General features: G+C 40.1%; 1 protein-coding gene across 8 annotated transcripts; it reads left to right on the top strand.

Moving 5' to 3' along the window:
- Positions 1-186,513: 186,513 nt before the first annotated feature.
- KLF12 (KLF transcription factor 12) lies at positions 186,514-434,781 on the top strand. 8 transcript variants are annotated; one of them, XM_074859508.1, is made up of 9 exons: positions 186,827-186,964; positions 188,043-188,156; positions 257,300-257,363; positions 285,050-285,139; positions 338,416-338,959; positions 354,600-354,735; positions 369,417-369,476; positions 408,852-409,009; positions 425,444-434,781. In XM_074859508.1, the coding sequence occupies exons 3-9, from the start codon at positions 257,343-257,345 to the stop codon at positions 425,623-425,625; spliced, it is 1,191 nt and encodes a 396-aa protein (XP_074715609.1). In that variant the 5' UTR covers positions 186,827-186,964; positions 188,043-188,156; positions 257,300-257,342; the 3' UTR covers positions 425,626-434,781. The 8 variants fall into 8 exon arrangements, with proteins under 8 accessions (XP_074715606.1, XP_074715611.1, XP_074715612.1 ...); XM_074859505.1 differs by lacking the exons at positions 186,827-186,964; positions 188,043-188,156 and adding an exon at positions 186,514-186,756; XM_074859513.1 differs by lacking the exons at positions 186,827-186,964; positions 188,043-188,156; positions 285,050-285,139 and adding exons at positions 186,559-186,756; positions 316,850-316,915.
- Positions 434,782-576,716: the final 141,935 nt, after the last annotated feature.

Genomic DNA, 576,716 nt, shown 5'->3' on the forward strand with positions numbered 1-576,716 from the left:
TTTACCTTTAACCTGGTTCCCACTCAATATCCACTTGAGGGTCTCACAACAATTATTACATACTGATAACATTTAACAAAAAGCTGTGCTCTCTATTTTGTTCAAACCAAGATGTTTACACTGACTCTGCTGATCATGTTTACAATATTGTGATATCTCACACACTCATGTAGAGGAAGCTGCAAAATACAACAACAGTCTTACAGCTGTAAGGAACATGGGTTTCCTTTTTACATTCCCCAACACTGAGATGGACAATTCCTGACAGGCCAAGGAAGCTCTGCCTCACCAAGTTTTGTGAGAGTTCTTCAATAATTTCCAGGGACTCCCACCTTTTATAAACTAAATTTGAACCTCATGTCCCAGCCTATTCTGTTCCAGTATTGAAAAATACCATTGCTTTATTTCTTGTCTTTCCTCTCCTTCCCTGCCTCTTGGTTATTGTGTTAATAGTCACCAATATCTGTCCTACATAATTACTAGAAGGCACCTCATCTGGTCAAAGCTTCTCTTCCCTAAGGCACCTATGTAAAGAAATATACACTCCTGTACACCTTGAATATTAAAAGGAAGGTGGCTAATGACTGTGTAGTTCTTGTGCATAACTCCTGAAGAAGTAACTGGGAACTCAGTGCAGAGACTGTGGGTCTTTAGTTCCTTTAGTTTCTCTTCATAGGTGATATTTTTGTTTTAGTTGCCCTTCTTTAAACATGCCTATCTTTTCAGTACCTAAATGTAGTGGGAAGTGCAGGTACAAGGAAACTGTAAGTGCTGATTAAGTGACTGATAGGTCTGAGAAGCAGGAAAGACACAGAGAAAAATTATCTACAACCTTCATTTCCCCATGATCCTTGCTTTAGACAATGGTCAGAAATGTGTGTTTTCCTAGATGCTGAGAGCTATAGTCTGTGTTGCTCTAGATTAAAGCATGGCTCTGCTATCTTATGGAGGAAGTAAAGACTTTTGTCTAAGACAGTAGAAAGCAGTTTAGTTAATATTTTCTTAAAAAGCTCAAGACACACAAATATAAGGATCATGTGGCTAAATGATTCATGGGTATTACGACACTGCAGTTAATAACTTTTGATTTATATGTGTAGGCATGATCTGATAATGAAAACTTCTGTTTTCAGAATTGGAGACTGTTTTGTTTTATTAAGATGTAGTAACAACCCAATATAACTCCAATATTTCAAAGCTCACAATGTAACCTCTAAGAGATAATACAGGCAAGGTGTTGTTAATGTCTTGTAATGAATTACATCATATTACTTCTGAAAACCTTGACATAAACAGGATATACTCCTTGCCTAACCCTTTTTCTGACCTATCTGAAAAGACTTTGCTGTCAGGAAAAAAATCAAACTGCTTCAGTTTCACATACTTCAGTATATATACCTCATGTTCAGCACATGAAGAATAAGAAGTCGAATTCAGGAACAACTTAGTGACATATACATTTGAAGAGGTACAGAACTTGTTTTGTGAAGCCTAGAAAAAAGAATAATCATGCTACCTCTAAGTATACATGACTATATCCAGGATTTACAAAAGTGCCTGGTGGTTTGGAAAAAGTTCACTTATTAAGAGGCAGACCAGGCATACTTTTAAAAGACTTGATTTTCAATAAAATGTTGAGCAACCATCCTTTAAACAAGTCTTATTAGGGAATTTGAAGTTAGGTGGCCAAGAACTATTTTTTTATTTCTTTTAGACAACAGAGGAGATTAATTACACCTTTTAAAAGTAGTAATTTAATCCAGTGATGGTATGATTTGGATGAGACTTACACGCGGCTCAGCAAAACCATTTTGGCTACTGAATGCAGACTGCAACTCCCAGACGCTTCATTGGACCAAAACTTATTTCTTGTTCACTCCTCAATTGTTCTGAGAAGGAAGGCATATGTAGTAGATCACGTGCACTCACATAGTTGGTCATAAAGCCACCTTCTCACAGAATCATGGAATGGTTGATGTGGAAGGTCATCTGGAGGTCATCTGGTCCAATCTCCCCTGCTCTTCTGTTCCATATAAATACTGTGGAGTTCACGAATGGTAAACCTAAAGCTACCAGGCAGGCCCTGTCAGGCATATTTTGATGTGACACTGTGCACGGTCGTTCACCTATATGTGCACATTTGATCCTGTCAGGCGGCAGACAAAGGAAACATAGCACAGCCTCTGGTATGCTAGTAGAAGAGAAGAAAGTCTGGTTGCTACTTCATTCAGTTGGTAAGGGTGTGAACTTGTGTTTAGTCCATTACATTTAAGGGCTGAAGTAAGACTGCAGTGCCTTGTGCTTATTCACTGCTTAAGACAGCTTTGAGCTCTGTGCCAGAGTGAGGAATATGCACTCAGAACGGTCAAAAAAGTCGACAATTAAGGCATCAGTTTATCGAAGTAGAATTCATGATTTTCTTGCTTTCCCTTACAACAAGGTAAAAGTCCCCTCCTCTAGCTCAATCCAGCCAAGACTCTGTTCCACTTACTCTCCAGTCCTTCACATACGTTGTTTGAGACACCAAGAAACTTCCTTGGCATCCATCTGTTTAACACATCTGTCTCACTTTGTCTGGCTAAATTCCTTGAGGCACTCTTGTGGTGCTCTACAGAGAAAAGAAAGAAGTTTTTTACGTTAGACAATACGCCACAAATAAGTGAAATTGAGGGGAAAAAAAGTAAAAGGATCCTTATGAGATGTGAAATCATTGGAATTTTAATCTTCAAATAAAAGGAGTCTTTTTTAGTGTTTTCTTTTACTCTCAGTGCAAGCACTAGTAATAATGAAAAATTCCATAACCCTTCCATCTCTTTAAATCAGATGGTCATTTTCAGAGCTATGGAATTGAGATAACTCTTTTTCTATAACATATGGAATTATTCTCCTCTATGTATTCCCAGTTTTTTTCATTTTTAAGTCATTCAGATAATGGCATTTCTACTACTTCTCCCAAGGAATTTTTCTTGGAGTATTTCAAATCTGCAGGTTATTCATATATCATTTTACTTTTTAAATTTTTCAATATTTATGTCTGATTGTACCAACCTGAATTATTTCTCTGAATTATTTCTTTTGCTGTACATTTTTTCATTTACACCAATAATATACCAGGAGTAAATATGTCAAAAGCCAAACCCAAAACCAGCTGTCTGTGTATTTAAAGTATATGCAATTACAATTGGATAAACTCTGCCATGAACAAGCAGGATGGGGTTAACAGCAAGCAGCTAGTTCCCCAGCTGTGGCTCAGTTACTGACTCACAACAGCTGGAATAAAAGGTTGCAGACCAGGCGAAGTGGGGTGAGTGCTAGAGAGGTTAGGACTTACCTCGAGGAGACTCTTTAGCTGCAGTTTAGTAGAGAAGTGCTTTGGGAATAGTCTGAGAAAAGCCTTAGGTGTTCTGGCTGGAAAAAAGCTGAAGAATATCAGGTTTTTTAAGGCTTCTGTTGTGAGTCACTGAAAGTTACCTGATGTGGGCAGTAGACTAGGAAGCTAGGGTCTTTGCGGGCTGAATGTCCTTCCTTTGGAGGAGGCTTGGGGATATTGAACTATCTGGGTACTGCCTATGTTCTTCTGGGGCTTCCCATAAAAGAAAATAGTGCTTAGAACGGAAAGTACCACACAGAGTAAAGATTTTAAGTAACTCTAGTAAACTACTTAGGGTACCATACCACTAGAGAGTAGCAAATGAAGGTTCTGTATTTAAGGAAAGTGATCTGGGTGTCTGGTTTATGAATCTGACCTAAATAGGGAGGAATAAGGGACATCTAAGCAAACAGAACAATGCTAAGCATCTGTTCACCAAAGGTGAACATGGCAAATTGAGCTGACTTGGAAAAAAAGAATGAATTTTTATAGACAGAAGAAATGCAGAGCATCTACATGACTTCAGCAAAGCAGTTGATATGGAGATTGATGAAACAATTGAAAGGTGTATAAAGCGTGCTTCAAGGAGAAAACAAAATAGCCTGTACTGACAGGAAATTAGTGTTCTGTGAGGTTCATCTTATTTACCACTGTCATTTAATAGTCTTGGCACGCAAAAGTATGCTGATGTTACAAGGGTAGGAGACAACACTAACATGAAAGAAGAACAGGGTATTGTACAAGAAGAGTTAGACTGGAGTACCAGAAATGGGATATTTTTCTATATGTTCTAAGTGCAAGGCTATAGCTGAGGGAATCTGCACTGCTGAGGGAATTGGACGAGAAACCAGTGGGAGCTTATCACCAGGAAACTGGAGTAGGGAGAGGATTGATGGTATAATGTCTGGGTGTTGTCAACAGGGTGGCTGAGATACACTTGTGGAAAAGGTATACAGTTCTGGTGGGATCTTCCTAGTAAAAGGCACGGAAATACTTCTGCTGTATAAAAGATGTCAATTAGACTTAATCTTGAATACCATCTACTGTTCTGATTGTCCAAATTCAAGAGAAATTAAACCAGTAAAGGGATTACTAGGATGACTGTGGAAATGGAATGCAATCTTATGAGAGGAGACTAAAGAAGATGTGTTTAGTCTAGCAAAGCAAGACTGATTTGAGAAGGGATGTGATTGCTCTCTATAAATACATCGGGGGGGTTAAAGAACTAAGATGAAGTATGGTGCTGGCACAAGAGCAAACGGATATAAAGTAGCCTTTAATAAACTCAGATTGGAATTAAACAGGAGTTTAAACCATCAGAGAAAATAGCTTCTGCAACTGAACTTCTATAGGGGTATTGGGAGTTAAATTTAATTGATTTTAAAATGAAACTAGTTCATTTCAAGAAGAGATCATACCACATAATGCTTATGATTGATCAGGACTACGTTTCCTTGATAACCAAGAAAATGCCTTGCAGTATCACAAGTTCCCTAAGATTCCCTGGTGTTTGACTGCATTCCCACATTGTGGTTTTGCCATACCAATAACTCTGAGGGGGAAGAAAGGACCAGGGAGAAATAGTGATCACCAGCACAGGCTTCTGTTTTTACCAGACTCCAAACCTGAGTGTCACTAAGTAGTAGCAGATTCTGGTTTTTAGGGGGAATCTTGAAACAGTTGGTTTGCCAACTGAACTTTGCCAGCACCTGCCAGAACTCTAATTTTAATGATTGGCATACCTATAGCAATGGTATTTCCTGATGCTGATCAGTTAGTTATCTTCAATCACACTCAGTTCAGGCCAAGTTAAAGCAAACACTGATAAAAGTGATATAAAAACCTTGTAAAATCTCAAAAAGGTGACACAGTCACAGTTTCTGTATATGTGCCTTATAGTAGAAATATCAAATACTTGGCTCCAAATTTTTCCTGCCCTCCACAGTGAGAACTACCCAGCTGACACAGCTGTGGAAGTTCTGGGTTGAAGTTCCAGCTCTCTGAGAAACTGTGGTTTTAGTTTTCACTTGTGGAACATCAAATTTCTTTCATGCAGCTGACCAATGTTTGGGACAGGGGTGATGAGTTCAAATTCAAAATATTTTTTCCTATAACACTCTTTTCAGTGACTTTTCTTAGGGACTTCAACCAAAGGAGATTTTTACTTTCATGTCACTGAAAATGTCATGTTCATGGTCTGTACCCCTTTGGTTCTGAAAATATCAAATGCCCTTTAGAATAGCTAAGCGCAGTTATCCACCTACATGGTAAACCCTAACTGCTTGGGAGATTGACAATTTAAAAGTGAAATGTTAACCTACAGTGTGATACCATGCTGTTTACTACCACAGCGGATTACATTCATGCTTCAGCCACATCACACACAGAACCCTGCTTTTCACATAAATGGTTCATTGCCAACCATTGCTTATATGAGCAACTAAATGAGATTATTATATGCAGGTCACTGCTGGTTTTGATCAAGATGGTACAGTGGTGACCAAGCCCTTTGAGCTAATAGTGGATTTGGGGTGAGATGACCCCAAACCCTGCCTCTGAGAGTTTTCATGAAAATCAAAGAAAAAAAAACCAAAACCTTTCATATTTTTTTTGTTATGAATAGATGTTGAATACAACAGTCTTGTCATATAGATATGAATAAATATTTAAGATACTTATTTAAAGAAAACTTCCTAATAACTCTCAGACTCTATAGACATAGAGCAGACATTTCTGATTTCACTGTAAAAAAGGTAAACCATCTTTAGATTGTGTACTGGTTTCATGCTACTTTCTCTAACTCTTAGAATCTAACTTAACTATTCAAAACTAAAGAACTGTAGTTCTAACAATCAGTTACAACTGCTACTGTAAATAGCAATTTACAAAAAGCAGTATTTCCAGGGCACAGAAAACTAGAAAATTAAGGAGGGAGTTTGATTTGTGCTATCTGTAGTCTAACTTATGCTCTGAAGAGCCCAGCTGGAGATAGGCATAGATCCATCCATGCACCTATCTGTCCATCAGCTACTTTCAAACTGCTTTGCTCCAGAGAAGCCCACTTTGCATCTGTTTTACTTTCAAATTTAACTTCTTTGACTGTTGATGAAGCACCAGAATGCACTGATTTACAGTTCTTATAAGACTTTTGAAATAAGCACAGCTACAGTTTGTAAATCAAGAAAGCACTTGGCCATCTTCTCCATTGTGGTACATGTGAATTTCTTGTACACTGCCTGATGAATGGAATTCACAATACACCTTACTGTTGACAGAAGAGTGTGATTTCTCATGATTTCCATGCTGTTTGTATCACTTACCAATGGCCAGGACTGTACATATTACAGTGTAGCTGTAGACAAAGGAGAAAATTGCTGCTCCCACATATTTTGTGGAAAACAAGGGTTCAAACTGCAGCATAGCATAGCCTTATCTTACCAGGAAAAGATATTTCTGGTATTGAAAGCAGGGGAACTGAGGCAGGCTCCTCCTGATGGGCTGTCCTGCTCCAATTGCCTTGGGGGCTCAGAACAAGGTCTTGTAAAACTATACTACATATATGATATCCTGAAGTCTTCAGCATAGTATATACTAAGATAAGTGGCATTAAGTTACCAGGCAAGCAGTCTCCTTATAGTGTCTGGGGTTAGCATGATAACTGTACAATTCATATTTGCCTTTGTGGTTTATCTTCCTGGTAAATCACATACTTAGGTTTTTTTCTTAGCTATTTCTTCCTCTTCATAACACACTTCCTTCTTTGGGATCATTAACAATGTAGATTGATGCAGACAGCCTGCACTGCAAATTGAAAAGGCTGATTAAGTTATCATGAGATGCTTCTGTTAAGCAAGGATTATCCTCTTGAGCTATTCTAGAGCACTTTGTAATAACATAGTTTTAAATAGACATGGGCCCAAGTGATAAAAATCAGATGAGGATCCAAAGCTTTTCTTCCTGAAGTTTGTAGAATTCAGATCCTGGTTTTCTTCAGGGTCACATTAAGGCAACCAGGGACACTCATCACACCAGGATACGAGGGCCTCACTCTGAGTCTTTTTATACAACTGTGCCCTTGTCTGAAAAGGATCCCTTCTCTGCTACCAGGGAGAGAAATGTAGTCATATGGTGATGAGAGGAAGAAAAGACCTCAGGAAGAAATATTGAGTCCACTTCCCATCAGTGGTGCCTGAAACAATTTCCACCATTTCATTTGGGAAGATAAATATTATTTTTAAACCATACATGAATTTTTATTGTTATATATTCCACATGACTTTTTGTGTATTTGTTCTGTTTTATTTGGGACACTATTTAGGCTGTTCTCTTTCATTAATTCTAACCCCTCCCAACCTGAACTTCTCAGTCTAAAAACCTATAAAGGTACTTAAAAATAAAAACATGTTGTCATAACAAAAATTCTTATAAGAAAAATGTATTACTTCCATGAATAAAATTGCTGTGAAAGGAACAAATTATAGAGTATTAACCGAATAAAGAGACATGCTAAACAGCATTGTTAATTAGTTTGCTTAGTCATGCTTGTGTATCTTTGGTAATAGTTAATCACATTACATTACTGTAAAACCGAAGCAGTATTTATAATGTCATTATAGATTTTTATTTCAGAAGGGAGCTTCATGTCTTCCAATTGCCTAATGCAAAATAATTTCTAATTAATAATTCCTTTGGAGTAATTATAATTAGCAATATGAATGTGAGGAAACTAATGAATTAGGAAGAAAACTTACATTTTGTGTTTGGATCTGTATGCTAGAATGATTTACAGTTTTTTCTGCTTACTCTGGTAATGGCTATAATTTAATTATGACAACTTCAAGAAATGCTCCCTTTCCACCTCACTGATTCTATTTTTCCTGCAGCTGTCATTGCATTTACTCTCAGAGATTGAGTTAAAAAATAGCTGCAAGAGGTTATGAGAGAAAGGGAGTTAGTTGTTTCACCTTCTGCAATGAAACCTATACTGAAGAGCTGACTTCCGTGGTCTGGTCTCTGCAAGATACACTGTGAGCTGCTCATAATGAATGTCACCTCTCTACCCCTTCTCCCTACTATGTTTTGATGTGGTGACTTGTACAGTCCAGTAATTCATTCATTGAACTGTGTTTCCCAAAAAGACCTGAAGGACAGACAGAGGAGCTCATCATCCACTTCAAGGGTCTGTTTCTTAGCTCTGGCATACAGAGGACAAGCTCTTTTTCAAAGCTGCTATCCTGGGAAAACTTTGCCTCCCTCTGCCATTATTTTCCATGCCCTCACGTGTGTCTGAAAAATTCCTTCACTGGAATAGGATACTATGACCATGAAGACTTTACACCTTTCTTTTAAGACATGCAAACTTTTGCTTTGACGCTTATTGAAATTGTTGTTGTAGGATGATGGTCATATCTAAGCAACATCTTGGCTACAAACTGAATGTGTCTTAATTTAGGTATGTTCACACATACAAATAATTTAGTCAGTCCTGGAGATCTATTTCAGGGAATGCACAGACACTGCCCAAAACTAGTATTCTCCAAACAGAAACAGAAAGAATAGTCAGGATGTGAATCCTGAGCAGATCACCTGAACATGCTTTGTTTGAACCTGAACAGCAGACAGGCTGCTAGCTGCTACTATGCTGCTTTCGGAACCAGTGCTTGAACATAATAAAATTTCACATTACCTCAATGCATGTTCTGCTAAACACTGAAACTATTTTTTTGCAAAGTGTCTCTGATTTTTTAATAATGTGTGTGTATGTGATATCCTTTACTTTGAAAAGTCTCCAGCTTACTGTGGAGATGGAAAAGCTAATGAAAGTGGATATTGGCACTATAATATCCCCTGTCATCTGGAAAGACCAAATACTGAGTAAGATGTAAGGTTTGGATGCCAGTTTTGCTGTGCTTGGTCCTAGAGTTAGTATGCAATTGCTGAAAGGCAAAAATAGTTGATGATGTCATTCAGGTGATGTGACCTGCATTAGGAGTATAAAAAGCATGCAAAACCATTATGGTCTCTAATGCCAAATATGAAATACACTACAAAGGCTCAGCAAACCAGTAACTCCATCCTTTTAAAGAACTTAATTACTCCTATGTGACAATGACCACTCTCAGCTACCATGTCAGCTGGTCTTAACAGACTTTTTTAATCTTAGCCAAGATGCTGTCTGAGTTGTGCTCAGTGCAGGATGGCAGAAGATGCAAGACAGAGCAAGGGGAAGCCAAGGGCACTCAGTGTGATTATGTTTGTCATCTTGCTCCTGGGGCTGCAAGATGATTTGGCCCTTAAGGCTGCCTCAGAATTGCTCTGTGTCACACCTAGATGCCCATGTCTGCAAGGAATCTTTCATCACACTGCTAGATCATCTTAAAAGGGCCAGAGCAGTTACCAGGATCTCTGAATTTAAAGTGAATTTAAAGATCATTAGCATTTTTATAGCATATTTAAGAATGCCTAATGCATTTTACTTTCTGACCGCTGACATATCCTATGTTGGCGTTGATGGACTTCAGAAAATTTGTCTTGTGGTTTGCTTCCTTGTTTTTAAAACAGTGTTTCCTTTCAGCATGGCTATTCTCATTTTTAAATGTATTATTTCTGTTGAGACATCAGTTTTGATTAAAGCTGGCTTCCTAGCTGAAGGCTCTGAAAAATCAGTCTGGACTTCCATCAAGGCTGTGATCAGATGTTGTTGTGTCCTACTAGCTACCTTACACTGTGTCTTTTTATATTTATCAGAAGCTTCTAAATCCCAGAGAACATGCTTTTCATATATATATTCTCAATAAATGCAAAAATAACATAAGCCTAAAGTGTATTCAGTTTGGTCATCTTATTATGTTTCCAAACCAGTATTAGAATATAGAACAGTGGTAATACTGAATTGACAGAGTATTATTATGTCTTTTCTCCCCCATGAGCCTCACCTATCTACCCTGACTCTGACACTAGATAGAGAATTAAAGCCTTTTTTAGTCCCTGAGGATTCCACATTCATCCCCTTTTTTAAATCAGAGTAATGTCTGCTACTTTTTTGTCAGTGTGGGAGGTTTCTTCTTCAGTCATTACAGTAGAATTGGTGGACCTTTACCTGGGAACATCTGCGAGGCAGTACTGGGCCTAACTGGAAGGTCTGGGGAGCAGAAGCTGTAGGGTGCCCTGTTTAGAGGAGGATATGGGTATGTTACACCCAGGTCCAGCCAGCTCCAACAGCAACCAGAGTGAGCTCCTTGTCATGATTCAAAGATGTAGGCAGGCAGAGGAGCCCCTGGCGCTCTGCCTCATACGTGTTTAAGAAAGAGTGGCAGCTGCCAGCGGCAGGAGACATATGAGGAGATATGTGAATAAATGTATTTTTGAAATGGAAGAAGAAATAGAAGGAATGTGTGGAAGGGGACATGTGATAGCACAGCTCGAGATGCACTCTTGGAAGAAGATGACTCATGCCAGGGCAGGGACATCCCTCTCAGTGAAGCTGTGGGCTATCTATGACACCCCTCAGAGACTGCAGCCCATGGAGGAAGCCCAGAGCAAAAGAAACTAATTAAGAAGCAAGAAGCAGCAGATGGAAAACCTTACTCACACAACCCCAACTTCCTGCACCTCCCATTACCTCACCAAAGGAATTGGGAGGGATGAGTGTATTGCACATTAAAAACAAGTTAAGTTGAGGCTAGGAAGTGGGAAGAAGAGGTATTTGACTGAAACAGAGACTGTTTTGCTTTTGACAGAAGTGAGACTTTTCACCAGTCTTACTGGGAAGGAAAAAAAAAGGTTCCCTTCTCTTAGCGGTATTATTTTCATTTATTCCCAAAGCCTTTGTCCATCCTGTAATAAGGATACTGTAAGAGCAAAAACTGTATGCATTCTTACCAAGGAATCCCATCGGAGATATTGACAAAGGTGACACCCTTTGGTCAGGTAATCTAGTTTATGGAAGAGAAGAGGGCCACAAGGCACAAAAATCTTGTGAATTTTGGGAAAAGTCTTATTTCATTAGAAAAATCTTGTGTGTTTTTTTTTTTTTTTTCTGCTCTGTGAAAACCAGATAAGTCATTTCAATGGAAAATTAGATTTACACAATTTATTCATTTCCAAGTGGGAAATAGTGAATCAGTCTTGCTTGAAAGTCTCACTCCAGACCATTTATGTAGAATATTAATTAGAGACCTTCCCCAAAGGAGCTCTTAGAAATAAAGATGTGGTGGTAAGGAAAGAGAATTAAGTAGTCTATGATAGATTCCTTCCCTCACCTCCAGATGGAAGCATGTAAGGTATAGAGGGCTGAGAAAATCACTTTCATAGACGGGCCGATTCTGCATTTACACTCAGACCAAGATGAGAGTTTGGATAAAAGGCTAAGATATTATTATATCTCAGTACATACAGTATTTGATACCAGTTTGGACTGAATAAAATAAGTCTTTCATAAGTGAGTGGAATCACTCCAGATACTGCTTGGTCTTTATACTGTTCTGCATGGTTTAGGTGGGACACCCTGAAGATAATGTTCTGAAACAAAGGAGATCAAAAGAGAAATTAATGTACCACATATTAGACATGCAAGAATAGTTTTTCACTACAGTGACTTAATTTCTATTACTTCTCTCAGAACTCTGAGTTTAAGGCACAGTAGTCACAGAAAACACATTTAATTTGTAGTCCAGATTCTCATGAGGACTTGCAGAAAGACTATGCTTTCAGGAAAGTGTCCAGATCTTAAAAATTAGATCCAGTAGCATATGTTAAGCTGCACAGGAGCACCTCAGAGCTGAGTGTTTTCCACTTCAAATTTACCTGTGTGGGAGCTTTTGAAAATGTAGTCATTATTTAAGGGAATGAACAGGGCAATCCGGTTGTTACGTTTCTGAGAACCTGGCTTTTCTGCTATAACTTTTCCAGGTCTCAAACTCCAAGTGTTTTGGTAGTGGTATAGTCTGAAAATGAAATGAAATGTCTGAGTAGACATTTCTTCAGACTGTTTCCAATATACTATACCTCACATACATTATAATGCAGTGTGCCATATCCCATAATGTTTCACAGTAATTCAATAACTGCAAAATTAACTTCATTGACTAAAGTACTTAAAGACCCTCTGGTCTCATCTGATGTACATATTTTCAGAACCTAAAAATACTGTCACAAGTGAAGCTTACATTGTAATTTGAGGTCTTCTTATTGAAATCTGTTATAAATAAATCCCTTATTGAAATTGTTTTTTCTTCTTCCAGAAGATTTGGTGATAGTTCCAGGTATTTTTAGAAGTGAAGAGTATTCAAATATATTTTAGTCTCCTGTTACAAAGCACAAGTGCTCCTCACATGATTATGCACCTTCTGCAATTTCAACTTTCTTCTCCTTGGCAGATTCAACATATTTCCATGAAATAGAAATTTATAAATAGCTATTAAAAAAACTCCCCTCCCCACCCTCCCCACCCTCCCCCATCCCAATTTCTTCTGTGTTTTTCTCTCTTATTTCTTCTTGAAAAGGGCAGTTTAAAGTGAGATTTCAAGAGACCCCTGAGAGCTGATTTGTGCTGACCAGACAGAATTTTAGATACTTAGATAAGAAAGGGAACTTCATAGTGTCATACAAATAATAATCAAAAAAAGTAGCTGTTATTCAGTTCTGTGCTTTCCTAATGTCCTCAAGAGATTATATAAAAATATCAGTGAAGTAGAATGCATTTTAAAATTATGTGTAGCTAACCAAGGGAGCTTACTGTTGTTGAATGTTATTAATGTAAAAAAACCTTAGTATGATTTCTAAAAGGCATTAGCTATTTATTTGACTAAACAGGCTACTCAGATTCACTCTGAGAAGAACGAACTGCACAGCTGGTATAATAGCACTGAGTGGACAGGTTTAGTTAGTTCATTGGGCTTTGAGGGGTGTCTTTTTTTGCATAGGGGGTTTTGGGGTTGTCTTTTTTTGCATGGGAACATTGTTAATACTTTATAAAGAAGTTAGGACTGAAATTTGTATTTCTTTGTCTTAGTAAACAAATAAGACAGTTGAAAACAAATAATGGTAGCAATAAGAGTTGGAAGAGTATGAGATTAACTTCTATCTAACAAAAAGAAAGGCACTCTTTATGGGCAGTAACTAGCATATGTCCTCTCTCCACTGTGATGAAAGGTTTTAATGTGATTATAGTTTTTTTGAACAGACACAGTGCACTGGGTGCAGGCACCCATGCGCTGGCAGCAGGGGCTGCAGGGGCGGCCTCTGTGAGGAGAGGCCAGGGCTGCCCCAGGCCGGACACAGCCAGTTCCAGCCGGCTCCAACCCACCGCAGGGCATGGCTGAGCCCCTCAGACAAGGTGGGGGCACCTCAGGTTAAAACATATTTAAGAAAGGGCAAAAAAAATTCCACACAGGCAGAGCAAGGAAGAAAGTGTGGTTAGAGGAGAAGGAGGGGAGGAGCTGCTCTGTGGTGGAGAAGAGATTCCCCAGCGGCCCATGGAGAAGACCACACTGGGGTAGTTATTTCCCTGCAGCCCATGGAGAGGTCCATGTCGAATCAGATATCCACACTGCAGCCCATGAAGGACCTCACGCTAGAGCGGATGGATATGACCTGAGGGAACTGCAGCACATGGAGAGTCCATGCTGGAGAAGGTTTAGGCTGAAGGACTGCCACCCATGGAGAGGACCCACACTGGAGCAGGAGATAAGTGTGCGGGGAAAGGAGTGGCAAAGAGGAGCTATTATAGGCTGACCACAGCCCCCATTCCCCATCCCCCTGTGCTGCTCGGAGGGAGACAGAGGAGTCTGGAGTGAAGAAGTGAAGTTGATCGTGGGAAAGCAGGGAGGAAAGGTGTTGTATTAATTTGTCTTTGTTTCTCACTACCCACATCTATTCTAATTGGCAATAAATGAAATTAATTTTCCCCAAGTTGAGTCTGTTTTGTCCATGACAGTAACTGGTAAGTGATCTCCTGGTCTTTACCTTGACCCATGAGCTTTCCCATCCAATTTTCTACCCCTGTCCTGCTGAGGAGGGGCATCCTCCTGTCCCTCTGTCCTGCTAAGGAGCAGCTGGGTGGGCATCTGGCAGCCAGCCAAGGTCAACCTACTCATGCATGCAATAAATTGCTTAGGGGACCAGTTGCTCTAGTGGAATTTTAAAGAGTTTACATTCTACAGTCCAGGCTTGCAAGATGTCAGTATTTGGTTTGATGTTCTACCTGAACTCCTTAAGAAATGCTCATATTTTTGCTGAGAAGGGATACACAGTAGCTTGGATTGGCTTTCCCACTGCTGTAGAAGCTTATTGTTTTAGAATATGAGGCCAAGTTCAGAGTCAGTGTAGGGAGATGATGATGTCAACTTGGCCTATTAAAATTCTCTTTAAAAGGTTTTGGCATATCTTTAAAATAGTAATAAGCCTGATGATCTAATACAACAGCTTCCAATAAAAGTGCTGGAAGACTGTCTTAGGGAAATAAGAAAATGTACTTCAGCATTTGCAGTATTTTCTGTTCTTCTGTATATATATTTCCTATGAAGTGGTGAGTAATATTAATATAAGTCAATTAGCCAAATGGTCTGTCTTTCATATTTTAAAAATTTATTTCCCATCAGGGATACAATTTGCTTATCCTCATTATTTCTTATCCTGTACATTTGATTTCTACAGAATTTTAATTTTCTATTACCTCTATTACCTTAGGCAGTGAGCTTAAGTCTGCATTGGAGGAAACTTGCACAGGAGCAATTTTGCTTTTAGCAAGACCTGAAAAATTAACCTTCCACTCAAAAAATGTAGGGAAAAATATGAGTTCTGTATTCACAGTCTTCATGAAAGAAAATTATTGAGCTGTTCCTCCAGTTACAGCCTATACATGGAGCTATAGAAAGGAAGAGAATACAGTAAAGAACATGATGACATCCCAACATTTAATCCAGTTCAGGGACTGTAGCCAAATCTCTCATGTGTTTGACTTCTGTGGGACTTATGCTTAAATTAAGAATATTCTTAATTGCTTATATTAACATTTTCTTTAGTCAAGGCCTAGGGAACAGGGCAGAAAAATAAGGCAGTGTCAGGGTGAGCAATTGTCTTTCTAGCTTCTGTGTTTACCACAGGAAAGGTGGATTATCAATCTAAAAGCTAATTGGAGAGTGAAGGGCCAAAATGAGTCAATAAAGAGGGGCAGACAAAGCTATAGGAAGAGACTTTATAGGAAAGCAAGGTAGATGACAACAAAGACTGACGTGACAAAGGGAAATGGCTTCTGTTCACAGATCAGCTAGTCTTGCTGGAGGACCTCTTGGTAGCTCACAAAGACCTATCATTTGCATGGTGCTTTTTAAATTAATTCAGTGGCAAACTAGTACTGCACAATGAACTAGCTGTAGTCAGGCATTTTGCTATGGGCACAACCTGTTTCTTTCAGCATGTTAATTTACCAGACACTATCTGTGAAACTCATTCTGGTATTAAAGGAAAAACAGGATTAACAGGTGGAGCCATGTATTTATTGTTGTATAACTAATTTTAAGATGTCTCTTCACTTCAGCAGATGTTTTATATTATTTAGAAATGTCACATATTAATATAATTTCTTAAATATTCTTTTGTATCAGAAATAGCGTGGCCAGCAGGGACAGGGAAGTGATCTTACCCCTGTACTCGGCACTGGTGAGGATGCACCTCGATTCCTGTGTTCAGTTTTGGGCCCTTCACTACAAAAAGGACATTGAATCACTTGAACATGTCCAAAGAAGGGCAACGAAGCTGGTGAAGGGTCTGGAGCACATGTCGTATGAGGAGTGGCTGAGGGAACTGGGGTTGTTTAGTCTGGAGAAGAGGAGGCTGAGGGGAGACCTCATCACCCTCTACAAGTACCTGAAAGGAGGTTGCAGAGACCTGGGGATGAGCCTCTTTAACCAAGTAATGAGCGATAGGACAAGAGGTAATGGCCTCAAATTGTGCCAGGGAAGGTTTAGGCTGGATATTAGGAAGCATTTCTTTACAGAACGGGTTATTAGGCATTGGAATGGGCTACCCAGGGAGGTGGTGGAGTCCCCATCCCTGAAGGTGTTCAAGAGTCGGGTTGACATAGCGCTGAGGGATATGCTGTAGTTGGGAACTGTCAGTGTTAGGTTAATGGTTGGACTGGATGATGTACAAGGTCTTTTCCAACCTTGATGATTCTGTGATTCTGTGAAATAGCAAGTGTTTGTAAGCAATTAACAAACATGAGACGTCCTTTTTTGAAATATCAAAAAGCTTGCTTAAATAAGTACTTTACATTGTGTTTCTTGAAGCTTGCCAAATGGAGATGGTTAGAACAAGAAACAAAAAACCCAGAGTCCTTTAGCCCCAATATTTGCTCTTAACTGCACAAGCTACAAAAAATGTATGCAGAGTGCTCTCACTAGGTCTCAGCTATGGGGATACAGGATACAAACCTCCTTGGTAGAAGAGGGAACTAAAACTACAGTGACATTTGGATCACTAACTTCTGTATTTATATTTGGACTAGATGTCCACACAGCCATTATAGTGAGTGGATATCAAGGACTTGATGGAGTAGCCTACACCTGGGCACTATTTGGGTATGATCTGAGATTCTATGGGTACATCCTGTGTCTTCCAGCTGTCCCCTCAGAAGGGCAAGACTGTCCATAGGTCCTGTGTCATATCTGCTAGGCTCTAGGTGTTAGTTTCATTACAGCATCTTAAATGGCATTATGTTACCTGTGTGTACGAAATCAAACTGAGGCGCTAGTCAATACAGTTAGTTAAGTCTAAAGGTGTCCTAAAGATGTCTACTTTAGGACAACATGAATAACTTTTTACTCCACTAACTACAATTTGTTCTTAGCAATTTTTAAATACAAACACTTGCAGTGTAGCTATCTAAAGTCAGAGGAGCTGAGTCCCAACCCGGGTGCCTCATGTTTGAATGGGTGGTCTCAGCATCTCTGGCTAGCTCTTGAAGACAAACTTTTACTACTCTATCATATGTCAAGGCTGACTAGTAGTGCCCTCAAACTAGATTGTCAGGATTCAGCTGTCATGTAGGATGGGAAAGAACAATGTTTTATTTGCAGAGCCTCATGGAGTGGGCTATAGCTGTCCATGCTCAACAGTGACTGAAGTTCTTTCGGAACATCCAGGAAGAAATTTAAGTTCTTGGAGAGATTATTACCAAAAACTTGGGTGCTGTCAAATTTAATGTGTCACCAGCCTGAAGAAAACCACGATCTTTTAAGCAGTCACACTTACATGCCAAAACCATATTTACATCATGCTTCAGGTGACCATTTTCTCTTGTGAATCTGGAACTTACATACACAAGCTTTGCTGTCACTGGTGCAGAATGGTAAGAAAGCATCACTGTTCAGGAGGCTGTTCAGGATGGATAGGCAGGACAGGCAAGGAGGAATTGCGCTGTATGTAGGGGAGATATTTGACTTTACAGCCCTTACAGTTAAGGATGATGTGGTTGGGAGCCTGTAGGTGAGAATTAGGGGGATGGAAAACAAAGATGATGTCATTGTGGATGTCTACTCTCAATTATTCAGCCAGGATGATAACTCTGATGAGTTATTCTATAGGTAATTAGGAGAAATCTCTGGATTGATAGCCCTTGTCCTTATAGGAGATTTCAATTTCCCACACATCAACTGGAAATACCATACTGACGCTGCTGGGAAAAGTAAGGCTGGGAAATTCCTGAAGTTTATTGAAGATAATTTCTTTTCACAAGTACTTAGTGAGCCAACTAGGAAAGGTGCCCTCCTAGATTTGCTATTTGTGAATAAAGATGGACTTGTGAGAGATGTGATGGTCGGAGGCTATCTTGGCCACAGTGATCATAAAGAGGTTGAATTTAAAATTTTTAGTGTAATGAGAAAAAACGTCAGCATAATTGATACCCTAAATATCAAGAAGGCAAACTTTAAGCTACAGAGGGAGCTACTTAGCAGTGTCGCTTAGGAATCTACTTTTGAGGACTTAGGGGTCCATGAGAGCTGGGCAGTTTTAAAGAACTACCTTTTAAAAGCACAGGAACAAGCAATCCCATTGTGTTGAAAGTCAAGCAAGCAGGGCAGACCAGCTTGGATGAACAGGGAACTGCTTTTGGAATTCAGGCAAAAAAAGAAATTCTACGATCTCTAAAAGCAAGGTCAAGCTTTGCAGGAAGATTACAGAGCTGTGGTTCACATATGGAGGGAGAAATCACAAAAGGCCAAAGCTCAACTAGAGTTGAAACTGACCAGTGTTCTGCCAGACAACAAAAAAAGGCTGTTTGTAGTATGCTAATAGCAAGAGGAGGTCTGAGGAAAGTATCAGACAGATACTTGATGGTCACCTGACAAATGGGGATGAAGAAGGCAGAGGCATTTAATGTTTTTGTTTTGCCTCAGTCTTCAATATTAATGATAGATCTTGGGCTTACTGGTCCTGTGAGTCAGAAGACCATGGCTGCAGGAGCAGTGATTTTCCATTTGTGGACACTGAAATTGTAAGGGAGTAGTTGTATCTGTTGAATGTTCATAAGCCCATGGGGCCTGATGGAATTCATCCCAGAGTACTGAAGGAGTTAGCAGATGTCACAGCAGCACCCCTCTTGATCATCTACTAAAGGTCTTGGGAGTCTGGGGAGGTCCCTGCTGACTGGCCAACCTCATTGCAGTTTATCAAAAGGCCATGAGGAAAGACCCAGGAAATGACAGAACTCCTAGTCTAACCTCAGTTTCTGTAAAAGTTATGGGGAAGATCACACTGGGTGATATTGAAAGGCATTTCAAAGACAATGGAGTCATCAGGCACAGTCTACATCGGTTCATGAAGTCCAGGTAAGTCCTGCCAAACTAATTTGATATCTTTCTATGATAAGGTCACCTGCCTAGTGGATGATGGGAAAGCAGGGGATGTAGGTGTTCTGGATTTTAGTAAGTTTTTTTATAATGTCCCTCACAGTAGCCTTCTGGACAAGTTGTCCAACTGTGAGATAAGCAGGTACACAGTGCTCTGGGTGAAGAACTGGCTGAACGGCAGGGCTCAAAGTGTAGTTAATGGGGCTGCATCTGGCTGGTGGCCAGTCACCAGCAGAGTTCCTCAGGGCTCAATTCTAGGACCAATTCTGCTCAGTATTTTTATCAATGACCTGGATGGAGGAGTTGAATACACCTTTAGTAAGTTTGCAGAAGATAATAAACTGGGAGGTGCTGTTGACTCTCTTGAGGGACAAGAGACCTTGTAGAGGGATCAGGATTGTTTCAGACTAGATATTGGGAAATGTTTCTTTAGCCAGAGAGTGGTCAAACACTGGAACAAGCTTCCTAGAGAGGTGGTGGATGCCTCATGCCTATCGGTGTTTAAGAGGCATTTGAATAATGCTCTTAATAATATCAATATTATCAATATTGTGAATTACCACACAGCCAGGACAGGTGATCCGAAACAGCCAAGGGGATATTCGACCCCGTGCTGATGTCATGCTCAGTGCATAACTAGAAGAGCCAGCTGGAAGTGGAGGGGGGTGATCGCAGTTTGGAGTGGGGTTGAGCACATGGTACCGAGTGGTGAGAAATTGCATTGTGCCTCACTCATTTTATATATTCATTTTGTTTGTATTGTTGTTATCATTTATTTTTTCTTCTCTTCTCGTGGTGTTCTATTAAACTGTCCTTATCTCAACCCATGGGGTTTTACTTTTATTTTTCTCCTGATTCTCCTCCCCATCCCATCACAGGGAGGAGTGAGCGAGTGTCCGTGTGGTGCTTTGTTGCCTTTGTTGGCTGGGCCAAAATCTCTTATTTTTAGAGAGTCTACAGTCTAGAGATTTGATCATAAAGAATGTTTTTTATCACCTTTATTTGTGTGAACGATTCTGTATTTTTATTCTGGATTGACATCAATGTGAGAAGAACATGTAGTCCACATGTTTTGTTTTGATTTTTTTCTCTGGAAGTAAGTAAAAATATTTTAGAAGTATGTCATTAGCATTTACATAATTTTGCAAAGAAGAAAATGGACTAGGGAGAAGATAAGCCACTTGTTCAAGGTTATAGAGAATGCAAGAGGAAACTATGGAGTTAGACCCAGACTTCCTGATTCTCTTTCTCCCTGCTACGAGAAACCCTGTAGATATATGTGTGGTTTCCTGTTTTCCTCATGGTCCCCTGTTGGAGTTTGTCTCTGATAATGGCAGACTGCTAACTTTCAAGGTTTGTGAATAATATTTGAACACAGGAAATGTCACAGAAAGAGAATATACATGTCTTCCCAACCAGCTTGCCCTGCCTAGGTTTATCTTAACCCTACCTTTCTTTCTAACCAGCATTCCCATGCTGCCCAGTATTTTGAAACCATTTCAGCATAAATTTTGGCATAGTGTTGCAGAATCTTTGACACTATTATGTGTGTTAATAGGGAGGATTGCTGTTGTTTACCTTCTGTATCCAATGCATTCCCAGGCCAATTTTTTTCTCCACAAACAGGATACTATTTATTTGCTTGCATGAAATTTTTGATGGGTTTAATTTTGTGATAAAACCATGTGGAAGACATACCCTTCTTCTAATGAATTGAACAACAGAGAAAGAAAAATTCAGTTATGAGACACTGCTGAAGATGTTAGGGATGAAAGAAAGCAATAGAAAGAATGTTCTATATGTGGAGTCTGCCCATGTGCACATTGTATACAGCCTAGCTAACTGTACATCTGCATTGGATTAATTCCCACCATGCTTCCAAAAAGATAATTGGTAGATTCTATAGGTTAAATTAAACAAGCAACCATTTGGTCCTCTGTATAATGACCTGCAGAATAATCCTACTAGTATGAATCTGTTCATCATTTCCTTACAGCTTTATTTTAGGGGAAAAATGTCAGTGTCACCATTTTTGTAAGCACAAATATATGTAATAAACTCTGTTCATATGTAGAAAAAAAAAAAAATCAAACAGAGATACTGGAACCTGTGTTCAGCCTTGAACCTCTGTCCTAGATGTGCAAAAACCCACAGAGATCACTGTCATCCACAGTAAATGACTTATTCTCTTTTTCTGTTTGTGAATTCTGTAAGCAGCAGAGAGTGCCTTCATCTCATTCATTCACTGCATTATTTTTAACAGCATGGTTTAGTGATTTATGCTTAGCTAGTAATCTTGGGGGGTGGGAGGGAGATGTTCACTGCCAATATTTGGAATCTGAGTTGAGGTATTTGAACCAAGCTGTTTAGTTTTGACTGTAAGTGCTCTGTGTTTCTCTTCTTTGTTCTTTTTCTACATTCAGAAATTCCCTTCTCTGATATATTACCCAAACTTACTGTTCAATTGGATATTCCTGCCATGAAATAAATTTTCTAGAAAATCCAGAGAAATGGTGATGACAGGAGAACAAAGGCAACTACAGTGAATTTTGGTCCCCACAATGTATGTCTAGCCAAGTGCATTATTTTTGTTTAATATTCTTATTTCAGAAGGCATAACATGAAATATGAAAATGAAGACTTCCTGAACACACTTAGAAACACCTGGAAGGAGCTGTACATGCACAGGGAACAACGATGAATGATTATTTGGGCCCCTGTTCTCATTATGTCATAGCAACCACTGATTTTAATTGGAGCAAGGTTTGACTGTGAATTTTAGTTTGGCAGCATAAGTCCTTCCATAGGAGTCCAAACTTAGTCATTCAGCCATGTTAGAACACTCTCATGCTCTCCCTGCCTCTCTGCAGCTGCCACTGAAGTGTAAAGAAGAATTTTGAATGCAGAAACAGTTTTGTGGTCAGCTTTTGGTGTTTGAATGTCTTTTGACGTTAAGGAAATCTTTGGCATATAATTAAAACTTCACCATTTTCAGTAGGATATTGTGTTTGTGATTTGTACACACTTGTTGATTTCTATTGCTATTCTTTCTTTTGCTTTACTCATGTTTAGCGTTACCCTCCATTCTTATTGCAGCTGCATCTAGGCCTGGCCATTTAAGCATAGATGTATGCAGCAGTTGAGTCAAAAGCCCTTGTGTTCACTGAAGCCTCCCCAAACTTCCACAGTCTAAATGATTAGTATGATAATGCCAATCCTTAATACCCAGCTATAAGGAGTTCTGCAGAGGAGTACTATGAATGTGTATTAGATACCACATCGAAGCACAAGTTGCTTGTTTTCCTCTCACCCTTGTCCCTAATTCCTGGGGTGGTTTTTTTTCCCCATCTTTCTCAAGGCAGGTTGCAGAGATTACTGAAGAAGGTCTCATATCAGACCTTATCCTTGTATACCTTAATGGCTCATCAGACTGTTCTGGGGAAAAAAAGTTCTGTCAAGTGAAAACCTACAGCACCCTCATGTTGTCACCCTTTTTAATCAGCTGGGTGGTCTAGAGGAGCTTCAGAGAAACAAGATCACAAGTCATTATTTTTCCAGAACATTCACCAGCACAATATGAAGTCTAATGAAAAATATATGCTATAAATGTCAAAATAACTGAACAAAAGACACTTGAGGGGGTTTAAAGCATTTTTTTCACATACCAATTTGCAGCTTTAAAAAATTTACGATACCTTTTTCAGCCAATTAATGAGTTTCTACTGTAAGTAGCCATGTACTAAATAGAGGAGGTCAATATGATGTAATGTTGTGCTGTCACTCATAAACTAGTTGAAGGACAATCTAACTGTTCATGACATCAGTGGAACTTTGGAGGAGTGATATCCTTGAATTAACTCACTTTTACCCATATTATTCTATGGTGTGATAGGACTGCTGTGGTGTTTTCTTCAAAAGGTTTACAGAATTTGTATCATCAGAGGCATTTTGATTGTAGTAGATGGCTGTTGTGCTGTTAGTTAGAGACTGAACAGAAACTGCATTTCTCCAAGATGTTTCACTTTTCCTTTTAAACAGTATGTAAATACACAGTCTGTAGGAAGTTGAGATACTTTCCCCCAAAAGCTTAGAATAAATTTAATGCTAACAAGTTACTGTACTGACAACTATTGGTAGACATGACCTAAGATATCTTGTGTACATCCTTTCAAAAGCAGGCATTATATATTCTGACTATGTTTGAATACTGTTTCTCATTTGACATGAAAAATACTTTAGAGCCACATACCACTTTTGAGCTGCAGATCAAGTGGCTTGTGAACTAGAAAGCTGGAAGAAGTGGTCTTGCTGTATTTATGCTCACTACCATTGGCAAGAATTATGCCAACCACATTATGTGATACTCTGCAAACACACCTTTTCCCAAGCTGTCAGCCAACTGCAACTGGTTTACTCCAAACCCCGGTGTGCTGTTGCTACCAAGAGCATAACATTCATTAAAAAGGCTCCTGTCGCTGCACTTTTACTATTACGCAGTAACGCTGTAAAAGGCACGTATTTATTTGCAAGAATTTCCTGTAAGTACGTAGGTAGTAAAATGGACTGCATTCATTTGAAGTAATTTTCTCCAGGTTGGAGAAAACTGATAGCAAACACTAAAATGATTTTCATACTGCATTAACATACAAGCATATGGATGGGGGCATATATCATTCTTGAAATGCTGATCCTTTGTGCCTATCTTACTACATTAGAAAAAAAATATGTATATGCAGCTACGTCACAAAGGCAAGCTGTAACTTTTGCCCATTTGACTGGACAAGTATTCTGGAATGATGATACACCTATTACATATTAACTATATTGCGATATCTCTCCTTAGCCTGACAGTGCTCAAGAACAATTTGCTTTGAGCCTTATAAAACACAAAACAATAAAAATCATAAAAGCTGAAGTCCTGAAGAGCCTCCAAGGTAAACTTATATAGGTTTTAATGGAATATAAGAACAAGTGAAATGGAGGCAGTGAATGGTATGTAATGTAGTTTACATAAATGTGACAGTTACATAGAAAAACCTTGCACTACATTGGCAGTTTTGGTGTATAAATATGTACGTAATATAGAGATACATGCTTTATTGTAAAATGAAAATATGTAATAAAAAAGATTTATGTGAAAACGTGAGATTCTTCATATTAAACTATGTTGGTTTCTATGTTCAAGGTGTCAGAGCAACTGGAGGATATCTGTGTTTTGCCTTTTAACATGTTGGAGCACAGCCATTTGGGCTTCTATGTGGAAAGCTATGGAAGTTATAGGCAGGCCTTCTGATATAAAAGAAGGTGGCAGAGGATTACAAAGCATTGTTTTGCTATTAAAGGCACCTTCAGGAGTTTGTTACAGGCAGCATAAAAGTTCTATACCAGATATCAGTGATAACTCCATTGATGCCTGAGTTCACCACTCAAGGGAAAGTAAGCCTTGCTGTCTGTCTGTCTTTCCTTCTCTCTCTCTCTCTCTTTTAAAATAATTGTGTATATACGAACAGAGGTAAACAAGGTTTACCTTAAGCAAGGCTGAGATTATAGCTGATAGCTAATGCAACTAATCATCCACATGGTTGCCAACATCAGACATAATCCAGTGCTGTTTTCTCTCCTCTGTCATAGAACAGGGTTCATATCACCAGGCTTTCACTACCAAGGAATTAATTGTTCTCATCTAAGCCTGTCATCCAGACTCTCTGTATGATCAATGGTGAAAAACGGTTACATCGAGGGCAATCCAGCTTTCCCATACTGCTATTCTAGGATAAGGTGAAACACCCTTTGAAGGCACCAGTCTATCTCTGGTGCCTGTACAGAGAGAATTTGTATGGCTCTGTATTCAAGGTAGATTTAAAACAGTTAAAGATAAGAGATACAAAACCACACTCTTAGTCATTCTACTACCAGATCACACAAACAAGTGTTTATGGAGGCTGTTTTTATTACAACATTTTCATCACATGTTCTGAAAGGTGAGTTTGTATTTTTTAAGTTTAAGCAAAACCATCTAATATGAATCAACCAATCCCACTCTTAGAACAATACAGAGGCCTTTAATTTAATTTATAAAACTAGTGTACTACCTCTTATGATTGAAGCTGTTAGAAGTGAAGTATTTAATTACATCTTCAACTGGAATGGAGAAGAGCATAACCTAAAATGTTGGAAGAGTAGAAAGTTAACAACTGGAGGAAGACATACTCTGTATTGTGCTATCAGTATGTTTTTCTCAATACATCCATCTGCAAGGCATAACAAGGCAGTGATGTGTGCTGTGGTGGATTTTGAGTGCACATATTCTCTTATGCCTTTATTATAGATGTTATGCCACTTCATGGTTCTTTACTGCATTGTCAGGCCTTTATGTCTAATAAAGCCTAATACTAATTAAAGGTGAGTGGGCAGCCTACTAACCGGGCCTCCCAGCTGAGCAGGGCTCTCAGCCTGCCTTGTCCCACTAACCCACTGCTCTCAGGAAGTTTGGAGGACACAACTCTTATACATGGGATCCCAGGGACCCCATGTCAGTAGTTTGAAAAAAATCACTGCTTCTTCAGACAGTTGGTTCTTGCTTTGACTTACCTTCTGGAGGGAAAAAAAGGCTTTCACTGACTACAGAGATAGCCTGGTGATCCTAAACTATACTTACCTATTGTGAGTGCTCTCCTTTATGTGTCCTCTTGTGGTGCAAGGAACACGCTTATCCAGAGGAAGCTGTGGGTAGAATCTAATTCTGAGTAAGCGCAGATGTGTGCCGCAAGAAGAGGCAAACTGAAATAATTAAGGCTTAAAACCAGCATCTTATGGCCACTGCTGTGAAGTAATTCCATTTCTGGCACAGTCTAATGCTTTAATCTGTGTTGGTCTTCAGAGTAATGTATACAGCATGGACTAGGGAGCATAAATGCCAAAAATATCATGAGTGTGACATAGGTCAATTTTAAATTAATAACCAGCTATTTTTATATCGGAGTATCAATGCACGAGAGATCAGAGTGAAACCTAAAGGAATGCAGGAAAAAGATAAATATTTTTGTCTCACTTGAACTGAGTACTTATGAATATATGTTAAAAACCTTTCTATTTTAAACATCTCCTTGTACTGGTCAATGATGCAACCTTTTCAGACATAACCAATGAAAAGTAGAAGTGTGTGAAGAGTGGAATGGCTTTTTCATTATTCATCCCAAGCTATTTGCACATCTGCAGAGTAACTGAAATGAGGGAGTACACAAAGACTGTCATTTGGCCCTTTAGCGCCTACACTACATTATCCCACAGGAGTCCTTCACTCTGTGAAAGAAAAGTAAAGGAAAACAGAAAGGATCAGAGGAAGAACTCACTGAGGTCTTGCTGAAGACCAGGATCAATAAATCTTTAGTACAAACAAGTAGAAACTTCAAAGCCCAAAGGAGCATTGCTTTACTTTATGTTCATGCACAGCCTTTCGCTAGTATGATTCAGTCAATATGCCAATTACTAATGTAAACTTGGGTGGCCTTCATATAACACTAGCTGTTGCTGTTCCATGATTGTTCCACCCGGTCTGTCCTGCATTGGTATCTCATGCCTTTTTCATAGAGCAGACCATCCTCCACTCTTTCTGGTGTATATGCCATTGGTCTGTTCCAAGGGGCTGCCCATATGTTTCTGATACCATAAAAACTTCTGAAACGAGGCAGCAGAAATGCAAGATGGGCAGTGTTGCAGATTGAAGCTGGTCCTTAGCTGGCATACTTAGGCATTGTTTCACCTAAACCAGCTGGCAGTTATTACTTCTGCTCCCTACCTAGTGCTCTGCCACAGTGGGAAGCTTTTTTCTTTGATTTTTGAGTATTTCACTATATTCTGCCAGTGGAGGGTTTGGATTTCCTTGAAAAGTTGTATCTCTTCTAATTAACAGCTTGTAACTGATCACATTTCAAGATTCCTGTTTCCCTCTGATTTCTTTTTTTTTTTGTTTGTCTGAAAACCAACAAAGAGGTAACTGAGTCCAGAGGAATAGGATACAGAGCTAGGACCATGCTATCTCCTGCAATTGCAGCTAGTAGAGAGTAAAATCAAGCTGCTTGAAGAGGTTAAGTCCTTTCCTTTCATGACTTAAATACAATTTCTAAAAGAGAAATGAAAACTCCTGGCTCTTGCTTAACACTTCCAGCATTCAGATTCTGCTTCTCTTTACTAGCCCATGCAGTGGAAGCACGTGTTGACCTGGGTATTCTCAGCGGCTGCCATTCATTACCATAACCTTCTGACAGTAGACACAGGATACTTGTGGTCTTCAAACTCTGGGTTTCTTAACAGGCCAGCAACTTCAGGGAGAACTGGAATGTGAAAGCATCAGTAACATGTCTGAGAAGTTTGGTACTGCAGAGCAATGGAGGTGTTGTGAACAGAATGATAAGTACAAACAAGTGCAGGGGGAGGATGCAGGGCACGGATTCTGCCTTCCTCAGTTTGACTGGAACACGGGTTAAACTCCCAGCTCCAGGAGACATGGGAGTACATCTGGATCTGGTTCTTCAAAAAAACCCCCCATTTTGTTCCTTGTGGCTGCTGGGGAATGCTTTGAAAATGGCACTTAAGTTTGATCAGTGTTAACCATAGTCCACAAAAATCATAGTTCTGATAGCTAAAATTATCTCTGTTCATTTTAACTCTGCTTAATGTTCATCTAAGGAAACTCAGGACTGCCACCTCAGGCTGCAGTCTGGTCTGTTACTCCCACATCATTAAAGCTTCACTAAAGTTGTAGTGTTTAACAGATGCTGCTTTCTTAATTTCTGGCCAGGTTTCTGAAGAGAGTTTCCTTTCCTTAGAAACTCCCACACAGAGTCAAGGAAAGCATATTGAGAGGTAGAAACATTTCTTCTTCCAAAAGAAAAAAAAATAAATCCTACAGTCAGCATCGCAGAAAGCTGTTACATGTAATGCATGCTCACTTCCCTGTCACCTCAAGGATGGAAAAAGCCATGGTTTGCTTAGTGCCCCATATATATTAATCTAAATCTGGGTTTTTTTCATGCCATATGTTGAGACTTTTTGCTGTGATAAGGTTTGTGAAACTTTGAATTGTACCCTGAACCATAAACACTGCACTTTGAGCTTTCAAAAATGAAGTGGCAATACCTATGAGTATTTTGTATCCATTTAATGAGGACCAAAAGCCTCACTTGTCAGCAGCACTTTATGAGTAGCACATTGACCTCAGTCTTTCTTGGTGGACCATTCAGTTTAATAGCACTTCTCAAGCTGACCTAGTTTGAAGATGAGCCCCTGGGGGTGGGACCCATTGGATTTAATTTTAGAAGTCTAGAAGTTCGGTGTCAAAGTCTGAACTAGTCACCCTAAGCTTCCTAGCAGAGAAATAGGTACCTCCAGAGGGTGATTCATCTGGCCTATTTTAGGATTAAATGAATCACTACCTAGAGGTACCTGTTTTTCTCTTTTTTATTATAAAGGGAGCCTGCAATGACAAGCTTTAGACCTAAGTGTCAGACTTCTAAATGCTTAAAATAGGAATTTAAACCCTGTGTTGGATATCATCATGATCAGTGGAATATAGAAGCTTAAAGAGAATGGAAGTAATAAAGTAGAAGTAAATGGATAATCTCTTTTTTATTATTAACAAATAATGGAAACACTTTATGTTTAAAAACTATTTAAGGTAAATTTAATCCCTTTTTAAAAAAGATTGATTTTCAGTGGCTTTGTCTTGTTAATGAGAGTTACCACTCTCTGCTCCAATAGGGCCATTAACAAGTCACGTTTTTGCCAATTATTGTTTGCACAAAGGTGATTAAGTTTCTTAAAAATTTTAAAAAGTTTCTGATGCCTACCTAAATATATCCAGCCATAAATTTCTGCTCAGGGAATTAAAGTACTGATTTGACATTCTACAAAACTGAGGTGGTAGAAACTTCCAGATATGAGTAATCAATACATTTCTGGGGAGCTGATGTTAGAGACATGAAAAGGTTTTACTGATCAAAGGTGGTTTTAGATCCTTTGCTCTCTGCTGGATGTTTCTATCTCCTGCTCTAAATGCTAATAAACTGTTCATGACATCAAGCTTCATGGTGTAAAATTTTCTTGGGGGTAGAACAGAGAGATATGACCAATTCTTTGCAACTTTTTCAGATTGATTTTTTGGCTGCACTAACCTGGCAAAATCAACAACATGAAGCTTTGAATGTCCAACTCCATCCTATAAAGGTTCGAATGTCTCCTCACTTCCTGGTTTTATCAAATTGCTGTCAGGGATCAAATACTGAAAAGTAAGATGGTGTATTGGTCAGCTTTCAGCAATATTTAGATTCTGAGCTAAAACTCAGTGAAATCAATGGAAGAAGATCCAGCAACAGCAATGGGCTATCTACTATAACTTCCTTATCTCCATTCTGTAAAGCAAGAACTAGAGTTTTATAAAGACTACCAGGACTTGTTTTTATTTATTTTGATCATTTGGTACATTGCTTCCAAACAAGGTGTGGTGTGGTTCCAAGATGAGTAGTGCAGTTGACATGCTGGAGGGGAAGAGATCCCATCCAAGGGCTCTTTGGCAGGCTTGAGAGGTAGGCCTGTGCAAACCTTATGAAGTTCAACAAAGCCAAGTGCACAGTCCTGCACCTGGGTCAGGACAATCCTAAGGACAAATACAGGCTGGACAGAGAATGGATTGAGAGAAGCCCTGCAGAGAAGGACTTGGGTGTGTTGGTTGACAAGAAGCTCAACATGACATGTCAATGTGCACTTGCAGCCCAGAAAGCTGCAAACCATATCCTGATCTGCATCAAAAGAAGTGTGATGAACAGGTCGAGGGATGTGATTGTCCCTCTCTACTGCACTCTCGTGAGACTCCACATGGAGTACTCTGTCCAGCTTTGGGGCCCCCAAAAATAAGAAGAATATGGACCTGCTCAAGCAAGTCCAGAGGAGGACTGTGAAGATGATCAGGGGACTGGAGCACTTCCTTTATGAGAACAGGCTAAGAGAGTTGAGGTTGTTCAGCCTAAAGAAGAGAAGGCTCTGGGGAGACCTTATAGCAGCCTTCCAGTACTTAAAGGGGGCCTATAGGAAAGCCGGAGAGGGACTTTTTACAAGGGCATGTAGTGACAGGATAAGGTGTAATGGTATTAAACTGAAAGAGGGCATATTTAGATTAGATATAAAGAAGAAATTCTGTACTGTGAGGGTAGTGAGACACTGGAACAGGTTACCCAGAGGAGTTGTGGATGTCCCCTCCCTGAAAGTGTTCAAGGCCAGGCTGTGTGGGGCTTTGAGCAACCTGATCTAGGGGAAGGTGTCCCTGCCCATGGCAGCGGGGTTGGAACTAGATGATCTTTAAATTCCCTTCCAACCCAAACCATTCCATGATTCCATGATTCTATGATATACAAAGTAGATTAGCTGAGCATCTTTTAACCCCCCATTTCTCCAGTTAAAATAATTTGAGGATCCTCATTTGTTTTCTATACTTTTAATACCCTGTTAGTGACTGATGAGAAAGAGGTAAAGCTAACAGCAGCCTACTGCCCACAGACTAATGATCCACACATGGCGTTTTAAGAAATTGTCCTTTGTACAAACGTGGTTTCTAAAGTTTATGCTCAGATAGTAAGGATTTATACTTTTGCTGAAGGATGCCAGCTTTTTTCTGCTATTCCTTCTCACCCCATGACTCCATTCAGCGAGGATCATTAAGAAAGATAGCAGACTACTAGCAAGAATTTTTTTACAGTATTTTTGTATGCACTCTTATTCTTCTTTCAGTGCCTTACACTACATTATCAAACTACCTTTCAGTGCCTTTTACAATAAAATAGTAAAGAAGGAATAAAGAAGTAAAATATATATATAATGCCTTCTTCCATATGCATAGTCATTTTCTAGCCCTTTAGGAGAGAATTAAATTATCAATAAAGGGAATTGATGAATGTTTGTGCAGCATTCTGAAGAGTCAAAACACCCTTCCAAGATATAGGTATTATTAACAAAAGTTGTGAATGTTTGCAATATTATGATGATCCTCTGGGTTAAATAAAATGCAGAAAATGACATGACCTGATAGACAAAAATCTAGACCTAAATATGAAAACATTGGAAGGTCCTCAGGTAGGGCAGGTATTTTACTATTCACAGTGTTGCAAGCTCAGCACACATACTGCTTTATTTTTTCACAAGAGTTAAACTAAACTATAGTTGATTCCAGTTATAAACAGTTAAGCTCTTCCTCTAGTCCCAGAGTGATATATGATTGTCTATGATGGACAAACACGAATAATTTGATTTTTTCCTCCCCTCATTCCCTAGAGAAATGTTTGCCATTGGGCTGGTTGATTACCTCTTATGTTTTTTTGCACTTACATGGCTCTGTATCTTGGTAACAGTGCCTCACATTGTTCCTGTTGAAACTCAGCTTACAGGGAGTTACAAACACACCAGCTTGACAAAATCATTAAGTAACCACACTTTCAAGCTCTCAGAAAAGCAGAAATATAACTTAGTCATAGAATAAACCCATGCCAGTGGATTAGATTTCTACAGGACATGTAAGCCTGAAGGATGGTCTTGTTATACCTTCTCTGTGCCTCAACCCTGCACTGGGGGCATCTGTATACGAATCTTCAGAATTCACCCTGGCCAGCATGAAATAATTGATTGTCTCTTTTTTTTTTTTTTACAAGCTGAATATGATTTTAAATTTTAAATTTAAATTTAGATTTTAAATTTTTCAATTTACTTGTGGATGGAAATAATTTTAAAATTGGGGGGGGGGGGGGGGGGGAGCATTCTTGTAGTGGGAATTCAGAGATAACTGTATTCCTAGAAGGGTAGTTTATTATGTCACATAATCTGGGAAAAATAATTCAGTGGAAATTAAAGTATTACGTATTCATCCACTACTCCCTTCCTTGACCAAAGATTCCCACAAAACTTAATAGATGATACCATTCTAGTGATTGTATTTTGTTGGATAATTTTTATCATCAAATTCCGATAATATTTCAAGAGAAAAAAAATGTGAAAAAACCACAACTCTCCATTGCATTTATAGAAAGTGAATGGTCATTCCTACACACCTTTACTGCACGTTTCTAGTACCCCACTAGTTTTAGCTGTCTAATACAGAGCTGGATGAATCATTCCATAAGGGCTTCCTGGTCAGTCCCAAATATGATGTAAAAAGGAGGGAGGAGCAGTCTTCCAAGACAAGCCACAGGGATGACAGGCTCGATGAAGTGACTTCCCAAGGGACATAGCCATTCTCTGATGCATCTTATGGCTTTTCCAAGTGTTTTGCTAGCTCACTGGTACATTGACAGTACCTGAAATGTATTTGCACCTCTCTCCCACACAAAGCACCATCAGTGCCTACCAGCAGTCAGGTGGCTACCAATATATATTTCTTTGTGCTAGGTACAGTGTAAGTGAATCCTTAACAAAGCTTCCTAAAGCAGCCACGCTTCCCTCTGTCTAGCTCTGGCTACCCATACAGTGTCTGCTTCCTCACCCCTACTTGGAGAGTGACGATGGTGGTAGGGTGATTGTGGGGGTGTGGAAGAGGATGGCAATTTTCATAAGCAGCCTTTTAGCTCTGATTACTGTGGGGTGGTCTTTCAGATAGATAGCGGAAGTAAAGGCCCGGTTGCATCATCTAACTCTGTCAGAGACTTTTATGCGATAGCTGTGGTGGCAGAGGATGTAAGTCGCTATTTTTGTCTTAGAATTGATCCAGCTGCAGTAGCTGCATTGTGACACAACGACTCCGCCTCCAGATGCCCCGCCCCTCCTCTCCTCATTTAGCACTGAAGGGTTAGTTACAGTTGTCAGCTATATCTTCCTCCTTTCCTCTTTCCTCTGCCACCTCCCTTTAACTCTGTAGGCAGCTCAGCCGAGCTTCATCCTCCATAGTGTCACCTGCCGCACGCCGATAGTGACAGAAGCAGATACCACTGCAGGCGGTGACATCCCTCTGTGTCAGGCAGAATCTCCTAATCAGTGCACACAGCCCTGTGCAGCACAGCCATCTAATTGTTTACCTTCCAATTTTTCCTGCCCTAGGGAGACAGTGCTTCAAAGAACAGCCCATCAGTTGAAACCCTTAAGACCTGGAAACTTGCCATACGCATCCAACCTGACTGCTGGTCCAGGGGCTGAGGCACAGTTGCTGAGAGAAGCAGGTTCTACATGTCTGAGCTCTTAATCTCTCTTCCTTTTGTTTGCTAGTTTGTAGATATTCTTTGACATTGCCCTCCTAAAATGCAATGCTTAAGCCAGAACACTGATGTTAAGAATAGCAGCAACAATACTTAGCAATAATTCTTTGCATTTCTAGAGTGTTTTCCACCTATGGAGTTCAAATGCCTTCAGAAAAACTGGTATTGTTGGTATCCTCATTGTACAGGTCAGATAGATGGCTGCAATACAGACTAGATAATAGCTTCTCATCTTCCTTCTGTTCATTTAAGATATTTTAAAAGCTAGAAAGCAAAGAAGGGAGAGCACGTGGGAGAGAGAGGAGGGAAGGAAGGAAGGAAGGAAGGAAGGAAGGAAGGAAGGAAGGAAGGAAGGAAGGAAGGAAGGAAGGAAGGAAGGAAGGAAGGAAGGAAGGAAGGAAGGAAGGAAGGAAGGAAGGAAGGAAGGAAGGAAGGAAGGAAGGAAGGAAGGAAGGAAGGAAGGAAGGAAGGAAGGAAGGAAGGAAGGAAGGAAGGAAGGAAGGAAAAGAGGGAGGGAAAGGGATGGGAAGAGAGAAAACAAGAAAGGAGGGAAAGAAGGAAAGATGGATGAAGCTCAGCCTTGTCATTAGTGCTTCAGTCCCAGGCAAAAGAAATGGAATGATATCGAGCCCAGTAAATCAAGTTTTAAATGAAAGTAATGCAATTGATGTTGATCCACATAGATTGATGATAAGGAATTGTTGTCAAACTAACCTGATACACACTTTTTTATGAAGTTAGAACTTTGGCTGATAAAGTTAATTATATTTGCATTGGCTTCTGTGAGGCATTTGATGTGATGGTGTACAACCTTTTCATTAAAAATTAAAACAACATAAAATCAGCACAGTGGATGTTAAATGGAGCAAATGTTAGGTTATTGATCATTCAAAATATGTGAGTGAGAAGTCATCACTAAACAAGTGTCATACACAAGGTCCTGAGTGGATCTGTTCTCTGGCTTTACAGTGCTTTTTATCAGTACAGCAATTTTATCAGTGTTCTGGAATGAACATTAACCCCTACTGATTACACCTGTAGCTAATCTGAAGATTAATAGAGCATCTAATAATGAAAGAGATGGATAGGTGAGATTGGGCTGTCTTAAGTTACTGGCAAATTAGGTGCAAGTTAAAACATTCTATTTTTAATAGAAGTGATTGTGATGACATACATCTTACATGTTATGTAGAAAGACAGAAGGTAGACCACAATTATCAGATTGCACAGGACAGTATGTAGCTGCTGTGTGGGGAGATGGAGGTGAAGATTAACTTCAGTATTTGGGCATGGACTGACCAGTGGCCTGAAGGAATAAATGTGGGGAAAGATACTCAAATAAGAATACAGTCCAAGGCTCAGCAGTGGTTCATAGAAAATCTGAAGATTATCTGCAGTTATTTCACAAGCATATTTAAAAACTTAAACACGCGCATTCCCAAAAACAGAAGGAAGTGAGAAAATCAACAAAATGAGGAAGTGAAGAAGAAGCTGGTAACAAATGTACATTCAAAGCTTAATTCTAGTTTTTGTAAATATGAACTCATAGAAGTCCTGAAGGTTTTTTTTCCCCAGAAATCTTTGTTAATCACTTGGTTGAAAGGGGTTGAGACACCAGTTCATATCTCTTTGGTTCTTTTATCACTATCGTTGGAATACTGAGGCCAGTTCATTTGTAAACTCTTCAGAAAGACTTTTGAGAAATCAAGAAAGACCCAGGAGAATAACATAAGGGTTGAAACATGCCTTATAATGAAAGACTTGAGAGCCTTAGTCAACTTAACTTACTGAAGGAGACTAAGTCATGATTTGATCAGTCTATATGTTACCAATTGAAATTTTGATCAACCAGGGCTGTCAATGTAACTGCCTAAAATCCAGTAATGGGACATTTAGCTAATATAAATTCAAACTAGACAAGAGATAAAATTAGTTAATGGTGCAGGGGAAACAATACCTGGAAAACATTACCAGGGGTTATGGGTAAATCTTCCAACTATGGAGATTCTTCAATCAGTATATGATAGTTTTCTAAAACACATACTCTCTAGTTCATCTTTGACTGATAGATCTGAAACGGGAGATAGTTTGATGGAAATCCTATGAACTGAATATTAAAAGAATACCTTGTGTGATGACATTTAAAACCCATGAAAACTGACTAGGCCTCTGTTGAGCAAGTGACTTCTCAACCAGAGTCAACATAAGTGAACGTGGATGTCTCCAAGAGACATATCCAAGCCCACAAGACAGGCAGAGCTGGAACCTTGGCACCCAGAACTGCAGTGTCTTATCTTTTGTCCACTATATCTCAGCCATACTGTTACCGTCAGTTTTTCCTTACCTAAGGACCTAAAGCAGCCCAGTTTCAAATATCATTGCCAACTACTGAAGTGGGAACTGAGATGGGTATTGAAGTAACAAAAGACAACTCCCATTTATGCCGTATTTCTTATTTTCTAATAAATGCGTCTCTTTATTACACCTAGATTTCAAATACCTGTCTCTGAGCCTTCTTAAGACTCTACAAAACCATGTATAAAAATAATAACCTCATAAAGCAAACACAAGATGAGGAAGTAGTAAAGAATTACAAAAATGAACGTTATAAAAAGTTAAACTAATCCCCTGAGCAGGAGAGGACTTCATTTTTCAAAAGTATGTCTGACTATGCTAAAGAATTTGCAATTTTAAATCCCTTCATGGTAGTCACTTTGCCAACTGACAATAAAGCTGCAGTTTAAAACTTCATTCATCTTCTGCAAAAGGCAGCAGAGAGCTTTCAGTGTGTTTTTAACCCATCTTTTTTCTTGTAGTACCAACTACTCCATGGGGGGAGGGGGAAGTGCCATTAAAACTTTCAGTTATTAGGATGTGGCAAATAAACCTTTTTTCCTCCTTCCTACCCCATCACATTTTGTCTTTTCCCCTGGTCTCTGAGGGCATACCTGCATATTTGTTAATCTCTTGTTGCTTGAGTTATAGTAATGCACCTAGATGTCTTCTAGACCCAATATGGCTCTCCCTAGCTGTGTCCCAACTTGAGCAGAGGGATCCCTGTCTGTCCATGTAATAGGTGTATCTTAGTTTAGTTTGTTTATGCCTTATCTTTTTAGATGCTAAAGTCTCTGAAGAAAGGGCTTGTCTTGCTTTTGCATATGAGCAAAAAACTCCTTGTACCTCACATCATATATCCTATCAGAAACTTGAAAATGTCCTGCAATCACCTGAATGTTACAGTACGGAGGTATTTAAAAAGGAGGTAAAAAAAAGAAAACAGTACTAGACCAGGGAAATATTGAAGGGCAAATATTCAAGATAGGAAAAAAGATCTTTGACTGGGTGCCATTAAGGTTGAGGAGCCTATATGTTCCTTCCTGTGGTGTCCTACATGTGATTCAGGTGTAGGACTGTCACACTTGAGTGAAATGAGTCATTTAAGGATTAAGAAGTCTATTTATCTATATTCTATGGTTGTCGTTATCACAGCTTCTGAGAGCCTTACAGGCTGTAATGTATTTATCCTCAGAATAGGTCTGTGAGTTAGGCAGGTTTCCTGACACTCTGTTTTTTTTCACAGACAAATTCAATCTCTCATAGAGTTAAAAAAAATAGTTTGAAGATAAAGGGGAGCTCATTTGACCTTTCAGTAATTAAGTTTTAGGTACTTTCTCCTTGTTACTCTACTCTCCATCATTTTCAACAGCCCCTTGATCTGAAGCACAAGGAAGAGGCCGTCTTGCCTGGGGCAGGAAAAATCCTGCTTCACTGAGCTGAATATTAGGATTGCACAAAAAAAACCCCAAAGGTGATTCATCACAGTTCAAGATGTCTGATTTTCTTAAGCCTCCTGGAGGTAGTGTGCAGGCAAAGCAGCATTACTAGATCCTTAATGACAAGTGTCTCTAAGGTATGATTTTTAATTTTGCTGGAAAAGAAGCAAGAGAAACAAAACCAGTCTTTTCCTAATGTGATTTTTATCTGATGTTACTCAAGCCTGTTTTCCTCCATGTATCACTGGTTTCCCCTTGTGTACACAGTGAGGACATGTAAAGTAACAGTTGGTTGGAAAACTACAGAAAAAAAAAGTCCTTAAAGTTTCTATCTGATATTAGAAGACTGTCACATAGTGATGCATTTTAGTAAGAGTGAGAAAAAGCCATGAACACCTGTTAAATGTTTAAATGATTAAATGTTAAATTATTAAATGAACACCAGTACCATGATTAAGTTCTTGGAAACCAAATTACCCAAATTCCTAAGTGCCTTGGTTTTTCAGAGTATAAGTGACGAGTCATTTCTGTATAGCAGTGTCTTTGGAGAGATCTCACTCAGTAGCCACTAAGATATGCTAAATCATTAGTTTATTGTGCAAATGCAGGCAACGATGGGGACTATGTTTCCTTTGGGTGTTGGTTACTTAGACAAGTAACGGCAATGTGTGAATTCTTATAGATGGCAAAAAAGATGAAAAGACAATTTGTATTATTTTGGTTATCAAGCCATGAAGGAGATATGCCTGTGCCTGTTGTTTGACAGGAAGACGTGATAGTTCTTTAGTTAAAAGAGACTTTTACATTTCTGTATGTTAGTGCATTTGCTCCTTTAAAGGTAATTCAATAAAGTAATTTTGATCTATTTTCCATGCATAAGGAAAAAAACCTGAGGGTTTACAGATTTTCTTCTTCAGCATGATCTTTTACCGCTGCCTTCTTACTGTTAAACTTTATTAGTAGATTGAAGACTCTGGGGTCTCATCTATACAGCTTATACAGACACATCTGAACTTCCATTTGTGCTAATTGCAAAAGCAGGAATGTGAGGACAGTTATGGCAGACAGCACCTACTGTGCTTTGTTATGAATTCCCATGACTGTATTCATGGATCAGTGAGCCCTCCAGAGACACAGAGATAAGCAAGTGGGATGATCTGGGCCAGACTATCAAAATAGTTTTCATCCAGAGGTGATCTTAAAGGTGGTGCGACACTATGTGAATGTGACATTATTTGGGTTAGCATCTTCACAATGTACATTGTTTGCCATTATAAACATCTATGTCCAGTGCAGTCCCAAAAGCCTAGAATCTGAAAAATGAAAATGGACATAATGGGATGGCATGGATTGTTTTCAGTCAGATTGTTGAAAACCCTTGTATGTATATTCAATTTACTAACAATTTCATTGAAATATGAAATAGGTGTTCAGAAGGAAATACATGATTCATACATTGCTGTTCTGGGGTTTTTTTGTTCTTTCCGAAGAGAAAATAACACATTGCTATCTCAATAGTTGTCTAAAGTCAAAAGGAAGCTGAAAATACTTATTAGGAAATAAAAGAAGGCAGAAATATATCTTCTTTTTTCACCTCTAATAAATGACCTCCGTGCTACGTGTACTTGTTAGACCTAGTTAGACAAAGTACACTTCCTGGCATAGGATATGATAGGAACCTCCAAACAGCTATGCTAAACTTCTGGGACCCATTAGATTACAGCTAAAATTTTACCAAGGAGGGGTGGATTTGCTTTTCAACTCACAGAAGTTCTGTTCTTTGTCAACTTCCATATCCAAATAAAATAAAAAATAATTTTGATTTGGAAAATCAAAATAAAGCTGCAAAGTTTTGCTTGGTTTCCAATCAAAACAGCAAATCCCTGCATTTTGCTTGAAATCTTAGGTTGGATTGACACAGAAGCTTATGAACTAGAGTTGTATCTCAAGCTTGCAAGTAGCCACAGGAGAGAAATGAATGGTGTCTGATAAGGATTTTCATTAAAACTGTTTACTATACTTCTAGTCACATCATGTGCTAGAAAACTGGTGAAAACATCTGAACACACAGCAATAGTGGACAAGTATCCAAATTTCCATACATGCAGTACTTGCCAGAAAATCAAGAGTCTCCTAAATAAAGCATATGTGTATGTTTTACTGCAATCTTATAAAGCTGTCCTATGTTGTTCTTAATAGGTAGAAACATTCTGGAGAATAACTAAGATCCTTGCTTGAGTGTTAATAATTTAATATCAGAAGACTATGGTTGTGATTTCTGAGGCTAAAAAAGCCTTTTGTTTTTTAACAGGCAAGTTGGCCACTGCAGGGAAATACTGCTTTTTCCTAGAACAGCCTCTGTGAAAGGCCCTAAATGACCCAATAACATGTTTTATCTTTGCTTTAGTATTCATATAGCTTCATCATAATCTTATCTGAACAGCTGATTGATTGTTACAACTCTCTCAGAGCTGGGAAAATAGTATCTTTTCAGATATATACATGAAAATGAGACACAGATGCACTAGAGATCCAAAAAAGAACTTCACTGCCACAGTCCCACGTACTACACTGTCCATAATATTGGTACCTGGGAGTGACAAATGCCTAGCTTTACACTGGGGGGGCCTGGGGAGAACTACAGCCATCAGATGGATTAACCAAGTCATTCATCACACATCCACCAGCTGTGAGGACATACAGACACTAAAGCTGGACCCTAGGAAATATGCTGAGGAGAAAGGTGTATGTTGTGTTTTAAGCCCAGCCAGCAACTAAGAACCAAGCAGCCGCTTGCTCACTCCTTCTCCCTCCCAGTGGGATGGGGAGGAGAATCTAAAAAAACATAAAACCTGTGTGTTGAGATAAGAACAGTTTAATGACTAAAAGAAAATATAATAATAATATATTATTATTATTATTATAGTAATGAAAATTAATATAGTAAAAAGAGAGAGAGATAAAACCCAAGAAAGACAAGTGATGCACAATGCTCACCAACTGCTGACCGATGCTCGAGCAGCGATCCACCCCTCCTGGCCAACTCCCCCCACTTTATATTCTGAGCGTGACGTCTTATGGTACGGAATATCCCTTTGGCTAGTTTGGGTCAGCTGTCCTGGCCATGCTCCCTCCCAGCTTCTTGTGCAGCTTCTTGCTGGCAGAGCATGGGAAACTGAAAAATCTTTGACTTAGGATAAGTGCTACTTAAGAAAAACTAAAACATCAGTGTGTTATCAACATTATTCTCACAGTAAATCCAAACCACAGCACTGTACCAGCTACTAGGAAGAAAACTATCCCAGCTGAAACCAGGACAGTGTACTATAAAACCTGTAACTACCCAGGAGTGTAAATTATACTTACACCTGTGGGGACATCACTTGTGTTTTTTAAATTAGTGTAGTCCTTCTCTAATTCAAAATATTCAGATGTTGAAATCTGAGTTTGGTTCATCTCCCTGTGTGAATGTCCCACTTACCAGGCTTCAGACTGTGCAGAGAAGAACTTAAGATATAATAGGATAGTGATGGCAATGATTAGGGAGTAATATTAACTAAGAGTTTGGAAAAATCAGCCTGCCATGGTGAAGTTCCAAGCCTTCTTCAAAGAGTACTTATTTTATCCAAAGATTACCTCATTAGAGTAGGGAGCAAAATCCAATTCTGTGCACATTCGTCTGAAAACTTAGGCATTTCTGTGCATAGGATGAAAGAGAAATACAAGCACTGATTTGATAGAAGTTTGCAGAACTGCAGTTCTGAACAAGAACACAGAAATCTTCATCCTAATGATGCTCTTAAGATCATGGAAATCTAGATCAAAATAGGAAAAAGCTGTGCCTCCAAAGACTGGGGCTAGCACAATAATGATGGCCATATATTACAGTTTTTCAGCTTAATCCTGCATGTGCCTACACACATATTTGGCCCTACACATCATCTTAGTTACATGTCATCTTACTTCAACATCACTCCAGTCTTGTTGAATTGACAATTTTGGAATACATTTAGGAACAAAGCTATTAATATGTGTAAGTATTAACAGGATTGGGTTGAGAACTCTCCAAGCCCAAATAACATTTTAAACTGGACAGATGGGTATGATACGCTTTTGGCAGGCTTTCTCATTTCCCCCTCAAACAGGTCACAACTGCTTATAAAACAGGGTTTTACTGCAACATTCACTTATATGTTTTATTTTTCCTATGCTTAGAGTTTATAATTCATTTGCTCCATTTTCTGTCGGTATTTTCTTCCCTCTATTTATCCCCGATTTGTTTATATATGTACATATATTCCTTTACATACATAAATATAAATGTTCACTCCCAAATACTTAATGTTTTCCCATGAACAGTTTATGCTCTTTTTCTCGTATTGAACTATTTTGATAAAACTTAGGAAGATATTAAATTTTAGCTGATCTGGTTGCATTCTGTCATGGAGACTGCATTCTGTCATATTACACTATGTTGAATATTGTGACCAAAGAATCATGACAGCAGGTAAAGTCAGAATGGCTAATATTTACTACATACTTACATTACAAATCTGGGAAGGAATATTAGACAGAGGAGATAAAAACACGTCAGAGATACATTTGTTCTTGTTCTAACTTTTTTTTAATTTCATATAGAGGAGGATCATGGCATGGGGCCTTTTCTTGATTATAATTGCCTGGTTCTGATTATGGATCTGGGGTGATCCTACATAACTCAGGGGGCTGCTACTTCACACTATACCAGTGTGAGAACTGGTCCAGTAGTGAAGATTTGTGCCGATGCAGTTAGGAATTATTTGGATCTCATCTTCTCTCCTTCAGCTCACCTGAATAAATCCTACAGAATTTACAGGATATTATCATGATTTTGTTGAACCACCCAGCTGTAAGTCATTATTCTTTTTGCAGACAACTCTGCTGATTTTCTACAGAAAATAATGGTTTCACCATTCTGACTTCAGTAGTACTCTTCTACAAATGGATGGAGATACCAGCCACAATTTTGTCTCCAGTGATCAGCAGTAGCAGAACAACTTAAGGCCTTTAAGGAAGGATTTTAAAAATGTTTTCCTAGAGAGGATTGAGTACAGAATTGTGAGCCAAGTATCTTTATTGCTGCCCTCAGTCTCAACTAAAGTCAGTAAAAGGCCTCCCATTAATCTCACTGGGAAATGGATCAGGCCCTACATGCCTTCTTGTGCTCTTGGAAAAGCTGTTTTCTGCACAGTGATACCTGCCTTTAAGATGAGATGAAACAGAGGGAAGGGATGTCAAGGTATTTCCCCCCACTTTGGAATGTGCAGTAAGCCAAGCCCCTGCAAGTTTTGCTTCAATGCAAATGCTTTTCTGTAGACCTAATGCATTGATGAAAACACCCAGGCAAGCAACCTTACTTAATGCCATTAATGTTGCATGTTAGCTTTTAAAAAATTATCGGGAAAAGCTCCTACCATCTGCATCTGGTTCTGCATTAAAGTAAAGAAAATGAGACTGACCCATGGAAGCAGTTGTAGGTTTTGACAGTGTTGTTTTCTATTAAAAAAAACCAGTTTCACATCCCTTCCATACTTTAAGGCACCAGATGGCTTAGCTTCTTGCCTCTGTTCTTAAAGACATATCTATATATTCAAAATACCTATGTATACTTAGAAAGATCCATTTTCTCCAATACATGAGTATTCATTTAAATTGATGCAGAAATCTACTTCTGTTTGTCCGTGTAGCAGAATAACACCTCTGTAAAAGGCATCAAGGAAGTCTTGGTTGCTCCAAGTGCCTGTTTAATAGATTAAAAAATTAACTTTCCTTGCAGCTTGCATCAAATTGGGGATGATTAGTAGTTTTTCTGAAATGAATCTAGTAGATACAGTACAGTGAAGTATAAATAGCACAGAAAATAGCAATAGCAGCATAAGTGGAATTAGCTAACATGTTTGCTTCTCTTCAGAGAAATCTGTATTATAGACATGTGCTGGTGACCCCATTTCTTTTGTATTGGTGACCCCAGACAAACAACAGGCTGCAGCGGGAAAACTTGCATTGCCATATTCTACCTCTTCTGAGGAGAAAGCATCTGTTTTCAAGACTGTCTTTATTACACAGCAAAAGCAGAACAACCGATGAAGCACTAACCCTGCAGTACTGCTATGCAAATAACCAATTTCTCAATTTTCTGGCAGTTCTGAATTTGGTTTAGGTTGACCTATAAAGTAATTTGTCATACAGAGTATTCAGCTAGCTAAAAGCAAAACGAAAAACAATTCCAGCACTGAGTGATGCAGTTCTTCAAAACAGTTGGTATTTCTTTCATAGCTTAAATAAATTTTAACATGAAATTTGAATTTTTAAAAGAAGTTTATTTTGAAAAATTTTAAAGCAGAATGTTTTGGGGTTTTTTCAGGCTTTTTAAGATTTTGAAACAATTGGTTTATACCATGTTTGTCCATCAAAAAATAATGAGATTTTACTGGAAAATAAAATTATCATCTTATACTGCCCACAGGGTCATCAAACAGTTTTAGAGGACCATATCTTCATCAGAACTGATCATGTAAGTGTCCCTCTCAAAACAGCTGTGATTACATGGTTTGCAATGTATCCAGTGTCCCTTTCAATACCCCATTTGCTCAGCATCCCTGTAGTAACTACAGGAATTGCTAACATCAGAATAGACTGGGTCCCCAATGCAGGCTGCCTTTATACATCTGGGATCTTCTTATCTGTCTGAATAAATGAATGGAAAGAAGGAAGCAGCATCGAGTGATCTTCCAGCTTTGCATGATTCACTAAGAGAACTACATATTCCCACTGCAAATGGCTCAAAGGCTGTATATGGGGAATTGTACTATTTCCAGCTTTGTAGTGTTAAACACAGAAAAGTAGCTTTATGGTTCAGCTTATCTGGTAATCCTTTCTTAAGTATGGGAATATATATGAATCTAAAATGAAAGCCTATGCTCTTTTAACTTCCCATTTTTCTGTGTACACATTCGTCTTTAGCCAAAGAAACACCAAGAGTGGGATACATCTCACCTGATCTTACAAGAGTAAAAAATACGAACCTAATTCAAAGCTAGTCTCTGTAGGCTTCCTTTATAATTAATAGAAAGACATAGGTACCTTCACAGAAGGATTCATTTCAGATGAATTGTTCTGATGCCTACATTAGGACGAGATGAATAGCCTTCTGAAGGTGCCTATCTTTTTCCATTGATTTAAAAGGGACCCTAGTGTGACTTAGATGCCTGAGGTAAGTGAGATTAATCCTACCTTGCACCTAAAGGGACAATATGGTTTGGTTTCTATAAATACATAGTATTTAGTACATAGACTTCAACAAGACTAAGGAAATTTCCATTACAGATCAATAATTTCCTATACTACATATTTTCTGAAGAACACACTTAAAAACATTTGCTTAAGGTATTCCTTAGTAGCTATTATATATGAGAAAATAAGAGAACAGGATCTTCCTCTTTCCTGCCCTGTACTCAACAGGATGCTTTTGAATATCTGCATTTACATTTCGCTTGACTGACTGAGCCAATTACTAGTATGCAGAAGAGCAGTGCTGAACTTCAAGGAGGGTAGGAATATCTAAAAGGAATGTCCCTAACTTGTATAAAAGGAAAAATGATGCCTTTGTTAATACATTTCTGTAGTCGGACTAGGATGCCAGGGTGAATGAATAAACGCCACTTTTGAAAGGCGGTGCATGTATCCTGCCCTGGGAAGTGTCTAACAATGGGCGCAATCATATTTTCCATGATGTCATGTCATTAGTTTTCACTTTAATTGTCACACCAGTCACTTGACAAAGATTTATTTGATGTCTAATACTACAAGCCAAGCTCTGGAAATACTTGTGAATTAGAAAGAATTGTACCTTTCTAGAGACAAGGACTGCTGTATCTCTATGCCAAGGTTTAATGATTTACTGCGTACTGCTACTTCTAAGAGATGGTAAAGTAGCTAAATGTGTATTTCTGAGTGGGAATGGCAAACAAAGAATGAACTCCTGAGCTGTCTTTTTTCAGAGACAGTGGGAGAGAGGAAACAATGTATACATACTGCCAGAAAACCTAAAATAAATACAAACTGATAATTATACTGTACACATATTGACATTTTTTTGTAGTCACGATGTTTGTACTAGCAAAATTTAAATACAGTGGTGGTGATGCAGACAAGCTCTTCCTCATTGTTGCAGCCTCTCCCAGCAGTTGGGGTCAGCAGTAAGGACATGAAGCGTATGAAGTATGGTTGGCCACAGCAAGACCCAGATGCTAAGCTGGGGATGGTATCTTTTCAGTAGCTGCATCTGGCTCGTTGGCAGGCTCTACAGGCTGATCTTCTGGCAGGCCTGGATTTGCCTCTGGGTCTGTCATCTGTCATGTTGTTACACTGTTGATGGGCTGTCTCTGCTGCCTTGCCCTCCCAGACTGCATTTTGCCTTTCAACCACTCTTGCTGCTGAGGATTATGCTGCTGTTCCAGCATTTAAGGACAAGGGGATGGCAGTACATTGCTAAGACGTGTAGTTCAGAGTGCAAGATCAGGACAACATTCTCAGAGTCAGAAATATGCTTGGCACACGCTCATTAATGCATGTTTTAAAAATCAGTCCTGCAGATTTGGAATTCACTTGCAGACTATTTGTTATGCTTTGCTGCTAGTTAGTAATTCAGGGCTCCGATGACTCATGCACCTTTGTTTTTAATTATGACACTTCCATTTCAGCATATACCTGATGATGACATATACAATTGTTGATTAGCAAAGCACAAGCCTTAATGAGCATGGGGTAGTTTAGTGAGCTGGCTGTAAAGTAAATATTAAATGTATCAGAGATTTCTCCATTCTCTGTTGCATGGTGCATAATAGCTTGAAGAAAACAGTTAAAATAAAATATTAATGGGCTAGCAGAACTGGGAAAACAGCTCACTGTTAACATGCCCGGTAGTGAGAGAAAATTACAGGTTTCATTGTGTATGCTGCACCATCTGCCTACACAGAGAGCCTAAGCCGTAGGCTCTCCCAAGGGAAATAGCTGTGGATAAGTTATTCAATTAGAACAGCATTATTGGCCAGCTACCTTGGAGAATTGGGTTGATGATGTTGTGATTATCCTGCTCTACATTCCTTCATGTCCCAGACAGGCTGCATAGCTTTGTAACTTCCTTAAGTGTTCACTCAGCTGTACAGTAGGTGAGCAATTGAAATAGAGAATATCAGGGATGCCTGAAAGAAAATCAATTTTGAATGAGCTTTCTCTGCTCAACCACAGCCTACATATTCTGAGTCATATTGTATTTTTGTGGACTTCAGTGTAGTAAGTAAGTGACAGAACCGGCAGTGGGAGGAAAGAGAATTTCATTGTGTGCATTTAACCTGTGGCTGGGCACCAGAATTCATATGGTAGGTTACAAAACAGTACAATGCTCCTTCAAGTGTGACATTCTTATTAGCAGCACAGAAGCTTTCAAAGACTACAGCAAGACATGTTTTGAGAAACTGATTTGGCTCTCTGTCACCAAAGTTCCAAAATGTTTTTTTCTCTTCTTTGAAACTTTTTTCTTTTGCAAAACAGAATAAATCAGGGTCTAATCCCAATCTTGCAAACCCATTTTTTGCTGACGTCCTGCGGAAGTTAATGACATCTAAGAAGCACCAGGATATTCTCAAAACAGAACTCAGTCTCACTATGTTACCTGCATAGGAACACAGTGAAACCTGCTGCTTCTGTTGCTTTTTTTAAAAAAAAAGAAACAATAAACAATGCTGCACCTTAAATTTTTGATTTAATATTTAAAAATAAAATTTTAAATCACCACCCTTTTTCATCACCTAGTCTTGCTTTAGTTGTCCCTGATCTACTTCACTTTCATCAACAATGGGATTTTAAGACAGCAGGGACTTGCTGTATCATTTATTTTGATGTCTTGAATCACACAGGCTGTAGAATTTTTGATATCATTAAATGAATTGGTGCCCCTTTTATCTAAGTAGCAAAGGTTTATGGGTTTCCCATCAACATTCAAAAAATATTTTGTTTCCACACTCAAAATTAGTTATATTTCCTTCCTGGTATGTCATGCACTGATCTAGTCTGGAAAATCTAACAGGGAACGTTACAAGGGGAATTCTTGGGAAAGGCATATCTTTTAACTGTGTTTTAATCAGAGCTGAGTTCTCCTGAAAAGGTGACTTATGCCTGCTCTGAGTTCACATCACTATCAGTAAAGTTTTCCTCCTTCTTCAAAGCTGAATGTCTTGTTAAACAAAGATGTACATCATCCACAAGGTCCACAGGAGGGAGGCATTTGCGAGGTGACAAATGAGGTCATTGGCTTTGCAGCTGAAGAATCCTCAGATGAGTTCAGAAAGGTCCAATCTCTGAAAACAGCGGTGATGTTGCATGACTGATAACACCAGGTTGGTTCATTTCCTTGCCATTTATTTTTTCATTGTATATTATGGGTGCAGGTGGGCAGCAGGGAGACAGCTTGCCTATTCACCTTGTCCTTGGTGTGATGCCTTGCTCAGGGAGAGAGGAAACATAGTCAGCCATCCCAAATTCCCAGAGCAAGGCAGGCCCCAAAGGAAGGAGAGGGAGGACTCTGAGGCTGTGGGAGCCCTTGTGCTTCAGGAAAATTTGGGTCACAATAGTGACTTCTTGTAAAGTGCCTTGAAGGGACAGGATAAAAAACAATGTCTAGGAATGAAGTAATACTGTTTATTAATGTCTGCTTGCATCAACTGTTTAATCCTTTTCTGAGAATCCTCTTCATGCTGCATCTTACGTGACTTATCTCCCAGATCCCATCCTCCCTTTTGTCTGAATAGCTGATACCTCCAGAGGGCATCTGCTGACCAGGGTGACTTGCACCACTACATCTATGTGACTTTTAGACAGTGGGGCAGCGGCTTTAAACCTTATGATTGCAGGGCACCAACACAGAAAGCATGAATATTGATGAAGTGCTGCTGTGTCACATGTGCTCATGCTGCTAATGATAAATATGATAATAATGGGAGTCCCTACCACCAGCAAAGAAATCCAGTTTCCCCTATGCACAGCCTCACTGAATGCCTCTGGAAAGCACAGAATTCATCTGTCAGCTCCTTGTAGGTCCATAAAATATATTGACTTTTTAACTTATTCCACTCCATGGAACCACATTTTTTGCATGCAGACTGTGACACAGAGATTAATATGGGACTCCTGGGATATGCAAACCACTGACTGAAGGAAGTACCATATTCCTTTTATACTACCAGTGGAGAAAATAGTGCCAGCTGAACCCATCTGCTCACTTACTGATGAATGTGAGGCTGCTAACTGGGTCTTCACTCAAAGCTTTCATGTCCATTTTTTTGGTATTGCTACTTGGTACTCTAGTTTGAAACTGTCAGATATCTGTAACTGTATAGTATATTAGCCTAGTTGTGAGACTGTATTATAATCTTTAAAGTAATGATATTTTGTATCAATTTTGAGATTCTTTTTTTGGAAGAAAGATTCCAAAAAATGTGTATTTTCTTAAAAAATTTTTATCAGGTAGGTACATTTCCTCCTTATTCTTGTGCCACATTGTTGACAACTAACAGAACAAGAATTATACCTGTTGCATAACTTCAGCAAAGTGCTGGTTGGGTGTTAGGAGTTTTGCCCTGGGGGTTTGTCATGGGAGTTTTGTCTCTTAGCTCAGCGAGGCTGTGTTTTGTCTGTAGTGTCTTCATTCCTGGTGAGGTTTATTCCCTTTCTCCTGTTTCCTTAAATTAAACAACATTTTTAAATATTTATTGAAATAAATATAGGGTAATACTACATAGACAGATAAAGCTACTATGCTTTTAAGTAATAGCAGTGAGAGAACCAGGTACTGTGCCTTTGTATCTACATCAGCAAGAAGTTCAGCAATGAGATGCTAAGAAGTGAAACAGTTACAGCAGTGGCATTCGACTTGTCTTTGCCCTCACTCCAAGAAGCCCACAATTACACATACTTCATAAGCCATCAACTTTTACTTGTGGTTTGTGATTAGCATTGCTGCAGGTAGAGATGATATATTTTAAAAGGAGAGATTGTGTTGCTCTGACCAGAGGCTGTGGCTTGAGCACAAGGGCCTCTGCAGACCATTCCTGTTTGCATAGTGCATGTTAGTTTGATAATACATCATTCAGACACAGCTGGAGCTTCCTGGACAAGTTATCCATGAATGGGTTACAGGTGTTTCTGCAGGTTGCCTGTGAAACCCAGATGAGTGGACACACAAGTACTGGGTTCTACCTGCTCTGCCTGCTCTTCCTGCTTTGCCACTTGCTCCTGAGGCCATACTTGCCTCCCAGTCACAAGCAATCAGCCACCTAAGTGACACAAAACACAACCTGGCCTTCAGAGGTGGAGATTGTACCTTTAAAGCTGATGGAAATTTTTCAGCTGACTTGACTGGGGACAGGATCAAACCTTCTGGGAGTGTCACCTGACCATTCTGCCTCCTGTGGATGGCCTCCAAGAAGTTTGGGACCTTCCCCTGCTCAAAAATGGGAAAGATGAGTTGGGTCAGCAAGACACCTCATTGAAAACTGGGGGGTTTAATTTCAGTTTGCTCAATATTTGTTTAAGTTTCAGGTACTGAGTGTGAGATTGATTATTTTTACTGTCTACAGAAGAGCTTGGAGACTTAGGAACAGATTGTGATGATGCTTGAACTATGAATCTTGAGTCCAATGAAGTAAAGAAAGGGAAAAATGCTTGGTTATAAAGATGTCTAATTGTTCTGTTTTGCTCTGGCTTCCCTCATCCAGGCATGAAAAACTCTGAACCTCTCCATTAGCCTGGCTACATGGACTTCCTGACCCTAGGAGGACTTATGGAAAAAAAAAAAACATATTCCTAGTAATAAAGACACCCTGTGTAGCAGTGACAAACAGCTGGTTGTATTGATGCCAGAATGTTTCCATGGCAGAGTCAGGCAAACCAGGCTAATCTGCTTGCATGGTCCTGATCTCACCAGTGCTGGAGTGAGCTGTGTCAAAAAGCTGTGTCAAGCTGCCTGCCTCTGTGGAAAAGGTAAGGCTGGAAAGCCCCGAATGGATCTGTGGCTGAGCTCCTCTTCTCAAGCAACTCTGATTATAAATGAGGGTGAAGGTAGGTAAGGCTCAGGCTGCCACTTGTTGCGCTCCTACATTTGATCAAACTGACAAGAAGATCAACCAAGCTCCTGAAACTTAAATTCTTAAGTCTTATTTGAACACATATGCCAATTTTTTTTTCATCAGATTGTTTGCTGTGGTCATTTCCAGAGTAGGATAATTCTTTTTTAAAATTCCAAACTAAACTTGAGAGATTTTGGGGTGTTTTTGTAGATTCACTTCCTGAAAGATTGCTTTACACCTGAGGTTCAGGTAAAAAAACCCCTATATCAGTTAGTTTTAAAGGAGCACTCTTTGACAAAGGACATATTATTACTTTAGGCCACTGCAACCACTTATTGATGTTACAGTCAAAAAGACATCTCCAAAGTTACTGAAACAATCCTTTATACACTATGGGAGGAAGCTAGATGTCCCTGATGGACAATATCTTCATCAGTATGTCATCTGGGATATGTATTTATTATTCTAACAGGAGCAGGAAAAGGGGTATAGAGTGCAAAGCAAACGGCACCTCTCCAAAGTATCTCTTCTTATTTAATTGTTTTAAAATCCTATTTTAAAATGTTCTCTTCATCTAAGTGTTGTGCTTGGAGAGATTTCAGGGCTGTCTAATGTTAGCAGAGAACAAGGAGATTTTTTTGTACACATCTGCCTTTGAGAATTTTAGTATAATAGATATTTGTGTTTCATTTTTGTACATACTTTCCCCTCAGGGAGAGTTCTGTATCTGGAAGCACATGTTAATTTAACCCTTGAGTAGAGCTGCAACAAAAGTGGTTTGCCCCAGTGGGAAACTGGTGGTGATGGTGAAGAAACAAGCTGACAAAGATTGAGAGTATGTTGTTGTTTCTGTCATCCACTTACCTACTTATTTGTGTTGTGACCATCAGTGCATATACATATTTACAGGCAGGAGCAGGTCTTAACATATAAGTAAAAAAACCCCTTGCTATTGTGCAAGTGAGATAAGCAGGATATTGGAGAGACTGGTGTCAACATTGCCACGGAAATGTGAATTTATCTTGTCACAAATGTCAGAAGTGTTCAGTTTTTTAAAGTTTCTCCATTTTTAAATAGACTCTAAGAGTGCCACAAAAGGAAGAAAAAGAGAGAATGTCAGAAGACTGCTGAGAAATTAAGTTGGTTTTCCAGGAAAAGTATTGAAGAGGTTAGTTTAAAAGGAGGAAAAGAAAAAAAAAAGCAACAGAACACATAAACTTTCTTAATTTTTAATGCAGGATTACTCAGTATGGAAAAGAAAGGATAAGATTTGGCTGATGAAAAAAGTATTCTCTCAACACTTCTTATTAGCTAAATGTCTTTCTATTAGTTGTTACAAACACAGCTAATTGTGCTAGCAATAGGAACCTACAGTTAAAGAATTGCTGTAACATTTTTGGTGTGAGTGATAGTTTACAAAGCAATAAAAAGGAAGATATCTGCCAGCCTTGAGCCCAGTTCGCAGTTCTTGCTGATGTCCATCTGACTCCACAGAAGCCAGGAACTGTCCCAGGTGATGCTCCCTCAGGATTAAGGACGGACTAATCTCTGAAAAAGATGCCTGTTCTTGGACAAGATATTGAAAGAAAGACTATTTAGAAAGCTGTAAAACATTCCTGTAACTCAAGCATCATTTGTGGCATTGAAGACCATGTCATTTGTGCTGTAGAGCTGTATAGATTACGGTGGGGAAGTCGTTAAAATGCATCCAGCTACCTGCTGGAAAGGGGAATGTACGCATGACTTGTGGAAAACAGACTCTACAACTCTGAGAGAGCTATAAAGCAGGTATGTTTACTTCGTCGCCAGCATGCAAGGGGATTTCTCCACAAAGCTTGCACATATTACCAAAAACTTATAGAGTGTGAATATACATATTCATTGGATTACATAACACAAACATACATATGCATGAGTAAGGCTGGGTTAGTTCTAGAGGCTGGTGTCAGCAGTTTATGTTATCTTTGCACCTGCACATTGCCTCCTGGTGGTCGTCTTCGGGGGTCTTTGAAGACTATGAGCCTTCCTCACCTGTACTTTTCCCCGGAGCATGCGCAGATTCTCTTGGCCAATTTCTTGAACAACAAAACAGTTTACTCATTCTGTCTTATCTAAGAGAACCAATGGAACTTCTACCATCTGTATATGGCTATCTTTACTCATTACCAAGACCCAACTAGTTAGAGCACATCTGTTTCCCAAGGACAAAAACATGATATTTTGCTGAACACTGCAGTTCTTGGTAGATTTTCACAGTAAACTGCTTTGTTTTGATGAACACAGTAGTCCTTGGTAAAATTCCACAGAACAGTCTGGGCAAGCAGGATTCTTAGCAATATGCAAAAATACTATAAGTAATACTATAAGTTGCTATAAGTAAGTAAATAACTTGTTAAGCAGTTTGCTATAAGTAAATAAGTAAAAAAGTCTCAAAACAAGTAATCATTTCTCTGTATCACACAGCACATGTACTGTCGTTTGAAATCCTGGGTTCACTGAGCCTTTGTTTTGGATAAATGCCCCCCTACCCCAGTCTCCCACATTCCTTACAGTCAGAAAGGGACAATTTGAAGATGCAGCAAATACAGGATGTTCAATGTCCAACTTTGCTCTGACTTCTACCTCAGACAGACATGACCCAAATGGGTGTGCTGTGCAATAACACCATTCGATCCAAAATTTGATAATGTGGTAAGCATAACGAGATCTGGCATGCACAACTATCTTAAAACCTCAAGATAGTGTTTCCAAAACACAATCTGCACACAGCAGGAGGTCATTTCTTTGCACACATTTCCAAGCCCATTTAAGCTGATGCTTAATTCCAAACCCATTCTCCCTTTCTTAACGTGGTCAAGTTACCAGCACTTGATGACTCTACATCCTTGATATTTTATCGGCATCTTTCTGTGCAAAGCTTTTCTACTAGAGGGTTCACATTCCTAAGCAACTCTCCATGTTCTTTTCCTAGGTGATGACACAAGCCAGTGTTTAGAGAATCACCTACTCCTTAGGCTTCTGAAATAACTTTGAATACTCAGAAAATAACCTTTCTAGAGGGAAATGATGGACTACCAAAACCAACCATCACCAGCTCTGAGTTCTAAGCTTTTTCTTAATGAGCAATTCTATGAGCTACCAATGTAAACAAAACATTTTGCAATGAAAATGAGACTCTTAGAGCAGAAAGCAGGTCTGTATCTCTATATGATAAAAATATTTCACACTTGGGCAGAAGGACTGAACGACAACGAATGAACTGCAGTTGTTTTTCACACCATAGGTCATTTGTTCTACTTGTAAGTGAGAAATAGTTATTGTCTGTATCTGACAAATGAGATTGTTCCCGTTCTGCGTCACCTCGAAAGTTTATTCTTACTATTCCAAGAATTTAGTGTCAGTATGAAGATATAACATATCTATTTTAAATATTCAAGTAATATTTTCTTTCATTACACCAAGACAAACAAGGAAAAGAGGTGATACTCATCATCTGGATCTGAGTGTGTAGCAGTGACAAGAAATATATTTTCATTCCACACTAGTGAATTTATCTAAGCTAATTTAGGAGATTACAGGACCTGCAATGGCTAGGATGCAATTTTCTGTCATACAAGCTTTGTCATTTTCTTCATAAAATCTGCTGTAGCAGTTTTTGTGGTGGTCACTTAGAATAAAAACTGCATGGGGGGATAGAAAAATATATCTGATTATTGGTTCTTAAAGCTGGCAAGCAGAAGTCAAGTTTGCACTTAGTTTGTGGATTTATTGAGAGCAAAAGCTCACCTATGGAGCACAACCTGTGATTAATTACATATAGATAAAACACTTTCCAGAATATTTAGATGTTATTTCGGTGCTATTTGAAACCACATCTGTTTTTCAATTTTAGTGCTTACCACCTCACCTTAATGCCTAAAGCAGAACTGTTCAAATCATCTTCCAAAGGACAGAACTAAAAGGCTAGACTTATCAACATGAGTGGGAAAAGTCCCACAGACTTTGATAGAACCAGCATGTCATCCCTACAGAGCCCCTCACCAATCTTGGGCTTGGCTGATTTCTGGTCCTTTCTAACCAAAAGTGTCCTGTTGCTACATGTAGGGCTTCTGCACATGACTAAGAGCCACATGTACACTCAGAGAGAGAAAAAATTAAACTCATTTGGGGAAATTAGTTCAACTGGTGCCTACACATTTTGGATTTCTAAGGTCTAAGCAAGCATACAGGCTTCCCAATGAAACACACACACAGATCATGATATTAATAAATATAGAGTCTTGGATTTACACATTTTAACAAAAAGGGGCTCTTAATTTAAAAGCTCTGCCTGAGGCAGTACCGGCAGACAATGAAAGACTGCTGTCAGAGGGGTGGTAGATGGCTTCTTCTGCTGGGAAGAAAAAGGAAGATTACAGAGAGCCTTTACCTTGGGAATCCCACCCAGAGCAAGATCATGAAGAGATATCAGCTCTTCCTAGCTCTCTCCATGTACTGGGAGTTGTCAGGATAACCAGGGGACTGCATTATCATGCTGTGACTATGCCTGGAGGGAGAATTGCATGATGATGCATTCCCATCCCATGTCTGTCACAGGTATTGGGATCCCTGAGCTGTCACAGGAGTGTCCAGTTGATGAGGAAACATTTTAAGGCCAATGGCATCCTGGCTTGTATCAGAAATAGCGTGGCCAGCAGGGACAGGGAGGTGCCTGATCTTGCCCCTGTACTCGGCACTGGTGAGGCCACACCTCGATTACTGTGTTCAGTTTTGGGCCCCTCACTACAAAAAGGACATTGAAATACTTGAGCGTGTCCAGAGAAGGGCAACGAAGCTGGTGAAGGGTCTGAAGCACATGTCGTACGAGGAGCGGCTGAGGGAACTGGGGTTGTTTAGTCTGGAGAAGAGGAGGCTGAGGGGAGACCTCATCGCCCTCTACAACTACCTGAAAGGAGGTTGCAGAGAGCTGGGGATGAGTCTCTTTAACCAAGTAATAAGCGACAGGACAAGAGGTAATGGCCTCAAGTTGTGCCAGGGAAGGTTTAGACTAGATATTAGGAAGCATTTCTTTACAGAATGGGTAGTTAGGCGTTGGAATGGGCTGCCCAGGGAGGTGGTGGAGTCCCCATCCCTGGAGGTGTTTAAGAGTCGTGTTGACATAGCACCTAGGGATATGGTGTAGTTGGGAACTGTCAGTGCTAGGTTAACGGTTGGACTGGATGATCTTCAAGGCCCTTTCCAACCTAGATGATTCTGTGATTCTGTAACTGACTGATGATCAAGCCTATGTACTCTTAATTATTGCTAACAGGTCCTGCCCAACTCCCTTTAGGCATGGCTGGGCAAATCTTAACCCCTTCTGATTCAGATCTTCAGACCTTCTGCTTCAGCCAGCATGGCTGTGAGTCATGGGACTGCCTGGACACAAGCTGGGAGCTCTGCATTACAACCCTCATGGTGTAAGAACTTTTGGTCTGAGCAGATGGCCAAAATTTGAGGTCTTGTAACTTGTTTCCATAAAAGAAAGAGAATGATGATAGAGTTAAGATTTCCTTGATGAAACTATAAATCTATAAAGGATATAAAGAGTCTTGTTTCCTTGACCAAAGTAGAATCAAACAAGAAATTATTTCTTCACTCCGAATTCCAAATTTATTTCAGACAGACACCCAAGCAAAAACTGTTCTTTCTTGCTCTTTGCTCTGTAATTTGTCTGTCAAGCTACCATTACATCTGATGATTTCTTTTTGCCTTCTTGGTGTTTTTCTGTAGTATTACCTGTGCAAAGCTCTTCTGTCAATGTCTTTCACACTCCTTAGCAATTTTAGTGTTGTATGTACCAGTGCTGGCAGCAGAAGACCCAGTTGTTTAAGCCTCATGGGTTCATAAGGAATTTCTTTCAACTATTCTTAAAGTATGATGACAGTTATATGCTCCTGTTTAAATAAGACTCAATCCATCCTATAGCAATATATTTGCATAAGGTTAATGGCTCGCATATACTTATTGTGGCAGGTGTCTCACCAACTGAGAAAGAACCAATAGAGCATAAGTCTGCTTATACTTCTGTTTCCTCTACTCACTCTATTTTTTTAAATAATAATAACATTTAAAATAACAATGAAGCACCGTTGGCCTCAGCCAGCTCTTCTGTTCTATACTATGCTGTTTTAAAGAATTTAATCCAGGACTTCCCTATGATCCTGTTTTCCATGCTAAAAACAGTGGGATTGATCAGCTTTGCTATTCAGAGGTAATGTATATCAAACTATTAAAAGATGGTTTCTTAACATTAACATTTCTTAACATTAACACTCTTAACAAGATTAATATCTTACAGCTCCCCACAACCCATAACAATAGTCTATCACCCACATGCCCATCATTGTGCATTTCCACTTCAGTACACCAACTAGCTTGGCCAAAACACAGCTGGCAAAGCAAAAGGCTTTGCTGGTAAAGGTGGCTTGTACATAATTCCAGTACTGTCCTGGTTTCGGCTAGGATAGAGTTAATTTTCTTCCTAGTAGCTGGTACAGTGCTGTAGTTTGGATTTAGTGTGAGAATAATGTTGATACACTGATGCTTTAGTTGTTGCTAAGTAGTGCTTATCCTAAATCAAGGTCTTTTCAGTTTCCCATGCTCTGCCAGCAAGCAAGGGTACAGGAATCTGAGAGGGAGCATGTCCAGGACAGCTGACCTGAACTAGCCAAACGGATATTCCATACCATAGAACGTCACGCTCAGTATATAAAATGGGGGAAGTTGACTGGGGGGGGGAATCACTGCTCAGGCATTGGTCTGGGGGTGGTGAGCAATTGCATTGTGCATCAATTGTCTTTCTTGGGTTTTATTTCTCTCTCTCTTTCCTACTATATTCCTTTTTATTACTATTATTATTATTATATTATTATTGTTGTTATTTTATTTTATTTTCGTTATTAAACTGTTCTGCCAACCCACAAGTTTTGTGGGTTTTTTAGATTCTCCTCCCTATACCACTGGGGGGCGGGGGCAGGAGTGAGTGAGTGGCTGGCTGTGTGGTGATTAGTTGCTGGCTGGGGTTAAGCCACAAGAGGTACGTACTATTGGACACAGTTTAAAAAATTGCTGCACCATCATGGTTAAGTTTCTCACTCTGACGATTTTGTTCATCTGTGCTGGCACGGCCATAACCTTTGGCCCTCATCATTCAAAGCAGAAACTTTCTAACAGAGTTTGAGATAATATTAAAATAAACTTTCTTGAGAGTGTTCCAGTAAATGGGTAACAACCATCTTGGAAGTTTCAAGTTTATATAGACAAATGAACAAAGGGCATAGCACACTTAGTTATATGTTTCAGTCAGACCAGGAGCATGGCGAATATGGAGAAATGAATTGATTTACAGAGAGGAAGAGAGTTCTGGAACCAGAAGGGCTCAAAACTTCATAAAGACTAGAGGTCTAGGCTTTACTGAGAAGCACTCTGAACACAAGAATAAAAGATTTTGAAAGATCTGATACTCCTTTTGCTGTGGTTGAAGGTAGATGCTTTGTGGGCTGCAACTGAAATCATCACAACTTTCTTTGAATGAAAATGTTCTCCTGTTGTGTCTTAGCTAGGTTCCTTGACTTCATTTCAAAGCAATCACAGAGCTGGCCCTACATTAATGTGACAATACGAAAATTAAAAGTAAGTACTAGAATATTCCTATACTTGACTACATATTGTGTTTTCAGCTTAGACTATTATGCAGCAGCAAGAAATTGTGGCAGTCCTGTCCAATTGCCTCATTCCAGAAAATTGTTACAATAATATTTCCATTATCTCCAGAGATTTCACTGTCATAATGTAACCAGAATCTGTCACAGAGCCTTACTTGCTAAATATCATCAAGCTCTGCTCCAAGGATCCCGTTACCCTAATTGAAAACTATGAAAACTGCATGCTGATCTTGATTACACCATCACAGATTTGTAGCCATTTCATAGACCATCCTGAGGATCAGACTCTCTAGCTTTTTCATCTACAGGGCAACAACAGTGGTTCTACTTACTTTTTTTTTTTTTTTTTAATCTATTGGTGCAACTGCAACTACTGCAACTACACTGATAGCCGTGAGCTGTGTATAGTGCAATAGCCACTTATAATGAGAAGCTTAAAAAGGCAAGAATAATTCTCTGGACTTGAATCAGCTTGCACCCTAGTAACAACTATTGACTTTGTCCACTTTTCTGAAACATGACATAAATTCAGCAAAATCATTTGCTTTGTTTGAATTTGTCTTCTGTTCTTCAATTAATTCTTGCTATTGAGAGTCATGATTACTACAGCTACACATTCCACCTCTGCAGGACTCCAAACAAACAGAAATATCCCAGTATTAGAAAAATACACATCCATAAACTTATATTGTCTCTCTTACACTACTACTGTTCTTTAGATGAGATTAAAAAAATGCAGAATCTCATAATACTGTAGTCAGGCAAGAAGTGAAGGATTCCATAAAACCAGATGCTGGTTTAGTTCCACTGGTGACAATTTGATATACTAAAGGAGGCTAAATGGATAAAAGAGCAAGTTCTTATTGAAGTCATATTGATACAAGTACTATCTCATAGTCAGAGATCCCTATGGCACGTAACATATAGGGGCTGCCCGGATAATGAATGAAAATTAAGTATTCCCATCATCCCACTATGAACAGGGTAGGGTTCATTTAACCAAAGAGATATCTGCAATGTAGATACCTACATCTGAACTCCCATTACAAACCCTGTGAAGAGACCTGTTCAAGGGCACAATTCATCTCAATCTGAAACAGAGACATGAAATAGATGAGATTAACTGAGTTCTAAAAGTGCTTATTTATTTCCATTGAAGTGGGCTACTGGGATAATGAGCTCAGATGTAGATACTCAAAATTAGAGGACAGGTTTCTCATCCCTGGGACTGAGGCTTTGACATCCCTAACGTCAATCCAATGGGACACAGAAAAGAAGTAGTAAAATGTAAGTTGCAGTAAGGCAGATTTAGATGAGACATTATAATACCTGTCAGTAGGCATTTTTCAGTAATTTGTTTGGAGAGGAAATGAAACTGCCAGCAGAGGAAGATTTTAAGAACATACTACTTGTTGCAAATACAACTGATCCTTTTTTGGGGCAATAGTATAGCTCTCAGGGTCTCAAGATGAGCTCCCAAGTCCTTTCCAGACTTCTTGGTGATTATAACTAGAATGAGGAGGAGAAATACAATTAAATTCTCTAAATAACACTGCAAACCAGCAGAGTTCAAGGCACTTTTGTGTAGATTGCTACCTGTTGGTAGGTAACATGGAAACATTGGTCATATGCATATTGCCATGTATGCTCCCCCCATTATGGTCTACATGTCCCATTGCTCAATGAATTTCAGCACTAGATTCCTTTGCACTCTTCCAGAAGACTCTTTCTTAGCTGACTTTCATTTTCATAATGGCTCTCTGCCTTATATTTAACAACAATTGTAAGCACTTTGGTAATTTTATGCTCAATGCCCTTCTGTAATCTCTCACAAGCCTGAATAAACCAGAGAAAATAAGCATTTTCAAATGCATCTAAGAGGTGCTCTTGTCTTCCCAAAGTTTATTCATGATGTTTATGCAAGTTTTACTAAATGTGTAAAGTAGTTCACAATGCAACACATATGTTTAAACTGGTAAATCAGTAACAAATGGAACAAATAGAGGGAACTACATTCTTTTCCACTGAAAATGTGACAAAGCAAATGTGTACCTGTTAGTGAGGCAAGAAAACAACCTGAAGAATTACAAATGCTTCATCATCTCACTGATTTCTGCCCTTTTACGATTTTTTCCAAGTCCTTGTCAGAGGATCAAAGAAGTCAGAGCAGCCTCTTGCTGAGCTCATGCAGCTATTATATGTGTGAAGTGCTGACCAAACAACCCTCAGGTGCATAGCTATGGTTGGGGAAATTCTGATTATTGTTCTGAGGACTTGCCATGGGGAAGTTAACCATGGATTTTTAATGTGTACCAGATGGGACCATGGCTCTTACTTTTTGCAGAGAAGTATTTAGAAGCCCTCTGAGAATAAGTATGATAGCCTGCAGATTAGTGTTAACATGAATTTCATGCTAATTAAAACTATTTACCACTGCCAGGGAGACCACGAATGGAAATGCAATGAGTTTTTAGAACCATGCCCAACAGTTTTTTTAAATGTTCTACAAAATCTGAATTTAACCTTGTCAATTTTTCTTATTTAATATATTGCTTATGTAAAGACCAGAATAGTGGTTCAGGAACTGTGTAGAGGATGAGGGATTAATCTCAGCTGCCCTTAGATTCTGTCTACAAGTGAGATGCTCACTTTCAATCCTCTCATCTCACTCTACAGTCAATGGAGAGAAACAGGCACACGAATCATAATGATCTGTTTGATGCTTCTCTGAAGTACTCTGAGGTGAATTGGTCTCTATATGTGCCCATTTCTCTCCATTGTCCATGAGGAGAGCCCAGACAGCTAGGCAGACATAAATGTCTAAATCTGGAGAAAAGTCTCACCCCATAGTCCTCTCTTTGCTGTTACAGGTGGAGCTGAAAGAATGAATTTAACTGCCAGTCCCTCCTCTGGCTTCTTTGCTGAGTGTGTTCATCGGTTTTATGACAGTGGTGTTTGGCAAATAGGCTCTAGAAATAGTATGAAAGTTATTAATTTTCTTAAGGCAGGGCACTACCAACAAGCAATAATCATTCCTGGTCAAGAGTTATGGAGGTAGGCACCAAACCAACACAGCACTTAAGCACATGCTTAACTTTAAATATGCAATTAGCAGTACTGACAAGTTAAGCATTTGCTTAAGTGCTCTGCTGGATCTAAGCCCTCTTTTTTTAACCAACATCTACCTTCCTTTTGCCAATAGAGCTCTGATGGGAATGAATTACTCAAGTGGGATGTTCTGCAAAGGAAAAGCATGTCTTCTGTGACTGAAAAAAGGCTACCCTTTGGATTTTAATGAGAAACCTTATTTTTAAAATAATAGGAGATAAAAAGATCAGGGAAAATTTCCCTTTCAGCTCTGTTCTGTAAAGCCATGAGTCAGTATTTTCATTAAAACAAGTGGTGTTTCTTTTGTTCCTTTCCCTTAACTTGTAAAATCTAAAGTAGTTTTACAAGGAAAATCTAAAATTCTATTTGGCGCGCAGAATGCTAGAGAAAAGCGCTAAATTGGCAATGAAGGGAAATATTTGTACTTGTCAACTCTACTGATTGAATAATAGAATTTAGAGTAAGAAGTCATGAAAATTGTTCTGATAAAGAAATCACCTGCCTAAAGGAAAACTGATTTCTGATGGACACAACTCACCCAAACTTTTTTTGAAATATATTTCATTTTTCTTGCTAGATTTTTAGTAATGTTCCTTTTACTTCTTTTATTTTTAGAGTTATACACATTGCATTTGATCTAAGGTTGCAACACACAGTGTTCAAATTGATGTTTTTACATGCACAAATTCAGGAAATCCATATTTAATGTTCCTACATTAACTGAAACTCATATTGGAAATATGTCTCCAAACTCCAAACTCAGTTGTTAAATTATTTACCTCAATCTGTTGAAAGTTAAAAGATCAGTCGGTTGTTTAAGACACTCTTGACTTAATCTAAAATGCCAGTGATATCAAAGCTCTCTTATTGCAATTGCAAAATTTATGCAAGGCCCAGATGTGAAAGGATCCAGGCAATAACTGGAATGGTCTTATCTCACCCAAAAATCTACCTGCACTTGCAATCGCTTCTATACCTCATAAAACATCAAAAAATTTGGTGGAAATTAAAGAGCTTTGCAGCATGCCTAAAGGTTAACTCAGGCAATTCTAAACAGGGAAAGATATCAAAGTGGCTGCACGCAATTTCCAAAATTAAAGGGATGTTGTGGAAAATGGTCTATGAGTAGCCATTTTTCTTTTTGTAATGTAGAGAGTTCAGTTTTAGCACAATTGCCAAGTACAGCTGTGTCACAGCATAAGTTAACATCCTCATGCATGTAAAAAAAGTAGTTACTGCTCATATGAGAACTTTAAGGGAATTTCCTGACTTGTATAACAAAAAAACCCTCATCTACCACAGTGCAAAGTCAGTGTTTCATAGACAGGAAAAGTATGTAGTGTTGGAATTACTAGCAGAACACACATTAAGGAATTCAGTGCCTGCCCCCATAACTACAGGCAGCTGCATCTTTAGCAAAACAACTTTCTGCATGGGTCTGGAGTGACTCAGTGTCATGTGTAGGGTTTGACTGCCCCATCTCTGGAAGCGTTCAAGGCCAGGTTGGACAGGGCTTTGAGCAATCTGATCTAGTGGAGGCTGTCCCTGCCCGTGTCAAGGGAAGTAGATGATCTTTAAGGTCCCTTACAACCCAAACCATTCTATGATTCTATAATTCTATGATTCCCATGGCTCTACAGAGGTCTGGCAATGTTGCAGGGAGTCTAGACTTCTACTTGGGTTCAGGATACCTAAGGATTCAATTCTTAGAGGTAAATGCATTGGATTCATCTTTACAGAGGGCACTGTCCAACACCTCCTCCTCCTCCTTAAATTTCTCTCTCTCTCTAGCATTCATCCATTTCAATGAGATTTAGTAAAAATACATTGCAACTAGCCCATACAGTCTCCCTCTGTTGACCCACTTCTGCTAGGGCAGCTACTATGGCTTTTGTTGACTCTTTCCTCCTAAGGAATTTGTGAAATAAGACCCAGATGTTAAGTTCAAGTACTTTTCTTTCTTCTCTTTATAGAATACGACTCTGGTTCTAAGGGCTCTTCATCTGTGATCAACTCCATAGTACTGCCTCACTTGTAACTTCTTCTCATTCAAATTCATGTTGTTCTCAGGATGTGCCCAAGTCATATTAAAATGCCATCTTTATTTCACTGGCTCAAAATGTATCGACATAATTTAGAAGACATCCAATCCTTCTCAAAGAAATTGGGAAGAATCAGGGACTATTTGTTTTCTCTGTTTCCTACTGCTCTCAAACACCATTTAAATGTCAACTTGCATATGTAATAAAATAAGTAAATTTCTTTTAAATAAAAATCATTCATTCACCTTAATACTTTGTCACTGAATGATGCATTATTTTCAAGTTCAAAAAGAAGTAGCTGTCAGAATCCACGGTTAAATATATTGCAGGTTTAAAATATGCATTTAAAAGGTGTTATTTATGGACCACATTTTGAAAAACTGTTATGTAGTTTTTTTTAATTACCTCCCTTTTGGGGAAACTACTGTTTGGACCCTATCGAGTATTATAGCATCCACTCCTTTAAGAGGAATTTGGTTGCCCAGACCCAACACCTACTCTGACTGGGGGGGAGGGTATTCAAAGAGGAAGGCTTTAAAGTGTCCTGGAAGTAGGACTTCTGGTATGATAAGAGAAGGCCTTAAAAGGTAGAGATTTTCCCACAGCACTGACACAACAACAGTACTTATTCCCTACAAGGCACTGGATTTTGGAACAGGATAGAGAGGGAATAAATTGAGTACTTAAAGCATTTTACAGATACTTTTGGAAAAAATATAATATAGTTATTAATGTTTGAATGTACTATATTTTTGCCAAAAGTTATATTCATTATTACTTGAAACTTGCAGATTATTTCACTGTTTTGCTGATGAAAATTTGGATAAAAGCTATAATTATCTGATGCTGAAGGAAAAAAGTTCCCATCCACCACTTTAAATGGTGTGGTTGGTTTGGTGAAATTTATTATTCACATTTCCAAGGCACTTCAATAAATCGCTGTTGTGTAAATTTGTATCACACATCTGCCTCAGAATCTCCTTCCGTTTGTTTATAACTCTGGCTGAAGTCTTTTGATCTGTGTTCCTAACCTAGCTATGATTCCTTGTATTTAAATACAGTTCTTGGGCCTCTCTTGGAACTTAACTATTAACTTCCAATTTAGAGAATTATTCATCGAAATTCAGAAATTCCACTGTCAGAGTTATTATTCCTACTATTAAAAGGAACTATAGATATATTATATATGCTAGGAGGAACAAGCAGCATAGAGTAGTGTTGGTAACTGCTGTAATGTATTCTTAATCTTGTCCCCTATCTTATAGAAAAGAGACTTTTCTCACTTCATACAAGACCTAGTAAAAATGATGGACCTTATACAGTCTTAGCCTTCCCCATTGAAAAGGTTCTGTAAATTTCAATTCCACAGCACTGAACCAAGATCTCAGGAAAGGGACCTGGCTGCTCAGGATCCCTGTGGTTCTTGAATGATGGGAGCATACTGTATCCCCGAAAACCTCTACGAAGAACAGCCAAAACAATTATCAGGTCCATGTGCTTATCCTGTAACAACTTTTTGTAGCCATCTCAAAGGGCAGTGCTGGAGAATCCCCTGACAAAAGATCAAGTTAAGGGGCTACAGATTACAACAAATATTTATTATAACATCTTTTACTGTTCAAATTGTTATTATTAATACAATCAGGAATGAGCTATACACCCTGTTGTTGATGCCAGTGGTTGCTGCTGGCCCTGGCAGATGTGGCAGGTTCTTGGTGTCCTGAGTTCATCAGTTCTTGTGGATTCAACAGGACCATCAGTCTCTGGAGCTTCAGTTTTCAGGAGACTTTCACATTCTACCTCTCAGCACATGGGTTTTAGTACCCTTCGGCCTGCTGTTTTCTGGGAACTCTTTCTCCATCCACACCAGTAATTACCTATACAGCCCATTCACACAAACTCACACCAAAGGGACTTTTGCCACTAGCTCACCTGGTAAGTGAAGGTAGCAATGTGAGTTGAATCTTACAGTACAAGAAATGAGAAATGAATAAGAAATGAACATATTTTTTTCCTGTTTGCTCTTAGGTTAAAAAAAATCTCATTGCAAAATCCTTTTGTCTTTGTCATCTGGCCTATAGCATTTGCTATCCTTATTTTTCTTGTTAAACATACACTTAAAATCTATGTATTGTTTGTGGTTTGATTCTGCAAAGCTTACTTGCAGATGTCAGAGGGGATACTTGCCTATGTGATAACTGTTCATCTGAGCAGAATTTACGGGACTGGGCACTATGTTTCGAAATGCATTCTGTGACATATATGGATACACAAAATAGGCACATTAATATACAATTATGTTGTAATTGTGCAACCTTAACACTGTGTTAATATAGGTTTCTTACATTTAGTGTGTGATATGTTTGAGAAAACATATGGTACATAATCCTCTCCAAATGGTTTAGAAATGAAAAGGTGTCCTCTATGAGCCTCTGCCACTGGGGAAGGGAATGTTTTCTCATTTCTCTGGATGCTGGAACCCCATGATGAGCAGATTTGCATAACAATTAACCTCTAAAAATAATTTATAACCTCCCGGATGGGAAATCAGCTTCAGGGTGGTTAAAAGGGGAGACATTCTTTATTGATGTGATTGTCTGTATAAAGGAGGCATCCAAGCAGTGTAGGCAGTCCCTCAGAATGGGACGTAATACTTCCTGTGAACTATAGAGAGTGCAAGGTGGTGGTGTTTTGCTTCCATTTTCTCTGCAGAAACATTAGTACCTAAAAAAAAAAAAAAAAAGGGGGGGGGGGAGGAAGAAGAAAAGAGAGGGAGAAAGAAGCTTCCTTTATTATCAGAAACTCTCTTCTAGCCTAATAAAGTGTATAAAAGTTTAAACGTTCCATTGTTTTTGTGCTCATGCAAAAGTGCAAGAATCCCCTTATGCCCTTCTGCCATGCTGATGCAGGAGATGTTCTGTTTTCACTTACTGTCTCCCTGGCTCTGGGGTGTGGACAAGGAAAAGGCAAGGGCAGGGAAAATCCATGAATAGAAGAATTTGTAATTTAGATGTGCTTGTGGTTTCACACAAGCAGGGCTTGTCCCAGGATAACATATTGCATCTGAAGCTAAAAACTCTCTCACAGAAGGAAACTAGTTTATTCAGTGAAATTTGTTCTGTCTTGCACTCTGCTGTAGGGTTTCCCTCACACCTTTCTCTTTGCTACTCAGAAGGCAAGATCCAATGTGCATCAAAGTCAACTGCCTTTCAGCTTTATTGGAGTATGTGCTCACTTATTTGCTTTGACAGATGTTGATAGAGTTCATGCTACTTTGCACACTAATGAAACTATTCTGTACAAAGATACTCCCACTGCTGTTTCTCTCTGGTGTAACCATCTACCTCCATTATCCAGCTTGGTGTGAGAAGACATAGCTCTGTTTTCAGTGTCTTGATGCTTGTCTCCTATCAAACAACTTCCCAGAGCATCTTCCAAGTAGAAACAGCAAATGGAGCTTCTTCTGAGGTACAAATGCATATTGCAAACCAACAAATATTGGAGTTCTCTTCTGTTTTCTGAATATTGTGAAATTTTTGGCACTGGCAGTAGAGAGGTTAAGTAATAATAATAAATGATGATAATAATAAAAACCACTGGCAAATCAGCTGCCCATGATTTTTGTCCTCAATATTAGGAAATACTGGAAAGCTCTCAAGAAATCCTGCTATGAGATTTCATTCCCCAGTTTTGCAATCCCAAGTGGTTCAGATAAGCTTTGACCAATCAGCCAACGCATGGATTACTTAGCTAGGTTAAACCATTCATGATGTTGAGGTTTATCCATTGAGCAGGATGTGAGTAATGGGAAGGGGTTCATTTAGCGTTCTGACTGCTCAGCCAGACTGCATGCTGCTCTCAGGAAAGGGCTTACTGAAGTCTCCAAGTGCTTATTGTTTCTCAGAACCATTTTGTAATATTTTGAGAACATTTTCAGTTTGGTATTTATGCCCTTACCAAGTTGTGCTAGTTTTTATATATTGTCTATATACATATTATGTATACATACATATGTATAAATTGTGCCCTCTTTTTGGAAGTGTGGCCATTCTTAGTGGCAGTCAATGGTTTTGGTAGTAGCTCAAAACATAGAATCATAGAATCATAGAATGGTTTGGGTTGGAAGGGACCTTAAAGATCATCTAGTCTAGCCCTCCTGCCATGGAAAGGGGCATCTTTCACTAGATCAGGTTGCTCAAAGCCCCATCCAACCTGACCTTGAACACTTCCAATGGTGGGGTATTCATAACTTCTCCAGGCAACCTGTTCCACTCTTATAAAAAAAATTCCTCCTTATGTCCAAACTCACTCTACTCTCTTGCAGTTTAAAACTGTTGCCCCTGGTACTGTCACTACAGGCTTTGGTAAAAAGTCTCCTTCCGTCTTTCTTACAAGTCCCTTTTATATATTGAAAGGTCACAATAAGGTCACCCTGGAGCCTTCTCTTCTCCAGGCTGAACAACCCCAATTCCCTGGGGCTGTTCACTGGATTTGAACATCTGAAATCCAGTGCCATGATCTATAAAAGTATCTTTATTACTCTTCTTATTTGGGAGACATTTGACAAAATCAGTTAATTTTTCAGCTAGAGAAAATTAGTTCTGAGTAAAATGAAAACCAAATAAGTTATTCATTACGTCCTTGTCTTGGTCTTATAATACAAGTATGTTCACCCATCTCTGTATTTCAACTGCTGAACAAGAAAACACACAGGTATTTTCCAGCCCGTGTTTCATTTTAATCTTGTGAGTCAACCTTGTAAATTAGACTAAGTCATATTTTATCTAGGTGAATAACATCACAGTCCCAGGACTGCACCTTCCTGTCATGGGACAAGAAAAGCCCTATTCACCCCATTCTATTTCACCACTCTATTTCCTGCTGATTTGTCAGATTTCTTTAAATTCTTACTGGACTTTTGTTTTGGGTGAGGAAGAAATAAATCTCTGACTGTTTTCTCACTGTTTCCATCATCAATGTAATTCTATCTGCATTGTTACAAAGATTTATCACAAAAGATAGTGCACTAACACACAGCCTGTATCAGGACACCTTTCTTCTATTAAGGAGACTGAAAGAAACCTTTTTTGGCCATCAGTTCCACCTTTACCTTCTCATTATCTACTGCGACACTTAAACTGAACTACACTAAGTTCATTTGTTTTGCTGTTTGGGAAAGATTTGTCTGGGTGGCAAAGGCCTGGAGAAAGGCTCCCTAGCAGAACTACACAGAGAAAGAAAATCACCACAGAATCACGTGGATGGATTTTGTATCTCCCCCTGCTTACACACACTGGGTGGTACTGGGTTTCAAAAGTAGCTCCCCCAAATCCTATGCCAGAGTAATCTAATTGCTCAGGTTTTATGAGGGAGATGGGACTTATTATTTTCAGTGAATATATGGCAATATATATAATCTTGAAGCATTCTGAAATATCCTTAGAGACAGTGACAAATAACTTCCTATCTCTGAGAAAACTGTCAAAAGGTGGCAGCCTGAGAACAAGATAGTGGAAGGCCAGGCTTCTTCCTGACTAGATAGCTAGATTTCCTACCAAATGACCTTCTACCTAGCAATTCTAAGCATAAACCTCCCATTCATAGTCACAGACTGTAGTACTGGCTTTGAATAATCCAGACTTCAGAAGCGTTCATAAGTAGAATTTGTCTTTCGATTGAGTCATTTTTGTCAGAAGTGCCTTTTTGGCTTATGTTGTTTTAAACTTGGAAAAGGCAGAGAGAAATACATACTTGATATTAATCAGACCAGTGTCAAACAGTTACTTCTGTTTTCCTATCAGGCATTTATTATGTTGTTCTCTATTTCATTGGCTCAATCTTTTTTGCTACTGGTTGAATCCTTATTGATACTGGCTGTGAAGTCTCGACTCCATTGCAGTGATCAGGAGTTCTGCCATTGCTTCTACTGGTGCCAAGGTATTATCCACTGAGTGTCAGGGCAAGGATGTTCTTCTTACTTATCTTCACAGTGACACAGCTGAATGTCTTCTTATTTCATCAAAGCTCCTCAACACCTGTGTGGCACCTACAGTATTAGATTTCTGTTTTCCTTCTACAAAATATGAAATACTATTTCTAATTGCACAGATATTGTATTGAAATGAGTGAACTGAAATTTTGAATGGATAATGATACAGATGAGAGGAAGGGAAGTCTGACTGGGAGACAAGAACAGGAGATGGCAGAGTACCCTGTTCATTCCCTTTTTTTCAGCTTCTAAACACTTTCTTAGTACTGTAGATAACTGTAGACAATGAAAATAATTAAATCTCATACTCAAGGCTTAACCATTTGTCAGCAAATATCAGAAAGTATCTCCTCTCGCTGTCACTGCACAATTTGGGGGGGTTGCTCTGTCTGCAGCATGGGAGCTTGGACCTGGATGAAGGCAAGAATATTGGACCAGAGCTCTGCTAAAACACTCCTAGGCACCTGGCAAGTGTCTTTGTCAATGTGGCCTAAGACTCATCATTGGTTCTGGATAAGGAAGGAAACTTGTACCAGCCTTGATGGTGTTTGTAGCCTAATCATGGTTAGCCACAAAGTTTATCCAGGTATACTTCAGCTCATCAGTTCTTTACATTTCAGAGGCCTAGGATGTTAGTGGTGAGCTGGTCTCTATACATGGTACGTACTGAAGTTCCTCAGAAGACTGAACTATGATGTAAAACTCCAATGGGTTTGCTTCATGAAATCTGTGTGAGCCTTGATACATTTCAGTATGAAAGAGATTGTCATAATCAATCTAGTCATCTCCATTAGCCTTCCTTTCTATGTCATATCTGAGATAAGTGTTATGCTTTCCTCTCATTCTTTTCACCAATTTTTCTGAAGCAACAACCACTATATTTTAAAAATATAACCTCTGCCCCACATTCTGAAAGTCTGTTTAAAACGTGAAACTGCATTTCATTTGGAAGGGATTGAATAATGCCAGGTGTAATTTGAAACATTCTTAAGTTCAGACTGATCACAAAAGGGCACTCTCCAGTCCTTTTAATCTTTTTCTCCTAATGTGTCTAATTAATTTAAAAGATTAATTTCTTCCTTTACATGGCTTCAGTCATTTAAGAAAAATGTTGTTTCTAAAATCCTATATTCCATTTATTCTGCTCTTTCCCCACTTCCCCAGTGCCCGTTAGGTCTTACTGGACTCTCAGTGCAAGAAAGGAATGAGACAAAAATGATTAATTAAAAGAAAGAAAGATAATGACAATTAATTCAAGGCTGGTAATACAATAACACTTCTTATTTCAATACCTATTAAAATCTAGTTTAGGATATCAGTACTATAATTTTTAATCACAGCATTCTTGGGTTGCAGATTATTTCAAATTTGGCATGCAGACTGCTGCTTTGCTTAATCCAGGAAGAAGTGTGGAATAAATAAAAAGAAACAAGATGAGAACAAACTGGAGAGTTTTCTTGTGGGAAGGAAGCACTTCTTTAGAGAATGTCTTATAAAACGTAACAGAAAAAAAGAGTTGTGCCATTCTGATGGCTTCTTAGCATTGAAAAATTGGCTGTACTGTCTGCTTGAAACATTGTATGGATTTATGTTTGATGCACATAAACAACACTTTAAACATTTATCAGACCATCCTGGCCACAGGATTAGATTTGTCTGCCAAAGCAAATAATATGAGAAAAGAGTGACCAGGAAGTTTCGTTTATACTCTTACTAACTGGAATATAAATTTAGATTCTCAGGAACCATGATTTCAGCATCCATTCAGTGCAGAACAACTGTGAGATCAATCATTTGTCCTACAAAGAGGGTAACAGTTCTTTACCTTGTGACACAGTAAAACACAGACCTGATCTGAATTTGAGCTCTAATTTTTAGGTCAGCAGAGGCTGTGAGCAGTGCAGACAAGATTAATACCTCTCTGTATACTAAGTGCCATTGTAATAGCACTATCAAAGGAAATATCAAATTCTAAGCCAGCTATACAGTGTTGCATTATACACACAGAGGCCTAGAAAGTGTTATAATGAGGTTTGCATCTTGGTTACTATTGCTGGACTGATTGTGATTGTTAATAGCTATCTGAAATTGATTTTAAGAAGAACATTTCTAGGCTTCTCCTCCAGAGTGTTGTTACAGAGGTTTCAGGTCAGCCACCCTGGAAGGGAAACCATAAACTTTGCTCAAGCGCTCAAAATGAATTGTTTGTGTTAACTCAGCTAATAAACAACTGAAGTGAGAGTCTTTAAACCAGTCTTCCTTTGAGCACGTACAGAAGGAAGAATAACGACACACACTTGCAGAAATGTAACTCAGGAGACTTGAAATCATGTACATTTAGTGCTGATGATCTCGTTTGGATCACTGGGCAGCTGTTATGCTAGCTGGATACTGTCAGTTCAGGGCCTCTTGAAGTGACGGGCAGATTGTCACTAAAAACAGATTCAAAAGCCTGAGCACTCTGTAGGAAATCCTCCCCAGGCAGAGGTGACTGGAAGAGCATTTTGGAAAGCATTAAGTGGCTGCTGTGTATGAGCGCAACTTTCTCTGCAGAGGAAGGGTGAGGATGCTCAGGTGAAAGCAGACACCTGTGCGTGAGGCAGACTTGTCACCTCAGTCCTTGCTCAGGGGTCTTTGTCGCAGCTGGTGAGTCCATAGCCAGAGAAAGCAGGGTGCTCTGATCTCTGTCTTGCTATGAGATGGGTGCCAGGGCTGACACATCTCTGCTGGCATACACAGAAACACAGTGCGTGGCTTTCCAACCATACTGCTCTGAGATCATTGTCAGACCTCCTCCAGCCTCCCACAGAGCTGGATGTGTGCAGCTGCACTAGAAAGCCTTTGACAGCTGCTGGGGAGAGCTGGTGCCCTACCCTTCATCCTTTCCTGGAGCCCCTAGAAAAACAGCAAGAATTGGCCCTGGATAGCACTGGCTGCCTTGTCTGCTGAATCGAACTGGAGAGTAGAAAATGAGAATTTGGTTAAACTGTGAGCTTGTAAGTAGCGATACCTCATTTCTCCATCACATGCTTGCATGGAGGTTTCAACGGTAAGCATGTATAACACCAGCTCATGCAGCAGTACTGTTATCATACACAGCTGAAGTACTGAGCCAAAGGAAAAATGACATGATGTTACTCAATCTTTATAGGAAGATTTGCACATGCAAAGCAGCTAGGTGGCAGCTGTTGAGATGGACTTGGGAAAATGTGCCCTAGCTTGAATTTGGATCCTGGGCTTAATACTCTGCAGCTATGTAGTAGACCTCCCAGACTCCTCTTTTCCCAAATAATCATCCAAATGTCTACTCAAACTCCTCCTTACTTGTTGTTTCGTGGAAGGGAACAGCTATCTGCTATTGAAAAGAAGAAATCCCAGTTCTTCAGTGGTTTTTGCAGGGGACTGGAAATCTTTGAGAGGTTTTCAGGGCTTTACTCCTCATACCCTTTCACACAGGGAGGAGCAAGAGCAAGTTAATTCTTCTGAGCTCAGCCCGTCAGATATTGAAAAGAAAGCTAGCAAGCACATGGCTGCAGCTGGACCAGAGTTTTCTGAAAGCAAAACTCAGCCAACCCTATCTCAAATCAGGGACTGCTCCAGCAAAAGCTGTCCTGCCAGTGCTGCTGGCATGAAATAAACAGTGCTGTGTTTAATGTCAGGGATATGTCAAAGAATGTCACACATTTTACTGCTGAAAACATTATATTTTTGGAAGCTTCATAAAATCATAAAGATTAAGGAGAATGCTTTACACTTCACAAAGCTCTGCTCTGTTGGAACATCTAGACTGCTAAGTGGGATTTGTCTTACTAACTTCCTTTTTATGTGGGAGAGTACACAAATCATGGTGTGTGCTTCACCTGATGCAGAGGTTTTTCATGTATTGTTTCACGGAACAGTATGAAAATGAAAATCTTCTAGCATAAAAGGTACTGTCCTTAGTATTCAGGGTTTTCCTATTCCTCTACTTCTTGAAGATAAAATGCTACTGGGGATAAAGAGGAAGCTGGATATTCATGAAAGTGCAGAAGAAAGTCTTCTGTCACCTCACTTATCTGAAAGACCATGTTTCCCACTATTGGTGATGTAAGGTGTCTCTGATTGCCTTAGATCCTAAAGCAGCTGTAGTTACCTTATGCAAAGGTAGGATAAAATTTCAAACAGGTAAGGAGTCCAACTGCATGAAAATTGACAGTCTTCACTAAATTTTTATCAGGCAAAAAACTCTGACTTCAAAATCAGTAAGTCCATTTACACTATGAATAATTTTGATCTCTTATGGTGTAATGAGTAGCAAGCCCTGCTTCACTGTGGGAAAATTACCACAGTTTTGTTTCAGGTGCAAGTTCCTATTGTGACCGCAATAAAATCAGATTTTAAGTACTATGGCTTCAGAAGGAATGGAGTCTGTACTGAGCATGGACAGTATACAAGTCTGAACTGCTAGCACGATGGTGGAAGGCTTTCACGAATTTGGGACCACAGAATCACTGTATAAGTAAAGCAGCCCTGAAGATAGTAGAAGGGGATTTTAAGCTGACTTTAACTAATTTTCTTTTGGAACCTGCATCTGGAAAGAATACTTTTTTAATGTTTCATTGATTTATTATATCACAAAATGTTAAAAGATCTGATATAACAATTCAATTCGAAATTGTTGCAGCAGCCCTGTAATAAGTCTGTAGGCTTAAAACAGTGACATAGCAGTAGCTAGATTCTGCATGTACCATTTAATTGCATGAAGCATCCTTATTTCTCAGCCTCTTTTGAAAGATTTTGACCTGCCCATATTATACTGTCTTCCAGAGCACAGTTTAAAATTTAATGCATTAATAAATGCCATCAATAAAAATATCCGGATAATTCACATTAGGTGCCATGAATAATTATAAAATCAATCATCAAAATGATCCTCCCTAAAATTATGCATTTTTCCTTTTCACTGCATCATTAATTTGAGGCCTAATCCTGTATACTTTGGCCTTCCAACACTCTTGCTGATGTCAAGCAGATGTCAAGCAGTGCCTCATCAGATTCAGATGTTCTGCCCTGATGGTTTGAATTCCATCTTCCTAATTTTTCAGTTCCTCAGATTTCCTTTCTGTTTCTTAGGAGGGTCTGAGGAAACCTAGTTTACCTCATCTAACACACAAAAAAATCTTGCAGACTTTTTAACTACAGAAAACTCACTGTTGCTGATTCTGGACAATGCCTCTTCATGAGCAGCTCTGGGATGACAGGTAGCAGATGTGTCTTTTTTCACCACTATTGCCTTCTGCTATTAGTAAAGGTACATGATGAAATGATGACCTCCTGTGCAGAAGCAAATTCTCTGGAATAGGTGAATATTTTTCAGACCCTTCCTCACCACATTGCTGCAGACACATGAGTCTTTGTTCAAGCATCTTCACATTTAGCAAGGATCAACACAGCACGTCATGTGGAAATTCTGAATTTCCAATAACCTCCTCATTTAAAATGACTAGCTTTTGGCCTTTTCCTCAGGGGGGAGGGAGGGGAATAGATGGAGAAACTCTTTCATTTTATGCAGTGCACGTTCCCTCCCTGATGGAGTGGAAAGTTGGTACCATCCCAGGTTTTTCTTGGCAGTTTCAGTAAACAGACCTATAGGCTCCATTGACCACTAGATTAAAGGATCTTCTATAGTTCCTGCTCACTGATTAACTATGTTCCCTGCCCCTAAGTTGCTCTCTGTGTAGCATCAAACCATTCATCAAACCACTTTAAAGCTGAAAGAAGATGTACTGACAAGTCAAACAATGACATGCCATATAAGTTCATTATTTAGGTAGATGGGCATTTTATTTTTTTTTTTATCAACAAGAACTTCCTAAGAATTGTTCTCAATTATGGTATAGGTGGATCAGAGGGCTCTAATCCTCCATCACAATTTAGTGCCTATGATTCTCTCACCCATCCTGCCTCTCAAGCACTATCAGCAGTGTTACCCTTCCTTACAAATAGCTCACATGTTTTGTTCACCACTCCACAGGGAAACACCAGCAGCTTTTTGGGCTTGCTTTATATTTCCCATGACTTCATCTAACTCGAGAGCTGTACTGAAGTCTTCACACATGAGCATCCATGCCAGAAAACCAGAAGAGTCTCTCGAAGAAATGCAGAAGAAAAGCATGCAACTCCCTGCACTGTTATACTGAATACCTGTGTGACTTTACGTGACATTTACATTATCATAGAAATCCTCATTCGTATTGATAAAAATTATTCTGGCCAACAATGATGAATTAAAATGTAAGCATATACAATAACTGTGTTGCTTTTTATACAGAAAGAATCCAACAAAAAATCCATTCTTCATTTGCTTGTGGGTGGGACTCATAAATAACATGAGTTTAGTCATTGATTTAAGAGAGAAGCATTTCTCCTTATTAATATAAAAATGTCATTTTCCTGGTTTGATATATGATGGCTGGCATATTCCAGAAAGAAAGATTGAAGCCATATTTCTTAAGTGGTTTTCTACCTGTGATTTCAATGATCGAACTGAGTTTGAATCCCCATTTCTGGCACATATGCTACATTTTTTGACTTCTCAGAGTGGTTCTGCATCTGTATGTCTCAAGAATAAGACTGTTTGTAATAAAATTCATATCTTCCAGAATGCAAGAAATACACATTTTTTACTTATATTGATATCATCATAAAAATAGTTCCTATTCACCCTTGTTCTGTGTTACAGAAGCATCAAGTCTTCAATACTGAGGCTGATTTTACCAGCTTACTAAGCCACATTAAGAGTTTTGCTCTTGCTTGTTCAGCCTGACTTGTAGTTGGTCAGATTCACTGCTTTTACCTGCCCTTCCATCTGTCTGTACATTAATAAATGTTAATCATGACAGTCTTGTGCTCTGTATCCTCCATGACTAAATGGAGAAATGTACCTGGCAGAGCTGTCAGACTGCCACACTCACACATATATTCTGTGAAAAATTACACCATAAAATACCCTTCAATTTTTTTTAATCCTTCCAGGACACCCCACAGGTAGCCAGAAATCTTCATGATTGTGGCCAGTGTAAGATCTTTTATGGATATATTCCTTATTTTAGTTATCTTCTCTAATTTTCTTCAGCTGCTTCTCTTGTAATTACAATAAAACGAACACCAGTATGTTATTCTTCTTTATTTCTCTTTAGTAATACCTGGATTTATTTTATTAAATAGTTCTCTTGACACCTTAAAAAGATACTCTGCAAAATCCGAGGTCCCACTACTCATATACACATTAACACAATATATTGTCCAGAAGTTATGTTTTATGCGTGACCTTTTTATAACAGAAGCATGTTTTCTCTTACATTCGGAGGGTAAAAACCCTTTGTCGTAACTTACCATTTTTTTAAAAAAAATTAATTTAAAATCATTCTGTGCTGAAGATGGTCCCTTTTCCTGTGTTTCCTATCCATATTATTATCTGCATTCTCCCACTAATGCTCAATCATAAAAGAATGAGTTTCAAAGAGGCACTAGGCAACACCCCTGGTAGAAACTCCTCTGCCAAGACAACATCAGGCTCATGTTTTTATCACTACAACTCAATACCCTCAATTCTGAGGCGAACTACTAAGACTGATAAACTCCTACGTTGTATGACAGGTAGGAATTTCCACACTACAGAATATTTCTGTTTCTCCCCACCTGCAAATAACAAAAATTAGTCTCCTTGTACCTAAGGTTTTTGATAGGTGAAGAATTGTCATCTTTCCATTTTGGCCCTTTTCTCACTCACAGGTAATGAAGGATATTATGAAAGGCTTATGACTCCTGGCTTTCTCTATTGGCAGCACTTTCTTGTCAGTTGTCATTGATGTCAGAGTGTGATCCCACAGTATTGTCCCAGTGGGCGACAGGCCAGTACCAGCTGAAAGGAGTCCCGGTTGTAGGTCTGGGAAACATCAGATCCAGGCTGTCTTTGAAGCACAGAAGACGCCAGTTCTCTGAATCAAGTTGAGAATAAGGTTACATCTTCACCGGTCTGAAGGTACATATTGACAAAACGGTAATGAATGTACACCAGCTGCCTCACTGCAAAATCCCAGGGGAAACAGAGGCTTCTATCTTCCATTACAGCGTAATGAGCTAGGGGAAGGCTCATAGCATTGACCTCAGCTAGACCTGCCATGTGAAAGGCTTCTGGGCCTTGCTTGTGCCAGTGTTTTGCATGACAGTAACCAGATTGTTAGCTGCTGCATTAAAAGCCTCTGGAAGTAGGAAAAACACTCTAAAAATCTGCAAGAAGATACTCTCTGTCCCTGCAAAAGTCAGGTTTCTGCAGAACATTGTAACACTGCACGTGGCTGCATTTCTTTTATAACGCATTCACAGTCCTTTCTTCTTTTAGTAAGACTGGTCTTTCCTCCCTCTGGACTCTGGTTGGGTATCCATACAACTGACATACATAGGATTAGTCTTTATCCTATGCATGCTATCTGTATCATAGCTACTTCCACTGATCTGAAGGGACTTGTCGGGGGTGGGGGAGAAATAGCATGGTAGGGAAATTCTATACATATTTAACTCATGGAAAGATAGCTTCATGTGTTGCGCTTCCAGACTTCATAAAAACAGAGGAAAGAGCAACCTAAGCAATTAGTAGTTCCGGTAGGATTATTTATCTTCATCTTCTGCTTTTGTTGTGGATATCCTTTTTGTGTGTATGCATAAGTATGAGAATCCATATACATACGAGTTTGTGCCAATCTGATATTTTAGACTAATTTTGAGGGAAACAGGACGTGTTTCTAAAGGAGACCCCACAACTACTCTCCTTAGGAAGCTGAAACAGTTTCCTTCTTTCAGTGTGCTATAGTGTGCACTGCTACATAACCATGCTTGGAATTCACTACTGCCTGTTCCTGAAGGTATTTCTATCATTTAGAGATGCCTTTAGTTCAAAAGTTATTCAGGGATAGTTCTTGAACCTCAAATTCACATGGGACAAGTTCTTAGCAGACTCTCTTCTCATGTAATTCATATAATTCATATAGCATGGGAGATACAATAGCCAGCTGTGCGCTTCTGCATTTTCAAGTAGGTGCTTAACCCTGTGAAAAATCTCATCCTGCTCTTTTTCCTACTTTGCCAATTTTTTTTCTGACATTCCTTAAGAACTATTTTTCCAAAACAAAGAAAGAAAAAAATGGGTAAACAATAAGCTCTCCCTGTGTTATAATCCACCACACCCAGCTCCTCTTCTTGAAAAACAAGAACTTGAAGAGACTGTTTCATTCTTTATTAACATGAAACAAACCCACCAAATAAATATTTTAAGGCATTTCAGCTAATTTCACTGGCAAACTCCAAATTCTGAACATATTTTTACCAAGCTTTCCTCCTGAGATGACAGCCTGAACTCATTTTCTCTCCCTCCTTCCTTCAACTCCCCATGTTACCTCCCCTGGAGAGGCTGAATGCCGCTGATTGTGCAAATTCAAGCCCATCAGCACTTGTCATCTCTCATGGAATTTACCCTTTGACATTTAGCTTCCACTTCCCACTTGGAGGCAGAAGTTTTATCTTTGCAAAGCACAGAAGTTGTTTCCTTGGAAAAAGAAAGAAACATGTTCTCCTGTGGGGAAAAAAGACTCACTTCACCATGGAGACCTTAGGGACAAAATCCCTACATTTTATTTAATTCATGTATTTTTTTGATGGTTAATATTTTTTTTTTTAATTTTCTGATAAACTGAATGACCAATGTCAGTATTTTGTCCAGTTTTCCTTGTCCCAGAATCCAAACTTTCAAGCCTTAAATAGTCACCTTGTCCTTTAACCCCAAATTACAGCCAGTCACCTTTACAAAAAATCATTCCTTGTTTAGTATGCATTGTGACAATATTATCTCACAACAGTAGCTTCTCTCCTGCCTTTAATAACAGCCAGTCCTGTCCATATATACTTTAAAAAATGTACTAAGAGAAAAAGATAGAAAGTTGCAAGGACTTTTCATTCTTGTTTTATCTGACATGAGGAACGCTCAGGTAGGGGCAAGCCTGTCCTCATTTACACCTGTTAAGCCTCATTGAAATCAGTAGGGTTGAGATAATGTAGCTGATTACAGAGAGTGGCTCATAACCTCTCTCCTGTTAACTCACAACACTATCTCCCACAGGTGGAACAAGATGAGATCTGCTGTCTGCAGTGCTCCATTTATAGGAATAGTAGCATACCCATTACTTTTCTGCAGATCATAATGTTGGCTGCTTGGCCTGACAAGGAACATATATTTAAAGATACCAAAATTATCTGAAATCTTCTTCATCTTTTGAAATGTGATTGTTTAGTGATATTGTCTACTAATGGAGATGGATAAATGAATTTTGGACCTCATTTGCATTTTTTATTTTACTCAGCAAACAGCAGGATACAATTATACTATAAATCTGTCTTAACAGGTTAGCTTTTTGTATTGGATGAAATTATTTTGCCTTCTAATCTATGGTTTCTTTATATGGCTTATTATTTGTTGGGGTTAATGCTTAAAGGGTATATTTGGGTCATATTGTTAATATTATACATTTATCCATTAACTTGTAAGCGCACTTCTGTTAGTGTGTGCTCATAGCCAGGCACTTCCTGAATTGTTACACAATCTGGATAAAATTTTGTTTCAGGTTCTGATACAAGAAGTCAGTTATCTCCTCCATGTCCAGACAAGAATGCTGAATTCTCAGCATCTCACTTTCTCGTCACTATGTTGGAGAGCAGAAGTATGAAATGGAAAGCAGACCGTTGATGTGAGATCATTTGTTCTAATGTCAGTCTGGGTAAAGGATGGCAGCATTTGGTTCATGTTGTGCCACTGGAGTCTTAAAACCATAACTGTTGCTGACTCTAGAGGCTAGTGGAGACGCTCAAAGTATGCCCAGCTTTGGGATGCCTTCATCATCCCTCTTACATTAGCATTGCTAAGGATTGCTTAGCACACTGAATTCAAATAATGGGGTATACCTGATGCTTAGACCTTTGTCGCCTGGTTTTCTAATAAAATAAGGCTTATGCATTCCATGAAGAGAGAGCCCAGAGGTTCCTGTATTCCTGAATCACAGGTTCCTGACTCCAGAACCTGTGAGACACCTCTGAGGTGAGCTCAGTCCTCATTCCCTCAGCCTCAGCTGGGTCTCATGCACACTGGAGAAGGCATCTGTGAGGCCCAAAGGCAAACCAGACCTCATTAATTCTACTGTCACTAAACTACCTTTGATTTGGTGCATGCCCCATGGACTGGACAAACAAACCTTTCCAGAGCTTAGTTATCTCTTCAGTCTTTGCCATGTTACCTGTGGTTGTCTGGCACAACTACGCATCGTCGCAGGGGAGTTCAGTGGAGGCAAGTTGTAGCAATGCCATATTCTCCTCTAGGTTTTTTTTTCCCCATTTTTTTTTTTTTCCAGAGTTTAATTCAGTCACACTGATTATCCAAATTGCTTTGCAGTTTTTCTTGGAAAATCAAAACCATAATTGCCATGCTGTGCGCACCTTTTTGATCACTGTGCTCTTGAGCACAATTTGAAAGATAGATTACAGAGAGACTAAGCATTTTTTATGCTTACAACTCAAAGTGGCACTAATAAATAACCATAAAATAGTAATCTCGCATCTATAATTTTTCATGGCAGATCCTTATGAAATCATTATGTAATTAATTTATCAGCCATGTGAATTTCCAGGTAGGGAAACCAGATGATGAAATACAAGACCAGCTGAAATTGTAACCAACCATATCTTTTAGAGATACATGCATAAATTTTTTTACTCCTATAGTTTCCCTGCTGTTCTACCATGAGTTCTCCAAATATGAAAGCGGGTCTAAAAATCATGAAGTTGAACTTCAAGCACTGCAGAAGCTCTGTGGCAGAGTACATTAGCAAGCAGGGAGACATATAATGAAGAATTTTTCATTTAAAAGCTACTAATATTCATTAGAACTTTATTTTTCTTCATTTGCTGTGTTTCTATCCAACTTGCACAAAACTTTGTATCAGTACTATCAGGCATCAAAATCAGGATTTACTGAATTTAATTTTAGCCATACAAATCCCAGCCACCCAGACAAAGCATGCTGTCCAGATTTTACCCTATAATAAATGGAAAAAAATGTAAATCAATAGCATTCTGGTGCCATCTCTCTCTTCCCACTGACTGTTGAAGGAACATGGGCATTTGCATTACAGCACCCATAATGCATACACCACTGGGCATAATAACTGGGCATAAAGGAGAGAGGACACACAGTGACATGCTTGGGTCTTTTTAAAATATGCATTTAAGTATAGCTAGTTAGATACATATCAAATATCTTAAGTTTGGCCCAGGTATTACCTGGATCAGTTTTTTTCTTTTTTTTTTGTCTGCCTAAAATGAGAAGTACCATCAGTCTTGAAAGAGAATTATTTTGGTATGTTTTCTGTAGAATACACATTTATTTAGAGGTTTAAATTTCACTGGGGAAGAATATACAAGGTAACAAAATATTGTGCATGATTAAAATCTCATGCCATCTTTTAATAACATTTCCCTCTCCTTTTTTTTTTTTTTTTTTTTTTTTTTTTGGTCTTAGGCACCTTTGAAAGTTCTGTAGTTTCCAGTAGAATTACTTTGATAAAAATAATTTGAACAATTATTTTGCTTCTTAATCTGACCCTAAACTATCTAAACAGATAAAGAAAAATATGCTCAGCTATGGAGAGGCTTGGACTTAACTTGACCCTTGCAGAACAGCAAGGCAAAAGATATGAAGAAATAGAAACAACTTTCATTGGCAAGAGCACAGTCCTCATGTTTCCCCACAGGATAAGCTCACACTGTAATACCAATGCTTGTTTATGGACTACTGTCTTTACATAGTTGTGCAGGCAACTTCCCCCACTCATTTGTAACTGTGTAATAATGCAATGCCATATGTAATGTCATCAATAGTCAAGTAAAATTACTTACTATTGAGCTGGCTTTATCATAACATAGCAAGAGGTGAAGCCTCTTCAACTCAGTCCTCTGGAGGCAGACAGAAAGTGCTATGTGATCTGTTAAGGGACCATAAATCAGTTTGGAAACCTCAAGAGCTGGACGAGGAATTGTTCATCTTCTGTTTCAGTCATTTCTAAACACTGACTTGTGACAGACTAAAACAAGGTATTTTTATGGCCATTTATGGCCATTTGCCATTATGTTCACTCATGAAACTTACTGAAATCAACTAAGGGCAGGGCCTTTAGATATGTCCTGGCTTGAAATCTGTGTCAGCTGGAAATGGTATATTCACCACCCCTTTGAGGATCCAGTGGGCCTTGTCATTCTCAGCTTTAGGAATTACCCTGCCAGGATCCCCAGTGCTTTACCTGGCTCTTCCATCTCTTTTCCCAGATGTTATAGCCATCATTGTAATTTGTGTCACTTTTCGCCCAGCATTACACTAACCTGTTCTTATGTCAGTGGTAATATTTCTCCATTATTCATATGACATTGAGGTTAGAATTTTTCTCCTTCTGCTCTTTCACTCTTTTGTAACATGCAGTTCACCTTCTAGTGCCATCTTTGCTTATACCTTGCTATTGATGCATGACCTAGCTGGCTACAAGAGTCATTTTTCTGCTGATACTTTAATTCAAATCTACCCATGGGTGGTGGATAATTTTAATTGCTACCAGCAGGAAGCTGGGCGTATTCCGACCCAGACACCTCTGTCAAGAAATGAGTGGTCATTTGTGACATACTGGAAAATAAAAGTAGCCGAGGGCATTATCTGACTTGAACTGAGCTGACAGATTTTTACAGTGTTATGTCTGGAGTCCAACAACCTGTGTTTAGAAAAATACATAGAATATTATGGGTCAGAAGGGAAAAGGCAAGGAAAGTCACTATATAGAATAGAATGTACCACGTAACCTCCAAATCTCAGGCGCAAAGGGGACATAAACCTGCACTGTGCCTATGTTTTAGAGATGTATGGCATTTTTAACCCTGAGTAACACCTTTCTTGTGTTTACATGTTACTACATAAACATTTGTAGGCTTGTAATAAGTGACTTGGGCTGTGAACTTCATTGTCTTTCACAATAACACTTAGCTTTCTTAAAATGCCTATTTCCAACATAAATGAGCATGTTCTATTAGTCTTTTGCAGTACTATAATCAATGGACCATTCAAATTTAGAGGCTAATTAGGATGAATAAAGATGATGGAATCTAGCCATAACTAAGCCTTTATACACATTTCTCATCGGTGTATACATGCAAGTTAATAATAGCAAGTGCTTTCACTTCTAAAGAGCTCTTCACTGAATCTCAGGAGTCTAAAAGTGGGGGGGAAACTCATCAGTGGAGGATCTGGCAATTTGCCTAAGGTCAGGCAGTAAAGTGGTGTCAATGGAAGGATATTAGATAAACCTCACAGTTTGACATGGTTTGACATAGGAGCAAGTCAAACTCTCACACGCAGTAAACTTGTTTGAAAGACTTACTGTAAAACATACACACCACTATGTTACTGTTATTACAGGGAAGTGTTAAAGAAAGATGAGACCTACAGAAGACCTATTCCACATAGACCATTGTGCTGTGAATAGGCTTATCATCTTACAGGTGCAGCATATGCAGAAATAAGCACTGGGCTAAGCCTTGAGGTGTTATTAAAAAGCCAGTCTGGCCAGGTATAAACTATGTAAATGAACCCAGGATAGCTCTATGCACTTGTTGGTAAATTAGCGTCACAACAATGACTGATGTAGTGGTACTAGTTCAGTAAAACAGTACAACCACATTAATACAGTGCTGTATCTAAGGCAATTAGGTCTGCTTCTCATCACAGCTTTTTAGCTTGGGTCTACCTCTAGTCTGAATAAGTGCTACATGGGCCCCAGTGCTAAGTATTTGACTCTTCCACATTTCCCCAGCAAAGGCACAGTTTTTCTTGGACCATCAAGACAGGCTTAGCAGCTGAGTTTTGTCAATATGTTGTACAAGCCAGCTACCCTGCCTCTGAAGCATCATACTTGAATATATGGGTGTTATTATATCCTGAACCTGGCTCTCCTGACAATTTTGGATGCTGACAGTTTCATAAAATCTTCCTTCCAACCAGTGGTGGTGTAAAACAATAATAAAAACAAATCCAAACCCAGATGGTATTGCAGCCTAGAGTAATATTGCAGCAGGACCATATTTTCTATACTTAATAAAAACATCCTTTCAATAGACTTTTGTACATCTTAAATGGATAACGTCCAGAAGTATACAGAGTGTGATATGTGTCAAAATCCTCACTGGATGATATTTCTTCTTGTCAAAATGGCAAGAACATCAATGCAGAGAGATCTTTAGAGCCAAGTGGGGCACTGTTTGCTCAGCTACAAACCCACTTTCATCTCTCATAAGCACTCAATGCAAAATATTCTATTGACATATCAAAGTTTATATGGGTTGCCAAAGGAAAATAAGGATAGGAAGCTAGGGTGTTTGTCAAAGATAGGTAGTATGAGATCAAGATACACTGCCAGTAGCTGACATGGCAAAAGATTGTAGGTCAGCACTAATAATATGCAATTTAGCTCTAAGAAGCCACTTGTCATATAGCTGCAGCCAGAACATTGTCTCTTAACCGCTCATTCTTTGCAACAGGCCCTCTTTAGCCATGGTGATTTGAGCGGATGCTCATGAATCAGGTCTGTTAACTGAACTACTGACAAAACCTCTAACCTCTAACCAGTAAATCATCCAGTTAGCTGAAACAGAATCAGGTTGCTGTTAACAGGGTTTCATTTTCCATTTTGTTATTTACTAGTACAGCTGGAGGGGATTTTTCATGCCATTAAGTTGCAATCTTTGCTAAAGTTAGCTGAGTTGTTTTGGCAAAGAAGACCGTTGCCATTGCTTGCCTTGTTAGACCCCTACATGGACATACAACCCTCTCCCTGCTTAGCTGACCTAATATAACAATGCTGTATCTAGTCCCCCAGGGAACTATTTGTCAGCAGCTATTCCCACATACTCATACTGTGAACTCCTAAATACAATTGAGGAGGGTTTTTATGCTGCCTGCTCAATTACTAATTTCTTTTTTGTTCTCAGCATGTCCCATCATTCATGAAGTAGGCATGTATTTGTAGAAACTTTCTAAAAAGATATGAATGGATTACTTAATTTTTTTTCCTGGCATCTTCCCAGTGCTCTGCCTTGTTTTAATCAAAATGGGTGGAACACATATTGCACTTTCTCGCACGGCACTAAATCACTTTAATAAACTCACTACAGAATTCAGTCAAATGTTGCAAAACTTAGTACTGACAATCTGTCAACACTCTAAGGCATTTTGCTCAACAGGATGTGTTACTCTGCCCATTCAGTTTCATTTCTGAATTCCTGAAGAAAAAAAAAAAAATCCCCTTGTTGTTCTCCTGAGAATACTCACATATGTCAGTCTAATTAAAAAAAAAGTTGTAGCATTATCAAGTGTATGTTGTCCACGTTTTCTCAAGGATCAGTACAGTTGCAAACCCGTTCTGCTCATTTACAGTACCACTTTTTTCTTAGAACAAAAGTCTACCATTTAGCCAAGACAGAAGAAGTTATCTTCTGAAATAAAAACGTGTCAAACAGGAAAGGTATTTTAGGGAAGGGCAGCTCTTTCCCTCAAATGCTAAATATAAAACCTTGTTGTCAGCTAAAAGGTCCTTGACTGAAGCTGTGTCGATGCAATAGCACAAATTAGTGTGAACACATACACAATGACTGTGGTGAGTTCCCTCTGTCATGTTGACATCATCTTTACATTCGTTTTCAATGATGGTTTATTGTAACAAATTCATTGCCATCCATATTTTTAAAACACTTAAAGCTTTTCTCATGGGTGCTCACTGCAAGATTAGTGTCCTCTTTTGTTTTAACTACAGTTCAATAAACCGGGAAGAGCACTGCTGGGATCTGGATGTGAGCCTCGGGGAGCAACAGTTATATAGTGGTAGTCTCTCATCTTGCTGTACACAATTGATCAGCACAACTCCAATCATGTCTGCTGAGTCACATGCAGAAAGTGATGATCTGAGTAGGATCATGATCATCTGAGTAAGACAAAATCTGAGAAATTACAATCTTTCCACAAATATTAGGTGAGCAGAAAAAGATGTCAAATTTGCCACATAAACTGCGAAGTGTGAAACATTCATTCAGCTTAAATTAATATGTATATACCATATATAAACTATTGCTGTCATTCAAGCTGCACATGGATCCTGGCACCTAGGCAGACTCCCAACAGAAGTGAATGGGACTGTACATGGAGATACAGGATAAGATTTTTTTGTTTGATATTTTCTAGCATCCTCAATATCAGCATGGTGACTAGCAAGATATTAGAAGAATAAATCACTTGAAGAAAACCTTGTTTTAAATTATCATAGCAGTCTTAAAATGTTAGTCTGTTCACATGCCTGCTCTTTCAGAAGTCTACTAAAATGGCTATTACTGCTTATTTCTCCAAACCAGGAACATACCCTTAGTCATGATCTCCTCTAAGAACAAGCAAATTACTTCAAATAATTTTTTCCTGGGGGGCTACTCAGTGCAAACACCCTAGAGACTGGTTTCTTGTTAATGTAGACCTGCACAGTTCAGCAGCTCTTATAAATTATAGGATCTAATTATGCTTATTAAAACTACTTGAGAACTCAATAAGGGGGCACCAACCAGACCTCTGTGGTTACACCTGTTGTTGCAAAAGGCCAAGGTCCATTTTATGTCCATTCACATCTACAGCCCTGTTCGTGGAAAATCACCTGTCTATGTAAGAGATATACGTCTGAAGGAGGCCACTGGCCTGTCTAGTGAAATGGCTGTGGAAAATGCAGTGTTTGCAGAAAACAAAACAAGGTCCATTTATTTCTCTTTTAGAGTCAGTGGGAGTCTTCAATCTAAATTCTCCAGCAGTGTGGAAAATGTGACTTGCATAGAGACAGTTGCCATATGGTTACTTCTACATTTACCTGCTGTTGCAGTATGCTGTGGCTGCCCTCTCAGCTGTGCCTTTAAGCATCTTTGCCATGGATGTAAGGGCAAGGGCTGAGGCTACCCTAGGTATCACATTCACATGTGGCTACAGCACACAGCTGGTACTGCTCAGACCACGGCTGTATCTTCAACATTCATTGTTATGTTTGTGGGCCTTTCTCTTTAGGCTTTCCCCTGTGTCAGGTCCCCATGTTTCCTGCTCATAATGCTGTGGTGGCAGGATGGATGCCATCCTCCAGCCCAGGGTGTGGTACTGCTGGCTGGCTCCCCCTCAACTCAAACCCTCTGCCTGTGCCTGACCCCCAAGTTGCAGGATGCTCAAGGAAACACAGTCTCTCTCAGAACCCCTCTCTTCCCAGCTGGCACCAGCAGTCCCACCTGGCAGCTTTAGAGACTAGCACAAACCTGACAAATTCTCCTTTCCATGTTCCCTGGATGTTAAAGGAATTAGCCAGCATATCATTCTTGGGTATTCAGACCTTCCTGTCCAATTTTTTCAGTGGCACATGGTTGAAAGCAAATGCACAAACTCCTTGCAGGTTGAGCTGGGTCTTGCTGCTTCTTAAACACATAGACACTACACACGCCCATATCCACAGTTTCCTAGAGGCCTTCCTCCCATTGCACTGCAGTGCTCTTTTGGGTCTCCAGCTCCCAAGGTCTTTCTCCTGAGGCTTAGGACTTCTCTTCAAAATTGCAAAACTTCTTAGGTCAGCTATTTAGTCTAACTTTACTTCACCCTGAATGTAAATCCAAGCTTCAGATTTCCCTGTGAAAGCATACCCACCTAATTCTTTCTCTGCCTCAGAGCTGACTCTGTGTCTTTCCAGGTTTATATTTCACCTAACTCACATATGGCTTCATTTTGCTGTGTCTGGGAATTTGCCACTCCCAAGTCACCACACCCCGCAGAAAAGCTTTTCAAGAAAACTTTTTGTAGGCTTGAGCTTGCCTGATGTGGGTTTTTTTTCAGTCATTAAGGTTTTACAATTGATTTTTAACCCATTCTTGTTAAAGAATAGTGAATTTGTAACCATTAAGAAAGTTCATTATATTTTTTTGCATTGATATGTAGTATCAGCTGAATCCCTAGATTTTACACAGACAGATTTGCCAAATCATCACAAAAGTACGACTGTGGGAATCATGTCAGGTAGTTGGGTCTTTCTTCAGAACCAGTTTCTAATTTTTTGTGGTATTAAGATCTAAGAAAACTCAGAGTAAGGAAAGCGCCCTTCTTAATTTGGATGGGGCACGTGAGGCATTTGGTTAGAAACTACCCACTACTTTCATAAGCAAGTTTAAAAGACAGCTTAAGCAATGAATCAACGTTTTGGGCGCTCACATAATTTTCTGCCTCATTATCAGTGTCTGTTCTCTGCTAAAGACAACACTGTTCAGAGGTTTTCACTTATGTGTAACAAATTACATTATATTAAACAAAATGATGATTTATGCAATGACAGAAACTTTAAAAAATAATCACAAGAGCTGTTCATTTAAGTTAAATTTGCTGATGTTTTGGGGTTGTTTTGTTTTGTTTTCCAATATCACATAGCATGGCTCAGATACAAGATCCTGAGCTCCATTTCGGATCTGCCTTTCAGGCTCTGTTAAGACATAAAGGGAACTAATTACAGTAGAGGACATTGCAGAGACTAGAAAAAGGATCAATACATGTATTCCCCTAAGAGTGTTCAGCCATTAAACCAAAACAGGAATTTCCCAAGAGCTAATAAAGGCTTTCTGTTTTTACCCAGGAATTCTAATTTTGCTGTGTTTCCTCCCTGCTCACCAGCACAAAGCTTTTTCATCATCATATTCAGAACGCTTAATATTAATGGCACAATTTGGCTTCCCTTTGGTTATATTCAAGGTATTGCTTCTATGTTTGGCAGACCTTGGCTTTTTTTTTTAACAGAAAGGGTCTTATATTTTAGTGGTCTAAAGTGCAAACACAACTTATTAATCATAGTAAGAAGCACAGATTACTCCATAGCTAAAACTACTTTTAAGTCCAAATACCTAAATACAGAGCTTGACTTCTGAGTAGCCTCACTGTTGCTAGCAAAGGCTACCAACTAATTTCTCCAATTAAATTTGGAGTTCCTGGTGACTTGCCATGCTTTGGAAATATGTAGACCTCAGGCAAAGAGTTAGTTACAAAATCAGCAATTCTAGAGCAATGATTCTTTAACAGATTTCGCTGGTTTTATATATCAAAAAGGCCATGGTCCGAGTCAGGGAATTGAACATAACCATGGTTCCTCTCCAGTTTCTTGGATGCTTAGTCTGGATGTCTCTATAATGGTATACATGCCAAATAAAGCCCCCTAAAATATTTAATTCAAATCCAGACATTTCTGCTATGGCTGCCAGCTCAGTTGTGTTAACGTTAGGTTTAGCCATGATTAGAAACTGATTTATGCATTCTAATGCCTTCTTTTTACAACAGCATCATGAACCAAGTGACTTGGGAGGAGTTTTCAGAAGGGAAATTGCACTGGGAATATCAGTTATTACTGAAAATGTAATGAGGAAGTCTAGCAAGAATGCACACTCTCAGCTCTGAGGCTACAACAGGCTCATTAAAAGTAAAAAATAACTTAGTATTTAATGATGTTTTGAAACTGTTACATTTAATCTTTAGTAGAAACATGGTCATGGAAATAGTAATGTATTTCTGTCAGGCAGTCTACTGAACACCGCCTGCATACTGCTGTTTCCCTAGTTTGGGTAGGAAACCTTTTACAATATTGCTCTATTTTTGATGAGTCGTGTTCATGGAAAATTTATGTCTCCAGCATTCTGTATCACTGGCACACTCATTATTCCACTTTTTTGTTTATCCCAATGTTATTTATTCTATCAAATTAAATTATGATTAAGGCAATACATTTTGAAAGAAATATTCCTCTTTGTATACTACTGTTTTATTTCTACATAGCTCTGTAGGGACCTAGTGGAAATTTGCTTCATATCCAGGAAGTGTAAGTCTGAGGTTTGGGCCGAATGCTGATGGTTGCTTGCAGTCAACTGAGATGAAGAGAGGTTATCTGGGTATTTGGACTGGAAAGCTATGGGTGACCAAACACAGCACCATGCATATCATTTAGCGGTGTCTAAGATGAGATGGACTTTTGGTTTTGAAAAGACCTCATTAAATCAGTGAAGGTCATGTGAAGAAGGCTGAATCTGTTGGGTTTGCACCGTCAAAGGTGCTGCAGTAGCTCTAGGGTCCTGCCAGCTGCTTCAGGAGGCTGCTCCCCTCCCTCTGAACCAGGCATTCCCACTTCTGTGGAGACTAGGACCTGAGACCGCTGATCCTGATCCCAAGGGTAGAGACCTGGTTGAGATGCACACGTGCCTGCAGACACAGTTAGTATGTGATAAGATCATGGGAATGATGAGTGTCTCAACTCAATGTTTCAGTATTAAGTGCATACTAGTATTCCCTGTTATTTAATTCTCATTAAAGTGAGATGGGAGTGAGCTAACAATGCCTGATTTTGCAACATACCTAGATTTTTTTCTTCAAGACCAATTTTTGTTAAAAACCCCCCTATGAACATGATACAAAATTCTAGTTTCTTTTATACCAAGAATACAAAGCCATAAGGGTGAAATGCAAAGACTTATCATGGACTGGAAATTTTACAAAAGAGTAAACAAAGAATAGGAAAAAACAAACTGAAGTTATTGAAAAACTCCACCAAAACCAGACTGTCTGTGAGAAATTTTAAAATAAATAATTCTAAACACTTTTAAATTGTATGTTTATGAAACACACATTCAACTGAAGTGTCAAGTCTTAGTTTAATATCTAAACAATAATGTTAAATAATATTAAATTTCAAACTAGGGCAATTTATTGTAACCAGAAAGATCTCAAGAAAGGGGCTGAAAGTGAAAAATTAAGTGTTGGTTTCTCTGGTGAAAACATGAAACATTTTATTTTAAAATTTAAACAGAATTGAGAGGGTAGATCCCCTAAGAATTTAGTAGGCTTTGAATTAGGCTTAAGGGGCAGCAAAGATTTTTTTTATTTATTTTATTTTTTAACAAAAACTAGAGTAAGAAAAAGAATGGGAAGGAGTAAAGTCATGAATCAGTAACATGTTCTCATCTTGAATGCTGTATTTGTTTCTGGTCTACATCTAGAAATATACAGTAGAAACTCAGGGGCTCACAGATGGGTGATGAGTGTGACCACAGACACATGCTATGGGAAAAGATCACAGAATCATCTAGGTTGGAAAAGACCTTGAAGATCATCCAGTCCAACCATTAACCTAACACTGACATTTCCCAACTACACCATATCCCTAAGCGCTATGTTGACCCTACTCTTGAACACCTCCAGGGATGGGGACTCCACCACCTCCCTGGACGGCACATTCGAATGCCTAACAACCCATTCTGTGAAGAAAAGATACCACTTTTAAGAAAAACTCCAAAGATGGGGACCATTACTTCAGAGGAAAGACAAATAGTCAGGGAAAAGACAACATTAGAGAAGGTGACACGTATAAATGACACAGAGACTAGGTTACGGTATTCAGCAGAGCACAATACAATACTCCTGCAAGACTATACAAGGATAAAGGGAATGCCAATAAAGCCAAAAGATAGCAGCATTTAGTGGACATACTCTAAGCTAAATATTGTTTTCCCAGCTGTGAGGAACCAATTAGCACAACATGTATTTGAATCTGAAGCACAGAGTGTGCTCTTACAAATAATTAAAACATGCTGAGCTCTAAGTTCAAAATTTTAGGTATGATATCAGTCCCTCACACATCAAGGTACATGCAGATATCCAAGTGGCAAGAGAAAGCAATTTAGCCTCCGGATAGATAGACAAATAGCTTCTTGTCGACTGTTGTTTGAAAATCGGCTCATAAAATCCAGTACTGGTAGGTGGGAGAGTGCACCCCGAGCTTGCTGGGTTACTGGTCCAATCTGGTATTGGAGTTTCTACAACTCTATCCCACAAGGGTATAACAACTGCTGGAGCAGCTGCACTGCAGTCAGGGGCTTGGGCAGCCTCCACCATTTGAAAACTGCTAAAAATGTGATCAAAAGCTAAATTCAAAGTACAGGGAATTAGGTCCCCTTAATCCAGTTGTTCTATAGGCCATAATGAATCATGTAAAACATGAAAGAAATTTTTGGAATGAACACAAATGCCAAGATATCCTTACATGAAATGTGAACAACTTGTTAATCCTAAGATCCTATCCAAAAGTGAAACCCTAGTGCATTTGTTCAATTAAAAATAAATATTGCAGTACCATTGGCAAATCCTTGCTTCATTCTTTGTATGTAGTGGCTTAAATGTTCTTGGTCTACATTTTACGCAGGGTAGTCAATAATGTATTCTGTCTATGGAGCAACTTCTTCCCACAAAATGATCAGCAAATTATTAACAAATAATGTGACTATTCATGCATACATGAACAGTTGTAAGTATTTAACATTGTCCACTACCCTAATGAATCATTTCAATGGACCCAGTTCTTATCTACTGTAAATTGTTACAGTCGCACAAAAAACCATGATGTAAATATGTAAGGAGACGTGAATAAAACAATTTTGTATGCAGAGATAGGGAAATGCACTTTATATTGCAGAAATATATGTGCCCAGGAAAACATAAGCAGTATCAAGCATGCAGAGAAACATACAGTTGTTTAATTCGTGAACTGTTGAGGCTTTAATAACAAACAGTATATTTTTGTCATAATTCAAGTTTTATTGCAATTCTTTTGAACTCAGACAGCTGTAATTTCCTTTTGTCTATCAGCCAAAAGGAGTTTTACCTCAGTTTGGTATTTTGTAAGGAGTAAAAGAAAGAATGACTCAGATAATTGTATTTGAAGCTGCTGGGTAAGGCTATTTTCACTCCCTAGAGTTAATGTTTTTTATGCCAAGCTTGAAGTTTTGAACTACAAAATAAAAAGTGTGCTAAATACTGATTTTATTAGCCCTTTAAGCATTTCAATTTGAAATAATGGGAGGAAAGATCATAATGCTTTCATACATGCAATAAATCAGTTCTAGAAAGGGAGATGCAACACAATGCAATTATTTAATATTAGTAGTTCTCTTGGTCTTCTTGGAACTTGTCTCTATGGGAATAGTTTGTGTTGCTGCCATCCTATGTATTGTCAGATTGCAAAAGTTCATATCTCCCCATCAACACAGTTTTAGAAAAGTCAGCAGACTGCAGAGGCAGAGCCAAAGAACTGAGAGTCTCCTTCAGTGATGTTTATGTCAGAAACATATTCCCACCTTATGATAAACGTTCTATATTCCATGAAAAAGAACAGCCTATTCATCTGCACACTCCCATAGGAGCAGCACAAAGAAGGGGTAACATAAAAGGTGAGAGCTCCCTAAATCTTTTTAAAACCCAACAGATTTTTCCCTGGCATCTGAAGATGAACAAGGCTCCCGGCCAGTTCTTACCTAACTGAGCTAGTTTGTCTATGCCTATTATGTACTGAAGATTAGGAAGAGCCCTTTCAGTCCACGGAGTTATTAGAAGATATAATAGGCTGCCAAAGGAAGTAGTTGCAGCAACAAGCATCAGAGCCTGGAACTGATGAGCATCTAGGGACTCTTACAATGCTGGGTATGTCTCCTGAAAGGGAAGGGATGAACCAGATGGATGGCTCCCACCTTCCAAAAATCCCATACCTCTCAGCTAGCATAGCATCTTTCCTAAACCACTCTCCTCTCTACTTGCTCCCATAAGCTCTTTTAAACCCTGACAGTCTCACCAATAGGGCTAATTATCCCAGTGAAGCAAAACACCTGCACACTGTGTCAATTCAGTGTGTCTTTACAGTGAGGAAAACTAAAATCTTCAGCTGGAGATGGCTAGGCAGAAAATGTATACACTGTGCAATAGGTAAGTTTATGCCTGTGTGTTTGTTCACATACGTGCATGCATGGATACCCACCCACAATTTATTTCTACCAAAGGTCAATTCTAATCCTTCTGTTCACTGTATTTGTATTGACTGTGTCTCTGCTAATGTGATTCTTGTGAAGCACCTGTCACTGCATTTTTTTGGGGTAGTTTTCGTGACAGGGTGGCTTCAAAATGAAATTCTAGCAGTGCTGCGACTACTCAGCCACCCACAGTCTTCACAGGTGTTGAGGTAACTGTGGCTCCTTTGGCCCACCTCAAGCAGCCTTTTTGTTCTTACTTATTAAGGAGTGGCACATCTCTTCTCAAAAGGTCTACTTAGCACTTATCTTCCCTGCAGTGTTAGCTCAAGTTATCTACATGCAGATAAATTCCTTGAAACAAATCAGCCAAGTTGTAAAACACCACTTGAAGAGCACAGAACAACACAGTGCTGTGGGAACACTACTTCATGCTGGCATAACTTCACCTTGAACTCATAGTCCCTGACCAGATGGACAAGTTCAGACTAGACTGCAAACAAGATATCTAGGAGGAGAGTGGGGAAGATCTCAGGGAAATGTAAGAATTGTGCAAGGGCCACCGCTCCAGGAATATGGTTGCGTTTAGCATTTATCAAACACAGCAGCAAGCTTTAAGAATACATCTAATTAAATGGGGGTTTTTCCCCCACTGTTGAAATAAGAGGTTTTTAAGGGAGTTCAGGTGTAGAATGAAGGGGTCATATTCTTTCACACACCTCTAACCTTCCTAGTCCTTGGGGAATGGCAGTTTCTTGTATTCTGCCTTTGACCCAGTGTCCCAGACCTGAAAGATTTTAGCCCAATTTGCCTCCTACCATTAGTCTGTTTTCCTTGTGCTTTAAAAGTAGTTGATAGGGATTTTCCTACAAACTCTTGCTGCTAAAACTGCTGTAGTAATAATATTAATAAGATGTAAGACAGCCAAATAATGCAGCAGAGACTCATGAAGCTTTACTCTAAAAATATTGGAATAAAATATGTGTATTATACATCAAATTGATTTTTCATAGAAAAGCTTAGTGAATCAATCCCCTACTCATAAATAAGATGGGATAAAAGAGCTGGAACTGCTCCTAGAAAATCCAGAATTTTTCTTGAGCATGTAATTGATGATGCTTCCTATAATGCATCTGTTGGGTAGATTCAGCTGTAACTGTTAAAAAATGCACCCAAAGAAGACCATGCAGGAGTCATTCATTTGTGATGGTCTGGTTATGTCTATCCTTGGGCATGCTTGATAGATCCCAAGAGTGCTTCTGCCTCCCAGATTGATCTGGAGGTCACAACTCCAGAAAAGTTTAATGCATTATATACTTTCTTGGTGACATCAGACAGTTGAAGGGAAACATCAAAAAGAAGATGTCATGGAGAGGAAAGAGACTAATAATCAAATTCCACAGCTTAGAGCCAGGGACAGAAGGGGCTTAATTAACCATGTAAGTAACTGAATGAATAAATGCACACATGATTTTAATGTTCATTTTCACTTGTTACTCAATATAGACATTGCTAATTTTAAACAATAATTTGTTTTAAGAAAGTTACATGAAGTTGTATTTACTACAGATTGCAGCTGTAGAAGAACCTACCTGGACACACTTCACAATTGTAATTTCTGCACAGTGGACTGGAAGCCCAAAGCCCAGGATGAAGTAGAAAAATCAGCTATTTAACTCCAGGGCATTAAAGACTTTGGCTATATGAGATCTCACAACAATTAAAGAAAGACTAAAAAGTCTAACTAATCATGCAACAGTGACAGTGGGTTTAGGTGAATCTTCTCAGCAGCAGAAATTATTTTAAAAGGCCTCTGAATCAAGTCATTGATCTGATTCTAAAGGAATGCTTCAAGCTGGTGTATCCTTCTATAAAGAAACAAAAGGGACAAATGCAAAGGTGGATAAAGGGGGGTAAAGCAAATTATATTTTTCCTTAGTTCAAGTGGGATTGAAATTTTATCTTGTAATTCACTGGCTCACCATTCTATACTTCACAGCTTTATTTTATAATTTTTTTATGTATGTGTCCAATGTAGGAGATGGCATGTTTCTATCAGTTATAATTCCCACTTTTTGGGAGATGACATGAGCTCATCTGAAACACTGACTTCTTTGAGCTTAAGTACCTTCCATGAGTTTCAGGCCCCTAGTTTTAATTATTTTTTAGTTCTTTAATTCTTTAAGTTCATATTTGATATTTGCTCATTCTCATAAGCTTACAAAGTCTGTACTGAGGAAAACACTTCTGAGAAAATGTGGCCATAGCTACAGTAAGGAAGAAAAACATCCAGACCAGTAGAAATAAAATTTTTCATTATTTAAAAACACTAGTGTAGAAAAGCTTCCATGGGGTCTGATACCGGTATGTCTTCTAATACTTATCAGGGAAAGTATATATGATTGTGCTGAGAGCAGGTAAACTGCCAATAAAGGGTTTTAATATTTAACCATTGTTAGCAAGTATTGGGAAAATTTAATAGATTTCTGTAGTGTAAAAAAACTCTGTTTATACACTAAACATGTTAATCACTGCAAGTACAAGAGAGATTGTTTCATCCATGAAAACTTGCTCTGTGTTTAGCAGTTACACTGCTACACTGCTTTCGCAGGAGAGTACTGCTCACCACACTCCACCCACTCCCCCATTCTTTCCCCTTGCATCCCGCCTATGTTACAGGTGGCTCAGAGATCAATGCAGATACGCCCTAGGTTTGCAAAGGTTTTTTTCCAACATATAGCTAAGGGAGAGGCTGGCAAAGCTGTCAATAACAGTACCTTCTGAAAGAGAAGATTTCATGCAATTCGAAGAACTCACAGGTGCCTAGATGTATTTGCGCAATTCCTTTTGACTTCTTTCATTTGCTTTTCTAAACCAGTTTTACTAGTATTGATTGCACTCCAGCATGATAGTATGAAAGACTGTCTGCCAGTAGACTCACAATTTAAGAGGCTAAATGAAAGGTGTACTTATTCTAGCATTTTACATTCTTAGGCCTCCATTTTTGTCCATTTTTATTGGGAAGTATTAAAGTAGTAGCTCCATAAGTCCCTCCGTGAGAAACGCTCTAAAAATTTAAACTGATAACTAGAGACCAGCTAGAGATATCAGGCAGCTAAAACTGTGACAGTAAAGTTGTTCTGATAACTAGTGCAAATAAACCAGACAGGAGAACTTTTGTGCCACCCTAGCCTGGCCTGGCTGACCAAAGCTTTAAAGCTCTGAATCTTCAAATTTCTTGAAAGCATAGTGTGATACTCTCCCTTTGGCCCTTATGGAAAGCACCCCAATATCTTACAGCCCGTTAGGGAGACTCTGATATCAGCTGTAGTTACTAGAAGAGACTTCCACCTCCCTGTATTGTTGTGGTGCCAGATCTACACATTCCCATAGAGCTCAGACATCTCTGTTACCCTCTGGGTATAGCAGAAGATATACTGGGAGGTAGAGCTCTTATTAAAGTCTCCCAGGACTTTGGTGTATAGATACATGACATCCAAGAGAAGGAATGCTTTGATAGTATGTCTTTCAGGGCTTATGGCCTTAAGTCAGCTTTAAACCAGACTAAGGTAAAATGCAAATACAAGCCTTTATTAATTTCATTCAAAATAGCACAGTTACAAATGTCTATAATGTCTACAAATGTCTATTCACATGCAGGTGAATAAATGAAAGAAAAACCATGCTTTACTCATTCATGATAAGGTTATTTCTGAAAAATCTCTGTTGCTCTTCATTATTCAGCTGACTTGCTCTCTCTCTTCTGAAATGCTAATAGCCTGGATTTTAAGCTTTGCCCATCCTTTTTGTCTTTTGTTGAGTGAAGCAGCCTGTTGCTGCTAGGAAACAGCACTCCGCAAAAAAGGACCCTCAGATACATTCAGCTCTTAGATGACCCCTCTCTCCTGATTCTCCCTAGATACTATAGCCCACATGCCAATCCTGATGAAGTCTTCCAGAAGAATTGATTCCATCTTTTCTCTGGAAACTCTTATTTTAAAATCTTATTGTTAACTGTAGGAGTTTCAATAAGGCCAAATGCCGGGTGCTGCACTTCAGCCACAACCCCCAGCAGCGCTACAGGCTTGGGGAGGAGTGGCTGGAGAGCTGCCAGTCAGAGAGGGACCTGGGGGTGTTGATTGACAGCCGGCTGAACATGAGCCAGCAGTGTGCCCAGGTGGCCAAGAAGGCCAATGGCATCCTGGCTTGCATCAGAAATAGCGTGGCCAGCAGGGACAGGGAAGTGATCTTACCCCTGTCCTCGGCACTGGTGAGGCTGCACCTCGATTCCTGTGTTCAGTTTTGGGCCCCTCACTACAAAAAGGACATTGAATTACTTGAGCCTGTCCAGAGAACGGCAACGAAGCTGGTGAAGGGTCTGGAGCACATGTCGTATGAGGAGTGGCTGAGGGAACTGGGGTTGTTTAGTCTGGAGGAGGCTGAGGGGAGACCTCATCGCCCTCTACAACTACCTCTTTAATGAAGTAATAAGCAATAGGACAAGAGGGAATGGCCTCAAGTTGCACCAGGGAAGGTTTAGACTGGATATTAGGAAGCATTTCTTTCCAGAACGGGTTATTAGGCATTGGAATGGGCTGCCCAGGGCAGTGGTGGAGTCCCCATCCCTGGAGGTGTTTAAGAGCCGGGTTGACATAGCGCTTGGGGATATGGTGTAGTTGACAATGGTCAGTGTTGGTTAATGGTTGGACTAGGTGATCTTCAAGGTCTTTTCCAACCTAGATGATTCTGTGATTCTGTGATTTTTTTATTTCCTCCTTAACTGGCTACTCTCTCAATTCAGATAAATGTTTTTTCCCTTCTTTGTGCATGAAAATGTTTCTTTGTTCGATTAAAAGGCATCTCTTGCTCTTAATTACAACTCTTCCTACAAGAGAGAAAACTCTTCCACCCTCTCCCTTCTTGGTATTTATTTGGCACATTTCAGTGAGGATTCTGCCTTTCACTGCACCCAGATCTATATCAATCTGTATATTAAAAATATACATAAAATCAACATGTAAAGTAGGAGCACAGAAATTTGGGGTGAAAGGGGTCTCTGGAGGTCTAGTCCAATACTGCCTTCAATGTTGCATCAGGTTAGCCATAGATAACTCTGCTTGGTATACTGAGAGCTCTTGACTTTTATCAGACTTTTATCAGACAACTTTAAGTAAATACTTTAACAACAATTTGAGAGAAACTGACCCACAACAGTTTCCTCTTAGGCTTACCATAGTTTGAAGTTTTAGACTCAATTTCACGAACACCGAACTCCAAAATCTGTGATGGAAATAAATGGGCTGTGTACAATCACAGAGTATTTGGAAGCTGTTTTTTTTTTTTTCCAGTGGGACTTTTTTTTAATCTAGAAGCATCTGATGCATTACAGTGTTATTGATAAAATTACATTCTAGCCTTGTTGTAGGCATGGGTAGGCATAAATTGAAAAGAGATGGAGAAGACCCCTGCATTTCCTATTGTCTGACTTTCAGCAGACTGTGGGAGCAATCTCCAGGAAAACAAACAACCACAAAATCAGTCTTTGAAATGGGTGTAAATAGAATTATTTTCCTTGAAAAACATTGGAATGTTTATTGCTCAGCAGCAGCAGATTAAGTTCTAGATGCCGAAGTCTAGTAAAACTTCTTTTGTTTATACCTGGAAAGATTCAGTTTGTTTGAAGGATATTACCAGATTACTTTATATTTCTGAGTTTAACATGAGTCACGGGAAGACTTTAGGTATATTTTATATATATATATTATAGCTATGCAATTTAAAGCCGTTAGTTTCATTAGGATTATTTCTCAGATTGTGTTTGCTTCTCCCTTGGAGGCTGCAAAATATTAGAAAAAGCAATGTATACCAAAACCACTTCACTTTTTCCTAAGGGTTGGGAGGGCACAGAGAAGCTGCTGTAACTACAGGATGAATTAGGATAGCTAATTGCCTGCAATTGCTGGTTGATGTTACCTTCACAGCAGGAACAACTGTTGGCACCTCCAATGAGATCTTGGTCTCCATTCCTAAAGAAGAATTGAGCTACTACAGTCTCCAAGGATTGCAAAAATGAGTTATGATAAAGACACTTTCAAAAGACGTCAGTGAATAAGTACAGAGCCTTAGAAAACACTGGCAAGACACAATGATTTCTGAATTTAGCCTAGAATTTTATTTACATTTCCCTTGTCTTTTTGAAATAAATCCTCTTCTATTAGAAGTATGAAGTGATAAAAAATTTACCATGTTCCAAATCTAAAAGCTCTTACATTAATCAATGGCTTCTGGTAGGACAACCACTGACATATGATAGGTAAGATAAGTTTCTGGAATGCATCTTCAATGCAACAATAATTTAATGTGCTCCATAACGAATTGTTTATATATGGGTGATGGAAATGGTATTCTTTGGTATCTCATCACTAGCATACCTCTTAAGCTACATTGATACTTTATATTTACTGTGAATAAACTTATAAGCTCATGGCAAATGAAAGTGAAGTCCATGTATTACTATTATTTATTCATTAGTCTTCTATGGATTTAATACCCAGAGACGGTAGATACTTTACACAGCAAGACAAATGCCTGTCAGAAGACTTTAGCATCTAAATAAGTAGCAAACAGAGAAAGGCAGTAATATTATATTCCTGGTTTCTACTTCCTACCATGCATAATAGGTTTGTATATTTTATTACAAACCTAAAGCATAATAGGTTGGTACATGACACCAGGGTGCTAAAATGAAAATACAGCTTAATTATATATAAGGTTTCAAACAATTTGTTAAGGTGGAGTAGCACAGGCTGACACAGCAGTCACAGTAGCTTTGCAGTAGTGCTATACTGTCAACAAGGGCTAACAATTTATCCCAGTGTCTCTATGCTTTTCTGTGCATTTCTGAGGGTTCTCCCATCAGTCTCTTTATAATTCCTATCATGTTTCTATCATATACTGTCTACAGATAAGCATATGGGATCTTCAGAACATATCTCTTGCAGTCCCTCATGAAATTTAAATCCAGGTTTTCTCACATAATAATTAAGTCTTTTTAAGCAAAGGTTTTAAAGTATGATATAATGTATAAAACGTGACAAACTTGGGGTTTTTTTCTGCTTAGGACAGCGCTTGATTCTTAACTTAGTTTTAAAATGTTGGTTTTGCTTTTGCTTTAACTGCTGTTTTCTTCCTGCAGTGAGGCTACAACAATAGAGGTACCAGCTTCAAAGTGTTGGCATGCACGTAAGGAGTGGCTTGAGTTAGTACTGCCAGTAGAGGAGGGAGTCACAGAAACCTGTGCCCTGTGCTATGTCTTTTTAAGCAAGGTAATTTGTTCCTTGTAGCTCCATAATGAATTTCATCTCATTTACTTTTTCAGGAGACAGATGTTTGGCTATGAAACTTGCCTACCTACGTCCAGCAGTTACAGGTACACAGCAGAATTACACTTTTAAACCTTAAACCTGATAAATGTATGCACTTTGTAAAGAACTTCAGGAGTGGAAAATGAGCCTTAGCTAAATTATCTGGAGAGGGAGGGTGAATTACTCATTCTCTGCTTCAAGTTACTGCTGGAAGAATCCATTTCCTTTGAGAAAAGTGGCAACTGAATTTTTTCTGCATAGGAGAGATTTCTAAAGTGAATATTTAGCACTTAATGCAGAAATATTTCCAGTCCTTTAAATGCTCTGTTAAGAGGTCTTTAGATAAACTTCCTGAACAATTTTAGTAAGAGTTCAGCAATCCACTTCCATAACAATTATTCCAAAAAGCTGCAGAGTATAAAATGTGATTTCTTTTCTGTGAGAAGAAAATTCAATGGTATGAAATACCTTACAGAGGATGCACTAATATAATCTTACAAAATGTTATACAAAAAAATACAGCAAAATTATGATTTGCCATTATATCTTACAGGCCTTCTGTTTCCAGAACAGCTATATTTTAGAATGTTAGCTTCAAACACAGTGGAAAGCCTGCAGAATGGGAAAGTGATTTGCTTAGGCTGAAGGAATGAAAACATTTCTAGATCAGTTGGTAACATCTGCCACTAATAGAGAATTAGGGAGCTAATTTCCTCAAGGACAGATTACTTCCTAATTGTCCATTTTAAAGGTTCTTCTTTATGGTTGGCATTTATGCTGTGGCAGTTCCTACAGATCGAACTAGTAGCGCATGCTGAGCAGATGCACAAGAAATAGCTAGTGGCAAAAATAACAAATAGTCAAAATAACAGGGTACTGGATGACAAGGGAAAATGTTCAGATCTATGGTATAACTTCCATCACAATTATTTTTGCTGTAAAGTATGAATGGAGCTAGCTAAATGACTGTTAGTAAACACTAGCATTCTCTATACCTTTTCATTAACTGCTCTATTACAGCCTCAGTCACATGAGTTTTCAACAGCTTCCAGCTTTCCTCAGTGCCTCAAATAATGAGTGAATTGATTTTGGAATAAAAGATCGCTTTCTCCTTTTTAAGTCAAAATTTCCAAGAAAGAGGGGAAATATGTGTTCTCCATCAGATAAAGAGTATTTCATGCTTAAATCTCGTATCAGAATTTCTTTTCTCCTACTACACCTTCTTTACCAAAATCTATCAGAAGGCAAATTTTGAGTCACTCTATATGGAAATAAATGCTTCTCTTCTTTCACTGTTATTTATAATCTTGTTCTGAACCAGGAGCAAATGATGGAACAAACATAATAAACTAGGTCAGCTAATTATATAATCACACGAATAACTATAAAAAGTAACAAACAAGAAGCATAAGGGTAAAGGGTTATGTACACATTGGTGCATTAGGCCATAAAAGGTATTTTCCACTATGCCAGCCAGCAATACTGCAAGTGTCTCTTCAGACTGATCATATTAAACTGCAGCTAATATGTAAAATGAGAGAGGAATAGAATAACTTCTCTACATAGCCTACAACTGGAGAGTGTAAGAACTACAAATAGAAAGTTGAACCCCAAAAATGTTGTGAAAGTGTGTTAATAAAAAGGAATGATCAAAAGAGAAAGTGTGTTGCTTATTTTTCTGCAGAGGGATATTTAAGAACAAAGGGTGAACGCTATGAAACAACGGAACAGTTCATTGTTGCTGTTACTAAATTTCCTGAGTAATTTTTACTTTGTCTCATGAAACATTGTTGTATCTCTGGACTTTTTCTTTGCAGTGGCTGTGCTATTCTGAATGCCCGTTCTTGTTCTTTTTCTTGGGCCCTTCTCCTTTGCTTGCGAGAGTTTTATTATAAAGAGAGATGCACAGGCAATTTTCATGTAGGGAAATACTGACATTCCCAGAAGGAGCGGTGAGTATGTGCCACAGAAACATCATTTTCTCAGCAGACCATACATCATACCCTTGCTCATTTATGACGATGTGTTATGATGCCCAGTGTGTCAGGCTGACTTGCAATGGGTTTGTCACTCCTGCACAGCTCTATTTGAGTATTCAGGTTTTCATTTAGTATCTTTGTTAAACCTAACTTTAAGCCTGTGTTTTACTTTGCCTGTATTAAGAAAAAGGCTTCAGTGTGTGTCAGTATTGTGCTTTTTTTTCCTTTTTTTGAATTAGGGTTGACTCAGACTTCCTGCAAATGGCACAGGTTCTCATTTCAGTTACCTAAAGGCATAGCAAAACATGTTGTTCCAGATTCTTTTTCATACATCACACTAACTTTAAATAATCACTATTATACTTTGATCCAGAGCCTGTCAAGCTTCTTATGGGGGTGCAGAAAGGAAAGCAAGCAAACCTCTTTCACATCCTTCAAAGTCTACATAAAGACAGGGGAATGCAAGATCTGATCCTGTCTCCCATCTGTGCTTCTGTCAATATTTTAGTAAATGTTTCAGTGAAAGTATTTTATAACTGTCCTGGGAATATTAATGTTATTTACTTCTGAGCACTGAGCATGGCATAAAAGTAGTATTTTAAGACTTTTGGTTCAATACACTGTATTTTACTGAGATGACTTCAAAGCGCTGGGGCATAGTGCTCATCTTCTGTTGAGCTCATAATAAAAATATTCCTTTGACTAGCTCATTTCTTCAGGTTTTGAAGGCCAGGGATTGACTGTCTAGTTTCTAGACTGAGTTTCTAGTGTATGTTCTTCCTTCCCCAAGTTTGGTGTTATCCACCAAATCAGAAGCGTCCCCGCCAAAATTTCTTTGTGCCTCTTCTAATGCCAACATTTTCTTTCCAGTTCTCACCTTCATTAGTTCCACACATTTTTTCAGTCTTCAGAACTGATGAGCAATGGGTGTGACTTGAAACTTTAGCTGAGCTGGAAAGGTTGATCAACAGATCTGTTCCCTTTCTTCTCCCAGGTATCCTGATAATTGTTGTATACATTTTGTTCAGTTTTTCTTTTTTCTTTCTGATCTTCTGACTCAATTGCTCATAATATACTATTCAGAGATCTTCACAGTGCATATTAGGTGCTTTTCAGAAGCTCCTGAACAGCCTACTTGATTGCTCATTCTTTGTGATCTCTCCTCTACTTTTGGGGTTTTTGTTTTGTTTTGTTTTTAAAAAAGGCATAAACTCCTTCTGAGAATTTGCTTTCTGATACTAGGTTTTCATTGTCCAAGCTCAGTTGTCAGGCTGGCGTGTAAAAGCTTTCCAACAGTTCTTTTCTTCCTTTCTTCAGATTGCTTAATTTCAATTACATAATCCTCCCTAACTGCATATAGGTGTAATACATTAGAATATTGCTGTAGAATCTGACTTTTCATTCATTTCAGTTTGTTTGCTGCTTAAAATCAGGGTGCTCAAAATTCTTTTAATGTACTTATTCTGTATGCAAAATGGCATGTGGTGAACAAATCACAGTCATTGTATCACAAGTTTCAGGAAGGACTATGCAAAATCACTTTTTTCCCCTGATATCTCAAAGGATTTGATTTCCACTCAGAATATTTAACCTTCATAAGCCATGTCTGCATGTTTTACATAATGATTATAATTCTGTAATGTTATTTTTTTGTAGACATTATACACACCACATGTTCTAATAAAAACCACTGGCTGTAGCTGAATATCTGCACCACTTAATTTTTCTTCTCTTGTAGGAACAATGCTTGTACTGTTTTACTACATTTTTTATGTGTGTTATGATTTAATGTCTTTGACATGAAATATGTATTGCTGTTATTTTCCATTAGAAGTTTTTTGTCCCCCATTTCTTTTTCCATTGGCTATTTCTTCAAGCCTCTTACCCTTTACTATTCAGGGTTAAATACAGGCAAAAAAAAAAAATTCAATAAGTTGAAACTGGAAGTGTAGACTATTCTTTTTTGGGGGCAAATATTTTTCCCCATACCTATCATAAGTCTATTGGTTTAGAGGGACTAAAAACTAGGTAGCTACAAAAGCCTGTTGCCAGGTGAGAACTTTCCTCCTTGTGAGAACAGAAACATTTTTTGATGACTCAGGATAACCTAGAGAGGCGTTGTGCCCTCCCTGACCCAAAGAGGTGGCCCAAGGAAATGGAGTGGTGTAGATTTCCTCATCAACAGCCAACCGCTTTCTCACTGCGGGCTGATCTCACACCACCAAGTCCCTCTTCATAGCAACCTTCTGCTGCTGTAGTTGTGTCTGGGTGCTGATGGCATGTTTAGGCTGAACACACTTTCAGTCAGTCAACACTGCAAAATGAGAAGGTGATGGGACCAGTTTCTAGCCCTTAGGAGTAGTGGCACAACCAGATCTCTCCACAGTGTCTAGTACAGCAGGTTTGTCTTGGGGTGAGCTGGTCTGCAGCACCACCTGGGAGTGGGCTCACAATGAGGATCAGGGTTCAGTGCTTGAGCTCCAGCTCCTCTGTTCACCAGCACAAATATTTCTACCTGAAATGGAGACAAAATGGGGACTGTGTTATACACACTGGAGCCAGAGAGCCTGGGAGGTATCATCTCCTTTTTCTCATATGTAAAGTCGATGCTGTAATAGTATTTGTCCAACTCATCAGGAGGTGACAGACAGACGGCAGGGATAATTTTTATTTTTCAGTGAAAAATTGGAGGTTCAACATTTTAAGTCACACCCCAGAAATGCACAGATTTCACAGAACTTGTCATGATTTGATGCAAAGATAACATTTCCTGGCAACAGGTCTGCTTGATATGAAATTTAACTGTCCAAATTTTCACCGAGACTTTACTGAAATTTTTCAGATAGTGTTTGTTTTTAGATCTACAACTCTATTCAAGGTGAATTAAGATCTTCTGAAGAAAATACCGCATGAGTTGTTTTTTTAAAATATTACTTGGGTTTACCTAAAAGGAGCTAACATCTTTATAAAGTAATTCTCTGTGACTTGATGCTATTTAAGCATTTGAAGTTAAATTTGGGAGCTTACTGCAGTTCAGTTGCTCAGCCCTTGGCAGGTCAGTGGAGGAAAAGCTCTGTTTCATCCAGCTTAACTTCTTACTTATTTAGAGGTGAAAAAGAGACTGGATTTTCTCAGTATAGCATCTGTGACACCAGGCAAAAAATTGGGGCTGGGAAATGAAACTCTTTACATCAGTAAAAAAAGCGTAAAGAAAAAGTGCGTCCATTTTCTAACAGGAAGGGTGCTGTATCCCAAACAGTTCCACAGTATTTTTTAAAAAAACAAACACTGGTTTGGAGAAGACATAAATTAGTTAATTGCCAGTTTCTGGAATAGGTAGATTAACTGGCTGCAGCTCCTACAGAGAAGTCAATAGAAGTGTACCTGCTTCACAGGTCCAAACTCTTAAGTCAGTTTTTGCAGGCTAAAATTTTAGATGATACAACCCTATGGTTCATTTTTTGTGTAACATAAGATGGCTTTTGCAGGAGAGGAATAATGTTGGGGGAGAGAAGAGAGAAAGAAAAGTGTCACAAATCCCTTTGGACATCAGCAAACAGAGGTTAGGACAGGAAAAAGACAGAAGCATTGATCATGCAAGTCTTCGGCTGTACAGCTGAAGAACAAACCAGAGACTGATGAGCATGTGAAACCAGCTCAGGAAGCTCTGCAATTAACTCCAATGTGTTTCTAGATGTTTATGGTACTGCCCTGCCATATATTTGTCAAAGGATACTTAACTCCAAAATATCTTGGGTAACATATAATTCTATATTGTCTTCTATTTCCATGAAGCTAAAAACCACCAACCTTTTGTTTGTGCAAATTATTTCTGAAAGCCAGAATCACATGGCAAGACTTATAAAAATATCCCGTGACTTACTTAATGGAAGCACAGCCAAATCCAAATCATTTCTTTGGCCTACAGTTCAGAAAATGAGTGTATCCTGTGTACACCCAGGACTCACCATAACAACCATGTCCACCTTTGGAACTAGAGAAAAAAAAGGCAACTTAACAATGCAGTTGCTCATTTTTAGTCAGAAAATATTTGGTTAGGGGAGGGGTTGTTTTCTTGGATTTGGTTTTTTGGTGGTTGTTGTTTTTTGTTTTTTGTTTTTTTTCCTGTAGGCCTTTCTTTTTTCATTTAACTCTTGCAAATCATACTGCACTCTCTTTTATTTCAAGCCTCATTTCACAACTTTATGCACAAGGTCAAAGAGTGTAAGTCTAATAAGTATAGTAGTGGTTTGCCCTGTGGATATGCAATATGTGCACTTGTGTTCTTGTCTTCCACCCTTCAGCTTGCTTTCCAAATGGCACCCAAGAGATTAATATCCATTTGAGTTAATGCTTAAGTTAAAATTCTAGTTCTGGCTTCCGTACAATAGAATTGTGTGTGATACCATGGAAGCTGATAGTCCAAGCATTAAAGCTTTTTATTAGCTTTCACACATGGATTGTTTTCTATACAGGGTTCTTAAAAGATTGGTTTTATTTTCTTACTTGATTTTGATAAAATAGCGTAAAATATTTCATAGTTCAGAACAAATCAGCAAATGGCTTTCAATGATTATATTCTGTACAGTAATTACATGCAAAGCACAGTACACTTAAAACTTAAAGAATTTCATGATAAAAAAAAAAATGCCAAAGTTAAGATGAGAAAAAAATCCTTTCTTTGCTCACTTTAAACATTACATGATTATATACTAGTGTGTTGATTATCTATCTGGTACTCCACAGATATGCTTTGAAGGACTCTGGGTAATGGGTTAAATGCCTGGGGGGGCACTGTCTCTACTTAATGTCATGCAGAAGATGATAGGACAAGAAGAGGAAAGGACATAGTGATGTTAAGCCATCTCATCCTTTTATGATCCTGGGCTACCTATGGAACCAAACATATTTTTGCAGCCCTTGGCTGAAGTCTCCATTGCTGGAGGATCTATGGGAAGCCTTAAGGTTACAGAGAATTTCACCAGTGGCATACGCTACAGCCCCAGTCTCACGTAGCCTTCAAATGCCCACTCCTACATCAAATCAACACAGTTATTCTTTATATATAAACAAAAAAATATATTTATAATAACTAGGTTTGGTGGTTACAAAACAGCAATGCTTATTACCTCACTTCCAGAATAGAAATAGGAGAGCTTTGCAAAAAAAAGGGAAGAGACAATTTTTTTTTTCTGAAACAGTGTATGAAATATGATTGAGAAAGGATCCAAATTTTAATAAAATAAAGAAAAATTTGGGGTTGGATCAGCTCCTCCAATACTATAAATGAAAGGTTTCCCCTCAGGTGAAGGAGGTACCTAGAGACATTCACCCCTCTAAGTAGGCCAGAAGAAAGAACAGGCATATGAATCTGAGCTTAGTTTAGGGAGAGGGAGAAAAGTTCTGAAGGGAAATGAAGGCAGAAGTAGACAAGTAGAAATAGAAACCTGATTTCTAGAGACTTGGCACTAAACGTAAAAGATTTTTTGCATACATATATTTAACTGCTAGACATATGAATCCTAAAAAAAGTAACTATGTAAGGTATCATAGAGGAGTCCTTACTTTTATCCATATTAAAAGCATAGCATAGATATGAATTATTTTTATGAACTTTGGGGGGACAGAGTGGGGAATGGGTTTTGTTTGCAACATTCAGTGGTAGAAGTTGGCTTGTAAAACCAGTTCATGTAAAACCTCTACAGTGAGCCAGGTATTAGCTTATGGCAAGAATAACTTCTTCCTTTCCCTTCCTGAGAGCCAAAGAATCTCATTGTGCCCATCCTGAGTGCTTTGGGGTATGGTTAGCAAGGCAGTTTTCAGTGAAGCATTTGTTCACTTTTAGGTGCTGATTCATGGAAACCTCTATGATCACAGTAAAGAATTGGTTTCAAGAAATTTCCCACTTTATAAAAATGCTGGAAAAAAAGGTCAAAATTCTCAAAATGGTATGTATTAATAGCTGCAAAAAAGTTCTTTTCAATTCAAGACAAATTTTTGCTTTCAAGCGTAAAATAATTTAGAGGAATAAATATATTAAAGCTCAGACTGGAACAAAAATGTCAAATTATTGAATCAAAATTTTTCAGATTACTAGATTTTTATTTGAAAATTGAAATTTTCATTACTTTAATTTTCACTCCAATTCAAGACTGGATCTGCTTTTCTATCTAACTGAATTTAAAAAAACCTCATTTGTTCTCTAGCTATATTATTTAAATCACCTTTTTTAAATGTCTCTTTGTAATTAGGGACCACAGAAATCAATTATTTTTCTGGCATTGCTTCTTTTTTCAAAGTAGCTTTTAGTTCTGATATTCAGTATGAACTCTATCTCTACTGGGTCATGGGATATTTTAGCTTTTACCTAAAAGCATATACTGTATGTCCTTGCTCTTACTAACAAAGTTTCACTGTACTTTGTAAATGAACATTATAATTGCTGAAGACAACTCCACAATCCACAACTAATAGAACTTTACAAACAGTATACAGGCCATGCTGCACACTATATCTGCATGGTAACGTTCAAATGAAAACTCCCACCCTTTCCTCCTACACAAGTATTATATTGTGCAGTGGAGCCATGACTCCAATTATTGTAAGAGGAAACCAAGGTATTCACCTCTCAAAAAAGACTGATTTGTTAATAACTCTTATTGTTTTATTTTTATCTCATTTTTCAGTAGAACCAGATATGTGGATCAAAAGGCTTACAGCTCCCTGCTTTTCTTAATGCCCTGAAACTAATGTCCTGCTTGCCTTTATCAATTAACTGCACATTGTACAATACTTCTCTTTTTTAAAATAATTAAGAAAAAAAAGAGGCCCAAATTGAACATGCTAACATGCCTCCTATTGAGTCTATCTTCAAGCAGCTTGCATACTTAATTTCATTCAAGTTCTCAGAGTATTTTAGAATGGAATGGTTCATTTGAAATATGTGTTTATCAATGGGTCTTGAACATCCAAGATGTACTAGGTGAGAGAAGAGAGTGCTTACCTCGTTGAATAAGGCTGCACTAATGAAGATGAGTTATTCAAACTGTTCATTTTCACTCAGATATGTATTCCTGATATTATTACTGTTATGTATTTATTATTGCATTATCAGTTATTAAGAGGAGAACAGAACGGACCGTATTTCTATTTCCCTGCCACTGGTCCTAAGTGTGCTCCTAATCCCACAGCAACCTGAAGCAGATGATGTTTTCTCTGTAGAGACTCCCCTGCTTTTTTTTTGAGGGTGGGAGTTTTGGTTTTGTTTTCTCTCCCTAGTGAGCTAACGCTGGTTTACAGCCAGTGTATGGAGGAGTCGGTGACTTTTAATTGCCATGAAATATGACAAAAGTGGTGCTGTACCCCATATCAATGTGTAGTAGAAATCTCATCATCATCTAATGTTAAAACTTTCTGAGGATAAAGTAAATGAAAGCAGTTGTCTGGATTTCACTAGTTTACTATTAGCGGCATTTTGGTTATTTTCATTGCAATAGTTACAGGAGGTCCCCTCACTGAAAGCCCAGTGATACTAACTGCTCTAAAACCTTAGAGTGAGGGACCAAGTAGTTCTAAATACACTATAATCTCCAAAGATAAGACAAACAAACAAATATGGGTTTAGCCCCTATAGATTGGTGATTTGGGCATCCTGTTGAGAAGTCCCGTTAACTGCCCTCATTCTCTTCATGAAACTATTTCTCTCCTCTAGGAAACCATCTCGATGGTTAAATGTTACACTAGACTTACAGATAATGCACCATCTACATTGTTTTTTCATGGATCATTCTGTAAGTAACTTATCAAAAGTCAGAGAAGACTCAGTAAAAAAGCCAAGATTTAACCTCAGCCTCCTAAATGCCACTTCACTGTCTACCAAATAAAGTCTTCCATGTCTACAAGAAAAATAGCTAATACATTAGGTTTTAATTCTACCATATGTTTATTTAAACTGCAGAGATAGCTGTGCCATGTGATATGAATCTCAGTGTAGGCACAAAGAGCATTAAAAATATCTAGATCAATTTTTATGTACAGAATTTGCCATGGATCCATGAAAGGCTGACCTGGGAGCAGCTACAATGAAGTGCATAATTAATTAGGACAAACGTTAAAATTTACCTGTACTTCAAGAGAACCAATTATAAGTATACTATACATGCAGTAACAATAACTGAATCTTCCTTTTCAGACTTTAACTAAAGAGGTCTCTGTGTTGTAAACCCACTCTAGTTCGGCACTTTAGCAGCATGAATCCATTTTTGAAGGTGAGGATAACACAGTATGGTCCAAATGTATCTCATTTTTGCTGACATAACAATACCTCTTTCCTTCACTGGATAAGAAAGTAAGTAGAATTGTGATGTGAAAGGCGAGATGGACTCATGGATCCACAGTAGACAGTTCTTCAGTAACATGTTCACAGAAAATGTGAAGAGTCCCTGCAAACAGGCAATCAGAAAACAACTGTAAGGTAGCAGTGCTTAAACTCAAGATATCTGAATCTTGGTCTAAGCTTCCTTAACACTAATATAATGAGTAATAGTGTGAAGAGAAGATACAATTCTGAAAATGAAAAATTGTTTTCCTTTTGTTGCTTAGCAAGAGAATTTTTCATAATTCTCAGCTTTTTTAATGGAGGTAGATGTATTGGGTTTGCATGGCAAGGTTTTGGCAGCAGGAGGGATGCAGAGGGGATACAGGGGTGGCTCCTGTGAGAAACTCCTAGAAGCTTCCCCCATGTCTGATAGAGCCAATGCCAGCCGGCTCCAACACAGACCCACCGCTGGCCAAGGCCGAGTCCATCAGTGACAGTGGTAGCACCTCTGTGATAACATATTTAAGAAGGGGGAAAAAAGCTGCAATTAATATGTTTGGTTCCATAGGTAGCCCAGGATCATAAAGGGATGAGATAGCTTAACGTCACTACAACCTTTCCTCTTCGTGTCCTGTCATCTTCTGCATGACATTCTGGAGAGAGGAGTGAGAATATGTGAGAGCAACAACCCTGCAGACACCAAGGTCAGTGAAGAAGGAGGAGGAGGAGGTGCTCCAGGCACCAGAGCAGAGATTCCCCTGCAGCCTGTGGTGCAGCCCATGGTGAGGCAGGTTGTGCCCCTGCAGCCCACGGAGGTTAACGGGGGAGCAGATCTCCACCTGCAGCCCGTGGAGGAGCCCACACCAGAGCAGGTGGATGCATCCTGTGAGAAGCCTGTGCTGGAGCAGGCTCCTGGCAGGCCCTGTGGCCCCGTGGAGAGAGGAGCCCATGCTGGAGCAGGTTTGCTGGCAGGACTTGTGACCCCGAGGGGGACCTATGCTGGAGCAGTCTGCTCCTGAAGGACTGCACCTCGTGGGAGGGACCCACACTGGAGCAGTTCATGAAGAGCTGCAGCCTGTGGGAAGGACTGGTGTTGGAGAAGTCCATGCAGGACTGTCTCCCATGGGAGGGACCCCTTCCTGGGGCAGGAGAAAAGTGTGAGGATTCCTCCTGCTGAGGAGGAAGGAGCAGCAGAGACAGCATGTGAGGGACTGACTGCAACCCCTGTTCCTCCTCCCCCTGTGCTGCTTGGAGGGACGAGGTAGAGAATTCAGGAGTAAAGTTAAGCCCAGGAAGAAGGGAGGGATGGGGGGGAAGGTGTTTTAAGATTTAGTTTTTACTTTCTCGGTACCCTACTCTGATTTTGATTGGCAAAAAATTAAATTAATTTTCCCTGAGTTGAGTCTGTTTTGCCCATGATGCTAACTGGTGATCTCCCTGTCCTTATCTCGACCCGTGAGCTTTTCGTTACATTTCCTCTTCCCTGGCCAGCTGAGGAGCGGAGTGATAGAGCGGCTTTGGTGGGCACCTGGTGTCCAGACAGGTCAACCCACCACAGCAAAGTATATGCCCAGTTCAAGAGACTCCTCCTCACACTCTGGATGAAAACCTGTTACAAGTTTCCAGTTCACCTTCCTTCATATGCCATTCCCAAGAATGGGACACCTTGGACACTTGTGTGTATGAGATAACTCAGAATGAGATTAATTTCATGTAACTTTCGATATCTACAACATAGAAAGCTCGATATAAACTAGTTACTTTACGATCCTGTAGAGTCAACAGTGAAATAAACACTAGAGTATGATTCTTCTAATGAAAATGTCTAGTTTTAAATAGCACGCCCAAAAGGGCTTGCATCTCTTCAGTGACTCTAGGGGGTCACCAGTGACGAGCTCAGATGCAGACATTTACTTCTGCGCAATTGAATTTCACCCCTGCATGGGTTCAAGGAGAAAATCTAACCTTACTCTATCCAGTTAAAAATTAAAATGGAAATGCAGTAATGGAAAGTATTATTAATAGATGAAACAATTATCAGAATCTTCCTTTATTTCATTAGTTAGGTTCCTAATCTAAAAGCTACCTCAGAGCTGGCATATTCTGAAAAACTCTTCAGAAACACGTTTCTTCATCCTGTTACTGAAAACAGCAACTCCACAGTCTGGAGCTAAGGTTCTGAGTACTTTTTCCTCTTCCAGTTAAACTGCAACCTCCCCCTCACAGATTAAGAGTGTCTCTTCTGTTAATAATTTAAAATGCCTGGCCTCTCTCCCCAGTTTAATGTTACTCATCATCTATAAAATGTGTATAGCAATATTCACCCTCGTCTTATTGTGAATACTAAGAAGAAAATCTTAATCTGTAGATGTGCTGAGAATTAGCACATCTACATTCTCAAAAAAGTACTTGAATGTATCTGAATGAAACAGTGAGGAGAGTTAGTGGATCCAGTGGTAAAAGCCATCATTTATTAGACTCTTTCAGAGACAGGATTTAGTAATCTGGAGCAGGCTGTCTTTAAGGCATAGACATCTTATTTTGAATCTATCTAACTAAATGCATCATTCCATTTTCCTTCACCTAAAACCATTATTATTTGTCTTTCTTAATCTCTAATATGCTGTGTAGCTGTCAAATTTCTTCTATCTTCACGTTATACCAGCCAAACACTCTCCTTCAATCTCTCTCCCCTTTGCCACCAGCCCTTCCAGCTGGAATTCCTTGTTGTTCACTCTTCTTTTGATATTCTGCAAAGGTCAAAATCATCGTCTGACTTCACAAAGTCAACACAGATTAGTATAAAAAACTCAGGTAACTTTCACAACCAGTTACTTTCCACACCATTATCCATTTTTATTTCTTTAAAATGAAAACACCCCTAGGATGTCACGATGCCTCTCCAGAAGAATACTGTAAGAGTCTACAGTGTGCAACCCACTCTCTCCCAGACCGATGAGGGGCAGCATGTTCCCTGTCATTCATTAGCCTCCTCTGCTCAGTGCACTAACTCTACCTGTGAAATGTGCTACCATGCACTCACTGCACACCAGAGAGAGCAGGACACCATGCTCAGATGCCATGCACACAGTACTATGAAATCCTTTAGTCAGCTTTCCTTTCTGCAGCTTTAAATGGGTTAGTATCATTAGTAAGCTTTGTCATAAGTATGTCTTGTCATTTCTGCCTTTTCTCAGATATTTATGGATGGATATTTATACAGAACGTGAAAGAGATCCTTCCTTGTGACCTCCCACACTAAGAAACTGGAAGAACTAAAAACTGGCAATGTATTTCAACTTTCTAAGCTTCTAACCTTTTAACCATTAATCTATCAGATAACCATCATCATCCTCTATCTTTTTAAAATGCCTTTGGTGAGGGCATTCAACAAAAGCCTTTTTGGGAATCCCAGTATATCCACCCAAGTTCCCATATGTTTGTGATTCCTTTAGAAAAGTGATAGGTTTCCAATGTCTGACCACATTTTCCACCTCTGCTCTTTATGAAAGCCTCCACCAGCCTGCCCAGCACAGACACCAGATGTTGTTCTCTGCTGTTCCACAGATCTTTCCCAGACTTATTCTCTTATATTTGTGCGTTCCTCTGGTAGTTTTGAACAAATAATGCTTAGATATTTCATCCTTGAATTCTTTTAGAGATCTAAGGTGAATATGGTAATGTCTTGGTTATCTGTGAACTGCTGTTCATTCACTGTGTTTGAAATTTCTTCTACAGCCGTTTCAATATGACACAGATTCTTGAACCATCTCAGATAAGGATGGTTTCCTTTGTGCGAAACAAATTTTTTCAGCTCCTCCATGGCAAACACGAATGTCAAGAGTTCACTCATTTTTTTGGTCTTCTCCAGGATAAGTGGTCTATAAGCACACCCTTTACACTTTGGCCATCTATAAGCCTTGCAGCCAACAGCTTCTTGAAAGCTTCAGGTACATAATGTGTTTTCAAACTATTTATTTATTAAATTGCATTTATTTATTAATTCTCAAGCAAGACATTCCTCAAAATCTTTTTTTTAATCTGACTGCATTTTTATATTTAATTTGCCATATTTTATGTTCTTCTATAGTTCCTTATTTGGAGAAGACATCATTCAGTCTTTGAATGATGAATGATTCATTCTTTGCATGAGAATATATCATTCCTGGAATGATATACAGTTATTTTTAATAGTCTTTTTACTTTTTAAATCACTCCTTACTCACAATGGCTTGGATTTTATTGGATTTTATTTTTTCTTCATTGCTTTAACAGGATCTTTTTAAAGCTATTTTGTGCCTTTCCTCTGAGATTCCGAGATTATATTTTTAAACAAAATGTATCTGTACATACATATCCTTTTGCTGCCCCTTTTTTTAAGCAAGATTCCCTTTTCATTTTTTCATTTGCTAGTTTTGGAAATTAAAATACTATGATGGTGTCTGAGGGGTTTTGCTTTAGTTTCTTCTGGTTTTGTTTACTTTTGTTGTTCCTGCAGTGATGTGCCTTATAATCACTGATACAAAGTAGCTCTTGGACAACACTGCTTTGAACCAGGACCTGCATGCAGATCAGGACGACCAGTTGTGCATTCACTCACTAGCTGCCATTTGTTGTAGTCATTAACATTATGGCTAAAGATTTAGTCTCAGCATCACACTCCAAAGAATGATTTATCCAGATCATACAGAGGTAATTAGCATCTTCCATTATCACTGTGTTCCTCTCCTGAGAGACCCTTTGATCTCCTAAAATATGTCACAGGCAGGGTTGAGAGGTACAAGGATCAGCAAAACAGTTCCAAGTGCAAGACATTTCCCAGTTTCACCTTGGAGCTTCAATCCATGCAGATTCTGTGCTATTTACTGAAAGTTAGAAGTTTCCATAAATTATGCAGTCTTTCAGATAGTTGACTATGATGAGCTTCCTCTATTAATTCCTCATTCATCTTGCCATATATATGATTTTTTGCTAATTCAACATTCTCGTATTTACCCTAGTGAAATTAAGTCCATTCAAAAATCATACAGCAACATGGCATAAAATCTTTAACAAATTCTTCTTTTACAAGGGTATCTGAGAACTCTTGGATCATTAATGGATCCAGTTTCCCACATTGCATGATAATTACAGAGACCAAAGATACTCCAATTAAATCAATATGAGGCTGTCACCATTTTTGTAAAAACAAATTTCCCACCTTCTACATGCCATCTTGAGATCAGCTACTGTGTTAACAACTAACATCAACATGACTTTGCTCATGACAAAAATGTGGCAGACAGAGAATTTGCTTAGCACAGGGAAACAGGAGTGAGCTGTCTCTATTTTCAGGGACAGCTATTTGATTCATCCAAGGACAGGCCACATAAAGCACCCAGCTTTTCCAAAATATTGCATGCAGATATCCATGTAGATTTAATCAAAGCTTGATGCTCAGTGTCAAAGCAGTAAAGAATGAGCAATGCAATAAGAATTGTGGAAGAGTCTTCCCATTTTACATATCAATCTAAGTCTACTAGAAAACATTTTCTAAGAGACACTTTTCTGCAAAAAGATTAATTTTAATGGCAGGAAAATCTATTCTAGTTACCAGAATAACAGGCTGTTAGAAATAGCATAATAATAATAATAATAATAATAATAATAATAATAATAATAATAACAATAACCAAACCAAAACTCAACCAATGTAAAACACATATAGAAGATTTTATGAAACCAATTTATGAAAATATATGGCCACCATTTGGTGAATGATGTGCAAAATATTCATATAGGACTCTTCAAAATGAATTGTTTTGAGACCATTACTGTTGCACATAGCTTTAACTGAACTATTTTATTAACTTTCTTTTCTACAATGCTTCTTAGAAGCAACATAAATAGGTCTCCTGCATCATGATGTGCTTTGCAATTACACGTATACATAGTAAATATACAAAGCTATACTGCTTTTCCTGCCTTGTAACTCACAGCTTTTTGTATTTTATGGATCCACTTTTGTTGCATTTATTTATTGTAAAATTAGATTTGTTAAAGGTCATTATATTTAAAATAATAATACTTCTCAATATGTTCACTTAAATCCTCCTTAAGTATAGAAATGAATGAGAGACATCTGGTTGCAACTGAGACAGGAAATGTCTGCTGATGTGGGATCACACTTATTTCAAAGAAGTCTAAGGGTGATCTTGGGAACTACAGATGAGTATATTTAATAGAGTATCAGACAAAACGATAAAAAGGTGCAATAAACAATGCAATAGTAGGAAAACAGATAAATATGGTATATTGGGGAATACTCCTCTTGACTGTTTTCTTTCCCCATACATCTCTGGCCTAAGTAGATGGGTAACATGCTGTTCCAACAGCAGCAGAGCTAGGAAAGCCTGGTTTCCTAACATATATGTGTCCTGCATCTCCATATTCTCCTCTACCCATGTCCTAACCTCCTCCCTCACACCCCATATCTTAGCTGCTACCTGCGATGTAAATCACCAGAGCTCTGCAGCTGAAGCCACAGGGTATGTCCCTACTGACTGGCCACTCCGCAGGTGAAATATAGAGCAGTCCACTGCTGAGTTTGGGCTGAAGCACTTTCCTGGAGCTCCTTCACAGAAGTCTTTCTGAACAGCATCAGGTGGCCCTGCCACTAGAAGAAGCAGGACCTTCTTCCTTACTACTGCCCTCTTCACATGTGCCCATGTAAGCACTGATGTATTTTTGTCCATTTTTTGTCCTTTTTTTTTTTTTTTTTTAAGTTGGCTTGGTTTCCCAGTCTAGTTCACTGCTAGTTCTAATGCAGGGAGGGAATGAAGAGGCTTCAGCAATCAAGGACAACAAGAAATGTTTCTATAAGTATGTGAGCAGCAAAAGAAAGACCAGAGAGAGCCTCCATCCCCTGCTAGATGCAGGAGGAAACATGGTAACAAGTGACGAGGAAAAGGCTGAGATGCTTAATGCCTTCTTTGCCTCAGTCTTTAATAGCAAGACTAGTTGTATTGAGAGAATCCAGCCTCCTCAGCCAGAAGATAGAGACTGAGAGAACGACCCCCCCGCAATTCAGGAGGAGATAGTCAGTGACCTACTGCATCACATAGACACACACAAGTCTATGGCACCGCATGGGATACACCTGAGGGTGCTGAAGGAGCTGGCTGGAGTGCTCACCAAGCTGCTTTCCATCATTTACCAGCAGTCCTGGCTGACCAGGGAGGTCCTGACAGATTGGAAATTGGCCAGTGTGACGCACATATATAAGAAGGGTCAGAAGGATCATCCGGGAAATTACAGGCCTGTCAGCTTGACGTCAGTGCCTGGGAAGCTGATGGAGCAGCTCATCCTGAGTACCATCATACAACACATGCGGGACAACCAGATGATCAGGCCCAGTCAGCATGGGTTTATGAAAGGCAGGTCCTGCTTGACAAACCTGATCTCCTTCTATGACAGGGTGACCCGCTTATTGGATGAGGGAAAGGCTGTGGATGTTGTTTACCTTGACTTCAGTAAGGCCTTTGACACCGTTTCCCACAGAATTCTCCTGGTGAAACTGGCTGCTCGTGGGTTGGATGGGCGCACGCTTTGCTGGGTAAAGAACTGGCTGGATGGCCGGGCGCAAAGAGTTGTGGTGAATGGAGTTAAATCCGGTTGGCAGCCGGTCACGAGTGGTGTCCCCTAGGGCTCGGTTTTGGGGCCACTCCTGTTTAACATCTTTATTGATGATCTAGACGAGGGGATTGAGTGCACCCTCAGTAAGTTTGCAGATGACACCAAGTTGGGTGGGAGTGTTGATCTGCTCGAGGGTAGGGAGGCTCTGCAGAGACACCTGGACAGGCTGGAGCGATGGGCTAAGGCCAACTGTATGAGCTTCAATAAGGCCAAATGCCGGGTGCTGCACTTCAGCCACAACAACCCCCAGCAGCACTACAGGCTTGGGGAGGAGTGGCTGGAGAGCTGCCAGTCAGAGAGGGACCTGGGGGTGTTGATTGACAGCCGGCTGAACATGAGCCAACAGTGTGCCCAGGTGGCCAAGAAGGCCAATGGTATCCTGGCTTCTATCAGAAATAGCGTGGCCAGCAGGGACAGGGAAGTGATCTTACCCCTGTACTCAGCACTGGTGAGGCCACACCTCGATTCCTGTGTTCAGTTTTGGGCCCCTCACTACAAAAAGGACATTGAAATACTTGAGCGTGTCCAGAGAATGGCAACGAAGCTGGTGAAGGGTCTGGAGCACATGTCGTATGAGGAGTGGCTGAGGGAACTGGGGTTGTTTAGTCTGGAGAAGAAGAGGCTGAGGGGAGACCTCATCGCCCTCTACAACTACCTGAAAGGAGGTTGCAGAGAGCTGGGGATGAGTCTCTTTAACCAAGTAATAAGCGACAGGACAAGAGGGAATGGCCTCAAGTTGCACCAGGGAAGGTTTAGACTAGATATCAGGAAGTATTTCTTTACAGAATGGGTAGTTAGGCGTTGGAATGGGCTGCCCAGGGAGGTGGTGGAGTCCCCATCCCTGGAGGTGTTCAAGAGTCGGGTCAACATAGCGCTGAGGGATATGGTGTAGTTGGGAACTGTCAGTGTTAGGTTAATGGTTGGACTGGATGATCTTCAAGGTCTTTTCCAACCTAGACGATACTGTGATTCTGTGAATGCTTTCAGTGATATTGTCAGCTAAGATCAGCTTAACATGAAAATGCCTGTCAAAGTAGAGGCTCAGTTTGACCAAAAGTCAACCACCAGTACTTGTGAAATGCATAACCTTTCTGAGATCACTACCCCTGTGTCAAATTTGGTAGTACTTGATCAATTTAAACATTTAAAAGTTATCAAGAAGATACTAACAGATGGATGAATTAGCAGTTACAGCACATAAGCCCACTTTAGGAAAGTAAGCTATAAATTATATACATATATATGCACACAAACATGAAGACACATCTATCTGTATGTCTATACATACACTTAATGATAGGCTAGAAGGCTGTGTCTAGAAGGTGGGTATGCTTCATGGCACACCATGTATTCGTGGTGCCCAGACTCCAGACTGTCCTAAGTAGGAGTTTGGCTGGAGCTCCCTCCTGGGAATCCACATCTACCTGGGTCACATCTGGGAGAAGGGACACAGAACCAGGGCATGCACTGGGCCAGTGACTGAATGGGAACCTTCTGATTCCTTGGCATAGATATAACCTGAAGATTTCTTCATACTTAACAAAGAGATTTTTGAAATAATTTTGAACAGCTGACTAAAAATATCAGCACAGTACCAATAATGCTGGGGAACTACTAGGGATATATACATTCCAGGTGCAGCTGTCTCTTGAACAGTACATGAAACTCTAAATCCCTTCCTCAGTAAGAATACAGCAGAATGTGAAAAGTATAGATAAAGCTAACACAAATGATTGGAGGCAGGAGAAAGCTTACATATCAAGTAGGACTGATAAAGATTAGGACTCTTCAGCTTCAAAAAGAGCCATCTGAAGGTGATGCACAGTAAAGGGCCTCATTTACTGGAAAATGTTTTGCTGGCTGTGGTGTATGGGGACATGTCAGACTGAATTCCCATGTTCCCCAGTGTACTAAAACACTCTTGCAGTCACCTCCAATAGCAGAACACTCAATGCAAATACCAAGCAGCTGTTTTCTTCCAGCCTTATGTTCTACATAACGAGGCAACAATCTCAAACCAAAGAAAAGGGCGCCCTTTCTCATAAAACATATAGTTACATTGTGGAATTTGTTCCCTCAAGAAGGTTGGGTGCTAAAGCTATGACAGATTCCAAAGAGCATCAGACTTATTCATGCTTCCACCAGTGACAATTAGATATAATGGATTTGACACATAGCCTGCCTCAGGATATCTCTAAAACACTGATGAGACAGCACACTCAAGATGGTTCACTCTCATTCATTTTAAAAATTATTTCCCTAAACCTCTGAATACTGGGTGACATGTATCTAAGGTCTGACTTTGGTATGACCACTGTTATTTTCCTACAGTTTTGTTGAGGAGTAGGAAAGAGAGAGGTTTGTCTCTGTTGCACACTGTTGAATGGTGTGTCATGAAGGAGACGACAGATATAAATGGTCTACATTATCGCTCTCCAGTGCTGGCTACATAAGAGAAATGCACTGCCACTTTGCCCCTAGGAAAGAGTAAGAACCCCACTGTGGTTTTCAGAATTACTCAATTACCGGATTTGAGACTCCAGTTCCTTTATCTCTCTGCTTCCATAAGGAATAATATACACAAAGGGCTTTAATGGCCCATGCTAGACATCCTTTCTGCTGTCTCAGATAGGATCACCATTTTCAGAGAGCCTGGACAAGACCTAAGCTTTCCCCTTTTTCCCTGTAGCCCTTGTAGCATTGGGACTCAGCTGCACTGTATAGAGCAGTGGAAAGAGGTTTCCCTTTTGCATACATGGCAGGGTAGGCAGATGATTCAAAATTTAATCATACATATAAATATGTACATATATATGTATGTATAAATATATATATACACTTTATGCAGAAGATCTGTATTAAAATAATGTTAAGGTTTTAAAGAAAAGCTGTTAAAAGTTAGAAAACTCCATCATTAAGTCTGCACATTTACATTGTTCAATCCTTCACAGGAATTAAAGATAGGTTCATGGCTTTTTCCACAGGATCTTGCCCCATTAAAGCAGATGGTTGCTTTAAAATTAATAAGTAGTTATTTGTTCAATACTTACAGTTCAGTCTCTTGACCTGAGCTTTATTTATGCCACACTACACAGCACTGCCCTGAAAATTTACTAACTTCCTGGGTAGAAGCAGTTGAAAATCTTCCAGTAAAAAAATACCCTTTTGTCAAAACAAAAACTTTCTATGGCAGAGTTTCAGCATAAAGAAATTTCATTCTGAAAAAAAGAGAGGAAGACAAAAGGAGAGTAGGAAAGAAGGGAGGAAATGAAAAGAAAGAAAGGGAAGGAAAGGGAAAGGAAGGAAAGGGAAGGAAAGGGAAGGAAAGGGAAGGAAGGAAACCCTGTTTTAAAAGCATTTTGATTACATTGTGATTTTTTTATATTTTCAAAATGGAACATATTGTCTTTTGTCATTAAAGACAAAATGCACTCTTGTGTATGTATACTTATAAATTGAATCCACCTCTAAAGATTTTACTTTTATGACAAAAAAACACTTAAGCTTAAATTTGTTTCCAAAAATTTGTTTCACCAAAAGATCAAATTTATTTTTTTTCCTAAACTGCAGTGAGGTGAAGCTAACTTCCAATTTTTACTTTTTTCCCATGAACCAGTAATTCCCATAGAACTTTATTTCTTGGTTTTATGATGCTCACTGCCATAAATCCTGAGTGTTTCACACTATTAATTAATTTCCACAGCACTTCTATAGGAGACAGGGATTTTTTGAAGCCTATTTTATAAAGGGTCAAGTAAATGAAGGTGAGAAGGGATTCAGATACAACCTGAGTGTGTAGGATGAAAGAGAAGCTTGTAAATGTGAAGACTATTTAAAGTTACCTCCTAATAATCAACATGAACATTTTCCTAACTGTATCCACTTTTCACATACTGGCTTCAAAAAAAGCCAATGAAGCCAGCACCAGCTGGAAAAAGAACTTATTATTCCCTCCACTCCCTCCATGGACTATGCCATCATTAAGAGAAGAAATAGTACAGAGAAATATGAGGTAGTATTTCTGCGTTAGGTCACAGCAGAACAGTGATGGTCGTCCTGCAAAATCAGAATGATAACACTTTGGTATTTGTATTCATTAAATCCAGTTTGAAGAACAAACGGAAATATAAACTTGAACAAGCTCTGTGATTGGCCTTATTTTGCTATGAAATAAATCCTTAACTTTTCATGCGGTTTTCTCCAATGTTTGGCAGAGGATTGTGAATTGATTTTGAAGAGAAGTGACATTACTGTTACGTCTGCTGAAAAGCTTCATCAAACCTAGAGCTTTCCCCTTCCATACTCTGCAGTGCTACACCCTTTTAAGCTGCACAGCTAGTTTGTTTAAGTAGCTTTTTAACAGCACTTTTGCAACAGAAATATGTAAATATTCACATAACACTGAGTTTCATTTGAATGCTGTAGTTAAAGTGGTATGCAAAATGGGTGTTCAGTCCCATCAATTTGACATAAACAATGACAATACCACAAGGATAAACATGTTAACGTGGAAGTCATGGCACTAGTGAACCAGGAGCAAACTGCGTGCAAATGGATTTATTATGAAACAGTATCACTGATTGCTTCATAGATTACCCTGTGTAGCTGTGTTTTACTTTGGATAAGCACTTCTGTCTGGAAAAGCGATTAGGGATTGCTGGATTTGAAACTGTTAATCTATCAACAGGAGACACATCCACTTATAGTACCATGCATTCAAAACTGAAGTCTATGGGATCAGGCATAGAAGCTGAGGGCAAAATACGGTCCTGCTTGCAACCAGTGGAGAAAGAGAAGACTTGTTAGATGTTGTAGCAGAAGTTAGAAAACAGCTTCCTTGCCTGGAAAACATGCTTTGCAGTGGTGACCTGTTACAGGAACACTGCAGTAAATGAAGCAGACAAAACTGCAGATGTATTAAAACATCTTTTCCAGCTACAAAAGAAAGTTCCACAGTGAATCTGGTAAAAGTTTTCACAGGATGGTGGCAGATGTTTAATCACCGAGAGCCGCGAAGGCGCTGGGAAGCCATCTCATCGCTATGATTAGTCACTCTGAATCAGTTTTGACTGACAGGCACAAGGAGGATGGAAACCAATGAAGCAAGAAGTTTACTTGGTTTGCTGAAGAAATCAGGAGGAAAAAAAAATTGTTTCCTGTCATTTCACATAGATTACCTTTCAGCCACCGGGAGATCATCCAAATCTTTCCAGTCAAACAGTCTTTATGTAACCTGGATCATCACCAAACCAAAAGCAGAAAGCAATTACAGACTGAGAGATGTGAAAGCCAAATCAAAGGAAATGTAATATACAATGCTCGGACTATACAGTGTCGCTGCCTCCTTGCTCTTGCTGAAGTTGTCGATATAAAACATTCCCTCTGCGGCATCTGTGGCCGAAGACAAATTTTACCAGATGATGTTGTCTGACTAGAGGCCTGTTATCAAGTTACGTACGATTCCTGGTATAGCACAAATTACTTGTTTTGATACACTGCTATCGTGGAGAAAAACAAAGATATGCCAGGAACAATTTTGAGCTGATTCCTCACATACCCACTGACTTTATATTTTTTATGAGTCTCTGAAGTGTTAGAAATGCTGACCTTCATCCTCCCACCAGGAATAAAATCAGGAACGTATGAGCATGGGTTTCTCAAGGCCAGTTTATTTAGCTAAAGGACACAAAAAACCCTGTTTCTGTGGTGACTGTAATCCTTTGCAGTGTTGTTCTCTCCCTGGTTCTTGGAATTTGCATTCAAACACAAGAATAGCATAATGGTAAAAAGGTGAGTAACATACAATATCTATATTGTAATAGTAAGGTGACATAAGGAAGGATATGGTCATTCAAACACGTTAGAAAGAAAGTTTTCTAGGTAATACTACTGAAAAAAATAAATAGCAGGAGCAATAAAAATAATAGTTTTTTATCATTATGGATGAATGCCATTACTAGCCCAAAGCTCGTCTACATTTTTCATTAAGTCCTTTAAGGCATTAAAAAAATCCAAGATTTTCAAGCAGATACAGATGATTTAATTTCAGTACAACAGAAATTATTGATTCCACTGGTTTTCCACTCTTAATGAGGGAGCTTGCTTTACAACTTCCTCAAACTCAATGAACTTTGTAAGAGTCTGAAAGATTTCTATTAATAGCTAAGATGTCTTCGGGTACACGGTTACGATATTCATATCTGCACACAAAGCTTATGGGGAAAATTCACTCAGTGTATGTGCTTGGGTATATATAAATTGTGGGCACACTGATCAGCCAAGTGAGTTGTGAGATACAGCAGAACTCAATTACAAGCAATTGACTCCCATCCCTGCAATTTCCCTGGCCTCCTGAACATACCTCACAATCTAGTATGAAAATGGCCTGGAATTCAGCAGGTCTCGGGAGCAGTGCCAGAAACCACAGGACATCCATGCATATGGAAATGTGTAGCCACCAATGCAGCACAGAGCAGTATAGATGCCTGGCATAAATCATAGGTAACATCTAACAGTGCAGGCACAACAGTGGGAGCAGGCAAAGCAGAGATACAGCGGTACGGATACATTGATGTAATTATTATTCCAGAGGGGATTCTGAATGTAAGCAAGCCATTAGATGTGATGACAGCTTCTTTGTTTTTTCTTACAGAATTTCACCATAATACACAGGCTAAATTTCATTGGAAACGGCAGGATATTTTTTCTGACAATCCCAGGCATTAAATCATCATTCTCTGTGTGCGTGTGTGTGGTTTCTTCTACATCATTTTTGTGGGTACTAAAAGAAAGATATGGATAAATTCTGAGTTAAAATGTAGGAACATATTTCTTCATCATCTTCATCAGATTTTTTTTTTTACAGCAGAACAAACTGTAAGTTATGTTTGATTTTTGTGGAAATTCCTATGCATGTTTATTATAGTATGATTTAGTAAAGGTCCTTTCTTTCTTGTTTAAAACACTCACTTTCAGTTTTGTATTCAAGTTTTAGGGTCTTTTCAACAATTTTCTACAGCTATCCTGAATATTATTAGCCTTCCAAGATTATTATCTACGGGGATCCTTAGATATTAAACAAACACTGTGAAAGTAACATAATGACTATGTACACACTTAAAATTTAAGAAGTTCTTCCAGATAACAAATTAACTCTTAAGTGAAATTTTCCTAATTGTTTTCCCTTATTCTCTAATGTGCTAATATAGTATCAATATTTAATGGGTGAAGCAAGTACATCTTAATAACGTTTCTGAATTTCAGGAACGGAAAACTGTAGTAAGTAGAAAATGGAATAAACTGCATTAAATGAATTATGATGAAACTACAGTGATTCACCTATCCACTACCCAAATCCTCCCTAAAATCCATATTTAAAAATTAAAGACTCTGGTGTTTAACTTACCCATATTGGGGGGTGTGTGTGTGTGTGTGTGTGCGGTGTGTGTGTGCAGTTTTTCACTCAGAAATTCTATAAAGTTACTTCAATAGGTTCATCCTGCCTGTGGCATGGAAGACTTCCTCTTCTGTGTTCAGACCAATCTTTCTTCTTCTGTAGCTTTTTTCCCACTCTTTATTCTTCTTGACAATGTGGTAAACTTCAACGCTGAACTTCATTCTTCCAAGCCTGCCTATGTGGATAAATCATAATACGGGGTATCTGTATCCTTGTGAACCTTTTCCAACTTCATAACATTCTTCTCCTCTTCTTCTTTGTAGCAGTACTTTTCCAGTGCAAATTCCTCCATGTTTTACATTTTAATATCTGTATTTACTCCTATAATCAGTTACCTTCTGGTCTTTAAACTTGGTTGTAACTATATTTGATTGATCTTTATTTTCAACTTAAAAAACATCTTAATCTCTCATTTCCTCTTTTTTTTTTTTTAAATAGAATTGCAACTTTATTATGATTATTTTTTATGTTTCTGTCTCAGTAAAAATGCAACCTTGCATTGTACAAATATAGAATACAGAACAATATTTCCTTATCTTCAGTATCCTCCACTGAACATATCCAGGACTCTTATGCAAGACTACTTAAATTTGCACATACTTCTTTTAGTGGAAAAAACCCTCCTTTTTTAATTTCTTAAAGCAGTCCTCATTTTTAATCCCCCCCCCCGACTGCAACTTTAGCCTTGTTTCTCTCACTTAAAAAGTCTGTTCCGTTCCCCACGTGGACATTTAGCATCACTTGAGTACTCAACTAACCTCCAGCTCCTGGACCAGAAGGGGCAGGGGTCTCCTCTAGGTCCTCTCTATCTTATATATGCCACTCCCACATGGATGGCTCAGATAATCTAAACAATCTCAGTTAGCTCTAGTCACCTATGTTTAGGGAACAGGGCATAAGCCCCTATAGTGAAACTTGGGAGAGCAGTTCAGATGCTGTGGTACTGGAGGTTCAGTTCAGTCTCCTGGCCTGGTGTCTACTGTAATTTGAGATGTCTTATGTTACTCTGCCTAGCCTCCAACTGCCATTCAAAAGAGTGGTCATTTCTAGGAGATCCCATGTCACACCTGCTGTCTTCATGAGAATGTCTCAGGCACCCTAGTGCACCTCAACACTCACCAGTGTTTGGGCCAGGTGAAACAAGCTCTACACATCACCTTTAGGCTTCACTCACTGTACTGAACAGAATTCACCTTCCTCAGTTAGAGCTATAGATACCTTGGGATCAATTCAGTCTCTTAAACAAAGGCATCTAGTGCCTTTTGAGATGTCCTGGAGTATCTGAGGCATTCTTGCAAGGCTGGCAGGTATGGCACAGCACCTATGGAAGAAGACTCACATGCTTCTGGAAAAGACATTGGAGCCAGACAGGTCATCTCAAATGGCTGTGAATGCCTATGCTTAGGTGACTGAACGAAAGAACAGTTCACATGAAGACATACCATCCTGGGATCTGTTATCTGAATCTCATGTCTAGAATGGGATTCATTAATTTCTTAACTTCACATAGAGTATCATATCAGAGCTAATCACCTACATTTATTTCTCCTAAAAAGAAAACAGTGCTTTTGGACAGCTATTTTCTCATCCTTATGAGAGAAGATAAATTAGGTGAATCATGTCATAGAATTATTTTCATCTTGCCACTGGCTCTGAGGAGAGCCCAGATGACAAGCTCAGAAGTTGAGTTAAAAAGTAGTCCACAGAAGAAAAATCCATGGAGGCCCATTAAGTATTGAGACACGACTTCTTGTTAGGAGTTCCCTGCTCTGAAATACGCTGGACATTAGTAAAGTATTATTTTAAGATTTCTACCATGCGTTTGCCATCTCTTTTACTTTCCCTGAAACATCTGGTACTGATCACTGCTGGAGATGAGATATCAGACAATTCAGGTTTCTGGTCTAACCCAGAACATTTGTATGGTCTTACATTAATTCTTATCTCTGTAAATCTTCTCATTTCCATCCCTGAAACACTGTCATCCCTAATCCTTCTGGAAGCCTGCTTAGTTCCTATGACTTCTGCCTTCAATATTGCATCTCTTTCCTGTTGCAAGCAATAGCTTTCTAAAGAACAAGAAAAGAAACAGTCCCTCTTTCAAAAAGGCAACATATATGGGTTATAAAGAGTAAGTATATTGGGTAGGCATAGTTCTTGAGAATACTTTAAGACAAATACACACGTCCATGGTTTGTTTTACAATACTGCAAAAAGTGGTTATGAACCGGAAAAGGCTACCAACATCAATTCCAGCAATACTTGTATATAGGGTTTTTTTCTTGGTTAAGGAGATGGTTTTATGAAAATAACACACAGCACACAACGCAAGCATCTGCACTTGGATTAAGAACTTCAGCAACCTGATCTCTGCACTGATGGAACCAGTTAATTTCAGCAAACCTCTAAAGTAATCCAAGGTATCCTAGTAACCACGTAATTACTTAAGCATTTAAAATACCACAATGATGAGTGCTGTGGTAGGTTAAATGGTTAAGGTGACCTTTGTTGTAGACCCTTCACACACTGACATCTAGAAAAATATTGCCCTAATTTTCAGGCATGCTGAGATACCTTATTATGAACTGAAAACCATGAGAACTGTCAATTCTCAGCAGCTCTAAAAACCACCCCCAGGTGAGACAACTTGGGAATCTAATATTTAGCATTAACACTGCTATGTCAGAGTACATATTATTTGAATGTGGATTGTGTTTAGAATCCCTGATATCTTTTGCCCTGCTACTGATTTAAAACCCAGAGAACCGGACAAGAGACATTCTAGCACATGGCTAACAATCAACAGCTGCTAAACTGTGATTATCCTATAATCACAGAAAAAATTTGCTATGGTTCAGGCAAACACCAGTTCTTCCAGTCTGAACTCAAAGAGAGTGGCAATTTACAAACAGGTGATAGACTTCAATCACCTGTAAAGAGAATGTTATGGCTGGTCATTTGGCAAAGAGCATTAATTCCTATAAGAAAAAGGATAATTGGTAATTGTAATGAGTGAATGAATGAACACACTGCATGAACCGTAAAAGGACCCAAACTACCAGCAGATGTATGGAGTTACTCCATGATGTAGGTAGGTAGGCAACTCACAGAAGGAAATTTAGCATACACTGGAGGATGTTGATCAAATCCTCCAAAGAATGCCCAAGAGTGGTAACAAAATTAAGTCAAAACGGCATACATGAATCTTATTGTTTTGTCTGAGTCCATACATCCCTTGTGCTTTCTAATTAAGGGCAAATAGGTTCTCAATGTTTTTAAAAATTATTGTATGTACTTAACTTTTCCCTGGAGAGGTAAATTATGCCCACCAGATTAAAGTTCACAGAAAGGATGTGATTAAATGCTTGAGGCACTATAAAGTGTCAGTACCGGTGCTAATGCCAAGGAAAGATAGATCATAAGTATCCACTTTAATGAAGGAATTGCATTAAGTTTGAATCCAGCAAATGCACCAGAAGGGACAATGTAAAAAGTCAGTGCTAGAGCTTATTCAGACTCAGGAAGCAGAAAAGCACACACAAGTTGAGATTAAAGTAACCCTTTTAAAAATCCATGGTAATTGCATAATTAAAAAATAAACACTTTGGGGTCACATTAAACTTTTTGATTGACCTTGAGTTGTCAATCTAATTACAGGCACTTCTAACAAAAGGAAGTGCAATATCCTCAAGAGCTTGCATTCATGTGACACAGGTTTAGGTACCTAGACAGACACGTTCAAAATGTGTTTTAGCTGCACTTCCTCTATAGCTGGTGGAGCAGTCCAGCAAAAATCTGACCAGCCAAGAAAAGATGAGTAGAATGATCCTGACTGAGACTGTACACATCATTTACAAAATTCATAAAAATAACGACACCCTTATACTGCATACCCTAAGAGCTTTAGAGATATGGATGTTAACACCTTTTATGCCTGATTCAGAGCAGTCAGCTGAACCTCCTGGGAAATATCCTGACTGGTCTACTCGATGGCATTCTGGCTTAGACTTTCTAGTTCTCTCTGTTGAATGTTTCGCTCTGCATAAATTAAGCATCTATAGGCATGTTAGTGCTCAAAAGGGCTATGACTGTCCTCAGATCAAGGGAGGCCTTTGGTTTGTTTTACAAACGTTAGAGCACATTTTAGCTCCATGGTTATAAAAACTTATATGGTTCAATTTTTAATTATCTAAGCAATGAGATGCACCTCTTTCTCAATTCTGTGAATGGCAGGTATCTCATTTTTTTGCTCTGGCTTGAAAAGACAAAATGTGTAGAAATTGTACTCTTTTCATATGTTTGCCATTTTTAACATGAATTCACAAATATTTGAGGACATCCCATCGTTGTCCTTCCTTTGAAGGATAAACAAGCAAGTCCTCAGCAGGGCTATTTTATAAGGGTCGTCACAAGTCTTTGGTTTAAAAAGAAGCCCTTCACACTAAAGTGGTATGGTATGGTATGGTATGGTATGGTATGGTATGGTATGGTATGGTATGGTATGGTATGGTATGGTATGGTATGGTATGGTATGGTATGGTATGGTATGGGCGACATACAGGCTGTATGCACAAATGTAAGTGCAATGGGGACTCTCAGAAACTTTCAGCATCATTCAGTCCAGCTACTCCAAATCAAATATTGAGACCACGAAACAAAGGATTTGAGAAAACAGTGAATGAATCCACTGTGCTATTTGCAGCATCAGGTTTAAAAGCTGCTCACCTCTAGATCTCTAAGCTCTGTATCTATTGTGTCAGACAGGAATACAATAGACTATGCAGTAAAGGGAGTGGTTATACAGACACAGTATGTGCTTCACACTTACTAGGCCTGTTCATGACATTCTTCCCATCTGAACAAAATAGTATAGAAAATATTTATGTGGCAGTAAGTAATTTTTGTGGATTTTTCCCATTCCACATAGCCCAGAATACTCTGAACCAGCTCCAGGAAAACAGGGGCTTGCCAAAACATTAGTTCAAGCAGGTGGTTTCAATTCATAGGACCTTTACCTTCTCTATGCTTCAGAGGTTCTTGGAACAACAAAAAACCTCACATGCCTATGTTGGCAAGTGTAAGATTTGAAAGGCAGATGTTATTCTCACATCCACCCATTGGAATCCTTTTGCCAGATTAGCTAGTATCAGAACTATTACTTAGCTTTTGAACTGGCCTCATGGGAAGGCTGCTATAATAGGGCAGCCACAAGACATGTGCTGCCACTTATCTTTGTGCCTCTTACTGGGAAAGAAAGAAAAAAAAAAAGGGGGGGGTGGGGAAGAAAGGAGTCTGAAGAATGGTAATTTCTTATCTGCTAATTTGTTTCTCCACATGCCCTAATATGCAAACCCAAACACTAGCTAAAACTCCTCCTGTCAGCAGATGGACACAGGGAAAATATAAAGCCCCTGGGGTGTCAGATTTGAAATGCAGAGGGATGATCTGTCTGGCTAAGTTCAGATTCAGATTTCTAGAACAATAAAGGGGGAAATGCCATTTCAGAACGTGCAGTAAAAAATTTTTAAGAAGATAAATGCCTCAGAGAGAGAAAACAACAGTTAACCAGTTGAAAAGATACTACAATTTTACAGGTAATTACTAATTCTAAAAGCAGCACCAGCTAAAGTGATTACTTAGGTAAACAGTGGACAACTGATAAATATTTTTCTTCTGTTTTCTGTCCCTCTGCAAACATTTTCATTACAAGGTTTGTCTTTGCCCCTGCTGATGTTCTACCTCCAGCCTGGGCTGATATAGGGCTAACAGTGGAGGATTGCTATCCCTTGATAATTTCTTATTCAGATGGATGCATATGACATGCCCAGCCCACCCAAGCAGGACCGGTAACAAAACAGCTGACCACCCTGTAATACGATTAAAGCTTATCACAAAGTCACATGGCAATGAAAGATGACTGGACATCTATGAAAGGATCAAGCCTGATCAAAGCAGTATCTCCTCTCATTGATTTGAAGGAGACAGTATGTGCTGGAAGAGGAAAAACTAGAGCAACATTTAAGAGGGTGTAAATATGATGTGGTTTGGCCACTTCATACTTACATGCAGCATGTCTGTACTTCTGCCCTCAAAATCTATGTTAAGCAGCTACTACCCAGGCAGGAATCCTTAGGAACCTCTCAACAATGATCTCAAACAGCTGACACACTGAGTTAGGAACTACTGAGAGCCAGGGAGTAAGAAATACTGACAACATAAGTCTACCTTACATCCATCCCTATGTAGAACTCAGATTAGTCAGGACTATAGAAAAGTTCCTCTGTGTTTTGAAGACACAGTATCCTGATTATTTCTTGAAGAAACATAACAGAACTCAGGCTTTTGTTGTTGTTGTTGTTGTTAAAATGCAACCAGAAGTGGTGCCAAAGCCCACATTTAACATAAGGTGTGGTGTTCACACCTCAATTGGAAGGTTCAGGTTCAAGTCCTCCCAGCAAATGGTTCAGCTCACTTCTCCCACCTGGCAAGTAAGGGTCCTAATAATCAGCCAGATAACTAACTAGGATGGATGGACTTTCTGTCCCTCTGTACAGTAAAGCAGGGGAGAACACTGATACATCATGACATTGTAATCCAGGGGCTACAGTGATCAGCAGGAAACTGGCATTTGTAGGCTTCGGTCCTTGCTTCTAGCAGAACTCTAATATTAAAGAGTGAAAGGTAGTCACTGTCCATTTAATTTTTCAGGCTGAGAAGAGTGTTACATTCCTCATTTCTGGGGGTGAGAGTGCCCTGAACATTTGGTGCTGTATCTGGTGTGCATGCACGTGTGCATGTGTATTTGGCACAGAAGCACTATTGCCTCCTCTTCAGCTGTGTTTCAGGGGAAAGCATTCATTGCATTTTTGTGAGGCCCAATCCATGCTCTAAAAATATCTAACAGATTGAGTCCCTCAAGTGTTTGTAGATGGAGCATAGCCTGCTTTCCCAACCCTCCCCTTACTTTAGAAAAAAGAAAGGTATTGAGTTCTTTAATTTGGCTGTAAGTGTCTCAAGAACTTCACAGTCCTACAGGAAGGCATCTAATCAAGCTAGGCAGCAGATGAACAGCTGGCTTTTGGATCACCAGTTCAGGCTTAGGCAATGCAATTCCACTTAAGTCCTGCTGTAGATGCTTTAACCCTTTTACTGGCTTCAGCCCCGTGATGGTATCTATGGCAGCTGTGACTTCAAGCTGATGTTGATGTGAAAAGGTGAAAAGGTTGGAGGATGTTCAAGTGGCTGGCTTAAACATTTCACCAGGAAAAGTGCATTCTTTCTTGGCACAAGAGCATAAGGTTGAGTTACTTCTTTCTCAGTCTTAAAACTTAAAGAATCTCTAAAGCCTGCCAAGCTTCTCATAAAATATTAAAAAGAATAAAAAGATGACCTGACTTTCTGTCACATAAAAAGGTCCTCTGAAGGTAAAGGAAGTCTTTTCATTTTCAGGGGGAAAAAAAAGATGGAAGAATAAGAGAAATTCTGGAGCTTAACTGTCAGAATGTTTCTCTGAGGGAATAGATATAAAGAAGTGTCATAAAGAAAAGAAGTGGTAGGGGATCTTTGCAACTAGGAATGGGTCTTCTCCCACCCTTCTATTCAAATGAATGTTAAGCTCAATAGTGAATAAACTCTGAGAGTTGGGTCCAATGCGTATCAGATTTTCTTTCTCTGCATTGCCTTAGAAAAGCGTGATTGCTTGTTCTTTTTCCCAAACTTCTTCCAGTGTTTGTATATTTGTTTGGTTTTGCTGTTACTCTCCAACGTATTACACTGGTTTTCCTTTATTCTCCTTCACTTCCAGTCCTTTCCTGAATGAAAGCACTCTGAATGCTTTCATCCCTCTGTTCTCTAATGGTTTTGATCAACCTCTAACTTCACAGAACAGCAAGTTTTCAGCCATTCACACTTCTCAGTTTCTTAAATGGCACCCAGGTTCCCTTCCCCACCCTTTTTTCCCATTTAACAAGTGTCTGCTTCCTATACCAATAAAGATTCTGGAAAAGAAAGGTCTTGTTTTATTTCATTCATACTTAAGCTTAAACAGCGCTGAATTTCTAGAAAAGATTGAGGCTGTATATAAAACTTCTTTGTGGGCAGAAAAAAGGAAACTTAAAAATAGAGGTATTTTCTCAGAAAATGTTTGCAGACTTGAGTCTTCAGAGGTGAGTTTTCACAGAAAAAGAGCTTCAGGCAAGCTGAATGGATGGACTGGCTGCCACTGCAAAAGATGGGGGTCTTCCTTAGGTTCTGTGTGATAACTGACAGTGCTGTACGGCTGTCTCAAACAATCCTGGTCACAAGTGTTTAGTCAAGTAAATTAAGCCTGCAGGGATAGGATTCAGCACCTGAATTTAAGATCCTAAGCACAGACAACTTGGTGTGAGCCAGGTGTCCAAGGCACTATCATGGTAGTTACAGTCTTGTCAGTGCAGCCACTGGAGTACGCAGACTTATTCAGCTGACAAAATGGAAACATCCATGTTAGGATGCAAACTCTTTTGAGTCTATTGGGTTAACTTCAGTTGCGTAAATAGGCATCTTGTGCCATTTGAGTTGTTCTGGCTAATCCTGCCTGGCCTCCAGTTGTCTGTCCAGAAGTCACATTGCGCTGTATCCAAAGGTCCCCTTTCAGTGTATGAAAGCACAAGGTTCAAATGGCTCCTGTGGCGGAACCTGAATCCTACCCCCACTGTCTGGAACGGAAAGTTAAGATAGCTAACTCACATTCTCACAGCTAAATTTCTGTGCTTGAAGCCAAAGCTGAACTTCACTCTAGGGGACTGCCTTTGAAATGCAGTGTACAGAGAAAAGAACTAACCCCCTTTTAGAGTGGAAACATTAAAGACACTCTCAAATACCTTGGGAACCACAGAGTATAGATAATTCATTTTTGTACTTATTTCTCAGTCTTAAAACCCCATTTTGAAATGTTGGGGATAAGCAGTAGATCTCTGGTAAGGCTTCTAGATTCTTTTTCACTTCTGTTTCTCTTATGACCCCACCAGAATCCTGGCTGGCCCTTCTCTGAATTTCTCTGAAACTTCTTCTCCAGACAGTGCTCCCCTCTCCCCACCACACCCACACTTATTCCTATTATTCCTTACGGTAATATCCCCTTTTTACAAAGTGTCACAGAAAAAAAAATACAGGCCTGACACATCATTTGCTTGACAAAAAGAGGTGCTTTTAACAAGTACACTACCTTCTCACAGAGGAAGAATATCCCAGCTTCATGAATACTGACTGAATGCTTACTCAGTGTTTTTTTCAAATATGACTAGCTCTTAGGTGGATACTCCAAGCTACACTTCAGATAATGTTGTCGACAAAGAAAGTAGTAAGAACAACTGCATTTATTCAAACATCAAGGATCATTTTGTTTACGGGTGACTTACTAAAGCAGCATGCCTCACTAAACACCGACTCCACCTCCGCAACTTGGTTTACCTACAGCAGTTGTTTAAGCTGTTGGAGAGAATACAGTAAAAGAGAGAAATGGCAGTGCAGAACTGAAAGTCTTTTAAAATTCCCAGTGCTCTTCTTCAATCTTTGCCTTTCGTCCTCTTTCAATCATTTTGTACGATAGCGACCTTGCTAAGTACAATAGGGACACATTGCTAAGTACAACCAGAAAGCCAGTTGAGAGTAGTTTTTTGAACAGAAATGACCCCTAAAACAATTTGTTTAGGAAATCAGACGGTGAGGATTAGCTGGTATCACCCTCTGTAAATGCTTGGGATCACGTATTTAAATAAACAGCGATCTCTTAAGAGAATTAGTATTTTGGGATCCTTCATGTATTATGTAATGTAAATGACATGATACACTAAGTCACAAGATACAATAAAAGCACACAGGAAAGCAATGCCACTCTTCTGAGTGCCAGGACTTCACTTTAATTCATGACTGCATGTACATAACATGATTCTTTCAAACGGTTCATAGTCCACCCTTCGACTAAACTGCTTATTGCTTTGACGGTAGCACAATTCCTAAATAAATTAATTTATGCCGTTTAGCTTGTCTTATTTTTGCTGACTTTTAGCTTTTAAAAAAAGTGCTGTTTAATCTCCTATTGTCTTTTTCTCTCCAATTTCATGTTAAATAGCTTAACAAATCAAAACCTGTCCCCAGATGATCTCACAGGAGTGGAGAATCCAGTTTGTAAGTACAGTTCAGCCCAGGTATTTTTCTGCTCCCTTCTGCTTTATTTTTGGTCTGTCATGACAACTCTTAAAGGGAAAAAAACCCTACCACAACAACCCAGCAAATATTATATAACTGCATAGAGCTGGCAATTTAGCTCTTCCCAGCAGAAAATTGTTTCTAAATACACTGGAGTTTCTAAATACACAGTCTGGAGCTGAAAAACCTCAGTATGGAAACCCAGCTCCAGGACTTCGAGAGCGAGCGAGCGAGCACAGCAGCTCCCGGAGCAGATGTCCCCACATACAGTGAGTCACCAGCAAGGGCTCAACCTGTGCCCATCAGTACCCAAGCACAGCCTCCCACGGTTTTCAGCTGAAAGCAACTCTGCTATCCGTCCCTCGCTCAGCTCAGCGTGCGGGGCACTCCGCTAACCTGAGCGTGCCGGGGAAGAGGGTCGAGATGGCGCAGAAACCCCTGGAAATGGGGGTTTTGTGTCAGACCTCCAGTCGCATTAGCGAAGCGGCGTTTAGCAGCGTTCAGTTGGGTAAAGGGCAGCAATGTTTTCATCGCTTTAACCTCGAGGGGGTACAGAAATGGAAACTCGGGGAGCAGAGAGCGGCCTGCTGCCTGGGCCCCGCTGCAGTGCCCGGGGCTGGGCCACGGCCTGCGGGGGGAACACGACGACGCCTGAGCCTTCCCCCATTTCAGAGCTCAGGAAACAGCTCGCTGATGCTGGGGCTTCAGGTTTGCCCAGGCAAACCGGAGAGCGGCCCTCAGCACGTTCCATTTCACCGGCGGGGCGTGAGGACTGCGCCCAGGGCTCCCCCTCCCCGCGGGGCTAGGCAGGCCGGGCAGGGCGGCAGCCGCCCCGCAGGCCCCGCCGTTGCCAGGCAACCCGCGGGCGGGCCGCCTCAGGGCCAACGGCTACCCGGGGTCCCCGGGCGGGCCTGAGGGAGGAGGCGGGGAGGAGGAAGAGGAGGAGGGAGGAGGATGGGGGGTCGTTGATATGCGCGGCGCCGCGCCGCCGCGCCGGGGGTGCGAGGGCGGACAAAGGCGGGTTTCATCCGGCCGCGAGGCCGCGCACACAAGTCGCTCTTGTGCTGGGGTGCAGATGTTCGGAGGGGCGAGGCGAGGGGTCGCGCCACCGGCCAGCGGCCGGGGGAGGAAGGCGGGGAAGCGGCCGTCTGCTGGGGGGGGGGGGGGGGGGCGGGGACGACGGGACACGGACACCGCAGCGCTGCAGTCCCAGCGCTTTTCGCCGAAGCCCCGCGTCCCCGGCCCGGCGAGCCCCGGGCGTGAGGGGCGGGCGGCCGTCCCCCACCACCTCGGCCCTCCCGCTGAACGAGGGGCCGGCACGGCGAGAGCCAGCGGCCCCGGAGGCCGCGGCTTGGCGTCCCGAGCCTTGCCCTGCCCCGCCGCCCCGGCCCCGCGGGCGGGAAGGCCGCTTTCCCCCGGCAGGGAGGAGCGAGCTCCGGTGGCTCTGCGCTGGCCACGGGCCCGTGGTGGCACGAACGCCCGCGGAACCCGGGGTGCCCCCTCGCCCGGAGGCGTCACCGGGGATGTAGGGGAGCGCCCGCCTCCTGGGGTTGAGGGACGATTAAAAAAAAAAAAAAAAGAGTATTAGCTATACTTAATTTAGAAGCAAGATGAGGTGGTTTAGTGATATTTTTGTATTTTCATTCCAGTGGCCAGAAGCCAAAATTCTCCTAGTGAACACCTCTCACTGAATGGGAAAAGCTGCCTTGTTTAATTAATGTTAGTCTATTTCCCCATGAAGAAAAGGAAAAATATTCCTATTATTTTAGCTCTGGAGGAGCCTCAGATCTTTAGAGTCATGGCAGACATACTCAGCCCAACCCTCTTTTCTTCCTCCCCTCCTCCCTTCATTACCACCACACAGAGGCGCACACATATACACAAAAGGAAAAGGGAGAGCAGGAAAAACTGAGCAATTACCTGAGAAACTGGATACAGTGCTATAGGGCACCGTGGGTACACCTATACTGTGAGGAATTCAAATTGCAGAAGTAACCTCTGCAGTAACCTCTCTCTGAACCACGCCTCGTTTAGTACACTAATCCACCCAACACTGGAATATATTTGTCCAGAGCGCGCACAGAACAGTTTTGGTAGCATTTGTAACACGGTGGAATCCCATCTTCAGAAAATAACACGGTTGTGCATAAAGACGTTAAAATCTCACTAATGTAGATTATATATAATTCTCTCCAAATGCGCAAAAATAGCAATAGCTACAAAACAGATAGTAGGCCAACCCTTTTTTCAGATGTCTGCTTTCCTGTTTCTTGTTCCTACACTGTTTTAAAAATAATAGTTTGCAGTAAGGAAAATACACAAATCTTTCTTACACTGATCACTGATGTAAACATATAAACATTCCCACCGATGTTTGGAAGCACAGCCTAAGTGTTTGTACTAATTGTAATCGTGAAAGCATTACAATGAATAATATATAGTCATTTAGATGTTTTAGGGTATTACTTTTTCGTTCACTACTAGGGTACGAGTTCTGTCTTTTAAAAACACTCAGTTTGGCCAGTAGCCTTGCTTTGTTGCAGATTTGTTGTGTGACTGAGAGCCTGTTTATAAAAGGATTGTTTTTCATGTTTGGGAAAAAGTCTGCAAGTTTTAAAAAGACATTACACTTCTTTTTTGACCGTCGTTCCGTTTACACCTTTCTGTGGACAGATCCTGTGACTGTAATCTATTACTCTGATCGTTTGTCTCAGTTTTTACAGGGAAGCTAGATGTGTGTTTAGAAAATGTCCTAGCAATGTATTAACATGGAGATGTGGTTCCAAGTAGTAGGAACACAGTGATCACAAGCAATCACTGTGTTTAACAGTATTGAGACCCGGACCATGTCTTAATTTCACAGTCCCTGCTTAAGTGTTAGGAATTTTCAGACTGAATCATTTAATAGACTACCAGGTCTGAAGATGAAGTCAGAATTTGTAAGGGAGCAGCACAGCACTTTTATTTAACACTTAATTATGAAGCTGTGCACAGAGAAGCTTTTGAGATTGTTGCCATTAGAAACTGAGCCGTAGTCGCTCGGGTTATGGTCAGGCTGCCATCTCCACCCCCACCTTCCTCCCCTGCCCTCCTCCTGCTCTGCTGACTGACCTTGCCACGCTTGACTGAGCTGAACCTTGAGGTGCTGCAGTGTTTTACATTGTTGGGCAGTAATGTTTGAGGTGCGAGCATGCAAGGGGTGGTGCCATCCTCAGGGACAAGAGTATTTTCCTTTGCTGAAAACCTGCCAGCTGTCATTTATAATCACTGAGTATCATGTAACAAATATAAAAGCTACATGACAGTGAGAATGTCTCTTCCTACTGATCTAGGCTGGAACACAGCAAAGTTTCCATTTACTTCTAGCTATTGTGAAAAGAAAGCTCTATTGACCTATTTTGACACTCAGCCAGAGAGGTGACTACATCAGTCAGAAGCTGACAATTTTTGTTTCCAAACTCACTCACCAGAATTTTAATATTATGCTTTGTTTGAACTGAAAGGCTGTCATTTCAGTGCTTTTACTAACCATTGATCTCAGCATGTATTTTACATAGTATTTTGGAGATACTATTAGCCATCATTATAATATTCTCTGTGTAAAATTATTGTGTGTGTAAGCCTGAAGAAAATTGCGGGTGAATTTTCACGTTATGTAGTGGCACTGAACGATCTTTTGTGCAAAGATATCACAGGTTTGCTCCTTTGTATCCTCTTCTTCCCAGGGAGACTCTGATGCCTCACTGCACAAGGCATTTGAAGTTCTGCAGTTGATTTTTGCAAGACCGGGAGCAGGCCTTGAGGTCTCCTAATTTTACCTGTCACTGAGCATCTCCCAAGTTGGGAGCCAAGACCTTGCAGGACACAGTGGGATCAGAGCCTGAATTAATTCTCCTGGGAGTAATTGATCCTCAGAATGTTTTCCACAGGCACAGCTTCCAAAGGTACCGAGTGCTGATACGTGGCAGCACAATAGTGGCTTTGCAGACCAGCGAAGGAGTGGTCACCCTAAGCAACAAATCATAGGAAGATATTTTTTTAGAGAACAATGCATCAGCAGGACATTACGGCCTTTAATCTGGATTGTCGATAAGTCGAACTGGATCATTGCTGGCACACTGAGGGACTGTCTTGAGTTTTCTGTGCATCACTTCTGCCAGACAGGATTCCTTCAGGTGGACCTAGCAGCATTTTTGGTATTGTTATGGAAAGAGAAATTTGAGCCAGGTTGTCGACAATACTGACAGCAGGGGATTTTTTTCCCAAAAGATATAAACATCAATTAGGCACTGAAGCACCACTCGCTATCAGTCATTCGAAAATCTCCCTCTGCATGATGCTGCCTGGCCTCAGGGCTAGAGCAACAGCGGGGCACTGCCTTGTGCTTTGGTGAGTCTGTGGTCCCTTGGCCCAGAAACCTCTGCTGAGATTCTCTTGTCAGGGAGGGAGCTCTTTAAGCCTTCCATTCATTACACTTTTTGAGAACTGTAGCGCATTCAGTTTGAGTATGTAACTAAATCTTGGATTAGAGGACAGGCCTAAACTTCTGTGCATGGAGTCTTTTTTGAACATAAGTGAATGTCTTGACTGGGATGGGCAGCAGAACCTATAGTTTCTACCTTCAGTACCTAGAAAAGCACTATTTGTGGCTGATGCAAATGTATGTTAAGCAAAGTATGAAAAATATAATTTATTTTTAAGTTGAATCAGTTACTGAGCAGTGTGAGATGACAGTAATTATTTTTAACATTACTTGAAAACCTGTATTTTAAAGAAAATGTAGGAGTTCAAATATGTCTGACATTTGTGAAAGTCAGAAGAAATGCTGCTGATTGATTGACAAAACCATCAGTTTTACAAAATAATCTTCAAGCACAGTATCTAAAAAATGCTGTGATTATCTGAAATCTAAGCAGAGGAATATAAAGTTAAAGACTGAAAAGAACATTCATGGAGATGTGGTGAACATACCCACTGATGTAACTTCTGGTGAGATAAAAGCTGTTAAAAAGAATAAGAAAATACTTACAATTTCAGATATCCCTTTTTCTGTAGCAAACTCACAATCTGTAGATTGCCTTTCACTTTCATGGTCAGAACTGGTATTTTTTTCAAAAGCACATCTTTCCACTACAGACACTATGTTTACAATAAATGTCTTCCACACATTAACTGTAGCTGTTTTCAGTGTGATTTTAAGCAAGTAAAACTTTTCTAGTGCTTTGATGTTTCAGCAGACTGTGAAGGCCCATGGTTATATCCCTCCCTTTATCTGAAGAAACTGGTAGCAGAGACGCTAAAGAGTGCAAGCAAGGCACGCTAAATTTATGCCCATCTTTTTCATAAGCTTTGTCTTTGGCTGTTTAACATACAGTGACCAGTATATTGGCGATATCTCAGATATATTATGGAAATCAACAGTATTATCAGAGTTGTGGTTCACAGATCTAGAAACTCCTGGAACCCAATCTGTTAATTTTTTCAAAGAGATGGCAAAGGAATTCTTATCACTTCAGATTACCCTGCAGTACTTTTAAGTGTAACCCTTTAACATGACTGACAGTTAAGCTTTCTGAGCTACTAGGATGTCACTGCTTGTTTAATTCATGCAATAATCATTAACATACCTTGTTTCAAGAGCAAAAACTTGTCCAGTGGAGAGAAAATCAAATGTGTGTTTTCCTGGAAGTCCTATCTTTAGGACACTTGGACTGCTGGCAGTTGGCACCTTCTTCCCTTTGTCATGAAACCAGGCCTTCTCAGAGAATCAGACTCCCAGTTCATCTTAACAGCTTTGTCTGGCTCTTCACAGAGGCACCTGAACATGTCGCTGTCTTCAGTCTCATATTCAATCTGTATTTGAAGAACCAGAGAGCAAAAGGAAGATTTGCCTCCTCTTGTCAAAGAAGATGCAAAATTGCTTGTTCAATGTTAGCGTGTTGGGGTGCTTATTTAGACGTTTAATGCAGAACTTCTCTTCTTTAGGTGACATATTCTCCAAACAGATTTCTTGCTTTAAACCGTGTTAAAAGCCTTTCTGGAGCAGTTTACCTATGTATCGTGACACAAGTGGAAGTAAGGAAAGATCATGACCATACTTCTCCCTGTGAGCCAGAAAGGCTGGACAACTACAAAAAGAGAGCTCCATCATCACTGTTTTGTAGCATATATCAGCGTGTGCCCACTCAATATTCATGACAGCGTTCTTTTTCCAGAGCTCTGGCTAGAGTGATTAAATGCCCATTGCAGTTTTGTCTCTCAAATGCAACTAAACCTTCAGAAATCTGATTATGACAGTAGCCGGGAAGTTGACAGGAAAGTAATGGAGCTTGCAAAGGTTAATTTGGATGAAAAAAACTTGTCATGAATCCATGGTACAGAGCAATATTTTCTAATCTGTGAGACTCGCATATAGTGGGCATGTGGTGAGAGGAAGGAAACTAAGAAAGGATGTCTTTCAAGCTGACAGATTTGATCATGAGAAACCTTCAGCTCCAAGTTTGGGTTTTGTTTAAAGTAAATATCTTCCTGGCAAGGCAGGCTTCACAAATGAGGAACTCATTTTCTGACACTAATGAATCTGCATCTCTAAGGCATACACACTGCTTATAGTCTCCTTTATAATATTCAAGACTAGAGGAAGCCTTCTGAAATGAGTGCAATTATTAGGATTTCACTGGAATACATGAGGACATAACTTGGCCAGCTTAATTACCCGTACCTGCATCAGTTAATGTGTGGACTGTATTTTCTGTCCTTGAAGTAAAGAATCACTGTAATAGCCTCATACCTTTTGTTACAGATGTTCTGAAAGTGCCTGTGAGATGCTGGAAAATTTCTCCATACAGTCCTAAGTTTCATGTTATAGGAGCCTGTCTTTGATTCTATAAGGATGCACTGAAAGCCTGCGATAAATTATTAACCGTCAGTGAGCCAGGTTTTGGATAGCTTCATTTATGTCAAGTACATCTTTATCCAGAGGTGGCATCATTGAAATAAATGAGGCTTGCTCTACTGTAAGGAGACACAGAGCTTTGAGTAAAACTATGAGAAGCAGTTCCAAGGTGTGTGATATTTGGAGAGAGATACTATAGAAAGCATGGGATATATTCATGACACAAGATGAGCCAATCAGGAGTCAAGATGGTTGGTTTTGTTGTGTGGGGTTTTTTTTTTACTAGGAAGAAGTATTGAATATTAGCTATTACATAATCAGCTACATGCGTAAAACCATATAAAATAATTTTTTAAAAAAATCTCAAAACTGAGATTTAGCTGAAGTGAAAGCTGCAGCTTCTGTAAACAATGGCAAGGTGACATGTGGGCCAGTTACCTACAACTGTGAGAGCTAGCCAGGCTCTTCCTAGATATCAGTCATATATCCTCCAGACAGGAATACAAAGGTATCATCACTCCTCTTTATAGCAGTCAAGATCTGTGAATGGTCTTTCCCAAGATCCTCTACTTTTGGGAGGGAGGGGGGTCATTTGGCTGAATGAACATGGACATGCCCCTCTGACACCCTTCGTGCCAAGACAGTTTCTGAAACACCAAGACGAGAAATTAAACTGGGGTTCAGCAGATTAAGTGACATACTATTATATAAACACCCGCAACAAGTGAAAAAAATGTGATTCAATTAGTTTTTGTAATCTAAGTTAGCTGCCAGATTGTACTTGACAATCTACACTCATTCCTAATGTCAGCCTGATCTTAATGTTGTGTTTTTATCATGAGTTCTTGTTGACAATGTAAACCACCTGCACAGTAAAACCCTGTTATTATCCACAATCACAAAGGGTGATTTTACACTACATACAGTAGATTGAATGTCATTTGGTACTAGTATGGGTTTTTGTGAAAGAGCTTCATATTTTACAGTTGCTTGTAGTAACTGTCATATACTGGATCATGAAATTTTGCAAAAGTGTATTTCAGAAATAATATTACTGTGGATTCCAGTGGAGAAGGCACTTGCTAGCTTTTGTGATAATCAAGCATGAGAATTTCTGTTACTGTGATGGATATAGCAATGTACCTCAAAATGTACTTCCCTTTACATGCAAACGTTTCTTTGTTTTAAAGGGCTTACTTCCATGCACATATACATGTGCCCTGTATTGTCTGGAGAGGTTATGAATTGTAGCATCAGTATCCTGACTTCCAAAATATCTGAACAATCAGAACTTTAAATTGAAATAGTGAGGACTGTGGGCAGCTAGCACCGTCAAAAAGCCAAGTCCTGAATAATCAAGCAAAAGGATGTGAAAAGGCCTGAATTCAGCCAGGCTGCCTGAAGGTGAGAACAAGACCAGCAGGTTTATAGGAATGTCCAGGAGTAGTTGTCCTCGATAGCAACAAATAGACGGAGTGAGAAGCACTTATCACCCTTGATAAACTGAGGGTAGATTTCATGGGGTTAGTGAAATAATCTTAGGAGGAAGCAGCTGGCTTGCTTATTGAAGCAAACAGCAAGCAGAAGTAAAGGCCAAGGAGCTGGGCAGGTAATTGGAGATTGACCGGGTGTTGTAAGAGTTAAAGAGAGCCCACATAAGCAACTACAAACAATGGAGTGGAGAGACTAAAACAGGGAGATAGATAACAAGAAACACCGGCTTTGCCAAGTTTTTTCATGCCTTATGTAACAAGGGGGTGTCTGAGGCAGAAGAAAAAACAAATACACATAGATTTGCAGCAGAAAGGAAAAAAACAATATCAAGAGACACACATCTGACAAAATTTTGACTGACCCCCGAGAGAGAAAAAAAATCTGTTGTATTTAGGCCTGTGGCACTCACCTGAAAGAAAAATCCTGTCTGAAATGTTAATATTATTGTTTAATATTCTTCAGAATTTAAATAATTTCAAAAGAAATTTTAAAACATGGGAATTTGTTTCTCCTGCCATAAAAGATAGTGCAATATAGCCATACATAGATTGTCTTATAATGTTGTACCTGTAGGTATAAATCTTACGGAGCTTCAGAAGAGAAACTTAGATCCGTATCCATTATTGCTAGCAAAAGCTTTTTTTTCCCATTAGATTTTAAATCTCTCTGCAATGATCTGTGTATAGACTTAAATTCCTGAATCATCTTGAATGCTTCAATTATGTTGCTATAGTAGTGTGTGTGATACCAACCAGCGTTATCCTTGGGGGCCTTGAATGGCCCCCGGCTCAGTACACTCTCCCCTTAGTAGAGGTACCCACCCCTCATGGGATTTTTCCAGCAAGCCTCTCTGTAGCTGCATCTTAGAGATTCTCAAATGCTTACTGCTCTATAGTGAGCATTTTATTAGTTATCGTTTTCCAGCTGTAGGGATCTTTTCTCGCTGATGAAAGGTAGCCCATCTCCACAGCTGTTATTTCAGCTGCCTTACCTAGAAGTGAGGAGCACCAAGCTGCAGATAAGACCTGTTTTCATACCTTGAGATTAGACACTGGCCCGACATGTATAACCACACACTTAAATTTAGATGTCATAATGTGTAGCAGAGTCCCACCAGTGCTAATTTCACTGTTACTCTATAGCCTCTGTTTTCCATCTCAGTTGATGCCTGCCAGCATCACTCAATGGTGAAATGCTGATAATGCTGACAGCTTCTCACTGAAGTGCTCTGGCACCTGATACTATGCTAATGGCCTATCATTTCCCCCCAGAACCACAAAAGCTTAGACATCTGCTCCCAGACCTGCTGAACTCTGCACCTCCCCAACAGTAAGGATCTGGGGATGGACCTGCACAGGCAATGCTGTAGTAGATATCCCTACAAATAACTTGATCAAGAAGAGAAGGTAGATGGATCCTTCTTTAGGCCTCAAAATCACAGACCCTGGTGATCATAGATGACTCTGACCACCCCAGTATCTGCTGGAAGGGAAATATGGCACAAACAGTCCATGAGATTTCTAAACTGTATTGAAAACTCTTTCTTGATGCAGATGATCAGTGAACCAACAAGGAGATGTTGGACCTGCTACTCAAAAACCAAGAAAGAACTGATTGAAGATCTGAAGGCTGAGGGCACTCTTGGCTGCAGCACCTGTGAGACTGGAGTTTAAGATCCTGGGAAAGGTGAGCAACATAAATAGCAGAATTTCAGCCCTGGACTTCAGAAGAGCAGATTTAGGTCTGTTCAGGGAGGCTTTTATGGGAAATTGTGCTGCAGGGCAAAAGGCCCCTGGAGAGCTGGCTGATCTTCAAGGACAGCCTCCTCAGAACATAGGAACAGCGCACAATGTTCAGAAAGTTGAGCAAGCATGGCAGAAGGCCAGTATGGATGAACATGGAGCTCCTGCCTGAGCTCAAACACAAGAAGTACACAGAAGGTGGAAGCAGGGACAGACTAGTTGGGAGGAATGAACAGGAGCTGTTCAAGCATGTAGGAATACACTCAGGAAAGCCAAAGGGCAACTCGAGTTGAAACTAGCAAGGGAGGCAAAGGGCAACGAGAAAGGTTTCTATAAGTACACCAGTAGCAGAGAGAAGACTAATGAGAATGTGGGCTCATTGCTCAGCCAGAACAGGGAAGCTTGTGACAAGGGACATGGCAAAGGCTGAGGTACTCAATGCATTTTTTTCCTCAGTTTTCATTGGTAAGGTCTGCCCTCTGCCTCGCAGGTCCTTCAGCCTCCTAGCAGTCTGCAGGTGTGAAAGCAATACCCACAGTAGGGGAAGACAGATTCGGGGAGCACTTAACCCACTTAGACATTCACATGGGACCGGATGGGATGCACCTGAGAGTGCTGGAGGAGCTGGCTACTGTCATTGCGATGCTGCTAACACTTTTGAAAGGTCATGGCAGTTTCAATGCAGGGACATTCCTGATGACTACAAAAAGGCAAACACTGCACCCATCCTCAGAAAGGACAAGAAGGAGCATCTAGGTAACTACAGACTGGTTAGCCTCACCTTGGTCCCTGAGACAGTTATGGAGCAAATCCTCCTGGAAGTTGCTTCTAAACATATGAAGGACAGGAAGGTGATTGCGAGCAGCTAGCATGGGTTTATCAAGGGCAAACCATGCCTGACCAACCTCATTTCTATTCAGATGTGCATAAGGGGAGGGAAGTGTGTATTGCATACCTTGACTTTAGCGAGCCTTTGACACAATCTCCCACAGTCTTCTTATCACCAAACTGGTGAGATATGGGCTAGATAAATGGTTAAGGTGAGTGGAAAATTGGCTGCACTGTTGGACTCAACAGGTTGTGATCAGTGACGCAAAGAACTTGTAAGGTGGCCAGAAACTAGTGGTGTCTCTTAGGGGTAAATACCAGGACCAGCAGTGTTTAATCTCTTCATTGATGACCTGACTGGTGGGACAGACTGCATTCTCAACAAGTTTGCAGACTTGCAACACCAAAACGGGGTGGGTGAGCAATCAACACACTGGAGGGCAAGGCTGCTGCTATTCAGAGGGGCTTTGACAGGCTGGAGAAATGGGCTGTCAGGAATGTTGTGAAGTTCAACAAAGGCAATTATGAAGTCTTGCATCCGGGATGGAATAAACTCATGCAACAATGCAAGCTGAGGGTTGGCTGTCTGGGAAACAGCTTTTTGGAAATGGACGCGATCCTGGAGGACAAGAAGTTGAACATGAGCCAGCAATGTGACATTGTGGCCAACAACATCCTGGGCTGTATTAGCAAGACTGCAGTCAGCAGGTCTGGGGAGGTGATCCTCCTTCCCTATTTGACACTTATGAGACTGCATCTGGAATACTGTATCCAGTTTGGGTAGATAAAGGGTAGATGATATATTTACAACAGCAAAATCAAATGACATCTAGAAGTCAGCACAGATGGTTACACAGGGTCAAAAACCATAGTACTGTAGAAACAGATCCCAGATAGTGGTAAAGGGAGTTAGCACCCTGTCATGTAAATCTAACATTGTCCTGCAATTTTTAGGGTTGTGTCCATTGCTGGAATTGTTCCAGCAAACACCTGTGACAAATTACAGATCCTATTTTTATCTGGGTAGCTGGAGGCCCAGAATCCAGTTTTAGCCTCTGAAAATGATTGATATTGAGCCAAAGAACAGAGATAGCCAACCTGTATATGGCAAATATGCTTATTAATAATGGAACATGAAACTGAACTAAAATAATAACCATAACGATATGCCTGGTCAGTCAAGAAATGCAGAATTTTTCGTGCCATCAGCAATGTTTCAGCCAAAGTATGTAAGAGCAAAACAAAAAGGTGAAATGTGTCACAAAATTGGGACATTCCTTACGTGAGTATAACCCATCTGAAAAGAAATATCAACCATAAAATACTGGGAAAGGCTCAAAACTTGTAACTGTACACAGTGTAGATGATGCATGCTAATTCAATCCTCTGAACTGGCATTTCTAGCGAGGCTGTTCCAAAATGTTATTAAGGGCACTGCAGCATATTGCAGAATATGTTGGCAATGCCAAAAACAGAGGGAAATCAGGAACACAGCAAAAATGTAAGACAGCTGCCAAACATGGATTTTCTTTAAAAGTGGGAAGCAAAGACACTGGGCCTTTTTAAGAGTGATTTAAAAATGTTGGAGTGTTTTTTTGCGTGTCTGTTCACAAGAGCTGAGAAGGCTAAACGTAGTGGTTGAAATGGGTTTAATGTATTCATGTTCTATACATAATTACACTTGGGGGAACACATTTGACAGGAAACCAACAGTAATATATCAGTGCCTGTCTAGGAGCATCTCAAGTTGTTACCATGCAGCAACTCATGAGCCCTTGGATTTCTACAGTCATTGTCAACAGAATTTATATTTCTATACTCCAAAAGCGTAAGTCCCTGCCACCTGAAATTTAAAAAAAAGTCCCATAAACTGCAACATGTCAAAGGTAACTCAGAAAAGTGGTAAGTCAAATCCTAATTTCACTTTTACTGTTGCAACATGATAGTTTTCAGAAAGGTTGTCAATGAATGCAAATACTGTGAAGTGAAAAATGTGGGAACTGTATTTTATAAGGTTCTTATGCATGATCCAGTTGGATCACTGGTCACAGAAACTGTACAGAGGATTGTGGCAAGTGCTGAAGAGTTAAAATTCAGATGCTGAATGAAGCAAAACTCTGTCAGAGTATTTGGTGCTGAGTAACCACTGAATCACACATGGTATCAGCAATAAAATGAACTAAAAAATTCCCATTGGGAGAAATGGACGAGCCAGCAGAAAGTCCCACTGGAATTAAAGGTCTATGAGTGTGGACGACAACTAGGAAAGATTTAAGTAGCTCTTCATTGACAAGTAGTGCCTGGAAGAAAGTAGAGTCAGAAATTAACTTTTATTCTGACAGTAGTTGGCTCAGAATCATTTAATGTTTTTAATACTTTTCAGTTAACATCAGTAGAGGAGTCTGACCATGAAAGTACTGTAGAAATTTGAGGAAAATATTACTCCGTATAAAAATGAAAAATATGAGTGATATGTTTTTAAACTGAGAATAAAATCGAAAAATGAAAGTGTAAGCACTTGTGACTGATTTAAGGGCTTTCATTCAGCTTTGCTTAGCAAACAGTTCAGGTGCTTTAAGATGTTACTGCTTCCCAGCTGTTTGTTATGGTCTCTTTGTAACAGGTTATCACCCTTTACCAGAATTGACAGGAGGAAATGTATGCCCATTCACAATCTACTTTAGTACAGGAATTGTATCGTATTCAAGCCCACCTTCGTTGGTGATTTAAGGCTGGCTGTCAGCCCTTGCATTAGCAGAGCAGAGGCACAAGCACACGTTCCCTTGTGCCAGCCCCACACTGGTGATGGTCATGGAGGCACAAGAAAACTTTTCAACCACTGCAGCAAGATTTGCTGGATTTTTTCTGTCAAAGTCTTAAGCCCCCCAAGACAGTCTTGCACTTTTAGAGGTTGGATTTTTTATTTCTTTTATGTGGGAAGAGAAGTTGAGGTGCTGAGTTACAGGGCTGAGGGGCCAAGTGAAGGGGTAACTGTTAAATGAGCAACACGTAATTAAGATCTAGGAGTTAATACAGAGAATATGTTGGAAAGAAAGAGACAAAAATATTGGAGTAGGTCTTCCAAGGACTTTGGCAGATCTCAGTGGGTTTCAAAACATAGATGAGAAACCCACATTGCCTTCCTTCTGCCACTCTCCTGTGCCCTCCTGCCCAAATTCCTAGGAGAACACCCTTCATCATGAAATCGAAACTGCTTTGGAGCTGGACAGTTACTGCTCTGCAGGAGGAAAGCAAGTGAAACAGCAGGTAGCATGGGTGCAACTTCCTGGACAGGGCAGGAAGCACAGTGGAAAAAAGGGTGGAATCTTTCACTTCTGCATAGGTCCAAAACGTGTAAAATGGGAACGTTTTCCACTACACATCTGTAGAGAAAAGTTAGAAATATTTTTCTGAACTACAAAAAAAGTAGCTTTTTTTGACTATTTTTCTCCATATTGGGAAACATTGTTTTTGGAGATCACCATCTGAGTTGTTTTTAACATATGTTTCACATGAAAATACACCTTTCTGAGAGTCCAGAGGTTGGTAAGGTATACATAGATAAAATTTTGATGTGAGAAAACAGCAGGTTGACAAGTGACTCCTGGCAACTTTAAAAAGAGTTAGAACTTCTGGAATGAAGCAAAAAGAAACAAAACTGTAAATTTCATATGGTGGAAATAGCAGACCTCGTTCAGAAGCTAACCCAACAATATGTACAAGGAAAGTACAGCTGAGGCCATCACCTACCTGCCATAGGTAGCTGGAAGGTACTTTCTTTTTTATTTTCATGTTTCTCGTAACTGTATTGTCAAAACTAGAGATCGCTGCCTCAGAGAGGCTAACAAATGCAGAATGGTGATGAGAGAAAATGGAGAGGAACTCTTTGGCTTTAGTAATTAGGTGTAGAAAGTTTTTGTCTTTATTAGTGAGAATGTTATTTATGAGGTGTGGATGGAAGCTAACCATAAACCACTTCTTGCCATTGCCAAAAGTACTTCACAAACACCCTTTCTACACCTGGGAGAACAGATACTTCTTTTTCTCAGCTATACGTATATGATTTCTGATTGAATTCACATCTGGGGAAAAATGCATTAGTTGGTACATTCACAATAGCAGGGCTCTGCAACTGACAATTTAATCTGGCCCAAAAAGTATTTTTAACATTTCTGAAATGCATTTACACATTACCAGATATTTAGTCCTGTGAGCTGCTACTGCATCCATGAGACATAGGAGAGGTTTCCAGAACAGGTATCCCTCCCTCATTCAAAAGGTCAGACATCCCTGGCATGGAGGTTTGGCAAAAGTGCAACAGAGCAAAGTCTTAAGACAGACTATGTGTTTGTTGACCTGATAAAGAAAAAATATCAAACTGTCTGATCTCGGATACAGTTTGGATTACTGATGAGGATGAGATACCAAGGAAAGTACAAATACTACTCTTGTATTATGATATCTAAAATAAAAATATAAAATAATAATGAAATAATAATAGTGTATTCCCAGCTATTGCTATTGATTTATGGGTGATCATCACAATACTAGATGAGATTTTCTCTAAAAATGCTAAAATAATGTTTCCAAGATGTTGCACAAAAACTATTTCAAAAGCTACTAAAAGGGAAATTAGGTATTGGAAATAAAAGAAATGAAAAGGAAGTATTTTTAGGTTTGTTGCATATGCCAAAAATACAGGCCAAGTCAAATGAAAGAGCTCGTATTGACATACAAGCCAGTTGTTGGACCCCTGAAGCAAGGTAGGCATAGGTTTATTTATTCTGGCTGAAGAAGACTAATATTTGTCCTAGCTTGCTGTTTTCATTTTCTTATGATAGCTTTACTAGAACATACTGCAACTAAGTAGGCAATTAGGCATAACAAATTTTTTTTCTAGTGTAGAAAGAACAAAACACAAGCCACAAAAATTAGTAGATAACTGAAAGAATTTCACGGGGAGTGGAGTTGTGTAACTGCCAATCCCTGTTATCTCAAATCTAAAGTGTTGTTGGAAAACAATATCAAAATAATAAAGCACTGTAAAATAACCTGCAGAACCAGACTGATCTGTATTTAGATTAAATTACAGAAGAGCAATGATTAAATTTAGGTTGTCATCCATTGACATTTTACTTGACAGGATGCTGAAAACTACTAAAACCCAATGTCTGCTGAATAAAGAAAGGAGTACAGCAGGATAAAAAGCCTGATATGATCTCATGACCCAAGAGCTGCCATCACTTCATAAACTGATGCTATGCATCAGGGAATAATGGTCTCAGAAGACAATGTCATGCTTGTATGAGAACATCACTGTTCATATATACTGTGAAAGGATTGCTGACCCCTTTTCACAAATGGTAGTAAGAGATACAGATTAGCAATCTTGCCAGAAAATGCCATCATGCTGAGGACATCTTTCCTGAGGTCTCTGGCATAAACCGAAACAAATGTTAATTGCTGAGCCTTATAAGGCTGCCATCCAGGCCCCAAAGGGCCTTACTGGCCTTGATCAGCCTTGCCTGGGGCCTCCCCACACACCCTGCTCATGGCCCAGGGGTCCTATTTCAGCTCAGCCCCAGGCACCCAGTCCTGCTCTGAGAAACACTGGAGGTGTGCCTCTGCCCAGATTGTGGCTTGGGGATCCTGGATTGACCTCGCACCTGGCCAGTGGCCTCACGTATGCCTGATGGTCACTGGACTGTCATCTCAACCTGACACTGCTGACTAACAACAAAGAAACCCTTCATGTGTTGGGCTTGTTTCTCTGCTGGAGACTTGGTGTACATGACAAATATATTTGAGCATTTTATGTTTCAAGGCCTCATTCTCATTTCAGTCTCTGAATGGTCTGACTTCAAAAGTTCCTACAAATTAATCCATTTCAGCATCCAGCTGAGATGCTCTAACTCTGCTTCTGTGAGAAGCGTCCAAATTCCAATATAACAGCCTGCTCATAAGGCTTTTCCCTTTTGCAGTTGAAAGAACCATGTCCTTCTCACTAGTCAGCTACTTCATGCATGAAAATCATCAGTCGTCATAAGGAATGGGAGCCTTTTCTCAAAGACCCCCAAACTGATGAAATTTCTATCCTATTACTTTTAATTCTGACCATATCTCTGCTACTTCAGTGGAACAGAAAACCTTGCCCTTTTGAAACCAGTGAAAACAGCCCTTTTGAGCCTTCAGAATGTCATACCTTTATTTGTGAGATCGAAGAGCCCATTATTACTGAATTCCTGTTCTCCAGGTAGGTACTTAAGTAATTTTTCACCTGTCTTCAATGTCTCAAGTAGTTTATTCCATGAGTTCCATGAGGAAGAGTTTCCATATTAATTATCCTTGAGGACCTTGTCTGAAATGTCTTTGATTTTTCAAAATCCTAATCAAATTGTAGTCACCAGAGCTGAGCTTATTATTCCAGCAGGAGGACACACAGCAGTATGTAACCTTCCTACACTTTCTGAGTATAAATGCTCGGGTAAGCATTGCATTACCATGGGAGAGCCTGTTCACCTGATTTATTTCTCACAAGTTCCTTCAGATTCATTTCTTCCCCCATTATTTGTAGATAAATGAGTTTTCCTATCACCATGTTGAAATACAAGTAGTTTTATTAAACCACTTACCAACCTGTACAGAGTTCTCCATGATACTGACTGGTCACTTTCCTAATATTTCAGTCTTCTACAGACTTTAGGGGCAATATCTTTGTCTTTTCTTTAGGGATCTGTGATAATTTCAACAGTATAGGGCCCAAAACTATCTAGGAATATACCTCTTCAGTGAAGAATACTCTCTTACAGTTACTGTTTTGGTCCCATGAAGTAACCATGTTTCATATAGATTTTGAGTTGGTTTTGGTTCTCAGTCAATGTTATGTCTTCCAGTTAATTGCAATCTTGAAATATCTTCAAATATATTACTATACCAAAAAATCTGCCTCAAAATGCAATAATTAAAGCTTCAGTCAGCAAAGGTGAATCTATATGCCTACAAATAATCCCAGTTTTACCAGTGGCAAGTTTAATGGCAATATTTTGCAGAGTCATGCAAGATTCCTGGAGTTGACTTTCAGTTCTTGTCTCTTGCTCTTTCGGGGGGGGGTGGGGTGGGAAGAAAAGTGCATATACGTTGCTCCCAAGGTAAAAATATTTCCCATTATTCAGGAATGTTTATTATAAACAGCTAAATGTAGCACTGTTGGTCATCTGCCGCTGCACTGATGTAATGCAGTCCATCTCACATGGTGCAAGAAAAGGGAAGAACTGGAAAGCACAGAAGAACAATTTCTAGGACCTACCTCACTTCAGCTCCTTAAAACCTCTTTGTTAAAATGCATTGTGCAGCATTAGGAAAACAAAGACAAATTTTGGTGAAAGAACGTGAGATTTTTTTGTGCCTGTTGAATATCAGGCATGAACTTTGCCTATTCTAGAACAGCCAGCCACTGATGCAGAAGAAAAATCTTCAAATGAGAGAATGGTTAATCTCAACATGAGGGACCCCATGATAGTGTTTTGATTTGAGAACTTATATTGCAAGGCACATCCAAGAAATATTTAGTGGCTTAACTGACCCTGAGGAAACTGAGAAATGAGTCACTGAAACTAGAACACCTGTTATTTATGCACTCAATTTGTATCCCAGCTTCAGGTAGAATAAAAGGGCTCAATTCCAGTTGCAAATGCAAAGTATTTAAACATCTACTTACACATGCATTAGGTAGATCATAAGCAGTAATCAAATCTATTTATTTCTTTTTCAAAATATTTGGATGCATTTAAAATTATAATTAATTGTTCTCCTACAGTACTGTCACACTGCACTACTTACAAACGAGTCTAAACCAAAAAGTATTAACACTATAATGTTAACATTAATAAGCAGATCCCTGGAAAAAAGATGATAGATTTTTTTAAAGTAATTAAAGTGAGAGAATCTATGGACACCATTTTAAAAGCCTATAGAATTTATTAAAAAACACACGTCCATAGAGTTTGAAACTAGTTCGCAGAATATAATAGAAAATTTTCACTTTGGCAAAGTTTGCTGTTCGGAGTAGAGACTATATACCTTTCTTTGTGTTGGCATTGCATCTATCATGCTGTGGAATGTTAAAATAAAATTTAAAAATGGCGCAACTGCAGCCTCAAGTAGTCAAAAGGGCTGTTTTCACTGATTTCAAAAGGGTAAAGTTTTCTGTTCTGTTTTTCTAATTCTATAGAAGTGTTATACTCAAATGCTAAATGAGTTTTCCAGAAGGCCTATTTCAATATCATTAAAGCATATCCAAAATTATACTGGCACAATTATTACAGAAATAAGTATGGGTAGGAAACAGTTAAAAAAATGGGCAAGCCAACTCAGAAAAGCTTAAGCCACTGAGTCCTTCTTATGAATAATCTAAGTTTCAGATACCTTTTATTTGTACACCCATTTTGCTTTAACAAAAAAGGATACATTTAAACTACAGAGCTGGGCTGTATTCCATTTCCCCTCTACTGTTTTAAATAAGACATCCAAATTCTCTCCATTTGTCACGGAGCATTAAGGGCATATTTTAATCATGGATTATATAGTATCAGTTGGTAATATGCCATGTTGTGATGGACCACAAAACATCATATAACCTGGAGCAAATTTCAGATGTATGGAAGAAATTCTAGTTGAACAAAAAACCATGAAAATCTAGGGGAAGCTAGACCTCTTTGACTACAATTAAAGCATGCCACAAATTTGTTCCACCAACAGGTTTTCCTGTGTTCAGTGATTGACAAGGTTTGTTCAACTTCTACAGCACTGTGCATACTAAAGTTTGTGCATGAAATTATTACCACATATGGATTATAGAGACACTCTGCAAACTGAGAATACAAAAGCGATTAAGCAAATGAGGCAAAACCCAAGGATCTAGTTTACATCCCTTTATGTTTATATTTATATTCCTCTCCTTATCAGGAGACAGTACTTTTTTTGACCTCCAAATCAGTATTTGATTGAATTAATGTAGCATTAGTCCCTTCAATAAGTCTCAGAGAAGTCTCCCATCATCAGAAGGTGCACCTTCTTCCACTGCCCTGCCACCAGCAGCAGCACACAGTGTCCCTAGCTTTTCTCCAACTTGATGACAATGATCAGTTTCTGCTGGGTATTCAGTTCCTTTGCCTTTTCTGAGGATGCAGAAGAGTCCTAGGGATCCCTGTGGATTTGTAATGAAGACTTTCATCCTCAGGGTTTTCACTAAAACTACTGACTTATTTCGAATCAGCAATTAAATGAGTATCCTTTTTTTGGTCAGACTGACTCAGGCCAGACTTTAAATCAGTAGTTGCTGCATGAAAGGTGAAATGTTCTTACCAGCTCACCGGCAGTAAGTTTTCAAAGCATCCTGGATATTTCTAAGTCACTTACTCATGGTACTGTCTGTAATGATACAGGAGATGATACAGGAGATGTAGCAACCATCTGTTTCTCTGTGCAAGCTTAATGTATACCTAATACCCTCACAAAGTATGTCTGATGACTTGTATACATCAATGTTGCAGTAGTTGGGGGGGGGGGGGGGAAATAACTATAGACCAGTTTCATGGCCAGATTAATTTTTACAGCAGCCTTGAATTTTTACTGCACTTTGATGATGGAGGACCATAATAATCTGTCACAAGTATTGTCAGATGTCAGTATTGCTGTATGCAGAGTGCTGGATTGAATTTGGTGCAGTGACTATTATTGTTGCCATGAAACAAGCTTAATGCTTCATTATTAAGAAGCAAGGAAAGAGCAGCATGTGCCTGACCTTTGAATAGCATAGGTGCTTTCAAAAGACACATTCATTTTCAGATTTTCTTTAAGTTGTTCCCTTCATCCAGAGTTCCTATTGCTACTACTGGCTATTTTTAGATTTTTTTTTTTTTGCCAAAAGGATAAATACAGCATAGGGTCCACGTGTAAATTGGTGATCAACTGAAGTAAAAAAAAAAATCACCTTCCTGTGTTACATTTATTATACCTTCACTGAATTTGGGCATAAAGGCTGATATCTATCCAGAAATACAGTGATTTGAGGACAATTGATCTAGAGAAATGCTGAAGAATGATACAATCAAAATCAGTGTGTAGCAGTGCTGCTGAAGATTTGGCCCAATATTTCTGTAGTTGACACATTCAGCATGTAATTAGCCCCAGATATTTGGCCTATTTCTTCCTGCTTTTTATTATATACGTGGGCTACACCTTGGTCTTAGGCGTAGTACAACAGATAACTAGTTCTGAGGGGAATTATAATCATTATAATCATTGTGTCTATCAGCTTTTTTTTTTCCTCATTCTTCCTGTCATTTTAGTCAGTGGAAGTAGTCCCAGGTCCTATATTTCCCTAACTCAGAAAAACAGCAATAACAGAAACCATCTCAGTCCATTTCTATACCTTGAAAGTTTTATTAGTAGCATGCAGCCACCAGCTTTGATGCAAACAGTGTGCATGCTGCCTATGCTCACGACATGCATCTTCACAAAAAGTCTAAGATGTTATGGATAAGTATCACCATTCACTTCCTCGCAGTGGCCTGTCTGAGATATTTTTGTAATGCACTGTGAAATACCAGTGGTGCACTAAGAGAATTATGAGCAATCAGAGCCAAGTTTGCACAGGTACTTTTATTTTATCTGATAGAATCCAATTTTTCTTGGGTTTTTTTTAGACATTTTAGATATTTCCCTGCACCTCCTCACTCCTTCCAGAATCTCACATATAGCTTCTCAGCAGAACAGCAGAATTCTTTTAAGACACAGCAGCTGAGTGGGATATACCAGGAGAAGTTCAGTAACTGCAGCAGCTGTTCAAATAGTGATCAGAATAGGGCAATTTAAGAAAAGCAGATGATATACATAATGCATAAAAATCACCAGGTCTTGTAGGTATTTATTACACAGAAAGACTACCATGCTAGGTGTGACTGAGCAATGAATAACTAAATTTGTGGAATGAACATTGCAAAAAAGGTGTTATTTATGATAGGGATATGCCCTGACTTCTATTTTTGAGCATATAAATACTTTTTGAGTACTGTTAAGGAGTTTTATGAGCATTAATGGATTAGTGAGGTTGTGTCACTAACATGAACACTGAGTGCTCAGAGGAAGTAAGTAAAGCCACTATCTTTAGAGAGACAGGACTTTTAAAAAAATGTTGGGTTTTTGGTTGGGTTGGGGTTTTTTTTTGGCAGATTAACACACAAGCAGTTATTCCTGAGGGGCAAAACTACAGCCTCATAAATCCCTATTCTGGATATCAGGACTACTGCTAGGAAAGATCTGTTTTGCTATACAAGCAAGTATAGGATGTTTTTCTTATGATAAAAGACAAGAAGAGTGATGGAGTGCATCACGACAAAGTTGGCTCTCAGTAAAGAAAATATTACCTTTTTTTTTCTTTTGTGTGTTAAATATGGCATAATATATGTGTGAAGCAAAGAGGGAAACCTGATTATTGAGGTAAAGAGTGAGGTTAAACACTTTATTTTGAACAGCTGTCAAGATGCTATATAGCTGAAAGCTTCTTTATGGTTTGTCACAATATAGCAGTATGTCTTGTACATACTTCTCCCTCTATTTGACTTGCATAGGGATTTGAAATCACTTCTCAAATGCATGTTCTGAATTCCATAGCAGTTTGCTGGCTTGCTGTCTGATATTTCTGATTTTTGAACATAAATGCATAAATCATTACCCTTTAAAACCTCTTCTAAAATTTATTGGATTATAATTAACAAGGATCAATTTAATAAAAGCAGTAACACTTTTTAAAATACATTAAATCTAACCAAAATTATTATGACATTTAAGAGCAAAGTGCAAGGTGCTTACTGTTCCAACATTAATCATGTGCCAGTATGGATGAGATTCATTTCACCTCACTATAGCCATCTAAAAATAAGTCATCGCACCTCATCTATTCGCCTAATTTCCTATTAAATCGATGGATAGAGACAGGAATCCCCAGGGGGCACACCAGCCCATTCCCAGACAGGTGAGATAAACAGACACCTATTTCTTACCAGTAAATATAGATGGAGCTAGATGATGTGAGATAGGAGCTTCATTTATTTGTCCACAGATAAGGATCTTGTGCTGTTTGAGATCACTTATGGTATCCAAGATATCCATGTGGAGGTGATGTGACCCACAGAAGACCCTTCCACAGCGGCAGCTGGAGGCTAGAGAGGTAGACAGAACTGTGGATACACTGTAGTTCCTAAAAAGGCACTAAATATGTGACTGTTGCCTCTAAATTATGTCCAATGACTATAAAAGAAGCTCAGGCACATATAAGTACCAACACTTATCTCAAAGTATGTATCACTGCCACGCTGTCTAAAAATGGTAGGTTTACAGAAGGAAAGAAAACTCAAAACTGAATGAAATTTTCCCTGTAAAGATACTCAGAAAAATAAGCAGACCGGCATCAAGAGAGATGGTGCAGAGCCTCTCTTCATCCCATCTGCCTGTTCTGGGAAACGTAATGTTGAGTTGAAGATCTATAACCTCCAGCTGGAATTATTCCTAGGGAATGAGTGCAAGGATGGTGCAGTGAAGACTGAAAGAACGTATTATAAGCAGTGGTCATCACTATTGGTGTAGGTTGATGAAGGCAGATTAGTGAAGTAGCTTGAAATCATCCTGGCTTGCATGATGCCAGCAATGGCATCAAAAGAGAGTGCCACAAAGTAGTTTTGGAAGAACAGCATCCTGCTGCTTCAGTTGGCTTCCATTCCTAGTCCAGGAAAGGGTCAAAGACTGTCTTCCTAAACACAAAAATGGGATTGTTAGAGGACAAAAGGGACATTCATGCTTAGAGTAACAGAAAGTCTACAAGTAAAGAACTATTGTGGCTTCCTAGCTTCCCAGGCCAAAGCAAAGTGAGCAGTGTGAACCACCCACATTGCCTTTACCACGTCCCTCTGCCTCGATCCAAGTACCACAGGAGAGTAAATTGTCCTTGACTTGAGCAACAGGACTTGGAAACCAAACCTCTGCTTTCTGCAATCTTTAATTTACATGTTTATCTTACAAGTTTACCCTTAATGTAGGCTGACTTGGCACTGGATTGGTTGCAACAATAACTTTGAAATTTTTTATATTCTTTTATATTTATTCTCAGGTATGAGTTGCATCAAAGGTTTTTATACTTACGCCCCCTGCCTCCCACCACCCTTGCCCTGCTCTCCAAGTACAATTTTTCTAGCCACGGCTGAGTTTCCTTCCTTCTGGCCAGTGACAGCTACCCGTGATGTTTGGGACCACTCCATTGATACAGAAAATGGCATTCAGTCACAAGAGTGGTCCTGGACTTTCTCCTATCTTCCTCATGTATTCTGGTAGAATGGGTCATATGTCTGTCACTCAGTGTTTCTAGCAATCTCTGTGGTAACCCACCTTTACAAGACCTCTGATCATCCAAATGAACATCTCCATTTACTTGCTTATTCTGAAGTTTCACTTGCATGGCCTCGGTTAGGAGGTTGAGGACTGCTACCAGAGAACATCCTCAAGTTCATCCTGAATGTTCTGTCTCCCAGCTGTGCATGTTTGTTTGCAAAGGTGGCAACTGTGCTCACAAGGGTGGGCGAGCAGGAAGGAAAGCCCATTTCTAGATCATTTGAAAGCTTTTCCAGGAGTTCCAGGGACTGACACCATAGGCAGCAGGACTTAAACTTGTGACAAGGGCAATCACTGTAGCACATACCCAGAGGACTGTGGATTGTTGCTGAAGAGCCATTTTTGGCAACAGATGCAAGGCAACGTTTAATGAAGCGTTGACCATGCATACATGTTGACCCACCTTACAAGTGGACTTCCTTGTCTCTTTGAGAACCCAATATGATAACCTCTCTAGCACTCCTACAACATGAGCAGGAAGAATAGGGGGCTTCCACAACCTCCATGATTTTGTGCTACTCATCAAAAATAAATTACTTGTGAAGAATTATTTTCTTCCCATAGGCAATACTACTGAGGATTTTGCAAGTCTTTCCTTTGAGGTATTCCCAAAGGTTGTATTTCAGTGCAATGCCCATCCCAGCAATGGGCAGAAGTAACATTGGGGGTTCTGGTTTTCAGATAAGAGTAAAGCCAGGCTTCTAAATAACCAGATTATAACCTCAAAGACTTTTTTTTTTTCAGGAAAAAATAATATTCACTCAGTTGCCCTCTCATCTTCCAGCTCAAATTTCATTTTTACCCTCTAATATATTCTTCATATTTAAGTTCTCCATGTCTGTCTTCCTTTTAGTTTCAGTACCTTAATAGGCGTATATGCATTAAATGTGTTTTTTTTTTTTTTTTTTTTTGCTTTATCCTTACCAGAGCTGTAAGTGGGAAGAATTATTTCTGTCCATGTCCAAACCTCAAATATTGTTTATTAAACACGTGCTGTGTCCCAGTCTGGAGATAGCTGCACTTCCTGAGAGGTCAAGTGACAACTGTATGTTTAATTTAAGTACTTGGGATGAGAAATGCTGTATATATGTTGTAGTGTCAAAAAATGTTAGTTTATACTTGCTGCCTTTTTTTTTTTTTTTTTTTTTTGCATTGTGGACTCATATATCAATATTAGAAGTTGTAAAACAGTTCAGCATACATACGAAGAAAAATACGTTGCCAGTATTACCTCCCTCTCTGGTATTTGATTGTTGAAACAAAGAGGTCTAGTGGAATGTTTGGCTCTTAAAATTATGCAGCTATGTCCCATAGAAGCTTAGCAGTTATGGCAGGGCAGTAATTGTATTTTGCCTGGGAGTTTTTTAAATTATCTGGGCACCAAAAAAATAATGAAAATTTTTAAGTGGTGGATTCAGTTGAGGCTATGCAGATATGAGCAGTCTCTCTTCGTTAGTGTTTATATCATGGCAGTGCCGAGGGACATCAGCAGCGAGCAGGGCCTGATTGTGCTTGGCACTGAACAAACAAGGTAGAGTTTGCCCCAAAGAGGTTATAACCTAAAAACACAAGTACTGAGAGGCGAGGAGTGTGGCCCCACCTCACATGGGAGGTCGGGAGCTGAGGCAAGAGCCCCCTTCTCCCAAAGCTGAATACCTGTAAACGAGATTGCTTCTCTTCTGAAGCTCTTGTCTTCATGTCACGGGTGCCTTTCTAGCCAGCTTGGGTTTGTTTTTTTTTTTTTCTTCTTCAAAACCTTTAATGTTCTGCCTGCGAGGTATACAATATTGATTTAAAAAACAAAACCAGAAAAAAAGCAAGAAGGGTCTGCTTAGAGCCGTCAAGGTTAAACTTTGAAATGATTAGTCACTTTCCATTGCAGTCAGTGCAAACTACCAGCATTTCTTAAACATTTCTTTTAGCAGTCACTTACTTGAATAATTAACTCCTGTGACCCTGCCTTGTCATTTACTGGTTAACATGGTCAAATGCTATCATTAACTTTCAGCATTAGATGTGCTTTCTCATACTTTCCACAGGCTGATGCAAATGCCCGGGATTGAAGCTCACATTTCTAAATGTAGAAGCGCACAAACTCTTCAGCGGCCTCCTCCTGTGCAGGCAGTTGGCTCTGGTGCCGCGGTCTCCATGTTTCCCTTGTCTTCTTGGGTCCCTTGTTTCTGGGCAGCCACAGAGGAAATGTGTCAGGGAGAGAGCAGAGGTTTACCTTGCAGCGGCCCTTCTTTATCAGCAAAGCCAGGAAGCTGCACAAATCCCTGGCACGCATCCACCTTCGGCTTTCTGAGAAGCAGATAGCGTGTCCCAGCTTGTGCTTCATTTAAAGAGGCAGACCATTTGGGATGAACAGTTAAGGCTATGGAGCACTGGGGCATCGTATTTGCCAGGATTTTTTCTCTCCCATCCAGGGAAAAATGCAACCAAAGTGATGGTGGGGACTTTGCAGCTGATTGTGGCTAACAAGTGATAAGAGCTCCTCAGGATATTCCTGAGAACTCATGAGTTCTTCCCTACTGGACCAAATTTTGCAGGTCTTAACCTGATAGGAAATTTTGTCCTGGAGACAAATACAGGGTTTGATCTGAGTGTAAAGTTTTCATTTTGCACTCCTACTAGGAGTAGGGTGGGAAATTGCAACACAGCAAGCTCCCTCTATCCTCTTGACACACAGGGAACGGCAAAATGTCATCAATCTCAAAGAAAGATTTATGTTCTTGTCCTTTTAAATCCCTACCTTGCATTACACCATTATCACAATATATAAGGTAATGGCAGGAATTGAACAAGTCATGGGAGACCTTCACTTAGACTTAATCCAAACTTTAAAAGCTGCCTACTCTGCATAGCCACAGCACGGCATGTTTTTAAGCTATAGGAAATATGCTGTGTTCAGCAACATCACTTAATTGCTGGATAATCTACCCCATGGTCCTCAGTGTCAGTGCTGTGGGCGACAGGCAGGGTCAAAAACCAAAACTCTGATCATTAATGTTGTCTGTCACTAACAAAGATAATTCTTTGATTATGGAGGCTATTATGGAGCTTGATTCAGGGGCAAAAGAAAAGTACTTTTAAACTCATCATAGTGGAAAATCTTTAAACTCCTTTTTGGTACATTTAAGAATCCCTGTGCTCCCTCTGGGAACAATATCTAAACCAAAATCTAACAAGAAGGAAACAGGTTTACTCTGATTCCAGAAGTGCTGTAATTAATGTATCTGGTTTTCATGGTGATAAATGGGGTCTATCAAAGGGTAATAATTAATTCTTAATAATGTGAACTTCTCAAGATCATTTTGCCCTTAGGTTTTTGAAGAGTTCTCCATAACCAAAACTGATACTGTAAATAAACAAATCTTGTTTTGCTACACATGTGGTAAAGGTATTGTATTAGTGAGCTCGGTTCCCCTCAAGAAGCAGACATTTCATTTTTGATGCTCTGGCTACTGCCCTCCTACCCTTTGTTTGCACTTACTTATCTGTCGTGCAGATGGCCATGTTGACTCATACTGCCACTGCAAAGCTACCCAGCCTCTTCATAGCCAGGAGTGATCCACAGTCTGGGTTTGATGCCGGCAGCTATTGTGTGGGTGAAACACACCCATTCCTCTGCTTTAATAGTCTCACCTCTAAAATTAGGGTCTACTTTATTACTGGAAGGGCCTACAAAAAGGACACGAAATGTTAAAATGAGGGGGCTTTTTTAAAAAGTGATTGTAACACCAGGGAGAGAAAGAAAAATTTTTTTTTCTAAAACCCTAATCTCTGTTCTGCATCTGTCTACTCATTTACCCTCTGGCAACACTGTCGGCTCCCCCTTTCCCAACAGTTCTCTCTCTCATGGAAAAACTGGGCAGGAAGAGGTCATTGAAAACATTCTTGGGGATTGAGGCTACCAGGGCTTGCTGCTGCACAATTACGCAAGCAGATCCTTTTGAAAACAACTTTTAAGAAGGAAATAGGGAGCTTATAGTGAACAAGTGAGAACAGTACTTATTGTAACTGTGTGCCTAGTACTGACTTTCCGGCCTTGTAAATTGGGCTCTTCTAAGGTGTAACTGAAAGACATGAAACTGAAGAGATGAAAAAAAATCAGATAGCTATTTTTATGTTCATCATTTTAGCCTTCGTTGTGTAATTTAAGCTCTTAGTAGAGAAAGCTTGGAGTTTTCTAAAATATGCATTTAATAGTAAAGAAAACAGCTATATAAGAATAGGTGTCAAACCCCAAACTTCCACTTGTCGTTACACAAGTCATTTCCTTCTGAACACTTCGGGCTTTTTTGGTTTAGTTTTTGTTTTTAACATGGGTTTCTTTCAAGGGTTTTGAAATGGTGAACTTAAAGCTGAGCTAGGTAAACACAGTTATGGATCCTGAGTAATCTTTCATTGCCAATCAAAGTAATGACTTTCTTTCGCTTGCCCTTTTTCTTTCTCTCTCTCACTTTGATTTATACCCTGGAGTTTTGCTCAGTGATTTTTCAGAAGCTTCAGAAAAGTTAAAATAAACATGTTTAGTGCTGAACAGATTCATCTTCTCTTTGTATTTTCCCTCCAGTTCTTTGCCATGTTCACAAAGCTGCCGTGCAGAATCTCTGCCTCTGGATGACAGCCCCTGCCATCCTCTGAAACCACAGCTGTCCCACACAGAGATGTCCTTTTGGGAAAGTTTATCCTGTGGAGGGGAGGCAGTAATGTGCCCTTAAAATTGTCTGCCTTCTGGGTTAGGAAACGTGTCTTATCTAGGTCACTGGTCAAGTTATCACATCTGTACGCGCAGCCATCAAGGCTTGGCTGAAAGTCTGCTGGGGATAGTGGGAAGCTGTGCAGGGACAGGGTCCAGATGCAAGGTCAGGGGCTTAGTTTGGGAAATACCTCTGCTATTAACTCTGCACGTCACAGATATACTTCAGGGGAAAATTATATGAAATTGATAGCTCCTGGCTCTAGCATGTATTTATTAAATTCTCCTCTCCTCTCCTCTCCTTTTTTCAAACTCTGTTTTTTGGTTTCATGTTTTACCTGTTCAACACAAGTTCACCATGCTGGCTGAAAATAATATTACATGTGCTGGATTTTTCACACTGTTCAAATATGTGTATAGGAACACTGAAATTTTTCTTTTAATAAGAACTATATCATTTTTGCCACTGATGGCTACAATTGCAACCTACCTTACTGTAATAACAGATTTAAGTCAGAGGGGCCACTTAATACAAATGAGGGCAGAATATTACGATAAAAGTTTAAAATTATCACATTTCTTTTTAAATGCTCTTATCTTTGTTAAGTTATATTATGAAAATTCAGGGCTAACATTTAATAGACAGAGGATGCAAGCTGCAAGAGTGGAGCCATTATTATACTGGGTTTATCCAGTTCCCTGTAAAATAATTTTAGTTTATTTTACACCACTGCCACTCTGGAAAGCAGGACTTGGGTTAAAAAACAAACAAACCAAAACTCCTCAGCTACTCACAGTTGTTCAGATGTCCCTAACCAATGCTGCTTTCACTATAATGACTTTAGATATTAGTACTGGGGAAATCTCAATAATTGGGTAGCTGCCACACACTGACTTCTGTGGATGCCTCTATCCTCCTTTTGCTTTGTCTGCTTTATGGTTCCTTCACATTGTTGCTCTTTATCATTAACAGACCAGTGGCATATTGCACTCCCAGCTGGTACTGTGCTTTCCTGTCTATATGCCTTCATGTAAAAAAACCCACTGAATCGATGCCTTGCCAACGTGTCTAAGGATTGAAAAAATAACTTTTAAAATGCTGACATGTGTTTGTTTTCTCAAAACAAACCTTGTGCCTGTAATGTAAGAAGCTCTAATTGCCCAGGGAATTTCTTCCTCTGACTGTGTGAAAGTTGACAATAAAAAGAAATCTTACAGGGAAGTCTTTTTTTTCCTTTCTCTTCATCAAATTGTTTCACTATGAATCAAGGTTATAACTAGAATTACAAAGCAGCAAAAGGAGCTGGGGCTTTCATTCAGGCCCTGTTACACCCTGAGTCCTCAGGGCTGGCCCACCTCTCGGTTTCCCAGGACATTCCTGCAGCTGCAGAGGTGGTGACGGCTCTGCCTCCGGCTGGGAGGAATCCCCGGGCCCAGGGATGACAAGGGTAGGACCCTGGGACACCAAGGATAGGACCAGGGAAGTTGCTGCTGTAGGACAAGGCTGATGGGGTTAGAGGTGCCCAGAAGGCTTGGAGGAAGATGCCTCCTTCCTTTTCCATGAGTCCAAAGCAGATGCTGGGGCTTGATGCCAAGCAGGTATCACTGCAATAGGAGGGGAGGGGGTGGAAAGGGTATGTAAAAAAGCCTTCATCTAATCCTCCTGTATCAACTAACCCTGCAATGGAATGAAATATTTTCATAGAACCATAGAATCATTTAGGTTGGAAAAGACCGTTAGGATCATCAACTCCAACCATTAATGAGCACTGCCAAGTCCACCACTAAACCATGTCCCTAAGCACCACATCCACACGTCTTTTAAATACCTCCAGGGATGGTGACTCAACCACTTCCCTGGGCAGCCTGTTCCAATCCTTGATAACCCTTTCAGTGAAGAAATTTTTCATAATATCCAGTCTAAACCTCCCCTGCCACTTCCTCTTGTCCTATAACCTGTTACTTGGGAGAAGAGACCAAGACACACCTCTCTACAACCTCCTTTCAGGTAGTTGTAGAGAGCGATAAGGTCTACCCCTCAGCCTCCTTTTCTCCAGACTGAACTTGTCAATTTGTCTTAATCTAAACAAAAATCCGTGGGTCTTAGAATGATTTGACTTTCTGGATTGCATCAGAGGAAAGATAGAGACTAAGTGTGTATTGGCATTACATGTGCCAATATGTAACTACTGAAATATATACTGACGCTTGAAAACTGGGCACCAGGGTCCTCTCCCAGCAGCGTGGCTGTGCAGAGGGGGCTGTGCTGCAGTACCAACCTGACCATAGGCCAGCTCTGGGGGCCACTGGGAGCCAAAGGGCTTGGCAGCAGCGATACAGGCGGTGCTGCCACCCCCAGATCACCCCAGCCACTGTACCAAAGGCAACATGGAATATGTCCTACAGGCTTTGGGGAGCTGGTCCCCTGGCATGTATACAGCATCCCTCCCTTCTGCAGGGCATTGCATCTGTACCAGTGCTGGCTGGGCAGCTCAGGGTGCCGCAGAGAGCTGCCAGGTAGAGCAGGGACTCAGTCTCAGCTGCTGGGTGATGGTGTCTCAGGCCAAAAAGTTACTGATATTTTATGTAAAACTCATGTGACTTCTTGTGATTTCATCTGAACCCTTGACATGCAAGGTCTGAGGTGGAAACTTCTGTTATTGCTGGTACTTTTCCCATAGAGCCTGACATAAATCAAGAACTGAAAATGAGGTGGAATACCCAAGGCTTCTAACTCGCTTTGCAAAAACAGGGTGTAATGTGCTGAAGAGGGAGTGTCAGACTTTGGCTTTCTTAAATTTCCTGGCTATTGTTGATTTATATCAGATCCTTAAAGCTATTTAAACACAGTGTTTTGTTGGTATTTCCTTAGTATAAATGAGTGAAAAGGGATGACATATTTCATGGAAGCTTATGTATGTATTATTCTCAGAAAGACCCAAAGGGTTCTTTTGGCATCAGCATATCCATTAGGCAATTGTTGTTAAGATGCATAATATGTATCAGGTAGACTTTGTGACTCCTAGAGGTTTGTCATGCTGTCTTCCTTTAAACAGATACCTATAGTATTGTGTGTATGGCATATATAAAAAATTATATGTATTTATACTATATACCAAACCATGTTCCATAAAACTCTCTGGTCTCTCTTATAAAACACTTACTTAGGATATATGCCATCTGTGGAAAAATTCTGTACCAAATTAGATTTTACAAGTTTTCGTGCACACTCATTTAGATAATTTATCTATCTTACTTCACTATCAGGATCTTTTAAGAAAGAAAAGATCTTTCAAAGCTACCAAAAGGAAGCATAAACCATATGATTACTGTCAGTGCTTACTTTTAATTAAAACTGCCCTGAAGTAAAACAACAATAAAAAGTATATGAAAATAAGTACCTTCAAAGTCATTATGCTAGTTCTTGTATTTGTTTGTTCTTACTAGAGGCCAGTGACAATTCTGGGAGCAATTCACAAGGACATCCCTTTTTATCAGTTCACAGTTGGGCTAAACTAATGGTCCTTCCACTTTTTTTTTCAAAGTTGTCATAAAAGCACAGAGATCTGCAGGTGAGAGCTGAGTTCAAAGCTCTTCCTTGGTGGCTGGAGACAGCAGAAGCCGGACAGCAGCCTGGGGCCATGGGGAGTCCCCTCTGCCACCCCCAGTGATGGTGATGCTCCTCACACCACACCGCTTTGGCCAGGGGTCAGCCAGGAGCTCAGTCCAACAGCAGGATCTTAAAACTGGGGAGGGCAAACCACAGCAAGTGGCTTGGATTGACAGAAAATAGACAACAGCAAGGCCTTCTTTGACCTCTGTCTCGCCCACTTGCAAAACCAGTCTTTTCCAGAAAATTCCCTGGGAATTTCCCCAGGAAAGCGCCACGTTGGCATCATCCTTTGAAGTCCTTGTCAGCAGATTCTCCCTCTGAAGAGCGCCAGCTTTCAGCTCAGCTTCTCACTTGTGTAGCTTAAAAATGTTCCCATCAAATTACAGGTGGCATTTACAGGGATGGCAATGCTCTGATGCTGTGCCTCCAAGGGTTGCAATGAAGACTATAAATTGTGGGAGCAATTCTGATTTAAAGAGTACAGCAACCAGATTCTAAACCCAGATCATGCCTTTACTCACCGGTAGCATTGTCAAATCACTAAGCCCGTGTTACGCTGTGTTTCTTATACCCAAGCCATGTGCAGTGGTAAGTCAAAAAAAAAAAAAGTCCAGAAACAGTAATGCACCATGACAGTATTTCAGGCATCTTTGTTCTTATACATATTTTATTTTTTTCTCTTTCATAATACTAAAAATGAAATTTACCTCACCAATTAATTCTATTTTTTTTTTCTGAACATGCAGCTAAATTACTGGAATAATTATAATAGCAATTTCTCACAGTCTAAAAGAAGTAAAATCCAAGCCATTACAGACTACATCCAGTAGGTACAAAGAAGATGCTGTTTTGACTTGAAGGTACAACAAAAATATTGTTTCCCACTGAAAGATAATGGCAAAGGTTAAACAATACCAGCTGGGGAAAAAAAAAAAAAAAATTACTTAAATTATAGAGAAATACTGTTCTCTTATTTTAAAATGCATATGCACACACACAGGATGGGGGAGCTACGGTGTACCCCTTCTCTAAACTGAACAGTAGGAATCTCCAATCATATGTCATAGCCTAAATCTCAAATAAAAGTTGCATGGGTTAAATTGGTAAGTTATTACAAGTTAAATAACCAGAGGAGAATATTAGTCAAAAGCTTGCTCCCACCAAAGATTTGATATATTGTTTCTGAGAAAAAAAGAGACTGCTTGGTTCTGAAACGGGCCCTGGAGACATTCAGATATTATTTAATAGGAAGAGAGTTTATCCTGGAACAGACCACGGTGCGTGAGAGTGACTGAGCAGGATGAAAGACTCCAACAGCAGAAGCACAAGGTGGTATCTATCACTCCAACCTTTTCATTTCCCAGCCAGACATATGGCTGAATCTTGTAATTTAAATGCAGATTATCTGTCCCAGCAGGAGTGCCTGAACATCCTGGAACCAGTGTCACGTTTCAGTAGGGGTGTCAATGACTGTTTCGGTTGCATCATCTCAAAATAGTTTGTTCTCTGCCAAATTTAAATATTTTACACGTTCTTAAAGGATGGGTCTTCCTTCTACAGATGCTTGTTACTCTTTTAAGGGGAAAAGCATTCATTTCTGTTTTTCTGTTCTACCTGAAAGCTAGTTTGTCTCCTGTTTACACAGGAGGAATGAATCTCCCCATTTACAGTACCAGCGTGGCTGAACTTCAGAGTGTTTGACACCTCGGCCTGGGAGGGAGCTGCAGTGTACAATACAATGCACAGTGGAAAGCTGTATGCCAAGGGCCTTTTGATGCAGACACGTCATTTAGTCATGCAAATAAATATAGGGGTTTCTTTAAAAGTCAAAGTCAGTAGGTATATGATATAGGTATATAGGTATTAGCACATGCAATTTTTAGCCAGATTTTTTTGAGGAGCAGGCATTAGAGGCAACACATACACCTTTCAAAATTATACTGGCACTTGGACAAAATCCATGTGCCTAAATCCCAGGGATCCAGACCGCCTACTCTCCAGCACTGTCTAACCCACTAGACATTTACTCTCCAGAAACACCCTGGTCTGCTGTCAAATCCTCAAAGAAGAGTTTTGAGCCGGCTGAGATGCAGCCCAGTGTCAGGAAATGCCCCATGTCTCTTATTTAGGATCTGTTGTGCTCCAGACTGACCAGACGAGATGCCCGACCTCTTCTGAAATTCCCAGAGGGGCCTTAACCTATTGCACTCAGCTTTCAGGGTCTTCAGTGTTATCCATCTCACCTTGGAAATGGGACAGTTTTTGAATTGTCGGCATTTTAGGCTGCAGCTCCTAAATACCAAAAGAATGCTTAAATCACAGTGCTGGGGATATTTGTAGAGGGAGTAAGCTCTATTGTTGCTCAAGTTAAGCCACTGTGCAGGTGATACAGGAAAGGTCGCATGGACAGAAGGAGAGCAGGGAAGAGAAAGCCAGTCTACCTCAGCAGCTGTAACAGAGGGGTGGAAGAGGGAAATGAGATGGACAGCGTGTTGGTGGGACAGTGGTTGCTCTCAGGGGAGGTACAGATGCTACAGGTGGCACAAAAGGCTGTGTCCCATACTAAATTGTTAGTGTGGTCTTCTGGCATTATATTGGCAATGGTCACCTGGCGTAAGACCACATCAGGTTTAGAACTGATGTGAAAAATACAGTTGTTGACATGGCAAGGACAAGGAAGTCCCAGCTGCTAGGACTTATTTCCCAAGTGAAGGAGAAATGCCATTAAAAGGCTACTTTTTAAACTGGAAGTTGGCAGAAAATTACAATGCAGGACCCAGGAGAAGTGACTGGCTAACACAGCAGAGTGACAGAACAGGATTCAACCCAAGCACTGTAGAGGAAGCCACACTACACACGTGATCATAATAATATTTTTATTATGAAATGGTGGACAGAAGAGATAGAAACACACTCTGAGCATACCTTGATGGAATACCATTACCTGGTATGTCCAACCATTGAAACTTCTGGTTTAGCTCACGGGCAATGAAGTAATTAATTTAGATAGAACTGAATCAAACGGGACATATCACAGCATAAGAAATATTCAAGCTACAGTAAATATATGTGCAGGGCAAAAGATACATCCCTTGGGAAGGTAGTCACTACATTTATTATCTAGATTATTATGTGTGCTGCCATGGAGGGCAATTGCATGTGTAAAGAATTTACATCCCTAAGAGGCATAAAGAAATGACCCACTGATCAACCCATCAAAACTTATCTCAAGCAGTTATTGTGATGTTTGTTTAAAGGTTCTTCTTCCATGACATGCTAGAAGAACTAATTCAGAAATAGCGTGGCCAGCAGGGACAGGGAAGTGATCTTACCCCTGTACTCAGCACTGGTGAGGCCGCACCTCGATTCCTGTGTTCAGTTTTGGGCCCCTCACTACAAAAAGGACATTGAATTACTCGAGCGTGTCCAGAGAAGGGCAACGAAGCTGGTGAAGGGTCTGGAGCACATGTCGTACGAGGAGCGGCTGAGGGAACTGGGGTTGTTTAGTCTGGAGAAGAGGAGGCTGAGGGGAGACCTCATCGCCCTCCACAACTACCTAGAAGGAGGTTGCAGAGAGCTGGGGATGAGTCTCTTTAACCAAGTAATAAGCGACAGGACAAGAGGGAATGGCCTCAAGTTGCTCCAGGGAAGGTTTAGACTAGATATTAGGAAGCATTTCTTTCCAGAACGGGTTGTTAGGCGTTGGAATGGGCTGCCCAGGGAGGTGGTGGAGTCCTCATCCCTGGAGGTGTTTAAGAGTCGGGTCGACATAGCGCTTAGGGATATGGTGTAGTTGGGATCTGTCAGTGTTAGGTTAACGATTGGTCTGGATGATCTTCAAGGTCTTTTCCAACCTAGATGATTCCGTGATTCTGCAATTCTGTAAATCCTTCCTAAAAACTTGCATGCAAACTGATTAGTGAGCAAAACTGGAGACAAAGGCGAGAAAGGACAATGTAGGCTTTTTTGTTGGCATTACTGTTCTTCCCACTGATTCTCCAAATGTCTCTTTAGCAAAATGTATTCAATAGGTTAGGAATCAAGGAGCGTTTCCACATTTTCTGATGCTCATTAGCAATTGGTAGGAGAGAGACCAGATCAATGTTTGACAGCCTTCTTTCACAAGCATAATCTTAAAATATATGTGTTTCAGAGAGAGATTTTGATGTGCTTATTCTCCAAACCCCTGGCTTTTAGGTTTCTCTTTGCATATTTTGGTTTAAAGTCCCAACCAAGAAAATCATCACTTTATATGCTTTGTAGGCTGTGATCCTTTGAAAATCTGATTTAATGAATTCTCTCTTTTGCCTCTCACCTAGATAAACAGCCTTTTTTTAAAAAAAAAGAGAACAAACTAAATGCCATCAACAACACTAACAAATGTCCTGTCTCTGAGCACAATTAGTAAGAAAATAGCCTTAGTGGTGTTTAGCCTGCAGACACCCTGTGGAACTCCACAACCATAGATTCTAATTAAGGGATTGACTTTTCAAGAAAGATTAAAATAATGAAATGCATTTAGCTTTGCTAAACGACGACAGGGAGGGAATAGGAGAACCCTCAGCAACAGTAAGAAGATTGTAAACACCAACAATGGACAAGAGCTGTTTAAAGGAAGAGAAAGAACACTTTCTTAGGCACCAAGAATAATAAGGAATAATGGATGTGTAAAACAGAATGAAAAGTTCAATGTTGATTATTGTTATTCTTATTATAGTACAGGTTTTGAATGAACACAGGGATGTTACTTGTCAAGGATGGATTTATTCATGACCAAGGGAAATGGAAGGGCTCTGATTACCTTATCAGCACTGCCAAACATAACATCTACTTTCATGTGAGAGGCTGTACCACTCATGTATGTCTCCCTCATGATGAAAAAGTTTGCATCAGGTCTGCTTTCTAGGTGGCTTTTGTAGAAATGTTCGCCAGAAATAACATTTAAAGAACCACAAACCCACTTTATCCTTCAAAGGACCAGTGGTAGAGCCACCAGCTTCACACTGCAGAGAGAGAGGAGGAGCACTCAGGAAGGCAGTGGGGGCTATACAGCACGTTGTGCTCATGGTATTGACACTGCATCCAGGGGCAGAAGGTGTTCTGTTGCTAGCATGAACTTGAGCGGGTCCTTGACTCCACCATTGGGATTCCTTTGTCAAGTGTCTAACCAGCTTGGTGGAGAAGACCAAAATAAAGCTGACGTCTTTATAGTCTGCTACTGTTATTCAACCCTACTGTAGGGATTTCTCCTACTTGCTTCAGAGAAAGACACTTGGGGTTAGAATAACTCCAAAGCCTCTAAGAAAACATAGCTTTTAACTCATATTCAAAAAGCCAAACTCAACACGGTTAAGTATTTCTAGGTTATCAAGATTCAGGCTCAGGCAGAAGTTGCAGTAAGTGCTAATGCTAAAAACTCTCATTAAAAACACTATAGTGTAACCCATCATGTTTTCTGGGTCTTGATAGTGGAAGTGTATGCTATGATTGCTGAGAGAAGTAGAGTCTTTGAATTAACCTGGATTCTGTGTGTCCATCAAAAAGCTCTTGTAGAAAAGCACAACCGCTTCCACTGAAGCCTCAGGATCCAGAGATGGATATGGGGCTGATACACAGTTCTGGGTGTCCAGAATTGGAGGTGAATCCAGAAAGGCTCTGAAATAGCCTTCTTCCTTGGTCACCCAGGGACAGTTTCTGTTGGTTCCTCAGAATGTTTCTTTTCAAACAGAAAAATAATCACTTTTTCTCCTCCCTACTAACGTTAAATGCCCTGCTCTTCCTCCAGCATGTGGGCTCTCCAGGTGAGCACTTTCTCTCCGTTCCACAACGTGGACAGAGCTGAGGACATGTACTATTATATGTCATTCTAATGTGATGATGTTTTTATCAACATTTCCCAGCAGTTATTCAAATAGAAAGATAACTGGGGATTTTTTTTTTTTTGTTCCACTATAGAGTATGCACATGAGTGTGGCATTACTGTGCCTACCATGCAATTGTGATGGCATGTGATGGCAATGTTTTCAAATAGTCTCTCCCACAACAAAAGGTCAGCAAGTAACCACTCAGACAGACAAAATGACAGACTTCCTTTCTACCTGACATGCAATCTTCCCAGAAAATGAAGACAGAAATTACTGAGTACATTTGTAAAACACAGAATGAGAGGTGTGTGTACAAAACCAATTAAGGAAAGAATTGCTTTTTGCTGCTTTTTTCCTGGTGCACTCTTTTGGAAATTTACCTCCATATACTAATTAACCTCTGGGTGACTTTATGTAAATTAGATGGCATTCTTTGCAGTATTGCTGTGGTAGTGTAAGTAATTTAAAGTGATATAAAGTGCTTTAAAGGTAGCAAACAAAGTTTCTTTTTAATGTATTTCACTATAAAGATCTTGGAATGATCAGGCTGTCTTGGAATGAGAGACAGATGAGGAGAAGGAGGAGAAAAGGTGAAGAGTGACGTGAAAGATACACAGAGTTCATGGGCCACATCCCCAGCTTAAACACGCTCAGGACCACTAACTCAATGTAGATATTCAAATGAACATCGTCTCACAACCTGGTCTCAAACATTGAAAACAGATATTAAGGATGTTAACTGGAGTCCTAGAGCCCTCGGCAATCTTGGAGAAGTAATTCAGTAGATCAGAGAGTATCACTTAGGAAGCCAGGTGATTGGCTTCCCTTATGATGGCTTGCTGTGCAATTAGTTTTCCTGTGTGTCTGAGACATCAGGGACAAAGTCTTATGAGGAAATTTAACTAAGGAAACATGGCCAGATTTATAAAGATCTGTTGATGCACCTAAAAGACTTCAGAGCAGAATTAGTCTAGGTGACCTGGTGTTACCCACAAACACGCAAAGCACTTGGGACAGCAAAGACATGAGGAGCGACCAAAGCAGTGTCAAAAGAGCTGGAGTCCATGCTGAAGCCAAGTGTGTGTGCTCCTGATGCCTACTGAAGTGTTTGACACGACAAAGATGTCTGGTAATGCCAGTAAAATTCAGAAACCTATTTTAAGATGAGATGAGTCAGACCCTAAAGGTGAGTATCTTTCTCCATTAAAGAGAGTGCAAGGGTAGTTGGTCCTGATGTAAATGCCCACAGTCCACATTTAGATAGAAATATCCCAGTCCCTCAGGCAAGCACAACTAATATAAGGAGTGGTGCTGGAAGATGAGAGAGGTAGGAGATATATCACCTAGGTGCCTGCTGTGTAGTAGTAGTATTATTAATAACATACATATTAAAGCATTATACTTTAAAATGTGCTTATTACATATTGCATTACCTGTCATATATATACATTATTGTCAGGGTACTGATACATCGTTTAAGAAAGAACAAAAAAGTGAGCTGATTCAGGCCCTGGAAACAATGGCTAAGGTCAGCTCGAGAGAATACCAGGCTGTGACTCCCAGCCCCATAAAACCACTGCTTTGCAGTCCACGCTTAGGCTCCTTAGGTGCTGAGACAGAGAAAATTCTACTATGTAACTGGTTTCAGTCATTCTTCTTGGTTAGTTCTGAGACTCCCTGCTCAGTACCCTGGCTGTGGTGAATCCCAGGCACCTGATTCTCCCTGTGACATACAGAACAGGTATTTCACACTGCACAGTATGAATTCAGTACTGGGAGCCTACAAGCAATGTGTGGCGAAACTCGGTATTGTCATGTTGTCTGTGGATGTAAAGCCAAGTGTCTAGAAGTTAAGCACAGTAGCAGCTAGCCTGCAGCCTTGCAAATTTTGCCGGATTTAGCCTGTTGTCTGCAGAACACTCAAACACTTGGAACGATGCCAAACAGCTACCTGGTTCACTGTCTCCATTGAACGGTGAATAGTCAGGCGGAGAGATTTACTTCAAGGCAGTCTGGGGGGAAAAAAGGAAAATTTCAGGGAAATATTAAGGGAAAATTATATCATCAATTATATCATAATGGCATTAAGCAACTTTGCATGCTGCTATGAGACAGGGGAATGAGTTTGCACTATGATGGAGGGGCAGGCACAGTGATAGCCATGATGAAGAATTTCCTCCTCACAGCATCCTGACCATCAAAATCTCCCCAGTTACTCTACTGGGAGAGCAAGCTGCTTAACATCTCCCCTCCACCCACCCTTTTCCCAATAAACCTGTTCCTGGGCGAAGTGGGGGTATGTAAAATTCTGAACGACGTCGAGGAAATTTCTAAGATGCTGTTTCTCTTTGCTACTTCCTTTTTGCCAAAAAGAGACGCTCAGTCTGCAGGACCTTCAGCACAGCAGTGCCAGGGCTGCTGGCAGGGCATTCTCCGTGAGACCCCTTCACTCCGCAGTGCGCTTTCAGACCTCCACCCACCGCAGCCGGCATTTATTCGTGTCTCCGTTGCAGAGGCAGGTTCTCCTACTGGCTCCAGCATGTAAAAAAGAGGAGTGGAGGTCCCTAATGCTGGGACTGTGAGATGGTGATACCTTGAAATCAGCCCCAGGTTTTCCAGGTTCAGCGTAACTTTGCATTGCTCCAAGAGACATACCCAAGACACAGTGGCAAAGGAGGGGTGCTCCTAATAACACTTTAAAAATTAAAAGAAAGCTTGTTCAGAGAAAAAAACCATGACAAACTAAGGAAAAGGACAGAGCTGCTTTTTCTCTCTACCCCACGACTGGCCTCATGCTCCAGTGTGTTTCCATGGAGCTGTTGCTGTCACTGCATGGCTCACACTGGAGTGTCACATTGGATGGGAGCCAGCTCAACAAGAAAAATAAAGTGAGTTTTTAAGAGGTAATGTGGTAAATGTTCTTCTCAGTCTGGCTACCAATATGTGCTGTCTAGCCTGAGGCGCACAGCACATATGGGTGAAGCTACTGAAGTTTGGTACTTTTAACTTCTTGAGTCACTTTTTACAAAACCAAAGGAGACACATTAGACTAATTGAGAGGAAAAAAAAAAAGATAGGTAAGGAAAGGCAAGGCCGAGCGATCTGATCTCAACAGACTGCCACCGCCCATTTCTCAATTCTTATTCTGGGGCTTACAGGCTTTTCCACATACCAGGGGATTTTCCCTGCTGCTTAGGCACCGGCAGAGTGGGCAGAGTGGGCTGCTGTTTGCAGCAGCAGACGGCCCGGTAGCAAAGCACCCTGGCCATGCTGATGGTGCCCAGGCACGTGACGGTGCTCAGGGCAGTGGCAGACGCTGGCATTTGGGCCACCTGCCTGGGGCAGCTGTAATGGTAGCCCTGCCCTCCCGCCCTCCCAGCAGCTGCTGGAGTAGACAGCCTGGCTTCAGCTTCTCCTTCCTTCCTGGAAATTCAGTTTTACCTCCTCTGCTGAGCTCCAATGAGCTCTGGTGGTAGCTGCTCCACAGAGAATTTGGTTGGCCCATTTGTGAGGGGAGCTGTGCTAGAAAGGCCAACTTTTAAAGCAAAATATAGGTGATGTCTGCTCTTCAGAAATCTGCTCCTCTCTCACTTACGGTCTTTCAAGACACTTTGTCATTTTTCAGTGTGCCCCTGGGCTTCTGGGAGAGCATCACAACCTCCTCCTCTTTTTCCCATCTGTCAGCTCAGTAGTGACAATAGGGCAGACTGGAGTTTCTTTCAGCTCATTCGATTTCTATGGTTAGCATTTGCCAAGTGCTCAACCATTTGTAAAAATCATGTCATCAGTTGTCATTAGAAAGAGAATTGATAACTGGTATTTACTGAGCTTTGCAGTCACTCAAATGAATTCATTCTTAGTTTAAAAAACAAAAACCCCACAAACAAGCCCAGACATTAAGTAAGCAATTGTTACAATACCATGCTTGGGTTTTTCAGCTGTTAGATTGATACCCAGTGGCACAACTATGGTTAATAATCTGTGACATTCCTCATTTAAAAAAACCTGTAACTCATTAAAAAAAAAATAATTTACTCATCTGAAATGTGGTATGTACAACTCAGTCCAGATGAAGCCTCTTAATGCTTGTGAGCCATCAACCTTTGATCCAGAAAGCATACGATCCAGAAATCGCCACAACCATGATGCCCAGGTGCAAACCCAGGCATTTCAAGCCAACCTAATGAAATAACAGAAGTGTTGAACCATTTTCAATGTGTCCTATTTCCAATCTGATTCTGAATCTTTTCCATTCTTGAGGCCGGGTAAATATCTCTCGAATCCGAGAGGTTCTGGTACCAGAAAAGCCAAGTTGCATGGTCTTGAAATCAAAAGTTATCAACATGAATGCCTTAGTAACACAGGAAAGAGTCTGTAAGACAAGGGTGGAAGATGGGAAAGGAGGAATGCTCTCTGAGTAAAGAAAAAGCATCCATGCACTTATTTGTTTGGAGATTTATTCTGTTGTAATTTATTTAACACCTCCATGGAGAACAAAGAACTTTGCTGAATTAAGAACAACTGGGGAAAACCCAGAATTTCTTGAAAATATTTGTTATACCTAAAACCTGTCAAGAAAAGCATGAAAGACTGCTACGATAATATCTGCAAAGAAGATGTCGTAGATGTTTTTGGCTGCCTACTAGGTATGAAATCAGATCTATGCCCAGCTGAATGTGTTCCTTTGCTAACCTGCCTGCAGAACACTTCAGTCCCATGCACAAAACCCAGCCATTTCTGAAACATTTCTTCTGGCTTGGAAACTGCTCCTCCAGGTCTTTCATGTGCAGAACTTCTTTTGTAGCCTATGAAACCCATGCACATGGAACAAATTAGATATCACCAATTTTACAGTGGAGTGCAAAATAACCAGGAGCCACAGAAAACACAACACAGTGGGATTTACAGGGAAAATCTGAAAAGATTGCCCCACACCATGTCTCTGTCTTACCAGAAGAGATGTAGTAGCTTTAATGGTCATATGAGAATACAATACGCCTCTCTTCATAAAGCACTGTTTAAGAGAGCCTTTTTTTTGGTCTCCTAAACAACCAAACAACACAGTATTCACTATGTGGGGCTGAGATAATGGAATTGAACATGGAGCTTAAAATGATGTAAGAAATTTTCTCAGGGTGATGTTTAGGTCCATAAATTCAGCTACAAACTACAGAGTTTTTAAATGAAAATCCAGAGCAACCCGTTCTGTTCCTGGGCGTCGAATTAACATGGTGTCCAGAGCCAGGAAGTGCTTGTCTCCATTTCTTTTCTTACAAAAACATTAAACAAACCTTGGAGAGATGCAAAAACCAAAACCGCCTTCTTTCCCAGAACATGTTCCTTGATGATCTCCTACTCCCTATTAACTTTTGCCAGTGTTGGATTATACTAAATAAGGAACTGTCCGTCCTGTTCTTCTGCCTCTTAAATAAGAGCATAACCCTTCAAGGGCTCTTGCTAAAAGAAGGCAAGTTTAAAATTAAAAAAAGTAGTGCATGATCTCAATCCAAGGTTATAGAAAGGGCACAGAGCTTTCGGATCAAGGGAGTAAAGCATTAATACTGTGTGGCCCCACTTTCCTAGAATATGTGTCTTGGCAACATTGCTAGTCTAAATCTGGCAAATTGAATATTTTGATCTCTGTCCCTGGAGAAAAATTTGCACCTATTATATCAGATTATAATTTTCCTCTTTTGTGCAGTGGAACTGAACTATCCTCCATTATCACAGAATCATAGAATATCAGGTTGGAAGGGACCTCAAGGATCAAACTTTCTTGGCAAAACAAAATTATATATTTTATTGTATCAGAGAGGCTGCATTGTGTACGCTAACACTGCCATTTATGCACCAAGCTAGGTTGTTTTTGTTGGGTTTTTTTTAAGGAGTGGGCTGAAGGGAAGATTTCCTGATTGTCTAAGAATGAACAAATGGTTTATACAAAGTACAGAAAATATACAAATGTGGTGTACAAAAGCTCCGATGTTCGTACCCAAGGAATATTACTGCTGATGTTTGAGCGAGTCACATGAAATATGATAGCTCTACTTGTTAGTTGTACTTCCATGGTTTAGATTGACCATTTAGGTCAATGGCCACCTAGAAGTTGACTATAACCCCTAGCATGTGATGGCAGAGTGCTGTGCATGTTGAAATGCTTCATAAGTAGATTCAAGGAAAGAGAAGCTGACGTCCTCGCCCAGAAAAGTCTGCAACCTCATGCTTGATGGCACTGTCGGATAAAAGGGCAAGGCTGGTGTATTCATGCTGAGCTTCACACCACTTCCAGCGGGAAGGCTGAAGGAAGCACTTGGCAGATGATCACAGGGTGGATTGCAAGGCAGCAGCCACACCCAGAAGGCTGTATCTGCTGATGTGGTCAATTCCTTGTCACAGAAAACCCGTTTATTTGCCTGTATCCAAAAAGGAAGGCTTGTGAAAGGAATTAGTAACACAATCCCTCAACTGCAGGTATTTGAATTGATTATCTGTCAACCCAAAGGTTTCCCTAAGTTCAGCAAATGAACACAATCTGTCTTCTAAAATATATCATGTAATTTGTTAAAGCTTTAGTCTAACCATGCATCCCAAATAAAAATGCATTTAGTTTTTGGTTTGGGTAGTAAGGTTGATTTTTTTTTTTAGGTTTATTCGAGTTAGAAAATTGAATACAAGCTGAAATGGAATAAACAATAGATAACTTAAGAGTGATTTTTTTATAACTGGTGTTAATTTAAATGACAAAATCTCCATGTTCAGCACATTACTGATTTATTTCAGATGTATCTTTATGTGTTTCAGGCTTGCATTGTTAAAATATGCTATTGATTTTCTGTTTTCTTTTGTTCTGAGGTTTCAGTGTGCTCTCTGCTGGTGATGCCATTCCCCATTTTGAAAAATGATTGATTCATTATAATTAAAAAAAAAAACAACCAAGACTTAAAACATGCTTAAGTTAAAGGTAGAAGTCACTAAATTGCTTTTAGGAGTATTATTTATTTACACTTTTGCTGGATTAGGATCTAAGACAAAATGCAAATAGGACAATGGATATTGGGGAAGAATAGTGAAGAAAATTCTGTATCAGTGGAAGACAAATATAGGAGTGGTGAGAGGCTGAGGAACAATATGGGGAGATTTTATAGGCCCTTCCTTTGGGTAAGTTTTAGGAAGCTCCATTAGGGTAAGAACAGCTACAGGAAGACTGGAAAGAGCCGTCCGGGATTGTAAGTGATGGGACTCGATAAAAGTGAATTAGTAGTACTGCTTTGTAGGCAGCATGGCAGAAGTGGAGAAGCATTACAGAAAAGAGTCTAAAATACACACGTAAACACGCTTGTCAAGACTACGAAAAAGTAAGTAACCAAAAATGTTCCATGGGCCAATTTGTTCTCCTGGCTTCCAAAAGTATGTTTTTCTGGTTTTAGATTTGTATATGGCAATACACTGTTACGGTTCCTATTTCAAAATTTAAGGCTCCTGTTTCTGACAAAATGGCATGCTGAAAAGTCCCATTGATTAATAGGAAATGTGATTAAAGCTCCTTCTTTCAACAATGAAGAAAAAAGAGAACTTTCTAAATCTTTAGAAATACTAGATGTTTTCAAAGTATTTCTGTGTTAAAATGTAAGCCAGAACATTTTTACATAGACAATGTATGCTCAGCTTTGTTAAGCTGGATGAGAATGGAAACAGAGGGGTCAGGTATATGGAGTGAGCCAAGACGGTGATTTAGTAGGACAGGTTTTCCATAAAAGCATGTGATTGAGAACTACATTTCTCTATAAATCTGTGATATATATCAAATACTAATGTGTAATATACCTACTTCTGTATCAATCTATTGATATATAATCATGTAATACATTTCTCCTGCGACTGTAGCTACATATTTTTTGCTTTAGATACTGCCCTGCAAATTCATGCATATGGGTAATAGTTCTTAGTAGCAGGCAATAGACCATGTAAACAGCCAACATAGCACATAATGAAGCTCATGGAGAACAAATTTTATCACCAAATGTCAGTCAGCCAAACCCTCTTCTAGATTATTTCCTTAGATATATTAGATAAATGAATATTTCTAAGTATGACAAAATAAATATTGATGGTTTTAAATATTTTATCTGAAATTCAATGGTAATGAGCTTTGCCTGCTTCTCAGGGCACAGCAATGCATGTAACATGATGTTTCTCTGTTATGCACCTTATCGCACTGTCTACATGCAATCTTCTTCCCTCTATCACGATTCATTTTTTATGTGCCAAGTATTCATTAATCCTTTAACCTCAGTAGGTAGAAACCAGTTTTTCTCTGCAGAACATTCAGCACTGGGAAATCGTTGCTCCCTGTTCCAAGTGGTTAAGAAGGATGAATGTTAATACTCGTGGTTTTTATTGATAAATCTGAATATAAGCTATGCATCTATCCAGGGAATGTTTCCAGTGGTGTTCTATAGTAGCCTGCTTCCTACGGGATTGCATATTTTATCTTTTAAAACAAGTGTTACAACAGTAACTTTTGACTTGGGTAAAATCTTCTGAAATCTAATGAATCACATATGTAACTTACAGTGAGTTGTTGGAACTGGCTCTGTATCTAAAGTAATAATATAGGGAAACATGTTGCCTGGGTCATTAGACTGTATTGTAACTCTAGGCTCACTTTTCTCCAAAGGAAATGATTACAGTAGAGGCAAAATTATAATAGCAAATCACGCCTAATCCCGTTTATAGCTTGCGGAGACATACATTTATATAGACTGTGAGGTAGACTTCTGTTTATATCCATTTTAACATTTCTTATTTGCTATTCTGCCTTTTATTTTGTTTAACCTCGTGGAAATAGAGGTAAGATGCAGGGACAAGTAGTGAGGGGTTTATGTTACTTAAACCGTTTATGCCAAAAGGCAGCAGAGGAGCAGTTCTTGGAGAACACATGAGGCGATGCATAGACGTATTTCAGGCAGTTGGCGTGAAAGCCTCTAAGGGAACAGACATTGGTTCTGGTTCTTCTGGCTTCCTTGGTAAATACTGCGTAGAGCAGCAAACATTAGTTTGTATTTAATGAAAGTAATAACGTTTTAGCAGTAATTATTTACCTGAGCTCAGCCTGGCTTTCTGTGTAAATACACAAGCTATACAGGCTTTTACAAACACTCAAGACAATGGCCCAACCTACTAGTCAAGGGATCCCTCTTTTTGAGTTTTATTTACCAAATTATTGTTATGAGTAGGAATCTCTGGAGCTGTTGAGCTGAGCTTGAATTTGAGGAGGACAAGGGGCGGGGACTCATAAAGAACTTGCCATTTTCTGCCTGCTCTGAGCATGGCTTTTGCCAGGGGCCAGCACAGCACCCTGAATATTCACAAGGCTATCAAGCTTCCTGAACTGAATCCCTCCCAAACATTGCCCAGAAACCGTCTCAGCAGCCAGGGCTGGTCAAAGCTCACCTGCACTCTGGTCACACCATGCAACAGAACCATAGCGGAGGAGACAGAAAACAACCACATCAGCTTTACATTAACAAAAGACTCTCCAAGGCAAGGGAATCCCTGGGTAACCTGTCAGGCCGGATTAATAGATTTGACACTGGTCAGGCATGGGCCAGAATCTTTCCACGAAAATATTTCACTGTGTAAACATGTAAGAACCCTTTTGAAAAGAAAAAGAGATTTGCTTCTTGAAGCTTAACACTGACTCGCAGGATTTATATCTGTTTCCTGAGGTTTTTAAAGTTCTTCTTTAAAAAAAAAAAATCCATGCAGTAAAAAGAGTTTATGTTTTAGACAAACTTTAAGATACCGGAATCTCTTTCTCTGTACATTGCTATATTAAAGCCTTTACAACCCAGTATCTGCAGCCCTTACGTGTGAAAAATCTTCCCATAAAGGAAGTTCTCAGTTTGCAGAGGCGCGACTCAGACTTACGCGCTGACCTCCATGCAATGCAAAAAAAACCCACCTCACATACTTCTCACAAGCTGCAGTGTGTCTACGCGAAGCAAAAAAAAAACCCCAAACAGGCAGAGGAGAGAGGTTTGCAGAGCTCAGCCCCTGCCCGCCCGCCAGGTAACTGCGAGGGCCCGGCGGGCCCAGCCGATGCAGCCGGAGGCCGCCCCCGCTGCCCGCCCGCCGGCACCGCGGCCCCGGGACGGCGCCGCCTGCTCCGCGCCTCCACCCGCCGGGCCCGCAGCGGCCCGGTGCCCTGACCCGCCGTGCGTCCCCCCCCTCCCCCCCCCGGCTCCCCTCAGCGTCCCTATCGCCCCCCGTGTGTCGTGTCCCCCCCCGCGACGCCCCTCAGTGTCGCGACCGCCATGTCCCACCCCGGCGCCCCCTCAGCGCCGCCACCGCCCTGTCTCGAGTCCCCTCCCCGGGGCTCCCCTCAGCGGCCCCATTGCCCCGTTCCCTCCCCCCGGTCTCCCCCACCGCCCCGCGCCCCGCTGCGGCCCCTCGGGGCCCCCCTTAACCTGCGTCCCCCCGCCCCCGCCCGCCTCGCCCCGGGCCTCCCCCTGGCGCCCCCGCTGCCGGCCCCGCCCTGCCCCTCCCCGCGGCGCCCCCGGAGGCCCCGGCGCCCCGCTGGCCTCCCCCTGCGGCCGGGCGGGGCCAGGGCCGGGGCCGGGGCCGGGGCGGGGGGCGGCGCGGCCGGGCGTTCCCGTCCCCACCCCCCCGGGGCGGGGCGGGCGGCGCACCGGGGCGGCGGAGGGGCGGGGGCGCGGCCCCTCCCCTCCCCCCGCCCGGCTGCCGGTGGGGGCGGGGACGCGCCGCATGCCAGCGACGCCACCGGCGCCCGCCGCGGCCGGAGCAGGGGCCGGGAGCTGGGGAGGGGGAACTCCGGTCCGGACCGGGCCCTTTGTTTGAGCGGCCGGTGGGGCGTCGCGGCGGCGGCCCCACCGTGAGGCGAGGTGAGGCGGCGCCGGGAGCCTCCACCCCCGGCCCACCCTGCCCCGGGCTCATCATGTGACACGGGTAAGTCGGCGGCGAGCGAGCGCCGCGGTTCCCCGGGTGCCCCCATTCATTTCCCGGGGACGGCGGCGAGCCCGGCCGCCTCCGCCCGCGCCGTGCGCGCCCGTGACACGGCCCAGGGAGAGCGGGGCGGGCGGGCGGACAGAGAGAGAGCGGCGACCCTGTGTCAGGGGAAGGAAACTGTTCCTCCTGCTCTGCCGCTTCTGCTCAGGTCTGTGCCGATTCCCTTTCTTACCAGAATAAACGGCGAGCGTGTATATTTTTTGCTGCTGCTGTCCCAGTCAGCTTTTTTTTTTTTTTTAAGAAACCACCCGCTCCTGTACCGAAGTTAAATAATTTTAAAGAAAAGCGGGGACAGGGCGCCCCCCCCGCCTCCTTCCCCCAGCGCCGCCGGGGCGAGTCGGGGGTTAACGGCGGTGCCCTCCCCCCCGCCCCCCCCCCCGCCCCCCCCCCCCGGCGTTCCTCCCGGTGCCCCGGCGGCAGCGTTGCCGGCGGGGGGGGATGTGCTGGGGGCCGCCCTCGCCGCCGGCCCGAACTTTCTCCTCAACTTTCCCGCTGAGGCTTGAGGGGGGGAGGGAGGGAAGGGGGGGGGGGCGGTGAAAAAAGCGGGGGAAAAAATAAAAAGCGATATGCGAGGAGTGATTAGCAGCGAGCTGGGGAGCGCCCGGCCCTTTGTGCTGCCGTCCCCGGGCGGGGGTGCGAGCGGCCGGCGTGCCCCTGCGCCTTTGGGGGTGGGGGAGGAAAATTAATATATAAAAATAAATATTAAAAAAATAGATATGAAATACCGGAGCATAACGGTCTGCGGGGGGAAAAAATCGGAGCGTAACTCGCTGTGGGGGAAAAATAAAAATCATAGTATGACGGTATATTACCTTCTACAAAAATAATTATCTTCTATAAAATAAACACTTGCTCTTCCAGAAGTCGGCCGGCGTTGCTTGGGGAGCAAACCGCTGGTATTTACGTTAAAAGCGTGTGCCTTAGCATCGGCGTCACCCTGTGAAGCCCACCGAAAGGTTTCCGCTGCTGGTGCAGCCGGGTAAATGCGCTGGGATGAAATTTGGGCTCCTGTCCGCCTCCCCCAAAATCCTGCACCAGCCTGACGGAGTGGTGCGGGATTTGGGGGAGGCGGATAGGAGCAAACCAGATGGGCTATTTTATATTTCCTACATCCCCCCCTCCATGGTTTGCAGGGATGTGATGCTCTGCTCCAGATAGCGGGTTTTTTTCGGATGTTGGCGTGGCGTTCGCTGCTGCGTGAAAATAAGACGTTTTGCGCGCTTTAGGGAGCAGGTACGAGCCGTTGGTAGGAGGCACCGAAGAGAAGTTCACTTGCGTCGGGGTTTATATCGAGCTTGTAAAATCCTGCTAGCTTTTGGCAGTCCCCTTCCCCCGAATAAGTAAGTAAACCAATTTATTTTTTTAATTATCCATCATGAAGTAAATCATATTCTTCTCCCCCCATTTTATTTCTTTATTTTTTTGCTTTTCCCTTTTTATCTTGCCACGGCAGGTAGATAGATATTCGCGGCAACTTTGCAGGGCTGCTTTATATAGCGCTGGCATATGGGCTCCATTTTCTGCTTTCTGGTTGGTCTACAACTCTGAAATGTACAGGAACAGCAAAGTGGTCTTAGCGTGGGATTAGTAACTGCGCTGAATAGGTCACAGATGGGGCGATAGGAGCATTTTATTAATGACGTAAGGCTGCATAAACCGAGTCTGCTTATTTTTTTTTTTAATGTTATTCGTGCTGGGGGAGGGGGAGTATCTTTCTAATGGGACGTAATCAACTTGAAACCGCTGTCTGCAAGCCGGCGTGTCACCTATCATCACAAACCGACCACGCATAGCAAAGGAAACATGGCATGCGGATTTTTTTTTAATTTTTTTATTCTTTTTTTTTTTTTTTTTTCCCCGTGCTGCCTGAGGCTTTGGCAGCCGGTTGGAGCTGCGGCCGCTACGCTGCTGCCGGCAGGTGCCCGGGCTGGAGCCTGGTGGGATGACATCACCCCCTCGGCGGCCAGGGACCAGCACCCATGCGCACCCCTCCCCGGCCTGGCACCCCCACCCCCTCGCCCCCCCTGCATCCAGAACAACAGTGGTGACATTTTCCTTCCTTTTTTTTTCTGTTATTTTTTTCACCTCCTTTCTTTTCCTGTGTCTGATACCTAGAACTGGGGGGGGGGGCGGGAGCGGGAGTGTCAGTCTGGTGAGCACCTTTCTTTAGGCAAGCCTTTTCATTAGGATACTGACAGCTTTACAAGGTGGCTTGGGCTTCCCCCCCCCCCCCCCCCCCCCCCAGTTCATGGAGTAGTCAATAGCATTTAAAGAGGACTGTGAAAAATCATATTTTCTCATCTATCCCCCAGCTGTGGGGGAAAAAGAGGTTTTTTTGAGGAGGAGATATGCCGTGGGGCATTTGATGAGTGTTTGCACACAGGGCTGGGAAGGAGTTTAGGATGTGGGAGATACTGTTTGGTCTCCGCTTCTGATAGCGAGGCAATATCAGACCTGTAAAAAAGGGGGGGATGGGAAATGAGGTATTTTTGGTTATTTTTTTTGCCCCCCAGCAATACTTAGTGGTAACATTTCCAGGCCTTCCTGCCCTCTGTTGTAGAAAAACCTTTGTGGGAAAGGCCCCCTGAGAATCGAAGACGACTGTGTGTAACAACTTTTAAAAATAAACTTCTAAGATTCCAGGACAGGATAATCGCTGAGTCCTCTGCCAGCTGTTTCTGTTGGGATAAGCCGGACCTGAATGTATGGAAGCAGAGTTTTACTTCAGACGAGAGGAGGCTGAAATGCGGTGGGGCTGAACCAGCTTTTCTTCTTTCCCCAGGAGATGGTAGAGTGGGGTCAGCAAAGGGCTTGGGCTGCAAAGCCCCTTGGTAGCGACTGCCTTCCTCTTCACCCAGACCAAGCTGGTGTGTGACAGTACCTGCCATAATTAAATAGAAATATAGACCATATTTTTGATAAAAATGGGCGATGCCTCTCCTGGGTGCTTGGGGAGCTCCCTGCCAGGTGGTCTGCATAATTCTGTGCAGGTTTCAGTGCTAGAAGGGCATCCTGTTGTTTAGGTTTTGTGTAGTTTTTATAAAATAAAGGGAAGGCATGTGCCTTTTCTCATTGCTGGGTGGATGATGCCTGCTTACGCTAGGCTTCCCAAAGTTGTAGTGCTGTAGCCTCTGTGCTTCGGGCTGCTGGATCACCAGCCACTGGCACCGCTTTCCAGGATGCCCAACCTCCTTGCACATTCCTTCAGAGAGTGTCATTTGCATGGTGTAACAGGTCTCATCAGTACAAGGTTGGTTTTGACCAAGTTTGAATCAAGTAAAATATGAGACTCCGAATGAGGCGTTTGTATGTTAATAAAGCTGGGGAAATACTTATTTTTACTGAAGTGTTTTGCTTGTGGCTTTTGAAGTATTGTATCTTGATTTATTTTGTTGGAGGATGATTGTGGTTTGCCTTTCCTTGACGTGAATACAAAATGAAACAAGAAATTCATTTCTTGAAATGGAAATTTCATTTTTAGAAAAGCTGAAATGGATGCAGCACCAAGACTTTGACCTTCTCAGCTCCTGACTAGTGGTTGTTTACTACAGCTGCAGCTGTGTGTCTTTGAAAGAGGAGGAGCTGCAAACACAAGCATGCTCACTTTCCCCAGCTAAGAGGAAAACATGTACTAAGCATGCTGTTTCAAAGTGAGATGTAAAGGAAAGTATTGAGCAGTCAGGTTGTGGTTTTTCCTTTTGTGCAAGGTGTGCTGTATCTGTAAGACAAATTTTGAGTCTTGGAAATGCAAATGTGAAAGCATGAAATGACTGATTCCTATTCAGTGAAAAATAAATTATTTTTTAAAATTAAATGCATGCTTATGCTAGAAAAGAGAAATGCTTTTGCACTGTAGTACTAAGGACACTTTCAACAGTGTTCGTCAGTGGAAAAAGCTCCATGTAACCTTACTCTGCGTTCAACAACTGTACTTTAGTCAGTCCTCTTGCTTCAACTGAATGATTTTTTTTTGAAGTCAATACTAAATTGAAAAAAAAAAAGAGCAACAAGAGTTATATTTGAGGATTTAGTGTCAAAATGATTGTTTCTGTTTGTAGCTAGCTATAGTGCTATGTTGAGAAGCTTGACTGGAGTGTTGAATAGACCTAATGTATGTGGCACTGTTGCAAAAGTGGGTAAAATTGGACCAGTGTGAGGATAGTTGTGCAGTCTCTTTTGGTTTTTATGTATATATATATATACACACACACACACACACCCTCCCCCATGCTAGTGGTGCTGTATTTGCATTTGGAAGTTCTTTTCTCTGCAGAAGGTCTGCTTAGACTGCCCTAAAATCTGTGAACTTTCTCATACTTCTGCAAAGTTTGGTGTAGCTGGTAGGTTTGAAGTTTACTCTGAGTCTGTGCTCTTGTGTTTGCTCCCAAGCAGTAACTGTAATACAAAAATGGTATTTTAAAGAAGTTTTATTTACCTTTTGGCAGCAGAGAATTCTTAAAATAATACTGAGACAGAGGGAAGAGGAAAAATGAACGTGGCTTTGCCAGAAAGTCAGTATATCTATGCTGTATGTAACACTGAGCTAGTGTGGATTTTCTTGAGTTCAGTGTAAAGTCTCATGGTATTAATCAGAAGGCATGATCTAGACTTTGGTCTAAACCAAAATAAAATTATAATATACAAATATTTTTCGCATTTGTCTGCTGCAGAATGATGTGTTTTTATTTGGAGAAGACAACTTTAAATTATGGTGTGCCTTGGTCCTGTAACTATTTCTGTCATTTCCTGCATTTTTGGGAAGGGATGGTGGCATGAACCATCCCAGTGTTTCTCAAGTGAAATATATGGTAAAACTTGGGAGTGAATATATGAAGTCCTGTGAAATATATTCAGGGACTGTATGCTTCGTACTGACGATGTTTCTTCATGCATTCCACATCTGTGCACATCAGCTCCTGCGTCAGGAGCCCCTTAAGTTACAGGTACAAGGGTAGGACTTGTTGATTATCCCTTTCTTCTTTTTTAAAAATTTTTTTAAAGTTCAGTAAAATCACAAGGATGCAAAAGCAAAGGTATATCAGAACTAAAACTGTGTGTTAGGGTCAAGGGAGATCCCATGATTAAAGACTATTAAAAGTATATGCTCAGTGCTACCGAATAAAGTTTGCTAAGACCGTTGCACACTGGCATTTCCTACCCTCTGACTGCAATCCTCGCAAGGTCTGTAGTTTTTTTTTTTAATTTTCTGGTTTGTTTATTTGTTCATAGATTTTTTTTTTTTTTTTTTTTTTTCCCTTTGAAACAAATGCCCTCATGTTCAGTGGTGTTTATCCTTTTGTGGGTCGCTGGTAGTGCTGGCGTTGGCAGGCTCTGGGGTTGCAGCGCAGACCAGCACCGCTTGAGTTAAGGAATGTCTGGTTAAGGGTAGCAAGCTTTTGTCCTCTCTGTGAACCAGCCTTCAGGACAGCAGTGAAGCACGCTCTTTGCTAATGGCTGGCATGGTATTTGCTACATAACAGAGTAATGATGGGACTCAAAAATCCCAAGCTTTGTTCCTGGCTGTGGGGTGAGTGTGTTCTCGTCGTTTGACCGTAGAACAATCAAATGCATGACCTTGGCCATCAGTGCTGCAAAGGGGATAATTAATCAGATGATGTATCCTGTCGGGAGACCTGAGTTCTGGTCTCGGTTTTGTCAGATGTCAACCTAGGACAGCCACTTCGTTACCCTCTCTGTAAGGTGGTAAGCAGTGACCCTAATTCCTAATTAGTGCGGGGCGTTGGTAAGTGGTCAGAGCTGCGAAGATCACAAGGTTATACATGTTAATGCTGATCCTCTCACTGACTACCTAAATAGTTTATTCTTCTCTGCCTTGGCCAAGATGGTGTTGCATCTCTTTTCTGAAGCCTTGCAGGTCCCTCATGGCAGCGCAGGAAGCGTAGTGGTGCTGGCTGGCCAGGTTGGTGCAGGTGATGTGCAGAGTGCTCAGGTCAGCTGAGGCAGAATGTTCAGGTCCATTATTGGAGTCAGAGATGCTACCAGAGAGCTCTGGTACCCTTCCTGAGCCTGGGCGAACTGTAATTCTTGGATATTTTGTTCAAGTCTTGACAGACTGGCGTTGACATGGGTAAAGGCAACTATCTAACCCCAGAAGTTTTTGTTTCTTTTTTGTGGATCCCTGAGGGAGAATCTTTCCAAACAAAATATTCTGAATTATTTTTTAGCTTTTTTCCTGCTACTAAAATTGTTGGAAGTGACTGGTGTGTTCTCAAAACCTTTCAAATCAAACTTTGCAGAAGCAGTCACTGAGCATTTCAGTTGAAATGATTGCAGTTTGTTAAATGGAGTAATGCAATATTAGAAATTTTTAACATGAATTTCAAAGAATAACTGTGACTGTTGGTGTTTCCCAAGGATGTTACTCCTTTTTTTTCCATGGGACCAGTGTTTTCAGATGGTCTGTTAAAAATTGAGGACACCTTTTATAGCAGATGTGATAACACGTTGTCATCTGAGGTAGCCACTGAGATATTAGGATTAATTTCCTAGGAAAAAAAAGAAAGATAATGTCTGAGTATTATGTAGTAACATCTGACATGAATCTGAGCAGGACTTGACTGAGAAACAGAATAATACAGAAATATTTTTTTTGTCTTTATTTTGAGTGTGCAATGCTGGCATAAAGCAGGTTTGAGTTGGTCTTCAAGTATGAGTTGGCAGTGCTCTAGAAGAGCATGTGAAGAGCTGTGATTGATGACACTATAAAATCTTTTTAAGTGTTGGACAGTAGTTGGAGCTCTTCCAGTTCCTTTTCCAGAGAATCTTTCAGTTGCAAGAAAATGTGGGTTAAGTGGGAAATGAGAAGATTTCTCTTAAAAAAAAAAAAACAAAAAAACACCCAAAGGTGGGGAAAAACATTCCGGTTTCTGTAAATCTGTAAGAGTTACAAGGCGACTTAATTTTTCACTGATTCCATCTATCCAAGGAAATCTTTTGTATAGACAGTGACCTACAGAATTTTGAAAGGAAAAAATGAGCAAAGTCGGTTATTTTTCCCCTTTTGAAAGGGAGAGCATGCAAACTCAGCCTAGTTAGCAGGCAGATTTGGAGGCTGCTATTTCGGAAAGCATTGCCATTTTCACTTTTACTTTCCAGTTCTATATTCAGCTAAATCAACATTTTGCTAAAATGTCTTTGACATTTGTCTAAAGAGTATATATCAATAACTATGGACCTTCTATTTTGAGAAGGTGAGAGATTTGTAATTTTTGGTTGTGATTCTATTGGGATAAAGTTTACAGTAGTCATGTGGAACAATTAAATATAAACAGCACAAATGGAAAAATATAATGAGGTTTAGTACACTTTTTTTCTTCTTTGTATCCCAGCCAGTATCCAAGATGGATTTATTTTGTGCTTGCTGGAGATGTGCTCTCTTTCAGATTTCACGTGTTGCTGGATTTAGGAAGACAATATTTCTTTTTCATTGAGATGCTAAAGCAGCATGTGGGCTAGGTGGGGATGGGAGGCTTGAGTCTATGCATAGCAATCACAGACACTTGCCTAAGTCAATACTGGCAGATAGCTTGAATAAAATACGTTCCTTTCCCAAAAAGAGGAGCCTAGCTCATTCTCGCCTCAGAGATGTGTACTAAAATCACGACACAGAATCATTCTCATGGTCAAAAGACTGTCAGAAAAACTCTCCATTGGCTGACGGTAGAGGCAGTCTCAGATGTTTAGCTTGCACATAGATGTGTGCACTGTCCTTGTTTAAAGATAGGTGAGAGGAGACCTGCTCTGCTGAAATCCTGGGAGAAGCATTCCTGGCCCTGCAGGATTTGGTGGTGGTGAGGAAGGAATAGCACTTTTTGTGGGCTCTTCTCGTGGCTTTCGTTATTTGGTGTTTAGCTTACCCCTTGTGTTGTGAGAGCAGGCGCCCCTAGCCAGAGTGTGGTTTCCTACAGCAGGGGTAACACCGGGAGCTTAGCGGTTTGGTACACAAGTCCTCTTGTGAGCATAGTCTGAAGTCCATCAGCAGAAATGAAAAATACTTGCACCTTCAGATCCCTCCCAAATATTATTGAAGTCACATGTATGTGTGGCTTTCATTGACACGTCTTTTTCTTTGCTTTAAAAATTAAAGTAAAAGGAGGAAGTTTCTTGTGATGAATTCTGGCTGCAGTGGATGTTGCGCTTTCCCATTCATCAGTTCTCATCCCTGTGTTTGGCTATTGTGCTGCCTTCTGCCTCTTGCTGGCAGCGCTGCCCTGCCCCTCTTTGAGTGAGGAGTGCTGTTCTCTGGCATCCTCTTCCTCTTGCTGTAACCTTTCTGCTGGTGACCTGAATGGAACAGCATCTTGTCATTAAAAAGCTTCTTTAATTGGTATTTCCAGCCGTACTTTCCAGATCCTGGATTATTTTAAAGCTATCCTAATTTTATGAAAAGTGTAGCAACTTTTAACTACTCTTCCCCTCCTCTCCATCCCTGCTTTTTCTTAAAAACATTTGTACTGTTGTGCTTTCAACTCATCTGACTGAAGAAGCCAGTGGCCGTTAATGCTGTTTATAGCATATATATATGCTTAAAATTGCTACTTGCTCCATGTAAGGGATATTTTCTCAGTTGTTCAGCGCCGAACTGGCAAGCCCGCTCAGTGGGGCTGCCTTTCTGAGAATGCAGATTTCGGTGGTGGCTTCTGCGTGGCCAGAGAGCAGGGCAGGTGGGGTGAGAGTGCTCCCCTGCGTTTGGCCGTGGGTGTTGGAGTGTCCTTCAGCAGACCCAGGGAGCCAGGGTCAGTCCTGCATCCAGGCTGGCTCCTTGGATATCATAAATAGAAACGTGAGGGGTAGCACAAGAAGTCTTCGTATTGGTTAAATATTAGAAATAAAAAAATAGTCAGTGGAAATATTCTCCTCGTCTTACACAATGTTAAAACTAATTCAGCAAACCTGAAAGTTTTTATCTGTCAAAGAATCTGTAAAAGTAATTTTTATAGGAGGGAGCAGAAAAGAGACACATGCTATGGCAATCATTTGATATGATCTAAAACAGTAATTCCAGTCAGTGTTCGTCAGACATTATAGTGTTTCAGTTTAAAAGTTGAACGACTAGACTGCAGCTTTTATGAAGCTTGAGGATTGGCAACCATGTCAAGTACGGGAATTGTGTCCTAAAAGCATCTTGACAGCCCTGCAAGTGCCGTAGAAGAAGCGAAGCCACATTTAACCAACATGTAAGTTGCAAAGACTCTTAAGGATTTCTGCCTGGATGAACAAGTTTGAATTTAGCCACAGATGCCGAATTCAATTTGTTCTCCCAGTTTGTAATATGAACCCTGTTTTTGGAAACCTGTCTAGTGCTCCATGTCTAGTAGGAAGCTTCCAGCTTGAAACGGAGCTCTTAGTTCAGTGGTTTAGGAGTACTTCTAGGCTGTTTTGCTTTAAAACTTATCATCCTTGCTCTTGGTGCCTGATGTAGGCTTTCCTAGCTCTCTGTACAGCAATCTTCTGATTAAACCTGAAGTCCCATGTTGAGAGGGAGATTTAATTCCCTGTGTTGCAGGCTAAAGAACATGTTAGGTACCCCCCATAGAGTAGCGTGTAAAATACAGTTTAAGATTACAATGACTTAGTGAAAAGGCTTTGAAAAGTGTGTGTTTGAGGTCTTAATTGAAGAGTGAAGCTGCATTTCAAGTTCAGTGCCATCCCGAAGGATGGCTTCAGATGATGGCTGGTTCTGTTCAAAGTCTTTATCTGGTGGTGGACATGTTGGCATTTAAGCAGATAGCAGAAGGAACGTACTGTAAAGTCAGATGAAGTTATACTCACTGAGGGCAGGACTTAGTGAAGAGGGAAGAATACAAGATCTCAACATGGGATCAAATTGTAGATTTATTGATTTGAAGATCAGTAAAGATCATTATGATAATCTAATTCAATTTAAATAATGCCATCAGTAGAGTATCACCGTGGCCTGCATGAAGCATGTATGGTCTCTTGGAGCTGGAACATTTTATGAATACACAGTTGTAATGTAAAAAGACTTAATGCGATGGGAAATCAACTGTCATCTTTGGTAAGCTGTTCCAGTGGTTATAATTACTCTAATCTCTATGCATTATTTGTACCCTGAATTTATCCATATATTTGGCTTCCAGCCACTTAACCTTGTTATGCCTCTCTGTCTCTTAAGTGAGTGGTCAACCAGTCTCCTGTCAATTCCCTCTCTGTCTTCATTTTCAGATTTTGCATAATTGAACAGTGTTTTAATTTGCAGCTGTTGGAAGAGGGTGAATTGATTTAAATCATTTGGACTTTAAAGTAGCAGGCAGGAAAACTTGATTTAAACAATCAGTTTAAATCTTATTTGGATTCTGCAGTTCTTACTGATTTTTCTGTTCCCAGTGACGTCTGTTGGGTAAGTGACGTTTAGCACGCTGATGCAAGCAGACAAAGTGGTCTTTATGCAGAGTATGCATACCTATATATTTAAAAAGTTTGTGGAATTAATGTTCGTTTACTGAGTTTTAATTTTTGCATGCTTAATATTACAATATGACTGATGTGTTTCTTATTTACTAGATGGTTTAATTTTACTATTTGTCAGCTATATTTAGATGGAAATTGGAACTTATAAACTGCAGAAAACATCAATGAAATTATTTTTATTAATATTTTGATTTATTTTTGATGTGCTAGGTTACTTCAGAAACCCTATTAAAAAGGATTTGTGTTTAAAACTAGCTTTTATATTAAATAAAGGAAAAATATTACTTGGTTTTCAAGAGAAGCTCATAGCTTCTGTTTAAAATATCCTTGAGAGTTTTGGAGCTAGTAGGTATCACTCTTCAGCATACTGTTTATATTAAAAGACTGGAAAAGAAAAACACATATACCTAGTTTCTTTTGCTCCTGGTAGATTTTTCAGCGTCTGAATGAGCTAGTTATTGGTCTGTGGTGGTTGAATAAGTTGTGAGAAAGAAGATATTCTATTATGCACCTGCTTATTGATTAGTTTACTATATTTCAGTTTTGTTTAATCTGTGATTTTTATCAAGTTAGTAGTTTCTTTGAAACTTCAACAGCAGATGAATACTGCCTGAGCATTGATGAAAGAAGGAATGTAAATTGGTTTCATAATTTCAAATATAATTTTGTTGAACAATTTAAGTAAGAGTCAGAATTTCTCATTAGAACATACAATAATGTCACAGGAAACAAAGCCATTTCTTTACCAGACAGGTTTTGGAGCTCTGTTGGTTGGTCTGCTTCTTCTAGGTGTATTAAACATTGCCAAAAGATAGTATTAGCCATATATTCTCATTTTGTAAAGCTGCCTATGAAAATAACTTTTTCAAGTATCTCACTTATTCTCACCTGATGACACTAACACCCCATTTCTCAGGTGCCTTTTTGCACATGTCTATTCAGTATATTATATCTAAGATATGGAATAAGATGCTTGTTGGCTAGAGGTACAAGCTGAGCAGAATTGCTCAGTGTTTGGTGTGCTTACCTTGTACTGCGTTTCTCAGACCTTTCTGTCTCTTGCTCATTCTGTTTTTTTCTTCCTATGTTTTTCCAGCATCATTTCAAATTTAATAATGCTGTTACTTGGATACTCCATTCCCCCCGCCTCGCCCCACCCCATAACTGCTGTTCATTAATCATACCAGTTTTAAGAGTGAGTAAGAATACCAGGTGATTTTGCTGAGCTCTGCTCCAGCTGGGGAAGTTGTGCTCTTTCACAGTGATCTTATCATTGAAGTCCTACTGGTTCTTGAATAAACTGGAGCTCTTCCCTGTAATTATTTCATCCTTTTTGGAGACTTTCTTCCATGCTTACATATATACTGCTCTATTTCCTCAGTGTTCTTAAGGAGATATAATTATCTAAATAAAGCTTAATTTCTACATATTCTGACTTTAAAACTGTGATAGCAGGTAACCTTATTTTATAAGGAAACAAAACTAAAGATGGGCCTTTCTTTTTTCTCTTTCTCCCTAATTTCTTGAAATAGCAACTAAAGGCCAAAGCAAAACAATTTTTTTTTGCCAGCTTTTATAGTTCAGTATAACTCCATTTCTACTTGTATTTCTCATGGAGCCAGGCAAAATGATGTAGGATGCAGAGTTATCAAAAAATAGTACAATAGGAAATGTAATTCCCTTCCTCCTACTCAAAGAGGGCAAAGGAAGTTTGTTGGCTGTGTCACTTTCTTTTTGCAAGTTGACGTAACTAGTGCAGATCCTGTGAGAAGGATCAGGTTTGGGAACAAGGACTATTGTGTGGTGTAGCCCTGTGGAGCAAGTCAGAAAACTGAAAAGTAGTGGCCAGAGGAAAGGTTTTATTAAATGCCTCAAGCTGCCCAAGGCAAAAGTGAACCAGGTAAAGAGTGCTAGAAATACATCCAGGCACATGGGAGACTCTGCCAGAAGAATATCTCCGTATGCTCTTAAGAGAAGTCCAAATGGGTGTTTACCTATCTGTATTTTAAAAGAGGAAGGTGAAATAAATACATTGTAAAGTTAATTTTACACACATCTCATACACCACCACAGCAAAACTAATTGGTCTGTGGGGAAACATCACCTTTCTAAAATCCATTTGACCTCCGGTCCCTTGTTACAGTCCCAGCATGTGCTCCAGTTCCTTCTCCTGACAAACTTTTCTCCAGTGCGGTGTCATGGTTTAGGCTTCCAGTGGGGTGCTTCTAGTAGGCTTGTGCTTTCTTCCATGTGGCTTACTACTCTTTGTGATTTTTATGTTCTTTATGAACCACCAGTTTATTAAGAAATAGCCCCTTACAGTCCAGCAGTGGTGTGTGAGGCTCGTGAACAGCTCTCCACAGAGCTTTTGAACTTTGTCTTCTGAGCTCTTTGCATGGCAGAGAAGAAATGTGAGTCTAAAGTGTTCGCAGTCATTAGCTTAAAATCCTTTCTCTGCAAAGGCTAGTAATGATTTCATGTTTTACTAAAGTGGAATTTTTAGATGTTGTATGTTGTTCTTCACCGGTAATGTTGCTTTTGTTTTCTCCACACAAGAGAAATGTTATTTTTACTTTCAAGTTGTTCTTTTTTTAAAAATGCAGAATTAGTTTCCATTACACACAATTCTAAACATAAAAAACAGCCATCCCTTAATGTATATTTTCATGGTATAGATGTCATAGCATGTCATAGGTCCCTGGAGCCCTGAATTTCTGCTGAAGATTTATTGCAGCGGTTCCTGAAAATGCTGCAGTGGAGCAGTAACCCCTTGGTTTCTGGGTTGGTGCACCAGACAGTTAGAGCCGCACATGGCATCTTGGTGATGGTGTTACCTTTGGGAAAACGTGTGGTACTTCACAAGTTGCCACATGGAAAGCGACTCCATTTCTTCTGTTTAGGTCAGGCTATCAGGTGCCTTTTCACAGAATCATCTAGGTTGGAAAACACCTTGAAGATCATCCAGTCCAACCACTAACCTAACACTGACAGTTCCCAACTACACCATATCGCTAAGTGCTATGTCGACCTGGCTCTTAAACACCTCCAGGGATGGGCCCTTCACCACCCCCCTGGGCAGTCCATTCTGACGCCTAACAACCCGTTCTGATCTTCCATAACTGGGATATCTGAGGTTTGAGGTGACCATGACTTCACTTGCAGGCTAGCAGGAGGGTCCCTTGGGCCTTTTCCTCTCCTTGCACTCCATGCGAGGGCAAACTTTGGTACGTGTCCTCATGTTTCTTCTGGCTCCAGGATCTTGGGAGAGTATTTGTGCTCTTTCCCATCTGTTTCCCAGTTGTGCTGTTGGACTCTGCGTGAGTTGCCCTTCTCTGCGATGAAGGCACGTTGCAGGGGAGAGAAGCTACTAAATTAAGGGGTGAGGGGAAGGACACGAATGGTCCAAGAAAACTGAATGTGTTTATTTCATTAGTAAATGGTGCCAAAAGGAGAGCCTGTTGTTGCTCAGTGGTGACTTAAGATCTTTTGAAAACTATTTGCTGCTGAATATACTTTCCATGCAACATGAATTTCTCTTATTGCAGCACTAGTTATTATCCACTAAAGATCTTGTCCATTACTAGTATCTCAGTCAGCAGCTCTGGAATGACATTTCTTATACTGCAGACAACTTTGAGACTTTTGTAAGACAAACTGTTTTTCACTGCTTGCTGCAGAAGTTTATGTAGCTAATGCGATGCCTGGTATGTTATGTAAAGTAATTCTGTTCTAATGGGTTCATTTTTGTTGTTTGAACAATCCTCTGTTGTAATGTCAAGAGAGTCTCCTGGCTGCTGCTTTTAAGCTTGTTGAGAAGCTGCAGGTTTATTTTTTGTGTTGTTCTTGAATGTGGATCTTTGTAGGTTGCAGATTTGTGCTGAGTGCAGTAAATTTTGTTACAGCCAAAGTCCATGTATTCAGCTCAATGCCTGTTACTTCAGGAGGAGGTTGAGGTGCTTTCTTGAAGGGCTGATGTTTCTGTTATTACTCTGAGCCACCAAAGAGCATCTTACCCAGTGTTGAGTTTCTGTGAGCAAACAAAATGCAACATCCTGAGGAACACTGGATATGTGGTTTTTGTATTAAACAGTTGTCGAGGACATCTTGTAGGTAGATGAGAGCAGATGTGAGAGTGCGATGTGTGTTTTTTCTAGCCTGGATTCTTCTGATGAAACTTCAGAGTCTTTGTTTTTCAGCAAGGATGTTTGGACACATAGTGTTCTTAAAGTGTATCGTTTAAAAGCACATTACTTGTCTTTTTGGAAACAGAAGTCTTGCAGAACTTCTAACAGACAGGAAAATGGATTTCTTTGATGCTTTGATCTGTCTTCAGTGTGCAAGAGCACAAAAATACTGTTGTAGGCATTTTGTTTTAAAGTGTTAAGTCTTCACATTAATCTAAGTGGAATTCATAGATTTGTTATTTCTACTTAATGTCAGGCTTTACTTTTTCCTCCTTTCTTCTTCAGATAGAGATATTATGTCATTACTGCTTTGCTGATAATCTTGCTTTTTCCAAAGACCCCATCAACAAAATTACTTCAAGTCTATTTTGTGCTCCTCGCCATTTATTTTATGTCTGCAGGATGCAGTAAGCTAGTCATGCCTTAAATTGGTTTAAATATCTGTCAGATAAGAAAAATAATAGGAAAAAAATGAAATAAGCAGCATTCTATTTCATAACATGCTACTGCATCCCTAGATTTGGTCTCTGTCTTCATTAACATTTGAACTTTACCATGAATCACAGAATCATCTAGGTTGGAAAAGACCTTGAAGATCATCCAGTCCAACCACTAACCTCACACTGACAGTTCCCAACTACACCATATCGCTAAGTGCTATGTCGACCCGACTCTTAAACACCTCCAGGGATGGGGACTCCACCACTGCCCTGGGCAGCCCATTCCAACGCTTAACAACCCGTTCTGGAAAGAAATGCTTCCTAATGTCCAGTCTAAACCTTCCCTAGAGCAACTTGAGGCCATTCCCTCTTGTCCTATCACTTGTTACTTGGTTAAAGAGACTCATCCCCAGTTCTCTGCAACCTCCTTTCAGGAAGTTGTGGAGAGCGATGAGGTCTCCCCTCAGCCTCCTCTTCTCCAGACTAAACAACCCCAGTTCCCTCAGCCGCTCCTCGTACGACATGTGCTCCAGACCCTTCACCAGCTTCGTTGCCGTTCTCTGGACAGGCTCAAGTATTTCAATGTCCTTTTTGTAGTGAGGGGCCCAAAACTGAACACAGGAATCGAGGTGCAGCCTCACCAGTGCTGAGTACAGGGGTAAGATCACTTACGGATTTAACTCCATTCACCACCACTCTTTGGGCCCGGCCATCCAGCCAGTTTTTTACCCAGCAAAGCGTGTGCCCATCCAAGCTGCGAGCAGCCAGTTTTGGCAGGAGGATGCTGTGGGAAACTGTGTCAAAGGCCTTACTAAAGTCAAGGTAGACAATATCCACAGCGTTTCCCTCATCCAAGAAGCATGAGATGTACTATGAGTTACATAGTACATTTTTAGAGAGGGTGGTAAGATATGTTCAGACATCCATAGGTGGTGTACTGGCTGATAGTTTGGAAGTCATTTAAGAAGTGCCTTAATTTTTGCATGTGCAAAGTTAATGTAATTCTGTTTACCCTGGACACTTCTAGATCTACCACTGGGAAAAATATGTAGAAGAGCTGAGTAATACAAAGGTAAATACATGTGCTTCAGATGGCGAAGTCCACAGGGATTTCTGTAGATGCTTGCTACGTATGTTGCTTCAGTTGCTTCTGCGGGCTGATTTTTTTTTCAGAAGATGTAAGGAAAAGTGTAACTTACTCTAGGTCTGACAAAGGAAGGAACCTCTGTGAGCCCTATAGCTGTGAAAAGTATATTGAAGGAGGCTGTTTGCAAGAGGTATTACCCACTTGGTTTCCTTGGAAACGTGGAACATGATTTACAAATATTGACTTGAGAAAGCTGCAGCTTAGAGGAAATCCTAAACTGTTGGTTCAGGCTTTTAAATTAATATCTCTGAGAAGTTTAGGCCATATTGAAAGTTACTGCATGTCCATGAAATGATATTTACAATGATTATGGGTTTCTATGTTTCTTGGTGTAATAGCGAATTCTGGATGCTGGAGGACTGGAGGGAATCTGTGAGAGTTTTGCAGGATAGGGAGTGCTGAACTCTGGGATCCCTGGCTTCAGTTTCACCTGTGTTAAATAACCCGATTCCTGCTGGAGTTAAATTAATGCTCTTAAAAATCAAGTTCTTAGTGCTTCACAACTGAAAGACTGCAACCTGGAGTGTTTTCTTCTTGGTGGAGTTAGACACTGTAAATCATCATTCATGTCTTGTAAATGCTTCTGAACTCCATGGAGGGTGGTTTGAATGCTCTTCGTTACGTTTATGCAAGAGATTGTGTGATAAGCCTAAGTAAATTACATTTACTGGATAACTTATTTTTATTGTGTAGGAATTTTCATATACACTTATTTTTAAAGGCTGCTGATCATAATTTGGTCTTGATGGGCTTGTTAAGGTTTTCAAAACAAAAGCTTCTTTATCCCTGGAGCATGGTGTTAGATTATCCTGAAGTTGGTGTTATATTTATTCTGCGAGGGTGGAAAGGGACATCCACATGGGAGGAAAAGCATACACCAGAGTGTTGCATCCGTGTTACAGGTGCCAAGTTGTATACAGAGCGGATAGAGATTGCTTCTGTGTGCTCATTAGCAAGGAACAGGTCTTGGCTCAATCTAACTGAGGTGCTGCTGGCTGTGGTTTTATTTGTGCTTCTCTTAGTGCCAGTGCTGGCTTATGTGGGCCCTGTTGCCACCCATCTCCTGTGGTGCCTGTCCCTCCATCGCTCATACTGCTTTCACTCTCAGTGGACTGTATTGGATCAAGAAACCACCCTAACTTCTTGGGTTTTACTGATTTATTCTTAACTCAGTTTATTTTCCCAGTTCATCCCCCAAAATAGCTATGGCTGTGTAGGAGTAGACCCGGTGGTTGGAGACCACCAGTCCTGCTGGCAGGAAAGCACCTCTAGCCATTCCCAAAGTTAGGAGTGTGAAAGCCTTATGTCCCCAGTGTGTTTAATCCAGAGGAACACCTCCAGAGTAGAGATGAGATCTTGGATTTTCCTGGGGAAGAGCACATCCCATGTGTGTTTGCTGGTTGTAGTGCTAGTTGTTTCATGGCCGTGAAGGTGGCAAGGCATAGTTTTTAAGGAGGTATGATGTATTATGATGAACAAATGACATACTTGGAAAGAACATGGGAATGCAAGCCTGTGCTTGTTTTAGACCTGGATAAGACTTTGTGTGTCTCAAACCGTTGGATTTTTTCCCCCAAAATGTATTATGTGTTTTTTACAAAATATTATTATTACTCCTTACAAACTGTGCCTTGCTAGTTGATTATAAAGGTGTTTATAGTGAGTGGCACTTATGTTGAGTGGCCTAAGGTAGCCTTATGTGGCTACGTTAATTAAGGCAGCATGAATCTAGGTCTGCCTACATCTAGGGCTGCAGGAGAGTTTTACACTGGAAGTAGGAGGTGGGATGCCGGCAGGCAGCTGCACACGTACTTGTAGGGATCAGGTTCTAAATGTCTGGAGGCATTTATAGTGTAGGAAGGGAAGGACCATTGAATCCTGTAGGTCAGCGTGTCACAGGTAAGACAGCTATATCTATGGACTGTATGTTTTGTGGGGCTTAACGTTGAGAGCAAATAGGAGGCCACAAAAGCCTTCCGTGCATGGGCCAAGCAACACTGCTTTTCTCATCAAGCCAGTTTAACTGAGGAGAAGGGCTTTGTTTAAAGCTTCTGTAAATAATGCTTAACATCCTGAAGGTTATGAGGATGTTTCTCTGCTGTGGGTGCTAAGGAAGGATTCAGCTGTATTGTTTTTCAGTGGCTGGTTCTAGCAGATGACGGCAGCTTACTCTTGCCTTGCTCCATGCAGTGGCTATGGTTTACAATGACAGAGGCTGTGAGATGGCAGGAGGAGGGAATTGAGTATCTATGGAGAGAAAGTGCATATGTAGAAAAGACATAATGGAAAATAGCAGTGATGCAGGATCCCTTGGAGACTCCTGCTGTTGGCAACTTGTGTACAGAAGCGTTAGCTGAAGGGGAGGTCGGTAGATCAGGAAAAAATTCTTGGTGTTCACAGAAGGAAGACTGAGAAAGGGAAGTTCTTGATGAGTCTTAAGGTAGGGTGTTTTTTTTGTTTATTTGTTTTAAAGTCTGCAGATAATCAAAGCACAAGGTAGAGTTTTTGGATGGCTGAGGACAGAACAACAGGTATACAGAGTCATTCATTGAGGATCATGGCCGTGCATCAAAAAAAATTAGTGTGGTGGTTTAGGATGCCAAACATAGATACTAACAGAAAAGGAAGATAATTATGTCAAATGAACTGTGGTTCCTTGTATAACCAAATAAGCTATATGGATTACTGCAAAGTCAGTCAAGATGGAAACAAGGATTTGCAGCATAAGAGTCCTGCTAAAATTATGATTGTTTTTATGTGAAGCCATTGTGCCAATACAAACTGAATTTCACACTGCAGGATTGATTGTAAGATAAATGCCTCCAGATGAAAGCTGGAAAGAGGTCTCTGCTCTTTACTTAAACTTAGAAAGAAGAAGGGATAACTGCAGTGAAGGTGTACAGAGAATTCTCAGAATACAGAAATAAAAGATGGAAATGTATGAGATGGCAGGGTAATATTGCTTTTATTTGAAGGGAGAGGATTATTCTGGGTTTTTTCATTTCGTAATATGATGAGTGTCTTCTGAATATTTCTCACTTTAAGTCATTAGAATAGTAGCCGTATAAATAAGGTATGCAGCCTCCTAAGGCAGCAGTTGGGAAAAAATACACCTTTAGACTTATTGCTCTTTTCCAATTTCTTCTGATTTTCTAGGGTGTCACCAGTAAATTGGTGGTTGCAAAAACTCAGTCCTATAGAAACATCAGGGCAACTTTAAATGTTCAGTGTTTTTCTGGCAGAATGTTGATACTATTTTCAGCTTTAGACTACTCGTTGTTTCTTGCTAGTATAGGTAGATCTTAGAAATAGTTACCTGATATTTATTCAGCTGTTGCTGTAATAATACCGGAGGCTCAGAGCATCTTTTAACTTTGTGGTGGCTCCAGTAGAGCATCAGTATAAGTCCTCAGATACTCTTGAGAGATAAGTTGACTCTTACCCTAGGTTGTATTGACTTCCGGGAGTAAGATGATGAAAGAAGTGAGAGATCACATTAGTCACAGATAAAGAGAAATAACAATTCAAGTAGAAAGTAAATATCTCTTTCTTACTTACCTTCATCCTGTAATGTGTGTGAATCTCTGACTATCAGCTGGTTTTCTGAATGGGCATGAGAGCTACAAGGTGTTAAAGCTTTCTGGACAGAGCACTTGAATTCTCTGTAGCCTGATATGATGAAAGAAAGAAAGAGATATTTCTGTTAGAGGAGAGATGGAGCCTTCTGTTTTCAGCTCCATGACAAGACGTTTTTCACGTTGATGCTGAAATCACCATTGGAAGTGTTCAAGGCTAGGTTGGATGGGGCTTTGAGCAACCTGATTTAGTGGAAGCTGTCCCTCCATGGCAGGGGGTTGGGCTAGGTGATCTTTGAAGGTCCCTTCCAACCTAACCCTATTCTGTGATTCTAAATGAGAAAAGTTAGTATGGAGGTAAGTCGGAGATGTCATTTTCAAATCAGAAGCAGCTCTTTCATGTCTTCCAGTGTGTGTTTGTCACAAAGCTGTCATTGAGACGGGACTGCCTGGGGAGGTTATAGACAGTGGATAAATGGCTTTCTCTAAGAAGAGGAAAGGGCAAGGAAGAGAACTGATTGTGGAATTGGCAAGGCCCATGGAGTCCTCCTCACTGACTGAAAGGAACTAATTATTCTGGACCTGTGTGTCTGATTTACTTTGTATTTGAATTTGCACCCTGTATGACTTGCAAATAAATTCACTGAACAGCAATAGAATAGACTGGGCATGTGCAAATGGTGAAGTTACTGAGAGAATAGGAAATACTGGGGTTAAGAGGAAAAGATTCATGTTACAAGTGGAGCATTGTGGAAGAAGCACCGTTTTAATGTACTCTAAAAGAAACTAAAAATCTGAGATACTGGCAGGCATCCTCTTCAGTTAGCAAACTGCAGAAACATGTCTGTGCAAAATGAGAAATGTGTTTGCTTGGCCAGCTTTTCTGAACTGAAACATTAAAGGTGTTGTGAAATACTGCAGAATGTACAAATGAGCATGTTGTCAAGAAAAATCACTTTGTGACACCTGAAGGTTGCAGATAGAATGCAGCTGGGGTGGCTATATAAAAACAAGAGTGAAGCTGGTTAAGAGCAGTTGGTCCCATTTCCAAGAAAGATGACTTTCATATATACATAAGAACTTACACCATTCTCCAGGCTTGCAAGAGGGAGTTTATAAACTGCGGTGCACCTCATTTAGTCATAGTGACAGTCCCAAACTTATTAATGTTGAGGTTTTGGGGACAGGATTTAGGAATGGGGACAAGACTTAAGAATCTGGTCTTAATTGCATCATTACAAGTATTTCTCTGTGTGATGGCGTGAGGTGGAGGTGGGAATGGAGAGGAGGGAGGAGGAGCATCTGCTTCTTGCTGAGCTAAAGTTGTTTGTTTTTTTTCTGAACTGAATCAGTCATTGAACTTAAGGGGGGAAGAGTTAGGGAAAGAGAAAGTCCTTTGAAAGAGGTGAGGGAGCAGGAAAGGGGAGCTGCAGGAACCGGTGGAGGACCAAAGGAGTGGCTTTTGGTGTGGGGCTAATGGGAGGTAGTGGGCCATGGCATCTGGAAACTTCCTAGTGAATGTGAGAAATGGTTGTGTTCCCACTTGCCAACAGGCTACTCAGGAGAGTAACAAATACTAACAGAGAAGACCCAAAGACAGCAAGACCCAGGTGTGCTCACATAATAGCAGGGAATGAGGGAATAAGGTTGTGCTGCTCAGAAGAGTTAAACTATTGCAAGTGCTGCGGTGGCAGTGCCAGGGTACTGCCTGCCGTCTGTGCATGGGGAATACTGAAAATATGCACTGGTGAGTTTGGTAATTCACAGGTGAAGAGCCTGTCCCTCTGCAGGAGTACGCCCATGTTGCTTGGGTGTAAGAGCAGTTCTTTGCCCGGAGCTGTGCACCCGTGCAGCTTCTGGCCCTTTTCTCCTGGCTCCATCTCACTTTCCACTCAGTAGCAGAAGTAGCTCCATCCTTGCAGAGGTCTGGAGAGGACCAAAGAACCAGAGGTTCTTTGGCACTGGAGTGGAGGTGCTGTACAAATAGACAAAAAATTGTGGCATGGGGGAAAAAGTGCATTAATCTTGGATTTACTGAAAGTTTAAACAGTGAAGCTCTCACTGCTTATGCAGTAGATAAAGGAGTATCTATTAAAGGAAATAAACCACTTTATGTCAAAATCCCAAACAGCCACTGAGGGATTTTTTTGAAACACTGTGCTTTAAAAAAGTCAGGTCTGCTAATTTGCGAGCAGCAGGGACATTGCATAGTGGAGTTTCACTCCGGATACAAGTGGATATCCACTTCTGTCACTAGAAGCTTTTTGCATGGGGAGTGTGTTATTTCAGTCAGTGTGTCCTGAATGTCACAGTAGCTTAGCTGAAGTTATTCCTTCATAGTTTCATCATACTGTTTGGATTTATAATAGTGAAAAATCCTGTAGTTTATAAACACTCTGGGGGCTGCCTTTGTGAACTTCTGTTCTTAGATACTTAAAGCTAACTTTTCTTTGGGGTTTTAAAGACTTGATGCTTAGTTAAGTGTACTATAGATTGCTGTACACATACAAATTGCTGATTTTCATGGTTTTTCATTCTGTCTGGGCTTCAAGTTATAAAAAATTGAGAATTTTTTTTTTCCTTTGATGTACTTGAAAATTTGAGCTGAGATTGCTTCCTCATCAGTAATAAAAGCACAGCAGGTAAACAGAGGCCTCCATTCACATGTGTAACTGCATTGTCTTAAAAAATGTAGATAATAACAAAGGAATGAAATACAGACTCTGGTGTGTTGTCTGATTTCATGTCACTGTGTAAGAGAATAGGTAACTTCCATAGGTAACTTTAATTCTTCCAGAAAAACTGGGAAAATACAGGAACTCAGCGTTGTTCATCTTGCCTGAGTATAATATGTAGAAGAAACTATTGATTCAACCTTACACTTTTATTCTTTGTAACACTTAGAAGTTCCTTCTGTCTTGTTGTCAGCTCTTCCCTCTTAATTAGTCTCTGTATAATTTCTTTCTCCTTTTTTTTGTGGCATTGTTACACTGTCCTTTCTTGTTTGGGATTTGAAATCCAACCAGGTAACTGGGCAACAGCCTTCTCCAAATTCACTTAACAGTGACTGACTTCTCCTCTAGTCCCCTCTTTCCCATCTCCAGTACAAATTAACAATGCAGTAGTGTGCAGAGGGAGATAAACACTGGGGAGTGTAGACTGGGGCTTTCCGTTTACATCCCTGGTACGGGTTGTCTCTAGGAATCTGAGAAATGGTCTTAGCATTCATTCTTCTCTTATTCAAATATTGATGATAATACTTGAGAGAGAAGAGTGTTCTCATAAAAGTACTAAAACTGGAGGTTAGGTTGTATTTGCTTGAAACAGTCTGGGTGCGGTCTAGAGGTGCAGAGTTGTTTCAGCTCATTTACTGAAATAGTAGAGTTAGCTTGAAAATTTACCCACAGGATATCTGAAGTTGGGTACCAAAGATGTGTGTCTGCTTTTGAAACAGTTCAGCTACTGGTATTAGTTTTCATATAAAGACATTGAAAAATGGTGTGCATATATTTGTAAAGTAACATGGGATAGTTACAAGAAGCATTCTTTATAGATGGCTATCCTTAAAAGTTCTTGCATTAGTGACTAGAGACAATTATTACCTTTCCACATCTGGGAGTGAACTGAGAGTCAACAAAAGAAATTATTAGCTTTGCGTCCTCTGCCTTTTTGCTCACAGGCTTAAAGCTTGGTTTAATGTCAATGCCAAGGAGATGGTAGTTATCCTTTTTCAAAAAGTGCTCCCTTTATTATCATCTATACAGACTGTGGGTGGTATGAGATGTACCTCACATCTTGTCACTTTAAAGTGTTATGAATGTTACCTGGATAGTGGTTTCAAACAGATGAAAATGCAATTCAGGTTTTAATAGTTGCAAATAGTAGCATAGCAATGACAAGGAACTGAAATCTCAGAGAGGCTAACTTTGAAGTATGTGATTTCTGTCACTGATTCTACTAGAATGAAGTGAGGAAGAACAATTTTGATCTTTCTCTCCAGATACCAAACACATGAACGCTTAACGTATTTGTGCTTAGTGCATCATTACTTTGTTAAACTGAAATTAGAAAAGTGAAGTTTTACAACCATTTTTTTCTGTCTTTATCTGAATTGTATCAGAGTTGCAGGGCATCTAAATGGATTATTGCTGTTCAGTAAGTCTTTCAGAAAGTGTATGAATATTATGATCAACCTGTTTGCTGAGATCTTTCATACAGTTTTTTTATAATTAAATCGGTACCCAAAGCACACTTCAATTTTGCTAACAGTAGTGTCTGATCAGAAGGCCATGGAGAATAACACAGGGTACATGGGTGGTCCCTTCGAAGAGAAGCTCATCTCCTCATTTGAGTCTATCCAAAGACTCAGTGACTGTAAATTGTTTAATCTGCTTGGAGAGCATAAAAGCTATTCAATTATGTTAATCAGCAGTTCTGCATCATCACAGAGTTGAGCTGTGCTGTTCTTGTTCTGTTGGAGAATATTGTCCATAAATGGATCATAAATGTTTAATTTTCAAGTAATTTTTGTTTTATTTGTACAAGTCCTGATCATTGGTCAGGATTCTCTATGACAGGTGGTCCACAAACAAACTCCTAAGAGTCTTACTCTTAAGACAGCTGGATATAGATGGACACAAGCAAACTAACGGGGGACCACATGGGAGAGCAACAAGGGGGATATCACAAATAAACCCCCCCCCCCCCCCCCCCCAAAAAAAAAAAAAAAACCCAAACCCAAAACCCCGAACAAACCAACCCAGACAAGTCAAAACAAGTGGAAAAACAACCCAGGTCTCAGCACATCAGCATTGTGGAAAAGAAAGTTTGAAGGTGGACAAATCCTTCTTGTAAGTGACTACAAAATGCACTATATCACACGTGTGTGCATATATGGATATATAACAGAAAAATCTAAATTTATTACACTTTTATATATATATAAAAATAGTATTTTCTGTGTGTTTCACCAGTTCGTCATTTGATTGTCTCTTTGCTGTACAAGAACTGCCTTACTCCTGGGTGTTTATGTCATTTCAGTACAACTGGTGGTTTCACAGTAAAATGGAGCCCATAGCAGTGATGGTTCACTGCTCTTGCTGGCTCTTTGCTCTTCTTGACCTATTCTTGTTTCTCTTTTCTACTCAGAAAGCAGCTCCTTGCAGCAAATCTACCTGAGATGCATTAAGATAACTTTTCCCTTACCTTTTAAAACCTTTTATGGTTTGTTTTTTTTTTTTTCTTCCCCTTCACGTCTTGTCATTGTTCATTATGACCATTAATTTTACTCCTATTTCACCTTACTGATTGGTATTCAGCCCAAAGGGTACATGCATACAAATCTGTCGTTTTTGCTCAAACTCTTTATTTTTCAAGGAGATAACTTTTTCCCTTACTGTGTGATGAGTATCTTCTGGTCTCTGTGTCTCTGTACTGTGCGTGTCTTTGTAGAGTTTGAGTTCTTCTGGGTAAGGACTTAACGATAGGTGCTTGAAAGAAACCACCCCAGCCACCTGCTAACCAAACCATCAGGAAAAGTTGAAAAAGATTTAAGATTGCCAGAGTCTCTGTGAGGAGGGGAGAGATGAGGGACACAGGAGGCACTGAGGACTTTGTTCCCCAGGACCACTGAAAGTGGGAGAGCACATCAGCTATGCTGGTGGCTGCGGCTGTGCTTTCAGTACACTTCTTATGCTGGTGCTGTAGCCTGCTCTCTAGATGGGGGGATGCTTGGAGGCAGGACTGGTCCAGCTGGGTTTGCAGCCCTGTGGGCAGGAGGGGAGGCTCTTGGTCCACTCTGTCAGGTGGAGCAGAGGGCTCCCACCACAGCACTGTGGGAAACGCGATGCTGTCTGGTTGGCAACTGAAATAAAAAAAGAAAAGAAAGAAAGAAAAAAAAGGGGGTAAAAAGTGTTAACAGTTTAATGGCAGCTTCGAGGTTTTTGCAGAACTCTGAGAAGTTTATGATGCTGTTGATAATAGCATGCAAATCCTCATGCTTAACAAAGCTTTAGTAGGCTATTGAGTGACATTAGCTACTGACATGGTGCTTAACTCTTACGCCATAACACGTATAGCTGAACAAGAAATGTAAAAAGTAGGCTTCTTCAAGTCACATTTTTGGCTGAAAATGCCATCAAAGAGGTTAAATGCTTACCTTTTTCTTAAAAATTTTATTTTTTTTAATTTTTGGTGTCTGCGTTACTGCATGTGTAAGGATATCTTTGGGCAAGACTGACTTTCCCAGGACAGGTTCCACGGCCGAGGCGTTTTCTGTGATGTGCTGTAGTGGTTTGGTCCGTGTGGTTCCATGGTGCTGGTGCTTTGTGTGCTGGAGCTCCTGGCATCCTGCGAAGCAGCCTCTGCGTGGCTGTGCTTCAAAGACTGCTCCTTCCCCTCTGATTCACGCAGCAGCTGGGGCACTGAAATTAAATCCTGCTACATTGGAAGTTAAAAAGAATGTCAGTTGTAGACTGTTTTTAGAGAAAACATTTCAGACAAAGAATTTCCTCAAGGAGCCCTGAACAGGATTTGGTACTTCCGTGCATCTTTGGGGGAAGGAGCGGGTGGGAGAGGGGAGGCAGTATCAGGCATGCAAGGGCCAGCATGTATTTCAGGGATCACTTATATTTTCACTGATGGTAATTGATAGTTTTGTTTTTCAGATGCATGATTTGAAAACGGGGCAAACAAATGCCTAAAATTGATCAGATAGCTTCAGAAGTAAAACTTGTTCTGGGGTAGGTAGCTGCTCTGCTGCATCTCTGATTTTCACCTCCATTTTTCTGTGCTGTTTAGTTGTCTTATGCATGTATGTGACTTCAGTGGGAATTAGAAACTTGGAGTTCAAAGTCGAACTTTTCCAGAACATGACCTCCACCACCCTCAGTCATGAGCAGCCTCTGGCAGATAGGTATCTTACTTGGCAATTACTTCTGCTCAGCAGTAACAAATGTAGCAATGTAATAAAGAGCTTTTAATGTTCACTTTGAACAAGTTGATAAAATGTGATGGAAAGAAGCCAGAGGAGGTGAATTGAGCACAGTTTGTTAAAGGTACTGCAGCAAATCACAGTACTTTTGAATGTTGCCCATCAGTCTCATTCTCCCCTCTTCTACTCAAAAGTACCCCTGCTGCACTGCAGAAAAATGGAAATACTTTGTGAGTCGGATGGTATGTATTTCTCCTTAACCTTCCTCTATGCAGTCTTCACCAGTCTCCATCATCATGTTACGTTGAGTTTTTGGCAGCATTCTCAGAAGGCTTCATGTCATCAGTGGGGATCACTCAGAGCCAAGTCTGCTGGTTGCTCCTGTGCAGACTGTGGGAAGGTGTGCTGGTGGTGCCAGATGTCCCTCACCATGCTCTGTGCTAGTAAACATCCAAAAAAATGTTGACTGGCAAGCGTGCTTCACCGGGAAACTATTGAACCTCTTTGGTTTTTACTTAATTTTGACTTGAAGAACGGGCCTTAGATGTAAATATTAAAGATCCTCCCACTAGCAGTCCTTGACCTGTGTCTGCATCCTCCTCTTTGTCCCCCAAGGAATTAAAGTCCTAAATATTTTGTGCAAATGATGTTTTCTCTAGGTTGTTCTCTTCCAAGTGCTAAGTAGCTCTGTCACCTTGCAGACTGCAAGGGTGAAAGTGGTTTCCCTTATGTTCAGTCACTGCAGTTAAGCATCTGGTTTAGACTAGTTGCCTAGATGTCCTCTATCAGCAGTGGTAGAGAGATCTCTACAGGGTGTTTCCTCCCACCAGTCACAGAAATGGATCTTAAAAGAGGATAAATTGCTGTCTGGAGGTGGTTGTCTTTTTCCTTGTCTACAGAGGGAGCCTTGGACTGTTAGCTTTAGTTAAAAGTGTTTAGATAGCTAGCATTAGGTGAGCTGAAATCCACCCTTAGTTTATAGCACAAGTTGAGTAGTTGAGGTAGTTTTTTTTTTCTGCATTATCCTCCTCTTGGTTGAGGAGGATAATGCAGAAAACGTTCAATAAAAAAAACCCCAAGAGAGTGCTAGAGTTGTGGTGGTTGATGTATCCCCACAACAAGGCCTCAGTAAAGGATGAAGGTTTCTTGAAAACTCGATTTGCATAATATGCAAGGTATGGTTATCAAATCAGTCAGGCACTGAGGTAGTAGCCTGTGAACATGCATGTGTAAATCTTCTCTTTAGTCACCCTTTTCTTTCCTTTTGCTGTGAATTCTTCCTGTCCTTCTGTTCAATGATTTAGTGGAGTTATTAAACGAAATACTTTTTTTTTTCTCTGAATGTCTTTCCCACTCCTTCTGGTCCATCTCTTTCTAAATCAGGTTTATTCCCTCATGTTTTCCCTTCATTCGAGCAAGTGTATTCAGCCTTGACTGGGCATGAAATGGTAGTCTTCCTTTCCTCCCTCTGAAAAGTTTATCTGGCAAGTTAATGAATTTTCTTTATTCTCAAGAGCAGCTCATAAAAGATAGATTTTTTTTTTTTTCTCCCATGTGCAGTGAATGTGAGGTGATTGCCAGAGCATTGTTCTTCTAAATAGCTTATTTTTATCTGTGGATGGACCCTCTCCCCTAGCTATTTTTAGAGCACTGATTAAGTGATAGTTTAATTTGTGTTCAGGCTTTCCTGAAGTATGGAGTAAGGTGATCCAGTACTAACTGGTTGGTGGGTTGGTATTCTGGGCAGACCACCAGCAAACTCATTCACTGAAGCTGAGATGGAAAAAGTAACTGAGTTTTTCTCGGAGACTGCAGGAAAGCCCTAGTCCATCCCTTCCTCTGTGCAGTGTCTCCAGTTTTCAGCTGGGCTGTTTCAGGTGCAAGGAGAAGATGGATCACTGTGCTGAAGTGATTGGATTGGTATATATGGTTCACGTGCAACTTCTGTGAGGTAACCGCATTGTGTGTCCAGAAGCAGAGCTGTGCTGGCACAGGGGTTTTGGGTGATCTGAGCACACAGCTGTAGGAGGAGGCAAGCCAACAGGCTCTGCCGGGGCTGGCATTGCTGGACACCCTCACACAGAGCGCTGTGTCCAGCACTGGAGAAATGAGCCCTCTGAAGATCCATTGTCATCTGCCCCGGCTCCTCCAAGGCATGAAGTACATGTTTTGTGCTTCTCAAAGCATGTGGAGATCTTGGTATGTAGGGTTGGCAAGGTTGGCCAGCCTGACTTGCTGCCTCCCTGAGGAACTCCCTTCCCTCTCCTGAGTGCTTTCTCTCATTGCAGCTGCGTTGCTTCCCAGCTGCTGCTTCTGTGTCTCTCTTCCCTGCTGTGAAAGGCTTGTAAACCTTGCAGCTGACCTCTCTTCTTTGCTAGGAGGTTGATGCATCTCCAGCAGAGTCTCTGTGTCACCTTCGAAGAAGTGTTACTTGCTTTCCCCAGCTAGTTGCAAGTGGGCCACTGAATGCAGAGCAATGTCAAACTGGGATTGTATCACTGGCATCATTTGCACCAGTGAGCCACTTCAGTGTGCTTTGGTATGAAATGACTCCTTAGCAGGCAGTTCCCAGCACCTTTCTGGTACTTAATTGCTGGTATCCCCCTGTGTGTGATCCTTTGATAGTTTCTAGGTGGTGTACAAAGTTTGCTTCGCCTTAGTCTTGCAGTGATCCAACACTGCTCTGACTGCCCATGTGGCTGGAGACACCCGAGCAGTTCTGTTGTGGTCCGGGCTGTGGACATCCTGACTCTGGGTAGCACTTATCTGCAGATAACCTACCAAATGAATTTCCACCTATACTGTTGGGCTGTCAGCTTGGGGTTAGTTTCTTTTGCAGCATAAAACTCTCGGAAGTATTTACAGAAAAGGTACAACCTGTGAAAGTGTTCACAGAAGTCAGTTAGCAGCTGTGCAGAAGACTGCTCTCACAGGGTCGCCCTAAAGCACTAGAGTAAATAATGGTTGTTTTGTTTAAAGCAGAAGTATCTCCTTAGGAACCCCTTCTTGCGAAGGTTTACCTGTAAGCACAAGTTGAGGTGGTTGCTCTGTTCAGTTGGGTATGTCTTGGGTTGGGTATGTGCAGGCCAGATGCTTTAAAATACTAAAGAAGGATTTCTTCTCACAAGTTCTTCTGGATATGTCTGAGGGCTCCATCTGCTTTTCATTCATGCATTGGGCTATCTCCAATTTGCAGTTCTGTACTCAAGGATCTTCCTATTGCTTTTCTGGTGATCTGTCTGCTGAGTTTTCCTTGTCATGTGGTGACCTATCTGCTTGATTTGGTTTATTTTTGTTGGAGATCTGCAAGTGGTTTCTCTGGGGTAGAAAAGGCTCCTTTGTTTTGTGTCTCACCAGTCAACAGCAAGAGGCTTGGAAGATGGTCCAAATCGCAGCTGGTCAGGCCCTGATGTGGCCAGCTTCCATATATGTGGCACCCCACTAGTCTTCTGCAGACAGATGGCTTTCACTACAGTTTCAGCTCAGTCTGGTAGACCCGGACCCTTATCCATGTCTTACAATGGTCACTAGCTCTGTCATGGTTGTTACATGTAGTCCTTCAGCATGAGATGGAGTCTCAGAAACAATTTTTGCTAGTGTGGGTGCTGGGACCTCTGAGCCGCTTATGGTCAAATTGTTACTGGATCAATATGCTCAGTCTGTATAGCAAAACGAGGAAGAAAGTGCCACCTGCAGTTGTCTTGAGTCCCGCTTGTTTTCTAAGATGAGAATAGTTTAAGGGTCCTTTTTGGTAGGAAGGAGTATGAAGGCCTGTGCAGCCATGGGATGGGTGACTAGGACACCCTGCCATGACGCTGTGATGATGACTTTCAGGCATGAACATCATAGCAGCTCTTCAGATGAGTTCCATGTCCAGTTCTTTCCTACTTCCTGGCTTCTCTCGATGGATCTAGGGCTTGCTTGGCCTCTTGGTTTTTTCAGTGGTACATTCCTCAGTCCTTCACCTTGACAAGCTCCTGCTTTCTCTTATAGCCCTTTCCCAAATGCCTTGATTCCCTCAAAAAAGGAGGCTTTTGAAGTCTAAAGGATGGAAAACTTGGAAGACCGTGTTACCAAATAAGGGATGCAGGCAGGAAAGCTCCTACCCAGATGAGTTACACTTCCTTTCAGTGGCATCAGGAAATCTTCAGAGAGTAAACACCTAAAGATCAGACAGGAGATGGGAATTAGTGATGGGATTGGACTCCGGGCCAGTCCAAGTCCAATAAATATGTTCAGCTTCCTCTCCATAGTACAATTGCTGTCTCCATGTGACCTGTGTTGGATTTTGGTCTGCCACCTGTATGTAACAAATAATTCTATCTTAAAAAGGAACAAAGCACAAATCACAAAAAAAAAGTATTTGGAGCTGATGCGTTTTTCTTTTTCTTTCTTTCTCTATCACCATACCTCCTTTTAGTGTCATTCTCCCCTTTTCACAGAATCACAGAATCATTCAGGTTGGAAAAGACCCTTGGGATCACCATCAGCCCTACTCTACAAAGTTCTCCCCTACACCATATCCCCCAACATCTCATCTAAACGACCCTTAAACACATCCAGGGATGGTGACTCCACCACCTCCCTGGGCAGCCTATTCCACTGTCTGACCACTCTTTCTGTGAAAATTTTTTTCCTAATGTCCAGTCTAAACCTCCCCTGTTGCAGTTTAAAGCCATTCCCTCTTGTTCTATCACTAATTACCTGTGAGAAGAGACCAGCACCAACCTCTCTACAATGTCCTTTCAGGTAGCTGTAGAGAGTGATGAGGTCTCCCCTCAGCCTTCTCCTCCTCAAACTAAACAGTCCCAGCTCCTTTAATCGCTCCTCGTAGGATTTGTTCTCCAGGCCCTTCACCAGCTTCGTTGCCCTCCTCTGCACTTGCTCCAGTACCTTGATATCTCTCTTGTATTGAGGTGCCCAAAACTGGACACAGTACTCCAGGTGTGGCCTCACCAGTGCAGAGTACAGGGGGACTATCACCTCCCTGCTGCTGCTGGTCACACTATTTCTAACACAAGCCAGGATGCCGTTGGCTTTCTTGGCCACCTGGGCACAGTGCTGGCTCATGTTCAGCTGCTTGTCAGTTAGAATCCCCAGATCCTTTTCTTCCAGACAGCTCTCCAGCCACACTTGCCCAAGGAAGTGTTTTCTTCACAAGGCTCTTCCTTTGCAACTTCAGACTATTGATGGAAGAAAAGCTGGCTGTGCTTCTGCATTGTGACAGCCCACAGACACTCAGTACCGTCTGCTGAGGGAGTGTGCTGGGAGCACGCTACCCCTGAGATGCTGCTAGTAGATGTCTGTCTGATGGGAAGCAGGTTGGTCCTCTTATGACCTTTCAAAAGTGATCTCTTGTGTATGGCCTCCATACTAAGCATTTATGTGCTCTTGTACCAACAGTTTTAGGAGGGCTGTCATAAATAAGCAGACTTGTCTATTCAGACTACCGATGTCTTTATTTCTGGACATAAATCGTGAGTTAAAATTTCCGAAAGCCTCTTAGTCATTTTGACTTTGAATGAGAAATAGACTCCAAAACCTAGCAGCTTTAGCAGTGGCTCTGAAGCATCTGAAGTGGAGAGATGATTTGGAAAATGACCGGTGTAGTATTTACATGGTTAATTTACATTTCTCACATAAATTCAGTTCAAACTTTTGTGCCTTGTGAAACATCCTCTTGTATTGGCACTGATGACTGCTGCCAGAACAGTGATGTTTTCTGTCTGCATCATGGCCACACCTGGACCCTGGTTGAAATCTTACATGGGTGACTCGTGTTCTTCATAGTCTGATCCTGAAAAGGCATGGAGTGGTCATGGGCCAAAAAAGCGTGTTGACCGTGCCACCTGATCTGTAAACGCAGTTCTAAGTTTCTCTTTCCTCCGGCTTGGCCTGCACAAGTGAGGTACTGCAGTCCCCCAAAACGTAGCTCCACAAGCTTGGGTGGTTGGGGTAGAGATGCAGCTATGGCAGTGTTGCTCTTCAGGCTTTGTCCGGAGGCAGGGCTGTGAAGTGTTAATGCATCACAGGCACTTGCACTCTGTGCTGATTTGTACATTGAGATGTAGTGCATCGATTGTAAAATATCCCCCAGTGATTTATGGTCTTGTTGGAGCAAAGCTTACTGAGACAGATGTTCTTATGAAGAACTTGCTGGTATGCATTTAAGTTTAAGAAAGTTTATTTAACTTAAGTCATCTTCTTGAGTATTTTGCACTGTTTAGCGGGCTGAGTGTCTTATCTCCTCCAAGTCCTGGGTGCATCACAGGTGTTTTGGGCACTTCCAGTCTTTCAGGCTTTTCTTAGCTGTCCTGTTGGATTTTGGTGTGCCCCATAGCTCTTTACATCTTTCTTGCTAGTCTTCTTTTCCAGAGTCTCCCTGCATTATGGCATAATAGAAGCAGTGTGAAATTTAGGCTTGCTTATCAGTTTAGGGTTGTCCCCATGTTTTCTGGACAGGGACACTTTCACTCTGAAGTGATGTGCAGCAGCACTGGGAAAGTTTCTGTAGCTCGTTGCGTCACTATTGCTTGCTTGTGTTTGGAAGGTTATCTCTGCAGTCATAACACTTAGGTTTTCTTTTTTTTCACAGGGAAGATTAGGTTCTGCAGAATCAGATGACACTCATAAATGTTTCCTACTTGCCAGGCATGGGCAGATGTGCGGATTTTTCAGGTTTTGTGTTCAAAAGAGAATTTTTTTCTCTTTCTTCCTCTGTAGTCAAAATGAAAGTGAGCATTTAGACTTAAGGGGGGAAGAAATAATAAACCCACCCTTTTCTACCTGGAAGCAGACTGCTGCTTCTGCCAACTGGCCTCTTCGAGAGAGCCAACAAAGTCATCAAGCCCATCTTATTTTCATCCACTGACACAGCAAGCCAGGGAGGGAACATGGGTTTTATTTTTCCTTCCTGTGCTCCCCCAGCAGCAGAAATTTTTTTCTTGCTGATTGATGGCATCATCATTTCCACCCTGTTGAGGTTTTGGTAAATGGAGTGATCTGAAGGGACTGGAAGCATCTCAGGCAGAGGTGTTGAAGAGACTTCTCCACATTTGTCATCTAATCTCAGCCTCAAATGGCTCAGTGTCAAGATGCTGTGAGGCCGTTGTTGAACTGACTGGGTCACCATGGATAGGTGAAATGGTGACCGCTGGGAGCTGCAGGCAGGATCCTTGATTTAAACAACAAAATGGAAAGTTTTTGATCAAGTAAAGGGCAGAAGTGCCAAGGCTGCTATTAGCTGACTCAGTCCTTCAAGAAATGATCAGAGAAGTGGTACTACCAGAAGTAGGACACACATAATTTATAATTTATCAGTATATAGGAAAACACATTTAATGTCCTACTGTGCAATAAATGTATCCACTACAGGATCACCAAAGAGCGATAAGATGCACTGCTTGTTTTTTAATTCACCTCTTTTCACCTAGTTCAAAAAGAGTCGCTTTTGTTCTTCATTGTTCATTTAATCAAGAACTTTATCTTGCATGCTTATTTCTGCAGGGTTAGAAAAATGAATGACGCATAGGATCCTGCCTTGAGGATTACATATTTGCCACCACAGCATATTTAAAGGTGTACCATGAACTTCATATTGCGAGTTATTAGTGAAAACTTATTTTTGAAATGCGAAAAAACTATTAACTGTATGCAGCCTGAAGGAGCATGGTGGCAGTCTATCAGCTGGCTTAGGGAAGAGGCAGGCAGTTCTGGAGGTAGGCAGAGAAATGCTATCTCACTGCAACATGTGGTTAATGTAACTAGACAGAGTTGTGGCATGACTGTATTCAGGGGTCACAACAGTGAAGGATGCCGTGATTCAACCTGATATAGCAGGGGAGCCTTGGCAGGAAGCTGCCGTGTTTATAAGAAGCGGAGTAACCACAACTGCCGGCAGCCCTGAAAGATTCCACGGTGGCTTTCGTTATGAATAGCAGGCATGACTGCTGAAAACTCAGGTTAATAAAAGTTTAAACACCAGCGGGAGACACTGTGTGAAGGAGTCATGAGTTCTGTCTCCCAATAATAATAACAATTTCTGGTTCCTGCATCTGTCGCGATTGTTGTAAGACAAAAGGATCAGAGATCAAATATTTCCAAAGTGCCAGTTAGATTTTTTTTTTTTTTTAATATTGATGTTGGGGAGAGGTGGGGAAAGAGGAAGGCTACCATCATTCTGGGTTGTTTCAGTAGAAATGGAGAGGATGGGCTCCTTGCAGTCTGCTGCTCACTTCGTTGGGTTAAAAGACCTCTACTATCAGTGGTTTTGTTCTGTTGCAGAAATCATGTGGTTTTGTTTTTGTTGTAAAACACTTTCTGAAAATGATAGGCTGCATTAGCCCAACTGTTGAAATAACGTCTCGTCTTTAATCATTTGAATGCCACACAGATACATCTCACTTGCAGCCTGACCTGGAATTTAGATCAAAACTGGTAAAGAAACTCCCAAGTTTTGCAGTTAATTTTTATTTTGTACAAGGGATGCATTTTTCCATCTAAGCGAAGGGTTCAGTCAAGGTTGAATCTATCTGTGATGCATGTTTTCCAGTGTAGGTAGATTATATTTATGCATAAAGCATCAGGAGTGAAGTTCCCAGTCTTTGGCTATGATAACAAATGAGGCATATGAGCCAGGATTTTTGGCTGACGTGTTATTGTGAAACAGTGTCAGTCAGTTTTGCCTTCTCAACATCATTTATGTGAAAATGGTTTAAATTGCCAAAGATAAATTAAGAATTTTCATCCAAGCTTTTCCACTGCAAATCTGTTTCTCTACTGTGGTGGAGGCATGGATTTTGCTTTTAACCTGCTATATTATTCCACGTAAGAGATGGTATTAATCAATTTCGAAAATAAGTTTTGTTTTCTTTGTTGGCTTTTCATTCTGCAGCCAATTAATCTCTTTACTCTTTCTAGTCTTGGGTATCTTTTTCTGGTGCGTTACTGTGAATGCTTAGAAGGATGCTGAACCTTTGTGGTACCAGGCTCAGTCCTGCTTGTTCCTTCTTCCATGTAAGCATCGACGTTTATGAGATCTCTGCCATTTTGTAGCTCTGAGCTGGGCTTGCCTTGATCCTTGTAGAGCCAGGTACCTGGTTGCCAAAGCTCAGCGCCCTGCACTGCTTCTGCTTTGCCTGTGGCATCGCTCCTTGCTCTTCTCACCCTTTCTGGGGAGTCAGAAAAAGGGCAGCCTGTCCCTGCTGCCCTTTGCTAACCTGCCACAGGCTCAGCTGATGAATTGTGTAAGTGCTGTGCGTGAAATCAGTGCAGAAAGGAAAGCACGGGGGCGGGGGGAGCGCAGGGTAAGTTGCTGCATGTTTATATTTTGATTCTTACTTGGTGCTTCATGGCATCCTGCTTTGGAGGGAAATTTGATGAAACTTAGCAGAGAGTTAATTCTGAACTCGACTGATGTTACCTGCTTCTTCAGAGGTTAGGAAAGTGCAGACTTGAGCTTGTTTTGGTCACTGCTGGGGTGAGTTACAAGCATGGCGTGTGGGTTGGGCGGATGATGAACTCTCCAGCTGGGGAAGGAGGAACAAAGAGCTCGAATCTGGCTGGTCTGCATCTCATTTTGTAGCTGAGTGACTAGATTAGCTTCTTTTTATATCATACCTTGCTCTTGCGCAGCATTTACACATAATGAGCAGTTACTGGTGGTCTAGATACATGTTGACTTGGTGAAACATAGCGGCCACTTTCATAAAGTGTCTTGGTGGGTTATGGAGGTGATGATGGCAGTTCCCTGTCTTGTGATGTCTTTGTAGAGAATGTAGAATTCCCTTACATATGTTATTTGCGTGGCTTTGTTTGACATATTGTGTAATAAATCTCCTGGGATCAGCATGTTTAAGAATCCCTTTCTCTTCCTATTTGATACCTCTGCTGTTGTGATGAGAGAAATTACTCCAGATAGAGTCCTTGCTACACTAAAATACAGTTATTAGCAATACAGGTTCCATGGGGCAACACAGGTTCCATGGGGAGCTTTGGACTTCGGACTTTCTGAATTTGCCCAGGCCTCTGTTCACTGCAGAGCACAGCACAAACACTGCGTGCCTAGCCGTTTTATGAACAGAGGGGATCACTGAGCATTGTAATTTTTGTGCAGCTGGATTGTTTTTTGTCTTTTGGGGAGTTCATTGAACAGTTTCTAGCTGTAGTCTTGTGTTTGTAAATTTAACAGACAGGGGAAGTGCTTAAAACTGTGGGTTTTTTTTGTTGTTTTTTTTTTTTCTCCCCTCCTCTGTGATACAGATCTGAAGCTGCTGGGTTGGAAAACTCCAATAGTGCAGAGCAATGCAAATATGTAGGGGGCTGTGATACCATTAAATCTATTACAATAAATTAGTCTTGTAATGTCTGTACGGAAGTTCAGAGTACCGTTTTGCATTGACACCCACGCCTCCTGAAAGCCACAAGAGTCTTTCAGGTTTCTCAATTATGTGCTTCCCAGCCTTAAAGATGAGCTTTAAGACAGCAATAGCACATGTAAAATCTAACCGCTTGAAGACATCTCGAGTTGGATGCTTAACTTCTGAGAAGTGTAGCCTGCTCTGAAAACCCTGGCTGACACTGCAGGTTTTGTTTTCTTTTTTATGTTTTTTTTGTCTGTAGACTCTAGCACCTGACAGAGTTGAGCTCAGAGGATTCGCAGTCGCCTGAGAGCCCTGTGAGTATGGTAGGGGTATATTGGGAATCAGACCCCCTTTCTCCTCCATGCCTATGTCTGTCCAGCCCCCAGCACCCGGGGGTTGGTGGAGCACCTTGTCTAGGTGAAGAGGCCTGGGTTTGCTTTCTTGTTGTTGTGGCACAAGTCAAGTAACATGCAGTTGTGTACAAAGACCTGGTGGTGTTTGTTTGGATTGGGAGAGATGAGAAATCAGCAGGCCCAGAGAATGGTTCCATTTGAGAGATGAGTGGATGTGGGAAATAGGTGATGGGGAGAGACGGGCATGCCATGTGGCACAAGGGTCTCACGCCCTGTCGCATCTCTAGACGTCCTCCAGTGGGAAGGAAGAGGTTTGCAGTGCACATGTGCTGCTGGTCCAACCAGAGCAGGTGACAACTGCCTGTAAGGACATGAGCCAATGGCTTTTAGAAGTAGCAGACACCCATGAGAGGCTTTTCTTTCCTCCTAAGCAAAATTTGTCAGGTTCTTTGATAAATTTGTCTTTTTGACTGCTCTCCATCTACCTATCCTGAGCTTTCCATTTTCTTATTTAGCTTCAAAAGGCATTCAAGGGCTGTTTGGGTTTGGGCTCAGAGTTCTAGAACTTAAAAACAGGCTCATAAACCAGAACAGGACTTGATTTTTGAAAGGCCAAAGTGATTTCTCCCACCTGCCCTAAAGTTTGAGGGCAGAAATATGCTGTGTATCAAGAGCCTGTATATGGACAGGAAAGGTACAATTCATTTACCAAATCAAAGAGCAGATGGTGGGAAGAGAGACAGAAATACCAATAAGGAAAGCTCTGGGATGTGAGCGTAGTGATGTGAGAAAGTTGACCAGCGGAGATCATTGTGAAGTGTAAGTTTTGGGAAAAATAAAAATCTTTGAGGGCATTTTTGTGGTGATGGTGACAGTCATGATGGAGGAGGAATTCAGTTCTGGACATGATTACCTTTTTGCGTCTTTCTATGCTTCAAAATTTGGCAGAAAGCTGTAATCTTTGCCTTTTCCAAACCAAACAGTGCTTTCCAGGCACAACCCAAGTGTGGAAAACCTGATGCTGAGTGGTAGGAGCTTCCTTCTGGAAGTGACCGTGAGAGAGTTAGCATGGCAATGCTTGTGTGACCCTACGGTTAAGACTGTCTGATTTAACACCCTGTCGTGAATCATATTTCTCACTTTCCTTTTTCAGTGTCTTCTGTTCTGAAGACAGTGAGATTAAAGTTAGTATTACTTGGTGACCATAAATGTCTCCTCTCTAAGCATTTGGATCTGTGGTAGGATAGCCAATGAAGAGTTGTGTTATTTTTAAATTACCTACGTTGCCTGAAAGACAAAGTGAAGCCTAAGTGACCCCCTCAGGTGGTGGTGGTGGTTGTTATCAAATACATTGCAGTTGTGTCTTCCTGTTTGGGGCTGTTTGAACATGGCAGGGTTGCAGCAAGAGACTTTTCTGACTTTTTTATTGGTTTGCAGATCCCGAAGAGTGGGAATTTTGGACTATTTTGGGAATGGCAAGGACACAGGAGGGAGGCAGAGCATTCCTTGAGCAGTAGCATGTGGAAAACAATTTGGAAGCTCTGAGCTGTGTTTCCAGATACTCAGGTTGTGATTGTCTTAAAATACTAATGAAAAAATAACAGAACTGCTTTTATGGTGGGAGACTGTTGAAAGGAGCATGTTCAGGAGACTGTAGCTTACAACCTTTAGAAATGCCTGGAAAAGCTGCATGTCCCCAAATACATTCCTTTTTCCTAGCCTTTCAGAAACCTGAAGATGCCCATAGTGTGTGTTAATTTTTATACAGCAAGACATCTTGGGTAAGGTGAGCTGTATTTCCTCTTTTCTCCTCCTTTTTGACTTTTCTTAGTTTCTTGCTACAAACCATTTCCATAATGATGCTCAGACTCCTGTAGATCACGCTGCTCAATCCCTCTTCCCCGAGGTCATTCTCAAATCATCCATGTTCTCACGACTAAGGATAAACAAATGTGCAGATGCATGTGGGGGACAAAGAAGAATGAAATATCTCCAAATCCCCCAAACACTGTGGTGCACATGTGTTTTTTCCCAGGAAAGATTTGAGAGAGACTAAGCTTAAGATGACATATGTTAGTTATGTTTCTTTACATCCTTTTGGAAGATGCTCAGATACTATATAGCAAAGGACCTGAATTAATTCCATTTGTTTAAATATCCTTGTACCTTTTACATTTTGGTTTCTTTATGGTTGGCAGATTTGAGATTGTTTTATAACTGCATGATCTTTTTTCCTGCCTGGGGCAAACAATTTAAATATACTAATAATTCACTTAACCCTTTCTGAGATTCACATCTTTTTTCTTACCTAGGAACACACAAGAAAAAAAAAAAAGGCACCAGAATGTTTTGAGAGGGGCTTTCCTCTCAGTGGATTGGTCTCTGCAGTTGTGAAACTCTTTGCAGAATAATCACCTAAAATTTCTGTGACAGAGATTTGACTTCTTAATGACAAAGCATTTCCTGAAATTACTTGTTACCTAGTCTTTGTCAAGACAGTGCCATTTGTGTTGATTTCAAAGCAGCTCAGTTTTCAGCTGGAAGAAGTCTGAAGCTGTATTTTTGATTCAGCACAAGAAGCTGGAAGGCTAGCAATGCATTCTTCCTTCTGTGGTATTCTTCTTTCTATAGGAAGTTACTGAACCACTCAACTCTTCTGCAACTCACGGTGTGCTTTAGTCATTTGAATTGTTAATGCTCTGGAAATGATTGTTTTGGAAATTAATTAAATTTGGAGATTGTTGCATGAAGGTGGTCTCATGCAGACTTTATATTTTTTATATATAGATAAAAATATATAATACATATTTATATAATATGTATTTTATATAAACAATATATATTTAATGCCTCATATTTTAAAAAATATTTTAGCAATGAAGGGTACTATGCAGAAGAGAAGGATTTTTAATTTTTAAAACTAAATACAATCTTACGAGAGCAGCTTAAAACTTGCTCTTGAAATATTTTATGTCTCAGCTTTCAGGCTTCAACATACATTAGTTGTGGTTCTTTTTATTCTCGGCCGTTATTGAGGGACATGATACATACTTCAGGGCATGAGGTGATGAATAAGAGCTGGTTAGGTAAGAGCAAGTCTGAAGTCTTGTTTTTAAAGCTTCTCATGGGTTATATAATTTTGGTCAGAACATTCCAAATATTCTGTTCTGTTCTGCCTGTTGGACAAAATAAAATGAGTTAAATCAAAGAGCATCTTCAGACCATCAAGTTTCTGTAGTTAAACTCACAAAATAATAGCAATTAAGTATTTTAAGAGGTAGGTTCTATGTATTGCTCTGTATAAGTTCCAGATACATAGTGGAGGAAGTGAATGGAAAATAAAGAAAATGCTTTAAAGGTACATGAAGAATAAAAGGAATATAAGATGTTGTCCTTTTAAGTAAGATGATTTAATAAGTCTGTAGGAAACCAGTGTGTATCAGTGCTCTAGCCATAATGCAAATACTATTATTTAAGTATTAATCTTGCAAGTGGGAAAAGTATTTTGCAGTGTAATCTGGTACTCTTCATGGTTGTGTTTGATGCTTGTGCAAGGGCGACCTACCTGCAACGACCTGACCCGAACTTTTCCTTCTGGCACTCGTCCTTTCGCCAAACACACTTGGAAGGCTGCTGTGAGATTTGTGCTCAGCTCTAGAAGGCTGTCTTCCCTGCCTTTGACAGTAAGGGGAGCCTTGGGTGATAGCTTCAGATGTGCTGCTGCCCAGAGGTACCACTGATCAGATGCCTGCATTTTTGATCAGAGGATGTCTGTGACATCTAGCAATGTCTTCCTTGCATGTTCCCAGGACATCTGCTGTTACTTCTGAGGGGCAAAGCTGCCAAATTCTTCAGCTTCAGTAGTTCAACCTTTGAGCTCCTTCCCCATAACTTTGTAATTATATGTAAACATACTTAAATGTTCTGCCTGTGTGGAAAATAGGGAAAGGTGGTTCAAAGGAGCAGCAGGAGTCAAGGAGAGTAAAGGGAACCATAAAATATCCAACAAATACTGATTTGGTAATATTAGCAAAACATATGTCTTATGTCATACAGCATGAGAAAAGGGATTCAAAGCAGTTGCAGAGTCTTGAAACTACCAGGTTTAGACTTGTCTCACCTAACTATGTGCTGGAGGCTGTCTACGTGAGCAGGTGATCTGGAGCAGCAGAAGCAGATGGAAATGATGAGAGCAGTTGTTACTGCAGACCCTTATGACCCCGTTGGGGGTTGGAGTGCATTTGGTGTGCAGCTGGAGAGGGGCTTCTGGGTTTAGCTTCCTCCAGAAGGAACCTGGTTTGCATGCACCACGTCTCCCCTGGGAACCAGGGTAGGCTGATAGCCCAAGCCAGCATGCTGGTACAGAGGTGACCTCCGTGTTGCAAGGTCTCTCCAGAGAGGGACACATCTGCAGTTCAACTCTTACGTCTCTCATCATTTTACTATATTTGAAACTTAGGGTCACCAAAATCGTAATTAGGGTAGTTTGACATTTAGAGCTTATGTGGAGTAAAGCTCAACTTAACTGCTTGAAAAGTAATAGAAGATTGCTCCTTTTGCTACAGAGTTGTGGTCCTGTGTTATAACTCTCTGTTCTCAGTTACTGCTTCAACAAAAGATTTGTTGCACGCTAAATTTTCTGAAGTTTAGAGCAGATGCAAATTCACAGAAAAATGCTTCTTTTCCTTCTCAGAAAGGGAAGAGGTCTCATTTCATTTATTTACTCTGCTTGGTTTGTGGAGTGATTGTTTCTTTATTTGGCATCCTCGTTTGGCCTGGATATTCCTCAAGGCACAACGATGAGTCATTCATCTCTTCACAGGGCAAGACACTTCCTTTTTTTTAATGAATAATATTGTGGCAGAACTTGCGATTTGTGGTGGTTTTTTTTTTTTTTTTTTCCTTGGGAATTGCTGCTGCATAGAAAATAAACCAAATAGGACATAGCTACGTAAAAGACTAATCGCCTCTCACCGTGTACTGGAGGATGTCACTGTGGGAGTCGCAGTGCAACATGCCATGTGGATGCTGTCCATTTAGGATGTAAGTATATAGAGGCCTACTCTCTTGGAGGCTTTGTCCCTTTCACACCTCAAGGGTCACTTAATTTCTTTTTAAATTCTCCTGTAGCCTACAAGCAGGATGTGTTGCCTTCTAGTGAATCCCAAATAGATAATTAGGGTTTTAGATGTGTTTTATAATTTGTGTAACTGTTGATTGTGTCACTCTGTTAATCTCCTTTCTTTTACCACTCTGATAAATGAACTGTAGAATAGTATAATTGTGGGCTTGCACCATAATTTGTGTGTTTCTTGTGCCTCTGGACCAAAGGGCCAGGGAAAGACAATAACAACAGTCATGAAGGGCTTAAAATAATTTGACTTAAGTCAAATCCCAAACAGTTAATGCTCAAAGGATACTAAAATAGGAATATATTCTAGGTTTTTAAATGCATAAGCTTGCAACATGGCTAGATACCTTAAAATTCAGTTGCAAATTACTATTTTTGTGTGCTATGTGCAGTTTTTTTTAGTGTGAAAGAGATTGATTACTAAAGTGGATTAATGCCTTTTACATCTGCAAGTCTTAGTTCAGATCAAAAGTGAAATAAGCCATACGTGTTCAGAGTGGACATGTGTGCACATCATAAATACTGCTGCACAGGCTGACCTGATTTGAGAATTAAGAGCTCCTTTTTTTTGTAAGAGGGATTCAGTGCTAAAATATTAGTATTGCATAAGCACCATAGATTTAGCCTCAATTTTTTTAATTATTATTCAGATTAATCCCCAAGTCATTCTCATTAGAAAATTTTTAGTCAAACTTTTATTTTAAATTTTAAATGTGTGTTACAATTTTAAAGTTTTATAGCTGCGGGATTTGAAGAACCGGAGTTGTCTGGCATTTTTCCAGCTGGTCCAGCTGTCTTTGGGGGAACTGAGTAGGTTGGCAAAGTGTGGTGTGGGCTCCTTTGTTAAATCCGTCACTGAGAGAGCGGGAGAAATGAGCAGTAGCAGTGGTGAAGGCTTTATTGTGTGAGTACTTTCTGCCTTTTCATCTCGACCTCCCAAAATTCTCTCCTCTTCCAGGGTTTTCCTTTTTTGTGCCAGGTTTCCTGAGGGCGTTCAAGCGTGATAAGCCTGGGGTTGTTACTTTGCTGCTTTCTTGGGAGCCAGCGTGAGCTCCTGTTGCATCTTCCTCGGGTGTCGATGCTGCTCTGAGATGGCCTTCCACAAAAATGCGTGACATAGGCTTTGTCCTGAGGGTCTCCAGCTACTGGAGGGGCCTCTGAGCATCCTCTGGAAAGGCAAGAGCAGCTGCTGCCTCATCTTTTGGTCATAATGCAGGAAGGATAGGATTTCTGAGACTTGATAAAATCACTGGTGACTGTGGGACAGGGGCTCCCAGGTGCTTAATTGACATGGCTTACTTTGAGGTATGGATGAACAAATACAGAGATTAAAGCGAGCAGTGAGCTGCGTGTGTGGACACTTCAGCAAACACAGGCAAAAAAAATCCATTTTTCACAAATGAAAGAGGAGAAAAAAAATCAATAGGGAAAGGACTGTTATTTTCAATTTAAGCCAGTGGACTTGGGGTTCGATCTCGGAGTTCATGCTTTCCTGTTCTCATTCACGTGTTGCACGACTCTGTTATTGGAGAACTGCAGACTGTGTCATATAGAGATCATTAAATATAAATGGCTGAAAGAATGCAAAATGCTCCCCATCCTTATTTATTTATTTTCTTGTCTGTTTGCAGATATTTCTCCCTCTATAGCTAACTCCTGTGGATGCTAGTTCCCTGTACAGGAGTGTTGGAGTGCATCGAGCTTTCACTGTGAAGTCCACCAGCCTTTTCCTCATGCATGTTTTGACAATATTTAAAGCACACAAATCAGACTGTAGTTATTGATCTGTGTTTGTTTCTTTTCAACAGACTGTGATTCCATCTGGCTACCTGATGGTGAGAGTGCACCACAAAGACATGACCAATATTTTAAGTAGAAATACAGAATTTGACTTTGCAGTACTATCTCTATGAGGTCTGGTAAATACAATGTGAGGGGATGCAGGTGGGATGCAGAGGACCCTCTCATCTCCTCTCTGTGCAGCCTGCTGTAATGGCAGGACAGAATGCCAGTTTCTTATGTTTAAACCAAAACCAAACCAGTATTTTTAGCCAATTCTTATTGCTAGATTCCACATTGCCAAACACGTCTGTAATAGCATTAACTGTATGAGAGCTGTGCTACCTTGCAAATCTATTCATGTGGAGACTTAGCCTTGTAGGTAGTAGGCAAAACAATGTACCGATGAAAAGACTTTCCTTATTAAAGCTAAAGCTCTGCAAAACTAGAAGGCAAACAGGCACTTGCTAGGTGTTGTGTCTGTTGGCATCTCAGGAGAGCAAGCAGAAATCATCATTAGGAAGGTACTGCCAAGTTCATGAGTGATCTGCAAAACTTCACATCTTTATCACTGTCTTCAATCTATAGCAACTACTTTTTCTAGTATTTTTTTGACTTAATTGAATTAATTTCTGTGTATGACTTAAGGTATGCCAGTACAAAAGGGAGTTGGGAGATGCACCCACACCCACTAAAGCATAGAGGTTCTGTAAAGGTGAAGGGGGAGAAATGGCTTTCTGTCTTGACTTGGATCAGTTAATTTCTTTGCAAGAACAGCTTACTGTGTGAGTGCAAGCATGCCAAGAGCAGCTGTGTTGAAGAACGCTTAAGTGCATGTATTCATATATGAATGTCTGTATGTACATAATACATATGTATTTGTATGTGTTTATGCATGGATATGTGTCTGTGTGTATATATGGATATGAAATCTAGGCTTATTTCATTTAACTTTAACACCTGATGGAAGCACTGAGCTCAGGTAAAGGTGTAGTCAGCACAAAGGTTCAGCTGTGGTCAAGGGAGAGGTAAAAAGGCCTTCTAGGTCTCAGGTGGGCTGTGGTGACCTCCAGAGATGCCTGTCCCCATGTAAACTAAACTGTAGGGAGAGTCTAGGACACCTCGGGTCCTCATCTGTGTACTTTAATTAGATGCCTAACATGAGGGGGAAGCAGACATAGACAACAATGGCAAAAATAATGTAAAAGGTGGGATTTTCAAATTGTGTGAATGACTGAGACAACTAAATATGACTGGCTCTTGATCGGATGTGTCTGAATGGCTGAGATGCTCTTGAAAATGCTTCTTAAGCTAAAAAGTAAGGACTTTTGAACTAAACCAGTAAGAGGCATACAAATTGCAAACCAATTACCATGTAAGACGATGTGTTCCTGTATTTGTGGAGTTCTGTAATAGGACTGTGCAGGCCAGGCAAGGCAACTTGAGTTTCACCATACATTTTCTTTCAGCTATTACCCCAAAAACCTACTACTCCAATGTCACCCTGTCATAGGTTGCTACCTGCTCAAGTGTGTTGTGTATTTGAGTGCATTATCGTTCCCTAATGGGAAACACCAGGTCTGTGAAAGGTGGGTAACCACTGGTTGGGGCAGTTTCAGCAGCAGTGGGCAGCATCTTCTTCAGTGGTGGTGACTGGAGGAGGAGATGTGCTCATACCCTCAGTTGTTTACACATTGTGTTGCTGCGTGGAATGTGGCTGGAAATGGCAGTTCAGTCTCATGTTTCTCTCCCTTTCTTGGCAGTTTCTTGAGGCTGTGCAACTTTTCTGTCCCTGCAACTTCTGATGTGAAATGAAGCTGGTGCATCTAATGAAGGGAGGTTGTTGCAGGAAGAATCCTTGCCATATGGTTTGAGGAAAATGTTGTGTTATCTTTCTTTTCTTTTTTTTCCCCAAGAGTGCAGAAAGTTGAGAAACAGACAGAGAGGGAGAAAAAAATTCTTTGTTGATAGTTAGACTAACATTTTTAGGGGATTCTTTTATTACATACGTATGTGCCTGGCTGGGAAAACAGCTAAAGAGATTGGAAGAAACCAAGATGTTTGCTAGCTGGACAGCGGGAAGAAATATGAGTGTGCTGGACCCAGAGTGCTGTTCCAATTTTAGGTGAGATAAATAGTGGAGAAAATAAAACTAGCCCTAGGCATTAAAAGCAATCCCTCAGCATTAATTGGCTGTGTTCAGGTAGGGATTGGAGAAAGCAGGAAAATCTCTTAAGATGGTGTGAATCTCTCTTGCTGCGGAGTTTGACTTCCTCCTCTGAGATTGCTGTAGTTGCTAACAACTGAAAGTGCTTTCAAGAAACTGTTCTTCAAGTACAGTAGAAGCCTACATGATGGGAGGGCTCCCATGCTCCTGCAGAGAGCTTGAGCACAGGTGCAGTTGAGGTTATTCCCACTTTCTCTCTTGCTGTTGGTTTGCGAAAATTCAGAATAGCCAGAAATACTAATACAATGAGAATACTCCTACCAGTCCTGTCATCTTTTCTATTATGCTCATAAATATAAGACATTGCCATATATATATTGTAAAAGTAAGAAGAGTACAAGCATTACGGTTGAGTAGCTTGAAATTTGCATTTTCTTGAATTTTTCCATCCTCTCATTTCTTTGAACACATTTTTTAGCTGTTTCCATATCTCACTCATCTTCATACTAGTGTCTCAAATCACATTTGTCTAATGTTTTCTGTTTATGGTTCACTTCCCTTTTTTGTGTCTCTTTCCATTCTGGTCTCATGCTCATGAGTATGCATATGCAAGATGCTTTTGTGATTTAAAAACATTTAAAATCAATAGACATAGTTTGTCTCAATGATTTTACTCAATGGCTTTACTTCCTGACAGTGGTCAACTCATTCATCTTTCTGATCCAACAGTTTCTGTAAAAACAGAGAAGCAGGAAAAAAACCCCCAAACAACTACCATACCCAACCAAGCAACAACAAAAAAGACATTCCCTCAGAGGAGTATTCTGAAACTGTAGAAGTTTACATTGTTTCTTTTGTACTTCTGTTCTCCATCACTTGCTCTGTTCTTTGTCCTTTTGCCCATCATTTTTTACTTTGTGTATGCTGTTTTATTCCTCATGTTCATGTTTCTACTGCTCTTTTTCCTTCCTTTGTCCAGCCTTTTCCTTTCCGGGGAGGAGGTTATACTCTTGCCGTTTCTGCTGTCCCTAAAGGTAACTGATGCCATTTACCATGTCTCTCTCTTTGCCTCCCTCTGCCAGCGGAAGACTTGGAGGAGACTCCTCTGCTCTTGTGCAGCCGTGGTCCTCGTTTCACGTTTGATGTACTTGGTCTGTTCACCATCTTCTCTTCACCATCTACACACCAGAATCAGTGTATTCTTACATACTGCTGAAATTATTGCCCCAGTGGCTGTTTTTGGAGCTCCAGAGAAGGATCTGGTCTAATTGCAGAGAAAGGGAAGGCCACCTGCAAATGGTGGTCACACAAGGCATTGTGGGGCTGGACATGAACAAGGGACTTCAGTGACTTTGTTCAGAGAGTATCCAGGTGCATAAAACAGCTCTGGGAAGATGGGAGCACCGTTAGTAAAAGACTGGTTGTGCTGTCTCTTGCTTCTTACTGCCTTCTGGAGAGCAAATCTCTTGTTCCTGGCTGGGAGAAGCTGAGTGTGGATTTGGGCCCTGCTGATCCAGGAGGAGCAGCTTAGTCCTCTCTTAAGTGTGGTGAAGGCTTCGATCCTGCTGTGAAGTGTGTCTTTTCCGATGCATGAGGTCCCCATCACGAGCTCCTGGGTGCTGAAGCTTGAGGACCAGGTGCCTGTGAGCTTGGAGCTGCAGTGGGGCATGTGTGGACACTGCCTTGTGCTGGATCTGATCTTGAGGTCTGCGTATAGGTGCCAAATAACGTTCAGCTTCCACAGACTTGAGTAGCTGTCCCTTCTAAACATCGGAGTTTATGGTTCTGGTATTAGAAGGTAGTTGGGATTAAGAATAGTTGTGGTGAAAAATCACTGGGACAAAGTCAAAATCAAGCAGTTTGATCTGTAGTTTGAAGGGTACTTCATTGCAAGAAGTTAAAAAAAAAAAAAAAGCTTTTAAAATGAAAGCTGAGATAAGCACTATCAGTGAAAGGACCTTAAAAAGGTTGCAGCCAGCAGTCATAAAGATAGAACATGTATGGAAGCGATTGTAGATAATGTTTTACCTTGAACCATCCATTTCTTTTTATATTCTTACAGTAAAGGTTTTTGATAATATTAAGTAGCTGAAAAGCCATATTTCTTTACCATCTCTAGTTAAATATGTTCATGATTCAACTGGAAATGCATATCTTCAGGGGCTGATAATTCTAAGCTGTAAAAATGTGTTCTGAGCAGAAATTTAGCATAGGATATCTCAACAAAAATAAAATCAAAGTCACTTTTATCTGCTGCCAGTAGAAAACAAGTTAACAGGACTGGAGAAGATACATTGTACTGTACTGCAGAGAAGTCTGCTATATAACAGAATTGGCATATTGTCAGACCATTAGCTTTCTTTTCTGGACTAGACTTAAGGTGTTTCCCAGTAATAGTGGTATCTTTGAATTACCTTGGAAGGATCAGTTTTCTTAAATAAAGTGTCATCTGTAGAGACTCTGCTGAAGTATTCCTAGATGAACGTAAGAATGTGTGTTCCATTGGCTTAGCGACTGGGTCTAGGATGCTTCTCTTTTGCTGGACCTACAAGCAAATCTTGGAGGTTTCATTGTAATTTTATTTTCATTTGCCTCTGCAAACAAACATGTAATTTAAGTATGCATTTTGTGTGGCCTGTTGCGAGACTGTGCAGGTATAGATTCGAACACATTCACCCGTACGGAAGCAAAGTACTGAAAGTCATCGCAGTGTATCCTACCTCTTGTCTCTGACTGTCTGGTCTTTGTTAAAGTGCCCATTGGCATCATATCTGACAGTTAAATAGCACTCATGGGTTAATTTAATTTTCTTTTGAAGCGTGTCTGTAACATAAAGAGAAAGAGTGTTGAGAAATAAAAATACTCCTGTGGACTCTTCATCTCCTTTTTATGGAGAGTTCTCTTTATGTTTCACTCACTGTTTCGGGAGTGCAGTTACATTGAGGATTGATCCTACTGAAGTTGATTGAGAAAATGTATAGTTCTGTCAACAGTAGATGACTCCTGAGATGATTCCAGAATTACAGGAGAAATGAAATGATTATGGGGCCACAGAACATGATCCTACCAGCTCTTGCTGATGAATTTCTGACATCTCTCTATCTTCATACACTAATCAATAGTATAAGTGTCGTCTTACATTACTTAAAAATTCTGTGCAAAATTCATGCAGTTATTGAAGAATGTAAGAATTCTGGAAAGCGTTTCAGTTCTGCAGTAACAGTCAGCAATTGGCATGTTGTCCCATTTGTCCACCAGATACGGTTTTGATGAGACAGACTTAGCAAACCCTGCATCTTGCTATGCCAGAAGCAGTGGTCTCCATCTCCCTTCCTTCTTCCATTTGTACTCCTTTCTGTCTGCTGGCTCCAGTACTGATTTGGCCTCTGGGCAAGCAGATTCAGTTCACTAATCTGGCTGAAAATTAATTATTTTTGAAAGTCAGTTGTAGTTTCGCCCGTTTGGTGACCTTAGTTCTCTTAAAGTATTCATATGAACATCAGAGGTGGTGAACCTCTCATGAACCAAGAGTCAATGAGGTGAATCCAGAGTGGGGAAGGGGGAGGAAAGAGCTGGTGGCACCTCACTTTTAGATGGGTTTGTCTGTTTTCATTAACTGTGCCCTCCACCAAGAAACATGGCTGTCTTCTGGTAGAGTTGCTGTTCTGCTTTGCAGTTGAGGAAGCTGTCTCTGGGGTGCACAAAGGGTTTCCTACATGATACAGCATAAAAAACAGGACTACAGTTGGGAACTACTTGCACTGGATCTGGATTATTGCTTAGAAGGACGTTGCACTCCTTGATGTGCTTTGATTTTAACTTGATAAAAAATTAAGTATGAATTAAGGAATGCAAGAAATAAAATAAATAAACCATAGTTATTTTTCTAAAGTACAGATTTTGTCTATTAGATACATCTCAGTCTGTGTCAAGATCTAGAAACTTGTACTGCCACAGTCAAAAGCTATTTTTGGATAAATTGCACGACAGCAGTGATTTTAATAAGGGACCTGATGCTTGGAGACAGTGACTAAACCTTTGCTGGGCTCTGAAACAACTCATGCTCCCAACTTAAATGGGTGTCCCGGGCACCTCGCGCAGTCGAGTTACATATTTGTGTATGGAAAAAGAAAACAGTAGCTCTGTAGCATTACTAATACATTATCTTGAAGGATTAGCTATAAATTTATGATACTAAAAATTTGAGCTAGACTGATGTGGGCTTTTTTGCTGCCTCAGGCTATATTTATACAGTGTAGTTGTAATCAGAAGTGTCATAAATCTGTGTGTTTTTTCTCTTATTTTCAGTGAAAGATAATCTGTAAAACTGTGCTTGCCAGACTTCTCTTAATACTTTGGTGGCTTGTCAGTATAATAATTAACTTAAATCCCCTGTGTTTCCCACTTCAAAATCCATGAGGGTGATACCGACTTTGTATTTTACAAACAGTATAACAGTGAATCTGGATTGTTAAACCTTCTTAGGCAACATGTATTTATCCTCCCTTCTTCTATCCCTTCCCTGGAGAATGTGGGTTAAAAGTTAAAACATCTAAGTCTTGTGACTGTATTTTGAGAAAGAGGATGCTTTGCTTTTGTGGTTGGGTGGTTGGGTTTTTTTTTCCTTGGGTGGGTTTTTTTTTTGGTTGGTGTTTGTTTTTTCTTGTTTGTGTTTTTTTTTTTTTTCTCCAGAGCTGTATATTCTCTTTAGCATGTGACTTCATCATTTAAAAAATAATGTGTTTCACTGTAACTGAAAGGATAGTTAAGGGGCAGAGTGCTAGATATACTTGGTGTGAACTGTTGGTGTTAGTTTTTTTTAAACTATTATTCATTGAGTGCCACTGCCAGTTGCTTGGTTGCTGCTTGCTTTCATGAAAATGTTGAATGCTGATTATTCCTGGTGTGATACAACACAGGTCGCTTGTCCTTGGGCTTTTGCTGTGAGCACCTGATGGTGTACTTTGTGGAGAGCTGTGCTCATAAGCATCCGTTGCTGAAGGCGGTGGGGGGCTCTGGACAGATGCCCGGAGGTGCCATGTGCGTAGTGAGCCAGACCAAGGCAGAGCTCCCTCACTCTCTTCCAGATACTTCCCAAGGATAGATATGTCCTGCAGCCTGAAACCAAGCGTGACCTTCATGATTTACGGTTGAAATGCAGGCAGAATTTTCCACAGTCTGCTTTGTGTTCCTTCTTTCTGCTTTAGTATGAAATAAGTTACACTATTGGAAAAAAATTATTACAGATGTTGCTGAAAACCACTGTTTTAGCAGCATTATTAAGCATTTTGGAACTGAGACACAAGCTGGACACTGCATCATTTTTCTAGAAGGGAGAAACAATATCATCTGAGGTTGTACCAGTTTTGAATAGAAAAAGGAACTGAATGTGTCCTCTGAGTCCTAGGTACTAAGTGCAGTTTAACTTTAGCATCAAAGTATAATAATAATCGTGGATTCCGTATTCAATTTTGCTGATGCAATCTGTGGAGTCCTGGGTGATTAATATCATGTATGCGTCCTGGTGCTTTGTTCACAGATGATAGGAAACTACAGAAATCTGTTCCTCCTTCTGTTTCATCCTGTGATTCATATTCTTAGTTTGTACATAAAAATTCAAAACTTGAAATTTCCTTTTGGAAGATATTTTATATCTCAGATGGATTATAACATGCTTACATAAACATACCGTGTGTGCATAGGAAAAAAAACCCACAACTGGTGGAATTACTATTACTTTGCTTTTCACTTGTTGAAAGTTTACAGTCTTTCTCAGAGCAGTTGATCCAAACTGCTGAGGTCCCCTGGGTGTAGTCTAATAGTGTGTGCTAGTGGATGGCACGTGATTTGGCACTCAAGTAATGCAGGTCTTTCTTTCCAGCTGAAAACATATTGTCACTTTTCTGGTGTCTGTAAGCCATGGCTATAGCTGTTGTTAGGCTAGTGGGCATCACATGGGAAGACTAGGAAACCTGTGACACAGGAATTGTGTTCTAAAATGCAGTTAGTATTATGGGAAAGCTGGAATATCCCTGAAATTTAACTATGTGAACTGTATTTCTGTGGTACAGTACTTAAATATGAAGCTGCTGGGTTTTTTATCTCTTCAGAATGCCATGAACAAATAGGTTTCAAGATGTGTTAGCAAGCACAGGTAAATAATATATATTTTTACATACACACATGAATGCATATTTCATAATTAGGAGTAATGAAAAAAAAATTGCATTTATTTTTGAACAGCTTAGAAGGAAAGTAGGGTTTGGATTTTTTTCTTTCCAGTTGTAAGAATGTTAAAACTTGTGTGAATCTCTCTAGTTCAGATTTTTTACCTGAATTCTGGGTCTTAAAAATGTGTGTCACTGGAGTGGGATCTTCCTATACTCCCAAAAAGCTGTGTTATCAAAGTCTTAATGGTTGGAGAGACCTAATATACACAGAAGACTCAGAATGGTAGACTAACATAGGTTGGAGGGACTCTCTGGAGGTCCGCTCCAGAGATTTGATCCAGTCCTTGCTCCAAGCAGGGCCAAATTCAAAGTTGATTCCAACTTCAAAGTTTGGTAAGGTTCATCTGACCCTTGTGTAATCAAGTTTTGAACATCTCCAAGGATGGAGATTCTGTGACCTTTCTAGGTCTGTTGCAGTGTTTAGTGACCTTCATGATAAAACCTTTTCCTATTTCCTTAATCAGAATGTCACTTGTTCCAGTTATGTCCTTTTCCTCCTGTCCCATTTCTGCACACCTCTGAGAGGAGTTGAGCTCTGTTGGCTTTGCACTGTATTAGGTAGTTGCAGACAGCAGTAAGATCCACACCCACACACCCCTGCCCCCCCACCCTGACCCTTCTCTTCTCCAGGCTGAACAGCCCCAGCTCTCACAGCCTGTCCACAGCCTCCTCTTGGTGGCATGTCCTGAACTCCCTCTGGTGTGTTCATGTCTGCCTTGTACTGGGGAGCCCAGCACTGGACCCACCACTCCAAATGTGTCTCACCAGGGCTGAGCAGAGGGGTAGGATTACCTCCCTCCACCTGCTGGTGATCCTTTTCCTAATGCATCCCAGGATGCTGTTGACTGCCTTTATCACAAGGTCCCACCACTGGTTCATGGTCAACTTGTTGTCCCTCAGGACCCCCACCTCCTTTTCTCTCAAGTGTTTTCCAGCTGGTTGGCCCCCATGTACTGGTGCATTGAGTTACTCCTCCCCAAGCACAAGACCTGCCATTTACTTGTGCTGAACTTCACAGTGTTCCTGCTGAACCGTTTCTCCAACCATTTCATATCCCTCTGATTGGCATGCTGCCCTTGAGTGTACCAATCGCTTCCCCAAATTTTATGATATCTGCAAACCTGTTGAGGGTGTGCTATGTCCCATCATACTGGTTGTTAATGAAGCTGGCCTATTCAGTATTGGTACCTAGAAATTGGCTACTAATAGGACTTTGAGTAGCTGGTGAATATATTTTGAGGCCAGTGGTCCAGCTGGTTTTCTACCTACTTTGTAGTCCAGTAACTGGAGGTGAAGAAGAATTTATCTGGTGTGCATAATGAATCATATGGGTTTCACAGTAGTAATACTTCCCTATTCTAAACCAGATTTTTTTAGGTACAGTTAGAAGAATGATTTCATTCTGGCACCCTCTGGTTCCCTTGGTCTTAAGGATTTTATTTCAATCACTCTGCTTCTGTCAGCCATCTGTAAAGTGCTTGTTCAGCTCATATTTTCATAACTCCCCACAGACCTTCCTCCCCTGTATTTCACATACAGAAAACTTGCAGTGGGATATTTACAGGAGGCAGTCCTGGCTTTTGAAGGTCATCATCATATTTTGCTTCCTGATGCTTTGTCCTGTACTCCTCTTGTTCCACCATATGGTGAGACTTCTTCTTTGCCATTGTCTCCTCTTCCCTTTACTCTAGATAGCAAATTTAACCCTTTCTCTTCTAGACCTTGTATCTATTATCCTATTTTTCTGTTTTTCTCTTTAAACATAAATTAATATGAAAAAAATGTCTTCATTATGCCTCTACCTTGCACCTTTCCTGGATGCAGTTTGCAGCTTTGGTAGGAGGGCTTCCTGTTGGCATGTGAAAGAAAATCTGATGCTTGCGCTTGTTCACACAGGAAGGCATTGCTAAGCCAGGGCACTGGAGTGTGAGCAAGCTGGCAAAAATTCACAGATACAGCTGTTTTAAAGTCAGTAGGAGTGTACAGTCACAAGATAGCATTCACTTGCTGGTCTCATCTGCTACTTCCCTGAAACAAATCTCATTAAGAAGTATTAGACTTACGTACAGAAATGAACAGAGCAAAATAAATGTAAAGGACAGTTTTCCATTTGTTGTATTTGACAGAGTTGTTTAGTCTTTTTAAAGAAATACTGTGTATAACCCTAGTTTTACACTCTAGAGCTTGGTAATTTCTTCTGTGGTGGCAGTAAGCTAGATGGTCTTGACTATCATTAATACTCCATTTCCATTTCTGAGGAGCAGAGAAAATGCAAATGCAGTAGGGCAAGTTGCAGTAAACATGTATTTGTTTCCCTTCTGTACTTTTCAGTGGCATTTGAGTCTTTTTCTTCTGGTTCCTTTCCTGCTATTTCCTTTCCATTCTTGTTAGTCTGCCCTTGTCTTTCACAAGGGAGTATTGATATTTGTTACTGCTTTTAACAGCATTGTTTTCTTATGTGACTGTAGCATATAAGGAAGATAATGATAAGTTACCGAATTGCTCCATATAGATGAATGCTAATATCTTTTTCAGACAGTGCATCTCCATGATGCAGTACAGCAGTGAAGCATTCTGTGTGACCATTACCAATTAGACTGTATATATAATTACCAGGATCCTTATAGCTAAAACGATATTAACACTGTATGATCAAATTCTAATAAAAAAAAAGTTTGCAACGTTTTTTGTGTGCAATAGAAAAAAATCCTGGTATTATTTATGGTGATTCTCTGGGTGTTACTAATCGGATGTAACCAAATCCCAAGAGATGAGAGGTATTTAGAAGTGTCTGTACGAAGTAATAACACCTTCTGTATGTGGTTACCTTGAGAGTGTCTACATTTCCATGTGTCCTTTTATGGTACTAAGAAGATTTTTACTTTAGTGGTGAGATTAGTATTATTTTGAGTGCATTCGCTACTGTTCTTTATTAATATATAGCCTGTTATGTGGTAAAGATTTACATTTCATCTTTATGTACCTTGAGATGAGATGCGTTGAAATAAAAAATAAAATACATGGACCAAATACTGACTTTTGTATTTCACTAGGAATCACAACCACTTAGATCATCAGCTCCAGGGACCTTTGTAATGACCTAGATGTGCCAGTATGAGAGTTCAACAGTGTCCAGAAACTTCATCTGACTAGGGTTAGCAACAGCCTTGCTTCTTTCAGAAAATAGACTTAGCTGGGGGAACATGGACTTCTGAATGAAGGACCTGCCTTTTGCTGCTCCTGTTGTTGTTTTTGGGGGGCACAGATCATAATGCTTGTGTACAAAATCAGTTTTTAAGAAATTTGAGGACTGATTGCTGTTGTGTATGTTTGGATTTTTTCATTTAAAAGACTACTGTATTATTTCATATCATCCTTAGGAGTAAAAAATGTATTTTTCTTACATTCACTCTTGTTCTTGACAGCTAAAACTTAGTGATAATTCATACTGCTTTTAATCTTTAATGTTTTGCAGACATCATCTGTGATAGTTGATCTGCAAAACATCCTTAAAAGGCATAGAATTTATTAGAATTAGTCATATTTTGTGGGGGATTTAATCCTAATTTTCTATTGAAAAACGTTTACTTTATAGACTCTATAGGAACAATTGAAGTAAATATCAGAGCTCTTGGCAAACTCCCAGCCCGCATACACAGACTATTTTTGTTCTATTTGTGGTCCTAATGGTAAGTTAAAGCAGATGTTTTGTCTTCAGAGTGAATCAGGATGAATCTTGGTGCTACAGGCAGTTTTGCTTTGCAGGTCCAGTGATTCCATTCTTGAAGCTTGTCTATAATGGATATAATAAAGATCTTTGAGGTAATCAGTGGTGTGAATTGCTAGGGAGAGACTAGATGATCTCTTGAGGTTTCCTCCATCCTGGTTTTTAAGATTTGTGTGAACTCTCCATTGATGGCTCTTTAGGTGGCAACAGAGAAAATGAAGCTGTGAAATCAGGGGAGGGCCAGGTGCTAAGGTCCCTGATCTGGCACACCCCTAGCAGGAGGGGAGGAGGAGAAAGATGGGTGTTTTCCTAGCTATGCCATCCCACTCTTGCTAATTTCTTCCAGTTTGGGAACAGCTCAGAGACAGTGGTCTGCTGGACCTTGCCTCCAGGGTGGTCATAGCTTAAGCTCAAGCTAATGCCGATGAGCTGCTTGAAGCTTAATGTAGTATTAGTTTAATTTAGCATTAATACCTCCCAACCCTATGGAGGAGGTCTTTTAGCTTGGTCTAGCTTGGGGGATGGGATGGGAGGGAAGGTGAGGGGAAAGGATGATGCAGGCAGGAAGCTGAGCCGAAGAGAGGCAGCATAGAGGTGGTCTCCTGCTGAGGTCCTTAGCAAGCCTTCTCCAGCTCAGGGTCCTATCTTGCCTTCCAATGCCTATAGGAGACTTTTATGATCACCTGTGTAAAGGTTTGTGTTGCTCTGTCCTTCTTGCCACCTACTGCTCCAACCCTGTAACAGAACTCAACATGGCTACTTCTTGTTTTCATCGCCCTTCTCAAGAAGAGGGGAGGGCATGTTCTGATTGTCTGTTCGGTCTTTTATCTTGGAAATTTATTCTCTTTCTTTTCTGAACCCAGAAAGGGTGCTTGTCTGAGAGCGCTGGGTACAAAGCTCAGAAGACAAAGCTGGTACTACTATCACCATTGCTGGTGCGCTGGTCTTCAGGAAACTTCTCAAGAGCAGCTTTTGTGAAACATTTGCATCCCTGGTACAGCCTAGAGATGTTTGTGTATTTTGAAGGCATTTATAGGATAGTAACAAGATGCTTGTGAATGTCATCCCTAGATATTAGTACAAATGTGCTTCTGTATTTAGATAATACGCTCCTTCCAAACTCATTCAATGTAGTGTTGCCTTGTGGGCTCTTTTCAAACCCTGATAAGGAAAACAACACTGAAAAAAAAGACATTATTTCTTTCAGTATGTGTTTAAAAGAGTGTACTTGTATTTGCTGACATACTGCAGGTTAAGATGCTTTCAGTTAAGCTTGTAGCTTTTCAGTGAATTTGCTTGCTAGGAAGCCAGACCTCGCTGCTTTTTCATTTTGAAATGGTGCTGGTTTGTTCTAATCCTTCTCTGCATGTCAAAACCCTTTAAACCGTTGGCCCTAGTCCATGAGATTTTTCTATACAAGAGCATGATTTACCATATTTGATACCCTAAAGATTAGGGGCCTGTCGAGATTTCCTGACTGCTTGACACTTGTATTTTAGTGTGCCTGCTGTGAGCAGCAGGACGTGAAAGTGGACAGGCAGATGAATCACTGGACTGATCTCGTGTTAGTGTCGCTTGGTCAGTTGATAAGGGAAAGAGAGATGAGAAAAGTGGGCTTCCTCTGTATGTCAGGTTGGAAAATGCAGCTGGAAAAGCAAAATAATCTGGCTGTAATGTATCAGTGGGACTAAGAATAGAAGTGATGCAGCTGGTGGAAATGGCCCTTAAATGCAAGAAGCCTTCCCCTGTTTGTCCTCCCCAGCTGTAAGCCTCCAGTTGGGTACTAAGGCCTAATGGGCCAGGGAGGAGGGGTAGTAATAGGCCTGTGCCGTGGTGGGAGCAGTTTGGATTTTAACCCTTTGATACATGTTCTCTATGTGGGTTTGTGCACATGTCCACATGCAATTTTTTTTGTCTTTTTTTGAAACTAACCCTTGAAGGATATGGAAGAGCCTGATCCAATATGTAGACATTGTTTTCACTTCATATTTTCTCTGGTATCAAACTTCAGGGCTGTAATACTGATTTTTTTGGTTTTTTAAACTGTAAATGGAGACTTCTGGGAGTGTTATTTTCAGTGGTTTGCTTTGTATTATCTATAAAAATTGGTCTATGTAACAAAAATTTGTGATTTTTTTTTTGTTGATTTATATTACTTTCTCCCATGTATATTAAATTGGTTTGATTTCCTTTTCCCCCCAAGAGACTAACATTTGTTTTGTTTTCTAATCCTTAATTCATTGTCTTATAAAAATCAGCAAGTTATAACCTGCTTCATATTATAAGACTGAATTACAGTTAATTAAAAATAGATATTTGTAATGGACATTTTAACAGAATCTTAATTGTGATAACTCAACAGGATGCAACTCTGTAGGGGTTATCATTAGGATGATGACATTTGCCACTTGTGGGGAGTGTTAGTTGTTTGCAATATTCCTCACGTTTATTGCAAAGACTATTGCAGCTACCTCTGCTTTTAATAAAACTGTTCTCAGAACACGTTAATATTGAAGCATACAATGATATTTGCTGTTTGCCTCTGGACCACCGTCAGTACTTTGATTATTTTGTGTTGTTAACTGAAGTTTGCTCCTGTAGTGATGCTTTTATAATTGCTTTGTCTTTGGTAACAAAACCTTTTCAATAAGAGAGCATCTTGAGACAGGTTCTGTTTTTGTGGTGTCTTGGAGTAGGTAGTACCAGCCACTTGTGCTGCTAGCATTGCATTCATAATATTAAAAGCTCAAAATATGAAGAACAGAGAATATTTGTATCTAGTGAATAATCAGGAGCACAACTTGGGATATAGAAAAAATAATTATCTTTCATACAAATAAAATCCAACCTTGAAATCTGTTATAGTTGTGTATTAAACAGCAGGATGGCGTCAGAATTTGTCTTTTTAATGGGAATAAAGCCAGCCTCAGTGAAACTGTGAGAGGGTGGTTGTTGGAATAGTGTCAGTGGCTGAGTCTTCCGTAAAAGAAGGAAGCTCAAGGATGAGGATGAAGTGAGAGCTGTGCTAAGAGGAGTGATGAGGATAGGTGGGACAAGTCACAGAGTAGTGTTGGGCTCACAAACTCTTAATCGCCTTGTTTCAGATTGTATGTAAGGCAGTGGGGCATGAAACTGCTGACTCCCTGGGACAAGAAAAGGGTGGTCTGGTTAACAGCCCCACACCCCTGGAGTTTGTGGCTGGAGGTGCCAGCTGTGGCACCAAAGCCTGGATGTGCATGGGGGACAGCCACTCTGGAGCTGGAGGGGCTGCTGCCTTGCAATGCCGACTCACCTACGAGAAGCCTGCCCTGTCAGTGAGGGAGGCGGAAAGGGAGATCTAGTGGTCAAGAGGGGAGGATTTCCCTGCCTGGGCCAGGTGTCACTGGGAGCAGGGTCTGGTGGTGGCTGTGTTTCCAGGGTAGCCATAGAGATTGTGAACCTGAGAGAAATGGGAGGACACTTGAGGCTTGAGATCTGGACAACTGCAACGTTTCTGCTGGGTGATGCAGAAAGAAGAACTGGTGTAATTGAAGGGAGTAGTTGGGAGAAAGGGCTGAGGAACTCTGTGACGCTGGTGGTAGATGAGGGGCAACTGCTTGAAATCAGTGTAATTGTAACAGCAAAAGCTGTGTTCACTGTCTCTTACTTAATCAAATTACCGGAATATTTTTCAATAGTTAATATAATTTAGGAGCTTTCTCATAATTTCAAAATAGCAGGTAGTTTTATTCCAGGCGTTAAACCGAGGTTGGGTACAGCTCCAGGTGCATCTTCAGCTAACACATTTCTGCTACTGCCAGTTAGTTTAACCACTTTGTTAAGTGGTTTAAGTCATGTACCGTGTCAGGTGTTACCTGCAAATCAAGAAAGTAATCAAAGGGAATTGATAGAAAAACAAAAGCTTTGATTGTTGAGGGGTTGCTGAACTTGATCCTCAGGGAAGTGGTGAGTGTAGTTGTTCATGTCATTCATAGTGCTCTAAGTCAGGATGGTTTACAGGGGTTATGGATCATGGTGGTTAGCCAGGAATAGTTTCAGGTGTCTTGGGTAGAAGTCTTTGAGCCTTGCCAGAGGCATGCTTCACTGAAAACAATGTCCATACTGTCACATCTGTATTGTTTTTCTCTTACACCTGGAATATTGCAAAAAAAAAAAAAATAATGATTGTTCTCTTCAGTGGTAACCTCCTCTGGTATTAGTGTCTCTATTGCTATTAAATTATTTATTAATGCTGATTATTGATTTATTTGTTGCACCCTTTTCCCTGAAAGATAATTAAATATGATGAGTCCACTTGCTAGCTTGTAATGGGAATGGTGGGAGCATAAATTTGGGATTGATTGGTTTCACTGGGGTGACAGGAGTACAGGACTAGCTAGCTTGGTGAAGGTCCAGGGGCTCTAGGGTGAAAATCCTTGGTCTTTAAAATTGTGTTTTCCTCCATGCATTACAGGTTTGTTTCTTTGTTGTGCTTTCCTCTCTAGTTTAATAAGCCAAGCAATGCAACTTCCTTATCATCCTTAGTTTCTGATTTTTGTAATAATTTCTTTTTATGGTGGTGTCCATGTAACTGATGAGCAGTGTGCTTGTATTAACTTCTATGTATCAGCTTGGTATGCAGGAAGCTTAGCGTGGGCAGTGTTGCCAATTCCTGCTTGATAGTAGTATTTAACCATCTCAAGTTACTTTTTTTTCTTCTTTTTTCTCCAAGCTCCTTTAAAAATGGGATGCCTTTCCAAGTCGGTCTGGCTGCATTGAAAATGATGACTTTTAAAGTCTTAAAAATTGGAAGTTTTGATTGGATGAACAAAGGAACCCAAGACTTGTTTAAAAAAACCAGTGCTCTTAAAACTTGTAGTACCCTTCATTCTGCAGACAACTAAGTACCATTTTATTTAAAATGCTTTTTGATCAAGAGCAGTTGCTGGACCAACTGCAATGACAGTGACTCAGGCCCCTGCACTGCCTCTTTCTCTCCTTCAGTTAGAGCCATGAAAGGCAGCTAGCACAGGTGTAGGTGTCTGTAGGCAGGTGAGATGAACCTGCCAACTGGCAAGAACTTTATTTGCTAAAGTTATTCTTCAGGCTATAGTTTCTGGGCTGTGACTGTGAATAACTGCTGAGCAATGGTTAAGGGAGTGGTTTGTCCATCTTGGTTGGCAGAATGAAATGGCACTGGCTTACTGCATGCAGATGGTGAGTCCTGCAGGCTGCTGCAGTGATCTCAGTAGGAGACTAGAAACTACAAATTACCTTTGGACATCAGGCTACTTCTGTTTTTTGCACTTAAACATGTAGTCAGATTTGCAGATTAATTCTGCCCCTGGAATACTGAATGAAATAGTACATTGAATTACTCCCGAGCACCCCCCTGCCCCCCAGAAAGACTAAGTGATGAGGGAACTGTCAGATAGGGAAGAAGCAAATATATTTCTATTTAAGCAAGGAAAGGAAAATAACCAGAGCAACTGTGTCTCCTGTCAAAAGTATGAGGGCTATTAGAACAAGGAGAGAAGTGACGAGGACTAGGGAGGCTCGTGGAATATGCTCAGGTATGTATCAGGTAGATCTCCAAACACTTGTAGCTGCTGAATCTGCTAGCAGAGCTGTTTCAAGATGGTCAATGCCTGATGGGAACGTGGTATACTTAAATGCAGGATTTCTCCCTTTTCTGAGCTACAGTATGCTGAGGGATAATTATTCGTAATAATGCCAGTCTTCACTTTCAAGAAAGGGCATGCTAGGAGAAAAGACATTAAAATTATTAATGGAAACAGTTGTGGTCAATTGATCAATTTTAGAGAGTGTACCTTCTTATTAAAATTGACGGTCATCAGCCACATTTGTAGGATGCCAGCCAAATAGACTCCTTAAACTGATTAATAGCATCACTGCTGTCACATAGTGCCCCTGGTTTAGAGCCTGAATATGTACCCACACCTTCATGTACATAGGTATCATGCTGTTTTCTTGAAAAAACATTGGTACATTTCTAATGAAAGTCAAAAGAAGGGGCCCAAACTGTAATGAATGCAGTGATGAAATTTACTGTGGGTTGAGCAAAGGCAGGAGTAGGAGTGGAATATAACTGCCCACTATGTAGAGCAGGGTGCAGTCAGCTGTTGACTTTCTTTTTTCTTGGAAGTATAACTCTGAGTCTGGAAATGAGGATGGTTGAGTTTCTTTGGTGTACATCACAACTTGTGTTTGCTTGGTTTTCTTTGCTCATTTTTCCCAACTTTGGGATAAATTTTGGAAGCCTGTCTTCTCTTAGCTGCTGTGACTGTGCTAGCTAGAGAAGTCAACGCTGCCTCATGCTTATTGCCACCTCCGTTTTAGAGGAGCAAAATAGGTTTGTTTGAGCAGTTTGGGGTTTTGCGAACTTATTTTGCACTGATTGACGCAGTGAGGTGGGACTAGCACACGTAGCTCAGTAGACACTTCTGAGGACGTGACCATCTCCGAGCTGGGGCTTGGTGGAACAAAGTGTTGACTCTTGTTGCCTGTGCCAGCCGTGGGGGCATCAACACCAATTTTATAACCACCTTCTGGTCATGTATAAACTTACTGCTTGTTTAGCTTTCTCTGCTGTTTGTGGGAATGATTTTGTTCCCTCTTCTTTTAAAAGAAGTTTAATGGGCACAGCTTATTCTGGTTTTGCTTATTCTAGAAGTGATTTTGCTGTGAAAGTTGGCACAGCATGCTCAACACTGTGGTAAGGGGAAAGCCGCGTGGTATTTTGTCCACAGTGGGATGATGGTTAGTGCTGTTCTCTAACTTCTTTACAACATCTTGCACAGTGTAAAATGAGAAGACATGCCAGCGTTTACATAAGCTACTACATATAAACAGATTTTTCCATTGTCCTGGTGTTCCAGCTATGAGGAGACTCTCTACAAAGTTTTGAGCTGTGTAAGGGTAGTATTTGCCATTTGAGGCAGAATTAATTTTTCAGACATTCATGTGTTTCAGACTTTCTTGCAGGCTGAATCTCCGGTACCTGTGCTCTGTTACCAAATCATGGGATGTTTGCTACAGCTTGGTTGACCAAGAGCAGATTTTGGCACAAGTCTGCAGTGAAGTTGTACTTGTTCCTTTGGACTTGTAACGTGGAGCCTTAGGTGGTCAGCCACCTTCCCTTAGATCAGGTGGTCAGGGGGCTGCCATCACCACAAGGAACATCAGATGCACTGTCCACACAGAAAGTGATGTGTGTCCTAAGGAAACTGGTGACCTTGTCCTTAAACTCTGGCTATTTAATTTATAACCATATACACGTGCAACGATTGTTTGTTCTTCTCATGGTCTCTGGGATTCAGCAGCCTCTTAACAGGAAATAAAGAAAAATCCTTATTTTGTTTTTAAATGGGTTAAAATATAAATGAAGATTGTCTTGCAACTCTGAGGAGAGAGCGTAAGTACTGTTGCCTGTACTGCAAGTAGAGCTGGCTTGATTCTGGACCAAGCGTAAACCTAGTTTGAGTAAAGGTATTAAACCAGAAGAGGAGGAGTGGGTGATAAAATTTGGTAATGCTAATCCTTATTAGCAGGGCAAAATAAGAATATGAAACTTGTACGGTTAAGTCTTTTTCTAGGGAACCGCTATAGTCAATCTAGTCTCTTGAAAGATCTGCTGGAGTGGTTGGTCTTCATCCCTTTTCCTACTGTGATGATATGGAAGACTCACTGGCAAGTCTTTCCCTCTTATCCTGCTTGAAGCACAAGCAGTTTTCCTGGGGGATACCTTCCTTTTGGATTTCACACTTGGGGTTTTTTTTGGCTTAATTTTTAGTACACTTAATGACATTTTTTTTATCTGAAGTGCAAACAAAGTGTAGAAACACAACACATAATTCCAACCTGAAATTAGGAATAACCAGTTTTTAAATAAAACCGGTTTTGTAATCTCTTTCAGATGCTTATAAGTCCTTATGAGTAGAAATCTTGGATAGTCATTAACTGGAAAGTGTAATATGTACTGTTTTGCTGAAGAAGGTCTGAAAATACGGGGGGGAAAAAAGTCTGAAGATAAGGGGAAAAGAACACTTTTTAAAAATTACAGTTCTTTATGGGTTCAGAAACATAGTTACATTTTACAGCTTGGCTGAAAATCCTGTGTTGTTTTGATGATATATTAGAAAGTATGCTTTTGGCAGATTCCTGAGGACAGTTGTTTACAGAAAATATTTAATCAATTCACCAAAAATTTGTGGCTGTATGCGTGCATGTTTTTATATTCATATGCATTCATGTATATATGCGTGTGTGTATAGATATATATGTATAAAACTGTAATTGATGTAATAAGAAGAGGCCCACTAAGTCCTTTGACTTTCTGAACAGGCTGGTAAATAAAATTTTAACTCTGATGTGGAGTTTGAACTGTATGCAAGCATAAGGTGGTGAACTAAGAGACCTTGCGCTGAGTGGGTGCGCTGTAACACGAACACTTCCTTATGTCAGAGAAGCTGTCCAAAGTGATGTGTGACTGTGTTTATCAAAATTTTATTTTATTTAGATCTAACAAATCCCAATGCCATTCTATTTAAACTAGAGTTGTGAAGGGAGTATCAAGGTTTCAGAGCTATTCATTCAAACAACTGAAAGTGTCAAAGATAACAACTACTTTTAGAATAAAAATTCAAGGGGAATGTAGTATTTCACTGTGTTTTCCTCTGCTCCCTGCAATTTATTGCACTCTTCTAGATTGACCACTGATTATTGCCTAAATCCAGGCATTTGAGGACTTCATTACTTCGCCAGATTTTAACTCTTCTTTTACCTTTACAATAGTAACAGCATGCACACACACTTTCTAATTTCATTTGTGTACACTGATACAGTTGCAGGGTTTTTTAAATATTACTGAAAGACATCATCTTTCCCAGAGTAATAATTCTCTGAAATTATGAAATGTAGTATATTTATATATAATTATTTTTGTCAAACCAGACCCTTAAGTTCTAGGGAGAACAAAGAGTTCTTGAAATTCATCTTTAAGTCCCAGGAGGTCTGGGACTTACAGTTGAAGCTGTTCAATTCAGAATAATTCATTAATGTCAAATAAAAGACCCTGTAAAGAATAATGTTTATTCCTCTAAGCCTCTGCTGAAAGACTGTGTAAGCACTCCTTGAAAGTTTAATCATTGAATAAACCTTTTAAAGGAAGGAGGGGGAGGAGCATGACGCAAAGGTTGTGTGTTCGGTTAATGAATTGTTCATCCACATCTGGCCAGCTGCATGCTTTTTTCTATGGCAACCTGTTATTAGAGTATAATGATTTGGGGGGGGGAAAGCCCAAGCAACAGAAAAACAACACAGCTATACAATCAGGTGAGTGAAGGATGCATTGTCTTGTGCTGCCAAGAGACCAATGGCATTGAGATCGTTCTGGTTTGGCATAAAAGTGTTGGAGGCATCACCCCATAAGTCTCAGCTGAAATCAGATGTGCATGTGCAGGAGGAGCTGCATCACCCCCCACCATTGCAGACTGCAGCCTCCTCAGCTCAGGTACACCAGGGACTGAGCTGGTGGCAGAGTTGCTGCTTCTTACCTTGAATCATGATGTACTTCAGTAAGTGCATGTGTCTCTTCTTTCTCTGTGCTGGATGTCATTCTTCGTGGGAGCCTGGATAAATATTTCAGTCTGTAGGAGTTCAGGAGAGCTAGGTATTGCCTAGCAACAAGCATCCCACTCTCTGCCTCCTGCTTCTCTTTATTAAAATACCAGTGAAAACCAGAAGTTGAAGCATTAAGTTAATTTTCAGAAATATTTTGAGCAGCTTAAGATATTTTTATTATGACACTACGTCAGAACAACAAAGGTGTTGGCGGGGGAGCTGGCATCTTAAAGCAAGTAACTCCGCTTGCCTTGTTTGAACAGAAATCACAATCAAAGACTAGCAAAAACTTTAGCTGGGGACAGAATAAACATTATGATTGCAGTTTAGTGAGTAATAGAATGTGTAACAAGTGCTCCTTTGGTCCTGTGAGGTCTGTAAAATGTATAGCAGTTACACTTAACCTAAACTGAATGTGTTTAAGCTGTTAATTACTGGTTCATCTCGCAGCTTGTGATGGCTGCTGGTGGGGTAGTGTTTTACATTGGAATTAAAAGTTTTTCCACTTTTTTACAGACAACTTTGTGACAAAATGTTTTGGCTAGTTTCAGTACAAAGATCCTGGGGGGTAGACCCAAGGCAAAAGAAAGGTCCAATTTAGGTTGACTTTTGAGTATGCTGATTCAGTGCAGTGCTGCACTGAATTTCATCCTCTCTTGTTCCTTTTCAATTTTAAATGTTGAGGACTGTTTCAAATCTGTAGCTTGTGGTTAATGTATATTTTATCTGTAGCTTCTGCAGAATGTCTGCTTTACAGAGTTTACGAGTTTTCCTGCAGGAATCAGAGACATAAGAAGAAAGGGCAAGTATGTGGCTGCTATTAATACAAAGGTAGCCCTCCTCAACGCTGAGTTGAGGATAACCTGTGTTTCTTTGAATGCTGCTGAAACCGTGCTTTCAGTGATCCTGCCTTACCTAATGTTCAGGGTGGCCTTCATGAGTTTGGAAGAGGTCACACTCCATTTTTGGGGAAGTTTGGTGTGACTCAGGGCCTTTGAAAAGGATTGCAGAAGTTTTAAGTGCAGATTTAAAGGCTTTCAAGAAGAAAAGTGCATACTTCTAAAGGAAAATAAATGATGCAAGAAGGTGATTAAGAAACACAGTTATGCTGAAATACGGGGTTAGCTTTGTAGAGGGAAAAGTTAGTATATCTGGATTCAGCAAATGACTTAACTTTGTGAATGAGGTGGTGTTTCCCAAATGTATGTCCCCATATCTGTATGAGTTCAAAAATGGGTAAAATAGCATGAGGAATAATTTTTAGCTGTATTAATGGGAATTCACTTAAAAGTTGGCAGTACGTAAAAGAGATGTGAAAGCAATGCCAGCATGACCTTGTTTTTTAAAGAATTAACATGGGTTTATATGTTCAAAAATGTCATGTTTGTAAAGTCAAGGGCACCTCTACATGTATAGTGACTTATGTTTGTCTAGAAATATGCTCAGCATGATTCCCCTGAAACCCTTCTCATGTTCCTTGCTCTGGTCCATGATTCCTGCTCAGCTGCGCTGGTGGGTGGGGTAGGGATGCCAGCCATGGTGGGGCTACCAGGGCATTTATTCTGATCAAGACAGGTTTTCAAAGTGGACTAGGTGTTGTCATTTCTGTTTGGTTTTCGCTTGCTGTAGGAGGAGTTGTCTAACATTGGGTGGCATTCATAAGGTTTATAAATTCCTGGGGTCTGAAAACACATTTTTAAGATAATGGTTAGCCTTTGACTGGAAGTGGATATAGTTCTGTGTTTACTACTTAAATTTCTTTCTTTTGGTTGAAACTGGTGGTTTGTTAGGTGCTTTGCTCTATGATTACTTAAAGACCCCTTTAGACATAAAGGTTTTGAATCAGGAGCATTGTGCATTTGTCTCATTGGGTAAATTTTCTTCTGGTATAAAAAACACTTGATACAAATGGAAGATGCTTCTATTTGGACTTTCATGTCTATTTCTATATTTCTAATAGTAGAAACTGAGATTTCACAGTAAGCCACTGAAAACCAAAAGTCTAGAGCAGATTCAACAGCAGTGCAGAGTGAATGCACTAGATCTGTAAGGATGCGTGGTCCTATTTTTCATATGCGTTTCAAAGTCATTTAATCTGAAGCTGAAGCTTTTCAGCTCTTCTGAAAATCAGGCAACAGATTTGTGATGTTACTAGTTAAATGCTGGTTTCAGATGAACTGTTTGCTCTTCATCTTCTCCCCAAAAGCAGCCTAAAATAGATGCAGTGAAGAGGCCTGTGGCCTGTATGGGTGGCATGTGTGGCAAGTGTGCATTGGCCACCAAAATCAATACTCTTGGTCACCCCGGTGGTCAGTGCTAGGGTATAACCCCTGTCCTACCATCAAACCACATGATGGTGGAGCAGCATTGTGGGAAGGTGGCACTGCTGGAGCTTGTGATGTGCCCTGCTTGTGCTTCCCAAAGCGGGGGGACAAGCAATAGCCCTTCCGTGAAGGAGAGCACCCCAGTGATGCAAGGATGTGGGCAATTCAGTGCTTGATAAATTGTGCAGACCTGAAGAGAATTAATAAGCAAATCCGATTATTTATCGTTGTTAACAAAGTAGCTTTTTCATGAGGAGGGCTGTTGTACATGATTTGATAACTCAAAACCAGCTGTGGCTATGGCTAGTTGGATAGCGGTGTGTTCGCACTTTTGAAACACATACCCGTGTTTGCTGTGTCACCATGGCCACGGTAACCTAATAGAACTTTGGCAGTTGCGTGTAACTTGAAGCTAAGTTGTGTTGTAGGATTGTGTGTGTCTGTGTAGGGAGGAGTAATGAGAAGACCTAGAGAATTAGAAACATTTACAGGTCAAACTCTGTTTTCCTCTGACAGAGACCCCATGAAGCTTTTGCATAAATTATATTTAATTTTAAAGAACTTGTTGACTACGTCATTTCCACTACATCATGCAAGTCCAGGACGTGGAAAACCTAGTACACTTGTCCTGTTTTTGGACATTAGCACAGAGAAAGAGCAGCTAGTAGAAACTCAAAGGTGGTTCTTCAAGTGTTCAAATTTAAAAAAAAAAAAAAATCTGCTTCATGAAGTGGAAATTTTGAAGCAATCCAAGTAATGCCAAGGGTGATTAAATATTGGAAAATCTACAAGATGCAGGGTACATGGGACAAATGGTCTACAATAGTTAACATGCTCTAAGCCTACAGTATTTAGTTACATTTAGTTGTAGTTGTGTCAGTGTCTGCAACCTTTTATGATTCATATGAAAATTTGGAACTTTTTTCTATTAGCTTTAATATTGTCTTAGAAATCAAGTGCATGGTGTCAGTATAATAGTAGCACAGTATATGAATATTTACTAATTTTGCATGCTTAGGGGAGCTTCTTGTCTTGTTTTCAGTGTAAAAGTTTGCTTACTGTTTGGAAAGCTGTTAGTCATGTTGTTGTGTATACAGCAGTAATGAAACTACTGCTGGATTGTGGTTTGAAAGCAGGCAGGTGATGCTCCACTGCTATTTGAAAGATGACCTTATTTTGAATGATACACAAATAACAGCAGACTGTTTATAATAACTCTGACAGCAGATTTAGATTCTTGACTTCACACCATTTCCATTATTAAGAGACATTTGTAAGTAGCATTTGCTTCCAGATATATGCATGTATTCTGGCAAGAGGTTTAAGACATCCTGTCTATTATTTAAATTTTAGACATCTGAAGCTTCCCCCCTGCCTCCCCCAAAGACTTTAAAATAGTTAGACTAATGGATTACTATATCTTCTTAAACTGGAACGAGCCTTCCAAAAGTGTAATACAGTGTGTAAATCTCTATATACACTTTTCTTGTATACATTCATATGGAAACATAACTAAAATAATAATGTATCTATCCATAAGAAACCTTTCAAGAAATACATACAAATTTTGTAATGGTCTTACACAGTTATTTCCTGTGGCTGGAATATTGACTGAGCTCACTAATAGATGTAATTTGGTTTTTAATGCATTATTGTCCAGATCTCACATAGTATTTCTGGGAAACACATTTTGAAATACCAGTAAAGAATATTCACACTCGATAACTGCTGGAAAGTTTACCTGTACAAACGCAGGGTACTGATATATAATGGGCCCTGAAGTCTAATTAAACCACTTGGGATTTAGTGTGCTCAAGTAGCAGCTCAGAAATTAAAGACACTGAGAGCATTGACTAAAATCATTAGTTAAGAGGAAACATAAGGCTTTCTCCAATTTACTTTCTGTTGTAGTTATCCAGTTTTGTTTAAAGTGCTTATAAACTACTGTGGAACAGACGTCCATGGTTAGGCTTTTTATTTGCATATACAATAATATTTGAGAAATTAACGAACCTCTTAAGAAAATATATCAATTAAATTATTTCGTCTTTGCTTTTTCAGGATTGAAGTGGATCTAGGGACGAATGGATGACTGAATATTCATATGAAGAGGAAAGCCATAAAAGTTGGTTGACATTTTTACAGCCATATGTATTATACATATTACTGCTATTATCAAAAATTTATATTGTGTTACAAAACATAACAGATGAAATAACAGGTCTGAGCTTCATATGCCATATTATCTTTCAGGCAGGGGAATACTATAGCTTAGCACAGCTGTAGCTTAATGCAGCAGTTTCTGACCAAACCCGAATGTTCAAAGGAAAACCTAGTAGTACGTTAAGGAAATAGGTAATTCCTTTGAAGGCAGGTGTTTGAATGGGCTGATGCATAGTGGTGTTCATTATTCTTATGTGCAAGGATGAAGGGAGAATGAAAGAGGCATTGTTTTCCATTACAGCTACTGGCTATGAAGCTTAATGTATTGTGGAGTAGCCACAGATGCCACTCAAATGCCAAATGCAGATTGACAAATGCTGTTTAAGAAGTCAAATAGGATATGATATCTTCAAAACTATCTTGGTGCTTTGTTTTCTTATCACAGAGAGATGGCTGTCTTAGAGCATGTGTTTTCTGTGCTAGTTAAAAAGGAAGAAGCTGTTAGTGGACCTCTGTGCTTTACTGACTATTGTTATGATTTGTAAGACGATAAAATTTAGTAGGCTTTGACATCTGTCAATCTGACTTGTGAACTGTAAGCTTTGGCTGGGATGCTATGTTAACCAATGCCTTCCAAGGCTGTTTAAACAAAGCTGACTGTGCCTGTGGATTTGCACTGGAGCAAATGAATTGTGATGGCAAATGCTGGGTGTGGTACAGTGGGATGCAGGGCACGGTCCAGTGGGATGTTGTGCAGCAGCTCAGTAAGGCATTCTGAAACTGTGCTAGTCAAGGAGGAGTATGTTAGGGTGGAAAACCTCTTTCCTAGAGAGCCTTTTTCAACGCCTGAATCCCAGTGAGGGGTGGAACAATCAAAAAACATAAAACCCCTCAGATTTTTTCAAAAGCACAGCGTCAGTTCAATACCAGAAATGTAAGTCTGTAGTTCTATTAACTTGAGCAACGTAGTTCAAGAAGACAAAGTTTCTTATTTATCTCAGTGATAGTTTGGTTTTATCAATTATTTAGTGGTTCAGAAGTTTATTTTCTTCTTGGGTTTAATTCCTTCGTGGGTACATTTTTTTAGTGTTTACAACAGGTAGTGGACATGCTGATCTTAGCTACCTCTGGATTCACAAGCATCATAGGGCTTGAGGGAATCATCTGTGTCCTTGAATCCAGTCTCCTGAAATGAAAGCCGGCAAAACAATCTTTTGTTCTGAAGCATCCATAGAACATCTGCTTTACATACAGCAGGTCCCAGAAGACACCTCCATCTTCCAGGAGCCAAATTTAAACCCTAATAGAGACAGCAAGTGGTATTAGTAGCTCTATAGTAATGTACACAATTACTCTATGGGATCAGGGTCCCATATGCCTAGATGTCAACCAGCAGTTGTTACCCACTAACACCAGCGCACAAAGTCTTAAGGAATTTCTCTTTGGTTTGATTGCTGCTGTGCTGGTAGCTGCTGTCCATACCAATGTCTGATAGCTCGGGGTGGGCTTACATCATGGGGGAGCAAACACTTCCTGCTTAGACCTCCTGGCTATGAATAGCAGAGTGAAAAAACTGATACCATCCAAACCTTCCATCTTCCAGAACTACAGTGGTAAAATCCTGTATGCACAAACTCAGGGAGGCTCTATACTGGCAGAAAGTGTGAGAGGGTACAAAGACCAAACTAATTATCTGTAAGCTGTCTCTGGATATGATTATGTTGCAGTGGACTCATGCTATCCAGAAGACAGCACAGAGAAGTACCACTGTAGTGTGGTAATGTTTTGCATTGAATTGAGGAGAAACTGAGCCAGACTAGAGGACCATCTTAGGTATTTGGCTTGGAAGGTGACACTAGCACGGAAAAAGTTAAGGATTTGTCAGATCCTTGAGAGGGGTGGTCATAACCTGCAGAGTCTGCAGAGAGAGGAGGGAGGACTTCCAGATCAGGCAAACACAAAAGACTCTTGGACTCACGTGGCCTTTTCCCAAGTTTCTTAGGAAACACTGCAGTTGCATGAGAGATGAAGCATTGCTAGCTCTGTATCTCTGTTCCTCTCTCTGCTTTTGCCTTTCTGGTTCAATGCAAAGTGGTGGCAGAAGGAAGGAAGAACGGGAGGACAGGGTGACCTCTTTCTTGCCAAACCATAGTTCCACTCTCTCATGCCCTTCTGATGACATCCCGCAGTAGTCGTGAGGAAGCTGTGCAAAACATGTGCAGATAAGAAGGGATATCAAGTTAATTCTTTACATGTTTTCTGTTTGGCAGTCTTTGCAAATGTAGGGCAGTGAATCCAGCTGTTAATTTTTATGTTAGGAAAGTACCATGATTAAATCATATCGTGGAATGAGAGAAAAATGTGGTTATGTGGTTATTCAAAGTCTGAGGCTAAAAAAATTCCCTTTCTGGGAAGACTGATTCCAGAAAACTTAAGCAGTAGAGGTGGAGAGGGCTCCTCTGTGGTCACTGTCAAGATCAGTTGATAAAGTTCTGGCTCCAGTAGGAAAGAGATTGGATTTCACCCAGCACCCTGCCTCAGCCTTTCACTTTATTGCTGCTTTGCTAACCAAGTTTTGAAAATTTTGCATTGCTAACATGAGTATGTTGGTATATCATTGGGGGTATGAACAACTCGGGTTGCGTTATCTGTATGTTATACTGGTATGTTTTAGGTCTTTGTTCGTCTGCCTCAGACCATATAATAATATATGTAAATGTGGTTTTCTATAAATGACTGACAACATATATACAAATAGTGAAGGAAATATGAACATAAATTTTTCTGTCTCATAAAATGAGGTCAGATGAATCTTTTCCAGAAAAATGAGAAATATACAAAATAAATCTGATGGCATACAGGTATGTTGAATGCAGGCAGCTTACAATGCTTCTATGCTTTCCGTAATGGCAGCAACTGAATCCAGAGGTTCAGTTCTCTGTTGAATCTGACATTTAAAGTTTACGTTTTTCAGTCTGCAGTGTTTGTATGTGGATGTATGGAGATGAGAGACCAGGGTAGGAGCTGGTAAGGAAATGGATAAATGACAGGGAGGAACTATAGCTCAGAAAGTCCCAGGCAAAATAAAGATCAGGACTTTAAATGAAAAACAAGTGGTAGGACTGAAAGGAGGTCAGAGAGAGAAATTAAAGGGGAGAAGAGGTTGGTCAGATTGGAAAGGCAGGTCCGGGTTGTACTTAGAGTGATCTTGGGTGCAGTCTCACACTGGTTTCATGAACAACTTGCAGAAGTACTACTGGGCAGTTCATGTGATCAGGCTTAATGATGTTCTAAGTTATTTAATGCTCAAAAAATTATAAACAACACAGAGCTATATTGAATTCAGTGGTGTTAGGAGATGACTGCTTATTTTCTAAAGAGGTCTATGTGGTAAGCTCAAGTAGTATTGCTGTCTCACGAATGTAACCTGTGTCATGTCTTTTTAAAAAAAAACACCAAAAAAACAAAAAAAACCCACAAACAAAAAACCCAAAACAAACAAAAAAAACCCACAAGAGCAAACTTTGGCTCAGCTGTTTAGAGGGAGGGACTCAGTACAAGGGGGTGTTTCTTGTACTCTCCACAGCTCACCCCATCTCAACAGTCTCCCAACCTCTGATGTGCCCTTGCTTCACCTCCCCTGACTCCAGAGCAGGGCATGGGAGGGTGCAGGTCCTATGAGCTACGTGCGTGGCGCTGTGCAATGGTGCCCAGCTGAGGCAGTGAGGGCAGGGCTGCCGTTCAGGGTGACCTCGGCAGCCTGGACAAATGGGCTGGCAGGGACCTCATCAAGTTCCACAGAGGGAAGAGTCTGCAGAGGAACAACGCCATGCTCCACTGCAGGCTGGGCAAGCCCCTGAGTTGCCTCATCTGACTTGGAGCTATCCTGGTATTGGATGGACTTTGGACTCAATGTACTTTCAATCTTTACTTTTTTGGTGATTTTTAAAGCCTGGTCATGATAAAAATGATACTTTTTTTTTTAATGTGCTTTGAAGGTGTTTTGAGGAAGTTTTATGTTTTTATTTGTATAGTCAGAACATTAGTAGCAGTGTGGTGATATGTTTGGTTTTTGTTGTCAGCTGTCCCCTCCATATCTGTTACAAGCAAATGCAGTTTTCCTAGAAAGAAAGTGACTGCTCTTAAGTGGCCTTTCACATCTAACATCATTAAGTGGATTCTTGGAGTATAATTATGAATAGAAACATCAACAGCTTAAAATATGTTAATCTCAAGGGAGTTATTTTGCATTGGCCATCAATCTAACCCTTCTGTGATGTGCTTTTCAGTTTAGATTATTCTTAGGCAAAGAGGTTGTAGTTTGATGTTTTGTCTCAATTCATTATGATTAGAAATATCTTGGATAAAACGATGTAACATATGACCACTTAAAAATGACTGATGGCCCCATTCAGCAAGGCAGGGAGACTGTGAAGTTTTTTTGGTTTCATCTATTGTCTAGCATTTATCAAGATGGGTCCCTTAATGGTCAATTGGTGGTTGAGATTTAATGAATATTTCAAGTGTAAATAGATAGCGGGCAGTTTGTTTTCTGGAGCCCAGTCATATTCCTAGAACAGGTCTGTTTTTACTTACTGTCACTGAAAAATGTAAAACCTCTGCTGAAACTGTAGAGTGGAAGGAAAGCTTCTACCCAAAACTTCAGGAAAGGGAGGAGCAGCACAGATTTTCTGTTCCTTACATTGACTGCTGCATATTGTTCTGTCTCTTGCTTCCATCTTTTCCCACCGGTCTGCAAGAGGGCCATGCATGGTGAGCAGCATAGCCCCCAGGTTTGCTCACTGCCAGCTCAGCCTGGGAGGGAGTGGAGTGAGGTAGATTTGGAACTGATCTTTTTCCAAAGAGAAAAAGGTGCTTGAGATGCCAGCAGTGAACCCCTTCAGCTTGATGCATTTGCATTGCATATGGGCTTGTTCCCCTCCTGTTTGCTTTTGTAAGGTTATCGAATGATTTCTGAGAAGACTTTGGTGTTCCTATGTTCCTATTAGTCTTTCCTTACAAACAGCAGTACAGAATTTGTTCTATGCCACTTTTTTTTTTTTTTTTTAATTTCTGCTGGGCAGTTGCTTTCATAGCCTAAATGGTTTCTTGTTTATGGGTCCTGGGTCTTGGCTCCATTCCATTCATTTCCCAACTATTTTGGTGTGTTTACACACTGCTCTTCAGCAGCTGGCTTGGGGCAGGTATCCAAAGCTCGCACACATACATACACACAAAATCAGTTCATCAGAGTTTGGGCTAAATCATACTTAGTGCTTGGCTTGTGATCGGACCTTGGTTGAATTAAGTTGGACTACAGTTTTGAGGGTTTTGTCCTTGTATTTTGTTCCTGCCAGTGTGGATTAGGGGGCAGACATCTATGGAGGATCATAAGCATTGCTTTTAAGTTTTGTATATCAAAAATGTGATATATTTTAGAAGTGTTATTTTAGTGATTGAAGATAGCTGTTGTCTTTCTGCACCCTCACACTTCAGAAAGGCAATGGAAGTAAGCATGGAGTCAAAGCCTGGTCTACTGCAAAAGCTTCAAGCTTTGCTTTAAAATCAATAAATAGAGATGTTTATATGTAATAAATAAGGTTGTGTTTTCAAGTAGTCAGCGCAGAGCTGCCCAAGAGGGTTTGCTCACAACTGGGAGAAATGTGTTTCGCCCAGTAGCCGCTCAGCATCAGTGTGTGCATGGTTTGCGTCCCGGTGGTGGCACAGATTTCTGCTCTGCTTGGAGTTGCAGTGGGATGTTTCAGGTGCTCTGATGTTGCAGTAGTTATTGAGTTAAAATCCTGTTTATTTAAACAGGTTTTTGAAATGGGAAAAATGGAGAATCACATAAAAAAGGATGGCAGCAACCTTCATGTGAGGTGGTGTGGGGGGGAGTAAGGCAGCCCACATTGTAGTGCAGCTTACAGGAGACTAACTAGTCTAGAATTGACAAAATGTGACGAAAACATGGAATATTTAAAATACTGGAGTTCTTTTCACAGTTCATGTAATTAAAATTACTAAATGTCATTGTAAAGCAAAGGTAGATGTTGCTGGTGTTGCCTGGAACACTCCTCTGTGAAGAAATAGGTGGTGATGGTGAGTGATTAGTAAATTGTGGATGTAGGTGAAAACTGTGTTTAAGAGCCTGCTTCAGCACCTATTGACATAACTCAGTGCAGTAGAGTGCCTGTTAAACTACTTCTGAAAGCTAATAGATACCCCTTAACAATTTTAGTTAGTAAATGTGTTGGCATCTATCATTTGTATTACTGCTGTTGATTGTAAGGCCTGGTGTGTGATTATGTAACTTTTTTTGATTAATTTAAGTCATACAGAGCTCATTCTTCCTGCAATGACTGTTCTCCTGTAACTGTCACTCTGGTTTTTAAAGCTGGGGGATTGGGGGGGGGGGGTGTGTTTATTCATTTTGGGAGTGAAAAACAAACAAATTCACCTTGAAAAGTTTAGTCAGAGCTGAGAAAAAGATAGTAAACTAGCCTGTGAGCATAAAATGACGAACTGCTTTATAATGCAGGCACAGATACCCTTGGTTCCCATTTCTGTATTTGAAATGCATGGTGTGTCGGTGTTCCCGTGCTGGAAGGGAGAGGAGATAACGCTATAAGCAGAGTTCCCGCTTCTTGGAAGGAGCAGAAATGGATGTTGCTACCTCTTGTAGTCTCCAAAATGCATGTTGTAGACTATATGAAATAAAATGATGGAAGCAACCTGAAGATCTAGGTGAGAAATTTTGATGTGAGCATTTCCTCGGTTCTGACTGCAGCTGCGTTTAGTACTCAGGACTGGCAAGCCTAAATGTAGGACCTGTTGTATCTGCCTTGCTAAGGACATCCACTTCAGGGAGCAAACTGTGGCTGTGGTGCGAGCGATGCCAGGTCCCTGCATGCACACTGGCCAGAGTTAGCTCCCTCCATACTGCACTTGCTGCAGGCATGCTACTGGCTCTTGGAGTTTGGGTGTTCTCCTGTACCTCTGCGGTGCTCCTGTTGCTCGTTTTTGTTGTTGCAGATAATTGCAGTCCAATCAGTGTTGTGTTTTCATGGCATGTTGTGGGCTCTAGCCCTGTGAGGCCATGCACAAGGGTCTGAGGGGGCAGGCTTGGAGGGCTCAGTAGGACCAGTCAAACTGGTAGAGATTTGTCCACCCTGTTACTTAAAAAAGCCTGGAAAGACCAGTCCCTCAAACTACAGGCTGGTTTTGGTTTTGGAGGAAGTTGGCTGGAGTGGTCCAGGCTAGAGCTGGGAAGTGAGCTGAGTGTACTGCTGGTTTAGCTTAGATCAGGAAATGCTTCCATGAAATGTTCAGGCCTGGTGTGCTTTGGTTTGCTTTGTAGGATAGCCTTGGGCTGCAAAAACTAGGTGGCTTTTGGAAGAAAGACCCGGAGATGTGCTCCAAAACAGCTTACCTAACATGCTCTGATGTCTCATGGGCTGTTGAAAGACATAGGCTGTGGATATCTTCAACTAAACTGAGAAGATCCCTTCCTGTTGCAACAGTACTGCTTGCGGAGAGAGATACAGACTTGCTGTTCTGCTAGGTGAATGCTCAGGAACCTCCAAGCCGAGATTGCACAATGTCCCACTTTGTTTAGTGGTGTTTTCAAATCAGTTTCTGTTTCAAACCAGCTTCTTTGGTTCCTCTTTCAGCCTTGAGTGAGTTCAGTCCTGGTGAGGACTAGTTGTAAGTGACGGGACATAGTCCACAGGGAGCCAGATCTCAAAGTTCCTTTCAACTTCAGTCATTTTGCTGAAGGCTCTTGTCTTCCACTAGTTGGCAGACAGCCGTAGGTATCTCCAGAGGACAATTCTTCCCATGGGATTCTATGTCCTCCCTGAAAAAACAGACATCTCCTCTGCCTGTAAGCTATGCAGGTGCAGACATGGTGAGTACACCAGGCTTCACTTTGCTGGACTCATTCTCCAGTCCTTGGGTTTTCAAAGCATCCCTGAGCATCCCTGCTCTTGCAGCCTGACTTCTCTCCTGTGGCACGTTCTCGTGGGAATGAAAGAGCAGTCACCAAGCTCATTTCACCTTTTATTCCTAGAGCACTTAAAGAACAATTATACTAATTCTAATAATGACTAAATTTATACTACTCCAGAGAGGGAAGCACAAGGCATTTAATTTCAAAGCTGTTTGACAAGACCATTTTGATGTGTGTATTTTCAGAAGTATGACACAAGTTTTCAAAGTGCCTAATGGAGAGAAAAATGTTTAAATTCATACTCTGAGGTGTTGGTTTCTAAGAAGCTGAATACTGTTGAGTTCTGTTGGGTGTGATCCATCACATAAAACAAGTTTAAACTAGAGATTTACAGGACTTACTACTTCTGCTTGTTTCATGATGACCTGTTCCTCATCCTTAGTTATCAGAATGTAAGTGTTTGCACGGGGAAAAAAAAGGATACTTCTGTTGTGGGAGGTATTAATTCTCAGTACTGTGAAGCAGCACAGCTAACTGCATTTTAGAGTTAATCTTTACTTTTCAGTGAGAAGGGAAAACCCCATGTGGGGTGGTGCTGATAAAGATACATTGAACCAGAAATTGAAATACTACATATGCTTTCTTGTTTCCCTTTTCCTACATATCTGACAATAAACATTTAGTGCTAGAAGTAAATGCATTTGGATTTTTAGTATTTTTGACATGCCATGGAGAGAATAATGTCAAACAATAGCAATTTGTCACTTCTCATATGAAGGCATAGAAGAACATGTTAGAATTCAGTAGCTAGCACGTAAGGAGAAGGTAGTTATTTTAATACTGATATCCACTGCTAACAGACCTGAATAACGATTCCACTAGATACAGTATTTCATATACCCAAGGACATGTGTCTAAAAGAGAAAATAAGCTCCTGGTATTAATCTAAATCTTGACCCGCTCTTACGCTTCCCACATGGCGCTTCATGTGTACTCCTGGTGATTCATTAAGTCTTTCTTGTGCAGAGGTTTGGTGATGAGTCAGGAAAGGGCGAGTTTTCTGCTTTGAGGCTGTCACCTTCTTTTGAACTTTGCTATTTACTTAGGGTTTTTTGTTGTTGTTTCAGTTCAATTTGAAGCAGTCCGCTACAGCTGTGATTGCTGCAGTCAGCTGTGATGGATATGTGGGCATAGCTCAAGTGAAAACAAAAGCCTTGGCTTTCAAACATTATAGGTAAACATGCTCTTGAGTTTTCACCTTAATTTCTAAGTAATATAGAGGTGTTTCAGTATTTGTTTTAGCAAAAACCCCCACTAAACCCAACAAAATAGATGTCCTAGAAATACTGAGATTCAAAAAATTATTTCTGCTTGGCTTTATTTTCCTGTTTTTAGAGGAGATGGTGCAACCCCCAAAACCCAAACATTTGGAGTTAAGTCTGAGACTCATTTAAAACTATATGAGCTTTGGTGATTATGAAGAGAGATGACAGTGAGAATCTCTCTTGCAAATTAAGAAGTAAGGAGTTTCTGTTGGTCTTAGGAAGATGAAAATTAACTTAGATGTGTAGGTTGTCTTATTAAGTACAGTGGAACTGAGATGATGTTTGCTGAACTACTCTTTGGAGATTTACATAATGGATGAGATACAGGAGCTCCAGGCGGCATGACAGTGGAGTTTATTTTATCGCAGAATGTAAAACAAGTGAATTGCCTTAATAATCTCTGCAGAAAGCAAGGATAATCTTTTTTTTATATGCAGAAAGAGAGCCAGAGAGTTCATAATATCCTGGCTATTCACGTACAAGAAGCCAAACCTTTCTTTTGAATAATCTGGATCCCTTTAACTATTTTATTGTCTTATTCAGGACTTCTAAAACTCTTCAGGAATGGCAAGCAGCATGCATCTCTCTGAAAATATGGCTTTTACATGGTAAAAATATACTATCTGCTGATAATTCATGGCTTGATAAAAGAGGCTCATAAGAGGCTGGGTAATTATCCTAACTGCTATTTAAATATATGGAAAGCATTTATAAACCAAGCTCACCTGCTATTTATTTCTGTAGTAATAATAGTAATTTTGAAAGTTTTAGAACCGTCATAATTTCAAAGTGGGTGTATGTTGGAAAAAAGTTTTAACATTAAGAGGTTTCAGGCTTTAATTTACTCAAACCAGTTCACCCACGTTGGTTGGTGTGGGGTTTTTTTTTCTACATGAGCTGATGATATCTTTTCAGCATGGAAAATGGACAAAGAAACACTGAAGAAGTAGAATAGTTCAATGTAGATGGTAATAACAACACCCAATTCCTATTGTGTGCTTCTCAACCATGTATTTGGCTTCAAGGAAGAGTTTGACTGTTACTTTACTCTGAATATAAATGTGCCATTACTCTTTGATCTGTAGCAACAGTTTGTTATGATCAAGGCTACTTACCACTTTTGCCTGCAAGAAAAGATTTACTGTTGGGCATAGCAGGTTTCCGAAAGAGTGAATGATGTTCTTAGTTTCTGGTTTCTGTGAGCTATATGCAGCTTAAGAATACTTTTGTATTAACCTGATGTCAATTGCTGCTACTTGTAGGAAAGTCTGGACAAGTAATTCACCATACAGTGTTCCACACAAACATGGGCATTTATTTGCCTAATATGAAACCAAATCATTGGAAAAAAAGGATAATTTCATGAATATCAGCATTTCATGAGCAGGGTTAGTTTCTGCTTTTGTTCATAAAAAACTTAATATATTTCCAGTGATTTCAGTAGTGATGGATAATACCTAGTTGGTCTACTAAATATGCTGTGCTCTACTCTTAATTCCAGGATGCAGGCTGGGATTAGTTCTACCAAATTTACTCTGGATACTGGATAGCGATTATTATTTATCAGTTGATGTACAAAGTTAGATTTTTCTTTCTACCAATTTCTTTTTCTGGCTTGGTTTCTGGTAAACCAGTTATTTTTGTCTAATCATAAGTCTGTATCAGTAACAGTTACTGCAGTATGCAAGGGAGGACATGAAAGTAATAACCCATTTACTTATATTTACTGGGATCTGTCCGCATCATGGCCTGATGGGATCAGAGACCCAGGAATGTTTTATAAGGACAGAGTTGTTTTCATGAGAAAGTATTTTAAAACATTGAAATTCTTCCACTGTGGTGGCTCGGAACTCTCCCACATGGGGATCTTTAGAGTAAATAAATAAAAGATCACACCAGGTGAATGTGATTTAAAGTGTCTGTAACTGTTTCCCAAATCACATTAAAATCCTAAGTAAACTATAAGCAAGGCAAGGGAGAGGAAAAGTTCACTTCAACCTCCAGACTTTCCAACGCACTATATAGATGCATAGCACCAGACCCTAAGGGCACAGAAGAGGATCCTGAAGAGTCATGGTGTCCGAAGGAGCCCCCCGGTTAGGACAGCTTCTTCATGCCCTGCTTTTCCACAGCTTACCCTACTTTGGGATGTGTGTACATTCATCTCAGAGAGAAGTCTCTCATTTCTAATCCAAACATAAATGACCTAAAAGTATTTGCCTATGTGCATATCTACTAAGATAGAACAAAAAGGTGTTTTTCCATGTATGGTTGAGATAACTTTGCACTTTCAAAAGAACCTAAGTGCCGGCTAGCATGGCTGTGACTGTTTTTTAAATTTATGTTCATTTAGTTAAAAATCCTGAAGCTTTCAGTTGCGAAATTTTGTAAGTTATAAAAATTTTAAAGGGAGAAAAGAGCAAGCATCTACAGGTGCTTGTGTTGTCACAGCATGGAAGTGTCTGCATCTTTCACTTCTTTGAGACGGCAGCTCAAGAATGCTTATTACACTTAAAGTGATGAACTCATATTCCTTGCCAGTGAGGAGTGAAGCTGGGTGTTTCCATCCTTCATTGGTTTGGACTGCTTTGAGTCCTGGGGGATGTTTCAGGTAGCCAGTCAAGATTTAGTCCTGCACAGTTGCTTGTTACTAACTTCCTTGTAGGCCATTCAACATGATGAGTACGTGAAGTACTTAACAAGTATCTGCCTTGCAAAATTTCAACAAGAATTATCCAATCCTGGCATAAACCTTTATATCTGACCCTAGAGCAATTGTATGACAGCTGATGATGGTAAAAACATGAAGGATTATTTGATAACTTATTTTAAAAGGCATACTTTGCTTAAGTAGGGTTCTACAGGGTGTGATAAATAGATATGGTCAAAACAGTATTAACAGTGGTTTCTTGAATTAGTCTACTAGTTCCTCAGAGTTGATCAGCAGCATGACTTTTTTTTTCCTTCCCAGTTTTAATGTATTCAGGTAAATGCTTAATTTTGTGTTTTTGAATAATAAACATAATCCATTGATCATGAGAGTATTCTTTCAGGTTGAAAATAAACTCAGAGCTCTGCTGTTTTTCAAACAAATGGCTACTCACAGAGAAGTGTCATTACTTTAAAACAAACAACAAAAACAACCCGCCTGAATGTTTCAGAGTCTCTTTTAAATGTAAGAGTAAATGATGAGACTTTCACAATTTTTGCTTAAGAGTGGATAATTTATTATTCCTGGCACCAAACAGGTGATACAATTACTGTGCTTTTTTCCTATAATTCTTGAAATGCAGAATTTATTAATGTCTTCAGACAATATAAAGTATACCTCCACATACACAATGCATGCATATGCACACAAAAGCTGGATGGGGGCTCTGTGTTCATTTCACTGAGCCATGGGATGGACATCTGAAGAAACAGCACCAACAGTGACATAGTTTTGGTGCTTTTAATGACAAAACATGAGTTGGGTACCTAACATAGATTTTTGAGCTGAAGTCCTGTGAGGAGTGATTTTTAAAAACAGGTATATTTTCCTGAAAGAGTTCTTAAAATTATTTTTTACTTTACGTGTGAACTGATAACTTGGCATGAGCTTTCAACGTAAAAAGCATTCTTGTGAATCATCTACACTGATTGAGGGAATTACTCTCCGCATTTGTGTCCAACATCATTCAGTGTCTGATAAACACTGCTCTTGAAACCACTGTGGCTGTAAGTTTAGCGGTTAGAATATTTTAGTAATGTTTATTGAATTTCAGCATCCAGAATGATGGTGGAGGCAGTTTGTCACATTATTAATGTTAGGGGTGCAGATCTCTTCAGAAAGATGCAGTACACATAACACTCTATGTCTGTGCAGAAATCGTTGCTTAAAAATGAGCAGTTTAACCCATCCAGATCTTTTGGTGCAAAGTAAATCTAATAAAAGCATTTTATTCTATGTGAGACATAGCTAGTGTGGACAGGAAATCGTTTTCATCATTTTACACAGTGTAACTAAGCCATGTGCTGGGAATAAATATGTGATTTATACAGGCACAATTTCTTATTATGTCCTAATGAGAGACGTTAAATATATTAGTATGACTCAGGGCTTGACACATGCTATAAAGGCTATGTATGATGCCAAACAACCAATTATCTCAGTGCATTATTTCTTGAAAGCCTTGACATGGGTAAGGTCACTATACATTTTTAATGGGAGCATGATGCTAGGTTTTAAAAGATAATACAAATAACAATACTTTTTTAGACCTTCCTGCTGTGCGATGTATAATCAGGAGCACTGACTTAAAGAACGCTAATGAGGATTTAAAGACCCAGCAGGGGCACGTTTAGCAGTCACACACAGTTCTGTCAAATGTTTTTGCATAAGGCACCTCTGATGCAAAATAGAGTTCAACAGCAGGTAGGAATGTATACTTTTATTGTATAGCTTGGTGTAATACTTCTATATATTTCAGTGAGAATAACAATAACTTGCAATGTTCTGGTGCTTTGCCAGGCACTATCGTTTGGCTGTGATTTTTACTGTTCAAGAAATCAGCCAGGAATGGTGGCACACATGGACAGACTGTATTGCTGCATTACAAGAGATCGAGTAATGACCGAGGGAAACAAAGGAAGAGGGGTCTGAAGGTATCATTTGAAGTCCATACTAAGCTGTAGGTGCCATGTGCTGACTGTCTCATTTACCTCTGGAATAAATCTCACGGAGTGAAATGCTACAGAAGAACAGACAGTGGCCCACCTAGCTTAAGGTTCCTTTTTGGTAGTGATCCATACCAAGTACTTGGCAGAAGAATGTCAATTCATTCTTGAGTACAAGTCTTCAGACTGGAATCTCGTGGTTTAGAGCTGGTTTAACTTCCATGGTTTTGGCATGTACTATACATAAAGAAAAGACATAGGAATGTGAATGTGGCTGTTTTCTGTTAGAGCAAAGGACCGTCTACCTTATATGCTTCCTCAAACAGCAGTCAGTAACGGATGCTTAGGGAAACGATGTAGCAAGGTTGCATGTGAGCAGTGGTATTGCCCTGGTACATCTTTCAAGTTTGTAATAAATCTATGGCACAAATACTTTCATAACCAGAGGTTGTATCTGTATTTTTGTGCTCGATAGCGCTTGATAAATCTGTAGAAAAGTCCAGTTGTTTCTGAACCAATTTCCAGCTCGTCAGACAAGTGGATTTGTCAGGAGACCAGTTTCTCTTAAGTGAAGAAGTCGTGGCTTCCAGTGCAAAACCCGTGGATTCCAGTTGCAAAAAGGCAGTGTATATATAGCAGGAGGTGGAAGCAGGGACAGGCTACAAAGGATTAAAACAGAAATACTGTGCAGGCATGCAGGGAAGGTGTCGGGAAAGCCAAAGCTCAGCTGGAATTCAGACTTGCAGGAAATACAAAAGACAACAAGAGCATTTTCACTACATCAGCAGTAAAATGCTAGACAAGGAAAATGAGGGTCCATGTCTGAATGCCTGAAGCCGAGGTACTCCACTACTGCCTTCTGCCTCAGCCTTCACCTGAGTGGCCTTCTCACAGGCCTCTGCTTACAGAGAAGGCTCAAGGAGCAGAACCACCAGTCATGAACGAGTACCAAATCCTGGGGATTACCTGTGAAGACTCAACCCAGACAAGCCCATGGGACCCACGTGCCTGCATGCGCAGACATTGGGACAGCTGGACAACATCCTTGCAGTACCCTTCTCAGCACCTTTCTCTTGAAAGGTCCTGGAGACCATGGGAGATTCCTGATGACTGGAAGAAAGCAAATGGAGCACTTCTCTTCAGAGAAGTCCAGAAGGTCAGTCTGGGGCACTGAGGACCAGTCGGCCTCTCTTTGGTCCTCAGATCACAGAATGAGTCCTCTGTGAACCGACATCTGGGCACTGTGAAGGAAGAGAAGGTGCCTGGGAACAATCAGCATGGATTCACCCAGGATAAAGCATGCCTGACCTACATGGTTGCATCTGCAGTGTAAAGCAACCGGAATAGTGGGTGAGGGGAGAGAAGTGAACACTGTTCACCTTAGCTTCTTCAAGGCTTTCAACAGTGTCTCCAACAATGTTCTTGTATCTGAGTTATGGTTATTACAACCTGGATGGGTGCACAGTCAGATGGGCAAAGACTGGTAGGATGTGTGGGCTCAGGGGTCCTCGGTCAGTTCATAGCCATACGTGGTGGCAGAATGAGAGACAGTGCGTTGAAAATGAGAGAAGTTCAGGCTGGGTGTGAGGAAAACCTCCCCCCCCCCCCGCCATGGAGTCTGTCTCCCAGTTGATCAGGTTGTTCAGAGAAGTTGTGCCATCTCCATCCTTCAAGGTTCTTAAGACCTGACTGGACATAACCCTGAGCAACCTGGTCTGACCTCTGAGCTACACCTGCTTTGAGCAAGAGGTTGGACTGGAGATTTCCTGAGGTGCCTTCCCAGCTGAATTATCTTGGGATCCTAAGGAAAAAAAAAAACCAACACAAAATCAAAACATTGGCTGTACATCCATTGCTGCCTGTATTTTTCCAGGATTACACAATGTTTCTTGCTGTGAACTGATATGTTATAAATTAATTACTCATTTATCTTGTCTTTCCCCTAGACACACGCTCATGGATTTTCTTTATAGACTTAAACTTATATATGCCCAGTTTCAGTGTATATAGCAAATTTTGTATCTCTAAATTTTAGGGATGCTATAAGAAAAGTTCAAATGATCTATTATTGTAGTGCTATATGTGCTACTCGTGTGTATCTCTGATTTTTTTCTCTCATTTTTATGGCTGTACCCATAGTTACTTAAAGTACTGTTTAATCTTGAAGTTAGGCGGTTATTTCACTTATTGGCAGTAATTTTGTTCATGTGCAGTACACTTTTTTCCCAAACATATTTGAGGAATCACAGCTTCTCTGAGAATCTGTGGGAAATGCGTGTTGGTGACATGTGAAACTTGTTAATTATGAATTCCTAACAGTTAATTAGAATTGTCTTTAAAGTGGACCCTCGTTCCACAATAATTTATTGCTTGTGGAATCTAATTTGACAGTTTTGTACATAAGCATTTTGGTCATCCTGTCTTGGGTGAGAAAACCCCTCACGTGAGCAGTCAGGTATCAACTTCTGTCTATTAAGTCGATGTGAACAGTCTGAGAGCAATAAGTTATTTTAGACAATTTTTTTTCACATATTTGGTGGATACTTACAGATTCTCATTCATGAATTGAGGTGCTTTATAACTTATTCACTGAGTGAACAAAAGTCAGAGTTTGCCCTTTTTTGAAATGTACCGAGTGCTGCTCACAAGCTTTAATATTAATATTTTCCCAGGAGTTTGCACTGAAGCCTGTGGGGAGCAGGAAAACCTCAAACTGATGTTAAATAGAACAGAGATCAGGTTGCGACAGGATGTTAAACATTTGCAGTTTGGGAGTTTCATCAGAGCATACAGCCTTTCTTTCGAAATGTCAGAATAAGCAGTTTGTTTGCTCCACGGCAAGAAGCGTATAAAGCAATTACCATTCCTCCACGTGCATGTAAGGTGCTGTGCAAAAGGTGCAGGGAAAGGTGGTGGAGTAATGCTTAGCTTCTGGCAAATAGTCTGACTTTTTCATCTGAGCGTGCAATCGTTCAGCTTTATTTAATTATTCCTTTGTTATTTTGGCATGTACATAAATCAAATGGTCTTTACGCACAGTTTTGCAAGCACTGGCACTCTGGCAGTGCTTCTGCTGCGGTGGAGCTGCTGGGGTGAAGGTTGTGGTTACATCTCTTCCTAGCAGCTGGAATTTGGCCATTGAAAAGAACATTTTTGTTTCACTGCTTACTGCCTATCATATCTATGACTTTGTATGTGAACCACAGCAGACACTTTTTGAGGTCCTATGAGAACTGGCTACACTCCTTGCAGGTGTGACCTATGATATCTGGCGTTGGAGGGTGCAGCTGCACACAAGCGTGTTCTCCTCCTCCTCCTCCTCCTCCTCCTCTCAAGGCTGTGGTGAATTTGCCTCTGTCCCTGTAGCTGGCAGTGCAATGAGCTGAGCTGGAAATGAACAACTGACTTCTGGGTACAAGGTGTTCTGTTATGGGTATCATATGCTGCTCTGTTTTTAATAGTAAAAAAAAAAAAAGTTTTTAAAATTGCCTGTGAACAAAATAAATCTGAAATAAAGATAAGGCTTAACTGAATTTCCTAAATTTTAGCTTTACATTTTTAACCTGAAGTGGGAAAGCTAGCTTATCCTGGTTTCTTTTTAATTCTGCCTATACATGTGAGCCCTCAGATAAGCGAGAAATACTTCTGCTGGCTAACAGCAATATCAGCTCCTTAATGTTTCTGTGGCCCAGCTGCTAGAAGGGAGCTGGGCATATTTAATGACAGCAGTACCTTAAATTCCTCGTACTCAGAGGGTGCAGTTTGCAGTGTCCATGATTTATAAGAAGTCAGCTTCTGATGTTGACAATCAATTTATTGCTCTATTTTACCCTAGAGGGAGGGAACATGGCACCTGGAGGAGCAACAGTTTTCTCCCCAAGCTAAAAGGCTGGGGAGGATCTGCTGGCCAGTCATGCTCCAGTGGGGCATACAGTATTGCTGGTAGCTCGTTTGCTTTCTCTGACACCCAGGATGGAAAGGGCCAGCGTAATTTATGGAGGAAGCAATGATGTCCAGGCCATTTGGCCTGCCATGCGGCATCTCGGACAAAAATTTTGGACTAAACTGTGGCTACTGCTACATGCTAAACACTTCCTTTATTCTCCAGAGTGCAGGGCCTATGTTGCGTCTGTCTTCGTGGAAGCAGACTTCGCACGTTGGCAGGTGGGGGGAATGTGTGCCAGCCAGCTCCCCATGCTTTCAGCAGCTCATTTCCCTACCAGAACAGGTAAGGGCAGAATTCAGAGTAAAATTTCAGTCACTGTGTATTTGCTGGTAAGCTGCTGGGCAATGCCATTCAACGCTTGTTTGCTCAACAAATACGAAATAATTACAATTTACATAACAGATACAGGAAAATTTTGTCAGATGGCAGAATTATTCCCCTGACACTCTATTGATGTTCTTCTAGCACCAGAGCTAATTAAAAACATGTTGTGACCTGAGACTTACTTTTTGATTATCTAAACTTTGATTTATTCTTTGGTAAAGGCAAAAGGTGGGGGACCTGGAATGAAAACCTGGCCTGAAACTGTTCTCAGCAGCTGTTCATGTGATTTTTTTTTTTTTTTTTTCCTCAAGTTTAATAATTGAGGCAACAACCCACACAATAGTAAAGGTAACCTTTAAGTAGTATATGTTTTAGTAAATTTGATCAATATAATATTTGTAGGACTATGAAAATTCTTTCATATTTCCCATTGCAATTTTTTTGAGGGGTGGCCAGCTATGTTAGTTTTTAATTTTAAGCTTCATTCTTCAAACTCTTCTCCAAACTTGAGGACAGTTGACATAAGAGAGCAGAAAACTGCTTTGGAAATTGAGTAGTACTTTTTTGAAAGTACTTGCGTTGTAACTCTGGTCAAGGAAATGTGTCAGTCTAGGTCAATTACTAGGTTGGGTTTTTTGTTGTGGAAAAAGTAATGAATTTCCACTTGATAGCAGTCTTCACTACTTGTCAGTGCTTTAAAAACCCAAAGGAAACTACCAGGAGTTTATTTTACTATGCATCATGAAGTGTTATGAAAAGTTTGGGTTTTTTAAATTAATTATAGTGTAATGGTAAATGCAGTGCATGCTTTTTCCAAACTTACCCTTTCTTAATGTATTGGGTTTGCATGGCAAGGTTTTGGTAGCAGGGAGGCTGCAGGGGTGGCTTCTGTAAGAAGCTGCTAGAAGCTTCCCCCATGTCTGATAGAGCCAATGCCAGCCGGCTCCAAGACAGACCCACCGCTGGCCAAGGCCGAGCCCATTGGTGACAGTGGTAGCGCTTCTGTGGTAACATATTTAAGAAGCGGGAAGAGTTGTTGTGTAACTGTGGTCTCCTCTTCAGAGAGAGGAATGAGAATATTTGAGAGCAACAACCCTGCAGACACCAAGGTCAGTGGAGAAGGAGGAGGAGGAGGTGCTCGAGGCACCAGAGCAGAGATTCCCCTGCAGCCTGTGGTGCAGCCCATGGTGAGGCAGGCTGTGCCCCTGCAGCCCATGGAGGTTAACGGGGGAGCAGATCTCCACCTGCAGCCCGTGGAGGAACCCACACCAGAGCAGATGGATGCCCAAAGGAGGCTGTGACCCTGTGGGAAGCCCGTGCTGGAGCAGGCTCCTGGCAGGCCCTGTGGGGGACCCACATTGGAGCAGTCTGTTCCTCAAAGAAGTTCCGTGGAAGTGACCAGTGCTGGAGCAGTTCATGAAGAGCTGCAGCCTGTGAGAAGGACTCACACTGGAAAAGTTCATGGAGGACTGTCTCCTGTGGGAGGGACCCCATGCTGGGGCAGGGTGCGAGGATTCCTCCCCCTGAGGAGGAAGGAGCAGCAGAGACAACGTGTTGTGAATTGACCCCAACCCCCATTCCCGGTCCTCCTGCACTGCTGGTGGGGAGGAGGGAGAGAAATTAGGAGTGAAGTTAAGATGAGGAAGAAGGGAGGGTTGGGGGGAAGGTGTTTTAAGATATGGTTTTATTTCTCACTATCCTGCTCTGATTTGATTGGTAATAAATTAAACCAAGTCAAGTCTGTTTTGCCCATGACAGTAATTGGTGAGTGATCCCTCTCTGCCCTTATCTGGACCCAGGAGCCTTTTGTTATATTTTCTCTTCCCTGTCCAGCTGAGGACAGGAGTGACAGAGCAGCTTTGGTGGGCACATGACGTCCAGCCAGGGTTGACCCACCACACTTGAGCCATCATTTAGGAGACACATATACTTACTTTTGGTGCGTTCTTTTTCTGTTGATTTTTGGGGGGGGGGGTGTAAGCAGGACTTTTAAGCGTAAGGTAAAGAAAATCCACAAATACTTAATGAATCCTTTGGTATTCACAAAAACCTTATCAAATATTCTGTGAATATTGTATTAGAAGGAGAACAATGAAGCCATTAATGTTGATAAAAGTTAAATGTATGGCTCAGTAATTACTGTTACTTGTAACATATTGTGTCTGAATTACATACTATAGGAATGATCGGTAATTCTTTGTAGAGACAGCTGAAAGTGGCAAGAGAGCAGAGCTGATGTAATGGGATTTTACGCAGTCTAAGCTGACAGGGTTGCCTGCTGAGTCCGCGAAATAGCAGATTGGCCTCTAGTTGCCAATGCACTCAAAGCTCCTCTGTCACCTGGAAGCTGACCACATCTCTTTGGTTCTATTTATATTTGCTAAAACTAATTTAAAGCCAAACAAACCAAAAAGAATTCAGAAGCAAAACATGAGATCTTGGTTCTCTTCACTGAATATTGTCTGGACTTGAACTTTTTCCCTGGAGATAGATTTACAAAAATACATAGCAAATTAAAACATAGCTACATCCTTAGGGATTTCTCTACTTAACAACTTTTGGAAACCTGCTGTCTGCAGAATTAGTTTGTGTTTTTTTTCTAAGGGATCTAGGCAAAGGAATAGGAATTCAAGAAGCTTGTGTTGCACGTGTACATCTTTTGTACTGGTAGCAGCGGAATACAGCCGGACATGGTCTGGTACATCAGATGAGGATCTCAGCAGGACAACACGAGCTGAAGACCAACCATTGCATGTGCTGCTCAGGTACTGAAGCACTGAGTCACAGCTGCTGTTCAGGTCTGGGATCTACCTGGCATGCATGGTTGTAATAGGAGACCACACTCAGAGGCCTTCCTGGAAAGTGTAGAGCTGTGACGCCTCCATGATCAGTGGATGCCATGCAGATACATGTCTGTGATACATATACCTATACCTAGACTGCACTCCTCCCACGGCCTCTTACAGTGCGAGGTGATGTATGGAATATCATGTGCTGCACTTGGGTCCACCCTGAACTCTGTTTGGGGCTAACAAGCAGACCGGAGAGAGGTTTGTAGATCAGTGAGAAAAAACCTTGTTGTTAGCCTTAGTTAATTATTCTTCACACTCGTGTGCTGAGCTGCTGTCCTAGCATATTTCCAGAAGTCCATTGCTGTGGTGTTTTAAGCTTTTGTTTTTTAGATGGGACATAAACTGCAGCTTGTTTGTCCATATTGTTTACCCAGGCTTTCACAAATTCTGCGTTCTCTCTCACTAAAGGAATTTCATCTTGAATTGGAATGAACCCAAATCAACCCCACCCAGTTTCACATGAAAACATTGTGAAGTTTAAGGCTTCACTCTACTTTTTTCTTAAGAAATTGTTTTGGTTTTACTTGAAGCATCAATAAATGCAAATGATCCTTTTATTTCTGGGGAATTTGACTGGAAATTCAAGTTCAGAGTAAAATGCAGAACTACCAGAATCTCTGCTTTCATTATGAACATTTCACACAGCTATAGACATAATTACATATGATGAAGATCTTATGGCAAGACATGGGCTGTTAACCCTGATTTCCTGGCAGAACTCCCAGTTGAGTGATTATCTTCTAGCCACATAAATTTAATTTTATTTTCTATCAGATAGTTGTTTCCTTCACTTTTTGGAATGAACTGCTCTTATACTGTGGCAATGTTAACTGGTATGCTTCACCCTAGAGATAACTACGTTTAAGTGACTAACAAATCTCCTTGTATGGTATATAAAGGACTTCTTTAGAAATGAAGGTCTTCGGGAGATTGAGGTAGTAGACAATTGAATGATTTTTTCCTGTGAGAATTTGGAAAGAAGACATTCTCCTTGGCTTCCTCTCCCTATGGAGATAGTTATATTTGAGAAGAGATGGTAATCTTTCATTCTATTACCCCTTGAAACAATGAGAAAAAACAATTTCAAACTTTGGAAATCTTATCTAGTCATATCCTTAAAAGGATCTGTCATATCTTCAGAAGCTTTGCCTTGAGTGGATCACTTCAGATTTTTTGACCTGAGGTGTTATGCTGTCTCTTGCTTGCACTGATGGATAACTTCAGTATAGTAATGTAAGTAATGAGAATAATATAAATTTAGGTATTTATGTTCAGAAAAATCAACAAGGTAATCTTATTGCTAGGGCATATAAGTGATGTAGGCTACTTCATGGTTAATTCAGTGATGTTTCTCAGATATCTGTATAAAAAAGAAAAACTTAAAAATTTGGGTTTCTGAGCTATCAAAAACAATGTTTTCACAAAAATGACTCTATTTTGGAGCCATAAAATGAGAATATAATGATGAATTAAATTACTGCATGTGCAGAAAACTTATGTAGAATTAACTAGAAGATGGGGCAGGGGAAGTTGTAAGTCATAGCTTTGAGACAGAAAGACTGCTTAAGGGCTGTTCTCTGCTCTTAGCTGTTCAAACGTACTCCCCTTAAACTTGAAACTTTTTACTGTAGCTTGAATGTTGAATATGAGACTGCTTTTCCCCCAGCTGATACTTCTTTTCTCAAAAATGAAAGTGTGTCATGTTAGAAGTTAAGTTTGCACAGAAAAGTAAAGGAAGAGTTGAAATGAAGGAATGAAGTTGGACCTGGGAAGAAGGGAGGGATGGGGGGAAGTGTTTTAGTTTTTGTCTTTGTTTCTCACCATCCAACTCTAATTGACAATAAATTAAATTAATTTTCCCCACATCAAGTCTGTTTTGCCTGTGATGGTACCTCATAAGTGATCTTCTTGTCTTTATCTCGACCCACGATCTTTTCCATCTTATTTTCTTCCTCTGTCCTGTTGAGGAGTGTGAGAGCGCCTGAGTGGGCATCTGGCAGCTAAGGTCAACCCACCAGAGTTACAAAGCATTGAATTGTCAGCTGGATGTTTTCGGTGTCTCATGGAGAAGTTCAAAACCATCAGTGGCTTTGTCTTGCCAGTGTGCAGCTCTCCAGCATGACTGAGCAAACCCATTACCTTCATTAGTGACAGCAGTAATTAGCATCATCTGCCTTGTTTCTGTATATCTCTTGCGTTCATGAGATGAAACGAGGAGGAGGCTGTCTTGCACAGGAATGTAAATGTTTGTCGATCCATGCAGGAAATGCGAGATCTGGGTTCTGGGTGCTCTGAAGCCTGAGCTCACTGCTTTCTTCCTGGGCTTGCATGGGGTTGTGCCCATCACAGTTTGGCCAGGTCTGAGAAAGCATCGTTTCATTTCTCATGCTGTAGTACTAAGCAGCTAGACATGAAAATCTTAGACAGTGGGAGAGCTGACAACTGTAATGTGGAGTGTGCAGTTTCTGTCATCTTCTGCTTAGAAGAAATTATGGAGGGGGTTTAGGGGTGTCTTTGGTGGCGTCTCAGGACAGGAGGTTGGTTGTGGCAGTAGCTCCCCTGTTAAAAGTTTGCAGCATGATTCTTAAACGTATGGCTTGGCCAAATTACAACCTTGGCCACAAAACCGCAGCCATGGATGGAGCCAAATTTCATAGTAGTGTAATTCATAATCAAGTAAGCACTACAGGGTTGGGGGGGGGGGGGGGGGAGGGTGGTGGTGTGCCAGGTTGAGATAGAATTTTTTTGTTTTTTTTTCTCTTCCTCTAAAGTAGCCAAAGATAATTTGATTAAAACTTGCGACAAAAAGTCATCTGCATGAAGATGCCAGTTGTAGTTACAGTGGTGCTGTACTGAAAATGTAGGCATTTTAGGAGCAGGGAGAGTGCTGTTAGTAGACCGATTGCCATAGCTTCTCAGAAGAAGAGCTTTTAAGGCCAGAAGCTTAGCTGTCTTCTATAACGAATGCTCTAATAGCAGTTGCCCATACAGGCCTGGGTATGATTTGTGTTTTTAATTAATCTTTCAAGGGAATAAATGGCCAAAAGTGATTAGTGAAAGGCTTCAGCGCATGGCACCGAGAAAGAGAGTTTGATCTCTTTTAGGATGAGTTAGTTTATTGATCCAAGAGAACAGATGTTTTGGTAAGGTCATTCAGTGTTTGGTTTGATTATATGCCCAGTTTAGGACATACATCTGCTATGTGTTTTACCTAGGTGAGTGACTGGAGTCCACCAGGTGGGTTGGGGCAGGAGGTAGGAGGATGGAGAAGGAAGGGCTATCACAAATTCAGGTCACCTTCACCTGGGCAATGTTGGGAGCTGGAAGCTGGCTGCTGCATTTGATGAAGAGAATTGAACGAGCCAGAAGGGGACTGTGGCCTGAAAAATGTGTTGACTCAATACATCATATCGGCAATCTCTGCTGGTGGGTCTCCTGAGTGTCGTCAATTAACATGGGGCGCTGGAGCAGCCTGGCCTCACTCAGGTGTGGATGCTCCATCTGCCTGGCTGACCGGAAAGGCTCCCGGGGGATCTCAATTCACACTCCCAGCCCCTGTGGGAAAGAGTCAAGCCCCTTTGCCTTAGATGATTGCCCACTGTATGCAAACCTCAGCAATTACATCCTATTTGCTGAATGGCTTTGAACATACTGTAGCATAAACGCTCGTTAGGGCAGGAGAGTGCAGTTTGGAAAGATCTGCTCTCTGGACGACCATTGGGCTAAACATGTCATCCATATGTAGAGCACACAGACTGGATCTACTCAACTGTTACCATGTAGTGGTCCCCCAGGATGTGTCACACAATGTCCTTCCAGTTATAAATGCAGAAGGGATGAAATAGCTTGGAAACAATCTACTTCTGTGATTATTGTTACTCTGAATTATAAATGACCCCAAAGCCAGAGCTATTCACTGCATTCACTCTTCATACCAGCACTCAAAAGGCAGAGCACTGCTTTTAAGAAATACGATTTTAGAGAACAAAAGAGGAAGCAAGCTCTATGAAAATTTAGTTAAATGTAAATGTGTTAAATGGTACATGAACTAGTCAGGTTTTCATGATTTATCAGTTTTAAACTTCAAAGGCTCTGGTTAGGTTGCATTTTTAAAACTAATGAGTTTATCACAGCCAGTGGGGAAAAATGGTTCAAGTATATCAGCTGTAAATTGGTACAAAGCACTAAAAGGGACATTAGCCTCTAATCAGATTCTAACAGTTCATTAAACCTGCCTTTCCTCCATGGCGCTTTGTCTTCCCCGCTCCTCCTGCCTGCGCCTCCTGCACTAGCCAGCCTCGTCCCTTGGTTCAGGCGGGTAAGACCTCCTCAGGGACACGAAGCAATATCAGCTCATCCTTCTTTGTCTATGAGCTAAACAGCCTAAGGGATGCTTGATGATGGTATATTCCTGATCTTGCTGTAAAACTCAACTGTGCTGCGTATAAATCAAGAAGGGAGAGGGACCTCTCTGCTTACAGAATAGGCGCTGGGAGAGCCAGGAATGCCAGGGTGGCTCCTGCTCTTGCTCCACCCCTAACCACATCCAAACCGCTGGAGCTCAGTGACACCCGAGATCCGCTTCTGATAAGTAAACAGTGCACCGCCCTTGCTGGGAAGAGGGATGTAAAGCCTGGAACAAGTTCAGCTAGCTGTTTTGTGGCATCGGAGTCCCTCCTGCTCTTTCCCTACCTCATGCCTCGAATGCTGAATAAAGATCAAGGTGCACAAAACAAACTGCTGCGAAGACATAGGAAGGACTTTTTTTTTTCTTCTTCTTCCTGTTGTGTCAAGCTTAAACTACAGTAGATATCCAGCGGTAGCATAACATGGACTGGGGACATCTCAACAGCTTGACTCATCTTCATTCACACGTTTGAATGCAGAGGTGTTCTGAAAATTACTTGTTTGATCTGGAATTTTATAACTTAAGTGTTTAGAGCTTTTTATGAACTATCTCAATCTACTTTTTAAGGAAAAAAAAAAAATATTGCAGTTGCATTTGCTGTTGCATTCGCTTATCAGCTTTCCCATCAAGTTCCTGCCTGCCCTGTAGTATCAAACCACAGCTCTGTGTGCTGTAATACATGGGGTTCAAAGTGAGGGCGAATGGGATTTCAAGCAGGTCATTTGCTCTGTCTGTGGCACCGTGTTGGAGCATGGTCGTATCAGTTTCCCTGCTTTTCAGCATGTGATTTAAATTACAACAAAGGAGTATGCAAAAATAAACACTTGCTGCAATATTTATATCCCCAAAAACGAAGATCCTGGGATGAGGTGAATTAATTGGAAAAAAAGAAAATGTTTAAAGTAATGTAAATTTTTAAAACATGTTTTGGAAGCTCCATTAGGACAGGCTATTTTTCTTAAAATTCCCCTGAAGCAGCCATGGTAAGAAACTGGGCTATGAGCATATTCCTTATAAATAACAGCACCATGCAGCACTGAACAGATCTGCTGCCCTTGAAACACAGGGGAAGTGTTTTTTCCATTACAATATGGCTATTGAGGACTACTAGGTAAGGCTTAGAGCAGAGGTGAGTTTCCAGTCTTAAGTGCTGCCTTCCAGAGGGGGCTGCAGATAAGCGACTCATTCACAGCCACTTACTTATAAGTGATACCTGCTGTAGTTTAGCAATTTGAAAAACAGCTGTGACATCTTCATATTTCTGTACAGCTGACCAAGGTGTCTGGATTCATAAGGTCAGATTCTAGCTTGAGGGATAAAATGTCTTTTATTCTTTCCGTGTTTTCCAAACTGAATGGCAACTGAAGGGGCTAGCTTTCAAACACTGGCCTTGAGCCTTGGTTGGAATAGAAAATTGACTCAGGTGGGAGGTAGTGTTTGAATTGAAGGCACAAGAGGTTGTTTTGCATGTCTGTGTAAACTGCTCCAGCAACAGTGGGATGATACATTCAGAGCAGGGATGTTGATTCAGGGAAGCACAATTCTGCAAATCTCACTTCACATTGAAGCTCTCAGCATATGTTGCCCATTACTGCAAGGACAACGCATGTTTTTAACACACTTTTTTATTTCTTTTGTGTCAGAGTGCATGGGGATTTTCACTGACAAACACTGATAACTTTACAAGATAATGAATGATATAAAAATCTGAGGTGGTGTTGATGTGTGTTAATTTATGGGGTGTGTGTGTACAGGCCTTCACTATAACATCTGAATTCAAATGTATGCTTTCTCTAGGTAATAGAGAAGTACAAATGTTTTGACTGAAATCAGATATACCTAAGTATGCTGCCAAAAACCAGTATCTGTTTGACATCACTGCTCTCCTTTCCAGGTCTAAAGCAAGGAATTTATATATGTGCACCTACGTGATTAATTTCAAATTAAAAAGTACTAATTGGAGATGATTTTCCCTTGTTGCTTACAAAGACTTAGTTGTCTTTTAAGGATAACTGAAAGTATAATTTACTATTTTAACAGTAGTAGTAACTTGGTAGCTACTTCTTGAAATTAGTATTACCTCTTCATTAACTTCATTTCCACTAAAAGAAACTTATTTCTGCAATATAGTAGAACTAAACCAGTGTTTTCATCATTTTTTTGATTAACCTTGTCCTTTTTTGCCTTAGGATATCAGCGCCTTTGAGAACAGAATGTTAATGCTTGATGGGATGCCGGCAGTCAGAGTCAAAACAGAGCTGCTGGAATCCGAGCAAGGGGTAAGCAGAGATTTCTGTGCGACCTTGCTCTGCAGCACACTGGTGGCCCTTCCTGAGCTTCTCTTTGGTTAGCTGTCCTTCCTGTTGTATTGTCATTTTCTTTTCTATGTTTTTGTTCATTTCTGCTGTTTTGGAGCTCGTTTTCCTGGGAGACGTACCAGTGAGCATCTAGTCTCATCTGCCAGGAGCACAAATAACTCTGTGGAAGACTTACTGAAGTTATCTGGGATAGCCGAGATACTGTTGGTGTAATTTTACAATTACAAAAAGGTGCAGTTTAGAAAAACAGGAAAGAAGAAGGGATTACAGTAAAGAGGTGGAATTCTTATGTCTGAGAAGCCCACACATATCTTTGCTATTTTGCCTTTTTGGGATATTTGCCTTACTGTGATTGTTTCATCCTTTATATGCTTGTCCTACTCCATTTTCTGTTTCTGCAAACCTGCTTTCTTTCTGGTGGAATATACTTGTTTATCATTATGATAAGAAGGCTAAAGGTGGTTTAAGCTGATATCACGTCAACTGCTGAATACAAGACAGAGATCATGAATAGGATTTTGAATTTTTTGCAGAACAAGTGTTTGACATTGGAGTGGTAGATTTTAGGAAAATGGAAGAATATGTTTTTTGATGTATTAAGGGTATTTTCTTAGTTGTATAGTAATAATTACATCAGGGATTGTAGATTACTATGAGGGCACCTGTGTTTAATGGATTTTGTGTTATCATGAATCTTTATTTCCTTGTGTGCATCTTAACATTAACCCAAAGAATCCAAGCGACGTTACTGCTCTGAAGACGCATGCCCTTAACAAGCAGAGAACATAACAGAAGCAGCATCACTTGCCATGTAGGGACAGGCTTTTGCCTCCTTCTGTTGGTGTTTTTTCCTTCCTGCTAATTTCTCAATTATTTAATTGAGAATTTAAATGATATGGAAGAGAGGGAATTAACTTTCAGGATGACTTAATGTGAAAGACTTGCAAGGAGATATCAGCTATTCAGGATGTTTTTGAGGCTTTAAGCTTGAGAGAAAAAAAACCTTGACATTTGATGGAGTGTTTGCTCATCTTTTGCCTTCTCGACAGCAAGTACCCTCAGAAAATACTCCAATACAGTATAGTTTTAGGGAACATAAAAGTCGGACTATTGTATGAGCCACAATGATGGATAGACAGATCCATCAGAGGTAATTTTTAATACCTTCTGTACGCTTTGCATTAGGTCTTTATATGTAGCAAAAACCTTTCGTTATATTGTTCAGAAGACAAATGTTTTATTGGTATTTGCCTTTGTCTAGTTTAAAATAAATTCTATGCATGATGCATATTGCTGGGACCTTTATGAAGAATGCTTCCTTTAGCAAAGTGTGATTTGATTCTGGAAGACCTATTTGGTGTCTTAGGAACTGGAAGGAAATGAACGATTTATATATTTTTTTTTTAATTTCCTTAGGGTTTTTTTAATAAAATTTTTACGGACTTCTGTGTAAGCAGAAAATGATGTAATCTTTTTCTTTTCCAGCAACTGAGCCGTTGGACAAAGAGCTTGGTTTGATTTGGGATTTTATGTGCTTTGGTACTAATTAAGTAGTGTCTGGTCAAGAGTCTCTGGCACCTTTATGACTCTTCATTAGGGAACAATCAATAAATACAGAATGAATTCTCCAGTTCACTAACAGAGGAGCTAGCCATTAGGATGGCAGTTTTCCAGCAAACAGCTCTAAAGAGAAAGGTGGTTGAAACAGATGTTTAGCATGTGCTTCAGAGACTGTTTTGAATATGTAGATGTTGGTAGACATAACAGGGACAAGTGTTTGAAGGATGTGATTACCGAAAACAGCCAATGGAGCTGTTTGAGAAGATGAATATCATAACTGGGAAGCGTGGAGTGGGAACTAAAGTGTGATCCAAGTAGTATGAATTTGAAATTACGATGTCTGTGGTGTTACAGTACCCAGAGTCCCTAGAGTTGCACCTCCATTGCAGTGTATGCATATACAGAGAGATGTGATTTCTACTTTGAAAATTCGCAAACTAAGACAGCATTCTGAGTGTCCTGAAGGTAGTGGCCAAAGCTTCATCACTTAGGATGCTGAACACCAGGCAAGACTGGGCAAACTTTTCCAAAACCCCTAAGAAGACAGCTGGATTTTTTTGCTGTTCCTGCTTGGTATCTGCTATTGGCTCTAGGTTTGCTGCAAGGGCAAAAGTAAGACATGGTTTAAGGGTTATGAAAAGAAAGTTTCGTCTGTGGTTAGGGGATCCTTCAGGCTGTGTCAGTTGTGGAGGAGTGAAACCAACAGTCGGGAGCACCAGTGGCCATCAACCAGGGTGGTGAGTGCTGAGCGATCAGACCAGAGAGCACTGAGTTGCCATGCCTCGCTAATGAGGCTTTGGAGAAGCTGGGATATTATCATCTGATCTTATGTCTGAGAAGGGGTATGGGACCACTTTGAATTGTCTGCTGTAAGTCTGAGCCCATGTTTTAAATAAACATCATCTTGATTTTAAGACCGATCATGATGAAGAACCTCCCACAGCTGTGCTAGTGGATACCTGTTTTTGTTGTGAAAGCATGCACCTGATTTTTAATCTGAATTTATCTAATATCAGCTTCTAGCCCTTTCCAGTGGCAGCAGAAAAATCCCCTCGTGGTGCTGTGTGACGATCTCGTACAGCCAGGCCCCAAAAGGGCTAAGCAGTGCACCAGTTCTTTCGAGCTTGTGACTAGGGTAGAGGTGGGCAGGACTTAGGAGCTACAGCCTGCGTTGATGCAGTGAAGACAAACTGTTACCAACCCAGGTTTAAAAGACACTGAGTTCAAGCTAGATGATTGTGGGAGCATGGGATTTAAGCAGCCCATAAAGGAGACGTGCCTTATGAGATATAGGTTAGTAGGCAAGTATGGAACAAAGAAGTATTTACAAGGGAAATGGATTTACTCTTTGCTTTGGAAGAAGTTAAAACAGTTCTGCTTTGTTTTATTGTCACCAATTTAGAATAGTTTAATGATTTTTAGAAGGCCATCAGCATTAGCAAGAATAGATGCTTATTTTTCCAGTGCACTACTGTCCTTAATTTTGCACAGGAAATTTAATGCAGTCTATTGTTCAAGGCTTCAAGAAGACACAGTGCTGCTTTAATGACTTTATCACAAATGAAAAAAAAGACATTACATAAAAGATATCGCATTGCCCTTTAACAAGGCTTCGTTATTATCTCCCCTACTGTGGAACAGGAGCTAGCATTGCTAATAAATTGGTAGAATTACTTTAGAAATGTGAATTTGCTTATCATTTAATATCCTCCAGTGACCTACAGCTTTAGATCTTTTGGTCTGCAGTAAAATTTTTTGTATGTCAGTAACCAGCTTCAGAGAAGGATGTGAAGAAGGTGGTCCCTCCCCATGTAGGTGGGGTACTTCAGCAGGAAAAAATATTCATTCTTTGGCTGAGTCAATTGAAAAGTAATACTCCTCACTATAAAAATGTGCAGAGACTGGATTAATTTAAATGGTAATACAGACTGGGCAGTGAATTTGTGAGCTGATGGCTACTATCAAGAAGTTAGGAGGGACAGTGTTGACTGACTTCAGTGTGAAGTCTGAAAGTCTTGCTGGTCATTGCAGGATGTGGCCCAGTTTCTAAAACTGGTAAATGTGTCTGACTTAGACACATGAAGTTACACATTCTCAGGTATTTGCAGAGTTGGGCCATAAGCTTTTGTTAAAAGGAGATATGAATGTGGGACTTATGTCCACAATTGATCTTCAAATACAGAGAATAATGAACCTCTAATTTTCATCAGATTCAATCTAATTTTTTCTTTCCAGATCTACAATCTCATCCATTCCTATGCCTGTATTTTGCCCCCTCAAATCATTATTTGAAGATTCGATATTCTGAATTCATTTCCTAATTCTGCTTGATCCATCTCTGTTCCCATGCCTTATAATGGCTGAATTATGAGAAGAATGACTACAATGACAAAACCCTTTAACAAGCCAATATTGTTCTCCGTGTCTTTCGTCTCCAGCCAAATTATCTTGCTGTCTTGTGTCTGAAGAATGCTGTCCGTGCTTATGTTGTTATATACATAAATGTATTCTACATCAGCCTGGGTCATAGTGACAGAAATCTGTTTCATTTTCAAAGATTTCCAAAAATACCTATTGAAATTCAGTTGAGAGTAGTCTCAATAGCAAAGCTTGAACCTTGTCTATATGGGGAACTGTTTCATGTTGATTCATTCAGCTTATGTATATTCTTTGTATTATTAGAAGAAAAAGCAGTTCTAGTATTTGCTGTTGTAATTTATGAATCTCTGCTTCATTGAATTTCTTTTCTGAATTACTTCATGTTTAGAACAACTGCTTTGGGGAAACAAATGTCATAGGGACAGTGCACATGTATCAATCTGTTCTGCAAAGAAACTAGCCCTTCTTAGTTTCTGTTGGTTTTCTTCATCTTGCAATAGATGATACTCGAGGAGTGTTATTGAGGTGTTAGAAACACAGCTGATACAATTCATTAGTTGCTTTACAGTGCCATAAATATATGGCATTCTTCAGAAGGAGATCAAGATCTGATCACAAAGACCAGTAAGGACATAACCTACAGGGCATGGTGCAAAGTCATGGTGCAAAGTGAGACGTACCTAAGGAGATACAGCTGTATTCCCTAAGCACTGCTGAAGGATATGCTTGCAACCCAGAAAGGTGCACCACAGCTACATTAGTTGAATTAATTAAGCCAAGTGGAGCACCAGAAGCTGATAAGTACTGTGGGTGCTGTTTCATGTTGAAGCTCATGTGAACAATAAAAGGTAGCCAGCTCCTACAACTTCGCTCTCAACCTGACATTCCTGCTGTATCCATTGCCAGTGGCTGAATGACATTGGGGAGAGTTGAGTCAACCGATCGCTGATCCAAGAAAACCCAACCCAGCAGGAGAAAGGGAATGGCTGTATACATCCTGCAGTGACGCTGTTAGGAAATCTTCTGGGTATCTTCTATCCTATGGAGAGGGGAAGGGTGGGAGGAAGATTGTGGATGCTGCTTTTGACAAAGGCCTGTGGTTAGAGCTGGTTAACTGTATCTGAAACTACATCCTGAGACACCTTTACTGCTTCTGGGATGCAAACTATCTGCTTTGGGCATGTCTCTGCACTGCTGCCTTGCCAGATACTGAGTATTTACAGTGTTGCACATGTTCCTTACTCCTTTTGAAGTCAGCCCTCATAGAGAATAGAGAGCTAAGAGGTTTTTGCGCCATGGTTGTAGATGTGGTTTATTTATTTGGGATTGTTTTCCCCAGGGATCAGACATAAAAATGCAATAGAAAGGTAATAGATTTAAGACTAATAGGAAATGATAGCTTAACCAGCTCAGTCAGCACACACTCACTGTCACGCTTGCCAGGCAGTCTTTTTGCCAAGTTAACTGAGTTTACAGATAGAAAATGCAGGTGGGGTTGTAAGATATATGATGCTGTCTGAAATTCTCAGTAAGAGAAGGATCCTAGATCCTCTGAGACTTAATTTACTGACCTCTGTCTGCTATTGCTTTTCTTTCCTAGGCAGTTAAGTTGGCTGTTATAGAGCACTGCAGGGAATGTACTCCTTACTCTGTCTGGTATCGTTTGTTGTATGTGTGGTAGGGAGATTTTCCGTTGTGGGTGAAGACTTCATTGCACTGGGTACTACATAAGTAAAGGGTGGTCCTGGATATCTTGGCTTAATTATTCAGAAGTTGTGTTTACACACTGTTTTAATGGGCATCTTCAGATAATAATGATCATATCCATTAGGAAGGTAGTAGCAAGTCTAGAAGGAGTGAAGCAGAGAAAGATCTCTGCTCCAAGCAGCTTTTGTTTAGCTAACAGTGCCATACCAGAAAGAGGTTTCCCATATCTATAATGATAGAAGGGCAGCAAAAAGATGATTTCACTTACTAAAAGATTAGATTTTATGAGAATGGATTTGGTAGAGGAGAAGCATAGTATTTTATCTGCAAGACTGGAAAGAGTTTCAAAGAGAATGTGTGATATTACCCAGAAATTAGCATAATTTAATATCGTTATAATTCTGTAGAAAAATCATAGTTACACAATATGTCTTGTGTTAAATACATGAATTGGTAAGTTTTGTGTGTTTATATGGGCTGAAAAATAATGCTAGATTTGGGAGAGGGAAAGTCAAGCCTTTGATTTGAGCGTAGTGCTGAAGTGCATTGTGAGATTACAGTTTGGTTGCCTTCTGTCCCCAGTCAATTATTTCGTGAGCTCACCTTGAAGTCAGTCCACTTTTTTGATGATGTATGACCTCTCAGCTTGCTTTGCTACCAGAGCTTATGATGGGAATCTCATGGAAGATTTATTCAGCTGAGAAGCTCTAGCCATAAAGAAAAACAAGCATGGTACATACAAGTTGTATATCTGTCAATTACTGTGTGTTTCTAAATCCATGTTTTGGGTTGAAAATTGGTTGTTCTATAGAGATGTGAAAGGTCAACATTTCCTTTACTGCATTAAAAAATAGTTGAAAATATTAAAAAAAGTGTAAGAAAAATTTCTAATATCTACACTTACGTCATTCTCCCTGATAACCCCAGTTCCGATGAATTTTGTGTGTTTCTTTTGGGAATCCAGTATCCACAGCTTAACTATAATTTTGTCTAGTTTGCAATCCTGATTGAGGAACCAGCAAGGTATTGATTTTTGCTCTTTGCATCCTGCCAAAAAGGTATTAACACTATAGTCATAGGAGCACAGAGCATGCCGTATATCAGCTGTATACAACACTGCAGTCTAAAATCCTATTGCACTTCTGCATTGAAACTCAACACAGGTCTCTGTGTCACAGTGCAATGCAATTCTAAGATACAGTAATGTGAGTTTTAGACTTCATGCAAAACAGTTATTGGCATCTAAAAAGCAGTTACTCTTCTGATCTGCTGACTTACCTGTTAGGGCATCTGAAGTTTAATCCAGGTTGCAACTGTAGTGAAATTCAGTATGTTCCAAGCAAACGTAGTCCCTCTGCTCCTATGGAGAAACTGATGAAGGTGACCTAGGTAATCCTGCTTTTATTAACAAGAAAGCTACCTTGAATTACCTCACATTTACCTCTTGTCTGTGATTATGTGTATAGATGGGTAGTGCAGACCTGCTGATACACAGTAACTTCTTCATGGTTCAGAGTTCCTTATTTAAAATGTTTTCCATTGAAACGTCTCAATGAAATACTTGTGAATCACAAAATCTTTAAATTATTTTGCTAGGAGAAAAGTTAATCATAACATGTCATCTTGTTCTACTCACTGGTGAGTTTAATGGATTTTTATTTTTTTTAGATGCTCATTAGAGTAGTCAGTTCATTATGATGGTCTGTATTTTGTTGAACGGGGCATGTTGGTATGTTCAGAATGGAAGAGAAATGGAAGTGACTGGGCTCTCATCCTTTCACTTTGTTTTGGCTCAGAGTGAAGTCAAATCTTTCTGTGTTCCTGGTTTTCGTCTGAATAATTGCTATACTTTATTTCTTTAAGGGCACTGAGATACTTGAAGTGAGAATTACTGTCTAAGTGTGTGTTGTTAATATTATTATTATTATATACTGGCTAGCTTAAGAAAAATAAGCATAAGTGAATATAACTTAATAATTTACAGTATCACAGAACACTTCAGCAGTGTGAGACAAATGCCACTATGTTATGATAGCACCAAAATTATTTTAATCTTTGTTGTTTGTTATGAGAAGGGATTACTTCTGTTTTCACTTGTTTGTTGATGGCCTCTTAACTCTTCTTTTTCAGGTTGCCTTATAAATAGTCTTTTTAATGTATATTTTACTCTTCTTCTGTATCCTGCTGGGAAGTACTGAGAGTGCTCTATATTTTTTAGCATTATTGGCTTTTTTCCTTATTTCTCCCTGTGGAGATGAGCCCTGACATAAATTACTTTAAGGATCCTGTTTTCTTGATATTTTCTTTATTTTTATTTTTTTTAAAATTCCCTTTCTTCATACCATCCCCCTTTGTTTCACACTGGGCAGATGAGTATTTAATAAATGGTTACTTAAGGGGCATCTGCTTTCACAGTCATCCTTTTATAAATGTTGTTATTGCTTGGTTGCATCACTTAAACACACTAGAATATCATAAGAATCACAGGCAAAAAAGCCAACAGCAACAAAAGTTCATCCTCCCCTGCCTGCACAGGTTGCTGCCCATGCTTGGCATTGCCCAAGGATGGAGTCCAGGCAGATGAGGACATCGAGGCCTGTGGCAGCTCCACACAGGACACCCTTGTGATGGAGCCCCAGCTAGTTGGGGTGGGCAGGGAGCAAGGGGCTGGCAGAGGAGGAGAGGCTCTGGGTATGCAATAGAGGGAGAACCGCAGGTCTTCTCGAGTGAGGCTTGTTCACAGAAAGGCTCATGTCAGATCAGCCTCCCCAGCCCTGTGTCCTCTAGATGCCTCCACAGCCCTTCTTCCTTGGGGTGACACCAGCCACGTGGGTGTCACCTGCATCCCACCTCCTTAGGCTGCTCTGATGGCATTTGTAGCCTATTTCCTACTTTCGTAATTTACACTAGAGATCAATATTGATATCAAGGCACCGACTTTGATCTTCATCTGTGATGCTGTGTGTGGAGCTTATGTCATTGTGGTAGGTGAGTTACTGGAAATTCCCTAGCAGTTGTGTCAGTTTGTCCTTGGAAGACAGCAGCATCACCATCTCCTATCTGGGTTATGGATAAGGTCAGTTATGTTTTTAATATTGTAGGTGCCCTTTCATGACATTTGCCACTTTCTTTAATAGCTTTTTGCCAGATAGATGGTTTGTATACAGCCTGGTTGTATTCTGGCTTGGTAGTTCTCAAGTACTGGGTGTCTGGTGGCTCTGAATGTTTTCTTGTCCTCTTTGCTGGATTTCTCTGGTGGTTTTGCTCTTTTAATGCTGAACAGCAGCTGTTTTTGAATAGGAAGGTATAAACTGATAAAAGACCAACTGTGGATTTCTGTTTTGCATTGTGGAACAGGGAATTCTTGGTGAGGAGGGACAACTGAGGTAGGAAAGGCATGATTGGGTACCATTAGTGTAACCAAATGCTTCACCCTGGGTGCATCCATGCTGACTGTTGCCAGGCACCTTCTCCTCCTTCACGGTGCCCAGACTATCTGTTCCCAGAGGACTCACTCTGTGATTTTTCCGTGGACCAAAGAGAAGCCGACTGGTCTGCAGTGTCCCAGATCACCCTTCTGGACTTCTCTGAAGAGAAGTGCTCCATTTGCTTTCTAGTCATCAGGGATCTCCCATGGTCTCCAGGACCTTTGAAGCATGGCAGAGGAGGGTGCTGCAAGGATGTCATCCAGCTGTCCCAATGTCTGTGCATGCAGGCACGTGGGTCCCATGGACTTGTTGGTAATCGCCAGGATTTGGTCCTCATTCATGATGGGTAGTTCTTCGCATTGGACTCTGTCTCTAAGCATGAAGGCTGTGCTGGTGAAGGCAGTGGTGCAGAGAAGGCAGTGGAGTACCTTGGCCTTACTGATGTTGACTGTCAATAACTTACCCACCCTCATTCTGCTACCTTGTCCAGCATTTTACTGCTGATGTAGTGGTAGAAGTTCTTGTTGCCTCTGATATTCCCTGCAAGTCTGAACTCCACCTGAGCTTTGGCTTTCCTGATACCACTCCTGTGTGCCTGTGCGATATTTCTGTGTTCATCCCTTGTAGCCTGTCCCTGCTTGCTTCTCCTGCTCTATATACTGCCTTTTTGCACTGGAGCTCTATCGTGTGTTCCATGTCTGCCAAACTGGTCTCCTGATAGTTCTTCCTTTTCTGAGTAGTGGGATGCCCTGGTTTTGAATTTTGATGTTGTCCTTAAAGATCTTCCAGTTTTTCTGTGCTCTTTAGCCCTTTTAGAGCTACCGCCCATGGGATCCCACTTAGTTTCCTGAAAACTTCTGCTCTTCTATAGTCGAGGGTCTAGATCAATCTGGACTAGGTTTCTATTACTGTCTTTCTTTGCTCACTCTCATCAGGGTCTCAAACTCCATTACTTAAAGGTCATCACACCAAAGCTGTCACTGATTACGACAGCTCCAACCTGTTCTTCCTTCCACACAAACAGTGGTCATTTTGGTTTCATGTGGGACTTTACGAGAACACCAGAGCGACCACTGTGGATCAGATGAAAGGTGGTTCTTACCCATACAATGGCAGCTCATAGCATGTGCCTAGAGAAAGTGCAAGCAAAAAGCAAGCATACAGCAATACTACTCTGGTACACTCTCCAGTGTCTGTCAGTGTTCAGACTGGAAGCCGCGTGAACAGATTCTGACCTTTAGTATTGCAAGTTGTCACTGCTCTGAGCTCCACAGAGAATTTCCTGATAACCAGAGGTTGTGGTGTTGGTTTTGACCTGCAAAACCTTAAAATATCTTGCACCTGCCTGCTGCCATCCTGAGACTACAATAAGAGCTTAAGATTTAATGATATAGATGGCAGTGGCAAAGAGAGCATTTCCTGTGATAGACTCTTGATTTATTTTCCCATTAGTCTTAGCAGAACAGAGTTGTGGATTTTTAGGGAGTCCGTGGGATGAGGTTTCTGGGGAGGGCAGAAGCTGTGGTCTTCAGAACATAGTGACATGCAAAAGATTTTTACTCCTTTGGCTACTGGATATTGTGGAACAATGCTGTGTAAAAACTTCACAGGACTATAAACCTTATGTTTAATAGGGTACTTAAGGTTTGTATACAAATATGTTGTTCTATTGTTGAATAAAAAGCAGATAAAGCACTAACATCATTAACAGCTTTCAACAAAAAAAGCCCCCCTGTGGAAGTAGTAGTGGTCTGGGCTGTGATTTTTATGGTAGAATACTGGTCTGGGAATTCTTCTGTGGTTGTGCCAGTTCAGACATGTGCAGGGATGTGCTCTAAACCAGAAAAAGAGGGAAAAAAAGCTAGAACACCTTAAAGAGTTTTTCTCTCTAAATTTAGGTTATTTCACAGATTCAGGTTAGGGGGAGTAGGTATAAACTGATTACAGTGTTAGATCTGCAACATCCACAGTTCTGTGTGGTCTACAAGTTGAAACATGCTGTTAAAACCTGGCACGGAAAACATTATTGATTTCAGGATAGAAAACTTCAAAAAGAGCGGATAGAAATAGAAGCCAGAACTATTCCAGTTGGTTTTTGAATAGTGTTCATTTTTACAGGATAAACTAAAAAAATCCAGAGTGGAAAGGTAAGTATTACTTACCTCTGCTCTTAGAAAACAATTCATAGTTTGACTTATTGAAGCTTGAGTTTGCTTCCTTTGTTGCTATACTTGTTAGTTTTCGTGAATGGATTTAGGCTGAATGACTTGTCTGAAACATGAAATACACTTAATTTTTTTTCCTGAATAACCATTCAGAGTATTGATGGGATAAAGTGGTAATTTAAGACAGCTGTTAGCATAAAATAAATACGCATGTTGTTAGTATTGAATACACAAGCATTAATTTTTTCCTGGTTTAAAATTCCATAAATGCTTCTAGCCTACCCATGAGTACTACTTGAGTTTCATTCCACTTTCACTGCCTAGATTGGGACCTTCCTGTTGTCAGGAAAGGATCAAATATTTATTAAAGGATGAACAATAAAATAGCTGTCTTATCTAGAAATTTGTTAGCTTTAAATGGATTGTGCAGAAACACTTGCAGCTTCCCATAAATCGATATTTGCAAGTTCCTGCCTGCAAACCCCAAGTTAAAAAGAAACAAATGGTGCTCAAAATAAACTAAATCCAAGTCACATATGTGGAGTATGAGGTACTTGATCCATGGTGGAAAGCGTGATGTGGGCTTGATCTTGAAAGGTACTGAATATTCAGCATCCAGCAGAGAATGTAAATATCTGCTTAGTTTTTAAGAACAGGAGTTCTGTTGCCTACTTATGGCACTGGCTTGGGGCCAGGATACCATGCAGGAACCTTAAATCTGTAAAACCTTCTACCATAATTTCTAGAATCATTGAGGTGTATAAAAATCTTTAAAATATTTGGAAGAAATCAACTAGATTAAATTTCCTCACTTTTTAAGGCAGAGTAATGTATTACATGTCAAGTATGATGGTTGTTCTTAATTTTGTTTTAACTCCACTATTAAACTAATCCATTTCCAGTACATCCTACAGCAAGAGATGTTTTTGTGAAGAAGTGAATTTTAAATATTCCTTATGGACTAATTTTGTTCCTATCAAATGGAGGGATGCTGTGAAGTGTGTATGAGACAAGGTTTATTGTTGATTGTCTACCTTGATTTTTTTATTATGTTCCTTGGTTCTATTCTAGAACCATATAACTTCTAAAAAAGATACATGTTTTTTGTTGTTATCCAGTAGTTAATGGTGAGTGCAAATTACATCAGCCATTGGAGTGCATGCTATGCTAAAATAACTTTCTGTTTAAAAATTTTGCATGTAGTATCATTAGATGGATTTGCCCTACTCATTTTAAAATAAGGGAAAAATATTTTTCTCCCAAACTGTAATTTGTTTCATCTAAAAGATGTGTGATATAGATCAGTAACTGAGCCCTGACCACTTCTCATGTACATTTAGGAGCTGGGCTTTACATTGAGCATGTGTTCCTGAACTGCAGCTCAGTCCCCAGCTCCACTGCAGAATGTGTTCGCCAGAGAACAAGAGGACTGTGCACACCTATGGATGCCAAATGCAATTTAATTAATCGCCTGTGTGAAGGAGTTTGGGTATGGCAGTAATGGGATGAAAGGGTGAAGAGGGACTGGTGATGCTCGCAGTCCTTGGGAGCTGAAAGGAGGCACAAGGATAGAAATTCAGGGTGGGAATATGTTGCCCTGCCAACCAGTTTCTCTAACGGGAGGAAACTGGTAATGAATAACTGCTGAGTGGGAATTTTAAGAGAAAAATATGCCCTGTGAAAAAACAAAAGGTTATATTTTTGATAATTGACCTTCACCCCACCCCTATGAAACCCTGCACTGGCAGTCTCTCTTGTTGGAGCTTCCTGCTGTCCTGTACCAGACCCTGCTGTGCCCATCTGCCGAGCCTGGGGAGTGCTGGCCTGCAGTGTGGTGATGGGTGCCATTGCTGAGCCCGCAGCCACAGGCTGACCGCAGCCCTGTGTGGATCCTTCCTCCAGCAGCTGTGAAAGTCAGTTGAGGGTTTCACAAGTCTGTCTTCCCTAATAACTGTTTTGAGTCTTTCCTTTAAATCACTGACTAGCATATTTACTTTTTGTTTTCTTTGTCTCTTCTAACACAGTGTGAAAATGCTGAGGAGAACAACTTCTAGCACTGGCATTTCTTACAAATAATTTACTTACAAATTTACTTAAAAAATTATTTCTAAACCCTGATTAGCTGGGTGTCCTGAAAGTTGGACGTGTGCTATTTGCATTTTGTCTGCAGCTCTGTAAAACCTTCTGACTTAAAAAAAGGAGGGAAAAAAGCTTCACTGAGCTTTTTGGTTTTATCTGAAATGCTGAATTTTTGTTTTACTCATGCATTGCAGCAGGAATTAACAATGCAAGGCAGTTGCATTGCTTTACCTCCATTGCCCTTAAAGTTGTGCTTTTGGTCATGCCGTGTGGATGAAACATGCGGTTTAGGCTTTGCCATGCAGTTTGCAAGTGCTAAAGAACTGAACAAGGCAGGCATCTTGACTCCAGCAAAGGACAGTTAAGTGACATTATATGAAATAACAGAGCTGCACGACAGCACAGCGTGCCCTGGTTAGGATGATATGGAGATTTCCCTGCAACCCTGTTTTTCTGATGGAATCTGCTGCTGTTTTGTTTTGTTTTTAAAGCTGTGTTTCTGAGCATGCAGAATCGCGTGTGCAAGAGGACGGCAGTTTTCAATCACCGTGGAGAGCTATGTCTGCAACTCATCCTTTCTAGTCCCTGTGTAGTCTTTGCTTTTCTGGTAGTGGAGTACATCCACCTTTTGAGCCACACAAGGACTTACAAGATCAAGGCCTTTCTTTATGAAGGCAATGTATCTGCATGCTAGAAATCTTGGGAGCCTGTCATTAAAAAAAAAAAAAAAAAAGTGCAGTGACACAGATCTGTTAAGATTTATTGCATCATTATCTCACATGAAACAGTAAGATCGTCCTGGCATGACTGAGCAAAAACAATGGTGTGAGAGTATCATTATTTATGTTGACGCCCTGCTGATTGCCCCTAGACATTTCCGTGAGCCAAGGCATCCTCAGCAGTGAGGTATTTTGTTTCACATAGTTTGAAAGATAGTAATTTGAAGGAGGGAAGCTTGATCTACATCATGTTTCCTTCTTCAGTATATTCCATAGATGGGATGTGTTCATCTGTGCGTTAGTGAGACTCTGTAAGTGGGAACAGTTTCTCCTCCTGGCTTCTGTTTGCTCCTATAAAACCTGACAGAAAAGCCCCTGAGCAGATGACTTGCAAGTTTACACTGAAGAAACATAAAGTCCAATACCTCTCCTTACAGACCTGGAGGAAAAACAAACTGCACACAATATATTCCCTATCTTCTGAGTGTGACAGACCAGTAGTTACTGATGTCTGCAGAAACAACAGGAGACTGCACAGCTCAAGCTCAGGATACAACCCATGACATAACTCTATTTGGTCTAAAGTCATAGGACTAGTTTTTGGGGAGCGTTATTAATGAGTAATAATACAGTGTTAATGTAATATTAATATGTATGCTGAGAAAGGAACTTGAAGTGAATAAGCCCCCCATTTTTGTATGAGGAGCTTCATAATCTGGAAGTGATGCACCAAACATGAAATTGCCATGTTTTAACTTGGATAGAGCCTGGTGCTGGTGGAATGGCTTAAAAAGGAAGGCTAATAGTAGGAGATCATTGATCAGATCAGCTTTTAAAAAACAGTGATCAATATGGATTATACTATTATTTGTTAGACGTTGTTACTGTTTCATTAGAGCATAAAAGTTTTGAAGCATTTGCAGCATCTGGGGTTTTCAGTATGAGCTTCATTGTGCATAAGACTGTTCCCATTTTGCATTTCTTGTTCTCAGAGTTTTGTTTATCTGTAGCACAGTAGTGTATTTATATAGCTGTTTCTTAAAATTCACTTATCAATTTGCTCTAGGCAAAAAGTGCCTAAACTGAAGCCTTCAAAAAAAACTCCTCTTCATATAAGATACAGATAAATGTATTCATTATGGTCCAGCTTCAGTTAAAGGCTCAGTCTAATTTTGAATTCAGAGTGTGTCTCCTCCCAAGTACATCATTTAGTTCACTGCTACCCGCCACTTCAGGCCTGACCTTGAGGAAGTAGAACTTCTCATCATTCTCATAAACTCGGGAAGGGGCGGGGGGGGGGGGGGGGGGGGGGAAGATTGGGCTCTGCTGGGCCAAGGAAAACACTCTTGTCACGACTGCCCTGAACATCTTAATCTGGTCAGATTTTAGCTGGAGAACCTTATCTGAGTTCAGTTGTCAGGGAAGAATGTATGGAAGAGAGTTTATCTGGGCTAACCAGCCTCTAAGTCAGTAAAGAATTCACAGATGGAAAACAACTGCTTCCATTGCACCCTGATAAGAACAAGAAGTCTGTGCCTTTTGCAAAACACAGGTATCTGTTTTGTTGCTCTTTTGGGGGGCATGAACTGAATGCTGGACTAGATGATGTTCAAATGAACTTTGTGTCCCTAATAGGAAAAATTAACTTTACATCTAATAAGTGTGGTCTCATCTTTACCGTGTTGTACTGACCCCCGTGTTGTTTCCTCAGTCTAAAAATAAAAATGTGCTCAAAATCTACGCATCAACCCTGTGTATTTGACTTCACTTCTTAAATCCAAGCACAGCTCTTGTCTTTTAATACTTCTGCCCCAGAATAAATGTTCTGTAGATCTGTTACCCTGGTTGATGCCTTGGGTGGCTTCAGTGGCAAGGCAGCTGTTGAAGCCGTTCATAGCCTCATTGGGAAGCAGTGGGGCAATTGGCAAGGGAGTACCTTGGTCTTCACAATTGTTGCCATGTGGTAACTGATGGACCCCCAGCCACTGGAAAAGCCTCACCTTCTACCTGTGGAAGCTGAGAGATGTGAGCCTTGACCTTGTTGCTGCAAGCTCAGGGTAACTGGGGAAAATTATAAACCTATATTGAAGGAAGAAACTGTTCCTTCATCTCATATGTCATTTACCAAACCACCCCTTTCGTGGTTTTGTTATTGGGAACGTGACAGCGTAGATGCTTCACAACCTGTTCATTAGATTTCTATCCAAAGGGTATTTGACTGAGTATGTGGCATGACATTTTCAGTGGTGATATTCACAAAGGAGCTAAGTTGACACTTAACAAAAAACCAATCCGAAACCTTCGTTATGTGGGCATGTGGTGAAACATACTGTGCATTACAGCAATTTATGGTTTAAGTCTGGTTGTGTGGAGTGAGGTGGTAGTGGTAGTGGGCTGATTTATTCAGAACCACTGTAACCACCGTGGTGGGTAGAGCCAAGGGTCCATTTGGCCACACACACCAGCAGGGTCTCCAGCAGGTGAGGAGAACAGGGAAGGTGGAAAAGGTCTGTGTTGTGTGATCTTTCCTTGGACATAACTTCAATCATTCCGCAGTTTTTAGGTGATTTTAAGCCCATTGCTATACTTGGACCATTGTGTTTAATAACCACTAATGAACTCTTCCCAATGAAACTGTTTAATCCACCTTTTAACTTGTTTATGCTTGTGGTCTCCAGAATACCTGTGGCAATGTGGTGGTAAATGTAGATGTTACATGAAAGGCTGCTTATTTTCAGTTATATTATGGCTGTTGTCTGCCAACTGCACTTGTTCTTATGTTGTGAGGAACAGTTTCCATGTAAATCAGGATTTTGATGTTTATCATAGGACTTCAGTCATCATTTTCCAAAACCAAAGTGTATTATCTGCTTTATATATCCTTGAATGTTCATTTCGTAGATTATCCTTGTAGACTTTTTGTATTTTTTTTCAGTGCTATCATACATTTTTAAATAACAGATGCGGGATTCTTCTTCAGTAAGTTAGGTATTTAAATGTTAAATAGCAGTGTCTGAGCTAATCATCCTTTGCCTCTAGGACAGGCAAGACAAATTATCCTTTGGCCCCCTGATTTTTCTCCACTGGGTAGAATGGGTGCATGGATGACTAGCACAGATTAAGGTGTCGAATACGCGTCTGAAGCTCGAGGAGGTGAGTCCCACGGGGGGAATCAGAGCTATATAGTACGCGTTGGATTTGTTCGTTTGCGCAGTGGCTTCTTGTGTTTTGGTCCCTCCCTGCATATTCTTCATGTGTGATAACATGCCCAAACATGGTTGAACTGATGTTCTCAGACAAGTGTTCGCAGTAGCTTCGAGGTCTCTTGAGGCATTTGTGTTGTCATTCATTATATATGTGAGACAGATTTACAATGAGTTTTCATGCTTTAGGTTGTGGTTGGCTTAAAACAAAAATGTTACCTAACCCCCCCAGCCCCTGACCAAAAAAGGAAGGCTGATTTAATCAAAGTCCCCAATGTAAGTGAAGTTCATTCTTGAAAGATACGAGGTCTTTACCACTTTGCCCATGTGTTACACATCTTAGTCCGTAACCTGGCATCTTCTTTAAGGAAATGGCTTGTTTCCCAAGAGAACTACTGTAATATAACCCATTACCACCAGAACAGCTACATTTACATGCGTGGCCAGTTTACAGGTCATCATTGTATATGCACAGTAAGGGTTAGTTTTCCCACAGGAATTACGTGTTATTGCCTTGTCACTCAGTATTGCAAGTTTGTTCTGCAGGTCTTCGTAGATGGAGATCTGATATATTTAATATAAGAAAAGTCTCTGAAATGTGACTTAAAAAACCGGAAGTGCCATATGTTAAGTGTTCTTTAAAGGCCCAAGAGTACCACATACTAAATAACATGACCTTTTGTGGCAATCTCTTGACTTAATTAGCATCGGTCTTCTCACTTATGCAACTGCTGTATGTCAAGTGGCAAGTTCCCTCTCGGCATTGCGCCGCTGAGTGCAAAGTCCTCTTGCCTAGGAAAAGACACTCTCTTTGTGCACATAGTGCTTTGGCTGCTACCCACTTCCGTTTTTTCATTGATTCAGGGTTTGATTAGTTGGAAAGTATATTTTAAAACATTTTCTTGTCTATGATTACTTTGAATAATAGAAAAAAATCTCACAAATCACAGGATTATATGTTTTATATATGGAAAGTGCTAGTGAGATTATTGGTTATTTCTTTAAATATGTGCACTGTTCTTGGCACATACATTGTTTGTGAAGCCAGTAATGCTACCAGAGATCGTTTGCTGTATAGTTAAATGCTGCTAGATTGTTTGTCATTATCTCGTTGTTCTTAATTGGAACTGTATTGAACTTAGGATCTGCAGAGATCTTAGTTTTTCTCTTTTAATTAAAAAAAAATACTACTTTTTCTGACCTGCTTATTGTGCCTGCTTGTTCATCAGGGATCGTTTGTATGTAATGATCCTTAAATTAAGCCTTATGATTGACTTTCCACTGTTGTTCAGCTGTTTGTCTTTAACTTCTTCAGCTTCTGAAGTGTAGAGGATGCTCAGTGCCTATATCCGTCATCCTCTTTTTCTTCCACGCACAGTTTATCATTGGCATTATTGCCCCATATGATACACTTTGATGTGGGGGAGGATTTCCAAAGAGGAAGGCTGGCAGGACAAGTAGCACAGATCTCCTGTGCCCTGCCAGGAACAGAAGTGGAGCTCATGGAGGCATAGAGTCCTCTACGCTGCAGGGTCTCAGCTTCCCACAGTGTTGAGGCCTGGCTGGTGGGTCTGTACAGCAGTGGGGAATTCAGTAAGCCTTGAACCTGGTTTGTGTCTTCTATGACATGAATAAGAAAGCTTTAATATTACTTAAAGTAGCTGAGTGGCATCTTCCAAATGAAATAGAGCATTGAGCAGTCATTGGTGACAGCAGAATAACAAGTATGACCTGTTGTCTCATTCACTGATGGCCATTTATCATGAGTGCTGAATGGAGAGATTTGCACAAATGGTAGTGTGCAGTCACGTAAATTAACACATGGGAAAACATTTTAGGGACAGTGGCACAACAGAGTCATCTCTGTGTGGTCCTGCTGATTCCAGTGGTATTATTGACAGAAGAAGGACTTCTGAATGTGACTTGATTATACAGGACTTCAACAACTCTGGCAGATGTCAATGTCCCTTTTGTGTTGCCCTCAGCTCCCCGCTTCATTTCATCGTCCCTGTACCATGGCATAAGCCTGTCCTGCTGCCAGCATGCAGAATCCTCCCACCTTGTCATCTTGGCTGCACGATGTTGACCCCAACCTCATTCCCCATCACCAACAGAAGTGTTTCTAGTGCATTGGATTGAGAAACGGATATACAATAAAAACAAATCATTTTTGGGGAGGAAGAGATTATTTTCAACCCTCCAGTTCCCTGGTGCTGCTGTGTGAATCCCAGTGGCAGCATGAGCGAGGAGGCAAGCTGGGGGCAGGAGGGAGGTGGAATTGCTGCTTCTCGTAACATCAGGGTTTAATGTCAGTTTACACTGACCTTGGAATGGTGGTGTAGTGCAAATGCTGCTCTCGGTTAGAAAGATCAAGGTGCCGAGTTAGTTCCTTAGTTATGCTGCCTGTTTGATACTGGTGGTGGCTAGGCCACTTCTTGTTGTATGAAGATATTCAGCCTGCAAGGCCTGTTTGCAAGTTTTTATAATTTTACTGTTTGGTAAAACCATATCCCTTTGCTTACTAAGAGTCAGTTTTTTCATGGGAGGTAATAAGATCAAGCAGAAACAGAATAAAGATTGAAAGAAAGATGTAAGGAAGAAGAGGAAAAACTCGGCTTTTATTATGAAAATAGATGTTTTTAATTGTTGACTGAACTTCATGTTACTTCTGAGCAACAAACACAGATTTTCAGGGGTCCATGGGCGGATTTCTGTGAACTTTGAGTCAGCAGTTCAAAAATAGATCCTAAACTGCTGTTGACAGTCTGGGCAGCCTGATAATTTTTTTTTTTTTTTTTTCATTTTACAGTTATAAGGTATTAGGAAAAATATAGAAAAAAACTTTTATAGAAAATAATTTTGTTATGATGTTCTTTATCTGAAAAACTCCACTTACAGCCTTTTCACTAACAGATGCAATTCATACTAGGGTAAACACCAGCAGCCTTAGCTTTGTATTTCCTGGCATTCTCTTCAAGTCTGTTTTTTGTGAGTTTCATGTTATGTCATTTGGTTCCTGCTTAAGAGGTTGCCTCTACTTCTTTGGACAGCAATCTTAATGATCATCTTCAAAAGTATATCATCAAATACCTGTTGAAAAAATTTAATGTTGCAATTCAAGCCACTAGGGAAAACTTCTGATTGATTTTCTGTTTAAAGTTATTGACGGTATGAAATACTGTCAGAGTAAGGAACATTTTCAATTATGTCCTATTTAATTTTAGAGAAGCAGTCAGAATGTCATAGTTAATTATGAAAAATCTAATTTTCAAGCTTAGATCCCTCACTCTGCTCGAGACCAATGGTTCATATCTTAGCAGAGGTTAATTTCTTTCTTCATTTATATGAAATAAGTAAATTGAATACCATGCACTTGTCTGTGTGGGTGTGTTTTGGATGAGATCTTAAAAACTGAGATCCTGTTTATTCTGTGTGGGTGTTAAAGATCTCACTGTTATGCTATATGCTGTTTGCAAGTCGCTTAATACCTTCTACCCTTTGAGATGACTACATTTCAGCAGTGTTATGTGTACATAGTTGCAAAATATATTGGGGTCCTTCAAAGTGAAAGGTCCTCCATGTGAGAGTGTCTGTTGCACACATTTATTGTGCCTATCGCTATAGCGTTCTACACCATTTGTTAGTGTTGTTTATGGTATTTGTGATTATTACTGCATTAATCAGTCTCAAAAAGTAATCCTCTACTTAATATTTTGAGCTGGCACAACTTAAGTTTCATCCAGACTTTTACAATGATACAAAAAATACGTAGTTGTGAATTGCTTGCTAGCCTTCAGAAAGTGCAGCGGTGGTTGTGGTGCTTCAGTTTCTTGCTGAGAGCCCTGACTTACCCAGTTACCGGTGGAAGATGAAAATATTCAGGACCTTGTAGAATAAAATCCGTGCAACATCAGTCAAGTATTCAGTTTGGAAGTCCAGGAATTTACCCCTTTCTGTAGCATTTGTGACTCCTTGTTGTTTGAAATCCCTCAGTCAGACGTATTATCATTTATAATAATCCGATTGGGGTGAGTTAGTCCATAATTTGTACTAATACCCAAAGAAAAGCATAATAATAGGTTAATATGGAGGTAATGTGTGGAGCTAAAGACAGCTTGGCCTGAAGATATTTCCATGGCAACAGAAAGGTCCCTACAGATGTCTTCCTTCTAAACTTGGTGCTGTTTATTAAAGGCTGTCTGTAGTACAATCTGTAATTATCATTAGGTAAAGAAAGGTTGTGAACGTGGGTGGACTGCTTGGCTGACTGATTTGTTTAGCACAGCTTTGAAATACAGTTACAAAAGAATATTAAAAACCTGAGATCATTTAGCAGTTTCTCTCTGCAGGTAAGCTGAGACTTAATTTGAGACTGTTGGCTAATAAGAGTGAAGTATCCGAAGAACAGTATGGGGGGGATAAGGAGAAATGTTTTTAAACTCTTTTGGCACAATGACTATTAAAGATAAAAGAACACCAAAAGCATGCTAGACAAATTAAAAAATGCAGAGCTACAGATAGTAAGGGACGTAATGCACAGTAAAATAAGGTTTTGTAAATAGCAAAAAGCTTCTGTAAGTAGAGGGAGACAAAGGAAACTGTAAGATTTATCTAAAGGAGAAGATGAGAAAATAATGGATGACAGAAGAAGCTGGAATATGGATCGACCTTTCTTGCTTCTGTCTTTACGAAGAAGGTTAATTGGGATCAGCTGCTTAGCACGGTTGAAACTAACAGCAAGGTGGTAGGAACACATGGCAGAAAAAGGAAAGAACATGTTAAAGAACACTTTCATGAGTTAGATGCGTTCATGTTTGTAAGCTTAGGGTGATGTTTATTATCCAAGCAACTAATTGAAGCAGTTTTGAATCTGTGAGCAATTACCATGTAAAAACCGTAAAGGACAGGTGAGATCCTGTAAGAGGGCACACAGAGAGTATGTTCTTAAACAGAGAAAGAAGGAAGGTCTTGGAGTTGCAGACTGGTCAACCAAATTTGGTACCATGAACGATGCTCAAACGCAAAACTCTTCAAAAGCAAGTGGCCATGAATAAGTGTAAACTGGAAGCTTTAAGACAGTTTTGTAATAGAGCACATAGGCTTTAAGTCTCCCAGTTACAGTACTGAGAACAAAAACAAGTGTAATGATGGAATATAGCGAGCTTGTGAAATGAATTTTATGAAATGATTGCTTGAGAGATTGATTTGGTGACACTGAAGCTCAGCTAGGATGGAGGAACAGTCCAAGTGTTCCTTCTCAACTTTGAGTGAGGCTTTGGTTAGAGTCACATATGCCATCTCAGAAACAATCTGAAGATTTACACTGTATGTAAGATGATTACTGTGTGGATGACTGCAAACATACACAGGCATGCTATGTGAATGACCACAAACACACAGAATAAATGGTGATGGTAGGCTGTCCGGCAGAAGGATTTATCTAGTGGGGTTATCAATTTGTGGATGGTAGATTGCAGTTGAACAGAACCACAGGATCACAGGGTGGCTGGGGCAGGCAGGTGCTTCTGGAAATTGTCTGGTCCAACCCTCTGGTCAAGTAGGGCCATCCAGAGCAGGTTGCTCAAGGCTATATCCTGTCCATGTTTGCATATCTCCAAGGATGGAGGCTCTGCAGCCTCTCTCGGCATCTTGTTCCAGTGTTTGACCATACTCACAATACAGAAGTTTTCTTTTATGTTTAAAAGCACTTTTCTGTATTTTCATTTGTGCCATTGCTTCTTGGCTGTTTGCTGGTCACCACTGAGAAGGATCCAGCTTCACCTTCTCTCTCCCATCAGGTATTTATTATAAACATGGATAAGATCCCCACACCTTCTCTTCCTGTGGCTAAACAAAGCCTGTAAACTTCAAGCTGGACTGCAAGCACTGTAGAAGACCAGATTAAGATCAGTAAACTGGAGGTGAGATCCAGAATTGTTACGAGGAAGATCAGTACAGAAAAGTGACAAATAATTTTAGAATGGAAAATCAAGTTGTTAAATGCATAGCATGAAATAACTGTATAGAAGTAGTATTGATGGATAAACATTTGTTTAGTCTAGAAAGGAGAAAAAGGGATAGCATTCAAATTTTTGAGAAGGTTGTTTATAGGCAGCACAATAAACATTTGTTCTTCCTATTCTCTGAGACTATGATGAGATAGTTTAGTTTTCCAAAGAAAACCATGTAACTTTAGTGATAGCTAAGCCCTCTTAACAGGCTGCCTCCTGGGGTTGTAAAACCCGAGTTCTTAAAGTTTTAACAATAAATTGAACAAACCTTTCTAAATCTCTCTGGTTCAATTTTTAGGACAACAAAATCAATTAGTTTCTATCTTAATATCACATGCAGTTTTACATTTCTGTGCTGCTGTGATCTTCTACGAAGGGATTTTTCTTTGTTGCAGGGGGCGGGGCATCCTTTGAATATGTTTTAGGATGTAGTCTGTCATCATTACCATAGAATATTTTTCTTTAATGTTTTGCCTGGTTTTCAGTTAAGAACTGAAGCAAATGTGAAAACCTGAATCAGCTGGCAGAATTAGGGTGATCCTGTAACTCCCTGTAGTGTGTGCATGTCTGATTAGGGGCCAGCTGTGTCATTACTAGAGGAAAAAATTTAGCAGCAGTCCATTTTGCAGTGTTAATAAATTATGCCCTCGTGAGTTTTGCTCACTTGTTTTCCTGGAACTGACATTTTAAATTGTAGCTCAGTCAGAAGGTGTTAGTTGATATTCATGGTAAGGTTCACGTCTGCATTTGAAATGTAGTGATTTCGGCAGCTAAGTAAACAGCGAGTAAGAGGGGAGGAGAAATGTAGCAAATAGATTTGTGAAATAATTTTTTGATAATATCTTGCATGAATAATATGGTACAGTGCTCTTCTGTTGATATTGGTAGTGAGGCATTTTGCATATTACTTTGTGGTACATGATCTCAGCTGAGATGGGAACAAGAATGCACCAGCCCAATAACAGCAAATCTGGTAAAAACAGGGACATCTCTGTCTACCTCAAGACAAGAGCAAATCAACCTTTGATTTATTGCTAGCCTGTCTCTACAGAACTTTGCCAATCCCTAATCAATGTCTAAAACTTGGCAAAAATTAAAAAGCCGTGTTGATTACTTCTACAGCATTTTATATAAATCAACAAGACACAGAAGACAGAAGCTTTGTTATCATTTTCGCATCTCCTGGAAACCTTTTTATTGTTTATAAAGTTAACCCCTAATTATATCTGGGTTGGTGTGTGTGGGGAGAAGAGAAAGGCAGTGGCCTTGCAAACAGTTGAGGCTGTTCCTCAAGCATTGTGAACCTGAACATTTTCTTTCACTTACTTTGTCAGAGCCTTACAACTATTTTGTGCTTACCTGCAGCTTGCTATAACTACAGGAAGATTCCTGGGGGGCGGGTCTATTTTATTTGAATTAGATAGTGAAGGTTGCTCACTTCTAGAAGTGAGAAAAGAGAGATTCTGAGGTACTTGTTTGAGGCTAGTCAGTCTCCAAGTTGAATAATAAGCTGAGGTACTTCTTTTTAACTGTGTCTCATGCTGAATACACTTTTTTAATGCTGTAAGGACTGAGTCATCTGCTAGTTTTCCATAGAAAAGAAAAAAAGCCTAAAAGTTTTTCTTTATAAACTAGATAGATAAGGAAGGAGGTGCCTGCTTCAGTCTCTGTGCTTTATGCACACATAGAGTAAATGACTGATGTTGCTATAATCTGTGGCATCTCTAGGTGAGGTGAGTAACGTCATGCAGCCATACAGTCCTTCCTCCCTTAGCTGTGTTCATGATGGAAGTTTAGGTTTGTATTGTACTGGGATGTAGAAAATTCTGTTGCAGGATAGGAGCCCTTTCTTGTAGGAGCTGGTCCTGTTTTCAACCCACCCTACGCCCTGAAAAAAAGTAATTTCTTCTGTAGACTAATCAATGCAAAAATATGTTTGTGTTTGAGAACATGTTTGGTTTTTTTATTTTCTAAGCGTTCTTCAGCAGAAGAATGGCTGAATCTATTTTAACTCTCCATACCTCCCTACCATCAGATGGAGATGGGTGCAGAAGAGCTTTTCTGAAGGATTTCGAAGTCTAGAAGTTGTGCATGACCAAAGCATTTGAACGTAATGCTACATGTTGCATTGCTTTCTTGCTTGTGCTTCATGGATGTTACAGAAATACACTTGTTTTTCATGCCCAGTTGATATGTCCCACCCATAGTTATAATCAAAAAAGGGATAGTGATATATTTGGTGTGCTTGTTAGTGTCAACATGGAGTTTGCATTTTCAGCTCTCTAGGAGTTATGAACACGTAGCAGTGTTACTGTTGGAGTAGTGCTGGAGTAAACTGGGGACGTGTCTGTGGACACTTAAGTCTTTTCTTAAATAGTCTTTGAAAACAAAAATGCAGTGACGGGCATCCTGTTTCACCAAACTCTGATCTGCTATTGTGTTTTAGATGCTTAAAGCAATGTGGTCACTGCTTGCAACTCAAAAAAAAATACGTTTTCCTTTCAAGTGCTGTGTCCTGCCCTTGCTGTTTTGCACTCTCTGAGCTGGCTGTGCATGCCCAGTTCAGAGAAATGTTGCTTGACATTTTCCTCTTCATTGGGTCAGTTAAGGTAACCGCTTGGCTTCAAGTGTTACAAAGAAAATAAGCTTCATACCCTCACATTTAAAAGCTTAGATAGTTTTAAAGTCCGTTGGAGACTAGCCCGATTTTAAGATACCTTTCTGTAGCAGTCATTGTAATAGGCTTCTGAACAGAGCATCAAGCTGCAAGACAGCTGTTACCTGAAAGAATTGTGTTTATTATTGCTGGAAAGTAGTAGTGAAAAGGACTTTGAAAAGAAAATACAGGCTTAGTCTGCAAGGGATCGGAGTTGAAAGTGCCTGAACAGTGACTGGTGCTCGGGAAAATACACAATTTTTAAAGAGATACAGGGAGATAGCACACCAGCTGGCTTTGCTGTACCATGTGAGTCTGAGTTCACAATCTAGTTTTTGCAAGGATGCCAACTTCACAAAGAATGGGGTCCAAGTGTCAAAACTCAGATATATCTGTTTGTAGAATTGTAGCTATACTATGAGGAAAATATAGTTTAACAATAGTAAAAAAACCAAAACATTGCCTGATGGAAGGTATTAGAAAAATACTGAACCAGTACGTTTCATTTACAAAGACCCCATACAAGCTTGCTATGATATGGCAGGGATGAAAAAAAGGGGGGGAGCCCTGAAAGAAGGAATCTGAGAAGCATGTGTCATGACACAGCTTTCTTTTTGAAAGAAACTGCTTGCTACTGTATACAGAAAATGTCTGGGGTCTTTTTGTTTGTTTGCTTGCTTGTATTTTTTCAAACTTCCACATTCTTGTACATACTGTTACAGGAACATTTTCTCCCCCTTTTCTATACAGCACCTTTGACATAAAAAATCTGTGAGAAACCAAGCAGCAAACATAGTCTGTGGAAGTTTTTTGGGTTTGGATTGCCTTTACAGACAAGCTTTTGGATTCTTACTGCATAGACTCACCAGGACTCAGAGCATATCTGAAGATATTTGCTGTTGAATCTTCAGTTTACATTGTATACTTTCGGACTTAAATATGGAAATTTATAATGTTCGTCCCCTGACCGTGACTGCAGATAGAACATTTGATTATTCATGGAAAAAGATCCATCAAGAATGTCCTCCAATTTTTGTAAAGTTTCCAGTTTCAGACTAATAGCTCTTTTTCCTAGCTGTGACTGTAGCTGAGATCAGAATGAAACCCTGTTACCCGCAGAGTGTTGGTAGTGATTAAAAACAGCTCCTAATGTAAAAAATTGGCTTCTCCTTGGTGGAGACGTTCTGGTATCAAATTTAACCTCCCTCCTGCTGTTCCAGTGGTTGGACTAGCATGTCTGGGAAGAAAGTCAAAGTAAGTTTTGGAAGACATTGCATAACAGCATAAATCAGTAATTCTGGAAGAGAAGGTAGTTTCAGGGGCAGGGGGTGGGGAGCTGCCTAGAAGAAGATGCTTTTATTAGGGTTTGCTTAAGTATGGAGTGCAAAGTAGAGCGTGGAAAGGCTGTGCCCCATGATCTCTGTGGGTGGTAGGAGATAATGTTTAGTGTGTGGGAATGGCCTTTAGGGACATTGTCTTTATAATGCTATCTGATTTAAAACTAAAAATAAGACTAGATGCAGCTCTCTTACAATATCTTGTAATACTGTGCCCTCAAGTCTACTGTAAGAGCCACATGATGATGTTCGATAGAATAGGATTTAGCTGCTCTTGTAACTGGTAATGCTGTATCTGTTGCTTAGGTTCTCTTTCTTCTTTGATCTTTGTGTCCCCAAATGTCTTTCTGTGGCAGCTCCTGTCCTTCTGTGACCGCAAACACAAGGAGATGGCTGTAATTCCCACTACTTCTACCTGGTTCTGGTGGGAAGATAGCAATGATGTTCCCTCCAGAAACTTTGTTACGTTTCCTCAACACAAATGAAATACTTCTGTTACTTCTGAAACTTTTTCACTTGGCTTCTAATACCAAGTTGGGTAGCATAGAAGAAATATAAAGCCATTAAAAGTAGCTTATGTCAGGAAAGGAGATCTTTAAGTCAGGTCATTCTGTATGAACAATTAAAAATAAAGACCATGTTTCTTTCAGAAGGACCTCCAAGATGATTACATTGAAGTGACTGATGGTTCACTAGAGAACTAACAGTAGTCCCAGTGCGCCTCAGGCCTTTGCTGAGGGATGTATCCTGTTGGACAAAAATACGTACGTGGGCTGACTCCTAGGAAGAAGCATATGAACCTGCATTAATTACTGACACATTCTCTTTGAAGAATACTGGAATACCCAAAGGAGTAAACTGATGTAAAATTCATGCTGGAGTTTCTTTAAATGGATCCTTTCCTAATAAGACTGTAAATTCAGTGAATTATGAATGTCTTGCATGGGGGAGGCATGTGGATGTGGCACAGGAGGGGATACAGCCAAGGTGAGGGGATATCCATATCTCTTACAAGCCTTTTTGGCCAGTAACATGAAGGAAGCAGCACAGGAATAGTAACTCATGGTCGAGATTGACCTAGGACCTCTATCTTTGTTAGTTTGATAATTTTTAGGAGTGGTTTAAATTTATTGTCTTGAACTTGGACATTGTGAAAAGAATGATTAATGAAATTTGCAAGTATAAAAAGCTTTTGCAAACCAAAATGGTTTATTTCTGAGAGCTCTTTACCTCTTTAGCTGCAGTGATTTCAATACCTGTCTGAAGATTAAATTTCTTTGCTTTCTCTGGGGGATAAATCAATGACAGCATCAAAACAGTGAAAAGCAGGATCAGGAACTGTTTGACCTGTCTTGAAGAGTGAGACTGAACAAAGCTTCTTAGATTTCTTCTGTTTGCATACTTTTTCCCCATTATTTTTTGTGTACCTTTTAATTCTGATTTATTTTCCTGTTACCAGAAATTCTTTCGTCTTGAGTACCAACTAGCTGTACAAGTTGGGAACTCAGATGTGTCCTATAAACCTAAGAATTTTCCCTGGAAATTCAAGCAGTGGGTAACCTTGGAAGATTTTTCTAAGGTGGACCTGATTTCAACACAGAAGCTTTGCAAAAATACGTTGTGTTTTGTTTTCAGGTCTTTCAAGCCTTTGAAGAGTCTTGGCAGTGCTGTGCCTCTGAGGTTAGCTGGGTCTGAGATGAGATCATATTTGGGGTAATCTGAAGAATGAGAAATGGGTTTGGTTTGGGGGACAGAATGTTTCAGCTGGCTACAATTTTCCTGAATTTCAAACAAGCACTGAATTTGCTCTGGGTTGTACCCATAAGTTCTGGCAAAGACTGTTTTGCCCAAGTCAGTTCATTCACCCCCAGTGCAAAACACATGCAAAAGGTTTCCTGGGGAGTATGTGCCTCCGACTCTTTACCCCTCCGGTAATTTATGCTGCAGCAGTTGGGAGACTGGAGCAGAATAACCTTTCCTGGTTAACTGACGGAGAAGAAAGAAATGGAAGGAACCATTATTTTCCTGTCAAGATTTCCCTGAAACAAAGAGGTGCAGAATTATGCATGCTGAGGGGTGTCTTTGGTCCTTTGATTAACAGCGGAGGCCCAATTTTGCCATCAAAAGCGTTCTTAATTATAAGCCCCATTGAAAAGGCTGCACTGAACGCTGTAGAAATGATACTACAGGAGCATGTCTGACTTTGCTTAGGTGATCTGCAAGCATTTTCTGGGACTGTTTTATTAAAATCATCGTAAATACACTGAGAATACAAGAGAAAACTGGAAATGTCTGTTATTTGTTTCAGTTTCATCGCAGCAGAAGGCATTGCATCAGCAAGGAACTCAAATAACTGGTCCTGGCTTGAGTGTGAGAAAGCCTCCTGCTTTGGTACCTTAGCAAAGCCTGATACTCTCCCCATGCAGCTGGTTGACATAATGTGTATCACAAGGTCTTCCTCAAATAAAAGACATCCGTCTTGGTTATTTTATGAGTCTGCTGATTAAAGAGATTTTATTGTAATTACTATGACTAAAAGGCTACAGCAGAAGATGGAAATGTTAATTTACAATCTGCTTGCTGACCAAGTGTCATGTGATAATAGATTGGGACAGACTGTGGTTTGCAAATGGACCTGAATTTTCAGAGCCACTAATTTGAAATGGCAGATAAAGTACCAGCATGTACATTTCAAAAGGAACGCGTTTGATTAACCAACTATAGCGCAGCCGTGGTTGTTTGACAGGTTGGTTGAGAAATGATCACCTTTGGTTTTACACTGGTGGCAGCAATGTACATGGTAGAGGAGGAGAAGAAAGTAGCAGAAGGACAGATGGACAGAGCTTGACGGTAAATCTCAGCTTTGTAGCAAGCAGACTGTGCTCCAGACCCACCACAGCACTTATGTTCCCAATTTCCAATTAAACAAAGGGGATTTAGGTACCTACTAGATATGTAAATCAGGTCTTTAATTCTGTTAATCTCTTAGTGATGTGTATGTAGTCACAGATGCAGCTAATTCATTTTAAAAAAAAAAAAGGTATTTTTCCAGCTGTAGTGTTGGCCCTGCTCTTTTTTCAGTGGCTTTATAGCTCAGGATGCAAGGTGTCAGGCACCCTTGCTCTGTAATGGTGCCAAAGGAATTGAAGGAGTTTCATAGTTGTGGGCTCAGGTGTTTCAAATAATACTAGTGATGGCAGCCTGATAGCACTTCAAAAGGGTATTAATGTTTCTGTGGAAATTTTGAAATATAATATTCTATAGCAGAGGGATAATACTTTCTGAAATCCCTCATCTTGGTCTACGTGTCCTATTAAAAAGATTATCGTAATGTGTAAACTTAGAAAACAATTTCTGCAAATTTTGGTTCTTTATGTATGCTACTGAAATCTCCTGTATAGTTAAATTTATATACAGCACTGCCGAGCCTTCTTAGGGGCTCTTAATAGATCACTGTACTGAAACTTTAATTGTAACTGTCTTGAATGAAAAATTAACTAAGAAAATATTGTATGTTTAAGTTCTTATTTTGGAAAGTGATATTATGTTACTGAAAGAATAGTATGCAGTGCGAAACACCTGACTGTATTTGTATTGTGGCTTCAAAGTAAAGATTTTGTATTAGTCACTCTAAAAACATTGATGTATCCCATAGCATCATGCGGAACTTTGTTTTTTGAAAAATTTAATACTGTTGTGTATGATAATTGAAAAACAGGAATAGAGCTTAAATGCAGATTCATTAGAGTTGACAAACAGGTTTTTACATAGACGTTGCTTTACAGAGTGATGTATGGCACATTGCTGTATACCCTTTGAGTTATATGTGAACTGCAAATGGTCGATTGCAGTTGTGTTCCAGAGGTGACAGTGGAAATGAGGAGTTGAAATAGCCTTATGGCTTTACGTCTGATTTACACACTGAAGGACTGCAAGTTGGAAGCAACAAGTGTGTGTGCACTGTATATTAGGGATCTGTTTCTGGGCAGTAGTCACTGCAATGTATTATATATACAGTACAAAAATATTCATTGACGAATGTCACAAGTGGCTACTGAATTTCTGAAGAAGATAAGAAGCCAGAGCTGAGAGAGGCATTTTAGTGATTGACCCCCAAGGAGCAGATTCATAACCACAACTTGACATCTAATGGACCTAGAGCTGAATTTACTAGAATTCAATCTCTACTGCTTTGATCTTTGATGGGACAGTGGGTTTTGCTGGTCTAACACTAACTGTCATAAGCAGAAATGAGTTGGAAATTCTCAAACTAAAATGTTCATTAGGATGTTGAGGGCAATTGCAGTAAAAAACTAACTGGCTGAAGAGGAAGAACTGGTGTCCATTGGGTTTTTTTTCCTAAAGATTTTTCAAAGGGGGAAAAAGAGATACTCAAGTGAAGTCAATGTTCTATGCTGATTTTTCAGATGTGGAAGCTGAAAAAGTGAGTAGAAGCTCAGTGGTGCAAAGAATAACCCTGGTCTCAAAAAAACGTATGTCTTTCTGTCTTTACAGTTAAGTCTATATATTTTTGGATAAATTATAATATGGATATATACACAAACATATACTATATATATAGAATTATATATTTTTATTTATGTTTTATACTTTGTGTGTTTGTCTATATATAAATAATAGTTATTATTTCACTGTTCTTGATGGATCCCAAAATGAGTGGATTTGGGGTGCATATTAATAGACAGATGCATTCTCAGGCTTGAGCTTATATAAAAGCCTTGGCACTTGTTGGTGTCAATTTAAAGGCAGAATGAAAAGGATGGAATAACTTGGTACTGTAGGCAATGATAAGGCAGGTGTTTGAATTGTGAGATGCCCCTTTTGAGGTGGCAAAAGGAAATCTTCTGCCAAGTTAGTTGGAGATTCTGGATTCCACCAAAGTGTTAATGCTAAAGCAAAAGCACTGGTCTGACCCATTCACTACTCTGAAACGTGTGTGATGCAGTTGTTGACTTTGTCACATCTCTTAATGTTAAGACAAGATGACAATGAATCTGTTACCATTTTATTGGGATGTCATTTGCGATAGAGCTGATACGCCATAAAAAGTAGTTGCTGACCTATATGTAATTATGCTGTGAGCATGAGTGCTGCTGTGGTGGAAATCTGTGTTCAAGAAACTATGGAAGTACCACCAAAGGCTGGGTCAGACCTTGAACTAGTCCCAAATTCTGAATGAGAGGCAAGGGGAGGAGGGCAAATAAATCTTGACAACCTGTAGCACCGATAAAGAGCACATGCACTCTAGTGCCAAATAAAGCTGCTTCACCTCGCTGTCATCTTGGCGGACTTTGAAGGTGGCTGGAGTGAAATTTCTAGCCGATGACGACATTGGGTAGCTCCTGTGGCCCTGGTCCCAGGCAGCTGCTGGTGAGCCTGCCAAGGTCTTTGTGAAGGAGTGGGATTTTGGAGATATGCTTGAGAGTATTAGAACGTTGTTTAGTCAGGTGTTTTCCCATTTTCCAATTTTTGTGAATTCATTCACAATTTTGACAGAGCTTGAAGTGTTATTGTTGTGTTGTGACATCACTTCAATGCAAGTGGGCTACAAGGGGGTGGATCCAACTTTTGCCCTGGGCACTGTCATTGACACCTTGCCATGACTTCCTTGCATGCTCAATCTTATTTTCACTGTCAGTGAAAGGAAAGGCAATCCTTATTGATTATAAACAAACTTCTGGAGGTCTCAAGACAAGTAGTCTCATATTTCCAGAGCTTAGTGTGTGGCTGGCAAATGACAGTGAGCAGTATTGCACACAGCTGCCTTTGACCATAAGATCTTCTGGTTTGTCCAAAGCAGTCTCTTGACACGGCTCTACCAAGAGTAGCGTTCATTGCCCTGCCACCAGCCCCATCCATAAAAGAGATTTTCTATGCCGTGAATGTAGCAGCACCGTGTGGCTGGGATAAAAGTGGTGATTCATCACCCCAAAATAAGTGCTGTGCTGATTGTAGCTGCCAAATACTCAGTCATCAGTTTCTCCCTGTTAAGGATTTACCACCTCTCTGACTGTGGTGTAAGCAGATGGCTGGTGGAGGCAGTTAACCATTGATGAAGTTAATCATTGCTGGAGCACAGTGGTGGTCTTGTAACTGCCCGGGACTTTTAGAGACACATGAGGTCAGGTCTGCAGTCCTTGCATTAATGCCTGGTCTTCTATTGGTAGTAATCTTGGTAGTTTAAGCATGCAAAAAGCTTATAGCTCATAGTTCTTGGAGAGCAGTTGAATTTAGTTGCTATTAATGGAAAATAAAATTTGGTTTTCACGTTTACAGTCTACTTCGTGAGAAATTGTTATTCTGTAAGGGGAGCCCATTCAGTACATCAAACTCAGCTGCAAACTGAACTTGTTCACAGGCACTGGTGCCATTTAGTAACCACACAACTGTTGTTTATTAAAACAAGTGTTGTTTATTAACTTTCCATTTGTTTTATATGATAGTAAGAATATGTAAATTACAAAGTGTATCAGATTACGTTGTGACTTCTGTAATACAAGATCATTAAATATCTTAATTTTCAATAGTGTTATGATGCACTGTAAAACAGAAAAGACAGCAATTCACGTCCCCTACTCGTTCTTTCTAATCTCCTATGTATTGTTAATTTTCCTGTTCAAAAATGTCTCTGTCATGAATGAAAAAAATGAATCTTACTCCATTTTATCGAAGTAATTAATTACCATATAGATATTGTAATTGTGTTGGTCACTCCAGAATTTCCTGTTGAGAATAAGTTTAACCACTTCACTGGTTTCTGGTAATAAATATTCTTAATACCCGTGATTCTCTTGGTTGCCCTAAAAGTATTAATATCCTTTCAGGGAAAACCAGGTTGAAGTTAAAATTCAGTATTCTGGACATCTTTTAAGTCTAGTGCCTCTAAAAGCATATAAATGGTGCCTCATTTAAAGAAGAAGAAAAAGTGTCTTTCTGGACCATCCTATAGCCAGCTCTGTTTGGATGAGTAAAATCGTGCTATTTCTGCTTCCTCCTGTGCTCTTTATATTTTTACTTCAGCTTCATTCCGGCCATGCATACCTTTGGCCGAAGGTTAATCTGGACAAAACAAAGGGGATATTGGCAGATCGAGGAAATCAGAATTTCTTAATGAGACTATCCCTTTTATTCCTTTTTGTTACTTACGTGTTTTCAACTTGGCGTCTACAGTTAGGAATTAGAAAGGGCTGAGTAAACAGCTCCCAACCTGAAATCTTACTTATCCTTTTGTATGTTGTAATTAGGGCAAGAGTTGCCTCCTTCATTATACAAGTGGAATATTGGAAAAATTACCGAGTGATGTGTTTTCTTACCATAGCTTTAGCCCATTTCAGTACTTGTACATAGGCTGGTACTTGGACCTGTTTAATAAGGGTAAGTTTTTTTGCTGGAAGCCCAGAGGGCTGATCTAGTCCTCAGGGATACAGCAGTTCCACTCATCCCAGGAGTTCTCTGGCCTCTCTTGGCTCTACTGACTATAGGGAAAGATTAAATTCCTATAGCTCACGTGCAAACATTTACATTGTAGACATCCAACTACAGGAGCAGGGAATATTATCCCTACCTGAAACCTGTTTGTGGTACACCATTATGATGGCAGGTGTCAGTGCATTTTTTGCAATATTCAAAGTACACTCTCTTCAAATATTCATAAAGGCTACTTAAGTCTAATGCACACTTTGTTGTTTTATTGTTATAATAAAAGCAGTTTGACATGCTCTTTTCACCATCAGTAAATTTTCTGGATTTTATTCTGTGTATGTTGGTTCATTGGCTTCAGCTGTAGTGTTTTACCACGTTTATTTGGTGGTTAACTTAAAGTGAACTAAAAACCAGCTCTCAAAACTCACAGCAAGATTTCAAAGGGCATGCTGACCCATAAGTACCATAAGCAGAATAATATTTGATAACTAAGTGGCTCTCAAATTTCATAAGCTACTTATCTGTTAAGGGGTTTTGTCTAGATAAATTCATCAATAGCAGTAACATACCAGAAATACCATGTTATGATATTTTAAACAGATGATAAATTCTGGGTTTTAAGCCACTGTATTCTAGTTTGGGAGAACTTGTTTGAGGAGAGAAGGTTCAGTGCTAGTTGTGGTTTCGAGATCATCTCGCCCAGCAATGTTCTCTTCCCCCTGTTCATACACACCTGTACAAAGGAAATGCGAGACTCTAGGAATTTAAAGCAGAGGGCTTGCTTTTCCTAATTTTCTTTCTTAGATCCTTTAGTTATAACTTAGATAAACTAAACGGGTTAATCTATTAAAATTTCTCTTTCATGTCATTGTTTGGACTTTTTTTTTTCTTCCTTAATTTTTGCAGCGTTCTGTGTCATTACCAAAAATGCATGTGGAGGTAAAATGAATGGCATACTTCTTACTATTTATATACTAAGGTTTTGGCCTTTCTGACAGATTTGAAAGATTGAAGACAAGACCCAATGATGTCTGTTCCCTAGGAGGATTTGACTGCTTGTTTGAGAATAGCTGGACTAGTTCTTTTACTGGATGAAGCTAATCTGTAAGGGGAATACTGGAAAAAACATCTCACGTTATTCACAACCTTTCAAGCAGGAGAGGCTTATTGAACTCCACGTGAACTTAACAATATCTTTCCAAGAACCACCAGTTACCGTATTTGTCGTCTTTGTTGTACACAATTGCTATTGGAAGTGCTGCATTATTGTTGTAAGATATATTTCTGTATCTGAAAGAGTTACAGAGTAAACTAATTTTCCAGCAATAACTGGCTTAGCCTCACAATGATAAACATATCCCTCTGTGGTATCCTGTTATGTTCTATGATATCCTGTTACTTCAGGATATAAGGAAGATGTGATTTGTAATGCCATGATCTTGGTGTGTAATCAATATTTCTAAGATCAAATGTATCATATGCATTAATACTGTTCTGTCTATCTTTGGACACAGGTAGGATGAAGGCAAATCATGAATTAGGTTTTACTTGCCAAACTGGTCCTTTTTCCTAGATTTATAACTTATGTAATAGTATAAAAAGTTTGATTGTTTTGTCTTATTAAGGTTCCTTAGTCTTTCACGTCTATAGTACATCAAGGCCAGCATTTTGAAACAGGACTGATGCCTGAAGCAGGGCACAGTCTGCAAATTCTGGTCTAAACAAATGTTCTTTCTCTTTTGAGATGCTATGAATAAGTAACCTGAGATTTCCCTCAATAGATCCTCTCATTCAGTCATTTTACTGGCAGCCAGCCGGCCCTACTCTTTTAACTACCAGCCCTGTTGGGACATATTTTTCATAGTCAGAGTGGATCAATTGATAAGGTGTTTTTTGTGGCTGTTGGGAAGACTGTTCTCTCAGAATAGGAGTCATTAGCAACAGCCCTGGTCACTCTAATGCCTGCATCCCATGGGACTGGTGTCTGGGCTGATCCACTCTCTAATGTTATGCTGAACACATAATACAACATAAATTGAAATAAGCAAATTGTAGAGGATGACATGTTCACATACAAAACAAAATTAGAATTTGGCAAGCAAAATCTGCTTCCTTTAATCTATGAGTGTATCAGCTTTGTTGTATTCCTCCATGTAGCACAGCCACTGTAGTTAGTCTTTGGGCTAATACAGCTGGCTTTGTAAAGTCCAAGTGATGACCTTTCAGTATGATTGTTAACTTACTTTAAACTTAGTAAAATTGCAGTATCTGTGACAGTAAAATATAACTGTTATTTTCCTTCCGTATAAGAACAACTTGCTTTTTGAAAGGGAGGGAAGGGAAGAAAATGGTGATAAAGATTGTCATTACATTCCAGGATAATAATGCAATAAAGCTCTCAATTGTATCCTATGCGGGCACTAGATTAGTTAGTAGTTGAATCTAAATTGCTGTCTAAGCTGTAGAGTCACTGGGTTTGATGTTAAACAGAGTCCTCAGAAATGCTTAGTGCACTTGAGGAATAGGCCCTTGTATATCAAAGTTCTTGTTACCATGTAATATGATGAAGTACCTCATCTGTCTCTGAAGACCACCTGGGTTTCTATTAACTGTGAGTCATTCTATTAAAATCTTGTAATGGGATTATAAACAGTCTTTTCACAGCACTGTTGTCTTGTTAAATGATGTCCATGTCAGCTAGTGGCTTGGACACCTAGTCCATACGCAAGTGTGAATCTGAATTTCTTTTTCTCCTAATTCTCTACACAGCAAAATAAATGGGCATTTAGCCTGATCTGTTCATGAAGTGGAACATCAGTAGGGATTTTGGTGCCAGAATTCAGAACTGACATCCTTAAATCTTCTGTTTGACCACAAAAATTCGGAGGAATGTAATTTATTTTTTTTTAATAATACATTACATTTCTTAGGGCCTAAAATCTTGTTTATGTGTATGTGGTCCTTTTAAAAGGTAGAGCAGCTCGGTGATGTGTGCATCTAATCAGGATTAGGAAGAGAGGTGATCTATATATCTCCTGTTGAGGGTAGCTGACCCTGGCAGTTGAGATGTCAAAACTTTTACTGCTCAGACTCAGACTCTGCTTTAGATGCCCTGAAACCTTTTATTTTAAAATAGAGAAATAGCAGGTAATGTTCCTGCCCTCTTTTTTACCTAGAAGCATGGATCACTTAACCACTAATGATGTGAAAGACCTGGGTTCAGTTTGCACCAGTGCCTGAAGAGATTAAAATCTGTCTCCCGCACTTGCGAGGAGAGCTCTATTTATGAGGCTTTTTATGGTTTATGAGGTACAGTTATGAAGCTGTTCTGAGATGAGATCCTTCTGATGCATCCTTTTCAAACTGGTCTGCTTTACAAGTTTTAAGATTTACAGCACAGGAAGAGAGAGAGAGAATATTTTTGTCATAGTTTACTTGCTAGGCAAATTTTCAAGAGTGGTGTTCTCAACAGGATTTTTCTCTTAACTGGACATGTATTACCAGACAGGTAGTTCATGACATCTTGATTCTGTGAGAGACAGATGATTTTAGCATCTAATTCCTGCTGTGCGCTATTTGCAGTCTACCCACATGCTACATCTGGCACACAGGCCAGAGGTTGCTGACAGCTGTGCTAGAGGAAGGCAGGCTCGCACCATCTCACATGTTGTTTACAAAATACCCTTCATTGATTTCATCCAGTGATTATCTAAAAATAACATGAGACCAGATCTCAAGTGTCCCTCCTCAATGTCTACTCATTGAGGAATAGTCATTATTTTCCTATAAGATGTGAAGCAAAGGTTTGTGTGAGACTCAGGTCTCCCAACTGCACCTTCCTTGTTTTCAGAAGGGACTTCAGGGCTGTAGAAGAGGACCCCAGTGCTGGAGTCTGGTGGCAGGCACCATCAGGACAGGCAGTGGGATGTTCTGCTGCTCTGAGAGACCACTTACTTGCTAAGTTAGGTGGGCTTCTATTCAGTGTGATGGGTTTTATTTGTTGGGGACATTTTTTTTTTTGTACAGAGTTAAATGCTTAACTCTCTATAGTCTATAATTAATGAGGGCATAAGAAAACCTTCCTTGTCAGAATTTTCCATACCTGCTCATTTTTGTAGCTGCTTCAACCTTTCTTTGGAAGACTGGCCTGTTCACAGTTGGAGGTGCAAGTGGTAGACCCATTGTTCTTTGCTGGTGTGGCAGTTACTGTGACATTTATTGCTTGCAAAATACACACAAGATGAGCTCCTTGACATGACCAATGTATCTGTAAAGATGAGAAATATCTGGCAAACTTGCCCATGTGTAATGGGTTGCAAATCATGGACTAAACAAGCTGTTGAAGCAGCAAGGGGAGTACTGCAAAAGGGTGTTATATAGGCTATCCGAGCATGATTTTTATTTATACTATCATTATGCCTCTAGAATATTTTTTGGCAGGTGAGGGAGTGGTTGGCTCTGTACCAACCAAGAAGGGTAATTTCTGTTGTGACATGAGGATACCATAGGGTGAACATTTAGAGCTGGTCCAGAGGAGGGCCGCAAAAATGATCAGAGGGCTGGAACACCTCTCCTATGAAGAAAGACTAAGAGGGTTAGAGTTACTCAGCCTGGAGAAGAGAAGGATCCAGGGAGACCTTACAGCAGCCTTTCAGTACTTAAACAGGGCTTATAAGAAGGATGGAGAAACACTTTTTACCAAGGCCTGTAGTGGCAGCACAAGGGGCAATGGTTTTAAACCAAAAGAGCATAGATTTAGAGTGGACATAAGAAATGTTTTAGGATGAGTATGGTGAGACTCTGGAACAGGTTGTCCAGAGAACCTGTGGATGCCCCATCATTTCAGGCATTCAAGGTCAGGTTGGACAGGCCTTTGAGCAACCTGATCTAGTGAAAGATGTCCCTGCCCACAGCAGGGGGGTGGCCTAGATGATCTTTGAAGGTCCCTTCAATCCAAACCATTCTATGATTTTAAATGGAGCAAAAGGGGGTACCTGAGCTGATCAGCACACTTACGCTGTGGCTTTGCCCCAGGTAACGCCACAGAGGAACCGTGGCCCTATCTGCTCAGGTGTTGCTCTGTGTCAGAAGCTGTCTTCTGTATTGCTTGAATGTAGAAGCCTTGAATTACTGAAGCAAACTTGTGAGACACCAAGCCATTTATGAAGCAGCTGCACTTTACAGCTTTTAGTTTTCTCACGTTAGATTTTCATGGCTGTAACATGCAATTATGTATATATTAAAGCTAGAGATACTCTTCTTAATTCAGGGGAAAAAAACCCCCTATACCTAAGTGTGAATTCTCCTGTTTAATTTGTAATATAGTAAGAGTTGTCAGTACTAATTAGTGCTGTAAAATATCTTAAACATAAGACCCACGTGTCAACAAATGGTGTCTGTATCTTAGGAGAAGCAGAAACTTGAGTATGTCTACTCAGGGATGTATCTGATGTGCTTATCTTCATTTGGTTGTGCATGGTTAACAATGGTTAGTGGAAAAATAGAACCATTCAATTTATACTCCTTTTAAAGTTACCTCAGGCACCCCTCCTGAATTAAATCAACACATTGGTTTTACATCTAACTTGAGGCTTCCTTCTGAGTCAGAGCAGCAGAGCAGCACACATGTAGGGATCGACTTGGCCCTAAACCGCGGTGCTCCTTGAAGTAGGAGTAAGGAAGTAGCAGTAAGTATTTGGAAATGCTCAGGAGCTTTGGATCCTTCACATAAGCTTTGACTGTTGAGTAGGGCGAATCCATGTGTCTCTGTATGCATCTAAAAATGCAACAATAAATTCTCAGTCAATGGGCACACAGTTAAGGACTTTATTTCTTTGACTGTAAACAATAATTTTGACTCAAATATGGGGAGTGATTTCAGTGATGTGGCAAAGCATCAGCTCCATAACCAGTACCAGGTGTTATGTCCTGTTGCATCTAACATGGGTATGTGTGACAGCACTTACCCTAACATCACTGTTGTGATGTTACACAACATCATGCAGCAGGCAGTCTGTTTATTTCTGGATGAAAATGAAATAAAGCATTACAGAACCTTTTTACCAGTACAAAATATGAAGTTTTTTCTTCAGGCTCCTCTGTGCTTGCAAGAGGTGCTTGTGTGCGTCTTTTGCTGGGGTTTGCATCAGTCACGGCTGCCGGCGTCGTCATCTTGTGCCCTCAGAGGTGTGCTGGCATACACCAGCTGCTGCCAGTACCTCCCTGTGAGGGTGCCAGAGCCCGTCCCCCCAGCTCTGTGCCATCTTCCGTACTCCGGGAGGTCTCAGATGGCACCATGTGCCTATGCCTGGGCATCCGAATTGAGCCCAAATCATTTGTCTTAGAGAAAGAGCCGAGGGTAAACTTTGTACAAAATGTTGTTTTGTTAACAAAGGAAAGGGGTGGGGAGGAGGCAGGGAAAGGGGATTTAGGTCAACCAAAACTTTTGGGAACTGATTTCAATTTCACTGACTTGTTATAATAAGTAAAGAAATAACAAAAAGATCAGAAAATAACTGATGTGTGTTCTTTGACTGCCTAAATATTATAAATGGGTCAGTGTGCATCACTAATGATGGTTCATTTTAACAATTGCTCCCACCCCCCTTTTTTTTAAAAAATAGAAACTTATAAAGAGTTTGAAGATAAAATAAAGCTTTTCATTCTGTTGAAAAATAATTGGTGGACCAAAATAAAAGGGTTCTTTTCTCCTTTTCCATTTCTTCCACTTTTTCTCTCGACAAGTGGGAGAAAGAGTTTGTGCCTTGTTGCCCCTGTCACCAGGGGGAGCATATAAGAAGTTTCCATTAAATTAAAGTATGTATGTCTTAAGGGGATTCAAGAGAATTGTTTTACCTACAGTTTAGCTTCAGGTGTCTAATCTGGTATTTTGTATGTATTACTTGTCAAAAAACAACAATTTTGACTCATAACAGAATTTAATTTTAGGGACTGTCATATATTCTGAAGTTGATACAAGTTTAGGAAGTGTAAACTTACTAAACTGCTGTTACGAACACCTTCTTTGAAAATTGGTGTTTCTTCTGTTTAAAAACAATTAGTCCTCTGGAACAAACTTAGAGTGATGTCATCCATAACTAATAACACAGTGATCATATTAGTCTTGTATTGCTTTGTTCTGAGAAAAACAAGTAAATACCCAGTTTCTTCTGCTGTATAATAAAAATCACTGTGATACTGTTAGCTATTAAAAAAATAATCAGTTTGAGTTCATCTTAGTTCAGTTGCTGGGATACATATTGATTTTAAGATTAAAGGTATAAAGAAATAAGAATATGAGTGTGTACAGTTGTCTGAGATTTCAGATGTGATAGTTTCAAATTATGAAAGTTGTTACACTCTGCAGGCTCTACTTTAGAGCAGGAAAATTATTGTGAATAATGATAGATTTTGTTCTATGCTATTTATGTTAAGTACCTTTAAAAATCAGAAAGAATAAAATAACACAAATAGGACTTCATGGTTAGAATGCATTTAATTTTTTATTGAATGTTATATTGTTTTAGCTCTAATGTTGTAACTCTAAACTTTGATATTGTAGTACTGGAAAAACTTTTGAGATTCTCCCTCTACATTTTTCCTTCTGTAAAGTGGAAGTAGTCTGTATTGTCCCCATCTAAAGGAGATTTCCGAAGACTAATCAGTTTGCAATAATCAGTAAGTGGCTATTATTGCCATAGGATAGTAACTGAAACAAGGAAGTCTTCACAGTCAGCTCGAGAGTATTGCATTAATTGGTCAGTACCTGAATGTCTGTTGGTCCATGTGACAATAGGTTGTCCATCTCATAATCCATATCCTATTTTATTTAGCCTTTAACTGTAATTTTTATTATATAAAGACTCAGAGAAGGTTCACAGAGAGAGTTAGGTTTTTATTCTTGGTTTTTTCTTCTGTAACAGTAAGTACTGTGACAAACCAGGGCAGTGAGTTGAATCAAAATCCATTCCAGAGGCATTAAAAACTAATTTTCCAAATATACATATTCATAGTTTATATAAGAGCACATTCAGTTTGGAGGGAAGAAAGCCATCCCAATTCTCCCTTCCCAAAAGCTGTGTTAAAAGAACATTAGTAAGCCAGAACGATGAAGCAATCTGCCTTTGGGCAGTGTAAGGAGGAGGACTGTCTGCTAACTTTGATCAGACCCTGTAGCAGGCAGTTACTGCAATACGCACTTCTCGTCTTCATTTTTTGTGGAGGGGTGTTGTGGAGGGACGGGATGTTTTGCCAGCGGGTTTCAGGAATATCTGCTGACAGCAGAGGAGTGGTGAACCTCAGCGGCTTCAGGTCCCATGCCAGGCACTGGCAGGGCATTTTGCTTTACTTGGCACAAACCCTTTTGTCTGGTTGCCCCAAGCTTGACCTGTCTCCTCTCCTTCAGGCTGGGATGCTCTTCCTCATATCCAGCCAAGCCCTGCAGCCTTCCCAGCCCACCCCACCACCCAGGGAGATGGGCACCATTTCCTTCTCACCCTCATCTTAATCTTATAATCCTCCCAGTTGCATCTGAGGTGACATTAGGTGACCTAATGGCTTGCTTAGGATTTTAAATGTCTGATTTTCTTAATTCACAGACTCACCTTGTGTGACCCCTTTGAGCCCTGGTCTCTTTGCTGATGATATCCCAGCCTTCCCAGCCAGGACTTAACTATCAGTTTCCTCTCTCAGACAGCCCCAGACCCAATCTCTGCATTTTGTCTGCCTCTGTAGGGCTTTTTTTCCAGCCATTGTTATGCTTCTCCTCCCAAATTTGGCTCTTTTCCTCCTTCGAGGTCAGCTGATGTCCTCCTCAGTGCCACCCGGTCCCAGAGGAAGGGAGGCAGTGTGAAGCAGGAGGACAAGTTTGAGGGGGTTAGAGGCAAGCTTATTGCACCCAGTTTAACGAGCCTGGGGTAGAGCCACCTGCACTCAGAGGATGAGAGGTCTCAGCTGTACAAATTCAGGTTGTGGACCATCGGTACCAGTAAATGGTACTGGGCATGTTTGTTTTACTAGGACCGGCAGCCAGTTGAGGTGGGTGGTCCTGGAAGTCTGTTGAAGGAACAGACACTCGAAAGTGCTAGTTTTAGTAAAAACTTCTTCAATTTTTTTTCTCTCTGAGGTGAACCTTTCTCCCCTCTCCCCCCCAAACCACTGAAAGGCTTAATTTCAGACAAATCCAACTATAGTTAGTTCTGCTCAAAATATTTATTATAGTAAAGAAAAGTGTGTCGAAATTGAGATGCAGTCTCAGTTGAGAGGTCAGAATAGCAAAATGAACCTAAACTTCTGCTTGAAGGACAGTAAACAAAAGAAGGAGGTTCATTTGGGAAAATGAATCCTTCTGGTGGAAAGTAAGATGAACGTGTAGAGAGAGACAGAGAGAAGCCCAGTTGCAGTGTATGGGTAGCATTAGATGTGAGTTTCAGGCTTGGCATCTCCACCACCACTGCTGATGTATTTATTGGCTAGCTGGGGAATTATTGATGCCTTGTGTAAAATGTTACCATAGTTTATGGGTATCTTCATACCACAGAGGACATTCAATGAAGACTGAGTAATGAGAAGTAATTAAAAAGAATTAACTGCTCAGTCTTTTATGCCTTTCTCACATCAGCTGTATTTACCGGGTGCAGAGTCCTCTTGCAGTACCTGGCACTGGTTGCCCAAGGAGGAATGACTTGGAATTCCAAGATCAGTTTGGGAGTGCTGAGCTCCAAGGCCGGTGGGAACATGGTCAAGCTTTGCCTGGAGCTGGGCAACACCTTGCAGGTGGTTAAAAGTTATAAATAATAGTTTCGTGCATTATTTGTCATAGTCATTTTTTTCTAATACATTTATGAATATTCTGTGATAAAGTGCAGAATAGGAAAATATTTACCAAATCTTTGCATCAAAATTTTGGTTTTGAAAGATCTTGCAGATCTCCAGCAAATTGTTGGCTGCAATCATTGTTTTTCAGTGCAAGTTGGTCTGTGTGGAAATATTGGCTACTTCCATGTTAGATAAAAATAAATCTTAGAATATAATTTGAATATTTTCACCTAGAAATGTGAATGCTGCTGAGTATTTTTTTGCAAAATTACTTTCACTAAGCCTTGTTAATTTGGTGGACCTCTCTATCAGCAAACCTGCTTGGTAGGTACTTGTAGAAAGTTACTGATATATTCCATGTCAGGATACGTAACTACTCCTGATTGACAGAACCAAATGCATTAAAAAATCCCAATGTATGTGTAGTGCAATTTTTCTTACTATTTTCTAATGTAAACATCAATGTTTCAAATTTATTAACTCAAGTTTTTGATAAACTGAATGGAAAGATTCTGATTTAAAATTGGACTAGAGAAAATAATGAATGAAGGGAAGTCAAAAGGGGGAAGAACTACTCCAAAAACATGAGAGAAAACCTTCTGAGGAGAGCTGCTAAGTGGATGTGTGAAATTCTTGTCTGGGATTTCATAAACTAACAGTTTTTTAAATCCCCAAAATAATTCTGAAATGGAGGCAATAAAAATTTTTTAATGGTATTTTACCTCTGCTTTACAATTATTTAGGGATCTGCATTTGTTCAGAAACAACTCTCAAATCTAAAATGGATTAGGACAAGGAATACAAGTATATTACCAGTATTCTTTATATGTTTAAGCAAGTAATATTGCAAGCAACGTCTTACCATACTGTTCCACACCTTTGTTAGAGTTGTTTTGCTTCAACAGTTGTGTCAAAGTGATGGCCATAAATTAGTTTCTTTCAACAGATTATTCATTTGATAGAGCATTCTAGTAACACTGCTCAAATATAAATAATACATCTGTGCTGAACAGCTAGTTTTCTGAATGTGTTAATGATTTAGGGATTGAGGGGGTAGGTTTTGTTGCTTTAAAAAAAAATCACTGCAGGCCCACGTAGAGTTTAAGATACTGAGAATTCGGCCTCATGTTCAAGAAATGTATCATTTTAACATTTAATAGGCCAGATTGTAGGGCTGATTAGTTTATTGTTCTGTAATCACTCCTTACATGCCATTGGAGAAACCCTCTGGTAAACCTGTCAGTTTTGGGACAGGAGAGTTAAATGCCAAGTAACCTTAATACTTACTCTGTCTTTGCAAATGTTTTATTTAAAAATAAGTCATTTCACACTAGACGTATTTGTGTTCATTGTTAAACGTGTTTAAAAATTAATGCTGTTTGCATAGGGATCTCCTTTAATTTTGAAACACATTTCCCCAGTTGTACTTTGAGCTGTTACTAAAGATTGCAGCCCATGGTACTTTTTTATTGTTGAAGTAGTTGTGGAATAACACTGTAGTGTGACTGTTCAGGAAAAGTTAAAAGATAATTTTTACAGCCTTGGAGCTTCAATTTTGCTTGTCTATTTATGAATGGTTATTTTGAATTTGGTCTCCCCAGCTCTTAGTTAATTCTCTTATTTTTGGGCATCTTATGAGGTTCTACACATTTAACCACACTGTTAACAAAGGCCACCTGCGCCTCATAGCATGTGCTGAGTTTCTTTTGCCTCTTCAGACTCACAGAGACCAGAAATTTTATTTTTAGGCCTTGAGGGTTGGAAACATCCACTTTGAAATCAAACATCCAAGTGTTATGCAGAGATAACGATACATTAAGTGAATCGCGAGTACTTTAAAGTGGATATCTCTCAGTCTCTCCTGTTGAATCGATTCCAATTTGTTTAAATGCATTTTCATTGAACCTCTTTTTATTTTAATAATTCCTGGACTCAACCCTCTGTCTTTCTTGGTGCCAACTGGTGCTTTTTAGAAAAGCTTCAGTGGGAGTTGTTGTAACAGACTCTGACTCAACCTTACTTGGGAGTGCTGTCTCTTGGAGATCTCTTTTCTTTCTTGGAACACAAATTTAACCTTGACCCTGAACAACTATTTCTTGAAATTTTCTTCTGATAGTAAGCCACTTTTTAATTTATGCTTCCAGAAAAAAAAAGCAGAAAGATCCAGCTGTCTTGCATTTTACTCTCTTCTTCAGCGTGACCTCCTGCATTTGTCCAATGCATCTGAGCTGAGTGGTTCTGTCAGCCTGGGAAGGCCTGCAGCAGCAGCCTCAAGCAAAAAGGCACAAATGCTTGTTCACTTGGTGCTTTTGCATTTGGAAACAAATTATTAAGTATTTTGTTCGGTTTTAGTTTTCAGCTGTCTACGTGTTCGCCCTTCTGATTTTATACAGCTGTCTGTCACCACTATACTGATGCATCCCTCATGTACAGATTAATAATGATAGCCGCATCTGAAAGTGAGCATAGTTGAGTCTTAGATGTGTGTCTTCTTTTCAGGCGAACAGCAGTGTTTCAAGTAGAGGTTGTTTAGTTCATTTTTTTCCAGGTCATATTACTTCTTTTTCTTAAGAGTATTTTGTTGCTTTGGTTGAAATGGAGATTTTCAGGCAGAAGAGTGTGACTGTTGTGAATGTAATTTCTCGTGATGGGAAGGTGTTTTCAAAAACATCTCTTCCCGTAATTTAAAAGAGAGTTCACTCCTGGATGAGCAAGATAAACCAAAAAAGACTGAGTAAAGCTCTGGATACTTAAATCATAACTTACAGGGCTCTTTGAAGTGCTCCAGCTGCTCCTTACCCAAGCTAGCTGTGTGCCAACCTTGCATACTCTGCAAGTGCCTAGCTGGGGCATGACAGGACAGATACAGGCGGATATGCTTCATGGCAAGCACCTACAGAACTGCAGTTTTGGGGAAATGAGCTTTCTACCCTTATCTGCAGGAAAGGTTAGGAGAATGCTCCATTTTAATTGGAAAAAAGAAATTGTATACCAAAGATTAACATACCATATCCTAAACCCAATCTATCTGCACTTCTCGTGGAATTAGTTGTAAACACATCTGTGTGCTATGCAGAAGCAAAATTACTTTTGCTAGAGCAAGTGCTTTTTTGTCATTTCAAACCTAGCATGTGTTTCTTTTGCTGTGAAGTGTTAGAAAATATGTAGCCTGCAGAATATTCCTGTTTTTTTAGATTTCACCCTCCAAGCGTGATGATCAGAGCTGAAAGCTGCACTAGCAAGGCACAGTTGTGCAGTGCCTGCCCAGAAGACTGTGTGCCTGCGCCACCGAGCCTCGGCGTTTTGGTATGGCAGTGGCAACGACATGGTTAAAATTGTGGATAGCTCTTCAGAAGGCTTTTCTCATCTCACTCTCTTTTAACTCTGACAAAACAAAATCATCCTGCCTGAAATTTCTCCTGCCAGAGCAGAATGAGGTGGGGCAGCATAATGACAACCAAGAAGGGGTTTTGTGTGATTTGACTGAAGAGTTAAATGCTTAGCAATTTATTTTTTAACTTCCTGTCCTCAAAGCCGGCTTATTTTATAAATGCTAAATTTAGTCTGTTCAATTTCCGTCATCAAGGACAGCTTTTTTGGTATGCTTTCTTACAAATTGTTTGACCTTGGGAGATTGCTGCCAGAAAGGAAGAACACTTTAAAAGCTGACAACTGATGGCTGGAGGTTTGTAAACTCTGTTGTGCGGGCGCAATAAAACTCCACAAAGGCATAAAGACTGACTGAAGCTTAGTACCCTGTGAAGTTGATGAACTGCAAGGCATCAGGATGAGTTGCTGAAAACAAAATGATCTTTGCTTTTTCACTGGTTTTAACCTCAGCTGTGTGGAAACTGAATTCTTCATGGCCTGGTCATGGATGGGAGACAACGCTGGTACACAGAGAAGATTGCCATGAATAGAGTAAGAGTGTGGAAAGGGGCTCTTGGAAAATTTCCTCCCAAGTAAGCTAAGAGGAAGTGGAGTTCAGGGGACTGGAAAGAAGATGAAGTAGAACTGTGCAGGAAAGGATGGCCATCCAGCACATAAGACATTATCAGACATAACTTCACCATCCTTTGCTCAGGGTCTTCTGGCTAGTTGCGTAGCTGACTGGTGGTTTTTCCGTAATGGTTGGGGAAGAGGGCAGTAAGGAATGCTTTTTTACACAGCCAAAAAAAGCTTTGTGAATAGGGAAATCATGTGTTATGTTCCTGGAGGTGTTTATTAATGACAAGCTAATGAAAGAGAGCACTGCAGAGAATACTGGTGTACTGCTTTAAAGGGCAGGCACAAAAAGCATGAGCCAAGAGCACTGACTAATAGAGGCTGCAGCTTTTCTAGCAGCAAGCCATCTTAACCTGCCTTCCAGTTCTGTTTCAGCCTAGATTTGAGTGGATGGTGAACGGCCTAAGGATGTGACAGCGGTGTTGCAGAGAGAGGCATTGCTGAGATTTGCCTCCAAGTCCCAGCTGGAGGCAGGGCTGAGGCTGTCCCTCTCCTTTGTACCAGTGAGATGAAGGGAGTGGTATGGAGCTCTACCCTTTCATTCTGTATTTCCATGGTCTGGGCTGCATCCAAGGCAGCCCACTGCATTAGAGGGACCTTAGGCTGAACCCTTTCTAACCCACCAGATATTCTGGAAGCTGCCAAACTCTCAACAACAGAGTTCAGACCCCTAAAACCAAAATGAAGTTTGCAAGACCAACATAGACACTTTAGGGAGCCACATGGGGAAAACCTGTTTCAGATGCCCAAACTAGCGATTAGCTGAACCCACACCACCACAAGAAGCCCAGTTCACTAGATGAGGATAGGAAGGCAGAAATAGAGAGACAGAAGAAGAAAACACACAACCATTTATTTTTCATCCAGTTGACTTTACGAGCTGACAGAATGGCTGAATATCCTAGCCATAGTGTTATGATCTTCTCAATTAGAAAATATGTAGTTCCGTTAAGTAAAACTAACAGCAACACTCATCATCTAGGGAAATGAACAGTTAATTCTCAGTTAATAACGTTTTGGCGAGATGCTAAGAAATAGTGAGCTGAGAAGTCAGCCATCCGTTTTGGCTTCATTGCTACTCTTCGTCCCGTAGTTCCTAATTCTGGAATAGTCGTCATTGTTGAGAAAGGTTTGCTTATAACATCAATTTTCAGAAAATGATGATAATCTTCAAAGTTTTTATTCAGATACAGTTTAAACAGAGCTTTAGCAGTTTAGATAAAATCTGAGATCATGGAGAAACATCTATACCGCTTGTAGGTCACTGTAAGGGAGCATGTGTTGGGGTAGATCTCTTCATTCACCACCACCAGAAAAAAAATAACATCTGTTTACAATTTTTATCTTAAGCATGGGATGTACAATCCTGTTTTGATAAGGATCCTGCTGTCTTTTGTAATGTCGACTGACATCAGTCACAGCCTGATTTTACCGAAGAAGGGGCATTCTTAGTCTTAGAGTTTTTGACAGGAGAAGGAGGTCATTGAAGGGCATATCAGTTTTCATCCTGTTTGGAGAAATTCATGAAGAGACTGTAAAGGTTTTTAGTTTACTTTCACTCCTGAAGACTGAAATAATAATATCAACTGTATTACCACAGTACATAGAGACTGCATGGCACCTCCAGCAGCTCTGGACAAGAAGAGAGTACCTACTGAAAGGTAGATGCAATATAAGGAATGTATAGTACAGAACTAGATGCAGAAGAGCTATTAAAAGAGAAGGTGATTTGTATGATAGACTGCAGTTATGTGATACTTTTTTCCTTTTATTTAAAATTCCTGAAAGACTTGGTGTAATTACTGTAGTAAAACAAAGGCCTGTTCTTAGCACAGACTAGAACAATCTGTAAGTCATGACCTGTGCTTTGTCTCAAAGACAACTGACTCTATCCATGGAACAAGTACTTTGTGTGGCATCAGCAACATAAGGGTTTGAGGTTCTTCCTTACTCGTCCTGTAAGGGACCTGATGCTCCTTGCTGCAAAGGCAGGTGGGACTTTGGGGCAGACTGCTCTCGGTTTGGTGATGGACTGCTTTCAAGGTCCGTGTGGATCCCTTGTGTCCAGTCTCAGAAATATCCCCAAAGTCGGGAGCAGTCTGACATGTGTATACACCAGGTACTTTGAGTCCCTGGTGCCCTTGGAGCACTTCAGGGTGCTCTGAAGAGCAACGGAGCACAGCAGTAGCAGGGTAATTCATCTCACAGAGTAACAAGCTGTGCTGCTGAGGCTGGCAGCATTAGGTCAACTTGAAATCTGCCTCTGGCACCCAGGGGAAGCCTGGAAGTATGTCGACATGTAGGATTTCCTCCATGGCACATTTATTTGCCCTGTGGAGGGAGCTGGTGATTTTACTGCTTCTGGATGACCCTTGCCCAGCCATGTGCACTGCCTTGTACATCAGTTGATCCCATTTATCCCCACTTCTCTCAAACATTTAAGATAGAAGATGTTGCCTTTGGCCTTATGAAGATTTGGGCATAGCCTGTGCAGGGTGTCCCTCTCTGCTTGCCTTCTCTCTACCACCAATCTGTTTAGTTCAGCAGAACCAGTCTGTCTGCCTACAGCATATGTAAGACTTGTCAAGATTTGGCAAATGAACTACTTGTGCCAGTATGTTTATGGCTTTGTCTTTATTGTAGCACATATGGTATGCCTAATGCGGAATCTCATTACTGACAATATCCAGGGTAAGGTGTTTCAGAGGAAGTTACCAGGAATTATCACCGGGGATTTACAGGCTGTTTTGCCTTCTTGAGGAAGAGGTTTTCGTAACCTTGTTACTCATGGCTGGTTATGCACTTTGAAAAGTAACCTGTTCTTTACTCTGTTTTCTTTTTTAGCAGAACTTCCTGTTGTCTTTATAAGGGGATTTTTTTGCTTTTGTTATTTGTATTACAGCAGAACAGCAGGGTCCTGGGGCTGGATGAATTGAGGTCCCTTTGTTTTAAGTTGATTTGTATATGAATAGAGGAAGAGACTTGCTGTTCCATAGATGTTCTTGCTTTCAAATTGTGGAGAATGTCAGATCCAAGAACGAGTTTAAATCAGCTGAATAGATGGGATCTACTAGAAAATCTCATCTTTCAGCACTCCAGGGATAATATCCACTTAGGCTGTTGTTACTACAATTTTTAATATTAGTGCTTCTATTTTCCTTCTGCAATAGAACTCCATTCTGTAATGAAATTTGGCTTTGACTCAAAACCAGGAGGCTTCTCCATAAAAATATTTAACATAGTTGCTTATAAAAATCCCAAAGTGAAATCATAGCTTGCTTGATTGTTAGCTTATTTAGAGTAGACGAACTAAAATATTTGTGGCTTAAATATTTCTGACTTAATATTTTTAGATACTTAGTAAATACTATAATCTGGAGAATGCATTTAGAGTTGCTTAGGTACCATAAAAAGATTGCTTGTTAGATCTGTATATGGAATAATTGCTTTGGGTCAAGTGAGATTTGAAGTAGCTTGGCAAATGTTTTTTATTGAGGCTGGTTTTCCATACTACAGCACATAACAGCATGTGTGTGCCTGTAGAGAAGCTCTGTTGCGGTGCAGTGCCATGGAGACTCTTAGCTGAGGAGCTGAGAGCTGTGCTTTGTCTTACTACGAGGTTATCAATGGGCATTTCCTTCCTTGCTCTGCCTATCAAAAATTACTTGAGAAAACATTTTTAAAGAGTAGTTATTAATGATGTACTGTCAAAAAGGAAAGATACATCAAATGAGCTTCTCCAGGGATCTGTCTTTGGCCTAGTATTATTCAAAAATTCTATTAACCTCCTTAATGATGGAAATAAGGAATAAAACTATAAAAGTAGCAGATGGCACCAGTCTAGAATAAATTTTGACCAACCAGCTTTGAAAAAGTTGGTCTAAACCATAAAATTATTTTATGAAGTCAGGAAAATTATTCTTAATTAGTATGGAAAAATAAAAAAAATTATAACCATGGGGAAGGCTATCTAACATGCTATTCATAGTAACAAATCGCTGTAGCTATTGCTGCCTCTAACAGGGCAACTGTACAAATGTGGGGCTCTGTACTGACCTGTAAGTTTATTATCAGTAACCCTGCAGAATGCAGAAAGTCAGACATTGAACTAAAGGACTTTGTTTAGCGTAGGGCACTGCCTTCTGAAAAGCAGTATGGACAAAACTGCAAAGATAGCTGCAAAGAGCAAGCAACAGTGCTAAGGCTTGTTCTTTTAAAGATGACTTTTGGCAGAAAGAAGAAGCAAGGTCTGCCTAGTCTGGAAGAAGGTAGACAAGTAGGGGGAAATTACAGTCTTCAAGCATCCAGAAAACTGTTTGAAAAATGGTGTCCAGTTTTTCTTCATGTTCGCTGGAGATGACACAAGAGAGTAGTGCCATAGCTTAAAGTTAGATGTTGGGAAGAACTGTCCTGTCAATATAGTGGTTACCTGCAGAGATATTAATTTTTTTGTCACTGATGACTGTGTAGTGCAAAGAAACAGGGTGATTTTGTACAGTTAATCCTGTCACCTTCTAAGAAATGGGAGTAGAATTTTAATATTCTGTTCAAACTGAACATGTCTGTGCTTTCTAGCATGATTTGTCCTTTAAAATTATGAGCTGACACAAGAAAAGGAAACAAATCCTGTGGCTTTCATGACCAAGTTATGTGATACACGTTAGCAATAGGGTGTGCAAGTCATCTTTAGCCCCATATCTAACTATGTCCCTTTGTCCTTCCTCAACAGTCTCCAAACGTCCACAACTACCCAGATATGGAAGCTGTACCCTTGTTACTAAACAACATGAAGGCAGACCCCGTGGAGGATTCATTATCTACAGACCATTTCCAAACACAGACTGAACCAGTGGACTTGTCAATAAACAAAGCCAGGTCATCTCCTACAGCAGCTTCATCTTCACCGGTTTCCATGACAGCATCAGCCTCCTCTCCTTCTTCTACTTCTACTTCTTCTTCTTCTAGTCGGCCAGCTTCATCACCCACAGTAATAACATCGGTATCCTCAGCGGCATCTGTACCGTCAGTATTAACTCCAGGTCCTCTTGTGGCCTCTGCATCTGGTGTTGGAGGCCAGCAGTTTTTGCACATTATCCATCCAGTACCACCTTCAAGCCCCATGAACTTGCAGTCCAACAAAATGAGTCACGTGCACCGTATCCCTGTGGTGGTACAGTCGGTACCTGTTGTCTATACAGCTGTGAGATCACCTGGGAATATGAACAACACTATAGTAGTCCCACTGTTGGAGGATGGGAGAAGCCACGTCAAAGGTAAGGTGGAACCAGTTTTGTGCATCTGTGGCATCTCTAAAACTGCTCTCATATGAGGAAAATGTAACAACATTATAAAGCTATTAGTTTCCAAACTTACCGTGTCGTTTGCTGAAAAGACACGTAACTTGCAGTATCGGGAAGAAACTTTAAAAGTCTTATCCCAGATGCTCTTTTAAATAAATAAATATTTTTATAAAGATTGAGGTCAGCAGTGGTGTTAGATGCTCAGACAACTTGTGGCAAGTTTTGTCCTGAGAAGAGTAAATAAATCCTCCTCAGAAGCTGAAGAAGCTGAAGAAGTAGGAATAGTATGGAATAGTGACAATATATAAAACACCATAGATGAACATGGAAATCACTCAGCAGGTGATACAGATTTGGCAAGGGAATGAATGTCGCAGAGATTGTTTCCATGCAAAGAGAGAGCAATTGTTGGACTGTAGGAACGTGTGAAGAAAAGGCTTTTGGACCAAAGAGTGGTAGCAGATGCAGAGAGGTTGATTTTATTAAGCTCAAGGAGTGGCAGTGCAATACTTTGAATTAGGTTTCTTCTTCCAGATTAAACAGCAGAGGGGAAGGAAGCTACGCAGAGTGTGTATGTTGGGAATGAGTTTTGCAGACACAGGACCTGAGAGGCACGTGGAGGTGTGAAGGGAGGAAGAAAGCACATGCCAGAAAGACAGATACGCTCTTGGAGAGGTGTCCAAAGAACACAGAAAGGGAAGTTGGAGAGCATGAAAAAATGAGAACATAACAGTTACTGAGGGAACAAAAACTTGTTAGAGATGGTGACATGATGGGTGGAGGGAGAAAAGAGAAAACAGATGTGCCCAGATACTTTGAAAAGCATAGCTTTATAAAAAAGGCATTAGTGACAGAGATAGGAACATGAGGAAAGGAGTAAGAGAGACTCATTTCAAGGTTCATCACATGTGAGTGAATAAAGTATGGCTAATTCTTCCCTGAAATGAGGTATTGCTTGAGGCAGAAAGGGAGGGTACTGACAGATAACCTTACTTTAGGGCTTACGAGACTACAGGGCATTTAGTAATACATCTTATAACATCTCTTGTGTACCTAATTACATAATGAACAGGTCTCTACAACTATAAGACCTTTTTTCTTCAACTCATGTCTGGTTTTGATATAGTGGCAACTGTGTATTATTGTACATGACTATAGTGATGGGTCATTCTGATGTTTAGTAGCATTCTGTTGTCCATAAATCTGGTTCTCCTCCTGTTCCCTCAGTTACCCGAGTGTGGACTGTGCCCTCTCAACAGGCTTGGGCATAGGAAACAAGCTCACAGCTGATCTGGGTTTTGTTTTAAGCCTCAGAATGACAGTTTAAGAAGTTTTATTGCACTCCATACAGTGATGTAATTTTAGGACTTTGTGCCATTATGTCAAGCAATGATGAATGAAAACAGAACTTTTCCCCGTGTTGTTTGGGGAAAAAAGAACAAGGAAAGTTTTAGTCTGTATTTTGCTGTTGGAGCTTTTGAGCCACACCTGACCTTGAGCTCATCCAGAATTTTTCCCATTTGTTTTCTTTTCAGAGGTGCTAGTTGGCTCTGGTAAGAGTCTCCTCTATAGGAAGCTCCTCCTGATCTTGTAAAACTGGAACTTCGCTACCCCAGTTTCATCAACAAAATTCCAGAATTTAACGTGCCATAGGGATTTCAGCCTGTGAGCTCCGGGCCTCCTGAGCTGCCCTGACAGTATTGCCTTTGTGCTATTATTGGCAGAGATCATTAACCAGCCCTTAATGTACAGCTAAAGAAAAAGAAGGGATTAAGTGTTCTTTAATTTGTTTTTTTTCCTCATCAGTTGTACCCATTTTGCTATCGCTAATTCTTTTGATATAAATGTTCAGGTTAATTTGAATAAATACAACAGAAGAATAATGGGCAACGATCCACTCTAGGTAGTCACCTTTTGTCAGCTTTTGCTGGAGTGTGTTTTTCTTTTTTTAATGTAAAACAATGTAAATAATAAAATGCAATTATACTGCACAAATTAACTCATATATGCGCAGACTAATTTCCCTTCAGTGGTCAGCTCTCACGCTGAAAGCAGAAAATAAATGTACACAGATGCTAACAGGACATTGCTGTCAAATTTAATTGGTTGCTAATTTACCAGCTGAAGGAAAAATGCATGTTGAGAATCATCTAGAGTCACAACTTTCAACTTTTACATGAATGTTGATCATTTTCAGAAACAAAAAAAAATACACACACTGAAACAAAGTCAATCCACAGATAGTATAAGCAGCATTTGTCTCATAATCTGTGTTGTTGCAGCTTTGGTGCTAAATCAGAGCCCATACTGATGATCCAGGGGTTTGGTTGGGAAGCGCTTTAAGTTATATTTTACATTAACCTGTGTCCAAGTCCTTTTCACTCGAATGAGATTTAGGCACTTTCCTGAACAGAGATACTTTCAGTGCTAAAATTACTGAAAATTACATCAGACTTAAGTTCAGACTTCTGTTTTTCTAGATACAGGTACTTAGGGTAAAAATGCAAGAAAAGGGATGCAGAGAAAGGTTTTTTCCTTGTTATTCCCAGTTTTATTTTCCTCATGCTGAATTTTCCTCTTCTTTCCAGGTTTGACTAGAACCACTGCATTTTTAATTTTATTGCAAAACCTTCTCAGGCCACTACCATCCTTCTAATCCTGCCTCCAGGCATTTTGCTCAGGTGACTTTCTGCTTCCCCTGATGCTTCCCAGTCCACCTTCCTCTCTCTCAGATAAAATTGTCCTCCTGGCAGCTGCTTTTCTAGGCAGTTCAAGCAAATACTTCCTTCTTCATGTTCTATTGAATTCTCTCTTTCCTCCAGCACAAGAAATCACTACCTCCTCTACCGTTTCCCCCTCTTTTTCTATTTTTCCACTTTTTCTAGTCCTTCCCATCTTACTGACTGTTCTTTGAGTGCCAGTTTATTTTCTTCCTCCTTCGCTGTTAATATTTCTAACCCGTACTGTCATCTTCTCTTCTGCCACTGTGCATCCTTCTCTGTGGCATCATTCATCCTGGTGTTCTGTGTCACACCTTCCTTCAGGAGTGTCTCAGATCTCCTTTTCTGCCTGTGCTGCTTGTTTCTGCTCTCTGTCCTGCCTCCTCTTTCCCTTTTTTTTTACTTGCAAGGTTTTCCATTAAACCAAACCCTTTCTGCAGCATTGAAAACCGGATGGGTTTGCAGAGAATTAGCTCTTGTATATATGAGCTGCCGGCAGCATCCTGCCAGGTCCTGTACAACATGCTACACCCCAAGGGGGGCAACAAGATCTGGGGGTATCATGCAATAAAAGCACCCTTCTACCACACTGATGCTTTTTGCAGGAAAAAAACCTCTCAGTTCACCTAGTGTAAATCAAAATCAGGATCGAAGGATTTTTAGGAATTCATTAACAACACATAATTAGAATGTAATCAGTGGCGATATGTTCTGTATCAGTAATAAAACACTAGGCATTTACAAAATCTTACTAAATTCCTACAAATTTCTATCACTGTTCTGTAATCCCACAATACTCACATATGTGTGTACACACATGCAGTTATATGCAACTCCCCTGCTGACTGTGGACCTTCCTCTCCTGACAAGCTAAGTTGCCCCCTACAACCTAATCCTTGCGTTATTTCATTTGCGCGAAGTGTAGTAATGTGTTAGGGGTGTTGGGGCACGGAGCCGATGAGAGTCAGGCTCAAGTCCCTGTGGGCACCGTGGGTCCAGGCTGCACCCTCTGCCACCCCCCTACAACGTGGCAAAGAGACAAAGTTCACTTCCTTCAGTGGTCACCACTGTTGTTTTGTCATCCAAAGCCTTAAAAAGCGCTTGGAGATTTTTCTTCTGAGTGAAGTAGGTGGCGACCACTAGACATTATTATACATTAAAGTATTCCAGAGCAATAAAATCCCATGAAAAACTCTTTCCTCACCTTTTTTTCCTCCCTTTTCCGCAATGGGGAGGATTGCTAAAAGGTGTAATTAGAGGCACAGCAGGTAGCAGCACCTATAGATAAGGTTGCCTGATGGTTTCCCTTAAAACCCTGTCTTCAGCTGCTCAGAGTCTGTCTATGTGTTAACCTTTAGGCTAACATTTTCCATGCTGTATGTCTGCCTCAGGCTATTTCTTTTTTCTTTTTTTCTTTCTTTTTGAGGAAAGTTTCAAGAAAAAACTATTCCAGTCTTCCTGAGATGAGTGTAGAGAAAAAAATGTAGCATTTTCCATGTTGCAAAATTCATTCCAGCTTTTTTTTTAGTGAAAATCTCTAGAACCTCTGTTGTTTTGTTCCATGAACCTCAAGTTTGGTTTGGACCACTGTCCTTTTTTTTGTCTTTATAAGCACTTGTAGAAACCAAGCCAAGTTTGGAGATCTGAAAAAATTACGAGTCCCCTAAAGGGTAAAGTGAAAAAAATTGTAGCTGGTAAAGGCAAGGATGAGGTTGGGAGGGGCTCGGTGGTGGGGAGAGGGACAGGATGGAAGGGGTGGGGGAGAAAAGGAGAGGTGGTGAGATGGCTATGGATGTGTGCACGTGATCAGGAGGAAAAGTGGGCAAGGGCTGGAGACAGAGGAAGGGGGAGGAAGCAAAAGGAGGATAGAAAAGAGGTCTGGACAGAGTGAAGGGGAACAAGGCGAGGTTCGGATAGATGGGAGGGGCCCGCCGTGACAGCAAGATGTTCCCCTATAAACTCTAGTCCTATTACCTCGAGTCTTTCCATTGCTTTGCTTTTAGAAGATATCCATGAATACTACTGTCAAATCATGTCCCTCTAGCAGCAGGTTTTGCCAAAGATATCCTTAAAAATTGTTTTCTGTAGTTCAGAAGAGTTACTCCATTCATTGAAGAGCCTTTTAGAAGCTCCCCGCTGATGGTGGTGCACCAAGGACCTGTGCAACTTCAATATTTCTTGGGTTTCGGGTTACAAGTTTCTGGGTTCTTATGGGTTTTAAAGTTTTCAGAAGACACAACCACTTGCAAAATCCAGTGGTCAGAACATTATAAGTTTAAATTTGCCAACTGAACTTCATCTATTTCCTGTGTACGTAAACATCCATAATGACATTGTCATGGACTGTTTTTATGTTACTATGGCTCTGTATAGACCTAGCAGAAATACACAGATTGTGTCTTTTCGCATTTTACACATGCCATATTCCTCGCTGTGGGGACATTAATAAGTAGTAAATGCAGTACCTTTTGCTATGGATTTTTCTGCAACTTGTAACAGGTAATACCACTAGATTACATTACCCACTGCTGTGGATTTTTTTAAAGTACAGACTGTTATTTCTGCCTGCTGTAGTTTATTCCACAAAAGTAAACCCAATTTGTAGTACAAAGCTAGAAATTTAGACAGCCATTCCATATGTTTAAAGGTCAGATTATATGGTCTGTTTGTATAAATTATGCTATGGAAGAGACTCTTAATTAAAACCAGTAGTGTTGCCCTTTTTATTTCATTTGAAGTGATTATCCTTTCTACATTTTAGTAGATGGTTATTTTGGATTTGAGATGCATTAAGGCAGAGAGTTTCTACTTTAGCTGTAATTTTTTTGTTATGCGCAAAAATCTTACGCGGCTGTACGTATTCCAACCTGTCCACCTCCACCCTCCAGCCCCCCAGAATGTTGAATCTCTCTCCCCCTATTTGCTTGGTTCATCTGGAAGAAATACTAGTGGTTCTTGGAAAGGAGAAGCAGGTTGGCAATGGCTAGCCAGGAAGAGAAGCAGGCAGAGGAGAGGTTTTGCATTCAGGGCGGGACCTGTGTTACTGGAGATGGTGCATATATTTAAGAACTAGAGTAAATAGTAATTCTTGCCAGAATGGAGAGTTAAAACACAGGTTACAAGATATGCTGTGGTATTTGAAATTGAGAAAGAGGTTGCCTGAAGACAAAGTAGCTGTGGTTAAATATGGGGAGTCCCATAAACAGTCTTCTACTTAAATCTCCAGAGAAGTCATATGTCTGGTGACTCGCTAGTGACGTGGTTAGGTTTTACCACTGTAGAAGCACATGCTCTTCTAAGATTTGTCAACAGTGAATTTAACATCATGTATGTTTTTAACAAGGAACAGGTTTGGGGAAGCAAATGAGGTGGTGTGTATTCAACTTTATTTGTGAAGGCCCAGCATAAGGAGGATGAGGAAGTCCATTGTGACATATCCTGAGTCCCTGCACCTTTTGGAAGCTGTTAATTCCTTGTCTTTCATGCCAAGAGTGCTTCTGGTCCTTCAGCTCTTTACTCTCACCAGGGCTGAGCTTTGATCTAGTTGCTTTTATCCCACAAATTTGGATCCAGCAGAAACACATGCATAAAATTTCTCATGTATTTTATCCCTGTCTTGGATTTTACTGTGCCTTGGACCAACCTGCTGGAAACTTTTTGGTGTCTAAAATATCTCTAGACTGTTGCAGTGTGTAGGTTGCAAACTGTTACCATTTTGTAGTGGCTCTGCAATATTTTATTTAATATTAAATATATTCTGTCCTTATTTTTTTCCCTGTTTACTTCTGGTGATAGAGTATTTGTATATGGGATGCTCAGTGAGATATAAATCTCAGTAGTCTTAGTAGTTTGTTTTTTCTGTAGATGAGGTCTTGTGGCATTCAATAGCTTAGAAAGAGAAAGTGTCCTTTGCTTAAAAAATGGTATTGTATGTTTATGTATACTACTCAATGACAGAGATGCTTAAATATGTGCATATATTACATCCATGCAATCACTCTCACCTCTGCATTTCTCCACACAGCTATTCTTTTATAGCTTTATGGCAAATTATTTGACTGGTGAAATGATTTTAAATATTGCCTTTGATTGGATCATAGCAATTAATATTCTCTGGTAGATTAGTTACACTGTGCGTTCAGTGCCAATTCCCATTCTCTGTGAACTATAGCTATGCTGGGTGCAGTTAACTGCTCTAGCCATATAGTCCCATAAAATCTCAATAAAATCTTAAAACTGTGGAGTATGGGTAATCTTGCTATAAATTGTAATAAAAATTACCCCTGTAGACTCTATATTCTGACCATTACGTTTGTGGATACTGCTGCTTTGTACATAAAGTTTTATGAAATAAATCGACCAATTCTGCTGCCCAGACACCAAGCTGTTTTGATTGAAAATCTGATAGGTGCACTCAGACCATTTTTCCAATGCATAAAGTACTTATAATGAACTTTAAATGGGAAGAAAAATGTCATATATGTTCTTTATATAATATGGACCAGCTTAGGAGGAGAAAGTAATGAATACTGTCATTCCCGTGCATTTGTTAGGTTCATAAAACCAGGATTCGGTTTCCTAAAGCATGTTAGGTAAACCTGAGTATAACACTTAATCTCCGAGGGCGTAATTTCAAATAGCTCCTGTACATCTGCATACGGAAGTGTTGCTTCCACCATTAAAACACACAATGGTGTCTGTGACGTTCTCCTTTGACATTCTCCTACTGGGGAAATCCATGCTGGGCTCCTGTTCTCTAAAAAAAACTGTCAAGGAGGGGGATGTTCAGTTGCTTCAGACATCAAGCTGCAGTGTGAGGCTGGGCTTGCACAGTTGTAAAACCTATTTTGCAAGAGTAACCGAAAAGGATGGAGATGAGTCGGTCCCTCTACTTGGCATTTGATCCACCCAGATGCATTTTTTTATCAGAGGTATTTGAAACAGTGGCAGATTAAGAGCGAGAAAAAGAAGTCACTGTTGGCCAGCAGTTTCCTTCTTGCAGTATTTCAGGTACCGAACTATGCCGCCTGCCGAATGTAGAGAACAAAGTAATGGTTTAGACATTGCAGCATTCATATCTGTTGGCAGATTATTGGGTTTAATGGTAATTACTATGTCCCCCTGTGAATTACTTCTTTTGCACATTTCCCCATTAGGGCCCTGAGACCAAAGATCATTTTCTCCGGCCTTGCTGCTGGGGACTGAGGCACCTCTTTGGCATTAAGCGAACAGTGGGAGGTGGGGAGAGAGTGGGAGCAAGTGAGGCCGCGCAGTGCTGTTGCCATTGTCCTATCTTCAGGTGCTTACTGAGATCCCTCGGACACTTTTTCTCCTTTCCCAGAAAACTAAGGCATGACAGAGTCGCATGGCAAAGGCTACTCTCTTCCTCTTTCCAGCAAGGAGCAGGTCCACAGCAGCTCAAGGGGGCACCGAGCCACTTTCCTCTGCCAAGGCTGGTGCCCCAGCACCTGGCAAGAGGAGGGAGGGGGGCTCACACCACTGAATTCCCTGTGCAGTCCACAGAGGTGGGTGGGCTCAGCACCCCTGAAGGCACCCATCTCCCTCCGATGGCTGTATGGGCGGGTTGGGGGTGCTTGTGTTTGCAATGCAGGTGCCTGAAGACAGGAGGTGAGAGACTGTTCCCTTCCCCTCCCTGTGTCACCGAGCTCCTGAGGTCCAGGGCTCAGAGAGAGGATGGGGGCTGATGGAAACATACTCTTAGGTGCTGTTGGGTCATGGGGTCGTTGCAAGTGGCAGATTATTATTATTAGGTTCAAACTACTTGTTTCACAGTGTTTCTGATGCTGGCAGATTAATAGCATACTTTGCTAAAGCATGAGTGCCATATAATTTTCTTAACCATATTTTCCAATATCATTCCTCTGGGAGTTTGGCAGCAAATGTCTCTTTGTTACTTCAGTCCTTCATGCTCTGCAGACACGGACACACGCATGTGTAACAGCAGTACTAATGAGATTCTTCTAAATGTTAATTTTGGGGTCTGGGGTAGTATTTGGTTTTCCATTCCTAATAGGGGTAAGTGCAAAGCAACTGTTGCTTACAGCTAGAGATAATCTTCTTTTACCAGCTGAATGCCAGCATGTACTGGGAGCAAGTGGAGAGGAGTTTCTAAGACAGACATTTGGCAACAACAAACATGACCCTTTCTGGCTTATTTGAGGTACCTCATGTTTCTGCATAACTTAAACTTCCATTGCAATAAGAACCTGTAGCTATGTTTGCAAGAGCAAACACGTCACCTGGACGTGGATTAGAACTAGCAAGGCCAGAGGGGCCTCCCCACCATCCAGGCTGATGTCTCACCTAGCACACGTCTTGGCAATACTCACCTCGCTGCAGACCTGTGTAACCCTGCTTGTGGCTGGCAAGTCTAGTGTGTGGATGTCAGGGCCACTTGGAAATCCCCTCATGAACAATCATTTTGACTAGCGGGTTGAATATTAGGCATCCCTCGGAGAAAGCAGGGTGGGGAGTTGAATATGTGAAACAAAAGCTAATGGGCTCTGAATTTGGAAATCCTTTCAAAAAGCAGGAATAGATTTAATTATTTTAAGAGAGCAATGAAGCGAAATACATTTTTTGTTATGTTGTGGCGTATCAGCAGGCCTACATGTATGTATGTTTACAAAGTTATTAGCAGAGAAATTAATTTAATGCAGAAAACTGAGGTATTAAGATAAAGTGAGCCAGAGGCTTCAGTATTTCAGAATGCTGAAATTTTCTCTCTGCATTCACACCAGCAAGGATCATCTCATAATGAGTCATTTCAGCATTAGTTAATACTATGTGGCTTAGCTATAAAGAGAGGCAGAACTCCTGATGGTTACTTAGTTCTCTCCTGCTCTTAAATATTTAATTTATCTTTAACCCAAGGGATTCAGATTTGCCTTTAAATCAAAGATAGTGTGTAGGCGTGAAATTACTTCTAGTGGGTCTTCATGAGCCTACTGATGGGATGAGTTTTCATCCCTTTCAGTCACAGGGAATTTGTCTGGACAAAAAAAAATCAGGTTGTGGTAAGTGGTGATAGCAGCATATGGCTCTTTTCACCCCTGAGAGGGCCCAGATTCAGGCCATTTACTACAGGCATCCAACTGCAGGATTTTTGACGACACTTGACTTTACCCAACCAGGTCAGAGCACTTGAGCTGCGTATCCCTAAAGAATCACTGGAAGGAAGCAAAGAGAATAGGATGTATTTGGGTGGAGCCCACATATGACAAACAGGGGATAGCATTCACCCGACAGCTTAGTAACACCAGCACTTGTGTGAGAAGCGAGGGCGGCATGCGGGGCTCTTGTCAGCCTGGAGGGATTTAAATTCAGAGTCCCCCCTTCCCAAGAGATGCCCCCAATGCAGACGGAAGCACAAGTTTAGAGAGCGGAGAAGGAGAAAAATAGCCTGATGGCATGGCCCTGTGCTCACATTACTCCCCTGGGAAGGTGGAGACTGCATCCTGTGCCGAGGGGTTCACCTGCCCTTAGCAAATGGCAGGCTGGATCCTTCCTGGAGATTTTGCTTCCATGACATGGCTAATGCTGTACCATGTCAAAAATGGCACAGCTGTGTGCCAGAAAGCACAAATTCAATCAGTGCTCATTAGAAAGTTGCTGTGTGAGTTTAAATCTGTTCCAGCATTACAGAAGGGGCAATTCTGTCCTGAGAAACAGGATCAGGTATTGTCTGGCATAAATTTTAAAGCCAAGAAACTGTTCAGTTCAATAGAAATAGAAGCAAGCTTATATCTGATCCAGGTCAGATTTTTTCCTACTGGCAACTGACAGTTGGCAGATACAATATTAATGATAGTAGACCAAGTTCTGGAGTATTTACAGGCTGGTATGCATCTTATGAGAGACCCATTTGCACATCTTACCATAAAACAAGTGCAGAGAGTGAATTTGCTCGTTCTGCCCAAAGGGAAACTTCTTTTTGGTACAGTTTGGCAAAGGAGTCATTGAGAAGTGATTGCATATATGTACATGCATCAAGAGCAACTCTCTGTGCTTTCTTTAGCAAAAAGGATCATTGTTTCTTGAGGCTAACAAGGATGGAAAGCAGCGTGGCCACTTGCAGCCTTCAGCACTTGCAGACGTTCTTAAATACCCCTGGCTTGCCAGTCTTTTCAGCATGGAGTGCTAACAGCTTGCTTCTGTGGTTCCTGTGCACTCTTTCAATGACACCTTTGTCCCACAAAAGCAGTCTCTGACTTGTTTCTTTTTGCTTGCGTCGCCTTAGCCTCATTCACACTTCACAAAACCACTGGGTAGATCTGTTGGACAAATCTTGCCTTTCAAGAGGAGTAGCAAGGGCAAGAAAACAAGCTCATTTTTAAGGCCTGACCTTTATTAATTAAATGTGTCTGCCTGTGATAGGGATGACTTGATTCAGTGACCCAGCTGGGTCCCTTCTGGACCCATGGTCTTAAATTCAAGGAAAAGCTTGCTTGTCAGAGCAAGGTACAGCATGAAGGGAGGTTAAAATGCGCTGTGGCATGTTTTGTGAGCTTTCCTCCACCTTGCTTGCCAATGGCATTCCATTACTCATTTGTCCTCCACCTTTTTCATCTAATTTGCTAAATTATCTCTTCCCTTCATCTCTTCATTCTTTCCAGTTTGATGTTTGTTAGGCCAATAATTACTCTTAATTCAGTGTTTATGAACTACTGCTGGTATTTATAAACCTTGGTGCCAGCAGTTCGACAGTTGTTCTTAGATGTCCAAGAGAAAGTCAAAGCTGTTGACATAAGTAGGAGTCATGAACTCTAAATGTATAAAAATCCTGTACTGCAGTTTGCACACTGTAGTGAGTGGTGAGGAGGAGATATCTGTTAGGCTTTCGGCCAGTTGGTTATTCACATGGCTCATTTGGGGGAGGAGAATAGCTTTAAAGGCTGTTTGTCCCCGCAGCAGCTGCAGCCATGCTGATGAGAAAACAGGGCAGTTTACACCAGCTGGCAGCAGCGAAGTTCAGCCTCCTGGTTAGTCACCTCAGCTCCCCAACGACTCAGCTACCCAAGTCTGCAAGCAGAGAAGAGGTCACAAATGGAGAGGGAGACAAAAAAGCATATGTATATGGGCTGACATTAAAAAATAAGGGAATCATCCCTAGATCATTCTCTAATTTAATTACCATCTTTAGTTAGGGTCACTGCAAAAATCTAACAAAAAATGTCCTTGAATTGCCCGCCTTTGAATTTGCCCACTGATACATTTCCGTTCCTTGCCTTTTGTTCTCACCAGGCTCACGTTTAACAGCACCTTGTGATGTGCTCAAAAGTTGGCATCTGGTGGGGCAAACCATGCCTGGTGGGCCAAAGTATTCGTAGATGCAAAAACACAACCCCATTGGCAACTTTGTGGCTGTGTTAGGAGTTTACCTCGCTGACCAGAAACAAAAAGAAGGTAATTGAGAGTTTTCATCCTGGCACGTTCCTCCGGTAACCTAAAACCACCACCAAGTATCATAGGAGTCTCAATAATATCTTAAGAGCTGGCAATCTGCAATAAAACAACATGTCCTGGAAGGGACAAAAGTACATAAGATTTTTCATAGACATTTATACTGTCTCTTTTTATGTAGGTGTATTCATGCTTAAGTGATCAAAATTGGTGTATAACTCTTAATACAGACTAAATTATGAAACAACTGTTGTGATTTCAAGTTAGGCTTAGGTTTAAACATTAAGAAAGTTTCTGAACTAACTAATTAAAACTTGCTGTAGTGCAAGTCAGATTAAGCCACAGTTAATACAAAGTGTCACATACATAGGTTTTTGTTAAAGTTTTAATTTTATTTACAAACATTGGCTTTCACAAAAGCATTGTGTATAGCAACATCTAAATATTGGGCAGATACAAATATATAACTTCTTGTAATGAGATTCACTTCAAGAAAAACTGAAGAAGTAATGAAATAAGTAATAATTCTCATGCTTGAAGTTGCTTTCAAGAAGGAACATTTAGGAAACAAGGCAGAAGTAGCACTTCTTTCAAAATAGTTTTCTGGGGCTGAATCAGCTGACTAGATGGTTCGGTTGCTCTTAAATCAAATACTAGATTATCCCTAATGCTCAGGTATGCATTTAATACTGTCATGTGTAAGTCGTGATTTTAAGAAACACAGTCAGAATGGTGCTCATTCTACCTAAAACAGTTAAATGTTTTGAACAATTTCTAAGTTGCTGTATGTTTGTCTCAAGCAGGTCATTGTTCATTGTCAACAGTTTTTGCTTTGGTAGGCAAAAGAAGAAATAATAAGCAGTCCAGATGTAGCCAGTATTACTGAGGCACCTAAACTGTGCTAGTAGAAAGCTAATAGAAGTCATACTGTGCATCTGTAAATGCACTGTGTTTCAGAAGGGGTTGTTGCATCAGCTTACTGAACATATTTTAATAGTATTTTCTTTATGAAGTTCTTTAACATAATAAAAAATGCAGCTGAAGGGTAGTTATAATCACTCACTGTTCTTTTACTCAGAGGTGGTTCATAGCTAAGACATAAATTAAAATTTAAGACCAACTTTCCCTCAAGTCATCACTCATTTGGGGAGTGCTTTCTTTTCAAGAGCCCAGCTATCCATCAGTGCTACTGTTATGGCTGCACAGCTCCTGGAGTATCTACAGCCCTCCCATTTTTCAGTGTAACAGTCCCTCTTCTACAGTCAGTGAACACAGCAACATAAGAGACATGGCAAAATGGGAAATTTAACTGTGACTTTTGGAACTGCTTTCTAGCTGTAGGCCCGCTGAACTGTTCATGATCTCTAAAGGGAGCCTGTGATACCTGTTGTCCAGGGCTGTGGTTAGCCAGAGTAGGAATGACAGCTACCTTCTTGAAAAGCGTGTTGTAACACCCAAGAAGTGTCCTATCTGTGACACTGCAATACAGTGAGAGCACAAGCTAACAAACTTCAAGTTAATTCTTTAAATAATCTTGGATTTCCCTATTTCACCGGACCAAACAAAATAAACACATTTTTAAACAAATCTCTTTGCCTGCTTTTCCCCTTCCCGCGCCTCCCTTGCAGGGTCAGGCATCTCTCCAGTTTTTGCTCTCTACTCCAGCTGCTTTTGGTGTCTCTCAGCACTTACTAATCCTGCGTGGTATTTCATGAGTGAGGAGGAATGCCTCTTCCTCTACCTTACCTCTGAAGTTTGTCTCTGGGTCTGTCCCCTGACACAAGCAACCCCCATTTCCTCTCAGGACTACCCCAGGTCACACTTGTGCCCCATAGTCGTCCCTGCCATGCTTGTCTCTTGGTTTCCTCCCCCTGCCTATACGTAGGTTGTGCTGTTTTCCCTTTGGAGGGCAGCAGACAGGAGAAGAGGGAAGGCAGGTAGCCTGCCTTTCTTCACTCTTCACCTTTCCTGTCTCTTTTTGGCACAAAATGTAACTGGTGGGTTGATCTTGGCTGGCTACTAGATTTCCACCCAGATGCTCTCTCACTCCCCCTCCTCAAGAGGATGGGGGAGAAAATAAGGTGGAAGGGCTCCTAGGTCGAGATAAAGACAGGGAGATCACTTACCAATTACCATCACAGGCAAAACGGACTCAACGTGGGGAAAATTAATTTAATGTGTTGCTAATTAGAAGTAAATTAGGATGGTGAGAACCATCACTACCTCCCAGTCTCCTTTTCCAGGGCTCAATTTCACTCCTTCATTCCCAGCTCCTCTACCTCCCCATCCCAGAGCACTGCAGGGGGACAGCGAATGGGGATTGGGGTCAGTCCATAACAGCTCCTCTCTGCCTCTCCTTCCTCCTCACACTGTTCCCCTGCTCCGGCATGGATTCCCCATGGGCTGCAATTCCTATTGGGAAAGCCTGATCCACAGTGGTCTCTCCAGAGACTACAGGGGAATCTCTCTCTGCCCCACCATGGAGCACCTCCTCCCCCTCCTTCCCCTCTCACCTTGGTGTCTGCAGGGCTGTTCCTCACGCCTTCTTCCTCAATCTGCATGTGTAGAATTTTTTTGCCCTTTCTTAAATATGTTTTAACCTGAGGTGCCCCCACCTTGTCTGAGGGGCTCAGCTGTGCCCTGCGGTGGGTTGGAGCTGGCTGCAACCAGCTGTGTCCGGCCTGGGGCAGCCCCGGCCTCTTCTCACCTCCTGTCGCCGCTGCCAGCGCCTGGGCACCTGCACCATTGCTGTACAGTACAGCTACTGTAAGCTGTGGATGGACAAAACAATCCTGCAATTGCTGATCTTCGTATGTTCCTAAGACCTAGACTATGTGACTTTTTAAAAAATCTGACTAGGCCTACCCAACTTGAGTCACCTGAAAGTTAGTTGCCTGTATGTGCAGCGGCTTTGCCACGTGTAATGTGAAGGGAAGGCTCCTTCAGAGGTTGACACCGGTGTTGAATTGAGTCAGCAATGAGGACAACTGGTTTTTTTCAAATGCCTAAATTTTAATTGACTGGAGTGACATGGGTCCCAGCCTGCTATCTCATGATGAATACTCAGAATCAAAGATTGCTCCTGAAATTTTGCTGTAAAAGTTACTCTCAAGTGTGCTGTGTTGTACAAAGCAGACGTAGCTCTTTCTCTTCACTTTCTGAAGATGGGCAGAGTAAGTAACTTGAGGTTAAACTGAGTTTTTGATGGATATTGTATGTGCAGTTTTATTTCAGGTCTGCCGAAGACGTCGGTGTAGCCTGTGTTCACACGCCTGCATGCCCCTGGAAATGCTTGTGCCCAGCTGTAGCACTGCTAGGTGACTTTGCCCATCCATCACTTGATTTGGGAAGCTCAGCACAAGCAATGCCATCCGGCCTGAGCAAGCGGATGCATTGTGCGCCCTGATGTTGTTCTGGGACGAGATTAATTTCAGCACGCTCATATTAATCCATTATATGTCTCTTTCCAGCACAAATGGACCCCCGAGGCCTATCTCCCAGACAAATTAAAAGTGACAGTGATGATGACGACCTGCCAAATGTGACCTTAGATAGCGTTAATGAAACTGGATCTACAGCGCTCTCCATAGCCAGAGCAGTACAAGAGTAAGTATCACATTCCCAGAGCAAGATGAGTGTTGCTGAGGAGTTCCTGGGCGGATGGAGGTACCAGCCCTCGGTGGCATTGCAGGGGTGTCACCCCAGCTGCGGGCTGGCATACCTGCCAGCATCTCTTCTGTGTAGCTTTGTTCCCTTTGGGAAGAGATGGCTGTGTCTCTCATCTCTCTCTGATTCTCTTTTCCTTTCTTTCTTTCTGCACTCATTATTAGGTAAAGTTTCAAATTGAAATTGTTTCTTCCCCTTTATTTACTTGCAAAGCCTGCAGTGTTTTTATATCCTCTCCAAAGGGAGACCAGGTTAGACTTTCACTCAAAAAAACATGAAATTTTTTCTTGACTGGAAGCAGCATCAAGAAGTTCATTCTGGTTGCTGTCAAATAGGAGCTACCTACATTTCTCCTGAAGGGTAGTGTCATTGAAAGGCAATTAGTGAGAGGCTTTGAATAGTTTTTCTATTGCTGTTACTTTTCTGTGTACCTTTACTCACTGGACAGACAAATAAGTTCTTAATTTAATGTCTGCATTGCTTGTTTGAAAAAAAAAAAAAATAGTTTATCATGAACATTAGCAATTCTGTAGATGCATGAGCTTGCTCAGTGACTGTAGCAGCTGGAAGGGAACCAACTGTGAGGTAAATAAGTATTAATATCCTCATTTTATAGGTGAGGAAAATGAGGTTATGCGTAAAGGTCACCCTGGAGGTCTGAAGCAGAGCTGGAAATAGAACTAGAGCCTCCAGGCACTGAAGCCTGTGCTAGACCCACAAAACACATTACTTTATCTGAGAGGTTCAAAATATGGGCATTATGGACATTATTAAATAGGAAGGGATATAATAATCGGCCATTAGACATTGTTGTTATGCATTTTAAATGTCTTAATGTAGTATCTAAAATCTGCTAATTCATCTTCTAGTCAAGCACAGTAACTGTGATCCTCAAAACTTGTATTCCCCTTAAGCAGAGAGGGAGGTCTCTATGGGCAAGGCAGGGCGTTGGCTCTCACTGTAATTAGCATGCTCCCCTTCTGAAGTGATAAAGGAAGGGAAGGTTTCTTCACCAGTGACACTATTGCTCAATAGACAGGCCTCACACATATTTTAAATTCGCTAGTTGCAACACTAGGCCCTGAAGTGCTAAGTATTTTTTCTCAGTTTACAGCACACATAATAAGCCAGAAAAATCAAACAACCCGTCATGATTTTGCACTACATAGTTCTGTCTAATTAATGAAAAGAGGAAGCATGGGGTGCTAGTAAATACTTCTAATATATGACTGTCAGGCAGATACTGTTCTCTGTGTTTGATATTGCTTGAACACTTAGAGAATTGGTCAAACCATGAAAAGCTTTTTCATCTTTTCCACAATGCATTCCACAGTTTGTGAAGGTAAATGTGTTGAATATTACTTGTCTGGCTCTGGAGCTTAAGAATTAAATTAAGAAATTTAATAATATAACATCAACTCATCCTTGTTACAGGTTTCATTTAAACAGTAATCTGTTAGTTTATTTCAAAAGCCCCATTAGGAAAATCTAATTTGACTGTGATCTGCAATTTGTCTTCTTTATTTTATTCTCAGTCACAGACACCACACATACAGCTGCTGAGCTGAAAAGAGACATTAGCACATTATACCAACTTCACTCAATCCATTTCTTTCCCAGTCTATAATATCATGCCTTACAGGCAGGCTCTATTCTGAATTTAGGCATCTAACATGTACCTTAATGTTAGATGTTTAGCAGAGCAGTCCACTGAAAATAAAAGGCTGCATTCTACATACCCTTGTTGCAGAGAGGAAAGTGCCTTTCAAGCCTTCCAAAGGGAGATCTTGTGTGCTCAATTTCAGCGTCTAAACTTAGCGGACAGGAATTTCCTCTTGAGGATGTGGAAACTGTTCTGCTGAATAACTGGGCAGTGTAGGGGCATGCATGGAAAGACTGCTTCAGTAGGCAGTAAAGCTTAGGTCTAAGCTAAGTGCCCAAGTGAGGCAGGCTGGACCCCAGAGTCTAGAAGACTGTCCCACAGAGTGTGTTCTTTCTTAAGTGAACTTGTAAGCTCTTTCGTGTGAGTAGTTGTACAGTTAACAACAAAAAATAACTTCTTGCATATATTGACTGGGAAGTACAGCATGGCACCTCCAAAGGGATGGCAGCATCCTTTCCTTTAGTACCGAATTGCTGTTGTGCAATCTTGTCTTTGTTTAAGAAGATACCAAGCCTAGTTTGCAGATGGTTCTGGCAGATGCCAGACAACAGTTGACCTTTTCCTGTTTGGTTTTCAGACATGTTTTAAATTATCCTGCATAAGGATTATAAATATATATGTATGTATATTTATTTGCCTCTTGTTGCCTATTCTCCAGGAGCAAAGGGATTTCAAGTACCCTGTGATGGGTATTTCCTTCGGGTTGGTCCTGTGTAGCCCCTCACGCAATGTGGGGCCTCGGTGAGGCTCCTGACTCCCTGTGTGCTGTCTGTGGGGTTCAGGATTTGTCTTGCCTAGTGTCCTGGTTTCAGCTGGGATAGAGTTAATTTTCTTCCTAGTAGCTGGTACAGTGCTGTGTTTTGGATTTAGTGTGAGAATAATGTTGATAACACACTGATGTTTTAGTTGTTGCTAAGTAGCGCTTAACCTAAGTCAAAGATTTTTCAGTTTCCCATGCTCTGCCAGCAAGCAGGTGCACAAGAAGCTGGGAGGGAACATGGCCAGGACAGCTGACCCAAACTAGCCAAAGGGATATTCCGTACCATAGGATGTCACGCTCAGTATATAAACTCAGAGGAGTTAGCCAGGAGGGGTGGATTGTTGCTTGGGCATTGGTCAGGGGGTGGTGAGCAATTACATCATGCATCACTTGTCCTTTCTTGGGGTTTTATTCTCTCTTTGTTATATTCCTTTTCATTGTTATTACTGTTATTATTGTATTTTAGTTTAGTTATTAAACTGTTCTTATCTCAACCCACAAGTTTCACTGTTTTTTTCAATTCTCCTCCCGATCCCACTGGGAGTGGGGAGGAGTGAGTGGCTGCTTGGTGCTTAGTTGCTGGCTAGGGTTAAGCCACGACACCTAGTTAGACGCCTGCAATGTAGGTATCTTCATCCAACGGTCGTTTAGATGAGATGTTGGGGGATATGGTGTAGGGGGGAACTTTGTAGAGTAGGGCTGATGGTTGGACTCGATGATCCAAAGGGTCTTTTCCAACCTGAATGATTCTATGATTCCATGATTCAAGCTAGTTACCTCACATCCCTGTATACAGACTGGATGGCAGTTGATGTGTCCAGGCGGTAATTCTTTTGACCTATTCTAGCTGTCTAATTTAGGGAGAGAGACACAAGCCCATGAGCTCCCGTTCCTCTCCATTGACTGCAGGTGGTGCAGACAGCTGCCTGGGACACACGTGTCAGCACTGCAGATTTCTGGTATGAGGTGAGGGTACAGCAATCCACGGCGCCTGACTGTGGGGAGTCAGTGTGCCAGAAGCTGGGAGTGACAGGACAATGCTGAATGCTCCAGCATCTTTCCTTGGATCTAAATCTGTGAGGTGGGATTAGCAATGCCAAGGTTTTAACCACCAGCAGAAGGAAATCAACTAGTCAATATTTCGGGAGGAACTGTTGTTTTAATACAGCCATTTTTAAGCTTGTTGTCTTGGAAATTACCCTTCCGTGGCTGGGTCACAGGACAGTCTGGAATGTCTATATGAAAGCTTTGCTTTTCATGTCCTCTGAAACTGGAAGGCATCTGCCTGTGTTGCTGCTTTGTTTCAGGTCTGCTGTAGTCTTAGAAGAAAAAAATTCTTACCAGTAAAAATTGTGACAATCAGACACTAAAAGCCACATGTTTGGCATTAGTTCTTATTTACTTAAACAGAGTGTAGTTTGCTTGCATATTTGTAAAATAATCAAGTATGACTATTTTTTGTCAGGGAAATTGCCTTCTTGCTGCTAGTTTTGTATTGGCTGAGCTTCCAGACTTCTCAGGAGTTCTTTTGGAATGACTTCATGGTCCTTCTTCAGTTCAGCAAACCCAATCAATAATGTAAAATTATAGATAAACAAAGTCATTATTTCAAGCACGGTACTTTGGTGAAATTTCTTTATGTGACAGTGCTGCTTTATGGCAGTTGCTATGCCTTACCGTAATATGGACTAAAAATAATTTATTAATCTCAGATAATATGCTCTGTCTGATAATGAATATTGCAGCAATATGTAGATTTCAATGGGCTTTGCATTGTAAGCAGCATTTCATCCTTTTTGTAGCGTGTTTTACAAACTCATTTCGACATGTAGCGCTCTAACAAAGAGCAGATCTGCTTCTATATGTCTGACACCACTGTTGCTTATTACACAGCAAGAATAGCATCATATGTTCAGGGTCAAATCTCAGATATGCTCTAGAAATCTTTATGAAGGCAAGGGAAGAGAAGGCATTAGTCAAGCCCTAGAAGACCAGTAAAACTTTTTAGGGGCCCCTGTCAGAGGCAATGTGCTGTTCCCTCAGCCTGGCAGCCTTTCCATCCCTAGGCAGCCCTGATGCAGGAGCCATCTCCATGATAAGCAGTAATGCAAACCCTGAACAAGGCATGCATCTCCTTCATGCCAGCAGGGACAGGGAAGTGATCTTGCCCCTGTACTCGGCACTGGTGAGGCCGCACCTCGATTCCTGTGTTCAGTTTTGGTCCCCTCACTACAAAAAAGGACATTGAATTACTCGAGCGTGTCCAGAGAAGGGCAACGAAGCTGGTGAAGGGTCTGGAGCACATGTCGTACGAGGAGCGGCTGAGGGAACTGGGGTTGTTTAGTCTGGAGAAGAGGAGGCTGAGGGGAGACCTCATCGCCCTCTACAACTACCTGAAAGGAGGTTGCAGAGAGCTGGGGATGAGTCTCTTTAACCAAGTAATGAGCGATAGGACAAGAGGGAATGGCCTCAAGTTGCACCAGGGAAGGTTTAGACTGGATATTAGGAAGCATTTCTTTCCAGAACGGGTTGTTAGGCGTTGGAATGGGCTGCCCAGGGAGGTGGTGGAGTCCCCATCCCTGAAGGTGTTTAAGAGTCGGGTCGACATAGCGCTTAGGGATATGGTGTAGTTGGGAACTGTCAGTGTTAGGTTAATGGTTGGACTGGATGATCTTCAAGGTCCTTTCCAACCTAGACGATTCTGTGATTCTGTGATTCTTTCCCTGCACAATTGCGCAGTAAGATACATTATTTTACAGCATGCAGCTCTCTCTCCCTGAAGATGCACAACAGAAGATCTACTTGCAGAGGCTGAGGGCAGAAGTGGGAGAGGCAGGGGGTGATTTTTAGAATCAACTTTTATGCAGTGTATCGGTAAAAATCCAAAGATCCAGAATTTCCTCCTTCTGTCTCTAGACTTTTTTCTCCTTAGGGGTTGTAGGCAGAGGGAAACCCCTTTGACAAAACCATTTTTTCTTTCAAATAATGTCAAGGAAAAGATGGACTGTGCATATAAACTGTTGATGCTTAAGGTCACTTCTTGTTTTTTGGGAGTAATGGAGAGACAAAATTCAGAGAGGAAGTCTTGAATACTTGTAGTAATAGCTGCAGTTAATTAAAAGAAATGTGATTTGTCAATTGGATGTGACTGTGGTGACCTTTAAAGTGAACTCTTCTTTGCACTGAGCTGAGTGTCTCTGAGTTCTTGTATAAAAATGAGATTAGGGGCTTTCACCCTACCCCCCTTCTCTTTGGCTGCATTATGAGATTGATACATTGGTGCTAATGTGATCACCTTACTTTATTTTTAAATTCTGCTGGCTTTCGTTATTGCAATACAGTGGAAGTTAGTTTTGGAAACTGCACTAGTGAAAAAGAAAATCCAAAGCAGACAGACAGCATAGCCACAGTACCAATGTACTCTCTTAAATTGGTATGTATTTTTCAAGTCTGATTTTTTCTCCTTAGTTCTCTTTTTTTTTTCTCCCTCCTCTTCTTCAATGTAAATCAACTCCTGTTGTTGATTTTTATGTCTTTTGAAGTTTATAACTGTGTTCTCATCAGCCATTATTTTCCTACACTGATAAAAACTGTCTGTTTTCCTGCATCAGCTGCAATCATTACTACCATTGTGGTATTCATTATAGGGAACTTTCACCTCAGTTTTTTCTTCTACTTTTAGACAAAATACTTTGTCCTGAGTCTCCAAGAAACATAAACGAGGGTGTTTTGGCAGTACTTGTGTGAACTTTGTTTCTCGCTCCTCTGGTACATCCGCCCTCTGTGAACAAATGCTCATTTTAAAACTAGCACACAATTGGATGGTGATTTTACAGATAGAGAATTGACTAGTGCTGGTCCAGAATTTCTCAGTAAAGTATTTTTTTCACTGGAGAATGCTAATTGGTCTACAGCAAAATCGTGGGAATACATCAGTTTCAATTTTACTTTTCTCCTGAAGATTTCCCAAGTCTGTGATGCATTTTTCCATTGCAGTGAGGCTTTAGAGGAGAAGATTGCATGGTTGCTGCAACACTCCTGAGGGGAAAATTGGACCCCACACTCACAAGGTAGAAGAACTGCCTGTGGGCCTCCCACCTCCCCACAGACTGTTATGTGGTGGGACTTCTCCTCAGCCTCCACCAGAATCCCTTTACAAACTGAACTGACTTACTAAACATTCATAGAGAGGTGTGTATGCAGATATGCAAGTGAAAGACACTGGTGACGTAGAGCCCTGTAAGGCAGGCAATCACCTGTATTATAGTTGATGCCCCCACTGTGTCATGTATCCTGTGTAGAAAATAAAAGGTTTCTGCCATGAAAGGTGTTGCTGGGTTGGAAGTTGGCTAATGACCCAAGGGCACCATTGATCTGGAAGAGGTGCGCTGTGTCTCAGCCAGCTTAGGGAACCTCTGGGCAGTACTGGACTGTCCAGTTTGGACATATCCTTGCAGCAAGGTTCATCTCTCACAGTTTAATCTATCTAATAGTTAGGCTCCAGTAATTTGGATTTCCTTAGTGGAGAGATGTGCATACTTCTAGGTCGAATCATCTCATCAGTTGTGATCATCTACCTTTTGGAGGTGCCTGCCTTCCCCATTTGCCTGGACAAATGGCTTAAGGAGAGTGATAAGACTTAACATTGCTGAAGTTATATATGAGGAATCCCCCTCTACGTGATTTTCTAAGGCCATGCTGGAGGTCTGTGACTTTTCAAAAAGAAACTGAACCAGTACATCTAAACTTTGGGCCCATGCAACTACTATAGGTGTGATTTCTCCTACCTACATGCGGTTCAGATAACTCGCTAAAGAAGTACTGACTTCTACAGTGTATTTATATGGCACTTTACAAACTTTATTCTAGTAGAATTTGAATTCTCAGAATCCTCTGTTTGTATATAAAAATGAATGTGCCTAAAGCTGTAGTAAGGACTTCTACTGCAGGAGTTTGAAAGCCCTACATAGCTTTGGGAATTTCTCTTTAGGTACTAACTATGAGCCTTTGGTTTCAGTAATCCAAATGGACCTATGCTATTCTAAAAAGGTTCCTTTTTTTTTTTTTTTTTTTTTTTTGCATATGCGATATTTTACCAAAAAAAAGTTTAATAATTTGACAATTGGATAGTAAAATTGAAGGATTCCATTCTGTGCATGCACAGAGATTCTAGGATTTTTGGTGTGGAAATTTGCCAGTATATGTCCCAGAGCCTTTTGCCAGGATAACAGATTTCCCATCAGCCAGTGATCATTAGGAACAAGGGCCAGGTGGACAGCAACTGTAAATCAAAAGCAGCTTCTACAAAAAAATTGACTTCGCTGCCTGCTTTGAAAGGACGGTAATGCTTAAATGACAGTGTGTTAGGAGACAGGGATATTGTCAAATTGTTCCCTGAAGAAAGCTAATTTGAAAATAAAAGTGCTTTTAGCTTGGTCTATGCAGAAGTATGTTTTCCTATCTCCCCTGTAACAGTAAGTTACCATGACGGCTGAGTAGATGAATCTAGAGCAAGGACACATTACCATTAGGCTGTCTGTTCTCTCAAATCACAATGTCCCAGATACTGCTCCTCAATACATATTTTACCACACCATTGCTAGGAGTAATATTTTCCTTTTAAGAAAAATATTTAAATTAATTGCATAATAAGCTGGAAGAACCAAGGAATCCTGGCTCTGCTGAAGTTCAGGGAAGTTTTACCATTAACTTCATTGGGGCTAATGATTAGCCCTGAAACTCTAACAGAAGTCTGGATGCTAAAAAGAAAAAAAAGTAACTCAACACTTAGGCTATTTTGGGGAACCAGTATGGTGCAGCAAAAAAGGTATTTGTAACAGGTATGAGTTCACTTTCATTACCTTTATCCATCACAAGCAAACTTTCAAAGATCCTGTTTCCCAGCTTCAGTTCAGTGTCTGTATTGAGTTGTCTTATATAATTGTCTTCTCAAAAATAGATTAAATTTGTTAATTAATTTAAATTTTAGTCTAAGAAGGGCCAGTCATTTTAAGGTAGTTGCCAAACTGTGCCATTATTGGGATTTTATGTTACTAAACATGTTTACACAAATGTGCTTTAGAATAAAATGCCCCAAAACAATAGCGTACGATTATAATTCATATAGCACTTTTTATCTTTGGAGTGCTTTGCAAACATTAACTAATTAAACTATACAGGTCCCCTGTGTGTTCACATATTATAATTATCCATAGGTTAGTGACTTGCTCAAGGCCATGCAACAAGGCAGAAGATGAGCTGGAATCAGGAATGTCTGCCTTCTCGTCCCATGCTTAATCCACTACAGTGTGTTGCTCCAGAATGAAGCTTGAGTCATTTGTGGTTAGATATGTGAAATGTATTTTATTGATAGGGAGGCAGGCATTGTGTAATTGCTTGAAAAGCATGACACTGAAGAATGAATTATAAGTAACATTATGCATTACTGCTACCCATTTAGCAGTTTGTACACCTATTTGGCAGCTGTTTCCCCAGTGATTTGTTATTCAGCTTTTTCTGTTTTTTCTTCCTAATTCAGCCCAGAAAGCAGAGGCTGTGTGCATTAAGAAATTCACAGCTGTAGCAAATACTCATCAGTGTGGATTAGATAGCAGAACACTGCCAGAAAAAGCCACAATGAAACTACCTCAGTGAACTGCAAAGAAAAAGAAACTGATAAGAAAAAGAAAGAGCATTGTCCTCTGCTGTCACTTGAGCCAAAATTACTTCTTTTTTTCATTATCTAGATCAGATAAATTTTTATCTTTCCTTTTCCATAAGGCAGTTCCTGTGATTTTGTGACAGACAAACATGCAGCACAATTAAATCATAATAGCAGTGCTTATACTGACTTACAGAAAAATGTTTCCTGAGTGTTTAGATCAGTGCATTCAAAACAAAAAAAGTTGTGTAGTTGTATTGGGTTTACATGGCAGGGTTTTGGTAGCAGGGGTGCTACAGAGGTGGCTTCTGTCAGAAGCTGCTGAAAGTTTCCCCCATGTCCAACAGAGCCAATGCCAGCCAGCTCCACAATGGACCCACCGCTGGCCAAGGCCGAGTCTGTCAGTGATGGTGGTAGCACCTCTGGGATGACATATTTAAGAAGGGGAAAAAAACTCTCTCTGGAGAGAGAAGTGAGAATATGTGAGAGAAAATACTCTATAGACACCAAGGTCAGTGAAGAAGGAGGAGGAGGAGGTGCTCCAGGCACCAGAGCAGAGATTCCCCTGCAGCCTGTGGTGCAGCCCATGGTGAGGCAGGCTGTGCCCTTGCAGCCCATGGAGGTTAACGGGGGAGCAGATCTCCACCTGCAGCCCATGGAGAAGCCCACACCAGAGCAGGTGGATGTCCAAAGGAGGCTGTGACCCCATGGGAAGCCCGTGCTGGAGCAGGCTCCTGGCAGGCCCTGTGGCCCCATGGAGAGAGGAGCCCACACTGGAGCAGGTTTGCTGGCAGGACTTGTGACCCCACGGGAGACCCATGCTGGAGCAGTTCATGAAGAACTGCATCCCATGGGAAGGACTGACATTGGAGAAGTTCATGGAGGACTGTCTCCCATGGGAGAGACCCCACGCTGGAGCAGGGGAAGAGTGTGAGGAGTCCTCCCTGAGGAGGAAGGAGCAGCAGAGACAACGTGATGAACTGACCGCAACCCCCATTCCCCATCCTCCTGCGCCACTGGTGGGGAGGAGGTAGAAAAAATCAGGAGTAAAGTTTAGCCCAGGAAGAAGGGAGGGGTGGGGGGAAGGTGTTTTAAGATTTAGTTTTTATTTCTCATTACCCAACTCTGATTTGATTGGTAATAAAGTAATTTTCCCCAAGTCGAGCCTGTTTTGCCCATGACAGTAATTGGTGAGTGACCTCTCTGCCCTTACCTCAACCCAAGAACCTATTGTTATATTTTCTCTCCCCTGCCCAGCTGAGGAGGGTAGTGATAGCTCAGCTTTGGTGGGCACTTGACATCCAGCCACAGCCAACCCACCACAGTAGGTCAGAGGTATGTAAACTGCATGCAGAGGAGCGCACTATTAAGAAGGGAACACTGTTTAGCAAGGCCTAATTGAGTGAGCATGTGAATACAGGGATCTTAAAAAAAAAACCTAAACCCCACATTTTTTTCTGCCATTTTCCTATTTTGCTGCACAATGGGAAAAAAGTGTGCTAGGTTTTCCCCTTTATTAGTTCAATCTCTTTCACTAGTAGTGACTCCACTGCAACCTCTTTTCTGACAGCAGGTTCTTTTTAAGCTGGAGGTAAAGAGGAGTGAAAGGAAGTTCCTGGATGATGAATATGGAAGAGTTTTTTGTGCTGAGCCCGTGTGCCAAGGAGATGCCATTCTCCATGTGTATGTGGCTGAGGACACGAGCGTTACTGATATGGACACATCAGGAGAAGAATAATTGGAGCTTAAAGCCACCACACAGATGATGTTACTCTAGCCAAAATGAAAGGAATTGGAGATTGAAACAAGCAGGAAAGCAACACGCTGGCTGAGATAATGGCATCTAATCCTGTGGTGTGTCAGAAGTAATGATAGTCACAGGCTTCAGAGTCAAGCTGAGCACCTTCATTATTATAGCGGTGACAAACAAAAGATGTGTCAAGAGTGAAGTTTTGGGTCCCATTTTTGTTTATTTACCCTTCTGGGATATACTGAGTTGCTACAGAATACAGCGGTGCAAGGTAATACAAAAACTGAGGCAGGTAGAAAATAAGGAAGAGACCAGGGTGGATCAGAGGAGGCAGTGAGCAAACCACTCTTGCCTAGCATGTATTGCTAAGCTCAGGCAGTGTGGAGCAGGCTGGCAGGTACTGAGGTCAGAGACTGCCCTAAAAAGTGCTTGTCCTAAGGCCTGCCTACAGTATTTGCTGCTGGCAGAAATCTCCAGCATTGCAAACAGCCTGAAAAATGAAATAACCTGGAAATGAGTAGAACCTGCTGGCAGGCATGAAAAAAAATGCTTGCATTTATGTACTCATTAAAAGTCAGCAGGAGTCTCAATCTTGTCAAAATATCTCCCTCAATTATTTGCATTAAAAATACGATATTTAGCATAGGGCTGGGTTACTGTGTGATAAATCAGGGACACACATTGCTGTCAGATAGACAGATAGCTTCACATAGAAGTCACCATGGTGTTTCTCTTAAGAACTGATGACCATTGCTATCTCTGTGATCAGTTGCTTATCAGGGCCAAAGAGTCAAATAAGTTAACAGGAGGAACTAGAATAATGATCGAAATGTCAGTCATAAAAGTTTCAAAATCAGAGTAACAGGATAACGTCCTATAATAAATTGTTTGCTGAAAATTATTTACTCAGCTGAACACACTGACTCACTTTGCATTCAGTATTTCCGAACTACTTGCTGTCTCTGTCACCGTATCATTTCTGAAATTCTTAGCCACTGCTAAGGCATAGTCAAAATAAAGTGTGTTTTTCCTCTTGCTTGAGAGGGGCTACCAAGTACATGCAGGTCTGTAACAGGTACTGTAACAGGTCAATATACTGTGTGGTGTAGAGGTGCCACTATCCCCATATGTTTGCAACACACGCGAAATACTGCGGGTGCCCCAAACCAGGATAAGCCATAACAGCATGGGCACTTGAGACGAGGTGCAGATTGCCTGTTTCAGGGAGGTCTGGTGGAGGTGGTGTGAGGTTATAAAATAGGTGATTGGCTCCAGCAGTGTTTCAGAGCACCTACACAAGGCATCAACACTCTGACAACATAGAGTTAAATGCTCTGAAGTTCAATGGGCAGAGCAACCAGCTTCCTAGAGCTGGCTCCATTTACCTGCTAGGTACTTGGCTGTGAATCATCTCTGCTCTCTTTGGAGCTTGGGCTTCTGACCTGTAGGTGTTCATTAAAATACAGTTTGGGGAAAAAAAAACCACTTTAGTTCCCAACTTCCCATTGTGGAAAATAAGAGATTAAGTACTTTGTTCTGAGCTTACCTATTTCTACCTGTTTTAAAACCCAGAGCATGCTGTCCTCTTAAATGTGATGGCCAGCAGCAGCAGTGGTGCAGCCACCCACTCCTGACATAAAAACCTAGCAGTTCTAACACTGACTCAGGAAGCCAGATACCTACATTTGCCAATTCTGGAACACAAGGCTACTGTACAAAATATATCCAGGAGTGGTCCTACAATGTGCTTTTCCTCTTCTTTTTCCTCCTACGCTTACATTTTGGATTGAAAAGTGACTATTACAGAGCCCTTTTATGCTGAATCCATGTTGTCAGGTGTGTTTTAGCCATTTTCATTGCACAGAAAACATTCAAGCCCCAGAGGAGCGGGAAGGGTTGGGCATTTCTCCCCATGGTTTCTGGATCAGAGCAGAGGCAGGGTAGGAGGCCATAGCCATTTGGCTTTCAGGCCAAACAGAGAGGAACATAGTAAGTTTTAGGTGTCTGTAAGGTTGGTTGGAGAATGTCTGGGTGTCTTTTGCTTCAGTGCCTGGATACTGTAGGTTCTAACCAGAGTTTTAGTTGTCTGCTAAATTTCCCACTGACAAAAATTGAGCATGCAAGTACTTATCATCCTCACCAACTGTATTTTTGTCTGCCTTATTGCTTAGTTGTTAAAAAGGGACCCTTATGAAGTGTATAAAATTTAGAGTCATGACTTCTGGGTAACGTATTGCTGTTTGTATCAGCTGTAGGAATAAATATTTTTCCAATAAGACACGAAGATGATTATAAATTAATTGACATGGGAGAGAACAGTCAATGTTATGGTTTCCAGTTACCATTTTTCCAGTGCATATTGATTTCAGTTGAGGCCTAATGGGGTAGGGGAGATTTTGTCCCAGTGCCCTTTGATTAAGTGCTGATGCAACTGTGAAATAAAATCCGTACCTGGTGATACCATGGGACAGGTACCTGAGATATGTTTCTGAAGAAGGAAGAGACTCTACACGGAGAGTGGAAAAAGAAGGTGGAAAAAAAACAGGGTCAGGTTGTGATAGAGCTAATAACTTAGACTGAAAATTCTTTACATTATTGTGTCATCTTCATAGAAGATTTCTGTCATCAGAAATTTAACATTTAGCAAATGGCAGAATCAAGCATACAGTAAAGAAGATGAGTATTTACTGTACATTTGAAGCAAGGAAATGTGAGAGTTTCAAAAGATGCAGTGTAAAATCTTGGGAGAAAATAGATTATGTGTAGGTTTCCAAGGGCCAATGGAAAAGTGCAATTATATAAATCAAGAGAAGTTGCTTTGAAAATTTCCTTTTCACTTTCAACAATTACTATGCCAACCTGGCCATTTTAATTGAGCATTATAAATGATCCAAAATGGTTCCATTACAAATGCATTCAACTGCTAGTGTGCTAGAAGATTTTTATGATTCATGTTGTTATTCTAATATTTTTGCTAGTTTCTTGGGCGTTGGCCTCAGACTAATTTCATGGTACATTTGAGGTCTAAACCACAGAGAGAACTGAAGGGGGTTATTCATGGACTTGGCTTTCTACAGGTTTTTCTCTTTTTTTTTTTCCTAATGTGTTGGAACTGTTTCCAAAAGCCAGCTGTATGATGCTTCTTGTTTGAGCACATGCAGTAGATCAAAATTTGTCAGTGAAAAGGAGCATTCCGCATAGTGCAAATCCCAACATAGGAGTTTATACATCTATGACATCATATATTTGTGTTGTTCAATATTACAGATAATATTCTAGAAGATTATCTATTTTCCCTGGAGTCTCGGTTTTAAGTAAAAAGCATTAAAGTCTAGGTTTTTCAGTGATATATTGGGAATAATACTACTTAAGCAGCAGAATTCTGGGAGTAGACATTTGCTCCAACCTCTATTTCCTCATCATGCAATGTCTGCCTGCTCTAGGTTCTCGTTAATGTTTTCCTCTTGGTCACTGATTATTTTTTAATAAGAAAATATGATCCACCATGATCCAGAATTACCACTAAGTGACGCCTGGGTCCTTAAGATTTGACTCTTCTTGGATGCAAATTAATGGCAGAGCTCCTAATGACTTGCTTAGCATTAGTTGGGACCTCTACAGAACAATTTCAGTTTAAGAAGGAGCTTTAAGTGAATCCTAAGCTAAAGTCCCTTCCAGAATGAGGCCATGTGCTTACTTTGCAGTAAGTGTTCCTCAAGCATGTCTAAGTCCCCTGCAATTGTTTGGGGTAATTTAAATTTCCTAATTGTCTGTGTTCAATTTCCAGAGAGAGCATGTGGGGCTGTGCCAGGTCAGCTGTTAACCCTTTTCGTTTTTTCAACTCCAGGTATGAAGCATTTTATTGTGTATTATATAATGTTCTGTTTTATTGACAAAGTCTAGTAGCAGTGCTTTTCAGCTTTCTTTCCCTCTTTATGTCACAGCTGGGGGATATGTGGGGACTGGGCAAGGTCCAAAGTTGACTTTTGCTGTTGCTGTGTTGGGGCTGGGAGGGTGGTGGTGTGCATCATGGGAAAGCTGCAAATTTTTTTTCCAAATCCCAATGACTAAAATATGAGAATAGGAAAAAAATAACCTGTCTGATATTCAATAATGCAGTTTAAAATGTTGAAAATAGTCTACTGAAATTCAGTAACAGAGTTAATGTGAATCAACAGCTCATGTTACAATGGGTCGTTGCCAGCTACCATGAAACAGTTGACAAGCAAAACTGTAAAATATAGGAAAAGGTCTTTGCAAATGTCTCCTTGCTTTCTTTTCGAGGAGGCAAACATTTTAAAACCTTACTGTCTAATGCTCCTAGTAGATGCCCTGCTTTAGAATGCAGTTTATATACAAATCCAGTGTGGAGGTGACTGGGAGGTTTCAGCAAGCATTGTGATGCCATAACATACCTTGGGTTCACCTCACTTGCCCAAGTAGAAATGATGTCATATGACACAAGGGATGTACCAACGCTGATAGGGTTCTTGTTTTTGTTGGATTCGTTGCTGTTGTTTTATTGGGTTTTAAAATACTGTTCAATTAAAAGTCCACTCTCAGTGTGCTTGCTTGCTTGTTTGTCCTTCCCCATTCTTTTGTTGGTTTTGTGGTCCCCTAAAGAGATTCCTTTGGAGTTGTGTTCATTGTGTGACAAGTGTAAACCCATCAACTCAATGCTTTATCAGCTTTTGGTAATTCATGGGCCCTCTATCTGTGGAGTACAGAAGGAAAACCAAGTTCACATTCAGTATGAGCAAATCAATGCAGAATAAATCTAATTCTCCACATGTATAAGTAGAGCTAAGCTCTATAATAAAATTAAGAAGACAGCATGTTTAAGAGCAACTACACTTTCAAATTACTAATGAGTAGTCCAATACAGAAATCGTTCCTCAAATCTACTCCTATCTCCAATTTGTAGTTAATTGCATTACAACTGGTATATTTGTATTAAAAATTTGCAGGATATTATTACTCAAACATTTTCAAAGTAGCAGCAGCAGCAACTTCTCTGATAAAGCCAATACAAAGCTTTTAACGTTTCCTTGGGTATGAAATTGAGATGATATGTTTATTTTTTAAAAATCCTTAGAATTTTCTTTGATCTGATTGAAGTTATCAGTGCAACTTCAGAAATTATTCTGAAGAGCCTGCCAGTTTCCCAAAATGTGTTTCTAAAATAAATTTATATTTCAGATACAATTTTGAATGCAGGCTCCTTCACTGAAATTAGCAATAATATTCTATATAATCAACAATGATACCAGCTTCTATTCTACAGGAAGCATTTTCAAGGAGGATGCTTATGTTGTCAATTTTTTTCTCATTTTTTAGATTTATCAATATTTTGCTAAAAAAATTACTCATGAATTTACATGTAGAGTTTATGCATTCCATGGCAATGGATATGAGGTCCTACTAATGAGGCCCCCTGAACAACATGCATGGTTAGATGTAGATGATGATGGCGTAAGTCATCTCATGTACCAATTCTAAGCCACCGAGAGTTTGTTGGCTCTGACTGGAGTGAGATGAGACTGAAACGTAGTGTTCTGGTGAGGCAAATAGCTGCTAATAAAAACAGAAACTTGAAAAAGAGATGTAGGATCTTCTATGTCTTTTTAAAATAAAGGACCAAGTTGTTCAAGAAAGTCACATCTGTCAAACCTTGTTTAGGCCATGTGGACCTGTCTGTAGAGTGAAAGGTGGAAATGAGATCAATGAGATGAATGTTGTAAGTCAGGGTATCATTTGAAAGTATGGATTCTTATGGTGCACTTAAAACTGCTCCCAGTGCTAGGAGTATTCCTCACAGCTGGTCTTGCCTCTTGGAGTACGGCGTTATTGCAGTTTAGGAACAGTAACTGCTTGTCAGAAGTGAATTCTGCTACAATTAAGTGCAGCTATGTGTGTGTATATATTTCATCTGAATGAAATTTCATGCCTGCCCAGTTTTGGGTTTTTTTTCAATTTTGTATTACTAAAGTTATCTTTTTCCACTAAATGTCAAGAAAGTTATTCTTCCATAAAATTACACTAAAAATGATGATATTCTAGTTATGAAAATACATTCTTAGATATTTGGTTTTCTTTGTGGTGGCGGGGGAACAGAATGGATCACAAAGTCTTGAAGAAATGTTTTTTGTAGGCTCCTTTCCCCTTTTTTTATTGGGCTCATGAAATCTACTAAAAGGTGTAAGTTTTACTCAAACCCAATTCCACACAAATGTTCTGCATCTGCTGACCTCTATGGATAGCCACAGGCTGGGTCTGTTGCTCCAATTCATACATGTCTAACTGTTCTTTTCCTATAAAATGTTGAGCATTTTGTCCATACTGCCTTCCCTGATCCAGAAGTGCCCTGGTCCACCATTTCACTGGTGACAAAGTGATACTCTGTGAGTTGCAGATGTTGGTGGGCACAACGTGCCTCTTCATCCTTGATGTCTCACAAAATACTGCTTTTACTCTTGTATAATTTACCCCTGTTCTTTTTATTCCACCTCATTCCACAGGCTGGGCCAGATGGGAGATGTTTGGCAGCTGGAGGACCCAGATGCCAATTTCTGGAATATAGCTTTCCTGCATTGGCATGTGGATTCATGGCTGGCTTCTTGGCTTGCACCTCTGCTAGCTTCTTGGCTAGCTGTCTAGCTGGCAGCTGTAGCATTGCCTTTGGGGCTACGTTAGGGTCAAGCTGCTATGGAGTTGGATGACTTTCCTGATCTGAATTACCCTGCCGGACACCATTTTCACCTTAGTTTGCTTTGACTCTCCACTATTCAAAGACAAATGTTTGCACTGTTCTGTTTTATTCCTGCCATTTGTAAGACTAACTCAATGCAGTAGTTCTCATTTGTCACCAGTTCAAAAAGAAAATAAGCATTGCAGAATACACTGCTTCACTTGTTAGGATTCCCATTCAGTTAGCAGGAATGTAAGGCCCAAGTCTGTACTTGCAATTCATCTCTGGGACCAAATCATAACTACAGAGCACAGGCTTTTAAAAAAATGTGTTTCTTATGTCTAAACTTTCATAGCTTTCAACCATGAGTGAATCTAGCCTCTGTCAAACAGAAAAAAATACACATTTGGGGAGACAATCTGGATAATTTTAAAAGGAAAAAGATAAAGAATAATGATGATGATAATAAATAGGATATTACTGGTAATACTTAAGAGCACTGCCAGAAGAAAACGCTTGATCTTCTCTATACCTGATTTGGAATGTCCTCATTACATACTTTAGTTTTACCTCAGGTTTTTTGTTTTGTTTTGTTTTTTTCATAAATGAGGTAATGAAAAAGAAGTGCATCTAAGATAGCCAAAGCACTTGAAGTAATTCCCTAATCTACATCTTCTCCTCCGTGCAGCTCAGTGCATAAACGTTACTTTCAGTGGGAAGAACTGCAAAATCAGGAGTCACCAAGACTCTGGATACTTAGAGTAAAGTACAGATTAGTCATACTGGCTATGGAATTTTCATTCCCTCAGCTGCGGTGACAGTATGTTGTGCTGCACTGGAGTCAGTGGTATCCCTATTACATGCCCACAAAACTTTTTTAATGCTGAGCAAATAGCACTTGTGCCTGCTTTGGACACAAGCTCCTACCTGTATGTTAAGGTTAAGCTTTGCAGGGTGATCTGACCTCTGAGGAAAAGCACCTGAATCCCCCATTATAATCACTGTAGACAAGTGCACATCTCAGGAGTAATGAAAAAGGAGACCGTACCCATCTAGTTTAGGTGTATACTCCTCTTCGCCAATGGCCTATGGAGCGTGCTTCCATAGGAATACAGCCATGTTAGTTTAGATAAGTCATTATGGACTATATAGGGAACCAGTAGGAAATAAAAGTATGTTTCACTCAGAGGTGGTTGGCATAGCCTTTTTCAGGTGATATCGGAGCAGAGACGATTCTTTTGAAAAACAAGCTAGCAGCAGCAACAGCAGTATTCCCACCTCTACGGGAGAGCTTTGTTAACTAGCTTGACAACAAAGTGGGAGATGTGAGGTTTAGGTTCTCAGCACAAGCATCAAAGGGGTGTTTTAATTATTGGGCTCCTTGGCACAGGCCTAATCAGATGAGATACTTGGGGAGCAGTGGAGTCTCTCATGTCCCTTCTTGCTGAATATGGGCAATGGTATAGGCAGGAGCACAAAAGTCATGGGATGGGAAAGAGAGTGCGTAAGAAGAGCCTGAACCCTACCTGAGTGTGGTCAGGACTGGGACTGTAGGCTCCATTCCCTGGAGCAACATCAGGCCAGAAACAGCCATGGGTACTGAAATGGAGCTTTCACCCTTCCCCTCTTGGAGCTGAGTGTCCAGATTTCTAGTATGGAGCCAGGATCCCCTTTTTTTGCCCAACCTTTTAGCCTCATGGTTCTTCCATTCCTGGTTGCAGAGTAGCCTCGCTTTCATGGATTCTCATGCAGAAGACCTTGAGTCCTTATATCCAGATTATTCCTGGGGTGATGGAGATCTTGAATCAACCTTCTGTCTGAGAAGGACATACAACCAAAGTCTCTCCTTCCCTGGGTGAATTACTTGACTGCAAGACTACAGTACAACACCTTGCCAGTGCCACCACCACCAAAACTACCTGCCTTTTGGGGCTTCTTCACAAGACACAGGCAAAGTTCAGGACATTGCCATGCATGTAGGTGGAAAATGGGCACCTGCCAGAACAAGTCTGTGTGAACATGTGCCTTGAGGTTGGTACTCGAAGAAGCTCCAGCTTAACAGTGAAGGACCTCATGAGTTTAGGGACATGCTGGGTGGGACTGTTCATGGGACAGTGGGTGGGAATGCAGTCGTGGACCTAGGAAGGCTTATGGGTGCCTGCCTCCCAAATCAGGGTTTCAGCGTGCTGGTTTCTAGACTTCTCTATGTATTTCACTTTCCAGACTATATTTTCTCCTTTCAAATGAGCAAGCTTTCAGTGCTTTTTACTGTAGTAGAATTTTGTTATTCCACTATTTAGAGTATTCCTTTTCCCTGTTTACTGGTTTCTGCCCTTTTGACTATGAAAGGATGGGTTTGGCTGTCCTTAATTTTTACATCTCAGCCACAATTTCTGCCCCATTTGAAGATATTCTTGTCACTTTCTGTATCCCAATGGCTTTGGAAGTCATAGGTAAGGTAGAGCAAATTATCTTCTTTTTTTTTAAAAAAAAAAGCAACTATGTTGTCCCTTATGTATTCTTTTCAAGCAGAGAAACAAAAAAAAAAAAAGAGGAAAATAAACAACTGCAAAGATGTTTTTCCCTTCCCTTGCACCTCCAGTACATTCTGTAACCCAGTTACTGTAATTGTTTTTAAACTTTTTTAAACATGCATACTGTCAAGAGGTTGTGGTAAAACAAGTGTTTCTCATAAGGCTGGTGTGACCACAAGGGATGAAAAAAGATGACAGAGCAAACAGAAAATCCCATGTTTTGTTTATCAACATCTTTTTTTTTGCCTAATCACAGATATTTGGAGAGAGAATCTGTTTACTTCAGTGAAAGACTAGCTTAGAGTTTGCTGATTCCCAAGGCGAAAAGAAGGCATAGTTTCCAACTTGAAAGCTATTCAGTGTGTGTGATGAGCTGAAGTCATTTGTGGATTTGTATGTTGCATTTTGACGTGATTAAATGTTTTAAGTCTATTGATTTCATGCTGGGGATTAATGATGCTGAATGAAAGAACATCAAAGAATAAAACGTGTTTACATGCACAATTAAAATACCTTAAAGAGCCAGAGTACCTATTATTGGATAGGAATGAGATAAGAGCAGTGTAGGACCAATCATGCATTCTGCATCGAAAGGAAAATGAATTAACTTCTTCAGGCATAGAAAGAAGAAAAGCAAAGATTTGATAAGGATTGACTGTACCTTTCTGAATGCTTAACACTTGTGTTTGACTCGTTAGTTTGGAAGAGGGATTAAAGAGGTTTCATTATCAGTTACTGCAGATCTGTTTTACTGAATCAATCAAAGCATGATGCTTAGCTGCTTGGGATTAATGAGACAATCTTTTAACTGGAGAACTTGTTGGTAACAGCATGTTAATAAAGGACAAGACCCAGAGATACTCAATGCAACCTTGGACATGAGATACAGTAAAGATGGTGTCTGCTGCTTTGAATTTGCGTAATACTCTTAGATTTGTTTGCCTTAGCATATTAACTAAAAAACATATCATTAACTTAAAATGTTCATAGTGCTAATTGTTTTGTATCTGCTCCCTGCAAATGTTCCTAATGGCTGTCTAGATTCATGGGTCATATCTGGATTTGTGGTTAGGTGTCACGTTCTGTTTACCAAGGTAATAGTAGGTGAAGATGGAAAAGACCTACTTGCTCGTTAAATCCATCCTTTTGAAAGCACAGTATAGGCTCTTCCAATAGTATTAAACTGTTAGTACCCCTGATGTTAGCCAGAATGCCAGGCAGATAATTTATTTGTGCTGTATCTATGGTGAAGGATGCCTTAATGATCAAGTTAGCATGTGAAATACTTGGTGCACATGAAATACTCCCTACTGAGCTAGGGAGAAGTTTAAATGTGCAATCTAATACAGCTGAGTAAATACCTGATGAGACCAGCTCGTGTACACATTTGTTTTTTCTCTGCTGATGCTCTGATCTGGATTGGCATATGTGAGATGAATTCAGCAGTCTGATACACACGACAATTTGTTTGTCTCAATAGGGGTTGAATGATTATCCTGAGTTTGGGGCAGCGGAGGGGGGGGTGGGGGGGTGGCAATGTGAGGTTATTTTTTTCCCCCACTTCCACTGCTTAATACAAGACCTGAAGCCCTTAGTTACAGAACAAAGCGTCTGAGCAGTAACCGAGCTTGTGCAAACCCAAGAGAAGAGTAATGACTGTTCCTCGCAAGCTTCCTGCCTTGGTGCAGGTGCAGGAATCAGGAGGGCCTGAATAATTCATAAGGTGCAAATTAGCCCCAGCTTGCTCCCGCTGCTTGAATTTTGCTTCTGCTTACCTACCTAGTTGCTAGAAAGAACAGAAATAAAGGAAGCTTGGGAAACTAGGGAGAGCCAGGCAAAAAGTGTTACAGTTTAAAGGCCAGCGTCACAGAGACTGCTGAATACTGGGTGTGTTTGAAGGCTTGGTGCTTATTGCAGAACTGGACTGTGCATTGATTATTCATGAAGTGTTTTCTCAGGAAGAAGGAAGCTCTGGGGACCAATTCCATTGCTCTCAGAGGGGGAAAAACTTTCTTTTAAGAATTAGGTTTTTCTCTCTTTTATTGTTATTGTTTCTAAAAAATATTGGTTAAGAAAAAATAATCTTAAAAGCTCATTTAAAGCTATTAAGCTATTTGAGAGTGTATGCATTTATAGTGTCACTGAACTCAAGGGTCCAGAGAAATTTGATGAGAAATTTTGGATGTTAGGATGGTTACTGCTTTGAGTAAATGTGGATTCCAAGAGCTTGTGTGAAACCGGTTATATTTGGAAACGCACTATGTAATTAACTTGTGTTTTTATCATTTCAAAGGCAGCATTGCTCTCTTTTAAATACTGTTAGTGATGGTTACCTTTTCTGTTGGATTACTTAGCTGCTGTTCTGCCCAGAAGAACAAAATGAGAGGTTAGTGGTGCTTAATCCGTCTGCTGCACATTGCAGCTCACCCAAGTATCAAGGAAGAGGTTTTGTTGAGCACTGTTGTTATGGGAGAAGGGAATTCCTGACACAGATCTTTGAACAGTTTGTCGCCACACAGTACCGAGAGGAGCCGATCTGAAAAAGGCAGATTGTTTCTGCCGTGTACCTGAATATCCCTTTGACATCTCTCATGTGGGAGGTGGAAACATCCAACATCCCCAGCAGGAGCAGGAACAAGGTAGTTAGTTCTCCCTATCAGCAGGTGTTCGTATGGAGAAAAACTCTCCTAATGTTTTTGCTGTGCTGAATATCAAAAGAGAAGAACAACAGGAAAAAAGGCTTCTTTTTAGTGGTTTTGGGGAGCTTTCTGGTTTTTGGTTTGGGTTTTTTTTTCAATATATACCTTTTCTTTCTCCATTCCCTTCTACCCCCGCCCCCTCTTGGCTCCCACGTGCAGCAGCTAGATCACATTGCCATCATCTGTTTTTGTATTTCCCTCATTCGGGTGGCTGGAATAGGAGCTGGCTCTCATTTCTAGCTGATTCTGTCATTTCCGCTAGGCCCCAGCTTGGGTGAGCGCCAAGACCAACAGGTGATCCTTGTAGCTGCAAAACAGCAGGAAGGAGGCTGTGCATGTAGGAGACAGTGCTCCAGAGGGGCTGCCTGGCCCCGCTCCATCTTTCTGTATAATTAACGCCCCCCTCCCCAGCCCCCCCATACCAAGCAGAAAATCTGTGCGGAACAGCTCAGCTGCGGCAGCCGTCATAGGGAAAATGTTAATAAAGAGTCCTGGAAGAATATCGGCTCTGTGAGCACAGAGGTGCGCTCCGTCTTAGAAAGAAACCATGGCTGGTCCTTTATAGGAACAGGAGCAAAATTGTATTAGCTGCTGAAAAGTTATACACACACTGTCAACCGTTGCAGGAAAATAAGCATTTCAATAAATTTCAGTGCTATGCTCATGGGCTTTTTTATTTGTATAAGAACTAGTTTGGAATTAGGTGATAATTCAGTTAAGCTTTTCTCTACAAGAAGTAGCTTGTGAAATCACGTGAAAATTACTTGGGCAAAGAGGTAGCTCTGGTCAGGAAGGGCCATCTCGAGCTGTAGAGCTGGGGGCAGCCAGTGCAGGAGCCGTGCAGGCTCTGCATACTCTGGGTGTCTGCGCCAGGGAGGCAGGGCTGTGCAGGGCTTTGCAGGGGTAATTTTTAGAACACATGAAAAACTTCCAGGAATCCTCAAGACCACCTTAAAGAACTATTTTTTTTAGAGGAACCTCCTAAAGGATTTTTTTTTTTTTTTAAATGTAAACAAAGTTATATTTAGGAGATGACAGTGGCTTAACAAAACCAGTTTCAAAACATATCACCAAGGCTTAGGTTAACCCCTTGGCATATACCATAATGTGAGATAATGTGTCCCTGGAAACCCTAACTGCATGTTAGTATTTGTGAGGCAGGCTGATATTTTAAGATAGACACTTGGTAGCCTTAATCCTCTGCAAAATAGATGGTATCTCAGATTCTTTCAGCCAGTACACATGGAAGCCAAATTGCTTCTCCTACCTGTGGAGTCAGTGCTAGTGGTTTGAAAGCTGAAGGTTGTATATAGACAAGGTATACATTTTCTGTATGCACTTCTGTAGGGAGCTGGGCTCTCTCTCAATGCGCCACAGCACATCTCCGCAGCAAGGGTAGGCTGCCGGGAGAATTGAACTGGGAATCCTCGATCAGCTCCGCCGGTGAAAATGAGGTATTGCAGCAGATCTGCACAACAGCAAGCATTCGTCTTGCCTGACCGTTCCTGCTATACGCAAACCAGAAACACAAACAGCAAGGAGAGTAAACTCGGTTATGAAACATCAACATATTTAGTAATGCTTCTAGCAGCTAGCAGTTTGCAATCCTTTTAACTAAGCCAGCAATCGTTTCTCTGTGCATTGTTCTGCAGTTTGTCAGCCATCTGAAGGGGGAGGAAGCGCCTTACCAGGGACACATTGCATCTCAGGAGTGCATCGTGTGTGTGGAAACCTAAAGGTGATCCAAGACCTGAACTGGCAGCAGATTGTTCCGGAATACATGCTTTACATCCCTTGGCCATGTCTCCCCATGCTAAGTGGTGGACCAGTGGACACTAGCATCTCAAATTTTTTTTGTCTTTCTCAGTGCTGGTTTACTGCCTTTGCCCCTTTCCAAGACCTCTGGTATATGAGGTTATTAGAAGGGAGTGAGGTGTTTTCATGGAAACGTTCTGAATTTTTCTCTTCTCTCCTCTGTATCGTATGAGACCGTCCTAATCCCTGTATTTGCCATGAGTCCTGGACAAACCTGAATAGTCTCTCAGGGAGCCTCTGCTGTCCCTCTTGCTTCCCCTTGGGTTAAGGGGCTAGTGGGAATGATTTCTTTCTTGGGTGCTTACCTCTGGCTCCAGTGACCTATATAAACCCCCACGGACGTGACAGAATGAAGTGGAAGCTTTTATCTGTAGGGTGGTTAGGGAGCCCAGTGACTCCATTTCATCAGGAGACAGCAGTACCAGTTGAGGAGACTGGAGAGCAAGCAGGAATACTTCCTGCCTGCATTTGGCTCAGTGCAGCCTGATCTGGGCAAAAGCCCTCCGAAGAGTACTGCAGGCAGGAGAAAAGCATCCTTCAGTGGCCCCCAGAAAGTCAAGTTTTCCAGTGCATTTGGCAGGCAGCCTGGAGCAGATCCATTCCTTATGCCAGCCCTGTGGAGCACCACCCCTCGCAGTTCTCCCTCCCGCTGCAGCACATACCTTACTATTATTAATAGGCCGGAGGCGCCAACAGCGTGCTTTGTTCTGGATGGTATGCGGTTGCCCAAAGAGCAGGGAACTGTGTGGCAATTGTTTTTGTACTGGTAGATGGATTTGGTAATGAGCGCTATAGTTTTTCCTGTTGTTTTTGTTTTTTTTTTTTTTTTAATGCACCTTCCTCTCTTCTGCCTCCTGCCCCACTGCGCTCAGCAGGTGAAGGATGCTGTAATCCCTCTGGCAGAGGAGAGGGAAGTGCTGTCGGGACACGGAGGTGCGTGGGAGCAGCAGGCTCACACGGCATTGTAGCACTTCAGTGGGAATAGATCAGCTACACCAAGTGGGCTGCGCAGTTCCCTGAACAGTGAGCCCTAAAAATCAAACAAAGAGTGAGCAAGAGAAACAAGTCAGTCTCAAGTTCTTCAAACTTGCGCTGCAAGCATGCAGAGTCCCACGGTGTAGTTTGTTGGTGCATTATGTAGTGCGTAGGGAAGCGAGCTGCTCCTGTGCATTTGGCCTGGTGCATCTTGGCCCAAGTCACGGACTTTACTGTGCCATCACTGTGAAATCAGTGAATGCTTCAAAATCTGTGGCTGCTGTTTGTTGAACCATAAATCCTTAATTGTCATATTTACTTTGGAACTGACAAAACTTTCAAATAAATCTGCTTTCAGGCTGCAAAACCTAAGTGAAAAAAGAGGCAGATTAGCATGCGAGCAAACAGCACTTTTGGAAAAAAACAATGGATTTGAAAAGCATGCTAACAAAGTGTCCAGTCACGGGGATTCCTCTGAACTCAGTGTGGAATAAGAATAGGCAGCATGTGCTGAACCTCATGTCACCCATATTAGTCACTGTTTAATGTTATTCCTGTAACCTGTATACTTCTTCTTGTTACACCACCTCCTCCTGTTTTTCCACCCTCTGTAGTTCTACCATTTCACCAAGTATTAGCTCGCTGCGGCACATAGTTAGTCTTTTTAACTACTTTGTGAAGTACCTAGTGCTCTTTTGGGTACCATAGAAGTAATAATAATGATAATAATTTGCCAGGTGTACTGTGTCAAGTTCTTGTATTGTTTGTTGTGCAGACACAAAGTGAGGGTGACTGCTGAATGCTGATAACTCAGCTGTAAGGTAAACCTCTAACACAGGAAGGGAAGTGGTCTAGTTTATTTATGAATACGCTCAGAAACAATGTCTGCCTTCCAGTATACACGTGCTTTTATAGGATAGCGCATTTTACTTGGATGCAGTATCACCAAAGGTCAATAATAATCAGGGCTAAATTGCTTACAACGCAAAGGTAATGAAACGCTCTCATTACACTGGTCATCATTTTCATTGTTAATTCAATGTTGTTTAACTTTTTACTGGTTTCTCCATTACAAATGTGGCAGTGAGACAGCCAGGCTGAGCCATCTGCTGCTGGTGCTTACAAGGTACAAAAAGGCATCGCAAAGAAAATTGATTGACTGCAGTTGACCGAATTAGGGAGAGACCTTACTTGAACCAGCTGTAACTGGAGGGAAGTGTAAACTGGCTTTAATTCTCTAGCAGACCTCTGAATATTAAGGATGTACACAGCAGTAGGGAGGACACATTCAGAGTCCGGTCATGTTCAGGATCACATCCCCTCAGCTTTCTCGTTGTCACTGTGGTTGTTTGCAGCTGAGGGGAATTCTGTGGCTTTTGGACTTAATGTTAGATATGTAATTGGGTGAAGAATTAATGTAAACTTAAAATAATTCAGTTTCACAGTCATTATACTCCATAGCTTTAAATTATTTAGCTTTGTGTCTCCAGTATCTCCCAAAAGCCCTGCCATTACTGGTCGTCTGACTCTCTTTATTAGCTTATATTTTTCCCTAAAAGCAAGGCCTCATGTACAATGTAATTATCCAGCAGCGCCGATTAACTGCATAATTCTCTTTTCTGTAAAACTGCTGTGTAAATTACTTTTCATTTCACAAAAATGACTCATCAGGCAATTTTGTGGAGGGTTTTTGTTGGTGGTGGTTTTTTTTTTTTTTTTAGGTTCCCCTTTCCCATCCATCCTCTCCATCACTGTGTCATGGTAATATCGTTAAATACTGTTGTGTATGATCTTGGTGCAAGCACTAAGCACTACAGTGATTTCAGTGGAGAAAGTTGAAGTGGTTTCCATGGTATTGTTACTTCTACCACCAGACCTGATGAGCCAAAGTTGCTAAAATATCCTGCTCTTAGAGGAGGGATGTTTTTAGAGAAAATTGGCTTAACAATGAGATCAAGGAGACTTGTTTGCTTGAGCTAGTTGTTGAAATCTCCACCACTTCTCAACCTTTCAGACTGCTCCTTCCTGCTTCCAGTATGCTTCAGTCACCTCAGCAGCCTACATGTCCTATTCTTTTTTGCTGTTGTCGCTTTCCCATTTGCCTTGGCAATGGCTGCTCACCCTTTCTCCAGCCTCTTGCACCGAGACTGAGAAGCCCACCCACCACCTTCCCATGCCCTTAGATATTTCTTCATGCTCCCTACACCTGCTTTCTGGGCTAGATGATACTGAGAAGATGACATGTCCTTACGGGACTATAAAATACTTTGGAATAGGAAATGGTACTACACTCATCAGCTTGTCATCTGGATTCAACCTGAACAAAACAATGGACAGAGAAGAGCCCTGCCTTGTTGGACTGAAGGATAGCCTGAATATTGCAAACTGTTTTCCTTTTGGATGAGCATGATTCCTTGGGTCTGCTATTTTTAAAGCTGTCTTTTGTTGCACATGCCATATATTTGTAAATACCCCAAGCAATGTGGAATTTGGAGGTCATCCTTGTCCTGATGGCATAAGAGCTAGCCTACCCACTCCTCTGACATGGGAGTCCTTCACTGAAGCTGGCATTTGGTTTCAAAAGGGCATGTTTCACTAGTGTGCATGTAGAAACAACTGACCAAAGTCTGAAATCCTTCCTACTGAGTTGGTCCAAGCAGACCCATTAACCTGGCTAGTGTTTACCAAAAGAGCAGAAAAACAAGGTTGATATAGAGGGATTATTCCTCTGGAATACCTACATCCCCTCCTTCTATCCATCTTCTACTTTACAGCTTAAAAAAATCAGTAGTTTATGCATCTTCTGCCTCTGAGGCTATTTCTTGACCTTAATATCCATATATGGCCCTGCCCTTTGTGAACTTGTCTCACCCTCCTTTGAGCCCATTTATTCTCTTGGCCTCTGCAGTATGCAGTGACAATGTGTTCCAAGCATGTGTCACATGAAAACAAAAAAGTTTTTCCCTCTGTTCAGTTTAAGCCTCCAGTTCTAAGAAAAAATAGTAAATAGTCACTTCCTATCGTTACATTCTTGGCCGTGCAGAGCTCTACTATCTCCCCTCAGTTATCTCACAAATTTGGCATTCCCAGGGTAACATGGTTGTAGGCCAGCTGAAACGATGTGGCTGAAATAATTTTCACAGAGAGAGTTTTCACTCTGCGCTCTCTTCTTGAGACCAAATTATTCTTAGATCTGCCATCGTTTGAATCTGTTACGAAGGATAGGATAAATTAAAGAAACATGCTTCCCATGAACTATTCTGTCACACTTTACATTCAGAACATCACTACAAATCATTTCTCATGGCACAAATAGTTGCAAAGCATAAAACTGCTGAAATGCCAGTCATTTAGCTGCTCTTACCATTTGCTTCTAATGAGTCGGTAGCTTGTTCAACCCTCTGTTTTTTAAGTATGACAAAATGATGCTTGTTGCTGTTCTGCTGCTTGAACTATTGGCATATCCCTGTAGAGCTCCTCATTTCTGCAGTGCCAGGAAGAAATAGGATTACTGTACCAATTGTTCTAATTATTTCCAAATTTCTCTCTCTAGCTTGTATTTCTGGAGCTAATTTGTTGCCTTTTTACATTGTTTTGTGGGTTTTTTTGTTTGTTTGTTTAATCCCATGCACCTGCCCTTTTAGACTATATGTCCTTGTGCTAATGTTCTGTGTGCTGCTATGAATTACAGCAATGAGCAGATGGAGTTAGACAAATAAGTATCTTCTACAATTAAAAAAAAAAAAAAAAGTTTATTTAATGTGCCTAAAAATGCAGATGTATATTTCACATTACATATTTTCCTGAGTTTTAGACTTTAACCACTTGTGTTAAAAATGATCTTGATGCAGTTATTTCCCTGGTTCTTTTAGTCTCAGTGACCTTAACAACCACTATTCTTGTTGACACATGGCTTGTCAAATAAAGCTGAAATAGTAAATGGACTATCCTCTTTGATGTGTTTCATAACTGTTTTCCATCAGGCATTTGCAATACTGTTTTTAAATGTTTAATTATACTAAAAGTCATTAGAAATCTATTACATATGTCTGACACTGAAGGGAGGGAAGTAACCACTTCAATACACTTCTTCCCCCACTCCCAATTCTGCTGCAACATTGTGACTGATAATATTTTCTCCTATTAATTAGTTTTGTTATCACAGCATAGAGCTGTCTTCAGACCTCCATAAAGCTTTGACTAGAGTGGCTGTCGATGCTGAGGACAGATTTTTGTGAGACGTTAGGGAATGTTATTGTTCAGAGCACTATAAACCCTGTGTTTTTCCCCTACCGTGTTTCAGTACACCTCTGTACTGCAGAAGAGATTTGCATTAGCATGTGTACTAAAGAGTGCTCTATGTTAGCAGTCCCTTCCTTATAATTGGAAGAAAAAGTCACAAACGTGTTGCTTTGCAGCAAAGATCTGCTTAATTGTAACAGAGGTAGGGCTGTAAACCATGCTAAGTCATAAAGGTCATAGCTTCTGTGAAAAGTTTCTCTATTAATAGTCTATAAGTATTTTGTTTCTGCCAAGCTAGTGCTTAGAACCAAATTAGTCCCTCATTACAAGTCTGATACATTAAAGTCAAGGGTGTATCAGTGTGCCCTGTGTTGCCTCCAGACACCCTCTGTGGTCCCTCAGTCAGACTGCTTTTTCATAAATGTACACATATGACAAATAGGGGTAGACAAATGACTAAGCAATTTGTTGGGCAACCAAACAACTGGGAAAACAAATGAGTCTTTTTTCTCTTTCCTTTTTCTCTGCTCTTAGATACATTTTGCAAATCACCACCTTTTTTTATCAGCTGTGTGGAAATAGTTGCCTTGATTTCTCCATGTCACCTGTTGCCTTCAGTGTAACAGCTAAAGATATTGCCGTGGATAAATAAATACTCAGTGTTTCTCTTGTTATGACTCTTTTCACCAGTAAAATAGGTAGAGTTCATGCTGCATTTAACGAAGAGCGGTAGACATCTCCATCCCATTTTAAAACATGTATGTCTAAGATACATGTGGTGAATTATCCCCAGAATTGTCAGTTTCTCCCTATCTCTGTCTTCCCTTTGGCTATCAAAGGAGTCTTAGCAAACCACTTAACTAAGTTAGAGAAAGAAAAGGAGTTTCGAAGAGGACCATCTTGGAGAAAAAATCCTTCTTTGAAAATTAGTGTGTGAGTTCTAATCCTAAATGCCATAAAACAAGCACCTAGTGAAAGCCAGGAAAGTGGAGTTTGAGGGATGAATTATCTGGAATCTTGTACACTTTTGCGTTCAGTAGCTATACAGGAGCGAGACTCAGGATTCCTTATCTGCCATATGCCACCCCTATTATCTTAGATTTCTTATGCCCTGATTTTTAAGGATGCCCCAATCACCCGTATTTTCTATTCCAGATCATACCTATCGTAAAAAAGAAAAAAAGGGACCATTAATTACTCTGTGCATCATTCCTTTGTCTGAAAAAAATGGTAGTAACATTGTCCATCAGCCTCACTTGGGTATTGAGAGAATAAATTCATAAATCTGAACTCTGTTCAGATTTTATGTTGATTCTCATAGTAAAACCTATGAATTATAGATAAACCTGATAATAATTGAGAAGAAAGGGAAGAGGAAGCTTTACTGCTTTGTGTGCTTTCTTTTTGCTCCCTCTAGTAGCACAAAAATGAATTGTTCATTACTGTAGTCCTAAGGGTGAGACTACTGGTGACTTCTGACACTCTCATAAATTGTGTTGGGCCCTCGAGATACAGTTTATAAAGTGGCCGTGGTTCACATGTCATTTCTGAATCATAATTGTGTTAGACACAAAAGTAAAGATTTTGATCCCAGTGGTGCAAGTGCACTCATGCAAGCAACCCTCTGTACCTTCAGGGAATGTATTTAACTTCCGTGGGTTCCCACATGGACACAGGTTCAGCCATCTGCATCCAATTGTGGGATTTAATGGTTAGATCCACAAATTTCATTTTTTAACTCCCACACACAACACAAAACTAAGTGTGTCAGTGTTGGGTAGTCAGGACTTTCTTAAAAAGCATTGGGATAGTGTTAGGGTGGTCTTTGGGAAGATACTTTGTGTCTGGGGTGCTTCAGTTGTGATGTGACAAGGAAGTTAAGTTTCAGAGTGTATGTGGGTGGAAGTCTTAATTTGTTGACTTAGTGTTTGAGTCTTTAGCAATGACATGACATGGTGGTAGTCCCTGTTCCTAGCCCTGGGTTTTGGCCACTTCTCTTGCGTGGGTGCCAAAGTTCAGCTGAGTGCTGGTGAATCATGCTGGGGAGGGCAGTAGTGTCCCATGTTAGCTCCCTAACCTGCTTCTTCATAGAGTTAGAGGTGCCTATGTCTTGGAATGGAGGGGGAAGAAAGTAAAACTGCTGCCTTTATTAGATGCCTGTGGTTACATCATTTCAGGTGTATGGTAAAACCACACTGTGAGAAATGTCATTAATGATCATTTAATTAGTAATGGTGGTCAAGTAGAGTCTAGTAACAGGCCTAGTCTGTATTCAGACTTCTTAAAATTGTCTGATCTTGCAGAAGGGTGAGTCAGAGATGAATTCAGAAGCTGAAATTGATCTATTCTTTTCTTAATGTGTTTATATGTTTCTTATGGGACTTTATGCCAGTCTGCCAGTCTTAAATCCTTGGTTCTCAGAATCCTTGTTTCTGTTGCTTCTATGCTTCTCATAGAAAAATGCGTTTTCTGACTGCAACTGGAGAAAGGTGAGGGTGAAGATACCTATTGGAGTTTTCTGTGTTTTTATAGCCTTTATCATTCCACAAGACCATGCATATGCCTCACAGCAAGGCAGCTAGGTCCACACTTTTTAACTTCAGCTTCACCAGCCTTTGGATATTTGGGGCCTTAAATTGGCGTGAAGGGGACTGAACTGTGTGGGGTTTTGTACAGAAAAAAGAAGTCCATGAATTGTGAAGATAGCACAAACATAACCCTAGGATACAAGCTAACATGTTGATGCATTAGAGCACTGCATTAAGTACCCCTCAGCAGTAACTATTCCAAAAGGCAGTTTCCTGAGTGGTCTCTGATGTCCCTGTGTCCTTCCCAGTAGAAATAAGACCATGACAACGTGTGCAGATTGGAATCTTCAAAATGCTGACACTAAATGTGAACTTAAAGTCTAATAGCTTGGTTTCAAAAACTTATTTATGGAAAACTGTACAGAGGGGACTGATCCAACTGAACTGGAATTATTTGCCCAGATAAAATTGCTTGTATGAATCAGCCTCTAATTGCAACAGTTTACAGATGTTGAGGAATCATGCATGCATGGACTTTTAGAAATCTCTGTTTAAGATATTTCTGTATTTCCCTTTGATTCACATGAATGCCAGAGGTGTGGTCACATCAAAGAGCATGTGAGAAACACTAGACTTGGGGGAGGTATTGTACCCTACCTAATAACCATTACAGGGGAGGACACTAGCAACAGAGTTGGGTAAGGACATACGTAGAAAAATAGAGACTTGCCAAGACTGGTGGCTAAGTGGCAAAACTAAATGCAAACATTAGAAGGGAAAAAGGGATGGAGTTCAGATAAGGTGTTTTAGCTTAACCAATAGCTTCCCTTATGTGTTAAGTTTTACAACACATGAAGTAGCCCCGGCTCATCTAATAAACTGCACCAACATGGTGTCAGTATACTCTGCCCAAAGAGACAGAATTGTAAAATTGCTTTAAAGCCATATTCTTTAGGTAGACTTTTTTCCTGTTTCAAAGTCATTATGAAATGGCACCTTTTTGTTCTGTTTCTTTTGTGTCTCTTTCTTTTCTCTGTCCTTTGCCCCCTCCCTTTCTATCTGAGGGGCTGTCGTTAGACTAAAAGAAGCAGTATTTTTCTAACATTTCTCCAGGTGACTGATAGGGGAAGGGGGAGGGGAAAAATCTTCCTTTCTTTTTTTCCCACTTCAGGCCTCAATTATTCTGTACCCTTTGAAGAACCGTGTAACTAAACTGCAGGAATGGCCTGATTTCTTCTAGTGAAAATGCCTTCCAGTCATCTTGCCCAAACTGTGCAGCTTGGAGCACTGAGGTCTTTATTTTAGGGGAAGAGAAGGAAGTATAGAATTATTTAGAGGGTTAAGGAACAAAGACCAGGAAACTAAGGAGAAAACTAAAACCTAAAGGAGGCTGCTGCCATCTAGAGTCAAGACTTAAAAGTTGATTGCACTTTCAGGAGTGGCATTTAATTAATGTATATGTGAAAACAATAATAGAAGACGACACTTCAGAGCAATAGAGTTGCTTTATTTGCTTTTCATTTCACTGGGAAAAACAGGAACTTCTAAAAGTATTTTGGATTTTTAGTAAATGCTTTTCTGTGTACAGGTAATCTAGGTATATTAATTCTGATTAAAATTTTCTAATCACATACAAAAATTGAGAAATAACATAGACAGTGCTAAAAGGAGGACAGGAATTTATAAGTACACGTTAAGAAGAGGCAACAAAAAGCTGCAGCCAAGCTGGATACAGAAAACAGACTGAAAACATTCACTTTAATGTTGTACTCAGTACGATGCAATTTTTATTCATTATCTATGTTATCGCTAGGATATGCTGTAATATTAAGCAGCAAGATGTAAGTTTTACTTTTTTCATTTTTAAAAAAATGTATAATACAATGTTGTTAAGTCTCAAACTTCAGGTGATGGTCAAATTCTAGAGCAGTTTTGAGCTTTCTTTAAAATATTAATTTAAAGCATAAACTGTGTAACATGAAGATCAACCTGAAAAAGTATGCGTGTAGAAGCTAAGTTGATTAGAAGGTAAACTTTCTCTCCAGAGAGAAAGAGAGAAAACAAATTGCTTGGTTTTCATGGTTTTCAAACCCTGGAGAGATTTAGAAGGACAACAAACTACTGATTGAATAAAAATACGTTTCATTTTTTTAGTTCTCCATTTTTATAACATAAGCAGGTAGCTTTTTAAGGTAGCTTCCAAATGTGAACAAGTCACTCTGGCATCCTACTTCGGTTTTAGACTTTAAAAACTAATTACATTTTTGGAGTGACATGGCCTCTCCTTAACTTTCTGACCAACTTAAAACTTGACCTGAATTTTAAATCCTTCTATGCCATTTCCTGGCTGAATTCCTGCAAGTAGTTGCACTGAAAGCAAATTGGATTTAGAAGAATACATGTAAAGATGCTATCTGAATTGTGGTCTGTATTAGGACCTGTTAACTGACAAGCATCTTTTTGTTTGGTTTTGCTTGATTTAAAAAGTCTGCCCAATATTTTCCAAGTTGATTGCATTCTTCTTTGCAAGGGCTTGCAGAGTCCTGGGAGTACAGATTGAAAAGAAACCTGTGTGTAGAAGGGCATATGCAAAGGGGCTGTTCCCATGCAGTGTTGCAGGGCTTTTCTCATCTCCATTATCTCCTTTCCCTCAGATGTTTCTCCTGCTCCAGCCTCTCAGTCCTTTGTGTAACACTGTAGTGGGAAATTAGCACTTAGACCAGGTGGTAGCATACTGGGGAGGACTGGGAGCAGCGCAGGCGTGCGAAGAAGATTCAGTGCAGAATTGGTGGGAGTAAGGCTGTGACTTTTGACTTAGAAATCACAAATAAGAACTGCTTGTTTGTTTGTTTGTTTGTTTGCTTGTTTTATACTTTTTCCCCTTCTAACGACAATTAGAAATCAGAATTAGTGACCTTAGTCTGGACGACTTGAAGTCTTATAGCACCGACTGGGACAGTGGCAGACACCTTTTGTCCTGTGTCACATTTGGTGCCCTCACTTGTCTGTTCCTCCTTTGCTGCTGCCTCTGCTCCTGGTTGTCCAGTTTCACAGTCCCAATGGAAGACCCTGCGATGGCTCCTTCTGGGAGGAGAACTTCTCTTGCGCAAGGCCAGTCTCCTCTCTACCAGCAAGGCAGCACCCCCACCAAAGTCTGAGTTTGCAGGAACAAGCAAACACTGTTGATGAGACCAGATACCTCTGATCTGCTCTGGGGCAAGCAGAAGCTTCCACTCTCATGTTTTCATTAGGACTGCGAAGCAGGCTGCCTCACAGGACAGCCTCTGCATAGAGCAGCATGTCCTGTCCAGTTCTTGAAGGCATTAGAAATTCCACTGCATGTCTGAAGGAGTAGAGAAAGGGTAACAGACTGTACCGGCTTGAATCTGTGAGAATGTCCCATCCCTAATGTATGGCTTCCAGGGTGGTGTAATGGCCTTATTCCCCTGGGTGGATTGCAGATGGGGGCAGGAGAAGGAGGACAACCATCTGGTGGAGCACAGCCCAGCTGGACTCAGCACAGCATACACAAGCTCAAAATATTGTGCCCTAATATTTGCTGCTGGGTATGCTTTCAGAAGAGATACCTGTTGCCATTACAGCATCCTTATGTCTTCTCATCACTGGTGCATCCTATTTCCAGAGCCTTGATAGAACTGTTAATTAGCAAAAACATTTTGAGTAAGTTTATGTATTTCCATTCTCTATAGAAAAGACGATGTTTCAATTATCCTCCTTTTCGCCTGTGTCATTTGATACTATTTTAATTTTCAGCTATTCAGATTTTGGTCTCTTGGTTTTAGTCAATTAAATGTGTAAACACCCTTTGTGTTTGGGAACTGCCTTTTAGCTACTTATATAGAGAGACATTCTTGTCTATACATGCAGCACTACCTAATTTAAATTTGGAAAGTGCTCTTTGTCCTTTTCTTTGACTCTGGCAGCATTTCTCTGACCTCCGAACAGAAAGGAATATGATTCTGTTTTCATGGAAGTTCAGCTTAGGATCAAACATTTCACACACTTTGATAAATCTGCTCAGCCACTTTTTAAAAAGAAGACTGTCAGAAAGCACTTTATAGTTTTACTCTTCTTTTTTGTTCTCAGTTCTTTGAATTATCCTATTCCAAGTCTTGAAAATAACTTCATATTCGTTAGCAGTTTTGTCTTTTTCCATTTTCCCCCAGTATGTTCTTGTCTTGTTATTGCAGCCTAGATGCAACTATTAAGTTGTTATATTCCCAAAGTATGTGAACTCTTTTTTCCTTCATCTCCTTTGAACTACTTGATCTCTGTATTTAATTCTGAGGTCTAAAATGAACCCTGGAACTGTATCTTTCTCTCTACCTTGCTCAATTCTCCACAGCTCTGAAAGGAGAATGAGACTTATGACAGATTACTCATACTATTTTTCTTTGTAGTTGCTGCAATTAAGAAGATTCACCAAAAACTTTTTGAGTGTTTTTGGGGAGGGATTAAAATTCTCTGCTTGCTGGTCTAACATGATTACCTCCTCCAATCTCCTTTTCCCTCTTCTGGTTTAATAGATTTTTAAACAAACACAGTATTTCTGTTTACTTTATTTGGGCATAAGCATCTCAGAATTTATGATCAGGATCTGGGTTTAAAAAGGTAGATTAGTGTCCTTGCATTCTCTGACAGACGGGGCATTTAGTTCTTAATAAATTCATTACATTCTTCGAAGTAGAGTTTTACATGGAAGAAAATATGGAGGGAAAGAATATTCTGCACAGGAAGTATCTACCTAGTTTTTAGATTTCTGCATGCTTGCTTCATTCTTTATGCTGGCAGTTCCACCCACCCTCATTTACAATGGCTCTTCATATATGGCATCCTCACAGCGTCACATCATTAGATTATACATACAGCATATGGGTCTCATCCTGCAAATGCTATTGTCATGCCTCTTTTCTGAGAACATAGCATTATTTCAGGGAACTCTGCTGCATTCAGTACATTTACAAATCTGAACAAGACCTGAGAGGAGCAGCAAACTGTTCAGATTGCTGGAGCAGATAGCTAAGAGGCCAGAGTTAAAGAGTTAATTATGTATGGTTTGGCTAAGCAGCAGTTCAGGGGAGTGTAGCATCATGCCTTGGAAATGTAGAGGAGAGAAGATGGAGCAAGAAAGAATTGATTAAGACTGTACAGGAAAGTATTAGGTAAAAGCAGCAGCAGCAGATTAATTTAATCTATTTAATCCTCAGTTTAAAAAATTTCTGTCAGCACCTTTCCTTTGCATCACAACATATGGTGGAAAAAACCCTTTACAGTATTTAAATGAGGCAAAAAAGCCCAAGGATCCCTTATGAGTGGGAACCAGAAGAATGTATGACAGCGGGCTCTCCATTTGTTGGGTGTTAAATTTGGGGGAATCTCCTAGTCCTGCTGTAAGGATTAGTTTATGTGGCTGCTCTTTCTTCGGATGGTTTATACTACCTCCCCCTTTCTCCTGTCAGCACATCCTGTAGGACCTTTGTTATTACTGATGATGTGCCCATGCAGTTGCCTCCAGGAGAGAGGATGAGGTGTCAGGTGAAGCATATGTAATTCAAAATTCTGCTACATTGCAATTTGTCTTGTCTGTGCAGGGAAAAAGAGCATGACTCATGCTGTGTGCATGCCTCCCATCATGTTAATCCATATTTCTGTATCAGTTGTCATGCTGATAGTCTGGGAACTCTCTCCAAAAGGAGTTAAGGTATGGGTGAAATTATGACTCCATGGAAATCAGTAGGAGGTGGCTAGCCAGTGTGACCAGAATTTCCCCCTGAGATAGTGATGTGTTAGTAGAGTTATCTCCTTGTAAGTTGGCTCTTCTGCATTTCATAATTTGAGCCATTAGACATTTTACTCTTTTAAAAGAATTCTTTTTTTGCCCAAAAAATTTACTGAACAGCTTTTCACCAAGATGCCCTGATAGATTTTGATTAGCTCAAGTGAAAAAATATTTATATTACCGTGTCTCCATTTAAATAGGCACTACTGTCCTTGAAATGTCAAATATAATATGACATGTCAATTATTGTATGTCAAGCACATGATGTATTTTCAGCCCCTGTTGATTTAGATGGGTTTTGACGTGTGTTTGACGTATTCTAATGGTGCTTCTTCAGTTCAGTGAATGTCTTGATAACAACATTCAATGGCACATAAATCACAGCACCACCTTTTGCAGGGACGTTTGCCAGAACATGAAGTAGTGGCTTCACTTTCCTGCAAGCGTTTGGTAGATAATGGCTCTCTTGTCCCAGAGTTGGGAGCCTGCAGTTTCTGGCAGGTTTGCCAGCAGAGCAGAAGCAGTCTGATCGCAATCGTGTTTTACTCAATGATTTTTTTTAATCATTACTTTAGAAAAAGAAAACCTAACATTTTCTTAAGAGATCTTTTAAAAATCCTGTACTAGTATTTGGCTTTCATTTTGTCTGGCGATGTGTATGTGCTACGAAAGCATGAAGTAGGTCCATAGGCCTGATCACCATGTAGTGTTAGTAAGGATTTCTTCCTAACCATATTCACTTAAAATGCACACCTACAGCTAGGATGAAACACTGTTTAACCATCATTGCAAACAGTAAGTAGCATTTACTGACTGTTAGCAGGGTCAGAAATGAGGAGAGATTATGTTTTGATCTTTTATAGTATATGCTTTCAGAATTTGTTAGTTGCATTTAGTGCTAACATTTACTGTTCTGCCTGGAAAAAGTGTGTGTTCATACAAGCGTGTGATTCAGCCACTTCCCAAAAAGATGATGCACCTAAGGTGGTGGGTAAGAAGAAGGAGAGAAGGAGGAAGGATAGTATCCCCACACTTTTCAAATCAAGAACTAAACCATGAAAAGAGTGAGGGACAGGACTAAGGATATCCAAGCGATCATTTGCAGCACTCCTGAGCCCCAAGCCATGTTATCCTCCTTTCCCGATCTTCGCTACTGTTTGAATGTAACACATTGCTTTAGTGAGAAGCTATGCATTTAATTTGGGTATACTTTAGAATGGTATTGTTGTGTAAGACAGGCTCTGAAATACTGTGAGACTTCGTAACAGAGTTGTCCTTCAAAATGGCTTTTAAATCCAATGCTTTCAGGTGGGTAGAGTTAGGCTTCAGCCCTTCAGAAAAACAAGCTCACCCATGGCACATCTGTGTAAGCCACATCTCTACTCTGAACTCCAGAGACTGAAATGAAAGTAGCCTGTCACAAAAACAGATAAATACTGGGCCATTTTTTGTTGTTGCTCAATTTTTGGTCACAGAAATGAGATAGTAGGATTTACCATCCCAGTGTTAAATAGAGAGCAGTGCAGTATGTGCTACTGCTTTGGCTGATATTCTGTAATTTTATATACCATCTCCCTGCCTGCCTTGCCTTTTCCAGAAGAGATTAGTATGAATAGATGCAAGAGGTCTGCCTGCCAGGCCACCGGTCGTTGAAAAGGTTAAAGATGTTTTGAAAACGACTATAATTTACTGAACACAAAACACATTGAAATTCTGACATCTCATTTTTGTAGGAAAGACCATGACAAGAGCAAGAAATAACTGGTCAGCAAACACAGCCTTTTAATGTTATCTCAAACGAATACATTGACAGAAGTGCTACAGCTTTATTCTGTGCCTGCTGCGGGGTGAGTGGTGGAGGGGGGTATCCCTGTCCACATCCTCTGCCTACCTCCTGTATGGCAGGAGAGGAACTTCATTGTGCCACAAGATGCTTCTACATCACATTTAATTAACATTTTTACTATTAAAAAATCCATTATATCAGTATGCAAGACTTCTCTACCTCCGTCTGTGTAACAAGCTGGGTTGCATTTGAGTGGCCAAGTATGAGACTTAAATGAGAAATGGATTTTGTGGCTGCTGTTACAGCTAATATGAAACTCAGAATGGACCTCAAGTTATCCTGACAGAGGAGGAAGAGGTGGACTTGGAAATGGGAGTTTCCAAAGAGGATTCAGGGTTGTAATTGAAGTGAGAGGCTTCCCTACGGCAATATTTCTGAAAAGAAACGGATATAGGTACATCAGCTTGGGTTTTGTGTGTCCAAGTTGTGATCTTGTGTCAAACTCAATTTCAGTCTGCGATGACAGTCCTCCTCCTCCCTCCATCCCTCCCATATGGGATAAAAGTATGTAACAGGGGCGAAGAAATTAGAACTGCGGTGGGAGGGAAGAGCCCTGCTCTCTCTCTCTCTTCCCCCCTGAAATCAGTTCTTCACCTCTGGGTGTGTGTCGCAAGGTGCCTTGAGCACCCTCCCTCACATCCCAGGTGGTGTCAGCAGGGCCGCCTGCCCGAAATGTGGGCAGCTCCACCGTGCACGTGGGGTGTGGGACCCCCTTTCCGGGGTGAGATGTCTAGCTTGTCTTATTTAGGCAGTCGCTTGCGATGGCCATGGTTGTCTTGTCTGGCCTTGCTCCGAGTACCTCTCTGATGTCTCCCTCCAGCTGCCTAACACTTTTTTTCTTATTTACTGTAGTTACAGCAATACCATTCTGTTGCGCTGGGATTTTTGGATTTGGATTTGGGTTTTTTTCTGTGCCTCTTCCAAATGAACAATTGTGACAGCAAAATGGTTTGATAATTATCCCTTTTTACTGCATGTGAAGGCTCCAAATGTTTTAGGAAATTATGGGGGTTTTTTGATCTTTAAAGTTCTGGTATGTTCCATCCCATTTAACAAAACAAAACAAAACAACATATGTGCAGGGTTGAGTTTTGCTAGATTTTAACAGACTCTGATTTCTCCAGTAAAAGCTTGAGTGTAAGCATGCTGGTTGTTCTTAATTACTGTATTGGCAGTACTAGTTGGTGCTTTATTTGGTGACTGATACTGTTTGTAAGGTCTCAGATAGTAAACAAGCAGGTGGGTGTGGGGGATTTTTCAATTTTTTGTTTGTTTTCCAGTAAGGAAATTTAAAAAGTACAACTAAAGAAGTCTTGTTGTGGATTTAAGTTATTAAGCCAAACATCCTATTGATGAAGATTTGGGAGACTCGTGCTTTCAGGGAAGCAACAGAAATTCCAGAGACAAATGAACTGGATCCTGGATTAGCACAACTTTGGGCTTTGGGCTAATATATGCAGGAAACCCTGTGGCAAACCAAGGGACCACTGGGTCCTAGACTGGTGCTCCTGACCACACATTTAAGATGCTTGAAATTCAGAGCACTCTCTTCTAGCCACTCAGATCTGTTGACCTACCTTCGGGACTTAAAAACTATGCTTGGCAGAGCACTAATGAGCAACATGCATAAATTAGCAAGGTGAATGGCTGGCCTGTTATTATCATCCCTTGATTCTCAGCGTTGTAGGAGATGCAGTTGGGAGGGATGCCCCAGCTTCAGAGAGAGCAACAAGGCAGATCTGCTTCATTTCTTTGCAAGGTTTCCTTTGTAATGTGAGTGTGCTTCCCAGTGTGAATATAAATGATAGTGACGGTAATGTAAAAAATAAACACACCAAGTAATAACAAGGCCATAGAAATATTCTTTATCACTAAATAGGACAAGGAGTATCATGTGGATGGAGGAGTATCACGTGGACAAAGGAGGTCCAATATTGTTTTCTAAGGCATCTGCAAGAAATCCCGCTGGTGACTGGGTGATGTTTCTGTGTTGATGGAAACTGAGTTCCTTCCCTCCTCCCTGAGACATTTTCAAATCGAAGGAAACAGTGTGCTAATCTGAAAATGGTGGCTATTTAAACCCCTGTGAAAAAGTATTAATTTAACAACAATACTATATGATTATGAATTCTCTTTCTTTTGCTGGGCAGCATTGTTTCTAGATACTTATCTAAATAATTCTTGTGGGATGAAGCTAAATAAAATTTATTTCATAAAGCCTGCAAACATGCAGTTTTGCCTGTTGCTAGTGTTTAGGGAAGGGCTGGGTCAAAAATCTGACCGTTGCAAAGCTTGTTCAACTTTGTATGTTTTTATCCTTTTCTGAATAAAACATTCAATGCCTGTTGGAAATAGCAGAATAATTTCCCTCAAATAATTGAATACTTGACGTCTCAAAGGGAGACATATGCCCTTTAGCCAGTGGGAAAACATTTCTTATCAGGAGAAAGCATTGTGTTACATTTCAAAAAACCTGAAGAGGCAACTTAATTTAAATCTTACCCAATTTAAATCCTCACATGAGAACTTTCCTATAAATTCACATACAAAGTGATAGTTAATATAACCAGCCAAGTCCTTGCTCCGATTTTGCCTTAGCGGGACTGGAGCATGCATAGGGTAAAATCTTGACCCTTTATTTTGACAGCAAAAAATCATCAGGATTTTGTTCTTGCCTTTCTAAAGAATATTGTTATCCTAAAGGAGTCTGTAGTTTTTCCTGACCAGGGAATAGCCACATTCAGGACCACCTAGTTGTTCAAGTGGAGGAGCATGGGAGCAAGCCCACGCAGCCACCTTGACCCAGTGAAGCCCAGAAGAGTGGAGTTGCTTGGCCACCAGCCTAATCAATGCTCTTGAAAAAGTGTTACAAGGTATTTATTGTGAAGAATAGAGACTTTGTACTCTGAATGTAAATGGAACAATTTCTGATGTGACAAACAGATCTGTTAAACATGTAATTTCCTTAGATTTCTTAGTACAAAACTTACTTTATGGCCATATGCAGTCTGCCTACAGAAGAAATTTTGATCTTAATCAAACCGTGCCCTGCCTATGGGCACTTGAGATCATAAACGCAGTGCTGTCTTGGTGAGAAAGTGTTAAGAGGACCAATTCATGAAAATCACAATACTCTGATTTCCTCTTTCTGTTGGGAGAGTGTATGTCTTACTCCACTGAAGACAGCGGTAGCTTTGCTGGACTTTTCCAAGGCCCGTGTCCAAGCTTGATATCTTTCTGACTGCTGAACCTGGGGTAATCATAAATAAGGAATTGTTGAAATTTGCCTTTTTGGTATGTATGAGAAGTAGGTATGTAAGTGTTCTGTTGCCTAATTAATTACAAGTGGAAAGACTCTACCTAGTTGCAGTTACACAGAGTGCAGACTGAGTATTTGCTGGATGAAAATCAGGTTGATTTCAGTGACGGAGAGAAGAAAAGGAATGGTTGCCCACAGGGTCCAACCATTCTGTGCAAGGCCAGTAAAAAAATGTGGTAAGTCTTCCAGCCCATAGATGGTAATCACGAGTTCTTCTTTCTCAGAAATTATATGACTGAGTGTTTTCTACAACTTTCAGGGATGCTTTCTATCCCAGTGTGCAGATGAAGCCACTAGAAATCTTTCACATACTAGCAAATACGGTGAAACTGCAACTGTATACATTTCTGCCTATGTAAATGTCTTGGTGACAAAACCTGGACCTGGGGTTCTCTAGAGAGGCAGTTCCCAGGTGAGTGGCAGCAATTCTAGGGGAAGAGGGAAGCAAAATAAAAGGCAGGAAGAAAAAAGAAATGGCAGTCCCTGGGAAAGGAGGCTGAGGAGCTGAACCTGATGAAGCCCAGAACATTTCTTGGTTCTCACGTGAGACCATATTATAAATAGGTGTGGAAAACCACAGGTGCAAGGAGAGGTAGTGGGGTTTCTTTGTATCGCAGTAGTGTCAGTACTCTGTTCATGGACTTGGACTTCACTGTACTTATTTTGCTTTGCAAACACAAAACAGCAAAAAGGGTGTAGCAGGGATGTGGTAATCTAAATGAAAAGATACTTCATTGACATGCATGACTGTAAAGCCAGGTACAGGTTAGCATACTGAATAGAAAAGCTAGCTTCTTGTATAACATAAATACATCAGGATGCCTCATTGTTGTTAATGAAAATGCTTGGTATCACAATCTCTATGGCCTCTGGGGTGTAGTAACAATTTTGATTTATATGATATATTCTCATGATTTTTTATAAAAATTTCCTTTCAATAGGAGAGGGTGCTCTGGGAGGAAGAAAAATCCCATAAATCTGAAACTTTATCGATTAGAAAGTAGTTTTAGCAAAAGAAACACAGATCCCTGAAGTAGGATCTTGTCCTCGGTAACTTTTTTGTCCCCAAATGAATTAAATTATTTAGTCCCTTTTTTCCTAACCAGATCAAAATGGTATGATACTTACTTTCTTTCTACAATAGATTAACTCTTCGCAATATATATTCTCAGACAGGAGCTTGTAGAGGACTGTGGGGCATACAAAATTGTTTTGAGATGACATTCTGTTATGGGTGGTAAGTTATCTTTACATATATATAAGCACCAAAGTGTACACTTCAGTGGAGTCAACTATTTAGTAGTAACCAAAATCTGCTTGGTGACGCAGAATATGACAGATGACCACGCATAATTGCATTATACATAGGTATCCATGGTAATTAAATAGTTAACTTATCAATAATAAGCCTTCTGAACAGGAAGGAAGAAAAGGTCATTCACATGAGCTTCAGTCCCAGTGGATGCAGTGTCCTCATTTAATGTCACTGACCTGGCAAGACATTACATGACAATTTTGTCAGCTAAGAATACAGAAGAGGGAATTTTTAATCACCACTGCAGTGATCAGTTCCACCTTTGTTAGTCTGACCAACAAGAGGAGGTGGATGCACAGGTGAGAGTCATCATTGTACAGACATTGGGGCTGACTGCTGTGCTGCACAGGTGTGAGAAATCAGAATTAGAGATACGAGAAGAAAATGAAATCTGGCGAACAAGGTACAACGTGCAGGAGTCTTGCCCTAGAAAGTGGAGCATCTGCGCTGTTTCTGCAAGTAACCAGAACAAAGGTGAAACATGTGAGTATGTACAAACTCATCTAATTTCCATGCTGGAAATTTCAGTTCAGCCCATGTCTCCAACAGAGTAGTCTTTATTTCCCTTTTTTAATTTCCTCTGCTGAGAATACCAGTATTGCCATAGTTTGTTTGCATATGTGTTGCCAGAAAAACATGAAGGAAAAGTATGAATCAGAGAGGAACAGAAAAGGTAAAAAGCAGGGCCCTGTGGTCTCAAAGCTGAGTTGGAGGTGCTCAGTTACCCAGTTTTCTGCTCTTTTTAGAAAGGGACTAAAAAGAAAGAACAGACTCGGCATTGATGCAGCCTCCATCTGGAAGGAGTGTTAGGACGGCTGGTGCGTTAGAGATCCTGTGAATGATCACTGCTGTTCTGCCAGCTCTGAAAAGAAGGGATGAAATAAGATGCTCTTTCTCTGCTAGACTAGGTTCAGCTCCCAGGCCTGAACTAGCATGCATCAAACACATTTGGCATACAGGATTTCAGAAACTGTTCCTGCTTTCAGGAAGATATACAATGTGTTGTCTTTAGATCCAAAGAGCAGACCTTTGCTCATGCACTTTATTCCACCTGCAAGTTCACTGTGAAGATATGTTTTCCCCACTGCTTGAGGTTTCCTTATTTTCATGGATTTCCAATTCAGCTCGGAAGAACATTGGACTGAAACAAAGTAAGCTAATTTTTTTTTTTTTAAAGAAAGAAATTCAGAATTACATTAGCTCATGGTCACTCAATTATCTTTCATTGTAATATGTGGATATGTGTATTTATAAATAAAAAATTCATGTAGGAACTATTCAGGAAAAGCAAGCATTCATTAGAAATTCTGTTTAGAACATGAGTGTGGCTGAGCACTGGAACAGGTTCCCCAGAGAGATGTCGTTTTTTCTGCCTTTGAACATTTTCAGACTTCAACAGGACAAGGTTGTGAGCAATCTGACCTAGCTCTGAAGCTAACCATGTTGAGAAGGCGGCCGATATGTCCCTCCCCAGCTGAGTTTTTCTGTTATTATTTATTCTACAGTAATGTGGCATGTTACAAAAAGAGGTGTTAATGTAGACTTCAGCATCCAGAGCAGTCTTTGCACTGTGTTCAGCTGTCCTGATGAGCTGGAATTGTCAATGATGCAGCTGTGCATCTTCTCTATGTTGCACATGTCAGAAAAAAAAATCTCCTAAACAGATTTAAACAATTCCTGTTGTTTTTCCACAGTAACACTTTAGGGTAAAATTTTCTGCATTAATGATAAGGGTAAAATAGATGAAAAATTTTGGTGTGGTTTTTTTAGTGGCATTTCAGAGTTCATCATAGGCTTGTTTTATAGGTTTTCTCTAGAGGAAGTGCGCTTTGCAGTCCCAGTCCTCCAGTCATCAGATCTGGGGGACATGCTGGAACGTGTCGTAGATACTTTCTGGCCCAGCTTCCTTTCCTTAGAAACCCAGCACAGCAGAACAGCATGAAAGAGGGGAACATGGTGTGAACTCAGGGGTCAGCCCAGTGCAGAGCTGACATACACCTCAGGACAGCACTGCCCTAGGAGCTGGAAAGTGCTCCTGGATCCCACAGCACAAACACAGATCAGGAGGATCAGGCAACTGCCGCATTCTCATGTCTCAGCTTAACACAGCTGATAATGGAGGTGATGGATAATTTCGGTAAGGCATGCCATGTTGATGTTAGTGCTGTACCTAGCAGACCCAAAAGCTCTTTCCCTCTACCAGAAGTTTGTTTCATGTATAGCCATGCTTTCGGTTCCACCACAGCCAGAGAGATGTTGTACCACACTTGGGTATTGCAAGGCAGCTCAAGAGTTCAAGTAACTTTAGTTGGTCTCAGTGGGAATAAATGCTGCAGATAAAAGTCCTGGTCAGAGATGTGCAGGGTATTTTGTTTGCTGACCACCCAGGACAGGGATGTAAGAGCACAGGAATGGCCGTATGGAGCCGGAGCAGAGGATCCTCTTGGCCAGGGCAGGCACCTAGGATGGAGCATAACAGGGCAAACATACTGTGCTCCTACTCCCATCTGCTCCCAGTGCAATTTCCCACCCAAGTGCTCAGGCACTTTCTGAACCAAATGTATTCAAATCATCTGTGTCTTGTTTACCCATGCGATTTTCCCATTTAATATGTGTACTGTTTGTGTATGCTGCCAAATTCCTCCTTTCTTTCTTGACAAAAAGTATAATTTCCAGTATAACATCACCTTAAAGTACACTGATTGAAGTAACTACTGCTAATAAAAGAGTAGTATATATTTTCCTTTTATGATCGCCTTAAGTACTGCTTCATATGTTTTAATGTCTAACATTCCTAAGGCAGATGTTTGCCTTTCATGAAACATTAATTAGAATCTAAGAATCAAAGAGGAAAAAAAATACATGTGTATATATGCATGTGCATCTGTTTGGCTGTGAACAGGAGACAGTAGAAACTTTGTATTAAAAAAAAGTAGTAAGTAGATATGTGAGGGGAAGACTTTATCGGGAGATTACACTGATATTTAAGCATATTAAAGCAAAAAAACTACTATGTTTTTATATAGTATGATTTTGGCATCTCACTACTAGGTGGAGTTTTATAAACTGTAATGAAAAATAATCTGTATCATATTTCTTCACAGTTTAATATGTAGTGTTTATAAGGATACTTTTACCAATATCCTGAGTGGAAAGGTAACATTATACAAGCTATCAGAAAATGAAATTACATTATGTGAAAAGCTACTACAAAATAAAGTAATTGAGAGCTGGAAACTGGGAAGTGTGGTTCAATTCCCCTTTTCAAAAACACACAGAGTACCCATATCATGCCTGTTAGCATCTGAAACTTGAATGTCCTAACAGAAAGAGGATACTTTATCTTAGGTGAGATTAGCTCGCTGAATGAGTGGTGTGCTGCTGTGCACGTGTTCACTCGATTCAGAAATGTGCCAGAGAAGCCAAGCAAAGGCATTGGGACCGCGGTGCTTCGACTGTCCTTGGCGGGGAGCTGCTCTGTGAGCCGCCTGTGGTTGCTGCTGCCCTCCTTCACCCGAGGGAGGGCCGACAGCTGCCGTGGGTTTGCGTGACCAAGCTGCTCAATGTGCTCAGGGGGTGCTGTCCCACCACTGCATTCAAAGGCCAAGATTTTCAAAAATAGTGCAGAAAGCTCGACTTACGCCCGTAGCTATTCACTTAAGAGCTCTAGTTTCTATAAATGCTAAGCGGCCAAAATCCATGATGTTTCTGCAGCCCAGGTTCCCTTTGAATACCAAGCTAATGCTAGAGATCCAAGGATTTTCTTCAACTGCTCATTACCGTCTGAATGCAGACATGTTACATTATAGTTTTCTGGTTTTATTTCATTTGCCTGCACTTTTAGTTGGCTATGACTGACAGGTTGTCCCAGAAGCTTTGCATGTCTCATAAAGTAAAGATTCACATTGCTAAATTGATGCACTATTTGTATATTGTATATTTATATCTTCTTTTCCCTTTAAAAATGAAGAAAAACTGTAAATACCTGTATGTCCAAAATTGTCCTGAGGGTGAGATATGAATGTTTGCCTGTTGGTTCTATCCTGTATTGCCAAGGCACATTGTCATCACCTAAGTATTCAGAATAGTAATATCTCCCAATTTTTGTTCTCAGCCTATCTATTTACATGTTTATTTCTCTGTGTGTTATATACACAAGTATCACGAGAAGAAGCTTTGTTGTGGAGTGAAAGATGGATTTTCCAGTTGTTGTGTTGTTTGCTTATGTCCATGTTCTCAGTTTCTTCATACAAATTCTAAATTTCCATGGAAGTTGTGGCATTGGTAATCACAGCTAGTTGCCACTGAAAGGTATGTTGACATTCCCCTAACCCTTGGCCACAGGTTCCCAACCTCTCCCACATATCAGTGCAGGTACTTGGCAGACACCAGTATTTGGGGAGTTAAACCAGCAAAAGCAAGCAAGCTGCTTGGGGGATTTTTTTGCAGAATTGACTTTTCGTCATTGTGGGTCCCTGAACTGGTTTGCTGCAGGATCAGACAAGTGCCACTGCCGACACAAGGGAAAGCAACTACAACAGGACTGCCTTGGTATGCCATCAGCCAAATCACATCCTTCAACAGCCCAGAGCCTGAGAAGAGAACCATGGCTCACGTTACGCCCAGCTTGTGAGGCACGCTCTGGCCTGTCGAGCCCCTCATCCGGGCTGAGCAGATGACGCACGGGGCTGAGCCCAGTCTGGTTCTCCTTCTCGTCGTAGCCAGAGTGGAGGGGACACAGCTGATACATGCCTGGGTCTCACCCCAAAGTGAAGTTAGTGTCTGTTTTTAGCAGCCGCGGACTATTGTTAAGGTGCAGACATAAGTATCTCGTTTAACTACAGGGTCAGCTAGGGAGGAAGGTAATAGTCTGAATGCTGTAAAGGAGAGACATATGTTAAGGTGGGGGGACTTGGGACACGAGCTGGTCTATACCTGTTGACCTTCAGTGTTTTCCATGAAGTCTTTTGCAAGGCAGGAGGCATAGCCAAAGAGCCTGAGCTCATAGCGGAGGGGCCAAGGAGGAGGAAAGGTGGCGATCACAAGGACAAAAACACAACACTGGGACACTGTACAAACTGTACAACAGTGTACAACTGTACAGCAAGGAGCAAAGCATGGCTCACTGCACATCACCAGCTCCATGCTGGCCGTGTCAGCCCAGCTCTTGCCTGGCTTGCTGGGAGGCCGGCAGCACCAGGAACCTCATACTTCAGTGCTCACAGGTAACACTGCATGTTTGCCACAGGGTGAGAGCACGTGAGCAGGCTGTTTGTGGGGAGCAGCCAGTGTGCAGCGACTTGTCACTGCGTGGCATGTTGTTGGTGTGTTACAGCACTGAACACAGTTCAAGGCTTTAATAAACGTACCATGTTCCCTAGGCAGCTCTGCTCTGCATATTGCTCAGAAAACACAGGATCGGTATAAAAAGACCTGCTACATGTGTTTTTAACAGTGTTAATACATATGCGAAGGGCCTTTCACAGTCTGTAGGTAGAACAGAGGTGAAACACCTAGGAGGTCGTGGGTAGCATTTGTAGAAAGAAAGAATAATCCTGCATTACCAGGGTTGCTATAATCCCCGTCACATGCAGCACAGATCACGTTCAGCAGAACTTGATGGCCATCTACTGGCGAAGCCCCAGTCTTTGTTTTACTTTGCAGACTTTTGCATCAGAGAGACAAGCACTTGGCCGTGTGTGAGTTGCAGAGATGTATGTTTTCACTTCTGACTGGAAATAACACAGCTGAAGTTTTGTAAATCACCATAAGTGCTCACACTGGTTTCATTCGTTTCACCCTATGAGTAGTACTGACTACAGGTGTTGCAGCTGCTTATGGAGGCAACCAGCAGTCTCCCAGGATTTTGGTTAGTGTAACAGTTTCTCCGTTAATATAGAAATTACACTGTTTTTAGAAATAAGGAACTGCAAATAAATAAATGTCAAGCTGACAAGTCAGAACCCAGTTTTCTTCTTTGTTAATTTATCTTTCAAGCTTGATGTATCAGCAGTAACTTGATACATCCTGCAATTTTGCTGGCATGTCACGTATGGTGTCAGTCTTATTGCTAAACCCCATGTTGAGCCTTAAAGGCTGCCTGAGATCTTGGCCATTAACAGGAGAACTGACAGCTCCTTGTCTGGGCACCTTGGCAGCTCTCAGCTGCTGATGTGTTTCCAGGTCTTTGCTCTGGGCAGTCAGTGAGGGACGCTTACAGTCAAGAGAGGCTGCTACAATATGGTTTGGTTTGGTTTTGATTTATTTATAAGATTTTAAAACACATTGTAAACAACAAGAAAAAACTCAGTTAAAAAAAAAAAAAGCAAGCACTGGGTTCCCTGTCATGTACATTCTCAAAGTCTTTGTCCACCATGGTGCCATCAAACAGTAGTTGCTGGAGCCCTGTGCTGACCAGAGCCACTTGGCGGAACCCCCGTGGCCTCTAAAAGGCACAAAACATGGTTTTGAGGACTTTTTTTAATGTCTGTGTGGTCAGTGAGGGTATTTTGTAGAAATTGTTCAAGAAGGAGGAGGGTGACCCCTTACTGCTGCATGGCCAAGGGAAAGTACATCAGCAAATCAACTGAAAGTCACTGTGAGAAGGACTAACCTCAGGAAGCTCAAAAAAGCACCTTGTGATCTTTTTAGGGCTTCCTGTGATATCTCCATTAAAAAAAAAAATCACACAGCGTTTGTAAAGCTAAAACAAAGCTGGTGGTATCAGGTAGGATCTGGCTCCTTTTCCACTAGTGAGCATGTCTGCACTGTAGTGTCCCCCTGCACCACAGGAGTTAAGAGTGTCAGACGATGATCACCTTGGAGGTGTGCTCTCACTTGCCACGTGAGTGTCTTCTGCTGATTAGTTTGTCATTTAACCTGCGCTGCTGCGAAGGGAAGGCATGAGGTTACATTTGCTGGTTCCAGCTGATGGTAACCTTTCTCCTCAGCACACTTGAGCAAGCAATGGCTGTGAAGCTCTCCAGGGATGGTGGCAATGCACATCACCTGTGGCTTATTTGGTTATTTTCCTTGGCATGGAATAGGTAGGATGCTTCACCTTTTAGAAAGAGGGAGCAGTCCAGTTAAGAATCAGCAGCACTGATCATGTGCTGCCTTCACAGCACTGCCACCCTCTCCTGTATAAATACCCAGGAAAGCACAGAGCAGTTCCCAGCAGTGAGGTCACTTTCTTGTACGTGACAAATAGCTTTTTATGAGGTGCTGACTCTGCTCAAGGTTCGTTTTGTCTCGGGGCTGGAAATTGCAGCAGCATTACAAGCTTGATCCTCCTCCCATTTAAATGAGCTGTACTATCCAGGATCTGAATGCCCTGTTACAAAATAGTCTTTTAAGACAGCTTGTAAATCTCATGCAGCAAGAGCAACACACAAATATTTATTTTTAAAGATAAAGATTTTCTGGTCTTGAGCACTGGATTTTGTACCTTCAGTATTGAGCTTTAATTTACATGTTTGATTTTTATTTTAGCTGGTGAGATGTTTGAAAAAAAAAATTGGAGTAGCGGGACTATTTTCAGTGAATCATCTAACCCAAGACTTTTATTTGTCCTGAGATGCAGATGTTTAAATGCAATTCCTAAGCCATTTCTGTGACAGCTAAACATATCTGTATTCCTGTCACATAGTTAAAGTGCTGATGTGTGTTAGTCTCTTGGGGGCTACTTTTTGCTAGTTAATGTTGATATTACGGCCCTCTGTCCATTTCTTCCTCCATTTCAGAAATTCCCCACACGCCCATTTACACACATCATATTATAGGCAAAAATAATTAATCTGGAAAATCTCTTTGCCTGAAGGTGAAATATGAATATATATCTCAGGTGTTAAGAGAAAAAGAGGGCTGTCAAAAAGAGAGTGTGCCATTTTTTTAAATAGCGCTTTAAATTAGGGTTGTACTGTAAAAGTATTTAAATGAAAAATGCATAATTTGAACTACCATTAATTTGAGGTTAAAGATTTCTAATGCAGAGAATCGGAACATCAGTGAAATCACATGCTAATGGTGTGAGATGTTTTGTGCAAAGTTTTAACCCAATATAAATAGTCCTCAGCAAATTCTGGAAGCCTCTAAAAATGAAGTTTATGTCAGAACAGCTATGGCTGTAAGTTGCAGAAAGTTGCAGATTGCTGTTGACATGGGAGCTTCTCAGCAGATGCATCAACATCAGTGCTTCTTTCAAATGCCTTCCTTAGTATCTTAGCTTCCGCAAAGGTTTGTGCTTACTTCTTGTCGTGATCACCTTCATTTTCTTTTCCTCGGATTCATTTTTGTTTGACAGTCACACATTCTTTCAGGAGAACCAGGAACTTTCATCTTAAAAGAGCTGGCTGACAAATCTCTAGATCATTTACCTTGAATGTCAGTAAACCCGGGAATGTGGGAGAAGCTCCAGAAACTTGATGAAGCCCAGTGTTGTTCCAGTACTCAACGTAGCTAAACAGGCTAGTATAACTGTAGGTGAACGTGACTGCTGTGCAGTATAGCCATAATGGGGTTGATAGGGCAATCAATTAATAATGATTTATAGCTGGGTAATATAATTACTGGAAGTCAGTGAGGGTTTGGATCTTGGCATACCAGCTTGATAATAGTTTATGACACAAGTTTATCTAACCAAGGCAAGTGCATTGTTGTAGCAGGCTTTCTTGAAGTATTAGACTCAGTATGTACTATTTAGAATATCAAGCAACATGACTTCAACATTATATTTTTAATTGCTTAAAACTGTGATAAATTATAGGCATTAGGATGTTGCTGTAAATGGAGTATCTTCGATGAGCATTCATGTTTGTGTGGGGATTGTTCGCTGACTGTGCTAATAAACTTTTTATTTATCAGTGGTCTGACAGGAAATAAAATTCATTGACTTGCAGGTGATAGACTGAGAATTGTTAAATAAAGAAATGGAAAAACCAACTGCAGCAGGGTGATACGGGTCTGTATGCAAGCAAACAACAGGTGTTTGGCCAAATTCAAGGATCCATAGTCCAGATCTGGGTACTGGAAACACTTTTTCATAAAAGGTTTCAGGATTTTTATCTATTTAAACTTGTGAAAGAGAAATTGTGGAGGCTATGTATAAAGTTGTTTAGAAAGCAGGATTTGGTGAGCTTGGATCTGGACATGTGTAAAACAAATAAAGCTCAGATAAAGTCAGGCTGCTTCATTATTGGAGCAGTATTTCAAGGATCATGTTGTTTTCTCTGGCAATAAGCACTTCTAAATCGAGACTTGAATTATTTCATACTGCAAAATATGCTCTAGTTCAAGCACAAATTGTTTTGAATATGTGCTGTGCACTACATTGTAGAAAAGGAAATATTTAATTAATTGTTAAGGTCGCTTCTGGCACAGTGATATGTTACAGCTGATCTTTTGGGGCCCAGGATATACACCATGTTCTTGCTTCATTTTTTTGCTTCTGTTCTGTTTTTTAGTTCAATTTCACCATTCAGTATTGAGAGCACAAGGCGTCAGAGAAGGTCTGAGTCTCCAGACTCCAGGAAGCGGCGCATCCATCGGTGTGACTTCGAGGGATGCAACAAAGTATACACGAAAAGTTCTCACCTGAAGGCTCACCGGAGGACGCACACAGGTAAGACTTTGCTGGTCCTGAGTACCACAGTTAAGACAAGCAGGTACTTTTCTGCCTAATTTAGTACATATTGAACTCGTCATCCTACATTGAGAGCCAAAGGCCTGTACCTAAATAACAGAGGTGTCTGAGAGGGGATCAGCATTGGCATTCTGGTGCAAATCAGAAATGTGCTTTTGAATTGAACTTCGTGTCATCCCCACTTCACAGCACAAGAATGGTGTCAGCACAAGCCAGACTCCTGTCAGATGAAACTAAACAGAAAAGTGGCCTCCAGGGACACACCTACTGTGCTTCAACAATGGGTGGTCATTGCTTGGGACCAGCTAGAGCTAGTCCAAAGAAAACCCTCAAGAAGAGCCTATAGTGTGAACATGGATCTTCAGCACCATTTTTTTCACTCTACAGACCTGCTCCTGTTGAGCTACTACTTGCTTTTACAGATATAGCCTTTGAATGCTAGGTGCCACTGAATGCCTTCAGTTCAATTCAAGTGTAAACTCAAGACTTCAGTATTTCTTTCTGGAGGCTTTCAGAGGCACCTACCATGTACTGTAGAGGGAAGTCAGTCACTTTATGAGAATAAGTTGCACTAGGTCCCTACAATAGAGGTCCAAGAGAGGTGCCTAGATGAGTGGGGTCCCATTCAGTGAGAGTAACACTTAATCAATACCTGGTGTCCTTACTAACTTTATGGGTTGTTACTAGTCTACATGACAGGCATGTAAGGGTAGCTGAAGCAAAGATGTGTAATTGTTGTAATTTTATTGTGGATAAACTCAGGAGAATTTGAAGTCATCAGGAACAATTCAAAAGGGGATTGCTTGGATGGCTAGAAAAGCAGTGGACAGAACGCTCTGAGTTTCAATGCTGTTCCTTACTCTGCTGCTGATTTGCTTAAATTAAATTTATTGATCTCTCTGCTCTTAATGTACTTCAGTGTTCTTGTAACTCCTTGGAGAAAAGATGGTGTTTATCCAGCATGTAGCACAGTGTTCTTTGCTGAGAATCTGCTGGCACTTTCTGTGGTGTGATGTATTCTAAAGAGTATGAGATATTATTTTAAAAAATTAAGTGATGGCTTCTCCATTTCAAATGAGGCCACGTGTCCATCACGCTTTCAAATATGTCTTTTGGTTGGTAGGACTTTTGTTGAGAGGAATACTGAACAAGGCTCCATCCTAATACCCCCTACTAAACCAATTTCTGTAAGGTAAGAGTCCCTTCCTTAAACAGCAGAAATGTTCTGGTGATTTGGAAATTCCATTACATTTCCCTCTAGGCCAATTATTCTTGTTTCTTCATATCTTCCCATTAATGCTTGTGCCTTCTCCTCTCCCTTGATTTACCATGTCTTGTCTTAATTCTTTTTTCCTCTTCCCTATTATTCCCCATTTTCAATGTGGCCTTTCATCCCTACCCTTCCGATATATTTTATATACCCTTACCCTTTCACCTTGTTCTCTGTCATTCTTGTTTTACTTTTTTTATCCCAAACTAACCCTACTCTGTCCCTTTCTTTCTCCCTGCCCTGATTTCTAAGTTGTTTGCCTATTCTTGCCCGTATTCACCCTTTGAGCATTATATGGCTGTAGCAGATTAGAAGGCAGAGAGCCCAGCAGAGGCATGAAAACAATAGACTGTTTGGTTTGAACCAAAAGTACCACTTATGTGCTTATACCACAGCAAGGTCACTCTTTTCTAGCCTGCAAGACTGTCGACCAGCCCTGGAGTATAAGCAAGCATCGTGTAAAGAGCTGAGTTACAAAACCAGATGTGAACCTCAGAAATGTCACACCCAAGTTCGTCCAGAAATACAGAAGGCTATTCTCTGCCATGATGTTTTAAAACACTGAGACTCACGTTTGTCATGAGTCTGTAATTCATCAGTGATCTCATGGCAGACCAGCACTTGTGCGTAACACACCCACATCAGTGTCAGATAGTCTGCACTGCTGAATCTCAGGCTGTGCGCTTAAGGTGCTCAAAACTAAGTACTGAAAGCTTGAAATGGTGTTGATAATTACAGCTTTTGCAGCTGTAACTCTTCAGCAGCATGAAGGGAGTTTCTGTACCTGCTGTAATCATAGGATCCATCTCCCCAGCCTTGGTTCCGTGGCAGCTGGGTGTCTAGGCTATGCTATCTGTCTGGGATCTCTGGGTAGTCAGAGAAGAGGGATTGGCACCTCTGGGGCACATTATTCCTTGTTCAGGTAGACCCAGGGATTGGCTTGTGAAGGTGCTTCTGTTTCACTGCTGAGTTCAGAGGAAGCCTGGATACCTACCAGGTTGTTAGCTGGCTGAAATGGATCCCCACCCCAAAAGGCAGCTGCCTGAAATATTTTGCAGTCATGTTGGATGTTGGTTTCTTCCTTCAGGGAGAAAAGAAAAATAGCATCAAATCAAAAACCTTCATTAAATGGTCAGCTGTTAACTGCTTTATATTGTCAAGTCTTCATGCATGCTGCAATGTAAGAAGTAAAGTGTAGTCTAGAGAGAAGGTGAGCGCTGAATTTAGCCAGTGGATCCTGTGAGAAAATCTGTATCCTGCTGTTAAAATTAAACGTGTTTTACAGAACACTTCTCAGGTCTTGGTAAAAAGTTGGTATATTCAGACTTAGATGTAGCATTGCCCATGAGCATATTCCATGTATTAATCTCATTTTACATTTTTTATCTTGGCCTTTGCTTTTGCTTCAGGCGAAAGAAGTTAATTATTCACGTATGACCCAGAGTAATTAGTGCAGTTTTGGGTAAGTATAAATGAAGTATGACAGCTATGCACGCAAGGGTGAGCAAGTTTCAATAGGAAACTTTCTGAGAAAAGCTCACAGAAACTCAGCATTGCATAATCTGGACCTTTTTTTTTTTTTTTTAAGGCAGGCTGATCTTGCTGACAATTGTTTACCTAAGCAGAATGTGTTTGGGAACTTTTTTTTTTTTTTTGCATTTACTATATATACATAGCCATGAAAACATTCACAGTGCTTTGGATACAGGAGGAAAAACAATGCAGTATTTTGACAGAATGAGCAACTTTGTTGATTGGAAAGTATACTTCTTTTAGTCTTAAGTAAAAATGGAAACAAAACTTTATAGATTGTAACAGTTGCATTTAATTCTCTTTGAGTAACTCCTAGTTTTTTAAGTATCCTGTTGTCTAGCTCCCCAATACTCACCAGCGTCGTCAAAGCTTAGTGTACTGGTGTGGGCCTGGAGTCCACTGGGGGGCGAGCTTGAATTACATATCATCTCTCCAACTAGAAAAACTGCAAGTGAAACCTGTAATAGAGCATTTCATAAATCACAAGCACTGGTATTAAATTTCTCTTTCTAGTATCAGCTTCTTGTTGTTGTTTTGCCAGATCGTCAAATAAAGCTATCAGGAGGTATCGGGTGTGATGGAGAGCCTTCGGGGCTCACAGGCAATCTCGCAGCTCAGGTTTATCAACTCTTTCCGCAAGGAGAAACTGTGAGAAATTGGCTCACCGGAGTTGTGTTGAGTTAGTTTCTGCTTCAGTGAACTTAAAGAAAATTACTAATGTGTGACTCTACAAGTGAGTAATCTTTAAAAATGGGAAAACCAGCAGCCCTGGGTTTCATTCCCGGTCTGCATGCATCTGCATTGCACCCAGCATAGGTGCTGCTGTCAGCCCCAGGAATGGGGAGAGGTGTAACTGCTGTTCCCCATGAGGTCTGCGCCCGTGCAGCCCTGGTGGGACTTGCCGCCTTCAGTTTGCTGTTTTTACTTTGAAGATGGAGAGGGAAATAACCATAGCATTATTTTATGATATGTAATGGCTATTTCAGGCCTTTCAGGCAGTACTAAAGCTGCCATTGACACTTCCAGTAGGACAACTGAGCATTGCAGACTAAGTATAATACTAGTCCCTTCCACTGTGGGTTTTTTCCCCCATCAAAATTTCTTTCTAAAAATATTTAAATTTATCTTAATGGATTTCTGTTTCCTTTTCTACTAGCCCTGGTTAGTGAAAGATCTATAGACTGTTCCCTCTGAAAAGAGATGATGAAAATCTGATATGTTTTATGTAAATCAACGAGTAAAATCATGCCTTCTCTTGTGAGGCTGACATGGGTTATAAAAACCAGACTTTAATAACTGGTCTGTGAAGTTAGTGAGACTGGAAATCATGGATCTGTGAAAAACTGTAAAATGCATTAAATAATTTCATTATTTTGACAAAAAGGCAGATATTTTCATGCCATAAAATTGAGGACATACATCTTGACCTCCTCTCTATTTGGCTGGACGTTTCTGAAATGTCAGTGGAAAGCTGCAAAGTAGTCAAAAATGTTTGCAATTTCTCTGCAAAATTTCACGTGACTTGTCATTACTTTTCAATCATTTGTAACTATAATGAAAATAGGTTCATAAGCTAAATATGGTGAAGGCAACAGGACAAAGCCTTACATTCACGCCATTTATCAGGTCAAATGCAAGGCAGTAAAGTCTCTGGTGACATAATACATTTCATTATAGTCTCAATCAACATAATAGTTGTGGATAAAGTGTATATGGAAAGATGCGAGGACATCTGTTTTAGGGAGAGAGAAGAGAAACAAGAAAAAAAAAACAAAAAAAAAACAAGAAGAGAAACAAGAAGAAAACAAGAAGAAACATCCAGGACCCTTTGGGCTAGTTGCCGTAACAGTGCAAAGGAGACTTTAGAAAGTGAAAACTTTTGGATAGATAACTGACCATGCAAAAAACACACAAACCCTTTATTATTCCTACGGATTTCAGTTGCCTTGTTAATGCATTAAACGATTAAAAGCATGTTTATCAAAAGATGGCAGGTTCTGGCTACCAGCAGAGGCACTGGCAGGGCAGTGGCTGCTGGCTGTGGGCGATGGCCCAGGGCACGCATGTGGTGGTGCACCCTGTCATGGACAAACTGTCCCACTGACTGACCACATGGCTAAAAGCTACTTTCACTTTTCACCCACAGGCTTCTTAGTCTGCAAATCCTAGGGTGCAATATTCTGTTTTAACCTTAATCGCGGGCCTGTTGGTACCAAAGCTAACCTTTGCATATCATGATCTGGTTTTCATAGACATCATCTGTCTTCTCTTAAATAGGGAGAGCATGTAAATTTGAGGCATATTATGTAAATTGAAGAGGGAAATTATGCTGTCTGTTAGGGGAGCAGGTAAAGAACAGAGAGACTTGAAACATGTATAATGGATGGTAAATGTGGAGGAGATTTAAAGTTATTCCCTTTTTTCTAAGTATGCAGAGTATACTGGGTGGTGTGAATATGTCCCAAAGCGGTGCCTAGCATGGGGACTGTGGCCTGACAAATCTAACCAACTACATAATAATTTAAAGGGAAGTTTGATTTGTCGTGGATTTCACATCTGAAGTTGCTCACAGCTAAATCCAGTTCTAGCCCATTGTGGCTACCCTCTTACTGTATGGAGAAGCCTAAGGAGTTTAAAACATTGTGTGAATCATCCTGAAGAAGTCAATAAAGAAAGAAGATGCCTGTTTTAAGGCTGTGTGGGACATAATTTTACAACGTCTGACACAGAAGAGATTACTTCCCATCTCTTATCTCCATATGAGTTTCTTTTATTGTAGGAGTAATCAGCATTCTGTATTTCTGTGCCACCTTATTTCAGTCATTAGTTATAAGTTTCTGGAGGAACGTGGCAGAGCGGCTTTCTGGGGTCAATGGCAGCAAAAGCCTGGGACTTTCCAGTTGGTGTGAAGTGGAAATGGATTCAGTCCGTGAGTGTAGGGCATCGTACAGCCATAGCCGTGGCTTTGCTCCTGCCTTGGGGGAGTGGAGGACGGCAAGGACTGTAACCAGAGCACCTTCTGCAGGGCTCAGATACTGGGCTGCAACTGCTGCTTTTCATCCGTGAGCCCCAACCAGCACCAGGTCTAAATCACTCTTCTCAGTGCCGCTGCTGCAGAAGATGTGGCTGCTCTGTTAGGCACTTAAAGAGGCAGGCTGAATACAGCCCCCAGGCCAAATGAATTTTTTAGTGTTTGGTGCTTTGTCCTTGATCAACGCCTATATCATTCCTGAGAGATGAGAGCAAATACCTTTGCCACAGACGTAATGAAGCCTATTTGTCAGTGTCAGGGGGTCTTCAGCAGTGTTACATGGAGACAGTAAACATCTCAGAAATACGGTTTTGTACCTGAAAAAATGACAGCATTTCCTGCCCAAGATGTTCCTTTATAGCTGAGTTGAGACACCACCCTAGAAGAGAGAGGGCTAGTGAGTACATGGGTGTTTTATTTAGTCTGTGCTTTTTCAAACATTGCATTCCTCTCACTCACTGTTGCTCCATATATTATTTTAATATGAAAGGGCCCCTGTCATTAGTCTTTGTTCACATTTTCCTTTGAGCAATTTCAGAGCGGACTTAAGAAGACGAAGGGACCAAAAAAGTTATTTTTGCTCTGTAGGTTTTAAAACTCCATTCATTACCTGTTGTTTTCTTAAGGTCTGTTTAATGCCTTTTGCTAGCTATAAGTCCCAGAGAGATATTTACAGGTTTGTAATCCCTTCTTTAGGCAAATATTGGGAGGAAGCAACATTTTTAAAATAATCCTTCTGGATTTGACTTGAACTGTGTAGATTTCTGGCCTACTTTAAAATTAGCACCTCTTTGTCACCTACCCTCCAGACTCGCCCTTCAAAAGCCCAGCTTCTCTTTCTCATGCCCTGTGTGCTCCCCAGGCCCTTATCCCAGAGTTCACTCTCCTCCATGTATATCTGTCGGGTGAAAAAAGCTGCAACAGCAGGTTCACATGCTGTTCCAGAAACTGGGAATTTAAATAAACAAAGCCAATTTAAAAATTAATTTGCTTTAAGTAAAATAAGAGGTTCTATTTGTATTGGGTGATGCTTCTATTTTTTAAGAAATACTTTCTTTTGGTGTTTAAAATTTACTGCCAGTTTCAATAAACAGTAGAGCTTTCCAATGTGGAAACCAGTATATTTCATGGAAGTTTTCACTTCTAGCTTTTCTACTCTTTCTTCACAAAGTTGCTATTTAGAAGATAAACAGATTGTTTAATAAACAGTGCTGCTGAAGCCTCAGCCTGATCCCATTGATGTGACAGGGTTCACGTTTCAGGACAGAAATACATTTAAAAGCAGATGTCTGCTGGTGCAATATTCACCAGAGTATAAAGGCAGGCTCACCAATGCCACCACAGCCTGGTAAGGTGGTGTTCAGAAATGGGAACCTCTGGATGCAGTGAGATAGTTGTCTGAGTCCAGCTACTCATGGGCAGGTGTCCATACCACAAGAAGCTTGTACATCCAGTTCTCTTCCAATAGCCGCTCTGTGGAAAGTTAAATGATTTCATTTTTGGCGCATTTTGCGAGCTCTGAATTCACCTTACACATGGGGAGTCATTCCTCTGCATTGTAGGTCTGATGCTGTGCCGATATGGAAGAGTGCCCACATGGTTATTCCAAGGCACTTTGATGGGAAAGCAAGTCTTAATTGCATCTGTGATTGCTTTCAGTCTCTAGGTTATGAAAAATATTTGCAACAGTGCCCCTTGACTTTGTAAATATGGGGTGCATATGTGTTTTGTCTGTGTGTGGCACAAGGGAATAATGATAATTTCATTATGCAGAATAAAGTTTTCTCTAAGCAAACCATTTAGTACTTAATATTCTACCTCCAAAGAACTGCAGTTCATCTAAGGTCTCAGGCGTGATTGTGGTCTACCATGTGTAGCCATGCAGTGGCATGAAGGTGAGAAAGACCTCTCTACTCCCATTCCCTCCAAAAATGCTTTCCCAGATGTTGCACCCAGACCTGAAGGAATAAATACACAATACAGGGTTTCCAAGGACGTTAACTCTTGCAGCCCACTCAGTCCCCGACAGAGGGAACAGGATAGCAACTTGCTACTGAAATGGCCGTTACTGCTGCTACCCCGTGTCTTTCGGAAAGTGTGTCTGGAGTTACTCATGCCTGACCTGTCCTTTTCAGAGCAGCCTTCACACAGAAACACAGTCTTTGAGTGTGGAGCATGCTCAAAACTGCAAGTAAGCTTCACAAAAGCCTTTGTTTTAATGTTTTGTTCAGGTTTTCTTTTTTTCTGCTTTCTTTTTTCCATGGCTAAAAAGAAACAAGAGGTAGAGCCTGAAAGGTAGTGTTTTCAATCTTCACTTTTTGCAAATAAGTTGGTATAAAACTGGGGAAATTTTACAAAAATGTCTTGTTTTGTGGGAAAGGAAAAAGGTCAGATGACACCTGTGTTGGACAGGGGGTTATGTTCTGCTCTTAAGTGTTTTCTCCACACAGGATATTGAAATGTAGTGGTATCTTGGTCACATTAACTCTAATGATCTTTTCTCTTGTCATGTGTATTCTTGTCAGTTAGTATTTTTCTTTAGTATCATATATATTTATTCTGCTTTTTATGGTGATAAAAATTGGTATCTCTTCATTTGAGAAGTTTAATTCCATTCACAACTCATTTACTTAAATGAGAGGTGGGTTTTTTAATGCTCTGTTTCTGCAGACAGCCCATCACGGCCCCAGCCTCTGCTTGAGCCTGACTTCTAGCACAGTGCAAACAACAAATAATCCATTGTGCAAAACCGAGACAAAGCTCATCCCTTGGAGCCTTTCTGTTGTTTTTTGTTTGTTTGTTTATTTCTTTGGGGGTTTGTTTATTGTTGTGCTTGTTATAGGTAGTAGACGGTTTAACTTTTATGCTGAAAAACATCAGTATTGCTTTTGATGAACATGGTGAAGCGATCCCTGGATCATCCAGGAGGAGTGACAGTAGCAGAATCATAGGCAGATGGAAGAGAAGTGTCACTTGTATGGTGATTTCCATGCAGTTATGGACCACAATGAAGGAAAGGTGTTTTATCTGGGGAGGTCAGACTAAAACTTAAGCCTGCAGCACCCCAGTTAAAGAGAGAAGAGAGTTGGTGCGCAGGTCTGCTGGCACCCTCTGTGCAGTTGGACACTGATGGAAGTATGGATCTGTTGCATCACCTTTCCCAAATACCTTTGTGAGTGAAGGTTGCTGTAAAAGGAAAAATCTCAGTCCTCCACATGGCACTGGAATTTCATAGTCCCATATATTTGCTGTGGCTGGAGGGAAAGAGAAAACTTCATGCCATCTTCCACTACATATATATATAAAATACATATATATGTTAAGTGTATATATATGCACTTAACTGACTTAAATATTTTTATATATACCACATTATGCAGGAAAAAATAATCAGGAAGGGTAATAAAATGCTATTTGTCATCTATTGTTGGGATTTGGTGTGGCTCCTGGATTCAGCTGCAGAGGAAGAGGCCTTTTATATTTCCAAAAACTTTTATTTTTTTCTGGTTTTGCAGGAATTAAATTTATCATTTTACATCAGCAATGCCCTTGGCAACGTACGGAACTAATCCTTGTCCCAGAGCATTAATTCATTTGTATCTCACATAGTACTAAGTATGTACTGTTGTTGGGCGAAGTCTGTGCAGAAGCCCAAAAAGAGAAAATGCGGAAGAGAAATTTCTTGGATTCCCCCTGTTTGTTATTCTTCTTGTGTGTGGTGAAAAAACAGTGCTGAGACCAATGTAATGGATTTGCCTTCTTAAATTACAGAGAATTGAATTTTGTGAGTCTGGTCACAAAGATTTTTTTGCTGGGATTTGCTCTAAAATAATGGCAAACTGAGGCAGCTGTATACCTAGAGGGGCATGTGGGACAATAGCAGGAGAAGGAAAGAGATAAGGTTGCTGAACTGGTACTGGCCTTGCAGAGGGAGTGAAAAGAAGGGCCAGGATGGCAAACAGGACCCAAGCTCAGCGGTGCAGTGAAATGAAAACGTAGTTATGTGTTGTGATGTGGGAAAAGGACTCGCACCTGAATTATCAGAAGTGGAGCTTGTAAATAATCAGTTCAGGAGCTACCAAAAGTGTCTTGTGTTTTAGAGTGGAGGTTGTCACTGTATTTTTGAATTGAAGAAATTCCTTGTTCCCAGTTCTCACATGAAGAAGCCATGTCCTTGTGCTTTGCCTAAGTCGGACTGAGAACAAGGAATAAAAAACCTGAATTTCAAGACATGTCGCAGGCAGCACAGTATATTCCTGTTCTGCTTGTAGAAATACTTTTCCCAGACTTGCTCAACTGATACGAAACTTTAATCTCTTCCCAGAAAGATATTTTATTTGCATACTTTGACAATACCGAAACACAAAAGTCAAATTCACTATGTTCACCAAAGAGATCTAGTCAATCAGTAACTTGGAAAGAGAGATCCCAAATGACCTTTAGAAAGACATCTAAATAACTGGATTGGATTTTTGCATCAAAATGATTGAAAATATTTCAAACTTTTAAAGGGATGAAACTGACATCTAGCAGTTTCATTACAGAAAGTACAGTGTTCCTAATATGTGAGTCATGGCATTGCTCTTCACTGCAGTTTTGGGAAGGTTGCTGATGACGGCTGTGTTCGTTTTCCTACCTGCAGAATGGACACAATATTTGTTGCACAGTGCTATTACAAAGACAGACTTTTATGAAGGATTACTTTTTCTAAAAAAAGCTTTATAAGGCGTTTTGAAGTTGGAAAGTGCTTTATAAGTGCTTTGACGTTTTTTCATTAAAAAATTATACTCAGGAAAATATCACACAAAACGTAAGAGTTGTCATTTTCCCCTTTCCCCTGTGTTTAAAAGCTAAGCTGCCCTCTTCCTCTGGGAGTGCCTGGGGATGCTCATTATCAGGTAGTGGTTTTGCTGTAAAAAGATTCTTTTCTGCCTGAAATTGCTTATTTTTAGTAGAAATGCCAAATCTAGTTAGCCATCGGTTTTGGTTTTCAACTTACGATTTCCCCTGTCAGAGTCCTATCAGTATGGGTGCAGCGTGAGTGTCCCATATGTTTCAGAATGATTCTGGTGTTTACGTGGGAGCTGAAACCAGCTGACATAAATTCTATACCTTATATATATTGCATAATATCCTGTAGCAGAAACCAAACCAGGAATCACCAGGAGATGTCCTCAACCCTGCAAAGCTACAAATCTGTTGACTTTGACTGGAAAATTTAACATTATCAAACATAGGCAGAGGCATGCTTGCTGGATTGTTTGTTTTCTTTCGACTTGTTATGGGCTAAATCCTTAGGACCTCCCTCTGTTTTTATTTGGGGAATACTCCTCCAAGTGTAATGTCAGTAGAAACTGAGTGTATAAAGATGTGGCTGTAGATAGCAGGGCTGGACAGGTGCCTCCTATTAAACTGTGCAAGTTTGACTCAAACCTATTGTATTTTGTGAATGGAGTGAGAGATGGCATCTCCCCTATGCTCCCACCCTCCCAGTCTGAAAATACTACACAGACCTATAAACCAAGTTCCGTTTCCAAGTGCTTTTCTAACTTCGGCCTTCTCAAAAGTGGAATTTCAGCACGTGGCTCTTCCACAGGGTGATGAAAGTTTAAATACAGAAAAATCTGACTAGATGGCTAAGCCTGTACCCCTGAACAGTCCCTTATGTTTATTTTCTGGTTAACTCTTATTTGGAATAAAAATGTTACCAGTGTTTCAAAATGCTGAGTACCATAGCAGGAAGAGGCTACAGAGAAGCGACTCCAAATAACTTGGAGTCATGGTGACAATTCCATGTGCATAAAAATTGGATAGATGGGAATGTCTGAAGAGGACACAAATAAGAAGGGACGTGGCACTCGTGCGTTATACCAGAGAGAGGTGAGTTTACATCAGAGAAAGAAATCAGTTTAGAACTTGATCACTGGGATGTTTTCTGTCCTGGTAGTAGACCATGTTACCTCATTGTTACTTAATTACATGGTTGCCAAAAGCCTCCTAAACTGATGAATAAATTAAGCTTAAATAATACACAAATGAAAGGATCTGCAAGTGCACAAGGAGTACATAGTGCATCTGCAGTTGCAGCGAGTAAACTTCCTTGCCTAGGGAACATAAGCCTGGCTGTGTTTCCTGGAGCTCCAGAGCAGTTTCCCTGCTGGCAGAATAACCCATAACTATTTAAATGGTGTTTTTGTGGTGCCTGTCTTTGAGGCATCTGGCATCAAATACCACGATACCAGCTAGTTGATGGGCAGAGGATAACTGCTGAATAACATACCGCGTGGGAAATTCTACTCAGGGTAGAACAGACCCTGGTCCCTTTGTCTGTTACATGGCATGGTCTCCTGCTGGTACCTACATAGGGCTTTTTTTTAAGGAATATGTGAATGTCACCAGTTTGTAAAGTAAAAGTTTGAGAGAGGTTTATTTCCTTGGGTGAGTGATAAGAGTACATGAATAAGGATATGGAAAGACAGCTGTTGGGCTGGGGGGAGGGTGAAAATTTTGGAAGGAACGGCTGAACAGTGGTCATTATTCAGCACTATTAATTCATTATTTGCTTGAGTTTAGGGAGATTTAATGAGTAACCATTGTAACTATGTTCTTAAGTGCTTAAGTGAGAAGAGTCATAGTAGGGTAGGAAAAATAATATGGTAAAAGTAATTAAACTAATTTATATTGTGGCATCTGGACTACAAAAGGCAAGGTTTTGGAGGGTTCTTAGAAATAGATGTTTTGTTAATAGAAGATTAAAAAAATGACTAGTTCCATTTGGGGCATTGAGTCATACCTTTAAAACCTCATAATTAACTTCCCCAAACAATAGAAAACAGTAATTTTCTACAGGGAACTGTCTAGAAGAACGTTTTCATGCTCCAGGGTCCCAGTTGATCCATGTAAATGCCCATGATGGCATACTGTTCACTATCCATGTATTGCAAAACAAAGCTGTGGAATAGCATCAGAATACAATTTCTCTGTGTTTTGGGATCTTTTTGTCAGATTTTGGGACAAAACAATAGAGCTGTCAAAGACAGGTGCAAAAGTAGAGAGTCACCTCCTGTGAAAATGTTCACAGCTTCAGGCATTTATTTTTAAATGGGTAGTTTCTTCAAGTCTAAAACTTTACAGATTCAGAAGTCTGAACTAATTAGCAGGGTTTTATCTTTTTCCAGTTTTCTTTTTCTGCTTGTGTTAATTGCTGCAGGTTCCTAGTCTCTGTCTGCAGCTCTCTTTGCCACCATTTTCCAAAAACCGTCCACTGTTTTGTCTTCTCCTTCATTCCTGTGTTTCCACTACACTGGGCAAGACTCACACCACCTGATTTTGCTCCTTAGAGATGAATGAGGATTTGAGTGTCTGGGTGCATGACAGTAACCTGAAACCCTGCTCTGGTGGCTGATGAGCCATCGAAGGAGCTGAAACATGCCCACACTTTGAACCTGAGAGTTTCTTAGACACTTAAACTCAAGGGCTCGCACAAAAGCAGAAGTGTCTGAGTCAAAATGGTTACGTATTTGACTTAAGCTCCACTGCAATCCAGTCTTGAAATGGTGATATATATAAGCACTGGGGCTAGGCTAGTTTCTTCCAATTAGCAAACTAGTTTTGTCCACCTCCTCACTCACCGCTTTCTGTGTTGCCCTGCTCAGGTCCAACTTCCCTCTGTTGATTGTACTGAGAATTTCAGCTATGAGTGCTGAAACTCATCAGCCAAAGCTAGTGTGTGATACCTGACACCAGCTTCCCATCCTCTAGCAATTCTGCGCCTGTTGGTCCTTTCTCCATCCTTTGAACTCCTGGATCTTCTGTTTTTTACAAAGTCAGTGGCCAGTCTTCATGTCTGGGATGTTACCAAAACAAAATAGTAAAATATTGCCTATGAAGAACATTTATTTTCTAGCACCTGCCAATCCACAGATAATGTAGGTGTTTAACAGAAAAGTAGTATTACTATTTTTCCCTTAAAAAATTAGGTATGCATAAAATGTTGTTGATTAATCTTAAAGAAAAATCATATCTTCCACAGTTTTCTTTACAGTGGCTTTTTTAGGGTGCATATGAGTGAATGTCTTCCAAGTAATGCTACTTTGGCCTGTTTTTTTCCTTCTTACGCTATACGCATATATTTAATTGAAAATAATGAAAGGTCTTCTTAGGTTGAGCTTGTAAGAATGATTTTCCTTCAATGGTTTAAATAGCTTGAGAGGAATGTGGTTAGTCCTGTCCCATTCACATAGCTCTGTAGGGGCTGGGTATATAGGACTCATTGAGGAGGGAGTCTGGAAACAACACCTGGGAACTCCAGCCGAGTGACCTGCACTCACGTCCTTCTATCAGATGACTTTCCTTTCTTACCCAAAGTGATACTGTTTTAATGGACGAACAAACTATTTCTTGTATTTCTCTTTCAACAACCATCCCTTCCTGCATCGGGTTCTCTATTTCTCTTCTACCTAGAAGATCTGGGATTTTGTGTACCAGAGGCTATTGCAGCAGAAGGATCTTGTGGTAGGAGGGACTTAGAATTTCAGATGCTTTTAAATAAGAATCCAAAGTCTAAGAAATATCCCCACTCTTTGCTTTGGAAGTCTCTGTGATCAAAGAAACCAACCAGGGCAGTATCCAGAGTCTAAACAAAATGAGAGTTTAAAAGTACGTTGAGGATGGACAGGGCAAGCGCTCCGCTTGGAAACTGTTGATGCAGTGTGATGAGACTGTTAAAATAGTCCTGCCAAGTTGAATGGGGGTACTTGTATGGTGCTCTGCACCAACTGTCTGTGGCAAGGATATGTATGCAAGACAGTTCAGTGGTGAATCTGAGGACATTTTGTAGCACTGTGTCATTGGCAAGAACATGCAACCCACCATCTGCCATGTAGCTCATGCCCGTCCAACTCGCAGCAGCTGCTGGATTCCAGGGGCCCAATGCTGCGGCCACCCGGGGGCAGTGAACACTATTTGGTGTTTTGTGCTTGGCCAAGGACTATAAAATTGTCTAGGCTAAGTTGCTGCTGGTGCAGCTATGGGCTGTGGTCACCTCAGAGCCTGGATTGCTGCGTTCTCCTCACAGCAACTGTTTCCCACCCCCGTCTGACATCAAAACTGCAGCACAACCCAGATGGTGCACAGAAGGTACAAACTCAAGGAGCTCAAATGTTGCTGACAACCCTGCTGACATGCCTGTACAGCGTCCGATTTCCTTACAGAGGCACCCATGGCCGTTTCAGCTGGACTTTTCAGGGCTGTTTGAACTTTGTGATGATATTCTTACTCAGGAATTTTCTTTTGAAATGAGGGCTCTCAGCAAAGCATTTATTGGCTTTTGAAGAGATGCATGGAGGGAGGTGCTGCCTACGACAAAGCAGCTGTTGCGTCACTGGTTCATGTAATTGAAATAGTTTCTTGCAAGCTGCTTGCGATTCATAAGAGATAATAAATAACTGAGGAATGATTGTGCCTGATGAAGGAAACAGTTGTTGCAGAGATGCTCTTTTGTTGTCCTGGTTGTGATTAGCTGGTTTCAGGAGGGGAGGTAAAAAATCATTTTTGACACACCAACAGCAGATACATACAGACCTCACACAGTTTCCCTTCCTCTGTTTTGATGCATGCTCAACTGTGGGATCAAGGTATTGCCAAGAGCATTTCACGTAGACATTGAGGGCTGGTGATAGAAATCACAAATAAGTACAGCCTACAAATATGGCAAAAATGGGATTTTATAACAATTTGCTTTATGAAAGCACAAAATCCAGTTGTGTTGTATTAATCTTCTCCTCTGACACAATACGACACAGAACGTGGGGCATGCATTATGCTTACCTTTAAATAAAAAGCAGAGGGGGGGGATTTTCCAAAAATCTACGCTTAGTCCACGTCTAATCTCATTGAAGTAAGCAGGTATTTATCAACAGTGTTGTGCAAGTCCCTTGGGTGAGTACACCTAAAAATTGTACACTGTTCCTGGTAACATCTTGCATGCAAAATTAATTTTACTGAAAGTAAGTCAAATAAACAAAGACAGCGTTTTGCAGATTCAATTTTTGTGTTTAATTGGGAAATCGTAGTTCATTTTTACCAGCTTGCTAAGAGATGTCCTGCAGTGTTGTTTACACAAATAATTAGAAACCTTCATAAACTTCGTAAAAATAATTGGAAGTCTGTGGCAGCCTGTGATAAAATGCTGAAATATCAGGTAATCTGGCCATTTTGGGAGAAGGTGTACCCTGACAAGATGAGGGTAGCAAATTCATATGGCAATCATGAGAATAATTACACAGCCCTTTGTCCTGATGTTAATCCGCATCACCCCTGCAAGGTAGGTTCTATATTGTTGCCTTAATCCTGTTGATTTTCTTAGTCATGTGAATGCCACAGGAATTATAAACCTCAAGGCCCTTTCCTTATATTCAGCAGATTCGGTGCCTCGTAATTGTGTAATTTGGCCTAAAGCAACCCCTAGGCAGTGGGTGTTCATGGGAAGTGTGCAGAGGGGCTTGCGGGGATTAAGAGCAACAAGGGGAAAGTCACCACCTGTTTTCCCCCCCTCCCCTCTTTCTTTTGTCTCTCCCAGGAGAAAAACCCTACAAATGTACCTGGGAAGGCTGCACCTGGAAGTTTGCTCGCTCCGACGAACTGACGAGGCATTACCGCAAGCACACAGGAGTGAAGCCATTCAAGTGTGCAGACTGTGACCGCAGCTTTTCCCGCTCAGATCACTTGGCGCTCCACCGCCGCAGGCACATGCTGGTTTGAGAAACGCTACCTGTTCCAGCCGAGTTTAAGAGCTGGGTCTCTTAACTACCCGGAGTGAATTCAGCAGGGCTGAATCCCCCTCTACAGTGTTAACAGGCAGGGCTTTCCCTGATGTCCGTAACAAAAAATAGTAACAGAAATTTAAAAAAAAAAAAGCAGGAAAAGAAGTGCCACTCTTCTCCTCGCCATCCGAAGTTAACTCCGTCTGCCCCTCAGCATGGCTACCCCCTGAAAGTGTCATCACAATCACCTGGGAAATAGCAGCCGAAATGCTACAGGAATGGGCATTATTTTACATGCTGCGTCCTTTGACAAAAAATGTTTATAGCTTGTATGTTTTCTCAGCTGTCGGACATTTTGTTCCTGAAAAATCACTGCTGATTGGAGGATTAGATACCACAAACCGATGATGATGATGATGATGATGATGATGATGATGATGATGATGATGATGATGATAGCAAGACCCGCTAGACCTTTTTTATCCCATCTTTTCCCCTTGTTTTGAATACCATCTGGCCAGTGTCAGCATTACGCCCGAGCTGTGCTACAGACAAGCTGCGTGTGAGTAGGCAAGAAGATTCTGCTGGAGAGGTCACGCTGTCGGAGCTAAAGGATCGCTTGAGCAGACTTTTGCAATAATGATGGTGGCATTTTAATATTGTACCACAATTTGTCATTATGCCCTAGAGGACACCAGCCATTTAACCTTTTTCTTTTATCTTCTTTTTTCCCTTTCTTTTCTTTTGTTGTTGTTGTTGAAGTCTGTAAAATAAACAAGGGGCAGCAGCATCTCTGCTGAAAGTACAATATTAAGTATCCGTATTTTACCATGGACTTGTTTAGAACCATTTTCTGATTTTATAGAAAGAGCCCATCTGAAAACTACTATCCCATTCTCAATGTGCAGTTTTCTTTCATGCAGGTATCCTCTTCCCCATGACCATTATTTGAACACAAGTCAGATCTTACACTCGCTGGTACCAACGTTAGTGGTGTAGCCAGTCATGAAATGGGATCGAATGTACCAACAAAACAAAACAGAGAAGAAATGGCTGCATCTCTTGCAGAGAAAAAGCAATAATGAGTAAAATGGCTCTCAAGAATTTACTCCACATGAACAGAAGGGGGGGATATGCAGAAATAACACATAAGACCATTTAAGTTAATCTTTCTGATGGTTTCACTGACCTGCTAGGTATTGCAATTAAGTACTTTCATTTCCTTCAACATAATACTTGTGTCTGGAAAGCAAGAAAGATAAAGGAAAGAGCTGACTGTTGAGGAGTCAGTGGATGAACTGTAGGAAGTAGGAAGGAGAAATGTTTCTGCAGTGGTGCTCTGCAAGACATTAGGTTTCTCCCTGGGAGTTAGGGAATAAGATTTTGCCAGCTGTCTAGTATGATATAAATGGCCCTTTATATGGGTACCAGTGGCCGCCTCTGCTGGGATTTTCAATCCAAGCCTTTTCAGATTAAATAAAAAGGAAATTCTTGATCATTCCCATACAGCCCTATAATTGTGAACCAATTTGTATTAATTGAATTATGTAGGAGAGAGAGAAACTCTTAGTCATCAGTTGTTCATGCAAACAGAATAGTGTTTTTCTGTTTTCTTTCCTCACAAGGATCTGCCTATTCAGCTAAATTTGACAAAGAGAAGGCTTGGCAAGATTTTTTAAGTGTTGAGATTTTTATAGTTTAGAGATGAAAGATGTACCCATAAAGGTCTTTTGCAATGCATCTAATTATGAATGTTTGGTTCCAGGAATTGCACAGATTAAACTTGTGATGCCACTTGTTCGTTTTTAAATGTTTGACCAGTCTGAAGTGATTTCTGATTCCTAAAGTAACCGTAGTAATGTTGAGGGGATTCTGAAATCGAGGTAATCTTTAAGAAAAACTAGCACAGAGTACCCATACAGATACTGAAAGCAATTACAGTTAATTGAGGATTAATATGACTGGGATAATACTTTATAACAGCATTCACAGGCCCCAGAGTTTGATTGTCTTTAAATATGTTCTTAATATTCCCCAGTACCAGATAGTTTATCAGCTCTCTGAAAGAACTTCAGTATTGTTAAAGCTCAGACTCCCCTCTGCCAAGTGGTCAGCAGAGAAAACGAAGCAAATTATTTGCAGCCATTGTGGGAAAAAGGCCTCTTATCAATTCCCATTGACCAAGTTGGTAATCAACTTCCACCAAATTCGGCAACATTTTAGTATCCATCTCTAAATCAGGAATGAGGCAGAGACGCTGAGTGTCCGTGCAAAGCATCAAAAGGCTGCAACCAATCAGGGCTTCTGGATAGGCCATGAGGCATTGTGGGGCAGCAGAACTGGGTCTTTTATCGTCAGCGTTACTGCTGTTGGATTAGAAAAGTGGTTGTCGGTGTTGTGCATGAGGTGGTTCATGGATTACGTCTGAGGTCTGTCTTTCACGTACTTGAACATCATCCTCTTTAATGGATCTGTCATTCTCAGCATTTAGGGAAAGAATTCAGGTCAGGTAGAAGTCAACTGATAAAATTATTTTCCTGCCCAAGAACATTTTAGACTAATTACTTGAATAGCAGTAATTCAGTTGAAGAACCGATGGCATACAGAATTCCTTTCAGAATCTGATATTTTTCTCACACAGAAAATTAAGTTTATTGGACCAGAAACTCTTAAGGATGTTTTGTTAGTGTACGAGAGGAGCAGTGAGAGAGAGATTGTCTCTGATGTTATTCACAAAGGCAGGGTATAACTGGGAGAGACCAGTGTCTGCTTCAGGCTTCCCCTGTAGTCAATGAAGAGAGAAAAACTCCCGAGAGAAATTGAGAGGCCTCACACTTCAGCATTCAGCTCTAAACTTCCCCAAGGAGGAACATATGTATCACAGACCCTGGAGAGGCTCATCTCCCAAGGCCGAGGTTGATCTGTGTGAATCCCTTGTCTTTCAGCTGGTTGCCCATTACTTTATGCATAGGAAACACTGCAACAGAAAGAGGGTCTGGTTTTATTCAAGGAACCCGGAAGTGATACAGGGTTAATGCAGCATTCACGCCAAGGGACACAGGCACAGAGCGTGTCAATGGTAACAGAATGAAGCCAAAAGGGGAAGGAGCGTACGCTACGTTTTCTTATTTCACAGGCAGGAAGTACATGCTCAACCTTTCCAGCACACGTGTAAGGGGTTTTCGTGCTGCTGTTACTTCTAGACAACTTACACAACCAGCGGTAATCCACCACTGGGTTTCAAGTACCCAGTATTGTTCTTGGCAAGTTTCTTATTCATACCAGCACCCACAGGCTTTGACTCCAAATACTCTGTGAGGTTGTTTTCTGGTTTGTTTTCCCCTTCAGAAGTATTGTAAGAGAAGTTACTCTGTGGGATGGGGGTGTTTGGATGTGGAGCTGATGTCCCCCAGATTCTCAGGGTGTCCTTCCCTCAGTGGCTGTGGTTCAGACCCGCCAAACTTCTGTGCTTGTGCAAAAACCAAGGGTGATTGCTCCAGAGTAGTTTCCTCAGAAACCCTGATATCCCACCACAGGTCCATGACATTTCATAACCATGGTGAAGGCTTACATCATATTTAGCATGCAGAAATACCAGATCTCATCTTGACACAACACAGTAGATCCATCTTAATTGAGCAGTTAAGAGGGACAAATGTACAGTGTCACATTCTTTCAGAAAGATAGATCTATGCTTTTAATTGTGACTAAAGGATGGGTAATATCCACCATACCCACTACAGAAACTGTGCCCTTGCCAGATTTCATATGTTTTCAGAATGATTCAATGAATTTGTCAGGAAATATCAGTAGCCAGCATTATAGGAAAACATAACAAGCAAGCAGCTTTGATACAGAACTTTTTAAATTTTAAATTGTCGTTATTTTTTGAGCACCTGTTTTATTCAGCACTGTAAAATTGGCTCATTGCAACAGCAGTTTATACTTGGGGACGAAGATGCAGTATTCCTTATTCTCTATCATGCTTACACAATTAATTAAATAGATTTAGACTGACTTGTATATATGATTATTTGCTGGAGTAATGTATAACAAAATTAACAGTGTTGAAAATTACATCAGTGATGTTGATGTCTGGGGTAAACTCACAGTGCAGAGCATGGACAAATAGCTGGACAACCTTTCTCCCCTTTAATAATGGGAATAACAGTGATCATAAGTCTCGTTTTCCATTAGCCACACTGAAAATGTATTCTAGTTGCCATTTATAAATTTTATCTTCTGATAATAAATGCTGTTTAATGGAAAAAATCTCTTTCTCCTTTATTGAAGGTGGGTACCTCAGAGTAAGTTTCACTATTAATATCCCGCTTATTTTTTAGTTTGTACTTTGGTTTGGAAGGGTCAGTGTGTCAAACTGCATCTTCCTCAGCAGACGAGTCTTAAGTTCGTTCAGTAAATTGGCCCTACTCCCACATGCTCATCCGTACACTCGTCCATATAAATCCCAGCACTTCCATGTGCCTCCACCCATGTGCAGGTAATAAAAAGGTTTATTTAAAAAAAATCAGAAAAGGAAGAGGAATTGGGAAAGCACTGAAAGAAAATACTACCTTCTTAAGAAACCAGCTCATGTTATTGTATTATGCCTTTGCCTGTGATTTATAACTGGAGAAGTGCACAAAGAAATTTAAAGATTGTTATATTTTCACAGTTCCGCTATAGCAGAAGTGTTGCTGTGTAATGTATGCTTATGAAGTCATGCCCACTGGTACCTTGAAAAGGCTTAAATTCTGATCATTTTCCACAGTAAATGAGGTTTTAGTACAAAAATGTAATTATAAGGATACTGCATCTTTAGAAATCAAAATACCTTAAAAGTATTTTACTATACCTGTAACAGTTTAAATATTCTGTAATATATGTGATAGTTTAAAAGTATTTTCAAACTCACAATTTTACATGGGGTGTAAATAGGTTAAATGAAGTACATTTTTAAAAATCCTGTAGTTTTCATCAGAAAAACTGGTAAGATAATGCCTTGCAAAGCTTAAACACAAAAAGTAAGAAGTAAATTGTTCTGTTTTGTCAGAGTGTTTTCTCTGCAAAATGGAGTGGCCACTTCTTTGCTGTTGCGCAGATGGTGTGCGATATAGCGAAGTCATACTGAGTCCTTCAGTGTCGAATAAGTCAACACTCAGAATGTCTTTGAATAAAGGAAAAAAAAACACTTAATTGAAATGAAAACCATATGAAAGGTCTTGGGTTTTTTGTGGGTTTTTTTCCTTCTGGCATTTTACAGTGAACTGAAGATACAGTAATGGTAAACTCTCATTTGATTTTATTTCTTCTTGTATTTCCCTGACTACAGTGCATCTTGACTAAAGGCTGCACAGCTGAAATAGGCAGCTGCTCGTTACTGATTCCAGGGGAGTTCAGTCTTCTAGGGGCAGTAACATGTCAACAAAATCAATTGTAGCAGGACAGTTGTGACATTTAAAATGCACATACACTTCAGCAAGATAGCCTAAAATCTATTTTAAAAGGTGTAACAGAAACTGAAAGTGCCTGTAATTAGAACTGATGGGATGTTCCTATACTTTTACACAGCAATAACTTATGGGATTCTGTTAACAATAAGGTGAAAATGAAATTTTACTCGGAGAACAATAATGCAGCACAGAAACAAACACTAAAGTGCCATTTGTATTTTCACATGTTGAGATATTGTGTTAGAGGTTTTAGTTAATTTCTCAGATAACATCTGTCATACACTTATACGAAGAAAGTGAATCTTAGTTTACAAATGACTCATATCCATATTGATTCTCAGTAGATGTGAATGGAGGTCATTGTCAAGCAGTGTTTTAGGGGATTTCTTCCTAATTTATGTCTGATGTGCCCATGTATCCAGGGTATTCTCTAGTGAAATAATCCAAAAAACCAGCAATAAGCCCAATGAAACTTTTTTAGAGTTTATGGTAGAATGGGGATTCTCTTGAATCCTCTGCATCAAACTCTGAAAACTCAGAGTTCACCTCATGTCTCCTTTCTATTTATCGTGTAATGCTCATAGTATTTAATATCATCTTAGAACTGGTTGACTTCAGAAGTGGACAAAATATATCCCTTTTTTTTTCTTTTGGGGACAAATGATTGAAAAATTGGGGACTGTCAGTCTAGAGACTATTTGAATAGCAAACAAGAAGTCGATATTCCTAAAATGGAGTAAGGAGATTTTTATATTGAGTGCCCTAAGCGTTTGCATCAATAGACTAATTGATCTTACAAGAAAATTGGCCAGCTGTGACTCTCCCACTCTTTTTTTTCTCAATTTTTTTTTTTTTTTAAATCTGGTAGGTTTCTGTAACAACAACAACAAAAAAAACAACCAAAAAAAACCCCCAGCTGCTGCTAATGGATTCTTAAAAGCAGTGTAATGCCATCTCTCATGCTTCTTCTGTTTCTAAAAATGAATTTATTGGAGATCAAAATACAACTGGTTGTCCTAATACCTTTACCGAAGAAGATTGCTTTCCATCCTCTAAATTTGTACCTGTCATTTATTCAGGCAGAATTCTGTATTTGAAAAATTCCGCATTTTGCCTAGACTTTTGCGGCCATCAGTGGGTTGCTGCTGGAGTGGGAGGATGGGTGTTCAGTTTTTATTCACTGAGACAGGATTGAGTGTGCACGAAGATGCTCATATAGAGAAGAAAGTGCAAGTGCAAGAAAAAAAAAAGCACATGTACTCATATGTAAAAACTAGACATTTATGCACATCACTTAATTATGTGAGAAAACCACTACTTCTAGCAACAACTTACTTTTAAATGTTAGCCACTGATGCAAATAATCCTATCAGAACATGCATATACTTATTCTGTCATCCTGAGCTTAGTCTCCAGATATTAAGCACATGAAGGAACACAATTCATCCTGGGGATTTTAGGAGGACGCCAGGGAATGTGTCATCAGAAGGACAAAGGAAACATTAGTTTCTTACCTTGTACCTGAGCTGTTGCTGGAAAGGAGGGTTTGGTTCTTTGTTCTGGAGCAGCAACACCGCAAGGAGGCGCCCTTAGAAACTTGCAGTGTTGGGAGGTTTGGCTGAATCCAGCCCTACATGTGTTAGTTCTTGCAAAGGAAAGGGCACCTTGTCTTCACCATCCCATAATGAGCCAGGCTTTTTTTCCTTCATTCTGAAAAACAAACACGGAGTTGTTATTTTCTCATTTTTACTGATTTGCCAGCATACTTTTATAGCAGCTTGTGCTTAAATTGACTTTAAATTATGAAATAAATTGAGTTGCCCTTGTAGCAATTTTTGGATTATTCAGTACAGAATTGTTCAGTCCTCCAAATAAGCAAAACTGTGCATGTGAATTTTAGCCATTATAAAAATAAGAATAGAAAAATTTATCTGAGGTCCTATTGTCCCTGTGTGTGACCGGCAACATCTTCCCCAGTTCAGTCTCAAAGGTTTACGTGAGCCGAGATGCTGTCGGTTATAGAAGAAGAGGTGAATGGTGGTTCACACATTGACTTGCTAAACCTTGCTCCATGCTGTGACCCTTGCATTTAAAAAACCTCTGCAATAGTTCAGTGTCTGGTAGGGGACCACAGGTGGTGCCTTTGATGGATTGTCATAAGCATGAAATATAGAAATAGATTCAAATGCTGCTTTTCTCCCTGTCCCTGCCTTTCTAGGTGTAAAGAGCTTCTTGGAAAGACAGTTTGAGACATAATCTTCAGTGCTGAACTAATCTTTTTCACGATTCAGAGTTCATGTCATTTCTGGTTTCAAACTATTTTTCACTGCTACATTTGTGTCTTATTTTTCATTAAAAATCCCCACGGTTTCTTTCTTTCCATGTCATCCTATACATTGCTTCCTTGGTAATGTAAGTTCTCCACCTACACAGTATGCTCTCTTGACCTGCTCTCTGTCCCTAAAAAGTTATTACCTCCCATTTGCGCTTGCAATAGAATATACACAGAGATAGTAATGAATTGCTTAAGTTTCATGCACCATCAGCCTTAAGACCTTCAACCCACACACACAGACACACACATTAATACACTCCAAGTGAGAGAGAGATTTGGACACTGCTATCAACATGTGGGGTCAAAAATGCCATTAAATTGGAAAGTCCTTTCAGCTGTGTTTAGGAAGAAACAACAATAATGAAAAATCATTCTTGGCCAAGTCACTTGTGGAAGAAGCAAATTCCCCTATGGCATTAGTTGAATGAAATCCTAAAGATGCGGTTGCATTTTGCCCCAAATTCTTCCTTCTAATCAGGTCATTATCATTGTATGTACCACAGAGTGTTCATTTGATCCTCCTGTGTAAAAATACAAAAACATCCCTTAGTTTACAAAGTGATTAATTTGGGACTGAAGCTTCACAGCAATGGAATTAGTATGTACAGCACCTCAAACTTTTTCCTAGATAAGATGCAAAAGGGAGGGTCATTATCGGTAACCCCATAGAGATAATAGTGTCAATAGAGGTCCTACACTTAAAAGGAATAAAAATACCAGCGCTAGCAAGCAAACATATTAGTTTCTTAAGTCTTTCTTTTGCCTTCTTTTCAAAAGTTTTTCAATGCAAAAATTAATTTTCTTCAAAAATAAAAATAAATATCTGAAGATCTAATTTCCCAATAGTTTCCTCTGCATTTATATACTATGTAGTGTTTAGGCAACACCTATGTTATAAGTTTATTAATATTATGTAAGTGTTGTTCTTGTATTTATGTATAGTGTATGTATTGTAAATATACTCAGAGCTTTTTTTCCTCTTACTGTAAAATGGTGATTTTTGCCCTATGATAATGTAAAGGGAGTCCCCTAATGAAATTCTGTCAGAGGATGATTATTCCATTCTATTCTCAAAGATTTAAATGAACAAGTGTTATCGTTTTCAATGGTGTCTCAGACATATTTTGTTGGTGCATTGCTTTTCTGTATTCAACTTTCCTATGAATTGAGCTGTGAATTGAAATAGAGTTTAAACCTTTAAATGTATGCATTTGTATAATTATCTGAATGGAGGCATGAAGGTTAAATAAAGCATTTTGTATGGAACAAAACCCCTAATTATTACTGTGGATGACTCAAACCTTCTGGAATACCCAGTTATTAACTTTTTAAAATTAAACCTTTGTTAAAAAATCTTTTCTATAAACATATAGTGATTTTTTTAATTGAACGTTTGCTTAAGAAATGGATTTTACTTGCTTTTCTGATTTTTTAAAAGCCATCATATAGAGTAGACATTCTCTCTCCTTTCACAGTGTTTGTGCGTCTGTGGCAAAGCTGGAACAAATAAAATAGCACTCAGCAGTATAAACAAAAATGTCCTGGGATTATATAAAAATATTTTGCATTACTATATAATCTGAGTTCCCTAAGTACTTTAAAAAGGAGTTGTGTGTCTGTCTCTCTCTGCTTCTTTCCCTCTCCTTTCCCTGTTTGTCAGGAAGCTGGCAGGGTTAACGTGCAGCATGCCTAAGGTACCCATGCAGCCAAGAAGTGCCCGTGAAGTAAGGGAACAGCTACTGAAGGAGGATGATGGCAACACAGGAAACATTGGCCTCATGATTAGTTGAAGAGAGTTGGTCTTTGCAATTGCTTCTAGGGACATTTCTAGACCCATGGACTTCTCCCTCACGTCTGACTGTTCCACAAAGAAGCTTCATTTATGTTTAAGCCAGTCTAGGACAGTTGTGGATATCAAGTCTGAGGCTTGGAACTGCATTTTGCCCTTACTGGGGAAATTTCTCCTTAAATGTGAACATTCCCTTTCCTTTGCATTTCCATCTGCTTGCTTCTAACCAATATGATCATTTATCTAATAAAATTCATAATGTTACATGGTTACAGGCAGAGAAACAAGTAATCAAAGTGATTTATTTAGAGACCTCTGAGCCTTATCAAGATATTTGTCTAAACTAAAGCCGTGCTAGGACAGATCTTGAATCTCGCAAACTGCTGATGAATTTAAAAATCAGATAGTCCTACGGCCCTTCCAAAGCACTTTTGCTTTTACACAATAAGTTGTTTGTTCTTCCTCAGTGTCCTTCGTGTGTTTAATATTGGTTTTTCTCCCAACAGTGCCATAAGTATAAAACGCATCACTGCCTGTTTAGTCTGACTTCTCCAGCAAACGCCCACACCGTCCACTGCCCTGATCCATGGTCTGTTCCTGAAAAGTTATTTCTTCCCCTTGCACAAATAACAGCTCAATTGTCATCTAATCCCTCCCCACTTTTTTTTTTCCTTTGTTTTTGAACAGTGTTTGGAGTGAAAAGTTGGTGCGTGGTGTTTCGTACGCTGTACAGGGCACGTCTGGCTCTCTGCGACCATGACGAGAAGCAGCCACTGGTAACCACCTTCAACTCTGCACGTTGAGTTGCTGGATCACATAAGCACAGTCCCCTCTCTGTGTGCAGAAAACAATCACATTGGTATTGTCCTTGAACCTGGGGAGCCTGCCCGCCTTCCGGACGGAGCTCTGGCAGTGCAGACTTTCACCTGTGGGTTTACGATGCTATTCCTCCTTGCCAGCCTGCAATAGGGAAACACAACTGTACAGGAGCTTTGGCTGAAATACCTGCTTGCTGTACTCCAGCCTGCTGCGCTGTGACCCAGTGGCACGAGGTTTTGGCTGGGAGTTGAAAGGGCGAGGCTAGGGAAGCCAAATTTTGGTGGTTGCTGAGTATTTGTCCTTTCCAAAAAGGAACCAGCATTGTGGGGCAGACTGCTCCTGGACATAATCGGTCTCTTCAGCAATGCCTGTGGTGCACACTGTGGAAATGTGTCCCTTACCAACCCTCCCATCCTTGCAAATTAAGCAAAGTTATACCCTTTTAATAGACAAAGAGCCAAAGCCAATTGACTGAAACTGGAGTGACTCAGTAGTTAAGCAAGAAATAACAGAATTACAGAATGGTTGAAGTTGGAAGGGACCTCTGGAGGTCCAGCCTGCTCAAGCAGGGCCACCTAGGGCCAGTTGCCCAGGACCATGTCCAGACCACTTTTGAATATCTCCGAGGATGGAGACTGCACAGTCTCTCTGGGCAACCTGTTCCAGACCTCAGTCACCCCGACAGTAAAAAGTGTTTCCTGATGTTCAGAGTAGTACCTGACTGTTTCAGGTCTCTACTCTCACTTCAGTCATTAGGCAGAACGGTCTCCCTGTTTTTTTGACCCAGTCCATAAGTGGCCACGGTTTTTTTACCCATCGGTATTTTCCCTGTGAGGCCCCGAATAGCAGCAGTAGCCACTACCCTTCCTGTTGAAGCATACTAACGAAGGCATTTACTGCCTCACTTATTTGTCTTACCAAAAATATGTAGCCCATAATAACTAGGACTGCCACTTACAGAGGAATGAATAACCAGATTTAGCCAGTAAGCTCAAACATGTCAATATATTTTATCCTTCATGTTTTTGTTTATATCTTTGCACAACCTTGTTCACAGGTGTACTGTGCCCTTTCCTGGTTATCTTTCTCATTTGCTGGAGATACTGATCTCCTTGTAAAATATTTCAAATAAATCCTTTTTTTCAAGGGTGACTTTCTCTACACCTATATTTTTGGGCCTGCATAGGATATTAACAGGCAGAAACTAACAGTAAAGTCCAGAAATGACTGCAAAAGCAAACAGTGAAACCAAGACACTTGCAAAGCTCTATAAATCTGCTGAGCTCGGGTTGCTGTTTAATCTTTATATACAGGTACGTCTCAAGGTTATCTGCTCCTGAGGGGTTCACTGGAGGCTTTTGTGATTTGTCATCTGCTCAGCTCCTTATCAGTTGAAGGTATTTCCCCTTGTAACATTTATTATGGGCTCCCCTCTGTGTTTCTTACTAATGCGATGCTGTGAAGAGGCTGTGGTATGCAGTCTGTAAGGAGTTATTAAGTTTCCCTCTCCTGTGGTCAATGGGATCATAAATGTGACACGTGGCATAGCGTACGCAGCAGCGCTGATAGCTGAACGCCGTCACTGGGTACTGAATGAAAACAAGGAAGCCTGCAGATCTGGAAAGGAGTTTTCTGTCTCCATCCAGCAGTCTCTGGCTGGAAAAGAAGTATAGTTAAATACATTCAGTCATGTACTTAGACAAGAAACTACCTCAAATAGCACAAATACAAACCGTTGTAGTACCTTAGCTAACACACTGGGTCTGATTTTGAGGGGGAAAAAATCTCAACCCTTTCCACCAGGACAATCATGGTCATCCTGCCATGCTGTTTCACTTCAGCAGAGGCAAATCAGGCCCTGGCTGATGTGACCACGCATCGTCATGTCCAAGGAACCAGCAGACTTGGGAGAGGAGCACGCCAAAATTGCTTCATCGCTGGGATGGCACGGAGCCCATCTGTGTGTGGTTGAGGCTGGGACGGCAGGGGATTTCCTGGGAAACTGCTTCCTCTCCTGCCTCCACAGCCTGGTGGAAATGTGTCAGAGCCACTGAAAGAGAGGGCTGACTGCTGCAGGAAGCAGGATGCAACTGTTCCCCAGCTATTGCTTTATCCAGCAGATAAAGCTGCTTTAATTCCTCATTTGTTCTTAAATACTGGCTACGTCTACATTTACGTCAGAGGTCTGATGGTAGCACATATAGCGACGCAATTACAGATATATGTATCTGCTTAGTACATACATATATATATTTATATACACACACACACACATGTGCATGCACTGTATGTATGTATGCATGTATGTATTGACTAGCTCCTTCTAAAGGTAGTTGAGGTACCTCTGCAGAGTCAAGCCTGTGGGCATCAGGAACATTACTGGGGATACCTTAGGAGCCAGGTGTCCACATAGCTATGAAAAAGCTGCATAGCAGTTTTGAAGCCCTTTAAGCTGTTAGAACCAAAAGGCCTTTATGCCTGTCCCCCACACCTGAGCTGGTGCTTCAAGGGGTGCCCCAAAGCCCTGGGTGCTCCCCAGACCTGACCTGTTCTCATTTCCTCCAAAGACAGCATGGGTTCAGCCTGAGCCCGGACTGCAAAGTGCGTCTGGTAGGGGAAAGTCTAGTCCCCCACACAGGGGGGCCCAAGGTCACCTGGACAGCTGGGGGTCCTGCACACAGCACCGCCACCATGGCACCCAGGCATGGACAGAAGCAGATGAGGAAGAGGCAGAGCCCCAGGGGACAGCAGGGACATGAAGCAGAAGTTTTAGCCTCTGCAGCTAGGGGGGTCGTCTCGCATTCAGGCTAGTGGATGGGTTCACAGGTAAATGATGTGAGTGGGAAACTAGGGGCTGCTCCTTGGGTGCCTCCTCTCTCCTCCAGCAAGTGGAGGTCTGGTATGTCCCTGCTTCCAGGGTGAGTCACAGCGTGGGGGAAGGATCTTCATGGAAATCAAAAACCTGGGATTAGCTGAAACGAAGTTGATCTCTGTATGCACAAATTGGTAACATGGCTGTTTCAGTCAGCTGGTGAAGTATGCAATCTGATTCTGAGGCATTTTATAAAAAATTAGAAAAGGCTGGTAGAAGGTTTCTGCAGAGCTTTTTGGTTCTGATTATTCATTTATTTACAAATGATCATTTATACCATCTGGGGCTTTTCAGTGTAACTGAGAGTAAACTCTGAGCTTCCCAGGACTCTATGAAATGTGCCAAGAAGGGAGGACTGCAAAGGCTTTTAGAGCAAATAAAACAAAGGAAGAAAAGCGGCTCGTTGCGACAAGGCGGGGGGGAGGAGAACAGGGGGACGGGGCCCTTTTCCTTCCTCAGCCTTGCTTTGTTTCCCGTTTTGTTTGACATTTGTAATCAAAGCCTCAGCACCTTTGCTTTAGTTATAATAACTTTGTTGTAGTTATTACATGAGCCTCCGCAGATGTACACACAACCCAAGTTTCTAGCCTCCGGCACTGACCACTCCCCAGACAAGATGCTTGTTCCTATACCACGGTACGTGTGATTCTGCAAGTTTCATTTATCACAAAGAAGCAGTACAGACACAAGAAAGTACAGCGGGAGCCAGGGGCTCAAGATGAGGTTTGGCACACAGTACATCAACAGCAGAAAAGGCTTATTCCTTGAGCTTTCATCACTAACAACATCTGGGAAGATGAATGTAACTCAGTCACGGTTACTGCAAATTAAAATAAATGAATAACCTTCCAAGTGTGGGACAGAAGTGCTATATTCATGGGTTTTTTTTGTGGGAAAACTAATGTGGCCCTTTGGGACTCTCAGCTTTAGTTTCATATACATTGATGGCTGTGTACCCATAAACTTTAAGGAGGTTTCAGGGCTCAAAATTTTTTCCTTGACTATCCTAGCAGAAAGGTTACTGGTAGGAAGTAGGGACAGCATTGCCAGCAATTTCGAGCTTGAATTAGGCTTGGAGCAGTAGTGACCAAACATTAGTTCACTGGCCATAACTTGCAGGAGTGGTAGTGATACCCAGTAGATAGATAGTCACTTATCAAAGACACAGTGGAAGGTGCCACCTTGCTGTAGGAGGCAGGAAGAGCTTAATAAATATGTGAAACCAAGTGGGTTTTTCTCTTGGTTATTCCTTTTCTATTTCTGACTTGGGCAGCTGCTGGTAGATTGAAAGACCTTGTGTCTGCAGCTCAGCGCAGGCGAGCTGGGGTGCAGCCCCTGGTCCTGAAGGCATGGGGTAAAGGCTGCCCACATCCACACTGCTTGGGTCCAGCCCCTATGAAAGGCTGGCTGTGTCCATGCTGCATAGCGCATGGAGCTCTTTTGGGCCCCATATGGGCGTACCCCTGGGCCACAGGTTATTTTCCCATGGGTCTGGGGCAGGGGCCAGGCTCTGCTGCAGTCCACCGCAGTCCCAGGTTTATAACTGCAAGAGGAGGAAGGCTGTGCGCTCTGAGGCATGGCAGCAGGGCACAGAGCCTGCAGGGATGGCGTGGGAGGGCGGTAGGGGCAGCTGCTCCATGCTCTGTGGTGCCCATTCGTCCATGTGAGTGGAGCCAGGTAGAAAGGGTCCCCAGAGCCCAGGATGACCCTTTTCCTAGAGGAGCAGAGTCTTTGGAGTCCCCCATGCCCTCCCACTGAAGAGGATAGCGGAGTTACCACCTGATTTGGTGCTGAAGGATTGATCAGTTAGCCTGTTTAGCAGAAATAATGAACACAAATGGCAGGAGGCAGCATTGCAGTGTGCTCTCAAAGTGAATCTCATCTAAAACGTGAATCACTGATCCCTGTTCCTAGATGTCTCCAGGGAGTCCCCTGTCCCTCATGATAGAAGTCCTTGTCCCAAATCCTTGTCCCAAATCTGCCTCAGAATCTGATATGTTTCTTTACCAGAGTCAATTTATATAAAATAGATCTGGAGCCACTTGGCACTTCATACCAAAGCCAAAGGCCATCAAACACATCTTGTTCCCCACGCATAATGTCAAACACGTCCTCTTATCTTAGGAGTACACATACCACGCTGACTGCAATGACATCTGCATGGAACACTGTAAGCTTAATCAAAACTGACAAAGGACCCGGATGGGAAGTATTTAATAACTCTCATGTAATATATTTAGTTATGATGATAATAATATAGTAGCTAGAGTCTGAGCTGGCGCTTTTATATGTGGGAGGAGCACAGGATGCAGAATTCGGGGTTTCTCAGCATCCTTTTGCAAACAGCTGCATTACTCACAACCACAAAAAGCACCACCGGATAATACAAGTCACTGGTTCCCGCCTGGGGAGGCAAGTCTGACACCATGCTTCTTAGCCCAAGTTGACAGGTTTTCTGACCTTTGTGCAGGCCTGGTGACACAGAGGTTCAGTCAGGTCTATCTGAGGTTGTTGTCTTTAATTCCTACCTAGCAGAGGGTGGTGGGGCTGTGGGGGGAGAAGAAAGTGGTAATGACAGTATGAAGAGGTGGTAAGGCACCTGTAGCATGAACCAAGGACTAAGACAGAAGTGGGATATGAAATCAGAAAAAGGGATGAAAGGACACAGGGCAGTATCAACAACCCTGGGACTGAGATGAGGGTGAAGTATGATTGTACAGTGACCCTATTAGGATTAGGGGAAAAGAGGATGGTGACAGCAGTAAGATTTGGAAATAATTAGGCTGTGAAACACTGAATCAGATGGTGCCAAACATAACCATTTACACCTTCATTACACCTTTATCTGTATGTCCCACATAAAGGTTTTTAGAAATGTGTTTGCAAGCTTTGGAAGAATTATTGATGCTGGTGTACCTCTTGTCTTTTAAAATATAGTTCTCTACCCCCAAGATTCCAACTAAACAAGTACAGAAAGACATATTTCAAAAATGTATACAATCTTATCTGAAGTGTTAATTTTATCAGATTTATCTCCAGCTTTGTTAGAGAAGGACCAAGCATTTTGTATCCCATGTGAAAATCTAGGTCTTCCCATTCTTTTGTAGTGTAAAAACAGTATTTTTAATCCTAGTGGGCAAATCCATGAGCCATGGTCTTAAAGGTTCAAATTAACATCAAGTGAAGCCAATACTGCGAGAGTGACATTTATTTCTTTATGACAGTTCTTTTAAGTTTATTAAGAGATTGGAAGTTGGGCCAACTCTTGAAAAGCCTGTATGAAATTACTTTAGTCCACAAGGAATGTTTTCTTATTTGAAATTATATTCTTGTCCAGTTTTAACTCAAACCATGAATTTTAGACATTTCTAGTAAACTTTAAGGAAGCTTCCTTTGCATCTGCCCAGAGATACTGAGATTTTCTTGTTTTCAATACTAACAGAAAATGGTGAAAGTTGACAAAAGCATGTATTCACTAGGAAGCTGCCAAGGGTTCATAGGGTCCCAAATAATCAATACCCCTTAGGGATCTGAAAACCTGCACGGGCTCATTAAGTAGGTGTTGAAATGTCTTGGATAGATCAGTGGAGCTCAGTCAACCAACACATTTTCAAAATAAACTCTCTTGTGGTGAAAAACTGTTGACCAATGCTCATCTTCAGGTGAACAAGCAGATTATACAGTCCAAGACTGGCAAACAAACAGGAATTAGATTCAGTCTAATTGTACAATTTTCTGTTCCTCTCCTGGGCGTCCTGTTTGCATAAGGGGCAAAGATACTACAGGTTGAAGCCACAAGACTCAGAGGTGTATGCATCATGTTTTTATTCTGTGTTTCCACGTAGAGTTACAGAGCAACAATAATAAAGCTCACGCTAAAAAGAAAAGCAGTGGCCTCCGTGCTTGTCTCTAGCATGAGCTTGAACTCTGGTAGAGATACCATGTATGCTTAACCACAACATCAGTGACATATCAGCAGTTTATGGACTGGAAAACAAAGCCATTAAGTTCTTTTGGCATTGTGTTTCTCACAACAAAAGAAGGTCTGAAGAAAGGGAGTTACAAAAATGTGTTTTACACTGGAGGCCCATTAGCTCTACTGGTCAGAGAAACTGCTTTGCAGCCTCCACCTGCAGTATTGTGTGCAAGGGATTTATTTTATGCTCTGTTCATCACAACAAACAGACCTCCCGAGTAGCAATGTGTGTTCTTATATAAAAGATAATTTGGGGGCTCTGAAGACATGAAACTCAAATTTGGTCATAATTACTAGAAGGTCACCTAGGAATTCTGGAGCAGTTTGTTTATCCTTATTCCAGCTTGCTAGGTCCAAGAAAATACACTTAATTCAATCCAGGTGACTCTCCATTAAATATAATCTTGTCTTAATTGGTGCCACCTTGACCTCTACTTGTGAAGTCTGTTTTGTGGTCTGCAAGTCTAGCTTTAAGTGCTCAAACACACATTTTTCCATCTGATTCCCCATGATTTCATTATGACAACAACACACTTAATACCAGGCGCTCCATGTGTGTGAAATGCAGGGAAGGTTTAGTAACGAGACCACATCCGAGCAGGATGGCAGTTGATTCCTCGGGCTGCTGGCCATGATGGGCTCTGCTACTCACACCCAGATTAGTTATCAACAACCTTTAAGATCCAAGATCAAGAGCTCAGTGAGTGATTCAAAGGCACTGTTCTCTGGGGCTGCCAGATTCTGGCTGCTTCTACAGCCTGTGCCACTCACTCTCCCCAACAGAGAGGTCACAATGTCCAATTTACGTGACCACTGAGCAGTCTGTATGCACCCTGTGAGTTTCAGTTTGTGTCTCCACCAGTATGCTTTCCTCCTTGAGGTAACCCTCTTAGCCTGTCAGCCCTATAGCAGGCTTGTATTTGCCCTAGCAGGGTTATTTCCAGAAGACCTCAGCCTCTGTTAATGCTTTGACACTTTAGCACTGCTCTAATGAGGGGAGTAACAGGAAGTTTGAGGTGCTCCTACAAAGTGGTGGACCAAAGAGCATTAAGAACTGCAGCTCAAAGCAGTGCATCAGATGCCCTCCTCTTGGCATCAGGGCTTTTAATCTGATCTGGCGTTTCAAGCTGATGAAAAGATTGCACTGAATTTCCATTTTTGACAGTGGCAGAGAAACAGAAGCTCCTTTATTTCACCAAAAGCCGCAGTTTCCATTCTGGGAAGGAATACAGGAGTTAAGTAGCCCGTATCACGGGCGATAGCCAAGAGGAAGCTTGTCATGTTTGATCAGTTGCTGGTCGTAAGAGATTTTCTGTGAAATGCGGTTTAAAAAAAAAGAGTGGACTCAACCACTGACATAAATTAATACACTAATGATATTAAACTTTGGCTCCAGGGCTGGCTGCTGCTTCAGAGGGCTTGAAAAACTGAAGTTCTGAATTATGTACCAATCCCAGGCCACCGACTCATCTGGCAACGTTTACAAATGTCATATCAATGCTTTGCCAGTGAAGAACAAAGCAGAAACACTGACAGGTCCCAGCAAGCTTGGAATAGATAGAAATTGGATAGAAATTCATGTGGAGTGCTTAAAACAGGTACGATCTGGATTGAGCTGTAGGTCGGTGTCTCAGGTACTTTACACAAGCGGGAGGTTGAAAGCTTTCAGGTAAATTAGATGAAAATCAGTGCTATTAATAAAACTGCACCATATGGCATAAGGAAGTCTAGCACTGCTTGATACAATGCACAAACATATTCATTGTCAAGATAATATAAAGTGTATTTTGTACTCAGACTTTGAATAGCATCTACATTTCGCACAGCAGAAGGCAGGTATTTTGGCTTTCTTTCAAAGCCACAGCTTCTGCAGTCACATGCCATTGTGAGTCACAGCTCCCATTTGAGCTGGAGGCAGGAAATGGTCATTCTTGAGGTCACAGAGAAAATTTAAATTTGAAATTGTTCAAGAACAGAGAAGGAAAATAGAAGGAATGGATTTCCACAGTGTTATTGTTTTTAAGCCAAGTTCAAAGTTTGAACCCTAACATGATAATTTTTATAATGATACTGATAATGCTACCTGACACCTTAGACTAACCTGAGTAATTGATATCCTAATGTACTCTATTACAGAAAAGATATTGCTGCCCAAGAGCATGACACTGCTAAAGCAAAATCTGGAAGCTTCCCAGTGGTGTTGTGGGATTAAGTATATGCCACCTTAAGGCATCTGGGTGGGATGTTTTTAGAGGAAAGGAAGACCTGAGTGTCAGAGATGGGTGGGGAGAAATGTGAGACCTGTTAAATCTACTTAAAAAGAGATTAAGAGAGGTTGTAAGGTCCTGGAACAAAGGTCTTCTGAGCAACTGGTGGTGCAGGGAGGCAACCGCAGATGAACCTGTTTTTTAAGGTATGTTTAAAGAAATCAGTTTAGAGGCCAACCAGTGTTTTATGAATGTGTGTTGTGGCTTAAATTTCTTTTTGGAAACCTTAGGCAGGATGAAGGGGTGATGGGTAGAGTGAAGAGGTGGATCAATACTTCCTCACATCATGTTGACAAGACATAGCCAAACCTCCTCTGTGGCTTGCAGATTGTGGCAGTCTGGCATTTTGGTGTATTACACAGATAGATACCCAGTAACCCGTCTGTGCCAATGGATCTCACTACAAGCTGGTCTTCAGTCCCACCATGACTGTCTCTATTGGGATAGGAGGAGTAGGTCATCATTTCACCTGGGAGTACCCCCAAAGTTTACCCCCAAAGCCCATGTGGGCATGCTGACCTCACTGGGTTGCAGCTATGGAGTGTGGCAGCAGTACTAAATCAGGATCTGGGGACAGAGGAGGCCAGCCATGACTCCCCACTGGAGAAAGGGTAGGAAGAAAGCTCATACAGGCAACTAATTCAACAGGGTCTTATTTTGTGCTGGGCTCAATCCAGCCACATGCTTATGGCATGGTGACCCCCAAGCTACTCCAGAACTGCTTTAGCTAAGCTGAAATAATTAACAAACTATTGCTGGATCCCTCAAACACATTTTTTTTCTTTTATATTCAACTGACCGTGGTTTTCAAAGCACATTATGAGCACAGGAAAGCATCATTCATTATGTAGTTATATTGTTGCCCGTTTAAAAGACATATTTCCAAAGGAGTTGAAATTCACCTGGCTGGTGTTTTCTTTCACAGTAGCTTTGGCTTCCATGGTACTATGCCAAGAAAGACATCTTTATTTGTGCCCTTAACTATCAGTGGTGTCAGCAAATTACTGGCAACAGCACATATTAGTGTCTTCATCAGAGCGAGGATTTATGATGTCACCACTAAATCCATCAGGGACATTACATCCTTATAATTCATAGCTTGAACACATGAAAGGAATGGCAATGTGCCAGCTAACAAAGAATAATTGTGTTACTTACCTCAGCCATGATAATTTGCTTAAATAATAAAAATACACTGGTGCAACAAGGAAAAATTAATACACTGATAAACACAAAGGAGAAAACAAGGGAAGTACTAGCCAGTATATTAAACACCTATCTTTTTGGCAGAACCATTTTTAATTTCTGATATTTTAAGCTGATGAAATCTTTGATCAACGTTTACACTTCATTCAGTCTAGAGGAATATGGCAACATTACTTAAATTTCATTTTATAACCAAAAGGATGGCAGTACTCTATGGCAGGAAAAAATTGTACAGGCAGTAAGTTGTAGTCATTCTATATTTTTAATGCAAAATTGATTGACTATGCCTGAGAAAGGATATTAAGTGGGTACTCCAGAAGCCTAATTTCATCTGGGAAGGAAGCTGAGGTCACTCAGCTGATGAAAGGAATTGCTAAAAACAAGCCCCAAGATGTCTGGATTCTTCACTGCTCATGTCAGGCTCACCTTTTCCTTGAATTTTTTCTCAATGAGAAAAGATTCACAAAGATGGGAATAGTAGAGCTAACTAGAAAATATTTCTTTTCCCATAAATGTATTATTATTATTATTATCACCATCATTGCTGTTATAAGGACCATTGCAAAAGTGGTTTTGTTTCAAAACTGCAAAATATTGACTGGAAAGTACCATCTCTTATATGGAAAAGGTGTCAAGGTGTCTTATGGGATCTGTAACCACTGTTTCTGTGAGCTGAACACTGTGGAGAATGTCACTCATGCATCGCTGTTTCTTTCTTGCTGAACTGCCTCATGGGCCTCCTGGTTACTGTGAACGGTGGGCAATGTAGTCCAAGAAACACACTTAGCTCACAGAGGAGAATTAGGGCACAAACAGATTTCCGTGGGATACCGAAGCAGTTTTCTTGGGATCTACACATTGAAGATTTTTAATTTGGAAAGTATCCATCACTGAATCAAAATAACTTTGCTTTTTAGCATCAAAAAAATGTCTTTTCCCCTCTTTCTTTACTCCCCACCCTGAAAAATCTCTTAATAAAAACCCTTTTCTTTAAAAGTCAGACTCAATGGAACACTTTCAGTCAATTCAAAGGAACATGTTTTTGGTAAAGCAAACCAAAAAGAAGGAGCATGTACCAAAGACAGTTGTCATATTAACCCATACCTAATTTATTAAATGCTAGAAAGGACTCTGTAGTCAAATAGCTTTGCTTTTCAAAACGTCACACTTAAACTCAGAGGGATGGGGGAGAGAGAGAGAAAGAAAGGGGAAGCTTGGTGTAAGAAATCATCTATACAAACTACAAAGGCTGCCAGACAAAATATTAGTCTTCTGTTAAATTATACAGTGTGATAGGGAAGCACTCACATTCCTCTCTTAGTTTCTGAAAGGCAAAGAAAGAGAAAAATACTGACAAAGAAAGTGAACCTCGAAAGCCAAAGTCAGGGATGGTATTCTTCACCCCATGGCAATCCACAGCTTACACCAGCTCTCAGTTTGGTCCCCAGTGCCAAGGGACAGTAAGCTCCAGTGATTTCACCACCACTATGCTGCAGCCTATGAATCAGACACATTGTATTACCGCCAGGAAAAAGGAACCTGTTGAAAGAGATGTGCTCTGTAACCATGGCAGTCATCAAGAGGGTTGCAAATTTTAACCACATTAGGGAGTAAAGTAAAGCAAAGCAAACTGTCAGCATAAGCATGTAAAGGGGGAAAATCCAGAGGGAAGCAAACCACTGCAGTGATGATATTTCCGTGATTATGTGAGACTGGAGAACAGTGCATACCTTGTTATATGACTTATGAAAGCAGTTATAATTTGTGCTTCTTACATTTTGGAAGATGTTTACTAGCATAGATCATGTCATTAATGTTAAGCAAAGTTGTCTATACTTACTGCAGTAAGACTAATGCACAGCCAGCCCAGACCTCTCTAGTTTCTTATCCAAAACATGTGAAGTGCAGTTTCCCCTGCAGCTTCTATTAGCCAGCCAGAAATACTAGTATAATTTCAATGTTATGTCTTACCTGGAATACCCAACTCATTTTGTATTCTACATACCTCTAGTTCTTTTAGTGTACAGTCTGAATGTTATCATGTTAAGATGGGATTTATTGCTATAAATATTTTTCTTATGACTCTTTCCCAGTGCTTGTTTGACAGTGATAAAAACCAAACTGACATATGTCCATTGTGTGGTAATGCACTTAATCCATGCCTTCTCTCTTGAGTCTTATAACCTGTAGGCTGCATTGCATAAAAGAATGGCTTTTACAGTACTTCAGTCTTTATAAAGCAAACATACATGGATTAAGGGTGCATTTCCCTACTGATACATGTTGGCACACCTACTTCTAATTTCCATTGTATACACCAACAGAGAATTCTGCTTGGTAAGAACATGTAGATGTATTGATGCAGGTGCATTGCATCTCAGGGGTTATCTGAGGCCATCTGAAAGCCATATCTGCCCATGACCATCTGTGAGGCCACAAGGTTGGTGCGATGGGAACATTTTAGTGCTTTATGTGTTCAGGCATGTCCAGCACGTTCATAACCTGTCATCATGCCATGAGAAGGTCAGGGTGCACATGAGGAGGTCAGACCAAGCAGACCTGGACAGATTTTTTGCAGGTTGCAAGCAAGGACCTCAGGTGGACAGGAGGTGGGATTTTGTATTTACAGTTACAGATGCAGCTGTAGCATGTCTTGGCCAAAGAATGCTGAGCACATGTACATATGGCTACTCAGGGGGGGAATCAAAATATACAGCACCTTTATTTAAATACCAATTACCTATGCAACTGGAACCAAATAACGTCTTGCTTCACAAGCATGAACCTACAGACCCAGAACACATTCATTCAAGCAGCTGAAGAAAATACAGTACCAAGAAATCATTTCCATCGCAGTCCAGTGCTTTGGAGTGCTGAGATACTGACCTGCTGTGTCAAAATTTATGTGTTTATGAATAACCCTCCCCAAAAATGTGGCTTGTGTCAATCAATTTGTCCTTAAGGTGGTATTGGATTCAAAACTGTCATGATCCTGGGTTTTGGATTTGATTCAGATGTGGTCAGAAATTCAAGTGAATAATTTCTATAATTGGAAGTAAAACTTCTAAGGTCCATACATCAACACTGATACATCCAACTGAGCTCCCCTTATTTGTGTGCACATTTTCAGTCCTGAAGGAAACACAGCCTACACCCTCTCCCATGTCTTGAAGGTAACATGTTCATACCTAAAGCACTCTTTTGCTGTGAGACCTGCAAGAAGCCCCAAAGTTTAAGTATGTCATAAAATACATTTATGGTTGTAACAGGTCAACTTAAGCAACAAATAAAAAAGGCAGCAACTTCCTCATAACCCACTGTGAGTAAAGAGGGTGGAGTCCGTTTAAAAGGTGGAGGTGCTTTTGAGAGCATTTCTGCAACCTATTCAGGGATCATCCAGAGGCAAGATCAAACCTGTTGATTTACAGGCCAAACAGTTCATACCTGTGACACATGCTGCAAGTGGGAGATTATTGCAGCAGAGCAGCTATGATCTCATGATCACTGACTACATGTAGATCTCACTGTTGTCATCCTAGTCCTATATGGACTAGATAGGATGCACACTTTGTATGGGGCTGTGAGTCAAGGGGGCTGCAAGACTTTTGAGTAAAATAGGATGAATAGAGAATATCACACTTCATCTCTAGACGAAGTATCATGTGGTGATCACCACATGAGTCAGAGACCAGGTGATGAAGACCGTCTTTTCTGTGCCACCAACACTCTTTCAGCGAGCTGCAGCAACTGGGGTAGAAGGAAGTCTGGGCGTGGTGTGGCAGAGGACAGATAATTGCTACCTTAGCAGTTCTTCCTTCTGTTAGAAACACATCTAAACCTGAGCTTCCCCATGTTCAGCAAAGGACCGAAGACCCACCCCTTTGTTCAGGCTTTTAGCCAACTTCCCTCTCTGATAAAAATAACTAATAGTGAATGAGGATTTCTTGGCAGTTTTTGTAGCAAAAGTTTCTACTTGTTTTTCTTTCAAAGCTGGAGTGCTTCAGGAGTTCATGAGATGTTTGTTTCTCAAAACAGGGAATGACACTTCCTTTTAATTGAAGGTTTGTGAGTACCTGAGATATGTGGCATAAATAAAAGAATAAACAAAAGAAATAAGAATAATGCCAGTCTTTGTGTTGAGGAATGCTATTGATGCCCTATACTGCTTTCAGCACGGTGATGTGTGTCTCACTGTTGCTGTACCCCTCTCAGCATAGCTGTACCCCAAACCTGCAGCAAGTCTATGCCTCTCTGAGGGCTTCCCAGACAAGCTGAAAAGGCTCCATATCAACCTGGTACAGAACTTTGTTCTTAAATACAGATGAATTAGTTGTGCTATTTTCTAACAAGAACTTGTTGATCAGCCAAAATGGTGACATCCATGTCTGTCCAGGACTAACACTTTGCTCAGCAAGAATTGTTACATGGAGGGAAGGGAGAGGAAGGAACACATTTCTGAGTTTTCTTCATTTTAATGAAACAACAAACTCTGGGGAAAGGTTTATATGCATGTTCCCACACCTCCACACATGTTTGGTTTATGTAGACAGCATGTTGTAATCAGCATCACTTCCACTCCTCCTCCCCCATCCTTTCTCTGCAAAGTGACCAGAGGAAGAACTGCATTTCTAATTCTTCAGTATCCAGTTTCATTCACAAAAGCATCTCTTCTTTCATGCAGGAAGGCAGGTTTGAAGATACTTATGCAGCCTGTTTGCACTGGGCCGGATGTTCAGCACACTCTTAATTTCAAGTTTGGCAGTAAAATCCTACTTTGTATAAGTAGTTGCAGCTCACAATGACCAGAACTACAGTTGCACCTTGGTATTAAAAGGCCCTTCTTTCTTGGTGACCTTCCACATAATTGAAAATGAGGTATATCTTTCTTTATGATGGGGACTCTGTATTGTATGAAAGTAATCTCCTTGAGATCTTTTCCAATATCTGCTTGATTATAATGTTCTATTTAAACAAACTAGCAAGCCTGTCAGAAATGGTACTTATTGCAGGGCAAGAGGCTTTTGACCTTTTGTGTAATTATTCCCAGCTCACCCTTGGATGTCTGCATTACTCTGAACTGAATTTGTGGCATTGTGTGGTGCAAAAAGGAACTGAATTGTATCCATTAGTAAATTTGAACTGGAACGCACAGTAAATGTCAAGACTCTTAATTGTGCTTTCTGTAATGGCTTCCAAGCTTACTAAGGAACAATCAAAAGCTATTAGTTATGACTAGGTAAACATTTTAAGGATATTTTTTTTGCCAGAAGACTCTTTACTTCTATTTGATGAGTCTTTGTACATGACTTAATGTAAAGTTATGAAAGAGTAGATGTGTTTGTGATAAAATTAGTATGGGGACTTTTATGAGAACATTCAGGCCTAAATACTCATGGTTTCAAAGTTTTAACAGTAAATCTTTCTGCATTAGTCTATATTATAGCAAAGTCTTTTTTTATGCTAACGTATCTGAGATGCATTCTTACCTATCAGTTTACCTTCTGTGCCAGACTTTCTCCTGTTAGATTGTATCTCTTCCCTGCTCAACAGTATGAAGTTGACCCTGTAAGTGATCTTCCTTTTCATGTGAAATCAGTGACAGAGGATCTGCTGTTTTCTAGAGTAACATATTTTTCCAAATCTATACAGCAGTCTTGTGAAAGATCTGGGCAAGAGCAACATAAAGAAAATTTCTTCCTTTGGAAATCTCTTACCAAACATTTGACTGAAAGCTAGGCAGAGGGCAAAGACTGTAGCTGCTTGCAACAGCTCCTCAAAAGCCCATGTTATCTGACCGACAGCAACACATCGTTATCCAAGACGAAGAATTTGTTCAAAGACGAAGATAAAGTAGTTGGCTGCTGCAGCAAGATTGGTTAAGATACAATGCTTCTGTAGCCAGCAGCACAAAAAGGAACGATGTGTTTAGCATCAGATCTAGGTCAGATCTCAGCTCACATAACCACATATGCATTTAAGTTGCACGAAGTGGAAGCAGCATTCAGCAGGAGAAAGAGTTCAAGTAAGTCCAGACCAAGACTTGAAATCTGATCAGTGAAGCCCTAGTTCTGCCACCATTACCCACAATCTCACTTAGATACTCAGAAAAAGTGCATATGGGGCTATGTCCCATGGCACTTCAGGTAACTTCTGAACTCTGATATATAGCAACAGGCAGCAGCAAAAAAAACCCCAATGCTGTAGTAACTCATGAGGCACCAGTAAACAAATTTGTAAGTCACTTGCTGACAAGTAGCTAAATAACTTGAGAGTCATTGGTCACTGTTACATCTGGACACCAAAGTACAGGGTCAGACAGTGAAAACTTGATCTGTAGTCCCTGTTGTTACTGTGCCCTGGGTCTCTGAAGACACAGAGACAACCAAAAGGAGACACAAGGTATAGGGAAGCAGATGGAATTTAGACTGCCTTAATCTAGGCTCAAGTGCTTTGAAGTCCACCATCCTAAAAATTTCTTCATTCATTGTTCTTAACAACAACTGCCTCCTATTAACCATGAAATGAATTTATGCTGATTAACCTTTAGAAAATTATGCAGATTTTAGTAGAAGGTAAGTGTAAATGCATTAGAGATAGTTGCTTGCAACTGGCTCCTTTTTTCCCCAAATGGAAGCATCTGTTAAAGCTATATGGTTCATCTACACAGGGACTGCAAAATTAGAGACATTGTTGTCTACAGTGACTATGTGTGAGAACAAGGATGCTCTTAAGACTGCAGTGAAAGAGAAATTAGAAACTCTCTGGGAAGAAATCCAGAAAGCAAGTTCTTCACAAGCAGCTTTCAAAAAGATTACCCAAGATAAAACGTCAAAAGCAGCTGACAGTCAACAAGAAACTTATTTTTTACATCTTGATTTTTATATAGTCTCAAATAATAGTGTGATAGGAAATTGGAAATTGTACTCAAGAGGAAGTCATTATAAGAAATAGTAAAAAAGATGCTACCATGTCTCATCGTCATATAGTTTCTTCACAAAATTAATTCAGGTTGTGGTTTTATTGATATGAAGAGGCAGACTTTGAGTAGAAAGGAGGAAGGATGAAAACCACAGTAAAGGAGAAGGGATAACTACCTCTATGCCACTAGAAAAGTGAGAAGACAGAGATAAACAGAAGCAGTGTGAGATGATGCCAGTGATGACCTATTTCTTTTTCCAAAGAGCAACATTGCCCCGTTAATTCTTCTGGTAGTGCCCTATCTACATGTAATCAAACTGTCCCAGTGCTATACAACACAGCTTGCTTGTCTTTTATGAGGAGGTGCTGCATTAGAGTGGGATTTGCCTGCCCTATCTCAGGTAGCTGGCCTGCTTCAGGCGCCCAAATGTTTGTCACTGGGTCGTCTCATCCCCGTGATACCACCACTCTCCTGGCTTTACATCCAGTAAGTGACTGAATTCACGTGCTCAAAAATCCTCATATGTCTCTGACACCATTTGCTCAACACGCATCCATGACAATATATGTCCCTAAGCCATGGTAAAACCTGTTACTAACTGGAAACCGTTATACTATTGATGGACAAATGGGGTCAAATGGGCAGCCTGAAAACAAAGCAGCAGGATATTGTGAAAAGTGTGAAGGCCACACAGGTTCTCCCTGACCTTTAGGCAGTTTTGTAGGAGTGAGACAGAAGATCTACTGAGAGCAGGGTCCTTTTTGTGCGTCCTTGAGTCTTCTTGAGCCCAGACTAGCCAGAACGGACTAGTGGGAGATGAGGGTGGGTTTAGCTTTAGGTCAGTGTCTGGTCTAACACAGGTATCAAAGACATAGTCAGAATGAATGAGATGAGGGACAGTGGGTTTTTTGGTCAGTGCATAACACTGGGACCCTACTGCTCTTTGGGTATCTGTCTCACCTGATACTTGGCTTGATCTCAGCTACTACGATGTGTGTTGAACAATACCTCAAAACTACCCATTGTTTTGTGGTTTTGTACTTTCTTAATAGAAGCCAATGCCTGTCTTCCTTGTCTCTGATGCCAGACCTGCCTGAAGCCACCTAGACTCATTCTGAGGAGCAATGTGATTGTTCCCATAGTAATAGACCTGACCTTTGATAAATGCCTGATGGTGAGATGACACCGCCACCTCTGGACTGATAGCGGACTTCATTACACCCTGGAAAGAGGTGAAATGATGCACAGCTTGCTCCTCTACCTTTAGGAGCCATGGCAAAGAGAGATTGGGGTAGGAGTGGTGGGTAAGGAAAGGCTTCATGGAGGCCTGAGGGATGTGAGAAAGGAGAAGAGAAGTCAACTCCAGCAGCCTGAAAAGGAAAGTAGAAAGTCTGCAGCACCGAGTGCCTGGAGAATCCCTGGGTACTCTGACTGTGGCAAACAGCCACATCTTTAACTGACCATGGTTGATCCTAAAATGGAGGACATATGCCCACACTATGTTGTATTTATGAAAAGCTCACAGGATTTATTAAGATAGAAGATGTTGAAAATGCAACAGAAGAATGGAGTGAATATATATTTAAAAAAACCTGGAGTTATGTTCCCCAATGTGCGCCCACTGATACACTGAGCAGCGTGATAGCTCCCCCACCTGCTCAGGACCCTCATTTAGTTTGGGATACTGTTTCCCCTGAGCAACAACCAAGCGACTAATCACCTCTCCATAGAAGACTGCAGATACCTATCTCCCTAGTGAACCCTGGGTGTTTCAGAGGACTGCTGAAAGCTGTTGAGTACCATATACATGCCTCCTTTTTGATCAGAAGAGCTGACCACTTCACAGTCAGAAACCTGACCATCAGCATTATGGCCAGGAGTTGCAACAGTTCATCTGTCTTACCCAGGTGGAAACTAATTTCCACCAGGCCTGCAGAGAAGGTAACTATCACCCATCACACCCACAGACTTGCTTGAGGCTGTTAAGTAGATTGGACACACACTGCTTATAGGTGAATGCCAGCTGCTGAGTGGCCTTCCTCATCTGTACAGGGTCTGTCAGGAGCTCACTCTGTTAGGTTACCTGGGGTTTACAAGAACCCAGAGAATCACATGCCCTACAGTGTTCATGACACATGAGTACGGCTTGCAAAAACAAATAAAAGGATTTTGGAAATCAAGCCTGTTATGAATTTGTGTTTTATTTACTGAATTCATCCTCTCTGCAAAGGAAAGAATCAGCCACATGAAACCAAGCACTGAGGAGGGCTGGCTACTCTGACTGAAATTGTACCTCTAAATTAATCAACGGTGGGATGCACTCATGAGCACTGCGACACAATCACCCATACTGTTGTATCTTTGGAGTGGCCTCTGACCTGAGCTAGCATTCTTCCAACCAACACCCAAGAATCCTTAAGGAGTTAGTATGGCCCAGAGACCCTTCCCAACAGGCAGCTGGATGCTGCTATCCTATTTTAAGGATAACTAATTAACTAAGAGTTGAACAGTGTAGACAAGAAGTGTCCCATGCCAGCTGGCATCAGTGCCAGAAAATGGTTTCAGGGTGTTTTCTTTAATGTACTAATGTGCTATTAGGTTGTAAGGCAACTCCTCTGTTCTTGCAGCTTGGTGGCCCAGGACTTCAGCACCAGGTTCATCCACATGTCTTTTAGGAATGTGAAGCAGTTTCTACTTTATCCCACTTTATTAAAATCTACGCACCTGCTAAGGGCTTAGAGTCAATGTTTTAGGATATATGAAGACATACATGAAAGGTCTTACACAGCTATGAAGGGAGACCACAGAGCTGAGAGGTTTTGTTTTCTTTTCCTGTGCAATTTGGAATTAAACTCATGAGCTACTTGTGGTGGGCAGAGAGCTTTTCACAGCTATCCACATGCTGGGTGAGGTACTTGTCAGCAAGTGGTTATGGGCAGAAGTGATAAGATGTTTAAGTCTCGTTTCGTTTATCTATTATAATCAGAGGTGTCCTAGAGTATCGTACCTGACTTCAGCTGCCTCTCCATGAGGACAAGGGTTACCCACAGGCCAGAGTTCATAGCTTCCAATTCCACATGGACCATCTACTTGCTCATGTTTAAAGTACTGACTTGAATCTTGAAGGAGTCTTTACCTGGAGTGGCTGGAAAGTCTGACATCCTAACTGAGGAAGCCACTGAGGATGAAGACCTGGATGTCTAGGTGGTTGATAGTGGGTGTATGGAAGAATTAACTGTCTCCTGCAGGCAACTGTATTGCAGCTAAGTGCAAACACATAACTGGGAGAGATGTCTACCTGTACTTTGGATGCATAGCTTAGGGCAGACAAATTGCACTGAAGGAGTCTAATAAGTGCTCTGTCACAAGCATAACCAAAGCAGTAATGTGGAGGCAGTAAAGTTCTATGGAAACCAGCCAGTATGATTTAGTACTGGCTTTAGAAGTTCCTTAATGTTATTTGCTAATGGTGCAATTGTACTTTTGGAAGGCCTTTACAGGGAAAAGCAGTCACACTGTCTTGCAAAGAGGCTGAAAAACAAACAGATTTATAAATGACTCAGTGAAGAACTCAAAAATGGCCAGACTAAACAGCCTTCATGGCCATCTGCTCTCCTTCCCAGTGGAAGTGTAGAGGATAGATCAGGCAGATAGTGATACTTTCTTGAGAGTTTAAAATCTTGGGCTAAGGCTTCTCACTGTTTTCCCTATACTAGTATCTAAAAATAATTTAGGAGACTCTCAGAAAGTCCATATTTAACTTCAAGCACACAGACTCTTCAGCACAGCAGCGGGTTGGTGGCAAGGAACCACAGTGGTGCTTGAGACGAGGATTTCCTGAGGCAGAGTGCTTGAGCATTCAATGTCACTGAAATGTCATGGGGAAATTGCTGCGGTCCCTGTGACAGACTTCTGCTAGCTGCTGTGGAGGCAGTGAATGCTCCAGGAGGGAAAACCTTTACTCTCATAAAAACTGCTACTCTGGCAATTAGAGGTGGCATTTTCAGAAGTTCTCACCAGAGCTCAAACTGTTTTCATTAGAGCCAGCTGGAGTTTCACCACTGGCATCTGTAAGATCAGTGTCAGTCCAACTCTTCCTAAACAAAATTAAAGTAACTGTGTGGTATTATATAGCGAACACAGAACATCTTCATGTTTTTTTTCTTGTAAACAGTTGGAATAGAAAGTGACTGATAATTAGTTGAGCACTGTGTCATTGGTTTTGAATTCACTCTATTACCTGGGTGAGTTTATAAATAAGAGAAGAAGTTATAAAAACAAATAAGTCCTATTCACATATACAAGGCAATCCCAGAGGATACCACTAAATGAAGTAGAGACCTAAATAATTTTAAAAGCTGGATTTTATTTATTTGGGCATAGCAGGACAAACAAGATGAGAATGTATTGTGCTGATTCTCAAAATTGCATCACAGGAGCAATAATCAGCCTTTTAATTATTTTCCTCTGTAGTCAGCTTAGATCAATATCAACCTCTTTGTTTGTTTTAATTGAATCCCATTGTTTTTCTTTTTTTTTTTTTTTTTGAGGGAGGACATTGCGTGACTGTGCAGGTACTGGAACAGAGAAAAGATCTTAAGGGTTTGACAGGTGAAAGCTGAATGCCTGTTGGAAGCGACATGTATGTGTCTCCTCCCTAGTGTTTCTGAAATAAAGAGGAGATTTGTGGTGTATATATTTTTGACAGGACAACAAAAATTAGGACCTGAATAAATGAATCTGACTTGTTTCCACCTGCAAAGGGGGCCTCCTCAGACTGAGCAAACTGGAAATGACTCATAATCACAATCAAGACATAATAAGGTTCTTATGAGAATTGCCTATCCAATCATCAGGGATCTGGACTTGACAACCCAGGCCTGTATTCCTAGAATAGGTTTTATATGCCAATGATGTCAAGAGTGTAAAAACAGGAAAAAGAAAAGCACCTAAAAGCTATTTTAATGTAGGCCTCCTCTTTGTCCCTTTTGCCTTTAGCTAATTCCACCTTCCAATCTGGTGGCAGCATGCAATAGACCATAAATTTCTGCTGTATGCTTCATTTTCCTAAGTACTGAGGGCATTTAACTGGAAGACCAGGTTCTTCTCCCAGCAACATGCTTAGTGTCCCATTCATGTAAGTGACTTTGATTAAGCTCCACAAATTAAAAACAAAAGGACAGAGAAGTCTAAGACAGGAAAGGGATTAACTTTAGGTGCATCTGATCCAAAAGCCAAACAAACAAAAATCTCACGCTTGCTCAGCCTAGCCTTACTGAGCTCACTAGACTTACTGACTGATTTGTTGTTTGACCTGAGAGTTGCCTTGGTGCCCGCATGCCCAAACATATCCCAAAACACTGGTCTGAGTAGTTTTGGGGCTTAGGTCCCGTTTACAACATGCTGAGATTCAGAGTTTGACAGAGCAAAATGGCCTGATCCAGAGGTTTCAAAGGGCAAATCTAAGACGTGTGTTGCAGACAGGAGGCACTCATTTTCACACCACCTAGATATGCATTTACAAGTCTGGTGGAATGAATCCTTGACCCTGGTGCCTACAACTGAAATGTTCAAGGGCTACTCTTGGAAGCATTATCTAAGTCCTCAGCTGGATCTGTCCCATTGTGACACTATTTTATTTACAATAGGAATATGCAAATAGAAAATGTAAATTTTAAGCAGCTGGGACATACTGGCAATTTATTCAGACAGCTGCAAGCAAATGAAAAAAAGTCAAGACTTACTTAAAATAAGTTAGCTGTACTGTGCAACACTGTATGCAAAATGCTTTTTCTTATATAGGACTTCTGGCTGGAGAACAAGTGCAACAGGAAAAACAGCAATGTAAACAATTCCATTTAACTACATTTATCTGGGCAAACACACAGAAAAGTCTGGACAAGCTTTGGCTCTTGGAGAGATTCTCAAGCTGAGGGCCAGAGCGCCAAGATTTCATTACTCTTATGCTGAAAGAGTTGTTGCTATGCTGAAAAAAAGTTGGAAACCTGCATCCAAATATTGAAGATGAATTTGTACTCAATACTACAGTACTCCACTGGCAAAGAGAGAATGAACTGCATGATGTAATAACTATTTTCCATCTCAAAGTTCTGCTAGGCTGTATATTTTCTTTGATAATTATTGTGATTTCTTTTAATGACTTGAAGGGTGCCTCAAGCTTTGGCAGAGAAGTGCCTTTTGTTAATAGCAGTATTATTAATTATAATAATTGCATATTTCAATAAAAGTTTTTTGTAATGGTATATTTTGCTGTTCCTCCATGAAATTTCCAGCAGTTCCTATTTTAAACTTGGTGAGACATTTCTCAAGAGTATGTCTTTTCCCAACATACTGTGAAGACCTGAATGGATAGTAGCACACAGAACAGAAGTCAAATTTTGTTTCAAAACTTGACATCATCTCAAAACGCAAGTCTGCTACTTGAGAACTTCATTTTTTGTTTGTTCTCAAAATAGATTTCTGAATCAGACCTAACTTCAATTACAGATTTTTGGAAATTTCTTGAAAACTGGAAATTCCAGAAGAATAATTAAATGAATACATAATAACTAATTAACTAAATAAAAAAGCTGGCAAGAAGTTTGGGGTTTTGCTTACTGTACTTTTTCTTCCTCATGAGATCAAGTATGGACAAATGTAGAAGTGTTGTTATAGCCTCCTCAAGAAGGTCAGTTACAGCTTTGGTAACTGTGTCTTGTTATACTGAGCTAAAGGATGAGAGGATACCAGTCTGAAAACAGCCAAACAGTCTTCAGTATCTGCAATGACAACTAAGTGAGAGAGCAGAAAGGACTGTTGTAAATACTGTAGTAGATAGGGGTTGCCCCATGCAAGCGTCCAAAATCTAGTGGTAGGGCAACTTGCTTTGTACAGCTCTGGTAGCATCATTTAGAGCTTTTGATTTTGAACAGATATTTGCCATACTATTAAACATGAAGTGCAAATTTAATAACTCTCTCCTGTTTTATCATGTGAAATGGAAGCAGAAACTGCGCCATGATTCTGCATTCTTCTTATGAGTAATCATAAGAAACACAAATTAAGAGAGCAAGAATTACTCTGTTTCACGGCTGTAATGTAATACAGGATTTTATGAAAGTTATGCCTTATATGCCTGTTAAGTTACACGACTCAGAAAACCCATAGAAAAGATACCATTCTAAGGGTAAATTACTCCAATCTTTGACAATAGGTTCAAAGACAAGACAATAAATGTTTATGAAAAGAAGAATCTTTATGTCAGATGTGATAGCTATATGCAGATAATGAAGCTGTGACTCATGGATGAAAGAGGTTGGATGTGCTCAACAGCTGTTTTTCTTCTGTATTTGAAAGAAGGCTGGAATTTTTGTCCTTTACATACCATGTTGTGGATGGAATAGTGAAGCTACCAACTGCAGAGGAGGGAAGGTAACATCTGCTGGAGATATTGAATCTAAAAGTCATAAGGAAATTAGCCAAGATCTTTGAAAACCCATGGTAAATTTTTAGCAAAGCTTGGAAAACTGAAGGAATTCCTGAGGATTTAAAAACTCTTGGTACTGGTCTGGTGTTTGAAAATGATTAAAGGAATGACACAGGTAGCTATCAGATAATTATCCTGACAGTGTTGGTTAGAAAATACAGGGCCATGGGTTTTGGACTGCAGAACAAAGAGTTAGAAGCTGTAACTGTTTTGGTTGGAAGGTAGGTTTTGTTTGTTGTCTTTTGTTCTGAAACTGGCAGACGATGGTAACTATACTGATGTCACATACTTGGATTTCTCCAAGGCATTTGACTTTCTATCAATTACATTTTGAATAAGAAACATGAATTATATAAAATTAACACAGCATAACACATAACAAGTATGTCATAAAGTGGGTCCTGGAGAGATCTCAAGCAGTTGCTGCAAAGGAAGAACAGATCTGTTTCCAGCACTGACTTTTAAGCTGGCACTGTTCAGTATTTTCATTAACAACATCGATGACCATAAAAAGAGTTTTCAGGTAGGGCTCTTAAGCAAAACAAAGTTTGTTGGGTTAAAAAATATGGAAGAGAACACAATACAGGCAACATCAACATAATTGCCTGCTTAAACAGTCACAGTCCCATAAAATGTGTTTCAGTACAGACATGCATGAGACCTCTTGAAACAAAGACACAAAGAAACAATTCCTTCCACAGGATGGTGGGCTTCACTCTGGATACCTTGTGTTAGACCCTTAACAGAGCCTTACTGTCCTGGATACATTCCACCCTCAGTGGGGAGAGACAGGCATCTCCTGAGGCTCTTTCCAAATGCAGTCAAGATCTGACCAGTGTTTATTAACTCTTTGATTATAAGCCTTTTATAAACTTTTGATTATTTAGCCTTCTAGTCTTATACTATCAACTTAGATGCAATCAGGGGCTGTAGTTGAGGGTTATAGAGTTAGATGAGACATGTGCAGTTCTGGGGTCCACAGTTTAAAAAGGATGTGAAGGTACTCAAATGCATCCAGAGGAGGGCAACAAAGCTGGTGAAAGGGCTGGAAGACATGTCCTATGAGGAGTGGCTGAGGACTTTGGGCTTGTCTAGTTTGGAGAGAAGGAGGCTGAGGCGTGACCTCATTGCTCTCCTCAACTTCCTGAGGAGGGGAAGTTAAGAGGGAGGTGCTGAGCTCTTCTCCCTGGTATACAGTGATAGGAAGCATGGGAATGGTTCAGAGCTGTGCCAAGGGAGGTTTAGATTGGACATTAGGAAGCATTTCTTTACTGAGAGGGTGGTCAATCACTGTAACAGGCTTCCTAAAGAAGTGGTCAATGCCCCAAGCCTGTCAGTGGACATTTGAACAATGCCCTTAACAACATGCTTTAACTTTTGGTCAGCCCTGAGTTGGTCAGGCAGTTGGACTAGATGATCGTTGTAGGTCCCTTCCAACTGAAATTTCTATTCTATTCTATTCTATTCTATTCTATTCTATTCTATTCTATTCTATTCTATTCTATTCTATTCTATTCTATTCTATTCTATTCTATTCTATTCTATTCTATTCTATTCTATTCTATTCTATTCTATTCCTTGCTGAGCTAAATGCCTAGTTTCCTGTTTTCACCATGGCTCATAAAGGAGAGAGAGAAAAAACAGTCCATAGATCTGCTGGTTCTAGCCTCAGGAAGTCACCAGACTAACCCTCACACTTGAATCCAGTGATTGACCACCCTCTTGGTAAAGAAATGCTTCCTCATGTCCAGTCTGCTGCAGCTTTGAACCATTGCCATGTGTCCTATCACTGGATAGCAGGGAGAAGAGCCCAGCACCTTCCTATCCCCTTCCCCTCCTCAGGAAGCTGTAGAGAGCAATGAGGTTGCCCCTCAGCCTCCTTCTCTCCAAACTAGATAAGCTAAAAATCCTCAGCCGCTCCTCACAGGACATGCCTTCCAACCCCTTCACCAGCTTTGTTGTCCTCCTCTGGAGGCATTTAGGGACCTTTACATCCTTCTTAAATTGTGGTGCCCAGAGCTGCACACAGTACTCAAGGTGAGGCTACACCAATGCTGAATACAGGAGGATAATCACCTCTTTTGAACAACTGGTTATGCCTTGTCTGATGCACCCCAGGATGTGCTTTGCCCTCTGGGCTGCCAGGGCAGACTGCTGGCTCATATTGAGCCTGCTGTCCACCAGCACTCTCAGATCCCTTTCTGCAGGGCTGCTCTCCAGCCACTCCTCTCCCAAGTTATACTTGTGCCCAGCGTTACTCCATCCCATGTGCAGATTCCAGAATTTGGACTTGTTAAATTTAATCTCATTAATCATGGCCCAATACTCCAAACTATCTAGATTCCTCTGCAGGGTCTCTTGTGCCTCAGGTGAATCATCAACACCTCCCCTTTGGTGGGAAGTTACATGCTTGTTAACTTCCACATTTTGACCGAGACTTGTAGTGTATCTCATAAGCCACATCTTCAGTAGGTTGCTGGGGAGGATTTCCCACTCTTTATTTGTGTTCAATGTCCAGATACATTTGTATACTTATGTACTTTTTCCTCCCTCTGAATCATTGCAGGTTAGTCCCAGCTGGAGAAAAGGCTGTGCATCAATGTTCTCAGAGGGAGCAGATGCAAGCTTGGTCTCTCCTGCTTGTATGCACAGGAGTCAACTGATCACCAGATTTGAGTCAGTGCGGGCATCAGTAGGGCTTCCTTGTTCTGTACCTGTGTCCTGGTTTAGCCAGGATAGGGTTAAGTTTCCCCAGCAGTGGGGGGAAGCTCTAGCCAGGTTATTCATATATCATGCTGACCTCACATCCTGGCGCGAGCGCGGGAAGAATCGGTGATCGAGTGGGTTGGCGCAGCCGGTTCTCTCACTGCTGTATCGGTATACATTTTGCTTTGTTCATTGTTATCACTGTTATTCTTATTGTTATTTTTTGTTGTGTTGCTGTTGCTCTGTTGTATTAAACCTTTCCTTATCTCAGTCTCGGGGCTTTGTATTTCACTCCCTTTGTGGGGGAGGGGCAGCGGCCGCGTGGTCTCAGACCCCGGCAGGGGCTAAACCACCACAACCTGTGGCATTTATAACCCTGATTGATTCAACCCTAGCACGTTTAAAATATATATTTTTTATTTTTGTCCCTCATTTGGAACAGAACATGATGACTAGGGTCTTTAACAAAAACAACTTGAACAAAATCACCAACAAATTAATACCATCATTCTGTAATCATCTGCCATGTTGTCTGCCAGCTACTTCCAATTAAGAATATTTCATAGTTAACAAAGTATGATGAGCTACAGTGCACAGCTGCACTCTAATATAGGCCCATTCTGCTATGCTGCTTCATCCATGCAAAACTGAATAAAGAACAGAGACCCACAGGTGGTGATGGAAGTAAGTTAATTAATTCTTCTTGCAATTTAGAGGGCACAATATTCAGTGTACTAGTACTGGAGTCCTCTGAATGTCACTTTAGTAAACATATACTGTCATTGTGAGTGATCTTTGGCTTGCCAGTGTTTTGTGAAGTAATGGTCTGCATAATGGTTACACATGAGCAATCATGATAAAGGAAAACACTTAATACATCATCTTACATTGCCCACAATCTATGGCTGAACATTAGATCTTCTTAATCTGATGCACCTGGGACTCTGAATTACTGTTGGAATGAGCTTGAGTGAGTATTTTGGAAGCCCCAAAAATCTGTTCTCTGTACTCATACTGTACTCTGAATTGTCCCCTCCCAGCAACCATTGCATTGTCCAAACCTGATATACTTTAACTGTTATTAGCAAGTGGAATAGATCTCAAATTGAGAAAAGTATTTGTGCAAACTGAAGATCAAGAGGTCTGTCCTGGCTATCACAAAATGTTTACTTCAATTTAGGTAATATTGGGCAAGAAGCTGACAGCAGTGAAAAGTCCAGCAAGGCCAGCTTCATTTGACTAAATTTCTGATGTAATGGATTTATTTATTTATTTATTTAAAATCTGGGCTTAGGATGTGAAAGAGTACATCTCTGCTTGAAGCCAGCTGATCTCCTGCAGGCTACGTCAGCAGAGGAGCTGGTCAAAGGACAATAGAGATGATCCTTCTGAGAGCCACCAGCTGCTGCTCAGGTAACAAGTCCCTCTACTGTGAGGTGCTCTGAGCGTGACAGTAAAGAAGGGACAAGCTTTGTGTTAAAGCTGGCATGTTACATACAAGTGTGGAACATCTTTCTGTAATTGTAGCTTGTTAAGTTTTATTTTTCATAAATTATATGAACTCATTTCAATTGCATCATTTTTTTTTAATTATTTATTAATTGAGTCATGTCCACCTGCTGGACTATTTTGTCCGGTATTGACATCAGGATGAGACACCTGTAACTATCCAAGTCACTCTAATTACCCTTTTGAAGTGTTGGCAGAATGCTTGGTTGGGTGGGGGAGAGGTTATTAATTCTGTTGCTGTTAAAGTGTGGCAGGTGTTTCAGATTGCTCCTCAACTTTTCATTTTGTTACTCTATTGTTCAAGAGATCTATGTCTGTAAATTAAGAAATGCCGTTTGTTAGGTTTCTTAATTACTGATATCGTAGAAAGCATTTCATCCTCAGAGGGTGATATGATAATATAATGGAAGAAGAGGATTTAATGACTTATTCTGTTTTTTTGTGCATTATGAATAAGTTAAAGTAAAACGTTCAGACACTTCTATAAGGTATAGTTGTTCCAAATCTACTGGAAAGCTAGAGATCTTAAAAATTTACTTCCCCTCTATTTTTATTCTGCATTCTCAGTGGTTTTCCAAGGTGTGGGGATATCAGCAGTCCAAAAGTTGACATGTCAGCATTAGATGTTGAGCGAGGAAGTACAAGAAATACTCTGGAATGACGGTAGATCATCTCAGGACATTTTTAGAAAGTGTTAAAATTAATTTGTATTTCAGCTTCAGTCTTCCAAAATGGCTGGGTTATAGCTACAATACTTAATATCTCTTATGTATCATTACCAGTCATTAGCAAACGTCACCTGTCATGTTTTTTGTTCCTGTATTACAACGTGTGTTTCTGCTTCTTGATGACTGCAAATTGCCCCTGTTCGATCCTGAACTGTTGAGGCAGCTGGTGGGAACATCCAAGATGTCAATTATGTCTTATGCTTGGCAGATGGACAAGACTTTTTCCAGAAGACCTTTCTGACAGACTTTTACTGAAGCTGTCATATCCCCCACCTGACCCTCATCCTTACTACATTTGTTTCTGTCAGAGGACTTTGCTATGTATTTTCGTAATTACTTTCCACAACTTATCATATAACTCAAATTCTTAGAGATGAACTGTGAAATGTAACAGATGGGATTGCAAACCCCCAAAATACCAGGAAGTAGACATTTTCCATGGTTGCTATATAATCATGCAGGGATGTTAGTGACATGTGAAATTGCTTGAGACTTGCAAATCTTTCAAGAACACCTGCAAAAGGGGTGCTGATTTTTTGTTTAAAAAGTAACATGAATCTCTACAACTGTTACCTATATTGGGCTGTAAATCCAACCCTTTGATTTTAAAAAATTACCTTAGGGAGGACTGACCACCATAAAAACTCTGAAACAAGAAAAGCACAAATTTGAAACAAAAAAAAGTATAAAATAAAAATCATTGATAGTTCTGCATTAGTTTTCACAGCCAGTGAGAAGAAATAATTAAGTCCTATGACTATTGATTATTATACTTGTGCTTGCAGATGTGCCAGTTTTGTTCCTTTCCTTTGGGTTTTCCCAGTAATGATAAGAGTGGCTAATGGCACAGAAATTTTACCTTTTTGAAAAGACTTAGGGTCAGCCCAAGCTCTCCTTCACATCAAATATTATTGGTGCGCACAGCATCTATCCTGCACTTAACTGTATGTGAAATATTCTAGGCATCTAGAGAGAGTACATACATTTGAGACTAGTTTTAAAAACTCATTAGAATAATATCCAATTCCTATTTTTAAAAGGAATGTTTACCCGAGGCTCCTGGCCAAATTCCAATCCCACTAATTATGTTTTACTGAAATAAATTATCACCTGCAGTTTTACTTGGACAGACTATATTTTTTTGGTTCTTGCTCCATTTGGGTAAGTAGTGTTACTCTGAGGTGTTAGCCCTTGTTATATTTCACCGATACGTATAAATCAGGGATGATTTTGCAGGGAAATACAGACCAGGATGCTTCAGACCTTGGTCACATCTAGATGGGATATTCAGACTGTTTTGCAGGTGAGCAGCCAGAAGAGGCCAAGGACTGACTTTGGCCACAGTGATTGGTGTATTCAGCAGGTTAAGGTCCCAGTCCCAAATCTTGTTCTGCTCTGCAGTTCTTGAGCATATATCATTTCTGCTTAGGACCTGGTCCTGATGATGGTTACGTGTGGAATAAATATTATTTACATGTTTTCTCTTGTTAACTAAGCGGAATTAATCACGTGAATGAAGTTATGCCCGGGTTTGAGGTATGAGCTTCTATGTTTCTAAAGTGACTCGAGATGCATTTTTCCTGCTTCTGTTTTTTAGCGTAAGTAGTGTAAAAATCATGCTTCTTCAGCAATACTTTAATGCCTCTTAGAAGTACTCTGATTTTTTTCATTGCAGAAAATGGTTTTTATTATGATCTCTGAAGACCAGACCTAAACATATATTTAATTTCACTTACAAGTTTCCAAACACTATAAAACTGTAGAATATTCACTAAGAAAATATTTATATTCACATACTGGCTGTATAACACAAATATTTTGTCACCATTAACATTCCATGTCAGCTTAAAAATGAAAATGCATACAATATATTTATTTCCAAAGTGCTGAATATATTCCTTTTCAAAATATTTTCAAAGACATTATAATTATTAGGATGAATCACATAATTTCTTTGCCTTTTAGGTTAACCAGAACCACTATATTTATTCTCTCTTGCTTATACCAGTAATCAAATTTTTGGCTCTTCTCCAGAAATGTTCACTAGTCTGAAGAGAGAGCAGTGAACAGGACAGAAGAAAACTGGCATCTTGGACTACTTCCACTTGAGGGGTTGTTCAGTTTATGGCCAGATACGACTGTGAGCCAGTCCAGACGCTCTGCAGGCCTCTCAGCATAGCTCTGGGCATCATCTAATGCAGCCTATACTAACTATGACCCAGTGTTGTGCTAATATGGTTCCTATAATGTGTGACCTCAGAGGTTGTTTCACACAGCTTAGTACAGTCATTCTTTCTGCACCCACCTGGAGAGAAACCACTCCAGATCTCCTGTAGCCAAAAGGGATCTTGTAACTAATTTCTCCAAAAATGTCTCCTTTGCCATAACTTTCAAATGTAATAATAATATGTGAAAGCCTGCACTGAAGCAGTCATAAGCTAGAGTTTGGCACAAGTACTGGGTGTTGTCGCTGCCCTCCTGATGGTCCTGGGCAAGTCATGCCTCATTTTGTACCTTTGTTTCTTTGGCTTTGCATTGAGGCTTATTACTCTTCATGTTTGTTCTCACCTCCAAGATCTACAGTCTTCTGCCAGCAAGTCATATAGTGCAGTGATGAGTGTGAGGAAGTCCTTGGACAGCCAACTATGAGACACTTTCCTTTCCCACCCTTGTCCCTCTGAAGGAGCTCCTCTCTATACCATGGCCATATCTTTGTCCCCTCCAATGAGCTGCGTGTGATTGGAGGTTGCCCATAACAAATCCAAACCACCTGCTGAGGACTGGTTATTTTCCATAATCTGCAGCCCAATAGTCAGAATCTAGTTACAGTTAGGGGTAGGATAAAAGCATCCTAAACTCTGTTTAGCTTAGGTCATTATTGTCCAAACCCTTGTTTGATCCAAGATGAAAGTTCAGCTTGCCTGTTTTCCAAAACTGCCAGATACTGTGTGTGCTTAAGTTTGCTTAGATTCCTCCTTAATTAAGCTGAAAGGTCCTCAGGCATTTAGGTTTATCCACCCACATGTGGTCAGAAGCATCTGTTCCTGGTGAATTACTTCTACCTGTAGGTAAACAGACACGTGAATGTTGTTGGTATTCCCTGGAAAAATCTCCAGGCTAACTTATGGTAAAAACTGCAGTCAGTGTCATTCGTAAGGGTCATGCTTGCTGTTTTGTATAAATGTCAGGTAGTTTCACCTCTTTGCAAGACTTCTTCCTCCTCTTTACAAGGAAGGGGAGATTTCAGTTTTAAGCATAAAAGAGGATTTAGGCTTATCAAGTAAGTTCCCAAGGCTTGCAGACAATGAAATATTCTTGCTGAACCCAGTATCTGTTTTTCTAGTTATTTACTGAAGCCGGGCCACTGCAAAATCAGGCATCCAAGAGTCTTGGACTTGTGAAAGCCCATTAGAGCCTATTTCTAGTCTAGAGACTCAATTGCTCAGCTGAAGCTGCTAGAAATTTGTTCTTAATTTTTTAGGAGTTATTGTTCCTTTCCAAACAAGACTTTGTTCTTCATCCAATATCTTATGTGACAAACACACACATCCAGGGACTTGGAGTGGAGCTCTGTCTCTGCAGCACATATGTTGCTTGTAGACATACAGAGAGTCATTCTTACCAAAAGTGTCTGCACAAGCACTCTGAGCAGGGGTATCAGGTTCGCCACAGGTGATACCATCACTGTGCTGTTGCTGCTGCTAATATTGTCCTCTTTCCTCCTGGAGTTTCAGAAAAAAAATCAGAACAGCAGGAAAGTATTATAATCAATAAAGATGGAAGAGGAGAGCTGAAGGATAAAAGAGTAATAAGTTTCAGGCAACTCTCAGTTATCTGCACATGTTGTATACAGATTATGTGGGTCAGGACCACAGGGTCATGTAAGGTCGAGTCTGCTTTAGTAGCTCAGTATCGGCAAGCCCTGAACACAAATATTCTGCTTCTTAGACATAGCTCATATTCAGAAGCATCATAGCCACTTCAGTGTATCCTACAGTCCAAACTAACAAAACTTGCTGAACATGTACTAATTTGGCGTAAAACCAGCTCAGTTGCCCCTGTGTCATATCCTTGGGATCCAAACAAGTACAAAATATGACGCATGCCACACAACCAGCTCAGATCCAGCAGGGTTTATTAGCCTTGCCTGACCCGAGTTACCTTTGTATACTCATGTTACTCTGTAGCCAGTTTAAGAACCTCTCCTGGTCCTCAGGGTTCTGGAAAACATGGGTACAGAGGCACCAGAGAGGTTCTCCAGCAGGTCTCTTGGGTTGTGCTAGTGCTTTGGCTAGTGCTCTTACATCCTGATGAAGCCAAGCCAATTGAGTTTGGCTGGATGTTAGTACCATATATTCAATAACTCAGGGACAGGGTTTTCCAAGTTCTTTCATCCTCAGTAGCCCAGATAATGAGGAGCTAGTGCAATTCTTAGAAAATCACATCTGAGATAATCTTCAGACTGATGTTCCTGAGGCTGTTACACATCATGTTAAAAATACAAACCATAACTTAAAGAGCAACTGTTCCCAGAACAGGCTGAGACTTGCAGCTTCACACCAGAGGGAGCCATTTGTGGAGGGTCTTTGGAGCGTGCCCGAACTCTGGATTTCTGACAGCAAGAAAGATTACCAGGTCCTCAGAACCATTTAAAAGCAGACTGAAAGAAAAAAATCTTAATTTGCACAGTCGCACAGTTGGAAAACCCTCAGCTGACTTCTTCAGGGTAATTTTCTTTCTTTCTTTCTTTTTCATGTACATTTCTTTGAAGTGTTTTGCATTAAAGTGTTATTGCATATTTTAGGAAGTGTTATTGTCCCTGTATGTTTTCTTCCAATGTAACTATAAATTTCTATCCAAATATGCTCAGAAGCTGTTCGCTGTCAGAACATGAAATCGACTAGTAGATAAGCATACATAAAGGTGGTTATTTCCATAGAGAAATCAAAGACACAAAACAAATTAACAACATTCTTTGAGTTTTAAGCACAGGCAGCTATATGGGTGGCAGGATAGGTGGTTTTGTTTTTTAAAGTGTATTTCCTTAAGTATGAGTTTGAGTTTAAATGTCACCAACATGAATTTGCATCTGACTATTGATGTTCTTATCTTTTCTTTAGTACAGTTTGGTCATGAAACTCCACATCTCAAACTGTGATAGATCATTCATTTTAACTGCCTGAAAGTTAGACAGGTAGTATAAAGTATAAAGGTCATTTACCTGCCTTGATAGGCCATGGAGGAAGAGAAGCACAGGTCTTGAAGGTCATCATCCCATACCTTAAATATGTGATATCCCATATCCCGTGCCAGTCTTCAAATGGAAAGAATCGCAGCCCTGATCTGGTCTACAGCAAGGGTGAAGACCAACTAGCTTGGATGAAAAACATGACTTTTAGATGGCTAAAATTAATTATGTTTAATCCTGTACAAAAAGCATAAAAGACGTCTAACTGAGACAAGGTTTATACTAACAAGTATTTCACCACAACAGGAGCAGATCAGTGCTTCACAGCAAGGGCCTTAACAACCATGCTTGCTTCAGACTAGGTTAAGACTGGTGCTTAACCATGTGTGGACCGAACATCCACGCAAATCCCGTCGTTCAAAGCTGTGTGAAGGGCTAGTCATTGGTTTTAACCTTTATGTCCCACCTTGACGTCAGAGAGCATTGGTGTGCAGCTGGAGCAGAGATTCTTGTTTAGCTTCCTTTGAAAGGAATCTAGTTTATCTTCCCCCAAAACTGCCTTGCAATTGAACCAACACATGGGACACTTGGAGAATTGGGCTATTGCTCCAAGCCAAGATACTCTAGTATGGCCTCAGTTTTTTATTAATGTCTGCTAACAGAGGCTGCTGTTGATCATTAGATCTCAGTGAAATCAATGAGACTCAGCAGGGACTGAAAAGTTTCCATGGGCAGATCCCTGTCCCAGTTACAAACCCTTACAAACTTATTGGTAGTTTTGTTCCAAACTGTGTCCTTATGTAAGAGAACTTACAAGCAAATCACAGGACAAGAAATAAACCAAATAAGTTAAGCAGACAAGGTAAGGACAGGCCAAAATCTTCTGCTATCTTTTTTATTTTTCACTACTCATTTCCTATGTACTCATTTATATTTAAAAAACAATTTCCCCAATCATTTATTAAACCCAGGTATTGATAAGTTGCAGCTATGATAGTTTTTCTATGCAACAATTCAAAATATATTTTCTCTTCTTATGCCTTATACTATCATACCTTTAATCCCTTTGCCCATGATTTTGAGACAACTTTTTTTTTTAGAACTGTAGCAAGAAAGAAGACCATAAGAAATAGCCCACCTCATTTAAAATAAAAAGGTGAGAACTTTTTGGGCTGATTCATCTGCCTAAGCTCTGTATTTCCTTTTGGACGTGAAACAGTTCAATTCAATATCAGGATTTTAATGAGTGGTAGTTGTAGTTACCATCTGTTATCAGGTTTTCTTATGAACACCAGGTCCATGTGATAAGTGAGTTGCTTTTTAGTCAATGTCTATATTACATGAATAGGGCCCTGCAGTTACTTTGACGTGGTATACCAGTAGTTAACAGTCTGAATAAAAAGGGTAAGCACTACATGAATCAAATACTGAGAAGGCAGCAGAGGAATATTTGCCTCCTGTCAGCAGCAAAAGAATCCATCTGGGAGGAGCTCGGAGTGGTACGGTAGAGGCAAGACCAGTATATAAAGGAAAGTCAATAGAAAATTTTATTATGGCAAATTTGCTAGTGGTTTGGAACTGACTCTGCTGGTAGAATAATTGGGAATGCACATTGAATAACATTCAGTGAGCCTTTGGCTCGTGCTCTATTTTTCAAACTCTCCCGGAGCTATTAGAAAATTTAAAGATACATGATTTAATCAAAAGTATTTCACGTATGGTTGAGAAGATAATAGGGAGATGTGGGGAAACACTGACCCATGCTACCTCCAGGCAAAGTGGGTGAGATCTGTGAAAGTTTTCTAAACAAGGTGTATGTGCCTCATCACATAGTGTATGTGTAAAAAAACACTGCCTAGTTTCTCTTAGTGATACAGGCAGAATAGATTTCTGCATATTGATTATGTAGCCATAAAAGATTTCTCCTATTAATTTTTAATTTAAAATACATTTTTGATTAGCATCTAAAAATGCACATTTTCAGTGACCTTCCTGCACTGAAATAATTTACTGCTCTTTTGTCACAGGCAAGTGGAACAATTACAAAATTAAAATTATGTTTTGCATGCTGGTAGGCTGTTTTTGCAAAATATCCTCAGGGTTAATTAACTAATTATTAAATTATTAGAAGAACATTATATAAAGTCACACAGAACATAATTGACGTATGTAATTGAACTGTGGTCAATATATTGGATCACATTCTTGGCTGCTCTAAGGCACATGGGGTATGCAAGTGTATCTCTATTTACATCACTGAGCCTGGACCTTTGTATTCTTTAGCAGTTTTGAGTCACCAGGCACAAAACCTTCTTCTTTTCTCTGCAGAACTGTGCTCCAGACTACCACATATGTCCCGGGCATTGAAATATGTGAAATAAGTGAAAGTTCTGCTGAGTGATTGGTCTGATAACAGTGAGGAATGTTTTAAGAAGAAAAAGCTCATAACTGGAATTGCAATCATTGCAGTTACTGTGAGCTGGTCTTAAAGCAGATAGATTGAACTTTAATCAATCAGTATGTTTTTCCAGATGGCCATAAGTATGTGTTTTATCATCTTTGTTTTAAAGAGTGTTTGTTTCTTAACTCCTGAGTAAGAGTAAATTAAAATGTAACCCTGAAATCAGTTTAAAGAATACCACAAACACTAAAGTCTATTTTTCTTCCTGATATATAAATAAGATATGGCAGAGAGACAGTGATAGCCTGCTTTTCCCTGTTTCTCTCACAGGGACATGTATGGGTGCCTGTGAATACCATGCTGCCAGCACCTTCATTACTTATTCATAAGCAGAAAAGCCACTAGGCTCTCAGGTCTAAAGTTGATCAGCATTGCTCCAAACTTTTGCTTCCGTGTGCTGGATGTTAGACAAAAAACCCAACAATTATCAGAGCACTAGTAGAGGCCTTGGACTTGAGTAATCTCTGCTCGCCCTCACTTTACCACTAACCCAACATTTGGTAACTCTTTTCTGTGCCATGGGTGGATTTCTCTGATCTGTATTTCCCATGTCAACCTAGAGAGTCCCTTGGGACCCCATAAAAACTCTCCCCTTGGCAGCAAGATCCTCTAGAGGCCAGTTGAGCACCTAGCTTCACTTTCCGTTGGGGCAGAGTGCTTCCACGCAGTCCTTCAGTCTCTAAGTCTTTGCAATGCTGGGTTGGCCACAGAGCATCTCTGGTAGCCCAGTCTGCCTTCCCAGTCCCAGCGCAGCTGATTGGTCCAGAGGGTGGATCTTGGCTGTGAACTTCAGGATCAGGCCCTGGCAGCTGGAGCAGTCAGGCAACAGCCCAGACCCTGTGAAATGCAACTCCTCTTATCCGCCCTTAGGAAGAAGCAGATCTGGAAGGAGCCTCAATTGTATAATGCCAGTATTAGCAGCAGGATCAGAAATGCCCTAATTCCTAGAGTAATTTGGGGTTGTATAACACAGTGAATGAGCTTTGCTTTAGCATGTGTTTCAGAGCAGGAAGGAGGCACTTGGGGGAATGGGATGAAAAGGGCTGCAATTCGGATGGAAGCAGTGGATTAAGTGGGATTTTAAAACAACACAAGCATTAGTCATAGTAGCAGCAGAGTGTACCAGAAGGTACCGCCTCTCCATCTCTGTGGGAAAAATAAACAGAACAAAATTCCACCACAAAGGTGCAGGACAGCGGGAAGCTTCAGAGCACTGAGAACATGGCGTCTGAGGATTACAAGCCTGCAAACTCCCCTTTTACAAGGTTGAGCCTTTCAATATTGCTGCCACTAAGTGTCTTATACACAATGGCTCCCCCACAAAATCAGTACACTGATTAACATTTCATTATTCAGTATCTCACTAAGTGGAGCTATTTCCTTAATGCCCCACTTGCTGTGGGAAGCAATAGACTCAAAATGAGGGGAGCAAGGAAAATACTACAAAGGAAAGCTTCAAAAGAAACATTTTTTTCCAATATGAATTTAGAACATCTAACAAAGTGCCCTTCAAAAACCTCATAAATCAAACAAACTGGTAATAGAAAGAAAAAAAATGAAACTAACTTATCCTGAGTGTGCCAGGAGCAATTCTAGGGACATTTTAGGTGAGAGACATATGCTCCTGCCAAACAAGATTCAGGCCTTTATTTGAGTCGTCTTCTGGAAATTCCTCCTTCTCCACTGACTATACAGAGAGGGTAAGATAGGTCTGCTCCTAACACTGGCTTTTGTTTAGGGACCTAGAGCAAGGTGGGGTGAATCTGCAGCTGGATGATTATGTGTTCGCCCTAGTGAACCCTATGTAATTTGCCTCTGAGGACTATAAAACAAAAAGCAGTGTAGCAGGTCAAGACGTAGCCGCAACTGTAGCTACAACTCTCCAGATTGTTCTTTACATTTCTCTTATTTGGCAATAAATGTGTGGGAACAACTTGCTTCCCTTCTCCCTCTACAGTTCCACTTTCTGATTTTGTTTTCTTCAAAGCATGGTCAAAAGATGTTCCTTCAGGATGGATCTGTGCCACAAGCATCACTTAGGGGCAGAAAAATAAGATCTACATGGAATTTAAAATCCAATCTGAAAATAGCCTACCAGACAAGTATTAAAACTCAACTCACTGGACTCTTGTAAAATACATCCTGGGAGTTTCAATGCATACACTGGAAGGCTCAGTGTGGTGGGTTTTTTTTAAGATCTCTAAGAAATGTATAAAACATCAACTTATATACTGGGCTGCCTATACACAAAACCTGCATATACAGTACTTTAGGATGGAAACATCCATGTAGCTTTCATGCAGTATGACTGGTATTGTTTCCTTTCTCTAAGTTGCTATGGAAAAACTTCGGGAGTGAGCAAATTCTTCCTCAGACCACCACACTCTGAAATCCAATATTAGAGAAATTCAAAGGCTGTGAATGGAAACAAGACTTGTTTGCTGTACTTAATGTCCTGCATCATATGGCCACTCACATGCTTTTGTGGAAGAATATTTGTATGCACAGAAATAGCACCCCAAGGAATCTTGGCAGTGCTCTTGAAGGTTTTTTAAACATATATACACATACATATATTTGTTTCTTGATTCTTTAAATTGCTACTGAGTTGAACTAGGAATGACTTTTGTCCACTTCCCTTCTTTTCAACTCTTTCTGGGTATATTATTACCTCATCTGACTTATTATTGTACCTTGTGTTCTTTTCCTTCTTCATTACAGTTCTGTAAAAAGCTTTTGGGCTTATTGTTAATTTTCTCTCTCTGTCTTTTTTTTTTTTTTTCCCCCCAGTCTTAATTGTATATCTCTGAAAATGTGTTTCTGAGGTTTTTGCTTTGGCTGGGAGCACAGTAGTTATATTTATGGGTCTACCATCAGTTTGCTACAGTTCAAGTGATTTTCTGCTTTTTGCTTGTTATGTTTTTGCCTGGGCTTGATATACTTTATGAGTTTTTCTGCGATATTGGCTTGTATATCTGGCATAGATAATATTTTGCCTTTCTGCTAATATCCTATCAGAGGCCCAAAGAGTAATAATTTTTTCTTCCTGTGTAATGTTGGGAGATTATTTTTTTTTAAATGAGCTGGAAAGCTTTATTAGTTTACCAGAAATGAAAGCTTGTAATGAATCCACATGGAATTCTTTAATCATATCTTTGCTATTTTATAACTGTACCTTCAAGTGGAATGTGTTTATATTTGCTGAGGAGAAAAAAAAGAAGTTCTTTTGTTTAGCATTTCAGCATTATGCAGGAATTTTCAGTACATGGGGTTGCTCATCATTTTTTCAAGAGTACAAAGAGTACTCAGAAGGGAGAGAGGAGAAAGGTGAGAGGTGCTTTTCCAGCCTGAGAAAGGTGAAACAGCAGCCCCTCTTTGCCATCAGAGATTAAACTTCTGGCAATCTGACTTGTGCGCTGTCTTGTAGAGCTGGGTTGTGGTACTACGAATGACACAAACAGCTTAACATTGTACTGAGGGTTTTGGCAAATTGTTGTGTTTCATTAAACTTTCTCTCCATGATAGTATTCCAAGAGAACTTTTAAGCTAAGAAGGCTTTTAACTCCAAAAATTAGGAGATATCCACACTTTAGAGGATGCTTTGACATACACAGCATTTAAAGCAGATTAATATAATAGAAAAACACACATTAATATAATAGAAAAAACCATGTTTGTACTTGAGAATTCTCTCATGGAGATTTTATTAAGTCAAATGTGACCTGAGCCCAGCCATGTTTGGAATGATGGCCCTGAACTGCAGTCTGACTCATCTGACTGTAGCACAGGATGCTCTGAGTGGTGTGTACAAGGCCATAAGGTCTGCTGGCAGAATCTACTCTCTATAGGCTTCCCCTACAAGCCCTAGATGGGCTGTAGGTGCTCTCAGGGCAGAACACTTGTCACCTACTGCCATGCTGCTTTTTCTACGTGCTCTCTACTGAAGTTTACTGGCTGCGTAGTCTTCACTAGAGGCAGGTGTTTTTGAAGAGCATGCAGATACCTAATGCAGTATGAAGGAAGAAATGTCTTTTAGCATTTGTAGCAATAGCAGCTTAAAGTGGCACAGTAGAATGGTGAGGAGAAAGGTCCTCTGAAGAAGCCCAGGGAATTTCAGTTCTAAATGTTAGACATCATTTTTTAAGTACTTGATCCTAACTGATGGCAGATCTTGGTTACAGGAAGGTGAGCAATGGGCCTGGAGTTTTTCAGCTGATAGTTGCCTTTCATAACAAAGCATTAAAGACTTAGCAAAAGATCTAGAGGCTGCCTGGTTAAAAAATCTAGGATAAACAACCTACATTCTGCCACTTTCAGATGTGCAAAAGAGGTTCCCCTTCTCCCACGTTGCTTTCAGCTGTCCTTGCAATTGCTTAACCCAGGGAGTAGCATTAGAGCATCATATTGTTATGAATTTCTTGCTTACTGTCACAAATAAGATATATTTATTTTTGAAAGTTTCATAGACCTTCTTTTAAGAGTCCTGCTGATTTCCAGATTGCCTGGATTGCTTTCTTAGATTATGGAGAAATTAACCTCTCTGGGATCTTTTAAAAATTACACTGCTTCTTTTTACAGTTTAAATGGGATACTTTTGTTGTCATTCTGTTTCTGAAAAACATTTATAAAAAATCATAAATCAAGGTTTTTTTTAAAAAAAGACAGACAGTTAAGACCAAAGCAGGATCAAATCAGAAATAGAAAAAGAATCATCAGATCCCTGAAAACTCTTATGCATTCTTCTGTTTACTCACTCATCAGACATCTTGCCAGGAAGGCTCAGTGTAGAGGGCGTGCAAGTGGTAGTAAAGGGAAAGGAGAGAGGGTGGTGTTACACTGAAACAACGGATACGTTGTGGAGAGCAAGCCAAGTGCCAAGGGCAGCCCTGTACCTGAACAGTGGCCAGAAGATGATGCCTGCAGTTAGCAGAGGTTTTGACATTCTGCGGTTTGTTTCTGGTGGAGAACAAAAATGAGAGCTCTGGTGGTTTTTTTGTGTGGGAGGAAACAAACAATAAACAAAACCATCAGAGAGTGCCTGCAATGTGAGTGAGGGCATCTTATGATGGAGTTATGAGGTTCTGCTCCGCTCTGAGCAGAGCGAAGACTTCAGGCCTGCATGTCTACAACCCAGAGAAGTGCTGTAAACTTTTGCAGAGTCCGTCTTGCTCCTTAAGCTCCTGAATATTCACATCTTCCTACAACTTATACAGATATAGGAGGAGGCAATGGCCATAAGATCTTACTTTAGACAAGGCTTCTAATAGGGATGTGGTGGATCTGGATTTAAGCTTTCCTCTCCCCCAGAAAGGTTCAGAAAGCCTTTAATTTGGATTCTGTCACATTTCCACATTACCAGGTCAGGGAGGGTCCCTCCTGTGTCTACCTGGAGCCGGAGTAATGGTGCTGAAAATGGGTTTGACAGAGGGAAAACGTTACAACCAGCTCAGCTGGGCTCCTAATTTGGTCTAATACATACCCTGGAGTCTATTCTGCATGTATTAAATACATATGTAAATGTCTTTGCATTTTTCTGTCTTATATGTCACATTGCACAAGCTGTCTCGAGAAAAAAACAAGAGGTGCAAGTGTTTAGTAGGAGCTGCTGACATGCTTCAGAATTCCAAATAAAGTGTTTCTTCAGAGAAGTGTGACAAGTGCGACTTCTGCCCTCCGCAGTGTCTCGGCAGTCGGTCAGAGACAGTTTTAAAGGACCTTGATTTTCAGGAAGCGCTTTTAGCACCAAGATCTTTTATGATAGTGACTTGAGCAACTTGAAACAGTTAAAAATTCCTATATGTATTTGAAAATTTAAATCAGGAATTTAGTTTTTGATGCCTCTTGACAGTCAAAATGAAGTTCTTTATTTCATCTCTCTACAGGAAATTGATGGTGCATTAATATTATGTCTAAATCTTGCACGGATTTTTAGACCAACCTCCCTGTGGACATGTTTTTTATTCATATTGAAAGATTTCATTTATCATGGCATTTGAGATACCAAGTTCTTTGCACCACTCTAGTCAGGGAGAATTGGGTGTCTTAGGACAAAAGGCACACTATGTCTGAGGTTTTTCCATCCAAAAAAAAAAATAAAGATGATAGTGGAATAAAACGAAGCTTCACTATTCAGAGGAAATTTTTAAAATACTGTAACTTTTAAAAGCTATAACTTCTAGTGCTGTTATCACATACTGAAAGGAAAAGAGACACAGGTCAAGTCATAACACTGTGTGAGAAAGGGAAGGAATTTTCTGATCACTTTTGGAAGTTCATTCAGACCACACTAAGAACTTGTTGTTCCCCAGGGTCTCAGTCATTTCCTTATATATTTTAATACTTGATTAAAAATGAAGAAATGAACATGTGCTGGAGGGATGCAAACGTTAGACTAAGAAAATGAGAGAAAGCCAAGATGAGACTAACAGATGGCCAGGCATGAGGTCCTGTTTTTAAGACACATAACATCACGTTAAGTTACTGTCCTTCTGGAAATGTAAATGCACTCAGAGAAAGAATAATGCTCCCCTGTTAATTTTTCTTCACTCTTTACATACAAAGTCTTTTTATTTCCATTTCCACTTCATTTTTATTTCTATTGTAAAATAGATATTGAAGACAGAGGATGAACTGTCCTCTGGAGATGCCAATGTATTTCTGTTGTTTCTGTCTATCCATGTAGTCTAGAAAAATCCTGAAAACTCACTTTTCTGTGTGTCAACACAACAGAGAGAAAGAGAAAAGTGAGAGAAGGGTTGTGGCATCAATTTGCTACCAAAGCTAGGTGACACATGACTTTCACACCTAACTTTTCCTTCTTCCTCAACATTCCTAGCTGTCTGGGTTCCCTCTCAGTTGTACTGTCCATGTGGTCCTAAACTTTTCCCCAGACTTTCTTTCTGCTTTTAATTTTCTCTTTTCTCTTCCCACAACTGCACCTCACTTCTGTATTGTGCTCACTAAACAATCTTCCTCTTCTCCAGAACTAGGGCTTTTCCTGTTTTTCTCCAATAATCCCCTATGAGAGAAGAGGAGCTACTCTTTGATCTAAATAAAACTGTAGGACCTGACCTTGACCCCTCAACCTAGGCAGGCCTTGTGCTCTGCTCAAAGGTAAGGGAAGACAGGAAGGAGCATGAAGTAACACAGTATATAATCAGTCCTTCAGCTGCCACCTTCTCATCCACTCAACTAGATTTTTCTACCTGCTCCAATTTCCTACCTTCCCCCAAGATAAAAAGGAGTAAAGCCACACCTTGTGAGCTGCAGTCTCAAACTGATCTCCTCTGTCCTCTATTCACTGTCCCTTTTCCTTGTTATCAGAGGAAGAAAATAGGTGGAGGTTGTTGCCTTTAAAAACCCATCAGAAAGACAGAAATGGACATGCTTCCTTTGCCCTCAGTCTTGTCTTAGATGACACATACAACAGAGAAGCCGTGTCCAAAGGTTTTACTTGGTGCCTTAAAGAGGAAAAGGAGAGTGGTGTGGAAAGTAGCAAGAGGTCCCAAATCTGTCCATGAATTTCTGTATCCCTAAAAGTAAAGCATATTTGGAGAGCTGCTATAGGCTTAGCAGTTTAAGCTTCAGATAAAACCAGCAATCTGACTCAAAAGACATTTTTGTTATGAGACAAAGTACATGAATTTGTTATTATAAGCAGTTATGACAGTAACATCCATTGTAAATGTGCAGTTTCCCACTGCTGCTACAATCCCACGGTACTCTTCCTATACGAGCAGTCACGAACCTGCGGGTATATATGCCTGCAAAGTGCTGCCTCCACACTGCTCCTTCAGTGAGACCTAGCACATCTTGAGAATGGGTTACAAGGATGCATATCAGTGGGGCTGTGTTTATACTACTAAAGGCTCTAGACCAAACCCTGGCCATGTGCCACAGCTTGGTTCCTCTGTGCGCTGCTTAGTGGTGGCTCCCAAGAGCAGATTGTCTTCAGAGGAGCTAACTGAACCAAAGCCAGGGAATAAGATACTCTTGTGAGGGGGTTGGATCATCAGGAGACCTGAGCTAGAGCTCTGTCCCTGGCCTCCTTTTTCTTAGCAGTGTCTACATGTCATAAAAACTCAGTCCCGTGCAGTCATTTGTGTAAGACCCATTTAGCCCAGAGGGGATGACAGACAGTGTATTCCAGGCAGCTGAATACACCACAGTCCCAAAAGCATCTCCCCAGTGATGGGGACTCTGCAGAATTCAATACCCCTTCTGCAATCATTTTCAGTCTGGTAATCAACATTTTTTCACAGATTTGTCTTCAAATGCAGTTCTAATGGTTCTGCACATATTTGCTTCTTCATAATTGTGGGTTTCTATAAAGCTTAATGTCCCCTCTCTAATTTTTCAGCTGAAACATGTGAAGAAGATCTGACATGGGTAGGGCTGGTAATTTTATGAACTCAGCCTCTAATTTTCACACAGGAATCTGTGAGGTAAGCAGTGTCTATTTAAAAAAAAAAAATAAAAGAAGAAAGAAAACCATGAGCCTCTATTGTTCTTTTAAAAATTGTTCCCTATCTTTGTAGCTATGATACTACATCACAAAATCCTCTTTTCACAGTAATTTTAGATTTTGAAGTGTTTCAAATATCCAAAGAAGGTGCTTTATCATTAATTAAGTACAAAAGCAAAAAAGTACATAGATATTCAAAGGGAATTTAATCTTGGAACTAACTGCAAAGTTGGTTCAAAGTTTACCTTATGTTGGATGATTCATGAATTTGTTTGCTTTTTTGCTCTATCTATGAACTAACTGGTGAAATGTTTACTGTTAATAATAACTAGGTACAGCCAGCCAAAAAGACGTTTCTTAGACAGAAGGTCCTTATGCAATGAAAGAAGGTAAATTTCTGATATGTAAAACAATTATTTTCCTTACTTATGACTTTTCTTATTTTTTATTGAAATTTCCTCTTATTAGATGCCCTAAGACATATGTTTCCTATTAATAATTATAAAAGCTGATTTTCTGTCATAGTTCTTCTTAAAAGTTTTAATATATAATATCCCTCTGATGTGTACAAATATCAACAAACTAAAATGGTACTGAGTGATTATACATTTGATAGGAAATTTAAAAATTGTCAAAGTGGAGACTGAACTTAAGAACCTGTGTGTATTAGAGAAGCCATATAGTACAGACACCTCATGCATTTAGGAAGACCAGAAGAATCAAATTCCTAGTTACAGAATTTGAAACATCTTCCCATACAACAAAGAGTACAGAAAAATAACTGCAAATTCTAGAGAAAACTGCAGGGTTTACAAAGCGGGTGTCAAAAATTCTGAAATATTTAGAGTGCGGTAAGATGAAGGAAGATGTAATGGAGAGGCTATAACACATACAAGATTGTCTGCAGTAATACAAAAAATGCAATACTGATGAAGATCTGATCACCTCTGATAGACCCTTAAGCGGACCAAATAGATGCTATCTAAAGAGGCATTTCTTCAACACTAGTAATGACAAGAGATGGAGCAAGCCAAAAGTACACTCTGTACTAAAAAAACAGCTGAAGTGGCATTATTTCTACAGAAAATAAGAGACCTGGAAAAATGAGACTGTGGTGGGAACGACTGCTGTCATCTGCCTTCTGCTTAATGGATATGGTGAGAAAGGAGGAAGGAGGTTAAGGTTTAACAGTGCTTTTATTCAAACCCACAGGGCATGTCTAACACAGAGTATAAATGAAACTTTAATATCACAGGACACCTACCCAGCAGGTGAAATCTGGGAGCTATAAGTACTGTTTCTCATCCCATCAAAACTGCATAGGCATTTTTCTAGGTATAGTATAGTGTCAAAATTTTAGGTAACCTGGTAAATTGTAAAATTTACTACAGATTCATATGGGTTTCTCACACTTACAGCTCATACAGAAAACAGTAGTGCAGTACCTTTAATAATGTTTCAGTTGCAGATTCATAACCATGTAAAAGAAAATCAATAGTCCCTACTTACAGGGTCTGGTTCTGAATAACCATTCCTCCACTCCCTCTACTGTCTCCCAGCTGAAAAGGGACATCTCATACCACAAACTTATTATAATTTTAAGACCACCACATATTTTAGTAAACATTATGTGAAGTTAGGAAAAATAAGTCTTTCTAACAATTTTATTTTCTACACAGGAATTAGGAAAAATTCTCCCGAAATCAAGGTGTGATTATTCATCTTATTTCGCAAACTATAAGTAAATATTAAGCAATCAACATCTCTTTTTTGTTTCTATAAGCCTTGCATTGAGTAATGCTTAGTACTCTATTTGATCACATCAGCAGACATGACATGATGTACTGTACGTGTCAGATGTATTTAATTTTGCCACGCATTCTGTGGGTGGCTGAGGAACAAGCACATTCCAAGACCTTGAAAATCCTTATTCTGCAGACAGGGAGGGCAATTATTATTTTTTTAACAAAAACTTTTTCCAGTTATCTTATAGTGTTCACTCTGAAGGACAAGAAGAATTTTAAAAGGACCAGACAGTAAATCAGCCAAATGTTCAGAATGCAAGAAACTATACCAGCTCCACTCGTTGCTTGAATGATAAGCTTGACTCATGCGATACATAGAACAGGTTAAAATTTTTTCAGAAAGTAGTTGCGTTGGCACAGCAAAGAGAAACATGCACATTCTAGTCATTACACTTTTGCTAGCAAAATACTGTATAATTCTATAGCTGAAGCTTCACATTCAGCTTAATCTGCAATACCTTTTTTTAGCTACAGAATCAGCTGCCTTGGTCACACAAGGTCAGGACTATAAGTAGCTCCAGTGAACTCTGGAATGTATTTTCCAGTAACAACATCTGGCTATTGAAAACTCCACTGACAGCTGCATTGGTGGCTGCAAGAGGCTATCTTCAGGTCAAACTGCTGTAGGGCTGGCTGACCCCCCATTTTCACCAATGAGATTTGCTTTTTCCATCCCTTTCCCTTTGAATCTGGATCATATCAAGTTTTCAACCTTCCCTTGGACTCATGAAAAACACACTCATCATGTTAAGCTATGAACTGATGTAAGAATATAGTTGAGCAATAATATAGTTGAGCTTGAACAGTTGAATTTAGTTGAGAAAATCATTTTTGCAAGCTTTCACTTGCAAAAATAAGTCCAATAGCCAGATCTATACTATCTTATGAATCAGGTAAAGTGCCTTGCCCTGCTATCCCACCAGCATCCCCTGTAGTAATGCTGCCTCCTCTGAGAATTACAACTCTTTCCTCATTTCTCCCTCTTCCAGGAGGATGTATGTTATCTCAGTGCCTTGTGAAGTGAGGTTTGGCATCAGTATTTATGTCCCCAGAACACAAGGAGGGTCTAAACCACATCTTCTCTGCGCTTGCCATCTTCTTCCTCTAACCCACTACCATTTACTTGTGATAAGATTCCTTGTGTATGTTGCCCTTGCTATTCTCCCCACAGCAGTCACAGCAGAAGAGGACCCGAGTGGAGGAGTCAAGCCAGCCTCACTCCAAGGCATAACTAAAGACAAGGATATGACAATAAAGTCTCTGAAATGCCCTCAAAGAAACTGATTGCTTAATGGTTGGTTTGGTTGAATGGTCATTTTTTTTGTTTGCAAATCCAGTTGAATTTTTACTGATTACAGCTGTTGTTTATTTCAAGAGCTTCATTCCATTTCTCTAACCAGCAGAAACCGCTGAGTTTTACTAAGCCCAAGCCACAAGTAATAAAGCTGATGTAAAATGTGAGAAGCTGCAAGTAAGGGTGTACAGGCAGATAGAGTCCCTAAACTCCAACTAGTTTTTCAGAAGTGGAGAATCCAACTGAATTTGAAATAGTCATTTCTCTGATGTGTTTAAATTAAAATCCTGATCATTTTCTGGAAAGATGTCAGTCCTTTTCTAAGAAATTCATTTGCTTTGACTTTGACAGAGTCAACCAGGGAAGAGATTTCACATCTTTCTCTTTATTTGGATGTGTTTATTTCCAAATTTCTGTCTAATAGCTCTGAGGTAATCATCTCATTGAAGATGATTTCCAGAGAATACAAACTGAACTGGTAGGTACCACAATAAAAGCTCTTTCTAACAGGAATTCGGAAAGATCATTGGAAATGTTAGCGGTTGCATTTCTAGGAGAGACTGAAACTTAGACAACTTTTTTCCAGTTGGCTTTAAAATATGATTAAATTGTTTTGCATAACTGAGAACTGCAGGAAGACTGTTGCTTGTGAGTACTTCACTAGGAAATTGTTTTAGCTAGAACATTATTTTTGAAAATGTTCATTTGCCATTAATTCTGGAAATGCTCACACCCAGCCCTCAGTGGGTTTTAGTATTTGCAAAGGGCTCAATCAAACTCCTACTAAAATTAATGGAAAAATCTAAGTAGTGGAAAAGTCTCTAAATATAATCAAGTGTACCCTTCTCTGCTTGCTCAGAGGACTTAACTGCCATGATTCTTAAATGAACCACAGACAAGAAGTACAACAGATAAAATCCTGTCCTATCTGAAATCAATGACAGCTTTGCCTTTGACTATAACAAAATCAGGCTATCAGCTAAAAGGCAGAAATTACATGAACAATGTAGCCTTTACTTGTTTCCCTTTTTTCTTTACTTCTGTCATCCTTCCCAAAACTAATGTGCATTGCAAATTAGATTTTAACTCTGAATAATAACTCAGCATTAGCAAGGCCTAATTATAATCTCACTTTATATTTACTATTGATTTTGTATAATCTTGATATACAGAGAGATAAGAACTGGATCATTTCAATCCGGTTAGATATTGTACTGTTGAAATCAGTGGGAGCAGGATTTGGCTCCAGTCCAAAGCCTATTGAAGGAAACTGGGATCTTTTCATTCATCTGGATGGGTTTTATTTCAGATTCTCATTGAGGACCAAGGGGAAATTGTTGCTGAAGTACAGAAACTTTTTTCCTCTTCTATGAATTAACATTAAAAACCTATCTAGGTAAAAGTTTGCTTTTTCTTTCCTTTAAACTCAACAAAGTCTTTTAAAAATAAAGTTGCAGTTTAATATTTCCAGTTATAATCTCTTTCATACAAATAAAAATAGTCATGTGTATAAATGACCTTGGGTTATTAAGGAAAGATGACTGCAAATGGAAAAAAAAATTCCATTTGCAATACTGAACGTAGGCAGCATTTGTATCTGGCAAAAACATTTTGTATGCTACTATATTGGCTTTGAACTTATTTCCCATGGGAGTAGATGTTGCTCAAGAAAACAGGTGTTTCAGTATAATACCTGGAGGGCATTATTTAACTAAATTTAATATTATTTGCTTAAGGAATCCACTCAAGGTATCTTGCACTTTGTTTTGACACAGTTGAGCAGAAGATATTTATTAGGATTTAAATAGACCATGGTTCCTAATTGTAAATGCCCATGACTGCTACATAAATTTGTTTAGACCTGTTAACAATTTAAAAGCGTACCACGACACCATGTTTTCCAAGCTCTAGGTTTTGTACATGCCATGTCTCAAAACTGTGAAAACAACAGCATTAACCCTTTGGTTGGTCCTGTGTGGAACATCAGACCTGCACAGGGTAGCTACAGTCATGTTAGCCAGTATGCTACTGCTAATTCCTGAGAGCTGTGCCCACTCTGTGGAAGGTGCTCGCAAATTCGCCCGTGGGGGATCAGATTCCTTTTACCTAACTCCAACATCTCAAAGCTAGACAGAAATCTAAGGTGATTGCCGCAGTTCCCTTAGAGAATAAGAAAGGAGGACATTTTCAAAGGGACATTTATCATCCTATCTTCCAGTGTAATTAATTGACACTTGAGTTGCCCACCTCTCCATTGCTTACAGAGAGAGTCTCTGCACCTAGCAGGCTTTCTGCAGCAGCTTTTACATGGATAGTGTTAGGGGAGTTAATCCCATGGTTGTGACTAATGATTTACGGAGCATGCCTGCACAGGTGGGTACAGATAGCCCTGAGTTCATCCTGTACACACTCCTGCTTGCTCTGAGGAAAGGCAAAATGAGCTCAGGTCTGCCTGCACCTGCCTGGGTAAATCACGCCCTTGGAAGAAGAGGTGTAAGTGGACAGTTGCTGCTTTCAGCTGCACCCAAGCAGATCCACTGAGGCCATCCCTGGGAAAAAAAAAAAAAAAAAATCAACAAGAAAAGGTAACTGAATGATGTCAAAAAACTGCCCTCTTTCTGACCCTGAGTGTGAAAAGAAGAAATGGAGAAGAGAGGAGCTGTGTCCCAGGAGATATAATTAATACATATGTGAGACTAGGATTTCTTTTTAAAGGCCATTAGGCCCTAATTGCTCTGAAAGAAGACAAGTTCCATAAAATCAGCTTTTGCACAGTAGCAAGTGCTCTTCTTTCCACGCACAGACGGCTCTGATCTGAGTGTAGAGCAGATTCAGAGGTGTCTAGGACATGAGTTAAAATATTTATTTTTGAGGCTCTCTTCATTTTCTCTCAGTGCTGGGAGTTCTATTTTTATGGTGAAAGTAAGAACAGTAACATATGAGTGTTACTTTTTAAATGGCATACTCAATGCACTTTAACAAATTAAGCATATTGAAAATGTTTGGTAGTGAAATTTGCAAAGAAATATACAGAAAATATTTTTTGTTTGTGCTTAAACATATGGTTTTAAAGCTGGTAAGTGTGTATCTTTAAAATATTATGTTTTGGTTCTGAGTATAAATCTTTTCCTTTTTACCATTGGAGATTAGGTGAAGATGAATCAATTTTGGAGGCAGATCTCTTGTCATTAGGCTGTCTACCATAAGGCTTTTGGGTGTCCTAACAGAGAAAATCATTCACTAGGTTAAGTAACTCTTGATAACACTATATCTCCTTACAAATTTCCCACCTACTTCTTTCAGTGATCTTTCACTTCTTTCACTTAGTTGGATGGATAACACTAATGAGGTCTCAGATGCATGATGTATCTGTTCAGTCATCTGTTGTAAAACTATTTAGGAATATAAAAGTTGATTCTAAAGTATCTGTTAATAAATATGACTTTTGGAGCTTGGTATCACATCTATCTTTCTCTCTCTTTTCTTTGCATATCTACAGATTTACGTACCTGTGTCTAAGACAGAACTCACTGTAGTATGTAGACAGAAATCAATATATGATTAATCTTGTCCAAGATGAGTTCTCTTCAGTCACTCTTCTACTATCTCAATCTTCTTGTGTCATCAGAGATGTGAGTGCAAAAGTTAGTTCTGCTTGTTTAGGTTATATATCTAACTTGATTCTAATTTTATGTTCTTAGTGAACTTATTCTATAAATATAGGTGCTTATAAAGTCAAAGGAAAAATGTAGGTACTTTCAAAGTTATCCAAAAAGAATTACTGCCCATTATGTGTTACGTATCTAAGTTATTATGTTTCAGGTATCTAAGTTAGGCACCTACTTTTTTCCATTTACTATACAGAGAACTTTAGTGTTTATTGTAATGCTTTCCTAGATCCCTAAAAATTAGGTGCCTAAACTAGGCAGAGGCAATCCCTATTAGTGGGATGCATGTGACCTGTGTTTAAATCTCTGTAATGCAAATATCTGCATTTGAATTAGTTATATTGTTAAAAATCTGACCTTTTTCAGAAATCTTTCTCAAGAAATTGGGACTTGCATGTTTCTTTTTGCTGATTATAACAAAGGATGATTATCTCAGAAGCAGGTACCAACAGAGTATGGGCATTGAAATTTGGAAAGATTAATTCCTCTGTTTGTAACTGTTGTCTCTATGCGGAAGACTTCAGGAAAATATAGCCTGTCCATTAAACTAGGAATCATCCCTGATTCGTGCTGAATGTAACTTCTTGTGAGAGACATTATGCAACAACAACAAAAAAAGCAACAACTTAAGAGGTACTAAAATATTTGAAATATACATGCTAAATACAGCAGTTTCAGACAAAAACTGCTGCAAGATCCATCATGACTTCCACCTGCATTCATATCCTTGCCAGTTACAGCTGTCTTGTTAGATTTTCTTATTTTTATTATTCACTGCATCTTTATCTTACTGTTACCTGAAGGGATCTGGTTCTGTAAAATAAGGAAAACATCTGAAGAACTGTTGAATATCCTCAGCTTCTTCAGTTTTACTGGAAGATAAACATACTCCAAGCAGATTCAGGGTCCTACCAGGTAAAGTCCACACACGGAATGAGAGACATTTTGTGTCTTTATCATAAATCTCAGCAAATACTTTAAAATAAGATAGGAGATCTTTAGCTTCATGTGACTTCAAATTCTGTATTGCAAATTAACATTACTGAATATGAAAACAATGTAAGGAGCAGATCACAACACTGCGTACAGTTCCTTGTATTCATGAGCAAATGGGCTATAGAATGCCTTTCATAAATTGATCAAAACCATTTTAAAATGGCTAGGTTTCTTCCTCCATTTACTTTTCTTGTAAGACTCAAAACTTTATTTCATAGAATCATGGAATCATAAAATGGTTTGGGTTGGAAGTGACCTTAAAGATTATCTAGTTCCAACCCTCCCACCATGAGCAGGGACACCTTCCACTAGATCAGTTTGTTCAAAGCCGCATCCAACCTGGCCTTGAACACTTCCATGGAGGGAGCATTTATTTATTAGAATCCTTGTTTTATTTTCTACTCTGAAGTGTGTTTGCTACTAATTTTTAACTGTCTGCTCTATTCCAACATGATATTTCAACTTAAAATAGTTATTTTGCGTTCTTAGGTTTATCCCCTGAGTTTAAAGAGAGACCAGCCATTTCTTCTCTCAGCCTTCAGTTTGCCTAGTTAAGGAACCAAAGACCAGTTCACACTGGGGGACTTAGCACAGTGAGGCCACACAAATTTTTGGTCTTTGGACACAAGAGTGGAAATCACAATCCAAAGTAATACATTTAAATTCTTTGTCTGAGGATTTGGTACAGTCGGGTGCTTATGAATGGAATTCACTCACAAGAGCCAACATGCCGACACCTAAACTAACCCCATAGGAAATACCAGAGAGAGGAATGTGTCTAAGATTCTCACCATGGCCTCTACCATGATATTCGTATTTCTGTTTTTCTTCTACTTGAAATACCTGGTCTGATACATCCTAAGAATAACAAGCTAACCTGTTGTCTCCAGAGATCTGAGTTCCTAGTTTAATACAGAATCCAGCCATAGTATACTGGAGCATTTATATATTAAGCAGAAGTTCAGACTTAAAATAGCAAATATGAATTGATGTGACTGCTAAAGCTATCCCTGAAACTGTTCACAATGGCTGTGGATTATTTTGAAATATGCTGGGGTATTGGTGTGGTCTAAAATCTACAACTTTAAAACCAACAAAACAAAAAATGCAAAAATCAACTGAGTTAACAAAATCAGTGTGACATTATTTTAGTGGTATTGTGTTATTACATTTAGTTGGTTAGGAAAAAGGATCTACAATGTCTTTATTTAAAAAGTAAAAGTAGAGAGAACTATCACCTGCATAAATTTTATGTTGCAAAAACATCAGAACACATTAAGAAAGAAAGTGTACAAAAATAAAACAGACCAAAAGTGACTAAAATAAGTAATTAACAGACATTCTGTTATTAGAAAATTTTGATTTCATATAGACAAGGTCTCCTCAAAAAGTTCATTTATTAACCTATTATAACAGTAAATCTTTCAGCTGCTCTTAAATATTTCTCTTTCAGTCTTTCTCAGTCACATTTCTACAGGCTACTAACAGAATATACCTAGTTTTTTGCACAAAATGTGAAGGTTGTTGTCATACTGATTTTGAAATTCCATGAAATCATAATTGCAATCATAAGAGCAAATATAACCTTGTTATTAAGCAAATAACTAGTTAAAGCTTCCCTGAAATCTTCTCCACCCATCAGTGTAGGATATATCAAGTTTTTCACATTCTTTGTCAGATTTATTTGGTTGTCAGTTCAGTTACTGATGCAATTAAAAGGCTCTATGTAAGTATTACATTTATGACAGAAAAAGCCCTATTTGTGGGCTTCACTCATTCATCACTGTTTTAAAGACACTTTTTGGAGTTTGGTTACATAGCAAGATTCCACTCAAACATCCCTATCTGCAAATTTGCTATAGTTGCCAAAAATGTATCATTCAGCAGTGGCATTTAGATTGGGTGTTCCAGTGAAATAATTTTGTTTCAGTGAGCTAAATATTCATGCACACAAAAATACATCATTTAAGACCTTAAATTACTGGCAAATTAATATAACATGCCTTAATCAGTACGCTTATTAAAAAATTGTTTCAATAAAAAAATATTTTTTTTTTCTCATTGCACGGATCCATTTTGTATCTATGAGTGTCCAAGTAACATTGGTATGGATCTGTAGAGATTGCATTTAATTGGGTTAAAATACTCGCATAAGAATGTTGAAAATAGAATGAAGCCCTCAATAATTAGTCAAGACATCTTTATCTTTTCTTTTGAAATCCATGTACAAGAAGGGTCAATTTATCTCACCTGTCTTCAGGGCACCAGCTCAGTATATGAGTCAAGTTACATCCTTCAGCTGCCTCTCCAGAAGAGTGCAAGATGTTTGGATCCTGTCTAATGTCAGGTCAACACAGATTTTTTAGATCATCTAGGATATTATGAGTGATGCTGGATGCCTATGTTTAGGCAACTGACTTGAGCCTCGGGATGCTTAAATTGTCTTTTGGGGTCAGATTTATGTATGAGCATGGAGGTGTCTACACATGAGCAAAGTCTCTAACCTGTGAAAGTAATTTGAGCTCTAGTCAATACAGTGAACAAATTATGGAGTATTCAGCTGACCAAATGTAGGCATCTACTGTGGAGAGAGTCGAATAACTCTAGATTTTATTGGCTCTACTAAGGGTCAGCTCAGCTGTGTAAATGTAGAAATTCAGTTCCATATAAGCTGTCCTAGGATATTCTGACTGGCTTCCAGCTGCCAATAGAGAATGATTTGGGTTTCTTTACCTATCTGCCAGTCCCAAATAATGTCCCAGGTACCTAGAATAATCTCCTCAGCACCCCAGTGAATATATATGAGTCTACCCCTGAATCACCATTTACTACAATGAGAATTTACACATCTATCTCACATGTAGACAGTTACACTTGTACACATAAAATGTCTACAACCTAGATTGACTCCTGATATAATTATACAAGGTTAGGCTAGTATGTCTCTAGAACCAGCAACAGCAACAGACACCTCCAGTGGGAAATTCAGACCTTTCTAAGATCAGAGATAGCTAGGATGAGATGCTTATTTCTCTCCCTGGACAGTCCTTCACAGTTAATGAAGATAACCAAAGATCCATGTTATTCTATGTATGTTACGGCACTGTAAATTAACAAAGATAATGCTGAGGTAAGGACCTGTGTGAGGTCTAGGGACAGCAGAACTTGCTCAGAATCATTTTTAAGAATCTGGAAAGAAACAAGCAACAACATATGCCACTAGGGTTAAGTGACAAGAACTTAGAATTCAGGATTCAGATACAAGTCACAAAAAAGTAATTATTTTGGGATCAAACTCATGAGTTTTTGTACCTCAGATGTTATCAGTATTGAGGTGAGTGTGCACTGGTATTTGATTTTATGCCTGTGTCATAAGTTCAAAGACGTACAAAGCTTTTGTCAGATATTTTATTTCTTTTGTTTTCAGCTAGTCAGTGCATGAATAAGACACAGTTATAAAAGAACCCATAATCCTAGCATAGAACTGTCTTTTGGTGTATATTTTGCAAAGGAAAAGAAAGACAGTGGGAAATTACATTTTGAGAGCTTCCTTCTGAGTGGGCTGAACAATACAAAACAGTTTCCTTTCATTAGCATGTGGGACTGTCATTTAAGGCACAATCTGAATGGGTATGGAGCAGCTGTTCTTTAGTTCTCTGAGTTTAGAGTCTGACAGCTTAAATTCAGTAAATCAAGAGCTCCAACAAAGTTAAAAAAGGCTTCTGTGCTTGCTGCTTTTACTAGGTTTAGCAGTTCATAATAGGGTATCCTAGCACTGCCCAATGTATAAGGAGATGCAGAGACAAAGCCTTGATTTAAGATGATGGTTTCATGGGCTTTGGTCTGTATCTCTTAAAAAGATTAGAAGTTCTTAACCCATTATCTGTAATCCCATCAGAATCAATTTAAGGTTAAAAACATGTTACAATTTAAATAGGTTCTTATTTTGACAAAAATAGAGAGACAATGGTAATACTCAATTCTTCTGATGGACATCAGCTGTTACTTTAGATTTTAGAGATAGTGGGAGCCGGGACAGGTCAGGAAATAAATGCTGTAAAATTAGTGAATATCTAGGATCCACATCTTTGGATCCTTTGGCTCCCTTAGTATACAGTCTTTTTAAGTTACCCATTTGTTTCCTCCTACAGACCGGAAGCCTTTCTTACCCATTCTTTAAGTCTCATCTGAAAGTGAAAGTGGAATTAGAAAAAGGACTTCTCTAGATTTTGCTGTGCCTTAGACTAACACCAAATAGTCACTCTGTATTCATTCAGATACATTTGACCTCTAAAGCCTGTGACTGTTGCTCTAGCAGTAATAAATGGGAGTTATGACTAGTATATGTACACGCATCCACATGCACAGGTCTTTGACTTTTGAAGATGTGCTGGCTGTTTTGCATTCCAATTTGTTTTTGCAACTACACTGAGCAGTATATCCAACTTTTCTTCCAATGTAGTGTCCTTCCTTCACACATAATTATAATATTTAGTAGATGTAAAAACTCTCTGGAATCCTTGTACTGGAACCCTTCTAGTGCAGCCTTCTTCCTACAGCACCTTAAAGGTATGTAGTTATAAATTATACAGACATATCCATTGCCATGAAATCCATACTTGGTGAAGAGTGGTTCCCTGGCCCATGAAGTAATGGAGGGAAAGTGTCTGTCCTTATGATAGAACTGTATGTTGACTGTTAATAAAATCCTATGAAAAATATTATAATGATCTTAGGTTATCTAATCTTGAAGGTTAGATTTTCTTCAGGCTTTTCCTGAAGAAAAAAGGATCTGAAGAAATTCAGATGCTAACTACAGCAAGTGTGACTTTTTAGATCACTGAAAGAGTTTCAAAGATTCCTCCCTGAATACATTTTTAGGTACATATAATATTTGTATTTACAAAAGAGGAGAGGAACTTCTAGCCAAGTTCTCCTGCCTGTGCCATCCTCTCCAGTGCCTCTAAACTGTACTTGTTGCAGGTGTAGAGGAATATGGGTGACATTCTTTCTCCCAACACAGTGGACCATCATAGTTGCTTTCGTGGTAATGTCCTATAGCATTGACAGGAATCACCCAGACACAAAACATCAGAGCCAGGATGCACCATCCAATACGAACCATCCACGCTTTCTTTTCCTCTAGCAGATGAAATATTTTGGTTTAAGGAGAAATCATATGTTGGACTACAAAAGCCACTGAATCCAGGCACTGCTTTAATGAAGATTTGTACATCAGTGGATGAGCAGAAAGGGAACTTTGGGACCCAGAATGTCACCCTTTGGATTAAGTGAGAGTCAGTTGGTCTTAAATTCTTTGCACAATCTGCTGAAAACATAGAAATGGGCTTAGATTTTTCTGTTTTGGTCTATTCAATAAGGTAGGTAGATGCCTATATTCACATGGGCACATAAGCATATCTGGACAGGCTTTTTAATTAATAGCTATTTAATTTGCAAAGAATGTTACCATTATTAAAGACATGTTAATACCAATGGATAAGCTAGTTAATCTCCTTTTATAAACTGCCAACATGTAGTGACATTTTCTGGTGTTTTTTTTTTATGAGTTTCATCACAGTGAAGTGCTGGTTTTGCTATATAATTCAATCCATTTTACTGACTCACAAAGGGTGGAGTAAAATGACAAGGTCTTTCGGTCCTTCAGTTAGAACTTTTCATAATACTGAGTGATTATACATTTATCTGCTTATTAACATCAAGTACAGCACTATGTGAACTCTTGATCCATAATTATCATTGTAAAACTAACTTTAAAGTACAACAGAACCACCCTGACATGTAAAGAGATAGAGAAATATGCTGGATCTGAGGATATACAAATAAAACTCTAACCTGTCATTAAGAAGTAGGGGTGGGGGGAAACCCCAACCATCATGTCGTGAAGACTGGAATCTTGGCCAGAGGTCAAGGGCTCTGTGTAGCAGGTAGTATAAAGAAGCCAAAGGGGTATTAAATAATGCTTGTCTGCCATAATACAGGAGTTCCTGTATTAAGTGTTTTGGGGCAGAGAGGAAGGGGATCAAGCGCAAGTCTGCTTTCTCCCATGCTGATTCATGGAAGTGAGGAACTGAAGTCAAAACATTAAAACTGGGTTAGCTGGATTAATAATCCACCTTGCTTTATTTGCTGGCAAAAAAACCCAAAAATACACTGTATTTCATGTGTTTTTGACATTTGTGTCATGTAGGGAAGGGTCAAAGTTTTGTGAAAAAGCTTGTCATGAGAGTCTATGTTACGTGTCTAATCCCTGAGGACTCCAAGAAAACCCTACACAGCTTTCTGAGATGTAAGAAAGTGTTCTTATTTTGTGTAGGAATGAAACAGAAGACTTTCACAGTTAATAAATGAAAAATGAGAAAGACCTGTTTCCAAAGAGGTTGGTTGTTATATCACTTAGCTTTGGAGTACTTTCCTGTCCTGCCATTTCACACATCTCTGGTAAGTACCCATACCACCAAGCTACTACTCAGTATCTTATGACAAACCTTCTCTATCACTCCTTATGCAATTGTTAGTAGTAAAGTTATGTTAGTATCTAAATATTAATTGGAGTCCCTTAATGAGGGACTTACTCATCTAAGGTAACTGTACTATGCATTGGACCAAAATTACCGTTTGATTTTTCTCACTGGAACCAACTGGATTAACAATCTCAATTACAACAGGGTAGGGAGAGAAAGAAGGAAGGAAGAAAAAAGAGAAATTCAGACTTGGTCCTGCCATATTCCAATTTTTGACAAGGAAAAACTGTCATAAAAATTTCCAAGTGACTTAGGAACTCAAACCTTGTATTTCAAAGAGGCAGATTTTTAAAGCCAACTAGACAACTAAACATTTAGATAGAGTCATCAGGGGAAGTTTTTTTAAATCATTGAGCAACCAGCAGAATATAATTATTGAAATCAATAGGAGTTTGTTCTGGGAATAATGCATTGTTTAGAAATGAGCCACAGCCAGTTCACAGAATTTTTTCATTGTCCATGTTCTGACTGATCAGCACAATATAGCAACAAGCTCCAATTACTTGTGCGTGATCATTTTAGAGGTGCAGCCCTCATACCTAGGGTTATTGTTTTCCTATATCCCAGTTTTTAATTATTCCAGAGAAACTGAAGCAGCCTAAAAGGGAAATAATGAAAGACCTATTCTGTCAGAATAGTTGTTAGCTTGACACTAAGATACTCTTTTGGGAGGTCAAAGTGAATTAAATACCAGGGTTGAGACACGAACCTAAGTCTTTCTAAGTGGTCAGATAATTTAACCACCATGCTGTGGACTGAAACTGCAAAATCTATCTGGCCTTCTCAGACTTCTTTTTTCCTTATGCATGGGGCTTGATTTTGTGAAAAGACCTTGTGAACTAAAGCCATGTGATAAGAAGTGAAGGATTTATGTCATCCTAGTTTTCATTGCCTATGTGTCTAGATGCAAGCCAGGCATCTAAATTTCTAATAGGGAACAATTTAGTGGAGCTTTGGAAACAATTCACCTGACCAGATGTAGGTGTCTTCCTGAGAGTGACCTAGACTGACTAAGTCTCAGATTACTTCAGCGGGACTGTAAACTCATGTAGATTCCTAGAGTATACATACCCTATATTAGGCCATGTGCTTTGAGAAGCCCAGTACTATTTTGTCTCAAATAAGTACAAAGCCACTCTGCATTCAGCAAATCTAAGGTGTTTCTCAGTGTGTAACACTTTGAATACCTCGGCCCGCCTTCACTAAAAAGAAGCAAACACTATGAGAGGACAGCTTAATTCTGGAGCAAGCCAAATCACCCTCTGGAGATATGTGTCTCCTTTGACAAGGAAGAAGGTTATGGTGAATAGGCTCCTAACTTAAGTAGTATGAAACCAGCTTTTCCAGTCTGGAGCTTCTGTGTTGTTGCATGCTTTTGACAAACTCTTCTTAATGGTTACCTTTGGTTCAAGTGATCTGTGTTTATGTTTCTGTGTTGCTGTGTATACACAGTATGTACGCATGTGTGTACAAGTATAAAATACAAATGTGCTGTTGATGAATCTGTTGGCTTCAGAAAGCAGAACTATCAAGAAAAATGAAACTCATCTCAATTACATAGTTTTTAAAAATGCACATAGTGGGACTGAAATAACAGTTCTAGCCATTCTTATGGGTGACTATGAAAGTGTAGGTTTATTGACATGATGTGCCAATTGTGAAATTGTGAAAGGGACATAATCTGTGATTCGGAAGAGGGTGTATCCCATGGTCACAATTGTTTACGTTAATAAACATCAACTCCAACACCTGTTTGATTTCTAATTACTCTGCTACCCAGACTTCCAGAACAAACTTTGCAGCCCATTTAGCCCAAGCTCTTAGGCTAGCAAGCAAACCCAAGAACTGCATATAGTCACCACAGAAACAGAGGTAAGCAGTCTAAATTCTTCCAGACTGTAAGAATACAGAATGAAACCTTTAATGAGGAGGTCAAACTTCTAACAACACAAGCTCAAAGAGGACACTGTGTGTAAGCCTACATAGTAATTAAGAAAAACTAGGATCTGAGATCCTTCCATTTATATTATTCCCTCAAGGACTGACTGAACTGGCCCTGCCTGAATTCCTAATGTGGTGGAACCTGGGTGAGAAGAGAGAGAAGTCAACATGCCAGGCATGGGGAGGCATGCTTGCCCTGGCAGATCTGGGAGGTCATGGTTTGTCCAAGCCTCAGGCTACTACTGCATGCCTGCCAAACGGACAGAAGATGAGTCTGTTTTTCAGGGTGACTGTGTGGAGGTAGACACTTTGCTGTGAACAAATTTAAAGAAGTTACTTGGAATACTTTAAAACCAGGGTTGAGGCCTAATGTTAGGATCACAGCATTGCTATCTCACATGACAAGTCCCACATTATGTGATGTTTCATTAAAGTCCAAGTTCCTGAGACAAATAATTATCTAAAGATCTCCACTTTTTGTTTTTAATGAGAATTTTAAGTCTGAGTGAGACATGTTGGCCTTTCAGTATGCAATATATGTAGAGAAAGAGACACCTCCAGAAGGTGATTCATCTCATCCTAAGATAAGCATCTAAGATAGGTCATACACTTTGCCTCTGGTGGTGTTTATTTTCTCCTCCACTAACTATAAAAGAAGCCTTGGTTGACTAGCTCACACTTAGATGTCCAATTTTCAGACATCTGGAAATCATCTGAGGCAGTGTTTGAGAGCCCCAGTAATAAGGCCAGTTAGCCTGGGCTTCTCATTGTGTTAATGGGATGCACATGGCTTTTGGCTTTCTTAGAGACTGGGCAGAGCTCACTCAGTGCCTGCAAAAGACTGTATAGACACACCCTGTGAGAGATTATCTGAGGGAATTCCCTGAAGAGAGAATTTTTTATCCTATCTGCAGGAAACCTTGAGCAGTAGTGGCAAAAATGCTGTAAAGCACTGGGGAGAAGTGGTGAATACATGAAGAAAACGAGAAAGATAGCTCCCAACGAACGGAATTTCTTTATCTGCCCTGACCTCAGCATGGGGAATAGCCATGGGCAATAGGAATTCCTCCATACATCTACCACCCTGAAAAATGTGAAACCAGTGACAATGAAATATCTTCAATTTCCAGGCACATTTGGCCTAGGGGTTCAAGTGGTCACAGCAGGTTTCCTTCATCATGCCAGTTTTTACAACATGCATAACAGACCTCTATTCTTCCACTTCAGTTTATGGCTTCTTGTACATGACAATGGATACTAACTGTTAGCCATGTTTATGATAGTAGTGTCCCCAGCAATTCAAAAGATGAATGGACTATCATCTCAGACTTCACAAGCCACTTCTGTGTTTCTTGATTTTTACAGCTAAGATATATGACTTTCAGGGTTAATTGGAAGATGCACCTGCTTTCCCAGGCTTTGACTGAGTAGAGAAAGAGTGGATGGACTGAATGAATGATGGTTTTTGGGCAGACTCATATGGAGATGGTAAAAGATTCTCTAGTGGAGACTGTACAGCATAACTGGATAGCTTAGTGGTCACTATGCTATGCAGAAAAAGTTGGTCCAGTATACTTTAATTCAGTCCATAAATTCTTCAATATATGCAGACTAAGAGATAAACACAACAAAAAAAATAGACAAATAAATAATGTGAAATAAACTTGTAAACATCAATCTGGAAAAGATGATCTTCCTCGACTGGTCAAACATGACTAGGATATATGATCTGACATTTTTGTTTAGCTGCACATTTGGGAGTTTGAAACCCAATTTGATAGTGCTGGCATATGAAATAATAATTGCTGGAAAGACGCACACCACATAATTAGCTAAACTATTGAACCTGGGTGCAGCCAAAGACAATGAATGTCTCATACAAATCTGTCATGTACAAGGAGAGCATGCACTGCTTTGTGTATAATCATTCATCTCAGTTTCATTCAGTAATTCATTTAATGCAGATCAGAAATGTTGGATTCTGCTTGCACCATGCAATATGTCTAGGTGCACACCATGCATGGTCACTCTGGTAGGTCTGATAGATTGCATTTATTGTTACATAGCCACGTGCATGCTTAGTGCCTAGATGTCCAAAACCCTTCCAACAGTCCTGCCTAATCTTAGCTGGAGCTGTCATGAGATTTTTCTTCACAATGTTCTTTGACTAATTGTAGCCCAAATTAACCTTGAGTAATTTTAAAGGTATCTGAGACAGCTGCACTAGGTGTGTAGGTGACCTAAATGCTGCCAACAGTCAATAGGGAGAACCAGACACTTTTCAGGGTGCTGAATCACCTTCCAGATGTGTCTTTCTCTGTTAACTCCCCAGGGGCCTGGAGCAATGAAGCTTCTGGCTTGCATGCTTCAGCTAAAGGTGTTTGGGGGAGGAATTCAGGCTTACATGATCCCTGTCAGAATAGCACAGAACAAGCCAGACTGCATTCCCTTGAACAGCTTTCTCATGGAGTGACACAGGGACCTGGCTATGTGGTCTCTACCAACAAATAGAAGAGGTCTGGGACCTGGTCCCAAGGCAAGTGGTGCTAATTGCCTCGCATCCCCACTCCTTTGGGCTTCCTGCCTCTACAGCAGATTTTTCTGGGCAGAATCAACTGGAACAGCCCAAGCAGAGACCAGTAGCAACTAAACTGTGTGAACCATCAATGCTCAAGCTTGGTCTATGGCCCTGGCTGACTTTTCCAGTCTTATTATAGCCCTGTACACTAGTCTTTAGATCTCTGAGAAGTACCAAAAATAGCAGTTCATTACATACCCAGACTCTGCCAATATTCATCAAAGATGGATTTATACCAACAAGGATTTATGCTTCAGGTTCTTTAGCAAAATACCTACCAAGCCTTCCCATTCACTCCTCAGTTACTAGCTACAGATAATTAGTCTAATTCGGAAAATGGTTGGATACTTGTACAGCATGCTTTTACATGCTGTTTCCAGCTGGACATCTTAACCACTCTAGCACTGGAAGCTACTTAACTCCCCCCCAACTGTTTTTTGTCTGCTTTAAATAGTATTTTGGCTGTATACATCTCTGTATTAATTGTAATTTTTAGAATATTTTTAGAATTCCTTGGAAAAATCCAAGTTTGGCATAAAAAAGTGACCAAGAGACCACTTTGAGACATCTGACCCTTATGCTCTAGGCCAGTGTTACTCATTCTGCAGTCACTGGCAGATGGTTCATGAAATATTTATTGAGAAATTAAAAACAACAACAACATTGACAACAACATCTTACATATACACATTTTCCCACAAGCTATTGAATAAAAACCTTTTTCCCTGTGAGGACAGTCAGACAGGGTGCAGGCTGTTCAGAGAACTTGTGCAGTGTCTGCCCTTGGAGATTTTAGAGACCCAACAGACCACAAGCCTGAGCAACCTGGTCTGATCGCAGAGATGCCTCTGCTTTGAGCAGGAGGACGAGATAGAGGAGTCCTCCAGTCCTATGATCCTATGAAACTGGTATGAGTGAGAATATAAAACAAATATGTATCCTGACATTTAGTCCAATATTGATATGATTGTAAATGAAAATTATTGAAGTAACACAACACAAGATGATTCTTGGATTTAATTCAAGAGATTAGGTGGTCAGTGAAAGAAAAAAGCTTTCAGAGAAAATCTAATCTTAGTTGTTAAACCTATTGGATTGGTTTTCAGTCCAACTCATGATTTTGCATACTTTGAGTGCGGTTTGTGAATTGGTAAGTATCCTTGTCAGGATCTTCCAAAAAAGTAAAGCAGCTTCATCTGGATACGTAAATTTGTTGTGTGTTTCAGTAACTCCATTAGAGCAAGGTTCAGCCAACATCAGTTTATTTCCACATCAGATGTGTTATCTATATTCCTTTATTTTCAACACAAGAACATGGCCTGTATCCCATAAATGTTTGGTTTTTACTGTTTATTTACAGACTTGTTGCATTGAAGTGGTTCTGTGTTTTGTTCTATGGTTCAGTGCTTGAGTTATTAGAAATGGTCCATTTGTTTCAGATTTTTTAGCCGATTGTTTAACTGGAAATTACTCTTTGACACCTTTTCCCATAGTTTTTCTGAGAATGGGAAATATTTAAAAGGGAATAATCACAAGACTGCTGTGTACTCATCTGCTTAATCTCTACACATAGATAAGAATCACACATTCAAAATGCTACAGATAGTGAACATGACTGTTACAGCTAAACATGGTGTTTTGAGATCAAAGGTGAAGTAGAGATGGAAGAGACTGTTTTATAATTGCATGGATAAAGACTCTTGAAAGAATTCCTGCTTATACATGTATACTGTTATTGATCTCTTTTATTGTAAATGAGTCCTGTGCGGATAGGCAAATTACCCAGGAACATGGGGGAAGAAATGTGCTTCCTTTATCTCTTTGTCTTTATCTCTTTTACTTGTGCAACTGATAAAAATTAATCCCTGATCCATGGAGCCTGGTGAATCAAGAGACCTACAACAAGAGCAGAATCAGCTCTGCTGGAGCACAGCACAGGAAGATATTCTGAATGCCAAGATTTTGTAAACAGCAGGAAAAATTAAAAGTTGTGTACTTACACGCTGCCCACCTGTATTCACTAATGTCAGTGACAGAAATATCTGTCCTTTCTCTTTCTGTCCTGAACTGCTGCTTAGTGCTTCTATACGCACATCAAAAGTTCTTCAACCTAGAGATATTTCCAGATGATTTGATGACAGAAGCAGATAGTCTGAAATTCACACAGCACTCTGTGACCATTGTGTTCAGCAGCAAATCTGTATTAATGGGAATACTATCAATCATCTTACCATATTGCCACAGATCATCAAGCCCACAGAAGCTGAGAGCAGAGCAGGAACTCTTAGTATCCCACTACACCTGCAAAATGGCTCACATCAGGACCCTGATCATTAGTGGCCCTTCAGTGTGCTGCCCATGTGGGATTAGGAGGATTAGCATCACACAAAATCATACCACAGCAATTTTGATGTTTCCATATCATTTTGAGTATTTTCCATGACCTATCAGATTCAGAGAAATCTGGAATTAAGACTGACACTGGCATCAAAGAGATCCAGTCAGCATTTTCTACTAACTACTCAATTTGATAAAAATCATCATGGTTCAGTCTGAGCAAAGAGTGAACAAGAAGTCCTGAGTCATCCCCTGCAGTGTTAGCTGTCAAACCATCAATGAAATATTTCAGTCTGTGCCTCTGGTGCTTAACCGCTTACGAACTAACAGTTCAAACACTTCTTTATTTTTCATGGGCCAATTCTCCTCATCCCTTACCTATGGTCTAGTTGGATGAAGTTAGTAAAAGGAGTTTGAACTTGTACAATCAAGCTGTTTTTGCATTATGAGTAGGCCGAAGTGACTTGTACTTATAAGAGTGAGAAGTGTAATAAATAATCACACTTCTGGTGTGCAGTTCAAAAATGACTTGGCAAATACTTTTCCAAATTCTTCTAAAACTAAGCAACAAACTTTCTAAAGTCAAGAAAAATTGTTTACTCATTTGCTCTGTCTAAAACAAAGGTAAAAATGAAGAGGCAAGAATATAACAAATGCTGAACAGAAAATAAATCATATCACAGGAGTCTGGTTGTGACCTTAGTATGTGGTTCTTCTTTGAAAAAAAGTTTCTCTAAAGTTTTTCCAGTTCCCATTCTGCACTCCAAGCTCTGTCCTTCTCTTTTCTCATCATTCCCAGTTTTAAAGATCATGTGGGCTCACTTGAAAAATTAAAGAAATCTTTTTAAAATAGGCATTTTTTTTTTCCTGACCATAGTCCAATGGAAAACATCTATAGGCCTCCCCAGTCAGTTTCCCAGCTCCAGAAACATCTTTGCCAAATTGCAATTTATGTAATTTGCACTTCAAAATGTGGGCACATAACCTCAATGCTCTCAGAGTTGTGGGAATAAACAGAATTTCTCCACAAATCTTTGGGGGAACTTTTAATCAAAAATCTGCCTGGGGCCGGATGTTATCATGCAACATGAAGAAGCAGGATTGTGATAGATCTACTCCCAGAAAGGTTTAATCAAATCTGTTCAGTCAGAGTACTCTGCCCTTGAGTCACTGATGGGCATAGGCAATGCATGAGTGATGCAAGACTGTCCTTAAAGAAGCACAGCACTCTCTTGTCCCTTGCATTAAACATGGACAGCACAGGGCACTGAGCTCTGCCTGCTTCTTGCTCCTTGGGCGATGGGTGATGTGCACTTACTCCCTTTTCTACCACTAGGATAAATGCAGTGGAGTGAATTCAATATCCTCTAAAATCACATGCATTTGTATGTGCCTCTGGAAAGTGTTTCCAAAACTCAGTAACCCACAAATAAAGAATAATAAAAATATTTATCACCAACAAAATAGTAACCCTGAGGAAAAATCAGGCAGAAATAAGGCACTGACAGTACAATTTATTTATTTTTAAGTTTATGTAGAACTGCATATGAATTTGATATTTTGAGCATTAACTTATAATTTATTAATACTACAGTGATCTAATTTGAATCTCAATTATGCTGGTGTTATTCTGAAATAATTCCACCAAGTTAATGCTTTTTGAATCCAACAATCCATTAACACATTTAGTCTGGAATTTCCCCAAGTTGACGCTATTTTATCTGAGATTGTGGAATGAACACTCATGTCTGGAAGAGAGGCTAAAACAACCACTAGCAATTTGCTTAGGATGCCAAGGCATCAGAAAGAGATCATCAGTAAAAAGTCGCTTAAGGATTTACTTGTCAGAGCAAAGAGAGTGACGCAGTTTACCTGTGGTATTGAAAAACACAGGTACCTTTTTTTCAGATATCTGGGTTCAGCAGGCAGAAATGAAGGGGCATTTTATATGAGGCACTAAGTCAGAGAGTGAGGCCCAAAGTCTCTGTCACCAGCTTCACCAGGAGCTGGATTCACCCTGTGCAGTAGGTCTTGCGGTATTGATCACACCATGCTCTCGTTGAGCAGGGCCAAATAGTCCTGAAATTAAAAGGAAGTTCATTTTCACCACCTGGTTGTAAAATTAATTAAGTGCACTGGTTGGGCAATGATTGGAACAATATTTATTTTAACATTTTCCACTCTTTCTTTAACCAAAACATCTTCAGCTTAAAATACATGGGACATTGAACTTTTAATAAATATGACTGTGTTGGAATGTGGTTACACTACTTCATGTGTATAAGGTAGAGGATTATTTTTAAGAAATAAGAGGACTCAGGGTATTACAAATGATTTCTCAGTTGAGTAAAAGAAAACATAACTTTTAGGAAAATTATTCCCAGTAACTCAGGTTTTGGTTTTCCTCCTACAGGAAAAGTACAGGGTAAGTAGGGATAGAGCTGAGTAGGAATTTTCAACAATTCAGACTTTCAGCTGAAAATAACGATTCAGTCAAGGGAAACCTTTGCTTGGAAAAGATTTGGTTTTCACAGGTTTTTTTCCTACCTACATGCTTTTAGGAATTACTTTCAAAATTTGTTTTTCTGTTGCTAATAACATTGGAATCAGTAGCAAAGATAAATTTCTTTTTAAAAGAAAAAAACCAAATTCATAACAATTTCTAGAAGACAGGTGTTCTATAGGAAAGTTGCTAAGAATTGAATATGTTCTTGTTGACTCTATATGTATTTCTTTTTAAGTTGTTATTCAGATATATATAAGTACTTTTAGAGACCCCTTTGGAATACCAGAAGTACCCCACTGCCCCCTTAGCACAAAAAGCCCCACTAACAGTAGGAAGCACTCAACACAGGAAAAACACAGCTATCCCAAGCCATACAGTGTAACCATGAGACGTTCCCATTTGGCTCTTGCCTTTACCTCTCTGTGCTCAGACGTCAAGCCCCCACAGAGAGCCTGGGAGAAGGCAAAGGGGAGGTAGTTTCACCTGCAGCATTTTAAATCATTCTGAGAGGGATAGATTTACAGTACCCCTTCAGGCCAGTGTAAAGGAGATGTACAATCCTGTAAACAGAAACTAGAGATGTTTTACAAATTGTAAAGACATGGAGACAAAGACACAGAGCAAAGCCAGGAGTCAAATCTAGCCAATCTTGCAAACTGCTTGATTATTCAGGCTCTGAGTAGGAGCTGAGACTTTATCCCCCAAGTGAGCAACCTTTGAACCCATCTTATGCTAAATTTCAGATTGCATTGATGACTGCGTTGCTAAGGAGTACAGGTTTTATCCAAGGTCTGAGAGCGCACATGAAAGCACAAGAATTGCAGAGGACAGGAATGAAGGGAAAAGCATCAGTTTGCTGTGTGAATGTGAAACAGATCTTTTATAAATATTTACAAACTAATTAGAAGAAAGGAAAGAAAACACACATCAACAAATGAGGCACATCAAAACACTGTCACTAAAGCTTGCATTTCAAAAAAAAGCAGGAAAAGAAGGGCAGCTGTAGTCTATAGAAAACTTCATTAATGTTTTCAAATCACTCATAGGATTTAGGTGCTGAAAGGCATGCTAAATTGGGATTTATACATAATCAGATCATTGAAAAACATACAAATGGCTGCCAGAGTAAAGTACAATGTTCACTTTTGAAATTACAAAAAATCCTTTGTTTCAGAGAGTGAATTGACTAAAGTTTAGTTTCAGTGAAGCATGTTTTTGCTTTGGGTGTCATTATTTAGTTTGGCCTCCTTGCCAGAGAAACCTTTTTACTGACTGCAGTTCCTTCAACTGTTGTTTTTATTCTCCAGCAACTGAAAAAAAAAAAAAAAAAAAAGAAAAAAAAAAAGGCAAAAAAAAAAGCAAGAAAAATCGAGGCTGTATCAGATGCTTCATATTTAAATGAGAACTGCTCAGTGTTTACCTTTAATTTTGAGATGGCAGTGGGAGAGAATTGCAGGGGGCTTGATTGCTTGCCAGGATTTCTCAAACAGATGGATTTGAGCCTCCTCACTTAAATAATCTGGAAAATCAAGTTGGACTGGTTGAATCAAAATGCTGGCGAGTGGGTAAAGAAAACATCCATCCATCTATCTAGGCACCTATATCACTCCCATCACCATGGTATCTGTGCACCTTCAATAGCAATGTCATGCAGCAGCCTCAGATTCCACACACCACCAAACATGTCCTTGGCAAAAACCCAGCAGCTTTGCCAGAGATAAAGGATTATGTATGTTATGCCTGTGCATACTAAAGAAAGGATATTTGCACTTTAACAGCAGTTTCTGAGGTTTCTAAGACATTCAAGCACACACATATCCTAAATCTTAGGACTTAGTGATGATGAATAGCTCTGAATATATTCTTACAGTATGTTCATCAAAACCTTGTGATTAGAGAAGGAATAAAACACATATTTCCTTTTATAGTTATATGGAGGTAGGAGGTAGTGTTTCCAAATGGTTACTAGGTAAACTCGTTTGTCATAATTTTGTTTTCCTTTTTTTCTTCTCTGTCTTTTTTTTTTTTTTTTTCATGTGAGAACTGCCTGTCTCAACACCTGTAGAGACAGGAATTATTTAGATAGGAATTCATTCAGAGGAGGGGGGAGGAAGTGGGGGCAGAGCTGAACTGTCTGTTTGGACATCCACCCTTGCTGAAGGTAGTTCCCATGGATACAATAGAAAAATACATTTCTCTGTGAAGGAAGAGAAAAGTTCCAGTAGATAAGGGGCAAAATGTGTCCTGTACAGCAAGAACAAACCCTGATCTTTCTCAGGTGCCCAGTACATAAAGAATATTTGAGAACACAGACGGTAACGGCAACCTGTGTCCAGGAGTATCATGACATGAAAATAAGGATCCTGAACTATTTGTCCCCCTCCCCGACCTAAACTTGACAGATTGCATGGGCATCAAGCTAGTTTACAGGTATGGAAACAAGCTGATGAATTAAATGGGCTGCATACTTCAAAGTACGTGTATTGCATGTACTTTGTAATGATTTCAGAACTGATTTGTTGCCAAGAATCAGAGTAGGGAAAAAGAACATTTATCAAACTTTTCTGTATTATGTGTTTCTAGAGATGTACATAGTCTGAAGGGTTACTCCTTTCCATCAGTGCACTGCTTTCTGAGCAACCACTGTTTGTATCACAGTTCTCATATTCCTTAATGTTCTACCAGATCAAGAGGCTCCCCCCCTTTTCTTCCCATTGAACTGCTCTATACAGTTAAGCTGTAGAAGTCCTTCCCACAAGAAGCTGCAGATGTGGGATCTTAAATTTGTTCACACGAGATTGATTGAATACATGATATACAAACACTCTGAGGGCTATTAAACACAGAGCCACCACCTCTAACTCAGGAAACACCTCCTGCCTGCACAAGGTGGGCAGGACCAGTCCTGGCTGGCCACTGGTGGAGGCAAGATATGTGGAGAAGGACTTTGGCCTAACCACTGCAGGAGTTCCTACCCTTTGCTCCATTTCATGACTTTGCAGAGCCATAAACGCACAACAGCTCTCCTAAATTTAATCACTTAACTGAGATTCTTCAGTTAGGAAACGAGATGCACCAAGGTGGCCCAATAGCTCCTGGAGAGGGGATGAGACAGAGGCACCCACTGCACCCACCTAACAACTGAATTGCCCTCTAGAGATACCTCTCTCTCCATTGCCTAGAGACTACCAGGCAGCCAGGGTTCTCAATTCCCTCAGTGCTTAATTGCTTAAATTTAGGTAGGATAAATCTAGGCCTATGCTTTCATATGAGCATTTACACGGGAAATGCTCACCACATAGTTGTTGAGAATAGATGTCTAGTAGTTGTCTAGAATAATAAATGTAAATATGTACCATAGAGGAGCCAGGTTAATTCCAAACTGTAGAACCCAATCCTGCAAATCTAGCTGGAAAACTCTGATTTCTGAGAATCTTGTTTTAACGTTTTTAATACTTTTTCATTTGTTTGTTTCTTCAAGGAACTTCAAGGCTGAAAAGTGTTTTCAAAAAGGCATTTCAAGAGAAAAAAATAGCTTGTTTTCTTTTGAAAGTCCCCAAAGGTCATTAGGGAAAAGCTTTAGTTTGCAGATTTCCCGTTAAAAAGAAAAAAAAAAAAAAAAGAATAGAAAATGTCAGACATAACAGGCTGTCTAAAAATTGTTATTGTGGTCAAAAGCCACTTTTCAATTAAAAGAATGTCAGTGACACAATGTCTCCAAATTCTAATCTCCAGTTTAGAAGTGCTTACTGACAGTAACTACCACTAAATTGGTATCTCTGACTTCATTAAAAGTACTTATAAATAAAAACAATTGGTATTTAAAGGCATGTATAATATACCCTAAAATTATGGTTTCAAAAATAATACCATGTATTTCAGCCAAGTCAATGCAATTTGAAGTCTCTCATCCTCTTGCAAAACTCAGATCCCTTAGCTGTTATTGGCAGTGATGTTTCATACATCATTGTTATACTGCTTTTGTTTTATATTGAAATAACATCTAGACCCCAAGCCTAGACAGAGCATTAGTATAATGCATACAGGTACAAGGAAAAGACAGTTTGTAAAAGGTTTTAGAAAACTTACCATAACATGCTGCAATGAAAATGTAAACACTTTTCCCAGTTTGTCTGAGTATTAATGCAGCTATGTGTCCAAGGTTGGGGCATAGGAGCTTTGTGCACACTTATTTCATTTTGGCTGGATTGTTAGCTTTATTTATATGGAGTAGCAGTGGAACCCCTGTATGAATCAATCAAATATTTATAGAGCATGAGGCTGATCATGACTAAGGACATGTTTACAACAGAATGAAAGGTGATGCAAAGAGCCCAAAGCCAGTTCTGAGACTGGTATTATCTCTGAAAAACTGTACAATAAAGTCAAACCAGTGTGACACTGTGACTACAACAGCGTAGTACAGCAGAACTGGAGATTCACAATTTCTGACCCTGAAAAATGCAGAGTGCTTGTCCTAGGTGGAGCAGCCTCTATGGCTCTAACATAGGACTGTTAATTTCTGTGTGGTTTCTTTCAGCTGCACAGTATATTGTGAGGGCTGTGTCGTAGCCCACCAAAGGAGTGTTTCTATACTATGAAGTTAAGAGTGTATGTCACATAGTCCCTGGTGTAGGGTAACAGGACAAGACTGGTGTTTAAGGATACAGAGGACAGTAGAGACAGACAAGTTTGGTTCCATTTAAGGTAGTTATACTGTTTCTGGAGCAAATAATCCCAGAGCAGTGCCCAGGCTTTATTTTAGTGGAGGATCATGACCCATGCCCAGGAGCACCCTGAAGAACCAAGCTGTTTGGTAACATAGCTATAGCCACTGCCGAGCTCTGCTCCTCGCCAGACACAAAGAGCCTGTCTGGGAGGATCCCCTGCCTGGCTCCAGCCCCATCCTCCACCTAGCAAGCCCTGAAGACACCTGACGTGAGGCAGCATCCGGCTGCCAGGCTGATGGGGACATAAAGCAGAGAGCTCAGCGTGCTGCCCTCCACTGCAGAGGAGCCATTGAGAAGCCTAAACTCACACACGCTGGTCACTAAAGTGTTAAACAACCTGCTTTTCCCTCCACTTTTTTCCTCTCCCCCCAAAAATATTTAATTTTATTCTTAAACCCACTTGGGTTTGAGAGTCTCCTCTTTACCTCCCTCTTCATGCTGAAAATCTGTAGCTGCTGCGTGGATTGCCAGGTCTGTGCACAGGTCCCTGCCATCTTGTTAAGACTTAGGTCACAAATCTTGAGACTAAACAGAGAAAAAGTACAACTGGTTAGTTCAAAACTAAAAGTGTTTTCCTATTGTGTCTGCGTTTTTTCTGAAAAAAAGGTGTATGTTTTTAACGTTCCGGGTTACATACTTTAAAGCTGTTCTGTAATTCAGATACTATATAAAAATATGTATTTGTGCCTCCTCTGCACTAGATATAAAAAAGTCAACAAAAAAATTTTTGTTTTCATCTGAAAAGCAAAAGTTTCAGATTCTAAAGTACTACAGCCTTTGTTGTAGTACCGCTGTAGTTGTAGTACCATAGAGTGCCATTTTTTCATCAAGAGTAACAGACCCATGAAAGTAGGAAAGATGATTTTACCCAGTGTCTTATGCAATCTGGTCACTAGAAAGTTCCTTATCCTCAATACAGTAGAATAAGTAATGGACAGGATGTTATTCATCTCACCCTGGTCTATGTGTGAAAGAAGCTAGATGAGCAGGCTCTCTGCAAGTGTTTGTTTCTCTACCTTGACAATAAAGGGAGTATAGAGCAATGCAGATGTCTATATTATAGATGTTTGAAGTTAGGTGTAAACAAAATATTTGCTTCTGGACGAGGATGTCTTAGTGCCATAAATGCTCAAAACTCGTCTTTCATACCTGCTAATAATTATGAACTTGGCCCTAATATCAAAGATATTTAGAGATGAAACATATTTTAGACCTTTTTTATTTACTTTCTATGTTGTGGGGGTAGGTTCAGCCTTCAAGGCACATTTCAGTCACGTATTTAAGCTCTCCTTTATAATGAAGGCTATAGTTGGAGTTTAAAAGTCTCACATAATCAAATGACTCTGGAAAGTAGGCTTTCAATATTCCTCTTACCTTTGCTAAGAGTTAGTAATAATAACTGGGTTTATAATGTAAGAATTTGAAAGACGTTTTCTAGAAAAATACACTTCTTCTCTTAAAGGATTGCAAATCATGTCTCTTTTTTTCATAGTGAGTGCTATGAGATGAATAACTTCAGGAAAAAAAAGAGGTGGTTGCCCAGGTAAAAACACAACGTAATGCCTTTGAATGACACATAGTCATTGTGAATCCTGTTGAAGAAAATGTTGCTAGGTGGTTGATAAATAAAAACAAAATGGGTTGAATGCGTAGCTGAGTCTGAACATGAATTTTCAGAACTAGCAAATGAATATGACATGAACAAAGGAGTCAGCAAGGAAACAAGAGTTTCAGAGTAAGGCGGGAGTTACTTGCATTGCTTTCCAGAGGTAATTAGGCACAGTCAGGTGCAGCAGTCACCACTGTTATGTGGCTACAAAAATTAAGGCAATAAAGACAAAAGCAAGTTAACTTTAAGGTGGAACTAAAGTAGCTTTCTAACACAGAACTACAAATTCAGACAGTGCAAATGGGCAGAAGAGTTAAATTAGGTAAGGGATGAAACAAGGTACAGCCAAATCAAACAAACTACACAGTAAGAAAAAACATTTGAAATTATTTATTTTGAGAATTGTTTAAGTGTGGCCTAGTTCTATACAGCTATGTGACACAAATGATATATAAATATTATTTTAAAGTGATAACCTGCAAAATTCTGTGATCTTGGGAGATGTAAAACTTGAACTGAGTTTAGCAAACTGAAGCAGGTTTTGATCTGTTTCATAGAAAATAATTAAAAGTTGGTAAGCATCATCTCAAAGTTATTATTTTGTCACTCTAACCACAACTTAATATCATTTTCCTGTATCCTACTAAAAATGGGATCAGGCCATGCCTCCAATATCATGACTATAATTTGTTTGTATTGAGAAGTTTCCAATTTTTTTTAACCATAGTTTAGCATAATATACTTAGAGACCTCAAGATTAAAACAGACAGATTTTTCCCTCTTAAAATGGCAAATGTAGCTTCCTAATTTTGGAATTTCACTAATCTAACAGTACAGCAGCACCCATTTTAATGAAAGTGAAAAACATCTCCTTCTTTCCCATGAAACTGGAATTTCCCCTCGGAGTGATGGCAAAGCAAAAGGGAGGTTCAGAATAGGTGATATTCAGCCATATGGAGGGGTGAATTTAAAAGGCACCTTATGCAAAACACATGTTCAATAACTATTTTTTTTAAAATGTACAGCCCTGCAGGGCTAGAAACAAGAAATTCATACTATTGCTTCTATCTGAAAAGGCCCTACAATAAATATCGGCCCTCAGAATTGTGACATTTTTATGCTTTGGAGTAGAGATTTTTGAAGATTTTTATGGTTCTTCTTGACCCCCAAAAGGTTGGATTCATGGTAAGTAGGGCATGTGGCTTTTTAAGGCTACATAGCATAGTCTCAGTAAAAACAGCAAAACTCCCTCACTGCTCTGATGGTTACAAACCTCCTTCTAATTTCCAGCTTCAATTTATTCATGGTGAGTTTATACCATTTGTTCTCATGCCAACCTTATCCTTTATTTTTAATAGCTTTTCAACCTCCCTGTATTTACCTCCCTAATGTATTTATAGAGAGCGATCACATGTCCTCTCAGATCTTTGCTAACTTTTTCAGTGTCCTCTGGTAAAATATTTTTAAAAAATTCTGCTCTAACATACACAGCACATGCAGAATACATATTATGCTATAAATTTTTCTACTACTTAGACAGAACAATCTCCACAGTTTACCCACAGCTTTCCACTGCTGAATACAGCAGTTATCCCAAGCCTGGGTGTGTATTTCCTTCTTAATATAGCCTCCTTTACTTCCATACACATGTGCACTATGTATCTTATTCTTGAAGAAATTACATTTTGCTCAGGCTGTAGATGAATGACTATATGAATATATGGTTTATTATTTTTAATTAATTGTCTACACTGCTGTTGACCTGAAAGTAATGCACATTTCATATGCATAAACTGATGTAACACCCATTTCATGACAACTGGCAGCATGTTGATGAGACAGTATAAGCATTCAAAAATTATGAGCCAGAATCCCAAATTAAGGAGACAGCCATAAAAGCCATCAAATTAAAAATCTTTCTTGAGCTTTTGACTTTTTAAATTTTCACGGTCCAGACCTTTCTCTGCAGCTGTAAGGATTATATATCAACGTCATACAAAATGAGATGGGATTTTTTTGTAATTAGCTGACTTCAGTGGAGGTTTAGATAAAAAATACAAAATATTATGAGACTTGTGATAAAATCTTCAGAGTCAGCAGTGTTGAGTTATAGAAACAGAAAACTGTAGGTGGTAGGAGCCAAAGGAGCAAAACAGGCATCACTCGGCTGTTGATGGATTACCTGGAGGTCCAGAGAAGAACCTAACTTTAGACAAAAAAGGGGATTTAGAAGGAAAAATTGAAAGTCCTAACAGTGTTCACATAGCAGTTTTGAGAATCGCTGTGAAGGGGACTCCTTCACATGAAAAATTGCTTCACACAACACCTATTGTAGCTCTGCGTCAGGAAAGAGGCTTTTGGCTTCTTCATGTGCTACCTTCTGCATACTTAGAAGTCCTGCGGCTGCTTAAAAGTGTGCTGGATAGTAGCCTCTCTCAAATGGGAATTGTACAGCAGAGACCACTAGAGAACAGCTTGCTCTGGTCACAACCCCTCCAGCTGGGAGAGCGGTCAGCTGCACGCTTTGGGCAGTTTTCCAGCCTCTTTCTGTAGCCAGGAGTGGATCTAGCCCAAGATGTATGAGGTACAATAGGTTGGAGCAAGTGCCTGAAAAGTCTGTAAAACCAGGGGAGTTATTCTGAACTGAATCTTGAAATCAAAAAGAAACTATTACAGTTGCTTCAATGTGGGGGTGATGTGTCTGCTTCTTTGTACTTGTGAAAAGGCGCCAGCAGCTCTCTGCACCAGTTCTAGTCTGGAGGTCTGGGACTTCTGGAGGCCAAAGAGAAGCAATTGCATTGATGCCAATAAAAAGTATATGGTATGCTGAATTTTAGTTCAAAAGCAACATGACTAGCACACCTTCCAAGGGAACAAATAACCACAAAAAAGAAAATCAAACCATGGAAATTGTTTAAAGAAGAAAACTCACATTTAATTGAGAATTGCTTCATGTGAGGCAAGGGAGCCAAACCCACTGAGTGTTTCAGCTATGCTTGATTTATTGAGCACAGTGGGCTTGTCTCTATCACCTGACATAGTAATTTTAAACTATCTCTGAATTATCTTTTTTAATTAAATTTCTAAGGGATGATTGGATTTTCTGTTTGAGCAATTATTTGTTTCCTTAGAAAACACACTAGTCATCTTGCTGTTTGACCCTTCTTTTGCTTCAGATGAGGGCTTAGAAACATTGAATAGCTGTCCACTTTGTTAACAGTCAGTTTATTGTAGCTCCAAAGCCGGTACAGCCTTCCCTAGCAGGAGTCCCTCCATCATACAAGAATTATCTGGTAACATAGATCTCAGGTAGCAACCTGAATGTTTCCCACCAGCTTTTACTCCTGATGTACGATATTTCACATCCATCTGTTTCCTCTCAGCCATACTGAACACCCCTGTAGCCTTTTCTGCGGCTACAGCTTGGCCACAGCTGAGAATACCAGGGAAGGTGTTGAAGAAACCTTAACATGTACAGGTGTACAAGTGAGAGCTGCAGAAAAGGAGAAGACAGGTGATGGGGGATGAGGCTGTAGATGAAGCTCAGCCTTAATCAGTGTTTTGTATCAATACATAAATAGTAATTGTTATACCTAGGAATAAACAGAAATAACTTTCTAGAAATCAGAGTATGGCCAGATATGGGCATTTCACTGTAATTTCAATGGTAGTAGAGTTAAGCTAAACTGAGTGCTTATGACTAGTCTCATCCCATATCTCATAGCACAGAATCAGAGGCACAATATCACCAGTGGGTTTTGGGTGGTAAAAACTAAAGAGATAATTAAGTTTATCGGCTACATTAACACTAAAAAAACCCCATACTAATAGAGACTGAACAGGCAGCAATCATTCTAATGCAAATGCTGGAATTAGCCCAGAAACAAATTTTAAAAGTATGACCTTTTCAACCACTCATAGCCACACTTAACCCTGGGATTTAGGCACAGCTGAGCTCAGATCTATGGACTCCTCAGATTTTATCCCAAACAGTGCATGAATTATCAGACCAGTGGCCATTACACTGTGGGGTTTTTTTCTTCCTCTGAGGGAAAGATAAACATTACTGCTATTAGGAATTTTAATAAAAGGGATCACAGACAGACCTGAGTCCTCTGACAGTTTGCTATACTCAGCTCCCTCTTTTGTTAGAAGCTCCTAAGCAAATTTCACAGAGTTGGCTAGAGATCTAGTGAGCCATTTGGGGAAGGAGTCTTCTCACCTAATTTTGCACTTGTACTGTGTAGACATCTCCATCTGATCTAGTCATGCTAGTTATCGTTGATGAAAGGAATAAGCACACAGGACACATTTAATCTGAACTGGCTTAGATGTTTCTGTGATGATAGAGATGCATCATACACTGCGAGTGCCTTTTTCTCTCCAGCGACTATTAAAGAGGACCACATTGATTAACTCAGATGTCAACATCCATTCTATAGATTATATATAGACATCTACATACAGTTAATATACTCCACCCTTTCTTACTCTTATGACATAACATTACACATGATCCTAACTCTTTCTGTTTTGCCTATTTAATTTTTTTGTGTTTGTTTATTTATAATGCATAGAATATTTGAACATTATCACCTTTGCACATATTGCACCTTTTTCATATAGGCATACCAAATTTCTGACCACACAAGGTCTGAACCTTTCAGTTTGACACTTACAAACGTACAAGTACTTGCTCATGCCTGAGTAGAAAGCGTATTATGATAGGTGATCTCATAATACTGACAAAAAAATAGTGATTGTGCTAAATGACCTCAGTCATGACCTGCACATAATCTGCAGATGAGCTGTCCTCTGTGACTCCCTGACTGTTTCTCAGGCTCTTCTGCTTCACAGTTACGACTGGCTGTGATGAACTGAGCCAAATGACTCAGTTTCTTAGTATCTCTGATTTAAATGTTATGCTTTCAAAACCAGTTAAACAGTTTTCATTTAATTCTAAAATTGGGTTTTGTTTCTGATGGGAAAAGAGATTTATTTTTGTTTTAATTAGAATTTTCCATTTTAATGTTTCTGTTTCTCCCTGTTATTTTGGGGGTGGGTTTTTATGCTCTTCTTTCACTGGAAAAATCATCGGAGATTTTCTTTTAATGGTTGGAAAACATATTTCTTAACTTTTGAATCCTTTTAAACTTTATATTAGAAAAAGTCTTGGTACAAGAACACTGTTCATTCTGTTTAGTCCCTTCCCCCTTGCATTCTTCATGTTTTCAGTGGGAGAAAATGAAGGGAAAGAGGAAAAGACTGAGTGAAAGCTGATGCATTATTGAAGGAGCAGGGTCATGCTTTTTGGTTTGACATCCTTTAAAAAATTAAACATTTGACCAAATGAATTTTTTTCACAATTTTTTGTGTCAATTCATTTTTTTGGTATAAACACAACCTTTCCTCAAGACAAATGACAATAAATTATAATTAGTAACTCAGAGTCTTTTAAGATAGACTTTATTTGCTTACAGTGCCAGGACAAATAACCCAGATCTTCTCTGCTTTAAAAATGGCTTATTTCTCAAGCATCTTTGGCTATCCCACACAAATATCTCATCCAGCTCTCATGTTTACTTTCCATTTTCAAGCAAACTAAATTTGCATCCACACTATAAAAGTTTTTGCCCATTAATACTATCCCCAGGAGAGGTGATTTTCAACTGCTACACCAAACTAGCCAGATAATACTGTTTCAGAGGGAAGGCAGGCAAAATTCTCTGCAGATATTTATACTTCACCAGAGTTCCTAAGCCCTTCATTCATGAAGTTTTAGCTAGATTTATATGGAAAACACCCTTCCCTCCTATTCCTCGTTCCAAACATCAGCTTACTTCTATAACATTCCATCTGAAATCACTGACAACACAAGAGACAAAAGACCCCATGTAGGTTTCTGGAAAGTTTCTGAAAGTTTCAGCCAGCTCCTGACTTCCTTGGTCACCCCCAACAGATTTACATGCTGTTGTAATGAGCGTGAATGATGAACTGCTCTTTGTCATGAGCCACCTTATGCATCTGTCTGCAGAGGAAGAGTTTAACAGCAGATAACCTTTGCATTGTTGGTTCTACCCTGAACGGGTAGGTGAGAAGAAAATAGCTCTCAGTAGATGTAAAGCTAGAGATAGACAAATAGAAAAGAAAGAAAGTAGAGCTCTGGAAAATCTCTGTAAGCATAGTGGGGAGTTTGGGACATTCATGCAGCAAGAAAAGGCATATACTTTTGGCGAATAATTTGTCTACATGATTTGACTTTTGACACTGGCTTTCATGTGGATATAACATGATCATAAAATGGTACTTCTCAGCATTGTTATTCTCCTCTGCCATGATGTGGAGCGACAGGGCACTAACCAAAAATTTTAACTAGCCCAGCAATTTCAGCTCAAGCGCTGAAACCTAAGTTTTTAGCAAGCTATAGACTTTTACACGTGTACACAAGCTGTGATACCTATACACCATTTCAGAGTTTAGACTGAGACATAGTCTAAGTATAGTCAAAACAATAGAGGTGGGAGAATAAAGAGTCGAGTTTTTTTCCAGCATTCACTGAATAAAAGTAAAACATCCACTTTGATCCATGTTTTTAAATATTTCTCAGAGATGAAAACAAGCAATTGTTTTCTCTTAATTCTTACTATGAAGTGTCAAAGTAGTATTAATTTGCTGTTATTTGGCATAACAAAAGTACTGTTGAGAAAAAGGTCTCAAGCCAATGTGTAAATATGACCTAGATTTTAAAAGGTGTTAAAAGGTATGAATTAATGGATTTTCAAAGGTAAGTATTTAAGTGCTTACCCATTTAAGTGCTTACCCATCTTTAATCCCATTAAAGAGCTATCTGCATCTAACTTTTCTTACATGCTGTTTTAAAAACTGACCCTCTGTTTTAAAAAAAAGTTTTTGGACAGTCATCTTGAAATCACTTGTATTCATCTTGTTTTATAAAAATGTCAGTTATTCTATGAGGTAGTAGATATTAATGTATCACACAACCAGTCAAACACCATAGATAGTTTCTAGAAAATAGTTTAAGTAGTTTACGGATAACCTATATGCTCAACTGACTTACATGGAAGCTTTCTCAGAAATATTTTAGAGATATTTCACAGAGAGAGAAAAAGACATTTTTTGGACTATTTTCTAGGAGTTGTCCTCCCAACTCTACAAGACATTAATTAAAGTTCCCAGAATCAGGGTTTTTTGGTTTTGGGTTTGTTGGGGTTTTTTTAACATAAACTATACTTTCCCCTCCCCAAGGTTACCTTCTGTATTTTGCAAAAATAAAGCATGTAAATGCCTACTTTAGAAACTGGAACAGGGAATTAAAATGATATTCAAAAGGAGCTGAATTCATCTAAAACTAAAGTACGTTGTCAACCACCTCCACTTGCTCCAGGCACTGATGCCATGATTAGCTATGCAAGAAGCTACCTGCTGGTTTAGAATTATATGAAGTCACCTCAGGGTATCTACAAGCTTCTCACGCACAAGATACTGACAGTTTTTTTACTTGGCTTGAAACACAGTTGTTGCTACATCCAAGTACTATATCATAGATTGTTATTTCACAAGCTGTCATTAAGGTAGCTTGCCTTATTCTCACCAAACAATTAGTCTGCAAACAGTAATGGTTTGTTCCAAATACCCTCAAAGACTATAAGACCTCTAGCATTTTTCAGGTAACAACTTCTCATCTGAAGTATGAATGTGCACTGGTTTTTAATAATAGAGAATTAGGAAAAAAAAAGTATTATAGTCTACCTTTACAAAGCAACTTAAACAGGGGAGTGGTGGCAGGAAAGAGGAGATTTACCATTCTATAATGATGCCTGGTAACAAAGATACCTGTGAATCTGAACAACAATATATGCGTACAGGACTTGAGAGCTGAAAGTGTTTTTACCTGAACTGGCCAACTTTCTTTGGAGAACTGATATTTTATTTTAATTGTTTATTGTCAGTTACTGTGTACGTGAAAAGCAAATCCTGGCAGTGCTGTGGATTAGATATAAGAACACATATAGTTAAGCTCTCTCAAGATGAGCAGCATAAATATTCTTTATTCTCTTTAAAGTCAGTGAAAATACTTCAAGTTAGAAAGTGCTTGACCTATATTTGGTCGATTTTTTGCACACTTTGCCTGATGATTCTTAGTTATCACCAACTCACACTGCACAAGAAAAGGATGAGCAGTTCCAATCTTTTTAGATCAGATGTTTTGTATCCATCCTTATGCAAATGCATCAATAAAACTCGATGCGGACAGTCAGCTCTTTGCCTTTCCGTGTTAAGATTTCTCTTAGGCTGAAGTCAACAAACTCTACTGCATTTTGCAGCTCTTCTCTGACATGAACAAACATTTCCTTAAAAAGGTGCTTTAGTAATTGCGGACTTCATTATTCAAGATTTAGTTTGGATCAACTGACTCATTTTTACTTGTAGTCTAACCAGATCTTCATTGCCATAAAAAATCAAGCCTAACAATCAGTCTTCACTCTGATCTTCCCAGCTTCTGTGCTTACTTACTCATTCCCCCTGAAGTGCGTCCATACAACCTTCCTCATCCTGGTCCTTTTACGTTTGCAGATGGCACTCATGATATTTACATGTGTTTGCATGTCAGGAATCTCTGCTTGGCACAGCATGGCACGAAGGTGCCTGTTAATAATCCTACCAGGGAAGATGGGAATAGATGCTGTCAGCGACAGTCCAGAGTAATCTGCACCTTTGAAAATGAAACCGTTTATATTTAGATACATAAATATAGACTGAAGAATCTAAATTTAATTCTTAGGTTAAAAATGTTGACCTCAATGAACAGACCCCTCTGGCCAAAGCTACAGAGGAATGGTATTATTAAACAGTTGAAGAGGATGATCTGAACGCTTTGCTGCATTCATCTCTCTGCACGACTCTGCGATCCTTAAGCAAACACTTCCTTTTAAATTACCTGGATCTTAGCTAACACACAGGATTCACATTTTAACATAACTGGCATTAAACATAATATAAAAAATAAAAAAGCAATTAAAAAAAGCTATTTTCATAACTGAAGAACTATGACATATTGTCACCAGGACCATACAGCTGGGTTTTGGAAAATTCATGCACAGGAGTGTGCAAAGGGCTCAGAAGAGATGAGATGTCACGTACAGAAGCACAGGCACACAGACACATGTATATATGTGTGTGCATAAGTAGATAGTCTTCCTGTCTCAAAGAGTTTATACTGTAATCACAGACAAGACGTAACATCAGAAAACCACAAAAATAGGAAGTAGAGGGAAGGAGGAAGAATGGAAAAGAGTCACCCCAATGCTAAAGTATTTACTGCTTCAGCTGAGATTTCACACTATATGTTATTCAAAAACATACTCATTAGTGAGTTCAAAGCACACGGAAGTCAACATAAAGGCTCCTATTTGTCTGCCACAGATGTTGAAGCAGGCCTTTGAAAACACATGGCTACTTGCTTTGTGTCAAATGATGTTAACCGATGCAAAATGTCACTCGCTGAAACAAACAATTCGCATGAATAGCTTTCCTGTTTCTTCCGTATTTTGCTGTCAGCTTGTCATACACGAATTGCTTCACAATAATAAACAGACCATGGCAGGTTTGATTAATATCAGCTTTTATTACAGCAGTTGCAACCATTAATTATCTGGCTGACTAATGATGAGATGTGATGTGGTTCTTATCTAATAGCCATGGATATCAAGTTCATTGAAGTTCATCAAATATGAAACTAAAAAAAATTGGATGCTGCAACTTTTCTAGAAGTCTCATAAGAGCAAAATTCTTCAGCATGCACATTCACATGGCTTTTTTTTCCTGTTGTGGTATAAAGCTCAAGCTGCATCAAATAAGAAGAGTAAATGAAAATTAGTTGGAAGAGTATTTCAAGTTGCTCCCATCTTAAAATTATTTGTTCTTCCCAAAAAAATATTTAGTAGCTTCCTTAGTGGGAGTTTTCTGTTATGATTTAAAATTATATCTCATAAATCCCTTGAAGAATTATCCTAAAAATACAGGGTGAAACACAGGCCTATTGAAGTCAATGCCAAAACTCCCATTGACTGCAGCAGAGCCAGGATTCCACCCACATTAAGATTCAAAACAAGAAATTACAAAATGTCCTTTTTTGTATATATTTAATACCATTGTTCAATGCCCAGTTCTTCAGTGTTTTTAGTCTTCACTTTTACCTTGTCTTTGAATGAGATTTTAGATCCTAACTCAGCTTACAAACAACCTTTATGTGTGCTTTTCATGCATTTATGCTCATGTTTATTAAAATATTCACTGTATACTTACACAATATCTAGAAAGAAATACAGTATCTGCACTTATTTCTTACTTCTGTGTATCCAAACATTTTGCTGCTACAATTTGCATGTATATTAAAAAGCTTGATTAAGGCAGCTGAAAAAATCTACTTGTAAATGACTTCAGCGATAACTGTTTGCCTTAGAGAAAAAGCATGATTTCTGTAACACAAGATAAGAGTCTTTCTTAAATGCACTAGATCTTGAATTTTAAGTGTTTGGCATCCAGATGACAGTTTAAGAATTTAATGTTAATATCCAGGAAATAATAAAGTTGCTATAATTAATACACAGAAATCTTGCTTATGAAGCTCATGGGGCTGCTACATATGCAGCATATCCAAATCAAGGGTAAAAAGCAAGGAAATGAAACCATAAGCTAAATGAAAGCATTCAGATTCTACTTTTCCTTTCAAAACTTGCTTATTTCTGTCAGAGCACCAGATGCTACACTCCTAATGGAGCTTCCTTAAGAGCCCCAAACTCCTGCCACCCGTTTAACCACTTTTCATTTAACCAGACTTTGCTCTCAGAATGTGAAAGCCACAGGATGAATATAGGGAGACATTTGTGTTGAGAGACAGTCACCTGGCAAACACAGAACCAGTCCAGGAGGGAGAATAAATCTCGCATAAACACAGTGGATACATGAGCATGGCAGGATGGACACATCCATCTCCACCACTACCCCACTCAGAGCCATCTAGACAGCTTGAACTGGTCAGTGCCCCCCTCCAAAGAGGTTCAGATTCGAGGGTCTGATCTCCAATAACAAGAAATAAATAACCAAAATTGTCATACTCTTCAGTTCCATCTGCAAAAGTTTTAATGAGATTAAAAATTGCAATGAAAATGCATAATTAATTTGCCGGTTTCATTCTAGCGTTTTGTATTTGCTTGCCAGATAAAAATGATAATAGGATGATATGGTCTCTCAAACAAGAACCTAACTGCCTCTAGCTACAGGGTGTTAGATGACTTGTTCTCACAAAAGAAGATATTAATAGTACTCATCAGCAACAGACTGACTTTCTCTCTACTGGCTTATAATAACTCAGAAAGGCAAGAGTCTGGGGCCTGGGCAACGCTTATTCAGCACACTGAGAACATGTGTCAGTGAGTCTGAGTTTTTCAGGCAGAAAAAGGAACTTGTTACCCCGAAGAGCTTTGATGCTGTCCTGAGTGGCTGGGAAAGCATGACAGACAAGCGAAGCAGCTCATCAGCATTTTCAAGTGGGACGCTCATCAGAGTGAAAAATGACTTGATGACACCCAAGAGTACGTAGCTTGCCGCTGGTCTAAATTTTGCAAGAAACAAAAGCAGGATAACTGTTTTCAGTTCTAGGTGGCATCATGTTCCAAGTTAACATAAGACCTGAAACCTTCACTCTCGCAGATGCAGTGAAGACGACGGTGACTTTCTAGAGAGCTGTAAAAGCCCTCTACCCTTTGCAGCTGTCTCACCCACAATGTCCCATACAGCTTTTCTCTGTCAATTATGAGAATCATCATTGCTCTGTGTCCTCAAGGTGAGAAAGAGGCAGCAGCACATTCCTTGCAGAAGCCTCACAGGACCAGATAAAACTTGCTTCTGTGACCTCTCAGAGAGAAGCCTGCTGATTTTTTCGAAGGTGGAGCAGACTCCTTATTAATTCTGGCATTTCCTCCATGTAGACCTGTAATCACAACTTCCTTGTTTCAGACTGACAGTATTGTTTCTGACCTATAAACTCCTGAAAGGTTTGACAAGTGTTTACCCCGAGGATTACCTCTTTCCCTGCTCTGTGCTGCTGCAGCTGAGAAAAGGCAGCTGAAATAATACTCCCAGAAGAGAAGAAGCTGTTGGTGTACCACAGAGATGAAACAAGTTTGATTGGATATCTGGAGGAAAAGGTTATTACTTTGCTGTTGATGTGAACTGGACTGCATTTTTAAGGATTTGTACAGGGTACCTGAACACCATTACAATGAAGTGATACATTTATGATACCACTGTTGGACTCATTAACTCCAGTGCAATGCAGAATGAGGAGCACAGAAAACAAGCAACAGAACTGTATGGACCCCATGTGCTGTTAAGTCCTCAGGAGAACATTGCAGAGCCTTCCAGTAGGATTCACACAACACTTGGTCCCTGCTGCTGCTCTCTCCCAGGAGCAAAGCATCATCCCATTTTATGCAAGCAGGTATTTCCAATTCCCCACCTACAGGTTGGGAATCACTTAGAACAAGTTTCTTGCTGACCCACAAATATTTTTGAGGGTTCTTCATACCTGTAGCAGTTGGACAACCCTGGCTCTACTATGCCCAGAAGAAAGCGTCACCAAGACTGTCTCAGTCCCTTTTCCTCCCTGGGTGCTTCCCTTTTCTTGTCTGGATATCTGGTCACATGAAACCATGGTAACCAGCATGAAGGCAGCTACAGGTACATGTATGATAGTTTTAGCCTCTCTCTCTGTAGGAGACAATTTAACTCTCCTCTCTCCTGGGGATAGTCTAGATCCTTTTCCCAGAAATATTTGAAACAGGTGTTGTGGAGCTTGCACTGGCACTTCCAATAGTGTGTGGAGAATCTCACAGGTATTTCAAGCATCCCTACACTCACTAATCTGTAGGCATGTAAGATCCTACAGGCCCTGTCATGGTGAGATAGTAGCTTCTCTCATTTAGATATAGGATATCCATAGCTCTGCTTGTGTAGCCATTTGAAATTGTTTAAAGGATTAATTGATAAGAAGATGCTTTTATGTCAAAGCTCTGATTGCTCCTTCTCAGCACACGTAGTGAGACTGTCAAGAGAAACAGGGTATAGTAAAGGATTGTTCCAGGTAAATCTATGAGGACTGATGGTGTCTAGTGATGGGATTGCTGCACGGAGATATCAAGGCAGTACGCAGATAGGCTAACTTTAGTCTAATGAGGTTCACCACTCCTCCAGGACTGGTTCAGGGCACTTAAAGCTAGGCTTCTGCTCTGCTTTATCTACAAAGGCAGACTGTTGAGACTATCCTCCCCATCCTGAAGTCCACCTTTGGAAGCACAAACCAGAAATCAATTTGGGCTTGAGCGACTTTTCAGAGCAAGTGCTTTCAGTAACCGTAGTCACACCACTGGGAAACAGAGAAGACTATTGCCCTTCTTTCTTCTGTCACCATCTAGCTGAACTGCCAGCCTGCCAGGGACTCTGCACAATACACATAAAGTGACAAAGGGACGAACAGAGGATAAGTCTCAGAGGCTAAAGCTCATGTAAACATACCAGAGCTGCTCATTAGCTCAGGCAAAGCTAGCAATGTAGCTGTGGCAACAGAGAACTTGGGGCAAGGTGCAAAGGCTGATCAAAAAGCTGACAAAATACTTGCATAGTTAGCTCATGCTGTGTTATGTGCTGTAAGGGCTTGGTTGCTATCAGTACCTGGGGAAGGAGGTACAGATCAAAGCTGACAGAGGGACATCTGCACAAACTGAAGTCATTGCATGAAACTACACAAGGCAACAAACTCCCAGTCAGAGAATGGGGAGGGGATGGGGCAGCTCAGTTACCAGAAGATGTTACTTTTACCTTATACATTGTACACACTGAAGTCCTCCGTACTCAGCAGAAGAATATCTAAGAGATAGCAATATTGGACAAATGCTTGCATGTTAAACCTATTTGTGCCCTTCTAGTAGGGACTTTGTTCCACTAGACTTTTCCTCTTGGCTTTCTGGAAGGTCAGAAAAGGTAAGTGTACTTCTCAGTCCTCGTTTTGTCTGCCAATATTACCCACAGGGGGTCAGAAACCCCCTTACATCATCTTAAACGCTTGTTGCCTTCAGAGGAATGCTCCTGCGTCTAAGGAAAGCTCAGCTGTGTAGACCATGACCAGACTGATTGTGTTTCACAACACCGAGTTCAAGTTGGAGGGGAAACAAAGAAAAGTACATGTGCTCCCATCCTACCCACTGCCTCTGACAGAGATGGTATTTCAGAAACAGAGTAAAAATACTGACATTTTCAAACAGTGGTAAGTGCAGTTGGACCTTAAACCTGTATTCTGGCACCCACAGTGCATAATTAGCTTTAATATCAAAGCTGGTGAGGAGTCACAGCCCCTGTTAAGAGACAGGCACAAAGACTCTTAAGGGAGCCAGGGCTATCTGTAAATCAGGACCGTGGCCTCAGGCCTACCTTTGGAATAAAAAGCTCTGTTTTTACAACACCAAAGCCCAGATCCTCAAAGACATTCAGATGTTAAATTCCCATTGTCCTCTCTTTAAGTTTTCAGGATTCAAATTTCAGCATTTTGGAACCAAGTACATAAACATGTTCCTCAAGTCTCTCTAAAATCAACATTAACCTTCCATTTGTTTCCAGTTTATAACTTATATCAAATTGGTGACAGAATTCAAGGCAGAGTATTTGACAGGTAGTAATAACATCGTATCCGCTTTGTGTTTCTGAGTGAAAATCCAACAAGAACAACTAACATCAAATTCTTTTGCTGTATTGTAGTCTTTGCTCATACTCTTATGACTGTTGAAACAAATTGCACCTACCAATATTAAAGCCATATGTGGACTACATGAAACAAACAAATTTAAATTGGAATTGTTTTTACAGAAATACATTGATAGAAAAACAGATATTGGAGCTACAGAATGAAGAAAGTATTCGACTCTGCTTTTCTAAATAGTTTCTAATATGAATAAGATTTCTATCTGTCCTTGTTTTCCTCAATATGTTGGATCCAGGATGCCCTAAGAATCGCACTTTCATAGCATGGAAATGTTGAAAAGTCCTAAAAGCTTAAAAAATAATTTATTTTTATAACTTGTAAAAATTAACAATAAATGTAAATAAATAAAAATAAACCCCAAGCAGTACAATGTTTTGAAGAAAAAGTTGTATGTAATTAATGTTCTAAATCAATGTTTATAATTTGTCTTTTAAAGGGATTTCAAAATCAGTGGGGATATTTCATTTTGAAAGTTTGTAGAGATATAATGGTGAAGAGTACCTCAGAACTTAAAATGTCTTGTTATGCTGATCTTGTCAGTTCATATACACTGATCATGAGGATAGGTATAATATTACATGTAATGGAGAATGAGAAATTTGCTGAAATCCATGCTTGAGGAGGGAGGGAGGGAGTACCAATTTTCAAGAAGAGCCTGATAAATATTGAATACAAATGACTAATATACTATTTTAAAAGGAAGAAACACCTTTAAATTTAAAAAAAAATCTTGATTCTCAAATGAACCAAAACTGTAGTCTTTAAATGGAAGATCACCCCAAACATTTTGCTTGCCCACTGGCCAATAAGTTGCCCATGAATATTTTTGGCATTAAGTGGTTTAAATTAAAACCACAGTGCTCTATTTCATCACGATTTTTTTGATACCCAATGCCAGACACTGTGAGGTTTGAATGACAGAGACACATCGCAGTTTTTAATTCCAAGTGTAACCTGTGGAGAGGCGCGAGTGTGTGAGCAAGAGCATTCCAACTGTGTCTAGAGTATCTGGATTGCCAGACTTCAAATCCCCAGTAAACAGCCTGTTGCAAACCTAAAAATAGCTGGACATGTGCAGGACCTGATGCAGCAGCTTTTAGAAGGAAGATTCCCAAGCAGGGGGACAAACAGAAGGCATTAGGAGTTCAATGAGTTATAATTTATTTTAATTTTAGGTTTTTCTTCATTGCTGTCTACCTCGTTATCATGCTGTAAACACTACTCTGAGTCAGGACATCATTTAGGTACTTAGAGGACTCTGGAACATATTTTTTTCAGCCTTTTCCAGGAACATGGTGAAATTTAATTTTAATTGGTTTTTTTTCCCACCTAAATATTGGCAAAACTGTCATTATAAAGAAGGTCTACATGTCTGGACCTTGTTCTTTGACAGCCAAACTCCAGGTATTTCAGGAATAGAAGGATTTTGTCTTTTTCCCCTCTTGCGAACTGGTCTCTTGACATCCAAGAATACCTCAGTTTCAGGGTCTCCAGAAATTGTTCCTTGAATTTTCAAGAATTCTTTTAGCATATATGGAATTTATTTATGCTATTGACATGTTTTGGGTTGCATTAAAGTCTTTCAGAAAAAAACAAATTGCCACAGCCATCTTAAAATATTTCCTTATAACAGCTGGCCTAACTGTATGGCATACGTGGCTTCCATCAGACATGGAAATAAAAGGAGCATTCTTTAGTCATGATCTGGCATACAAGGGAAATGCTGAGAGCACCCTTCTATGAAACGTCAAAGGCCTCCTCAAGAAATGCTTTTCCATAGCACTACACTTCCTTGGTAAACGTCTCAGTATCAGTATGTCTTTCCCCTCAGTGCTGCAACACAGTGTGATAATTAAGCACAAAGTGATAAAAAGTGGGATAGCAAAATACTCCCTCATTGGCCCGAGAAGCAAGTGCAAACAATTGCAGCTCTGTCAAACTTACATGCATGTATGGTTTATCAAATAAGTGCATTTGAAATAAGATTTATGTATAAAGTTCATGATGTTCTTTTCTGACTATTACTTTGCTGGGATTACAGTGTAAACATGTTATATAAAATGTTTTGAAGTCTTAAATAAAAAAAGACTTGGCATTTGTTATGTATGCCGAGGATTTATATTGCAAATATACATGCATGCTGAAATAGTCATATTTCAGCATCTTATAGCGCTTTACATATGTAGTTCATCCTTTCCAAAGAATTTCATTGCACGGATGTTTTGAGCACTGCTTTATTTATATCCATCCTGCAGCAAAGTACATTCAGAAACTACTTCCATGACTTCAGTACCTATTTTGAAAGAACTTTGTTCTGGTGCATTTATGTCTTACATACATACTTAAATCCAATATAATGAGTGTGTGTAGTTACCATAAGATTGGGTATACCAGAGATATTACACATAACATAGATGGACTCTGTCGGTCATTTCACCCCACACAGAACCAGAGGAGCTCTACTATTACTGTATGATACAGATGCTGTTAAAGGATCATCTGTCAGTATATGTCTTAGAAATTTTAGTGTGTTCAGATGTGGATAACAAGCATAAAAGTTCACACTGAATTTTCAAACATGCAAAATCTCAAACCAAAGCAGAAGCAATATTGTTTTGTTTTATTTCTTGCAGGGGAAAGTAATCCAGTAGTTCCTCTTTGCACTAAAGGAGATCAAGGTGCTACGAACAGCATAACCTGCATTTTCACAATGGTTCATTCCTACATGATAATCAATTTTTTAACATTTACATATGTGAATATTTTTTTCTTTTAAGATTATGTAACTGTAAAGACAATAGACAAATTTCAGATACCTCTTTGTAAGTCACAAATACTCCATTTTTCTATTTTGAATTGAAATATGGCCTGAAGCATGAAATTAGTACCACTGCTCAGGGTGGGTCAAACCCAAAGATTCAAATCTGGGCTCATTTGAAATTTGCAGGAGCTTCAATGGATTCCAAAACCAAACTGGGGTGGAAAGCCAAGCTCCCATTCAGATGGATATCAAATCTCATCAGAACAATGAATATCTCCTAACTTCTCATTAGCTTTTCCATGATGTCTATACTTGAAACTTCACCATAATTGGATTAAGAACCTAATCTATCCCATATGGATTTAAGAATAATGTTGTGGGTTGTTTTGGTTTTTTCCACCCATCTGCTTTACTGAGGGAAAGTACAGGAAAGAAGCACACTATGAAGCCAATGTGTAGTAAAGTTTAGGATGTGATTCAAGGAAGTCATAATGAAAATAAATACAGGGAAGTTGTGAAATATGGCACAGAACAGTATTATTAATTAGCAAATAACACTTTCTTCAGCAACTAAAAAAAAGAAAAGGGCAAATGGAATGTCTCCTCCCTTTTTCCTCCTCATATACATCTCTGCCTTCTAGCAAATTGTTGTCTGACATTCAAACCATGCTACGCCTGGAATTACATAGTGCCCATACTGAACATATATTCCATGCACTGACAGACACGAGTGACACAGGAGACACAGCACCCGCGGGGCAGGGGAGTCCAGAAGGAAGGGGGAAACAGACCTTCTCTAGAGTGACTCTGGGACAGACAGAAAAAAAGGCATCTATCAGCATTCGCCTAGGGGACTGTTCTAGCAGGAGTTTGAGTACTACCTACGTACCTGAGACCCAGTGCAAGCTTGCCACCTAGGCCCACTCCCAGCTGAGGCACCTACATACTCCTGAGGACTTCTGCCAGGAACTGTGTTGCAGAACAGTATGGACCCAGGTCTTGTAGATGCTTTGGCTAGCACCCTAACCACCAGCAAATCTTTCCTCTTGTTGTTCTTTATCATTCAAATGCCAAAGAATGGTCTTGCGGTTTAGTCCCAATCGGGATCAGAAAACATGGAGCCAAGCACCCCAGGCATAGGCAGGTGCAACACAAATTGTAATCTGTTGGAGGCACACCCACCTTAAATCAAAGGTACATTTGCTTCCTGGCTCCTGTTCCTGGCTTGGACCCTGTGCAAGTCACTTGAACTGTTGGTGCTTCTGTTTCCTTACCTGTAATTTTAGGATAACAAAACTGGCCTACCTCCCAAGGCTACTGTGAGATTCCACCAATGCAGACATGTGAAGGACAGCAAGATTGCTGGTTGGGAAGCTGTATATAAATGCGCCATACAGTTATCATTAACATTACTCTCAGAGAACTCAGATATGTAAACACACACACACAATCATTTAGTTTTATTGGTTCATTATGTGCCAGTGAACTAATTGCAGATTACTGTGTCATTAGTCTTAAATAATACTCTTTCCAGAGTTACTGAATTGCTCAGTCAAGCGTCAAAGCCTGGCTAAATATCTTTAAATAATTTGGGTCATTTTTCTCCTTCATATAAATGAGTGGTTGTGGTTTTACACAGCTGAGAATCTGGCTCCTGAATTTTTGTTAGGTAAGGTTTCAATCGCTGCCGTCAGTTAGCACGAAATGTTCTAAACCAGTTGAAAAACTCGTGAAAATTAATAACCTGGACTGTTAGCCGTATCCTTTCTTCCACTCCAGAGCTGCCCATGTGGCATTCCTGGAGGGAGGCAGGGCGGCAGGAAGGGTAAGCCTGCTGTGGTTAATTGGTGGGGCTGCAGCCTGGCCCCCCTCCCACTAGCAGCTCTCAGGCATTCCCAGTGCAGCCCCGACTGCTGCTGCATCACTAGTGGCATTAGCCCAGGTTTAGATGGGGCTGTGTAGTTTGTTGTTGTTTTGCTGTGCAGCCAATATATTCCTGAGAAGCTCAATTGGGACGAAAGCAGGAAATGTTAGTAGCATACAAGTCAGCCAGTTTTCCAGAAAAGGCATTTCTTTCCCTTGCCAAAAGTCAAAGTCTACTATATACAAAGGAGGCATTATAGCTTCTCATAAAAAGGTCACAAGAATCTTTTGTAATGGAAAGTGGTGTACAGCCTAAATATAGGATCTCTCCCAGAATTCCTATAGCATGTAGATTAAATTCTGTTTATTAGTAATGTGTGGGTTGCTGCTATGCTGTGCCATACAAAACTCGGCAGTTGAAAGAGAAGAAACCCAATCTATTCTGTGTAGCTATGTAACTGGAAGGACATGTTGTTATATGTATTTTAAAGCAGAAGAATTTTAATTCATCTGCAAAATATTCCAAGATGAGTCACTGATCTCTCAGCCTCGTATGGAAAATGTGTGTGTTTTGTTTGTGTTCCTTCCTTCACCAGAAGTGTAACTTGTGACATGTGCATTTGCGCAGTGGAAATAATTGTATGTGAGCTTTTAAAATATATCATAAAAAAACATATTGTAAGGAGTTCCTGGACAACACATGCCATCATGTAAAAATTCCTGAGTATTGAATTACATCACAAGCCATTACTGTGTCAAAATATGTAAAGATTAGCTCTTAATGGCCCCTGGATCAATAATGAACATTCGAAATGTCCCTGAATACATATTCACAAGATGACACAGTTTTGCAGGCTTGACAGAGTTCTTACCCAAAGGTGGTGGAAGCTGATTAATTACAATTAACTATAAACCTGTTTAGAAAGCAGCAGTTGTTCAATAATACACTATGTGCTGCCCAAGGAAGTGGGAGTGGGGATTCCTCTCCAATCTATCTTTTGTTGTAGTGTTCCTGAAAGCTTCTCAAATCCCAATCCTATGTGGTTGCCACTAAGAAAACCTCATGCTAGAAAAGTACCCTCAAGTCAGCTTATCCACTTAGCCAGTGGTTAAAAAAAAAAAAAGAAAAAGTATTTGAAGAAAATGATGGAATTTCCAAACCTTATCTTGGCCCTGCTTAATCTAAAAAACCTGCTTGGCTTTTCAAGTATTGTTGAAAACCTGGCAGGCATCACAAAGAGCAAAGCAATACATATTAGCTGTGCTGTTAGACATTCACTTCTAGGAAGCTCTGTCCTTTTGACATTACAGATCTTGAAATGGGGAATTACTGGCAATTTTAACATCAGAAAATTGAGCCAGTATTTTCCATGGAATATCTTTTCCCCTTTCTAGCTATACTTCTGTATACTCAGAAACAAAACAGTCCTTACCTACCGGTACATTTTCTATTCCACTCCCAATAATTATTCCAGCAACACCCCCACTCAAAAAGTGTGCAGGTTATTATTAATAAAGATCACTAGAAGAAAAGCAGATTTTGCTATCTGAGATTTTTTGTGGCAAAGAAACAATTGTTAACCTTTATAGTTTCAGCTCATATTACTGCTTGCGCAAGATGGGACAGCAATCACTTCTACTGCAAACACGGAAAAGCATTTACAGAAGGCACATGTCTTTTATTCTTTTTATATAAATATATATATTTATACACACACATATGTATGCACATGCACATTTGAGCTATATCAGATCTGTGGGGGAAAAACTGAACAACAAAAAAAAAATCAAAATATATTTTCAAAACATGTATTTGTAAATTGCTATACTAGTCATGCTACACAGAAGACTATAGAAAAGGCACACTAAAAAAGATATTAATATGAAGACCATGGTCTGGATGCCAGCCATGAAACCCCACTGTATGTTTAGCCTGCATTGCTTGAAGCAGTACACAGCCAGGATACCAGTGTTTCTGACATTATCTGACTTAGTCCAGGAAAAGAAACAAATAATGTCACTGACAACTGAAGAGGCATTTTTTAGAAAAATATATGGTTGCTGGAGGCCATGATTCTGGTGGGGTGAGATTCCTCTCCTTATTTTTGCCATCTAAAAGTGAATTGTCTTATCTAAACTTGTCACCTCGATTGTCTCTGGGGAAGTCAATGGGGAAGTGGCAATTCATCTTATTCTACTATAATTGTCTAAGATAAGTAGATGAGCTGCCCTTTGTAGGCATCTCATTCTTTCCATTGACTGCAGAGAGCCAAGATAAATTATTTAGATTTGGTCTTTAATTTTTAGGTGATTAATGGTCAGCGAGACAAATACCACCTGACTCCTATGGGTAAAGAGACAGATCTCTCACTACAAGGCCAGTGGAAGAAACAAGCAATCCGGGACCTGGAGGCTGCAGTCCAGAACGTTGTTTCCTTGCACCAAATCATCAAGTCTGGAGGAAAGAAAGATCTATGAAATGAAGGGCAAGACTTTGTTCAATAATTAGGGAGAAAGATTTGGATTTCCCATACCATCATTGCCTTTGAATCGCTCTTTGCTTCTGTTTCTAATGACAAAGACTGGCTCTTCAAAGAAAATGGTTAGATTTTCCTTTTTCATAGTTCTAAGAGTTGGTCTTACCATGCTGCTAAGTCATAGGCACTATAGATCTGTTTCCAAAAGCATTTTCTGCAAGAGAAGCTTTTTTTGCAGAGTATAACAGGTAGGTCATGTGGAGGGGAGATATACACTAATGATCAATAATTTATTAATGATTTAGCCACCCCTATGCAGAGTCTCTTTTTGGTCCCACACCCTTTGAACTGCCAGTTGATGCTGACCAAGAGCAATCTGTGCAGAGGTGAGTGAGCACTTGGTGGAGATAGCTGATCTTTGCACAGGTAGACATGGCAGTGGGAGATCATTTGCTTTCTCTGACCACTCCATCACACCTCAGGAGAAGGATTAAACATGGCCATGTGGAGGGCTGAAGAGGCTTTGGCATCACTTGTAACTCCAGTAAATCCAAACTGAACTACTCCGGCTATGTAGACAAGCTTCCAGGTGAAGCCTACCCAACACCCTAAGACTTGCCTATGACACTACCAGACCGTTGTCTGGAGAGAAGCATGGCATCACAGACTTCACACAGGCCTGGAGGAACAATGCATGCACGCTGATTTGTTTTACAGCAAGATTAATTAACAGAACAACCACAGTGTGTAGGGCTGAACACTATCTAATCAGCTTGGCAGGCATGTTTTATTCTACCACCTTCCATTGAATTAGTTCCCTCTAAAACAGGCATCAAAATGAATAACTGAAAAGGGTAGCTCCATTGTGATGGTTAGCTAAAAGATTTAAATAATACGAGTAATCCAATCAGAAATAATTGGTGACATTTTCTTTGGCAAAATTCTCAGAAATACAATTAGCGTGAAGCAGCATAAGCTGAACTAATATATTGGTTTCTCTTAGTGGCACCCTCCCAATTCCATTTCAAAATGTTGACCCTGTTTGTGAGACAGTGTGGAAATTTTGCTGCTTTGTTGCGCTTAATGGAGAATTGGTAATAGGCACAACCACCTTTTTTACACATTCCTGTTTCACTCCTGCAAATGCTCAGACTGCTGTTTCCTACACTCAGGAGGACATGGACAAAGAAGAGCAGGTCTGCACCCTGTCCTGAGTCTCTTTTGCCAGCCACTTCCAGGTGCTGCTTCTGGCAGCTTTTCTGGTTTTCTGTATCTCCTCTGTTTCCCTGTGGTATTTCTCACACTCCTATGCACAGATGCAGTATGTTAATCCGCCTCCCTCTCAGGCAAGTCTTCCTGATATAAAGCAGCAAAGGCCAGCCATACCCCATGATTGCTCTGAGCTACAGAGAGCAGCAGAAGGATGTTACTGTGGCTGCACTGCTTAAAACCTGGGTAAGTATCTGCATCATGTAGTATGTCGTGCACTGCAGACATACACAGCTAAACTTTCCATCATACACCAATGACTTGGTAATGGATTTATTTTGACTGAAGAGCTTTGCTGTTTCAGCTATGCCTTCCATAAAGAAGCTAAACTGCATCTTAGAATTATCATAAGTTAAAGAGCACTGTGATACTAAATAATGTCAGTGAGGGTTAGCTTACTAAATAAAAATTTATTGTAGAACATTGATAGAGTCCCTGACCCAATCGAGGTATCACTTATAAATCTCTAGTCTTCAGAGCAATTAAGAAAAATACTGTAAAAATCTGCTGCAATCAACTGCAATTTGTACTAAATTCTTGACTATCTTTGTTTATGCAAAAAAGTAGAAAGAATTGGTTTTGATATCTTAATCTCTGTTTTATATCAGCTTTCTGTTTCTGGAATGTAAAGCAAAGATATTAAGTATCCCATAAATCTATAACCAAGCTACTAGGAAAGAATCCATGAAAAGCAAATGCCACAAGAAATGCAAAAGCTGGTTTCTCTGTCTAGTTAAGAAATTTCTACTCACATCAAAATAGTTTGTCCTAAACAAAGTAGTATTTGCTTGCCATTAACCAACTGTATGCCAAAGAAGTTTAGATTTTTGCTTTAGAAACATGTACGCTTGTGGCATACAAAGCTGGAGGTAGACACTTGAAGTGGTTTTCCTTTTGAACCAGACTCTTATTCCATGGGACAAGAAAAATGTATTTGTCTTAAGCATATAATGATAAATTATTTAAATAATAAATAAAACAAAGATTAGTTTTAAAAATCCTGAGAAAAATTGTGCACTCCAAGCACTCTTGAACTGTTTTGAATTACTGTGAAAAAACTTCAGCTATTAGTAATTCAGGCCCAGTGTTTCTCATTGACTTCAGCAGTAATTGATTTTGGTTCTTGAAGAGGATATAAACTTGTAGAGATATTGAAATGATACAGCTTATAAATCCAAAGATAAAAACCCCATACAAACCTTAAACTGTACCTTCCATAGTGTCCCCTTGCAAGGAAGAGCTTGAGCATTACACAGTGGTGCAGAATACTGCATGCTAACTAAGAAAGGGCTCAAGTGAGGGAAATAATTTTCAGAAAGGGAGTGGGACTCACCAGAGATCCACACTCAGCCTTGGTTTTTCCCTGTTAGGACAAATGTAGTCTTTCCCAAGTGCAATACTTCAATTGAATAAAGTATTCTTTCTTTTCTCCTGTTCTGTTTATTTTTAGCTACCTTCTTCCTCAATGAATTTCACAATGCCTGTACTTACCAAATAAAAAACCATGGTACTTTCCAGCAGTAACCAAAAGACCTTTCTTCTTCTGTCATCATGAATGGTTATCCTTCTCTTTACAGTTTTCTTCCAGAATTTTTTTTTTATTGGCCACTGTCTGTGACAGGATACTGTGCTAAAAGGATCTATGGTCATAGTCAGTGTGACTGTCCTTACACTATGTTCTTACAGGAGGTGCACAGAGCTTTCATACATTGATCTTGTGCATGTGAATAAGGCTGTATCCCACAAGTATGGAAGCAACAAATTGAGCATGTCTTAATCCATGCTGTTAAAACTGATTTTTTTTTTTTTAATTGAAGTGGATTCTGACCAATTTCTAAAGCTGAGCTTTCAATAGAAAAATCATTGCAGTCATTACTATAAATAAGTTAATTGTGTTTACAAGCTACTGACAAACACATTTTGGAGTTCAAAATGTGACAAAGACAATCAGAAATTGTTAGCAATTTCATTTGAGCAGGATAAATGAAGATGAAAAGTGTATTTTTGTTGCTTGAGAGAAATTGAAGTAATGAAAATTCTAAGTAATATAAAAGGTTGCAAGTTTCTCTTTTTAGCTGGTAATTGATAATGACACAAAGATGGAAATACGTATGTTAGGATAATATGAAGTGGAAATTGATTCTGAATATAGGAAAGGAATAATCCAAGCAAAGGATGACCTTTGCATGCTGGTCAGGATTCAGAAGGTAATCTGTTGTCCTCAACTGAACAAGGCCCTGAGCACTGTAACCTCAGAGCTAGTCCTGCTTTGAGCAGGGGATTACTCCAGAGGACTTCCAGTAGTCAAATCTCACCAAAATTATCCATAATTTTATGTTCTTCTCTCTCTCTCTCCTAAAAACAGAAAGAGGCAAGGAACTGTGAGTAAGGAGAGTGAAATCTGTCTTCTCCATTAGGGATTGAGAAGAAAGCAGCAGCCAATATAGTAGCCATAAGGGGACATGATGCTACCCAACACACCTGAGGATGTGTATTGGTTGAGGTTTGTCTGTGGCCTGGGCAAAAGAATGAACAACAAGTAGCAAGCTGCTCTACTCCATCAAGGCTGAGGTGTTTTCCACATCTGTACATAGCTGCAGAACTCTGAAGTAAGCAGAAATTTGAAGATCTTGACCAGCAGGATCTGTGAAGCTTTGGTACACCTGTAAATGGGAAGATGCTGCATGTGGGCTTTCAAGATGGCAATTTTCAGGATTCAAATACAAGGATCACACTTTCTCTTGAAAGACGGTGGTAGTTGTGGTAGTGGTGGTGTTGGTGGTGCAATTACTCTTTTTTATAGGAATATGATTATCATAGCTCCTACACAAGTTCTAGGAAAACTGCTCTAATACCTGAGCTATAAGATAAAAGAGAAACTGTATAACTACCAGTTTGGTATTCTCATGACTTAGATGATAAAAGGCTTGTTCAGTGGCTGGAATCAGGTGTTTTGAGAACAGACAGTGTTCTCTAGTGCCTCAGGAATTCAGAGGCAGCTACAATCAGATAAGTGACCCAGGATCATCCAATAAATAAGGCCATGGTTGCAACAATTTCTTCACAGACCACATAGGATGTTCAACATTAGGATCTATTTAACAGTAATGTCTCTGGTTTTGATAAAAGAGAAAAAGGAGGCAGAGAAAATATAATTAAATAAGAAATAATGAAAAGCTGTGGGTACTGGGTTTTGGAGGTGTCTTGGGTGGGTTTTTTAGTTAGGTTATTTTTTTTGCATAGCCTAATTCAAACCTAAATAACTTTGAAATTTATTCTACAGAAAACCTTGTATCTTACTCTTCTAAAATACAGTGTTTATGCAGTTTCTGGACAAAAACAATATTTGTTGGTGGCAGCTCTCAGTATTGCATAACATCTGTAATAGGCTATGAAAATTAGACAAATACCATGAACTTTGTCTTGCTAATTTTTTTTTTTTAATTTTGTTAATCAAAACAGAAGATCCTGATTATGTTTTCTCTGCTCCAAGACACACAGCTTAAGAGGAGGGGGTTGTTTTTTCAAGAATGTTTTCCCTTCCTTATCCCTTATATAAACTTTTTCTGGATCAAAACAATAGTCTTTCATTCCTGAAGTCAACTGCATATGGAATCTTCAAAACAGTCCCCTAGCATAAAAGAAAAAAAAAAAATCAAACTCTTCCCCTTGGTAGGAAGGTACTTACAAAATCAGGTCAAATAGTAGTATGTGACAAATGGCATAGGCTGAAGAATCCATCACCTTGGGTTTCAGCCTTTTATAGAGCACCAGCATCAGTTTGTGATTTAAGTGGGTAATGAAGACAAGAGCTGTATGGAGCCCCTGATAAGGAGCTTGTGGAACCCTTAAAGGGAGTGAAGCAGTTGCAAACATTCATGCCTGATAAATAAAGGACTTCAGGAGATTTCACCTTCAGATGTTCTCTTTTCCTCCTAAGTTACAAGAAACTATCCACAGGCTGTGCATCATTGTATTAAGTATAAGGAATGCATCCTGAATAACACTGTCAGTTAAGTATCTGAAGGAACTGCTACCAAATACAAACAAAAGCATAAGAATCTAATCCTAAATGTGGCAGTCCACTTTATTATCTAAATAAGTTTGTTTTCTACAGGAAAAGTTTCTTTATGTTGTTTGGATCTTGAAAGTCAGGCAAGCTCCTGAAAGACCACATCCTCCAGATGTGTTTTGCAGTAAAACTTTGGGGCTATATTGCATAGATCTACATTGCCCACCACAATATGGCAAACAACACCAACAAGAACATGTATGTCCAATGACACAGTGAAGCACTCGGGGGCAGTAACAGGTCAACACCTGAAAACAGTTTAGCTCTGTCAGCACAGTATGGTTAATAAGATTTATCTTTTAAGATTTGACATGGTTGCTCATTTTATTCATATAGGTAAAAGCAAAATTATCTTAATGGAAGTTATATTCAAAGAATTGAGAATCTCAGACTTTCAGATTTAGGTATTCATGTCAATGTGTAGAAAAAATATTTTTCAAGAGATCATAAACAACAAAAATAATTATTTTCTTTCTTGTAGAAGAAAGCAAGCAAGAAAGGCAGCCTTTTATGCTTCATGTAGCTTTTTTGTTTTCTGCTTGAAATTTTCATAAACTCCTGAAAGTGTCTGGAGACCCCTTGCCACCTTATAGCTACAAGAAAATCAGCCTACACATCTCAAACTTTCTACAAAGTCACTTCTTTTCTCTGTGTCAGGAAGGAGTGGGAAGAAGGGGAGTTAACCAGATTAATGTTTGTCTAGCTAGCAGAATGCTTGTCATCATTGATCGGGTCTCTAATTTATGTGACCACATGAGAGATAGAGACTCTCAGTCAGCAACTCTTGCTCACTACTGGAGGAAGATGTAGGCCAAAATTAAAACCTATTACTTTTTTTTGAAAATACAAGTTCCACTGGTATTTCACCAATGAATAACAGTGTTGCCAGAGAGGGAGGTAGGACCAAATTAACATAGTTAGAAAGCCACATATGGGGAGAATTGCTGTAACTGGTGAAATGTCTGATAAAAACTCGTAATGTAAAACAAGTAAAAAAAATCAGTTATTTCTTATTAATTATTATTTCATATTATGGAACCTTGACATTCTGTAATATTTCATACTATTAAGTGAAGAAACAGGTTTTCTTTCTTTGAATTGAAAGTGAGAACTTGCCTCAGGAAACAAGCATGAAAAGATGAAAAACGATTTGATACCAGGGCTGAAGTCTTGGGTAATAATAGACAAGGAAGGATGGACAAGGGAGTCATTAAGTGTTCAGGGAAAAGAAGACTGGCAAGGCTTGAGGGGTATCTTCCCAGGTGGGAAGAATAGAAATGAAAGCTGGTGACTGGGTTTCACAGGAGGGACCTGGAAAATGGTAACAAGCTTTGTGAAACGTCTGGGTGTAAATATAGTGAGAATAATTGTTCAAGGAGTAGAAGGTTCATGAAGACATTGTGCCAGAAGATACGAAGTATGCAGAATGAGTTTCATCTCACCTCACTTAAAAATCTCTTTAAAAATCTTTGAGTTAGTCATTCAGATTCCCTTTATAGTCAATAAGTACTTCCAGGGAGTGAGTCACCTGACCTAAATTAGATGTCTATCTTGAGATGGGATGAATCACACACTCAGAGTGTCTATTGATATCTATTGACTATAAAAGGAATGAGGGCTTGCTTAGATTCACACTACATTGCAGATGAATCCCATCCCTAGGTGTTTCGCAGAGTAACTTGTTAAACACCAGGAAAATCCATTATTTTGGGTCAAGCTTTGAACACAGAATGTGGACACAGAGAACCTGATACACCCCCCCACTCCCAAAAAAATAACTGGAAATAGGGTTATTAGACTGGGTTTTAAGATAATCCTTTACTGAGTTGAGAAGGAAAAGCCACAAAAAGGAATGTTGCTCCGCAGAAAACTGCTGTTAATGACAATAATTAGGCTGAATCAGAGGCTCTGCTCAAAAGACGCAAGTAAGATATATGTTGGGCGGAGGAAAGAGGGAACAAATAGCCTCTCTTCACTTTGGAATGCAGGATGCTGCATCTAATCAGAGACTGATATCAAAGTGTTAAAACTTTATTAAAAGCAGAATCTAAACAAATGCCTTTCTCCCCTGCTCACCCTCCCAAATTCCTTAATGGAGAGTTTAAATGAAAATAAAAGTTCAAAATAAGTTCAGTCACTCTTGAAAAGCTCTTATATCTGAACATTCTGCAATGAGAGTAATTTGTTATATATTAACTGGAATCCTTAAGAAGCCAAATTTTAGAAAGGTGTTGCTCATGCTAGAAAAAAATTACCACATATTTCTAATATCCCATATTTTTAAATATCATATGTTATAATTACACTCATAGGCTATTGAATATAATCTGTGTTTTTAAATCTTTGATTCTCTGCTCTGTATTCTCACCTATACACAGTGTCCTCACTTGATTGAAGTGGATAAGAATTTTGTCATTGATTCTGTAGGGGCAGGATTTCACCCACTATGCAGGCAACGTCAAATATGCTGCATCTATAAGCTCAAGACTTCCATTTTCAGTAAGACTTTACCCTGTGTGCAAAAGATTGAGTAGATGTGTTGATTTTGTTTGACTTGGTTGGGGACTGACAGTCTGGGAGTCTTGTTGCAACCTTGAGTACTTTTATACATTTCAGTAGTGGAAATAGTTTAAAATTCCATTTTTAGTTTTTGTTCAATCTTTTCACAGATAGATGCTCCCTGTTGATACACAACTTCCTTACTTTACAATTAGGCTGTTACAGTATGCCCTTCCTGGGATCACCTGTCTTCTTTGTGGAGGTAGTTGTGTTTTCACATAGTGTTCAGCACGTTTGTGGGTTTTACTGAGCTGAAAGAACCCATGCATTTGTTGAAGGTATCCATGATACAAGTTGAAATATAGATCTCTAACTCAACTGCTGTTATTAAGGAGATGTTTTACTCATAAAAAATTATATTGTGTCTACAATACAATAATGTTACATCACTGATGACAGTAACTTTGTTTTCCCTAATACTATACAAGAATTTTTTGAACAACATGGTGACTACATTATTAATACATCAGCAGTACAAACCCAGCCAATATGCAACAGGTTAAATGAGGTATATGGTAAAAATCACCCTTCAAAACTCCAAAACTCCAGGGAGGCTAAAACATGGAAAGATCTACATAAAACTTGTTTGCATAATTCATGGTAAGGTTCAGTATCATCTCCATTAGAGCCAATATAAGGAACACAAAGACAATTTTAAAACAACCAGTGAAACATTTAAATGTACTCTGCATTCAGACTTAGTATGGAGATTCCAGTGAATCTTAGAGTGCATTTCTCAGTTTAACATTTGTTTTGCTAATTCCTCCATGTCTCCATGGATTGTATTTACTGTTCTGTTGCTAATGCATTTTAAAGCTTTAAAGCTTTTAACCTTTAATCTCCACTTATTCAAGTGAGGTTAAGTGATCTTTTTCCTTACCTTGTGTCCAAAAACAGGTCTTCAATCAAACATTCTTCTGAAAAGACCACACTTACACTTACCTATATCCTCATAAGCTTTTTTTCAAATGCAGAATCCTTTCTTAATGGTAATTCGTAAGAAACATATTAAACAGCTAGAACTCAAGAGCAAAATAAACACTTTTTTTCCCCCTAACCTTTCACATTTAAGGAGGGAGATACAAAACACACTTGATGGAGACACATGAACAGGGTGTTTCACTGCAAAAATGATACTGCGTTTATTTGAAGTAGTAGTACGATACAGCTACTGTACTGTAATACATAGATTTTTGCTGAGATAAAAGCAGGGCTTCAGGGAAAAACCAGAAAATCGGACATGTTTTATAAAGGCAGATATGTTTCTTCTTCAAAACTTCAGAGTTAGTTTTGTCAGTGTAAGAACTGAGTTATAATTAACTCAACAAAGACTTCAGGAAATAACACTGTTTTTAAACATCCAGTCTGTTTTTCCTTTGTCATTCCTCCCTGATTCAACCCCCAACACACTAGCTGTACCTTCTAGAAGTGCCTTCATCTTTCTCTTGATGAAGAGGGATCCTGGGAGATGAGCTCAGAGAAAATACCCAGCCTTTAGACAAAGAGTTAGGAGTTCATGTTCTGCTTCCTTGAACTACAAGAAGAGGCACCCAAGTACCTGAAAAATCTGGGTCTAATATGTCTCCTTTCAAAAATGGCTGGTTTTTGTTCTTGCTGTGCATGGGTAAGATGGGAATCTGAAAACAGCAGAAGCAAAAGGCCTGCAGAAGAGGAAACATAGGCAGGAGGCTATACAGCTCCTCTGATGAGTCTCTCAGTGAAAAAAAATCACTTCTAGAAACAAGATCCACAGTGTAGCTAAATCCAATTCTCATCTGATCTTTGGCCTCTAGGTTGAAATTCCCAACCAAGACCCCAGTTAGCTATTTTGCTGATGGGATCTAATGACACGATTTCACTATGAAATCTCTCTTCTAAAATTTTCCATATCCTCCAACATTTTATATCAAAACTGTATTTGAAAACTGAGGTGACACAGAAGTATCAGTTCAGAGACATGCTGACGTACTCTTTCATCCTATGTGGATTACCGGACACAGACAGTGTCAGTCTTAAAGTGAGGGCAAATAGATGAGAAATCCAGATGTAAGGGGCTACCAAAACTGGGACTTTCAGTTATCAGAGACAGATTCAAAACTGGTTGTTGTCAGTGGGAATTCTTCTGTTTACCCTGCAATCTTTCAATCAGTCTCCACACAAATCATACAGCAAAATATCCTTTTGGTATCAAAAACTCAGGGTTGTTGCTTGCCTATTTTGTTCACATGATAAAAAATTAGGGGAAATTTGAAACCGAACTAGTTTAGTAACTTGTGGAAAGTGGAAATGCAGTTGACTCTCGGATGATGTAACAACATAAATATCATGCTCAGTGACATTGCATACTAACAAATACCTTTTTTCAGTGTCTAACAGTATGAAAAAAAACTTTAAAGGAATCTTTCGGCAAGTTTGTTCAAAGATAGTATTCTAGGGTGTTTCTTTTTTCGTTTTGGTTTTAATTATAGCAATTGCCATAATAAAAGGTTCTGAGGTAAGGACTTGTGCATTCCATTCACTCACTGCCGTGTTTAATTCCTATCACTGTTCAATCACTTGTTACTTTATTTTTAGGGGCAAATTTATAGCAAGCTGCTGGATCACATGTACCCAAGTATTTGAAGTATCTGCAGCTGCTTACATTGCAAGAGATCCAAGCTGCATTCCTGTCATGAATCATAGATTTGTGAGGGCAGAGCTACAAATATATATTAAAAAAATGCAGCTTACCAAGCTTGCAATCAGATTTTAAACACCCTTCCTAAAGGATCCTTCATGCCAGACGAGCTGAGGCACTCATTCACCCAGGTTATGATCTCTTTCCTGGTACAGGGCTTCTGCTGGGATGTTTACTGGAGACAAACAATAGTCACTGTGTAACTGTAGGTAGAAAGGATAATTAACAGGTAATTAACAGAAAATCATTCAGAACCAACTTCCCGGGGGGTTTCCACTTGCAAGAGCAGAGGCACAATGGATTTTTCGTTGTCATTGATGTAAATTCTTTCCTGCAGGATTTGTTTGTGCAAACAGAACTTGGACCTATAACTTACATCATGTCATCAAATTGCACTTACAAGTTACTAGTGGTGAATAGGAAAGCTAGCATTTGAAAAATCAGCCTGTGACGAAGAGATCTATATATTGGTGAATATCTGTGTGTGTGAATGGACATGGTCAGTGTAGTTCATTCTCAATCACGTTCTCTGTTCTGAGAATGCTGACAATTGCCAGGTTTCTCTGGAAAGGATTCGGACTAAAAAGTTTTTCAACTGCTATTGTGGCTAGATAATAAAAATGAGAGTGATTGCTGCTTGTTAGTCACTGGTAATTGTTTTGTGATTCAGTTTTAGCTTCCAATCATGAAGAAAAAAATTTATCATGTGGCACAGATATCAACCCAACCAATACAAATAGAGTTAAACAAACAGTTCATGAACAACATGTAGTCTGAAATTAAAGTTTTCCACCACTCCCTTTGTTTTTCTTTCGTTTACAGATTGGAATAATTCTGAAGGGAAAGAGGGTAAGTTCACACATGAGTCACTAACCAGAGAGGGCTAAACTGCTTGCATAGTTTGAAAAGTTCTCTGTATAATAAGATTAAAATAACAATATAAGCAAGTTCATTCAGTAAGTACTAATTGCAATAATTAAAATATGAAAATGAGAATTGCTTAGAATCCCTTGTGCTGTATAACAAATTCTGTAATTTTATTATATAAGACAAGAAATCTCAAATACTACACACACAAGGCAGGCGAGACTGTTAGATTGTAGTAAGTTCCAACTTAAGCAAAAGCTATGTTTGTGAATCATTATTCAGACCTCAGATGTATATATTTTATCCTTCAAAATGGCTACAAAAACATTTGTCCTCAACTTCTTTCAAATTTTCCATATCTTCTATCTTTTCCTGCTTTTCTTTCCTAACCTAAAATGCTGGTTTAATGATTCAAACTTAATTTTCCTTCCAGGTCTTTTTTTAACAAAAAATAAATGTTCAGTCCCCTGTTAGTTTATAAACAAACAGTGGTCATCTTATTACTTGCATTCAAGAGAAGGTATCTATAATTTCTTGAAGCAGGGACAGCATCCAAACATTTGTCTCAGATAATAAGAGAAGACTGAAGAATTGTAAAGAGGATTTTCACAAAGCAGTATGTTGGGAAGATGAGAGTAATTGTTTTTTCACTATTTAAAAGTCTCTGATGTGCTTGCCCATGTTCAGTGCTAAAAATACACCACCTTTGACATGTATACATATAATGAAATGAATATGTGTCAGTGCTTTTCTAAGATCATGCATTTGAACAAATAGTCACCAGATAGACACAACAGTAGTAAACCTGATATCAGGAGCACAGTACTCAATCACACAGAGTAAAGAGCACCTAGGAGTAACTAGACTGGGAAGGAACCTATGACTTCTTTTTTTTTCCTTTTATTTTTTTTGTGGATGCCTTATCTACATTACAGAAGGATGGATAGTTATGAGTTCAAACAAATACCATTTCTGAACCCCTTCATGCAGCTTGTCATCTGAGTTTAACTTTCCTCTAAATCAGCTATTTATGCGATCTCTTAATGTTGGGTTTGGAGATAAGAACAAAATGTAGAATGACTTTTGTTTAAGAATGCCTGTCTTTTTTATTTCTGAATATTATTATAATGTTTCATACCAGGTTTTAAAGGCACAGACATCTGTTCAATGTCCATAAAATGCTATCAGATAATCATGACATAGTACTTATAGGTATTGTAAAAGTGCTACCTGTAAAACATTTTTTTGAGAGCAACAATATATAACTGTCCAATCCACGCTGACCAGCAGTCCTTAAACAATTTCCCGCATTTGGTATGTGTGTGCGTATTTACGTGGGCACACACAAAACCCCTGAGATTCTGTGCTGATACCAAGACCAAGCTGAGTGCAAGCCAGTGCCGCCTGGAAGCTTTATGACACTGTTAGTATGGAGCGCTTCTGAGTTAAAATACCCTTCCTTGCACAACACTCCTTGCCATGGAGATAGGCTCTGTTGTTAAAGAACAATGTATGATTCTACAGATTTTCCTAAGGTTATTGTTTTGGATTGATGACAGTGCCTAAAGAAACACATGATATCATTTCCTTCAAATTCCTTATAAAAGTTTGTTCAAATATTTGTTAAAGAATTGCAGGGCAAGCTTTTTCACAGCTAATTTGAAATCTCTTTGATTTCTTTTCTCTTCAAAAATGTTGCAGTTAATCAAACAGCAGAAACAGCACCATATGTTTAATCTCAATAAAGTTAGAGAATGATTTTGTAGAGAACAAAGAGAACAAAGATGTAGTCAATGCAACTATCCTGATTTAGACTGCAGTGTTACCAGGACAAGAATCTCTTTTCCAGTAAGTCTGTAACATACCTATGACACCTTTTCCCTTAGTCCGGCTCAGACTTCTGGCTGCTACTACAATACAGGTTTGTCAGAAAAAAAATCACAAAAATCAGAGCATGTGCCTGTCTAATTCCATAATAAAAATATTAATTAAACTATTTTCTCAGTGACACTATTTTGAAATATTTGCAAAAAGTTATAATAAAGGAATAAATTAAATCACTTATATGTGAAGTCACAAAAGATTATTCTGCTGTATGACATTTAGTCAGACTAAAGAACCATGCATTTGCATATCCTTGTTTCCATATTTAGCGTAAATGATCAATCAGTGCAGAAGAGACTAAAAATCAATAAAGCAAATACATTTTACTTGTAACTTGTCCAAAGGTTATGATTTAGTTACAGTGCAACTTAAGTTGTTAGTTCAGTTACAGCACGTACAACAGTATAATGTCTTTTTATTGAACACTAACCATGTGGCTCACAAAACAAAGAGAAGAGGGTTTAAAAATGCCAGGCTCAAAAAACAATTCTGTGTTAAGGGGCTTTAATACACCCATTTCCCAACACTACATCTTGATCTGAAGCCCACAGGAGTAAATAACTGTCTTTCCATTGACTGCAGTGAGTATTGAAACAGGTTTTTTAAATTTTATATAATTAAAAAATAGTGATAAAACCTACATATGAGAAACACTCATTTGCCAGATGCATTCCTCATGTTGGTGACAATGACATTTTGCCATACAGAATGCAAGCAGAAGAACTATATAAAGCAGGAATAACTCACTATGAAGAGGTAAAATCCAGGTTTTCCTCAATTTGCTTACTGCTTCAGTATTTTAAAAAGTCATCTTTTCATGGAGGACATTCTTGTCCATTCCCTAAATGGAGGACTTTAAAGACGAAGCCCACTTAGGTAATAACCACTGTGCTGTATATGAATTTATGTATGTGTATACACAAGTGTATATACACCAAGTGTAAAATGCCCCCTCCTAAAATCAGTTGTAATTCCTGGCCTGGGAAGGCTGGCTAAGGGCAAAGGGAGAGGGACAGAGATTTTGTTACCACAGGCACAAAAAAATTCTGGCACCAGCGCTTGCAACCGCAGAACAGAACAGAGTAATGATAGTTTACATTTTTTAAATTTCCAGGAGGTCATATTTAACATCCTATGGACTTATCACTTAAAAATATATGTCATCCATTCCTTAAATAAAATTCCTACTTTTTATAACTTCTGCTTTGACCTTGCAAAACAGGCAATGCCGTAATCAATTATCCTCAAAGCCTTCCTTAAAGGTCCTCTAAAATGTTGCCTACTCCACTGAAAAAAAATAGGATCAGGATTTTGAAAAAGTCCCAAGTCAAGTAGTGACTGGCAACCCTTAAAATCAGAATGGTTTGGACATGAATCTCCATGCGCCCCCTCACTAATGTCAATCTCTACCAATGAGATCATTGAATATGTCTTCGCTACAACAGTGTCCCAGTGTCCCAGAAGGTCCAAACAAAGCCAGCCTGAGGAAACAGGAGTGGTGTCTGTGCTCCTGGGATCTGTTTTTACTCTGTAATTCTTTAATACAGAATAGGTTTCATGTAGTTAGCCCATCAACCAAAAGAAAGCAAGATCATGGAAATTATTTGGATTTGGAGTCACTGCCCGCTTAAGACCAAAAAAGAGCCCGGTTTCCTAAGTAACTGGTAAGACAATATACCTAAGGAATGGGACATCAAGATACAAATCCCCACTTCAGAATACTTTTATTCCAAATAAAATAGCTGTGTCAAGAGGAGCTGAAACCAAGGAACTCAGCAGAAAGGGGCTTTTTGCTAGCAATATGGGTGGCCTGGATCCAGCCTCTGCCCTCTATCAGGAGAGAGCCTGTGTCACACTCACCTAACAGAATAGTTTCATTATTAGTATACAGTAAAAAACATACCCTAGCTATACATTTTGCTGTACTTTGACCATGTTTACAGGATAAGGCCCATGATATCCCTAATTTGAAAATCCTGCTTTGGCTTGAACTTAAAACGGCTTCTGTGCCTGTGGGGATTTGGACTTTTTCAAGCCAAACGCTAGTAAATATTTGGTAGGAATACTCATTATTAATCTTCATTTGTACATAGTTCCTACAGTGTTCATTCTTGTCATTAAGGTATTGATAGCTCATCAGGGAGACCTGGTCACTAATATTAGTGGAGAAAAGTGAATAGGGTATTTGTGCCAAGATAAGTGAAGCAGCTAAATATGGAGCTTCTTATATCCCATCTCGTGCTTTGGTGTTTGTACATTCTGTGACGTTTCAGTGAAATGAGAGATCATGGTACATTCTCAAAGCATCTTAAAATGGGGCAGCCAAGTGTCAACACAGAGAACAGAGCCACACGTCTATGGCTCACACAAGCTGGTAGGGAAGTGTTAAGATTTTGAGTAGAAAGTATGCTAATGCTCTAAAAACTGGACTCTGGGCTGTATGATATCTTCCTTTTTTTTTTTTTTTTTTTCTTTCTTTATTCCTGTGTTTGCAATCTATAAAAAAAGCATTTTGGATCACAGCTGTTTACTGTACCACAGTGCAGTACTGAATTTGGAAAAATGCATGGAAGATTTTAAAATTACATGTACCACAGATTCTGCAATGAAAAGACTTGGCATTCCTGGGAGATCATCTGCCAAATCAATTAATGACACTTTGGATGTGGAGGTTGAGCCACTGATGGCATTTTGTCCCAGAAGATGGTATGAAAGAGGCATTTAGTGTCTTTGCTGCAGACTTTCTGCTCCATTCTGCCTGGAGCAGAGAAAGAATTGGAAAGGGTGTGTCCCATATATATAAAGTGTACAGTAAAAAGCTTCTAAAAAATACTGAAAACAAAAGGCAAACTTTAGGAAAACTTAATAACAAATAAAGATGAAATAAAAAAATATGACTTGCATGAACTTGGCAGAGGTAAGAGAAAATGGTTATCTGCTGGGGAGTGAAAATGTAAGAAGATAAAAGACTTTTAAAATACATCTGAACTACTTTGAAAATACATCTTTGGTTGTTTGGCTGCTTGGTATCATAGTTTTTTGTCACATTAGTTTTTTTAGTACAAATAAATTTTGTGAAATGATCTGTGCATTAAAAGGCTTTGATCATGAGCTGACCTGCTAGAACAGTAAAAACCTACTCTCTTTCACATTACTCTGAATTTAATAAATAGCAATAATTTCTTTTCCTTTGAAAGATCACTATTATTCCTCTGTTTCCACAGTCCCCTTACTTTCCTGTATTGCAAGCCATTTTTAGTTATTCTGATGAGTCACAGGGTTGTGCTGCCAGGATGTTCTGTTCTATAGCCAATGTATTATTCTGCAACATTTCACTTAATTCTCTTTTTGCTAGAACTTTGCCTACAATAACTTTGGCCTACTTAGTCCTAGATTTGTCCCATCCAGGTTTCAAGCACATAACTGACATAGGAGGTTAACAGATTCCTGAATATTCAATAGACACCTTCAAAAGCTAAATTCAGCTTGATTCACCACAATGTTGCCTATTCTCACGTCACTCAATACTGAGAAAACCTCAAGTGACTGCTAATATAGGCACCTCAGTTAGGTGGGATTAATCCAGGTCCTGAGGCCTTTAAATCAGTACTAAACACCTGTGTTTAAAGATGCACTATCTTTCACGCAGATACAAAATTTACTGGTGAAACTGTTACACATTGGGCAGACTTGGTGTTCATAATGGCATCTATGACCTTTAAATCTATGCAGCCAGAAGTTATGGTGTAAGGTATAGGACTGATGTAAAGTGTCTACAGTTAGACCAACTGCAAAAATCTTTACTAGGTGAAAAGTATATGAAATGTGTGTCAATGGGATATGCAGTCCTGCAGTCACCAAATCATGTTGGGATATATACTAGTGGGTTGCAAAATAAAGCAAAGTTTGAACAGCCAACTTCAATTTGCAATCATCTTCTGTATACAGCATAATTCAGAACAAATTATGCCAACATCTTTGTTTTTCTTGAGATAAATTTGGATTGCAAAAATTTGCTTTCCTTCCCTGTATAACTGCATTTCACTTTGCTATGGAGGATTGTTTCCTGATGAACTGTCAGCTGATATTCAGCTTATAGCAGCACTCTTTTGTTATGGTGTAAATGAGCTCGCTATATTACGGTTGATGAGATTGTTGCAGAAACTCTTGGTTTCTTCATCAAAGTGGTTTTCTACATACAAAATCAATGGGAACATTTTCTGAACCTTCAGTACTTCCCTTGTCCCATCCTTTGTGCTTGTTTGTTTGTTCTTACTCAGTTCCATCATCTTCTGGCATTGTTCTTGACTAATTGTAATGGGCTGATTCCTAACATGTGTTGTCAATGGATTGTTTGCTGGCATATCTGACAATATTACCATCTACTTCAGTCTCTTATAAATTTTGGTGCTTTTATACTGTGGAAATTTAATAAACAGACTGGTAATTTAGAAAAAGAAATGTCAGCAAGATGTGTGGGATAGGACAAGGCCTACTATATATCCCATATTGTTCAAATGCAATTGTTTCTTTTCAAAGCAGCACAGCTGTTCAGCAATCACGGACTATCTGTATCCCATATGCTAAAGCCAGATGTCAATATCACTGTGTGTGAATTTGCAATGCACTATTCAGAACAGTCAAACCATATTTCAGAGGACATTGTCCAGGGAACTGAAGAGGGAGAGTTTCCAGCACAGCTCCTTGCCAAAGTAGTAATAAATCCTTTCTTTAGGGATTAAGCAAAAGCTTTGCATTATGTGGAAAACTAACTCTTCTCTCTTAACCAATAAAGCCACAAAAGCACAAATCAATGTTTTATAAAATGCTCACCTCTCTCCACTGCCTGTGAAAGGCACAGAATATGAGCAGCTCAGATGAAAACATCTACTTTTTGTCAAACGAATCCCACCCTCAGTGTATAGTCACATGTGATTATGAAAGCACAGATTTACTATCCTCCTCCCCTACAGCGCCTGCTGTATCTTCCCACTCATTCCCCCCTCCTCCATGAGATATGTTCATCATATGTGTCTTCCCCTCTGATCCCTTTAAACGTTTTTTGCTCAGCCAGTACTGCTGAGGTAGGTGGAAACCTACCACCACTCCAGTGGTGGCAGCAGCACTGAAGAATCATTGTTTTCTTGGCCATTTATTTTCTAGTCTTCTAGTAGGGGCTCAGTTTTCTTCTTGCTCCCTATCTGAGTGCTATCACTACAAACCACTTAGCTGGGTGGATTCAGGAGGTCATCGACAGGTCCTCTGTCCTTTGGAGCACATCATCTATGTCGGGGTTGGAGAGGTTGGAGGTTGGAGCAGAACCCTCTCACATACCAGGATGACTCTAAAGATGATATACAAAAAATAGAGACTATAATGAAGATCGTTATAGAGACCTACAGTTGTGATGCCATGGAGCAAATTCTTTCTGGGGTAAACCAAATGTTAGTAATAAGGCATAGAAATTCCAGACAAAACTAATGAGAAATGAAAAGAGAAGTGATGTGGTATTCAGCTTTCTGAAAGGCAATTGTTAGGCAAAAAGAAGGGGCAAAAACTTAGAATACATGCCGAATAAAAGGAAATACATTATTGGATTTCCTTTTTTATTGACTGAAACTCTAGATTCCCATCACATACTGAGATCTCTACAGTTCATTATACTATAAATCCCACCCATTCTCCATGCACAGTGCACCTATTCATCATCAATGAACAACTATTCTTACACCATTAATTTTTGTACATTTACATCTGGGACTGTTGCTGGCATGGAAGCCTCAAGACCCCCCAAGATGTGCTAGGAGTTTCAGTAGAAAATTGCACACTGAATCATAACCACTAGAAGTTTCATGAACACAAGAGAATGACCTCACATTTCAAATAGTTTTATCCAGGATGGTCTTTTTAAGTAAGAGAGACTGCAGGTTTCTTTGTGCGCATGTAAATCAGTGGAGTACATGGAAATTAATTGCATATAAGAATAATTCAATGAGAATTTTTGCTGTGTGTATACCATTAATGGTTAAGAAACAGAAAGCTTTCATCAAAATTGAAATGAGTCTGTTCTTTTTCAGATATGAACATAGCTCCTTTTTTTTTTTCCCCTATACCATACTAAGGACAGATGTCATTTACATTTTTCCTTTCCTGGAAGACACCAGATGGTTAACAGAGTGTTGCAGGAGCTGAATTCAGATGAAAAGAGACAGATCCTATTTCCAAGAACCGTGTAAGGTTCTGAATTTCTGTTTGAAGGTTTTTACAGCACATTGTTCCCAACAGTTTATTGTATCCTGACTAAAGCAGTTTTGGGATACAATCCCATTAGGATAGCTGTGTCCTGATATGTGTTAAAACTACTTCAAACCTTTGCCATCTGACTGAAAATGTTAACTTCTCAGGTGTTATCTTTATTCACCAAAGAACAAAAAAAGAATATATATTTGGCAGCACCCAGAAGAGTGACATCAAAATAACCCCAAAGAAGAAAGTCAGTCTCCTCTTACTGCACAATAAGGCACATTTGACTCTTTAAGACTGTATCTAAAGTAAAAATATTATAAAGCACCTGAGTAGCTTGACAGCCTACATCCCAATTTCAAGGATACATCTGCATACTTCCTGAAAATCTTCAAACACCTTAGTACCTCAACAGTTTGAGTCTCCATGAGTGCTAACTCTGAGCCTAGTAGGTGTTTGGACAGAATCCAAGTAAGACAACAACCATTCCCAAGAGATTTAGGGAAGCCCGCTTGGTTTCTGAGTTGATTAATGCAATCAGTGGATAAAATGAGGTGCTTGCCCTGCGTGAATCAGCCCTCCTTCTGACAAGAAAATAGTTGAGATCCAGCCAGCAGAAGTCAGCATTGACCTGTCCCTTCTCTAGAGTTTAGGCAGTTAACCCAGGATCTGGGGAGATGCACTCCTAATTATGTGCGTTTCAGGCTGCTGTACCCAATCTGAGATTGGGCATTCACAAAGGTAGAGCTTGCTTTTCTAAATACTGCCTGCCCTCTGCATAACAGTTTATTGGTTTAAGCACTCATGCAGGATGCAGGAAATTTGGATGCCTGAGCCTTTTTATCTTGAAAGGAGTCAAATCATATTCCTCCTTTAGAGACCTATGCCCTAAACTTCATGCTGTAGACCAGGTTCAGCTAGTCACTCTACTTTCCTCCTGTTAGGAGGAAAAGTTTTTTCTCCTCATGTTTTTACTCTTGTTTTTTATGCAAGATCCAGGTTTAAGACAGAACCTTACTTCCCTTACTGCTGGAAGGAGAACAGCAAACAATTCAGGAACCTGTTGGATAGGTCACTCAGCTGGGAGGGGGAGACCTCGTTCAGGTCCTGATTATAGAGTCTCTTCTTTTTTCTAAATCCCATGTCTATCTCATGCAAACTGCCTAAACAGCTCTGGGAAGGGAACCAAGCATCTTCCTGCTCCCTGCAGAATGCCCTAACTGCGAGGCTTCAGAGCTCCAAACAAGTTAGTGCTCAGCATGTGGGACACCGAATCATACTCTCAAGATGTCTAACTTTCTTACTTGTCTGACTAAGCTGCCTGAACACCTGATTTAGGTACTTTGAATTATTCCCTGAGCACTGGGCAGAAGCTCTGTAGGTACTGCAAAGAAAATGTTCAAAACAGGCGTTATGAAATTGGCTCTAAATCACTTTTCAAAGGTCTTGCAGAAGTCCTAAGTCCACTAAATGTACATGAAAAAAATCACCCTGAGTAGTTTCTATTTTTACATATTTGTTTTTCCTCAGTCATTCTTGCATATGCTTAATCACTGGTAAATAGTGCACTAGTGCAGTCATTTCCTAACTGGGCTATGCTCCCTCCAATTGCAGACACTTATGTCAGCCAGGCAGCTAGGAGAAGACATCATCATCATTGCCATGAAGGTGCGCAGAAGATGGGGCAAGGCAGAAGACCGGTTGACAGTCTGTATGGCAGCATGCCTGGCAGGAGGTGCCAATTCTCAGCCACAAGGGTTGCCCTCACATTCTTCTCCTAAGGAGAAAACAAGAGAAATCAAAGCCCTCATAGGGACACAGTGTTGAAGAGGACAAAGAGCAAGCCTAAAGAGAATAGCAGAGTGTAGTATAGCACTGCAAAGAATACAGTATTCATTCTCTGCTCTTGCCTCCCAGTGATTTTGCTGCCCTGCCCTCAGTACTTTATATTCTTTAGCTATTAAAGGAATTAAAAATTCAATAATGCACATTAAAAACTGCATCCTTGACCCGAAGGAATGATAATAACTGTTGAGGCTCTCTAAACTTTCTCAGACAAAGCACACAAAAACATTTATAATCCTGCAATTAATCAAAAAGCAGCAAATTGTTTCCTATATATCTTTATTCTATGCATCTTCAAGGCTTGTGTTAGTTTTATGCAGAAGGTCAAATTAATTCCACATGTAATTCAACATAGCAAGTGAAGCTGCATTGTGGCTTCATGTGGCCATATAGATTATCTAGACTATTTTTTAAAAACAACAAATTACCCTAGTTTAAAAGTATTTGTAATAAAACAAATAAGCGTTTCATCATGTTCCTTCCTGTGGCACATTAAAGCTGTGGCTGTTGGTCTTTTAATACGTCTTAAATCTGTGACAGGGTATTGGAAGTGTTTTGTGGCCTGTGGTTTGAGGGGGTGTTTGGAGTAGATGTTCTGTGAATCCTTCAAGACTATCCTATTTTTTGCATGCAATTGGAAAGGACTGGTAATCTAGGTGGTCCCTTCTGTCCTATGATCTTATCCTTTGGTTTTTCAGACTCTTCACCATATACTTCACAATATATGTCTTTTAGACTCTTGGACTAGATTACTATTCTCAAACCACTGATGGAGAAAATTTAACTGTTTATTATAGAAAAAAATGTTCAAAGCATCAAGGACTTGGACGGTATTCACTTCCCACAGTGGGATATTAATCAGAAAATGTACATCTCACCATAGGTTAAAGAAACATCTTTCTCAGTTCTGTGACTTTTGTTGTATTTTATTTCTACTGAAACAAAGGTATTTTTCCATGTAAGGCAAATAGTTACTACTGTATCTAGCATCTACTTGAAACTCTATCGGGCCATCCTGATTTATCTTTCTCAAATAGTAAGCCCTTTGGCTACAGCCTTATTTTCCCCACAGGTGTAAAAAATGCAAAATTGTAATTTACAAACCAGAAGATGACAGAATCCCATTTGTGCAATACATCTAGATGCCAAAAGGTAATCTTATTACAAATAACACAATCTTCTCACAGCACTTGCTGTATTATTTTCCGGGTGGTCTAAAAAGTTGATTCAGAGAATAATGCCACAACAGCAACTTGTAGTTCCTAAGGCCAAATAGCCAGATGTGTCAATAATCAGTGTAAACTGGAAACAGATGTAGGTCCTTGTTGAATAATAAATGTAATGAAAATACTTCCTTAGCTCTCTCGTGCTTTCACACACACAAGAATTTATGTCTTCCATATTTTTTTAATTGAATTTATTCACCGCTTCATTTTTATGTCACCAGGATCTCTTTCAAAAACTTAGTCACTCCACAATGAGCTAATAAAGATTAATATATCTACAGCAATTGCTTAATATCTGGTCAAATTGGTTCTACCTGATCATTTTATCAGGGAAATTCCTTATCATTGAGATAAGATGAAAACTGTTGAAGGCAGATGTGAAGGCCAAGTCTGGGTAGTCTCCCATACTTGCATAGTTTCTGCATGTGTATGAAAGTAGACAGTCTATACAGTTGATAACATGGTTCAGACCACTGGAAAAATCCCTGACATGACTAAATAGACTTAAGTACTGAGTGAAAGTAAAAACAATCTTTCAGGAATATTTTATCCTATCAGGATCTTTGTGAGATGTTGTATAAAGCCACATGTCCAAACTTGATCTGTAACTTCAGCCCTTGTTTGCAAGTGATGACAGCTCAGTTATGCGAAAAGCTACTTTAAAACAGAATACCATCTTCACAACTAAAAATAAATACTTTCTGAGCTAAATATCCAGGTACTATTTTTTAGATTGTGTTGTTCAGCACCAATCAAAAAACCCCACCCCAGCTTCTTAAAATGAGAGAAGTCATTTTTCTTACCTAAAGTAGTTTGAAGATTTTTGAACAATATTGCACCTCAGAGTAAGACAGCAGTTTTCATTATACAGAAAATACAGCATTACTGTCAGACCTATAAAGCCTTTATACAAAGCTTATATTATTCCTTTAGAGACTAACTGGAACTATCACCTCATGAAATTAAACAGGAAACTGGGAGAAAAATTTTATCTGCCTTGTTCCCCAGGTGCCAGCATGCACTTTGATCTGCATCAAACCTTTATCAGTCAGAGCAGTCATGTCTGCATATGAAAAGGGCAAAGAGTAGTGAGGAAGAGCTCAGGAGTGTGAGTCATTGCCACCAACTAAAATGGGGAAAGCACTTCACATGCAAGACCCCAGAAAGGTGTTAGAGCACTCATCACTTTTCCTAAAAATGAGTATGGGAGGATAACCAGCACTGCAGAAAAAAGAGTTGCAAACTGATTATACTACTGTATTCCAAGGTGTTTTTATCCTTCAGGCTCTGGCTGCAGTCTGCAAGCGGACAGATTCAGTGGCAGTGCCAGTTTTGGGAATTCCCACCCCACCCAGCTCCAACTATTCACTCCTCCTCCTCCTTCCTCCCAGTGCTGCAGTGCCAGGTCCTCTCTGCCTTACCAGCACAATTGTTCAAAAGACTGGGCTCTGAACACCCTCTTGTCAGAGCTTTTCCTTAACCCAGACCATCTCAGCAATTCAGGGCGTGCTGTAGCTCTGAGAGCAGGTGGGTCAGCGCAAGTGATGGGGTCTCTGCTCTAGGATGAAATCCGGGTAGGAAAGCAGGGAGCAGAAGAGCCAAACTTTTTAAGGTGGCATTGCCCCATAGCTACTCTATCCTGAAACTGCAGCTTCAGTAACAGCGTGTTGCCCTTTTGAGTTTATTGTTGATGAAATCCCAAGTGGGTCAAATAAACTGTGTGAAGGGTGTACTAATATTTATACATACACAAGTTTATTACCTTGCCATAGGAATGTGACTTACAAGTGATAGTCGAACATCAGTTCCCATGTGTCTCCTTGGATGCTGATAATGTGATAGAGAAAGAGAAGGTGGGCAGATTTAAGCAAACGGGAACAAAGCTGTACTCTGATTCTTGTGTGTTAATTGCAGTCATTAAGTAATCATATCCATAGGCAATTAGGGATGCATCTAATTTAAAATATATCCCTTACCCTAGTTTCAAAATCTTTGAACTAAAAATCAGGTGCAACAGAGGACTAGATACGATCTAACAACATTTTCATACAACCATAGGGAAAATGAAAATAAAAAAGGTTAGTCACATTTACCAGATTACTGCAATTTAGAAAAGAGTGACACTAAGAGAGGTCAATGTCCGGAACCACCTGAACACGATTCCCAATAGATGTTGTTGCAAAAACAAACTAAGACATTACTCAGATACACAAGTAGATGTTTTTTTAAAGCTGGAGTTAACTGGTGGCATTATTGGTGTTTGTGACATTTAAAAGTCATGTTTCCTGTATCTAGTTTTGCTGCTCTCGCTGAAATGGATATTGAAAACCTGGTGAGGATTCATGCAACAGCGATCTGTGGTTTAGAAAATCTGCCTTATAAAATCAGATGAAAGCCGTGCCCACAATCTCATTGCATTGCTCAGTCTTTGCTGCACAACCATCAGGACTGCTCTATAGAACAGCAATACTCAACCACTTGACATGGGTTTCCATTAGGTCTCTAATTAAAAAACTGTAGCTCATTATGAACTATTGTAGAAGCAGCTGATTTTGAAATTTAGGTCCCTTTCAGACTCAGGGTGCAGGGTTGCTTAGGTTTCTCTCCTGCTCTCCAAGATCCTGGCTCAGGAATGACCAGAGGTTCAGTTCTCTTCCAGCAGGAAAGAGACATCAACTTCACTCTCCCACAAGCTGGGTACATATCATATTTGGGGGATGTTTTGTGAGAAACTTCTGCATCTCACTATGCCTGTTAACTTGGCCAAGAGCCCCTGCTCCTACGTCACTCTGGCATATAGACATGCAACTGGTCAGAGAAACACTGTGATGAGTAAATCCTAAATAGATCTTAAAGTCAAGCCATAGCAGTTTGTTGCCTTGTCTGTGAAATGGGTGCAATACCTCTCTGTTTCGCAAGGTTGTTAATGAGGATAAACACCTCAGAAGTTCTAAGTCATGGACAATATAGGTACCATATGGAAGCAGATAGGTAATAGCAGTCATGTGATAGAGAAATTAAGATAGATAGGTTCTGAAGCTCAAAGAGACCATGACAGCTAGTGTGACCTTCTTCATTACATAGGCCCAATAATGAACTGAAAATTTTTATAACATATTGCTAGAGACATCCTTCAGAAAGACTTCCCACCTTGTTTTAGATTTGGGGATCTGGGGAATTTGTCCTATGCATGTACAGTCTGTTACTAACAAGGGTTGATTAGCCTTGTGAAAAACTTCATCTTATTTTCTGCTTAAACAGTGTTGACTTAACTTAGAGCTATTAGTTCATGTAACAGCTTTGATAGATTACAGAATCATTGCAACACTGGCTGGAGCAATGCCTAAATACCTTTGAGAAACAGGCCTAAGCTATGTGCCCAAGGAAGCCTGCTGGAAAAGGAACCTTGACTTCTCAAGTCCTGGACTGGCATTGAAATAATTTGCCCATTTTTTTCTAACAGCTCTATGAACATAGAACACTTACCTGCCTTTTGGTATGTACAAATAAATATATAATGTTCAAAATAATACAGAATAATAAAAAAATACAGTATTTCCAGGTACAAGCAAGAACTAAAATTGCTGCTTATCAGGCCCCAGTAACCTGAAAGCCCTTTGAACATAGTATTTTCTTTCACTGTTATCTTGTGATAAACGATGGAAGAGGAAGTCTTATCCAAGAGAAGATGACTCATAGAGAAGACTCTTAGGAACTTACAACATTCAGTACAGCTGCCAGTAAATAAAAAAGCTCTTTTTATAACTTTTTTTTAGATCTTCCTTGTTCCAATAGTCACAAAGCACATCACACTAGTCAGTTTTTTCCACAGCATCTTTCAGCACATTAAATTATTATTTCCAGCAGGCTATGTTGATTAGCAAGTATATATTCTTAATGTTAGCAATCAAAAATCTAATTTCATAGGATAAATTAATTTGCACTGAATTTCATTTTACTGTAGTTACACTACTTCTAGTATTTGAGAAAGCTTAGATGTACATCGCAGTGTAGATGTATCAGATAGGATTGATATCAGTTAACTTGGAACATTTCTATCTGAGTCAGTCATCCTCATCTTCTGTTAAAATCAATTAAGAAAAGTAAAGCATTATAAGTAAGTAAAAGTTTAATCTCATACTTTTGTAGATATGTGAAAATAGTCAAAAGAATCATGTTCCTTAGAAGTTTCTGTTTGTCTCCACTGACTACAAAGTGGTGACTAGCTTAGATATTGTTGTAACCTTCATTGTCTAAGGACAAAGGAGAAACAAAGTTTTCAGGCAGAGGTAATATCTTCTATTTGAGCAACTATTAGCATTGGTAAAACTAGCAAAACTTCTGGACTTTTCAGTCTTTATGATTTGAAAAAGGCCTTGTAGGTCTGAAGCCTTCTCTTGTCTTCTTTTCCCAGCTATAACAACTAATCTAATAAAATTTCAACTCTACCTATAAGTCTAGCCTTAGCTCAGATGGAAACATCTACATTGTAAACATCTACATCAGAAACATCTCATTTGGGGCAAATTAATCCCCCTTGACACTGATGAATGCATTTGTCAAGATGAACCTTTCTTCAGTTTCCAGATGAGCAACAATTACTATTTTAGTTGCAAATTAAACCTCTGAATTAAATACATACAGCCCACTGGGAACACTCATTCTTAAAGTTCTTGTTTACACTTCCCTTACAGTCCTGTACCTTGCTTGCCTAGTTTAACTACCTAATAAATATCTTACTCCCATAAAAGTTAGATATTCAGCACTGACATAACACTTTATGGGTAGGGAGGAATTATCCAAACAAAAAAACAAGAAATAAAAGGGAAAAAAGAAAAGGAAAACAGTGCCAGGAAGGCAGATTGACTCATTGCTTCTGAAAGTATTTTCTTCAGAGACAGATTATTCAATCCAGAGAGACACGGCATCACCTAATGTGTACTCTGGGCACGGTATCAAAACGTAACCCTTCCCACGTGTAGGCAATTATTCCTAAATCAGTAGGTATAATAATATCTATGGGCACAGCTTTCATTTACATTTTCACTCTTAGTACATAATGTTCTCAAATTTGTATCTTCCCTTATTTGAACCTGGCAGTTGTTAACTTTTTTTTTTTTTTCAAATATTAGGCTTTTCACTTTGTCTAGGGTTATGGGAATATTAATGAAACAGTTCTGCTCTGGAAAATTTGAAACACTGTTTAGTCGTTGCTATGGCCCTGATTAATAAGTAGACGTCTTATTGCAAGCTGTACATTCCTCACCTGTACCTCCCACTCCGCTTTGCTAGCCACAGTAAGGAAAATCTTGCAGGAGAGATGGTAGTTGGGATATCTGATGGGAAGAAAAATAGAAACAAGAAAGCATGGTCTTCCCTCTGTCATTTTTCATACTTTTCAGAATGACAGGGGAAGGAAGTGATCTTACCCCTGTACTCAGCACTGGTGAGGCCACACCTCGATTCCTGTGTTCAGTTTTGGGCCCCTCACTGCAAAAAGGACATTGAACTACTTGAGCGTGTCCAGAGAAGGGCAACAAAGCTGGTGAAGGGTCTGGAGCACATGTCGTACGAGGAGCAGCTGAGGGAACTGGGGTTGTTTAGTTTGGAGAAGAGGAGGCTGAGGGGAGACCTCATCGCCCTCTACAACTTCCTGAAAGGAGGTTGCAGAGAGCTGGGGATGAGTCTCTTTAACCAAGTGACAAGCGACAGGACAAGAGGGAATGGCCTCAAGTTGCACCAGGGAAGGTTTAGACTGGACATTAGGAAGCATTTCTTTACAGAACGGGTTGTTAGGCGTTGGAATGGGCTGCCCAGGGAGGTGGTGGAGTCCCCATCCCTGGAGGTGTTTAAGAGTAGGGTCAACATAGAGCTTAGGGATATGGTGTAGTTGGGAACTGTCAGTGTTAGGTTAATGGTTGGACTGGATGATCTTCAAGGTCTTTTCCAATCTTGATGATTCTGTGATTCTGTGAAAAGATAGGACATTTTTTGCTAAAGACCTAAGTGAAGAAACCATTAATCCCTCAATATCTCTTCACTCTTTTGTCAAAACAGGGTTTATTAAGAAACACCTGAGATATTTCTGCAAAACATTGCATAGTGTGACACAAACACATTCACTCCAGAGACTGACAGCAGGATCCTCAGCCAAAGGATGCAGAATGTTTGCATCTTCACTGCTCAAGTTTAGCCTCTTTTAGAGAAAGCTCGGCACTTTTGAGCCAATGTAACATACAGCTGTTTTGTGGTACTCCCATAGCCCTTAAATACAGTTAGCATTTTATACAGATATATTTTTTATATGTAAAAATAGAGTGAATACATATATATATATATATATATATATAAAGTAACCAATATAATTTGAGATCTGCTTGGTAATCCACTGAGCTTTTGTTCTTTTAGCATGAGATCAAAAATAGGTGTCATATGTCCTGAGGTGTAGTATGAGGACACTGGGAGGAGTTTGAGACTGCAAAGCCTGCAGGGATGTTGCTGGAGGACTGTGTAAGGCAGAGGGAGACAAACCTGAAGCAGTCTCATCCTTACCACACTGTACTGGGATATTGTTTCAGAGGAACCACTTGCCTCACTACAGAGAATAGCCTGGCAGCAAATGAAGATTTATGCAACGTGGACTGTGAGGGAATATGTACCCAGGAATAAACTGAGGACCTAAGTTATTTGAGAATGTAAATATATCCAGAGAGACATGAGGCATGATCAGTGCAGGTTTGTCAGATAAGAGTATATGTCCCTACGTAGCAACCATCTCCTTTTTCTACCTATCTTGATCTTGAAAATAATGCATGTAAAAACCACAAGGATGGGCTGTATAGGAACTCTAGAGATAGATGTCAAATACTACTTCAGTCTTGGTCTTCATCTGAGCCAAAGTAGGTTATTGCAATGGATAATGATATTTGGTCTAGTATTTTTGCATTGTGGAGAAATGGATTTGAATGGAACCATGAAATGTAATTTTTTCAACACATAAATTATGCTAAAGGTTTTCAGAGAATATTTCTTTCAAATGTTGTGAGTCTCAATTACTCTACTCTGTTCAGTTAAAGCAAAGATTGGAGTTGACATCTACATAACTTTACAATCTTGTTGTCCTAGTTGAGAAAATTTCAGGCATCATTTTTCTTCATTTCAAAATTCCTCAGTCAAGACAGATGAATAATCTGTTTTATTTTTTGTGGTTACTTGATAGCAGACCTACTCCTGTACACATTGTACCAAACACTCTCAGCATTCACATAAAGTCTGCTGACTCTGCTTTTCAGGGCTCAAGCCATAGCTGTCTTGTTCCCCATTCCTACCAGGTTTCTACAGTGTCAACATTATACCTAGTCAGGATGTTAAAGCACCTCTCCTCGCTTTTTTACATTCTAAAATAAGGAGCTAGTTTGAAACAACTTGCTGAATGTAGAATAGATATCTTTTAAAGACCTGACCCAGTGGCAGTTCCTGAATTCACCTGGATTTCTCAGGTTTTATATCACACAAAGAGAAGTTTGTAAGCCCAATTTTAAAGGTTGTAAGCTTACAACTTCTGCAATAAATGAATACTTACTTTCCTTATTTTCCTAACAGATATCATGTAGATATCTGTTAAATAGTAGGTTTTGAAAATGTGCTGGAAAATGTCAAATGCCCATTCCTAGACATGTTATGAAGTGCAGTTGCATGACATTAGCCCACATTATGAAAATGTTGGCAAAATAACTCCTCCATGTTGTTATAACAAACAAAGAACTGGCTGGCTGATTTCATGTCCTACAGATAATTGTGCTGTCTTCTTATCACTTGAATAGATTTTCAGTGGAGATACAAATTGAATATCATACCAAATCCAAACCTTTGCATGATTGTATTGTGCACTAAGTAACTGCGCACTGGAAACAGTTAGAGAATTGCCAAATAATGTACTAAACTTCAACTTCCCTTTTTGCAGACCAGGCTGCAAACCATGTTAATCCTAAGTCATAGGCCAAAAGTGTATGTGTAGAGAGTCAGTGAGGTTCATCCAATAAACAATAAGTTGATCATGTATCTGAATATTTCATATGCTTGAAAGTTTTAATTTTAAATTCAGTTCAGTACAAAAATACATATCTATAGGCCCATCCACAATACGATCAGTGCATCTTTGTGTATGTGATAATATCTAACTCAAAGTTTTGGCTCTAGGAGTTAAAACACCATGGAAGTTATTTTTGATAATTGCAATTCATTTTCAGTTCCACTGAACTTCTTTTCTTTGTTTTGTTTTGTTTTGTTTTGTTTTGTTTTGTTTTATGGAAGTTCACAGATGTCCATCATGTTCATGCATATTAATGATTGTTGCAAAAAAAAAAAATCTGTATTTTGGAATAGTTGTCGTTCCTTTAGTAGTTTTTTATTGAACTTCTATCACTCAAGACAGTATCTCATTTCAGTTTAATGAGATATACCCTAAAGCTGTTTATTAATGCATTTCCATAAAGAATAAGAATTCTTCTACAACAGAGCATTCCTCAGTAATCACTTTATCAGTTATTCTGTGGAGGTATTTCAGACAACATTTAGTCACAATAAGAAGACTTACTTTATCCTGTAATACATTGAGAAGGTTGGAAAGTCTGTCCATCAGAATTACACTTAACAACTGAATGTTAAGACTCATGAGCAACCTGGAAGACAGAACTGACAGTTTCAAGTTAGCAATTCTTCTCTTCTCTGGTGACAGCAAATATGTTAGCTGGGGGGTTTTGCAGGGTTGGGGAGAGACAAATAGGTTGATTTCACTTTTTCTTAACTTCTTTTTTTAAGCACAAGTAATGGATACTATTGAGAAAGGTCTGCCTCATTTCAGTGGGCTTAACTCAGTATAAAGGAAATGAAAGCTGGCATTATCACAAGGTATGAATTTGGTCCACAGTCGCTATGATACTAAAGGCCTGAACCAAAGGAGAGTTTTTCACAAACTATTTTCTTCATCCATTGAAATTGTCTTCATACTTTAAAAAAAATCCCATTAGGGATAAGGACGGAAACTTCAAATTTTATAAAATTTTGGAAAGAAAATAAAAGAACAATTAGTTCAGACACTTTGATACTTCTAGTTTTATAATAAGGAAGCATTTGCTTTAAAATCCTATGTGATCAACATTATTTTTATTGTAGTCAGTATTTCTAAATACAAAATGAAGTGGGAAAAGCAGAGCTTTTTTTATACACTTCAACAATTCCAAACTTTTATTTCCAAATGATTTTCAAGACTCTGAATATATCAAAACCAGCTATTTCTCATGAAAAGTTTTGGCTTTGAAGAACTGCCATTTTTTTTCAATTAAAAACATTTCATGATAATTTAGTTCTATTCCAAAATCCATTGAAGTCATTACAAACTTCCTTTGATTTCAGAATTTTTTGGATCAGGTCCACAGATGGGATTTATGCGAGCAGGGTAAAAGGAAAAACACAACCATTCCACTGGTCCAGATTTTAAGCTCAGATCTACACACACAGTTTCCCTTGACTTCAGCTACAAATACACATAAGGGCAATATTTGTCCTGGAGACGTATTTTCAAAAGTAAATGAAATAGAACCTAAGAGTTGCAGCTGACCAAACAGCTGATTTACTTTTTTAATTATGATTATTTACAACTTATACATTAATGATTACCTATATTATTACATGAAAAGAAGTTAACAGTCTACAGTGCAGATAATCTTTTTTTATTAAAGTACAGATTTAAATCTAAACAATTAATTGATTTCTTGTTCTTGACAACAGCTCATTAGTCACAACACAATCAGTTTCTGCATAAAATAAACATAATAGAAAGGAATGTTTTAAATCTGCAAGATTTGGGCACATATTACAAATAAATTATTTTATGACTAGCACACTTTTATTTTACTTGTCTTTTTCCTGCATTGACGAGGCTCAATCATCAGCTGTGCTTAGTTTGTTCAAAGTGATGTCGACACTGTCTCAGTCCTGGAATGGGACAGCCCTGAAAGCAGTCGATCTCACCGTGAGCACCTGGGCTGTTTTTAAGCTCACATTTTGCTGGGGCTTAGTGTCATGTTCTGTGGCAATGTAATAGAGCGTTCTTGCAAACGCCACCAGCAAAGTGAACAGAAAGGGGTTTAGAGCTTGTTACAGTGTCTATCATCATCTTAGGTTAAGATATCCCCAGTGAAATCTTCAAGGCTGTTTTCTACTTGCAAACTAATATGAACAAGCAATGAAGGATGGGACAAGTCATACAGGTTTGACATACCAGTGATTGCACTGCATATAGGTATATAGACCAACTGACCACAGACATACACATGTACATCTACCTATTCATCTCTACTATGTCATATAGGCAATATGTCAAACTAAACTTAATTCAGAACTACTATTACATATATTATAGTATATGTATGTACATGTATGCAATTATATAAAAAAGGAGAGATTTTGAGGGGACAGCATGTAATGTTATGGCATATCATTGAAGAACACCAAATGTGTACTTGGACTTTAGATGTACATTGTCCAAAGACAAATAGGTTTCCATGTTTCCATTTTGACTCCTTTATATGCATATACACAAAACTAAAATAATTTTTTGTGTCCCTGAAATTTTGTCACATGTATTCAGCTACAACAGACAGTTACCTTCACTAACACACCTTAATATTTTTGTGTACATGAACATATGCATAGCTACACGTAAAAAGCTTTTTTTATATTTAATAGCAAGATATATTGCACACATAAAACATCAAAATTCAACATAAAAGTCATTTTAACTTGTACCTGAATTTTATTTCTTCTAATAATTCATTTCACTTTATGATCCATAGTCAAATATTTCTCAAGTAAACACCTAGACACGGATTGATCTCATTTAACATTAAACCTCTAAAAGTTCAGAAGGTAGCTGTTCAGGCTCTGTCTTCAGTGAATGGCAGGAGACAGGCAAATCATCCCTGTGTAAGTCAGGAATCTAAGATAGATAGATGAATCACCAGCTGAACATGCCTATTTCTCTCCACTAAAGAACAAAACAAGCTGATTACATTTAGACAAATATTAGACATCTAAAGTCAGTAGCGCTGAATCACATGTCAGGAGTATGCATGAAGAAGCAGGAGAAGGTAGCTCAGTACCTGAAACTGAATGGCATTAACATGTTGGTCTCCTTGCACGTACCTGCAATTTGGACACAGTCTGGTCTTTCACTCATGGGTGGGGGGGGAAGTGATGTCCACAAGGTTTCGAGTGTGGCTAATGTATTTGTTCAGATGACCTGAAAGTTAACTCTTCCCTTTCAGCAAAATAGGGTACGTGCAGGACATCATGCTACGAGGCGACTGTGAAGACCTGCTCCAAGGGCTAAGCTGTGGTTTGCCACAGGCTCCCTGCACAGAGTAAGGCTTGGTTGAGCAACCTCAGGCACATGCCAAGGAGCTGCTTAGTGATGGGATGACCCACAAGCTCAAAACATGCTTCTCCTCAGTACCCTTGTTGTGGATGATGATGAAGAGGATTAACCTTGCAGTGACCCTGTACCCAGTGTAACGTATGTTTTCTAGTTATAGGCTCTGTCTCCTTTTCTTTCCCACTCTCTCCTCACCTGCAGGAAGCAAGAGAGAGAGTAGTATTTCTGTGTGTTTTGGCCTATCATGCTGTCCTTAACAACACTTTTAATGCTGACCCCAAGATCCTCCATTGAAAAACATATGGGATAATGATATTCATGAGCATGGCATATTTTCTTCTTTCTGCAGAGTCCCAGATAATATAGGGATGAGCAGGGTACATAAAAATGGATTGAAAGATTAAATTGTGGCACAATGCATATGAAGCCACTCTCCCTATGTGAGTGTATTGCTATAGTTGCTGAAATCATATTTGGAATATAAGACTACAAAATCTTCTCATTTACGTAACTGTAAAAAATTTCTATGTACAACAGAAAGTTGTAATTCACTCGTTGAGATTCAGGAATGCCATAAACCTCCAGAGTTGAGTTACATAATTGATCACCAGAGCCACAAAATTAATTTCTTTGTACTGTCATGATCTTTGTTGTTCTATTTAAAACATTTCTACCTTAAGAAGCTGTCTAAAGACATGTTATCTTAGTATTGTCAGAGTTTATTTATTGTCAGTCAAAGTTTACGCTTTCTCTCAAAACTAAATAGTCATTATGGAGCTGGAGTAAAAATTAGCGTGACCGTGTAAACTATGGGTGAAATGGTGCTCCTAAATATTCAGGAGTCAAGCACCTGACAGCACACTTCCAGGTTACCACATCAGATACCCTTCTCTGTTTCTACTTCCACCTGTTTGGAGTAATGTGTCTCAGCTTCAAAGATAAGTAAGTGCAGGTGCGATGGGACATTATTTCACAACTGGTAAACAGAAATACGTGCTACATAGCTTGATCTCATCTAATTTTAGTAAATAAAATGTGTAAGTTAAGAATATGTTTTCTCTTCCACAACTCCATAGAAAGAGAGAAAGATGCTTTCCCTTAGGGTAATTAATCCATGTAACTGCTTTTAGCAAATGTCTCTCAATCCTCATATCCAGTCCCTTGTGAATCAAGCCCTAATACAACTCACTCAACTGAACTTTTCAGCAGCTCTGCCAGTTTTATGGGTAGAGATGGTACCGGTCAGGCATTTTGACAAGAGGTTGGGAAAGAAATAGCTCAGGTGAGCTGGGTGGGAGGCTGCTGCTGAGCCTCTTGGTCTCCAAAAGGGACTGTTGCCTGATTTTCACTGTGAGGGGGTAGGACAGCATGGATTGCTCCATTTATCCAAAATATTGTGTTTATCTCTTCCCAGTCAGCTGTAGGCAGACAGCGTAGCTCTGCTGGCTGTTAGCTACTTCCATCCCAGACTGTGCCAAGAGGCACCAGGAGAGTAAGCTCCTTTTGCCCCAACCCCCACTTCTCTCACATAGGGTTGGGCATCGTCTGGCCATAATGAAGACTTCAGCTAACTCGTCTTTGAAGTGGGATGTTGAGTCACACCGTCTGTGAAATCCTCATTTTTCATTGTTATGAAAATGCATGCCAGTGCCAGGGTATCCCGTTGTTTATTCTCTGTTCTGGCATGGCCATGCAGGGAAGTGGATGCCAATCACAAAGCAATCTGCAAGAGGCAGAGAAACACAGGAGGTGAGACTGATTAGGAGGTATAGACTAGACACCTCCCTCAGAAAGGGCCAGCGTGTTGCCAGTATGACTGGGAGCCCTTGGAGGCTTCAGAAATGTGCCCTTCAGTATGTTGGCTTATGTGTCAGTAAAATGGGAAAACAATACATGGTTTTACTAAGCCCAGCAACACAGCTCCTGCCTCAAGCAGAATTAGATGGGCTTGCTTTTTGAAAATAATGGGGGAAAACACTTTGAACTAAGAGATTGATTCATGCATTTGCAGTTATATAAAATGCATGTTTTTGCCAGAGTGTCTCATTATGCAGCCACCGTTTTGGTGTGCCAATGTGATGAGCATACCGGTTAACCACATAATTATTTAGAGGATGCAAATAGGATTGTCTCTTGTACCTTTCTCTTCTCTTAGACTAGGAAGTAAAATGTCACCTCCACCGTAGTATATATAACTTTTGGAATTAAATCAGGATTTCATGCATAACTTCTTGAAGTTACTGTCAGTGAACAATTCTGTTAACAAATTATTTCCTTTGCTGACAATAAGTGATTGTATATGTCAATTATTACTAATAGTCTGTCTGAAATTAAGATTTCGGTAACTTTTTAATGCAAATACCTCCATCAAGTTATTACATTGTCAAAATCTTACACTGAAATAAATTCTTTCTTTCTCTCTCTTTATGAGAACTACACAAGATTGTTGAAAAAGTGAATGAAATACCTTAATGGTGGTGAAAGTTCCCTTTTACCTAGATCAGCTACATTTGAGTTATACAGAGTTCACATTTTCAAACATTTCTACAACCCCACTTTATCTGAAACAAGAGCTGAGATTCTTCTGTAAGTACAATATTTCAGGGAGATGAAGTTTGAAGAAAAATATTAATTATCATGAGGGTTCACAATAAAATCTTGAGATACAGCAACACAGTCATTTTCAGAAAAGAAGGGTGTAAAAAATCTTTAATTAAGATTAATCTTCTCTTAGTTAACACTATTTTTATATGGTGAAATCCCCAAGTTACCAATTTAAATTTATAGCTGACACTAAAGATCTATTTTCATGATACAATGGAGTATTATCCAAAGACCCTCTGATCGTCTCCAAGCTCACTCTAGAACTGGAAAATATATACCAATATAGTAATGCAACCCTGCTTATAAGTTAACAGTATTTGTTTAGAAGCAGACTGCATAAGTATGGGTGCCTGTTCCCATCCTCTATGCTAGTTCACTTAGGTAGCTATTAGGTCTTAAGAGTACAAGTTCTCAAGATCTCAAGACATGACATTTGGTGGGAACTGCATCTCTGAAATGCAGTCATTGAGCATTAGAGATACACCTGAAAAGTAACTAGAATAGATTATTGATTAACTTAAAATATTATATTTTTATGTGTAAAAAGAGAAATACATAAACCCATGATGATTTGGAGGCTAGAAATATATAAATTGTATTATTTATAAAATGCTATCATTAAGGGTTATGTGGTGCTCTGCTTTTTGTGTTTTGTGGTGCTACAGAAATAATATCTACCTTTATATAGTATTTTTTCCACATATATATAAGGCTATGAGCTTTCTTAAAGCTTTTGAACAGAGAAAATGTCAAAATTTAGAATGAAATACATTAGACATTGAGTTTTTAAAGTAGAAATACATTTTATACTTTTCTCAGGAGGATGGAAAAAATGGATTTGCTTGAAACAACATTCTTGTTATGTCCCAGAGGTTCAAAAATGGTCTAAGTATGAGCTCCATCACAGTCCTGTGAGCATCCAAATTGGTTTATGTTTTAAGATACACTCTAGTCTGGTTTCAATCCAGGCTAGTAACCTACCAGAAGGAGCCTGGTCATGGTTTAGAGGAAAGCATGGGCCAAGAACTGTTTCCTTAAGGAAACTGTGGATGCAGTCACACTGTTTTGGGGATAGAGGAGCTTTAAGCTATGTGCTTGTGAGCCACATCTTGCCACTTGCCCTCAGGACCAGAGAGTAGTCCTGTCTCATCCACCTGTACACAGACATAGCCATTGGGCCTCTAACCATATGAGATGCCTTAGGTTGTTCAAGATATCTGCATGTGACTACAAATGCCCTATCTGCAAGCAGCCAGACTGAGCTACCTTGACTATAATGGGAACTTAACCAGCAGGCTTCCATGTAAACACCTGTGTGAAGACATCTGCCTTCAGTAACCTGTGACAAGAATCCTGCCCATGGGAGTCAAATTAACTGCTTAAACGTTGATATTTAGCACTATTCAAACACAGTATGTTATCCTGCCTGATCAACAGCTGCTGCTGCCGAACAGCACACATATCCCATATCTGTTAGTGCCATGCAGGTGTCTTGGATAACCAGATGCCTTAGGTATCTGAGTCTACCTCAAATAGGGTTAGGAAGCTACGTAGAGGCAAATGAATCCTATAAATGGTGATCAAATTTTGAGTCAACTTCTAAAAGAAATCACCTTCATGATTGTTGACTCAAGGTGCTAGAGTAAAACATTTCAGCTCCAGATCTTGCAGAGACTTATTCATGATGCAAAGAACTCTTTGGGTGGACATGGACTTCTTTAGAAGTACGTGGACTTCTGAGACAATAGAGTTTTGTACTATAAATGACACTGTTATCTGCCCACAGAATGATGGCTGCATTGAGGTTGAAGAAAGACCTTTTATTGTTTCCCCTGTGTGATAAAACTCATATTGACTATGGTTTAAAAGAACTAAAAGGCCCAGTCAAGGCTTACCATCTGTGTGGCTCCAACTGTTTAAATACGATCGCAATATTGATATTGCTCTAACCTCTGTTATGCCTCTTTCTGCCATCTGCAGAGCTGGGAGAACAGGTTTTCTTTATACTCACCATGACGTATTGTGTGATAGATTGAAGGAAATCATGTTTATATAAATACATAGTGTGTATACAATACATATGAAATAACTTGAACAACTTGTCTGAACACCAAGTATTCAGGAAAGGACAGTAAGTCACCTCTGTTATCAAAATGCAAACAGAATTTTGTCCAACCAGAATCTTTCTGAAACAGGTGGCAAGCAATAATATATTTGAAGGTTGTGTGTTTATGTCAAGCTTAGCTACAATTACTGGTATGAACAGAAAAGTCTATGTAATTTATGTAATCTAAAAGTCCAAGTAATAATGCTGAACTTCATTACTGATACAGTAAAAAAATTGTCAAGTAAAGGAGAGGTATTAATTTTATGACTGGTGCTGAAATGGAGAAATAATATTGTCTATGTATTGCTATAAAATATGCCTTTACATGTAGACATGGTAAGGAAAGAGTTCATACATTTGCTTCAGCAACTGTCAAGCATACAAACACATAGAAAGATATAAATAAAAGAGAGCACCTCACTGGTATTGGAAAGTGTGTCTCAGAAAGTGATGCTGAGAGAAGATAATCTGTATCTGAACACAAGCCCTGTGTCAGCAGGGCTGCATGGAGCACCAGGAACAGTCTTTTGCCCAGGTAACATCATTGCAGTTAAAGCGTTATTTGAAGGTACTTGCTGCTGGCCTTTACTCAAAGATGGCATTGTAGGGTGAAGAAGGCATCTGAGAACTAAAGTGCCATTTGGCAAAATACTTCAGACCTACACCACAAGCCGCTGAGGTCATTAAAGACTTTCGATTGACTCCAACAATCTTTGAATCAGAAATGTCATGTAAGAACAGTGAGAAAGAGGGCAATTAGTGCCAAGCACTGGGTGACATGACATGATAAAAGAGGAAAGGAAATGAGGAGACATAGACAATGCTCATTTCAAACTTCAGGAGAATTTTAAGGAGGAAAGGCTATGTGTGATCCTCAAACTGGGAGTTCACAAGAGCCACAACTCTGAAAAGTACTATAGGATTGACTGTTCACCCAAAAAGTGTCAATTTGACAGCGAATGCACCCTCAGGAGCCTGCCAAGCACCAATCTGGTTCTGACTCAGAATAAAAAATACAACCTAGTGAGTCATCAGCATTGTTTCCTTCTGCACAATTCATTTCCTGAAGAGTTTCCCATCTACTCTTGCTTTCCTGTAAGATCTAGCAATGGTATGGCTGAAGATCAACATATGAAATTTCACACTGGCAGAATAGTAAATGGAAGAATGGTTCTTCTCAGAGCATGTATGGTGCATTCTATTTACCTATATTTTATGGGAGTGGCAGTAGAAAAGGCAAGTCAATTTATAAATTAGGGCTGTTTTCCTAGTGTCATTTTTCAAGTGAATCATCATATTGAGTTGATTGCATTTTCTAATTTAAAAAGTTTAAACATGCAGAAAAATGTACTTTTTCCCTCTTTATCTTATCATGTACATCATCAGCACACTACCACCCTCTTCCACTAAAAATATTCTCCACCATGCCAACTATGAACATGCCCCAGGCTTATTTCTTAAGAAACATTAAGCATTACCTCATGCAGTGCATTGAAAATACGTCCAATAACAACACAACATCTAAGAAAAATGCAGAAACCATTATTTGCTGTCAGTGAGGTTAGCAACTAATTTTCGTCTTAGTCTGGAAAAAAAAAAGGGGCGGTTTTCGCTTTACTTTTTGATTTCCTGATGCAGATTGCACCATTTAAACTTCATGTTCCTTTCAGCAGGCTTACAAGTGAGACCAGACTGGTCAAGTCAGTTGATTTTATGGTATGACATTGTCAACACCTAGATTTCAAATTCTTATGGCAAACAACAGATTAAAAAAACAAAGGTTTATCATGCAATTATTATTCATTAGAGTTGGTGCAGCTCTCACAAAGTCAAGAAATGATGAAGACTATGGAAAAGTTCAGTGAGCAGGATTTCCCTTTGGCAAGCCAAAGTCATTACTTACACTGCAGTAACCATGGCTGTTTCAGATGCATTGACCATTTGCACTTCACTCTTGGCATGCCTGAATTTCACATACTTATGCTTGGATTATTTTGGTCAGCCACATCCACTGAGCCTGCACCTGCACCCTAAAGCTCCTCCACCCATTGTACCAAGCCTGATCTTTTTTTTTGCCATTACAGAATTCAGGTGTTATAAAACTCCACAGCAGTGAGAAGGAGAGCTCGTTGGACAACATCTCAGAGAATCCTCACAGTTACTGCAACCATTTTATTTTGCCAAAGGGAAACCCTAGTAATGGAAATTTCCATAGCTGACATCCTTTCTTGACATCCTTATGTTTTCTGCTGCCATGACTCACAAGCAATGACCTGATGTGTAGGAGGTGAGAGTACTTGGGAGACTACCTCAAATAGTGGCTATGGGACAGCTCTGTGAATGCAAGCTTCAGATTTTAATTTTTCAGCCAAAGAAAAATGTTATGTAAATCTATGGCCTGGTCCCCAGTCTCCTCCAGATTTCAGAGATAGGTATACATCTCAGGGAAGCCACAGAAGCTGCTGGCACTCTGGTGGTGGCATGATCTCTAGCCTGAATTGGTAGATGTAATCTGGTTAGCTCATAACAAACTTAATGCAATTAGACACCCACTTAAATAGCCTCTGGCTAGCTGTCTGACTTTCCATCCTATCTGTGAAACTGGCAAACAACATTGGGGAAACTGACAACTTTGGTCCTATCCCAATTTTAAAAAGAGCTCTGTGTATATTCAGAATATGCAATCTGGCTTCATTGTGTCAGAGTTAGGTTTTGAAAAAAAGAATAATCAAACAAGTAATCTGGTGCAAAAGTAAAGATGAGACCATGGTATGCAAAAGCTCTAACGTGAGACATAAACATGACTCTGTCCTTATGAAATTCAGTGGCCTTACTGTGCCAGCATTTCCCTAATTCATGGGCAAAAGAAAAGATAAAAACGCATGAGTTTCATAATAGTTTCTTAACAGTATCTGTTTTAGAGGTTACTTTTACATTTGTCAGAATCCAACACACATTTCTCACCAGCTTCAGTATTCATTTGTTAACCAGCTTAGCCAGGTGAACTAACTATTATGTGAGGATATCCAAGGGTATGTGAGACGGGGTTCTCTCTACGTCATCTCTAGGAATTCCTTAGTATCTCCACCTGAAGAAAACAGTCCTGAGATATTTGTTACTTGCCTTGCCAGAATGAGGATTTCAGGAATTTGAACTTCTTTTGGATCTAACAAAAACGTGGTTTAGGGGTTCACAGGACACATCTGACTAAAGCATTCTCTCAAAAGGGATATCTGTGGCTCACCAGACCAAGTATTGCAGGGTGCCTCATGGCCATGTTGGCTTTGACCTCCTTTGCATCAGGTGGGAACACCACAGCTTCCTTGGAGCAATAAAGGCATGCCGTCATGGTTTAACTCCACCCAGCAACTAAGCACCACACAGCCACTCTCTCACTCCCCCTGGTTGAGATGGGAGGAGAGAATCGGAAGGGTAAAAGTGAGAAAACTCATGGGTTGAGATAAAGACAACTTAATAGTTGAAGCAAAAGCACACAAACAAAGCAAAACAAGGAATGTGTTCACTGTTTCCCATTGGTGGACAGGTGTTCAGCCATCTCCAGGAAAGCAGGGCTCCATCACGCATAACGGTTACTTGGGAAGACAAACACCATCACTCCAAACGTCCCCCACTTCCTTCTTCTTCCCCCGTCCCTCTCCTTCCCTTCTTTTTTATTGCTGAGAGTGATGTCATATGGTATGGGATATCCCTTTGGTCAGTTGGGGTCAGCTGTCCCAGCTGTGTCCCCTCCCAACTTCTTCTGCACCCCCAGCCTACTCACTGGTGGGGTGGTGTGAGAAGCAGAAAAGCCCTTGACTCTGTATAAGCACTGCTCAGCTGTAACCAAAACATCCCTGTTACCAACAGTGTTTCCAGCACAAATCCAAAACGTAGCCTGATACCAGCTACTATGAAGAAAATTAACTCTATCCCAGCCAAAACCAGCACACATACTAATCATTTTTGTGTGCATTTTTTCAGTTCAACATGCCTGGTATGAAGGCTGAATCACAGCCAGTGGAAGAGTGCTTTCTGAGGGTATGTGTTATATGTGTTGCAACATGATGCATATTGCCTTGGGGATACTTGGGGCATAGTTTTGGAGAGAACTGTGGAGGACAGAGGGAAACAACTTTGCTGGAGATATTCACATATTGAAATCAGTGAACATATTAACA

Source organism: Strix uralensis, chromosome 2 (genome assembly GCF_047716275.1).
Source record: "Strix uralensis isolate ZFMK-TIS-50842 chromosome 2, bStrUra1, whole genome shotgun sequence".
NCBI classification, from domain to species: domain Eukaryota; kingdom Metazoa; phylum Chordata; class Aves; order Strigiformes; family Strigidae; genus Strix; species Strix uralensis.

Coding starts and splice junctions, on each gene's coding strand:
- KLF12 (XM_074859505.1), top strand. CDS start 257,343: ATGAAGAGGAAAGCCATAAAA. Junction 338,960..354,599: donor TGGGAGAAGCCACGTCAAAG/GTAAGGTGGAAC, acceptor GTCTCTTTCCAG/CACAAATGGACCCCCGAGGC. Junction 369,477..408,851: donor TTTCGTTTTTTCAACTCCAG/GTATGAAGCATT, acceptor TCTGTTTTTTAG/TTCAATTTCACCATTCAGTA.